This window comes from Lycorma delicatula, chromosome 2 (assembly GCF_047948215.1).
Source record: "Lycorma delicatula isolate Av1 chromosome 2, ASM4794821v1, whole genome shotgun sequence".
Taxonomy (NCBI): Eukaryota; Metazoa; Arthropoda; class Insecta; order Hemiptera; family Fulgoridae; genus Lycorma; species Lycorma delicatula.
This window is the reverse complement of record NC_134456.1, coordinates 178281924-178849816: the sequence shown is the minus strand read 5'-3', so window position 1 is coordinate 178849816 and position 567893 is coordinate 178281924. Positions and strand designations below refer to the sequence as shown.

The 567893-nt window shown below is 30.1% G+C and overlaps 6 protein-coding genes and 3 long non-coding RNA genes across 16 annotated transcripts; 4 read left to right on the top strand and 5 right to left on the bottom strand.

The window, feature by feature from the left end:
• The first annotated feature begins 18289 nt into the window (after positions 1–18289).
• Ahcy (adenosylhomocysteinase) lies at positions 18290–52724 on the top strand. The gene is made up of 8 exons (XM_075356780.1): positions 18290–18447; positions 29396–29586; positions 33997–34149; positions 43172–43360; positions 46044–46259; positions 48250–48447; positions 49992–50186; positions 51947–52724. The coding sequence occupies exons 1-8, from the start codon at positions 18420–18422 to the stop codon at positions 52076–52078; spliced, it is 1302 nt and encodes a 433-aa protein (XP_075212895.1). The 5' UTR covers positions 18290–18419; the 3' UTR covers positions 52079–52724.
• A 3083-nt stretch (positions 52725–55807) lies between these two features.
• On the bottom strand, positions 55808–63861 carry LOC142319465 (uncharacterized). The gene is made up of 2 exons (XR_012755204.1): positions 63756–63861; positions 55808–57591 (listed from the first exon to the last, which is right to left on the bottom strand). It is a non-coding gene; the product is annotated as an uncharacterized LOC142319465 (long non-coding RNA).
• A 9329-nt stretch (positions 63862–73190) lies between these two features.
• Positions 73191–121797, bottom strand: NC2alpha (negative cofactor 2 alpha). 3 transcript variants are annotated; one of them, XM_075356777.1, is made up of 6 exons: positions 121528–121797; positions 118702–118836; positions 108973–109045; positions 98979–99072; positions 91961–92188; positions 73191–83225 (listed from the first exon to the last, which is right to left on the bottom strand). In XM_075356777.1, exons 3-6 carry the CDS (start codon positions 109025–109027, stop codon positions 82991–82993), a joined length of 612 nt encoding a protein of 203 aa, XP_075212892.1. In that variant the 5' UTR covers positions 109028–109045; positions 118702–118836; positions 121528–121797; the 3' UTR covers positions 73191–82990. The 3 variants fall into 3 exon arrangements, with proteins under 3 accessions (XP_075212892.1, XP_075212891.1, XP_075212893.1); XM_075356776.1 differs by lacking the exon at positions 118702–118836; XM_075356778.1 differs by lacking the exons at positions 118702–118836; positions 121528–121797 and adding an exon at positions 120449–120525.
• Positions 121798–132182: 10385 nt separating this feature from the next.
• Positions 132183–191920, top strand: Caper (RNA-binding protein 39-like protein Caper). 3 transcript variants are annotated; one of them, XR_012755203.1, is made up of 12 exons: positions 132183–132451; positions 140066–140121; positions 154633–154700; positions 163001–163279; positions 170528–170645; positions 174803–174895; positions 180862–181128; positions 186626–186833; positions 187656–187806; positions 188216–188400; positions 189435–189558; positions 190466–191920. XR_012755203.1 is itself a non-coding variant. In XM_075356775.1 (12 exons), exons 3-12 carry the CDS (start codon positions 142203–142205, stop codon positions 190573–190575), a joined length of 1509 nt encoding a protein of 502 aa, XP_075212890.1. In that variant the 5' UTR covers positions 132183–132451; positions 140066–140121; positions 142157–142202; the 3' UTR covers positions 190576–191920. The 3 variants fall into 3 exon arrangements, 2 of the variants coding, with proteins under 2 accessions (XP_075212890.1, XP_075212889.1); XM_075356775.1 differs by lacking the exon at positions 189435–189558 and adding an exon at positions 142157–142232; XM_075356774.1 differs by lacking the exon at positions 189435–189558.
• Positions 191921–253813: 61893 nt separating this feature from the next.
• On the top strand, positions 253814–287854 carry VhaAC39-1 (V-type proton ATPase subunit VhaAC39-1). The gene is made up of 7 exons (XM_075356773.1): positions 253814–254086; positions 257190–257361; positions 264395–264573; positions 276550–276707; positions 277844–278020; positions 281618–281695; positions 284256–287854. The coding sequence occupies exons 1-7, from the start codon at positions 253963–253965 to the stop codon at positions 284415–284417; spliced, it is 1050 nt and encodes a 349-aa protein (XP_075212888.1). The 5' UTR covers positions 253814–253962; the 3' UTR covers positions 284418–287854.
• A 26657-nt stretch (positions 287855–314511) lies between these two features.
• On the bottom strand, positions 314512–335159 carry lin (protein lines homolog). The gene is made up of 2 exons (XM_075358033.1): positions 334867–335159; positions 314512–316629 (listed from the first exon to the last, which is right to left on the bottom strand). Exon 2 carries the CDS (start codon positions 316445–316447, stop codon positions 314672–314674), a length of 1776 nt encoding a protein of 591 aa, XP_075214148.1. The 5' UTR covers positions 316448–316629; positions 334867–335159; the 3' UTR covers positions 314512–314671.
• A 936-nt stretch (positions 335160–336095) lies between these two features.
• On the top strand, positions 336096–552012 carry gek (serine/threonine-protein kinase gek). Of its 4 annotated transcripts, none has more exons than XM_075356769.1 (37): positions 336096–336184; positions 342360–342457; positions 352133–352205; positions 353295–353409; positions 355951–356121; positions 360183–360373; positions 362818–362898; positions 376735–376883; positions 378525–378675; positions 378806–378949; positions 379818–379940; positions 389578–389786; positions 391935–392053; positions 392681–392827; positions 403232–403380; positions 403648–403970; positions 407592–407708; positions 410596–410737; positions 411831–411980; positions 414272–414396; positions 415710–415818; positions 423663–423811; positions 426987–427093; positions 496782–496942; positions 510753–511023; positions 514366–514652; positions 515763–515915; positions 518411–518546; positions 520572–520816; positions 522118–522298; positions 528051–528239; positions 531873–532058; positions 532851–532950; positions 543606–543762; positions 543997–544123; positions 548402–548556; positions 551720–552012. In XM_075356769.1, the coding sequence occupies exons 4-37, from the start codon at positions 353382–353384 to the stop codon at positions 551837–551839; spliced, it is 5352 nt and encodes a 1783-aa protein (XP_075212884.1). In that variant the 5' UTR covers positions 336096–336184; positions 342360–342457; positions 352133–352205; positions 353295–353381; the 3' UTR covers positions 551840–552012. The 4 variants fall into 4 exon arrangements, with proteins under 4 accessions (XP_075212884.1, XP_075212886.1, XP_075212885.1 ...); XM_075356770.1 differs by lacking the exon at positions 336096–336184 and adding an exon at positions 336234–336486; XM_075356771.1 differs by lacking the exon at positions 342360–342457 and having other exon boundaries at positions 336098–336184.
• LOC142319460 (uncharacterized) lies at positions 469834–478820 on the bottom strand. Its single transcript, XR_012755202.1, has 3 exons — positions 478604–478820; positions 474554–475322; positions 469834–472051 (listed from the first exon to the last, which is right to left on the bottom strand). It is a non-coding gene; the product is annotated as an uncharacterized LOC142319460 (long non-coding RNA).
• On the bottom strand, positions 488813–490310 carry LOC142319459 (uncharacterized). The gene is made up of 2 exons (XR_012755201.1): positions 490169–490310; positions 488813–489968 (listed from the first exon to the last, which is right to left on the bottom strand). It is a non-coding gene; the product is annotated as an uncharacterized LOC142319459 (long non-coding RNA).
• Positions 552013–567893: the final 15881 nt, after the last annotated feature.

Sequence of the window (567893 nt, the reverse complement as noted above, 5' to 3'; positions counted from 1 at the left end):
AGAGAGAGAGAGGCGGTCTGTTAAAAACAAAATCTTGAACTATTTCTTCAGATCCTCTCTTGAGAAATGCACCATTCTCATTGCCATTGTCACTTCTGGAAACAATCTTGGTAGGCCTTTTTTAGGGTAGCATTGACATAAGTACAAATTTTCTTAAATCACTGACGTTTCAAAGGAGATTTAAATTTATAAAATAAAAATAAAAATTGTTGGAACCAAATCTGGTGAGTAGGAGCTGAGGAAGCATAGATGTCTTAATTTTGGCCAGTCACAAATTAGTAACAAAGTGTTACCTTGTCATAATGTAAATTCCAGTTTTCTTTACACCTCTTTTCTCATAACATGTTCTCTAAGACTTTTAACGCTACAAGATAATGCTAGCTGTTTTTTCTTTGAGGTAAGAAATCAAGATTCAAAATACCATTGAAGTAAAAAAAAATCATTAATATATAGCTTTCAGGCTTGACTTCACCAGTTTTGGCTTTATTACTTCCTCTGAATCTTTTCCATCCAAATAATTAAGATTCACTTTTGTTCCTTTATCAATCATGTACCTTCAATTATGTTTCACTATCTATTACCTTACGCTTTATAAATTTTCTATAATTTTCATGATTCAAAATTTCTTGACTGATGCCAGTGTGTGTCATTCTCATACTTCAGAAATCATAGGACAAACTTTGCTGCTAGCAAATGCATTTCAAACTTTTCATAAAAATGTCATGACATGATCCTTTTGGCTTATTGAATCCTTCTGCTATCTCTTGAAATCTCAATGATGATTGGAATATATATTTTAACAATAAGTATTCAATTTTACCATATTTCTTTTTGAAAGACAGTTTTATCATTTCTTTAAATGGTGTGTGACAAATTTGGGTAATTAATATTGATGTATTAAATGTGTTTGTGAATATTAAAGTTATTTGATTTGTTTCCTAACCATTACTTCACTTTTTGATACGCTATTAAAAAATTGTGAGCCTATAAAAAATATATCCTAAATTGTAAAAATCTGATGCCACAAAAATGGTCCTTGCTTTTTGACATTTGTAGGCAAACAGAACAAATAAGTTACTAAGAATGTAATTCACATAAAAATAGTAAAATATTTGACATGAGAAAGATAAATTTTGCTTCTTACCAATGTAAACATTGAAATTAAGTTCATTTTTTATAACACTGCATGTAGCCGCCAGTTGCCTGTGACTCTTACAGTTTGCTATAATAAAGAATCAAACATTTTGGTATTGGAAAATTGACGAGTACACCTCTGATTTAAACAAATCGAAACAGTGTGTATGAGATTGACATTAATGAAACGTATTTCACAATTTCCCAACTATGTATACATTTTCCCATGTTTTATGGTAAATTTAATGAGTCATGAATTTCAGTTACATAAAATAACAGTCTGTACATACATATGAATAAAGAGATCAGTGGATAAAAACATTAAGAGATGAAGTAACTTTTCTTGAAGGACAAATGCACAATGGAACACCAAGTTTGTAACTGTGCTCCACCAGGCATTGCTATGATTTCAGTGATAGCGTTGCTATGAATACCTTGGCATGGTAGACTGTTTAAAAATAAATCTCTGAACTGTTTTAAATAAACCTTATATATATATATATATATATATATATATGTATATCTTAACAGCAAAGTGCAAAACATTATAATACAGCATTGCATATAATACCTGGTATTTTTAGATAAAATATAATTTATAATCTAAGTTTTTTAAACATGGCACACAGTTTGTATATAATTTTATTTACATATAAATAAATGAAATTCAACCTTACTAACAATTTGTCTGCGTTCTCTTTTCCAGAACTTTCAATCATACAACCATACTCAGGAAAAGTTATTTTTTAATTTCAGATCATTAAAATTATATTATGTGGAATGTAAAATCACAACAACTGGTCATCATAGTATAAAGTTAGTCTTGTCTATTATGTAAGAAGGTTGCAGTTGTTTTGATTTTAACATTTTATAAATTTACATTCTACATAATTTAATTTTAATGATCTGAAATTGAAGAATAACTTTTACTGAGGATGGTCAAATGACCGAAAGTGCTAGAAAAGAGAATGCAGACAAATTGTTGGTAAGGTTGAATTTCATTTATTTATATATAAATAATAATTCATAATCGTTTGCAGATTTATATTTTGTAGATTCCCTAGGTAGTTCTGGGTATTCTTTATTATACTATACAGTGCTGGGTATTCTATAGAATGCCAATGTATATTTAGGTAAAGTATATAAATATTGAAAGAAATATTCTTTTTATAAATAAAACGAAATATTTTATTTAAAAATATTTTATTAAATCTAATACAATATATTATTGATTACAGAAAGAAATGAATGGCACCTAGAATTATTTTTCATTTTATTCAAAGCTGAAGGTTCAGAGATTTAAATCTTACTAAAATCTATTTACTTTTATATAGATATGAATACTAGACAGTGGATACCATTGTACTTTAGTGGTTGGGGTTCAATTAACTACACGTCTCAGGAATGGTAGGCCTGAGTCTGTACAACACTACACCTCCATTTACATGTCATACATATCATCATCATCTCATCAGACCATGGGTTGGTTGCTTATTGTTCAAGAGTTGAACAGATTGCAATTGACACATTAGGAAAATAATAATTTTCTTTATACACAAACGTTTTATATTTTGACATTTAGTTTTACACATACATTTGACAAAACCTTGGCTAGTTCCTGTGGATTGGTATGTAGCACCAGATCAAAGTTCTGTTTCAAGATTAGGAATGTCTTCTATAATGACTAAACGTTTAGGTGCACTTAAATTGAGATCTTGAATAGAGCTGTTGTAATAAACCGTTAATGGTCCAAGTTTTTAGAACCAATTATCCATAATTTCCATTACAGCAGCCAGCACATTACGAGAATACACACATCTCTTGCCAACTTCAAGAATGGAAACTTGCGCTGTAGCTCCAACAGAGACAGATGAAAATTTTTTTATTGAATCTATTTTCATTTTTTCGCCTGATTTCCTAAGTTTGACCTTGAATCTTTCCTTTCCTCTAGTGCATTTTTTATTTCAAACCTATGAGTGCATAAGATTTTAACAAATGACATGAACATTTTGACCAGTCATGACATGTATGAGCACCAGTAAATTTTTTTGAACACGTACAACATATTATTTTATTCAAAATTAAATCTTTCTCAGATGCATTATCTAAATGGTCATTTTCTATAATTTTGTCTAATTTTTCAGTTATTTTAACTCTCAGTTATTTTCTCTAAATCTTCTTCACTCTGCACATCTTCTAAAACATCTTGAGTAAAGAAGATGTTAAACCCACTTTAATTTTGCAACCAAATAACACCTCATACAGTGTTCTTTTAATTTTGGAATGCCCTGATCTTCATTAACCGGGCAAACCATACTTCCTCACTCCATTGATCAGTTTTTTCATCTTGATTCCATATTGATATATTCTCAATGTTTTGATTACTCCTCTCAACAATTCCCTGGCTCTGAGAATGGCATGGCTTGCCGTGGACTACATTTAGTGAAGGTGAGAACTCTTTCAAACTACTTGTTGTTTTATTTGCAAATTCCCTCCATTGTCTTACTATAAAATCAATGGTGCTCCAAGCAACATGAATATATCTAAAAGAAGATAATCTACTTACTCCGCTCTTTTAGTTTTCAGAGTCTGCATTACCACAGACCTAGTAAGATGATCTTGGCAGACTATTATGAATTTGTATTACCTAGCTGTTTGAGATTGGAAATCTATAAGATTGACTTAACAATGTGAATCGAATTGCAAAAATATCGTAGGCTTAACCACACTTTTTTTTTTACACCTTTTTGCTTCTTCTGGCAAGATTCACAAATATAAAGTTCCATATCATGACACATCACATACATATATTTTAATGAAAGTTCCTTTAGCATTCTGTCTTGTCCTCCATGACCAATAGCCAAATGAATTTCATGAAGTACTTCAAACAGTTCAGAATAAAACACATAAAACTGGATAGCATACATTACCTTGTTTTTATTTTCAGTGATCATGACATCATACCTCTTGAGTAGCTATTAATCTCTTGTTTAGTTTTTATTAACTATTTTAGCTGTTTTTACATCTTCCACTAAGCTTTCATAACTAGCACCTAACCTTTCATAACTAGATTTTTGACAATTCATCAAAAAATATTCTCTTAGAAATATGCCATGGACAGAAACACTCTCCTCAGTACACATCTTGACAAAGACTGAAAAAAATAAAATCACACAGCACAGTAGAGGGGGTTACAGTAAGTTCAAACTGGAAAAATAAAGAATGTTTACATACTGTAACCAATTAGCTTTTGGCATTGTATAGAAATACCTAGGTATAGTATCTAATCTTCTATATATAACACTTTATTGTGCAATTTGGGCATTATGTACAATATCTAGGTATTACATAAAATCACTAATTTTATACAATGTTATAATCTATTTTTTTAATTTATATGAATTATGGATCAAAAATGTAATAAATTCAACTTGGTTTACATAGGCTGTATATCTATTTATAATTGTAACAAAATCAGTTATGTATTTTTACAGTACATACTTGTATTCTTTTATAAATATTATTACTTCATCTGGTGTGTGGTGTAAGATTTATTGATATGTCATAAGTTGTATAATTTATTACTTATTTAAATTAAAAATAAAAAAATAAAGCTAAACTTTACTAATTTGGTTTCATAATTTGCAATAATTAAGATAACTTTATGGGAAAATTACTTAAATGAAATTATTTTTAAGTCAATATAATTATTTAAAAAAACTACGTTAAACTAACTTCAAGACTAAATTAAGTATAATTTAAGGATTTCAATGCTGCTGTGAACCATATTAAAAAAATTTGTTCATCAAATAATAACAATGATAATGATGGAAACTTTAAGTAGACTGATGTAAACCCTTTATAAAATGTGAAATTATACTATAATAACATGCAAACTCTGCTATAAATCAACATGACAAAAATTAAAATTATAATTGGCATTTGCATAAACTATTTTAAAAATTTAATTATAAGTAATCTGCTAAAATTATTAATTATCTTAATATTTAACTTATATATCAAAGTTTTAAGGACTACTTTTTAATGAATTTTTAATAGTGGCCTGCTGCATTCTTGTCCCATATACAAAATAATATCTTCTCTTTGAAGAGGTGGCATGAATTCTTCATATTTGTTCTTATCAGTCATAGATAACTGTTGAACTGTAGAAAGTAATGGAAAAAGGTTTTTACAAAGGAAGGAAGACTTAAATTTTTTCATAACTTTTAAAAATAAAGAACTCCAGATAGTTTTCCATACTTTCCTAATAAGGTATTTACACTTCAAGTCACCACCTAAGTGACTTAGTTGATCTTGTTTAGCGCCATAGTTCGATCTTGTTCAATTTTTTGTTATTAATATTGCTATTTTCTGAGTCTTTTTTGCTCATTAAATAACAAACAGGTGGTATTAATGAATATGTATTAATTTGAATTAAAAAAAAAAAAATGTATTTAAGATTAGGAAATGACAAACAAACATCACTTCTCATGATAAGGGACATCTTGGGTAAGGTACACCCAAGTTTTTCAAGTGCAAAGACTAAAAAGGTTTTTACTATTATTAAGTATAGAAAAATTACCCTTTAGGAGTTTTTCACATTAAAAAAAATATTTCAATTACATGAAATAAAAATACATGTACATGTCAGTAACTATTAAAATTATCTCAGTTAAAATGTTGAAAAAACAAACCTTTTGGTAATATTGGAAAAAGTCATTTAGTTAGACTGACACATTTCTATAAAACTATTAAACTTCTTTGTTATTTATTAATAATATAAACCAACCTTACTTAAATTCTATACTTGCAAAAATAAAAAACCATTAAAAATATGGTTTTCTTTTGTTCTAAAGTACATTTTTACCAATTAAATTTATTTAATGTAAATTTTTGCTTTATTATGCAAGATAATCTGTAAATTGTGTCTATGGGTATCAGTCAGTGACTTCCTATACCCATAGTAGGCTAGAATACTGACAGCATTATAACATTTTGTTAATTAAAAGAACCAAAATAGTTAGTGTTGTGCTCTTTGCATCATGTAAAGCTCTATAGCCAAAACATTCTACCTTACCAACTTTTGTTTTTACATCTTCAAATAAGTAAATTAAGTACTTAAGTTGAGTTATTTATTATTTTACAATTAATAAATAGTAAAATACTTAAATGTTGGTTTTCATACATTTTGATTAGTGTTGCAATTATGTAGTAATGTTTTCCTTTGATTATAAGGCACATCTCAGTTACAGCGCTATAAAAATTAAACTAAACAAGTTCTATTTCTTTGTTCACATTTCTGATTTGAAAAATAAGCATTTTATTTCTCATCCAATAAAGATTTCATCTTATTCCTATGTACAAATTTCAATGTTACATGGTAAATTAATTGCTAAAAAAATTTCTAGGTTTTATATGAATAATGCAATTAATTTGTTCATAAGTTAAATTAGTGTAAACTTAATTAAGTGCTTCCAGTACTTATGTGCTATCAACAAAACAGTGCTGAAGTTTTGAAGATTGTTGTTGATAAATATTTTCATTGATCTGTTGTTAATAAGTTGTTTTTATTTAATTAGTTAATGCACTTTTGATTGTATGTAATTTTTTTTGAGCTAGAAATACATGGATATTTTCATTTTTGGTCATTGTGAAATTTTGATGTAAATTGCAATATTTTGTTGTAAGCTAGTTACTAAACTAGTTTTTATTCAGGATGAAATTAATTCTAATTGGATTTAAGACCAACACATTCTGAATTAGTTAAGTTTTAGTGTGTATGATTTTTTTTTTAAGTTTAATAATCTAAAATGTTATGACATAACTGGACATATACAATGTCATTATAATAATGTCATTAATTACTAATCAATCAGAAGACTATATTATGATAAGTGATAGCAAGAAAAGTAAAATGGAAGGGATTGGTTAAACATTTTTTCCTTCTATTATTATTATTATTATTATTACTATTATAGTTAGTGATTTTTGCTTTTAATTTTTTTTTTATGTTGTTTTATTTTAAGTTTATTTTCATGGTGTAAAGAAATATAAATTCACTAATTATAAAAAAAAAAAATATTTTTATTTCTACAGCTGTATTTAAATTTACTGGTACACTTTTATTCCATAAATTTAACAACAGATTAAATTACAGTAAAACCTCTTGAGAATGTGATGTGTACAGGCTTATTATTTTAATTTTGAATTTATGTTTTCAGTCATAACTATTAGTCTTGTATATTTTAATTTTATCAATAAAACTATTCATTAATTATTTAACTCTTTGAGTTCTGACAGTATGCAGTCCTGTAAACCTGACGTTAAAGAAAATATAAGATTAATTTTTTCATTAGTAAAGTACCTCTTCAACAACTCAAGCACAAAGTATAATTTGTTTTTTAATAGGCATTTAACATATTTTTTTTAAAAACTATTTTGAACTAATTTTTTCTCAAGTCAGTCTTATGAATCTCAATTTCAGCATGTTAATTATATAAGTTTTATAATTAATAGTTTGTATCTTTAAATTTTTTGTTAATGATTATTTCTTCTTATCAATTCACCTTTTTAAGAACATATCTTGCTGTCATTGCACAATAGGAAGATGCATGTTTATGGTAGAACTTATCAAGAATGTTACTGCTTTGTTTAAAAATATTAAATAATTGACTGAAATAAAATTAAAATGCTTAAACTATATTGGTTACTTCAGGTACAATTATAATACATTCCTTATTCAGTTGGTCTTATTCATTGCATATTTAACCGTTAGTTAATTCTTTGCTGGCTGGCCTGCTTGGGACTATACATTGTTACAATTAGTAGTGGTACTGAAAAATATTGAAAAAAAATTAATCACAGTAATAATTGTCTCTATTATACAAATGATAAACATTAAACTAATAATAATAATATCATCATTATATTGCTTCACATACTTATGATGTTGACACAACAGACAGGTAGATTTAAATATTATTATAGAAAAATATTTTTCATTGTCATGTTAATAAACTGGATTTATTTTTAAATAGTTAATTTTCTTGCTGGATATTGACTGTATAAGATGTATACTGTATAAATTTTCTTAAATTTATTTTTGTATGGTAATGAAAAACGGCTTAAACAGATAACTTATCCATAAATAAAAGTACAAAATAAACTATTATAGTTAAAAATATTCTCAATTGGTATAAAATTACAGGATATAAAGAAAAAATATCACAGAAAAATATTTACATTTAGCTTCTTAGAAATTCTAAATTGAAAACATACAGGAGAATTTACTGAATTATTTTGTTTTTGACAATATAAATACTTAACTTGTACACATACATTCACACACATATTTAAAGTGTTAAAAGAGATGAAGGCATTAAGCATTTAGTGCATAACCTTTTGTGATTGTATTGTAAAATTATGAATAATGGTTATATTATAGCAACATTTTAGTTATAAGTAAATTTTATAAAAAGTACGAGGGCTATTCAGAAAGTAAGGAACGTTTCCACCTGACGCCGCCAGGCGCACGCCAATCGCGTATATATTGGTGTGCTCGTGCTCGGCACCTCAGTCAGCGTCCAGCCGTGAACGGGAACATCTCCGCACTGCCTGTTTTTTTTATATACAAATTTGAAATGTGTGCTGCAATCGAAAATCCCGCCAGTTGTAAGGTGCGATCTGTGATTCGTTTTTTGTTGGCAAAAAACTTAAAACCAATAGAAATTCATCGGGAACTGTGTGAAGTGTACGGGAACAACGTAATGAGTGAAAGTTCTGTCAGGAAGTGATGCATTCAGTTTAAAAATGGCCGAACAAACGTTCACAATAAAGAGAAGAGTGGACAGCCAAGCATTGTGACTGACGATCTGTCTCCAAAGTTGACGAAAATATTCGTGAAAACCGCCGTTTCACAATAACTGAGCTTTCTGTATGTTTCCCATAAGTTTCACGGACTTTATTGTTTGAAATTGTTTCACAGAAGCTAGGCTACCACAAATTTTGTGCAAGATGGGTGCGTCACTGAGTGGTTGAGGTCACAGGCGGTAGAATTCTATGACACAGGAATTTCAAAGCTTGTCCACCGCTATCATAAGTGCCTGAATTTGTATGGTGATTATGTTGAAAAGTAGTATTTTAGTCCCTCTTTCACATGTATATAATAAAAAGTTTTTCTTGTACTTGGTTTTTTTTAAATTCCAAAACGTTCCTTACTTTCTGAATAGCTCTCGTAATTTGATTTATTTATTGTGATTAATCTTATTACAATAAAATTATGAATTTTAAAGAATAAGCTTTTATAACTAAGTTATTAAGTCTAGTTAATATATTAAATTTCTGTTAATTGATTTTTAAGTTTAGTTATTTAGCTGTTTTTGGTTTTAAATAGCTATTACAAAAATCTGGATAGTTAAATTTATTTTAGTACAAGAAGTATGAAAAGTTTTTACATATTTAAATACTCACTTTTTAATGAGTTACTTAATCATAATTAGTGGATTGTAATAATTATCTAAATAAAAGTACATAATCGATAAAATGTAAATTACATTAAACAAGTTGTATTTGTTCTACCTTCATTCATATAAAATAGGATTGATTTGTTAAAGAATAATGAATAAGTTTAAAAAATGTATTTAACTGATCTACCTACTTAGAGAATGGAACACTTTTTTAACAATACCAATAATTTTACAGTAATGTAGTTCTTTTTTGTTTGATTTTCACATAAATTTTTTTAACAGTATCAATTCTGTCTTTTTTGTTTAAAAAATGAAGGAAATTCTTTCTCAATTCTGCCGAATTTTTTTTTATTCAACCCTCACTTTCCATTTAATGAACTGATTTTTGAATATTCTTGCCTAATTTTCTTAAGGAAGTCAACATGATTTTTGTCTCATGAGTACCAATAGATGCACTTAATGCAGTTTTAATTAGTCGTTAGTTACAAAATGCCTAGAGTTTGTTTAAATCATGCTAATTATAAATATGATTAATGTTTTGATAGTACAGAACTGAAAGTAATTTTTTAAAACCAGTTTACTTAAATGCTGGCATTAAATCAAGTTTCATTTTTAAGAAGCTTTTGTAACATTAAAGAGAGACTGATCATATAAATTATTACAAATTGTTCAGATACTTCTCTTATTTAAGAGATATGATAAAATTTAGTAATCCAGTGCATGAGAATACAGTCACTGTTACCTATTTTGTAAACCAATGTTATACTCTTAAATCATATGTTATTTACAGTTATTCTTACAATCAACTTATGAAACACATAATCACAGTTTTTCATAAAAGTTTAAAGCAGCAGTTTATAAAAAAAAAGTGGAGGGTTAGTCATATGGAAAATGTATATATGATTAATTGAAAAATTAAGAAAATAAAAGAAAGGCATAGTTCAGAATAAACCACAGTGAGGGTACTTAAAACTGAATGAATGCTTTTTTGTTACAATTATACTATTTATTTGAATGCATTGAAACAAGAAAGAGATAATCCAAAGTAATGTAGATTAATGAAGCTACATTACTAAATTATTCAATTTCTTCTACTTTTCTTTTTAAAAAAAGAAAAAATTTGTAATTTTTATTTTAATTAACTTTTAAACTTAGAAAACAAGAAAAAAGCTGAAAATTAAATTTAGCCTAGTATAAGCAGATTCCAGTTTCAGTCATTTTTTTATCAAAACTTTTACACAGAATAATTTATTATTGTAATTAATCACTCCGCACACAGAGCAATTAGAAAGTATTTAAATAAAGACTACTTTTACCAGATTTACAGATAAATAATAAACCCAATTATTTATCACTAGAGTGAAATTACAGAAATAGCTAAAAACCTTAAGAATAATAAGGCATCTGGAGAGGCTTGAATAATGGCAGAACCTCTTAATATGCTCCAGAAGTAAAGCTCTAACGTTTCAAAAAAAAATATGGAAATGGGATAAAATTCCAGATGAATGGCCTTCTTAGAAAAAAAAATTAATGGCAGCTTTGATTCATTCTCTCCACAAAAAAAAAACCACCAAAACAAATGTAAACAGCTATCACAGAATATCCTTCTTGTTCATTTATACAAAATATTATCTGAAGCACTACAGAATCAAAGTGAACCCAAAATTGGAAAAAAAATAGAATATCAAGGAAGATGTAGGAAATCCTGATCTTGTGCGAAACAAATTCTTTCTATGAAACAAAGCAACAGCTAAAAAATATGTACCAGTCTTTGGTAACTTTAAAAAGCATTCAATTTTGTAGATCAACAATCCTCTCTTTGAAGTAATAAAAGTGTTGATGTGAATGATAAAAACAGAATTATAATCAGAAAAACACTAACAAACAACTTAGAACATTTTTAGAAAAATCTTTAAACTTTTCCTCATAAAAACAGGAGTGAGATAGAATGATTTATCCTCACCATTGCTTTTCAATTGTGTTAGAAAAAGTTATCCATGAGTGGTGAAACAAGAGCAACTCAGTAACCCTTGAGAATTTCATAGAAAGTTGCCGTATGATTACTGACTATCTCTGCTTTGCAAATGATTTGGTTATCCTGTCCCCAATAATGGATGATCCCACAAAAGCAACAGAACAAATAAAAATATTACAAGAGACAATAGAAAGTAGTCTTTTGAAAAGAGCAGTCAATATCTTATGAAAAAACCACAATAAATGACAAATATCAAGAATGCACAAACTTTTTTTAAAAACCAGGTTTGGAAAAATAGAAAATGTGAAAAATTTTAATATCTTAGAGAAAATATAAAATGAACAGCTCAGAAAAAATAGCACCAAGAAACCAGGCAAATAAAATGGAATTGGCCTAATGTGCAACAAAAATCTATCTCTATGACCCTACTATTTTGAAGACTCCAAAATGTTTGGTAGTGATCAACAAAGGTTTTCAAAGTAATTTAAAGGAAAATATTTAGTCCTTTAAAGGACGACACACTTAACGTATATAAATTCTGTCCCCACAAAATGCTATACTAGAAATTTCAAAAAATAATGAATAAGAGGAGATTGGTTTTTATTCTTAGGTTTAATAGGCCACATCATAAGAGAGTATAATAGGATTACCAAGAAAAATTAAAAGCATGTATTATGATGAAGTTATGAAAGACTTAAACAAAGTAACAGATTTATAAGTCGATTGCAATCAAAAGGGGCAGTGCACAACTAGATGTTACAACAGTCATAAATCCAAAATTTCAATATGCTACTGCTAATCATTCTTAAGTTGTGCGAGATACATAAGTACATACATACGTACGTGCAGATGTCATGCTGAAACTAGTCAAAATGGATTCAGGGATGGTCAAAGTGGATATTTCTATTGAAAACAACATTTTTTGTGATCACAATACTTCCTTTACTTCATACAAGGAAGTAAAAACAGTAGAAACAGAGAAAAAGGTCAGCGAGAGGCTTAAAAAATACTGGTAAGAAAGGAAGGAGAGGGATTGTAAGAAAAATGTTTAATGTAGTCCATCGCTGGCCAAAATAAAAAAATAATTTTACAGTTATTTCTCCTTTTTCCATCAATAGTGATTGTTTTAAATTTTGTTATAAAAATTATTTACTATTATGATTAAAAACATACAATTCAAAATCAGGACACTTAATGACTTGCTCAAAATGTTTTTTGTTGAAACAAAACTAATTTATTAGGCATTTTTTCCCTAATATAGCGGTAAAGACTAAACTATATAAAGTTTAGCTTACAGGAGATGGAATAAGAAAAATATTTATTTCCTAATCATCCTTTTCCTCTTTACCAGAATTTTGAATTGTGGTAGTTTAACGTTTTCTACAAAAGTCATAAAAAGTGACAAATACCTCAGAACAGGAGTGTATTGAAAGGAATAATTTAATATTTATAAACAGGACCAAAACGAAATATTGAAAGAACAGTGGTAAGATTTTTCAGTTTGTCATGAAGATAGATTTCATTTTCTTTTATGATAACATACTTCTTGACACAATCTTCAAGTCACAAGTGATGAGAAATTCATTTATGTAGCCAATCTCTGTGGTAAAATGGTAGTGTCTCAGCCTTTCATTAGGAGATCCTGGATTAGAATCCATTAGGCATGGCATTTTTCATATGCTACAAAATTCCATTTCCATATCCCACACACAAGTTCAAATTTATATGGTGACATCATCAAGCAAAAAAAAAAGAAAAAAATTATCTGCTAGTTATTCCTTCTTCATCATTAACATAGCTTATTGATTGAGGCCAAACGTACTTAGACATGGCATTTAATGAAACTCATTGTACTAATAAATTTAAAAGAAATAATTATTTTCTAGCTAAACTAAAATAGTTATCAACAAGCTAAAGTAATTGATGCAGCTAAATTTTTGTTCACAAATATCTAAAATGAACAACTGCAATAAGTTATAAAGGGTAAGTTGTATTATGATCATGTTTTTTTTTGTTGATGCTTCTTGATATAGAATTTAATATCATTTACATTTTAAGGATGATCTAAAATCATTGATATGAAAATATCTAACATTTTCCTTTATCTGCAGCTATATTATTTAGAAAATTATTAGATGTCATTATTTAGGTTCTAGATAAATGGTTTTTCATAAATGGCCTGTAGTAAAGTTTTGAAGTACTTAAAGATAAAAAGAGTAATGATTTAAACTTATTTATTGACTGGATTGAATACCTCTTTTGGAAATATTAAAACATGAAACTATCAAAAAATGATGATCTGTGATTTACTGAAAACACATGAACTTTGATAAAAGACTAAGAAGAGAATAATGTCCAGTTATAATATTAAATAACCAAATCTGCTATCTTTCCCAATATTAACAGACTCTGTAATATTTTTTAAGTCACCAACTCATTTCAATATGCAGCTCATTGATATTATACTCAAAGCAGATTTTTGCAAAAAATTATTTGGTACTAAGGACTGCTTTTGTTTCCCCCTTGATTTGAAAAATCCCCGTTGATATGGTACTGATATTTTGAATTTATTTTAAATTATTAAGGTATCAGAAAATTATTCTTAATTTAAAAAACGTTAGAATGTTATTTAATTAATAACTTTAGTTATTAATAGTTAAAAAACAGGTAAATTTTATTTTTTATATTCACTTAATGAATTTGTTAAAAAATCCAAATTTAGAGATAGTTTCAATTAAGATAACAGAAAAAAAAATTAAATGATATTTCAAAGAGGAGAATCTAATAATCAGTAGGCTACACTATTGATAAAGATTTAAAAATAATTATTTAACATCAATTCTTGTAACAAGAGCTTCATTGGTAAAAGTATTTATTTTCAAATGGCATCAAATAAAATGTAAGAATCCATTTCAGCACACCGAAAGGCAGAGCTAGATTTCACCAGTGCTAAGTAAGGGATAAAAAAGATTCCCACCTTAAAGTTAAGAAAAACTTCAAATTTACTAAATACGACAATGGTTGCATATAAAAAAAAGTTTCACACATTTAACATACAACAAGCCCCATTTTCTTACAATTCCAGCAACATTTTGGTCATCCCTTGCCATACGGGTTGGCCATATCAAAAATTGTTTCAGACAAAAGTTTTAAGTAATATTTAGAAAACTAAAGAACACTTTAAACCGATTCAATACTGTGACTATTAAGGGAGATATGATTTTTTTTGTCTTCAGAACCTCATTTTCAGATCTATTCATTATAAATGGATAAATAACTATATAGTTGCTAAGCTTTCCAGTTAATAATCTTCATTTTCAGATTGAGAATCAGTCTTTGTCCTCTTTATTTTCTCAGAGGACATCACCTACTGTCTCATCCATTTTTTTTTTAAATTGAACACTTTTAAAGCTTTTAATCACTAGCTCTGATGATATATTTCCCATGCAGTTAATTCCATTCATAGACCAAGGAGAGAGAGGGTCTTTTAATTCATCCAGTGAGTGTGAATGAATTCATTGTTTGTCAACCAAGAATAAAATTCTTTTAATCTGTCTTTTTTATTAATGCGTACATCTAAAGGTTAAATAAAGAAGAGAAGTTACTCCATCTGGAATAATTACTGATTCAGAAATATTTTTAAAATTTTTAGTTTAATGTTCTTGAAAGCTATCAAGAATGAGCGTAGTTTTTACCTTTTGCAAGCTTTTGGGTCTATGAAACAACACCAATTTCAACCATCCAACCATTTTCATTATCAAACTATTTTGCTTTAAAATAGCAAAAGGTGAAACTTTTGTTTCATCTACTAAAATGGCAAGCATAACTGTTCACCTTTCTTTTTCACAAACCACCAGTTCGAATAGGAACACTACTTTCACAAATCAAACTTATAGTTGAATTCTGTGGCATTTCAATTTTTTTTCTGGCCGCACAGTGAAGTGTCATTATCAGCTCCCAGACACAAAATTATTATAGTAAATGATTAAAAATTAACAATTAAAATTTATCTTAAGAATTAAAAGAATGTAAAATGCCTATGTAGATGCTACGTGTATAAAAACAATATTAAAAAACTAGCATAAAACAATAAAATTGCAAACATCAAAAGGCAAAAACGAATTACAGTTTTAATCAAATATTTGAATCCAGATTCAAAAGCCTTAAAAAATTGTAAAATATTTGACAACATTGATACATTGTTGACTAAGATATTTTGTTGACTTATTCCAAAGAGATGGTTCACCACTGTCCTCTAGTATACTTACCATGGAGCTTGACTGAAACGGGCCTGTAACAAGATGGATAAATGAATGATGGATACATCAAGCATCTTTAGAGCAGTAACCCGTGCAGACAAATAAGCCGTGCTTCCATAGTCTAAGTGGGAATGGACCAGAGCTCGGTAGAAGTGGAATTTGCATACTCAATCAGCTCCCCAACGGGTATTAGAACTCTCAGCATGTCTAGCATTTTAGACATTTTACCTTCAGTTCCTTTAAATGTGTTGTTATACACATTAGTCGTTGGTCAAAGTACAATCCCAAAAATTTAATCCATGTGCATGCTTCAACTGATTCACCCTACAAAAACAGTGGCATTTCATGTTTGATCAAAGTTACCTGTTTGTGTTAGTTTGAAACTGAAGTTTTTGTGGAAGCCAATAATATATCGCTGAAATTCTATATATATGCATAACTGTTAGTCTATAGACTAACTGTTTCTTGTAGTCAGATTAGATCTACGTATAAACTTTTGAAACCAACCTGTGCCAAGTGTAAAATTCCCAATGTCCCTTCTAAAGCTATTTGTTTTGTCTTTATAATACACATCTCTGTAGAAACTGCTGAACACTTTTACCTTTTTTCTTTAATAAACAAAGATAGTTCTGCTCATTTGGGGAATTTTCTAGATTTCAGTCCATGAAACAATTGTCTTTCTGAAGAAGCGTAAAGCAATAAATCCTTTTTCTTTTGCCAATCTTGAATAGATAACTCATCAATGTAATATTTTTTTACTGGCTGCTTGGTTACCAATAATTTCAAGTTTTGACGCAACTTTTAATTTTTCAGCAACAGTAAATGAATGAGGAGGTATTGTTATGTTAAACATAACTTTTAAGCAAAAGTTATTTTTTAAAAAATAAAGGAATGTGAATGAGATGTGATTTGTTTATAAGTCTGAAATCAACTGAGTATTGAAAAGTAAATGAAAAGCATGAAGGACTTGAAATGGATAAAACTAAAAACTGGAATGTTTTTAGTTTTATTTCCAGAAACTTGTTTCATTCTACATATTTTGTTACAGAATAAGTAACTAATAAGAGATGTAACAGTATTAATCCTTGGACTCTTTCTCTAGTGGCAGAGGAATGTATTATAATAAAATTCGTTTTTGTTTTATATTTTACCTCTTTCTGTTATCTTTTATAGCCACAGTCATATATGATACTGGCTTGTAAAATAGTAATCAAATATAACAAATCATTCATTCATTTATTATAATAGTTCAAATAGACTCCACCCCAAAATTTTAATTAGGAAAACATGAAAAATGCTGAGGGCTTGTACGAATATATATGGTATTTCAGCCACATCCATTATTTTAATTATAATTAATAATGTAACATTATAATTAATTGTGTAATTCATGATTCTACTCTGATCAAGATGTAATCACAGTTTTCCTTGATCTCTCCAAGATAAGTTCGGACAGTTCCTACTTGTCCCAGCACATGTTAGTAGGTATGCATATCGCAAATATATGCTACATATGTGGTGTAGCACACCTATACATTCCAAATGTAATTTGTATAATGTATTATCATGTACTGATTAGAATAAAAAAATTTGTTTTATTATTCAAAAATCCCTATTACAATGTACTTTATACATATTTTTTTAAATTCAAATAATTCATTAACATATTGCCAGCTGTGCTAATAAAATGTAATATTAAATGAAATATAAATTACCAAACACAGTAAATAGATAAGTTAATCTTACCATATTAATCTCAAGTCGATTTTCGCGGGATCTCACAACTTCAGTTGTTATTATATTAAAACTAAAAAAATAAATTATAACAAACACATATATATGTATGTGTGTGTAGTAAGCATCATATCAGTTAAACATTAGGGTTAAAAACCCGTTTAGATAAATAAACTAGTATTTCAAAATTTCGCGCCGGGCAGATGTAAATAAGTTGTTTTAATAGATTTTTTTTAAAGGCCTTTACGATACCTGCCACAGGTATTGAATATGAAATCTCGCTTTATTTTCGCCTTTGCATCAATAAAAATAACGAATCAAGCTAAACTACAATCTAACAGGCGTTACTGTTCAAAATAACAGTTACATATCTTAGTATAGAATGGCCTGCAACACGTTACGATCAGTAAAGGAAACACGTCACGGCCATCTGAAGCTATGCGTTAACTTTACACTACACTATTAAAAATAATATATCTTTTTAACAGAATTCATTACTTTTTAAAACTGTTAAAAGTTTGAATTTTCTGAATGAATTCGATCTTGTTATTTATAAAAATCTTTTTCGATTTAATAAAATCCCCTTACTTTTTTTTTTAATAGTGTGTGTTGATAAAATATTTTAATTGTTTTTTATATAATCTACGTAGAATCATTTAATATCAATTTCTTAATGACGCCATATATCTTCTCGGCGATATAGAAACAAAAATCACCTGATACTATCCCCCACCACAAATAAGCTCGTATATATTGCTTATGTTTCGGCGGCTACGGTCTTCTACTGTTTGCGTTTGTCTTGTGCTACTGAGGTGTATCAACTGAGGTTTATTTATTTTTTTAATTGGAAAGATGCCAAACAAACCGAATTTTAAAGTTGGTGAGTATTAGAAACTGATTATTTAAGTAATTATTTACTGAATTATTAAGAGTTATTGTATTTAATTATCTAACCTCAATTTAGTCTAGCTGAACATGTGAGAATAGATTTACATTACCGATGGCGCTAGTTTTAACTTAAGTAGAATATGTTTCGATATAAACCAATTAAGATACCTGCTTATTTTTCATGATATAATTCTTATTCATGTGATTTTGAACGAAATAAATTGTGAATCTCGTGAAACCAGCTTCTTCAAGCAATTATATTGACCTTAAATTGTTTCTGTAATAACTGAAGTATTACTGTTAAAAATTTGAACTTGAAAAATGTTTTTTTAGAGATAAATCTCTACATAAGGTTATCTCAGTTTTTTTGTACATTTGTTTATGTAGTTGGTTTGGTTAAATTTGTAAAATTGTATTTGCAGATTATTTTGAGTAATTGTTTATTTGGGGTAAAAGATTATTTATTTGTGGAAATTATACAATTGAATGTAGCGTCTATTTGATATTTGCACCAGTTTGAATTTAATTCACAGTATTAAATTTACATAACTTTGTATTTATGTCAAGTAATGTGTGTTGAAATAGAATTGTGTGTTTACATCACTTATTTATATTTATTGATTATTAGTTCAGATAAAAAACAAACATCCTATTCTGATAAATTTTTAAAAGCTATTTTGTTTGGGTTATGTATTTGTAAAATGCCTTCAGTATTATTGTGAGTAGTTTACATTGAGGAGTACATTGTTTTGATGGTTATATTTCATTGATTATTAATCTCTTTTGATAATTTTTTTTTTTAAACAACTCATTTACTTATTAATGTTACAGTTTATGATTAGTTTCTTATCTGAGATACATTTGTATCTCAGTGGGTATATGTACAGGCATTTTATTTGAAGTACCGCTTTCAACTTTGAAGTAGAATAGACATTTGTTTCTTTTTTGTCATCAAGAAATTCACACATGTTTGCATATTAATTGATATATTTTAAGAAATCTGCTACTATAATGCATTACCTGGATAACTGCTACATAATTTTCTAAAAGCTTTTAGATAAATTTCCTTGTTTTACTTCGCTGATAAATTTAATACTGTCTTAATAAGTGAGCCCTGAAAGGAGGTGTTTTTGTTCATCAGTTGTGCTGATGCCATGTATCCAAAAACTTTCTTTTTTTTGTCTTCAGTCATTTGACTGGTTTGATGCAGCTCCAATATTCCCTATCTATTGCTAGTCGTTTCATTTCTGTATACTCCCTATATCCTAGATACCTAACAATTTGTTTTACATATTCCAAACGTTGCCTGCCTGCACAGTTTTTTCCTTCTACCTGTCCCTTCAATATTAAAGCGACTATTCCAGATTCCCTTAATATGTGGCCTATAAGTCTGTCTCTTCTTTTAACTATGTTTTTCCAAATGTTTTTTTCATCAGTTTGCTGCAGCACCTCTGTATTTGTCACTTTATCCACGCACCTGAAAACATTCTCCTATAGCACCACATTTCAAAAGCTTTCAATCTTTTCTTCGCAGGTACAACCGATCGTCCAAGTTTCAGTTCCATATAAAGCTATACTCCAAACATATACAATCAAAAATGTTTTTCTGATGTTTAAATTAATTTTTGATGTAAACAAATTATATTTCTGTATGAAAGCTTGTGATATTCTGCATTTTATATTGCTCCTGCTTCGTCCATAATCTTTTCTCTTCCTATTTTTATATTCAGTGGTTCATCTACATTACTTCTACTATATTTCATTACATTCGTTTTGTTGTTGTTTTCCTTTAGTAGTTCTTGCGTAGGACTTCATCCATGCCATTCATTGTTTCTTCTAAATCTTTTTTACTCTCAGCTAGAATTCTATCATCAGCAAATCATACCATCTTTATATTTTCACGTTGCACTGTTACTACAGATCCAAATTGTTCTTTAACATCATTAACTGCTTGTTCTATGTAAAGATTAAAAAGTAACGGGGATAGGGAACATCCTTGTTGGACTCCCTTTCTTATTGCGGCTTCTTTGTTATATTCTTCGATTATTACTGTTGTAGTTTGGTTCCTGTAAATGTTAGCAATTGTTCTTCTATCTCTATACTTGAACCTTTACTTTTTTAAAATGCTGACTATTTTATTCCAGTCTACGTTATCAAATGCCTTTCTAAGTATAAATGCCAAGTGTGTCAGTTTGTTTTTCCTTAATCCTCCTTCTACTATTAATCTAAGCACTAAAATTGCTTCCCTTGTCCCTACTTTTCCTGAAACCAAATTGGTCTTTTCGTTACACTTCTTTCACTCTCCTCTCATTTCTTTGTAAAAATTCTAGTTAAGATTTTTAATGCATGAGATGTTAAGCTGATTGTTCTGTATTCTACATTTTTCTACTTCTACTTTCTTTGGTATCGAAACAATAACATTCTTTTTGAAATCTGACGGAACTTCCCCTTTTCATAAATATTACGCTCTAGTTTGTAAAATCTATCTATCGTTTCCTCAACTGCACAGTAACTCTGTAGGTAGCCTATCTATCCCAGGAGCCTTTCTTCCATTCAAATCTTTTAATGCTTTATTAAATTCAGATCTCAGTTGTATCTCCATTTCATACACTTCAACTTCCTCTTCTTCCTCTATAACACCAGTTTCTAATTCATTTCTTCCGTATAACTCTTCAATATATTCCACCCTCCTATCAACCTTTTCTTTTTTATTATAAATCGGTGTACTATCTTTGATTAACAAGTTATTAGATTTTTAATTTATGTACCACAAAATTCTCTGTAACTTCCTGTATGCTCCATCTATTTTACCAATGATCATTTCTCTTTCCACCTCTGAAACTTTCATTAATCCACTCTTCTTTTGCTAATTTTGAATTTCTGTTTATAGTTTTTCTTAATTGTCAATAGTTCCTTTTACCTTCTTTACCACTAGCATTCTTATACTTTCTATGTTCATCCATTATCTGCAATATATCCTTTCATATCCAAGGTTTTCTACCAGTTCTCTTTGTTCTGCCTAAATACACTTAAGCTGATGTAAGAATTTCCTTTTTAACATTCTCCCATTTTTCTATATTTTCTGCCTTATCTTTTTACTCAGACCTCATGCAATGCCCTCCTCAAAGATCTTCTTTACCTCCTCTTGCTCAAGCTTCTCTAAATCCATCGATTTATCTGACATCTTTTCTTCAGGTTTTTAAACCCCAATCTACATTTCATTATCACTAAATTATGGTCGCTCTCAATGTCTGCTCCAGGGTAAGCTTTGCAGTCGATGAGTTGATTTCTAAATCTTTGTTTAACCATGATTTAATCTTTCAGGTGCCCGTCTGTTTTTTGCTTTTTTCTCCTGTTCGGAGCTTCTCCATATAGATTAAGCCATATTAACCACAGCAAGCCAGAGCTCTTCTTTGGATAGCCTGTAATTCATAATTCCCTCGGGCGGAAACATAACCTTTGTACCCAGGAGTACATCAAGTACTTTTTTTAATTAGCTAAACTGTTTCGAGGCTCAATAGTCGTGTGTGGCACAGACATTCTGCATTATGCTTTAGGGCAACTGAATGGTGTGGTAGTGGGAGAAATGCCAAGAAAACATGGCGTGAAGGACCACAGGTCAATACCTGTGGCCCTACACGCCACACTTTTTGCAGGTCACCAGCTCCCTGCACCCCTCCTTGAAATGTCCATCTTTCCCGCAGTTAAAACAACATTTAGTTTTGACAGGACTGGCACTTAGAGGCCTTATGGCCATGGTCCCAACAACAAAAGTACCTTTCCAGTTCCATATCTAGTGTTATCCTGCACATCACTACTCCAACTCGCAGGCACCCCACCTTGAGGAGCTTGTTAATCAACAATGCAATGCAACCACCCACTTGTTAATTTGCAATGTAGCCACCCGCATTCCTGAGTAAGCAGGTCTCAACCTAAGGGTCTGCACCACTTTCTCTTCTCTCTCTGCAGTCTCCCTCATTACCACCTCCTTAGTCGTGAGGCATCAAGATCTTTAATACAGATACTCTGCCTTTGTACATTTTGCTTCAGGGCAACCTTAACGCCATGTACACCTTCCTGCAGCTTCTTCATCATTTTCAAAGGACCGTCACCCTTATCTTTAACATGAATCCAAAGGTCCTTCCCCTGACCCCTCTGGATTTCCCTCCTGCACACCTTTAACCTCCTTAGGAGGTCTGTAAAAGTTTTCTTTCCTTGCTCTATCACCTTAACTACCAAGGTCTTGCTATTCTCCATCAAAGCCACACTAGTAGACCTATCTCTCTTAGCTTTATTTGACACAACTTTCTCAACATATAGATCGGTGGTCCAATTGGTCCTCCTGCTCGCATATTCCACAATCTTCCTGGTTACCCTGGCTGCCTCACCTTTCTCCGCACCAAAAACTACTTCCATTCTGGCCTGTAGAAAAATTTGCATAATATTCTTCTGTAATTGAGGGATATACCCCCTCCCCAGCTGAAAAATCTATGAAGTATAAATATTCTCCTTTCAAAGTCTTCCAGGTCTTCCCCCTTGAGGACAGTCGCTGTCTCTTTGCAAGCCAACAATTGGCCCGCTATAAGTTGGCCAGCTGCCATAAGATGCTTAACCCTCGTAGCCATCTTAAGAACTGACTCTGAGTACTTATTCTTGGCCTTGCCCAGATCTAAGACTAAAGCGATATGTTTCTCCTGCTCGCCAAAAATCGATTCAGGGAGTTCAACCATTTTAATATACCACTCTTTCCTCCATTTACTGGCTACTAGTGCATCAATGTCCTCATCCTTTACACCTTCCTCAAGCTGGCGCAACAATTCATTACCGCTCAAGACAGTTTTGGTCTGGCATGGCCACCTCTCTCCTATCTGCCTGTTCACAAATGAATTCAATTCAACAAAGGATCAAAAGGACGCCACCACCACTCTCCATATCTCCTGCCAACTCCTGTAATTCTCTTACTGTGTGGCTTTTTTCAATGTGCTTGGTCAGAGTGCCACTTACAATGATCAATTCTTTGACATACTTAAGAAGTTCTCCTTGCAGAGTACCCACTTGTTTGTCTTCTGCCTTCTTCTCCATCTCCATCGCAGCTATTTTAGCTGAACGGCTGCTCTTATGTTGTTCCTTCCTCTTCCCTCCTGCTGACACAGCATCCGTTGATTCACTCGTAGTTGAGTCCCTTGAGCTATAAGCAAACTGCAGCGCCTGCTGCTGTTGGATACAACTTCTTTTCACCATTGTGCCCTAATCCAGCACATTAATATCATACCACTTTGCATTTCAGTAATAAACAAAAGATATACCTAAGCAGTAGCTTGATAGATAAAACTATGAGCCTATGTTATCAATAAAGATAACAAAATTAAGGAAATTGAATTTAATTCCGGTACACAAGTTCTTATCACTAATAAAGTTATAGTCAATGCTATCAACTGAAGATAACAAACACCATATCTTTTAATAACATAAACAATGCACCAACGATAAGAACAGATTAAATATCCTCTACTTGTAAACAAGAGGCCTCCCAAGGGGATGGCAACAAGCGATAGTTTGTTGCTTATTACTAATATTAAAGTAATAAAAACTCAAGATTAAAAAACTGTCCAATCACCAAATCACAGAAGACAAAAGAAAATCGTTCCAGAAACCAAATCACAATTGTCCGTTGTACAAACCAATAGAAAAAAATTGATTTATCCAAACCAAAACTCAGATAAATACAGAGCTCAGTGAGACACCACCTTACTTGAAAAATCCTCCAACTCAGCTATTTCAAAAGACCTGTGAAATATATAATGATCCCTCTGTAAAATATTTTTTGATTTATTTGAAATATCCACCAACCAGGCATGCTGTATTGGGTGTATATTCCCAATATAATTTCAGGTAAAATAATTTTTACAGTTAGTTTCAGGTAAAATAATTTTTTACAGTTGATGATTTTGCAATATTTTATACCGGAAACTATATGATGTATGCACCTAGTTAATGGAGAGTTTTTATTACATATTCCTTTTTATTATACCAATAAAGCCAGTGAAAAAAAAAAATGTGCTGTAGAAAAATATTTTTGGCAATTAATTTATTAGATTGTAAAATATGGATCTATTTGCAGGCTTTTTTCACATGTTTCTGCATTGGTTTTTTTATACAGTTCTGTTTTTGGTTTTTTAATTTTTGTTTCATAGTTTATATTTTACAATTTGGATATCTGTCGCACACATTGTATATGTTTTTTTTAAACAAATATTTCTGTATTAGATTAAATGAACAAACAACCAGTTTAACTTCTGAGCTAGCAAGTCTTGGTTGGAATGGTACAAATTGATTTATGTAAGCAGTAGATACAAATAATTTTTGAAGAATATGTCATTTTACAACTAGGAAAAGGGGAAAGCATTGACCATTCAGGACAGTTTTTAAGAATTTCTAAAGAATTTTATGGATTTAACTTTTTAAATGGTTAGTTTTCTGGGTTAGAGAATAAATTAACAGTGACCCAATTCAATATTTTCAACAATTCAGGAATTTAGGTAAATTTTCCTAGTTTTCCAAGAAAAATGAGGATTGATCTGAATGAACTAATTTTCAACATTCATTTATGATACCAAATTTATAAAGTCTGTTGTTTGTCTTTCTGGCTTTACAAAAGGGCATGTAAATCAAACGTATGAAAAAGTATTGAGAGGATCACAAGGTCCAAACAGCTTCTTTGAAAAGACTTGAATAATGGACTGACTAAAGTGATCCTAATGGTTTTCTATATATACTTTTGTTATTAATGGTTTTAGGGTTTACTTTCTCTGAAAACCAACTATATTCTTCTGTGTGATTTGTATAACTTTACCAAAACTGTGTGTGTTTACTGAAACTGTGTAACTTTATACATGAAGTTTTGGAAGAATTAAGTTGATTCTTCACCGAAAGTAAAATTCAGTACAGTTAATTTTAACATTTGCCCACATCTTTTGTCATTGAAATATGTATGATGTAATAATCAGATTAAAAAAACAACATGGCTAGGAAGTGAGGGTACATCAAAGCAAACATTTTTTTATGACTGATTATAAAAAAATTAGTTTTTATACTATGCAATATTACACAATACTAACCATATAATTGTTGATATGTATGATAGCAGAATCATACATATGATTATGGGTGTTCAACTTAAATTAGTCCCCATCACTTGGTAGGTTATACTAAATGCATATTTTTTCTAAAATGCATTTATAGGTGTGAGATAAATAAAATAATGTGGAAGATGTCGCATATGATGGAGTTGAAGTGGAGAGGACAGCTTATTTTACCTACTCATGCAAGTGGGGAGGACAGCTTATTACCTACACATGCAACTGGGGAGGACAGCTTATTACCTACACATTTAAGTATTGGAAATCTGTTTCAACCATTGATTTTTGAACAAGGTTGCATAACCGTGTGCTATTTGTAAAATTGCAATTATACTGTTGAAGAATTAGTATTCAGATGGAAACTTATTTAGAGAAGAAATCTCATGTTGTATGTCAGTGAAAGTTCAGGAAGAAATTTGAAAAGGATCAGCATCAGTGAAAAGTATTATTCAGAAGTTAGTTAAAAAATTTTGTGAAACAGGTTTGTTAGACCAGAAACTGGCTAATGCAGGTTACACAAGAGATTAAAATGGCAGTTACAAGATTTCATAAATTTTTGCTGAGACCAAGCCAGGTAAAGGACATTTTACTAGGTTCAGCCCACATTGCAGTGAGAAGAATTGTGAAATGTTATCCATGCTGACTGCAGTTTTTCCATGAGCTAACTAATACTGATTATGCTAGAAGGGTTCACTACTCTCAATGGTTCAAGAACTTCATTAGAGGAAACATTGGCTTTTTACAGATGAAGCATGGTTTCACATTGGTGAGCTTGTTAATAGTCAGAATGTGTGGACATGGGTTACTGAAAACCTGCATATTTTCTTTGAATCTCCCTTACACCCACAAAAATAGGTGTATGATTTGTGGTTTTAAGGGGGTATAAAATAGGATCTTTTGAAAAAAATTACTGTGGATGCTGCCATGTACTAAGTGCTCTTGCCTTATTGCAAGAGCGTGAGTGTGACTGCTGGTTGAAAAGGACAGCATTACTTGCCATACAGCTCATTCTATTATGGTGACGCTGCAGAATTTTTTAGGTGGAAGAATCATTTCTAAAGGATTGTGGCCACCAAGATTTCCCAATATGATGACCAGACTTCTTTCTGTGGGGTTGTTTATAGGAGCAATCCACATGCCCTGCAGGAAATGAAGACAAACATTACCAATGCCATCCAGGAAATAGATAGGGTACAGCTAATAAGAGTAGCCAGGAATATGGCCAAACATATTGACATATGTTCTATTGTATAGAAGTGGATGAACATCATTTTCAACACCTGTAAATTATGTAAGTGTTTGCCAATTATTATTTATAGACTAAACTAAGTGGCAGGGCCTCTTTTAAGTTGAACACTGTTTCTCTCATTCTCTCTCTCTCTCTCTCTGTGCATGTGTGCGCATATATATATATATATAAAATAGCAATATTCATAGCATTTAATTTTGCTTTTGGCATATTATTTAAGTTCTTTGCATATAATAAGAAATAAATTTCAAATTGCTCATTAATATTGCATTAAGTATCAAGGTACAGATAAATAAGTTAAAAGATATTTTGAATTTCTGTCATATGTAAGTATTCAACTTTTTGTTTACCATGTGTAAACAGGTATTTAGATAAGTTAAGTTGTAAAACATAAATATTAAAAATGCTGTCTTTAATCTTTTGTATTGTGTTTTATTACCACTATAAAAAATTAACTGTAATTTTTTCATCAAATTATACATTTACATTTATTCTCACTTTCAAAATAGATTGTTTATTATTTTATCACCAAAATAGCTACTTTGTTAGTTATAATCCTTTTGTAGTATCATAGTATTTTTTAAATTAATTACTTCTAATAACTGTATTATTTATTCAGCTGTAGATTAGTTGTAATTAAATAAAGCATTTTTAAATTTAGGGTTTCTTAGTAAATAAATATGTTAATATCATTGATAGACTAAACTAAGCCCCTAATAGACTTAAAACTTAGCCCCTTGAAGTATTGCTGTGTGTTCTGTTGCTCATTAGAATATAAATAAATAATATAAGATTTAAGTGTATTGACATGACAAATTATCATGCTAATACATATAATAGTCAAAATAATTTGCTAATCAATTTACAAAATACAAATGAATGTAATTCAAGGTAGATTATTCAGACAAACTTAATTCAACACCATTTGTCTTTTGTTAATTTTTTAAAATACATTTTTTGTGTTCTTCCAAAACCCTAACTTGAAATGTTAATTTAAGGACAGAGTTTTAATTTATATGCAACTCTAAATTATACACCACTCCTTGCATTATTGCAGCATTATATTATATATAACAACTTAAAAGAAAAAAAGTAATTATGTGGGGGTGAGGAAGGCTAATATATTATTAAAGTTTAAAAATTTCATTTTTTAATTGGTTTTTTTTTAAGCCAAATGCAGTTCTTTAATTATTTTTCTACTTCCTTGGTATAAAGTAAAGTAAGTAGTTGTGATTGTGAAAAATTTCGGTTTTTATATTTCAATGGAAATATCCATTTTGACCATAACTGAATCCATTTTTACTAGTTTTGGTGTGACGTCTGTTCGTGTGTATCTGTATGTATGTATGTATCTCGCCTAACTCAAAAACGATTAGCCATAGGATGTTGAATTTTGGATTTATCTTCTTTTGTTTTTTTTCTTAACTTTATTTATTTTTTTAATTTAAATATATTGATTTAATATTTATTAATCCGTGGTTGTAAAAAACAAATTACAATAAATAATAATTCATTGATTAAAAAAAAAATGAAAAAAAATTGTTAGTGAAATAAAATTAGAAGTAAAATAAAATTAAAATAATAGTTTTGGTGAAACATGTGATTGTTTAATATTAATTGAAAATTATAATTTAGAATCGTATTATTTTTGGATTTTCTTAGCAATTCTTATAAAAATTGTATATATTTTTTTTTTTAAATCGTGTTATTTAATTATTTGACAGAAAAATAAAATACATTTTTGAATTTTATTCAATTTAAAGTGATTGTTGAAAACTGTTTTCACTTGTGTGTAATATGCACAAGATTTCTGGTGTGTCGTATAAATAAAAGTTAATTAAACTATTCCATTTAGTGAACTCCTGTATACTGGTTACAAATATTAATTTTGACCTTACGGCGGTGTAGAATAATCTGTTATTATTATTAGATTATTTGGTAAACAATTTATTTAAAGAGGAATCAAGGGACTTTTAACTCTAAACTAATATTTTAACAGTTGTGCAACTGTCCACTTTTATTAAAAAATTGGAGGATCGTATCTCATTTTCAAATGAAATAAGTTTAAATGAAGTGCAGCATAAATGTGTATAGTAAATTTAATAGACGTACAAGGAAGTCTTGTGGTGTCCTCATCAGATTTTTTTTCTATCAAACCTGTACAGCTAAACATTATGTAGTCTAGAGATACCTTAGTTGTAAACACTTTTTATTGAGTAAAGTTTCCATTGCTTAATGTAGAAGTGAGTGTTAGGAAGTTAATCCTGGTATAAATGTGGAAGTCACATTTATATTTTCACATTAATTTTCACATTCACATGTACAAGCTTTAATGAATTAATTCATCAGTCAAAAAAAAAAAATAGAGAATGCTATTTTTTAACAATGTTTTTTTTAAAAGGATGATTATTATTTAGAAAACATAGTGAATGTTTTAATAATGTTTAATTGCAATAAATTTTAATTTAAAATAATAAATAATAATGACATTGTTGAAACCATCATAACTAAATAAAATTGTTCTTTGTTATTGCTGCTTATTTTTTTTCTAGCTGATATTAATTTAGCAGAATGGGGTCGAAAAGAAATAATTCTTGCTGAAAATGAAATGCCTGGCTTAATGGCTCTTCGAAAAATGTACAGCTCATTGAAACCTCTTAAAGGAGCACGTATTGCTGGATGTCTGCATATGACAATTCAATGTGCTGTTCTTATTGAAACACTTGTTGAGCTTGGTGCTGAGGTATTTATTTTTAATTTTTGTAAAGTTTTCTTATTTACTTCTTGTAAGTATAATATGATCATAGTTACTTTTATATGTTTGTTTATTTATTATATTCCATTAATAACAATGATATACAAAAAAAAATTTCTAATGTTTCTCTAAGTGTGATACCATTTCTTGAATTGCTTTTTTGCCTACATACAAATCTGTAAATACAATTTTTCTATCAACCTTAGTTTTAAATAAATTATGCTTCAAAAAAATTACGGGAAAATGTAGTTAAAATCTGTAAAGTTTATAATTTTGCATGGCCATAACTGTGTTATAATGATTTTGCTGATGCTTTTCTTTTATAAATAGCCTCAGGCACATCTCGAATTAATGTCCAACAGCAATTGGCTAGCATGTTAATATTTCACTTCCCTTTATAGCGGCTTTCCACCACCGAAATGTCTTGGTGGAAACATTCACCGTGTTCGTTACTTACGTTTCTGAGATTGTCCGGGAAAAACCCAGAAGTGAGTGGAGAAAACTTTATTTTCAAAGGCACATTATATCCCACAGCTCTATATGAAGTAAGAAGTTGATAAAATATAAATCCCTAGCTTGACTGTCCTGTTCTCAAAGAAAACACATGTACTTAGTATAGCCTAACTGCATGCCCAACAAAATAGCTATAACTTTCAAATTACCACATTGTATGTCTCTTTCAAATTAATACCATAAACGGTTGGTATCAAAGGATATTTGTTACTGTTGTGTAGTAGAACCACTTTTAAACTATACTTGAACAAATCTATGAAAAGGTGCCAGTCCTCAGGTTTATAAAACTTGTCCTACGTGCAACATAAGCTCATCAATATTTCTGCAATAAAACAAATCATTTTCATCAATAATGTACTGAGAAAGTTTTTTTTGTCGGATTCAAAAGCCTGAAATTTTTGTACTTATTTGAAGTAAATTCCAAACTTGTAGTCTTGATCCTGACAGTTTAGCTTGATTTTTTGATAAATTTAAATCCCTAACCAAGTCATCTAATTCACCTTGTGATATAAGATGTGGCGTATTGGAAGATAATTCAAAATCAAAATTATTGTTTTTTTCTTCAGTACTACCAGATTCTTCATCACTACTTTCGAAATATACATTTACAGGTGGCTAGAATAATTTCACTGTGAGGTACAAGCCTGATCGCAGATTGCAATGAAGGATATTTTACAGTATGTTTAGATTTTTTTAGAAATTTCAGACACACTTGTTAAACAAAAGCAACAGTCTGTTACATGAGCCTTTGTTTCACACCAAACATAGGTACACCAAATAGCAAAGCCTTCCATCCTTAAATATGAACAATTAGAGCATACTTTATGAGCAACCCACGTCTTATCCTGAACACCAATTTTACACTGAAAGAACAAATGATATGCTTCTTTAATTAAAAGTGTAATGTTTTTTTCTATTTTTTTATATGGTAAATTCACCACATACATAACTAAAGGCATCCACATCATTTACACAATTTTGAGGCATTATGACACTGCACTGTTAACAAACTTAAGACAGCAATAAGACTGAACGTAATTAATTCATTCCTAAATCCAGTGCTTAATACAAACAACACAGCTGTGTTTTCAGCTACATGGTTTGACATGCACAGACATGATTAATCTTGTCCATGAAGGCTCACTCTTCAGTATTAGATATGATATAATGTGCAACTGATATTAAATTCTTGTCTAGTATTGCTTATTTATAGGTTAAAAATTATGTTAACTTAGTTAAACAATAAAAAATGAGCTAACAAAATGCTAACTATACGTTGAAAAATGAATAAAACTTTTAATTAAAGTTTAAAAAATTAATCAAAAATGGTGGGTAATAAAAAGATTCTGAGTTCATATTTGTTTTCAGCATCAAAAAACAGATTAACATCTTGTACTGCATGTTAGGAAACAAAAATTATGTTTATCAGTATAACCAGAGCAGTAAATTGGAGCACTAATTACAAATAGACATGTATCTTAGAAAGTGATAATTAGTTGATAATAATAACACATTCATAAATGAAGTAAGTAGATACAATAAAATTTATTTTTAATTAATAGTTTTATTTTTTATGCAAATTTTTGAGATTAAGAAAAAGTGTAGGAAGAGTAAAATACATTATCCAGAGTGTTCATAAAGTGACACAACCTTATGGAAGAATATTTTTTTCTTTTGCAGCTGGTTTAATTGAGGAAAAATGGGTTACCCAATGCAGCAGTGAATACTCATTGTCTCCCAATACATTAGATGTGCCAATTATGCCCAGACCCAGAATGCCTTCACAGGAAAAGTATAGTGTGGTTGCATCAGACAGGTCCACCATCAAGTGGTTGTACGATAAGTTCCAAGAGAAGGAATGTGGTAGATGCAGCCAAAAGTGGTTGACCGAAAGTGCTACACTAGAAAAGTTGATAGACATGCAAGCTGCATATTCTGTTAGTCCCAAGAATTCTGTGCAAAGTCTATCTAGCCAGTCTGGTCCTACTATTGGTAGTGCCCACACGGCATTGTGCAACAAGTGTTTAAAGATGCATCTGTTTAGAATTCATGTTGCTCACGAGTTGTTATCTGCAGGCACTGGAAAACGTATACCTTTCTGTCAGCAGTTCTTGTCATCTGTACTGCCAGATGGGGCATGGTTCCACCTTGATGGATATGTTACTCCACAGAATTCATGTTTTTGGTATATGGAAAATCCACATCAACTGCATGAATTTCCTCTGCACTGACAAAAAGTGAGTGTTTGGTGTGCATTTTCACGTAGGCAAATCTTCATGACATTCTTTTGTGGCACAGTGAATAGTAAGCGTTACATACAGATGGTGCAACAATTTGTAAACACTGTACCTTCAGACTGGCTAGAGTACACCTGTTTTCAGCAGGACAATGCTACGGCTCAGTGGAATACTTAGTTAAAAAAAAGGTGTTTTTATTTTGCTAGTAATTTTAAATCCATTTTTATGTTTACTTCTTTTTTTTTCGATAACTTTAAATTACATTGTTCAATTTGAATATCACATATAATGACTATAACACTTTTATTTTATAATCTGTAAAATATTTTATTTTCATAAGAACTTGATATTTGGATACAAACTTAGAGTTAGTAAAACTTATGATTTATAAATATAAAACTGCTCTAATGAATTTTTACCTGTAGTGTTTTACTTGTACAGTCTTGTATTTTGTTTGGATATTTCTATTTGCTACACAAAATTGGGAATGGATGAAGTCATTCCATTTGGAACCCTGTAGCTCTTCTCAAGTGGTTCTTTAATTTATGAAGAAAAAGGAAATAAATCATGATTTTGTCTACTTGTGGCAGAGTGGCTGCATTTCGATTATTCCAAAGGTTCTAGATTAAAATTCTGGGTAGGCTTAGCATTTTTCATCATGTTATGTTTGTGTTGCTCCTTAAAAACTACAAAATATTGTCACTCGTACATTCAGCTAAGAAATAATATTATTGTACAAGCAGTCTACTGCTTAAAATTGTCACCCTAATTTTCTTTAATTCTTTGCATAAACAAAAATAAAAAAATAATTTCAACAAGGATTTATTGAAGTGATTTGATTTACTAATCCAGCGCTCCTTAGTTGATTGTTTATTTATTTTTAATTTTAGCCTTATCAATTTTATTCCAATTGATAAGGCTATATTAATAATTTTCAGAAATACCATTACCTTGGTCTATGTTATCTTTTAGTAGATTTTATACTTATATGTTAATAATGTGCCTAACATCAGACTAACAAAAAAAGAGTTTCAAACTAATTGAAAAATAAAATAAAAAGAAAAAACAAAACATTTAGATAAACCTAACACTGTAAAATTGCCAATCTGTGACAGAGTGATAGCATTACCGCCTTTCACTTAGAAGGTCTTGAGTTTGAATTCCAGTCATCTGGCATTTTTCGTTTGTAAAAAAATTTCATAATCCATTTTCTCATTTAAGCTTCAAGTTTATTTGATGAATTATTTAAAAAAGATAAAAACACAAACCAAAACGCAAACATTATCTAGCATGTTGATATCTGCCTTATAAACTGTGGCAGCTTTTAAAGCAAAGATGTTTGGGAATATATTAAAAAAACTTTCCTCAGCCTTAAAAAATAGTAGTTTTTACGTTTTGTTCAAGGGTTATGTAACTTCATTAAGTATCAGTTCCATAAAAGTATTTGTTCAGTATGATATATTTACTAGTATAGATGAAAAGCTGTATATAAACAAGTTAATTTAGTCTGTTTTGTTGTGAAATTAAATTTAAGAAAATGTAAAAAATTTAGTGATACCTATTTAGGAAACTAATTTTCTGCATGCTGCTGTTGACTTATATTACATTTTTTTTAATTTGCTTATTTTTTCATTTTAATTCTTATCAGGTACAGTGGTCCAGTTGCAATATATTCAGTACACAGGATCAGGCTGCTGCTGCAATTGCTAAACGTGGTATTCCTGTATTCGCGTGGAAAGGAGAAACTGATGATGAATTTATATGGTGTATTGAACAAACACTTATATTTCCAGATGGAAAGGTAATTACAGTAGTTTATACAATTTGTTTTTATTAACTAATCTTAGATAGAAAGATCTTGTTAGTAGAAATACGATTCAAGATTACAGTATTGAATCCTATGTGGGCATAATAAATTTACTATTGACAGGGTGAAATTAGTTTTATAACATCATGGAAACTGCTCTATTAAAGTAAATAATTTACTTTCATTAAGGATTTAAGTTTTACTTTCAACTCCATTTCAGTATTTATTTAATTTCATTGTACATATGTTGTATAGTGGCAGAGTAAATATGGACCAATTTTAGTGAAATTTATGTTTCATATTGACCATTACTTTGATGGACTGTTATTTGCTGGGGCAGGTAAGAAATAATAATTATTTCTTGCTGTCTGTTGAAAATGCTCTTAGAATAAAGTATCTGATAAATTAAGCATTCTAGAAATAAATAATTTTGATAAGAAATACCCTTTAAAAATAAGTAAGTAGCCTTAAAATAGTAGATGTTAAAAGGAAGTATTTCCCTTAAAACTGTTAATGTTAATATAGTTGCTTGCAGTAAATAAGAGGAAAGGATAAGAAGGCTTATGTAAAGAGAATTTCTTTATTTTACAGCAGTACTACCAAGTGAGCTAGACAAAGAGTTGCTGGTTTTATTTTAAATACACGATTAAAAAAATGTTGTAGATTTGGGCCAATTAATAAAGGACTTTGTATACTGGGTCTGAAACATAGATTTAGAAACTTACAGTTAGGAAAGGAAACTCTCTCCAGGTAGTAACTGAAAAGATAATACTCCATAAATAATCGTGTAAAACAAAAGAAGAGCAGGACAGTTTGCAATAGCAAACAAATAGGTCAAATAGACCATGAATTAATATATCAAAGAAAAATTCCTGATCACTTTGTGGTAAAAGGAGTGTATGGAATGAAACTTACCTACTTCACTGGAAATAATATTAAGTGATTGAAAGAAGTGAAGAGTATGTTGTTAGGAGTGTTAAAAGCAACAAGAAATGATGACAGATTAATGGAGGATTGGAATTATTACTATATATTTTTTTTTAAGTTGGCAGGCTGAATTACAGCTACAGTTGAAATATTAAACGCTATAAATTATACTTGACAGTCCATCTTAAATGTTTGACTGTTTACTCTTGAGATATTAATGATGATTATTAATATTACATGGCTTTCACTATGATGATACAAATCAAATTTTTGTTATATACCAGATTATGAAAAAATACTGCATGGAGTACAGTGCTAACCAAAATTATTTTTGTTGATTTCTAGCAAACCTTTGATAATATATTAATAGGGAATGGATTTGTGAACTGTTAGTGAAACTAGTTAGATTTATTAAGGAAAAATTGAAAAATACAAGATCTTAATCAGTTTAAACATCAAAAGAAGCAGGTGCATTGAGATTGGTTTAGGAAATAAGGAGGGTGAAATTCTACTATTAGCTGTGTTGATTTTGAATCAGATAGAGATTTTCAAAGAGGCCTAAGAAATAAAAAAGGAAAATTGGCTCATAAACAAAATAAAATTTTAATAAATAAAAGAAGATAGAGTAAAGTAAAGAGTTTCTTTTTTTTAATTAGTGGGAGTGATAGTTGGAATGAAGAATGAGTTTAGATATCTGGCATGAACTGTAAGATAAAGATCCAGGAAGACTTTGCTAACCTTATTTTTGTTAGACTGAAATTTACCTAACATAACACAAAACTAAAGCTATTTAGAAAATTTATTAGACTAGTAGTTTATGGAGCTGAGGCATGAGCAGTAAATAGCATAGATAAAATGATGTATGTGTTATTGAAAGAAAGATAAGAAAAAAAGGATACTTACGCATTAGCCCATTGACCAATAAATTGCAAACTTTTGGGTTATTGTTAATATCACCCGATATAACCATTATATTACCATTTTTGTAACCATTTATATTTTATAAATATAATTTAACCAAACTTAACCTACGCTCGCTTCGCTTGCTAATCTTGACTAATTAACAAAGTAATAAATTCAGTAATTAATGCAATTATTTATTACTTAAATAATCAAAACATTACTGTTAATTGGTCAAGGTTAGCGAACATATGTTAAGTTTGGTTAGTTTATATCTATAATTATAAGCAATAATGCTTATATTTTTAATATATAAAATTTGTTAATGATTCCATAACTTTGAAGTATTTTCAAAGTTACAGGATCAGTATGGTTATGGTCAACGAGCTAATACGTAAGTACTGAAAAAAAAAGTTCAGCTCAGTAATATTAAACACAATGTAGTGTGCAAAGTTTAATGGCGAATAGTTAGATTTGTTGAAGCCAAAGATGTTTTGAAACCACTTAAAACTACAAAGCATGTAATGACTATACTGTATTTAGTTAGCTTATAGAGTGAAGAACAAACAAATGTTTTGTTGTGTGTGTGAGTTCATCATGATTCTGCTGAGTCACGTCCCATGTATCAGTATTGATTCGCAACACGGCCATATCTATGTACAATAATAGTATTGTACATATATGTATAGCGACTAAACGGTATAATTAGTCAAGTAGTAGTCATATAATCAAACATTTTTATAATGTTTTGTCTTCTCATTTCTATTATAACCCTTGATGTTTTCATATGATCACTCTTGTTCTCGTGCTAATTTTTCTATTTTTTTTTGACTTATTTATTTACTGTAAAGTTATTTAAAATTAATAAAATGGAATTTTTTTAAGTTTACATGAATGTGACTGTAGTGTATTTCTAGATTTGTGTCTGTACATACGACTTGAGTTATACCATTATTTTGAAACCACGTCTGATACCGATACAGCTGATAATGTGCATGATTATTGATATGCCCTCCGAAAAAAAGACCACAAAAAATCTTTAGTCGTGCAGAAAAACACATAATTTTAAATGCTTACAAAAGCAAAATAAAAAGTAGTCCAGTGGTGTTGATTTCAGATGTTGTTAATAAAACTGCTAACATAAGTGGAAGTCAAAAATAAAATTTGTGTATTTTTTATGAATCATGTTTTTATTGAAATTGTCGATTTTCTCTTCAATTGACCTGCAGGATTTTGTTTTCTTAGGAGACTAATTCATTAGTAGATTTATTCTCGCGAATCACATTATACAATGAAGCAGCACAATTTCCACTTATGTTAGCAATTTTATTGCTGCTTGATTTGAAGAAAAAGTTAACAATTTTGATAAAAACACAATTTGCAAAAAGTACACAAATTTTATTTTTGAAATGAACTGCCTTCAATAGACAAAGTGTTACAAGTTATATATGACAATAATGATCTACCAGATTTCCAAAGAATAACTTTTTATAAACTGTAAAAAGTATGAATTTTAAGGATGAAAAATGGGGGCCAGGAAAATGATTTAATTTACAGGGATGACATCATTATTTGGCGAAGACATTATTTCTAAAATAAAGTAAATGAGGCAAAAAGCCTGTAGAATATATTTTTTTTAAACTTGGGTCAACGAAGGCCACGCAAAAAGTTTTGTTTGGAAAGATAAAGCTGTGAATTCATCAAAAGAAGCCTTTCTGTGTGGCTTGTCAACCAGTAATAAGGCTCCATTGGGTAAGGCTAGGCGTCTCATTTGCAGGAAACTATGATAACAAGATAAACATTTGAGAAATGGTTTAGCAATGTGTTACTCTCTTCTGAAAGATAATTCGGTTATTGTCTTAGACAATGCCTCTTACAATTCATGAATAAAGAAAAAATTCCAGTTGTGTCTTGGAAAAGGAATGATATCAAAATATGGCTTAGTTCAAAAGGAGTGATCTTTGAAGAGGTTGAGCTGTCCAATTATTGCAAAGGGTTTTGTGTATTAAAAGTAATTTTAGTCAGTATAGTTGATGAGTTAGCTTTGATAACCTCTCTATCATTGTGAAGTAAACTCATTTGAATTAATTTGGGGACAAATCAAAAGTTATGCAGTGTCAGAAAATACTATTTTTAAAATATCTAATGTTAAAAATCTATGATTAAAATCCATTGTTAAAACTGGCCAACAGGAGTGGAAAAACTGTATAAATATGATACTGTTGAATCAAATTATTGGGAATTGGATTATATTATAGAAAGCAAAATTGAGCCTCTCATTGAATCTCTTATTACTAATATTACAGATTTTTTGCCATCAGATGACGAAAAGTGAATTGAATTTATTTTTTTATTATTATCATAGAAATTTAATCTAAAATATTAGTGAACTTTTAGATGTTAGTGGACAGTTGACAATTTCATAACTCTTAAAAAACTATGTAAAAATAAACAATTTTAATGTGTAAAATACTCCTGGGTTATCAGATGTGCTGAACAAGGTAAGAAATATTTATTGATCAATTAACATGTCTTAATTTATTTAAATTTAAAATATATGTGTTTTTTTTTTTTTTTGTCTTCAGTCATTTGACTGGTTTGATGCAGCTCTCCAAGATTCCCTATCTAGTGCTAGTCGTTTCATTTCAGTATACCCTCTACATCCTACATCCCTAACAATTTGTTTTACATATTCCAAACGTGGCCTGCCTACACAATTTTTCCCTTCTACCTGTCCTTCCAAAATTAAAGCGACTATTCCAGGATGCCTTAGTATGTGGCCTATAAGTCTGTCTCTTCTTTTAACTATATTTTTCCAAATGCTTCTTTCTTCATCTATTTGCCGCAATACCTCCTCATTTGTCACTTTATCCACCCATCTGATTTTTAACATTCTCCTATAGCACCACATTTCAAAAGCTTCTAACCTTTTCTTCTCAGATACTCCGATTGTCCAAGTTTCACTTCCATATAAAGCGACACTCCAAACATACACTTTCAAAAATCTTTTCCTGACAATTAAATTAATTTTTGATGTAAACAACTTATATTTCTTACTGAAGGCTCGTTTAGCTTGTGCTATGCGGCATTTTATATCGCTCCTGCTTCGTCCATCTTTAGTAATTCTACTTCCCAAATAACAAAATTCTTCTACCTCCCTAATCTTTTCTCCTCCTATTTTCACATTCAGCGGTCCATCTTTGTTATTTCTACTACATTTCATTACTTTTGTTTTGTTCTTGTTTATTTTCATGCGATAGTTCTTGCGTAGGACTTCATCTATGCCGTTCATTGTTTCTTCTAAGTCCTTTTTATTCTCGGCTAGAATTACTATATCATCAGCAAATCGTAGCATCTTTATCTTTTCACCTTGTACTGTTACTCCGAATCTAAATTGTTCTTTAACATCATTAACTGCTAGTTCCATGTAAAGATTAAAAAGTAACGGAGATAGAGAACATCCTTGTCGGACTCCCTTTCTTATTATGGCTTCTTTCTTATGTTCTTCAATTGCTACTGTTGCTGTTTGGTTCCTGTACATGTTAGCAATTGTTCTTCTATCTCTGTATTTGAAGCCTAATTTTTTTAAAATGCTGAACATTTTATTCCAGTCTACGTTATCGAATGCCTTTTCTAGGTCTATAAACACCAAGTATGTTGGTTTGTTTTTCTTTAATCTTCCTTCTATTATTAATCTGAGGCCTAAAATTGCTTCCCTTGTCCCTATACTTTTCCTGAAACCAAATTGGTCTTCTCCTAACACTTCCTCCACTCTCCTCTCAATTCTTCTGTATAGAATTCTAGTTAAGATTTTTGATGCATGACTAGTTAAACTAATTGTTCTGTATTGTTCACATTTATCTGCCCCTGATTTCTTTGGTATCATTACTATAACACTTTTTTTGAAGTCTGACGGAAATTCCCCTTTTTCATAAATATTACACACCAGTTTGTATAATCTATCAATCGCCTCCTCCCCTGCATTGCGCAGTAATTCTACAGGTATTCCGTCTATTCCAGGAGCCTTTCTGCCATTTAAATCTTTTAATGCTCTCTTAAATTCAGATCTCAGTATTGTTTCTCCCATTTCATCCTCCTCAACTTCCTCTTCTTCCTCTATAACACCATTTTCTAATTCATTTCCTCCGTATAACTCTTCAAAATATATGTGTAATTTTTGTAAAATATAATAGAGCATGGTTGCTGAATGTTAATGTCACATAGTTTCTTTTTTATGCATCGGGATTTACAGGAGATGCTTGTGAATCAGCTGCCTGAACACTCTTATGTACAGTCTGTTTACTTGAACTCTATAAGCTAAATGAATTATGTATAGAATACGTAAAGATAAATGAGAATAGACTCTTTAGACGGCTGTTGATAGGAGAAATAGAGGGAAAATCCATAAGAGGGTTATCTAGAATGAGACGTAAAGAGGATGTCTTGGAGTATCTTGGGTGGTAGCTGTGAGTACAGAACTGTAAAAAATGGAGGAGCATTGTGAGGGAATTTCCACCTCGGACCATAAAATTGCAAAAGAAGTAGTCAATTTGTGGACTAATAAAATTATTTCATAATTTAACAGAATAATATTTACTATAGTCTGATTATTCATCATAAACCTAAAGCTTAGATCTTAAAATTGTCAAGGGTATTAAATAAATAAGACTGAGAAAATTTAATTGACTGATTTAACAAAATTTGATTGAGAACTTACAGAAAGGTATGAGAAAATTATTACTGGTCTCAGTGCAAAATCCTTTCTTTGTTATGTGAACAATGCTTGTCCCTGCTGCATAATATTACTGGTTGTTTGAAAATACAAACATTAAATTTATTATATTTTACTTACGAATTATAACATTGTATCCTTAAATGTATGTCTTTGAAGTGTTTGATATATAAGCTTTATTAAGCATTATTCCCGTATTCAAGTCAGCAGGAGTAATGGGTATCATAACTTTATTCAGAATAGAAAAATTCAAATTATATCTACAACAACAACAATAATAATAATAATAATAAAAACACTTACCGTAATTTTACTGTCATATGATTACATAACATTCTCAATTATATAAAAAAATTGTGAAATTTCTACCAGATAGTGCACCCAGTTAAATGGCTGTTAGATAATCTTGGTAGCTATTGGTTCTAGATACATCATAAACTGTACAGAAATCCCTTGTGAGTAGTAGATCTGGTTTGGCTAGAAAGTGTATAAAATTGTAAAATTATTTGGTAAATAAAGGGCATTGTTGTTAGTATTAGTTAACAAGATATTAATGATTCAAAGAATTAAAATGTCTGCTATTTTAAAATTCTGAAACTTAAAAATATCAGATTCTTATTCTGTAGAATGTGTTAGCTCAGATATATATAAGAAATTGTAATACAGTATTTCGATTAATTCTTTATACAAAAGAAAATAATGTATGAAAAAATGTATTTTCAGACGTTTATGACAACTTTTTTTTTTTTTTTTTAACGCCTCAAACCACTTTCTAAGTTATGACATTTCCTTTTTTTGTATAATTAAATTATATTTTGAAAATAAATACTGTTAAGCTAAAAAATAATTTTTTTATTATCTGACTCGTACTTAAAACTATTTTTCTGGAAGATTCACATCATTATACAAACATTTAATGTAACAAGCTTGTAGCTTTTGTATTTCCTTATCAAGAACAAACTGTTGTGAAAACAATTAATTTTACATTGCTCTTGAGATGTCAATGTCATCGGAAAACAGTCTCAAAGAGTTGAAATGGTTTGACACATCAAGGAAATAGTCCTTGAAAATTTGAAGAAAATAGCAACGAGCAAATCTATGAATGATCTATTTCACTTAATTTTGTCAGCTGCATGCACCAAATCATTACTAATCAGATAATCAAACTGCAGTTCTCATATACATTCTAATGGCCCTTCACATATCTCTTTTTTCTGTTTAGTCTCTAACCACTCTAGAACCACCATCAGGATTACTTCAGAGGTAGAATGAGGATGAAATATACGAGTGGAAATGAGTTTCAGTCTTGTTCATTCTCAGGTCGACCTTTTGAGATGTACGTTTGATTGAAACCTAACCACCAAAAAACACCGGTATCCACGATCTAGTATTCAAATCCATATAAAAGTAACTGCCTTTACTAGGATTTGAACCTTAGATCTCTCGAACCTTAGAACATTCCAGCCAATTTCACATTTAAACTTTTATTTTACGTCAAAATTAAGCATTTTTTCCATAATGGTATTAGCTACCTGCTAAAATGAGAATGAGAATGAGTGTAGTCATTGTACATTATGATGACTGCAGGCTACTTTTGGGGACATTCTTTGGGCACTTTCTGAAGATGCCTCGCTTATAATTTTCAAATTTGTTCATTACATGGTCACTGTTTAAAATTTATTTTCTACTCAAAGTACGAAAGCTATTTTGGATATTATTTTTCAATTTTGTTTGAAAAAATTGCTATCAAGTAATTGTTAAAAATTATCCATAATGTACTTGATTATTAGAATTACCTTCTAAATTTAAATTAAATCTTTTTGTCTTAATCTGCTTTCTTTATCCATTTGTGGAACCGTATTTTTTCTACTTCCTAAATGAATTTTGTTTGACTAGGTGGAGGAAGAAGCCTACTTTTATTTGAAGGCACTTCAGCCATTAGTTTGACTATTTGTGTAATTCTTTGATATCATAGGAAATACAGCCATATTTGGTCGGTGCATAGTTAGTACAGCTCCTAAGTAGCCTCACAGATAGTTTTGTCACTCTGCTGAGGCCCAGTAAGAAGCATCTGTGTACCAGGTACTAGAAGATGCCAACTTCTAATACCTGGCAAAAATAACAAAACTTATGGTGTTGCACATAGAGACTAGGTAACATCTGACATTTCCAATGGTACTCATCGTAGTAAGAAGAAATGATAAGGATGAGGAAAGGAAATGGAGAGATTTAACCTAAAGAAGAACTGTCTCTGATTAAAGTAATAAATCTCTTTTCTCAGCACCTGTGATTGTTTTGTTCTGACAAAATGAAAATTTAGAACTTGTGTACTATGATGAAGGTCATAGTAAAGATTTTACAATATAGATACTTTTGGAAAGTAGTCCATGATTTGTGTTTGAAATCACTAGTCTGTTTGATTATTTGACTTGAGATAATTTTGTGCTTTATTTTCAGCCTTTAAATATGATTTTGGATGATGGGGGAGATCTGACGAATTTAGTTCATGAGAAATATCCACAGTACTTACCAGAAATTCGTGGCCTATCAGAAGAGACAACCACTGGTGTCCACAATTTATATAGAATGTTCAAGGAAAACAAACTGAAAGTGCCAGCGATTAATGTTAATGATTCTGTTACAAAGGTGTGTCTCTTTATTTATTATTATTGTATTCAAAATTGCAAGTTCATCCTCAGTTACGATCTTTTGTATTTATTATAATGAAGATGAGTTGAATTTGTAACATTTGAAAAATGTCAGACTGATTGGGTTTCAAACCCGGAATGTAGTTGATGTTAAATAGCACCAGTTTTTATTACATGATTTCTTTAATTTTTTTATTCAAGAAAAAATCACATTTTTTATTTTTTACAATGTTATTCACTAATATAAAATTGCCTGTACTTAGTTTTTTACTGATGGAGCATAAAAAAGTAGTGGACTGCTTTTTTATTTTTATGCAACTATTTATTGTGCTTTAAATATTGGTCTCTAATTTAGATTGAAATTGCTTTTCAAGTGATAATTATGCACTTCACATTTTGTAAATTACACTTTTCAGAAAAAAATTGATGAATTTTGTAAGTTACCATTTTTTCATTAGTCCTGAGTAAGAGTTGCAGTTTTAATATAACATTACTAAATTACTTGATGGCTGGTTCTAAACATTTAGCATTAATACAGTGAAAGTTGTATTATAATAAGACATAATATTGACTCTAGTAATTGTAATCATCAAATTTTTAATACCTAGTGGGTTGGAAGCCTATCTGGAAACAACAGGCACATCTCAGATTGAGAAAAGGCTATGATGGTTAGCTAAAAATGGAGTAAGCCAAATAAACAGCAATGTATGAGTATAATGGGCTACTTGATTGAAAGGGCAGTTTACTCCAAAAATATCAAAGCTGACTAGGATGCAGAAGTAAGCTTCTTTGCATTTGAGAAGTATAAAGAGTTTACAAGAAAATTTTGTTAAAAATCATAGGGGATACCATAATGAGAGGATGCATGTGGAGAAGCTAAACAAAATAATGATGCCTGGAAGGGAACAACAGTCTTGTGAGTTGTTACTGACAGTGCAAACTAATTAATGGCTGATTTTGCCTGATAACTTAAATTCAAAGCTAATGTATTTTAAGTTTTAATACTACATAGATGAAAGCTTGGAAAAATATAACTGTGATTTCAAAGGAAACATCATTTTCCAAATTCCTTTTCTTTTATAATTCAATAAAATGATGTTTGTTGGAAAAAAGATATTTAAAAACTTATCTGACTGGGGACTGCTCAAGAGATCATCAGACAGCATTAAAAAGAAAAACTTAGTTTAGTTTAGTAGTATAGTATATTAAATATCTAAATAAAATGTTTTAATCTAGATAATTAAAAAATAATAATAAAAGGACGATAGATTAAGACTGATTGTAGTAGGAATTAGTAAACTAAGAAGAAAAGATAACATGATTTTCAGTTGGGATTTATAGGATAATCAACAAAAAATAGAAAAATTACAGTAGTAAGAATAACATTAATAATTAAGAATATAGAACAAAGATATGTCCTACAATGAGTATGAGGTTGCCATTTAAGAGTGTATGAATATTATGCACAAACCAGTGAGAGAATTATTTTAGTTGGGATAAACCCAAAACCTAAGAATATTGGTTTTAGCCTAAATTTCTACACATGTAGCAGAAGATGAAGAGATAAAATGAATTCATGAAGGAGTAAATGATCTAATAAAATTTATAAGCCTAAGTGACAGTTTAATAGTAACAGAAGACTGGAATACCATAGGACTAGAAGTTTTAATTTGTTGAAAATGTAGAGCATGAGGTAGATCAAAGAAATTAAAGAAGAAACTAGTTTTTAAAAATTCTACGCAAAGTATATGTCAGTGATTGCAAACTCTTGTAAAAATAATTTAAGGAAATGATGGAGAATCTTAGAGAAGAGATCTGAATGGAATTAATTGTTTATATTTTTTCAATTTTTAAGAAAATTAGACTCAAATATATGAAAAGATGTGTAATCTGTCCAAGAATGTAGTACAAATAAAGGTAAGTTCTGATTCAAAACAATGAAACAGTGGTTTTTTTGTTATTCCTTGGATATCAAAAGCGAACTGGTTCAAGCAAGGAGAGCTTTTTGCAGAAAGAAACTATATCCTAGTATAAATTTTACTGGTTGTATAAAAAAGGAATAGAAATTAAATCTATTTCAATGATTTACAACCAAAATGTTAATTTTTTTCTTATTCAGAACTTCTGCTACATTCTTATAGGATTCCTTAATTATTTTAATAATTTTACTTTTAAGTTTTGTTTAAGGGCTTATTTTTTGTAATTTAGGCGCTCTTCCTTTTATTTTTTGGTGATATCCATTTTAATTTTTTATCATACGTCATTTTTCACAGTTTTAAGTTTTTAACTTAAATCTATTGTGTTCTTATAAAGGTCTGTCTAATATCTATTTTTTTCCTGTTCACTTTCACTATATTCTATTATTTTTTATACCCTACATGTAGAGCATTTTACACTCAACAGGTGTATATCAAATGCTAGAATAAAGTTTTTAAATTATCTACAGCAAAATAAATAATTGTGAAGGGTTTAGAACAACTGTAACTTGTGAATTTTCTCTTATTTACTACATTAGACGTTAACACTATAGATAATACCTTGACTAGGAATCTATTGTAAATTTAATTTCATGCGCTGATTCCAGTTTTGAGGCTTCAATTCTTTTAGTTGATTTTTACTATATTACTACTATATATGAAGATTTATAAATTAGTTTCTATTTTTTTTTTTATATATTTCAGAGTAAATTTGACAACTTATATGGTTGTAGAGAATCACTGGTTGATGGACTAAAACAGGCAATGAACATTATGTTGGCTGGAAAGGTGTGTGTTGTTGCCGGTTATGGTGATGTTGGTAAAGGTTGTGCGCAGTCATTAAGAGGGTTTGGTGCCCGTGTCATTGTTACTGAAATTGATCCCATAATTGCTTTACAGGCAGCAATGGAAGGACTCCAGGTATGTGTATTTAATATCCTCTCCTCTTTTCTTTTCTGTTTGAAGACTACTATAATCATTAAAAAAATAATAATAAAATTGGAAGTAGTGCCGTCATAAATAATGGCATGCATAATATTAGTTCACTGTTAAAATATTTAAATTATCTGTGTTTGTGTTATGATCTATGTTTCATTTGAGCTTATTGTATATTTTATTTTCTCACGTGTGAAAAGTTTGAAACATAGGGCATGTAGTTGTCTGAAGATTGACTAATTGTACGTTAATATGAACAAGGTGACTGATATATGTTAATTTTATTTAAATACTTTTGGTAAAAGTCAAACAATATTTAATTTTTGCTTGACATTCACTGATACATTGTATCCTTGAATATATTCATTCCTTGAATATATCAGGCTCTTAAAAGTTAAAAAAAGCACTACTATAACAGATAAATTCCTTTCTATTTAACATTAGTCAGTACAGTTATCTTTTTCTTTGAGAAACTGGTTGTTTAAGACTGTTCCTTAAATAATATCTACAAAAACAGTCACCCAATTTCAACTCTAGAGTTCCAATCATTTATTTAAAGAACATTACCCCAATGGTGGCTGGTTTTTGTGTGTTTCAGATTTTTGTGAATAACTGTCGACAGTAGTTAGGAGCATGATGTTTACATAGAATTAAATTTTGAAACTTCTTTAATAAATTCATATAATACATATATTACATTGCAGATATACATTTTTATATCATTATATATAAGAATTTATTGAAAAATAATCTTTGTAATGTTAAAATAATTTAAATATTTTGGAATTCTGCTATTTTTGGTCATCATCAGAATTTTCGATCCCTTATCAATCCATTTTTTATGTAATTTAAAAATATTTTCAGTGACCAAATAAATGATCATAAAGTAAACAAGAAAATAACATTCTGTCTCATTGAATAAGATTTTTTTCCAATTTAGTTTGTGCAGCCATCTCTATACTATCTAGCAACATTTGCATGTATTAAACAATATTGACTAAAATCTGTGAGATTTCAGTGTAGTATTACAATAGAGTTGATTACAAATCATAGATAATAGATGTTACGTTATATTAATCTCTGGCATTTTTTACAAAATCATTGCCATTGCAACATTAAGGCTCACAAATTAATTAAACTTTTGCCTGAAATGAAATTTTGCTACATACCTCTATTGAGAAAAATCAATTTTTGGATTAAAAGTTTAATGTAGTAAAAAACAATCTGTAAAATACTAATTCTTAATGTTTTATGCATATACATAATCATTCTGTTAGATTTTTTCTCCTCAATCAATTTCATTCATTTGATATAAATAAATTTAAACAATCATATAAAAACCTTTTAAATGCAATACATCCAGGTAGTTCATGATACGGATTCAGACTTGTTACCCCTCTTTCGAACTCCACCCTGATAAGTATGGTGAAAATTTGAAATGTATCTTTGAATAACTATTAGTATAGTTTGGAGTATGATACATAGAATTAACTGTTGAAACTTCTTTCATAAATTCATATCAATTTATGCCAACTTTTTCAACACATGTCTTCCTTCACAAATAATAAAAATTGAGTAAAAAACCTCAATGTTGTTAAAAAGATTTAGGATGCTTTACCTGAGGGAAGTAAAAACTTAAAGGTATGAAAAAGTTCAGCTACTCTTATATTCCCAGTTGTCATGGCCCCTGATTCCCTCAATTAATAAAAATTTAATGTGATATTCACCAATCTTTTTGAAATATTGTTCTACATTATGGATAATTGAAAATACTGTATAATTCTAAAGAAGTTTAGTCTCTTACTTCAATTAGGATTTTGATTCTTGTACTACAGAATGACCTAAAGAGAGTAAATAAATTCTTACAAGGCCATTTTAATTAAAATGTAAGTTAGTTGATTTTCTTGCATTACCTCTCTTTTCTTCATTGTCTGTGTGATTATGTTTATTATTGTTTGAAATTAATGTTTTCTAGGTATTATCTATGGAGGATGCAGTTAAAGAAGGCCAGATATTTGTAACCGCAACTGGTTGTAAGGATATTATCAGAAGTGAACATTTTTTGGAAATGAAAGAAGATGCTATTATTTGCAATATTGGACATTTTGATTGTGAAATACAGGTCGCTTGGTTAGAAAAGAATGCTGTTGAAAAAGTTAACATTAAACCACAGGTAGATTATCTTTTATTCATAAAGAGCTTATTGTTTTGATTGTAAACAGGATGAAATATCTAAAGCGATTACGTTTAAAGTTATTACTCATTAAGGAACCCACTCATCAGAAAAGTCTGCAGAGATCCTACCTTGTACTATCATACTCAGGAGATCTTACTATATTGTGTACCAGGAGACTATACAGCCCTTGAAAACAATAGTACTTATTTATCATTGGCAAAGAATATTTGCAATATTTTAACTGATGTAGTCAAAGTTTTTTTCTTAAAAATTCATTCTATTATTATTCCAGAAGGATTGCTGGTGGCAGTTTACTGACCTAACCGAATAATTTATCTTTGCTTGTCTCTCTTCCATCTGCTGCATAGTCTCCTGGTAAGCAGTATAAATCCCTTAATTAATTGGGAAAACTTTTAAAAAGTTGACTGATATCTTAAATGACAGTATGTTCAGCAACTATCAGAAAACTATTAAGCCTTCTTCACAAATACTTGTTGTTTAGGTCAAAAGTTCAGTAAAACTGCATCAAGTACAATTATTTGAGTATGTGCTCAAGAAATAAAGAAAAATATTTTCCTGAAGAAAGAATCCTATCTTCCTGGTAAATATTCTGATTTACTTAGGCCATAAGATTTTTTATTTTCTTTTTCTGTTTAGCCTTCGGAACCATTGTAAGGTATTACATACTTATGAATGTAAATGAAGTACAGTCTCAGGTCTACTATCCCTGAGATGTGTGGTTAATTGAAACCTAACCACAAAAGAAAACCAGTATCCACAATCTAGCATTAAAATCTGTATAAAAGTAACTGCCTTTACTAGGATTTGAACCTTAGAACTCTGTACTTTGAAATCAGTTGATTTGCTATGATGAGTTCACCCCCATCATAGCCCATCATTGGGCCTATGATGAGGATAGGCCCAATCCTATGGGCCATAGGATTGGGCCCAGAGAAATAGGAGTGCTCAAAAAGCCTTTTTGGTTAAGGTACGGGGTTCTAGCCAACTTATGCTGTAATTTAAATGTAGTGGTCTTAATGATTTAAATTGCTAATATTTTACTAGAAACTCGTACTATATAGTCTGTTGTATCAGACAGTATTTCACATAAATATCCTTCTATACAATTGACTAGGACATTAGTAATTTTTTACTACAGAAAAAAAAAATTGATTATGATTGGCTTGTTTACAATTTAGATTTTACATTCCTTCTGTACTGGTGTTATTTGGTATTTTTTTCTTTATTGTTTATAAGTAAATAAGTATTTAATTATCTTTGTTTCAGAATATTTCATCTTACAGTTCATATATTATAGTTATACAACCACAATGTGTAAAAAAGTTGTTTTCAATGATTTTAACCACATTAGCAATCGGTTATTTACTTTCACCATAATTTGGTTTTTTTACGTTATTAATTTAAAATTACTGTGTTTTGATTGGTTCTTAATCTGATTATAAAATGGATTTCTAGAATGATAGTAGCCAATGACAAGCTTAATTTATTTTAAATATTTGTATATTTTCTGTTTATTTAAGGTTGATCGTTATACATTAAGCAATGGCAGACATGTAATATTGTTAGCTGAAGGTAGATTAGTCAATTTAGGATGTGCAAATGGCCACCCATCATTTGTGATGAGCAATTCTTTCACAAATCAAGTCTTAGCACAAATACAACTTTGGACTAAACCTAAAGAATTACCTGTTGGAATACATATGTTACCAAAGAAGGTAAGCAGCAATACATTCTATGTTTTTTATATCTATAAAAAGTATTTTATTACAGATTAAACATGTTCAGTAGAGATTGAGGATAAATATCTTTGAAATGAACTAAAAATTAGCTTATGTTACCACTTTTTTATTCTTTAAAAAACTTTTCACACTTCGAAAGGTTTTTTGGTGAATCTGAATAAAAGTCTGTTTTTGAGCTCTGATTCTGAAGATCTTTTTTGACTGAGACTTAAAAAAATACTTAACCAAATTGTTCCAAATTTTAAACTTTTTCTTTTTATTAAGAAAAAATAATAAATTAAATTCTTAAAGTTTAGTTAACATTTTAAATGAATGTTTAATTTATTTAAAATAAATCTCATGGTAATTCAATTATGAAACGTTTTTACTTTCCTTTAAGTATATAAATTTTCCCTATGTTTGTAATCAGTCTTTTTTATTAATTTTATTTTGTAAAACTATAAGGGACGTTCATGTCAATCTGGGACTTTTTGTTAGACTAGAGTGTAAATGAAGATGCCTGCGCATTCTGTTTGTTGTTTATATAAGATACAAATGTCAGTTATTACTGCATGGCGCGCTGGTGTGAAGCAGTGTTAAACAACAACAGTTAGTCGTAAAGAACATGGTATCCAATGTAGTGAACATGTGGGTCAGCGCGTTGTAATGAAATTTCTCTTGAATGAAGGCGTAAAACTCTATGCTACAGATTTATTTGCTACTCCTTGTACAGTATGGTGATGAGACTTTTAGTCACAGTAAAACATTTGAGTGATGCAAATGTTTTAAAGAAGGCTGTACATCATTCAGTGATGATCCCTTTGAGGAGGTGTTTCGGAGCCACCAAAGTTATGGTTCAGTTTTTTTGGGATAAAAACAGCATTCATTCACGTCAATTTTCTACCCTGTGGAGTCAGTATTAATTAATGCTGAGTACTACTGCAAAGTTTCTCAAGATGTGAACAATGCTTTCAAGAAAAGATGGCCTGGTGCAATCATTAAAGGCGTTCTGTTTCTGCAGGACAATGCACAACTGTATAAAGCCCATCGCACAACATGCACACTACAAGATCTTGGCTGGTAGTTATTGCCACATCCCTGTATAGTTGAGACCTCGCTTGTAGTGATTTACACCTGTTTAGGAACTTGAAATTGTTCCTGGGAGGCCAGCATTTCAACACTATGAGGTGAAAAGATCACTCCTCTCTTGTTTCAATGTAACGACAGATGTTTCTGCAGTGCAGGTATCCAGGCACTACTGAAGCACTGGGATAAATGTAGTAGGGGATTACATTGAGAAATAAAAGTAATTTTTACTATCATAAAGTGTATTCTACATTTATTAACAAATAATAGTCCTGGATTGACAGAACACCCCATTGTATATAAACAACAGACTAAAATTAAGACTGAAGAAAATTACTGTATAGGACAATAACGATTATTTTCTGATTATTGCATGATGGGTATTTTAAAGTGTTTATTTCAGTTATTGTAATCCTAGGATTGAGTAAATTTTAGTGTTTTCTGAATCCTGACCTACTAATAATAATTAAATTACTGCTGCATTGTTTCTTCCATTTTCACATTTCTCAGGGTGTATTAATTATGATGATTTTGACAGCAGGTGAATCAATAAGATCATAATTATAGTAAACATTTAGTGGGAGAGTTATTTTCTAGGCAATATAATATAATTATTATTCTATATAATAAACTTACTGAATGATTGTACTGTACTACTTTTTTCTTTTTAGTTGGATGAAGAAGTTGCAGCTTTACATCTGGACTATTTGAATGTAAAGCTAACCAAGCTTACACCAGAACAAGCAGAATACCTTGGTATACCAGAAGTTGGACCTTTTAAACCAGAGTATTACAGATATTAATATATCACTGAAATGACTTAAGATTGTCTGGTTATGAAGTATCCTGATAAAGTTAAAATGTTTTTATTATTTGTCTACCCATGTGATGCTGTTAATGTGTGTATCACTATTACTGTGCGGTGTTCTGTAATTTTGTGCTTAAAGGGAATGAACTCAAGTTGCCTTTAACTTTTATTTATTGTATTCCATCATCTAATTAATTTATTTTTATTTAATGTGATTTTGACTAGTACTTTTAATTTCTTTACTTTCTTTCTAAAACATTGAAAGGAATTTTACGCGATTGTCTGATGCCAATAATTAGAATAATTAAAAGTTTTTTATCATTAACTTATTTCTCTTTACCAATCATCATGTTAAATTCTTTGTTACATCATTCAACTGTAGTTGTATCCCTTTCTGTAATTCTACTCAGAAAATGTATTGGTCTTTATTATTATATTATGTTAGAGTCTCGTGAAATAGCAAAGCTACACAAAATAAAATCACAGTACAGCAATGTTTCTCAACCTGGGGGTTGTGAAATTAGCCTACAAATTTAAACGTAAATAATAATGAAATCATTTTATGAGGGAAAAAATTTATTATAAACATTTTACTTGCATTTATGAATACATATGTAAAGAAAATAAATTATTGCAAGTTGGTTGGATTTGTTTTTCATTTAAAAGTTTCTCCATACATGGGTCTATGTTAGAAATGCACAAAAGCAAAAACAAGTTTTTCGGCAACCATAGATGAAAAACCATTTTCACACAGGTAAGATGTGATGAAACTGATTAATATTTTCACTGCTTCTCTGATTAAATTTCCATATTTACTTCAACGAGCAAGCCAAAACGTATCTAAATCTTCAGATTTAAATTGTAGTTGTAATATTTTATCGACAGACATTCTGATGAGCTGGTCGTGAATCTCAACTGGTAACACAGCAGCTACAATGTATCACTAAATGGATTCAGTATCCTTCTCTTTCAGAAATCATTTTTATCTTCTGGGAAATACTCCACCAACTGAATTTTTAGCTCATGCTATCTAAACTGTAGTGAATAAATAGTGTTTGCTAAACTTTTCTCAATATAATCGGAAGTTGGAAGGATATCAAAGTTTTTGCGCTGATATCACAGATAAACATAATTTTTGTTTCCTAACATGCGATACATGATTTTAATCTGTTTTTTTATGCTGAAAACAAATATGAACTCAGAATCTTTCTATCACCCGCCATTTTTGAAAAAGTTTTTAAAATTTTAATTAAAGGTTTTTTTTTTCATTTTTCAACGTATAGTTAACATTTTAAGCCCTTATATTGCATTTTGTTAGCTCATTTTTTATTGTTTAACTAAGTTAACATAATTTGTAACCTATAAATAAACAATACTAAACAAGAATTTAATATCAGTTGCACATTATATCATATCTAATACTGAAGCGTGAACCTTCATGGACAAGATTAATCATGTCTGTCAGGTCATAACATGTAGCTGAAACACAGCTTTGTTGTTTGTATTAAGCACTGGATTTAGGAATGAATTAATTACATTCAGTCTTATTGCTGTCTTAAGTTTGTTAACAGTGCAGTGTCATAATGTCTCAAAATTGTGTAAATGATGTGGATGCCTTTAGTTATGTATGTGGTGAGTTTACCATATAAAAAAATAGAAAAAACATTACACCTTTAATTAAAGAAGCATATCATTTGTTCTTTCAGTGTAAAATTGGTGTTCAGGATAAGACATGGGTTGCTCATAAAGTATGCTCTAATTGTTCATATTTAAGAGGATGGAAGGCTTTGCTGTTTGGTGTGAAACAAAGGCTCATGTAACAGACTGTTGCTTTTGTTTAACAAGTGTGTCTGAAATTTCTAAAAAAATCTAAACATACTGTAAAATATCCTTCATTGCAATCTGCGATCAGGCTTGTACCTCACAGTGAAATTATTCTAGCCACCTGTAAATGTATATTTCGAAAGTAGTGATGAAGAATCTGGTAGTACTGAAGAAAAAAACAATAATTTTGATTTTGAATTATCTTCCAATACGCCACATCTTATATCACAAGGTGAATTAGATGACTTGGTTAGGGATTTAAATTTATCAAAAAATCAAGCTAAACTGTCAGGATCAAGACTGCAAGTTTGGAATTTACTTCAAATAAGTACAAAAATTTCAGGCTTTTGAATCCGACAAAAAGAACTTTCTCAGTACATTATTGATGAAAATGATTTGTTTTATTACAGAAATATTGATGAGCTTATGTTGCACGTAGGACAAGTTTTATAAACCTGAGGACTGGCACCTTTTCATAGATTTGTTCAAGTATCGTTTAAAAGTGGTTCTACTACACAACAGTAACAAATATCCTTTGATACCAACCGTTTATGGTATTAATTTGAAAGAGACATACAATGTGGTAATTTGAAAGTTATAGCTATTTTGTTGGGCATGCAGTTATGGTATACTAAGTACATGTGTTTTCTTTGTGAACAGGACAGTCAAGCTAGGGTAAACATTATGTTACCAAAGAGTGGAAGAAACAAGACAACTTAACTCCAAATGGAAAAAATATTATTCATAAGCCCTAGTTGAACCCAAAAAAATATTTTTACCCCCTCACCATATCAAGCTAGGATCATAAAAAATTTTGTAAAAGCAGTCTTGGATTTTTATACATCAGGCATACATTTCCAAATGTAAGTGAAGGAAAAATTAAAGAAGGAATATTTGTTCATTCTCAAATAAGAGAGTTGGTCAAAGATGATGTATTTAACTCGATGTTAAATGATGTAGAAAGTGCAGCTTGAGCTTCATTTAAAGAAGTTTGCAAAAAGTTTCTCGGCAAACAAAGATCTGACAATTACTACAATATATTTTATCAACTTCTTACTTCATATAGAGCTGTGGGATGTAATGTGCCTTTGAAAATAAAGTTTTCTCCACTCACATCTGGGTTTTTCCCGGACAATCTCAGAGACGTAAGTAACGAACACTGTGAATGTTTCCATCAAGACATTTCGGTGATGGAAAGCCGCTATAAAGGGAAGTGAAATACTAACAATCTAGCCAATTGCTGTTGGACATTAATTCGAGATGTGCCTGAGGCTATTTATAAAAGAAAAGCATCACCAAAATCATTATAACACAGTTATGGCCATGCAAAATTATAAATTTTACAGATTTTAACCACATTTTCCCGTAATTTTTTTTTAAGCATAATTTATTTAAGACTAAGGGTGATAGAAAAATTGTATTTACAGATTTGTATGTACGCAAAAAAAGCAATTCTAGAAATGGTATCACACTTAAAGAAATATTAAAAAAATAACATTACAGACTCATTTTAGGATCAAAAACATAGGTCTTAGTTTGTAGATTCAGAGTACAGGACAAATCGTGAAAAATATTTTGCTGTAACTTTTAATTTTTTTACTTCAGTGTTTCTATTCATCCTCCAATGAGGTTAGTAGAAACTGCAATTATTAAGATTGTGTTTTCCTGTACATAATGTAGCTGGCTGAATAGAAGCAGCCTTATTTGATAGATGTATTTATTATTTATTTATACAATTTAAAAAAATACACCTTTAAACATTTATTAAATTTATTAATAACAATTAAAAATATTAATATAGGTAATACAAGGAATATATAGGTAAGTATAAAAAAATTCTTGAACTAAAAATTATGTCTTTAAGATGTAGATCTACAGAATTATCAATGTATTATTGATGTTAATATCAAACTTCAACAGTTTTTTTTTTTTACTGATATGAATGATTAAAATTACCAATAGTTTGACTAAACATGAACTAACAGATGTGTTCAACATTATGAATCCAGGAAATTCTCTGGAAGTCATAAGTCGTAGAAATATTCCTTCAAATTCTCCAGATGAATTAGTGAACTAGTAATCATTTGTCCTGTGTATGAACGATTATTTTGCCGAGATGAACCAGCTATAAGTAGCATAAAAAACCAGTACCAGTAGCATAAAAAAATTTTATTGCTAACCAGGCTCCTTCTAAAAAAATTTTATTGCTAACCAGGCTCCTTCATTTATGTGCTTCTTCACAACATATGAAACAGTTTTTTTTTTTCAGAATCTTGTTGGTCATCTTTACTTTCTGTTAGCTCATCATCACAAACTATTAGCTTCATCGTGTCCGAGAATGGATCAACATCAGAATTTGTGATGAACACTAACTGAAGATGAGGATTCAGAAGAATTTGATTGCAGTAACACTTTTGCCTGGACCTACATTTATTTTTATTCATTTCTTCTTCCTCTTATTGTCTCCCTTATTGGCACCTTCATACCTGATACTTTTTAAAAGGTTAACAAAACTAGAATCAATTGCCTCAGTTTCTTTTTCGGCCTCTTGAGGTTCTTTTGGAAGCATTTTCAATACTTTTCCCTTTTTAAAGGTCAAATCCTGCATTTTTATAGCCAGCTTTTACATTTTCTGGCCCATTTACCACAAATGCATTCAATAAATGTTAAGAAGGCAAGGAAATCTCTCCTTGGGCACTGATGATTCTCTATTTCTTCAATTTTTCAAGCAGTTTTCTCCAATGCATTTTTAGTGGTAGAAAAAAATGCCTCAAGTGGCTGTGTTAAGTGGGTTGAATTTGTAGGCAAAAAAATTAAACGGATGCAATTATCTGCAGTCAGTTTAATTGACTCAACAGACATGTGATGAAAGATTATCATTTTCAATATTTTTTATTACTCAGTATTTCTGAAATATGATAGAGCAATAGTTCTCGCTCAATCCTCAAAACAAAAACTGTCAACCAACCTGACTTAGTACAGTTATACCTGACATATTTAGGTCCACCTTCAGTCGAAGTTGTAGAGATGAAGAGACTTGTATATAACGTACACAGGCAAAATTGTTCCATCTCCAGCAATACTAAACATAACTGAGGACTGTTTGCTGCTATTCATTAGCCTTTCAGGATATCTACATCCCCTTTTTGTAATAACCTTCTTCCTGCCAGAATCATCACAGAGTTTGGTTTCATCGTAGTTGACAATGTTTTGTGGTGGCACACCTTGCAGTTCTTTTTCTAATTCAATAAAATATTTTTTGATACCAGTCTTGAAACTGCTGCTCTACTTCGCTTGATGTTCTAACACATTCTGGAAGACAATTCTGTTTTATGGTGTTTTAAAAATTAATACACAAAATCCTTTCCTGGCATGTTTTGGTACAGTTTTTCCACAATTATCTAAATAGTCCTTGACTAGCATTCAAAGATCCAAGTCCACAGGATAGCCCCATTCTGACCATATCTTAAGCCTATCTACAGAAATATTTTCTTCATTTTTGCTTAAGTCAGTTTGACCACCAGAATAACAGAATAGTGAAAATACCATATTGAGCTGCAGAATTTCTTATTTGGCATTTAAGACATCTTATTTGTTTTAACAGCATTGACAACTTCAGCTAGATTGTTTGTATCATTTTTCTTGTAAATTTTTTTATAGGATTCTGTTGAACCTTCTTTGGACCTGAAAATAAAATAATTCCTTATATTAATCATTTAAAAGTTTAATAACTTATCAGAAAAGTATGGATATGTGTTTCAGTTCAATATTTTAAGTTTACGGGGTGAATAATAACATAACCTAAAAATTTAAACCACTTTTTAAAACGCGTGGGAAATAAAAAAATACTTAAAGTTTATGAGTGAGGTGACTTTATGACATTAAAAGTGTTAAAATGGACTACAAACTGAGAAGTTACTCTACTTTTTTTTTGTTTAACTTCTGGGACCACCATTAGGTATTGCTTCAGAGGATGAGATGAATGATTTGTAGCATATGTGAAACTGCCATGCCTGACCAGGATTTGAACCCCGGACCTGCGGGTGAAAGGCCGAGATGCTACCACTTGCACCATGGAAGTGGCTGAGAAGTTACTTACTTTTAAAATAAAAGTAAATAAGAATACTTACTTTTAAAATAAAAGTAAATAAGAATACTTACTTTTAAAATAAAAGTAAGTACTCTTTGTAGACAAAGTTTTTGCCCAACAGTTTTCGTGTAGAATATACCATATTATGTATGTTAAGCACTTAAACAGTATGACCAACCAAAAGCAAGAATTCTTTTACAAATTCTCCTGTAGTAAACTGATGCATCTAAATTTAAAAAAAAATCGTAACATGTTTAAGTTATGGGATATTTTTACTTTTTCCCAAAAACTGTTTCTCTTAACCCCATTTTACAGTACCCATTAATCTGTAAAAACATTGAGAATGGTGTTTGTTTATCTTCTAGTAACCAGGTTAACACTTTCTTCTATGATAACCATCTGATTTCTGTACAGTGTGGCCAGGAAGTCACCACCTGATCATGGGTGGAGACTTCCTGTCACCACTGTGGTTGGGAATTCACCTTGGGGTCAGTTGGCAACAATTTTTTACAGTGTCAAAACACTGAGTAAACACAGTTTGTGCTAAAATGGCTGACATGAGTAGTAACAGCTCGAGGAGCAGTTTGTGACAAGTGTATGGGTTCATGAATGACAACATATGAATCAGAAAATGAAGCTAATTAGTGATATGTTGTTTTAATAAGCTGCCACCATGAAAACCAACAATGTTAGCTTGGGAAAAATATACGTTTGATTTAGGCAGTGTTAAAGATACGAATCTTTAACGTGGCTGTGGACATGGAATGGATGAATGCTAATGCTGTTAGAAATATGTGCTGTTGCAGTGTGCATTGAACAGTCCCCATTAAAATTAATTTGTAAAACGGTCAGCTGAACTTTATATATTTTGGATGATGAAAAAGAACTTGAAAGTTAGGCCATTTCTTCCAACATTCATCAATGAATTGTCAGATGCAGACATGGTACGATGCACTGTATCTTGCTGGGCTTTATGAAAAAAATTCCTCGCTGCAGTACTCTGTGGAAAGGTGCTTTTTACTGACAAATGTGTAATCTGTCGCATTTTGGGTGAAAGAAAATCCTTATTAAACAACAGAATTTTAAAGAAATCCACTGCACGTCATGATGTGGACTGGAATTACAACTCATTTGTTTGGTCTTCATTTTTTTAACAGGCCATTGAATGCACAAACTTATTTAGAGATGTTTGAGCATGTTTATTACCACAGCTTCAAGAGAAGGATATCATGGAACCAGTATGGTTGTAGCAGAATGGAGCACCTGCACATTTTACTAATCAGTCTGCACATTTCTGAATGAAAAATTTCCAGGACATTGGATGAGCCGTGGTGGTATTCCAGTATCACCAGCTGTGTTATTATGGCCACCATGAAGTCCTGATCTCACCACATCAGCCAATTCATTATGGGAAATTATCAAGACACACGTACCTGCACAGTGCTACACCATGAAGGAAGAATTACGTGACGCCTTGAGGGACGTCTTCTGTAACAACACCAGAAATGCTTTTGTCACATGGCAACATCTATTTGTGCGTGCAACACGAGGGCAAACACACAGAACCCACTGTACCATTAAAATTAATACTATGCATCAAGTGAGTAAATTCATTATTACATATTTTTAGTTCTAACTTTAGTGGGTACGGTGAATTCTCAGCCACTCTGTACAGAAAAGAAGAGATTTTTTTCTTTTTGTCCATTTCATCGCATAATTTATCAAACAGCCTATTCTGTATTGATCGACTTTTAATTGAATTAACCATTTTTACAAGCTTTACACAGAATTTGTTGAGATTTTCCAGCATATTTTTTATGGTAAGAGCATGTCTGTGAAGGAAGCAGTGCGTCCATTCTGCCCTTGGTATAAGATGAACTTTTAATTTTTTTTAGAAATCCACTGTCATGCTGCATGACCAGGTATTGATTTAAAAACCAACATGTTTTCTTTGATTGATCTGTCGTTATGGCATTCATATCACAAAAAATGAGAAATGTTTGCCACATCTGTTGATTCACCATATTTAATATGAAAAAATTAATTTGCTGAATTATCTGATTGCGAACATTGGCAGTCATGTCATCAATTCACCTTAATACTGTGTTAGAAAGCAGAATTTTTTTTCCTCTACATCTATTAAAACATTGACCACATCAATTGCATCAGGCAATTTGAGGTTTTCTGTGATTGTATGGGGTTTGGACATCTTAGTTACTGTTAATCCTACAAGATAAGATCCTTCAAGTGTATTTTTATCTGTATGGCTTCATTTACAAATAGAAGCACGTTGAATTTTCAAAGTATATAATTTTCTTTTGAAAAAGTCCAAGGATTTGCTTTTTATTATATGCATTTTTAGTTTCCAAGTGTCCATTTAATTTAATGGCTTCATGCTTTCATAAAAAAGGACATGAAAGCAACCAACGTATTGTGGCTTTCTATCTGATGAGGTAAAACCATAATTTAAATAACTGTCATTGTACAGTGTTGCCTTTTTAAAAAAAACTGTTCCACTGTTTGAATGCTCAATAAAAAACTGAAACCTCAATTATTGTTATTTTAAATAAAACTACAGTTTTAAACTTTTAAAAACATAAAGGCACCAGATGGACGCTTCACATTCTGAAATCCCTTATGCCTCTTATACAGCTGGGAGCACGACACATTCAAATGTATCTTATGCATGTTGAAATATGACACTCTCACAGCAAATATTATGCAAGCAGACCAAATTACAAGGAGCACGTACACAACAAATTGGAACCTGTAAATTGCTCATGTTTGTACACTTCATACATGCATGTTCATACCTGCTGCTATCAATGCAGCTAAGTAGTTTTAACTAGGTTTCATTGAGTTTGGGGTTCAAAAAATTTCATTTTACATTTTCAGGGTTGTGGAGCTAAAAAGATTGAGAATCACTGCAGTACAGTAATGTTTATTAGTAGTTTATATAATGATAATAAGCATTATACCACAGGTACATAAGTATGTATAATGTTAGTAATTTTTTTTTAGCAAGAGAATATGTACAGAAATACTTTTGCTGTGATATTATTTCATAATTTCAACCTTTCGTACAATTATGGTTATAATTAGCATAGTTACTTATAATACAACAAATTTCATTGAGTACCTTACAGTGCTGAATATCCTTAAATTATAAAACGATTCAGTGAAATTGATAATAATGAACAAAATCTTAATTTTCTAATAATTTATAAATGTTTTTCCTTGTTTGTATAATACATTATAACTTAAAGTTATTGCAGAATTAATTTATTACACTTTAGTTTCATAGATAAATATAGATGCCTCCTTCATGTATTATAATAATATAATAATCATCTTAGGTTTAGACAGATAGGACATGATTCAAGCAACCATGTGGGGTATTCTAGGTATACAAAAGTTTTAGTGTGGACTGTATTTTTGATGAGATGGTGGATAATGAAATGAAGCAACGCTATGTTCTTCTTGAATCGTTATATTTTATTTCTTGTTGCCCTTTACATTTTGATTGAATTACAATAGTTACATTAAACTTAAGAATGTATGACACTAGTCATAAACAAACTTGAACATTATCAAGAAACTATGAGTCCCCTTGGACTGAAATGAAAACACAACTGTACTGCACGGGATTCTGATGAAAGATTGTATGAGCTTAACTTGCTGGTGGTGCTAGCACCCACTAGATCGCAGCACCAGACGGCTTGATGTGGAACAGAACACACCACCCGCCACTTATAATTACCTTAAATATGTTATAATTCCATGATGCATCACATGAAATAAAACTTAATATGCAAATAAAGAGTAATACATAAACTTTGAGAGTACAAAAATTAAAGTTAACTCAACAAATCTAATGTTGATACAGACAAAGCTTACAAAGTAAATTGAAATAAACCAATACATTAGGAGGATGTTAAATAAATCTCATCGATTACATTTGGAATGACTTATGTCATTGCAAGCATTTAAATTTAGAAGAACAATCAATTTATTAATAGTTTTTTAGTATTGTGTTATTAGTTTTCACATCAACTAACTTAACTAGTCCATCGTTACCTGGACACACTTTAACAATTATTCCCAATTTCCACATCAGTGGAGGAGATTACTTTCTTCGATTATAACTAAATTGCCAACACAAATGTTATTTGAAATTTTACACTTATTCCTGTGCTGCAAGGAATGTAATTTGAAAGCCATTTGACCAAGTCTTTCAATAATTTTTGTATAAGCTTCCAACTAGTAAGAATATATTAATGCCTGAGAAATTGGGATCAGGTAAAGAAGTTAATGGAGCAAAGGTTAAAAGATGTTTAGGAGTAAGTGGAGCTGGATCAGATGAAGGTAAGTGTAATGGTCTGGAGTTTAAGCATGCTTCTATCTGAAATAAAGTGGATAACTCTTCATAACTTAGAACAGAAATTCCCACGACTCTACGTAGGTGAAATTTCATGCTCTTAAGAGAATATGGAGGAATGAAGGCCACTTTATGTTGTTTGATGTACAGAAAAATTTAATTTTGGAACTAACATCATCGGTTTCAAGAAAGTCATAATACATTTCTTGAAGATAATTTTTTGTACCACAGAAGTTTTTTCCATTATCGGAAAAAATATGAGAAGATAATCATTGGCATCCTACAAATCTTCGTAGGGCAGCTATAAAACTTTCTGTGGATAAATCAGTTACAAGTTCAAGGTGTACTGCCTTTGTGCTGAGATACACAAACAATGCAATGTAAGCCTTGATAGTTGAAGGATTAGTAGATCAAGTACGCCACCCACCATGACGGATAAGTATTAGACCCACATAGTCAACACCACTTGACTGGAAATTGTGACTTTTGGCAGTTAACTAAGTAATTGACTTGAGGCTGAGCTGTATAATGAAAACATGTTAAACATTTATGAAGGACAGAGCGAATTATGATTTCAGAGTTGACAATCCAATATTTCTGTCTAAGCAATGAATGAATTAATTGTAATCCTCCATGGGATAATCTTAAATGTTCATGAGAAATAATCAATCGAGTAAGAGGACTTAAAATTATAGAATGTTTAGCATTTAAAGACAAGTTTGAAAAATTTAAACGACCTTTGCTTCTGCTTTTCTTCAATACAGCAGAATTTTTCTTTAGATCGCTTAATTCTTTAGTAAAATACAATTCTTGTGATTGATGAACAAGAATTTCCAATGTGGAATTGATTTCTTCTGGTGACAAATATGATAATAAACGATTATTTTTATTTTTTTAAATTATAAATGAAACGACGACAGTATCAAAATATGTTTTAATGTTCGTACAAACGAAAATTCTGTTTGAAGAGCAGCTGAAAACACATTAGTTTTGCTAGGCTTCTTCTATTCCTTGAGCAAATCTGGCGGAATCATAGAATGGATGGCCAGACGTCCTCTTATTTCAGAAACGACGGACCATTCCACCAAAGTTATAACGAGGTTAATGCAACTGGTATACAACCACTTGACAAGACGTCCGCAGAGTTATATTTAGAATCCGACCAAAAATGAATAGAATCAAATCTTATAGCTTAAATAAACGAGATAACAGAGATTTGTTTGACGGGTGCAACTCTAGACTTTGAACACAGCAAGTGGGTTCAACGTGTTCATTACTATCAACAGATCTGATGAAAAGACAAGCACCATATCCCTGCTACTTGCATCGCAGAATTCATGCAATTGATAACTCTTACTTAAACTACTGATTTTAACTAACCTAGGAATCCAAAAATTACTTGACGATTTGAGGTGAGAATACAGAGAATTCCATTATTCAGCTGGCGTTGCAGGGAGAACTTCATCACATTGAAGGTTAGAACACCATAACTCTTGGATGAACAGTTTAAATGGAACGATTGCAGGAGCAATAGACCCAAAGGATCGAACAATGAAGAAATAATTGACAAAACAGAACGTTTAGTGTAAGAAGTATTATTATCGTTTGATTTGATAAATGAAATCATCACCTTGAGGATCCCAAAAGAATCCAAGTGACTTAATGTTTTTGTCCTTGTCTAATTTGATAAAGGAATTAGAATCGTCAAACATACCAGGCACATTTGAATGACATTTATGCAGCGAACGTCCGTATTTGTTAAACAATAACGAAATATTGTAATTCTTTTAACTGATCAATGTTGTCACAACCAGTGAGCAAATCATCGACATAAAAATCTTGCTTGATTGATCGACAAGCTTCAGGAAAGGAGGCTTCATTTTGATTAGAAATTTCGATCAAACATCTCGTAGCTAGAAAACTTGAAGGTGCTAAACCGTAAGTAACTGTTTGCAAATTGTATGGAATGATTGATGAGTTATTATCCTACCAGAGGATTCTTTGCAATGGAAAATCTTTAGGATTAATGAGAATTTGTCGTTACATTTTTAGAATATCTCCTGACAGCCCGTAGGTATGAGTTCTGAAACGAATTATAATTGAAAATAAATCTTGTTGCACTACTGGACCTGTAGCAAGAATTGAATTGAGTGATCGGCCGTTTGAAGTTTTTGCACTACCGTCAAATACTATTCTGGTTTTGGTAGTGGTGGAAGATTTACGAAATAAAAGGTTTCAGATGGAGCCTTAACTGAGGCGAATCTACTGGTTGCATGTGATCTAGTTCTTGATATTCCTTCATGAAATGGAAATAATCTTCCTTAAGTTTAGCATTTTTCTGGAATCTACGATGTAACAAATTGAAACGATGCCTTGCATTCTCATACGAATCTCCTAAAGTACAGTTTCCCTTACGAGGAGAGCTACAACAAATTTCCCTTGGTCATTACGAAAGGTATTTTCAACGAAATGTTTTTCGCAGAAAGATTTCTCCTTAGTCGGTAAACGATTTTCGATCTCTTCAGATCTCCAAAATGACTCTATTTGAGAGGAAAGTTGTTCATTACTAACAAGAAGTGATACTGAATTTGAATTATTTTTCCGTTTGATAGGTTTAGTAGGGATTTGACCAGAGACTATGAAAAAAAGACGAGTTTCTTGAAGTATGGTATGATTAGAATTATGAGTTGATTGGACAGACTTAAGCAAAGAAACATAACGTTGAGCACCTAAAAGAATATCGATTTGCCCAGGGATATTAAAATAAGGATCGGCAAGAAAAAGGTGACAAGGAATTTTCCAGTCTGTTACGTCTATAAAATCATTCGGTAACAACCCTGTAATAGATGGCAGTACATGAAATTTCAAATTAAAATTAAAATTTTCGTACCTAGAATTAATATTTAAATTACACTTAATTTAGATTGAGTAACAGCATTACTAATACCTGAAATCGGCATTAAAACAGGTTTGGTTTGAAGCCCAACTTTAGCAGCAAACCTTTTAGTACAAAATGAAATCATCGAAGCAGAATCAAGTAAAACCTTGGCTTGAATGAAACCTTGTTTATCCTTGACATCAACTACAGCTGTTGCAAGTAAAACAAACTTGTTAGGTTCTGATTTTAAAGTACAGTATGAACGGTGGAGATTGATTCGGCTTGGAAGATTTGTTTGCTGCATCTTGCAGCGTTTTATCTAAATGAATTAGTGTATGATGCTTTCGTGAGCATTTTTTACATTTACGATTGCTTGGGCAATCTTTCACAATATGCTGTTTACTTAAACAATTAAGACATCATTTTTCCTGAAATACAAATGTTTTTCTTTCATTAACTTCATATTTAGAAAAATTATCACATTGATACAATTGATCATTATTAGTTTTACATAATACACACATAAAATTATTAGAATTACTTACATAAAATACGATTTTATTAGAACTAGGTTTTGAATAATCATATATTTGCTGCTAAAGCCTACATTAGACGGCTGCACTTTTTCATTACTTTGAATTGTGTCCCTGGATTGAAGTAATTTATGCTTAGATTCTAAGAAAGAAATAAGTTGTTCTAACTTCGGTAATTTATTACCTTCTAATGTTTTCTCCCAGTCCTTTAAAGTATTTAAATTCAAATTTTGAGTAATTAATTGTATTATAATAAATTCTAAATGATTGATATTTAGATTCATTAATGCATTCTCTAAATCTTTATCTGTGCATCTTTATGCAATTCTATTTCAGATTGAACTTCAAAAACGTTTTTTCGTATTCTAATAGCTTATAAAATTTTATAGTGAATAGATCATAATCGTCTGATTCGGAATTAAAATTATTAATGAATATTTTTAATTTTACTATGTAGTTTTTCGCAATACCTCGTTTCTTAATTAAATCTTTAAATTCCATTTTTACTGGAATTACAATATTAACATAGATAATATTAAATTTATAAGAAATGAAATTATTATAAAATAATAATAGTAAAAGTAGATAAGGTTGAATACAAAGTACTATTGTTAGATTATTGTCTATGACTAAAGTTGAATAAGCAAGATAGATTGAATGTATATTCGATACGATTCTATCAGCTAGCGTCCACCAATCCTCAGGTCGACGAACAATACGAAACTTGAACTGCGTGCGTACGCCGTACAGTTCTAACAAGTGAAGCTTACCATATGCTTTATATATCTGCTGTCGTTCTAGTCTTGCGAGTAACTGTCTGTTACAACCCTTTTGAATATATTTAATTTTATACACTGTTAAATATTTTAATACACTGTTCTATGAAATTAGTGTTCGCACGGTTTTTATGAAACAGTAATAATTTTATTTAACACTGCTTATAAATAAATTATAAATACCGCTTGATCCAGCGACTTGATCCGACCTTACGAATCCTGCCTTGTGAATCTGGCGACGCCTCGATCCACTTGATCCGGTGACGGAAGACCATAAAGAGATATGGTAGAATTTAGAACTAGTGTGGACTGTATTTTTGAAGATATGGTAGATGATGAAATGATACAATGCTATGTTCTTGAATCGTTATATTTAATTTCTTGTCACCCTTGACATTTTGATTGAATTACAATTGTTACATTAAACTTAAGAATGTGCGACACTTTAGTCATAATTGAACTCGAATATTAACAAGAAACTATGAGTCCCCTTGAACTGAAATGAAAACACGACCGCACTGCGCGGGATTCTGACGTAGAAAGATCGTACGACTTTCGTATGACTTTAATCACTCGCCGGTGAGCGCTAGCACCCACCAGATCGCAGCTCCGGATGGCTCGACGTGGAATGGAACAGTAGAAAAGAAATAAATACATTCATACTAACATATGTTTTAGTGAAGGGAACAAAGTAGCAAATACGCTTTATTTTGAGTTTATGAATAATCATACTGTATTTTTTTTTCAATTCCTTCCAATATAATAACATTAACAAGTGACAGCCATTGTCACCATATATGTAAACTGCAGAATCAAATTACATTCTGAAATTGAGCTTTTTTAATTAATACTGTTACTGCATAATCTTTTATTAAGAATAAGTGTTGATAAAGTTGTTACAGTGACAATAATTTTTCACATTATTTTTATGAACATTGTAATTCCTAGAAACAAAAAATATGTAGTACTACATAGACTTCAGAGAAGGTAATAAATAACTTACTCTCTCTTTAGTTCATTTACAATAGGTAACTAAATTAAACGCACAGCTGCTAACATTTATGAACATTATTCTTTTGAGACATACATTGTTTGGTTTCAGTTTTATAATTAATTACTGATCTTTATTCATTAGGTCCATGTGTTCTGTTAAAGGAATTATGAATTGTTCAAATGACAGATCAGTTTAATTGGATACATGTGAGCAGGCCTATCATTATCCCAATGTCTTGTTCAGGCATCCGATCGGTCTTCCGATATTGCTCGTTGCCTTCTCGCATATGAGGCGTCTATTTACAACATAAATAGACGCCGGTCGATATGACCGGTTAATATGAATTTTCCCAGCCACAATTACCGTGGTCTCGGTAATCCTATTAATAACAGACCGCCAGTCGGCCTAGATGATCAGATTGCGCTTGAGGACGACGGAGCTTACGAGTCAGTCACAGAACATCATCGTATACGTGCGGTCGATCAGGACGCTATCGGCCGCTTTACTGGGGTTTTCCTTCAGACTGAGCGTTTGCATAGCCTGGTCGGGGCTGGAGGTCTTGCGACAAGTACACCATTGAATCAGTTACCTGAGTCCTTTATCCAAACATGTCAAGAAGCCGTACATAAATTATGGAGATGGCTGACGAACCTCCCGTAAATGTGGCAAGATTAGATAGTAAATCGTCAAACTCTGGTGCTGAGGGATCTTCGTTGTTTGCCAGCAGATGTAAAACCAGTAAATTAAATTTTAATCATCGTTTCATGTGGATCATGTTATCAGTACAGCAAATGTCATGTCACCTGAACAGCAAAGTACAATGGACAGAAGCGGTTCTGGCAAAAGACAGCCATCCAATGGTAGCTGCCACCTACAAGAACATCGGCTGGCTATGTGACCACAACTGTTGTAATAGTGAATTCAGTAACTTTATTTTACTCTTGAATAAAAATAATTAGGTTGGTGAAAATTGTGGTGATCTGTAAAAAAAAAGTACTTTTCTGTAATGTTAGACTTCATGGTACTGCATATTAAAAAAATACCATTAGTTTCACTGGCCTAAAAAAAATTATTTTTGTTACATGCATTTAATAAGTTACATTTACATATTTTTTGCACTTCAAAATCTGAAAACCTGATTTTTTAAGGAATTATATAACCTATAGGATGATATTATCTTAAACTATTTGCTTTTCTTTAATTTCGCCTGAATTCAACTTCTGGTTGAATTCCCTTTTCAGTCCCCAGCAGTAATTGGCAAGTATATTCAGGCTACATTTTTTCTGGTAGTGTTTCCATCCTTGATATATCCTGGTGAAAGTGTTCACTACGCTCATCTGTACTGCCAAGGTCAGATGGAAAACTAATCAAAATGTATATTTTTTGACACATTGCATCCAGTTTTTTTTATACTTTTCAAGGAATTCACTCAGCAATTCTATGTAGTTCTCAGCCTTCCTTTTTACCCTGGAATGATTTAACAATATTTTGAAACAACACCCAAGCTGCTTTTTCTCTTTAACCTCTGGAACCACTGTAAGGTATTACTTCAGAGATTGATATTATGTATAAATGTAAATGAAGTGTAGTTTTGTACAGTCTCAGGTTGACCATTCCTGAGATGTGTGGTTAATTGAAAATCCAACCATCAAGGAACACCAGTATCCACAACCTAGTATTCAAGTCCATATAAAAGTAACTGCCTTTACTAAGATTTGAACTGTCGACTTCAAAAACAGGTAATTTGTGATGACGACTTATCACTAGACCTGCCTGGTATGCTGCTTTTTCAGATTCATTCAAAGTCCAAATTTTTCATTAACTTATGTTTCTGTGGTCCAACAAATATTTCTTTGATTTTCGCCTCGCCTATCATGGGAAACTTGCTCTTAAGGTTGCCTTGGCCAATATGATCCATTGCTTTAACAAAATTTTTCATCAAACAAGGTTTTATATATAATGGTGGAAGATTAACATTCTTCATGCTCACAAAAGCTTGGCAGATAGCATTTTTCCACCCCAGCGACAGCTCTCTTGGACCAGTCCTTTTTTATGTAGTGGTTTTTATTGTCCCTTGCACAAGAAACAATAGTACTTGTATAACCTATGGAATTGCTAAAATCGTTACTAAAAATTTTATATTGTCATACATCTCTTTCAATGTGCTGCCTAATGCATAAGCAAGAGGAATTGATGATTTCTTCTTTCTGTTGTAGAGAACTTTTAAAATTGTTTTAGTGGAATCTGTTAACAGTTGTATTCTGTGTAATTGTGGTGATGTGATATTAATTCCAATAAAGAGTCTACATCATTGTAGGACACATATCTTGTATGGAGAAATTCTTGCTGTCTAACATAGAAAAAATGTACTTTAGTGCTACTTTTGAGGAGGTCCCAGCCTTTTAACTTCGGAATTCTGGATCTTTTTCATAACTTTCTAAATCACTCTAGCCTTCTGGTTCATCAACATTTTCTTCTAAATTGCATGCTTTTGTGGAACTGGAACAGATTCAAAACTTTATTGTGTAGATTAGGTCAAATGGGTGATTGAAGACTAGAATATGCAACAGATTTCTTGAATTTACTTGTGATGCCTTTGATAACAGTTCTTCAATTGGTAACAGTTCAAGTTATTTTATTTGTACTTAATCATTTTTCACATCAAGAAGCAAGATTTTTTATACCCTGGTTATAAAAATTGTCTTAGTTTGATGTTTTTTGCTTCTTTGTCTCCTTCAACAGTTATAAAGCTTGGCCACTTTTAGATGTAAAACAAAAAGATAAATCACTAGCAGAAAATGGGGATGATAAAAAAAAATCTTATCAGAAAAGCTGAATCTTCTAAACATGAATAGTTCTCAGAAGTTCTAGAAACTGAACTATTTGAAATACAAGGAAATTCCACTGCAATTTTTCAAGCATGCTAACTGCGAGTTTGTTTTATTTAACTTTTTCATTCACTTGTTCAACAAGATTCATACAACTGAACGAACAGTAGACCTCAAACTCTTTGTGAAACTTAATAAAATATAATTAATAATACCTTTCATTCATTACTGTAGGCCCATAAATATCATACCATTCATGGTAAATACCGACAGCACTGAATCCTTTTAGATTAAAAATCAAAATCTCTGAACATGAATTACAACTGGATAAGATGGTATATTGTTGCAGTTTTTCTTGGAGGGCCAATCCTTCACATTTGTTATATGTCTCAGTCAGTGGCAGGTCGCATATAGGCACTGTGGAACTGCAGCACCCCCCTTATTGATAATATTTAATATAATGAGTCATTTTTTCTTTTATTCTTGTATAATATATAATCCTTAAGGTTAATGTCAGTAGCCATCCCCCACTTTATAAAAAATATACAAAAATCTTTATGTGGAACTGTGTGCATCACAGTTCCACCAGTGATGTGGTGTTTGGCTGTTGTGCACATGCACACATAGGAAGCTACACACAAGCGAGAGAGAGCACTGTCACTCCTGCAGTGCCAACTGTGGCATGTTGGTGGAAGCTAGTTTTTTTTACTCTGCATGTGTATGGAACATTCCTTGTTCATTGCCATTTCTAGTTTAGTTGGTGGAAGGAATTTGAAAGTGGTTTAGTTGTTTTTTTATGATCAGAAGGTAGCAGAAAGCAAGGGCTCATTGATTGCCAAATCTGTCCAAAAACACACTGGAAGGGCAAAAGAGAAGGTAATTAGTAAAAACTAATTATGTATTTGTTTCTGTGTACATAGAAATTTAAATTAAACACCATTGGACTATAGTGTTTTTAAGTGAACATTTTATTAAAGCAAGTTATCTAGTAATACTAAAAAATATTATCTGTACTGACATTTTATTACTTATTTGGTTAAACTGAATACGGATTTTAAGCACAATGTGCACCATATTCTTGAATGTGATGAACTATAGAATTAGATTATTATCCTGCTTCCAGCTACTCTATTTGATTGATTTTTTTTCGGTTCTTTTATTTTACATAAAACTTTAACCATGGCCTTAAAAAGGCCCAGAAAAATTTTTTCTGGCGCAGCACCTCCACTAATTTTAGCTATGAGCCACCACTGGTGTATATATACACAAAAAATACCTGTATCTCAAAAACTGTAAAATATATTCGTATATACAAAACCATATAATACTAATTCAGAATAAGGGTACATTTTAAAATAAAAAGTTTTAGTTTATGAGTGGGATACCCATCATTTTATTTAAAATTTAAATTTCTATTAAATCAAGCCATTTAGAGATGCAAAATGTGTTCAATTTCTAGAAATAAAATTAACAGTAAATTTTATTGATGAAGTGAAGCAGAAAGAAACATATTAATCATAAGAGATGTAGCAAAAAGAAAATTTTATGAATCCAAAATGTGTTAATAGCAGAAATGTAAATACTTAGAAACAGAGAACTAAGAAAAATAAGAAAGAGTTAACAGATGGCAAGAATAGAATATTTGTACAAGATTTCCTCCAGAAAGGTCATTATTTTGGTAGATTATTCAAGAGCTAATAATACAAGGCCTGTTTTTTAAGAAAGATCCAGTTTAAAATAAAAACAAACTTACAGTTAAACCATAAAAACTAAATGTAGCATAAATGTAAAGCATAAATAAATGCAGTTTTTTATGTGTGGTCTTTACTACGCATTATTTAATGTTGTTGTAGTAATATTTATCTTTTTTACATAGCTACCTTAACACATTTTTCATAGTGATTCACTCGCTTCTACATTCATTCTTCAAGAAATTCTCCCACCAGGAACTTGAACCACTTGGTAAAACTATTTTTCATGTCACTGTTTAAGGTGAAGAAAGTGAAAGTAATCACTGGGAACTTAATCAGGGCTACAGGGTGTTTGAAGATTTTCCAATCGCCTCGCTGTTTGATTTACAGTGTGACCAGGCAGTCATGCAAAAACAAAACTTTGCGGGATAGCATACCATGTCATTTATTTCATTACAGCTATTCTTAGATTTTTAATTTTCACAATACATATTTCCATTCATAGTACTTCTGTGATCACTTAATTCGACAAGCAAGACACCCTAGACCCAAAAAAATAGTAGCCATTAAGTTTCTTTTCTAAACATTATTATTTGAACTTTTTTGGTCTAGATGACGAATACTGCCACTGCTTTGTCTTACCATTCGAATAAGAATTCCAGGTTTCATCTCTAGTATCATGTGATCAAATAATTCATCAATTTCATTTTCGTGATGCTGCAGCAAGAAGTATGTCGGTTTACATCTTCGGCCTAGTTTTTTACCAAGCACATATCTTTTTATAGCCCAATTTTTGAGTCAAAACTTCCATAAATCAAAGATTGTGAAACATCAAAGACAATGAAGTGCCAGTTTTCTTGAAATTTTTTGTCAACTTTTTCAATCAAATCATCCATTTTCACCCATGACAGGCTGTTGTTAAATCCTTCATTCTTCGCCCTTGAAATGGGTTTCAAGGGTCAATTTTTATAGTTAGCAATTTATTAGTTACACATATAATCATCTCTAAAGAACGGCACACACTCTCAACAAAAATATCTACATAAATCAATTCTATTGTTCTCAGCAGTATAGATGTTTACAAATAAACAAGGAGAAAATAAGAGGATTGCAGGTTGAAATGAATACCTCTTTATTTAAACTGATAAAAAAATAACAAATTACACAAGGAATTACATTTATATTTATTTTTAGAAATAAAAAATAAACTTTAATAATTACAAAATAATTTGTGCAGTCAAATGAAATGAATTGTACACAATTACACATACATTAATTTAAAAACAGTACACTGTATAAATTACTTACAGCCAATACATAAATTAATTAAAGAAAAAAAAATTAAATTAAATTAATTTACATAACGAACAGTCTAATTAATTGTAATTTTTAATTTTCTTATCTCAACTGCTGTGTTAAAACAATACAGTAAAAACAATACACTTATAACTGAAACTTTATCAATATATCTTAACTGTAAAGAAAACAACTAGTTTACTACACAATTTAAAAATATGTATTTACTATATTTATATTTAATAATTTATGATTTTAAATAATTGATAATTTACAACATAAAATACATTAATAACCAAGGAGCTGTCAATTTGCAAGAAAATATTTGCATTTTATTACAGGTGAACTATATTTATAGGAATTCCTTACTGTTTGTGTATAATTTATTAAATTACCCCAATGAATACACACCACATTATTACATCATTTCAATATCCTTAAAAAAGGTTTGTGTACTGTAATTCATTTTTAAAGATTAAACTTCTTCTGCTAGTAATAACTGTGTTTTAAAAGACTAGTAAAGTAGGGTGAATTTTTTTTGTACATAAATGTTAACACTAAACATGTATTCTATGTACCATAATCTTAGAAATGTAGGCAACCTGACTGAAATGCAAGCATTCCTAAAAATGACAGCCATTCTTCAAAAATAAAAAGCATCCCAGTCAGGCCTTGTGGGAAAAATGAGAAATTAAGTGATTTCTTGCTGGCTTTTTCATTAAATTGAATATGCTGTTATTCATGCTATTTTGCTGTTATTTTGTTACATTAACAAAAATAACAATAAAAGCATTTCAAAAACTGACATGATAAAAAAATAATGATGAGAAAGGAAGAATTAATCAGAAAGAACCCGTCCATGAAAAGTGAAACACAAAGTAATTAAAATTAATTAATAAAATGTTATACTCATACATTACTAAATGAATTATTTTCTCTTAGCCATTAAAGTCAGATCTCTCTTTGATATTTTTGCTTGGCAGTGCTTGTAGATCTATGAGAGCTTTTTTAGCTTTTGTACACCCACAGAATTATTCTTCAATTTCTATAATTTTTTTGAACAATTCAAACATAATATTCCAGTAACATTATCAAATGTCTTTTCTGTGAAAATGAAAGTTAGCAAGACAACTTTATTCAATTGCAATGATTTTTCTATGATTATAATCTCAAAAAAGCTTCCCACATACCTTGTGCTTTTCTTAATTAAAAATCTACCACAAAAATTTCTCTCTAATTTTTCATTTACGCAGTACTGTTCTTGGGATGTAGTCATGTGTTAGTTCAAAATCTTGATGTACTTAACAAATTATACTAGTTCAATAATATGTTCAATTTTGAACTTAGTTCCTGTAGGATTTTTTTTTATAAGGTTAGGAGGGCCTCTCTAGTAACTCTACAATGCCTGGAGTTCTAAGATGAGCAATTCTTTGGGTACATTATCAAATTCTCCCCTTATTTATAGTACAGTTTTGAATGACAAGACATTAAGTCAGAAATATATGATATTTATACTGAAAAATTAAATCAAAGATATTTCATTTATGATTAAAAAATTCAATAATCAGAAGACAAACCTATCAATATTTACACTAAAGTAAAAAGTGGTAGAGAATTGATGTTATCAAGATTTAAATAGATAGCGATCGTCGCATAATGCAGCAACCAATAAAAACTGCTATCTCAATCAATTGGAATAATAAATTTATGCTATAAAAAATATGTTTTTTTGCTAGCCCTGTGTTTTACCCCATGAAAAATATAAGTTAATAACCATAGTTTGTTGTAATTACATTGGCACTGTCAGTATAGACAACAACTTCATAAGGATTTATGTTGAAGAAAATGTTTTACACATTCATCTATAATTTTACTGAAAATAGAATCAAGAAAACTTGACTACACTATACTTAAACTCTAAACCTACAACTAACTGTTACTGGGAGGGGAAAGGAATTCTTCAAAGATGTAAACAGTAAATTAATTTAAAAACAACTTTAATTTTTTCTAAATATTTTATAAGATCACTGACACTATAATACATTTATGACACCATTAAACTAAGGAAATTCTTACATGAACTCTGACCTTATATAAGTTGGTTTATGTTTAAATAATTTTGTTACACTGACCTCCACAAACCTATTTATTCCAATTTTATTGTCATAATTTTATACAATGAAAAGTTAGATTAAATATCTTGTCAAAGAGGTCTCATAACAACTGGGACAAATCAAATCCTGGTATAACAGTTGCTGTTTAATAAATGTCACTGTTTAGAAACCAGAACCATTACTGGCAAACATCATCAATTATAGCAGTTGTTACTGAACATGAGTGCTGCCTGAAAGCAGTTTTAATGTATAATTACATATTTGCAAATTTTGAATAATAGTTTCCTACTGGTTGAAATCAAAAAGTATAAAATAATTATTGTATTATTATGAAGTATTAAATTAACAAAGTATTTAATACTATTTTTTTTTTTCAGTTTATATATTATTAAATAATTTTTTTGATCCCTCTATTTTCCATTTTTCACAATATTTTCTATAAAAGGTTTCATTACAATAAAAAAAATAAAAGTAAACTTGCACCCAAACCAAATCTAATTATTATATAAAAAAGATTTCTTTATAAACTAAATACTGCTGCAGCTAGGACATAAAAAAACTAAAACTTCTAAATATGTTAAAAAATCTAGCAACAGCTACATCACGCTTCATTTTTAATAGAATATGGAATTCAGTTTACCTAAATAATAACAGTAGCCTAATTTAAGCATCAAGATAAATCACATTGGTTTCCTGACAAAATTTTAAATTACAATATAATTCTTTTTTTTACAATATAAACAACCTACTACTCATAAAGTAATTAAAATAAGCTATTTCCAATATTACAGTAAAATAAATCATTTAATTACTGACTGCTAAAAATATTTTATTTTGAAATTTAATTTATACATGTAAACTATTGCTTTTCTCCCAATAAATATTTTTTAAATGTAAAGTAGTCTGACACTTCTAAGCTACAGTGGTTTAGAATCATTCATCTTAGTTGTAGTTTAATTTTACATCCAGTTAACTGCTTAGACATTTTGTACTAGTTTTTAACTCTTAGTTGGATCTGTCTCTTCATCACGGTATACTAAACAGAAAATTAAATTTCTTTCCATATTTTATGTAATTAGCTTTGCATTAAAAATTCAATGGCAGTATTCAAAAGGTCAATTAAAAAATTGAATTCATTTTATTAACTAATATTAAATTGATGGAATACAAAAGAATATATATAGACTGTAATTGTAGTTGCTAGTTAACAAACCATTTAAAAAATAGCAGGTGATGGTAATACTGTTCCAAAAATCAACAAATAATGCAACTTAATTTTTATTTGCAGCAATAAGATTTAACTCATTTATACATTACTTAATTTAATTACATTTATCATTGCAAATTATCATCACAAGCCTATTTAATTATTTGGAAAGGAATATCTTATTTTTAATTGGTTCCATAACTTTTAGTTTTAATAAAAACTTATAAATTGATTGTTCTAAACTTTCTATGAAATAATTAAAATTCTAAATAATTAAGATCCTGCCATTACCCACAGAGTAATGGTGATATAAACAGTATATGGTGATTTACTGCAAGCATTACATAAATACTAGTATTTTACAGTATTGTTGCCACATCAGGATGTTTAAAAATAATTTGGCTTGCAGTCAAAATTTACTTATTATTATCACATATGTTACAAACTGTCAAGAAGAATGAAAATGTATATGTCAAAGTCATTCAATAATATTCTCAGCTCTAAAATAACATGTATCTTTACCCAGCTTAAAATTAAAGTAAAATAAAACAAAACGTATCATACATAACACACTAATGTAAAGGACCACATTAAAAATAATACTAATGCAATTTCCCTATGATACAATTCTAATAACAATAACAACGACAACAATAACAATTAAAGTAGCCTAAATTGTACAATAAGATTATAAATAATTTATGATTCCTTATTTATTAAATATTTTGTACTTTTTTTTTATACTACAAGGATGGCAATCATAAACTAACACATGCAAACATACAATGGTCATATGATGATTGTATGAATGTTTGTAAGTGACCAAACGCAAGAAAAGTGACCTTATTTTTCCCAAGTGGAATTATCAGTACAGCTGTTTTTAGTGATTCAGGTCAAAAAATGTGGTTTTTAGGTTTCTGCAAAAACTGCTACTTACATTCATTCTAAACAACTACAATCTCATTCATTTCATGTATTACAACATTAGATAGTGAAAAATGTTATTTTTGTGAACCCTTACACCAAATGCAAAAGGGACCTTAACTTCAGTCATATGATTTACACAGGTGAAGACAAGGTCTCTTTTGGCTGCTTTGTATAAAAAATACTTGTTTTAAGAGTAGGTATTGTTTTATTTTATTTCTACTTTTTTTTCTAATTTATTATTTATGAAAGTATACTTTTATGAAACTATTACTTATTAAAATTTTTCTTTTACTACTTATTTGACTATGAACAGCTACTTTATCAGCTGTTGAGTGTTCAGTTTGGTGCTGTTACCATTGTTTGTTGAATAAGTTAGTTACAATATACTGTTTACAATAATTTTCAGTTTCTGTTTTATCTGAAATATGGAAGATAATAACAACCATTGGGTTGTAAATGTGCCAGAGGACCTTAGGAAGGTTTATGAGGATTATTTTTTGTGGGGGTGCAACCAGTTCAGACAACTCGGAAGATGAATTCAACAAGGAAATTATGGAACCTCTAGCTGAACATCTGCAAAATGAAGCCAATGAAATTCAGGAATTTAACTTACACCAAATACCTACTGTTCAGGTTGGTTCAAGTATATTTTTCGTTTAGTCTAGATTACATTAGATTAGGTTATATTACTTTAAAACCAGCCACTTGTACAAATTTATGGCATAAAAAAAAAGTATTAGTAAATGAAACATATGGTTGCAGTACATAGGAAAGAATTCGCTTAAGTTTGCAGTGCACTGAGCTGTATTATTTTACTTTTGAATGTCAGTGGTATTAGCTTCCAATCTGAGCATGATCTTTTGCTGTTAGCTCCCTTCACTGATCCTGTTTTTATCCCATGAAAGGGTATTATCTTATTGTATTACTTGATTCTGCTTTTACTACAAAAGTTGATTGTAATGTTACATATTTTAAAAGTAAAATAAAATTAATAGTGGTTTTTGTTTATGTTCTACAGGAATTTGAAAATCTGGATGAACTGATTGATTTAGTTGAAGAAGTAGCAGCATTGGGATTAAAACAGCAGAAATAACAGAAAATGCTGCACAATTACCAGTTGTTGGAGATATGGAAGAAGAGGGAGATGTTCTACTCTGAGTAAGTTTAACTTTTCTGTCATTTCTGTAAAAATGAACTTTCTGAATTCACCCACAAAAACAGTATTATGTTTAATTTTTATTCTGCAGGAATGTATAATCCAAGAAGAAAGGATTTTGGAAGATGAGCCAGAGATCAGAAGTAATTACATTGAAGGGTGTTGTAAAAAAAAGTGAATAAAGCTTTCACTGTAGATGAACTTCTTGGTTTCAATTTGGAAAGCAGACATTATGATTATAATCAGGATGGATGAATGTGCTTGATATTACTATCTTGAGGTATTTGCAGAACAAAAAATGAGATTAAAACTAGTAAGGGGGTGAAAGAAGCAAGAAACAGCAAGAAAGATTGAGAATGGCTTTCACATTAGCTCATCAGTGTATGTGAGAGTATTCTTTGTAGCCCATGCTATAAAAATAAGGTAGTTTAAAAAATTGAAGAAACATTTTAAAGAACGTGGTATGGAACAAACTTTTCATAAAAATTATAAACGCACCAAAGAATACTTTCCCTCAGGACATGATTGAAAGAATTATATAGTTTTTAAGAAATTATGCTTAGGAGTTGGTATTTTTCATGCCAGGTAGGTTAGCCACAAAAATATTGTGAAATTGCTACCATCTTCTGAAACAAAGGCTGAAATTTATGAGAAGTACAAAAATATTTGTCAGCAGTTAAGTGAACAGAGTGGAGGCTACACTTCATTTTTAGATACATAGAGGGACTTCTACCCTGACATTATAATAATGTGTCCACAAAACTGACCTTTTGAATTTTATCAGAAAAGCATGATTTCGTTTGATAAACTTTGTGGTCGCACTGAAGTCGAGAAAGAAGCCTTCTTAAAAAAATGCCAGGACCACTTGATATTGTATCTGTAAAAAGGACACTTTGTAAATCAGTCATTAAAAATACTTTGGATGAATTAAAGAAAAAATCCTGATGAAACTATGGAATTACTAATCCAGAAAAATAATGATGGGAAGGTTATATACCCAATTTGAACGACAGTAGCGTGGATTATAGTTTTGACTATGCACAACAGGATTCCCTGGAACCCAGACCAATTTACTTTCTAACACCATGCAAGGTTGGGGTGTTTAGAATCATGAATGACAATAAAAAAAAAAAACAACATAATTTTTTAATTCCTAGAGCAGCCAATACTTCCAAAGACTCAAACATTGTGGTAAGCTATCTGCATCACTATCTAGAACAACATAGTCTTTGTGAGAAACAACTACATATAAATGCTGAAAACTGTGTGGCTCAGAATAAAAATAACATTCTGACATCATATTTAGTTTTAATTGCGACTGGGCATTTGGCCTGATGAAACAGAAATTTTGTAAAGGAAAAGCATTCACTGGCACAGCTAGCAGAAACTGTATCAAGTTCTACCCCATCTGGTTTACACCAACCTGTAATCAAGGCAGTGAAAGTAGAGATATTTTTGTTTATGACTGGCCAACATATTTTAAAAATAAAGAGTGGAAAATTAAAAAAAATATCACACAGTTCGACCATTTCTGTTTTTCTTATGAAACAAAAGGGTAATTTCTACAAAGAAGTTAGTAAAATCTCCTCCTGTAAAACACACTGTGACAACTGAGACTGAGCGTCAAGTGGACTTCCCTGGAGCCGTTCTCTCAACAGGATCATCTTATAAAAGAAAAAAGTTTCTTTTTGATAAAACTCATCGGTACTATGTTAAAGATTGCAGAGATATTTTATGCCCTGATCTTGGTCTCCACCTCTTGTTGGAACCACAGTACCATTAATAGCAATTGCTGAGATTCAGGTACAAGAAGCAGCTACAACTTCTGCATCCTCACATCAAAAGCGTCAATGACACAAAACAAAATAATTTTTAGTATTAATATATAAAAATGATAATTTTTTCTTAAAAATCAATTCTTTAACGTATTAGCACTCAAGTTGTAAATACTAGTTTGACATAAATTCAATTTCTAATTAGAAAATATTTAATTAAACACTATTATTATTACTTATTACAATCGCAAGCAGTTTTTGTTGTAACATGCCTACAGTTACCTTCTTGCAGCTTCAAATGAATGAACCACAATTAAATTTTGATAATATATCTGAAATCAGCACAAAATTTTCATTCAGATGATTACAGTTGCTTACGATCCTGATGGTGAGTAATGTTTTTATATTCCTCTAAATATTGCAAAACCTTAACAATCTTTTTCTCAAAAGACACTATAACTGTAAATTCAATTGGTAGTAACTTAACAGTTTTTGGAATTCTTCAACAAATTTTATATCAATTTGTTCAGAATTTTGTGTTCTTTCCAGGGACACTAATAACCCAAATATGGCCAAGGTGAAGATAAGGTCTCTTTTTCCACGTTTGGTTTAATTATATTTACATATACGTGCACATAAACATATGTGCACTTATATGCTTTGTTTTGAAAGAAAATAAGTTCCATTTCTGCTGATTTTTAATAAACATTAACGATGAACTACATAAAATATAATAATAATAACAACAGAGGATAGTTAATTAACTGTAAACTATTGCCAGATCAATTATTGTTTGGTAGAATTAATTTTCTTCAAACCATATAAGTAATATAATAGTTTAATTGTATGCAGTATAGTAATATTTAGTAATACTTGCTATTTAATATTTTCCTTCTGATCATATGAGTAAACTATTTTCACTTTGTAAACTGTATAATCAAAGAATTTCTGAGTAAGCACAGTTTAATTTGTGTATTATACACCCAAATTCCTGCACACTCTGTGGTGGCTTCAAATTAAATTTAATCAGTACTAGAATCTTATACAGTAGGTAATTATGAATTATTGAAAATAACATTAAAACAACTATGAAATCTAACATGAAAACTGAAAATTGTTCCAAATTTTTATTACACGTAATAAAAATCCAATAATTAAGTCCAAAATAAAAGTATGAAAATAATGTAGCAAAAAGTTGAAAATATCTACAAAGAAGAGCATAAAATAAAACTCAACTTTTTTTATCATCAGTTATTTGACTGATCTGCCATTCATTTCTGTTCTGTGTTAACATTTTAATATAAAATAAGCTAAGTACTTGTAATAAATAAATCAGTTATGAACAAAAAAATAACAAGAACTTTTAAAAGTAAATACAGCTATGTATCATAGCTAATATAAATACAGCTATGTATCATTATATTTTTGCTAATTTTTTAAATTTAATTCATGGAAACTGCTTTGGAATAGCTGTTGGGAGTATTCCCAACATAGCTGTATAATATTCTAAATATTATAATATTTAGAATATTATACATTAGTCTAATATATTTTTAATAGGAGTATTCTAAACAAAACAAAAAAAAAGTAAAAAAGGATAAGTAATTAGCCATACTGCTATATCAAATGGGAAGGCAGGAGAAAAGCATAATAGGTACTGCAGAATTAATCTGCCTACAGTTAATATTTATCAAGGAGTATTGTTGTAATGTTGTATTAGTTCTGTTTTGTTATGTTACTATTCATGGTAATGAAACTAGATTACTGTATTCCTGTTAATGTCAAAATATTTAATAATGAATTCATCCTCCTCTAGTTTCGTGTTATTAGTGATTCACTATAAAAAAATGTCTTTATTTACTGTACCTAATGTAACACAATTCATCAGTAATTTATTATTTGCATAATTCTTTCAATAAGATAACCATTTATAGAAAAGTAAGTAAAATAAATTAATCTATAACATTTTTAAACATTGAGGAATTTTTCTTTCTTAAAAAGATAAATTAATAAACAACCAATAAAATAAAAAAACATATAACTAAACTTCTTCCACACTTATGCAACTTGACAGTCTCCTTAATAGAAAAATTTAACGTTTGTATTAAAAGTACACATTGTTGGTTAAAGAAAACTCAAATTCACAGTGATAACAGCAATAAAATAAAAATTTTAAATACCACTGTAATAACAACACAAATATTACATTAAGTGAACAATTTTAAGCAATACTTTTCTTAAATCAGTTAGTGGAAAAAATGACAATTTTAAATATTTTCATTAATACCATATTTCACAGTCGATGCAGTATATATTCGTCTATTACAATAAACTGCAAATGTAGATCGCTGATCACAACTACAAAAATAAAGTCACTTTATGACAAAGACATACACTGATGCAAATACTATAAATAAATAAACAATTATATATACACACACTATGTATCATAATCTTCATCAACAACCAGTACCGGAGGTGAAGAAGATCGTTCTTTTTTACCTGCTGATGGACTGCTACTAAAATGATTGGGTCTGCTGTTAATTTGTACAGGTGGTGTTTCAGTATAAAAGTTTGGATTCATTCGAACAGAATAAACATCTTCTGAATTTTGGCACACTGTTGTGGTTGGAAATATTCTAGCTTCATATTCTGCACCAACCAAAGTTTCTCCACTGAAAAAAAAATCTTAAATTAATAAAACATGTTTATTTAATTAATTTTAAATCAATTATTTAATAATTCAAATTTGTCTATACTATATAAATTCTAATTTGCTTATTCAGATGATGAAAGCTGGATAGAGATTTTAGGAAGTGATAATCAAGGGCACTGTAATTTTCAATTTAACAGCATGTAAAAGTATTCGAATGCATTACACAAATTTCAATTGTTAATATTGCTAACTAAAAAAAATTTTTATTACAAAATAAAAATTTTTTCAATTTGTTTCTTCAAAATTACTTCTAAATAATGAAGTTTTATTTTTTTTTAATATTTACAAAATAACATAATATAAATTTAAATAATACTGCTAAACTGTATCACCTTATTTAATTTTTATTTATTTTTAATAATATATTTTATTTGAAACTAGTTTCCAATATCAAAATGATCCTTGTTTTGGTTTAAAATTATAATAAAGTATTATTCTGCCATGTTTTGTTCTGTTTTATTTTAAATAAAAATCAAAATTCTTAAATTCTTTTTCATGTTAACTTGACTTTACTTAGATAGATTTTTGTACAGAATTAAATTTTCTAAAAAATATGTTTGTTTACTGGAAATTTAATGAAGTTAATCTATTAACTCTGAATACTGTAATAGTCAAACCTAGAAAATTATGTTTTACAACACAATTTTTTTTTTTTTGTTTTATAATATTTTCAAACACCACTAGAGATACAGAAACTTGAGAAGATATAATACAGAAACATACTAGAGATTCTGAAACTTGTTTTATTCAATTTTTCTGGGCAAAGACATATGAAACCATCAAATTTAAACTTTAATTTTAATTCCAAGACTTTTAGTAAGCTTCAATTTACTCTAGAAACAGAAGAAATCAAGGCAAAATTTTTCTCAAGTATATAGAAAATGAAGAGCTTCTGGATGCAAGTTTATATGAACTTTTTTCTTTTCATTTATAGAACATGTCATGGAATATTTTCCATCTCTTCATGAGACACTCTTCATAATTATATATATATATATATATATATATATATGAAACATAAACCATCAAAACACATTAATTAGATAAGTTAAACTTACCATATTAATTTCCAATAACTAGTTTTCATGGTATCCTGCACCTTGTGTGTGTTATGTATTATATATATATATATATATATATATATATATATATATATATATATGTATCTAATTATATAATATAAAACTTATTCAGCTATTGCACAAAGTACAGAATTAAAGAACATTCTTTTTTCATTAAGTGCTTTCAGGCATAAGCCCTATCTTCAGTAATGCTTTTTTAAATTTTACTTTTTCACATTTACACAGTAGATATCATGATATGCTAAAATTTACAGAACAAATATTTGTTCAGCCAACAAAAAAATAATTTTTTTTTAAAATTTAAAATGTTATAATATTAAAATTTTCTTTAACATGCCATCTATATGTTAACACAGTACTGCACTGATTGTCTAATTTATTTAAAATTCCTTATCATTTTATTACCAACTTAAATATTATGTACAAGAATATCCCAATCAAATCAGTAAGCTGAGTTTACATTTATATTTATATATATAAAATCTTCCTAAAGTATTTTAAATAATAATTTTTAAACATTGCCAGAACAGAGTTATTACTGAAAATATTAGACTGATATTCTGGTCTTCTTTGAAGGATGTCCTACAGTTTCCATACGGGAAGCAGCACAATTGCTACTCATTTCTTATGGTTCAATAACAAATGTGTTCAGAAGCACAGTTATCATGCATATAAATCTGCAGTTCTCACACCATGATGCTTGGTGATGAAGGAAGAATTCAGTAGTTTGATTGCAGAACAGGTTGTAAATTATCTTAATTTTTTTGTCTAATGTTATTTAATGTAAAGAAACAAATTTCTCCATTAATGAGATGCACAATAAAAGAAAACAATAATTAGTGTCAAAGAAGGACACAATAAAGTAAGATTTTCCATAAACTGCTGGTATGCCATGATCAACAATCAAACTTTGGCCATGCATTTTCATAAGGCAAATCTTACAGGAGCTCGATACAGTTAATTACAGGAAGATGTTCTACTACCATCCATTGATTACTTCCCTTTATATTCACAAATACAAATATATTTCCAAGATGGAGCTCCAGTACACAACTAAGGCTATGGAATTTTTAAATGATTTCCAAAACAGTTGGATTGTTAACCCACGACCTACTGCTTCAGTGGAAGAAATAACAGCTACGGTAGTCAAAATTTTGTCCAACATCCATCACAACACATTGATGAAAGCTGTTAATGATGTTGAAAGCTGTTTTCAGGAGAGTGACTGCCTGCATTTTTACTAACGGTGGCTATTTTGACACTTAAACTGTTATAATTGACAGTGCAATTCTCTTGTAATTTTTCCTTCCTAACAAATAAAACTGAAAACCATAATGTTCAAGGTAAGTCTTTCAATCTTACTTTTGTTTTATTCTCCACTTTACTTAATTTTTGAACTTTAAAAATATTATTTGACAACCAGGTACAAATACATTAAGTTTCCATTTAAAATAATAAGATGGACACCATATTTGATTTTACAATTGTCAGCCTGTAGCTACTTAACAGCTGCATTTACAGAAAAGTACCCAACAACAAAAATGTTTTAAAATACTATTTTCTACCCAAGAATGCAATAAGAAAATAAGGTTTCCATTTGAAATAATGAAGTTGGTCGCTATATTGAAAAAAGGGTAAAGATTTCAAAAATGGTAATACTGTATTTTTAATGCAAGGAAAATCTAGAGAAGTTTCCTGTTTAAAGTTTCTCATAAAATTTATAGTTTCCGAGACCCAGTGATGGCCATCTTAAATTGATATCCTGTATATATATATATATATACAGCTGCTCAGGCTAAAGGTATCCAAAAGTAATGGTCTATATTTAGAAAACCAGTTGTCATAATCTCTTAGTAGGCTTAATCGACAGAGAATATCTCCAAGATTTGTTCCGTATACACCCAAGGTCAGCGGAATATGATGCACAGGCAAGCCAACTCACAGTACAGTTGTACTCATTATTAGTCAGTTGAGATATGGACCCCACAACAGAAGGTTCAGTGTGTGCTTTAATTAGTGGAATTTCAATCAGTTATACATGTTTAATAGCAGGTATGAACTGAATGGAATATTGATCCTCCTATATCCAAGTTTATTCATCAGTGGGTTATGACCTTAAGAGAGAATGGAAGCTTGGTTTCACAAACTGGAAATCATCCAAAAGTTTCAAATAATGACGAGATGGTGGATTGACTAAACGATGCATTCATTGCTAGTCCTGGAAAGTCAATTAGGCAGGCTAGTTACAAACTGCAAATTACTCGTTCCACTATTCAAAGAATTGTTCATGAGCGGCTTTGTTTGTGAGGATACAAGTTACAATTCCTTCAACACATTAAATCAAATGAACACCACCTAAGATATCAGCTTGCTGCAGGGGTAATGCACATTGTCAAAAACAATCCTAATTATCTTGATATTGTTATTTAGTGCTGAGACAACCTTTCATAAGTGCAGGAAAGTTAACAGACACAGTAGTTATATTTGGGGTACTGGAAACCCCTAAACAGTAATTGAAAATGAAAGTTGGCTTGCCTGAACATGCATGTTTTTCTGAACTTGAGAGTATATAAAATGAATCTTGGAGATGTTTCCTGTTGATTGAGCCTATGTTCAAGAGATTATGACAACTGGCTTGCTAAATATGGGTCATAACTTTTGGATACCTTTAGCCTGGATACTCAGGCTATAAACATATATATATATATAACAACTTTACCATCAAACACAGTAACAGAAAAACCTAAAAAACTAATACCAATTATCGACTTTCACGGGATCCTACATCATCAGTTGTTACATAATTCTACAATAACTTCAAAAAATAAATAAAAATTTGGAAAATATAAACCCTAACAACCACAAAACTTGAAAAAAAAAACAACTTCACTGCCACACTGGATGATGTAAATTTAAAACATCACACAATTATGTTCATAAACATTGTTGCCAACTGCTACAACCCACTATGTTTTTAATTAAAGCACCATCTTCAAAAATGATCTGTTGATTAATCATTTCATACTTTTGTGTTTAAATTTATAAATATAATACTTTTCAAGTATAATCATTTTTTTATTGTTATAAATTTCCAAAATTTCTAAATTATTTTTAATCACTATTACTACGCTTATACTGCAACAAATGGTTGACTATATTAGACACATCTTTCTTCCTGTTTCTGTAAGCATTGCAATGTTCCATAAATCTTCTTTAAGAAAATATATTAGTATTACCGATATAAATTTTACTACATTCATTACATTTAGTTCTATATATTTCCCTTAAATCCTTCCCATCATATTAATATTATTATTATTCCTTAAATATTTTATAATAGTTAGTTGTTTGGTTTGTAAACCTTTTTACATTTATTTTTATCATAAACATTAGTAATTTTTTCTATTATTTATTTGTATAATTGTATTCTAAGAAAACTTATTAACAATATAAATGTTATTTTCTTGTTGCAATTTTGTAAAGTTATCATGCACTTTATTCTCTGTTTTTTATACAACTTTTAGGTTATTCGTTATTGTGTTTGGTGGTTAAGTTATTGTATTTTTTTAGTTTAATTGGCACAGCGGTCAGTATGCTGATGAATTATTTTAATTTTCATATTCTTCTACCGGTGAAAATAATGAAAAAAGTTCATATAAACATAGGTCTTGTAACACTTTGTTTTTGAGTTATGGCTAGCAAATGATTTCGCTTGTATTTCAGCTCTTCCAATAAAAAGAAGCCCTATTGTAATTTTTGGGACTTAAATTAAGGAGTAAAGTTAGTGGTCTCTTATGTAATTTGAGCTAGGAAATAGGATAAAACAGGTCCCAAACTAAAATTCCAGTAATTTTTAAAATGTCCAACATAAAACACAAACTTCAGTGTCAAAAAACAATTTTTTTTTAGGTTTGTAGTGCAATAGCTTTGTTAAATGACTAATAAATGTATAAGATTTAGTAAGTAACAAAACTAGTAAAGAATTTAATTCTGAGAAAATTAAAGTAAACATGAAGGTAAATCTAATATAAATAGGATTTTTGTTTCTGAGCGTCTAAGGTTGGTAGGACTGGGCCCCCACTTCTAGTAAGCTTGGGTGGGGTCATTAGGAGTGGGGAGAGCTTGTCATTCCACACTCCCAACCAATTCATCAGCAACACTCATGATGTCGGAGCAACAGGTCACTCCTCCACTGTGCAATGCATAATTATACAATTTTTTGCTCGTGAAGGATTTCAAGCAATGGAAATTTTCTGGAGATTGACTGCACAGTTCAAGGACTAAACATTGTCAAGGACTTGTGTGCTTGTCTGCCATAAAGAGTTCAAGGAAAGACGAGAATGAGTGGAAAATCAAGAACATGATTGCTGTCCTCGGACCAGCATTACAAACGAAAACATTCATGCGGTTTGAGACATTCTTGAAGACGATCGACAAGTGAGTATCCGAAATTGCAGAACAGGTCGAATAAGTTATGGGAGCTGTCAACCGATCATCACTAATGACCTACAGTTCCATAAAGCGTGTGCCAGATAGAACCCTCGCCTTTTGACCTTTTGACTGCAGATCAGAAGTTAAGACGTTTGAAGGTCTGTCAGATGCTTACGACAAGGTTTACGAAAGAAGGTAATGCATTTTTGAGTCGGATCATCTCCTGCGATGAAATGTGGGTCCACCACTACACTCTCCAGTAGAAACAAGCCAGTATGGAGTGGCGGAGGAAAGGGGAGGTAGCCCAGTGAAAATCAAGACTTGATTGTCAGCTGGCAAGGTTCTTTCAACAGTTTTTTCAACTGGCGAAACACTTTGCTCATTGATTTTTTGCATGTGGATGCACAATCAATGCTGCATACTACTGCGAGCTGCTGAATAAGGTGAGGGCTGCATATCACCACAAAAGACGAGACCAACCGATTTTCTTCTCGCTGGGAAAAATATATTTCTACGGCAGGAAACTATGTAGAAAAACAAATTATATTTGCCTTTTAGTCTTCAATAAATAAATTAAAAAAAAAAAAATCAAATCCTGTTTATATTTGATTTACCCTCGTACAACCAATAAAAACTACTAAATGAAAACTTTTAAAAATTGTTTTTTTTATTGAAGCAAAGCAGATGAAAGATATAGAGAAAATTGTATCTCTTTCTGTACCTAATTAACATTATTCTTAACATAACAAAACAAAAAAATAAAATACATCAAATGATAAATTGTAAGGGAATCACAAACCTCAGTAAGAGTAACTGTTCGAAATTCCCTCCTTCACAATATACATAGCACTCTGCCAAACTTAAAATATTTCCAGTGGCTTTCTGTATCACCTCAGGATCATTTCATGTGAATTCAAAAGCATTTTGTATTTTAATAAGTAACTCTTCTTTAGTATTAAATTTTTGTTGTATACTATCATTTTCACATGGCCTCAAATGAAATAATCTACTGCGTTGAGTCACGTGATCATGGTGGCCAATTGATTGGTCCACCACGTCTAATCCAGTTTAAGAAATTAGTACTGTGATTAAGAAGTTAAGCACAATTTCTAGCAACTAAAGAAAATGTGGTGTTGCACCATCACACTGAACAATCATTTGCAATCTAGTTTGTAAAGGTATATCCTCCAAAACAGCTGGCAGATTATTTTTCATGAAATAAAAGTATCCATCTCCCATACGGTTTTCATTGAATACAAATGGTCCCAGAATTTTGTTATAAATAATGCCACATCAAACATTAATGTGAACTCTATGCTTGAAACTAGTTCTACAGTACAATGTTTCAAGCATAGTCTTTGCTCCGTAAATGACTATTTTTAGTCATTTATGGAGCAAATTTTTAGTCATAAAAATAAAAGTAAATTAAACAAAAAATAGATATAAAACAAATTGCTAAACATAATGGTTATAATGGTTCTTTAATTGATAATATATACAAAAAACAAATTTCAAAAATTAATAATACCACACTCTTATACCTATAAATGATACACAAAAAATTGAAAGCTTATATTTAAAATATTTATGCAGTTGAAAATATAACTAATATTTATGATAAAAGTAAATTTAAACCGGCATAAAAGACAAACATATAATAAAATATTTAAAAAATAACAATCACACTGACTTATATAATTAATGCAGAATTTATAAAATAAAATGCAATGATTGTGACCATATATATATGTAAAATAAATAGAACTAGATTAGATTTTTAGAACATTAGAAATTATAACAATGGTAAGTTGGATTTATCTAAAGTTGCTGACCACCCCACCTTATTAATAACAAACATTCTGTATCTGATATTCGGACAAATTTGGAAATAGAGAAAATCAAGAAATTTAATTTAAATAATAATAGTAAATTTTGGAGAGATTTTATATAAATAAGTACAAAAGAATTTCTAACTTGATCAACTTTCAGAAAGAGTATGAAGATAGATATTACTATAAAAGCAGCAAATTTTTAGATAAAAATAGATTTAATCAGAATGTATATAAATAATTTCAAATCCACTCAGTAATGTAACATTGGCTGGCCAGGTTACATGGTATAAATCTTCTTATCATTTTATTTTTAAAGTTAATTTTAAATTGCAATTATTAATTGACATCATGTTTAAATATATATAATTATTTGATTTAACTGACTTCATGTTTTCTATATGATAATAATTTTAATCTTTTTCTAAAAAAAAAAAATTGTTATGTTTTGAAACGTAATTTTATATAATTTATATACAACTGATGAAGCAGGATCATCAGTTGGAAAAGATTGACCATTGTGTTAATAAAATTTAATATTATATTAAATATACCCCATGAATTTATTATATATTTGTATTTATAGAACAAATAATTATTTAAAAAATGATTTACGGAACATTACACAGCATACAAAAACTAAAATGAGGAATACCTAACATAACTGACCATTTGTTAGAATGCAAAAATAATTACTGACATGCTGATTATAAAATTTTTTGAAATACAGAACCGGATTATTTGAAGAGAAATTTAATTCTCTGGCATATTCTTTGAGAGTGTAAAAAAGCTTTGTTGAAAAGTATCCCATAGATTTTTTATGGAAAGCATAAATGTGTAGTTGTTTAAATTAATACTTAACTTAGTTTCAGTTCCAAAAGGATCATGTTTTAAACATATGCACAGTTTTTTAAACTGAATTTAAAAAACAAATCACGTGTTAGAAAAATTGAGAGAAGGAAATCATAATGTAAATGGTTAAAATCATTTGAAATCTTACTCATAAAATCTGAAGGTATTTGCAACTGACTCAACTGCTATAATTTAATTTATCTAGAATGGTCCAATACAGACTCAACATGATAGTACTTAAAAAAAAATATACTTTCAATCAGAATTATCTGTAAAACAAAATGTCTATACAATTTCAAAATTGACATAAAAATTTTCTTAACATACTATTCAATGTATATAAAATTCTTCAATAAAATAATGCTGATCTGGAATGTAATTGTACATTATGTAAAAAGGAAAAAAGTTTCTTCATAGAGGTTAACACATAAATAAAATTCCAGTTAGAAAATAATCACTGATTTTAATCTACTAAATATATATTTATACATTTTACAAACCTGTCAGGTAAGATGCAACCGTCTTCTGGCAAAGGTGCCTGATTTACTATTAATATGTCTGGTTGACGTGGACCACTACTATAGGTGGTTGAGGTAGGCACCGTAGGTGCAGGTGACAAGCAAGCACTTCCACTTGCATTATCATCATCACACGTTGATGAATCTGGAAGGCTTTTTACTAAATCTTTAAGGAAATCAAATCTACTTTCTGATAATATACATTGTTTCCTGAAAAAAATATAAAAACTTCTTTTTAACTACCAAAATAGAATAAACGCATAACTTCTGATATTTTTAATTAAATTCAGTTTTTATTTCTTTGTAACAATTCTGAGTGTTAAAAAATAAAATAATTTTGTCCTATATGAACTCAATAAATGTTTATCCATAATTATTGACAGTAACATCATATAATGGCTAAGTTTAATTTTATATTTTAAGCATAGCTTTATGCTTAAAATAAAGGTTAAATTTACTTACTCTTCATAAGACAAACACACTTATCAATATCTACATCTGAAAAAAAAACTTATAAAAACTGAATTTTCGCATATACTTAGAACAAAACTATGATTGAAAAGTAAAATCAAATTTAAATACTTATTTATTTAAAAAATAAACAAATAAAATTTTGCAAAAAATTTCTGCAACAAAAAATTCAAAACAAAAATCTGAACAACTGAAAGCTAAGTTGTACATGAGGTCTATTGAAAATCAGATTTTTTTTCTACGACACCAGCTGGATACAAGAGGTAGGACTCAGCATGGTGCCGCAGTTTACGTGGCTACACAAGGGTGATTTTTTTTTCTAGCTCAACACTGAAGTTAGTAACAGAATTTGTGTATGATGATAGCACAATTAAGAATCACTTGCACCATAAATGGTACAAGGATTTCACAAACGAAAGTACAACAATCTACCTTTAACACTGCCTAAAATTTGACGTAAAGTGATCAATTCCACATATTTGTGAAAATAGTAAAATTAGACATAACATCATGACAATTTTTTAGCTTATTCCTCTCTGATTAAGTAATATATGCAGTTTTACTTACAATTATCTTGAAATGAACTGTAGGACTTCATACACAAAAATTTAAACATTCATTTTAATGAAAGCTTTACAACTTTTTCACACATTTTCAGATGTGATCTCGCCAGTTTTAATGGAAATCTTCTTTCCTTTACAACTCTTTATTCATCTTAGTAATAACAGAAATCAAGAAACAATGTAATAAATGTTATTAAAAAGTAAAATTCAGTACAAAAAGAATTCCAAATTTTTATTTATAGTTGAAAAAGCAAATTTTTCTTTAAATGGCCACCATATTAAATTACCTTCAGAAAATTTTAAAAACTACTTATTGACAGATAAAACTTTGTTTCAAATTGCACTTTTAAATTATGTTTATTTTTTTATTTAATTTTTATAACAAAGTTATGGAATGTTGAAATTACACTACTGGGAAAAAGAGGCGAAAACAAGTAATCCTTACATGTATAATTTGTTATAATTCTTACAACATTTCCTTAAATAAATTACAACTCACAACAATCAATAAATAGAGCAGAAATAAGTATAAAAACTAATCAAGTGATTTGTAACTTGATTAACTCTTCAGAGGTAAGCTAGGTTTTTTTTATGATAAACAACAGTTAAGTCATTCTATTCTCTGAATTCATCTCATTTTTATTTTTTTTAATGCCTCATCCTGGTCATTTACAACATGAAAGAAATTACTATTTGCTTCTTGTTGTTCAATGAAAAAGTACAAAGCATTCAAAATAAACCTTTTTTTTTTAACACAGCGGTTTTTAAAAAAATACAAATTGAATTATTCATATCTTGTGTTTTGAGCCCCTATATGTGAAATCCTCATACTCATAAAAATTTTGAAGCTAGAAAATGCAGAACAGAATTCTGTATTTTGAGAGAGATGGGCAATTTTGTTCCTTTAATTTCCTTCCAATAAACTGTAGTGTTCAACTTCCTCAAAAATTATACAAATATTTTTTCAATGATATTTCTACGTAATTTGTTACTGTGTAACAGTAATTAATTCACAGCCTAATTAATTAACCATTTAATTTATCTTTCTAAGTAATTTAAATGTTTATATTTCTGTTCTCTTACAAAGAAGAGCTTCTGATTTAATTTTTCTTCATGCTAGTAAGTATAGACAAAATCATTCTCCTATAAACAGGACTCCAAAATTGTTTATTTTTTAAAAGTATAGTAATTCTTAGACAAATTTTATCTTTCTCCAATGAAGTTATGTAAAAAAATCTCTTCAGGTATTTTAATGCATGTCAGATGAACATCATTATTAATAAGTAATCAAATACTGTTTATTTTCCTTTATTTTTTACTAGAGTTATAGTCAAATTAATGTTCATAACAGAAAAAACAAATTATCCCTTCGACCTGTTTAGCTACAGTTGAAAGGAAAACAACTCTTATTTATTTATTCATCAGTATAATTAAAGATGAATAGATAAATACATAAAATATAATTTAACAATTAAAATCTACCATTATCCAAAAAATTTAATAAAATCAACCTTCATATTTAATAAAAACTGAATTAAAACTAGTTTCGGTGTCAAGCACTAATGCTGCAAATAGAACAAAAATTGTTACTATATCACTTTTTAAAAATAATCATTAACTATAAAATAATTTATGCAAATCTGAACTACAAACTTCAAGCAGTATGAAATAAAAAACACAGTAATAAGTCATAGTAAATTGCATATCGCATCTCTCATTTTCACAAACATTGTCATTACATTAGCTAAGTACATATAAACATAACAGCTGAAACAACATTTAAAAAAATAATAAACATTTAAAAAGTATATCTATTCAGTCAACTGAGTAATACTCATACTTCTAACTTTTACTTTTATTGAGAAAATGTATATTATTAACAGATTAACTTTTTTCAAATTTCCTAATAATGGAAATTTATCCACTGTCCTCTACTTACTATCATCATTGTATTGAATCTCTTCCAAATTTCCCATCACAGTGCTTATTCTATTCAACTCTTGGTTTTCTGTCTTTTTCATAAAAATATAAAATTTCATTTTCCACCTTGCACATATCTAAACTTGCAATATAGAACGTTAAACTCTCTTTTATGAGGTATCCACTTTATAAAAGAGAGTTTACCCATAATTTTTAGAACCCATAATTTTTTTCACTATATTATTCCTTAATCTTTTTATTCTTTTCTTGAACTAAAGTATTTTTACTAAACTTCGCTTTTCCAAACTGAATTGATCTTTTTTCAGTCAGTTAATATCTTTACTTCAAATGTAATTATAGGATAAAGTACACATTACACATAGCTTTCCTGCCTGCTGAGGTGATCATCTTCATCCTACATTAAATTCCTTAGATTCTGAAAAAATGTAATTTCCACATCCTTGTATCCATCTTTTTTTCCATCCTCCCACATGTAAACCAAAATCATGGCAATAATTCAACAAGCTATACTAGAATATAATAAAATCTGGCAATAAATATCTATCCTTCAATATCTATCAAGTGATCAAAACCATTTACAATGGATAAATATAACATAAGGGTGTATTATAAGATTACAAAACTGTATCAAGTCATTGACTTAGTTCTCTCTCAATCTCATTCTAATACAGTATTTGAACTAAACAAATCCAGACTCCCACATCCTCAAACATCAGCCACTTTCTTAAATAACACACACTTGTAAAACTGTACAGTATTATGACTATACACAATATGTTTCAGGTAAAATTTGACTCTATTCTTTTATTAAATCTTTTTCAACAATCTTTTTTTATTTCTTCAACTGGTTTTTTCGGGTATCTTTAACCTGATATGTCAACTTCTGATATATTATTGTGCATAAATGGTTTTAAGTTTTGATTTAAATAAGACTAATCAATATGTACAATGACATCACAAAAAAATTTATGAAGAAAGAAATCAAAATCTTCACAGATCAACTGATTTTTTCAAAGGCAGTCACCACACAGTACCAACAATATTTCATATTGAAGCATGACTTCTAGTTCTCATTAATCTACCTTTCTAGTGCCTTTATGCAAACTACCATTCTTTCAATATTCATGAACACACTTCAAAACTTACAAGGGTAGACAGTCAACTTAAAAATAAAATGGAGTTTATTGATCCCTTTTTGCAGGGTGGTAGAGAAGGGGTCCTTACTTCATATCCAAAATGACAACTTCCAATTTACGCCCATTTAGGAGAAAACTCCATTTAAAGATTTTTGAGTTATTTAAGTAGCTTAATTGCATATCTATTGTCACGACATCAGTAGCAGCCAAGAGACGAGCATTCCAGTTTCATAATCGAGAGATCTTGTGTTAACTTTTTTTTTAATATTACTTTTTCTTACATATACACTAATGCAGATTATATATTACTTATACATTAAAAGAATATACAAGAAAAACTATTTTAACTTCATGTTTGTTGATTACTTTATTTGAATATAACAATCATCAACCTAAAAATCTTTATGAACATGTGAGAATACTGTTATATAGGAAATGAAGAATTAAAAAAAGACAGCATTTTTTGCTACATAAAACTTCAAAAGATTAAGGGAGGTTTCTATGTAAACAGGTAAAAAAGTTTTTTTTTTTTTTTCTGAAAGTAACTTGTACTTTCAAAAATACTTTGAAAAGTATTGAAAGGAAATTTAGGTAAAACATCTCAGAAATTTTGAGACAAAACTCAAAATATTTCCAAAGTATAATGAATTCTAAGTAGTAGACATATGCAGAATTTCAGAGTTATTTAGGGAATCTTGAGTCCCTGCCCTTATTGTTTAGGTTTCCAGTTGTCTAATCCTTCCTAAACCTTTTTCATTTGTGAATAGAATATATTTGAGAGATATAGTAGGATATTCCAATAATTTGAGACACACATTTTGAAGTTTTTATTTTAGTTAATTTTGAATAGTTAGTAGCAAAGGACCCTCGTTAGGAGTATTTGCTTATTTTGAAGGTCACAGAGTATTTTTAATCATGTCTGTCAGTATAAAAGGAAAAGGTGATAGTAATTCACAACTGAAAAATAAGAATAAACAAAATTCAATTTCAATCCAAAGAAACAGTCGTAATTTACAAGTACTTTAGGGAAAAAATTAAAAATTAGTAACGATTCGAGGTCAATGATGATAACATACGTTGGTATAAGATTATACACTTCATGCTTGTTTTTATACATACACAGAACAATGCTTTGGTACAAGAACAATGTTATTTGTTATTATGACACTTAAACTTTACAATTTCTCTCAAAACCACTTTTTCTGAACTGATGGAAGTCACCTACCATATTACCTACCATATTTTACCAAGTTACCTACCATATTATCCAACTGGCATGGTTCTGGACTTAAGATATTCAGAAATATCATCCATATTATAGACTACAATAATAGAAAAAATATTAATAAAAAATAGATTTTTTTTATACAATAAAAAATTAAATTATTCTTTTTTTTTAAAGACTAAAAGGTTTGAGAATATGACAATATTTTAGTTAAAGTAGCTAGCTGTAACTCAGCCAAAAATGAATTTTAAATTCTAAATTACTTAACGCGCTGATGTTTAATGTTTAAAATCTATTCAATTTTTTTAATTTCAGATAATTCCTTCAATAATTATCACTTCCACCATTGATCACTACGTTCAACAATACCCCGACTTTGGCCAGCTCCCTTTACTTTGCAATGATTAAAAAACTTTGTCAATTTTTCTTTTACTGAATTATGTACTAACTCGTACACTAAATTTTATTTATCTATATTTATTAGTTTTATATTTTTTGAAAATTGCTTGATGTTAGGCCTACATGGTAGAATCCCCATCAAATTAAATAAATTTTAATTTTCAGTATGCCTGTTATTTCGTAGGTTAATATATATATATATATATATATATATATATATATATATATATATATATATATTAATATAGGTCAATATATATATATATATATATATATATATATTAAAAACAGTCGTAATAAACATGTTGGAAATTAAAATAAATTTATTTACATTTTTCCAAGTTTTATAAAACAAAATTTGTTTAAGTTAATAATTGTGATATTCAAATAAAATAATTATCAGCAAACATGAAATTCATAATTTTTTCCAAGATTTTTGTACATATTATTATAAATATATAAAACAAAATGGACTCCAAGAAAATATGGGAAAAAGGCAAAAATATTGACATGGTTCCTAGTCCACTTAAAAAAAATTTTAAATCATCTGCATCAGTATATAATTCAGAAAAAAAAGATAAGGAGGCTTGAAACCTCTCAATTATGAGACTGGAACCCTTACCAATCAGTTATTGCCACTGTTGTGACTGTAGACATACAATTAAGCTCAGCAAACAACTTGAAAATCCTTAAATGGAGTTTACTTCAAAATGGAGCCAAGTTGGAAGCTGCCATTTTGGATTTAAAGTAGAGACCTTCCTCCTACCAGCCTGCAAAAGGCTCAATGAAGTATTGTAGGCTGACCGCCTAACCTTTTTAGTATAAAACATGTAAAATATTCAGTAAGATGCTTACTAATTCAACTACTCCTTGAATAACAGAACATAACACAAAGTAAATTGGAATCCGTATATAATTGTTTTATAGGGATTTTCACAGCACCTGACAACTGAGGTATATTTTTTAGCACTAGAAAAAATTGGGTTCACCTTATAAATGAAAAAAAAGATTATTTACTTCTTCATTTAGTATTTAGTAGCTCTAACACATTTTTTTATGATAAGGATAAAATGAATTTTGTAGAACATCAGAAAGTCAAGCTTCATAGGTACTTAACAACAGAACTTTTGAAGGGTTAAAAATGCTCTATGAATAAAGAAAAAAGATTTAATTTAGTGTCTAAAGTTTACTACACTATTAAAAAATATTAAAATGAACATAAAATTAATTAATTATTAATAATTATAAAAATATAAAGTACTTACATATGTGACGGACTTAATGTTTTTGCACTTTTTGCCAAAGTTATTTGCATAGTTTTTGTAAGTAATGACTCAACAAAAAGTTCTAATGTTCTAGGTAATAAATAATTAAGGAAAATGTTATCAATTATACACTAAAGTGATTACAATTACAAGAGAAATAAAATAAAAAATAAAATCTATCTAATTAGAACATTTTTAATCTAAACTATCATCAGTTAACTTTAACATTGCCGGCCTCCATGGTATGAGTGGTAGTGTCTCGGCCTTTCATCCGGAGGTCCCAGGTTTGAATCCTGGTCAGACATGGCATTTTCACACACTACTTGTCATTCGTCTCATCCTCTGAAGCAATACCTAACGGTGATCCTGGAGATTAAAAAAAAAATTCTCTAACATTTCTATTTTTTAAGAGTTTCAGTACAAACAGAAAACAAAATTCTTCTTTAAAGTTAAAAGGAAAATATTATAAAGTGTTATTTTTAAGAAGATGAAAACTTTAATGCGTTTCATCCAAGGCACCATTAATTGGATTCTAATGGGACAATCCATCTCTGAATTAAATAGAAAAAGTAATACATGAAACAGTTTTTTTCATTACAATTTGGTTGGTTCACATTCTATCATTCACAAGAAACACACACAAATTATTTTTATATGATCAAATGAAACAGATTTTCAATGTAAAAATGCATCATACAGTATTAAAAACTTAACACACACTTAAAAATTATATTATAAATAAAGATTTATAAGTCCTTTGCCCTACTAGAAAATAAAGATTTTCTAGTAGGGCAAAGGACAAAAATAGTAATGATTATTTGAATAGAAAAAATAAAGAAAAATAAATATTGCATAAAAAAAAAACAGAAAAATAATACTGTAAATCTGATTTAAGGTGCATCTGTTTCAGAAATGATTTTATGGAAAAACCCACAGAAAAATCTAATTCAATAGAAATAAGAACAATAGGTTTGTTTGAAAACTGATCAAACAATTCACTAATCAGAACAAAAAATTAATTTAACTAATTAAAAGCAAATAAATTCCACATGAAGAGAATACCAATAATCTGAAATAAATTTAGTATATTATAGACACAGCATTTTAAAAATTGTTTTTTCATTAAATGTTCTTGAATTTTTTTTAAAAGTCTGAAACTCACGTTATATGACATAAAAACAATGCCAGTTTTATTTTACAGTTGACAGGCCATGAAGATTATTACTAAGCAATGTCTCTTATTGTTTTTTTATATACAAAACTTTATCAGTATCTGAACTTACGTCACGTGGTTGTACCTGTCCAATCATAACTGGTCGTATTGTCACAAATAAGGTGATTCTGAATCAGGTAAATTTAAATTAAATAAATATATAATATATAAAAATAAAATTTCATGTATTTTTCAAAATTATTTTATTTTTTTTAAAACATTTTTCTTGTTGAAAATTGCACAGGTTTTATTTTTTCCCACTTTTATTCTTATTAGATTTTGATGGTATATAACAGTGAAAATTACAAATTTTTTTTTACCAAGCAAAATGAAACTGATAGTGCCCAGATGTTTAAGAAATTATTTGAAACAAAAATTTTCAGCTACAATTTCAGCTTCTAAATGCACTTTTGATAGCATAAAAAGTAGTAGGAAAAGTTCAGAATAGGTGTAATAGGCTAAAACCAACATTTTAAAAGATGTATTAAAATAGTATTATAAAAAAATCTCAATAAGAGGATTTTATAATTACTCAGAACTGCAGCAGATGTGCAGTAACTATACTAATAACTGATGTGGTAACTGATACGTACAACCTTTACATGATCCTGTCAAAACTTCATCATATTTCACTAATAAGTTTATATATTTCAGGCATTAAAAGTAAACAACTTATGATTGATTTTTTTTTAACAGATAAAATGAAAATTTTTGAAGTGATTAAATATATGCTTCTGAAAGAATTAATGGCTAAGATATCACAGCTCAATAATGTTTTTGGCATTTCTGCATTATCAAACTTAGTCAATTATTTTGAATTTGGTAATTCAGATGTGGTTGCACAATCACAAAACAATAAACTACACAATGGATATTAACAAAAATATCAGAACTTGTTGATAAAAAAGCCAAATAATTTGGACAATCAGATAAAACTGTAAGAGATTACTGACATTGTGAACACTCAATTGAATGATTAATTACATCATACATAAAGTTTAACATATAGACAAGTAATTTAGGTGACATATTTTTCACAAAAAAAAAAAATCTAATAATGCAGTTATTTTTAAGTGTAATTTAAAGTTATCTAAATGAATTTCTACATGGGTGATGAAACATCAATTCTCTATGCACAAAAAAAGTTGAAATAATGGATAAATGCTGGTGGAAGTGCTTCAAAAGAAGCGAGTCATTGGATTGATTAGAAAGGTAATCAGAAATGTTCAAGGCATTATAATAAGTAATTACCTTGAAAAAATAAAAATCACCAGAGGAGAATATTATGCAGCATTATTGAAAAATTAGATAAAAATAAAATTCACTCATGTTATTGTTTTATAAAGCATGTTAAAGCTTTACTTATGTCTCCATAGGCCAATTTGAAGATTTTTTTATTTCTTTGACTTCATCATTATTTATTGATCGCTATGAATAATAACATATATAACTTAATAATTCTAAAATAAGTACTTTCATGCAAAATTTCCAGAAAATTATTCACAGAAATACTCACTGGAAAACTTTAACCAAAAAAAATATATTCCTACAATCCATACACATAGCCTTACATGGTAATTACTTAACTTTTTTCATACTTTTCTTATTCTTTATCAAGATATCAAACGTACAGAATTCAGATTACACTGTTCTGGCAATCTCAAATTTCTCAATATTAAACTTTTATAATTGAATTTTCCAAATAAGGTTTCACTAAAACCAGATCAGTGGGTTTTAAATTAGAGGATAACACGCTAAACAGACCATCTTCTATTGTAAAGCTTACATACAGTGTACAACATCTACCATACAACTAAAGATTGTAAAAGAAAACTTCAAAAATATCAAGCTCTAACTTACGGTTCATTTTTATTAATATAAATAAGCATACATAATTCATTCACAGTTGCACACATCAAATCTCTTTTTGTCTTATTAAAAGGCAAATGAAACATTGGAAAATCCAGTGTTTCCCAGAAAAAAATCATTTTCTTAGATGCAACAAAACAATGAAAAAGAATGTTTTAAATAGTAAAAGATAGGACAATGGTTAGGTAGATTCTACCAATAAGTAGGTAGATTCCACGCATGTATAAATTTTATGTTACACACACACTTGCCAAACTTCTTGAAATTAAAATTTCAAATATGTTAAACAAAACCATGATTTTGAAGAAGGTTATGAACTAGCTATACTAGCAATTTAGGCTATACCATAGTTTTCAATTAGCATTCTCACTGATCACCAATGCTTTTTTGAGAAGTTAAGATAAAACCTGAGAAATAAACGTTAATGTATATATATATATATATATATATACACGAGAAGTTATCTCTAAAGTAAAGGCTTGCTTTACTTTACAAAATATATTTAAAAATTGATTCTATAAATATTTTTTTATTTCTCTTTATATACCTTATTTACTTCTCTATACAATCGTCACATGAATTAAAACATTTATCGTAGCTTCAATATATCTTCGTCATATTCTTCTGCCACCAGTCCAGTTAGACACTTATTAACAGCATTTTTAAGTTCATTGTCACCCGTGAATTGCTTACCACTCAAAAATTCTTTCATTTATCTAAATAAATAGAATTCAAAAGGAGCTAAGTCTGGACTATATGGTGGATGATAGTAAATTTCCCATCAAAATGTTCTCAGTAAACCCTGTGTCAGACCCGCAACATGTGCATTACTATGCAGCAAAACAATGCAATCGATCAGCCTCCCATGTTGTCAATTTTGAATGGCATGCCATAACTTATGTAGTTTTGCAGTAGGCTTCTGCATTTATAGTCATTCCACATGGCATGAAATCAATCAGCAGTAGCCAAATCGATCCCAAAAGACTGTGGCCATCAGTTTGCATCCAAATGGCTGCGACTTGACCTTTATTGGTCTGGTTGGTGATTGAGGATGACACCATTCACTTGACTGCCGTTTTCTCTCTGGCATGTTCTCTCTGGCATGTAATAAAAAATCCATGTTTCATTGCTGGTAAAAACTGAATTAAGGAATTTATCATATTTTTCTGTGTAGCGCATCAAAAATTCCAAAGCAGATCCCATTCGGATTTTTTTTGTGACATGCAGCACCCAATGTACACAAACCTTTCCGAAGCCTAAATGGTCATGAACAATGCAACCAATAACAGCTCTTGAAACATCAGGAAATAGAAGGGCCAGGATGGAAATCGCTGAGCGATGATCTTTTCTGATTTCATCATCAACGCATTTCAACAAGTCGTTGGTGATTATCGAGAACCTCCCTGAATGTTCTTCATCATGCACATTAATTCTGTCATTTTTAAACCTTTCATACCATTTTCGGATGTTTCCTTCATTCATTACATTATCACCATACACAGCAACCAGCTGCCTATGAATTTCGGCCGACTTAACATTTTGATGTTTTAAAAAATGTATGACTCCACGTATGTTATAATCAGCAGCAACATCGATTTTCCTATTCATTTTATAACCTAATTTATAACCTAATAACTCACACATAATCAAAGGTACTACAATGCAACAACTTACAGACAACAATGCAGTGCATACATTACTAACATGGCAATGAACACAGGTTCGGCAACCGTAAGGAGAGAAATTTCCCAGTGGTCTTTACTTTAGAGATATCCCTCATATGTTACATCTATTTTAGACTTAAAATTGCATTAGACTTTAATTTCATAAATCTTTACTCAAAAATAATTGAAAATTAATGGAATTCATAATTGTTTAAAACAGCATTAGAGAAAGAAAGGATAAAATAAAAAAAATTGTTTCATAAACAGATAAAAAAGAACAAAATCATGTTTTAAGAAGAAAACAGATCTAAATGGTAGATACTAAGTCTGATCTAAGGTGAGCAATTTCTATTTTTTTATTTTTTTTTTTGTTTGTTTATGGGCGAAAAATGCCTGGGCGTTATCATCGCCTGTAATATTTTTAATAAAAGGGTAAATCAACTCCAAAATAATAAAACTTAAAGGTGTAAAAGTAATATTAATCATATAATAAAAATTTATTAAAACAAAAGTCAAGAAAGTAAAATAAAAATTAAAATTAATATCGCAGACGAAGCCTTTAAAATATAAAAGACAAAATAATAGAATGAAGAAACTATATAAAACTTACCTAATTCTGGTGCAAAATTCTCCCTTCCCGGATAATAAAATTAAAGACATAGAACCAAAAAAATCAAAATATTAAGTAAAGGTTAAAGGTTATCAAAAACTCTTCTACCATTAAAATATATATGATAATATTAAATGCAGTATCCTGGTACTATGCAAAAACAGAAACATCCGGTCCAAAATTTTATTATTGTACAAGATATCACGGATGTTTCTAGGTAGATTAAACAACTTACGACGCAACGCCGCATAACATATGCAGTCCACGAGAATGTGGTGCACAGTCATGCAGCAGTTGCATTGTGTGCATAGAGGTGGGACTCCTCCTGACAATAGGTATTCGTATGTGATCCTCATACGTCCTATCCGGCAGAGGACCACTTCCTCACGACGAGTTTGTCTGCAAGAGGAGCCCCATGGCAACACTGAATCTTTAATCTGTTGGAGTTTACTATTGACAGTAGTAGCCCAGTCACTTTGCCACCTCGCTCTTAGTGATTGCTTTACACGACTAATAAAATCAAAGGTAGTAACCCAGGTGGTGAAAGGAGGTTGAATACACGCTTCTTTCGCAGCATAATCTGCTTTTTCCTTACCTGGAATCCCTACGTGGCTAGGCCCAGCAAAAACTTACTTCTGTGTTGTGATTACCTAACTCAGCGATTGCATCGTAAATTTCAATGACGACAGGATGTTTGGAATAAAAGTTTTCTAACGCCTGGAGAGCACTACACGAGTCACTGCAAATAAGAATGTTTCTATATTCAGGGTTAATGATATTTAGAGTCTTATTTATAGCGAGTAGTTTAGCAGTGAGCATACTCGTAATACCGGGTAAGCCAAACATATAAGTTCTTTCGTTGACAACAAAAGCACAACCAACTGTATAGTCTTGTTTCGACCCATCAGTGTATATCAGCACGTCTGGGTTCGTCTTGATGAGAATATACTGAAACATTTGCCAGAAAACAGTAGGTGGTGTTGATTGTTTATTGTATGTTGTAAGGTCAAATGTAAAATTTACAATGTTTATTCTCCACGGAGGATATGAGCACGGACATGATGGAAAAAACGAGGGAGTGGCAACATTTATATCCTGCAGCAGACGTCGGGTACGGAGACCCACAGGCGCAGTACAGCGTGGATGGTCTTCATACTTCCTTAAATTAGGATTCCTAAGAACTGGGTCAAAAGCCAGGTGATTTGGCTGTCCCATGAGACGGGCAAAATAAGATAACAAAAGCTGGTTTTATCTATCCCAAAGTGATGGCACGCCACATTCTACAAGTAAGCTTGCGATAGGGCTTAATCTAAACGCACCTGTGGCAAGCCTAAGAAAAGCATGATGTACATCGTCTGGCATTTTAAGCACAGTTAATCTGAAGAGTAGGCGACACAACCATAATCTAAACGGGAACGAACAAGGGAATAGTAATAACGCAACATACATGACCGATCGGCTCCCCAATTGGTGTTACTAAGGACCCGCAACATAACCAAAAGTTTGGAACATTTTGTCCTCAATTCCTTTATATGTTTGACCCAAGTAAGACGGCTATCAAAAAGCAAACCTAGAAACTTTACGTAAGGAGAGATAGCAATAAGCTCTCTGTTCAGAAAACCCGCGGAATAGAAGGGTTCCGTAGCCGAGAAAAAACTACACATTTCATTTTCTCGGAAGAAAATGTGAAACCAGTAGTTCTGGACCAAGCCTCAAGGCGAAATATAGTGTTCTATAGCAGTCGCTCTGCAGTGGGCGTTGAACGGCTCGCAATGTAAATAACAAAATCGTCAACGAATAGAGAACATGAGACAGGAGCCTGTACACAATTGGTAATGCTGTTTATGGCTACAGAAAACAAGGTGGCATTTAATACACTACCTTGGGGTACTCCAGACCCCGGAGGAGGAAGCTCCGGCCACGATTAAGGGACATACAAACTGGGGCAGGTTTTGCTACAGCTTCGACAGAGTTTGGGAAAGACGACTCCCGCGTCGATGAAGGCTCATGAAAGAGAACTAACAGAGGTATTCAAGGCACTTCAATGGGTTGGTGATGTGGCGTCTATGACTGAGACGAGGACCCAAACAGAAAGGCAAAATAAGGATGAAATGCCTGATATATTAGATCAGGATCTGACAGATGACCAGTTACTTGACAGATTACCTACAAGATGGTCTGCTTGGGCCATGAATAGGCTGACCCAAATGACACTTAATGCAGGCGATGATAGCTGCCACTTTGTCGACCTAAGTAAACAGAGACCAAATAGCCAATTTTTTGGTACGAAGCCGGGAGCCATGATTATACAAGACTCAACCGTGCTAGATGATCGTGTAACAACACGTGGCACAAAATATTATGTGGTATATAATTCTGAGGATGGTGACAGGGCCATGGCGTCACAGGTAATAAAAGCTATGAGAAGGCTGGTTGATAAGTTGGAGTCTACAGTATTCGATGTGCCACCTGGGCCGACGGGAAACGTGATTAGAAAAATTGTGATATACCTATTACGAGCGGGGAAGACTTTGCCGAGAATGATCTTGCCCGCTCCAGGGGATCAGGCCCGTGCGAGATCGAGGTCGGCATCTGCGCGGAGAGGTACGCCACCCGTGACGGATAGCAAGAGGGTCGTGGTTAAGGCTCCAGGAAAATCGTATGCTGATCTTCTTCGGACGGTCAAAGACAAAGTCAGCAAAGAAGAGGCGGGAGAAGTTCTCTCCATAAGAAAAGGGAGAAACCAGGAGTTGGAAGTCCGGATTCAAGGGACCCAAAAGGGAATTCACGTCATTATTACGAGATCAAGCGGCTGAGCTACAGGTCGATTTACAAACTAGCGGAGAAAGGAGGACAGTAGTGCACATCAAGGATATGGATAGCGACACTACAGAACAGGATGTCAAAGATGCGCTCAATGAAGTGTTAGGGACTAGCGAAAGCTTCCAGATTACCTCACTCAGGGGTGTCTACGGGGATACCAAAAACGCAACAGTGATTACCACTCCCAGGGGTGCGACTAGATTAGTAGCAACAAGACTCAAGGTGGGTTGGGTTAATTGTCGCACCTTTATTAGAACGGAACAGGAACGCTGTTGGGCTACTGGGCACGGTAGCAGAAATTGCAAGGGTCCTGACCGTGGCAGCTTGTGCTACAACTGTGGCGGTGCGTGGCACTTTATTCGAGAATGTCGAGAGGCCACTAGGTGTTTAGACTGCAAGAGCTCGACACACAGGATCGGCAGCCCCGATTGTTGTAAGACATTTTAAGGATCCTGTTATCGAATCACAATCGTAGCCTCCTCGCCAATTATCTGGTAGAGGAGATTGCCAACCGTGGGAGGTTTGATTTTATTGTGGCTACTGAGCCAAATCACCACGCGGCCGCTCACTCGCAGTGGGTGTCCGATATGGCGGGGGACGTCGCGGTAGAGCGAGCAACAGGCAGTAGGGACTTTAATCTGTACCACAGAGCGCAGGGTGTGGTAGCCGTGGAACTGGAAGAGTATATTTTGTACGGTGTCTACATTAGCTCTAATGTGTCTGTTGAAGAGTACCAACACGAGATGACACAGTTGCAACGTTTGATTATGCAGTCCCCCAAGAGAGCTATTATTTTGGAGGACTTCAACTGTAAGAGTGTGGCGGCGGGCGCTGAGACCACGAATAACAGAGGAAGTGTCCTGGAGGACTTCCTCGCGGTTACCGGTACCACATGCCTGAACGACGGAACTCCCACTTATCGAGCGAGAGGCCACGAATCCATCCTCGATCTGGCGATCGTGGATAGGAGAATGGTCACTGTTAGGGCCGAGTTGCGAGTTTTGGAAGAGGAGACCGTGAGTGATCACCTTGCCGTCTCCTTAAAAATACACGTCTGTTCGGTGACTGTACAGAACCCGGCACTAGCAGACAGGTGAACATAATCGTGGAGAGAGCGGCATGCAAAATCTCCGACGGTAGAAGGTTGGATCCGGAGGTCCTCCAAGAAATTATATCAAACGAAATTGCCAGCATAACGGAAGCGGAGCATAGGCACCACCCTGTGTACTGGTGGAACCAGGAGATCGCCGAACAAAGAACCATACTTCAGCGAAATAAACGAATGGCCCAAAGATTAAGAGCTAGACAGGGATCCGAGGCTCAGATTGAACAAACTACGGAGGCCTATAGGACGGCTCGGAAAACGTTGAACTACCTGAATAAGAACGCCAAGAGGTCTAAGTGGAGGGAACTGTGTGGTGAGCTCGAAGCTGACCCGTGGGGGCGAGCCTTCCAAATAGTAATGAAGCGATTGGGGATTATTATTATTATTATTATTGATATTTCAGCAACACTTTTTTAATATAACTTTTCAGAAATTGATTATCTCCTTATTTCTTTAGCCACAGCCTCCTAATTAAATTTATAAAACATCTTGCTTGCTCTCTCTCTCCCCCTGTCTTTCTCTGCTCTATTTATTTATCTATCTAATAAACATCTTCCTACAAAAGCATAATCGCTTTTAGATTAAATATATATTATACTATTTTGTTATCTAACAAAGAGCACAACTAATTAAGTGGTAAGTTTCTATTACTACTAGCAATACAAAAATGAAGGCATATTTCTAAAAAACTGTTATCAAATAAAGGATATAAATAATGACTGGTACAGCTTGAGCGACTTTTCCAACCTCCTCATCAGTTTGCATGATCTTCTTGATTCTACCCTTAAAACAAACAAAACAAATTAAAATATTAACAAGAAAACCCTAATAGGTCAACCTAATTGAAGACAATTAAAGCTAAATTATTTTTAACAGATCAAAAAAATAAATTATACTTGTAGAAACTGAAAAAAAATTTACCTAACATTCTTTCAGAAAGAACACAATGTAATACCAATTTACTTATGGTTAAAATAATTACAGGTAAGAAACTCTCAAGTCATCTATCATCTCATTCTTTCTGGAGTTGTTATAAAAAATGCCATCAGGATTATAAAGAGAGAATCTGATGAAATACATTTTGACACCAACTTGTCCCAATGCTTCAGTGATTTACCTCTTCGACTACATTATTCCTTTGGATTCCACTCTAACAAAAGCTTTATGCAACTGTTCCCACTACCAGTCATTTCAACATAGTCAATCTTTGAATTATGTCATATCTTTGTAACAGATAATTATGGGATCAGACTTTTCCCGTCTCTCCTTGCACAGTCCTTTCCATATATATTGAGGCAATTCTTTAAAATATTCATTCAGTGTCCAGTTCTAATTGCTAAATTCTTGTCACAGAAATAATAAACTATTTTCTACAACAGAAATGGGTATTGTTTTCTATAACAGATAATCCACCATAACATCATTAAAGCTAATAAACCAAGATATTTTGTTTTGTGTATTTCCAATCAATTTTACAATTTAGAATAATTTCCTGGAATGGTGTCTTTAAGGCTTTATTGGTATCTCAGTTAAGCAGATTTATTATAAAAACTACACTACAGAAAAAGAGACTTCTAACTTCCCAAAATGCTGTTATAATGACTTTCTATTCTTAGAATCTGGCAATTTATTAAAATATACTTATTACACAAAAAAATTTTATTTAATAAATTGAATTTGCTATTGTACGAGGAATAAACAGTAAACAAAGGATTACAGAACTACAAAATCTTGCTTCTGATTTATCTTTTAGAATCAGTATTTTAATTATAATATTCCACAAGACATTAGGGAACCAGAAATGATTAGTTTCTCAGAATATAAAAATGAAACTTCAAAATGATTAATATTGTTACCAAGAGCAGCAGATCAGTCACTGATGTTATAATTATTTTAAGTACTATTAATTGCAAATATACAGTATTTCATTTCTAACTGCTGTGCACTATTCTCATTTTCCTTTCAATTACCTAATCTTATTGACAGCTTAAATAAAATCTATCAATTAAGTTATTAAAGTATATCCAGTCTCATACCTTCCTTAATATTATACTAAGATAATATTCACTAACATTCCCTAGCAATTTGTCATCGCTGATCAAATTTTTGACATAGTCAAAGAGTTTTGAGTATAACTTTTGTTTTAGAAAGGTTCATTACTTTACTTCTTGCATGTTGTCTTATTAATGTTTAAGGCTATTCAATGGCATCAGCCATTAATACAAAACCATTATTACAAACCAGACAGTTCAGTATTTATCTCTTGATTGTTTTTCAATAAGAAAATTTTTAGTTGATTAGGTGAATAACTATTGAAGAGTTATTGCACATGAGACAAAATACTCTAACATAGCCTTCAACAATTTGCACAATTACAACTTACTTGGCATATGCATGGCTGACAAGTTTTTTTTTCAAGGCCAACCAAGTGAAATATGGAATATACCTTACTAAAGTGTGTAGCTCATCCTCACTATAACATATGTGCTTCATTATAACTACCCCAGAATCCAGCTTACTAGTTTAATAAGATTAGGAGTGATATAATCACAAATTTTAGTAGACTTTATTAAAGACTTTAGAATTTTAGTAAAACAAAATAGGCAGGGTTTCAATTAACCAAACATCTCAGGAATAGTCGACCTGAAACTGTACAACACTACACTTCATTTACATTCATACAAATCATCCTCATTAATCCTCTGAAGTAATAGCTTACAGTGGTTCCGGAGGCCAATCAGAAAAAATAAAAAAAGCTGAAAGAATGGACATTTTTGATTGCTAATACTTTCTTTTTTAGGCAACAGAATCATATAAACCTTTACTCAGAAACCGGTGTACTGTGCAAAAGTCTAAACAGTTAGCCAAGAAATTTTGTATTTATTTTCTGGTAAGTTTACAATATTACTGATTAATAATAGTTTATCTTAGCAAGAGGTTTTTTTTCATGTTATTTATACAAAACATTCGAAGGAAGCGTAGTTGGGACTATAAGTTTCTTCAACATGCTGGTTACATATTTAACTTGTGTTCCAGTCCCGGCAAGTGTCTGGCGTACTTTTCATTTCTTTAAGATCTTCACTGTCATAAGAAAATATCTCTTTAACTTGATGCAAATAATATTTTTAACCATTAAATAATATTAGGTTAAAGCAGATCAGCTCACAAACAAGTTACAATATACACCTTACAACATTTATACAATACAAACAATCAAAAGTTATAACCCATTATTCAAATACTCATCAAACGCATAGTCAACATTTTCAATCATCTGATATTTAAATCTACCTCAGAAGGCTATCAACTTCTAATTTTGCACAGGTGGAAATCTTTTTTTAAAGAAATTTACAAATAGTATATAACTGTTTCTGGAATTTGCCGAGTCAACTAAATGTACCATGAGATTATGATCTTTGTATATAATATAATATGGCAATCTGAATTTACAACATAATAGCTTAAAACATCTCTACAAGATTTAATGCACTCTTTTAGTAAGAGTATATTAATAAAATTATATAGGGTGACCATTCATAGTTGAACAGTAATGTTTTATAAAAAAAAGTGGTTTGCAATGCTCATATGACAGCACATCTTCTAATACCTTTAATGAATTATTTTTTAAAACAAATATGTTACCAAAATTAGATGATCTACCCCACAATTAGTCAAGATAACAAAAGTGGAAAAAAAATTATGTCACTCAAACAATGAGTGACATAATCTTCATTTGTCAAAGTAAATATATTACTAAGATAGCAAAAGTAAATTAACTACAATAACAATAAATCTAAATGCGTAAAGTATAATTTTTCTTGTTTCAAAATAAAAAAAACTTGCAGTTACACAATATTAAAATATTGTTAGACACAAGCAATTAAAATTGGAATCATTAAGAAAGTAAATCTGAGAGTAACATTTAGTTACTCTCTCTCATATAGTTAACTAAGGTTGTGTCATCAACATAGATAATTTGTTTGGCAAATTGGGAGCAAGGTCATTAATATTATAACAAGCAAAAAATCTCAAAACAGACGTGGGATGTATCACATTTAATCTAAGAGAATAATAATCATTAAAACAGTCCTGGTTGATGGGAGAGATAGTTCAATAGAAATTCATACTTCACTATTCTGGTGTATTATCTGGTAAGGTAGCTTCCCTGTAAATCTACTTGAAAATAATTTCCTATCCAGTGAGATAGCTTTCATTTCCATTCTGAATTCCTTTGGCTATTCTTATTTTCTATTTTTTGGCTATTTGTGATCTAGTGAATATTTTAAAAAGATAACTAATGAGAGAAGACTACACTACAGCAGTTAATGTAGTTTTATTTATTCAAGATTGCAATCTGTTTGTACTTTCAACTGAATTACTTTGAAGTGGCATAACCGTTTTTCATATATGACATTATATTTACAAATTTCTGATAATATTTGGTAATATTTAAAAAGTTAATCATTTCAAGTACAATAACGCAAAACCTTTATCGTATAAAGAGTCTGTAGGATTTAAAAACATTTTCAAAAGGTTTAAGTAAACTAGAAAATATTTCAACGCATTAATGGATTAAATTTGAGGCTCAAATCAGGTAAGATAAATATTTTTTTTTTTCAGTCATAGTTTGATGCAGCTCTCCAAAATTCCCTACCTAGTGCTAGTCGTTTCATTTTAGTATATCCCCTACATCCTTAACAATTTGTTTTAGATATTCCAAACGTTACCTGCCTGCACAATTTTTACCCTCCACCTGTCCTTCCAATATTAAAGTGACTATTCCAGAATACCTTAATATATGGCCTATAAGTCTGTCTCATCTTTCAACTATATTTTTCCAAATACTTCTTTTTTCATCAATTTGCCGCAAAACCTCTTCATTTTTCACTTTATCCACCCATCTGATTTTTAACATTCTCCGTAGCACCATATTTCAAAAGCGTCTAATCTTTTCTTCTTAGGTACTCCGATCAACCAAGTTTCACTTCCATATAAAACTGTGCTCGAAATATATACTTTCAAAAATGTTTTCCTGATGTTTAAATTAATTTTTGATGTAAAGAAACTATATTTCTGACTGAAGGCTCATTTCGCCTAAATAACAAAATTCCTCTGTAAATTTTTTTCCCTTCCTATTTTCACATTCAGTGGTCCATCTTCATTAATTCTACTACATTTCATTACTTTCATTTTGTTCTTGTTTATTTTCATGCGGTAGTTCTTGCGTAGGACTTCATCCATGCTATTCATTGTTTCTTCTAAATCTTTTTTACTCTCAGCTAGAATTACTAATCATCAGAAAATCGCAGCATCTTTATCTTTACACCTTGCACTGTTACGCTAGATCTAAATTGTTCTTTAATATCATTAACTGCTTGTTCTATGTAAATATTAAAAAGTAACTTTTTTATTACGGCTTCTTTGTTACGTTCTTCAGTTATTACTGTTGCTGTTTGGTTCCTGTAAATGTTAGCAATTGTTCTTGTTATTTGAACCATAAAATTTTTATAATGCTGAACATTTTATTCCAGTCTACGTTAGCGAATGCTTTTTGTAGGTCTATAAATGCCAAGTATGTTGGTTTGTTTTTCTTTAATCTTACTTCTACTATTAATCTGAGTGCTAAAATTGCTCCCTTTGTCCCTATACCTGCAATGTATTTCAGTGAGTCCCGAATAAACTTTTTAAGTTAACTGGAAACAAAAGAGGATACCAATTTCATGAAATTCCAGTGGATGATACTATGCCACAATTTGTCACCACAAGTTTTCAAATAACAACATACATCAATTTGATATTCATTTTCAAGTTGGTTTGCAGACAAATCAATTCCTAGCTGTTCAGGATGATTCACCTACTCCTTATACCAAAGATGATCAAGGAGCCTATTTACCTTAGTCAACTACAGTTAGTTTTGCGATCCTAAAGCAAAATTGTATTGATAAAAATATGACATACTTTTAATAGCATTATTTCTTTGCTGATCACCTCACTTACTTACAGCTAAATGTTCCGATCTAAATTAATCTAATCTCTATTAATTTGGAAGCAACTGTGCTTCCAAATAAATTTAATCGCTCAATTTATTGTGTTTTCATGTATTCTTTTAATGAGTTTACTGTTAGCAAAAAGTTTATTAGTAAAGCAATTTATGTTTAATATTAATTTTTGTTATACATTGTTGCAATTTTTACTGCAGATACACTTGTTTCATTTTGTTACTGGATTACTGTAATAATGTAAATAAGGTTGTTATAGAGGATGTTTGTTGTTTTCATTAAACATATTTATTCTCACATTATATCTATTAACATTAATGTATATCATGTCAATTGACTTACATAAATAAATAGAAAAAGATATAAAAACAAAGATTAAATAATTAACTCATTGTCAAATGAGAACAACTACTTTTTAACTTGTTCAACATTATGCACCATTATTTAACATTATTCATATTAACAAGGAACATCAGCTTTTAACGTCTCAGTAAATGTAAATATCTCTCTTTACAAAAAATGATATATAGTAAGAATGTTCTTAGAATTACTATGCATTTTCAAAAAAAAACAAATGATGATAATGATTTTTTTGTCTTCAGTCATTTGACTGATTTCATGTAGCTCTCTAAGATTCCCTATCTAGGGCCTCATTTCATTACAGTATACCCCCTACATCCTACATCCCTAATAATTTTTTTTGACATATTCAAAATATTGCCTACTTGCACAATTTTTCCCATCTACCAGTCCCTCCAATATCAACACGACTATTCAGGATGTCTTAATATGTGGTCTATATATCTGTTTCTTCTTTTAACTATATTTTTCCAAATGCTTTTATCATCAATTTCCCACAACACCTCTTCATTTGTCACTTTATACCACCACCTGATTTTTAACATTCTCCTGTAGCACCACATTTCAAAAGCTTCTAGTCTTTTCTTCTCAAGTACTCCAATCGTCCAAGTTTTACTTCCATATAAAGTTACGCTCCAAACATAAACTTTCAAAAATGTTTTCCTGATGTTTAAATTAATTTTTGATATAAACAAATTATATTTCTGACTGAACGCTCATTTCGCCTGTGATATTTGGAATTTTATAATGCTCCTGCAATGTCAATCTTTAGTAATTCTACTTCCTAAATAACAAAATTCTTCTACCTCCCCAATCTTTCGTCTTCCTATTTTTATATTCAGTGGTTTATCTACATTATTTCTACTACATTTCATTACTTTTGCTTTATTTTCATGCGGTAGTTCTTACATAAGACCTCATCCATGCCATTCATTGTTTCTTCTAAATCTTTTTTACTCTCAGCTAGAATTACTATATCATCAGCAAATTGTAGCATCTTTATCTTTTCATCTTGCACTGCTTCCCTGGATCTAAATTGTTCTTTAACATCACTAACTGCTAGTTCTATGTAAAGATTAAAAAGTAAACAGGGTAAGGAACATCCTTGTCAGACTCCCTTTCTTATGTTCTTTGATTATTACAGTTGCAGTTGTTTGGTTACTGTAAATGTTAGCAATTGTTCTTCTACCTCTATACTTGAATCTTAAATTTTTTAAAATGCTGAATATTTTATTCCAGTCTACGTTAGCGAATGCCTTTTCTAGGTCTATAAATGCCAAGTATGTTGGTTTGTTTTTCTTTAATCTTACTTCTACTATTAATCTGAGAGCTAAAATTGCTCCCCTTGTCCCTATACCTTTCCTGAAACCAAATTGGTCTTCTCCTAACACTTCTACCACTTTCCTTTCAGTTTTTCTGTACAGAATTCTAGTTAAGATTTTTGATGCGCAAGTAGTTAAGCTTACTGTTCTGTATTCTTCACATTTATCTGCTCCTGCTTTCTTTGGTATCATAAAATATCACTCTTTTTGAAGTCTGACGGAACTTCCCCTTTTTCGTAGCCTTTCTGCCATTCGGATCTTTTAACGCTCTATTAAATATAGATCTCAGTATTGTATTTCCCTGTTCACCCTCTTCAACCTCTATAACACAATTTTCTAATTCATTTCCGCCACATAACTCTTCCATATATTCCACCCACCTATCGACCTTTTCTTTCGTATTATAAATCTGTGTACCAACTATATTTAACACATTATTAGATTTTAATTTATGTACTACAATATTCTCTTTACCTTTCCTGTATGATCCATCTATTTTACCAATCTTCATTTTTCTTTCCAGTTTGTACTTACTGTTTATAGTATTTTGTAATTGTCAACAGTTCCTTTTACTTTCTTCATCACTAGCATTCTTATATTTTCTATGTTCATCCATCAGCTGCAATACATCCTCTGATATCCAAGGTTTTCTACCACTTCTCTTCTGCCTAAGTTTGCTTCTGCTGATTTAAGAATTTCCTTTTTAACATTCTCCCATTCTTCTTCTACATTTTCTACCTATTTTTTTTACTCAGACCTCTTGTGATGTCCTCCTCAAAAATCTGCTTTACCTCCTCTTCCTCAAGCTTTTCTAAATTCCACCGATACATCTGGCACTTTTTCTTCAGGTTTTTAAACCCCAATCTATATCTCATTATCACTAAATTATGGTCACTATCAATGTCTGCTGCAGGATATGCTTTTCAGTCAAGTAGTTAATTTCCAAATCTTTGTTTAACCATAATATAATCTATCTGATATCTTACAATATCACCAGGTTTTTTCCATATGTATATTCTTCTATTATGATTTTTAAACTGGGTGTTGGCAGTTACTAAATTATACTTCGTGCAAAACTCTATAAGTCAGTCCCCTCTTTCATTCCTTTTGCCCAGCCCATATTCACCCGCAATGGTTCCTTCCTTACCTTTTCCAATGCTTGCATTCCAATCTCTAACTATTATTAAATTTTCATACCCTTTTATGTGCTTAATTGCGTCATCAGTTTCTTTTTATACACACTCTACCTTATCATCATCATGGGCACTTGTAAGCATATAGACATTAACAATCGTTGTCAGCTTAGGTTTTGATTTAATCCTTATTACAATGATTCTATGGCTATGCATTTTGATATACTCTACTCTCCCCTATCTTCTTGTTTATTATGAAACCTACTCCTGCCTGTCCTTTATTTGAAGCTGTGTTAATTATTCTAAAGCCACCTCTCCAAAAGTCGTTTTCCACTTCCTACTGAACCTCACTGATTCCTACTACATCTACATTAAACCTATCCTCCATTCCCTCTTTAAATTTTCTAATCTACCAACCTTTTATAGACTTCTAACATTCCATGCTCCAACTCGTATAATGCTACTTTTTAATTTTCTGGTAACCCCTTCCTTAGTGGTTCCCACCCAGAGATTCATACGGGGGACTAGTTTACCTCTGAAATATTTTACCAAGGAAACTGCCTCCATCTTTATTACATGAAAATGCCCACATTTTATTGAAAAAAAAAAAACAGCCATAGTTTTCCATTGCTTTCAGCTGTGCAGTACTCAGAAGACTGAGTGATGTTTATATGGCCATTTAAGTATTCCTGACCTATGCCCTTAACAAATACTGAAAGAGCTGCTGCCCTCTTTCACGAATTATTCCTTAGTCTGGCTCTCAACAGACACCTCTCCAATATGGTTGCACCTTTGGTCCAGCTACTTTGTATCACTGAGCACTCAAGCCCCCTCGCCATTGGCAAGGTCTCATGATTTATATAGAGAGGGAAATGATAATGATATACATATTAATCACTCTTTGGCCCAAACAGTACTTTACAATCATCAGTTTATCCACTAGCTGTATATTTCTCCTGTTTTTTCAATAATATTTCACTGAGGTGCCTTTATTTTTTTTTTTTGAGGGAAATAACTAGCATGCAAATAACAGCAATAAGAGTTAACTGAATTACAATTATAATTATTTACATAAAGATCATGTTATACTGTATTCAGTTAACTAGTAGAGTGAAGAATAAACAAATGCTGCATTTTTGTTATTGATTTCGTCATGTTTCTGTTGAGTCACGTCTCTTGTATCAGTGTGAATTCACAACGCAGCCATCTATATACACAATCATTATTCATATACAGTAACCATATAATTAATTTGTCATACAGTAGTCAATGTAATCAAAAGTTTAAATAACATTATGTCTTCTCAGTTCTATAAAAACCTTTGATCTTTTCATATTATCACAGTTTTGTTCTAACGTTCAATTTTTGTGTTTCTTTTACGTATTTATTTATTTACTGTAATGTTATTTAAAGATAATATAATGCAATTTTTTTTAAGTTTACTGGAATGTGAGTAGTGTATTCCTAGATTTGTGTCTGTATGACTTGAGTTATACCATTACTTTGACACCATGTCTGATACAGATTCAAATGATAATAGTGCACAATTATTGATATCCCTCCAAAAAATGCTGTGAAAAAAGCCTGTAAGTCATGCAGAAAAACACATCATTTTAAATGCTTACAAAAGCGAATTACAGAGTAATCCAACAGCGTTGATTTCGGATGTCGTTAATAAACTGCTAACATAAGTGGATGTTGTGCTGCTTCAGTGTACAATGTGATTCATGAGCATAAATCTACTAATGAATTACGGTTTCCTAAAAAAACAAAACCCTGCTGATAAATTGAACAAAAAGTTGACCATTTCGATAAAAATACGATTCATAAAGTACACATATTTTATTTATAGAGAAATGGTTTAGTGATGTATTCCACTCCATGTGCTCCACTACTCCACTGGAAGATAATTCAGTTATTGTCTTAGACAAGGCCACTTATCATCTATGTAAAAAGGAAAGAATTTCAGCCATGTCTTTGAAAAAGAATATCAAAATGTGACTTAGTTCATAAGGGGTGATTTTTAAAGAGGATGAACTTAAGGTCCAATTATTACAAAAGGGTTTCACATATTAAAAGTAATTTTAATGTGTAACAGCTGATCAGTTAATAAGATCCAGTGTCAAAACCATGCTTCAATTACTTCCCTATCATTGTATACTCAATCCAATTGAGTTAATTTGGAGACAAATTAAAAGTTATGTTGCTTTTAAAATATCTGATGTTAAAAATTTACGCTTAAAAGCCATGAATAAAACAGGCCAGCAGGAATGGTAAAATTGTATAAAACATGTAACAGGATACTACTGAACCAATAATTTGGAATTGGATAACATAAAAGAAAACAAAATTGAGTTTTCTGTTGAATCTCTTAATACTGACTGCACTATGGATTCTTGTAACCAGATAACAAAAACTAAATTGAATTTATTATTTGTTTATTATCATAGATATTTAATCAACGATAGTGAAATTTTACTGTTTGTGGACAAGTGACAATTTCGTAACTCTTAAAAAACTCAAATAAAATGTTTTAATTTATTTAAATTAAAAATATAATAGCGTATGGTTACTGCAAATTAACATCGTGAAGTTTTCTTTTATATGCATCAGGATTTACAGGAGATGCTTGTGAATCGGCTGCCAGAAACTCATACATGCAGTTTGTTTACGTGAACTCTATAAGCTAACTGAATAAGATATAGGTATCAGTTCAACCATTCCAGAGAGTCATTAATTGAACACCAAAAAAATGAAGTATTCCACTAACAGAATTAATTTAAAGACCAGTTTAAAATAATTGAATTTGAACAGTCTTGCAGCATTGTAGTGCAGGACACTAATGTGCAAACTACTCAGATAATTGATCAACTACTTTAATTAATAATTAAATAAAATTGGTGGTTATTAAGTATATAGTGCAGAATCAGTTTACTTTAACTACTCTGCAGCCTATAAAATGCAAAACAGAACACATCCTGACACATTTTTTCTATGTATGGTATAAGGTTTATTTAAGAGATCTCTCTTGGTCAAAGTTGTAGAAGTGAAACTGGGAAATATTAATAGATAAACGGTTGTTATAAATTGAAAAAAAAAAATTAAATATTTAATGCAATAAAACAACAATGGAAATTAAAACAAATGTGGATATTAGCAACAGTTTTACAACATTTAGAATAGCAGTAAGAATGTTGCATTTGGTAAAATTTAAATGGCACACTAAAAATAACTTTATCAATCTGTAAAAAAATTTAAATTTTGATCATTTTGAAACTTAAAAAAAGCTATAAGAATTGTGATACACTGGTTATCTTGCTGTTCAAGAAAGCAGAGAACAAATTATTGCAAACATAGAGATAAATAACTTACCTTAAAGTAGACTGTATAAACAAGTCCAAGCTCTGAATAATTGTGCTATAATTGGGTGTATGAAATATACAAGCAAGTGACTAATATTATTCATATTACAAAAATGAAAAAAAATTGTATTAACAACATATACAACAGTAGCGTTTAGCAGTAGCTACCAATATAAAGACAGCTGCAAAAAAAAAACATTATTATCGTAAACACACTCTTCTAGCTTGTTCCTCTGTTCTAAATTGTAAATAAATTCCTTCAAACTAATTAATTTAAACTGGGCCAGCACTAGTACACATAAAGTGAAGTAAACATTCAAGGTGAAATATTTCTATCCTAGCAGAAGACTAAATTTAAAAAAACTTCTAATTTAAGATAAAATAAAATTAAGAATACTTCAAAAATGTAATGCAAGAGGAACGGCAATATACACGTTCTAATCAATAATTAAAAAAAAATTGTTGTATTAACTATTCAGTTGGAAAAAGAATGTTTCTGGCTATCAAATGTTACACAAGTCTCAGAACATTTGAATAAATAAAACAATACTGGTAGAGATTTATAAATTTACTGGAAGTATTTGATTTCAGTTAAAAGTTTTTCAAGAAATTACATGGTTAATTTTTAAGAAACAAAATCTGATTACAGGTAACTGCTGTACCAGAAATTACATATTACATAAAAGAATTTAATAAAATTGTAAAAAGAATTACATTTTAAGCTTTTCATGGTATTAAGTGAATTTAGCGTTAAGAAAAAAACTTACAAACACAATTCATAGCAGCAAAACTATTACAGAGGAAGACCACATGGGCTACACATGAAATAAAAACACATGCAATGAAAATGTTGTCAAAACATAAATTAAGTTCAGGAAAGAACATATATGTAATTTATAAACAGATCACTGAAAGTGTAAACATTCAAAATAATTTCTACGTGGTATTAACCACAAAACCTAAGATAATTACAACTGCCCATCAACATAACATCTAACAACCATACTTGATAAAGATTTCGACTACATTGTAATCACTGTAATATACAAAAGAGATGTTAATTTAAGATTATTAATTTTATAAACTTACTGCCGGAAACCTTGCGTTATATTTCTTTTTCTTACTTGGCATTGTTTATATTTACCACTTAAAATTCGCACTCACTCTCACACACACACATCCGAAACACTCAGAACGTCAACTACTATTTAACATTAACCTATTGTCTCAGAGCAGCAAGATGTTACTGGTTTGCTCGCTTACTGCTTGTTTGATATATTTCCCAGGTCTCAGCTGATGCTATTTGTAAAATTGGTAATCGTTAAAATAAAATATGAAGTCTAGTTCTGAAATAAATTACTTCAGTAGAATACATTATTTTGTCGTAGAAACGTTTAGGGAATGATAGAGCTTGTTTTGATATTATGAGGAGTTGAATTACAATTGTAACACGTATCATCATCAAGTACGGTTTATTTTTTAATATATTATTATAATTGATCTTCATACAGAGTTAATTGAAAAATAAATATTGAAATTGGTGGGATATAAAACCCAAAAAATTTAGTCGCATAAATTTTTTTACAGATTATTTTAGGTTTAATAAGTTTTAAGATATGTTAGGTAATAAAATATTACATGACAATAGAGAAAACTTAGCCCAGTTCCCAGTTTCTGTATTGATTGATATAACGAAACATTACTGCACTTTTTAAAATTATAAACTAAAAATTTTCGGGGAAATTATTTTTTCATAATATATTTATATATATACTTCAGTGGAGTTAATGGCGCCCGCTTTAAAGTAGATAGGAAAGCGCTGTGGTATGTATTTTATTAAATTGTTTTTGCTAGATATAAAAAGATTTTTCCGTTTACGAAAAAGCAACATTGATCAAATATATCACTTGGGTACTTAGGAAAATCCTTTCCTAAGGACATAGAATAGGTACCTTTAAAAATAATGATTTGGTACTAACTCCATAGAATAGTTCCAAAATATAGCTCAAAGAACCATGTTTGTCATACTAATTAATAGTATAAATACTCGATGTAATTGTAAACAAATAACTTTAAACATTTTTTTATACCAATTAATGCATTTTTTAGGTATTTTTAATACCTGGTGATTTGTACTGATTATTATGAGGTTAACTTAACTCTACCTGATTTTCTAAATCTATAATTAATGAATGCAGAGGGAAAGGAATTGTTCAGTAAGCCATTTTTCCTGTTTTCATTATGGTGTCTAAAATTTATACATTTAATTAGGTATTAATTAAATTAAAATGTGCTTTAGAAATTTTTTTATACTATAATATAATAGTACTATGTTATATTATTTGCCTTTTTATCAGAAATTGTGATTTGTGATTTTATAAATGGCACTTATCTTGAATAGAAAACATGTTTAATAAGCCATCAGTGGTCAAAAAGTATATTTAATCTGTTATATTTTTCCATTTAATGTGTTTATAAGTACTGTGTTATTTAAGTTTGTTTAGACATTACTTTCATGTACTATGATTTTGCTATTATTTCTTAGTAATTGTTAAAGGTACAGTATTGTCATTTTTTGTTTAAAGACTTAAAATTATGAAGATTAAATTGAGAATGATTTCATTGTATGCTGTTTTGAGTAATGTCACTTTGTTTTGCAAAAAATCATTCTGTAGTTTTCCTTATGAAAAACTCCCATAACAGTTAATATCATTGCCAGTTCAGCCTTAAAAATAAATAATAAGAATGATTACAGATCTTCCATATAATCATAAAAATTTAATTTGTATAAAAAAGATTATTTATTTTTAATATTATTTTATGAAGACATTACAAAGACTTCTGCATTGTTCAGCTGCCACAGTTACAGACATATATTCATAGAGTATTAAATTCTACACATTAAGCATAATAATTTTTCTAAGATTGAACAGGGTACTCTAGAATATTTTTTTTTAATATTCTCCCTTGGTTACCAGTAATAAGTAAATCAAGAATTGAACTAAAATTCATTGAACAAAAATATTCTAGTATGTCTAATCCTAATAATTGTCTAGTAATTACTATTTTTCTAATTACTCAAGTTTATTAATATTACTATTTATTCCTATATTCTTCTTCTTTATATTTGTTATTCTGCATCTGTGTAATGAATTGATCAGCAAGATTTTGAAAAATTCTTTATTTTATTTCTGATTGTTCTAAAAAAATTTATTTAAAGGACCTATTGGATTTATCATTACATATTTGCTTACAATTAATCATATGAATGCTAATGCTGGTAAATTTTTCTTGTGATACAGTTTTAGTACAATTTAAATATTTTAAGTTAATTATGCGTTTAAAAATATTAGTTTTCAATGAACTAACAGTCTGTTATTAAATTTATGTATGTGTGTGCGTTTTGTCTAGGATTTTAATTTTGCATTTGAATTAAGCATCATTAGAGGATTATAGAAATAGTTGAATGGCTGCAATCGGCCATCAGGTTACCTCAAAATGGCTGCCATAATTAAAATTTTGTAATCATTATTCAATAACTATGTAAGCTGGTTTAAAAGTGCTAATGTAAGGTTTACTCAAATATATAAATATTAATTTTGTAAATCTAGTGTAAGACCTCCAAAATGGTGGAAAACTAACTTTTTAATAATTTAAACAATCTTACATGGATACCACATAACTTCCTTATAAGCCAATTAAATTATATATATATATATATATATATAAATATTCTTTTAAAATTAAACTTAAATAAAATTTTATTTCATTAATAATTTCTGTATCTTTTTTTATTGTTATTAATGAATTATTATTTATTGTAAAAAATTTTTATAACCAGAGGCTAATAATTATTAATAAATCAATATATTTAAATTTAACAAAAAAAAAAAAGTAGATGAAGTTGGATTAGAACTGATATGCCTTTCCCTTTTTAGATCCAGTTACTTCATTTATTTGGCTATAACTCTGTTACCAATGAAAATAAGTATCACTTTATGATATAATGTTAAAAAGCTTTCAATGAGGACTTATTACTGCAGTTAAGAAAAGGTAAAAAATTCAGTTTTTTTTGGATCTTCAGCTTTTTGAACACTTTGGTTCAGTTGATTGCAATCAAAAGGGGAGGTGCACAACTAGATATTACAACAGTCCAAATCAAAAATTTCAACATCCTACGGCTAATCGTTTTTGAGTTATGCAAGATACATACAGACATCATGCCGAAACTAGTCAAAGTGGATTCAGGGATGGTCATAATGGATATTTTCATTGAAATCTGAAACCAACATTTTTCGCATCACAATACTTACTTCCTTTACCTCATACAAGGAAGTAAAAACATGAGATAAATAAATTACATGAAGTAATTACATTTAGAAGGTAGAAATAATAACTCTGTTTAAAATAAATTAATAATTGAGAGAATCGTAATAATAATAATAAGAAGAAGAAGAATGTTTGTAAGGGAAAGTCTTACTAGAGTTTTCATTAAAACCTGGTTTTTATTTCAAATATTACATATTTTGTTCCCTTTTTTGTTCTTAATTTTTAACTAGTATTATACCATATAATTTGTTTAAATTATTTTTACTTTAGGTTTATGTCATCTAAATATCTTGTCTATAAGATATATATATATTATAATCATACATGTATGAATTGCATTGTTTTTTTCTCAAGATACTATATAACTTGAGAAAAGAGAAAAGAGAGAACAGCCAATAATGGTAAGCATTCATTCTGTAGATGAAACTTATCATTAAATTTAAAATAGTTTTGTTTAAATAAATGATTAATCATTGTAATGAAGTTTTTCTTATTACACTTATAGTATGTTCAGTGCATATGTTTGAATATGTACTATTAATATCATAAGAAACCAATTAGTTCATGTGTGATAAACTTTTCCACTAAGATAAAATGTTTACTCATTGCTAAACACAATATAATCGAGAAAGTTGTCATCTTCATGCTGCAACAATTTTAATTGCAAGTCAGCATGCACAGCATAGTCATAGGCTTCAAAGCTGTAAATGGATACATATGTAAGCATTTCTTAAAACATTCCACTGGCATTATTAGTTTGCAGCAGGCCTTCCTAATAGATTTTTTAGGACTATGCAAGAATGACTTGACACATTCAGCAAATATCCTTATTTGGCCCATACTCTTTCCTTTATACAGATTTCCAGTTATTTCTAACTGATATGCCATTGATTAATCTTATTGTCACATGGGAGGATCACAATTAAACTTTCTACAAAGTGCATGTTGAACTGTAACTAAAGATTTACATTTTGCAAACTGCAAAACACAGAAGGCATTATGCTCAGGAGTTGCTGCTACATTTGCTATTGGCACTGTCAAGTAGAAAGTAGAGAATCAGTCCTTGCGCGCAACTAAAACTGCACTTTTTGATCTTTGATCGTAGTCTTTAATCAGTACTGTATACCTCATCCAAGAGATATTAAACAGATTAAAACCCTGGTATTCTTTTTTGTTCACCTGGTATTTCTAGTATTTTGTTCCTTTCCATTAATTATGAATTTTTATAGTTGGAATAAATTTGTTCTAGTAGGAATAAATATTGTATTTAGATTTATTAAATATAACTACTGCTATTACATTATTATTGATGAAACTTATTGATGCAAATTAAATCTGAATATGTGAATATCAAATTAAATATAGAAGTCCAGCTCCAGTAGTCTAATCCAGTAGTGCTACAGCTGAACAGTATCCTGACCTTGAAGTCAGTTCAGTTTTAAGTAGTGGTGGCTTGAATATAGGCACTGTGGAACTGCAGCACCCCTGTTTCCACGTGATATTGATATAACATTTAATATAATGAGTCCTTTTTTTCTTTTGTTTGTACAATATATAATCCTTAAGCTTAATGTCAGTAGCCATCCTCCAGTTTATGAAAAAGATACAAAAATGAAGCTGCACATGAGGCTCAAGGGAGAGAGAATACTGTCACTCCTGCAATGCTGACTCTGACATGCTGGTGGAAGGTAGTCTTTTTTTACTCCATGTGTGTATGGAATGTTGCTTGTTCATTCCCTTTTCTGGTTAAGTCGGTGGAAGGAATATGAAAGCGGGGTTTAGTTGTTTTTTCAGTAGTGATCAGAAGATGGCAGAAAGCAAGGGCTCTTTGATTGCCAAATCTGCTCAAACACATACTGGAAGGGCAAAAGAGAAGGTAATTAGTAAAAACTAATTATGTATTTGTTTCTGTATGCATATAAATTTAAATTAAAAGCACTATTGGACTATAATGTTTTAAGTGGACATTTTGTTAAGTTATTATTTAATAATACTAAAAAATATTATCTGTATGACATTTTATTATTTATTTGGTTAAACCGATTATGATTTTTAAGCACAATGTTCTTAAAAACCGTATACCATATTCTTGAATGTGATGAAGTGTAGAATTAGATTATTATCCTGCTTCCTATTCTGTTTGATTGATTTTTTTTGGTTCTTTTATTTTACAGAAAACTTTAACCATGGCCTTGAAAAGGCCCAGGAAAAAATTTTCTGGAGCAGCACCCCCATTAATTTTAGCTATGAGCCACCACTGGTTTCAAGCAAAGCCCACCGGGCTGGTCTAGTGGTTAACTCGTCATCACAAATCAGCCGATTTTGAAGTCGAGAGTTCTAAGGTTCAAATCCTAGTAAAGGCAGTTAGTTTTATATGGATTTGAATCCTAGATAGTAGACGCCGATGTTATTTGGTGGTTGGGCTTCAATTAACCATCCTTCTCAGGAATGATCAACCTGAGACTGTACATATCTACACTTCATTTACTTTCATACATATCAACCTCATTCATCCTCTAAAGTATACCTTACAATCGTTCTGAAGGCTAAACTGAAAGAGAATTTTAAGCAAAAATAACTATTAATGTGAATACTTATATTTTGAATATGGCTACTAAAATTAATACTTAATAGCCACATTAAGTCTTTGAAGATGGTCACAAGGGCAGCTGAAAACCTTTTTTGAAATATTTTAATTGAGTTGGATTGTTTTTACAGAAGTTTATAGTTTTAATTGATAAATAATAATTACAGGGTATATCAATTTTCGACACAATTTCCAAAATGTCTATAGGTATTCCTGAAGAATTATACAGATGGATAGATTTGGGAGATCAAGGTTGGTATGTAAAATTAATACCAAGATGGTCTCAGCAAAGATTTTTCAGTACATTATCTTGTTAATTTGTTATTAATTTTAGCATAGTTAAGAGGAAAAAGTTGCACATGATTTAGTCAATGATAAAGGGGCCTTGGATCAAATAACTCTTTTTATTATAAAATCCATTTTTTACATAAATATTGTAAAAAAGCATTTATAATTTACAGACCCTATATTGAAGTGCAGAATCACTTTTTTTGGTGTTGTGGAGGGTTTGAAGATTAAACAAGCTGCCTTTTCTCTCCATTACTCTTTGTTTTTAATGATTTGGGTGATGAGATTGGAGGTGGAATAAATACATTAAATATTAGATTACTTCTGTATGCGTATAATGTGTTGATGGTACCTGATCCTGAGATTCTTCAAAATTTATTAATAAACTGTTAGCTTATTGTGTTAAACATAACTTTGTAGATTTATATAAATCTGAAATAATATTGTTTAAAAAACAAGGTAAACTGAGAAAACCAGAACAATGGGAATTTAATAATAATAAAATAGAAATAAACAAATTTAAAGTAAAAAAATTGTTGTGAAAGTAATAAATAAATTCCTATTATCTTTTCTGCTAAGATCACTGTAGTTTCTATATTTACTACTGCTAACCTTTCTTAGCTTCATTCTTTATCTCTTTATCTTTTTGGTGCGTTTCGGAACTACTCCATTGTCAATACGTTTTGACAATGAAGTGGTTCCAAAATGCTTCAACAAGAGATAAAAGAATGAAGCTAAAAAAGGTAAGCAGTACTAACATACTTTAAAAAGATTTAAAGTATTCAACTAAGTCATTAATGGCAAATCTTAAAAACAGAACTTAGAGCTAATTTTACATTCATTAATGATGGAACTGATTTTATGCTATTATAAATTGAAGAAGAAATGAGGAAATCACTCACTTTACTCTTACATTTTCCAGTAAATAAGATATGGGGTGCTTGATACTCTTGAGAACAGATTTTTGGGTATGACTTGTGATTTAAAGCAGGTTGCCTACAACATTTTAGTTATAGGGACTGCATACTTAAATACACATATGTATTCATAATAGGGTCATGTATTCAACAATTTAATTTAATTATAATTTTATCTAACATTATGGATAATATACACATAGGATCATGTTTGCTTAAACTATAACCATAACAATCTACAGAGTAGCCGCAAAGTTTGATATAAGCATGATATAAGATACAGAATGGTAACACACTATATTGTCAGATGATTATAAAGGTTAAGTGATTTCAGTTACTCAACAAAGTGTGAGATTTCTTAGAAGTTGATATCATTATGATGTGTTGACAATTCTGATTTCTGCAGTGTTAAATTAAAAAAGACAGACACAATTGAGCAATCAATTGAAGAAAGACTTGGTGCTAGAGTTTGGATGCATGACCGTACAAATGCAAATGAAAACTATGAAAAAATGAGAGAAATCCATTCAGTGTTTTGGTAGGGAAGTTCCATCAGTAGTTAACATTCCCGGAAAAAATCTTTTTCCACCAGGCCAGTCTTCAGTTTGAAGTGATGTGGCTGTTCTTCCAGTTGATTATATAGTTCTGATGTGTTCAGAAATACTGTTTACCATCTCTTCTTAAGTTAATCAGCAAAAGTTCTCTTCACTCAACACTTCAGAAAATAGTGAAAAAATATGGGTTTAAACACTTTAAGCCTGCTTGTGTTAATGAGCTTTCAGACCGGAACATGGCTTTAAGGGAAACTTCTTTAAAACTCTTCTAAGGTGTTTTCCCAATGTTCAATCAAAGAAACCGGTTTTCTTCAGCAATTGTCATTTACCTGTTTAGTAGATTTTGGATGTGCACTTTGGTGTAAAGAAAGCTCTCACTTGCAGACTACTCAACACATATAATGATGAGGATAATGATTGAAGTATTGCATTCTTCACATGATTGAAAATTAATATATTTCTCAGTTTCGATTATTTGGTATGTACCAGGTAGAGGTACCTAACAGCCTGTGCTGGCCTGCATGGTGCAAGTGGTAGTGTCTCAGCCTTTTGTCTGGAGGTCCCAGGTGTGAATCCCAGTCAGGCATGGCATTTTTGACATGCTACAAAATTGCCATTTCATCTCATCCTCTGAAGCAATACCTAATGGTGGTCCAGAGGCTGAAGAAAAAAAAATACATTTCTAACAGCTAATCAATTTACAGCCTTTTGTAGCATAATCAAAGAAAAAATCTTCAATTTGCAAATAAGGAATGATGAGCTGAAAACGGTTCCCTAAAACTGATTTTAGCATGTTATTTCAACATGGAAATGATCAATAAATCATTAAATGGACTTGACAACTGAAAAAGCTGTGTGTGGTTAAGGGAGTAGCACAATCAGATAAAATTTACAGTAAGTTTTGTGTGTAAATATATTAAATGACAAACAGTTGATGTCTATTTCCTTATATGGAAAGGAAACGTTTTGTAAAATTCAATTATATTACGTATAATTTACACACCACATATATAACATTCATTTTTAGATATTATTTTAATATTAATCTTATATTATGTTACTTATAGTTATTTTTGAATGTTATTTTTTAACTTTTATTTTTACTTTCTTGTATGAAGTAAAGAAAGTATTGTGATCATGTAAAATTTTGGTTTTCTGATTTCAACAGAAATATCCATTTTGACCATCACTGAATCCATTTTGACTAGTTTCAGTGTGACGTCTGTACGTGTGTATCTCACATAACTCAAAATGATTAGCCATAGGATGTTGAAATTTTTTATTTGGACTGTTGTAACATGTAGTTGTGCACCTCCCCTTTTGATTGCAATCAACTGAACCAAAAGTGTTCAAAAAGCTCAAGATCCAAAAAAATGGATTTTTGACTTTTTCTTTAACTGTAGTAATAAGCTCTCATTGAGAGCTTTTCAACGATATATCATAAGTGGTACTTATTTTCATTGGTTCCAGAGTTATAGCAAAATAAAATTTTAATTAATGAAATATTTGTATCTAATAAAGGGAAGGCACATCGGTTTGAATCCGACTCCACATACATATATTTTTTAACCTTTTTTTTTTTTTAATTTAAATATTGATTTATTAGTAATTATTAATCTTTGACTGAAAAAAAAATTAACAATAAATAATCATTCAGTAATAACAATATAAAAAATATATATGGAAAAAAATCTGAAGTTACTACTGAAATGAAATTTTGTACTTTTTATTTTAATTAAAAAAATTTACAGAGGTTAATAATTATTGACAAATCAATATATTTAAATTTAAAAAAAAATGTGTGTATTTGAAGTATGTCGTGGAAGTATGCATAGGTGTATATGTCTACGGTTACAAATCCGACAGTTTCTCACTTAACCCAGACATCTACTAGAACGACGTGAAACAAATATTTCAAGTAATATAAAATGATAATAGGGACACCACAAAAAATGTGATGTATGTGTTGTCCACCACAATGCAGATGTGTAACTGTCCGCCTTATTAAAGAACTGGAGGATCGTATCTTACTTTCAAATGAAATAAGTTTAAATGAAGTGCAGCAAAAAATGTGTATACGTGATTTACAAGGCGTACAAGGGTCATGTAGTGTCCACATCAGATTTTAAGTTAGTCACTGAAGAGAAGGGAATAAATTTAGTCACTAAATAAAGGGAATACATTTTTTTAACTACAATTCGAATCAGATTTACATTATACACATTTTTCTCGTTTCTGAACTCTATTCGGTACAATTTAGTTTTTCTGTTCGGTAAAATTTGTTTTTTATAACATCTATTTAGTTCTGAAATAGAGAAAGACGAAATTCTGATACGACTTTAAAATGTTTAAATGATTCCCTTCAAAATAATTTAACGTTTTCTTCCAAATTTTTCAGAGCTAAAAATCTGCTCTATCAGTTGTTTCAAGACTTCTTTTTGAAGGCTTTTGGAAGAAATTTTTTTGTTAATTTGATAACTAGTTGTTTAATATTAAATTTCAAAATTTATCTATTAGTCTAACGACTAAAAATTTTAAAGACAAGTTCAAACAATGTGGGCCTTATTTGTGTAACTAGATCTTACGCATCATATCTGATGAAAATTTTATCATATTGAGTTAAGTAACAAACTAACAAACAGATTTTTTATGGTTACTGAAAGCTGTTTTGTATCTACTGCAGCTGCTAACTTTCAGTGAATAGTAGTTTGTGTTAATTGTTGACATAACAGACGAATCTACCGGGAAACACCAAACGATGATTACAAAAGAATTTCAATGTATTTTAATCATTACATTTTCCAATATCAGAATGAGTTTTATGTGTTGAAATATGGAGTTAATGTAGCATACAACAGTATTACACTGAGTGTAATGATAATTACAAAAAATTCATTACAATATTCTGCCTGCGACTGTGAAGCTGTATTATTATCAACGCTAACAGTTTCCAGGTTGTTACGTTGTATTTTACGAACTTGTGAATATCCTACAGAATTACTAGTATTACACATTATGTAATGTTGGTCAGACTGTTTTGCGTAACTTCCTTTAATGCTTCTTCACGAATAGACAAGATATCGCCATTTTGTCGTTGCTGTTGAGGTTGCGTATTGTACGTTTAGTTAGTGTACACATATCTTGTTATGAACGTTCTAGAATTCAATTTTTGTTGTTAATTTATTTTTAAAAGTTTTTACAGTTGTTTAATAATAAGTATTGGCGTTTGATTTCTATTTTGTTCCTATTAGATCTATCTCAATTTTGGTATAATTTGTTCGTCGACCAACAATTTTGTCAATACGCCTTAAATAGATAGAGAACGCTTTATACTTTTGGTGAGTCTTATTAATATATTCGTTTGTATATCAATAATTCTAGTCTTATATTACGTTACTTATAGTTATTCTGGAGGAAGAATATTTGTAAAATAATCGTCTTAATTGTGTTAATTTTTAATTTGTGTTCAAGTTTGTCATTGAGAAGAAGGGAATAAAACAGTTTTTAACCACAATTCGTCAGATTTATATTACACTGAACGTTTTTCTCGTTTCTGAACTCTAGTAGGTACAGTTTAATTAAGAATTGTTTGTGGTTTGTTTTTATGTTGAATGTCCTTGTGTGAAAAATTTTAAATATTCATAATATATATTTAAAAAATATATAATACAAAGGACGAATAGAAATGTACACTTTAGGGGGAAAAAGCTTTTACCATATTTTCTGACTTTTGTAGCCTAATTTATTTATCGATATGATAAAATTGATTTATAGCTTCTGCTAATTGATTCCATTGGCTTCTTTGTGTAAGTATAGCGTGTATGAAGCAAAGTGTATTTATATGAGAAGTTAAGTTCAATTTTTGGTTTTTATTGAGTTCTTGTGGCTGATTAAACATTCTTTGCAATTTTACATTAGTTATTTAAAGGGTTATAATAATGCAATTTGTAGCATATTAGATTATTCTACTATTTAGAGTTACAGCCCAATTTCTGGGTAGCATGCAGTGAAGTTAATTAAATTAAGGTTATTGTTAAAATTCGGCAATGCAAAGATGTAATTAGTTTAAATTTTCACAGTGATTTAAATTTTCATTAATGATAATGTGGTTTGTCTCTTGTATTTTATTGTTGTCCATTGAAGTTTGAAAAGAAGTGGTTATAACCAAATAGAGGTCAAATTAAAAGATTTTAGTTAAATGGGGATAAGATCAAAACATATAAGATTCTTAAAAGTGATTGCCTATAAATGTAATAAGTTCTTTTTTTGAAAAAACAAATATTGGCAAAATTGTGAATGTGTTAACTAAAAACAAATTAAATTTATTACAAAAAAAAGCTATTTATAATAATATATGTGCCATATTAATTAAGAAAGTCTTATTTAAAAAAAAATGCATTTCCAGTTGTATGTATTGATGATTAACTAAAAACCTCTCCTGTTAGAACAATTTCCTGAAATAGGGATTGCAGCGGTACAATGTTAACTCTGTTAACATTGTGAGTGATACATGCTTGCTATGTTATGTTTGATAATAAAATGTACTTTGTTTTATTTAATCTGATGAGACTATTTCTAGAGAAATGTCCATCTAAAAATAAGTCATAATTCTATGTTTAATATGGAATTTTAATTCTAGACCCCTTTTTCCCAATCATAAAAAGTTGCTCATTTTGGGATTTTGAGACTGATCCCAAGAATCCCTCTCCATATGAAAGATGGAGAAGATTAGAGCATAGCAATTCAATTATGAGTTGAGGATTTTTAAGTAGATAACAAAATGTAAAAATAATTATTTAATTTATATAATTACAAAATTTGATATGGTTGGGTAGGCTTGACAAAAATTATGAAAAAATTGAGTAGAGATTTCATTTAGGTTGATGAATAAGGAAAAAATTAAAACAAGTAAGAAAATGAAAGTTTGGTGAAGTATTTTGTTATTTTTGGTATTTACGTATTAACGCCACCGCAGTTACATCTTTATTTAAAAACAAGTAGTCAATCTGATTTTGGTGGAAAATGGGCAGATAAAGAGTTTAACATATATTCAAAACAGTCTCTTTATTAATTTTAATAAATGGTTATAATTTATTTATTTTATAAATATATAACCAAACTTAACCTACGCTTGCTTTGCTTGCTAACCTTGACTAATTAACAGGAGTGTTTTGATTATTTAAATAATAAATAATTGCGATAATTACTGAATTAATTAAATAAATACTCAAAAAATTACGGTGTTAATTAGTCAAGGTTAGCGAGCGAAGCAAGTGTAGGTTAAGTTTGGGTAAATTAAATTATATTTATAAAATAAATAAATAAATAAATATAAATAACCATTTATTAAAATTAATAAAGAGACTGTTCATTTTCCACCAAAATCAGATTTGTTTTTAATTAAAGCTGTAGCTGCGGTAGCATTAATACGTAAGTACCTTATTTTTGTTATAACGTAAATGAAGTATCAACATTACTAAAACAAGTTTACAAAAAATTAGGGAATTAAGTCTTTAGAAACATTATTTAGACGTTACTTATAGCTACATTGTACATGTACTTAATTTCTGTACCTTAAAAATGTAACTCCAAGCATTGATAAGATATTAATTTATGTATGTTATTAAATTGCTATAGATTATCTATATTCAGGATAAGTGAAGGGAAATGTCAGTTAACATTTCCTTCAGCATCCAGAGTTAAACAAATTGCTGCTTTAGTCATGCTTGGAAGCTGGAATTAGATTCGTTCATTTAAAAAACAATTTAGCTTTCTGTATATTGTTTTTTTAGAAAGAATTTTAAAATTCTTAGGTTGATAATGGCCACAGGTACACTGTTGTACTTATTAATGTTAATAAGTTTGACAGTTTGGAAAGCAACCTTTATTCTTATTTACTTATTCCTTATTATACATCAGTATATAATCATTAGTAAACATTTAAAAAATAATAATTTTATAGTTAGGAGAGAAAATAATTGTTTATATGGGCAAGTTTATATTTGTCATATTCAAAAAATGATAAAATGATAAAATCCAACTACATGATTTTGAATTAAGAAATAAATTTAAAAAAAAAGTTAAAAAACATGGAGAATTTCTTGAAGATTAATATTTTAAAGTCTGATTTTTTATAACATTTTATGTGGATTGTCAAGCCCAGGGTATATTGTTAATTAAAAGAAACTCATAAACATTGCTGGAAGACAGGATTAAGGAACTTTGTGTTCAGAGTGACTTTGGTCTGCTTTAGTTGTCATAATTTAAAAGAAATATTTGAATTAAATAATATTTCTGGTATGTACAAATGTAAGCTTTTGTTGTGTTTTAATTAGCTACTTTAAAATAAATTATATATATTATGCAGTCAGAACTAATATAAAGAAAATGAGCTTGAGATTATTTTTTGTTCAAATGCTGTATGTTTGAAGAAACATTTAAAAATAACATGGTTTCTTACTTTCACTAGTTGCCATTTATTTTTTATTACATAGCCATCTAAAATGTGATACCGGGTACTTGTCACTTAAGGTACCACTTAATTTATTTTGTTGATTATCTGGACGCCACCTATTTTCATTTTCTCTTTCTTTTATTTGTCAAAACTGCCATTACAAACATATATAACCTTTTAAAACATTTAAAAAAATGTTTTCTAATGTTAATTAGATGATGTTAGCTAGTGTTAGGTTAGGTTTGGATATAGTATGAAGTTCAGTACATGGAATTGTTAAGTTATCAACATAACTTAACCAAATATAATCAAATGCTCGCTTTTCTCATTAAACTAAATGTCATGTTTGTTTTGCTCGCTAACATCATCTAATTAACATTAAATATAAAAATTGTATTTAGTACTTGGGAGGAGGAATATTAAGCTTTGAATTCATTTTTTTTTTATTGGTGCCCGTATTTAACATAAATTAAGCTACAATTACCAGTTACCAGTGTAACTGGTACAATACAAGGTATTTGATTTTATGATTATATGACTATAATTAGGTTATTAATTAAAATTAACTTTGCTTTTTTATATTTTCTAAACAGTTTTATTGTAGTTGAATTTTGTTATTTTTTTGCTTATATTATTTTTTTAATCCAGAAAAAACAGTTTTCACTTTTTACTGTTGTAAATTAAACATAACAAAATAAGAGTTGAAGATTTAAGAGTAAAAAATAAAATTACTCCAGAAATGCTGGTTAGTGTATGGGATAAACTTCTGTATCTGTTGGGTATGTGCCATGTAACTGAAGGTGCTCTCACATTGAAAACTATTAGGGAAAAACTGTAAGAGTCACTCTTATTTTATTTTTGATTTGTTGCTGCAAATTGTGTTAAAATTATTAAATTAAGTAGCTTTAAAACACTGCTACTTTTTGTACACGTATAATGAAAACAAATAAATGTATGTGGTCTAAAGATATATGAGCAGGTGTATGAATGTTTTCTCTTATAAAACTAACATAATCAAACTAAGAAAAAAGAAATTGTAATCTCTATATAAAAGAGAACATCCTGACTGACTGACTGACTCATAATCAACGTACCGCCAAAACTATTATAGGTAGAGACTTTTTCAGAATACCTTCGTATCTTTAAGTAGGCGTGCACTAATTAAGGATTTTGCAAAATTTTGATTTTAAGGGGTTCAAATGAATGATTATAGTATTTTCAGTATTAATTTGTGTCGAAAATATTTTTGTTTTAAGATCAATCAATATTGAATGAATGGATTACGGTAGTAAAATTTACTGATAATTTAATTTAAATTTATTGTTTATAAACATCTAAGAAAAAATCTTATTTTGACGGGAATCATCATGTAAGCATATTCTTTCTTCTGGCTCTTATTTGTTGGTGTTACTTCTTCCTACCGATTGTTTATAAAATTTAAGAAAAAAGAAGTCATGATTTTTTATGAGTCAACAGGTTAGTGTAGTGTTAGAAAAAGTGAATAAACATGTCAACGATAACTGAGAAGATAACTGTCAACCACACGTTAATAACCCAAACAGTTAAACCTATCAAAGGAGATGGTGCATTTGCTTTTCTGAGCACTTGCTTTTCACTTATTTAGGGATGAAGAATGATGTCAGGAGGTATGAAACGCAGTCGTTTCGTTTGTGGCTGATCATTGGATTGACTTTGTTCATATGTCTTACAAATCTTCAGATGGTGATAACTTTCCAATGTGTGTATGTACATGAAATGTCAATTCATTCAGTCTATGGTGGTTATTGTGAATTATTGCAGCTGGTAAGATTTGTCCATTTTTATTTGAAGTTTATTACAACTGCAATCTTTATTGGAAATTTGGTACTGACACATTGCCTGTGAAAAATTGTGTCTTACTGTGACTATTAATAGTGGTCATTTTGATGTATATTTGCCTGATTTCCTTAGAAGATAACATTTCACAAAATTCTTCAACTATTCCTGTTAGAAACAAAAAGCATCGTGCGAGGTTCACAAACAGAACAAGAAAGAATTAAGTCAAAAAAGTGATGAAAAGTATGCACAAATCAACCTAGAAGGTAATAGAAAAGCTGTGAAAAAGTATCAACAAAATCATTCAGAGGTCTGTAGAGCTGCAGTAGTAGCCTATCAAAATAGGCATCCAGAAGTACATAGAGCTGCTGCAGCTGTGTATCCAAGCAATCGTGCTATGTTCATAGAGCATCCCAAAATCGATATGAGTGCAAGATTCCAGGGATTTGTACAGAAAATCATTTGCACCCATGGAAAAATAAAAGACTGTCTGGTTAAAGAGCAATCACCCTGACCATGACCACTTTATTGACCGCAGTAGAAAATATAATGTTTGTTTGATGAAATCTTTTGGTGCTAAACAGATTGAAGGTTTTATGCCGACTTTTAAAGTGCAAGTTTACCATGTATGTGGCAGTTTGATGCCACATTTTCAGGAAGAGGCTAAACTTTTGCAAATATATTTTGCATCACTCCAAAACATTCAATAAATATGTTTAAAATTCAAGTATTGTGTGGGTGAGGCTGTGACGGGTAACCTGCTAGTATGGCAATAAAAATGTTATTTTGACAAGAAAAAAATACTAATGTACACATGTTAACAAAATATGCCGTGAAGAAACAATTGTAGTAAGAAAATTAGAAAATTTTAATTTATCTCTGATGTGTGTAATGTTGATTTATTTATTCATTAGTACACAATAGAAAAAAATCACTTTCTGTTCACTTATGTACATAAACAAATCATCATAGTCATCTAATTTATAACTAATTAGAAACTAGAATTTCTGTCTTATATAAATCAGTGAAGAGGTTTTGTTTTTCCTCAAACAGTAGTATTATAAGATAAAAATTAAAAGTAAACCAAAAGAAATTATATACATAAAACATTAATTACAGTAATACTGTAGTACATGTTGGTTTGTCTAACCTTCCTTCTGCAGAGGTTGTGTTTAAAGATGGATTTATAATTCAGTCAAAAAATGTTTACTTCTATACAAATTTAAAACTTAAAGGATTTTGCATCATAAATAATAGTGGTATGAGCTCTAGGCATAGAATTGAAGGCTAGAATTGAAAAGGTTTAGTTGCATGCGTGACCATAGATTGATATTCCCCCTTTCCACTTGACATGACGCTAGCTAAGATAGTTATTCATGAACTGAAAGCTTGCTGTGCAATTTGCTAAGTCGATCTAGTTTCAGTTCGTTTTATTTGTGATCCTCCAACTGACTGTAAGATTCGTCAGTGGCATAATCAGTTTGAAATGATTAGATATCTGTATAAAAGGAAGGGTAAGAGGTGATTAAGGATATTTAAAGAAAATGTTAAACATGCTGGAGTCTTTCTAGTGTACTCCGAAAAAATTGTTATAGTTGTTATAGGCTTTAAAGCCTGTAGCATAATAATGTAGGCTTTATGCCTACAGCATAATAAGCTTTGAAGCCTATGATAATGCTGTGAATGCTGACTAGCAATCAAAATGTTGTGGCAAGAAGCAACTTTCTTAATTGCATTGTGTTTTATGATGAGTGAATCTTAGTGGAAAAAAATAAGAAACGTAATGTACGCATCTGAGAGTCAGAAAATCCCATCAATTTATAATGTGAAAAGGGCTTTCAAACATTAAATGTTTTCTTTGCAATATCGGCTAGTTTACGGGCATTCTTTTTCACTGTAACTGGAGTTGCTTATTTGGGCATGTTGTGTATGTGGCTCTTTCTCAACTGCAAGATAGGCCAGAGAATTTTATTTGGCAATACTATGGTGCGTCTCCTTAATGGGATAACTATATGGAATCAGCTGAATGATGTTCTTCCATTCACTTCCGTTGGCATGTACTGGATGACTGTGATGTTCTTTGGTGTCTTACAAGGCCATCTAATCTGACCATGTGATTTTACCTTTAGGGTTTCTATAAAGGGTCTTGTGTATGTGCCTCTGGTACCTACTGATCTGCAAGATTTGAAGCACAGGATTAAAGTAGCTGTTTCTTCCATTACTTCAGAAGTGCTGGTTATTGTATGGTATTGCTACTTTTGTATTTGTTGGGTGTGCCATATAACTAAAGGTGCTCTCAGGTTGAACACTATTAGGGAAAAAAAGAGTTACTCTCATTTTATTTGTAGTTTGTTACTGTAAGTTTGGTAAGAAATATTAAATTAAATAGCTTTAAAACCTGGCAAAACATAAATAAATGGATGTGGTGTAAAAATATGTGAGAAAGGTGTATGAATGTTGTCTCTTATGTTGGCATACTAGTGAAATATGGTGAACTGCCATCATTACAGTTGATTGATTTACTAGTGTTAGAAGTCTGTTCTTTGGAGACTTTTAACTGCAGTGTAGATTTAAATGTTAGTAGTAATGCTGGAAGATTTGTCAACACATGGTGTGTTTGATGAATACTGTATTTTTTTTTAAATTGTTATATTTTAAGGCTTATGTAATCTTTATTTTTCAGACATGGCAGAGGACTTTGATGTTGAAGCAATGCTGGAGGCACCATATAAGAAGGGGGTAAGAAGAAGTCATTTTATGTTTTTAACTTGCAGGAGAACCTGTGTGTCTGTAATGAATTAGCACTATGTAATGTATGTTAGATTTTACTGTCCCATCAAAATTGTATAGTTGCATTATTCATTAGGTTCTTGGAGTTTTCATTAAAGAGGTTTTTTTATATGTCCTGTATAGTCCATCATAAGAATTAAACTTTAACTGATGGTATTTGCTATTCTTAAAACGTAATTGATTTTTATTTAGATGCCGATAATTGTCTTATGTGGATTACTATTACACAGTAGTGTGTATTGGTCTGCATAGTTGAATTAGTTTAGGAAGTGGAAGCCATAATCAATGCCCCAAAAACCAAATTTATTAACTTTAAATAAAAACTTGTCCTCTCGTTAAAGTGAAGTGAAGTGAAGTTAAGTTGTTGAAGCAATGACAAATCAATTTCCATAGTTGTAGAGTAGGGTCAAATGCTTCTTACTGGTTATTGTAGCTTCTATCCATGTTGCAAGCCTGCTGCAGTCATGGGTTGAGTCAGAAGTCAAATTACTCTGTATGACTTATCAGCAATTTACAAATAACATTTATCAATAATTTTTATAATCTGATTTACTGTTCAGTGTGGTGTGCATCATTTTATTAAGTAGCCAATCTGAAAGTTCCACTTAAACACTTCAAATTACTACTGAGGTGAAAAAAAACTTAAATTTAAATGTTCTTAAATAAAGTATCAATTCTTTCAGTTAAATGATTTTGAAATATTTTTGCTCAGTTCTGTTGCTGGGTACTTGGAAACTTGTGTATTAAGTTATTTAAAGGCCTTCAGAATTCTATTATCTGAAATCGTGTTTTTTTATTTTCATCTACATTTTATTTGGCCTTATGTAGCATAATTATAGTCATTGTTTTTTTGTCTTGTCAATCTTCTTACCATAAAATATGTTACTGGAATATGTCACATTTGTTATGTTTTATATAAGGGTTGTTCAAAAATTTGTTGAAGATTGGATTATGATGTAGTTAATAGTTACTAAAATAGAGAAAAACTGTTTTTGATCAATAGAAGTCCATGCCTCCTTACAAATTTTTGATATTTTATATAGATTAAGTTTAAATCAAGGCCAAGACAATCAGCCTGTGAAATTCATTATAAGTAGATAATTTGTACACGTGATAAGTGTGAGCTGTAGATGATGCCCGAACAGACATACAATTGTATGAGATAGGTACTTCTGTATCGTGTTCTTATTTCGTAATATATTTAAGTATTATAAAGGTTATTTAGGCAATCTACACTTCATCAGTGTAGATTTGGTTACTTTAATAGTGTTTCTGATAATCTTTCCAGTATTGCTAAAGAAGCAAAAAAATTAGAGATTTCAAGATTTTTTTAATACTATTAAATCTATTAAGGCTGGCTTGCCTAAAGTTTTTCTTTTATTATTGATTATTATAAGGCCATTTTAACATTTTTGTTGATCTTGTAATTAAAATGATAATTGATCTTGTAATTAATCATTTATCTAGGAGGGATATTCCTGATTATATATATAAATATATCAATCATATCCTTCATGGACCCTTCAGGTTTTGTATAAGTTTTGTTATAATACATTGATTAATATATTTTGTTATAATTGAATTCATGTTTGTATTAAGTTAAATTTATGTTATAAAACATTTTTTAAGCTTGCTAATAATGTTAATGTAAAACCTTAGTAAGGTTTACATAAACGTTTAAAATAAATTCATTTGTTTAATATTGTAAACAAGAACTAATTATTAATTTTTAAATTGTACTTATCACATATTTTGATCTGTCACAGATTGCACCAGATTTGCTTTTAATATACTTATATGTGCAATTTGTATCACAATTTGTTTTTGTGATTATTATATGTGTTAGTGTGAATTTCTTTTGTGTATGTGTGTCGGTGTGTGAAAGAAAAATTGAATGGGGGTGTGATTTTGTGGTGGCTTTTGTTTTGCATTTTATTTTACTTGGCTTTCAACTGATGAGTATCCCATTTTCTCTATCTTGTAGACACTAGCATGTCCCACATCTTGTTACAACTTGCTCGACGTTCATCATGTCATATGTGAAACCTGCTTGGACAGAGGTAGTGTAATAGTAATATTCAATATAGTATTACAATACATTTATGACAGTTTATGGAATATTTTAAAAAGTTAATTATATTTTATAATATGTATTTTATCTGGCCTTGCGAGTTTATACAGATCACTTAAATAATAGTTAAAGTATAGGTGGTGGTAATTTGTTTTTATATCTTTAAAAACGGTGACACTGATGAAGCTACTAGTAATTAAATGTATATATTCAGTATTATGAACTTATCTAGTTTATTTTATGTTTTTCAAATAATTATTTATGTTTGTAATTCAGCTGAACAATTGACTGAATTGTTACTCATTTAGAAGCACTTTAAAAAATAAGGTGTGAGATTATAAAACAAAAGACAGGCACTTGCATAATTAACATTAGGAATATAAATTATAATTAGCATGACACATTGAATGTTTGCCTTGTCAGTTTTGATTACCTGGGGTTTAAGATGAGCATGGGGTCGATAAAGGGTTCAATATCCAATAATTATCTTATCATTATTTTTAGCATTTTTATAAGCAAATTTTTACCTTGGGCTAAAAGTTCTATGGGAAACTTTGAAAAAAATTGGTTCATAAATTTATGAGAATGTATAAAAAAAATGCTTGTTTTTCTAATAATAGAGTATGGATTTTGTCCAGCATTTTTTTTCTTTTTATGAATGCATATTATGGGAAATTCACTTATTAATTTCAATTTATAGTTAATGTTAATTATTGTATTTATTTTTATTATTAACAAATTGAGTTAATAAATAAAAATAAAGTAATTATTAAATTTATTAAGATTTCTTTTTTGTAACTGTGTTGGCCTTTAGTGACTTTTTTTTTAATGAAAATGCATATTGTCTGAAATAAAATAAGTAATTTTTTGCTCTTAAATTACACATGCTTTGGGAACTAATGTTAATTAACATTGATAAGAACAATATGGTAAACATCACGCTACAATATTATTGATTGTGTATTTGTTGTTTCATGTTACTCTTTTCATCAGCAAAATATTGTTTTATTAGTTTCACATCTAACATCCTATATAAGCTGATTGTTTCACACGTCTCAAGTGTTCTACAAAGATAGTATAGTCTTTCTATAAAGAAAGTTTCAAGTAGCATTCTATTAGTGAAAGGCTGTGAAGTAAGGAGGTTAAAGTTCGAGCAGATAACAATTGTCATGATGTTGATTTTTTATAATTTAACAGATTTTATTAAAAGTTTCATGTCACACATTTTATTGAATGAAATGTGTTATATTACACCCTTTCAGATGTTTCTTTCTGTTATTGGGTTTATGAAAACATTTTAAGTCTGAAGAAAGAAATGGAAATCCTTGATAGTACACTTGTTTAATAACTTTGTTGTATTTACAAATCAGTAATGCATGCACATGATTCAGATTTTTTTCCCATTACCTCTGTATTTGAAGTTTGTAGTGTTTGGCTATTAAGTTGCTATTTACCTTCCTTCAAAGGGATTTTACATTAATCAGTCTTTTTTTCATGGAGCATTATTTCCATGTTGATGTTTATGTAGTGTTTATTTTGAAATTTTTGTTATGGACATTGTGTTAGTATTGTTAGTAGCGTGTTGATTTGGAGTGTTTATTTAAAACCTTTTTTTTTACTGTTTAAAAATGTAGTTTTTTATTTTGTAATATTATGTATTATGTTTGAATAGGTTTTTCTTACTACAGTAAACTCTGTAGCAATGCTCTATGTAATGAAAATTTCTGTGTAAAAAAGAACTGGGGGACCGTTTAAAATTTTTATATCAGTCAATGTATTTTTGGCTCTTATACAAAAGAAGGTGAAAATTGTCCTATAGAAACCAAAATAAATGTATCTGCTACTTCTAAAGCAATGGTACTTTTGAATTAATCAGGCTCAAAAGTACAAGTACTGTGTTCCTTTTACTTCACATATGCCAAAATTATTATCCTAATCAATTAGTGTTAAGCTCATGTCATCTCATGAGATGAGATGATTGATATTACCATACTGTCCTGCTCTAACTAAAAAATTCTTGAAATTTTGTAACTTGTCTTCTCACACCTTCATAGGTGGTATATTACTAAAAATACTGACTAGTTAATTTACTTTTCATCATTATTTTGTGTCAAGGAAACTGAACACTATATGGTATAAAAAGTAGTCTAATGGCCTTGCCAGGCAAAATCTGGTGATTTTATGCCTGAATACTAACACTTTTTACTGGTAAAGTTGCCATTGCTCTGTTTTTGTCTAGTGTAACAATTGAAAGCTTTTTTAGGGGAAGTTGAGATATGGTGGTAAACATAAAATCTTGCCAGATAAGACTAAAGTTCAAAGATGAAAATTGCATAGTTGAAAAATTGGCAAAAGAAAAAGTAATTGTTCTAGCTTATACCATTATGCAGGAATTGAAAAACTGCAGTTATTAGCGTTGCACATTTATATCTGGGCTGTATTAAAAATGTTTATAACTGTGAAATGCTAATAAAAAAACTCTGTACTGACATAGTCCTATCTTCATAGAAAAAATATGAGATTCAGATGGTGAATTAAAATAGTAAAATTCTATTGTGGAAAAGTGCTGTACAACCAGATATCCAATGGCTCGCAATATTACAATCGTGTCTTTAATCAATACTGCAATCAGTGGACTTCAGAGTGTTAATAAAGTGTAAGGAACATTGCAGAAAAAGATTACTGCTTCATCTCATTAAAGAAACAGAGAATTAATATTTTATCTGTATCATGGCCTCATCTGCATTCTTCTTCAAAACTAGGACCTGGTTACAGTTGAAACAATATCTCATTTCAACACAATGTTCGTATGCAGAAAACAGTTTTTGAAGATGATGAAAGTAGCAATTTTTACTGGTCAGGGAATGGATTAAACAATTAATTGTGTTGCAATACTTCATCTTAACTGATTTTACTGACAATAATATCCATTGAAGTATCCTTGTCCATTATAAAGATAATGTAGAAGATAAAGAACTGAGCCAATATGTCTGCAATCAATTTTTAGACAGATTTATTTTTACTGTATTTTAGATGTAAAGTTGTCAGTAGCTATACTGAGTTTGGAAAATGGCAGTTATACAGGATTGTTAGAGAGCAAAATAAATAAATGTAAGCAATAAAAAATTACAATAATCATTAAAAAGTGTTAATAAATTAATGAGGACAGTTAAAGTAGAGTTTAGCAAATTTTTTAACATTATGGTGCTTAAATAAAAAATTAAGTAAAATTAAATTTAATATGTTTATAAATATTGTATGTAATTAAATTGTTTTTTAAGTACATATTATATAGGGTTCAATATCTTTTATAAAAGTTGTTTTCTGAGAATACAGTGGGAAGTTTACACTATAATTCAGAAATATTGTTGTTTGTTCTGTGGAATCCATTACATTGATAGTTTACTGTTTCAACTTTTCTTCTGATTCAAGAACATTGTTTTAAAATTAACGATCCAAACAATGATTATATATAAAAAGTAAACATTTTATTGTTTGAACTTGAGATTGTTGAAAATCACAAAAATTCTATTAGTAGTTTTTTTAATGATTAATTTAAAAAAATTAGGCAGTAAATAATTTCTCATTATTTGACATATGATTTTAGTCTTTAATCTAAAATCATTAAAATGATTATTTCATAAATTTAATTTTAATTTGATTTTACTTGGCACAATTTCCTTTGCAACAATAAATTAGCAAGTCTTGTGTGACATCTATTAGCTTATTCTTGTTAATGAAAATGAAACTAATTTCATTTCAGAAATTGAAAAACATATAACATTTTTATTTTATTTGGTATTCCAATCTTATCTCTATCAAAATAACATTTCTGAGTTACTAATATTTTTCAATACATTTTAAAACATTTAAAAGTAGATAGAGTGGTATACTGCAGAAAAGTTTGAGAGGTGATATTCTACATTTTTTGTCAGTGAATAATGGAAATATTTTTGGTTTAAATTATTTTTTTTATTTTCCATTAAAATTTTTCTTTTAGTGTTTTTCTGAAGTCTGAACTGCAAAAGTTTGAACATTTTTTTAATGAATAGACTTGCTGGATGATAAATATTTGTTGCAATTAAATTTAAATTATTAATGGTAATTGGGGATTGCGAAATTAGCCTAAAACTTCACATGTAATTAATGAAACAATTTTAAGAGAAAAAATAATTTATTATAAATATTTTACTTAGAATTTATAAATAATACACATGTAAAGAAAATAATGAGATGTTTGCTTTTGTTTTTCATTTAAAAGTTTCTCCATACTTTGATCTGTGTTAGAAACACAGAAAAGCAGATTGTTTTTAGGTGATAAAAGACAAATTTTTAGCGCAACCGTAGACGTAAAACTTTTTCACAGAGGTAAGGCTTTGTGATTGGGATTAATATTTTCAATGTTTCTGTGACTAAATTTCCACATTCATTTAGATGAGGAAGCCAAAATGCATCTAAATCTAAAGATGCCAATTGTAGTTGTAACATTCTACAGGCAGACATTTTGATGAGCTGGTCATGAAGTTCAACTGATAACTTGGCAACTGCAACAATGTTTTCATTAAATGGAATTAGTACCCATCTCTTAGAGAAATCATTTTTATCTTTCGGAAAATACTCTGCCAACTGAAGTTTTAGCTTGCACAAATGTTTTTTCATGCTATCCAAACTGTGGTGAGTAATAGTGTCTGCTTCATCCAAATTTTTCTCAATATAATCTGAAGCGAGTGGAAATATCTAAGTTTTCGCTTTCATGTCAACCTTTTGTTTAAATCTGAAAATACATCAGCTACGTAAGCCAAAAGTAACATATACGCATTCTGTAAAAACATTAGGTTTGGGGTTTGTTTATCATCTCATAACTGGGTTAACACTTTCTCTCAACGATAACCATTGTGACTTCTGTATGGAAAAGAAAGATTTTTTCTTTTCATCCATTTCATCACGTACTTTATCAAACTGCCTTTTTTGTACTGGTAGACTTTTAATAAAATTAACCATTTTTATAGCTTTACAAAGAATTTGTTTTAGATTTTCTAGCATATTTTTTGTAGCAAGAGCATGTCTGTGAAGGAAGCAGTGCATCATCCAGTCTGTCCTTTGTATAAGATGGTCTTATATTTTTTCAGAAATCAATTATATTTTCTTGTTATTGCCTTTGCACCATCACTATATACTGCAATACATTTTGTTCAGTCTTTGTTGTAGTTTTTAGTAGCTTTATTATAAACTTCAAAAAGACATTGTCCTGGTACATGACCAATTGATAGCAAAACAACATATTTTCTTTGATTGATCTGTCCCTATCGCATTCATACCTCACAAAACATAGAACTGAGAAATGTGTGCCACATATGTTGATTCATCAAATTGAATACCAAAAATCACTTTAACTTGCTTGCTGAATTTTATTTTTTTGCTTCTCCCGTGCCCATTAGAATACTGGCCATATCAATTACACCAGGACATATGAGGTTTTCTATGATTGCATGGCATTTTGACATCATAGCTACTCTTAATGCTCTTGAGATAAGATGCTTCTTGTACTTTTATCATTATGGCTTGATTTTTCAAATAGAAGTTTGTAGATTTCTCAATATAATTCTCTTATGTTTAGTCTCAGAGTCAAATCAATTTAGATGGCTTTGATTTAATTGGAAGGACTTGAAAGTAAACAACACACTTTGGCTTTCATTTAATAAAGTAAAACCATAATTTAAATAACTCTTTGTACAATTTGTTTCATTTTCAGTAAAACACGCTTTTAAAAAATTAAATAAAGGCACTAGACACACGCTTCGCATTCGAAACTAAACTAACGCTTAGCAGTCCCCTCATGCCTCTTATACTGCTGAGAGCGTGACATGTTCAAATGTATTATATACATGTTCTAACATGACATTCCCACACCAAATAATGAAAGCAGACCAAATTACAAGGATGTATACAAGTTGGAACCTGTAAATTGTTCGTGTTTTTACACTTAATATGTATGTTCATACCAGTTGCTATCAATGTAGCCAAACAATTTTTATGTTTCATTGGGTTGGGGGTTGCAGGGTTATGAAATATTTATTATATATATTATAATTTTTTTTTTAATACTTTTTAGGCGTTGTGGAGCTAAAAAGTAGCTAAAAATCACTAGTATAGACTGATGGATTTTAATATCCAACCTGGGTTAATCTTATTTCCCATTTGGGTGGGTAGGTGTGTGTGTGTGTGTGTGTGTGTGTGTGTGTGTGTTTGCCTAACTTAAAAATAAAATAAAATACAGATAACATCAGTTGACATCACAAAAACAGCATTGTTGTTCAATATGTTACATATAATTTTAAAAAGTTCTTATTAAATACATTTTTTTTTGGTTCTGTTTTTTAAAAAGTTACTAGTTTAAAATTTTCATTGCTAACTGTTGCAAAACAAATTGCACTGTTAAAATCATCTAAAACTGAACATTTTGATTATGTATTAATTGAACATTAACTAAACTCTTTGATAACTCAAGCCTGGAAAATTTGGATATGTAATGTTTAACTTTTTATAATTGATTCTTATGTATTTTTAGCGCCGAATCTGAAAATAACCTTCATTTTTTTCTATCACATAGGATTTTTTGTAAATCACATATTTCAAAATTTGTGAAAATATTCTATAAAGTAGCATATAAACATTTTTAAAATAATAACTTAATGTAATATATTCACTTTTTTGGCTTATAAATTAATGTAATATATTCACTTTTTTGGCTTATAAATTAATGTAACATATTCACTTTTTTGGCTTATACACTGTGTATTATTTAGCTATTATTTAACAGTTGTGTATTAGTTATTTAGCTGTGTATTATTTAACAGTTAAGTGGTCAAAAGAGGGGGGAGATGGGGGTTTGGGGGTTTGGGTTGAAAATGATGAGACAGTGGGAGAGCTTTGCCGACAGTTGGACAGGATGTACGTGGACTTTTGACTTGATTTAACATTCCGTATGAAATAGATTGGATATTTTTCATAGATTCATCCAAAAAAAGCCTCAAAGTTGGTCTTCACAATGGGAATACATATCTGTCAATACTCATCGGACATTCTTTTCATTTAAAAGAGGGTTACGATAATTTGAAATTTGTTCTCGATAAAATTAAATAAGGCAATCATAAGTAGATTACATGCGGCAATCTCAAAATAATATCGATGCTCCTAGGACAGCAAGGAGGATAGACAAAGTTTCCTTGTTTTTTGTGTGAATGGGATAGCAGGGATGGAGAAAATCATTAGATAAGGAAAGATTGGTCAAAAATAGCTTCATTAGTACTTGAAACCAAAAATGTTCTCCAAAAAGCTTTCTTAGATCCTTCCACCTTGACACTTCATAAAAATTAAATGTATAAAAATAAATTAATTTAAAAATGTACTATAGCAGAAATTAACCTTATTTTGTGCTAATTTTCATTAGAAATTAAGTTGTCAGTGATCCCCCTGCCCTTGTCAGACCACTCAACTGTTATAGGAACTATATCTTTGTATAGCAGAGTTCAGCAACCTTTTTGTCAGGGTGCAAAATATTCAAAAGTTATTGGCACCATACTATTACACAATAAGCAGATACATTTGCCTTTTAAAGTCAGTAAAACAGTCAACATTAAAACAATAAATTCTTTTTCTTTTACAATTATTCATGATTAGTTTAATTAACTCATTAATTATTTATATATCGATTAACCAGTACGATACATATTGGATAGGGAAAAGTGCAACTATCTTGCATGATATGATATGGTTACTAATAATACGTAAGTAATAAAATATAATCAGTAATAATAACATTCAAAATAGATAGCACTCAAAATATGGTATTATCAAATTTATCAGAAGTGAGAATATTCCTATGTGCTAAGTAGGAAGTGTGTCAGTGTATAACCTTGATTGCTATTTGGTGACACTGAGCTTGTGCATTTATATTGTCTTATATATGTGCGATGCTGATTCTGTTATTGGGCTTAGTAGATGTGTAATATAGTGAGGGCATATAAAAATCTACATGACACCATGGGTGTCATTTTGCTGACTCCTGTTATAGGAATGCATAGTGTAATCCAAAAAATTGAATTTGTTATATAGAAAATAGTTTTATTGTATCACATTTTTGAAATGTTTCAAATTTGAAATATGCAATTTGCAAAAAATCCTGATGTGATGGAAAAAATGAAGGTTATTTTTGGATTCAGCGCTAACAAATATATAAGAATCAACTATCAAAAACTAAAAAAAACAGCCATTGTGGGCTTTTGATTTTGATTTCATGACTGTAGCTTAGTTTTAATGTCTCCTAGAACCTGATTGCAGGCCATTAAAAAAATACAAACAATTTTTTAATTTTTATTATTGAATCCCACCTCCAGTTTTTATTTAACACAGATACATAAGTTCTATTTAATTGAAATTTATTTTGATTTGTTATGCTGTTATAGCACCCTAGCTCAGCTGTTATGCAAATTCATCTGTTGCACATAGAATTTAAGCTTTTGTTCTAAATTGTTGAAATATTTGAACTAATTCAGTTAATATCCATCAAACTGGTGCTTTTAGTTGCTTGTACAGAGATTAGAAAAAACAAGTGTCTGTTAGTGTTAAAACATCTATGAGAAAATCTTTTCACTATGGTCTGTCATTTTAATTAATGGCTTCCTCCAGATATTCTGTTTTGATGTGACATGGGTCGGGATTACAGCACCAGTTACTTAACGCGATAGGTTGTACAGTGCTTGTTGCTGGTTTTTACCTAAAGATTTTTTTAATGTTAAAAATCCATGAAAATAAGCAAGAAAATATGTTAGCCGTTAAATTACAATGGAACTAAGTATGAATGTTTTTCATGCATGTGTTGCATTGTATTCAAATAATTTTCTTATGCTTGTATTTCATTACCTTAATTCTCTCTCATAACAGTGATGGTCTGTTATTGTTTTGAACACAAGTAATGACATTTATTTCTTAATTCATGGCATTCCTTCATTTTATTCAGAACATATTTTCATATCAAAATAGAGAGCTTGTGATTGTAATTGTTTATTAACTACATTTAATCATCTTAAAGTTAGATTATTCTATTGAATATTTAGCCTACTCCAGATAGGTTAGAGGTTTAACTTCAGATATAAAAATATATAAAACTTTTGTTGATTAAAATCTTGGAAAAAAATTGTTCATTCTGTTAAAAGATTAACTCAATATTAATTAAAGTTACAGTACTGATTAAAGTTAGTGTTTTGTATCAAAATTGTCCATTTTAAAAAAATTAGTTACCCTAGTTTTTTGTAATGTAATTTAAGTTTAACTAATTTTATGAAATAAGAACTACATTTGGGAATTACTGTTTGCATTATCATGTGATATTCGTTTGTTATAAATACAATAATAAAAAATGAACTAGACATATTGTTATTGGTACATATTATTAATTATTTACAAGTTAATAAAATTAAAAATGTAAAATTTGTACAAACTCATTACAATTCGTGTATGTATCTGCTCAACTTCTAGTTTTGTATATATGTTTAATATAAGTTTATTAAACATAATGTACGCCGAATCATATTTCTTAATTTTATTACAGTTATCTTTTTTAGGGTTGTGAGCTGAGTTTCAGTATTTATAGCATAAATTTTTGATTATATTGTTTATTTATATTATGATTCTAAAAAATTATTTTGTCTAGATAATGAGTGTAAGAACCTTTCATATTGGTAGATGATTGGTTTTGTTATTTCTTTTAATATTTGTGGATGCTGCCCTTCTGAGAATTTGATTTAAAAAAAGTGCTATGAATAATGAGTTTATCTTTTGTTTGTTGATTTTAAAGCTTCTTTGTATCTTAATCTCTGCAGTGAACTTATATTTTGATTTAATTAATTTGATTAGCATTTAAGTCTTTATCAGCTAATGTGTTTATTTTTTTTTTTGACTGATGAATTAATTCTCAACAGAAGCGTATAATAAATCTTGTACATGGGGAATATGAATATGGTAATTTATAGCATATATAAAATGCCATGCCTGTCCAAAATTGGAACCCAGAACCTCTGGATGAAAGGCTGTGATGCTACTACTTCACTGTGGAGATAAGCTAATGATCAAAACCATTTTATGGGGTTCCTTTGTTTTAGTAAAGGAAATGTATTGTGAGGAATATGTTCCTTAATATGTGGCTACTTAAGTTATAAGTTTGTACAAGTGATTATCATCTTGGTTTCACCGCTTATTGCCTTTTTAACTAATAACTTATTGATGACGTTTATTTTACAGAAGTCATTCACTTTGAGCCAATAGTTTTAATCATACAATTGGACATTTTTGCCAGTTGCACATTACAAAATTATATAGTTACAGAATAGTTACACTTGTTTTAGAACTAAACTATTTTAAAACTGTTAGAAGTCTTAGATCTGGCTTTTAGGACACTTTTATTACATCATTAGTCAGATTTTCAGTTTTTTTTAGTGATGTTAATCACTAATGATTTTTCCATTACTTTCTTCCAAGTGGATACCTGATACTTGGAAGAATACTTGTAACTAGGTAGAATTGAGAAAAAATTATCTTACTATTGTCTAATGACCTAGAAATGTTATATTGTTGTAATATTATATGTACAAAATTGTGACTGCCTGCAGAAGTATTTTCATATCTTTGTAAATATTTCTACCATTTGCTTATTGCCATATGTTTGATTATTTTCATTTTTCTTTGATTGTATCTTTAATCATTCCTTTTTGTAGTATATATTTCATGGTACAACTGCAGTGCCAATTTTTGAAAGCATGTTCACATGCTTTTAAATAATTTGTCTTTCACTGAATGGTTTCTGATAACCATTACGTACTTAAATTAAAAATACAAATCTGGCTTCTGCTATACGTTCTGGATTAGTTTCTCAGCAATTCCGATTTGAGTTTTTTAGCAGTTTTCTATTGTAGTGATATAAATACGAAAATATACAGGAAAGTAATTAGATATGTTTTATGCAAGTAATACTTCAGTGCTAGTTACAAATTTAAAATCAGTGAAAGTTATGTAAGCTTTTAAAAATAAAAGTTCATTCACCCTGTTGTAATTCTATGAATATTTAATACCTAGTTATACAATGTAAAAAATTCCTTATTTTTATGTTTATTGAAGATTCCAGATATGATTTGAATTTATTAATGACATAATTGGTTAAGTGTATTTATATGGATGAGACATGAATCAATCAATCATTCTATGGTGTACCTTTCAAAGTGAAAAATAATTTTAACAACAACAGAATGAGGTAATAAATCTTATTATGACTTAACTTTATATTCTTTTTGATAGAAAGATTTTTTCAGACCTATTGTGTAGTTTTTCGACTGTGCTAGTGATGTGTAGGACTATTGTTTTTGCATGTGTTAGTGCATTTTGTTTAATGTTATTGGTGCAACAGTTATGAAAAACAGATGCCAAGAATATTTAAATATAATGCACTTGTGTATCAAAAACGCACCTTCATTAGTGAAGAAGAAGCTATTCAGTGGTTTCATGAAATCTTAATACAAAATGAATAGAGAGTATTTTATTATGTTTTCAGAAAAAAAAATTTGTAACAGTATCTCTTTTTAAAATGCTTCAAAGGTAATAGTTTGTAAATTTATTTAAATTACTACATAAAGGTAAATTATTAATTTCATAATTTTTTTATTATTAAATTTAAACCATAATTAGAGTAGTGAGGTTTATTCGTAATTTAAGGCACTAGAAAGATTTAAAAGCTTAATTTTATTTTTATTGAACACTTAGTTCATTATGTAAAAGGTAAAAAAAGTTGTTTAATTTTGGCAGGGGTCTAGTAATTTTCAGATAATATTTATTATATTTTTATTAATGAGTTTATAAATTAAATAAGTTAGTGTAGAGTTGAACACAATTTTTACTGGGCTGTATCTTTGCAGACATTTTTCATACTTATGTGGATGTGGTTACTGTTCAATATGTGTCAATATGGTTGGTCAAGACGTGTGTTGGGAAACAGCATCGATTAGGTAAGTTGCACTGCCAACTCCTTTACCCCTCCTTGCCCCTCCAATAAATATTATAGTCCCATTTCCTGATGCCCTCCTTTCTTTACAGTCCACCGTAATGGTTGATGGTGATTGAGATGATGATGGCTCAATTTGGTGCATATTTTGGGTCTTCTTCTCTGTTATCAGTTTTCACCTGCGACCGTTTTTTTTTGTTTTTCATAAGTATTAGTATACGAATTAGTAGAATAATGTATGATATGGTATTAATTTGTTTTGGTGTATTGTTCTGTTTCTTCCCTTGAACTGGTTGACGTGTGCGATGTCCGTGCTCTATCATCTTTTGCTGTTTGGCAGGACGAAGATGTGAACAAGATTTCCTCAGTGAAAGAGAATGGAAGCAGTAGCAGTCACAGATCATCAGGGTGAGTTCTGGTTTTATTAACATTATTATAGTTTTGGAAATTAGTTATTATGTTGTTTGAGGTGATTGTGATGTGTGTATATCATTTTAAAGAGGTTTTTTTAATGGTTTCAAAGAACTGAATTTCAATTGTCAACAGTAGAAGATATCTTTTTTTGCAATTTCTTGGGACGTTATGACAATTACATTAGTCTAGGATGCATTAAGAAAAAGCATGGAAACATTAATCATAGATCCACCTTATAGCAGAACTTCATTTTTAATTACCAGGTGAGTGGTCAATTCATGAGTTTCCTTAATGCATCTATATCCTTGGCTGACATAATGTCACAACGTGCTAAGACAGCACACACAATACAGCCATCTGCTTTATAAATAAAAAGTTAGTGCTGTCATTAGCTGAAACTGTCTTACAAATAACACAATTTTACATTTTTGTAAATAAAAGTTGTTTAAATAATTGTCTTCTTTTTTTGTACTTACTTTCTATGTTTTGGTGCATGCGTTTGCGTATGCACACCATGTGCCATTACTTTGAATTTGTACATTTTTTGCGAAAGAAGTTTTTTTTTTGATTGTTTAATTAGGATTACAAATTCTACAGTAATTTTATTGATTTTACTTCTGTCACTTTGGGATCTAAATTGCAGACAAAGAATAAGAGCTGGGCAAGTGTATTGAATGCCAGTGAAAGTGGTTTGCTTGCTACATGATTATTACCAATGCAAGTGATATAAGTATGAATACGCATCTCTAAATCGTGTAATAAAATGAGTGTTGTGCATTATTCTTTTGTATGGTACTTATTTTATAGTATTCAGTTGTGTTTAGATCAACTGTTACAAGTATCTAAATTCCAGAATTATATACTTCGACAGAAAGGTATTGGCAATCTTTCTCACTGATTATTATTATTATTTTCAGATTTGAGAGTGTCCTGATAATACTGTATAAACCTGGTGAGATTCTTTAGCAACACCACCACCACTACCACCACCACCACCACATACTGATTTCCTAGCAATCGCTGTGTGCAAGTTTAATAATGCGATAAATAGGTCTTTCATTAATTTTTGTTAATTATAAAAAGAAGAAATTTCAAATTATTATTATGTGATTTTGTTTTTTGTTTAGATTTGAACCAGTGTGGCAATAACAGAGTAATCGAACAAAATTACATTAATGTTTACTATAACATAACCTTTTATATGTTTTGGTAACATTCATATATTTATATGTATGTAGCGTATATAATTTTATTTCTTACTGATAAATTCTAAATTGTTTTCAATTAATAGTTTGATAATTTTATTTATTTATTCCACTTAAATTTCTTAATCATAGATATTATAAATTTCTTAAAAATTACTGTTCAGGTTTCCTCATAGTAATTAAAATTCAGTCATGATAATCTTTTCTGTATATCATTATCTGAATTTTATTTTATATCTATTAATGGGAGTTTAATTAAAGTATACATTTTTGTTTATAATTTGTCATTCATTCTAAGACTAGAGTGTACTTGCTTGCTCTGTTGCTAATTTAATGATTGGCTGTGGAAACAACATCCTTATGGTCTATAAGTCACTGAATTAAATAACCATAATTTCAATTTTCCTTACGATCTGCATACTTTTATGATTATTCAGAAGTGTTTAAAACAGTTCATTTGTTTCAAGAAGTTTATCTAAATATGATTGTAAATCAGTAGTAATAGAACTATATTGTTCTTGACTAGTATTTTGTGATATTGTTTGCCATGGTTACTTCATACGAAGGCATGGTATATTATTTCAAATGCCACAAAAATTTTGTACAAAAAATGGATGTAATCCTGTATTTTTTGCACCAGCTATTTTTTTATGGTTTGTTTTCAATCGACAACTGAGAATATTCTATATCAGTGAGTTTTCATTTTATTATTTTGAATTTTATCGCACTTGTTCAATGGATGATAGAAATATAAAGTTGTAAGTTAATTGTCTGTAGTTCAGCGATTGACAAATGCCAGTGCCACCGGACTTTTAGATCTAATAAACCTAATCTCCAGTGTTGTATTAAAAGTTTTTTAATTGAAAAATAAATAGAATGTTCATTTTCTTCTTGTAGGTACGAATATAAGATACCTTAAGATAATATGTCATGTGTGTGACTAGAAACGAGACATTCGTGGGCTCAGCGCCCGTAGGTAAGTCTCTCCTTCTGATGTGGAAAGGAGGCTCAGCGTCTCTTGAACCTTATTTACAAGTATATTTATAAATTATATATTTTCATATCAATATTTCTATTATTAATGTATGTAATATGTTTAGCAATTTATTCTCTGTAAGTTACTTATTAATAGTGAGAAATTACTGTTATTATAATTCCTGGTGTTATCAACAGATAGTGTTACATTTGTACTCTCTTTTTATGATTTCTTTTTACTGCATGTAATCTTTGAATTAAAGTTCATTTTATCATTTACAAGATTAAAGAGAAAGCAAGTAATGTGACTACTTTTGTTGTATAAAGGATCAGTAATTTTTGTATTGTTTTTTATATAACTTTCTGTTAATCAATTTTTTTTTTACAAATCTTAAAATAAAATTTATATTATAAAATATCTCCAGTATTTATGTTAGTTGAGAAATGGCATTTGCTTTCATAAATGGCTTTAAGAGCTTACTATGTGTTTGGAAATACTCCTCTCTTCCACTTACATTGTAGTGAAGTATGGTACTGCATGTGGAGATTGTAAAGAAGACAGGTTGGGGGGATTTATCAGTTAGGGTCATGAGGTTGACTGCTAACCTTTGTTTTGTATCTGCTTATTTTTTTTTTGTCAGTTTTTCATAGTTCTTTTTAATGTAGTTAGTTGGGATGCATTTGGGAGTAGACTTACCAAATACTCTTCCTGCTGTCAAAACCTACTAGGTAAGTGATGTGAACAATAACATGCCTGACAAAAAATTCAAACCCTGGGTCTCTGGATGAAAGACAAGTCCTGAGTTGTAAATTTATTAAAAAAAAGAAAAAAAGGCCGCTTGTCCGTTGGAAATTACTGTGATCGGCTACAAGGTCACACGAGTACATATGCAGTATCACATCTGATCCTAACGCAAAGAGAGGTATGGAACATTGCAAGTGACTTTGAGCGGCCAACTATGTGTAGCAGCAAGCGACAGATACCCTCAAATTGGAATTTGCCTCGTGTAATTGCTAGTACACTATGTTCATTCAACCTGTTTTTATTTGTCTGCCTGTCAAATTTTTACTATTTAAATCATACTATTTTTTTTATTACTTTTATGGTCTATAAGTCACTGTGAATTAAATAACCATAATTTCAATTTTCCTTACGATCTGCATACTTTTATGATTATTCAGAAGTGTTTAAAACAGTTCATTTGTTTCAAGAAGTTTATCTAAATATGATTGTAAATCAGTAGTATTAGAACTATATTGTTCTTGACTAGTATTTTGTGATATTGTTTGCCATGGTTACTTCATACGAAGGCATGGTATATTATTTCAAATTCCACAAAAATTTTGTACAAAAAATGGATGTAATCCTGTATTTTTTGCACCAGATATTTTTTTATGGTTGTTTTCAATCTAGACAACTGAGAATATTCTATATCAGTGAGTTTTCATTTTATTATTTTGAATTTTATCGCACTTGTTCAATGGATGATAGAAATATAAAGTTGTAAGTTAATTGTCTGTAGTTTAAATAATTTAAATCATACTATTTTTTTTATTAATTTTATGTATTTGACATAAATTGAGCTTCAAAGAACTTAAACTGATCAAATTTTCTCATGTAAGTTTTCAATTGCACTATTAGATAGAACATAACCAAATTTTAATGAAATTGATCTAATAGTTTGAGATTTTTAACTCGTAAAATGTTATACATAGGTCTATAAATATATAAGCCAAAATTTTAGTGAATGGTATTTTCAAACACCTCTTACCTCAAAATTTAAAGAAAATTAATTTTCAACCCCTACTCCTACCATGAGATCAAAAATGATACTGTGATTTTCTTCGAAAAGATGCCAATACTTTGTGTGTAAGCTTTTAGTCTTTTTGTATAAACTCAAACTAACAGTTGCATGAATTAGCCTATGAAGGATCAGGATGGTCATTATTCTGCTTATGACAGAGATTGGGGTAATCTGTCATACAAATCAAAGTCAGCTGTAGTGCAGCCTAAGTTGGAGCTTGGGATGAATGGCAAAACACATATCTATGCAAATTTATACTTGATTTGGGTTTTAAATATAAAAATGTATAATTTTAATTTACAAGGTATGTGTAATGACATTAAGGGATAGTTGTTTTAAAAAAGTGGATGTAAGATGTGAGGGATGATTGTTTTAAAAATAAAAAATAACAGTCATATATTGTTATAACAATATATTTCAAATATTTGTTGTATAAGTGTGTTATATGATAGTTGCTTGTGCTGGGGGGGGGGGGGGGGGGATTTATTACGGTTTCAGTAAATTTCTCTAGATGAAAAATGGTTAAAACAATGGTGACTAAAGAAAAATACTTATTACTTGGAATTGCCATCTTCTTTTCAGGACTTTCACTGTGATTTTGACAAACTTGTACCCATTAACATGTTATAAAAATTTCATTCTTTTATACCCTGGGTTTCAACCTTTTAAACCAAAATTGACACTTAGAACTCTTCTTTGAGGTAAAGGAAGAAGGGATTAGGGCTGAGCTGTTATATCATCAAATAGCCCCTGTTGGATTTTCTTACCCTTCTAGATAGTGTGAGGTTTGGATGCTGTCATATCATTTGAGTGATGCTGTGTAGATCACTCAAAGCATTTGAGTGATGCTGTAGATTTAAAAGCATTGCAGAGAACACTTACGCTAGGATATTTGTTCCTTGTGCTATAAAAGTTGCTGGAAAAACATCATGTTTTAGATCCCTTCAAATTGCTCTAATCTTTCATGAATTTTCTTTTACTTTTAAAAAATTTAAAAGATTGGGAGCTTGGATTGTGTTACTTTGAATTTGCAGTGATGTAAGAAATTCATGTTTATTATGTCTTCTCATTTTAATGTTCTGAAATGTACATAAAGATATGTCATCCATATTCCATCTTATCTTGTGCACAGTTTACTGTAATTAAGGTATTTTTCAATGCAAACATTTACCTTCTCTCTCATGAAAAGTTGCATGCTTTCATGAAGTTCACATCACTGCTTTATCTCTTTTACTGATTACTAAAGAACTTGAAATAAAAAAAAAAAATAACTGCAAACCAAACATTACTATTGGCAGAATTGTTTCACAGCCGTAATTACTGCTGTGGTTAAGCCACATTGAAGCTGTTAGACATGTATTATCTGATTCAATTATTCTTGACACTTTTTTCTTTTCTAATTGCTTCAAAATATTTTCAAAAGCTGTAGAGGAAGGTGAATTATACTAGTGATTGACGAGAGACTGGATTATATTATCAAGATACAATAATTTTCAAGGTCTTTTTTAAGATTTCAGTAAAGATTATAATTTACTGCAGTATTTTTAATATAAATAAAAATATTTTACTTCAGTTTTTTTTTAAAGAATATACCACTTTACTACAAAATTTCTATTAAGAGAGTACAAAGAGTAATACAGAGTTTAATATTACTGAGAATTGTGTATATCACACTATAGTATGGAGAATACTTTGTAAATGTTTAAATAGTTTTTTTTAGACTAGTCAATTTGTAATTTTTTTTATTGACAACTATTATATACAGGGCATTCTATGGGTTCTCTTGATATTATATAATTTTAAATAGTAATTTTATTTAATATTAATGTGTGCTGTAGTAACAAAATTCTTGGTTATGAAGTTTTGTGGAGTATCCTTAAATTTCCTTTGGAAAAGTCAGTATTATCTGAAAATTGTCAGTTAGTGTAAAAATTCTTCACTTTGAGGAAATAAAACTTCCCTCTAGTTCTTTCTACCTTGATGGTGTTATTGATGAATTTTTATATAAAAGGATTCAGTTTTACCTCAATTTAATCTTACTTATTTTACAGACATCCTTTATGTAACAGTACAGACCAGTATTACTGTCAAGTCTTTCATTGAAAATTCTGTGTACTTGTATTTGCAAAGACCATATCTAGTTTCAATTTTTATAAGTAGTTTTCTTATTATTTCTCCATTTAAATCAAAGTTTCAGTTGACAAAGCGCATTAAAGAATTTCATGATAGATTCTATTATATTAATGTTTTGATACACAGTTGGTATAATAAATCTGTTAAACTAGTTTTTAATTTGTTAGAAATTTTAAACATTTTTATCCTAATGTAAGAGGTCTCTAAATAAAGTAATGATACTGTTTCAGAAAAAAACTTCTTATTTACAATGTAATTATACATGGTCTCTTATCACCTTCAAAATAGTTTCCTTGGGAAGCCATGCAACACTTCAAACGGTTTTCCCACTCTTCATAGCAGTGTTGGAATTCAGAAACCAGAATATCCTTCAGATGGTCCAGTTACATTTTTTTTTAATGTTTTCTATTCCAAAATTTTGTCCTTCGAGTTTTTTTTTTTAAAATAGGGAACAGGGAAAAAATTGCAGGGACTCAACTAAGGTGCATAAGGTGGTTGAGGAACTACAGGAATGTTTTTCTTTTTGCCAAAAACTCATTAATTGAGAGTGCAGTGTGACGAGGTGGATTGTCATATGCAGCATCCAGTTGTCTTTGATAGCTGGTCTCGTGTGGGCAACTCTTCTCCGCAGTCTTCCAAGAATTTCTCTGTAAACATATTGATTTACAGTCTCTCCTGTAGACAAAAAAGTCTGATTCGCTCAACATTGTCACTTTTTGACGTTCACGGTCTTGCACAGTGTGAATCATCTGAAACTGATTCCCGGCCATCTGAAAACACCTAAATAAACTTGGGCTTGTGACAGAGGGTCATCTCCATATGCCATTCTCAATTTTGAAAAAGCTTCAGTAGCATTTTTACAAACTTTAACATAACTTGACAGCACAACGTTGCTCATAATTAGTATCACTCATTTTTTTGTAACGTACAACAAAAACTTGTTTCATGAAAATTTGGTTTACATCTCAGTGCCAACAATAAACTAAAATTATTAATACCTAATATAAATATAACCATAAGTTTACTAGTAACTTTACAGTGTTGCCACTTCGGCTGTGTCAAAAAAAAAAAGTTTTATTACTTTATTTATACACCTCATACATACACACATGTGAGGGTAGAGGTGAAAGGTTCTGGCCTAGATAAGAAAACATTTCTCTGGGTACATTTTTAATTTATTCCAAATATTTAATAAAATCTCTTCCCTGATATTTTTGTTTAGGTTAAAAAACAAGTGATAGTATCTGAGAGCTAGAGGAGGTTAATAATTTAGAGTGTTGGAGCAATTTGAAACGTAATTTATTGATTTTACCATTGCAATGACTGAAGTGAGAGCTGGAGCATTATCTTAAAAAGCATTTTTTCCTAAATAGAGTTGTTTTTCCTTAACTTTATGAGATGCTGCAGTAGGGTCACATAATATTTTACATTTATTGTTTCACCCTTGTCATTCATTCCATGTGCATCCCAAAATAGGATCATGTAATATTTGCCATTTATTGTTTTACTCTTTAAGAAAGTCAATAATTATTTCATATGCAAAACAGTTGCCATACTTATTTTTGGAGCAGGTTGACCTTTTTCAACCCATTGTTTTGACTTGGGAGTATAGTGATGAACCTCAACAGTCACAAACCAATGTAAAAATTACTTTTTGCATCAAAAGAGCTCAAGACAATTGCTTGACTGTGAACAAACACGGCTTTAACCTAGCGCATAGCTTATGTACTAATGGTTGTGCAAAATATTGTGCAGTGTTTTGTTATGCCTATAGACTCTGCTAACCTGTTCACTGTCACTTGTTGATCTGCAAAAATGATTTTATGCACTTTTTTCTATCACTTCTGGTGTATCAATTCAGAAGGATGTCCACTGCGTGGTTCATCACTAGTGTGTGTTCGACCCATTTTTAAACTCTGCGACCCGTTTATTTATAGACAGCGTTGCATCGATAAATAAAGTGTACTAACGCCATCTCTGTGTGAAGCTCGGAACCTTTCACCTCATTCTTGTATGAATAAATAAAATCCTTCAGTAAAAGCACTTGTAAGAAGCTTATCCAAGATTACTGTGTTAGTTTAGTTATAGCAAGTAACTGTAGTTGTAGCTAAGTTTTATTTCATTAGTTTGTATCATCGTCAATTAATTAATTAAAATTATTTTCTGTTTGTTGTAGGAAGGGTAGGCATCGCAGTCGGTCCAGAGAAAGAGATAGGGATAAAGAAAAGGATAGAAAGGAAAAAAGACGTAGCCGATCTAAGGAAAAGAAACGGAGCCGTTCAAGAGATCACCATCGCCGTGAAAGAGATAGAGATCGCAAGCGAAGTCGTAGTCGCAGTAGGCATCGCAGCCGGAGTCGGGAACGAAGGAGAAAAAGATCATTAACACCAATCTTATTACCTGGTCGTAGGGACCCATATCCAAGATTCAAGAAAGCTTCTCCGCCTATTGGACTGTGAGTACAAATTTATTTAAATTAAAATATTTTTCTGGTCAGTTTTTTGCAGTATTTTGCCTTCAGATTTGTTTAGATCATACTTGGATAAAGTATTTTTGTTATTTGTGGTTATAACAGATTAAACATTTAAGGCGGGAATATTTTTTAATTGGCAGCAGCAGTAATGATTTGCATATATTTCTGGTTTGGTGGTGGCAGATGCTGCATGCGGGAAACAGGCCTGTTTTTTACCTTTTAACTCTTACTGAGTGTCCTTAATTAAAAAAAATTGTCTCCAAATTGTAAGATTTTGAAAATGTCTAATTTTTGGGGCTAAAAAACCACATGTGGGACAGGTGGTAAAAATCTGAAATGTTTACAGCAGTAAGTACTTAATACTTAAAAACCATATAAAATTTATTTTGTTACTCAAAAGGGCTTAACAAGTAATGAAGCATCAAAACCACTAAAAACAACCTTCCTTCTAACTTTGAACGTACCAAAAAAATTTACACCATGTTTTTTTCTGATAATAATTTAGGTCTACTATACGAAATATTTTGATATGTCTAGAGATAGCTTTTATTCTAGATAGTTTATTACTTAAAGTGTGACTCATATACACACAAACTCATGTTTAAACACAAAAGTGAATAGACATACATGAACATGAATGTTATGTAATCATTGTAGAAGGCTCGGTTACTGTTTCGATTTCAATGTTATATGTTTTATTGATGTTAATACTGTGGTTAGGTTAATGTACATTTGTTTATAAAGTAATTTTATTAGCAGTTAGTTTACTGAACAGCAAATAACATTGATATCTTTAAGAAGTGAATGTACAGAAACAAAAAAATATTTTTACTTTTCATAAAACGAATATTTAGATAAATATTTTCATTTTAATGGGAAAAGTTGCTCTGACCCATTTACCTGTCACACTAAACCAGTTAAGAAATCTTTTCGAGGAATATCTTTGACATTCCGGTTCACTTTCTGAAAATGTCAAGATATATTTGAGTCTCATATGTGTTATAGTAGAGTTGGTGAATAAAGCTTGTTCAACACTTTGCATTTTCTCCGTAAGGTTTAATAATTATCAAGCAGTGCAAAGAAACCATTTTTAAAAAATTACAAAGTACATTTTAAAAAGTTACAAAAATGGCAGTCAGTTACCAGTAAATCAAACAGTTCCTTTGATTTAAATATTTCTACAGAAGAAACCAGTTCAGTACCATAAAATTATCCTGATTTAGGTTGGGAATATGAAGATTAATCATTAAAATAAAGGATAAAATGAAAACAGTTTCATCAACCCAGGAAAAATTAATATCTTAAGTTTATTACCAAGCAGCTGGAGCATCCAAAAAAATTCGAAATGGAAAAATGCCAAAATGGAATTTTGGCATAAATCAACAAAACAAAACCCAGTTACATAATTGATGAAAATGTTATTAAATGCCGAATGAAGCCAGGCAAGAAGGATTTTGTCTGTAAGACAAACTGATAGGAAGAAAATTAATATTAAAAAAGGCTTATCTAATGTAACTTAAAAGAATTGAACACAGCCTTTAGAAAACCATAATTTAAAATTTAGTTTTCCAAAATTGTTTAAGACCTAAATTTTGTGTTCTGGACTCTGTGTGTCACCCACCAAAATTTAAAACTCATGTTATCGGTTGTAAAAATTAAATTTTATTATAAAATTCTCCTTTCAACCATGGTGTGTGAGGTAGAAATGAAACTTGCATGCTGTCACAGTGTGAAAAATATCCAGGCACTAATGAAGTGCTCAGATAACTGCAAGAGAGCTGGGATGATTTTGATTCTGAAATTATCTTCAAGCAGTGGGCTTCTGTTGGAGGGTGGACGAATTGTAATGGGAGACTTCTCTAAAAATTCTCCTTTTGTGATCTATGCCACAGTACACATCCAGTTCTCATATATTTTAGAAAATAAGGATAATTACAAAGCCAAAGCTACTGTGTGATTAGTGAGTACTTGAAGCACATTACTACATCGTTTTTCTGCTTCCAAAAGAAAGTTATAAATAAAGTAAAAACACTTACCACAGTTAACAATTTTTTCTTTGATTGCTCCTCAGCCCAGTATAAAAACAAAAAAAATTTCATAAAATTTGTGCTACCATCAAGAAGATTTTGAAATTGCAGCTAAATGGCATTTTTTTGTCTTATACATTGAAAAGGGCCATGTGATTGTATTGGTGGAAGTGTAAAAAGGGCTGTGACTATAGCAAACCTTCAAAGGACAGTCAACAATCAAATTGTTACATCTTCTGAAATGTACAATTATTGCAAAGACAATATTATAGATATAACATTTATTTTGTACTCTAAAAGATGTTCAAGAGACTGAAGAGTACCTCAGTTCTCATTTTCAGGTAATCAACAGTCCCAGAAACAAGAAACTTTCAGTTATGTTCCAACAAGTCGGAAATGTATTCTGAAAGTCCAGGTGACCTCTGTATCAGAAACATTTACATTAGTACTGGTACACAATGACATTAGTGTTTCTAACTGCTTTATAGGTTTACCAAAGCCAAAATGTAAAAATTGTGTCTGCTGTGTATACGATGGCAAATAGTGGTTAGGCGAAGTCACTGAAGTCAAAATACATGAAAAGGAAGGTGAATGTCAAGTACACTTTTCCATCCACAGGGTCCTGGTAATTCATTCAAGAAATCATTGAGGGATAATCAAACATGGGTTCAACTGGAAAATATTGTAAAGATTCTCACGCCTTCAGAGCTTTTTCTATCAACTACTGGAATAGGACACAACATTACACCAAGGATGAATGAGGACTTAAGTTCTACTCAATAAAAAAATGGGAGGAGCACAAAGTTATGTTACTTAACTTTTTTATCAAAAAGTGCAAAATTTATTGATAGCTTTCATTAGCAGGAGTAAAATAAGGTAAAAGTGAATTGAACAACTTGTTAATGTATTTGAATTGTTTATAATTTTGTAATTATTAATCATTCTATAATCGACTTTTTATTAATTATCAATTTATTCATTATAATGAGTTGAGCTGTAATTTTTTTGATCTTAAAAAAATACATACATACATTTACGTAAATACATTTTTGGATGTTATTTATGGTTAGAAGGAATGGTGTTTTTAGTGGTTTTGTTGGCTTCATTACTCGTCAACCCCTTTGGGTATGTAAAAGGTACTTACATAATTATTTATACTATACTTTGAGTATATAAAAAGGTACTTACTGCTGTAAACAATTAAGATTTTTGTCACCTGTCTTCACATGTGATTTTTGTGCCCAAAAAGTGAGAAATTTTCAAAATCTTATGATTTGGTGGCCATTTTTTTTATTTTTATGAAGGACATGTAACAGTCCTTTATAAGTAACAGTAATTTTTTATAAGCACTACTAGTATCTAAAACTTAAAACGTAAATAAAAACAGGTTTGTTACCTTAAGTCTTGATTTATTTTGGGCCCAAAATTTAAAAAAAACAATTTGTAAACATAACTTCAGTAAACATTACAAGATTTGGTTATGTAACAAAATGAATTTTGAGTACATTATGATGTAATAAAATAAGAATGCCTACAGCTCATGGAAAAAGTGACGAAGATGGCTGTTTTTACTTGTTGGCAAGTTAGAAAAGTCTATTACTCAAGAAAAAAAATTTTTTAACTTTTTGGCCACTACAAGGTGGGTAGTTACATACCAAATACCATCAAAATCAAAAATAGTGATGCACCGATCATTTGTTGAATTAAAATTGAATATCCAGCTTCTGATGAACGAAGTTTTATTGCCAATCTACTCACAATACTTTTATCAACAGTTTTGTCACCATAGATTGTGATGAATGCTGATAACATTCACTTTTTTCAGTCTTAAAAATTCAATTACTGCATGTTTTTTTTTTTGTGTTGACTTAGTAGGTGTATAGACTCCATAACAATGGTGACTGATAAAAAATGAGAAGTCATGTGTCAATGAGTTTTGGAATGATTAAAAGGAATAAAACTACATGAGACAACATTGTGTTGCTTACTGTGACATTATGTTCTTTTGTTAGGTTCCAGTGAACATTACCACTTCAACCACCTCTCATGTACTTGTTTCAATTTCCTGTACAATTAAAAATGGTGTTAATAAAAGAAATCCATTCTTGCAGAATTCTCTTAAATCACACTACATTTGTAATAAAAGTTTTTTTAAATAATATGATTTATTTATGAGAAAGATAAATTCCCAAGTTAAAGTGATTTGGATAACTTTAAAGTATTTCTAACTTTCTCTGCTTTTATGGGCATTGAAATATCTGGAAAAATATTTACTTGATATATAAATGATAGAAGTTACATGAAAACAATAACTGTTTTCGCACTAGTTATTTTGCCAGAAAAAAACTTATCCATCTTGGATTCACAACAAATGTTTATAAGCTACTGGAACATTTTTATGTTCAGATGTGCAGATTTAGATTTAGCTTGATTTCAAAAATTAAATCGTTGGTCTTAACACTTCAGATTCACTCAGGTGTGTTAGAGCAGTTCATGAAATTTTTGAACAGCTATATTTAGTAATCAGAGGCAACTGAACATAGTACTTAAATTTATTATAACTTATTTAGATTTACCTTATTAAAAATTAAAAAAGTTTTATTAAAACTTAATAAATGTTTTTCATGATCAAATGGATAACATTTCACACACAGTAGTGGTGAAAATTATTTAATCCAAATGGATACAATATGTGATTATATTATTTTCATACCCTTTAAAATGTTCTAGAGTTATAATTTATAACTACTACTTAAGCTACAGTAGAAGTCCATTAGTCCAGCATCCAACAGTCCGGAATGCCCAATAGTCCGGCATCGCTCCGGAAAATTGTAAAAATTTTGGTTTTCTCCAAAAGTGTGTCTTTAAAGCAAATAAAAACGCTCGAGAGCTATTCGGAAGTTTTCGGGGTAGTTCGGGATCATCCGGAAGCGCTCGGTATTGTTCGGAAACAATTAGCGGCCGGCTAGTCTCAGCTGTCACAACAAATTCAGGTGCAGTGCAGCTCCGTTAATCAATCACAAAGCGTCTTCGCCATTTTTTTGTGAGTTGTTGTTTTGTGTCCTTTCATATCTCAGTAAACGTAACTTTTGAAACTGTTTATAAAAATAGTGATTTTCATTCTAACTGTACAGTGACCATGTTTTCAAAACCTAAGCCTTCGAGTTCAAAAGGAGAGAAACGAAAACATGTAACACTGACTCTCAATCAGAAACTAGAAATCATCAAACGGCTAGAAAAAGGCGAGAATAGATATGTTTTAATGAATGAGTTTAATATTGGCTCATCAACTATTTATGACATTAAAAAACAAAAAGATGAACTAATGAAGTTTGCTTCTCAGTCTGTAACAACTGAAAAATTGGCTTCTAGACAAACATTAAAAAAACCAAAACTGGAACAGCTAGATAATGTATTGATCAAATGGTTTAGTGCAGTACGTTCTGAAGGAAAGCCGGTAACAGGGCCAATGATTGTTGAAAAGGCAAAGAAATTCGGCCAAGATTTAGGAGTTGCTGAAAGTGAATGTAATTATTCTGATGGTTGGCTCAGAAACTTTAAGTTTCGGCATGGAATTCTAAGACTTGATGTAACTGGAGAAACACTTTCAGCAAACATTTTGAGAAAATCGTGGCTGATAATGATTTAAAACCTGAACAGATTTACAATGCTGATGAAACAGGGCTATTGTGGCGATCTTTACCAACATCTACACTAGCTGGTGGAGGAGAAAAAGCAGCCAAGGGTTTTAAAAAAAGACAGATTAACCGTTTTGCTATGTGCTAATGCGTCTGGAAACCACCGAGTAACCCCTTTTGTGATAGGTAAATCTGCAAACCCCAGGGCTTTTAAGAATGTTACACACTTGCCTGTCCAATACGATGCTCAATCAAATGCGTGGATGACTGCCGCCCTCTTTAAAGACTGGTTTTTTCACCACTTTGTGCCTGAGGTCAAGGAATCCTTCAAAGCCTTGGTCTACCAGAAGATACTAAAGCCATCCTTCTTTTGGACAATTGCAAAGCCCACCCGCCAGTAGATGAGTTAGTTTCTGGAAATATTGTTGCTACTCTGCTCCCACCTAACGTAACATCTTTGATTCAACCCATGACCAAGGGGTTATTCAAAATTTTAAATGCTTTTATAGAAGGTCTTTTATTCAAGGCCTGTTAAATGCCGACTGTGACGTGACTGATTTTCAAAAATTTACAGTAAAAGATGCCGTCTATGCTATTGCACTGTCTTGGAACCAGGTAAAAAATACAACACTCCAAAAATGCTGGAGAAAACTTTGGCCAGCTGCAAACCCTGCATCTGACCTAACTCTACAGACTGATGAGGAAGAAAACCATCAAGACGCTCTGACCAAAGTTTTGGATGTCGTTAGAAGTGCTGACAATCCCTTGAAAAACCTGCCTGAAGATGAGGTAGAGGAGTGGCTTCTAATAGACGAGAATGAGCCTGTTGAACAAGAACTAACCGATGAGGACATTATCAACATTGTAGTAAACCCTCAGCCTACTCAAAATCTTGAAGAAAGTGACTCAGATGCCGTAACGGAAAAAAGGAAAAAATCAGCTGGGCAGAAGCTGCAGAATCACTAAATAATTTTATCTCTTTGCTGAGGCTAGTACTCTAGCTACAGTGCTTCAGAAATTATTGATTTCCATATCATTAGAAATAAATTTTATACTAAACGCCAAAAGTCAAGAAAACAAAAAGACATTCGTGACTTTTTTAAATCTAAGTGAAATATGTTTTACAGTACGTGTACATACATTATATGAAATGTAAAATAAATTTTGTTGTATGTATTTGCGTACTGTATTTGTAGTTTAATTATTAACCTAATTGTTCTTATAATTACTGCCTGATAGACCGGAATTTTCGGTAGTCCGGCACCGAGCCGGTCCCGAACGTGCCGGATTATCGGACTTCTACTGTAATAAATTTCTAAGGGCACTTCTCCTTTTGTAAAAGGCATATTACTTTGAATTTTTCATATTTTGAATGTTGTGTGTTGTTTTAGATTTGTGTACATGAATTTCCATTGTAAAAAATATTCAGTGTGTAGTCAAAAACATTTGACAATGAGTAAGTACTTAATGGTCAGTACATTTTTATATAATTTGTTTTAGATATGATCCCTGATTGGTTGACCATTGAGAATTCTTTGATAATATATGTTAAAATTTTTTTTTAGGAGGCCAGTAGATGATTTGTCTCCAGAGGAGCGAGATGCACGAACTGTATTCTGTATGCAGTTATCACAGAGAATAAGAGCAAGAGATCTAGAAGAGTTTTTTTCTTCTGTTGGAAAGGTGTAGTGTAATGTTTTGTATTTATTTTTCTTTTGTTTGTGATCTTTAAGTTTGTGGTAGTATTGTTCACTAAATATAATTAGACTATTAGGAAGCCAAGTTGTTTTCTGTTTGTGTTAATGGTTTTTTTTATAAGGGCATTCTAGTAGATCCAGACTTGCTGATATTTGTGATGTCTGGGGGGATGAATGGATGCTATATTATAAGTTTGCTTGTTTTGTATCAGATGCTGCTGGTAAAGATTTGTAATTGCAGCATTTATTAAGCAAGCTGACAGTTTATTTATTTTTTTCTTTGCAACTGTTATGGAAATTTATTACTTTGCTAAAAGTATTGGTGCGTGCTCATTTTGTATTGATGCATGTGAATGTATATGCAAGTGGTATAAACCTTTCAACTTAGCAAGTAAGGATTCATTTCATTAATATTGTGGTCAGGTATAATCCAAGCAGTAGTTACTTGTTATTTATGGGATATTGAAAGAATATATTTGCATAGTTTAATATTGAGATAAAAACTAATAGATTATTTTACACCTGTTCTTGTACTTGTAGATCAGATATCAGTTATGATCTAATTACACTGTTAATAATTTCTAAATGCTGTTATGTTTTATTCTTGTCTATAGCATACATGAGTTATATTACAGCTACTTGGTTGTATTATTGGGTTATAAACGCTGGACTTTAATTGTTGACTTTTCCGTGATTTGTAAATTCTATAGGCACCTGATAATTGGGCTAAAAATCACATATAACTGCTCCAAATTATTAAATGTTTAGGATGCTTAAATTAAAAATCGTATTTAACTGAGGCCCAAATTGGTTTGTAATTGTTATATATATATGTAAAGTTCTGTTTACATTGTTTGTTCTGTAATACGATTTTAACACTTATAAAGTATATGTGGTTATCTTTTTAAGACTGTATAAACCATTGATTGACTTCAAAGAACTAATTTTCTGTTAAAATCAGTTAGGAATGTTTACACATTTTTAAGTCACTTAATTTGTATATTGGATAGTAGTATATGTAACTATTGTCTTCCACTATGACCAAAGTTGCGTTTATTCTTTTTTTTTATCCTGATTTAATAAAAAAATTGAATAAATGTATATCTTGGATGAATGTATATTAACATTTAACTTAAATGTGATCAAATTGCCTCTAAATATATATAATTGTGATCTCAAGAAATTATTAATTGTCGACTTAGTTTTACTGCAGCCCAAATCTAAATGTTGCTTTGACACTGCCAGACCATTGCATTGCCATGTATGTTTTGTGTGGTTGGTATTTTTTTTTTGTATATTTTTTAAAAGATAATCTTAACAATGAGTAACATAATTCCTGGGGAAAGAAATATTTAATATGTTTTTTCTCCACTAGACCAATTGTAGCTTAACTTCACCAGTTAGGAGATAGTATAACAAGGTATAGATTATAATAAGGTATAAGATAGACAGTATGACAAGGTAGTATAATTGACACTATTCAGAACTAAAGTCTTCTAGTGCTAAAATTAAATATTGTAATAGAACTAGGATTTGCTTTTTATGCTTGTAAAGAATTCTAAAACCATAGCTGCTTCTCTTGGTTTTCAAATTTTATTTTTGCTGGCAAAGGTTGTTTCAAAATATGCGCAAAAAAATAAAATTAGGTTTGGGATTTTGTTATAACTGTTTTTTTAAAATACATTTTAAAGTACAAATTAAAATTTAACAATAAAAATACATTAACAATTTTTTTTGTCAATTTACTGTTTACTCTTAATTCTTTTTGATAAAGATGTGATGCTTCTTTTATCAATAATTATATAGTGAAATAATGTAAGGACTGTCTTATGACAATACTTATAACAACAGTTGAAGTGTTGATTCTGAGTGAAACTCTATTCTAATACAATCATACCTGAATAATTTGTTCATAGTATACTGAAGTATTAAAAATAAAAACGATTACGTGGTCCTAAATGGTTATCTGAAAAAAGTTGTATATGTGTAAGGCTTTAACATAAAAAAGATTTTGACCAACAGTTGGAAAATGAAATGAGCAGATCTCATTAACTATCAAGAATTTAATGAAAAGGAATTAAGTAGAATTCTGTCAGCAAGCAGGTCACAGAAACACAAACTTTGCTACTCTGCAAAAGGTTGATGTTGTAGGCTAGGCCAGACCAGACCAATTAAATTTTAATGTTATTGTTCACTAATACAGTCACATCTAGGCTGTAGCCACCACCACTTTGTGGATTCTTATTAACAACAAACATATATATACATAGTATATTTCTAAAATCAGTCCTTTCAAGACCCATATCACCTCTGCACTAATAATATAAATTCAAATATATATGATTCAACTAAATCCACCCAAGTACAGGTATAAGACAACTCTTAAGTACAAAAGTAATAAAAAGTATAAAGTACTTTCATGAAAGTACTTTTGCAGAATCCCGTGTCATCAGTTGTGTGATATTTATAAATTTTCTAAATTGCATATTAATTTAAAGATTACATTGTTATGTAAAAGAATATATATATGAAGTCATGTAATAAAATATATTAAAAACAAACATTTAAACATGTATGTGGCCAGCCAAATACTGCAATATATTTTTACATGACTTTATACACTCTTGTATATAGCAATTTTAATTGTTTAATATGTAATTTTATAAAATTTATAAATATCACTCGACTGATGATGCAGGATTCCGTGAAAGTACTTTAAGTTATATTACAAATAAGGTTAGAGTTGTCTTATATATCTTTACTTGGGTGGATTATGTTAAATCATATTTGATTCTGTGTGTGTGTTTCACACATACACTGAAATATGATTCTACTTAATCCACCCAAGTACAGATATATGCTTAAAACACGTGCATCGATTTTAAGCATGCTAAGTGATGCTTGAGTCTGTCAACCTTGCTGCACAAACAAGAATGATGCCTGTTACTTTCAGATCCTAATTCACATAATTGGACTGGTTTGTAGGACCCTGGAATGCCATACAAATTAATGAAAGAAAAAATATAAATAAAAGAAGAATTTCAAAAACATCCTAAAAACATTCCAGGCTGTGAAAATGATCTATTAATACAAAATTTCTATAATCATTGAAGTCCGGATACTGAAGAAAAAGTAGTTCATAGTTATAAAAATGAGTTATTGAAACTTGTAGGATGATAAGCAAGCATATATCTCCTTACTAAAGATGAGAGGACATTTATTGCTTATCTTCTTGATCAATAAACAAATTTTTGAGAATGGGTTCCTAATCTAATAAAATGTGTTTTTGGTATTTTTGTGGTTGGTATGTATATTTTTTACAAGGTAATCATAACCATGAATAATATAAATAATTCCTGGGAAAGAATGATATATTTATTATGTTTTTCCTCCATTAGACCAATTGAAGCTTAACCTCACCAGTCAGGAGGTAAACAAGGTAGTAATTGTTTAATTACTACCAAATATCAAAGAGAGAATCTTTGATATTGGTTGTGGGAATAACTTCATAATTTGATCTAAACTCTAAAACTTTTGTTTAACATTTAAATTTAAGATGGTCTTAACATTTATTGTATCTTAGAATAATAATTTCTTTTATACATTTACATATCGCCTACCACGCAGAAACGTTTCTCTGCTTTACATAGTTTTGTGCTGTAACAGAGGTATAAGAATGAAAATATGATTAAAAACAAAAAAGATAATACAATTGGAATGCAATAGTTTTTGATGGAGAAATCTGATTTCATTCTCTTGAATGAATTTCAGATTTTAAGTTGAATCATTTTTTGAAACTGATTTTGTTTTAAATTGTAATATTTTACTATTTCACAATGAAATAGTGGTTTACTAATATAACCACATAACTAATAATAACCTTGTTCATGAGATCTCTGGTAGAGTAGCCACTTATTTATTTGAGGTGGAGTTCTTAAGTTCTTATGTAGGAATTGGTAAAATAAGCAACTCAACTGCAGAATAGGTTATAATAAATCAGGTAGTAATAATAATAATAATAAAAATCGAAAACGCAACAATTTCCAATTTCTAAAATGTATACTTACAGAAAATTATTGCTTACCAAGGAATTCTTGGTTATCTATCTATGATGCACTAATTAAACATTTTTGCTATTTTCAGGTTAGAGACGTCAGACTGATTACATGCAACAAAACAAGAAGATTCAAAGGAATTGCATATATTGAATTCAAAGATCCAGAGTCTGTTCCTCTGGTAATTATTGCAGTTATAAGAATTTTGTTTAGTAGGGATAAATTACTTGAAAAAAAATAATAATACAGTTGTATGTACATATGAATCTTTTGCAAGTGTACTAGTACTGTACAATATTTCTCATAAGCCAACTTAAATTAAAATAACTTTCCTCACAAGAGGAAGGTTTTCTATACTGGAAGTTGAAATATTAAATCAGTAAACTGTTGATTATTTGAGAATAAGTTTTATTTTTTATTTTTATATATTACTTAAAAATATTAAAACTATGTACACTATTGTACCATGAACTAAAAAAATTAAATTTTACATTTACATTATGTAAATTTATCCTATTTAATAGTGCCATTGATACATAGCATGGCAATAATTTAAAATTAATACATAACAGATAATTACTAAACTGTCTATTATCTATGGCATAATACTATTATGCCATAGATACTGTATGTCTACTACATGTAAGTGAATTGGGTAAAGTATTCTAGAAGTAAGAAATCTTCTAATATCGCTTTCTTTTTTAAATAGCTTGTGTAGAAATTAAATTGTTAGCAATGAATCATGGGAAATTTTTATAGCATGTCATTCATTTTAATGAAATTATCTCTGTTTTTTTAATGCAAATAGCTGTTTGAATTAGGGTTTGTAAGTGGATTCAGTGAACCCACTAAACAAATAAGACAACTTTGTTATCAAAGGTAACAAACTGGGTCTGGGTAATGACTAAACTACTGAAATATGATGTGATGTGTTATAAGATCTCAGTCAATTGTATTTCTTGATTTTTCTTAAAAATATTATGTGCAGAATAGTTATTACTTGTATTTATTTTTCTATGCAGTATATACCAGGTGATTCAAAAAAGACTTCTTAATTTTTAAAGCGTATAAAAATTTCTTAAGATAACTTACCGATTCTGGAGGTCTAATTTCATAACAAAACACATGAAGTTTGACTTGTAATTTATTATTATCGAATCTGCTACCAGTTCTGTCACCAGTACAAATGGGTACATTTGCTGGTGAGGAATGTGTGTTTAAACATACAAAATCACCAGGATGAATTTGATGTATGTCATGTGAGACTGACATTTCACAAAAAATATTTGGTGCATATTATGTAAACTATTGCATTTTTTGTTTTAATGTCCAGGTCCACTTTTAGGCCTGCTTCAGAGGATGAGATAAATGATTTGTAGTGTGTGTGAAAATGGCATACTTGATTGGGATTTGAACCTGGGACCTCTGGATGAAAGGTTGAGATGCTACCACTTGTACCACAGAGACCGGCAAAACTATTGCACTTGAAGCCATACAAACAAACTGTAGTTCAACAAATTACAAATGGCGATGAAGTTGCTCAGCCGCAGTTATGTGTGGAAGTGATGGATAGAACTGAAGGCAACAATACATCTTTAGACAATGTAATCTTAGTCATGTGTCAACATTTCACATGAGTGGCACGGTGAACACCCATAACTACCGAAAACAAAAAAGGACAAGGACAAAAACCCTCAAGAAACTTCGCAGTACACTTGCGATAGCCCTAAGGTCAATGTTTTTTGTGTTCTAAGCAAACAAAGACTGTATAGCATGTTCTTCTCTAGGAGGCAACTGTAAGTGGTATAGTTTATCTGTACACGCTTCAGATTTCTCTAATTACTCAGTTAGATAGACGACGACCAAAATAGATGCCATGATTATTGTCTGTTATTAATAAGAGCTGGACGCTACTTCACTACTGCCTAGAAGTTGTGAAGGTCCAATTGCATGGCCACCTTGCTCCCCAGATTTGACGCCGTTAATTTTTCTTGTGAGGTTTCATGAAAGATCGGGTTTATACGTCACCTTTGCCTGGTGTTGTTGAGCTTAGACTTCAAATTAATGCCGCAGCTGCAGAGATAATTCCCGACTTGCTGGTTAAAGTCTGGAATGAAATTTGACTTTTGGTGGGACGTATGTCGCATTAAAGATGGCAGCCATATTGAACCTAAGTGAATATTGGTTGACAAACTTTTTAAAATAAATTTAACTTCATAATACATTTTTATGTGCCTATTTATGTGCCATTTTTTTGAACCTATTAATTACATTAAACACATGGATTAAATTTTTTAACAGTGATAGCTAGATAAATACCATTAAGTGATAGCTAGATAAATACAGCACAAAACATTAAATAACCAGTTGAAAAGTAAGGCCAGAAGGGGTAAATAAAAAACATTACTTATGTTAGAACTACAATGTAAATTAAGTAACTGAAAAATAAAAAAACAGTTATCAGGAGAAGATTATGATTTACAATCAAAGGCGAAAAAGAATTGTGTTGAAAGAATCCTGCCTGCAGCTCTTGAGTTTGGCTTTGCGATCAAATAAAAGTCAAATTATTATTTCCACCTCTTTATTTATTTGAAAAATGGTGGGATCTGGTTGAAGTCTGTTTATGTTGTGATAAGATGTTATTTTCCTTAGATATAAAACCGGCTAAAGTTCACTAGCAGATATTAAAGTGATAATACCATTGCAATTGTTTATAAGTGGATTAATTAGTTGAAATCAGACAGAACAGTTGTTGAAGACCAGTGGAAGTCTCAACTGATGCTTTGCAAAATCACAATTATGAACTAATCAATTGGACAAGTAGTGCTAAAACTTTATGTAGCACTGACCATACTGAATTACTTTAAAATGTGAAGGTGGATGGACGACTCAAAATCACAAAGACAAATTCACATTTATATGGAATTTAAACAGTGGTTTTTAGCAGAAGTTAATGCTCTTTTTTTTATCGCACAATAAGTTGTGGTGAGTCTTCCACAAGAAGTTTGCTTATCAGAAAAAAGTTGATTGTTGTCATAGTGTCTGTGATCATTCACATAGTGTTTTTGGTAATCACCTTCCATGAAAAAAAATCAATCAATGTTAACACAATTCACTTTTTTGTTCATTTAAAAAAAAAAATTTCTGAAACATACAAAATGTTGAAAGAAGCATTTGGTGGTGAGTGTGTCATGAACAAGAGGTTTTCATTGGCATACTGCTTTTTTGGTCAGTCAAGAGAGCAGATTAACTGTATCAATTGATATTATGGTGAACACAATGAGCATCATCATTCAAGAAGATTGTCACTGCAGTGGGGGAATTGTTACACATCTCAAAAATTAGTGCCCAGAATATTCTGAGCAAGCAGATTGATATAAAACTTCATCATTGGGTTCTGCAATCCCTTAATGCCTGACCAAATGGAGTACTGCGAAGTCATCTGAAAAATTGTTTGCTTGCTACAAGAATGAAGAAGATGCATTTTTCATAATGTGTGGTAACCATTGGTAATCTAGGATGTTCCATTATGATCCTAAGATGAATCAACAAAACTCCCAATGGAAGTAAACTTCTTTGCCATCTCAAACTGCAGCAGCAAGGAACAGTAATGATCTTTTTTTTATGAAAGATTCATTTACCAAATCAGGTACCTACAGGATGGCTGTAAATGCACTTTGGCACATCAATGTGCTAAAGATAATACTTCAACGTGCTGACTCACTTTGGGAAAATACACTCTGGAAAAAATCAAAGAACTTCTGTTGCATTACGATAATGCACACCACCTCATTTCACCCCGATAATTGTGAATTCTTTAATAGAAAATAACTGAAGGAACTTAGAGGTCATAATATCCATTCAGGCAAAATTCAGTGTTTTCAAAAGATGAATTAAGCACTGGAAGCAGTGTTTTGTACTTAGGGAAATTGTTTTGAAAAGGAACATGCATCGATGGAAGCTTGAATTTGCTAGTTTCTGGTGTTACAACAGCCCATTCGTATACAAGCAATTCAAAGAATAAGTAACTCTACTATTCAAACAATGTTAATATTTTCTTTTCATTCTATTCTGAATTTGCTTTATGACACTTGGTGGCATACAGATCAGTATAATAGCTTACATCTGTGTTTTCGTTTTATAATTATAATTTTAATTGTCTTAATTATAATTGTTCTTTCTTTCTTATATTAGGAAAAATTTGTTATATAGTTGTTTTTATATTTAAATATATCATTGAATTGCTGTAATTTACAGAACGGCATCAAAAGGAAAAAAAGGGCAGTCGCTGCATAGTGAAACCAGGGGTAAATGTGATGGAGATGAATGAAAACTTGAAATATATTGAAAAAAAGGAAGGAATTGTGTTCATAAATGAAAATTCAAAATTTTCCTATGATAGTTTTGATTGGTCAGTAATCTAAAATGCCATCTCTGAATTATAGACAGTCAAAAAAATAGTTTTCACTGCAATGAAACTATTACTGGGCATAAGCAAAAAAATCAATTTTTGGTACAGTTTATTCATTAAGAAGATTGTTGTGACAAATGGGCTTTCAGTTGAGAAAGTGCACTGGCTGAAGAAAAATAATTATTGAGCGACAAGATGTGAATTGGCACGGTAGATTTTTAAATTCTATTCAAGAAATACAGATTGGAAGGTAGAGCTTATGTTTATTTAGATGAGTCATGGGTCACTAATAATTTGACATTCAATAAATGCTGGCATTTTATTGACACTCAATAAAAAGTGAGAACGTAGAAGGTGTGGTGACCAGTACTAGTTCATTGAACAGGCTTATTATTATTCATGCCAGCACAAAATTGGATTTATTGAAAGAGAAGAACTTTTTAAAGCAGGTCAATCAACTGGCAATAAATTTAGAGAACTTGGGAAAATGGTTTAGTCAAAAGTTAATGCTGAATCTTCGGGACAAAAGCATGATTGTTTTAGACAACAGACTGTCCAGATAAATAAGAAACCTTCGAAGAACAGAAAGCTGTAATGAAAAGCTAGTTTTCAAAGATTGACATTCCATTCAGAGAAGATATATGAAAATCTGAGCTACTCATTGAACAACATCAGAGTAGAAAGTACACGCTTGATGAAATATTAAAATTGAATGGCCATTCTGTACTGAGACTTCCACTGAATATGTGGGAATTAAATGCCATTGAACTAGCTTGGGCAAAAGTAAAAAGGATTTCCAAGAGAGAAAAACATGTCCAGAGATTTGTCTCTGATTTGGAAAACTTAAACAAGAAGCTATTAATTAATTCTGTGATCAAAGAAGACAAGTAAAAATTGGAGACAGTGAAACACATTGAATTGCTGGAAAAATGATCTGATGGAAGACATAATTGAAAATTTTGTAATATCAGCAAATGATTCCAGCAACGATTGTGATGATGTCAATAGTGATGTAATTGATGAAAGCGACCTGCTTGTAAAAATTTAACTCAAAGAAGAGCCTAAGTAAATAATATTTTGGCACCTTTTTGTTCCTTTCTGTCGTAATCATACCTTTTTCTTGAATAAACAAAATTATTTAATACCAAAAAATATAGATGAACAAAAAATGTCATTTATTAAAAAATAAAAGGTAAAGAAATGTAAAAAGTAAATAATGAATAACAGTATTTGTTTTTTTTTTTAAATGTGCATAAGCATATGTATTTGAAAGAGAGAGAGCAAGAATGATAGAGGTTGTAGTTAATGGTAAAATGCTGCGGAAAATTTGTACTGATAAAAAGATGTTCTTATAAATGTACGATTATAATTAATGCTTTTATCATATAATCTTTGTGCAACCAGGAACTAATTGCATTCCATAGCCTAATAATCATTCCAGCTCATAACAATAAATTAAGAATAGTTTTTTCTAACTACAGCTGTGTTGTCTCATTACTTTTTGAATTTTACTTGAATGTAGTTATGATTTCAAATTATTCTATATGTAATGTGAGTTTTTTTAACTGTCTGAAGTACAGGGAGAAGTTAGTAAATTTGATGGTATATTAATCTTGTTGTCAGTTATTGTTTATAATTAATTTTTTTCATCATTACAGGGGAGTTAAAAAAACAGTCATTTTGTGGTGTGCTACGCTGCAATAAGGTTTTTAATAACTAATTTTACTTATTTTTAGGCATTGGGTTTGAATGGTCAAAAGCTGCTGGGCGTACCAATTATAGTTCAACAAACACAGGCTGAAAAGAATAGAGCAGGAAATTCTATGCCAAATTTGGTGCCGCGGGGGATGCCAGGTCCAATGAGACTATATGTTGGCTCATTGCATTTCAATATAACTGAAGATATGTTGCGTGGCATCTTTGAACCATTTGGTAAAATAGATAATATACAATTAATGACTGACCCAGAAACTGGGAGATCAAAAGGATATGGATTCATATCGGTATGTTTTTTGTAACTTTTCATGTTACTGTAAATAAAAAATGTGTATATTTTAAGATTAGATGTGGTACAGGATTGATTAAGATGCATGTAAAAATGTTTAAAGATTAATTGTACATATATGAAAAAATTAGTTTTAAATGCTGTAAAGGTGAATGAATGAAAAACTTTTTTTGTTTTTGAGGAAAGATTGTGTTATATGTTGTTACTTATGAAAGGTTACTTTTGGGTTATATTAATTATTATATCACATTTAAATTTTGTAGTTTTATTTAGTTATTGTTGCTTTAATAAGTATTTTATCAGGCTGTTATTTCTGTTAATAGAATTCCTCCTTGTGTGATTATTATGTATTTTTTGTGAACTCTGGTTTTATGAATTGGAAAATTTTATTAAAAACATTGCCATTTTCTTTAATGGATTAATAAAACATAATTTGAAAATGATGTGTTTCTGCAGAACTACTACTAATGTTTACAAAATGTCTAGTTTCATGGGTAAGTGACTTTCTGATTTGATTTACAAGTGGATGCACATAAACTATTAGTACAGTATTAAAATTTGGGTTTCTGTTCATCTTTATTTTTATCATCTACGAGACTAGGCTGATAAATTTTGCAAATATGTACGTAGCTTGGGAATGAAAAGAGATATTGGAATAAAATAAATAAAAAATGATTAGAAGTACAATACCTCAGCCACAAAATGCAGTATTTATTTTTCAATATAATCCCCATTTACCTCCCAACGTGTGATATTTTTTTTTGAATTTCGTCAATGAAAAATTCTGACAGTCTTTCTTGGATCCAAGTGGCCATAGATTCCTTTACCTCATTGTTGGTGGTGTAATGATTACCTTTGAGATCCTTCTTGAGATGAGGGAAGAAGTGGAAGTCGCACGGAGCCAAATCCAATGAGTATGGTGGATGTGGAGTAGGCTCAAACTTCAGCTTGTGGGAGAACCATCAGAGAGCTTGCACAGATTTTACAGTAACCCATTTGCTCGAATAATATGGCCTACTTGTTGTTTACCATATGCCTAACTGAATAGCGATGCATTGCTGGGTGATTTGCCTGTCACTTTGAAGCAAATCATCCACCTCCTTTTGATGTTTCTTGTCAGTCACAGTAACTTGTTTGTTGCGAGGTGCATCCTCAATTATAGCTTTACCAGCTTTCACGTTCATGAAATTTCAATGCCCTGTTCACAGTACTGTCCAACAGCTTCAATACTGTAACCCGCTTTTAAACGAAAAATATTTGTAGGGTTTACATTTTCTACTGTTAAAAATTCTATCACAGCATGCTGTTTTAACCTGTATAGGCCATACTCGACTCCATTTTAACTGCTACTGAAAACAAACTGGTAAAGGATTTCAACGCATTATCGCAGGTTCACATGGCATCATGTACTGCCATGCACAACTTATAGTACCTTTTGTCTCCGTGTAGCATGTTAGTCTGCAAAATTTATCAGCCTCGCCTTATACTTTTAACTTTAAAAGTCATACTTAAAAAGCATTTATCCATAAATTTAAATGTTTCATCAACAATACAAACACAGATGACAAAATTATTTGTGTTGACAGCCTTTCTATACTTAATGTATTTTTACTCAACTATTGTTAACAACTTGATCAGAACTTAATAACAGGTTCTTTTTGGACAGATCTTTTCTTTTATACAAATTATCTCTATTTTTATGGTATTATTTATAGCTTTCACTTGTCCAATCAGCTGAATTCAGTTAATTTTCTTGTAAATTAAACTTTTTTTGTATTTTTAATTTAAATGTCATATGTAAAAAGAAAATAACATTTTTGTAACTTGAGGTACAAATACATTGTTTGTTCTTGAAGTATTTATTCATGGAACAGATTTAAAGAATAACAATTTAATGAATGTTCAGTAATCATTTTAAAATAGGTTGAATTTCAATTGAAGGATGTTCACAAATTATTTTGATTACCTTACATAGTAAGGAATTTTAATCGACATCTTTAAAAGTTTTTTCTTTTGTTAATGGGACTAAGTAGTGGATTCAAAGATATGAAAATGCTGAACTTACTCAGACAAATAACAATTTTATACTCAATATAAAAACACGCTAAAACACTGACTGACAGACATAAACCTATGGGCTGGGATTATTTTAAGGTGACTGCATTCTGTAAGTGAATTTATTGATTAATTATGTACTAAAAATGTTTTTTTACATTTTCTGAAAACTTTTTTCCAGGATTTAAAACTAGAAACATTATTACTGAACTTGTAGGCATGATACTTGATTTTTTTTTTTAAATGCACATAAATCCTTGATGTGATTAACTTAAGAAGTTATCTTAAAATAATTAAATGAAATTAAATAAATAAGATGTCAAGGAAACATTACCATTTCTGTTCATTTTGGCAAAAAGATTTTTTCTGATGTAACAAAAACTGGCAAGGGAAAACTTTCTCTACAGATCACAAAGGAAAAATTTATTCGGTTAAAAAATTAGGTTATTAGGATAAACCATATCTGAGATATAATGTTTCTTGTAAATGACAATTTACCCCCACCATCAATTTTAGGGGTTGTAAATTAAATATGGATATGATTTTTATTGCACAATATCCATTCAAGATACTAGTTCATTTTCAGGCCAGAACAGAAAAAAAATCCCAAAAACTAAAAAAAAATATTGGGATGGCCTAACAACCACCCCCTTAATATAATAATGAAGTAAAAGGATTAATCTATTTTTTCCTCAGTGAATGTTTAGTTCACAACTTCACCCTCCTTGGGGGTGAAGTAATAATGCGAATATTTTTTGTCTTTTTAAAATATATTAACCTTCAAGGGCGCTAGGGCCTCAGTTGATGACAAAACTTTTGATTGTTTGCAAATTATAAGAGTACCCTATTATAATTATAAGATTACGCCTCCCAAAACAGGTCCCAGGGGCACCTTGTTACCAGTTGATTGTGATGATTAGTCTAACCTCCCACGAGTATTATTTTGATGCAAATAATACTGGTATAGTAATACGAGTAATAAAGGGACTTCTAATCTCTTAGTATTTCATGTAAGATTGTTGAATAATAATTGTATAAATATTTGATATTAATAAAAACTAATATTTCAGCACTTGTGTAATTGTCCATTTCATTAAAAAATTGGAGGAGTATCATATTCCACTTTGAAATAAAAAAGTTTTAATGAAATGCCGCAAAAAATGTGTATATGTAATAATTTAATAGGCGAACAAGGAAGTTATGTGGTGTCCACATCAGATCTTAATATTATGCATTCTAATCGTTCAGCTCAAACCCATTTCACAGTTCATTAATTAAAATTCAATTAAATTAATTAATTAAAATTCAATTAAATTAATTAATTAAAATTCATATTAAATTCATATAATTAATTTTAATTAATTAAAATTCAATTCATTAATTAAAATTCACAGTTCATTAATTCAATTCATTAATATTTGTTTGTATTTATTGCAGTACCTTAACAGCAATAAATCAGAAAATTTATACATTGTTTCTCTGTAAATTAAAGAGAGTACACTCTTTGCTTGATATATTCTCATTTTAATTGTGTAGGTGACATTGCACTTAACTTAGTTTACTGTGGTTGTGGTTAAATTGAGATTCTATTCAATTATAAGAATTATTAAAAGTTACATTAAAATAAATTTCATTATCATGAGGAATTTATCTTGTTTGAAAGTTATTGATTCATCATATAAGATGTGAAAATGGAAATGTGTAATTTCCTTAATAATTTTTTAATTTGAGTATATAAAAGATTAATGTTCTATTTATTTTTAATGCATTCGTAGGCCTAAACATTGTTGTGGATTACATGTTTAGTAGTTCGAGAATGCTAAATTAATTACAGTTTATATGATATTGATGGAATCTAAAAAGTTGGGTTTCATTTTTTCATTAAACTACAATATATTTTTTTTAAATTTTACAATGTGATTCAAGACAACTGAATTTGGTAGATAATTTATTAACTTCAGTGACCAGCAGTTCATTGAGAAATTATCTATAGATTTCAGTGTAATTTCTGTTTTGCTGCAATACACTTGTTACAGTGCTCGGGAAGCTTTCACCCATTCTTGCTGGAATATATAACCAAACTCGTCATTCAATGAAATTTCTTCCCTCTAAGAAATAGTGGAATGAAAAGATGGCAATTCCGGAAAGCTTTCACCCATTCTTGCTGGAATATATAACCAAACTCGTCATTCAATGAAATTTCTTCCCTCTAAGAAATAGTGGAATGAAGAGATGGCAGTTCAGTGGTGTTAAATTTATGGAGATTAACATTTTTATGGTGAGGTGAAACATTGCCTTCCAGAGCTTACATTTCCATAGCAGTGTGGTAGCATTTCCATGGTCAAATTAGTACTGTGAGATAAGCATGATTCTGGACAAAACAGGATTGGATATTTCTCCTCTTGGAATAGTTTACTTATTCTTTGACTTTTATTCTTAATAATTATAGCAAAATATTGTGTTTGTTTTCTGTGAGGAAGAAATTTTGGGATTGTCATTGCCTATGAATCCCAAAAGAAAGTTGCTATCATTTTATCAGGCAAAAGTGTTTTTTTCTGTTTTGGCAAACTCTTGAAAGGTTGTCGCTATATAATTTGTTGTTTGTAGTTGTGAACTAGAGCAACCATCCAGATTTATAGAGTTCAAGCTTGTCTCCTTCATTTTCAAACTGCTGAGAAATTGTGTAATATCAACTGTGTATTCTTTTGTGTTTAGTCAACAATGGACTCTTCTAGCACTTGCTTTGTATTTAGCAATTTTTAAAAGAAATTTAATTTTTTTAGTATAACAAATTATTGCAGCAATTGTTGCATTCGTAGGCCTAAACGTTGTTGTGGATTATGTGTTTAGTAGTTAAAAAGAATGCTAAATTAAGTTTATGGTACTGATGGAATCTTTAAAAGTTGGGTTTCATTTTTTGCTTTAAACTACAAACTTTTTTCTGCTAGGTACACATTTGGGATTCTAGATATAATTAATTGAGGTAAATAAATTAATTAATATAAGCCACTTTCATTGGCTGTATTATTGTTGTACTAATGATATTCTACACTCCCAACCATTATTTCAAGATTTCCAGAAATCTTCTTTATTCATCAGAGTTTTCAAATAAGTACTTGAATCGGTCTTCAATGACTTGAGGTATTTGAATTGGTCTTCAATGACTTGAGGTATTTGAATTGTTTTTCAGCTTCTCTTTGAATGACTTAATATATAGTATGAAGAAAAACACTTGTCCAGGTCCTGTTTCTCTATCTTTTGTAAATCTATCTGTTTATCAAAGATTTATAAATCAGACATGCAAGTGTTTATTTACTGGTACCTTTACTATTAACAGGAAATTATGAAAACTTGTACTTTTACTTGAGCTATGCTTTTTTAACTTTTACTTAAAAACTTAACCATATGCATTACCTTAATCATAGATAATTTGGTTTCAGTTTCATAATGCAGAGGATGCTAAGAGAGCATTAGAACAGTTAAATGGATTTGAACTTGCCGGACGACCTATGAAAGTAGGAAATGTGACCGAACGGACTGAATTTGCTGCTCAGGGCCCTTCAATGTTAGATAATGATGAATTGGACAGAAGTGGTATTGATCTTGGTGCAACAGGTCGTCTGCAGTTGATGTTCAAACTTGCTGAAGGTGACTGATTTGTTTTACTTATTTCTTTGTTAATTAAACCTGAAGTCCTTTTGCTTACTTATTAATTTTTTATTCATCCTCCTTCTCCATCACCGCTATTTTTATGGTAGCATTGTGACTGCTAGTATAGTATATTTTGGAGAACTGTTTTCTATAGAGTATTTCATTAGAGTTTCAATTGTGGGCAGAGGTAGACTGTGTGATAAAAGGCCAGACCTGTTATTCTGGTGATCCAAATTTTTTATTAATCAGTTAAAAGCTGTTGTATGCATAAAATATTTGTCATATTTCAGACTGTACTGAATTTAAAATAAATAGATTCTCATTCAGAAGTGTGATAAATTGATCCTCTGGTGGTTCTACTTTTGTGTAAGAACAGATAGAATCAAGAAGCTGCACTAATTTATGAGCTATATTTTAATTGCAAAATTCAATGAAACTGTCATTTTGATGTAACTTTTTATGTGTACATTTCATTGTCTTTGCCAAAACAGCATGATTTAGAAAAAGTAGGTCAGTGATAACAAAAAATGAAACTAGTTACGTACAGTTTTAATAATTTTTTTATTACAGTTGTATAATTTTAAGTAAACATGGCAATTTCATAATTTACTTTAGAGGCAGCCACTTTTTATTTAATGGTTTGTAATTAGCTGAAAACATTTTATGTTTTAAAATTCATCTGTGCATATATGATATATCAGATTTTATTCTTGACAAAGTTACTGCTCATTTTTTAAATTTATAATCTCAATTTAAAAAAAATATTTTAACTTGTGCACTGTTTATAGTAGTTCTCTAATTAAAATTTTGATTTTGCAGGTACAGGAATGCAGATACCACCAGCAGCAGCCTCAGCACTTAATCTTAGCAACCAGACTGCTACTGCTGGAGGGCTTCCTGTGGTTACTCAACCAACACCTCCTATAGCTACGCAGTGCTTTATGTTGGCTAATATGTTCGATCCAGCTACGTATGTATTATTTTTTTCTCCTTATATGATATATTTGTGATTACAGTACTTAATTTAGTAATCTATTAATCATTGCCTCGTAAAACATTTTGGTTGTCATCAGAAGTTCAGAGAAAATATACCTAATATTTTATAGCTTTAGTCTGTTTTCCAATGAAAAATTTTTTGTAGGTATTTTTATTAGTGAATTAAAACCATGCTGATATATGAATGTATGTTTTAGTATTTAGATTAACTATTGTAAACTTATAATTAATAACAAAAAAAAATTTAAGATTTTGATAACTATGCTTTATGTTCAGATTAACAAGTCTTTTGTGCTTACATAGTCATTTGGTGTCATGTTTCCATGGATATGGATATAGAATAGAAGCTTGTGTTAATTTGTTTACTTCATATTTTTTTTTAGAGAAACGAATCCAAATTGGGATGTAGAAATAAGGGATGATGTCATAGAGGAATGCAATAAGCATGGTGGTGTGTTACATGTGTATGTTGATAAAGCTTCACCTCAGGGCAATGTTTATGTTAAATGTCCAACCATAAATACAGCCGTGGCCGCAGTCAATTCTCTTCATGGCCGGTGGTTTGCTGGTAAGTATCTTCTGTATATTAATAATTTTCATTATGGCTTAACATGAATCTTACAATTTTTATAATTTTTAAGTGGTTTTTCATAGATTGTACCTTAGTTTTTCTGTTTTCATATGTCAGCTGCTCTTTAGATATTTATTAAATTATAGTTATTTCTTCATATACTAGTAGTATAGTGTTAAATAAGATTTGTCACAAGCATTCCTGCTATAAATTTTGTTAATATGCCATATTATATTGTTCTTCAGGCCCAAACTGTAAAAAAGTATCATACCCTTAAAAAGAAGAATATATGGGAGAAATTTTCAATAGAAAAAAGGAAATGGAAAAAAAGGAATCGCAGAATCTTTTTTTGAAGACTATACCAGAGTGCCGACTCTGGAATAACCAGAGTCAGCACTCTAATAATCCAGGAATAACCTATTGATACAATTCATGTTTGGTTTGACTATTTATGTTTGTTCAATTGCTATATATATATATATATATATATATATATATATATATATATATAATAAAAAACCAGCTTAAACAACCCAAGTACAGAATTCCAAAGTAAATTAATTACACCTTATTTTTTCTTTTCTTTTCTTTATTCCAATAGCACTTTCGCTGGATCCTGCATCATCAGTTGTACATAAATTATATAAAAATACATATCAAACATTTTAATTTATATATATATATGTATATCTTGATAAACTTCTGTACTTGAATAATTAGCCAAACCAAATGAATCTGGAAGATTTATATATTTTAGATGAAACTGGAATAGTTAAATTGGACTGCTACAAAGTTACTGAATATAGTTGTCAACAGCAGCTTAATAGCTCCCTCAGATTGGCATTAGTGGTATTCAGAAGAAATAGAAAATGTATTTTATCTGATAATGTTAGATGAAATTCTATTTTTGAAAATATTAGAAGAAAAATGCTGTCAAATTTGTACTGCCAAATTTTTTCATTTAAAAGTTATTTTTCCTGCGTATATTAGAAGAGGAACAGATTGATACAACAAAAAAATTCTAAATTCAGTTTCAGGTTTTACAGTCCTAAATCAGCTGAGCATTTTTCATGATTGAAAAAATCATTAATTCACCTGAAAGTGTTTTGAAATTAGACAAATATAGACAAGGATCTGCTTATTGTGTTATACTTTGTAAGTTTTGTGTATGTGTATATATTTTAGTCATATTTATAAGTAATTTGAAAATGTTTTTTACCTTTGAAACCAAATATAAAGATTTTGCTGAATGAAAGAAACTTCTCTACGCATCTTTTATGTGATGCTTTGTAAAGCAGGTTGATAGTTCACCCAGTATTGCTGTACTTATTTTGGTAGTTAAACTAGAGATTGCAGTTTAATTTTCAATCTTGCATAAAATCTTAAAAAAGGATTCAATATCCTGAACATTTTTAGCTGCTTCTTGAGTTGTAATTTTTTAACACAGCTCTAACCCCAATGTTTTCCTTTTTCATTCCCAAAACAAAAATATAATTTTAGATAAATCATTCGAACGAGTGAATTATTTGTACACTTCATTCAAAATAAAAATGTTAGCACATACAATAAACAAACCAACAACACTATGCTTTCAGTAACGTATAAAGTTATAATAACAAAAAGAATGATGTAAGACTTCATAACTGGAATTTTATAATTGTTTAATCTTCTAGTGCTGCTCTTGCAGCCAAATAAATAATATTTTTACTCATGGCTCCTTCACATACCACCATTCTATTCTATTTAAAAATCCTAGCTATTTGATCCATAGGTGTAACATGATAGAGATATACTTCTATACAAACCACAAATGCAGCTAACTATTGGCCCCAGGATCTAAAAAATAAGTTGCATTTAGATACATATTTGAAGAGTACCATATTTTCCTGTATAATAAGGTTAATAAAACAATTATGATATAAAACATATAATGTATTTTTCAAATCAATATTTGAAAGTATTAATAAAACCTATTAATATTTATTTGATTTAAAAGTTACTTAATTTATTAAAAATTGCAATAAAATACTGTTATTTTAATAATTGTTTTTCATTTTTCTAGGACGTGTAATAACGGCTGCCTATGTGCCTTTGATAAACTACCATAGTTTGTTTCCTGATACAATAGCCGCAATTACATTACTCACACCATCTTCAAGAAGAGCAGTCTAATTGTAAAAAATAATTATGCAAGTTATGTGATGACGTGTCTGAAAAGTGTAAATGTAGGCACGATGAATGAGTGAGTCATATTTTGTGTATGTGTATACATAATTCTATTGTTTTGGATCCTACTGATTTGAAATATAAACTTAATACAATAATAATATTGTCAATATTTGTTATTGTAGTATTATTTAATATGTGTATATAACTTGTTTATTTTTTTAAGGTTTTAATTTAGACTATTTCAGTGTTACATGGTTGAATATATTTGATACTACTTTTGTATTTTAAAACTGTTTTTATAGTAGTCAATGATAAAAGTCTTAGTTGTATTTCCTGTATAAAATGAATAGGTTTATTAAAAATTGATCATTTTTTAAGTTCAAATATTTAATCATCTAAATATATATATATATATAATCAAATAGTGTTTCTTTCATCTTTTAATAAATAAAATTGTAATGTTTTTTATTGTAATTTTTTCTATACAAGATTTTCTCATGGATTATGCATAGTATTTGCAATGGAATTTGCTATTAAAATTATAAGAAAGTAGATTAATGAAATTTTCATTCAACCAAATATTTAAAAAAAGAAAAAGAAAATTGTAATTATATCATTTATTTTTGTTAGAAATAACGTAGCCAGTATCAGTAAAATCTCTACTGATGGCAGTGAGAGTCATTTTTTCTGGATAAGATTTTCTGGTATTTCTTGAACAGTTATAAAATTGTTTATTTTTTTATGAAAGTTGAAATATTTTTGAATGAGTGTTATGACAATGTGTTATTTTTGCAACAGTAAGAGAGAAAAATTAATCACTTATGACCTCTTGATTTTTTTAATATTGATTCCAGTTCAGTGATAAGGGTTTGTTTTTAGGGGGAAGAGGGATTCCGTTACATTATATAAGGGTTGGTTATTCTTGCAGGCACTTATTTTGTATATGTTCTGCAACTTGCTTTTTTCAAACTTTGTTTTATTAAATGTACAGTATTATTGTATTGGCACAGTTTTTTTAATGCATAATTGAAGTTTGCCATTTTTTGTTCTGGATTTTTTTTTAAGTTACTGGATCTCGTAAGACATCCAATTATTCCACGCTGTGAATATTTTTGTTATTGTTAATAATGTATTAGTTTAGTAATTTTTATTTTTTGTATAAATGAAGATTATTTTAATTGTTTGTTATAGATTATTGTACATATTTTTTTTTTATCTTTAAAAAGATGCACAGTGTGTTCTGAATAAAATGTTATTATTTAGGTTTAGTAAAAGCTTAATATAAAAAAAACTGTTAATTGTCGTAAAATAGTATAAATAAAAAATATATTTTTTCTTTTCATTTGTATATTTCTTTGTTAGTTTTCTTATTTTTATAGATTCCTTTTTTTAAATGAAAATTGATTTCTATTTCATTTGAAGTAGTCTACCTTTTTTCTTTAAATGACAAAGTTCTGTGATGTTAAATTTACGTGCTATTTTCATTACACTCTAAATCTTCAGTCTTTATTTCAATTTTCTTGCTCTTTCTACATTTGCATTTAATAATATAGTTATCTTTAACCCAACATTAGCAGATTGTATTTCTAAATCCAAAACTTCCCAGCCTCATTTAAACTATGTGGTAGAATCACACAATGAATTTGAGATAAAGAAAAACAAAAATTTGACATAGTCATGAACATTTGGCAGTGAGAATAATTAAATAATGTAGTACAACACTTGGGCTTAATTATAAAATTTCAAGATTAAACCCTGTCTGATGCTGCTGCCCTTGTTGGGAAAATGTGTAAATTTTATTAAATCACGAATATGTTTGAATATTGTAACTAATTGAACATAAATATTTTTTGTTTATTATATATATTATATTAATACTTAAATGTTCATCCTGAATGGCAACCTTATTGAATTCGTTAGCCTATATGTAAATAATTTACATAAGAAGCTGCACAATACAAAAAGAATTTTGGTTTGAAGGCCACAATGTTGTGTTCTACATTACTTGAATATAAAAGTAAATGAGAAACATAAAGAATAGAGAAAGACTTGATTTGGTTTGATTTTGGGGAACATTAACAAACATTTTTGTCATACTGGAGGAAACTACTTGGTGTGTGGCAACAGAGATTTTAGAAATCTGAAGAAATCAGACAGTATATATAAACACCAGAAGTGGTTGTGTCAAAAGAGAAATTTTGAAGACTTTGATGGGGGGGGGACTAGAAAGATATCTGATTTACAGAATTTGCTCAACACCATGAAAAGATTTGCTCTACTACATGAAAGGTTCCGTACACATCATGGGATAATAAAAACTGCCACTGCCATGGGATAAAAATAAACAAAATAAAAACTGCCACTGCTGATTTTTCAGTAAGTATAGAGAAATTGCTGGGCAGTGAGGATATATTTTCTGTGGCTTTGAAATTTATATTATTCTAATATGTAAAAATGAATTAAAATGAGTATATCTTCAGTTTTTTATAACTATTTTTAAATGTTTGAATAATGTAATTATATACTTTTATTTTCTTGTAATTACCTGAAAAATTCATTAGCTTTTGTAGTCTGTAGACACTATATAATAATTGAGAATTTCCAAGCACTGTAAAAAAAAAGAAATGATGAAAAGAACAATATTGAATTCCATATTTTAAAAACCTAAATGTATTACGCCTCATAACAAATCCGTAAATTGCTCTAAATTACAATATGTTTAAAGTAATATTTAAACGTATAAAAATTGTAATTAAACTTAGAAATTAAAAATTTACATCTTGCATAAATGAAAAGTATGTGATTTATGCCTTCATAAATTATCTTTTATAATGATTGTGCCATTTAGTTTCACAATTGCCCTTGTTTTAAACATTGTAATAAACAGTAAGATTTTAATTTTTAAGTATTTTTTTTTTTACAAATCTTTACAGTTTTCTTATTTTTCTAGGTTTTTAAAATTTTTTATTAGCAACTTGTATTTAACTTGGCACCTCTTGATCTAAGCACATCTAACTGCATACCCGTTGTGATTTTTTTTTTTTATATTCCAAAGACTATTTTATGAATCGATAAGTATTTTTCACAAAGAGAACAACGTCAATACTGAAGTCTCAAACTTATATGCGATTGTATGAGGAACTTTGTCATAATGAGACATGTTGATGTAGAGAGAAAATGATTTATTCATTGACAGTAAAGCATAATACAGAACTTTTCAACATAGTCTCTATCAAAGATATAAACATTTGTCCCACCATACTGTGAGCTTTCTGATTCCCACAACATAGAAAAATCTTTACCTTATTGTTAAAACCATTCTTGTACCACTTTTTTGTCTATTTTCTTGGTGCATAAAAATTCTTTTAGTGGGCTGAACAAATGAAAATTGGATGGCAAGGTCTGGTTTATAGGGAGGATGCGGCAAAGCCTCCCAGTCAATGTTTTGACTGTTTCTTGTGTTCTCTGAGCGATGTGCAGGTGCATGTTGTCATGTATGAGAATCACAACTTTTGAGAGATTGTCCTGATGTTTTCACACTACTGCGGGTCTCATTTTCTGTGGAAATATGTTAGAATAGTACTCGCTGTTCACTCTACGTTGTTCTTCTAAATAGTCAACTAAAGACCTTGAGAGTCCGAAGACCATCAACATCACTTTACCAGCTGACATGTGAGAATTTTTTTTGGTGGGTGAATCCAGATGTTTTCACTCAACTTTGCCATTTGGATTCAGGCTTGAAATGGTGTATCCATGTTCATGGGTTATTATGCAGTCGTCAATCAAAATCATTACCTAACACTTCAAATGATCTTTGAGCTCAGAACAAATGCGAATCCAGGTGTCAATGGGCTTGAGTCAACTGTCTTTGAAACTTAAAATGTTTTGCAATAATTCCAACATGTCATGAAGATTGACTGCATGGTTTCAACACCAATATTACACAAAACTAGCAATGTGGTAAATTTTAACTCGCCCGCCCGTCTTTGCAAATAAAATCATTTATACAATTTTACAGTGTGGTAGTTGAAACTTCAACTGGTCTTCCAGGGTGGCAGTCAAAAATTAAACTGGTCTTCCAGAGTGATGATCAGTCACACTTGTTCTCATATTCAACTGTTCCACCCATTTATACACATTACTGCAGTTTAAACATTTTTCACCATACTGTTAACACACTTGAGAAACTTTCTGCCAGTTTCACATCTGAAAGCAAAAATCTTACAACTTTGCTCTTCTGGCATACACATTTCAAGTGGAGCTGACATTCTGAAATCAACAGAAGAGGTTATGTTTAGATTAATTAATCGAACAGCTGACTGTGTTCTCAAGGTTGACAACTTGACCCTCAAATAATTTCACTGTCATTGAACGAACAGTTTTCTCTACATCAATCTGTCTTTAATTACTGAATGTCCCTCATAAGTCTACATTTTCCCCTACAAACTGATTAATCCACGAGTAGTTACAAGATAATAAACATTTGTTTACAAGATAATAAAAGCTATTCATCAATCAGTTTATCAAATCTGCATCTACCCTAATAAATCTTGAGTTATTAGAAACCAAACTACAACTTAATCTGTACTCTCATTCACTATAATTTCCACTTCCATCTGTTGCCCTTCTTGATCACTCTACATAAAAATGTCGAAGCCCAAATTAATTCACATCCACCTGCCTTCCTTTTTATCTTGCTCATTCACAACATTTGATTTTAATCTCTTTTAACTAAATCTAAATTTTGTCAGTCATTTAAATCTAATTTAGGTGAGGAGGCTATCCCTTCAGGTAACCATAGCATTTTTGATGAAGTTTACTCAACATTTTCACTTCATTATCTTACATTGTGGGTAATTATTTAATCATCTGTTTAATGTGACTATTTTTGTGAGATTCTGTATTTATTCCCATATAAATAGTGTATCTAGATTGTACCACCTAGAATTACGTTCAGAAGAAAGTTTCTTCTCGAATTGACTCTGGGCCAAGGAAACTGAAGGCCAAGATTTTTGTTGTGTACTTGTCTGTTGTAAGTAAAACATACAGTGTGTACTGAATTCATATTTGTGATTGCATATAATAGAAGAAAATGAGTGATTCTGTAAGAATATTCTAAGCAGTTACAAACACAGGGAATTTTAAATTCTTACTTTAAATATTGCTAAATATCTTTTTACTGTCATTTTGAGCCTTTATCCATTTTAATATTACCCCCACAACATGATGCTTATTCAATAAAATTTAGCTCAACGTATGTTAAGGTAGATTGTTTTTTAAGACATAGTAAGCCAATATGAATCCTTTTGCTCTAGCACCAAATGCTATTAACAGTTCATTTGTGTAATTGTAGACCAATTCCCAGTTAGTTCAAACATTTTGTGTCAATATAACTATTTATATTTACAAGTTTATACATACAGAGTGGTGCATGAAATGATCCATTTGGTTCTGTTAAAAAATATTTGAATCGCAATACAGAAAATAAAAATTTGTGTTTACTATATACCTGGAGATTATGTTCTGCTTATCACATGTTCAATATGACCACCGTCATGTCTAGCAACTTCTTTAACTCTATGTTGTTAATAATTTGACAGATATTTCATTGCATGCATCAATGATCAGCACTTGCAGTTCCATCACTGTATGACAGTGTTTAGGGAAAATCTTTTCCTTTAGAAATCCCCAAAGAAAGTAATCACACGGATTCAAATCCAGGACTGTTTGGAAGCCAGTTCTTTCCACATGCAATATGATTAGGAAATCTGTTTAAATGACATTTGCATTAAAAGTTTCAAGCAGAGAAACAATGTTAGCTTATGTAGTTTGACTTCATCCTGCATGAACCACTAATTTTCTAATTGAAACCTTTTTGCAAGAAGCTGAGGAACAAAATTATTATGCAGCATGTTTAGATAATGTTCACTGTTCACAGTCTGTTCAAAAAAGAATGGTCATATTATCTCATGACTTGAGATAGTGACCCATACCGTAATTCTTGGAACGTGATTCACCTTTTTATGAAGCATGTGTGATTTTCAGAAGCTCAAAAATACACATTTTGTTTATAACGATCCCGTCTAGGTAAAAATGTGCCTCATCTGAAAACCAAACATTGTTCAAAAATACATCTTTGTTCACAGTCCATTCAGTGAATGCAATTGTTTGATGTTTGTTGTCAACCATTAATTTAGGCAAAACTGTTACTTTGTATCCGTATACAAATGCAAGTTGGTTTTTTTTTTAAATTTGCTGCACAGATCCCCAAAACTCCCAAGCTGGCTGCTGAGCTGCTGATTTGTCTGTGCTGTTCTGACAGCTTTGATATTCTGTGCAGAATAAACATTGGCAGTCTGTTTGTGCTTACTCTCGCATACTGAACAATCACTATTAAATTTCCCATAAAGTCTACATATTGTTTTAAATGAGGCCAAGTCTGAAAATGTGCACAAAACCATCTTTGTGTAAGCACCGCACCTTATTTCATTAAAAAACAGCACAGTCTTTACACACTGTTCAACAGTCAGTTTTCCTTTGTCAGCCATTTTGAAACAATACACAAATAGTGCTTTTGGAAAGAGAAGAAACTAATTTCATGAACTGCTGTCACTTCTGCCAACATAAAACACATTAATAATTATTAAACTAAACAATTTTGTCAGAACAAATTGTGGTTCATTTCATGCACCAATCTGTATATGAAACTGTCAAATATGCAAGATCTTAGTGCTTAAAAAATGTTCACAAGATAATTCAAGAAATGAATGGAATGTTTCATTGAGCTATATATATAAAGTTTTAAAAGATAACATACATAGGAGCTCAAAACTTCCAAGGAAAGAAAAATTGTTTGAAGATTTTTAATGATAATGCATTAGTTTTTAGTGAGTTTTGTTGCTTCATGAAGTTTTAGTACTTTTAAAATTGAATGGTTATGTCTATCTCAGTTAACCTAGCCCACCAACTCTGTTCACACTAGTTTATTTATTAATCACAAAAATTTGATAGTTACATTCAAGAAAAATTAATTTAAACCACTTGTTTTATGATGAGACCTGGTTGAAATTGCGCATTTTAAAGTTTCATTCACATGTTTTAACATTTAGCCCATGTGTATCACTCTGATACTTTTTTTTAGCAATGTAAGAACGGCCACGTGTATAATTTTGATACACATAATGGTCTTAATAAATAAATAAAATATGTCTGGCCTGGGGTGAAGTTTTACTGAATTAGGCGTGGCGCTAGACCCACCGGGTTGGTCTAGTGGTGAACGCATCTTCCCAAATCAGCTGATTTGGAAATCGAGAGTTCCAGCGTTCAAGTCCTAGTAAAGCCAGCTATTTTTACATGGACTTGAATACTAGATCGTGGATACCGGTGTTCTTTGGTGGTTGGGTTTCAATTAACCACACATCTCAGGTATGGTCGAACTGAGAATGTACAAGACTACACTTCATTCACACTCATACATATCATCCTCATTCATCCTCTGAAGTATTATCTAAACGGTAGTTACTGGAGGCTAAACAGGAAAAAGAAAGAAAGGCGTGGCGCTAAGAGTGATATACCTATATACCTTTCAAGTGATATGAGTCATTTGGAAGGTCTGAAATTTATTTTTTAATATACCAGACATCAAAGACAGTTATAGGAAAATCAGGTGGGGCCGTGTTGGGGTACATGGCTGTTTGTTTAACATAAAACATTACAGACCTTAGATGAAGTTCCTAAGAGCTTATCTGTAATGTTAAACGGGAGAGGAATGCCCAAACATTGCTCATCATGACACTATGTTGTCTGGCTAGCAGAATCTATGATTTGGCGGCAGAGTCAGGTTGATAGACTCAATCTGATATTGTCATCTCTGTTGTTGAACGGATTCCAGTCTATCTGTATGTTGTAGTGTTTGTACAGCGGTTGGTTTATCAAATAGAGCAGTCAAGCCTTGATCACCAACTTTTGTAAAAACCAGATAATTAGATTTATGGATGTGGTTCTCCTTATGTTGGTGTTGAAGGCAAAGTTGTCTATCTGCCTCTGCAGTTGCTGCACCATGTTCATATCGATGGGTACATTGATCACCTGGCTGACTATGCCATAATTACCTTTGTAGTATAGATGATGAATTTGCTTAAAGGGTAAGTGCAACGAGATATTGAAATCCATTTAAGCACAATGTATCGGGATTTTATTGGCATCTATTGACTTGCTACAGGTATTGCCTAAACGAAATGCTGCTACATTTTTGCTGGGGAATTTAATCTGAAGAAGAGGAATGTTGCAAGCTTTCGTCTGCTTTAAATCTGTTGTTGAACCAAAGTCAATCACAAATGCTGCAAGATAGAAACGGATTGTTTTCAAACACCATTTTGAAGAGTTTGTCATGCCAATGGTTCAGCGTCGTATCACTTCAACTGATGTTGATATCCATCAGCCTGGACATCTTTGATAAATTTATGGATGTTATCTTTACTCATTACATGCATTAGTTAGGTAGAGGTGCTCTTGCCGTTGGCATCATTCACTGAATGCACTGTGCCAGCTTTGTGATCCCTCCTGAAACAGTCTTGCTCGCTTGGCACCAGATATTGGGGTACTTGTGCATGGCCCATAACCTCCTTTCCAATGACATGCATAATTTATTTTTCCGGCTGGTTTTTGTGCAGGCTGAAGCTGACATTTGAACTTTTATACATTTCTACATGTTTACTTTAATTTTTTTACTTAAATATTGTCCAAACTATACCTATTATTACTGAAATTGATCTGTCTCAACAAACTAAACAAACACATGATTCACCGTGCTATCACGTCTTAAGTCTTGAGCTACACTAAATGGAAATGAGAGAGAATGCCAATTTGCACTGTGCCCTCTCTGCTTGCCAGTGACGCAAACTCTGTCATATCGGCGAGCTAACCATGTAAATTATAAAATGACTGCATTTACGTGTCTGGTAGTTTGGGAGTTATTAAGCAGGGTTATATAGACCTTTTTGTTACGCTTCAAGTTTCTTTTCTGGTACCTGTTACCTGTATGTTTCAGTGTGATTTTAAAGACGTTTCATATAAAAAATCTGAAGTTGTTTAAAATGGTTTTATATTTATTTTTTTTTTTAACTTAATAGCTTGTTTTGTTAAACAAATCTAGTAAAGTAAAATGTCTTCATAAAATTGAAACTTACTGTTCGTTTTTTAATGTACAAGTTCACACTAAGATTAATTATATAATAGTACAAGAATATTTATTATTAAAGCAAGCATAATTTTATTAACATTATTAATAGAACAAGCAATAAATAGAACAATGGACGAAACTTCACTAAATATATACATACATTGAATAATAACCAAATTTAAACAGTTGATTTCATAAGGTCATTGTATTTTAGTCATCAATTTTGTACTGTAACATGTAGTTATCAATATGTGCACACTGTGTGGAGGTTAAATGTAATTTACTGTAGCTGATGAGATGCCAAATGATCTGTTAAAAAATTATGAAGAGACGCGGTTTCACCTGTATCATTCAGTAAATGTAGTTATTAAAAATGATTCATGCTTTTGATTTTAGATTTTTATCAATTGGTTCTGTGTTTGTCTTCATCATAGTCTTAATTTTAAAAACTAGAATTATGTTCATTGTACTTTGAAATAATTATACTTTAAATAAGATTAAAAGGTATTTTTTCATAAAGAAATTAAAATCTGTTGCAATCTGCAATAAATTAAAAAAGAAAATTAAATCCTAAAAATATTTTATTTAAAATACTTGTGTATTTTCTTTCATGTTCAATTAAATTCTAAATTTTGTTAATGTTCATAATTTTTGATAATTTTGGTATTAAAATTAGCAGTAATACATTTTCTCATACAATTTTTATTTAATTTTTTTTTATCTAATTATTTAAAAGAGTTAGCCAAAAAACGCATTACAAAATTTAGTTATAATAAAAAAATGAAATAAGGGAAGAGGGAACTGCAGTTAATGGTTAGCCTCTTGTTGCCATAGTGAATGATAACTCAAAAGATATTAGTAAATATTTTGTTAATATTTAAAAATGTATTTTGTTTAATATAATCTCAGTTTTAAAATACATGATTTTCGTATTAATCAGAATAATTAAAATTAAATATGTTTTAAATATACATGTTCCAATTGGTTGTGTTAAAAGTGATTGAAGGGAGTGTCAGTATGGAAGGCAGGGTGCGGTTTTTAATCACTGATTGCTTTCAAATTATAAGTCAGTATAAATTATTGGATCTTAAGTTTTGTGACTGTAGTACTTTTTTCAGTCAGTTATTGATTCAAATGCCTTTAATATCTTTTTTTACTTTCAAAACTTGCTTTGAGAACCTAATTATCTAATTGCAAATGCTTTAAACATAAAAAATGTTTTTTTTTAGTTTGTTCTGCCCTGCTATTTTCTTTTCCAATTTGCCTTGAAACCCATGGCTGGTAGCATTGGTAATACTTTAGGTGTTAAATGCTACCTTCAACAAAAAAAGGAAAAATGATTAAGAGGGGGAAAAAAGGAAAAATGAATAAGAAGGGAAAAAAGGAAGAAAAAATGTTATCTACTTAATAAATTATGAATTTATTTACAGATGTGTAAAGGTGTTTGGATTCTTGGTGTAAAGAAAGATGGCCGTGTGTGTGATATGTGTCAATTGACCAAACAGATCTTTTGCATATATGCAAGTTGGTTTTATTACTTTAGTTTTTTATAAATTAAAATGAAGTTGATCACATCAGAATAACATATAGACTTGTATTTTAAGAAGAAGCAAAGTGTCACTGCAGCTATGCCACAACTGTTAGGTAGATAAATCAAAGGAGGACTGAACTTAATTGAAGATAGCCAAAATCAAGAAGGACGTGGAGCCAATGAAATGAGTGAGGAGAAAATGAAAATGCCGTTGAAAAAATTGTAAATAATCAAAATGATAATGGAGTAAGCTCATGCGATAATTCTCTTAGTACTGGAGTACAAGTAGGTATTGCGGATTTTGTAGAAAAGATTAAAAAAGAGAGTAAGTGCATATTGATGGTAACACAAATGAACTGATAGATAAACTTTCGATGCCACTACCCAGTTTCCGATTAACAAAAAACTCTTCAATTTACAACTTAAATATGGTTGGCTAAAGGAATTTGATTGGCTTGTTTATTCTTCCAAATTGGATGGAGTATTTTGTAAATACTGTGTCTTCTTGCAGAGTCAAAGTTGGCAGTATGGGTGATCAAAAATTAGGTGAGCCATATCATGTTAGATAAGTATCTGAGCCAGATGATGGGTTCATCAGGTAGTGTTTTACCAATGAATATTCAAGTAGATAACCACAATGACATAATTGAAGGTGTCAGGAAGACAAGGACTGGTATTGTGAGAAAGAGACGATTATGGAGATATTGCTGAACAGGAACCAGTTGAAAAGTATGGTAACTTTTGAGCCTTACTGCTATTTTGTCTCAAAAATAACACAGAATTTAGTTGTCACTTGAAGTGAATACATTAGCAATAAAATTCAAAATCAGATTATTGTAGTGAGTTATAAAGTAATCACATGAAAAATTGTGGAGCGTGTTAAATCCAAGTCATTTTTGGTTCTAGGAGACTTGTTGATGTGACAAACTGCACTGGACATAATGTTGCAGACACATTAATGGAAATTTTAGAAAAAAAGGAATCAGAATGGAGTATTTGACCAGTCAGGGAAGCAATGTGTGGCAAATTGCATGGTGCCCATGTATACGTTAAAAAAGTATAAAATGGCAATATATATCCACTGCGTATCACACTGCTTAAATTTGCAGTTTCAAATGGTTGTGAAATTGTACACATTTGAAATACTCTAGGAATGATTGAAACTGTTTATGTGTTTTTTAATACCCCAAAATGACAAGTTACTCTGTTGAAAGAAATAGACTTCAAAGCTGGAGCTTTAGCTCACAGAGAGGCCGAAGTCGAAGAAGTGGGTGAAGCTGAAGAAAGCAGCAAGCTTCTTAAGCCCAAGCACAAAAAGTTGAAGAAATTATGTCCAATATGCTGGCTTGAACATCATGAGGCTGTAGAAACATTTGTGAAGTTATAACCATTTGTTTTTAAAGCACTTGAAAAAATGTTGGCTGCTTGGACTGTATCTAAGGCAGCAAGTGTGGCTTGCCGACTTTTGAATATGTTTAAAAGTGCTGAATTTCAAATTTCTTGCAGTGTTGCAGTCTATTCTGTTACCCTCCCTCCCATTGAGTACACAGCTTCAAACAGAAAATATGGACCTGTTGCAGGCTGTTAAGTTAGTAAATGCATTAAATAAGATACATTTAAATCTAAATTCTGAGTTGAAGAAAAGTTTTGATACAGTGAAGAAGGATTGTCAAAAGTAAAATATTGAAATAAAGATGCCATGAGTAACATAACAACAAACTCATCATAGTAGTGTGCCTGTAAAGGTTCCAGAAGAAAATTACAGGCTTTCAATTTTTAATCCTTTTGTTGGATCATTTATTAAGCACTTTATGTACAAATTTTCTAAGCATGAAAATATTTTTCATGACAGATTTTGGAGGTAACAGTAGCACTGCCAGTCACAAGCTGCAATCTTTGAAAAATCGTTCAGTACCTTGAGAAGGCTTTTCTGTTTACCCTCTGGAACCACGATAAGGTATTACTTCAGAGGAAGTAATGTGAAATGTATGAATGTAAATGAAGTGTAGTCTTGTATAGTCTCAGGTTGACCCTTAGATGTGTGGTTAATTGAAACCCAACCACCAAAGAACACTGGTATCCACGATCTAGTATTCAAATCCACATAAAAGTAACTGTCTTTACTAGGATTTGAACCTTAGAACTCGACTTCGTTTGTGATGACACATTTAACCACTAGACCAACCTGGTGTGTGCTACCTTAAATTATGGTATTATTTGTTGTTTGTTTTTTAATTTTGACTTTTCAAACTTTCATAATGTGAGTTCTGCAAAAGTAAAAACTTTACTTTTTACTTTAAACGTCTTTAAACAAAAGATGTTTAAAATCTACGTTACTTCAAATTATTAATTTGTTAATTTTCATTACAGTTTCAAGAAGTAAGTTTTTATACAAATGTGAAAATAAAAACTAGCATAAAGACACCCCAAAAACGTTAATTAAAATTACAAAAAATTCAGGGTGCATTCAAGAGGGAGTTGATCTTGACAAAAACAGTTTTTCCATGCGTTAGTGCAGAAATTTTGTTTTATAAAAATTTCAGTCTAGACACCGCTTTGGAAATTCCTACTGGCCATGTTGAAACATTTCATTTTATACTAAATCAACTTGTATTTTTTTCACTTCTGTAGTAATATTTGAAAAATTTTCCAAAAAAAAATTTACCTGATTCTTTTCTGCATAAAAACTGTTCAATTGGCAATTTTGTATGTTCTTTGTTTCATCCATCATTTATTATTTTAGTTACTAGATTTCAAAAAAAATTATTTAATAATACAACCTCAGACATCTACACAAGTATTTTAATTAAGAGGATAAAAGGGAAAAATTTTCCCTAAAGAGTTGGAGAAGAATTGCCAGAGACCAACCGATCCAGAAGTCAGCATACTGACCACTTCATTAGTTGGTAAAATGTTTGTGATTCTTGGCACTTTGTATATACTGTATTATAATATTTACTTTCTCATCAACTTTATTTCACTGTTATTCTTTTAGTGAATAAGTTAATATGACAAATATCCTGGCATTTATTAGCTGAGTTAAATGAAAATGTGAATGCAATTGAATTTGTTTAGATGGTGCTATACTTTGAAATAGTGGTGTTATATAAGAATGGTAACATTATCTTTTGAAGATAAAATATTTAAAGATGTAATCAAATTTTAATTAACTTAATACAGTGGATTACTTAATTGATTTTAAAAAGGCATCTACAAGAAAATGTTACTTCATTTTTATCTTTTTATATTTAAATACACTCACATGGTAAAAATAATTTATTTTTTACAGAAATTAAATAAAAATTTATTTGTATTAAGTCTTCTCTTTCATATGTGTCAAATGAGCAATTTACGCTGAAGCAAGTAGGTGGAAAGAACACCTTTAGAAGATTCTTATTGTTTGAGTTGATAAATAAATACCATTTTTACTTTTCTATCTATACAACATACTATAAGAGAAAGGATGGTAATCTGATCAAATTTTGCTTGCTGGGTTTTTTCTTAGATCTTTATGTTTCATGACCCCGCTCCAACAAAAACATTTTTGCATTAAAAAAATTCTGAAATGGTGCATGTATGTATAACATATAAACTTCTATGTCTACCTTTTTTATACCTCCAGACTGATTTGTATGAAATTTGGTTCAATGACTTCTGCGTATGGAGCATTGACACTGTTTAACTGTGACCATAATTGCCTCCTTGATCGAGAAATAAGAGCCTTATGGCTCCCATATAACAAAATTTTACTCAGAGGTTAAATTTTTCACATAATCTAATGCCCTTAGGTAGCTAAGATACTTTCTGATGGTGTTTGGCATTATTCAAAATCCCATAAAGGGGTGTGGACAAAAATCCATTTTTTTCCTTTTGTGTCGTTTTTAGTCACATTTTTATACTAATTAGAGAATTCCATTACATTAGTATATCCATTTGATTACGTGTTTGGGCAATTCCATTCAGGGATGGGTAATGATAAGCCTAATTTTTTTGTTTTTTTCTCATTATTTTTACTGTTGTCTTAAAACGGAATTATTCAGATTTTATAAAATCTTGTTCAATGACTTGAAATTTGTATGACTTTTTTGTATGAAGCAATTTAATTTTATTTATCAGTGGTCAAGAGGATGGGGAAGTATGGTCACCATGGGTCTTGTTTATTAGAAAAGTAGAGTGATTTTTTTAAAATAATTTTTTATTTGGAATGTTTCACTTAATTTCTTCTAGTATGACAAGGAAGAAACTCTCAATAGACAAACATGCATAAATGTTTGGTTATTGGTGGCCAATTAAGTCCCAGGGATATTATAGCAATACACAAGTTACTCCCTACATTTAAAATTTTTGAATGTTTCATCACAGTATCTGTAAGGTCATTTCAAAATGACCTTACAGACTTTTCTATATATCTTTACCTTAAATGTTTATACAATTCATTAGTAAAACCAGAATTATTCAGTCCTGAGTGAAAGACTGTGGATTCTCATTTTTTGAGTGGTGAAGAACCACTCGGAAACCGTCGTTTCTTTTTCTTTTTTGAACGATCTTTTATTAATGTGGATGAAGTTTTATTTTTTGGTAATGTAACTAGATTCTGGTTCTTATAAATCTAACATTTAAAATATGAACAAGCAACATAATTTTTTTTAATTTACAAAATTAGGAAAGGAAACAAAAAAATAGGAACTCTCACTACTGCAAATGAGAATTCCAATGTAAAATTATTTTTTTCTATTCCGTGTTGTTTGGCTAAAGAAAATAGCAAGCTCAATAATCAAATATTTTTAGGAATTAATTGTTTTTTAGAATATTTCCACATGTCAAAATAGTTTAATGTATAAAGAGAGGTTAAATAAATTTACGGCAGTTTGCAATTTTTCAGAAAGAAGGTATCAATACCAAAATAACCACCTCTTTACAATAATGTGGGAAACTCAAGGGATTTAAAATAAAAATAGAATTGTATCTGGAAATTATATGATTGGTTGTAATAAAACATTACATAGATAGTGTATTTGAACAGAAGTGAAGATCTAGTCGATCTTGCATTAAGAAGTGGTTGAGCTCTTTCAACAGTACACATATCTTTCCCTGTAGTTAACTTAAAAGAAGTAACAAATTATGCTAAGGTTAAGAGATTAATATGGAATAGAAAGTAACAAAGAAGTGTACCAAACCAAACAAATTTTCTTTATAAATTGGCATAATACATTTTTGTATTTTTATTATATTCTTAAATTTTTTTGCATTGGTTTTTATGTTGATAAACTTGTAAACTCATATCCGTATTCTAAATTTACTGTTTCATAGGGGAAACAATTTCCTTTAAAGCTTCATCCATATTTTATCTCTGGTTTTAAGTTGCACAATATTAAATCATAAATAACTGAAATAATATAATTCTAAAAAATTGATTGTGTCGTTTGGAATGTTGATATAAATAACTTAATGGCAAAAGAATTAAAAAAATAATGAATTTAAAATTAACTATAGTAAAATTATTAGGTATTAAATATAGCATTAAATAAACAAACAAAACAATCTGAATATTACAGATAAGCTAATTAAATTATTTTTACATTTATAAAAATAACTGAAAAAAAACAAATATTTAAACTGATTATAAGATCCACATCTTTTTTTTCTTAACTATCACAAATCAAATAAATCTTTCTTATGAAACAGTTCATCATATTAATATACAATTAGTGTATTTTAATGTTATTGAGTGAATGGGTAATATGTTTTGGTATCCGTTTGAAATTGGCTTATTTATTTTAACAGTAACTCTTGGTGGTCTAACTTTGTATAAATTACTTGGGCCATCATATCCATGGGAAGTCATAACCACAGAACAATATTTAACAGAACTGGTTGAAAATGTTACACGAGGAATAGAAAAAACGCAGCAGAGTGAAATACCAATTCCTGATATACAGTTATCGTTTCCGGAAACAGGTACTTCATTTCATGCAAAATCTGGATCGGTATTTGATATGTCTTCACTAGTACCAGTAGATTACAATTTAATGATGAGAAATAAAACTTATCAAGTAATGGAACTTAGAATGCAACTTAATAATTTTCAAGTTGTGTTTCAGCAATACACCTCAAAAGAATCAAATAATATACATAAAGGTAAGATTGTAGTTTCTGTTGGTAAAAATATTATAAAAACATTAATAAATTGTGTGTTTGTAGGAAGTTGTATATGTGAAACAGACGTTGGTGGCTCAGTAATAGAAGATATTACAAACATAAGTGTTAGTGTTAAAGGTGCAGAAGATGATTATGATGTGACTAAAAAATTAACAAACTGGGTTATTGATCATGTTATCAGTAATGTCAAACGTACAGTTGAAATGTCAATTGAAGAATCGTCTAAACGTTTTGCAACTGTAAGGCATCTTAAATGTATATAAATAATTAAATAATTTTATATGATTTTAAATCATACATTAAGCAAAACATCATTGATTTTATTATCTAAGAAATTAATAAAGCAAACAAATTTTAAAATGCATTACAAGAAAAATTTATTAAAGGAATTTTGTATTTCTTCATGTAAAAAAAAAATTGTCAGCTTTCACACCAGTAAAAATTTTTTATGTATACGCTAATGAAATAACTGCTTGATCGTTTAGATACCTAAGCAAATGTGCTGTGGGGGGTAGCATAATGGTGAGTTGCTTGCTTTAATATTGAAGCTGAATACTCAAGATTTGAATATAAATGTTAAATTTTAAAAATGCCAGTCCCTCAATTCTCTGTCCCAACAATCATTTGTTCCAGTTTAGCTATTTGTACAATGCATTATTAAATAAGGGATGTGGTTACATGTAGGTTCTAGTAACATAAAATGGCACCAGATTTACAGAAATTTCTATATTATGTAACCTGAATTACCAGATTATTTATGTTGACTATACTGCTGTAGTCTTTAGCTACTAATAAGTGCCAGTTTTGTTGTTCTTCAATGATTTTTAGGAACTGGTTTATTAAACATAGCTTCAGTTGTTGAATTTTATTCTAACTGTTACCTTTTATTTTTCAAGATGTTTTCATACAGACATTCCAGGTGTTATTTACATTTGTAATTCTGTGTGTTAATTTATAAACACTTATTGAAATAAAAATCACTTAGAGGAAGCACTTAAAAACCATTATGAAGATAAAAATCTCAACTAACATTACCAGAATGCAGACTATATTGAAATTTTGTATTATTATTTTTAGTTGACAGTTCTTAATCACTTTTCTCTTCACAATTTTATATAACATGTTCAGAAAATCCCACTATACTTGCTATTACATACATAGTAGATGTTAACAGATTAATTGAAAGTTTATGAAAGAAATTAAAAATGATCTTGTATATGTAATCTTACATTTCAGTTTGTTTCAAAACACTTAAATCAATAGTTTATGTGAAATGCTTTGAATGAATACATGTATCTGTAAATTTTCAAGCATGGTTGGTCAATCCTGATCCATTTTTGTTTGCTGACCTCTGATGAAAGTAATTGTCAAGTTCAGATTTGGTAATTTACAAGAATACAAGACTTTTGAGTTGATCTAATCTAAGAAAAGTGTGTCATTATGCAGGGTATCTTTGCTTCTAAAATTGATGAGAATTTCAGAATAAGTTTCGTAACTGTCTTACAAAAGAATATAGGTCTCACAATATTACTTCTGTATTATCATCCAACTAACAGTTGTACTTTTAAATGATTCCATGATCTTTCATATAAAATACCAATGATCTCAAATTATCAGTCATATATTCTGGGTATTAATCTGTATTTGTATCATGGGATTAACACATATAAACTTTTTCAGTACAAAATATTACATAAAAAAAGAAATAAAAAAAAAATTAAATTATAAATAAAAAACATTTACAAAATATAGAATGTGTACTATATTATATATTACTACTAGAAATGAAAAATGAAAAAATTGAACAGTTAGTTCAACTTTTTAATAGCCAAGAACTTTTAAGTAGTCTGCCAAACAACAATTTAACATTTTATATTGATAGTAAAAAAATTAACACAACCAAGTTAAAGTTTAGAAAGATAACATTATCTTCATAAGAAGGTACAATTAAAAGCGTATTGTTTATATGTAAACACTGATAATTATCTGCTTTATACTATAATTAAATATTTGTTTAATAAATGATTAAAAAGAAATTAAAATGAGAAATTACTGATGTAACTAAAATAAATATAATTGCTGTATATTTTATCTAAAAGAATATAACAGTCTGTATTGCTCAATTTTTCTCAAATGGTGCTCTAATTGGATGTTATTAGAATAATTATATGATAAAGTGGAGGGGGATTAATGTATAACTTATATTTTTAACATGTTTGTAAGTGTACACTCTGTATTAGTTGTTGTTTTCTGTACGGTTGTGGCTGTTAAAATAATCAGTACATGGATATGGCCAGGACAAAAAAAGTATGTTGAAAAAGATTATTTTGTGGATAATGTAATTACAAATGTTAAAGATGCAATCAGTATGATAGGTGAAGATGTAATAAGTGTTCCAGACATAGTGATTTCTATACCTTTTGAAACACCAGGGCAGTTTTGGGCCACATCTGGTTGGGTTAGAAATATGACATCAATTAAAAGAACAGATGAAGATATTAATGTTCAGCTGGGTGATATGAATGAGGATGTTGAATTTTTTTGTTATTTAAAATATATAAAAGTAACATTTAATTATTTTAAAGTTAATATCTCAGATACAGCTTATTACGGATCAATTTATGTAGTTGTAAATAAAAATATATTTAGAATAAAACTCACTGTGGACTTATTAAGTACGGGAAACTGTACGGCGACATTAAATCAGTTGACTTTTGAACAATTTTCAGATATTAAAATGAACATTACAGGAATAGAAAGCAATCCAGATTTAATGATGAACATTAAAAGCTGGGTATCTGATAACATTTTAATACTTGTGAGGCACAGAATTGAAGATTTTTTCAATCAAGTGTTCTCTTATGTTTTACCAAAACAGGATTTTTGTATAAATAAATATGAACTTGATGATGATGATGATTAGTAATACATTTTATTATAATTAATATTTTTATTACCAAAAAATTAATCCTGTTCATATTAATAAATTATTACATAAAAAAACTAATAAATAGATAATTTTTGAAGAAGTACATCCTTGTTATAAGTATAAAAACACTGAATTAGATAAAAATTGAAAATATACTGTTGATTTTTTTTTTCAAATAAATTAATTTTACTGATTAAAAATTAATGATTTTTAAATCTTAAGTTTTTGTTGTAATTTTACTATAGTGTGTATTAAAATAAAAAGTACTCACAAATTATTACATTGGTTTGTGCTTAATGCACATACAAGTATTTATTCATCATTTCACATGCCTTGTTTCAATTGCTGGTTTTAAAAGATTTGACCTTAGTTTAAGCACAAATTCATATAGAATGGATTGGTGGACGTACAATATTACAAGACTCTTTTTGAAATATTGACCAGTAACTGCCAATATTTTAGAAAATTGTAAATAATGTTTTGGGGTTAAGAACAAAAAGGTTCTATTTTCCAAGCCACAAGAGTTGACTTCTAAATTTAGAAAGGGCAAATTTGTATCTTATTATTTTTAAACCATCTGGTGTATTATTATTATTATTCCCAAAAGTAACTCTTACATATCAGTTGTTCTCTCCAACAATCATTATTGTCTTTGTTACATGGGAATTATTGACAACAGAAATTGTGTATGGTATATGATTACTGTGTGCTATAATTTTGTAAATAACTGCTTCTACTGGCAACATTACCCATATCACCAAGGTTTAGTCAAAGAAAAATTAACTTTATCAAAATATAAATTTCTTCTTAAAATTGACAAAACTTGTAAAACAATCCATATTAAAAAAATACCCAAGATGTACATCTGTAAAAAAATGCTATTTTAATTAATGATGTTTTTCTTATTTTTTATTTAGCGATAAAATATGCAGTCAAACCAATCAAAATAGTATTTAATAGATTCATAACTGGCATTGGCTAAGCTGAAAGTGGAATAAGGGTACGAAATAAGCTAAAATGGTTACTTCATAGCCTTTAATTTTTAAAACCTTTTTTTGTTTTATCCTCAAAAACTTAAGTGCAAATTAAAAAAAATTCTATTCCTGTTTCCTGCTGATTAAAACAAAGTTTGATTTTATATCTTCAGATTGCTATTCTCCATACATAATATTACTATCTTGCTTTTGACTACCAATCCACAGTTTCTTTGAAAAACCAAAATCTACTTACACAGTCTTTTCTAAAACATAACAGAACTGAAAATTAAAGGAAATGAGTGGTTGTTTGATAAAACAGTTGCCACATTCTAAAATGTGGCAAAAATTAATTATTCTATTTTTTCTACTACTCAATTTTTATGTTGGGAATAGCTAAATTACTGATTCCCCCAGATAATTCCACTAATGAAGGATCCATACAATTATCTCTGAAAGATGTTTCTTCCATGTAACTTGAAAGTATGTCATAACATTACTATTTTTTTTTAAAAATAATTTGAAAAGTATTATTATTACCTTTTGTCATGCTGATCAATTAATATAATACAGCATTACGAATAATAATGTTACCAGAAATGTACGCAAAAATTTATCAACTGAATGGAAAACAATGATTAAAGGTTTTTTATGTTACTCCAGGTTGATATTTGTTATTATACAATGCATGTAAGTATTTTGTAATACACATATAACTTAGTCATTTATGTTTGAAACTTAACATAAATAAACTGTTCCAGTTGAAAATTTGGATAGCAAAACGTTTTTGCCACGGTAACATATAATAATAATATTAGTCAGATCAATCATACTATTGAATTGTAAGTCTATGAAAGATATTCCTACTTTATTGATACATTCCTTACTTTTCATAAATAATAGGGTGTGCAAAATTCACGCAAGATTTGAATTTTGCGCCATTTATGCGGTAAAGTGTTGCCAACGAAAAAAAGGTAGCGTGTGACAGCTGACAGTTCAGGGTTATTAAAAATGGAGTGCTACACGAAAGAATAACGCGCATTCATTGTTGAGCAATATTTTAAAAATAATGAAGGTTTGGCAGCAACAGTTCACAATTTTCGTACAAAATATGATAGGAATAGTGATTTAACTTCATCAACTGTGAAGAGATTAATTAAACATTTTGGGGTTCAGTAAATCCACGAGTGATTGTTGAGAATCAAATGCATCCACAACGTGTTACTGTTTGGCGCGGATTTTGGGCTGGAGGCATCATCAAACCGTTTTTCTTCGAAAATGCGGCTGGCAGGCAATAACAGTTAACGGTGCTTGCTATCGCTACATGATAATCCAGTATTTTGTACCTAAATTGCAAGATATGGATGTGGACGACATGTGGTTTCAACAAGACGTTGCCACATGCCATACAGCCAGAAGAACAATTCAATTAGTGCATGAGTAATTTCCCGTTTTGGTAATCAGAATTAGTCGTTCAGATCATGTGACTTAACGCCATTGGAATTTTTTCTTTGTGGTTTTTTGAAGTCTAAGGTTTATGCGAGCAAGCCCATGACCACCCACGCCTTGAAGAAGGAAATTGAGTGCTTTGCTATTCGATACATAACTCTATACTGAATTCTTTATGAATCAATAAAAAAATTTATAATTTTTAATTAAAAACCTGTTTTCTATCAAAATTACTTCTAGCGTGAATTTTGGGATATCTTATTATCAATATTTGTTACAAACAGTGTAGCCAGTATGATAATTTCTATTTCACCTTTCTCTTAATATTTAAACAAAGTATTCGCTTTATCTTTTTTCTTCCGGTTTAGCCTCCGGAAATTACCATTCAAGCACTACTTCAGAGGTTGAATGAGGATGATATGTATGAGTGTAAATGAAGTGTAGTCTTGTACAGCCTCAGTTCGATTATTCCTGAGATGTGTGGTTAATTGAAATTCAACCACCAAAGAACACTGATACCCACGAATATCTAGTATTCAAATCCGTATAAAAGTAACTGCCTTTAGTAGGATTTGAACGCTGGAACTCTCGACTTCCAAATCAGCTAATTTGGGAAGACACGTTCACCATTAGACCAACCCGGTGAGTTATCCGCTTGATCTAAATTTATAAATTGTAACACTTTTAAACATTGTGATTTATTTTTGCAATTAATATATTTTCTATATTATTTACGGATTTATTTCTTTTAAGGTACTCAGTTATCTTGAATTTTTTTTAATAGTTTATTTTTATATGAATTTTCATGGTCTAAAATTCTTATTTTAAATGATTCATAGGTCTTTTGTAAATTTATACACATTGGTAATATGTTATTTTATAAATAGTAAATTTAATTATATTTATCATTAATATTATTTAGAGAACTAAAATATTTTATAATAAAGATATCAGGTTAAAATGTCACAGTACAGTAGCCGCCACGTAACTGCGAGCTTGAATGATAAACCCGCACGTCACTGTTAAACTATTGTTCTCTGAAAAATTGGTACAACATGATTAGTCATCTCTTAGACACATAAACATGATGCATCTGTTGTTTACGAAGAAATGTATTTTTGTGTGTTTACAGTACTAAAAAAGTGGATCATACAAAACAATTATTTTTATTTCTAAATACAGAGGGGTCCAAAAAATGTACTTACTGTTTGCTAGTACATATACCGTGAAAAATTTGACTTGACGTGATAATTTTTAGCACTGAGAGAGTGTTATGGTATGTGTTCGAAATGACCACCAGCAGCTTCTATACAACGCCCATGGCGCCGAACTGCACACCGAAGTACGGCTATTAGTCTATTTGGCGTAATGGCAGCACATGACTACGATTTTCACGTAACTCGTCGATTCTTGCTGGTTTTGTCGATAAATGTCATTATTGACGGTCCCCCAGAGGTATTAAATCAGGAGACCGAGGTGGGCACTCAACAGCACCTCTTCGTCCTACCCGCTGTCCGGGTAGATTTTTATCGAGGTACAACCTGACATCTCGATGGTAATGAGGCGGGACTCCGTCTTGTTGTATGTAAAAAGGTTCATACCCATACAGGTTTTATATGGCAGGCAAAATCCTTGTCTGAAGCATATAAAAATACGCCTCACCTATACGGTATCGGGTCAAATGTTTCAACATGCAGCACTGGACGTCGGACTTGCAGCTGTTCGTGGTCGGCTGGATCTTTCCTTGTTCACATCTTTAAACTCTCTCTACCATTGCCGTTGTACCTCATGAATGTTTTCGTACTTCCAGTACCTCTTCAGTACATGCTTGCGTTCAACAAACGATAAGCGAACCTCAATCACTGTTGCTACTGGATTGTCTTTTGCTGCACTGACTGACTCGTTCTACCACCAAGCGCCCGCACATGCGAGGCATAAATTACCAGCTCCGCCTAACGCGACAAATTTAATAATTTACACTACACTTACTGAATGTAAATCTTTTTGTTTAGATATTATTTAATTACAGTGAGTACATTTTTTTGGACCTCTCGTATATAAAGTTCAATTCTGTGATTCTATTTCTCGGCAAGGTTCTTTTGGCATGTGTCGTGAATTTTGTTACATTATTTATTTTTACTTAACATTATACCTAATAAAATAAAATTTGATAAAAAAAATATTTACAGAGCTGTTGATGATTTATTTATTTAAAGACGGCCATTTTGAAATCTTCGTATGTAAAATTTTATAGAATATCTTCATAAGTATTTTATAGAATGTTTTTTGGTATATGTGCACCAAATGATTTTAAAAAGGCTTATGATTCAGTTGACAAAAAACATTCCTGGTTTAACATTTTTAAAGAATTTGGGACAGACCCAAAACTAATAAACCTCGTCAAACAGACTCTCTGACAAAAACGACCAAGCTCAAATTTAAAGGAGAAATATGTCATCCGTTAGAAATGAAGATAGGAGTCAGGTAGGTGGACTTCTCTTCTCTTTAGTGTAGTCTTGGAAAAGGTGATAATTGAATGGAGAAAAGCTTGCCAAGATAAAGAACTGAAGCAAGTCAGATAGGGATGTGCGAGGGAGAATCTGAATATTGATTGTCTCGCCTTTGAGATGATCTCGCCCTCTTTGCAGAAGCTATAGAAACGACAGAACAACTAAATGTTCTACTTTTTATTGCCAAACAAGCAGATTTACAATTTTCCATAGAATGAACAGAGAATATGGCAAATATTAAGAACACACCAAATTGTTATGGATAGAGCTAATTTAGGAATTTTACGGAAGACGACCAAATTTAGGTATTTGGGTGAAGTTATCCAACCAAATGGAATGGACAAGGAAGAAACATCGACAGAATCAATACAACTATGATTACATAAATTATCACCAAGTATATATGCCTTAGCGAACTCAAGATGAGGTATGATCGTGAGACGCTTTTTCTTATATGCTCTTTATATCCCATATTTCATGTAGGAATCCCGTTTAGCCGGCTAGCGGTCGGTGGAGGTACTAACTTTACGTAATTTTGTTTGTCTTGGCTGGCACAGACTTAAAAAGTAGTCATTTGTTGTAAATACGTTTATTTTAGTTAATAAATAAAAATATAATTATATGTAACATTTTAGTACTATTATTTTTTGAAGTCTGTTTTTATTTTTATTTTTTAAAATTATCTTATAACATTATGCTACGTATACATGGTTAAAAACATTTGTATACACAGAAAAATTAAGCTTTTTTCTTCTGTTTTTTGCTTAGTTGGTGTATTATTTTCACTTATGCTAGGTTGACATGTTTTTATTTATTTTTTTTCATTTCCTTTTGTCCGATTTGATTTGACACCAAAATTATTTATCCTCTTCGGTCAATTTTATCTAATAAAAATAAATAGTTTTATTTATTAATAAATATCTATGTTGAATCTAAAACCTAAAAATATATATTAAGCGGACTGTAAATCCAACGGGTGTTTCATCCGTCGGGAGAATAAATAAAATAAATGCGTAATTGCTCAAAATCTTATTATAATAATACAAACACTTATTACTATTAACACACAATTACATATAAAAACATAATATTCGAACGCCTGTCGTTCGAGTAACGACTTGCCGCTAGCACATGCCGTAGCCGAGTGTCTAGTACTAGTCAACCAAGCGGCCAAACCAGGAACCAGCAGGGCGCGAACCACTCCAGTAGAAACACGCTGAAAAATCTGAAGAAAGGCCATTTTAAAAATCTAATTATCTTATTTCAAATAAATAATCAAGTATAGAAGAAAACATGAAAAAATTTCCTTGATTTATGAAGACAATAACTCCAAATTTAGGATATGTAGAGCAAACTTAAAGAAAAATTAAAAGTAAAATAAAGGAGCATTTGGGACATTATAAATGTAGAAGACCAGGGAAATTTATTGCTTTCCAATCAGTTACAAAATTAGTTTATTTAAAAGAGAATTAATTTGAAAAATTTAGGTAATCAAGGATTGGTTTGTTGGAAAGCTTAGTGTATCATCATTGATTTACATAATTAATTTTTGCAAAATTATTAGGGACATGAGATTTTTGAATTTTTAATCAACAAAAAAAATTTTGTGAAACTTTTCAATTTTTTACTTTGTTTTATTGTTATTCTAAAAACCAAGCTTAAAACGCTCTTTTTTTCGTTGTTACTTCGTAAATAATATTTGTATGTTGATTAATATTTTTCATTATTATTTCTTTATTTTTAATTTATATACACTTTATTAGTGTTATATATGTAATATATATATACAGAGTGATTCAAAGAAACGGGAAATTTTGAAAGTTGTGTTGGTAGCGTGGGCGATTGGTACCACTTGATAAGTGGCGCCAGCCTCTCTAACCTAACCTGCCATTTAGTTGTCATGGACCCTTGGAGTGGTGCGCAACGTGCATTTGCTATCAAAGCGTTTTACAGCTGTCAAACAATGACAGAGTGGAGGGAGCGAGTAGAGAATTTCGCCGTCAGTTTAATCTGGGACGGCACGACCGTGTTACATCAGCACATGCAATTAAAACATGGATATCTAATTTTGAGGAAACTGGTTCGGTAATGAAAAAGAAACCTCCAGGCCGTGAGCGAACCGTCCGTACACCACAGAATGTTCAAGCTTTACAAGATGCTGTCACACGAAGTCCACGTCGGTCAATCCGTCGTCTCAGCATCTTTACAATTGCATAGTTCAAGTGTTCGAAGAATGTTAGTGAAGGACTTGCAATACCATCCATACAAGTTGCAGATCGTCCAGGAACTGAAACCGAACGATGCAGTTGTGCGAGCACAATTCTGTAATGCAATGCTTCAGATAAGATAATATAAGATAAATAATAACGAAGAGTTTGTTCACGAACTGTGGATGTCAGACGAAGCGCATTTCCACCTCAGTGGATTTGTTAACAAGCAAAATTTCAGATTCTGGGCACAAGAAATTCCTATGCAGCTACACCAGCGTCCGTTACACAGCCAGAAAGTGACCTTGTGGTGTGCTATGTCATCTTACGGTGTTATAGGCCCTTATTTTTTTGAGGATGACAACGGTCTTGCGATTACAGTGACGTCGGCTCGTTATGTAGCCATGCTTGAAATCTTTGTTGTGGAACAACAAAAGAGATTTCCACCAATTCTTAACATAGCCTGGTTTCAACAAGACTGCATGAATATCGATGGCAGCTGTACGCCGATTGTTTGGACAACGTGTCATTTCACGAAATGGTGACATTAGATGGCCTCCCAGATCGCCTGATCTCTCAGCTTGCGATTACTTTTTGTGGGATCACCTTAAAAACAAAGTGTTCCACAGTAGACCTGCTACAACGGAAGAACTGAAGGCAAAGATCCGAGAAGCAATTGCGGAAATTCCAGTTGAGATGTTACGTCAAACCATGAACTATTTAACGAAGAGACTTCGTGAGTGTTTACGTAGAAGAGGAGGTCAACTGGAAGATGTCATCTTTAAAAAATAAACTAAAATGTATGTATCCTAAAATGGCAACATTTGTATACAATTACATGAAATAAAATTAATTTTCTAAAAAAGATTTTTCATTTACGTTATTTAATTTAATTTCCCGTTTCTTTGAATCACCTGTATATATTTATATTGTAACAAAACCGGCGGGCCTGAATAACGGATTCGTACCAGTGGTTATGAAAGTAAAAATTAATATAACTGGAGGAATCCAGAAAGGGATACAAAGGAGAACCCTTTTTGTAAAGAGTTGATCCATTTTACAATTTTCTTTTGTTATACTGCCCACTAACACACAATGCTCACCTGTTGTACGGTGAAAAGAGACCAGGCTTGGAATTTATGGGAACAAAGTCTCGGTCGACTCTTCTCACGCTTCGACTTGGGTCCGCTCCTACAGGAAAGAGGCTAATAGTATAAGTAGCCTAGTAAGACCAACTATCAGTTCGATAAGTCTCTGTTGAGAAGTGAAAGTGGAAGGTTGTATTTAATAGTGCTCCTGTGTTAGTAAGTGTTACTAGTGCTTGTGTGTTAGTGTTCTACTTCTTTTCGGCCCACCTGTGTCCGTGACAATGTGACGTCGATAACGTCCCGTTAGGACGCCTACCCAGGCCAGCAGCCTGATCCAGATTTTAAACCATTGTGTGAAACATTTTTCTAATTTATTATTATAATTTAATTTATATTCTAGTGAATATTACTGAACTTTTATAAACAATTTTTTTGTTTCTTGTTTTAATTTATTAATATTAATACGATATTTACTAATCTAATAACAAAATTATTATATTTTGTTAAATTAATATTATTTAAATTAATTTAATTTACTAAATAAATTAATTTTATTTCATTTAAGCCATTAATTTGGACTTTTTTAAATACAACATAGTAAATATTTTTGTTATGTTATGTTAAATTTAATTCCAATTTAACCTTCATATTTTTAATTTTACTTTAAGACCGACTGTCCATCAAAGTCAGAAATAGTTTAATAACTTAATTTTAATTTAGATTTAAATATTAATTTTATCAGTACTCTTCGGACGATTCTTTCTTAAAATAATGGAAAGTAATCTAATCCCAACCCGTCCTCCTCCTCCTCACTGATATCCCTCCCGGAATTTTCCGATGGTGGAGAGGATAACGGCATAGGAGCGAGAAAAAGACTGAAGCGTAGGTCGGATAACCACGGAGGATCAACCCTCCGAGAAGCCGAACACTACAGCCGGGCAGCCCTGAAACGGCAGCTGCCCCCATGGAAGTTAGCGATGGAAATTCCTCGCAACCTCCAGTCACTAGGCGGGAGAAAATCCCGCCTATTATGTTGGACTGCCCTAAGGAGTGGCCAACGCTGACGAGAGCTACCTAAGCCATAATATGAGGACGCCTGGTATCCAAAAGTACCGGGCTATCAGTAAGGCTGCAGCTAAGCAGAGAAGGCGATTTCAGGCAAGTGCGGAGTTTTCTGCATTCCAAAGAAGTTGCTTTTCACTCCTTTCAGCTCCCAAAAGATAGGGAGCTCAAAATGTCATTCGGGGCATCCCTTATAGGGCCACTCCGGAACTGAAAAAGGAGCTGACCTCGGTCGGTTACGAGGCAGTTTCAGTAAAAACGCTGACGACGAGGAAGACCTCCTCGTGCCTCGTTGCCTTAAAACCTTAAAAATCACGCAGCTACCAGCGAAATTTATGACCTGGATAACTTATCCTATTGTAGAATTAAGGTCACCGCATTTGTGTCTCGAGGGGGTCCGCCCAAAAGCCATCGATGCCAAACAAGAAAGTACTATCGATGAGTTGTAGTAGAACTGTAAGTGTATAAGTGAAATAAAAAATGTAATAAATTTCATTCATAAACTGTTAAGATAGACAACAAAAGGTATCTGCAAGTGAATTTTATAAAATTGTTTGTTAATGAAAGACTAGTGGTTAAAAAGGGTTAAAACTAGAGTTTCTTTTGTTAATGGGTCTGAATATTAGTTTTCTGTTTATATATCTGGGATAAATTCCGAACGATTATTTATTTTAAACTCTCTTAAGTGTAATCTGTATTTATCACTTACTATTGACATTCTATCACTATTTGATGTGTTGTTATTGACATGTAATAATTTTGATTGTCATCGTTGTTGATTACGTTACGTATTTTTGTCTGTTTTTATGTAATGCTTACCGTTTTGATTATGTTATGTATTTATGTCATGTAGTTATCGTTTACTACTATAATCCTGACTATTATTGTGGTTGTAATTACTATATTAATATTTGTGTTTATTAATGCTTTTATTACTGTTACGTTCCACTTAGCGAGGGCTAGAGCTCTCCGGCAAGCTATGTTTATACGATGTCCTACGTTATAATACCGCAAGAGTGGTCATTATAATGTAGCGACTTCTATTCATTCGGCGCCAGAATCTGACCAAGAGCGGTCGTGTAGAATATTCTGTCCGGATGGACACGCATTCTAATGTTCGGATGAACGCTTATTTTATTTGTATACTTATATGTTATTAAGTTCAATTATATGTGTTACGTTATATGTTAGATTTTCAATTATATGTTATTGAAATGTCAAGACGACAAGAAATTAAATTTTCTTTTTTATCTACAGTCATTTGACTGGTTTGATTCAGCTCTTCAAGATTCCCTATCTAGTGCTAGTCGTTTCATTTCGGTATACCCCCTACATCCCAGATCCCTAACAATTTGTTTTACATATTCCAAACGTTGCCTGCCTGCACAATTTTTTCCTTCTACCTGACTCTCTAATATTAAAGTGACTATTCCAGAATGCCTTAATATTTGGCCTATAAGTGTGTCTCTTTTTTAATTATATATTTTTCCAAATGCTTCTTTCTTATCGATTTGCCGCAACACCCCTTCATTTGTCACTTTATCCACCCATCTGATTTTTAACATTCTCCTATAGCACCACATTTCAAAAGCTTCTAATCTTTTCTTCTCAGGGACTCCGATCGTCCAAGTTTCACTTCCATATAAACCGACGCTCCAAACATATACTTTCAAAAATATTTTCCTGACATTCAAATTAATTTTTGATGTAAACAAATTATATTTCTGACTAAAGGCTCGTTTCGCCTGTGCTATTCGGCATTTTATATCCCTCCTTCTTCGTCCATCTTTTGTAATTCTACTTCCCAAATAACAAAATTATTCTACCTTCATAATCTTTTCTCTTCCTATTTTTACATTCGGTGGTCCATTTTCGTTATTTCTACATTTCATTACTTTTGTTTTGTTCTTGTTTATTTTCATGCGGTAGTTCTTGCGTAGGACTTCATTCATGCTGTTCATTGTTCCTTCTAAATCCTTTTTACTCACGGTCAGAATTACTATATCATCAGCAACTTGTAGCATCTTTATCTTTTCACCTTGTACTGTTACTCCGGATCTAAATTGTTCTTTAACACCATTAACTGCTAGTTCTATGTAAAGATTAAAACGTAACGGGGATAGGGAACATCCTTGTTGAACTCCCTTTCTTATGTTCTTCAATTATCACTGTTGCTGTTTGGTTACTGTAGATGTTAGCAATTGTTCTTCTGTCTCTGTATTTGAACCCTAATTTTTTAAAAATGCTGAACATTTTATTCCAGTCTACGTTATCGAATGCCTTTTCAAGGTCTATAAATGCCCAGTATGTTGGTTTTTTTCTTTAATCTTCCTTCTTCTATTAATTTGAGGCCTAAAATTGCTTTCCTTGTCCCTATACTTTTTCTGAAACCAAATTGATCATCTCCTAACACTCCTTCCACTCTCCTCTCAATTCTTCTGTACAGAATTCTAGTTAAGATTTTTGATGCATGGCTAGTTAAGTTAATTGTTCTGTATTCTTCACATTTATCTGCTCCTGCTTTCTTTGGTATCATGAAAATAACACTTTTTGAAGTCTGATGGAACTTCCCCTATTTCGTAAATATTACACACCAGTTTGTATAATCTATCATTCGCTTCCTCACCTGCACTGTGGAGTAATTCTACAGGTATTCCATCTATTCCAGGAACCATTCTGCCATTCAAATCTTTTAATGATCTCTTAAATTCAGATCTCAGTATTGTTTCTCCCCTTTCATCCTCTTTGACTTCCTATTATTCCTCCATAACATCATTTTCTAATTCATTTCCTCTGTATAACTCTTCAAGATATTCCACCCACCTAATCGACTTTGCCTTTCGTATTATCTTTGTTTAACACATTATTAGATTTTAATTTATGTACTTTAAAATTTTCCTAAACTTTCCGGTATGCTCCGTCTATTTTACCAGTGTTCATTTCTCTTTCCACTTCTTTCTTTCTGAACACTTCTTTAATCCATTCTTCTTTCGCTAGTTTGCACTTCCTGTTTATAGTATTTCTTAATTATCGATAGTTCCTTTTACTTTCTTCACCACTAGCATTCTTATATTTTCTACGTTCATTCATCAGCTGCAATATATCGTCAGAAATCCAAGGTTATCTACCAGTTCTCTTTGTTCCGTCTAAGTTCGCTTCTACTGATTTAAGAATTTCCTTTTTAACATTCTCCCATTCTTCTTCTACATTGTCTACCTTATCTTTTTTACTGAGACCTCTTGCGATGTCCTCCTCAAAAATCTTCTTTACCTCCTCTTCATTTTCGATGATCCTTTCAATCATGTTAGCCAAAGTAGGCGCAAGTTTGTTTAAAATTTGTGTCTCATCTACAGCAATTGGACCCGGAGCAGAAACAGCAGCCCCAGCCTGAGCATAGGTTGTTGTTGCTCTAGGTCTGCGGGCATTTACAATCTTCTTTGCTTCGAAGTAGCTGACCTTTTGCAGGGTTTTTACTTCCTGCACAGCTACCTCGTCTTTGTATACAGGACAGTTCCTGGATCTACAGGAATGCTGTCCTTTGCAGTTGATACAAGTAGGAGCTCCTTACATGGCTCTCCTTCATGTACTTCGTCACCGCACACGCATATTTGCGGTCTCTCACACCTAACAGCGGTGTGGCCAAAGCGTTGGCACTTAAAACATTGCATTGGTCGCGGGACAAATGCTCGCACGTCTAATCGGTGTATGCCCGCTCTTATCTTCTCCGGCAAAGTTGGCCGGTTAAAAGTAAGAACATGAGAGGCTGAAGGTAGGAGTTCGCCATTCCTTATCATGTTCAATCTTCGACACTCTAATACTCCTTGCGGTGCTAATTCTTCCACAATTTCCTGCTCCGTGCAGTTAAGAAGATCCCGACAGACCACAACACCCCTTGAGGTGTTGAGCGTGCCGTGGAGATCGACACGTACAGCAAAATCTCCTATCTTTTGGAGCCCTAGGATCTTCTGAGACTGTGCATCATTCACAGTCTCCACATGAAGTCCATTAAAGGTTTTTCTTATTTCTTTCACAGGGCCTCCAGCGCATTTAGTTATTTCCCGAGAAATGAGAAAAGGACTCAAAAGCTCTCACTTAAAGTGCACATCCGCTCTCTTGGCAGAGAGCGGATGTGCAGTTTCTGCACTGACTCCAGGCCCCTACACACCGAGGTTTTCAGAGCTCCCATGCCCCGAAAAACATGTGCACCTTAACTACATGCTTGCCATCGCGGGGGGCATGTAAACAACGAAAGGCCTCCGTTATACCTGCAAATAACTTCGACCGTGGCCGCCACATCGCCAGCTCTAATGGTGGTATCAATCAATGTCCTTAATCGTTAATAAAGTCGTACCTGCAGGTGGCCGCGAAACCCAGTCCTTAAACTCGGCCTGTAGATGTAATTCGGCTGAAAATGAACATTACCGAGAACAATACTCGGAACCCCGTTAGCCAGCTATATGTAATGCACGTAAGTACAACTGTTGCCGCCCTGGATGTGGAACATAGATGTTGTGTTCTGGACGTGGGGATTATCTACCTCAGGGCATTATTATTATTAATGTACAAGACGACACTTCATTTACACTCATACATATCATCCTCATTCATCCTCTGAAGAATTATCTAAACGGTAGTTACCGGAGGCTAAACAGGAAAGAGAAAGAAGGGCATTATTATTTTATTTTATTTTGTTAATTTTTATTATTATTATATTATTAATTTGCCTGGTTCTAATTTGAACATTTTAAATCAATAAACTAAAATTATATAAAAATTATAAATTGTCAATAACCTCTCCGTATTTTCCGAGCCGCGGGGAACCACACCGCACCACACGACAATATTACTTTTACGGCGATTGAATGTATATTAATCTACTTTTAAACTATCACATTCATAAATATTGGAGATATTTATGAATTAATTAAATAAATATAAAAAAATTAAAGACTATATTCAAATATAGTCATCAACATATTTTATCTTTAAACCAACTGTTCATTTATTTAAAACAAAACATTCAAATATAAATGCTTACAAAGAATCAGTTAAAGCTTACTGAAATTTTAAACAACATAGTTTGTTAAAAATCATCAGTTATTACAACTAGACTATTACTACTCGTATTAATACTACTGCATTAAATATTGTTTGATTATAAATTATAAAATACGCAAAAAGTATAAAGTTCCCTAAGGGGTTTGGATTACTAGAAGTAATTACTGAAAGAAAATAAAATAATTATTATGGAGTAAAAAAAGATAAAGTAATATAAATCGGTCAGTATAATTATATGCAATATTTTATTCATGGAGCAATAAGGTATCAAAGAGCTTGAAATACGCTAAAAATATCCATATCAGAAGTAGACTATGACCTCCATTTAACTTGAACTTTCCACCATTCTTCATCGAGGCTCACCGTATTTATTTTTTAGGTCTTCTTTATACGGCCAATTCGTATTCTTCTAGGTCTCCTACCTTTCTTTTTCTTTTTCCTGTTTAGCCTCCGGTAATTACCTTTCAGATAATACTTCAGAGGGTGAATGAGAATGATATGTATGAGTGTAAATGAAGTGTAGTCTTGTACATTCTCAGTTCGACCATTCCTGAGATGTGTGGTTAATTGAAACCCAACCACCAAAGAACACCGGTATCCACGATCTAGTATTCAAATCCATGTAAAAATATCTGGCTTTAATAGGACTTGAACGCTGTAAGTCTCGACTTCCAAATCAGCTGATTTGGGAAGACGCGTTAACCACTAGACCAACCGGTGGGTTTAGGTCTCCTACCTACTACGATTAAATTATAATTTAACAAATTTTACTCTTCCATTTTGCATTTTCTATAAGTTCTCAAACCATGTTACTTAATCCTATTCGATTATCTCCGTAGTTTTCTAAATCCAAGGTATTCTTTTATTTTAGCGTTTCATGGTAGTTCAATTTCTTCCCCATTATCCTGCTACACTTCATAAAATACTTCTTCATTTTAGCAAAAGATAATAATCATTTAAAAAGAGTCAAAGTATAATGAAGTAAAAAATACTATGTAAACATATAAATTAATATCTTTTGTCTATTTGATTTACTGTAGAGGGATACCAAAAAATAGAATTTTAAATTCTATTCTTAATATTTAATATTTAAGATTGTTTGTAATGGAGGGAGGATGATAATGGGAATAAAATTTAGGAAAATGCTGTAATCGAATCCAGAACCAGACAAATGAGAGCCCAGAATGCTGACCAGTGCATTAATTTGACAATCGATGGGATTATTATTACTTTGTTGTATCCCAGTGCCTTTCTACTCCAACAGGAAAGTTGTTTGAACTATGACCTGTAAAAATGGGGATCTATCGCAGTCAGAAGTTATTTTCTATTTATATTCATAATGGAGATGGAATGTGAATTTTATTTTAGTATGTAATGTTATAATATATTTTAATAAACTGACAAGTAAAATGTATTATTTTACTTTATCATTTTCTCCTGTTTAGTTCGTAAAAACTTTTAATATAAAAGTAAAAGCGTGGCGATCCAAGACAGCTCTTACACCAAAAGGTTTTAAATAAAAAAATTTAACTTCAAATTTAGTTTCAAAGCTAACTTCAACATTTTACGAAAACTGAAGTAATTTGGCAGAATTCCCTTAAAAATAATCCAATCGTTTTTTTCAGTGATCTTTAAATTTCTGTATAATTATTACACCCCTAGATTTAAAATTTACTATTTTATTTTCCTTTTTTATTCTTCTAACCATTACTAAATTAAGTTCTAAATATAATAACTACCGGACTTGATTTTTAAATTCAGGAAATTTTGAGATAAAATTTTGTATAAGCGTTAAAAATATTTTATTTGAGATTCATAAAATAAATTTGTCTTCATTTTTTAATCAAATCATTTAATTTTTCCCTTAAAACAACATTCTACGATAATGCATTAAAGTAATATTAATATTTAAAGTTTAATCAGACTCCGAAATGTTATCACGCTGAGAAAATTTTATTTTCAAATGTACTTTAGTCTAGAAAGCTTAAATTAATTCTTTTTCCGATCAAATAATATACCTTGGCAGAAAAGTCTTAAGTTAATAAATTGCGGAAATTTATTTCTGCAATTATTATTATTATTATTATTTTTCCTGTTTACAATAGAACTACCCTACACTTTATGAATGAATCGAATACTGTCTACCAAGAACTCACCGAATGACTTCCTTGAATTCACCCACTGTTCGCAAAGGAACGCTCGTGACATACTCTTTACTCGTTACCAACCGGTTACTGATATCGCCGTCAACATAACGCGTTGTACTCGGGCTTGCAAAACAACGCTTATCACGACTGCGCGGAACACGGCGCCGCAGAGCTACTTATTACTCTCGCTGTTCCCTAGCTGTATTTGTATCCCCCGGCCTGCGGAACCAGTACCGCCTTGTTCCTTAACTGTTGAAGCATAATAATTTTCATCGTCCGCGCCTTACATTTTTCTATAAATTCTTATTCCGGTCCGGTATTCCTTCTGGTTAAACAACTTTTGGAGGTGCCATTGTCTGAATTACAGAGAACAAAATGTTAAACTCATCTGTTAGTCCGAGAAAAGAGTCCCCTTTTACTTTCATCTGGATTCTTCTTTTCATTATTATTTTCTTTCTTTCTATTTAATTGAAATAAATCCGTTACCCTGTCCGTTATACTGGTCCTGTTACAATGTGTTAAGTTTGAATCTTTGTTTTTATCACTACTATTAAAGCTGCTGATAAATTCTTAACCTTTTAATAAATAAATAATTCTTATAATTTCATATCGTATTCACTACTTTTACTTCCTCGTACGAAGTAAAGGAGATATTGTGATCGCGAAAAATTTCGGTTTTCAGATTTCAACGAAAATATTCATTTTGACCATTCCTGAATTCACTTTACCTAGTTTCGATGTGACGTCTGTTCGTATGTACGTACATACAGATCTTTGGATTTTGGACTTTTTCTTAACTGCAGTAATAAGCCCTCATTGAGAGCTTTTCAACAACATATCATAAGTGGTACTTATTTTTATTGATTCCAGAGTTGTAGCCAAATGAAATTTTAATTAATGAAATATTTGGATCTTGCAAGGTGGAAGGCACGTTGATTCGAATTCTACTTCATCTCCTTCTTTTTTTAACTTTTTTTTAAATTTAAATTTATTGATTTATTAATTTTTATTACCTTCTGATTTTAAAAAAGAAAACATTTACAATAAATAATTCAATAATACTAAAACAGAATATGAAAAAATATAAAATAAAAATAAATAAATAAATAAAATTTTATGTACTTTTCATTTTAATAAAATGTGTATATGTAATTTAATAGGCGTACAAGGGAGTCACTTGGTGTCTACATCAGATTGTTCTTAATTTTTGAGATTCCTTTATAAATTTCTCAGTCAAAATCTTTTTTACCTTCAAAAAAAAATAAAAGGAAAAGAAACATGTGTCTAGGAATAAAAAAATCATGAATAAAAATCATGATTTTTATTTATCAAATGCAGTTTATAATTTTATATCTGGAATTCATGATATTATTTTCAGCAAATATTCATCAAACCAGTCTGTGATTCTAAAAACCAGCTGATGTTATATAAAATGTACATATAAAAAAAAAATCTGCCTGCAGATTGAGAAGTGATGCTTATCTTTCACGGAGAAGAAAAACATGACGTAGGTTGAAATCCCGGTTAGGCTCTACATTTTTTGTGCGCTGAAAAATTAATCTTTCACAGTACTATTTATTACAAATGGATTTTAGCTTCCCTAATATTGTATTTTCATTTTTGTGTCTGCAATTTTCCACCATTTGTAGATATGCTAGCTCTTGCAGATCAACTTTTATATCCTCTTTCTATTTCCTTCATGGTAGTCTTTTTTCCCCCCATTTTTGAGGCATCAATTACAGATCCATAATTGCCTCTTCTGGGCTGGATGGACATTTAAAATTTAGGGTGCAGACAAATTATTATACAGTCGTAACCCCCGTATTAACTATAAAGGCTGTGTAATCAGCCGAGTTCGAGTTCATAAGTACCTAGGTGCTTTGTTTGATGAGAAGTTGCTGTTTAGTAACCACACCAAGCAAATAGCGGTGGTCGTCGTCTGTGATGCACAAGCTTAGGAGAATTGCTCGAAAAGATTACGGGCTGTCGGGCCGTCATTTGTACATAGTGTACCGAGGTGTCTTCAAACGTATGACCCCTTATGCGGCGTCCGTTTGAGCGCAAAGGTTGAAACAAATCTAGCACTTCTTCAAAATCTAAGGAGTGCCCAGCGAAGAGCCTTAATTGTATGCACTGGTGTTTTAAGACAACCTCCTACGAGACTACCACTCTATTGGGAAAGACTCTTCCAATCGATTTAGTGGTGAAAGTTCGGGCGACCATGTGGAAATTGCGAAGAGGCAGGGAGGCCGAGGTATTTGGTATGCGGTTTCGAGCCGGGCCAGTACCGGAGCGGAACGGTGATCTCAATGCACCGGTTCAAATTTTCGAACAGTTGCTCATCTCCCGCCTGCGCAGGAGGATTTAAAGTCTCGCGATGGAAGCATGGCAGCAAGAATAGCACGCCACGGCTAAGGGAAGATCCTTGTATAAGTTTATACAGAATGTGGGGGGATGGTGTGCCTCTCCTTCGCTTTTATGGGAACGAGAGCCCGAGTACTCTGCAACCATGTAAATTTAAACCAATATTTGTTTCGGTTCCGCCTGGCAGCTGATGAGCTGTGCGTCTGTGGGGAGGTCCAGTCGAACGAACACATGTTGTTCGACTGTCCAGCTCTTGGGGAGGGGGGGGGGGTCAGAACTTAGGCCACCCAGGAACTTAGAGGTCAAGGGGAAAATTGGCCACTCACAAGCAGCGATTCGATGGCCCCAACGATCGATATCATCACCGCAGCCGATTGGACTACAAAGTAGAGATAACCTTGTTACCGCGCCAGTTGATATAGCGACTACATGTGGAAGGTCGTTGGGGCAATTTCACTTATATCATAGTAATGCCCTGAGTTTGTGAAATGTAAGTTGCAGGTAGAAAATATACCATTGGTGACTGGAGACTCGCAAAATGAATTAAACATACCTTTTTCTTTAATGAAATAAGGTATGACCTGAATAATTCTCGTGACATTTACCCTGGAAATTGTAATATCAGGCTCAGTATGTTATCACACCTCCCAGATACTGCACTACAAATAGATACCATATCTTCTGTGTATCTATAACGAAACTCTCTCTGACCAGATGTTTCCAGATCCTTGATTCCTTGATCAGAGGCACTGGCAATCCTCATACTGAAACTTTGAAAAGATAAATCATGCCCTTCTAGTTATCGTCCTATATCCTTGACCAGTACCCTATGCAAGATTATAGAATGAATAGTAAACAATCGTCTGGGTGGTACCTTGGGAGAAGTAAGATGTCTAAAAATGTAAGACATGCTGAAAGTTCTAATTCTCGTTGAGTAGCCGAACGTATATGCATTTTGCACTTCTACCGACCTCAGCAGCCCTAGTCTTGATTAGACTATGGCTGCGGGCTCATTCATTGGCATGAGCCACTGCTCGATGCAGCCCATCATTCATTCATCCATCTTGCCATGGGTGTTTTTCACTCAAGCCCCGTGGTAAGTCTGCTGTTAGTCAGTGGGGAGCCATCTTTTTGTAATAGACGGAAGCAAGTGATATGGTCCTATGTGGCTCACATGGAAGTGCAACCAACTCATCCAACCTTTGATGTGGTATTCTCAAGCCAGCATTTTAATCGATACCAGCAACAGCTGAGATCTACTGCTCTGCTAGGCATCAGAGCTCAACACCTTTTCCCAGCTTTAAATATACAGTTACCTTGAGTCCTTACTATTACTCCATATATTAATCCCTTTCTCTCATTAATTACTGCTTTGATCTTTGTCAGTACAATAAAAAGAACACAAATCCAGTTATCTTACAGAATGAATTTTATAATATTATAAATTGCATGAATCCTGATGTTACAGTTTATACAGACGGCTGTGTTGTTGTTGCTTTGTTGTTGGGAACAGAACATACATGTTTGGCTTTCCCAGCATTACAAGTATTTTCGTTGCAGAACTGTATGCCATTAACAAGGTCTTACATATAATTAGCCCAAAATATCAACTTGTTCTTGTTTTCTCAAATTCCATCAGTGCCCTATGCCCTTCAGGCGATTAATGACATGTACTCTAGACACCTTGTTGTCTGTGAGATTCATTGTGTCATTTTGCAAATAACTAGATGTAATACAACAGTGAGCCTCTGCTGGATCCCCAGCCATATAGGAATTTCAGGCAATGAGCGTGTTGATATTGTAGCAAAGGAGGCTTGTTTCTAGCCTCCTTTTACCAATCGCATCGCTTCTAACGATCTAGTCTACTTCCTGAAGAGGCTGTTTCATGATGACTGGTAAAGTGATTGGAATGTTACCATGAATGATTAACTATGCCTAATTAAGCACACTGTTTCACTGTGGAGCTCCTCATGCAGAAATAATTGTTGAGAGGAGGTTATCTACTGTCTGCAAATAAGACACAATGGCCTTGACCATAAGGCTCACTCATGGATATCTGATGACACAAACAGATGCATCCCTTTGTGTTCTCTGCGACTGCCAACTATTGTATCGTTATGAGGTATTGCGTTGTAAGTTTTATGTAGGGGCCAACAAGCAAAATATTTTAGGGGTTACTAAAATGTTGCTATCTTATGTTTTATGATTTCTTAAATCCATCCGTTTATATTCAAGTATTTAAATTATTTATTGTAGTTTGTTTCAATTATTCATGTAATTTTCCATAAAATAGATGGTAAGTCTATTATTTTAATTTAGATATATAATGTGATATATCTCTTTTTATTACAACAAATATATTGTGTCTGGGGGATGATAATGCAAAAGTGTTTTTCTCCCTGAACCCCCCCCCCCCCCCCAACAAAAAACCTATCAGATGGTAGTATATTAATAACTGTAATATTCTAATTAAAAATTCTAATAATATTTCTAAGTATTTTTGTTGTTTTTATGTAAGTTCGTTAAGTTTAGCATTCGAATGATTTAGATAAGAACAAAAACTTCATCAAAATAGAAACAAAAAAAGTAAAAAATAAAAATAAATCAACATAATCTTTATGTATAGTTTTAAACAACATTGATCATATTATTAATATCAATTTTTTATTATTGTTTTTAAAGAATTGGTAAAACAATGTGAATGATATAATAATAATTACTATTTTTCTATAGAAAAATAAAAACTTTTCTTAAGTATATATGTTATTGTAAAAATAAAATAATTGATTTACCAAAAAAATGAAAACCACAGAAGAAAACATTTAAATATTATAGATGGTGAGTTAGTTCAGCTATAGGAGAGTGATTGCAATTTAATCATTAAAAGGAGTGGAAGATGATTCTGCACAGTAATTTCTTCAATTTCAAATTTGGTTATAATATGCATGTTTTAGAGAACAAAAGAACTGCCATACAACAAAATAGACTGATTTATTAATCAGCATGAGCTATATTTAACAAAATGTTGCACATATCTTAAATTTAAAAAAAATTTTTTTTTTTTTCCATCTAAGTACATGTGCATTTAACTTGTCTGTCAAAGTATTATTCTTAATATATTTGTACATTTTTAATGAAATTTGCTAGTTGATTTGATTTTGATTCAACTTAGACAGAGGACAAAATTTATGTGGTTCAGTCTCATGTAAGATTCAGTTCTAATCCGATGACATGGATAAAAGGGTGCTGTATGACTGTGTCAACCATTAAACAAATGTTTATTAAAAAAACTTTGCGATTCAATATCGGTTCATACATACTTCAGAATGAATATTGTAATAAAGTTGCTAAATGGAGTGAATATTAAAATACAGCCCGGTAATTGATTAATTCATCTTTTTCTGCTACTATAAAAGGTAATTAATTTGTCAACTTTTACCTATTAAGCTAAGTAAGACAGTCAAATAATACCAACTAAGAATACATATGAATAAATACGACATTGAATACGTAATTCAAGTAGTAGAGGTTGTAACCGCCGTAATACAGTAATTTATAGGAGGTTGCAATTTATTTATGATGTGAGCTACAGCGGGCAATTTGTTGGTACCTCAGAGAAGTTACTTAGATTATGATACGAAGTCGTAATGTAACATAATGGTGTCACTAAAAAAAAATTTGAATTTATCCTGACATGTAATATAGTAGTTAAAAAAAATTGCAAATTTTATTAAAAGCAGTCTTGAAAAGCAGAAAAAATTAAAACAGAAATATAATAAAAAAATCGAAGTTTAAAATCTTACAAAAAGTCATTTTTGTATTTGTTTTCTACTAAACGAACAGTGTAATAAAACTTTTTGTTATCTTTGTGATTGGTCTACCGATGCTGTGCTCTTACCGCAACATATTATTTTTATGCACGTGAATGAAAATCCAAATTGTAGGGTGTTACAAAGCGAAAACGATTATGGAAAAGAACTGTTATCTGCTATTCTTACGAATAAGGATAAAATGAAGACGATACAATTACCCGAATAAGCAGTTGAAAATCGAAAAGTTTGTGGATGCCGGATTCTGTTATACAGGTGAGACGGACTGCGTTCGTTGCATCGAATGTAGTATTGAACTCTACAATTGGGAAAAATAAGACGAACCAATAGATATTCATCGTTGTTATTCACCCACTTGTCTTTATGTATTAAGATATTTGTGTAGATTTTCTTCACAATAAAAAGTGTGTATGTATAAATTTTTTGTGTTTATTCGTTCTGTTAGAACATTTTCCTAGTGTTTTACGTTGTGCCGCATGAACCGGTACTTATAGAGGTGAAAATGCTGCTCATTCTTTTATGAAGTTTATAAGCAAAATAGGTTTAAAAATAAGTAACACGGCAAATATTAACATAAAACCTAAAATGAGTAAGAGAGATAAATTAATTTATCTCTTACAAAATCCTGTGAAATGTATAAACGAAAATTCACCTATGATTTATATAAAGTTTTAGAGCATTGTCATTTAACAGTCAGGTTTCGTGCCGCACTTTATTCTAGGTGCAACTTGAAAAGAATAAAACAAAATTTTATTCCTATTTTTATTCATAACTGTTCAAATTAAGATTCGTATTTTATTGTTCGCGAACTCTGTTTAAACACACAAGATATTACTATTATTCCAAACTCGACCAAAAATATATTTCTCTTTCGAAAAAGATGTCTAAAAACATGTATATTAGAATTGTTGATTCGTTCAGATTTATGATGACCAGTTTAGATAAATTAACAAATAATCTTCCTAAGGAGAAATTTTTTCATGTAAGACTGTTTTTTCCCGATTCAGATATTAATCTAATTACACGTCAAGGAGTTTACCCTTACGAATATACTAGTTCGTGGGAACGTCTTCATGTTACATCTCTTCCTTCAAAATTAGATTTCTATAGCAGTCTCACAGATTCGCACAATGTGGGATTATTTTAATGTAAAAGATTTAGGCGAATATAGCGATCTATATTTAAAATTGGATGTACTCTTATTGGCAGGTGTTTTTGAAAATTTTAGGTTGTTATATAAAAAAACGTTCACCTTAGATTGTGCATATTATATTACTGCACCTCGTTTTTCTTTTGATGCGATGTTATATTTTACGGGTGTATTGAATTACTTATATGAAATGTATCTTTTCATAGAAAGAGGTATACGTGGTGGCATTTCGACTTGTATAAAAAAGCACGTAATGGCATACATTCCAGAAACATTTGATCAAAGTAAACCATCCAGGTATCTTTCTTACCTTGATGGCACTAACCATTTTGGTCGGCCCGATCAATTTATTATTGACAAAATCGATTTATTGTCATCCTGACGATTCTCCTGTCTGTTTAATTCTCGAAGTAGATGTAGAGTATCCCGAGGAGATTCACGACTGTCACAACGATTTACCTTTTCTTGCAAATCAACAAATACCACCACGTTCGAAATATAGTAAATTATTAACAACACTTAAAGAAAATAAAAAAATTATGTGTCATAACTTAACATTAAAACAAGCCCTTATCATGGTTTAAATTTGCGAAAAATACATCGTATATTAACTTTTACGCAATCGGATTGGCTTAAACAGTACATTGATTTAAATACTAAAAAGCGTCAGTTAGCGGCAAATGAATTCAAAAAAGATTTCTATAAATTGTTAATTAATGCCATTTATGGCAAATCTTTAGAGAATATTAAAAAACGAATCGATGTAAAATTAATTTCTGATGAGAAGTTACAAAAGATTATAAGTAAACCCACTTTTTTAAATGGTATTATATATGATGAAACACTATGTGCGGTTCAGTGTTCAAGAAATGTAATAAACCTTGATAAACCGATTTTTGTTGGTTTTACTGTTAAATAAATTTGCTTTATGCAATTTAAATAATAAACGTGAAGACTGTTTTATCACCTATGTCTTAATACACTAATTAAAAATAAATTATTATTTTTAAATGTAAATATTTTGTTTTTTGTTTTAAACTTTTCAAATTATTATTATTTGATATGGAATTCTCTTTTGTAGTTAAGTATGGAAAGAGTTTTAAAGCAGTTTGAGTCAGAGACAAAAAAGCTAGATGAAATAAAGACATATTGCATTAACAATCCATCAATTTTTTTGATAAGAATGAACTCAAATCACTTTTATTAAAACATAATGATTTTGCTTTTTTATTTTTTATAACAAAGTTTCTTACACAGAAAAGTATCGAAATTATAAAGAATGAATTTTTACCATGCAATCGTGCAATCCAACAGTTTATTTTAAATTTAATTTTTGAATTTCATAATATGAAGGAGTTTATTGTAAAGGAAAACATCACGTTGTACGATATTTGTAGCTGTAGAAAAGGAAAATTTATAAAATTAGAAAATACAGATGAAATAATACAGATGTATTATCAAGTATTATTGAATCTGTCTTTCCAAATATATAGACTGATTTATTGAGATACGACTAAACATTAACAAGCGTCTTTTCGAAAGAGTTGATTGTAAAAAAGCATTAGAAGGGTTACATGTCGTTTTGAAAGAAGACGAATGTCATTTATGTTATGATATAGTTTACGAAATTGACAATTACCTAAAAAAAATGAATTAAAACAGTTACTTTTGTCTGCTATTACGTTTTAAAAGAACGGATTGCGATAAATTGGAAAAAATCAATTTTTTTATCATTTTTAAGTAGAATATATGAATTTAATGTTATTCTTTTGATTAAAAATTTAAATTTATAATTAATTTAATTTTTGATTAAAATTTTTATTTATCACTTCATTACCTTTTACTAGTAATATTTAAAAATATATTTGTTTTTATCTATGAAATTAAACTTTTTTTTGTAGTTCAAAAAAACTTTTTTTTGTAGTTTCAATCAATTTGAGAAAAAAGCTAGATGAAGCAGCTGCCTTTTGTAATAAACATCCGTCGTCACTCCTTGAATAAAAAAGAACTCAAATCATTAGTAATAGTATACAATGATATACATTTTTTGTTTTTTATAACAAAATTTCTAACGACAAAAAATGTTGAGATAATAAAAAAATTTTTTAACAAATTCATTATATTTTTTATTTATTTCATTATATAAAAAAATAATTGTAGCTTTTTAAATTCAAATATCTTTCTGTTCATTACCTTTTTTATATATATAATATGCATAACCATATAAATTAAATGTAGTATGTTAAACTTTTTATTGCTTTTTTGTATCATATTAAATTTTTTATGCTTTACATGTGTATATATATAGTAAAAGGTTAATTTTTTCGAATATTGTTTTTTTTTTTATTTCTTTTTCACGTTTTTTTTTAGGTAAGCAAGTACAAATACAAAAAATATTTTTTATACATTTTTTTATTTACAAAAAAAAAAACAAATACATTTAACTTGGATTAAAATTAAATTTTCTATATTTTGGATACACATTGCAATTTGAAAGAAAGTTTCTGAATTGGGAAAAAATAGTGTTCTTATAACACTTCAATCCAAAGAGATCGAGTTTTATTTCACCCGATCTTATAAATTTTCCACCGAACTCACTGTATTCGTAAAAGATACCGTCTTAAAAGAAGTATAGTAATAATCCATTTTTATAACTGAATACCGAATCAATTTTATTCGTTATACCGGGGAATAGATGGAGATCAGACCGTGATGTTTAGCACCTAAATAACATTCGTCGATCTCCACAAAATAATCGCTTTCGTAAAAAGGTAAGTTTTCCCTCTGTAAGTGCTAAAAAGTGCACTTATATCCTTCGAAGAAGAAATTCCTAAACTTGAAATAGGTTTTGGATATCCTTGTATGATTTGCAGCGTGTTGATATCAAACGTAAATAAAAGAATCAATTATCATGACCACCTCATTAGTTGGTCTTTGATAAACAATTTTTATTTCTTTAAATTTTAAAGGTAAAAATTTTAACCATTCCGTTATTATAAATGGATTATTATAGTTCTTGATACCTCCGTCATCTTTTCCATCAATATTAAATAACCACACATATTTTTTATGCATTACATAAAGCCTTTGATTTATTCTAACAAATGTTTTTAAATTACTGCCTTTATAGTTGCACAAATCTTTTTCTGGTGATGGTGGTGATTTTTTTGGTAAGTATGATTCTATGTCGGTCTTCTGCGTCGTCATAACGGAGAGTGACGATTGCGGTAGTCCATATATACTTTGAATAGCTGGAATATCATCAATACCCAAATCGATCAAACCAGTATAACTAGGAAACATAATTGCATTTCTGTCTCAAAAAAGTTTGTTTGTTATTTTCCACTGGTGGTTTTTAATATATTTCAGAGCTTTGTTAAAAATTGTTAATAGTAGTTAGAAGCATGATTTGATACAAAGAATTTAAAAATGTATTTTTTAAACTAATATATTACACAGTACATTAGCCAAGCAAGGAATACGTTTGTGTATTTTAAATTAAAAATAATTTGGTAATATTTAGGGATTTGACATTTAAAGGCTCCTCACTATCATCTACATCAATTTCAGATTACTCATTGCTCTATTCTTTATAGAATTCATAAAAAAATTGTATCAACACCCTTTACCATAGTCAAAAAGTAATCAACAAACAACATATCAGTCAGTGTTCAAATATCTTTCATCAGAGTGAGTTTGTGCAACATAACCTTCATCTAATATTGAATGAAATCTAAAAACTTACTGAAAATGATTATCAAATCCATTACAAACCATAGAAAGTATGAAATGTTACACTATATCTGCAGCATTTTTTACAAAATCACTTAACATAACAGTCCAGATCTGATATACCAAGAGTTAATTGGAATTAAACGTGGCTTAAAATTTCTGTAGGGGCTATATGTCACTTTTACTTTGAGGAAATAAACTTCTGGTCACCTAAACCACAGATGCAAATTAGAAGTGCAGTAACATTTTACAGAAGAGTTAGCCTTAATATAAAAAAACTTTTTTTAAAACCATCACAAATAAATACTAACTCAAAGCAAAAATTACAAATAGATGTACTTTCAAGAATCTATTAGATGGAATAATAGTTTTTTAGTAATAAATTCTTTTAAAGTTACATAATTTATGTTTGCATAAACAGTTACATAGTTAGTTAATTTGATAGTAATGAAGAATTGTATTTTCATTCAAATTTATTATTAACAAATTCATTCAAAATTAATATTTATTCATTTAATGATGTATTTTGGGTGTTGGAAAATAGAAAATTAGTAAAAATTTAATAAACCCAACCTAACCTACCTGTGGCTAACCATGTATCGGCGTATTGTGAAATGGCTACATTAAACTGTTTACTTTCATATTTCTTATGTTTAAGTACATGAAGGCGTTTTCTACAATGGAAGATGTGTCGATCTTCATTCAGCTTCAATTTGTATTACACGATGGTCATTGTCTGTTTCGGCAAAATGCCAGGATTGTAAAAAATTGTCTCACATTATCAACCGACTGAGAGAATTCATTAAATGTAATAAATGTAAATTCACAATTTCTACATATACATTTCAGCTTCAGCAGATTTTTTTTCATCCATTGTAGTTCACGCTATTTACCTACTGAACACTGTAAATTCTATAAAGAAAACTCAGAAATCGCCGTGTTAGAATAGCAGACAATAATGTAATGAATAAGTTATAAATAATAAAACTATTCTGGTGAATAAGAAAGAATTCTACATTATCCGGAGGTGAGAATCTGCATTATCGAGTGCATCAGTATTCAAATATCTTACTTTTCCGACACTTCATTTCCATCATAAAATACATTTCAAAAGATTTTAAAACGATTTGATATGTTTTTTTGTGATTTCTGGGTGAGGCACCTTGACTAAATAATTACCTTAATTTTTTAATGCAGGCAACATCTTTTTTGATTTTCTGAATCATTAGTAAGATGAATTGCTTCCTTTAGGAATTCTAGGCAAACAAAAATGATTGTGGTATATAAGAGGCAAGCCACCCATCTTGCAAAGTATATTAATAACAGTATTAATAAATTTATTTATTTGACCCTTATTAATTAATGAGATTCATTAATATAGATGATGATTATATTAATTTTGGTGCTACCATTTGTTGGGTTAATTCCTATTTTTAATTAATAATACCCATTTTTATTCCCACAACAGATCCCCATTTTTTTTTTTTTTATATATATTTATCAAACATTCTGAAATATTTGAACGTTTCTATAAAAAAAAGACCTGTGGTTGAGCACAACATAAAAGAAAACTAGAATACTTTAGACATGTGATTAAAGGAATGAAGTACAGTTTCCTGCAAAATGTCATTAGAGGAAACTAAAGGTAAATATTAACTGACGTAAATATTAGTAGTAATAATATGAGTAAGAAGTAATATTAGTAGTTATATAACTACTAATATTACTTCTTACTACTAAATATAACTGAAGTAAACGCAATGTGGTTATGCCTACTAGTGAATTTTAAAGTGTTGATACTGTTTTGATCTTCACTCTGACTACCTTCAAAATTCAAAACATTATTTTGGTAAACCAAATTCTGAAAGGACATGGTATATAAAGAGAAATATATTAATTTTTTCCCCATATTCTCATAAATTCTCATTTAAACTGAACAACAATTTCTTTAGTGATTAGTTCTTGGTGCTTGTAATCTATAACCATTGTTGTGTAATTTGGAATTAAATTTTATTTAAGGAAATTAAAAGAATATACTAAATGGATGTTTAATGTACAGCAAATCCTTTTCTGTTAAAGTAGGTTTATAAATTGAAGATTAGTCAATCAGTTAATAATAGAGTGATAAATAATGCTGAATAAACCCAAATTTAGTAATTGAAAAAATAATAATACACATATAAAAATAATTAATAATAAATCTATTGAAGAAAGAGACATTAAAAAAATATATTGTTACCCTATAGTCACATTAATTGAAAATAAATAAACTTTCTGGTAATGCCAGGGAATTTGAACATGAATTATACGAATAGCTAACAGAAAACTCTCCTCATACATTTGAGAAATATCTCAAATGAGCAGTAAAAATTCATTTTTGGAAAATTAAAAAGTATGCATATCTAACATCTGTTGTTTTTAAATTTTATACATTAATCAGTGAAAAAAATTATTACCATTATATTCTTATGTTGAACCCTGCAAAATTCCGTATATAAACTTCAATCATTATCATTATTTTTTCTCAATTTTAGTTTTGTATCTGTTTTTAATGCTTTCCATAAAATAGAGTTATCTAGTGTTTATGAGTAAAATTTAAAAAAAAAATTATTTTTATTTTCAAATTTTCATTCTAAATGAATTTCTTATGCAATAAAACAGAACCAGTTTGTGTGCAGGATGAATAAAATGATTTCAAAATACCTGGATTCCAGTCAATAGGATCCTGAATATCAAAGGACGTGAAAGCATAAAATACAGTGGTATTTTCCAAAGTGGCCAAAGCCACATTTATATACTATTTCAAAAAAATTCATAATACAGAAATTGATTTCGCCAAATAAACACAATTGATCTGAAATATATGTTAATTAGGCTTTTCAACTGCACAATGTTGTAAATTGGTCAAATAGGATGGAACTTTAACAAAAATACAATTTTTAAAAGCCCTTAATGTTGGCAACATTTGCTAACACATTAAGAAATGTATAAAAACATATAAAGATATACTACTAAGTGGATGGATATAATTCAAATCTTACTACAGCTGATGCCACAGTACAAATAGCAGCATGTCACTGATAATGGTAGTAAAGTTGACTGAAAACATGTTAAAGTAAATTTCTAAAATCATTTTATTACAAATTCAGTTTGGTTTGATGTAATAAAAGATTATAATTTTAAATCATAAGTATTTCCTCTAGATCACTGAATTTAAATCGCATTGTGTGCAATTTCACTGTAAAACGCCCTTCTCTTTTAAATATAAAGTTATTGCTGATATACATCATGAATTAACAAAAATGTGTACAAATTTTAATATTGATGAAATTAAAGAAATATATTCACAAGTTCAGAGTGCTTTTCTTTTCAAGTTACAGTCACCTAAAGTTTTTTCCAAATTTTAGTGTAAATGAACAATTACTGATACAAATTTTACAAACATATGTTATTTTGTAGAAAAATTACTGACTCTTTCTGCAAACTGGGAAATTCACTTAAGATAATCTAAGTTCTTTCATACATTACTTTAACATAATAATCTGAAGGCCTGCTTAGTTGTTCTTTTTACATCTTTGTTTCAAAGACATGTCAAAGTCACGTAAACCTGTTTAAATAAAAACTGAGTGTTGGCAGTTTAACAGTTAATTTTTATCAGATAAATTAATTTGGAATTACATTTTTTAACTTTCGTGGAAATAACTTTTTATTTATTTTTTTTTTTACAAATCTTTTCTAATCATTTAGTGTTTATTCAATGATTAAAACATTAAAAAAAAACTGTTACTAATTGTGAACTTAATTATATATAATTATTATTATATATAATTCTGAACCATCTTATCTGAATATACATACTGAGTACCAAGAAACACTAATTTTGCCATAAATAAATAATTTTTGTTATAAATAATGAATGTTTCAGCATTTGTAACACTCATTGTGCTTGAGATGAATGAATTATTTAATTATTGCAATATCAAGGCAGAAAGACTATTCTATTATTAACAAAATAATCATTAAAAGGATGTTAGTTTTGAGGTATATATTAGAAACAATATGAAATTATGCATACATCTATAAACATTACCTACCATGAATATGGTAGGTAATGTTTTTACATAATAAAGACTGGTGATAGCAATTTATTTTTACTTTTACTAATTCTAGGATTATAATTCTAATTTAATTTTAATTTAGGTAATTAAACCAGCCTCTGTGGTGTGAGTGGTAGCATCTTGGCCATTCATCCGGAGGTCCCAAGTTTGAATCCCAGTCATACATGGAATTTTCACACACTATAATTCATTCACCTCAACCTCTGAAGCAATACCTAATGGTGGTTCCAGAGGTTAAAAAAAAATTAGGTAATTAAAGAATTTTTTTCATTTCACCTTTGCTAATTGTTATTTCAAGATCATGAAAAACAGCTGCAATATGTTAAAGACAGTGTTATATAATAATGCAATAAAAATTAAAAATATCGAAACCTTGTCTTACAAAATCATGCAGCAAACCAAAACATAGCAGCATGATGATTATAATTTAATTTAGCACAATCCATCTGAGAAAAAACACTTCTCTTTACTTGCAACATACAAATGAAGTAGAATTAACTTTTAATACAAAAATTATAAAATTGCTATAAAATACTCTTAATATATTTACCTTAAATAATGTATTTTTAAAAAAAGTACTTTACCCAATACTCAGTAAGCTGGTATCTGTTGAACTGTTGTCATCGTTTCCCAAATTTTGACATCTTCAATAATATTTTCACATGAACTGTCTGCTTCTCATGTTTTTTTTCTCCTTTAATTGTATGTTAAATAGACTTATTCCAAGCATTTGCATTCATACTAACACTTTTTTTTTCTTTTCCGTTTAGCCTCCGAAACCGTCGTAAGGTATTACTTCAGAGGATGATGTATATGAATGTAAATGAAATGTAGTCTTGTACAGTCTCAGGTTGACCATTCCTTAGATGTGTGGTTAATTGAAACCCAACCACCAAAGAACACTGGTATCCACGATCTACTATTCAAATCCATATAAAAGTAACTCCCTTTACTAGGATTTGAACCTTTCAACTCTCGACTTCGAAATCAGCTGATTTGCGATGTGTGTTACTAGCAATGTAGTCTTTTAACTTATACCCATATCAATTTTACTGGGTTAAAATTGCAATGGTGGAGAAAGAAGTAACACGACACAATATTTTGATTTTATGATTTCATCTAGTTAATGAATGTATTTGTTTAACCAATTTTACTATTTTCAAAAGTTCTACTTTTAACATATCATCAGAGGACGGGATTTTCTCCCATTTTAACCAATCAGCAATATCCAATTTTTGGATTGAAGCGTTTAGAATTTTTTCAGTTTTCAGGCAATGGCATGGCGCATTTTTGCGCCAACTTTGCTACAACGGATGCTTCGCAACAATTTTTTTTAAACCACTGCGTAAAATTGCCACCATTCATGTCATTGAGATACTCCTGGAAAGATCTCGATTCAAATACCCATAAACCAGTGTTCAAAAACACATTTTCACTTCCTACGTGTGTTACTAATAATCATTTACCTTTTCCAGCTGGGGTTTTCACTCCAGTTGACAAACCTTTCATAAAGCATCTTTGCACCCTTTATTTCTTTATCATACATACCTTTTCCCTACATGTCCCACATTAAACGAAGTTTCATCTACATAATAGATTATCTTATCCTCTTTTCAAAATTGCTAAATTTCTCTTAAATATTCCCTATGACATGAAATAATATCTTCATGATCAGTCAAAAAAGAATTACCTTTTCTGGACTTGAAACATAGATGTAATGTACTTCTAGAAAAATTTGGAAACATACAGTTGAGAAATTATGTACACAACACTTAATATTTTGTGTAAGTTAGGAAGCTTGTTATTGAAATAAAACGAATGATTTTTTTCGATAGTGCTTTTAGTAAAATCATCAAACTTTTCACATGCTTGCCAGTCTTTTTTGGGTTAAGATGTTTACCATCAATTTTTTTTTTTACCATCAAGATGTTTTTTATTACATTAGAAATTCTTCTTTCACCAATGTCTGTTGCACTACTTGCTTACTGAACAGGTCTCTGAATACAGTTTTGAATTTATATAACTTATGAATATATAACTTTATTTCACTGAACTGTGAATAATGGTGTGAAGCATTACACATGATGTTATAGTTATTAAACATCAATAACAAAGACTCAACAAATATTGTAACTGGTTATTATCAGCATGCTGCCGCGCCAGACAAGTGTGAGCTTACAGTACATTATTATTCACGTAAAGCAATAATTGCACTTTCATGTGGAAGTGACTGAATAATTCAGCCTAAACTACTGAGATATTACTCAACATGCTGAATTCATATTTATATCTGCTGCATAATTTCGTGAAACAAGGTTTACATTCATGATTGCTAATGAAGAATAGAATATTTTCAGATAGTGGAAAAGAATTTAATTACATCAAATAATATAATAAAGGGATTAGTACAGTAAATATTGAACAGAAAAAAATGCTTTACGTAATGAAAAAAAAACTGTTTATTATGGAAATTTTTTTTTAATACTACCAGCAAAAACGTTGCTGCTATTTGTCTTACAACCAAATTAATACTAGTCTTATTTCAGAACATTTTAATAAAAAAAAAACATATAAATGTTTATCAATTCGTAAGCTCAAGATTATAAAATTGATAGGTTCTACAGACTACAAATGACAATACTATGAGTCAGACAGAATGACAAATAGGTAGTATTAGAAAAATGCTTACTTTTACTTCTGTGTTCTTCCCAACATGACTACGCCAACAGGGAGTCTTATTCTTTAAGACTGGTGTTGGCTTCCCCATGATGCCCACTACACACAGAGCTGCAAAACACTTTACAGTATACCCATTCACTACCAAGAACACTACACAAATTACAACATATAACCTTACACAATTTTACAAAATTCTACACTATTCCTTCTTTCACTTACACTCAGTGGTGTTGCGACACCTTACGAAACACAACCGTAACCCAAGGTGGAAACTATCATGTCAACACAGTCACTCACCTCTGTGCAGCGGATTATGAGAAAGGAGAATGACATCAATATACCACCATCATTGCTAGTTCTGATCTTTTCCAGTCCGATCGTTCCTGACCAAATAAAGGTTGGTTACCTTTCTGCTTGTGTGCGACCATAAGTACCAAACCCCAGACGCTGCCTCCAATGACAGGGTTTTGGTCACACCAACAATGGTTGCAGAAAGGAATAGGTTTGAGCATGTTGCGGCCGTATGGGCCATGATGATTTTCTTCTTCTGCATGCGCAGAAGAAGAAAAATGCATAAACTTTAAAGGTTCACACTCGGGAATGCCCCTTGTACGAGGAAGAAAAAGCCATATTAAAGATCTGCACTTAGCAGAAAGAGTCCTTTCCAGTGGGATGTCAGGAATACAGAAATCCCTGAGGATGAGGAATCCCATACAACCTGGAATTAGTTTCGTACAACCCCTCTAAAACAATGTACAAATAGAGAGAGAATGCGAATTGTGTAAAGAACTGACAAACTGGTAGAAGCTTTGTCAGAACAAGTAAAGTCTCTTACAGCTGATATTTCAGCATTAAGTACTGGCAAAAAGATAACTTCTGCCAGAAAAGCTGATGGTAATCAACCTAAATCAACACATAATGTTCCAGCTGCACCAATAACACAGCAAGCTAAGATCCCATTGAAGGGATGTACAAAAAAATTGTTGCCTGGTGCAGTATCTCTGGCTTCCCAGGCTTCCAAATACCCACCACCATCTCAAGATACCATCAAGAATATGGTGGCAGATGAAGTGTCTGAAAACATATAGCACTTCCTTTAAGTCTTAGGTACTAAAAAGGAGTATTAAAGCATTTTTAAACTGGATAGTTTTTGATAAATAATTTGCACACATTGTTTTTATATATAGTAGTTTTTTCTATGGCTACAAATATTATTCAGTCAAATATTTACGGTTTCCGTTCCCACCGTGAAGATACTGAAATCTTAATAAAGGAAGAAAATGCTTTAATACTGTCTGCAGGAGACTCACCTCCATCCCCAGGATAATGTGTCCTTTCGTGAATATGCCTGTGAAAGATGAGACTATCAAACTGAGGGCAGAGGATGTAAGGATGTAGATGTTTTCCTGAAGGAAATCGTAATAGCTGCCCATATTCCGCTAACGACAAACATCCCTGTAGTTGCAATGAAGATATCAGCTCATTCAACATTATATCTGGAACTTATATCTTCCTCCAAATTCTGATGATCTGTCCAGACTATTTTCTCAGATTTCTTTACCATCCATAATAACTGTCGATTTCAACGTCCATCACCATTCTTGGAGCTCACCATTATTTTCATCCCGTGGCAATGTAGTTGATCGACTGAAGCAGAACTTAGACCTCTGTTTATTGAATGATGGATCGTACACATTTGTATAATCTTCATCAGATACATTTTTGTGCATCAATCTGTCCGTATGTTCAGCAACCTTATTCCCCCATCTTATCTTTTCCTTCTAGAGGGGAGAAATACTGTCTACGTACAAAGTGTCAGGCTCGCTAACAGGTTCCTCAAGATGTTATTGAATGCATATGTGTGCTTGCGCCCAACTGACTAAACCTCCACATCTGATAGTCCTTCCCTTTTCAGGAAGCTGCTGTGTGGCATTATTTCAGAAAGGAGGAGCTTACCTTACTGCACCGAGTATCAGAGTGGCCACAGGTTTACTGCATCCAGGCAACCCCCACAGGTTTGTAGCCCTGACCTCTGCCCCAGAGCTCTCAGGTGACCATCTGCCTTTTTGCTTCTTTCTCCGTGCGGAACATCTCCATATGGACTAAGCCTTAATTAATAAATTAAGCAAGCCAGAACTCTTCTTTGGGTAGCTTGGAACTCATAAATCCCCCGAGCGAGAACGTAACCTTCGTACCCAGGAGTATTTCTTTTTTTTTTTAATTACCTCCAGAAAGCAGAGCTTACCTTCCTACTCTGAGCATCAGAGTGATCGCGGGTTCACCGCATCCAGGTGACTCCTACATGGTCAGGAGGCGGTATTTCATAGCAGACCCCCATATTTCCGTCCTGTAAAGAACCGCAGCATAGGCAACCCCAGTCAAGAGCCTTCTCCTCTGCTGTCGAGGCCCCCTCACAGTTTGGCAGAATACCCGCAATGAGACGCACGGTCCTATCCGCTCGAGGACATGAGTGCTGAACCGCAGTCGCGCGTCTACCCATATGCCTAAATACTTAATTCCGGGCTTGGATGTGCAATCCAGGTGTGTGCAACACCTGCCCTCCACTTCGACTAAGACTTCGGTCTCCGTTTAGCGTTAGAGATTGCAACTCTTTCTGTTTTCTCCGGGGCCATACTTAATCCTACTTCGCTCATCCAGTCAGCCACCACGCGATATCAATGATATCACCTCATCTCCTCAATGATATCAGTGATCTCACCATTGTCCCGAGTAACCGGTGTCCTGGATTTGATACCGTTCCTGATTAGCAGGTGGTACGGTCTCCCCCAGGGATTCATTTCAATCTCATCGATTAATTTCCTCCAACAGAGTCTTTTGGAATCACTAATCATGCGTGTTAACCCCCTTTTCTTGGCCATACATAAGTCCATAGATATGTGCGTGTCGCCACTCGTCTAGCAGTTATACACGCCTTCCATTTCAGTGGAATAACCGCCGTCCACCAATAAAATGGTGGATAGCCCTGGGGGGGCTCCACCAATAAAATGGTGGATAGGGGCTGCTGTACCTACGGGGAAGTGTCTTATCGCATACCCGCTGTAACTAGACAACCAGGCATGTAGCATTATCTTCAGCAGTAATCGCTTCGATTAAAAGCTCAACATTTATATTAAGTCGGCGTTAGGGTGGGCAAGACACCATTCCCTGGCTTACAGGGTGTGGAACCCTTAGATATAGACCGAGTGGTTTCTCGAATGGCATTGAGAAAGGCACCGGGGATTGACCAACTTCATCCATATATTTTCCGATGAAGTTGGCAGGTAACAGCCTGCTTCAAAACACAATAGCTTACTTAGAATCATTATGTAAATCTACTGAGTTCATGTTTTCTCTGGAAAAAACGAAGTCCATTTGCCTTTCCCGATTGAGAGACAACGTTGACCATCAATTGTATATACAGGTGAACCAGTTGAGGCATTGACGCGGGTTAGATTTGTAAGAAAGTGATTAGATCAATGACTGTTGTGGGTCATTGGGCCTAACCACTTCAGCTCCATTTGAAGGAGCTGAAGGTAAAATGTCTAAAAATGCAAGACATGCTGAAAGTTCTATCTAATTCCCATTGGGGAGCCGAACGTATATACATGTTGCACTTCTACCGACCTCTAGTCTGCTGTTGATTAGACTACCGCTGCATGACTCATTCATTGGCATGGGGCACTGTTCTAAAGATGCTCAATGCAGCCCGTCATTCATTCATCCATCTTGCCATGGGTGCTATTCGCCCCATGGTAAGTCTGCTGGTAGACAATGGGGATCCATCTCTTTGTAATAGATAGAAACAAGTGATGTGCTCCTATGTGGCTCACATTGAAGTGCTATCAACTCATTCAATATTATTTGATGTGGTATTCTTGAACCAGCATTTTAATCGATACCAGCAGCAGCCGAGATTTACTGCTCTGCTAGGCATCAGAATTCAACGCCTTTTCTCAGCTGTAAATATACAACACCTCCAGTCCTTACTATTGTTCCATGTTATTAACTCACTTCTCTTGTTAATTACTGCTTTGATCTTTGTCAGTTCAATAAAAAAAACACAAATTCGGTTATCTTACAAAATTAATTTTATATTATAAATTGCATGAATCCTGATGTTACAGTTTATACAGACGGCTGTGTTGTTGGGAACAGAACATACATGGTAGGCTTTCCCAGCATTACAAGTATTTTCGTTGCAGAACTGTATGCCATTAATAAGGTCTTACATATAGTTAGCCCAAAATATCGACATGTTCTTGTTTTCTAAGATTCTATCAGTGCCCTATGCTGTTCAGGTGATTAATGACATGTACTTCTTGTTGACTGTGACCTTGTTGTCTGTGAGATTCATTAAGTAATTTTGCAAATAACTAGATGTAATTCAACAGTGAGCTTCTGCTGTATCCCCAGCCATATAGGAATTTCAGGCAATGAGCATGCTGATAGTGTGGCAAAGTAGGCTTACCAATTGCATCACTTCTAATGATCTTGTCTATTTCCTGATGACTGGCAAAGTGATTGAAATGTTACCATGAACGATAAACTTCGCCCAATTAAGAATACTCTTTCACCATGGAGCTCCTCATGCAGAGGAGCGAACGCAATATGAGTTATTGCATTGCAAATTTTATCTAGGGGCCAACATGCGAAATATTTTAGGGGTTAATAAAAAATTGTTGCTATCCTATGTTTTATGATTTCTTAAAGCCATCCGTCTACATTCAAGTTTTTAAATTAATTATTGTAGTTTGTTTCAATTATTCATGCCATTTACCATAAAATAGAAGGTAAGTTTATTATTTTAATTCAGATGTATAATGTGATATATCTCTTTTTATTACAACAAATATATCGTGTCTGGGGGATGATAACGCGAAAGTGTTTTTTGCCCAGAAACCCCCCCAAAAAAACAACATGGTAGAGTATTAATAACTGTAATATTCTAATTAAAAATTCTGTTAATATTGCTAAGCATTTTGGTTGTTTTTATGTAAGTTTGCTAAACTTAGTGTTCAAATGATCTAGATACGACCAAAAACTTTCTCAAAAGAGAAATAAAAAAAAAAGTAAAAAATAAAAATAAATCAACATAATCTTTATGTATAGTTTTAAACAACATTGATCATATTATTAATATCACTTCTTAATTATGGTTTTTAAAGAATTGGTAAAACAATAAAATAATAATTATCTTTTTATAGAAAAAAAGACTTTTCTCAAGTATATATATTATTGTAAAAATAAAATTGATTTGCCAAAAAAAATGAAAACCATAGAAGAAAACATTTAAGCATTATAGATGATGAGTTAGTTCAGCTACAGGAGAGTGATTGCAATTTAATCATTAACCCATTATTTACTAAATTATTTTTTCCCTCCAGATATATAAAAAGTATGTATACTTGTTCAATTTTAATCCCAGATAAGAGATTCCAACATTAAAATTTTTACTCTAAGGCCCCTAAAATTGCTGTCCTATAAATAGGACAGTGGTTAATAAAGTAATATTTAACTGAATTCAGTTCTTTACTTGTGATTTATAAATAATATCTATGATGTTTATAATTAAAACACGGAAGTAGCTTCATGAAACTTGCTCTTATATTCTTGTAAAAATGTATTACATAATACGCTATAAAAACCATATAACACGTATTACAAAGAAAAAAATTGTAGAACATTTTATATGCAATGGAATTTTGATTTAAACATCACATACCGTATAACTAAATGTATTATTTATCAGTCAAGCTGAAAATGTTCAGTATTCTACTTCGAATGGTATGGTCTAAAACATTTTGCACACAAGGTTACATTACATTTTTTACAATAAGTCAGTGGTTTTGATTTGCATTGTTTAATCTGACATCTCCTTTGTTTATCACTTTTAAATAGAAAATGATCTTTCCTGTCAAACCTTGAGTCATCAAATGGACTTGAAATCTGTGCATGTGGTGTAATTATTGGACGACCTACTGACAACCTAGTGTTCATTGATTTTAGATAGCTCACTGTGATACATCTTCGAAAATTCAACAGTCATTGCATTTTCAGTTTGAATTTTTTTTAATGAATGATCCAGGTATTTACAATTGCCATATCTAGAATTCTAATTACTATCGGCCAATACCATTTTTTACCTTTAATAATAATTGAATATTTTGATTCCATCTAATTGTGCAAGTCAACCCCTCCCATTGACTGATTGTAGCTGTTAATTAATTTTGGCATTGGTACTGGTATTTTCTTTTTTTCTTGCTTGCAATATCTATTTGCTGAACATAACAGTTCAATGGAATCATAGTTGGATGCTATAATAACCACACTGTTATCATGCCACCTTACTAAAATTATGTTATTTTTTCACATCAGAACAATAATAAAAAACGCCCCTACCTTCCTTTTTTAAATCTCTGCTATTTCCTAGTAGGCAATTTTTCAATCTATGTTCTCTAATAATACCATTTGCCTGAAAACCTATTTCAAAAAGTTCTTTTAACAACTCAAAGCTAGTATAATAGTTATCAAAAAATACTTCATGACTCATGGGGTCTTCTACTACAACAAGCAGAGACATAACTCGTGTGCCTAGAGCAATATCCTCATTTGAACTAATTTTTTTCCCGCAATATAGATCAAAGTTATAACATAGCCACTCACACCACACAATGCCCAAAATTTATAACCAAAACGCACTGGTTTCCCGCGAATAAACTGATGAATGAACAAATGATTTCGTACAAAATATTTAACAATCATCTCATCAACAGATAATTTGTCTTCAGACACCAAATTGGGAAAAAGAATTGTTTATGGATTGTATTAGTGGCCTGACTTTGTATCCTTGTCCCACTGTAGACCTTTACATATAGCAGAATTGTCATTAAAATGAATATAAGATTTTATTAAATTAAAACGATTTCTCGACATACTATTAGCAACTATTCACACTCCTAAATCTTCACTTGTATTCCAATAATGTCCCACTTGAGGTAGAATGGTATAGCCTGAGATTAATAGTATTCCAATAAATCTTTTTAACTCTTCAGTAGAGAAAATAAATTGTTGATCATTTTTTTCTGTTGAAGCATAAAGTACTGTTTGTCGGACAATTTCCTCCAATATTTCTTCATTCAAGATACAGTTGAAGATATCTAATGGGGTACTGGTTACAAACCGATCTTTAAGTTTAGCATAATCTAACTGATACTTGATCTTTCTTTACAGGAATTCATACTTTGGAACAGCTTTTTTCCATGTCGGTTCTGGAAATGTTGACTTTCTTTTTGTAGAATGTAAATAACTACAACTTTTCTCAATATTGTTTGTTGTAAAACTGTCACTGTTATTGTCGTCCTTTTTTGTAACTCTAAATACAATTTACCTCTGACTTCTGCAACTGTTGCTTCTTCAGTATATTCATCGTTTATATCTTCTTTATCAGTAATAGAATCGATATTTTCTGGTGGCAAAACAACTACATCCGCAGAATTGATAACCGTTTCATTTTCTTCTAATACGGCACGTATTTCCTCAAGTGTAAGGTATTCATTGGCCATATTGAAAAAATATACAGTACAGATATATTAATTAACTACAGAAATATTACACAAATTATTCAATTTATACCACAACACAAACAGACCACACAAACACAACTGACAGACGGCCAAGGTCAAAAGCAAAGTTACTTCAGTACTACCAACATAAGATAATCTTATTTACCACTGTCATATTAATAGGACAGGTAAATTTGATCAAATACTGTTAACAAAGGGAAAGATATTTGTTTACGATTTTATATTTATTAGATACCAGTATTATTAAGAAAAATATAAACACAATAAATTTTCCATTTACTTATATAATTAAAGAGATATAATCTAGATCACGATTCATATACGGCAGTATAAATTCCACATTTTTTGATATCATTAAACAATTGTTTATACACAAGAAAAAAGCCACTTTTGGGTACCAACGTATAGAGTAGAATGTTTATGATTAATAGCAAAAAAAAGTTATAGTCACTTGTTAAAAACTTTTATTTTATTGCAAATTCTAAGTGTCCTATATATGACTGGTAAAATATGGGTTAAAAGGAGTGCAAGATGATTCTGCCCAGTAATTTCTTCAGTTTCAAATTTGGTTATAATATGCATGTTTTACAGTACAAAGGAATTGCCATACAATAAAAGAGACTGATTTATTAATCAGCATGATCTATGTTTAACAAAATGTTATACATATTTTAAAATTAAAAAAAAAAAAAAATATATATATATTTTTTTTTTTCATCCAAGTACATTTGGATTTAACTTGTCTGTTCAAGTATTATTCTTAATTAATTTGTATATTTTTAATGAAACTTGCTACTTGATTAGTTTTTGATTCAGCTTAGACAGAGGACAAAATTTATGTGCTTCAGTCTCGTGTATGATTCAATTCTAATCCGATGAAACGGACAAAAGGGTGCTGTATGACTGTCAACCATTAAACAAATGTTGTTTATTAAAAAAAAATTGCAATTCAAGATCGGTTCTCATGTACTTCAGAATGAATATTGTAATAAAGTTGCTAAATGGATTAACTATTAAAATATAGCCCAGTAATTGATTAATTCATCTTTATCTGCTACTCATGAACTATAAAAGGTAATTAATTTGTCAACTTCCCCTGTTACGCTAAATAAGATTCAAATAATACGAACTAATTTACGTCATTCAAGTAGTAGAGGTCGTAACCGCCGTAGTACAGTAGTTGTGGTTGTACTTTTTTTTGTTTGAGCTACAGCGGGCAATTTGTTGATATTTGAGAGAAATTAGTTAATGAGATTATGATATAGATTCTATCGTAATGTAACATACTGGTGTCACGTAAAAAAATTGAATTTATCCTAACATGTAAAATAGTTGTTAAAAAAAAACTGCAGATTTTTTTAAAGAGTCTTGAAAAGGAGAAAAAATTAAAACATGAAATATATTAAAAATATCGAAGATTAACATTTTACAAAAGTCATAATTGGCAGAACAGAAAAATCAGTCTATTAACAGTCGTACGCTCTCATCAAGTGATCTACAGATGGCGGTGATGTATTTCCTTTACTGATCATATGATTTTATGGGCGTCTGCTCTTGTCATTTTGTACTGTTAATTTAGAGTACTTCTGTGGATATCATATTGTTTGATTCATTAGGTTTATTAATATAAAGGAAAGAAATGATGCGAGGTTGTATGTTCAATATTGATGGTGGATACCTTGAAGGACTCTGCCGAGGGTTTAAATGTGGAATATTAAAACAAACCGATTATTTAAATCTTGTCCAGTGCGAAAGTTTGGAAGGTAAGTTAATGTTATAAACATATTTGTTTAATTACTGAGTATTAACTTTAATTCATGTTCTTATTTAAAACTGACATTTGAATAGGAATTTCTTTGAGTAATAGGTTAAATTTTACATTATCTAGCCTTGACATAAATTGTTCTGGAATACACCCTTTGGTAGGTACCATCTTACAACCGGAATGAACCCTTATAAACTTACCATTTCAGGTATTTTGTTCTCGTTTTGGGAAGTATACATTCTGATCATCTTGATTTTTTTGCAGTTGGTCATTTTCTAGCTTAGTCCAGTCTGTGAACAAAATATACCCAGACCTGCTTCCGTAAATCTCTGATGTATCTTGACGGATTTGACCTATTGTTTTAAGATTTAATTCAGCCGACTTAAGTTGATAATCTAATAGTTAAATTTCTTTCTTTGTTTTACTTGTAGAAATGTGTGCTGTTTAACTTCTTGCTAATTCATTTCATGGGGGCTTTGTAGACTCTGCAATTATGTATTCTGTTTTATTGGTCATATTGTGTAAAACTGAATATTACATATGTTATGATACTTTGAGACTCTCTACCTTATCCAGTTTATTGATTCAGATTGGTAGTGGCCATATTCCTTGTTTTAGAAATGAGTGTAAATTTTCCTTGTTATATTTCTGGATTACCAAGCTGGTGTTTGTTAATTAGAACCAACAAACTGTGTATGCCAACCCTGCTTCTGGAAAAAAATTACCAAAAGTGGAATTTAACAGTTTCATCCTTTTAGGACCAATAATATTTTAGTTATGATTTTTTCTGTAAACCCTTGCAATCACAAAAATAGCTGTGCACTCTGTAACAAAAATGGCTGCCACAGGTAAACTGCTTAAATAAAAACTAAAAATAAAAAGTAGTTTTAAGGTCTTGAAACATGTAGGAAACAAAAAGGTAAGTAAGTTTCACCTTTTTTTTGAATTGATCGAGCAACTAGCTTTTTTTTTGGGACACTTCAAATGGATTGACCCCCCATAAAGATATGGAATAAACTAATAGCCTGTTATTAATTCACTGTTATAAATTAAATATTTAAATTTTGATAATATATTTTTATAATTCATTATTATGTTGTGGGTGTGACAGGAAAGGGGGTGCAACATGCTAAATAACTTTCAGACAACCAGTCTTTATGCCTACAAGGATACATATGTATTTTTATAAATGAGCTGACAATATAGCTTGTCACATCAGTCATCCAAAAAGAAATAAGTAGTAAAAAAAAAATCTGCTCTTAAGAGCTTCATGTAATAATTAAGTTTTGTAATGGTGAATTCATAAGGAAACCACCACAGCTGATTAGAATTGTGATTATAGATATAACAGATACATAAATTTAACCGATAAGTAATGCGTCAAAATTTTAAACAGTTTGGTTATGAATTTCACGATTTATAATCAGCCACACAAAAATGAATTCAGAATGAACTCTAAAAATAATCTTTTTTAAATTTATCTTAAAGATATTTTAGAGATAATCAACAAACATAAAACTGATTGGACAAATTTTTCTCTATTATTTTTTTTCGGTTTATATCCTAATTTCCCCATTTTTTCTCAGATTAATTAGATGGAATTTTTATAGGCAGATGGTTTTAACTTATTTTAATATAGATGATAGGTGTGGAAAGTTGTAGTTTGTGAAAAATGTCTTCCGTTCCTGGAAATCAAACTCTTGTATCTTATGAATAAAAGACAGAGATGTTACCACTCTGTCATGGAAGTCAGCCTATTTAAGTAGAGTATTGGGAAACGCAAGTAGGGTACAGTGAATAAAGAGCTTGGATGAACCAAACTAGTTGAATAAATTCACTCAAGATAAATGAGATAATACAATTACATTGAACAAATGAACAGGATGGGGGCTTATGAATAATTCTTGAAAGCAAGATCAGTTGGAGAATGAGCTGGTGGGGGGTACTAGTTATTGGTTAGGAAAAAGATTTGGAAAGACAAGGAAAGGAAAGAGGGAAGAGTTTGTATGAAATTAAAAGTTCAGCTGGATCAGATGCAGTTTATAAATTGGCTGGGCATGCTAATGCTACACGGCACATTAGGGGATACATGGAATATTCTGGATGAAAGGTAGAGATTCTGCTATCCTGCTGTAGGAATCAGCCTTTATTTTTATGTGTATCCTATGAAAATCTGTCTGCCCATGTTTTTAGATATTTATCCTCATTTTATGTATATTAGACAATGGATGAATTTCAATCAATTAACTTTATTTTACATTATCTTTATTGGTTTCTATTCAAGTGATTAGTAATGCTAGTTATCCTCAGCCTTTTCATTCACTGCAATCTCTAGATTCAACCCATTTTAAGTCGCTAACAATTGTGTTTCTTGTTGTCTATGTTCAATGTACACACTTGCCTCCTACTTTCTGTCTGTCCACATACTTCTACCAACCAGTATGAAGGAGCAGAGTGCTCCATCATATTTGCTGTTCATTTTTTCCTACGCATTCTCTTCTGCTTTTTTTGTTTGTACAGTCTGATACTCCTGTATTGTACTTCTCCTTATACAAGTACAATCTTAGGATATGTGTTTTCTTTGCAATTATTATTTGTAGTAGTTATGAGAAGCCCAATACTCATAAGCCATAAAATTGTCCTGTAAATCTTATTGTAAAATTATTCTGTTATTCATTCAAATGCATGATACATGCTATACAACATAAAATTACATGACAATTGGTAAAATGTTAGCAGTGTTATGAACTGCCACATTTCTATACCATTTGGCTTAATGATGTGATTGTGAACCCATCTGCCAGAATTGTTAGCTTCATCTTACATTAATCTATGTACAATTTATATTTTATTGTCTAATTTTAAGGTTGTATGATGTGTATGTTTATCTTTGTAAATCATTGTCTGTATTATTAATTGTATTACTAAATTGTACCTACAATTTATGCGGTATATCATAAATGTAAGTCCAGTAGCAGTTCCAGTTATTGGCGGTAAGAGAGAAACTAATGTAACAAATATTCAGTATAACTAAAATTGTGTAACATAATTGTGTACTATATGCATTGTGTAATATAACATAAATTGTGGTTTTGTTGCAGATCTTAAGTTACATTTGCAGGGAACTGATTATGGCAATTTCTTGGCTAATGAACCAAGTCCATTGGCAGTTTCAGTAATTGATGACAAGTTAAGAGAGAAACTTGTTATAGAATTTCAGCACATGAGGAACCATGCTGTTGAACCATTATCCACTTTTCTGGATTATATTACGTGAGTAAAAAATTTGATAAATCTTTTTTTGTGTAATTATGTATATTAAATTGAATTGTAAATTAATGAATACAGATAATTTTGTATATGAAAAATATGATATATTTATAAATATTTTGAACCCTTTACTACTAATTTAGAACAATATTGTCATTTTGTTTATCTTTTACTAAGGTTTAATCCTGATTTTATTAAAATCAGTTTCAAAGAAAAATTTAATAATTGTGTGTCCTTGTGTTTTCTCCATATTATTGCTATTCTTTTATGTATAAGATATCCACTTTCTTTGATTAGATATTTAGTGCATTATTTCACAATAGAAAAGAGTATATTAATTAGTCGTTTTGTGCTGTGTATTATGACTTTCTGATTGGCTATGATTCACAGAAATCACCTGAGATACTAGTCGGAGTTGCTTTCAGGAAGAGTAATTACATTCTGCATGTGATGAATTAAAGATATTATTACTGGGTTGTCAATTTTATGTGTATTTGAGTAGGCATGACATGCTGACTGGAACACTTGTATTTGACTCGTGAAAGATTGCTCAAGAAACCAAAGAAACCATTTCCCTCAAACTTTTCCTAATGCATCTTTCACAGGATTGGGATGCCTGTTGAAGAGGCTGTATCATTTTTATGCATATCTCATATTTTGTGTCAGATCATTTGTAATCATGTGCTTGTCCCACTCATTTATAGTTTGTATTTTAAGAAGGATTAGGAGGCCTGGTTTTAGTCAGCTGGCATTTTAGCATTTTTTTTATTTACTCTGCAGCCACTGGACAGGAATTAGAATCCCTGATCAGTCTACTTGCCAACCAGATTATACCATAAATATACTGGTTGTACATCCTGGCATCCACAATTTATATCTAGCAGGATCTGACTTACGGGACTGAAAGTTGAAAAGAATGGATCAAAAATAAGGAAAGATGGTGGTTTGTGAGTTAGGCAATTGCTGTCAAGGGAACCACATTTTGAGAACAACCTATTATCCAGAGGAAAGCGTAGGGCTCTTCCAGATAATTGCCTGTCTCATCTTCCTCAAAATTCTTAAGGAAATCAAAGATATCTTAGCTAGTTTTTCATCATTGTCTCTGATATTTAATGAAGTATTATCTCAACCAAGTTGGATGTTATGGGCTGTGATCAATTTATAAACTTGTGTCAGGATCAACTAAATTTGTCTCAGTTTTAATTACTTGTAAGTATCCGATGTGACTGTTATTTAATCAAAGATGAAAAGTGCCACCTTGATTTTGTCCACCAGAGGTACTGGTTGTAAAATATGCATCATTAATTCTAGAGAATCTGATATTAGAATGTGATAATACAATGTAATAATGTAGTACTGGATTGGAAAGTTTCTGAAATAAGCCTAAAAGAATACATTTTTTACCTAATTTTTTTTTTTTTTAATATTCGCAATCTTCTTTACTCTCCTTGGAGTATATACATCGATTCCAGTACCTCTTCGATCCCTCAAAAGCATTGGTAAAATTCCATTTCTGGAGGCCTTCCAGCACTGCCTGCAGTTTTTTTTTATATCATCTACGATGTCATGCAGTGGCCTTTCAGCTTTTACTTTAGTTTAGAAAAAACTAAAGTTACAGTTGGCTAGACCTAGAGAGTATGGAGGTTGTAGAATGATATCATGCTTTTTGTCAAAAATTGTGTTATTTTGAGGGAGGCAAAAATAGCACAAGGGCATTAGTTACCAAGTTTGTTTTTCTCATAATAAAGTTCTTTTTTGCTGCACAGCTAACAAGCACCTCAGAACATCACAGTAACACCAGCAGAGACAAATTATCAGTGGATGAAGCCTTTTTGATCAAAAAATATGACAAGCGCACACTTTTGCTTACTTCTGATCTCTGTATTTTCTTTGTCTTCTTGATCTTCTTGACTGTGGTGTTCTTCAGTGACTCTGGACTTTTCCAATCCAATGACTGTTGTAGATCACAGCTGTAAGCCCAACTTTTCTGTTGTTATAACTGAGATGAAAGTACTTTCATTAATAGCCAAATTAATAGCTCATAACACACATCAATACACATTCCAACCAAGTCACACACATTGTGGGTTATCTGGCAACATCCTAATGCTTGATTTCTCAAATCTTTTTATTATTTTTGGTGTTTTTTTTTGTGGAAGATTCATGATATTTTACTAGAACTGAAACAAAATCTGTATTTTACCTAACAAATCTTCTTTAAAAGTCTCAAGAAGCATTCTGAAAATTTCAGTAGTGATTTACTAAGTTAAATGCAGATTATATTATGCAGGCCTGTTCAAATTTATCAGCCATCATTGATGAGTAATAGCTTGAGGTAAATTGTGTCTAGGCTATGTATGTTCACATAATACAATGCCACTGACAAATGGTAAAACTGCTGGTAATATCAAAACCACTTAATTATTGCTTTCAAAGAAAAAAAGAAAATAATTCACAGTAGATTACTAGTACAATGGTATAATGGTAAACTGTAAACAGAATTATTTATGTTTTAATACTAGTTGCATAATTCTTTATAATGCTATCAATAGAAAACTAGGTTGTTAAATATCAATATTGTTTATTAAATAACATCACAGTGGGTTGAAACTGGTATTCCTTTAAAAAATAATTTATGTACTTCATTTCTTCATACTTATCATACTATCTGATATTTGACAGGTTTCATATTAGTTTTGTCTTAATGCTCATTTAAACTTAAAAAAAAATGTTTAACTTATTCCATTTGAAAGTATAGTGATAACTGTAAGTATGTAATCTTTTTATATATCATACTCATATCATTTAAAAGTACCATATTTATAATATTTTTATGTAGGAAGTGGATCAATCATCCAGTTATAAATAAACCTTACCTTAAAACCTAGTAATTTTTTGATACCCAGAATTGTTATTAGTACTTATAGTATAGATCAACAACATCTGTTATAACTAAAAATGTTATTTTGTTCATATAAGCCATTGTGTTAGTATAAGCCATAATATTGGCTTATACTACTTTTAGAACCATTTAATAGTTTTAAAAAACCATTAATTTTTAATAGTGTTTACTAAAGGTTTTAACTTAGTTTAATCTAGCCTAAGTTTTATTTAGTCGGTTAATTTTTAAATTAGTAATGTTAGTTGATTAAATATATTAATATAATGTAGTTCATTGCATTCATCTCCCCAGTACACATTAGCACTATGTCCTCCTATAGCTAAAAATACTAAGGATACACTGGTTCTACAGATCTTAGCATCATTAGTATGGACCAAGAAAGGCCTGAGCTACATTGATATAACTAAACATGAGGAAGAAAATCTCGAGGATAAGGAAAAGAAGTGGGTAGTGAGAGGGCAGTTATTCTTCAAGGAACTAAATTTAGGCCTTTTTATCTTAAGCAAAAGAAAATTCAAGATCTCTGCCAAGGCAGTTAATACCCAACCTTCCCATTATCCTTTGGGATGGTGGGTTATTTTTACCTATATGGAACACTTCATTATTAATTAATTATTTTATAGGACCATCCTTGAATATACAATGCAAAAGATAATTCCTTTTCTCCTGAAATTAATGATTCTGTGGGTAGCTGGTACATACAAGGTTCTTAAAAAAACATCTTCATCCTTCCATATTGAAAACTTGTCAGATCCCCATTGCACAATCGAGTTGTGGACTTTTACTGATGAAGTATGGTGTTTGTTGTACCCTTCGTTCAATAATTGTTTTTGGGTTTATAATCAGTACGGACATTGCGAACAGTGGTAGGTAGATTGATTTATGGACGTATTGAATAATTTTTTATTGTTGTATAATGGATGAATTTGGTTTTATTTGATATTTCTCGCTAGGTGTGTAGTCTATGTACTACGGGTTAGCACAAATTATTATGTTGAGGATAGGTTCTATTATATTATGGGAGGACGTTTGTTCCCCCTAAGTATATGCATGTTTGTGTAGTTTTTTATTTACATATTTTAATATTTGTTGGATTGCTAGGTTAATAAAAATATAATAAGGTTAGAGGCAAGATATTACAAGCAGATGACGTCATTATTGTGTTTATTATAAAAAAACGTCTTGGCCAGCTGTTGGTCAATGTCGCAGTGTTTAGTTAGGTTAGGTGGGAGTCAGCTAACAATTTTAGGTTAGCCTACTTTAATTAGCAGGAATATTACTGTTCCTACAGTTATTAACATCTGTGTATTCTCCCAAACAACATTTGTCAAGGTTTGTTTACAGTTTGGTCTTATAATAATATCAATAAATTTTTGTGTAGCTGGACTTGGAAATTTTTAGAGTAGATTAGAGTACAACACAAATTGAGGAAAATTTTCTCCGGCTCATTCATTATAATGGAGGAGAAACTGGGAAAAGTGACAGAGATTCCTGCCAAGCCAATGGCACTGCGGCAAGAATGCACTGAGGTTATGGCTGTACATCTCTGTATACATCTGTATGGGTATACATCTCTGGTTTGATGTTAATTGATGTCTGATTTGATGTCCAGGTGGAGCGCTTTCCTCCTTGACCTGCTGTGGACAACAGGAGGGGAGCAAAACTGCTAAAGGCAAAACAGCCATCCACCGAGGAAGAGGAGATACCTTGCGAACTGGAAGACCTTCAGAAGATTTGAGCATCTCGTGAAGGATCTATAAAAAAAAATTGACAATAACATCAATAGAAGTATCAGGGAGCTGGAGGCAGACCTTAGTACAGTGGTCAAAGACTTAAGGAAGATGGTTGACGGAACCACTATCAGTATTGGAAAACAACAAACAATGGAGGTGGCCTTGTAAACCCCCCAAATACATGAAAAATTCTTTAGACTGAATCCAAAAACTAAAGAAACAAAACTCAAAAACGCTATTGTTTAACACTGACTGAAATGGTAACAAATAACACTATACGAATTAATGCAAGATTTAAAAACAAAAACAATGATAACAAAATATTAGCGACTGATTGATAATGAGATAACATTTCAATTAAAACTACTGCATTTGCAGAAAATAATTTTTAGGGAGGGATTAATTATGGCCCCAGTAACCAGTAGACAGTCATAACTTATGAAATGATTTGTTAGTAACAGCTATTAAAGTGTATTACTCAAACTAATAATATTAATCAGTGTTTGTACTCATGAAAAAAAATGTTAGTAATATTCATATTTTGAATGAATCATTCGATTTTTTATATCATTCTATTACTAATATCTTGATTATTAAAATCATTCAATTTTGCCCATCACTAATCCCAGTATACTGTCATCTTACAGGCCATTGGCCATGAAAAATGCCCTGGCTAAGATTCTTGAATACATGTTGCAACAGAAGTTTGCAAAGACAATAGATGAGGCGGGCAGTCTCTCTGAGTGACAATACGGCTTTTGCAAGGGGATGTCTGCTCTAGATGCAGTAGCTACTGTCTGTCAGTCAGCAGGGAGAATTGTCGGAGTTGAAGGGAATCGGCCCAGTGGCAATCTCTGTGTGGTTGTTACCTTAGATATGAAGAAAGCTTTAAACAGCATTTGCCAGGTGCTGATGTTTTTCAGAGTCCCTGAGTGGGCCTGCAAAAAAATCCTCCTATTCACTTGAAGGGGCATAGGCTGTGCTGTGAAGTGGATGGTGGGCTGGTAGAATTTGTGATGGAAAGGGGATTACCACAGGGGTCGGTCTTCAGGCCAACCCTATAGAATGTATATGGCAGGGTATTTTGCCTTGCACTACCCCTGAAAGTCAAGTTGGTAGGATATGAAGATGACTTGGCTCTATTTTTCCTCTGCCGGAGATATGAAACAGCAAGAGAAGAGCTACTACATACGCTTGATAGAGACAACATGTTCCTGGCTGAAGTTCTGCAGAGCATAATGTTAGGAAATGAGGAACACTGGAAGGCAATTGCAGCCTAAATGAAGACAATCATGGATGTGGGAGGAGTCATGTATTCTCACGAGGTGTAGGAGGGTGCAGAAGCAAGCAAGCCTCCTGTTGAGCAACTAGGGGGGCCCCCCAACCGTGTGGGGGTTACCTAGGAGCTGGGGGCACTCTGTTCCCTACATTTGCAAGTGCATTACTCCCCTTCCTGACGAAATGCTATAAGAGCAGTACCAGGAAGGGAAAGGCAGCCAGGGGTGGAGGTTTAGTCGGTAGAGCACAGACTCACATACGCACTTAATAACATCTTGTGGAACCTGTTAGCGAGCCTGACACTGTCCGTAAATGGGATTTCTCCACCTTCAAGATCCCCAATGAAGATACTTTGTCACCTAAGTGAACAGACATCTTCTCTACATATTTATTACATTTAATAAAAATTTAATCAAGTCAGCCCCTTTGTCTACATTCTTGAACTTGTAGTAATGGCTCAATGAATTCAATATCCCCCTTCACTTATAGGATGAAAGTATCATAATCAGGGAATAAATTTCTTTGTGAAAATAATTTTTGGGTTTTGCTCAATAATTTATTCATGATTAAAAGATGAATGAAACTCTACATAACTTTCAATAGGTTTTATTAGAAATATTTTAGAAAACTTTCTCAGTGTAAGTTTAAGAGTGATCAACATAATCTGAATTCGAAACATAAGAGAGGTGATCAACATAAGATTATGTTGATCACCTCATAAGGGACAAAAAATTTGCCAAAGTGTAAAAATATAAATACATAAAAAAACGGACTTTGAATAGTGATTCTGCTGCTCCCTTCTTATGGAACAGTTTTTATTATTTGTTTAGAATGGTCTAAAGCCAGCAAATTTAAAAAAATAAGCAAAATTTTAAGAAGTCCTGTTAATATTTTTTTTAGAAATAAAAAAGAATTCCTATGTGAATTCTGTGAGATTTATTGAAAATTTCTTGCTTAACAGTTTTTTCATTAGACTACTTTTAATGAGCGTATGCTGTGGTGTTACAACAGCTACCAAGTAGAGCACATGTTGTTGGTACTTGTATGGTGTAAACATAATTAACCTAACTTTATTTTTATGATATAGCTATAGGTAAATTATTTTATTTTGTGTTATTTATAGGTACAGCTATATGATTGATAACATCATATTATTAATAACTGGCACACTTCATCAGCGGCCAATCTCAGAATTAATACCAAAATGTCATCCACTAGGTAGTTTTGAACAGATGGAAGCCATTCATGTTGCAGCTACACCTGCTGAATTATACAATGCTGTACTTGTTGACACTCCACTAGGTTAGTTTTTAATATCAATAAATGCCATTAATTGATTTAGCATGTTACATAACTCTTTTATGATTCTTTTTATTATATTAACCTTTTTTTTCACTAAATCATGACAAAGGGAATAAAAAACTAAACTTGAATTGTTATTTATTTCAACTTTTTGAAATTAAAATGTTACTGTTTTAATTTTTTTAATTAAGTATTCTGGTCTGCAGTTCTGCCATATATAACCTTCATTTACTTTTTTTATAACTGCATAATCTTCATTTGTTTTTGTTAATGTTAACCCTTTCCCTATTTTCAAACTTATTCTTACCCTTTCTGTGTTGATGGTGGTTGTGTGTTGCCTCTGCAGAGTTCTTCATACACTTGTTGACCCAATATTTACCTAGTAATAGGTTTTTTGCTGTTTCAGTTTACTGTATAATATAAACTTACTAAAACTACTACTATAAACTTGCTAAAATATAAAATTGAAAAATTTTATAAGCTTTCAAATACATGTATTTATCATAATTTATAAAACGCTATATGAGTAATGTAGTACTATTGTTATATATAAACTCTGATAATTGTCATGAGCAACTGACTTAAATAGAGGTCACAATTAATCTAGCTAATGAAAAAGATGAGACATTTTAAATAGTCATGTTCACAATTTTCCTGTTCCATTAATAAGATGAGTTTATGTTTGTGTATTTGTAAAAATAATAATTTTCTAAATGCTCAGATTTGTTAATATTATTGTTTATAGTTCTAATATTTCTAAATTGTTCTTTATATTTGTTACCTATGTCCATTTTTAAAGTGTGATCAACAATGTATAAAATAATTCTTTATTTTTGTTTCTAAATACTGTAAAAATGTTTAGTTTAAAGGACCTATTCGTTTTACCAATATACATGCTTACAATTATATTATAAATGCTACTACTTGTAAATTTATCTTCTGATGTATTTCTGTTACGATGAATTTAAGTCTATTAGTGAATTAAGGAGGTATTAGATATTTTAGTTTTACTTTTATTTATGTAATTATAAGTAATATATCTTATAATTTGTTTTTAAGGTTTGCCCTTAAGATAATGTAATACATATGAGTTACATCGTATAATTATATTTTTCTCAAGTTGTAATATTATAATTTCTGGCAGAATAGCCAATACTTGCAAGCCATCATTCTGTAAACAAAATCTGTCATTAAATGTAAAATAATCTTATTTTATGTTTGTAATAAATTAGTATAATTAAATTCCTTTTTATTATACCTATAGTACATTGAGTATGCAAATATTTGAAAACATACTTTTTATGTCACAAGAAATTATTTTAGAATTGTTATTAATTTTAAACTGTTCAATTTCAGTCAGTACTTTCCTATATTTATGTCTTGGAAGTATGTGGTAAATTTGATTTTAATCTAATTATTTTAAATATAAGATATGCAGCCATGATTGTTATTTTTGATATATTTAAAAGGTTTTATTATTTTATGATAATAAATTTATGACCAGTCTGAAGGAGATTCTGTCTGGTTTTTGGGAAACCATTAAGCATTAGTGGTTTTGAATAAAATGAACATAATCTAGACTGGTACTGGAAAATAAATTATTTCTATACTTGTAGATTCAACCATTTTAAAATTTTTGTAGGGTCTTGTGTTTCTGGAAAATTATTTTCATTAACATAATCACTCTTTTTTTGTGCATTCTTCTTTCAGTAACTGTAGACGTATTTATTATTTTGTTCTGATTTAATAATAATCATATTATATCATTTAATTTTTGTTTTAATATTTTTAAATTCCTTATTTTAATAAAATTGTTGTTAAAGTCCTGTTATTTTGTTGTTGAGTATTCTTTCAGAATTTTTTTTTAGTATATATTATCTGTAATGCTACTTTGTTCTTTTTTTTCTTGTCATTATAATAATTATTGCATTTAAATACATTATGTATGATACTCTTACTATTATTGTCGAAATCAGTTTGTCATATTAATTAATTTATCATTTTTGTTATCAGTAAATATTTTTTTGGTTATTAAATTATCCTGTTTAAAATAAACTTCACTTTTATTACTTAATAGATTATTCATTTTTTTATTATGTGTATTGAACGTATTATTTTTTAAATTGCTACTTTTAAAGTCTGTTTCTGTTCAAATGTGGTTATATATTAATAAATTCAAAGTGTTAGTTAACAATATGCATTTAATTGTAAATGATATATTTCCAATTTTTCTTAAATAAAAATAAATAAATATTTAATAATTTTAAACAAATAAATTTATACAGAATGAGTCAAAAGTATGTAAATCCCTCAACAACTTTAAAACCATTCCAGATAGAATACGGTAACTTTCAGGATAAGTTGTCATTCAACTACTTTACCTGTTGATGAGAAATAGAATTTCAACCGCTTTTTAGTTGGTCCAGGGGTTGTAACTCAAATATTTTAAATGGTAACATCCTTTCTGTGATACATCATTTTAAAGGTCTCTTTAAGACAAGAAAAACTGCATAATTAAAACATTGGTATGATGTCTGTACCCAAAACGGCAGCAGGATGAATTTTTGATTTTGAAAATTACTAAATTTAGTAAATAATAAAATTAAATAAAACGAAATTAAACTGAATTAAATTAAAATTTAATCCAACCTAATTTAAATTTAAATTTTACAAAATTAAAAAAGTTATATTTAAGGTAAAACATAGTTTTTGTTCCAGCTTAACATTGATGGTCTCTTACCATTGTTACAAAAGTGAAGCTTACTTCATTGTTGTGTAATATTCCATTTAGTGTGTTTCATTACTACACTGTTAGTTTCTTATTAGAATTTATTGTGATCGGTTGGCTAATTGATTTTGCCTACCTTTATCACATTTATTTTAGCCATTTTTATTATTTATATCTTTTTTTACCTTCTTTGTAATTGTGTTTTACTGAATTAATCTTTTCTGTGCTACCTGCTAACATTGCTATCAACATGTCACTAGTGAACAGGAGAGGTCACACTTTTAATGATGAGTTTTGGTAATAGAGTTATATTATGGTAGTTGTATGTGTAATGAAATTTGTGAATTGTTCAAAGCATCATTTAATAATCATAATCCTATTTCAAAAGGTACAGAGTCAAAAAATCATCAAATGATTTGAAGAAACAGGGAGCATTAAGAGGAGAAAACCAGGGAGACCTAAATCTGCAACAAATAATAAATCATTAGAGATTATGCTAGAATTTATTGAGAATCTTCATTCCTCAAATCAAGCAGCAGCACGAGCATCTAAAGTTCAGTGATTCGAACATTAAAAAGTGAACATATTTATCTGTACAAGAACTCAATGAAGATGACTGCGGTCGAAGACTTGAGTTTTGTGAAATTATGATGAACAGTATTTGTGTACATCCTAATTTATTAAACAACATAGTTTTTAGTGTTGAAGCCACATATTTTTTTTAAAATGTCAATGTAAATCACCATAATTGTCGACGCTGGACTGATAAAAAAAAGAACATAATAAAAAGTGGCATTACACATAATATACTAAAAAAATTCTGAAAGAGAATACTCAACAGCAAAATAATCATGTGCCTCATGAGGCACATGCACAGTATCCAAAGTAAATGTGGGGGCAGCGTTGTTGGTGGATGATGATAGGGCCTACATTTATTGATGGAAATTTAAACACGTGAAATATATAGGCTTTGTAATTATTAATACTTTTTTTTAAGGAGGTAGTCAAACATATATTATTTTATTACTTATGTCAGTTTGCTAATTGGTAATTATAAACATTTGGGCCTACCCAATAAATTTTTCCCTATTTGGAAATTTTAAAATATCATAGATCAAATAAAATTTGATATTCTACACCTCTTTTTATGTTTCAAGATTCATATGTAGTAAAATTGCTTATTATAAAAAAATGTTTTTTATGATACACAATCAATTCTTCAATATATTTGATGAAATGTGAGATATAATATAAGAGTAATATAATAATATCCAAATATCTGCTTTTAGTAAAAATATTAAATTACTTAATAAGTAAACAGGTGTAGATAACTGTGTGTATGTGTGGGTGCACGCGTGCGCGCGTGTGGGGGGTGTTAAATAAGAATGTTTGGATGTTATCAAATATTTACGATCATAATAAATGTAAAAAAATGGAATAAGTTTTTAGATTTTTTTTATTGTAGTACAATATAGCATTATTATTTATTAACCAAATTAATTGAATTGTACAGCTGAGCACATGAAATAAAATATTATATTATTTAAAATTCAGATTATGTTGATCACCACTTTTAAAAATTACTTTACTCATATCATATAGTATAATATACAATCTATATTAATTAATATGTAATTATATTTTATAATATTCCATTTATCATTACATGTGGACATAGAATAACAAATATAGAGAATAGCTAGAAATAGTAGAGATAAACAATAATATTTATAAAGTTGAGCTTTTAGAATAATATTAACATAATGAACAATATGAACATAAACTCACTTTTTTTTATGAAGAGGGACATTTTTAATGTTGTGGATTATTTAAAATGGTGTTTCTTTTATTATTGTGACTACTATTTAGGTTAGTTGTTCGTGACAACTCTCTAAAAAAAAAAAATGCATGTAATTATGACAATTTATTCATTCCTTGATATGGTATTTTATAACTGATGATGAAATCAATGGATTCAAAATGCTTATTATATAAATTTATCAATTTATATTACGCTTGCTATTTAGAAACACACTAAGTATTAGGATTCTGAAGTTCTTGAAAGCTTGACTGTACAGGAAAATCATTTCCACTTTGTTTTCATCATTTCATCAGAGTGATTCATTTTTTTATGATGAGAGTAATTACTACACCACATACTGTATGCGAGTCTAAGCAAATATGAATAATCAAGATAACAATGAATGGCCCTGTCAGTACAATGATTGTGATTAATATTAAATCATCATTAACAAAGCATTTTTGAATGGGTTTTTTTAAAAATTTAATTAAGTAACATTTATTTATTTTTGCTGCTGATTTCATTTTTATTGGTATTTATCATCCAATTTTAGTCAGACATTTTTTTTTGTATTGTCACCTGATTATCACACAATGCTGGAATGCTCCATTGGAATTTGTCAACATCTTATAGTTTTTTTTAATTTCTTTTTACTACTTTAAACTTCGTGATAAAAAGGAGTATTTATTTATTCATGAAGTAACCGAAATAAGATTTGACAACCAGTTAAATTACCCTACTAATTAGTTTATTACGAGACTTAAATTTATATTATATTAAAATGCCACGTTGCTGTATTCTCAACCCAGAAAGTTTCATTTTAAAGACAAAGTTCCTATCAGTCCATCAAAAAGGTCAACAGGGTGAAAACTTAATTAATCTGTTAATATCATTATTAAAATTATGAAAAAACAAGAAATATATTATCGTTAGACCAAACAGTATGATTGAACATTGAAAATAATATAAAAAACTAAGTAATTATTTACTTTTTTTTGTGATCAGGAATGAAAATCATATGGTATGAAGGCTATTCAGAAAGTAATTTTCGATTCCTTATTTAAAAAAGAAAACACAAGTTGATAAAAAATTAATTTATTATATACATCTTATACCTACATCTTTTAGGTACTTTTCTACATAATTGTCATCCAAATTAAGGCACTTGTCACATCTGTAAACAGATTTTTTATACCCTCATCATAAAATTCTGCCACCTCTTAATTCAACCAGGTATTAAAAAACAGTTTTTCAACTCATCCTTTTTAAAACACTGCATTGCCAACCACTTCTTCATTTTCGGAAAAGATGATAATCACTGTGAGTCAAATCAGGACTGTATGGAGAATGTTTAAGTAACTCCCATTTCAAACTGTCGATTTGGCATTATGTGCATACTACAGTATGCGGACAAACATTGTTCTGAAGAAAAATGTTGTCTGAACTCAGCATGCTGTGTCAATTGTTTGTATGACCCTTCTCAATTTCTTCAACAACTCGCAGTAAGTTTCAGCGTTATTTCAGTTCAGGGTTATTTGGAAATTAACTTCTGATCCTTGGTATTGCATTTTGTTTTCTACAATTGGTCTTAATCTAACAATATTGAAAATGAACCTAATTTGTTAATTTATTTAAAATCATTTATTATTTTGAAGCAATAAATAAGTAAAAATAATATATATAAGTAATAATATATATTGGTCATGTGTCATAAAACACCAATCAGAGCACATGATATCATGTCTTGCAAAACATCAGATTGTTGTTTACATCGATCTGTATGGTTTGTTGATTTTTTGCTCTAAAACCCATTTTTCACGTGTTATATGATTTTCTGAAGTAGTACGACGACTATAACAAATCTTTGCAATGGAAGCAGGATTCGCAAAAGCCTACAGCAGTAACTTGTCCAAAATTGATGTATATTTATGCTGGGAATGTTTTTCACATTAAATAGTGATTTCTGCTCAGTGGAATTCCAAAATATTAAAACTGCTATGTAAGTACACAACTATAAACAATGCCATATATTAGTTTTTCGTAATACTAAGTAATTATTACCTCATGTTACGATCTGCTATATAAGTATTTGTTAAAATCCATTATATGCTCACAATGCTTAATAGCTCGTTGACCATTTAGTTTAGTTAGTTCTTAGATGGCACCACTGAAACGCTATATTGATGTAAGAAAATATATAAGTATAATCTAACCAAACTTAATCTACACTTACTAATCAAGGTTAGCAAGCATAGGTTAAGTTTGGTGAGATTATATTTATCATTTTATTTATTTATTTTCTTATTTCAATATAGCGTTTCAGTGGCCCCATCTAAGAACTATCTTACTAATTATTGGTTGACGGGCTATTTAGTGGGCATATAACGGATTTTAACCGCATATTTTTGAGGTTAGAAAAAATCTCATAATTAAATGGTTATAATAATGGCTAAATTTGATTTTAGGTCTTCAAGAGCATCATATGGAGATGATGCTGTAAGCTACATGCAGCTAAAGCGTGATGGCAAAATAAGTACAGTCAGGTGTAAAATATGCCCAGAACATAAAGTTTGTGCCAAATTGTATACAATTTGTTAAATAAATGTGTATACAGTTAAACAAACAATTTCTTTGGAGTTTTAATAGTAGTACTTTCACATGAGCTATACACAGTACTTGTAAAACTTGGAATTCATTTTAGACATAGTAATTTTGGAAACACCTGAAACACTCCACCAAACATCTGACTGTTTTGTAAGGCGTGACGCCATATGAGAGGCCATGACAGTTTGGAGCATTTTAGCAGGAATATTTAAAGTGGTTTATAAAAATTCAAAATATATTGTTTAAATGATCGTTTATGTGTTATAATGTTTATATTTTAATAAAATAAACCATGAGGCATAATATATAAACTGGTTTCTCAAAAACAGTCAACTAGCCTATTGGTGTTTTTTTAGTAACACATCGGAAGTTACTTTCTGAATAACCCTCATAAATAAAATTTTTATAAACATTTTTTGTATATGATACCTGTTATAAAGAAGAAGATTTAAGTAATATGTATTGTGAGTTGCTAGTAGTTGAAGTAAAACGTAGGCATATGTTAGATGAAAGAAAGGCACTAAACAGGTTACATTTCTCTGTTCATATGATTTAATTATAATTCAATTCAAACTTAATTTTTGTGTTTTTCTTTGAATTGCAGTAATAAACCATATCTCTTCATGAAATATTTTATTAAATATTTATTACTTAGAAATGAATCTCATGCAGATTTGGAGAACTGCGTAATTACAAAACTTTCATTTTATTATGTTGTGGAAATGTTGTTAATGTTAAGAAAAAATCCATTATTTGGATTAAATATTATTTATTCTGTTTGATTTAATTCAGAATTAAAATCTGTGGATGTACTTCGTAGTAAGAATTTCAGTTTGTTAAAAAAATGTTTTCTTTAATATTAATCTTATTAGTTTAAACATTTTCTAACTTCCATTAAAATTGAAATTTGTGAAAAAACTTGACCAGTTTATAGGGATCTTTTTTATAATCATCTGTATCACCAGATCTTAATTCTTTTTTTAATGGATTATTCATACAGCAGCATTTTTGGATAAGGTAATTAAATAAAATGTTGGTTGATGAAAAAAATACCAATCCCAAGGCTGAACTCAAGCCCAGCAGTTTTTAGTCGATCACTTAGTTGCTTTAGCAATTTAGACACTGAAGCAATTTAAAATAACTGAATTATTTGCTTGGCATAATAATAAATTGGCATAATAAATTGTAGTTTATTGCCAAAAATGTTTGTTTAAAGGTTTTGTTTACATTGGTCTACAAGAGTTTTGTTACATAAATAATTTTGGCTAATTCTTATGCATTTTTTTTTTACACTGAATCCAGTGACCTCAACATTTATCTTAAGAGCTTTATTTTTTTTTAATTGCCATTAAAAAAGAAAGTGAAAATTGTTATAATGATTTATTTTCTCCATTAAGACTAAACATTTGTATGTTATGAGTCAATGTTTATACGAGGGATGATTAGAAATTAAGTTGCACCCTTCTCAATGAAACAAACACATATAAGACAATTTTTTTTATTGAACGAAAAACTAAAACTTTTTTCTGTTTTTCGACATAATCACATAGTTTTTAAACACTTTTCGTACCTTGCGACAAGTTTTTCAATTCTACTCTCATAAAAATTCAGCCAATTTCCTTCAACCATTTAAGGACAACTTCCTTCAGTTCATTATCGTTAGCGAAACACTCCCCTCCCAGGTGTTGTTTGAGACGACCAAACAGGTGGTGGTAGTTGCAGGGTGCTAGGTCAAGGCTGTAAAGCATATGAGACCACACTTCCGAGTTGAATCTTTACAGTAACTCCGTAACTCCTTTGTCACATGAGCTGAATGAGGAGTAATGTTGTCGTGAAAAAAAAACTACCCCATCACTCAACTTGCATAATAACTCCTCGCTCAGAACTCTCTTGCATAACTGATTGTTAGCTGTTCTTCGATCTTTAATGGCTTTACACAATTTTTTAATCTCACAGTAATATTCAGCATGCCAAACGTTGATGTTTGTGGTTGTCAGTCAGTAGATATGGCACCCATCATGCACACTTCTTATGATAACCAAGTTGATTGTGAATAATCGCTAACATACTACCATAACTGATGTTAAGTTCATTTGCAATCTCTCTAATTTTAATGCCCCAGTTACTCAAGATCATTTCAGTCATGTGTTCTGTGTTACCCATCGTGGTTGCAGTTGAAAGACATCCAGCACACAGTTCGTCACTTATATTAGTTCTTCCATTTCTGAGCATTTTATACCATTTTGTGATTATGGGGCATGGCATTGTATTCTTACCGTATACCTCAACAATTTAGCAATGAACTTCACAATTGTAATTTTTTGCCCATAAAAATTCGACTACTGAACGCACTTCTATGCTGGACGAAACGTCTAGAGGACACACCTTGTTGACAATGACACTACACATGTACTGAATGTCGTACATAATTGCTGATGGGGGAGCATGAAGACAACAACACAACCAGTGCTACTGTCACCACAAAACATTAATATATTCCTTTCAGTTCAAGAACACAGCAAGTAACTTATTTTTTGATCCACCTGTCATATTAATAATGAAATATTACCTGAAGATATTGTTGCATATTCACGGCTCGATTAGGATATTGAGAGATTGACAGTTGAAAATGTTTATGTAATTGCAATTTATTAGTTTAAGAACATAAGTAAAATAGAACAGATACCAAATTGCATGGCAATCTATTAGGAAATGATTCTACAGCCAAAAATGAAAAAAAAGTTCAAATAAACATAGGTCAGAAAACGATTTGTTAGCGAGTTTTGGCTTATGAAACATTTCGTTCTGCTTTCTGCTCTCTCTGTGAAATTAAACTGTACTAAAATTCTTGGGGTACAAATTGACCGGTAAATTTGATGCTTCCTTATGGTTTTTATCGGTTTTTCTTATTTTTAAATTGAATAAAAGTGGTCCTTTATCTTGCTTAATTTTTTTAAGAAAAATAGGGTAGAATACAAAAACATTTTATCAGAAAATACAATTTTTTTAGGTTTGGAAGAAAATAAGTTTTTATTTATTAGTTTACCAATAAACAAATAAAAATTTCTAGTGAACTTTGTAGAGAATTTAATTTTGAGAAAATTGACGTAAATAATGTCTAATTAAACACAAATTTGTGAAGTTCCACTTTAATTAGAAAAAAACACAAAAACTGGATTGGAAAAGTGACACAATTTTTGTTTTCTGACCTACGTTTATATGAACTTTTTTAAAATCATCTCCCAAGTGATTGCCATGCAATGTGGAATAACCTATATAACGATTAAAACATGCTACTAGAGAAAATAGAGTTTAAATACTCTTTGTGATTACTGCTGGAGACTGAAAAGGAACATTCCAGAGCATCAATGCAGGAGAAAACTAATGAAAAGCAAATATTGGGATACATAATATCATACTTTAGGTTATATAATTCCTTAAGAAATTAGGTTGCTGAAAATCTGTGTTATTAAATACAATAAGACAGCTAATTGAATGTAAGTAACAGAAAAACACATTTCTTTTTAGACCAGTGTAATGTTAAGTCAGCAGAAGTGCTAATACAGTACCAATCAATAATTTAGCTGTTTGAATTATTTCACCAGTGATTTCATGTTCAGATCTTGATTTATCATCTTAATTTTTAACTTCAGAGTAGTGGTTTTAAGAAATATTATCCTGCTGAGAATATGAGTTGCTTTTTGAATAGATTTCTTGCCACATTTTTGGAATTTAAAAATGTTAATAGGAATTTGAGTTCTTCCCATTTGTATGAGAAGAACGACTAGATCTCTTTCTTTCAATCAGCTTATGCTGATTACAAGAGAACACAGGAGCTTCACATAGAAGCTAAATATATTCATGATTGAATTTCTAAGTTATGTAAAGTGATACTATAAAATTTTTAAAGCTGGTGTTAAAAGGACAAATTAATCATCTGACTGTAATCATATTACAAATTATAAATGAAACATCATATAAATGATTCTCTATTAGTAAAGAGAATTCTCTCTGAGTAGAATTACTCTTTTCTCATTTTTACAGATTAGAAAGATTATTGCTGAACTAAATAGTATTAATTTTGAATTTGTTTCCTGTCCTTGCACTAAAATATTGAGTTATTATTCTAGTTCCAATCTTTATTAAATAATAAATCAATTTTTCATTACTACTGTTTCTCCAGGAAACTAAGTTGTCTAAAAATAAAACTAAATAAAAAATTTGTCAGTCAAAAAGTATATGTCTGAAATAAAACCTATTTCATAAACAAAAACAAAAATGATGTTAGCAGTTTCTGTCCAATGTCAGTGCTGTGTAATGTGACAAAAATGTTATGAGAGCTGCCTATATAAAATCGTACTTTTATTTGGGGAATGGTTTGAGGTTACGTATTGTGTATTGGCAAAGTCCACCAACAATTTGTATGAACTTTCAAATTTTTTATGAGTATATCTGTTATTTGCTAAGAAAATAATTCAGAACTTTTAGAATTTTAACAGGTTTCATGAAATCAGTATGAAAAACAAATCTGAATTTTGGGGAAATAGGGGCACAGGCTTTTGTATGACTTTTGGGTGCGAATGCACCCCTTTTGGGTGCTGGATGCCTTGTACAATTTCTCTCTATCAATATTTTTGTGGAGTAGAAGGGTATACATCATCTGAGAAATTCATACGTATCTAATCCTATGAGAAAATGCAGGTCTTAAAATCAAAGAATTATTGTTATTTGCTTTTAATCTACTATCATCTTATGTTCTCAATATAACAGAATAATACCTATGTCATATTAATATAGTGCTGTTGTAGTATTATTTCATTTTTTCCTTTAATTTCTTTTTCAGCTCCATTCTTTGTTGACTGCATTAGTGAACAGGATTTGGATGAAATGAATATTGAAATTATTCGCAACACTTTATACAAGGCATACCTTGAAGCATTCTACGATTTCTGTAAAAAGCTCCGAGGTACCACTGCTGATGCCATGTGTGAAATATTAGCTGTAAGTTTGTAAACATCATATTTTGTTTTTTATGTATTACTTATGATTTTTAGTTATGTTTTTGTTTTTTATGCAACTTAAGATTTTTAGTTATGTTTTTGTTTTTTATGCAACTTAAACATGTGTGCAAGATCAACCATACATGTGTATTTAAATTTCACCTAATTGTGTTAATCTTATTTCTTTGTGTTGTGTTCACTGTATAAATGAATAAATTTTGATTCTATTTTCTATGGTATACTTTTTTAATGGTACTTGAATTAATTACCATTTAGCTGCTATGCTCTTGGATCAGTAAATAAGATAGATCATTCCTGCTTGTTTTGCTCACAATTTGCAGATCTGTATTTTTTATCCCATTAATGTTGAGGGTAAAGTAAGCGATTATTGTTTTTGTTTTAACAATATAACACTTAGAAAGGAGTAATTTTTATTGCAGAAAAGATCGTTTTTGGTTTTATGTATGCAATCTTGAAGGAGTTTGATGTTTTGCGATCAAATGGATGGTAATGAATAATTTTCTTTATTATTTTTTCTTCTACTTAGGAGTGAAAAATTAGATTATTTACTTAATTTTACACAATATTTATCTGGATGAATTTTTCTGTACATTGTCAAAATCTCTTTATGTAAATAAATTTAACAGCATCTTTGTAACCACTGTTAAAATCTGCCTATTGTCATGTGTTATAACTTGACGTAGCCTATTAAAATTAGATCTTGTATGAGTGAATGTTAAATGAAATTATGCGAGTGAAATGATTACTTTGATATATTTGTAACAATATTCATATCTAAAGGTTCCTTTTTTATAGAATTAAATTGTCCACCTCTTGTATTAAAAAATAAAATAACTACCTGAAGGAGAACACTTACATAATAAGCCTGATTGCTACTGAGTAAACTTGAATACATAATTCTATTCATCATCCATCAACAGTACTACATTTGGGCGTATATTCTCTTATTTCCAGTAAATTAAATTTAATAACATATTTGTGTAATTTAGAGTTAACCAGAAGGTGGAAAAAGATCAGCTCAATAGTTATTATATACGCTGATTAGTTTTAGCACCAAGTGTTTACAATATATATATATTATTATTAAAATAATTTTTATTATGTTTTTTATTTTAGTTTGAGGCAGATCGTCGTGCAATAATAATAACAATTAATTCATTTGGGACAGAATTAACCAAAGATGATCGTGCAAAATTGTATCCACGATGTGGAAAACTGAATCCAGACGGTTTAGCTGCTCTTGCCAGAGCTGATGATTATGAGCAAGTTAAAGCTGTGGCTGAATATTATGCTGTAAGTATACAATACAAATACATAATATTATGTTAAAATACTAATGGTTAATATTACAACTGATTGGATGTTGCATCCTTTCTGCGATTGTGCAAAATTCTGATTCATATCTGTTAAAAATTATAATTCAAATGCTTATTTTGCAACACAAGTATTTTCAACCCCTCAAAAATTCCACCGCTAAAGTAGATCCCATCCAGTGATCCGAGAGGATGGTAACCACCCCATCCCAGAGCCGCTTAGCAGCAAAGTGCTACAGCAACTATCTTTAACGGTAGGAGTTATTTGATGCTAATAAGCATCTTGCTGTTACATAATTAAAAAATCTTCATGACTATCCTTTGCCATTTATTTTGAATTGGTATCCTAATATTTTTCAGCATTTCATAATAAGTTTCTAACATTATTGTGGTCTCCGATTCCATAATTATGTCAGACTATTTTCAGATCCTTATGTTCGTAACTGATAGTTGCTGCTTACATTTTTTTGCTTTTTAGGTGAATGAGCCAGCATCCACACGTAGATAACATGTTTTGGTGGTTTCATCCACTGTTTCACTCACAATGCTTTCTTCACTTATTACATAAAGAACGGATTTACTTAATACTGGTATATGGTAACACAACACAGTTGTCCATGAATGAAAGCCAGGCTCAATATTTCATCATCTGCTACTATACCAGCACTGAACAGTATAGATAAGATTGCCTTAGTCATATGTTTCCTCATTATGGCAAATGGTTTATTTTCAACAGCCCAGTTAGATATCATTTTGGAATAACTCTCATATAATAAAGAAGAAAATCATCTTTCTAATGATGATATACAAAGGCAAATATATCATTTGCCTTTGTATAAGTAGTAATTCACTGAGGTAAAGTTAACTCTAAATGTTGAAGAATAATCATTAATTTTTCATGAAACTTTGCATCTGAGAGATTAAGTTGTCTTATATAAAAGGCTAAAGATAAATTGTCAGTGTAACTGTTTAAAACTTTCTTAGAACAGTGTAGTTATAAGTTAGTTTATTATGCCATTTATAAGTTATGTAGTTGTTTTATGAAGTTTGTTCCAGAATGTAATTTTTAAAGGTTTAAAAAATTCTGGAAGTCTTATTTATAATAAAATAAAACTTAACATTCAGTCAGCAGCTAACAGCAATAGACATAATAGAGATAGATAATATTCATGTCAATCAATGTGACTTCACATAATTGTCACGTCACTTCAATAATTGAAGTCTGTTCGAAATATCCTATATTATTTGTGAATTAAGCAAACATAAATACTTATACATTAATATAAAAGATTACGTAGTAATGAAATTTCATCTTTTTTTGTGAAAAATTCACAATTTTAGAACAAATGTGATTATAACTGTTAGAAGTAGATCTTTCGATAATGAATTTAAAATAAAAATTCTGGCAGCGGACTGTTCTTCACTGACTCTTGTACAGATTATAATGTAACACTTATTAACGTAGGCAGTTTTGTTCTTACATAATTAGTCTTTAAATTTATAATAGGACAAAAAATATTTATTTCCATCGGTTACGACTACCTTATACCAGTTAAAGTAATAAATTTGATTTTTAGTAAGTGATAAAATACTGTTTCTCAATGCAATTTAAACTTAGAACCTTACATATGAAAGGAGAAATGCTACCACTCCACTGGTATCAAATAAATACATATTTGTGGTATTAAATGTAAATACATTTAACACACACATTTTTCAATTTGTTTATTATATCGGTAATACTTTGTTTATGTAATGTATTTATACACCCTTATTCTTTTTTTTCCATATAATTGCATGTATATATAGTATGTATATATAATTTTCATTTTATATACATACCTTTATACATATACAATGTCTTTATTGGCAAAGTCTTTATTGTGTTGAAGCTCTTTCAGGATTAATTTTAAGCATGTAAATTAACTGTGCTAAAGTACTGTTCATTGAAAACAGTACTTTCAAATGATGCCATAAATAAAAATCTGATGGTGAAAGATTCGGGGATTGTAATTATATAATCTGCGGGTAATTACATGGTCATTCAAAAATTCATATAACCACTAAATTGGCAGTGTGATAAGTAGTACTGTCTTGCTGTAACCAACAGTTTCACTCTTCACTTTTAAGAAAGACTAAAAAAATTTGAAATAATCTCTGAAAGTTTTCTACCGTTACTGTTTTTGTGGAAAACAAAAATGGTTCCAATTACTCTTTGTCATTTCATCATGCACCAAACATCAACTTTTTGAGAATATATAGTAACCCATTCACGAAAAATGTGCTTATTCTTGAAGTTTTGGTTGCTAATGTATCCTGAAAGATTAAACGTTGCTTCGTCTGAATAAAAAACATTGTCCAAAAATAATGTAATACTTTGAATGAAGTGAAACTTATGAACAACTTACATTACTGAAGTCATCATAATTGTCTTGTTCTCAAAAATCTTGCTCTACTCAATTTCACTGTAAGTATAACTTTAGCTTATTTAAAGTGTTGTGAATAATCCTGACCGTAAGTTTCAAACTATTGAGAAAGTTTTTTGAGTGACTTTACAGATGAATGTTGTACAATCTGTCATCGTGTAACACAGCTAGATAACTGTTATGTCAGCTAGATTTATTTTTCATGAAATCTAGGCACTAAACAAAAATATTTATTTTTTTTTGGTAATACATTATGAGGAAAATTAGCCATAAAAACATTGTGCCACTCGATATAAGATTGAATGATTAAATAATGTTCCACAATAAATATACACAAGACTTGTAAAAATAGCATGCTTTGTACTGCTGTGAAACTGTTAACACAGATGGAAGGATGACAAGTCACATGATTATGCATTTTAACTTTGTGTAGTTCGGTCCTAGCAAAATATCTGGCTCACTAGGAACTCTGTAGCAATAAACATATAAATATAGGATCATTGTCCAATTTTCGCTTGCATGACTTCATGAAAACACTGTACTTCTTGACTGGCATGGACCAATGTGTTAGCAGCAGTTTTTAAAACAATATATTGTCAACACTATTGGATCATTGTATAGAATAGTGTGGCAACTTCTCATTCAAAACTTTTTTTTTTAACCCTTACAGAAGTGCTTGGTTTTTTCCACAAAAACATGTCCTTAAATTTGTGTTTTCCATTTGTTTAATCAGATGTTTCTCAAGCAAAGTTAATGACCGTGGTAGCAGGGTTTTACACAGAATATAACATTTAACACTGTTGAATGGCATACATTCAAACTGTTCTGATGTTTCACATGCATTATATTGCTTCAGAAAACAAGAATGCAATGGTGGATATTTTTTGATGTTATGAAACTGTAATTTATGAAGCTGTAATTCTTATGTTAATGATTAAATTACTATTCCAAACCGAAGGCACTGATTCCAGGAATTGTTTGAAACATCTTTTTTAAGTAGTAGTTTATCACTTTTTTTTTAAAATATAAATATTTATAAAGAAGATGAATTACAGTACAGTGCAATGCAATTAAAAAGAAACTAATTTAATAATTTTATAGTTACTTTCATAAATTTTTTATAATTTAATTATTACTTTATTGTTTGTTAGGAGTACAGTGCATTGTTTGAAGGTGCTGGAAATAATCCTGGAGAAAAGACATTAGAGGACAGATTTTTTGAGCATGAGGTAAGTTTCTTTTGTAACATTTATTTGTTATGTATACTCGTGGCTGATTAATAATTATTGTTTGTAGCAAGTTGAAAGTTTATTAATTATTTTGTATTCTATTGAAAATTATGCACTGTTTTTGCAACAATATACTATAAAGCAGCAATTGCTTAAGTTATTGAAGATTACAATAATTTATTTCTGTTGTAAAACTGCATTGTGTTAATGTCCTTTTTTTTAATATAAGCAGTTTTAGATAAAACCTCTTCTGTTAATAACTTTTGTGATACACAATGACTGCCATGAATGTTATGTTATTGGTGATGAGTTGTTAATTGATAAATAAAGATATATTAAAATAAAAACTTGAGATTATCATATCATAGAATCCTTTGTTGCACCTTTTACAAAATTCTTATATGAAAAGATAGTCCTCGCTTAACATAATATAACAATAATTTGTAATATTTCTTACTTTCATGTCAGTTTTAATAAGATAGTAACGGTAATGTTTGTACTACACAGTTTATAGTTACATTCCTTTTATTACAGGAATTATATATTGTTTTATTCCTGTTAATACAATAAGAAGAACATTATTATAGAGTATTGAAATGTGTATTAGTAGAGTTGATCATATGCTGCTGAACGTCTAAGAATTTCACTGTAAATAAATTCACTTTGTCATGCCAGTTTTACTTTGAGAGGAAGTTGGAAGGGGAAAAAGTTACAAGCTTTGTATATTAATTAAAATTTAATAACAGTAATACGAAATTTATTTAATGTTACAGCTGGTATCATTAGTAATGACATAAATATGCCAAAAAAGGGTTGTATATGGCATTCTAATTTAAGACATAAATTAAAATCAACCCATACTTAGTTGTAAGGTAAGATATAAATGCACTATTAGTTTTGAAAGTGATAATGTTCTAATAGTTAGCTGCCAAATAGCCAGCCAACTTCATGAATGTCATTTAGAATGTAGTGGAAGTAACTACAAAATTAACACACCTACACTCAATGTATGTATGTATACATATGTATAAATAACCAATTGCTGTATAGTAATAACTAATCTCATCTGTTGATATTTTAAGTTGGTTAACCACAGAAAGTAGGTTACTTTTGTTAATTTCTTGTTGATCATACAACACATAATATTTTTTAAGCTAACTAAAAATTCTTTAAGATCGCTTAAAATACTTTCATGACCAGACATATTATTAACATACTCGTATACTTTATTTTTATTTTTTTTTAACTTGTCTGTTAATAGTTCATATGCACTTTTAGGTACAGACCTTTTAATTGATTTGCTAACAATGTGGTTTTTTCTTCATTAGCACTTAAATTTACTAATTATAAAAACATAAATCCCAGAACAGTTGACCACTAATTGATAAACGTCAATTTATTAAATAAATACTGTTAAAACTTTACCATTTCCTGAATTATATACAAATAAAATAAAATCACTAAATGAAACTGCTAGTTAAGAAGAAAAATGTTATTTTATATTTATACTAAAATATTTCTCCAACACCAGAACCATCTTTCTTTTTGTTGAATTAATAAAATTTCATACAACTGATTAAATTTCAAACATCAATATTTTTTTACTTTTATTTTATCATTCATCTGCTTGCCTGCAGGGTGGTAAACAGTAGCACAAATTGAGCAATAAATTTCAAATCATGTCCAGTAAATTTTTCATTGGTTCTGAATTTTTATACTGTGATATTTCTGAATGTTGTCATTGTGATATTGATAAAAATGTAGTTTAAAAAAGGAGGTATGACTTGCTCAAAGAAATGCTTTCTCACTTCTACAGAAGTAGCACTTTGTATATACTTATGTTTACTAGTATGTAGAGTAGTAGAGGCATGAATTAGGTTTTTGTAAATCACTGTGTGGGATACTGATTTTGTCAGTTAGGTATATTAAATATGGTTTCCCCTTCTGAGTTATACGGTGTACATAATTTAATGTGCAACATAAAGAGGTACATTAATTTGTTGTATTAAATCATCTGTCTGTCTTATGGCTCTGATGAATATAACACACTAATTACTTCTTGTTCTCTCAAGAATAATAATGTTCACTGTGGAGCTATTATTTATACTGAGCCACTTGTAGAGTTGAACTTCTTCATTTCAATAGGGTTAGCATGAAAGTGTGCAGTAGTATGCTGGGTTTAATGAAGAAGACAATAGGAAACCGGTTACTTCCCCCTAACATTCCATTGTAAGCTTGGCATTTTTATCTTAGAATAACTATGCCATTTTTATCGTGAATTTTAATTCATAAAAGGTTGCTAGCAGCGTATAAGATTATGACATCTAATATACATTAAACATAAGTCTTTACAAGCAAGTGATTAATTTTTAAATGTAAAATGCAAATGTGATCAAAAAGTATGTTATTCATGAATTCTGATTAGATTATTATTATGTGTATTGTTAGATCCAACAATGTATGCAGGTCAGAAGGGACAATTCCTTCCTAGAAGTTTTGTTAAACAGTTAGGTATTTTTATGATGATGTGTAATGCAGTTAAACATGGTTTATGTTTCAGGTACAGTTGAATGTTTTTGCATTTCTTCAGCAATTCCACTTCGGTGTATTTTATTCATACCTTAAACTTAAAGAACAAGAATGCCGTAATATTGTTTGGATTGCAGAATGTGTTGCACAAAAACACAGAGCTAAAATTGATAATTATATACCAATATTTTAAACTTGTCTTATCATTATCATATACATGATAAATGTACCATTACATTATTTGTTTGGAAAGTCACTACCTGCATTCTTATACTGCCGTTAAGTATTGCATTCGGTTATAAATACAGTAATGAAAGTAATCATTAATGAATATATTTTAATAATAAATGAAATGGTGGTAAGATAACCGTTTTTATTCTAAGAAACATGGAATAAATAATGTATTTTAATAATTTTCAACAGCATAATATTCTTCAAAATGAAACAGTTAATGGTAAATTATAATAAGAGGTCTATATTCATTCAGTAATAAACACATTATCCATTTACAACATGCTACTTGTAAAAAAAAAATTATTGTGAGTTAATCATAAGGTATACTTAATTACATTTTATACTGTATTAAATTTACAAACTACTTTGTAAATTTAATACCAGACATTTTTCATTATGGCTGTTAAAAGTAAAAAATAATTTTTTTATAGAAATTACTGTTGAGAATAGTTATATTATTAATTATATACCAAGTATTCTGTGATTTTATTATTACTTATGTAATAATAAGATGCAATGAATTACTTAAGTTTTTGTTTATATTTTAAATTAATTTATAGTTGTTAAAAATGTTGTTTAGCAAATATTATTAATGTTGTAATGACAACATCATATTGTTTCATACAAAGAAATATAGTAATTGATGAATATCACAATATAATTGCGATGAAAAAAGTGCGTTGTAATTGATTTGAAAAATTATTTTTAATGGTATTATCTTCTGTTTTTACGTATGTGTTTTTTGCAGTCACTGAATTCATGTGTTAATTGGATTTTTACTTCTAATGTGATGTGGATCCCAAAATATGAGCAGTTAATTCATTGCATGTAATTCTGCAGCAAATTATTTTCTTTTACATATTTAATATTAGTTTGCTGTTTGAATATTCAAATCTTACATTTATATTAAAATACTTTACAACTGTAAAGAAGTATTACATACGTAATATGAAGACCTTTTTCTGACAGACAATGTCTGATAGAACAGCATTGCCTTGGCCTTTCATATAGAAGGTTTTAGGTTTAAATCCTGATTAGGCTCCTTTGATAACCTTTAATGAATAAATTACAGTACGTGATTTAGTTGAGTAAAATCTTTTTTAAAAAAATCCGTACTAAAGTTAGCATCCTTTATTAGCTGTTGGATTTAATGAAAGTAACTGGAATGAGATTTTTTTTAAATTCTTTATCTACTAACGGCTCATAGTAGTATGTTGTTGTACTAATTTGGGTCTATAAATGTTGCAATTAAAAAATTGAATGAATTTTGGTACTGCGTGTAATTAATATGATATTGTAAAGTTTTATGTACTTTTAATGTTTTAAAACCGATATACATACTCCTTTAGGCCTATTAAAAATTTGGTCTTTTATTGGGTTTTTATTTATTTTTACATTTTAACCTGTCTTTCCTTACCATGTACCCTTAATACATTCCATTATTTGTATCGATTGTTTTTCTGTTTTATTTTCTTTTTAAATCAGTGTTGTATTATTAGTTTTTATAAATAAATATTTTCAGTATAATAATACATTTATGTGCTTTATATGTGTTTACTACCTTTTGTTTTTGTACGGATGTATATTATGAAAAAATCATTTTATTTTGTAATTAGTTATGTAATTACTTTCCTTTATCTTCAAAATAATTTTTAAATATGTCGATAGGTTTGTTTTTTATTTTGAAAAAATATATTTTTTTAATTATTGTTAGTTTCTTTTCAAACTAAATAAAGTAAATAGATTATTATTATTATAATTATTGTTATTTTATGGGCTTGTTTTTAATATGACAGTGAGTTCATATGTAAAATAAACAAAATAAATGTAAATGATTTTGTATTAACTCTAGAAGGGACAGTTAATTTTTTTTTTTACATTCTAAATATTCATTAATTTTATTAGGAATACTGATATTCAGTTTTTTAGAAAAAAAAACAGACATTTTGTGGTTTAATTCTAGTAAAATTATTTTAATATGGTAAAAATGAAAAAGAATAATTTCATAAATTTGCACTAACGGTACACAGTCAAGATTGATATTAGATGAATTACACAAACTTACGTGGCACCACTGTGACAGCTAATAAATTTGTCAAAAAATTTGAAACTTTCTCACTCTAGGGTTAATAAATTTAATTTAAAAAACATGTATGATATAATATTATAAGTATGTAAAATAAATATATGAATAAAATTATTTTTAACCGTATGTAAAAAAATACATATTAAAATTGTTAATCTTTTTTTTAAAATTAAATCTGTTAGTAGTATTAACATGAAAATTTGAGTATAGAATTGTTAAATTTATTATTCAGTTTTTTAACTTTATTATCTTAGTAGTTTCATTATCTTTTATTTTAATTATTATTTTTTAAGTTAAGTGGTTATTATACTGTCGTAATTATTTTGATTACAGTCAACTCCTTGTAATTTGTACTCTGTTAATTTTTATTAAGATTCTGTAAAAATATAATTGATATCTTTTATTTATACTGTAAGCATAATATATTATTTGGCAGCAGATTTTTTGACAATTTTGACAATAAAATTCTAAGTAAAGTATAATAAATGAAATGATTTAATTTAATTTCAATTAAATTGTAAAACGCTGTTCTGAGGGATAGCATCTCTGCATTTTATCCAGAATGTCTGGATTTCATCGTGAAAAAAAATTATTCTTCCAGCTAATTTAAAATTAAATGTGTGACATTCAGTAAAAATTAATGTTTACTATAAATGTTCCAATGTTTTTAATTGTTAGATTGAATGAGCCAAATATTGTTTTAATAGTGGCCCAAAATGTAATGTCACTGTAGAACAATTTTCAGTGTTTATATTTCAGCCTGGGTCAAAATTATGTCTAAAATATATCCAAACCTTCCTTGTTAATTAATTTAATCCATTTATATTTAATTATATATTTTTTCATCTCTGATGAACTCATCTTAGATCAAGCATATACCTGTGTAAGAGTATTTCTCTATGGAAGGGCGATTGTTTACCATGTTTAATTCAGTTCTGGAAAGTGTTATAATTCTGGTAAATTAACATATATAAATGATTTATTCAACTGCAGCTCTTATAAAAACCTCAGTTTTTATAAGAGGTTTTTTCAGAAAAATTGAAATAAATTAAGTAAAAGTAATTTAAATTTCATAATTATTAAATTATGGTGATTTGTTTACCATGTAACATTGTGGTTGGAATTGACTGTATTATTTGTATTATTGTTATAGGTGATTAAATATGAAATTGTAAATAATGTAGTTACAACTGTGAAATATACATAGAGATATAATAAAATGGTGTTTGGTGTTGTATTAAATGTAATATATTATATATACATTATATCTGAACAGTTTTTTAACAGTAATAAAATAAATACACATTAAATAGAGTTGTTTACTTAAATGTAGTATGATGATGCCTGCCACAAACCAGAATTGAAATAAGCCAACAGATCATTCTCTTTTTTGATTTTCTGGTTTATTAGTTACCTCCTTGCCACTCAGCCTTCTTCCATTATTAATTTCTGCTTATTAATCTGTTATTCATTTAGTTACTTACATTTTCTTGTCTTTGTAAACAAGACAGGCATAATCATCAACCTACTATCTGAATTTGATAAAACTGACTATTAATTTTACAAACGGAGTTTTCCCTAAATGCAAAATGATTGATTATTTAATGTGTACAGTGCATGAATGTGCACTTTTTGTTGTAAATTTAAACAAATACAAGGGTCATTTAAATAATTTATATAATTCCAGTTTAATATGAGACTGAGAAAGAGCAGTTGCATATTTATTGTTGAAATTGCATCAATGTTGGTAGTGTACATACATTGTTGATAGACATTCTTGGATACAGCGAGGTGGATTCCACGTCTTCACTCTGAGGCACAGAGAAAGGTCTGGAAAGACATCTTAGCGGCTTATTTAGAAGCCACTAAGATGATATCTTAGTGGCTTCTAAACAAGCTGCTAAGATATTGCTGAATCACTATGAGAAAGAACGAGGCATTTTTGGACAGTATTGTGATCTGCAACGAAACGCAAGTCCACCACTACACCCCGGAAAGCAAGCAAACAAGTATGAAGTGATGGAAAAGAGGGGAGGGCCCTGCAGAAGGCCAAAAAACACTTGTCAGCTGGAAAAGGTGTGACAACTGTGTTTTGGAACTTAAAAGGTGTGCTGCTGATTGAATTCATGCATGAAGGATGGCAAATGTAGCACACTACTGCCAGTTGTTGGATGACGTCAGGGCTGTGTATCACAACAAATGACACTAGCAACTGATTTGCTATGTCCGTCACGAACACTTACAGCAGCTCAGACTTCTGATAACTTGCCAAAATTCATTGGACAAATATTAAACACCCACCATACAGTCTATGTGATTTCCACATTTGGTTTGCTGAAGCTTTAGGAAGGAAAAAATTTGAAGACTGCCGCAGTCGAACATTATGTGCACAATTGGTTGTAGGGGCAGCCATCTTGTTTGATGAGGGGATCAGGAAGCTATACCTATCTGGTGGAGAAAATGTATATCTGTTGGGTAAACTATGTAGAAAAAAAGGTAATTTATTAGTAAGTTTATCTAATATCAGTAATCTATATAAACAAATTTGAATGACCCTTATATTTAACCGTATGAAAATAGAATTACGAGTATGGACAGATAAATTTTTCACATTTATAGTTCCAGTACTGTTTAAAATTAAATCTAATCCACTGTTTATAAAGAGTATACAACCCACTTCTCATTTTCTTTGAAAAGGTAGCTTAGGCATTATTGTAAATATTTATGATTTATAAATGATAATTATTTTTTGTAATGACTATTATTAATTTGTAGCATTTCACATTTCCTAATGTATTTGTGTAAATTTCTTTCAAAAACAAAAAACAATTGATTTTTTTGCATAATGCATGCAACATTATATATTATAAAACATTTAAAAATTTATTTTTATATTGTTGAATTTAAAATATAATAGATTAACTGTGAGTATTAGTTTATCTTTTAACTTAATTCACAAAATCCCAAATCATGTCCAACAGACATGGACATATACGGTGCTATCCAAAAGTTCGGGTACTTTTACCATAAAAATAATAGCTTACCATAACGTATAATATCCACTGTCTCCTTCAAAGTAATCCCCTTGGGCATTGATACAGTGATCCCAGCGTTTTTCCCATGATTCCATGCATCCCTGGAAGTCTACAGGTGTAAGTGTTTGAAGCATGTTCTGCGTTTCTTACTGAATCTCCTAAATTGTATTAAAACGACGGCCTTTCAATTGAAATTTTATTTTCGGAAAGAGAAAAAAGTCGCACGGGGCAAGGTCAGGTGAATAGGGTGGGTGGGGAATCACTACCATCTTTTTGTAAGCCAAGAAATTCTGAATGGCTAGCAATGTGTGCGCGGGCACGTTGTCATGGTGCAGAACCCAGCTGTTACCCCACAGATCTGAACGTTTGCACCTAATGCTTTCACATAACCACTTCAAAACTTCATAATAGAACATCCCATTGACAGTTTGACCAAGAGGAACAAATTCCTTATGGATAATGCCTTTGATGTAAAAAAAAACAATCATCATGGACTTCACGTTGCTGCAAACTTGGCGTGCTTTTTTTGGTCGCGGTGAACTTGGCGACTTCCACTGCAACGACTGCTGCTTAGTTTCAGGCTCATACCCATACATCCATGTCTCACCACCGGTTATGATGTTGGAGATGAAGTTAGGGTCATCTCTTGCTGAATTTTTCAATTCACTACAAACAGCTACGAGCTTTTGTTTCTGGTCGCTGTTCAACAGTCTCGGTACGAATTTTGCAGCAATGCGTCTCATGTTCAAATTGTCCTACAAGATGTGTTGCACGGACCCATATGACATTTGTACGATTGCACAAACATCATGGATTGTTTGTCTACGATCTGCAACAATAGCCTCTTGCACTTTCACGATGTTTTCCGGTGTTCCGCTTGTTGATGGCCTTCCTTGTGGAAGCATTTGTCACCAAATGCTTCTACAAGCATGCGATGGGTTTCTGCACCAGTTTTTTTAAGCATGAAGCAAAATATGATGCAGGTTCTCTTGCTCTTTAAAATCTGCCATTTAGAACTTTGCCTAAGCAGTAAAACACAACGTTACACAACCATACGAAAGTCAACAATGCAGCCTCTCACCGTCACAGCTGTTGGAACACTGATTCACAAAGAGTACTGTTAGCCACATCTAGCGGCAGCAGGTCGTACCAGCAGTGGTTCGCACGCGAAATTCAAATTCCCCGAAATTTTGGGTAGCACCTCGTATATCAGATTTCATTAAAATGTTTCAGTATTAATTCTTGGGGAAGGGGAATTTTGCTTAAAGCTTGTGTGTGTGTTTTTTTAGGTTTGGTCCTACCTAGAATTTAATTTTCATAAACTATTTAAGCTTGTATTTTGGTTTTGGACTAGACACTACCATGAGAATTAAGCCTTTTGTTTGTTAGATGCTCTCGGCTGCGTAGTGGCTAATGTATCCCTAAAAGTGACATCTTTACCATAAGGATTATAAGATCATAGAGGAGGTTCTCTATTCACTTCAGGGTTGATTATATATTGAACATCATTACTCTCAGAGGAAGCAGTTTTAAGTAGTGCCATTTTTATTTTGTTGCTAATGTGTCACAATTGTAAGAAACTAGGGAAAATAGTGTGTAAAGCAGTGTTTCTCAACCACTGGTTCTATGGACCAGTACCGCAAGATATACTACCACTGGTCCCTGAACAAATTGGCCCACAAAAAAAATTAAACTAAAAATATGAGAAAAACTCACTATTAAAAAAAATGATATAACAGTAATATAAAATTTTGCACATATATATTGGTGAATACTGGTGCATTTAATTTATTGAATACATTGTATTTGCACAATCAGCAACAATAAACATCCCACAACATGGTTATATATACTTTGGCCAGATTCTACGGAAGATTATGTACGTCCATTGTGTATAATATGTAAGGAAGTTAAGAATAATACCATGAAACCGTCCAAAATGTCGCAACATTTAAAATCAAGACATCCCAAATTAGAACTGAAACAGAATTTAATTCCAAAAGAAGAAATTTAAAGAAACTTTTATTCAAAATAAATCGCAAGTGAAATGTTCATATTTAGTTGCACTACGTTTAACCAAAACAAAAAATTGTTCAAACCAAGAAAATTTAATTAAACTGATGTTAATTGATGTTTGCCATGAAATCTTGAACTCTCAGCTGCAAATCAGGTCAGATCAATTCCTCTTTCAAATGATTCGATTAGTCATCGAATTGAATACCATTTAATAAAGAGTATTAAAGAAATCACCATTGTTTGCCATCCGGATCAATGAATCATGTGATAAGTATTTTGCTCTGTTACGTAGAATACATTGACTATTCTTCTGAAGAAATTAAAGCATTTTTATTTTGCACACAAGTTCTGAAATTTTTTATTCGTTTCCTTAAACTGAAAAAACTGTATTGCTCCCTGTGCCGACATAACAGCAAATATGATCGGGAAACATTGCGGAATAACAAAAAAAGATTCAAGAAATTGCTTCTCTACATATTTCTAACACATTATATAATACATTGCCAGCACTTAGCAGCCAGAAATATATTATCACCTGACTTAACAATATTCTCCTGGAATCGACAAAAATTGTTAATTTCGTAAAGAAAAGCAATCTTAACCCTCAATTATTATTTGCCATTCTTTGTCAAGAGGTAGGAGAAGAACATCAACGTCTAACATGTAGAAGTATGATGGCTCTTGCGAGGAAAAGTGCTTACCAGACTTTACAAATTAAGGATGGAAGTGAAGATATTTTTGGTAAAAAAAACAGTCTATTATCAAAATGTTTTTCCAATATGTATTAGATTGCGAGCCAGGCATATTTAAGTGACATATTTTCTTAATTACATTTAATTTATTTAACAAAATTGATGATACAAAAAAAAAATTAAATTTTGGTTAAGAAAATAATCCTGATGTATTTAATTAATAATTTTTTATTAATACACAAAAGGAATTAATAGTTGATTACTTATTACTATCTAGTAATAAGTCAACATTTACAGTCATTATATGATGGATTTGAAAAATATTTCCCTACAAACAAACTTGCAGGAGATGAATTTATGGATAACTAATCCTTTTATTGAGAATAATTTCAATAATATAAATTTAAGTAATGAAGACTATGAACCTATCTTGGAAATGAGTTGAGATATAACATTAAAAAATAAGTTTTCAAATATAAATTTAATTAAATTTTGGATTGCAATAAAAAATGTGTATACAAATTTACATAACAAAGCCATGAAAATGCTAGTTCCTTTGCAACCATGTATTTGTGTGAAGCTGAATTCTCAATTATGATACTTATTAAAACCAAAACAAGAAAATTGTTTATCAATAAATTCATCAGTTCGATTAGGTTTAAATAATTTACAACCCGACACTGCAGCAATAGTGTAAAATGAGCAGCAACAAATTTCTCACTAACTCATTATTTACACTTAGTTCACATTTATTACATTATCTACATTTATTTTTTGTATGACTCATTAAATAAATACAAATAAAATAAATGAATACAAATATAAATAAATTAAAATCATTTTCATATATATATATATATTTAGATGTTTATAGATAGAAATGATATTAATTAATATTATGTATATGTGAATTTAATTACTTACTAAATAAAAATATAATTATAACTATTATTTTTTGCTCATCAAAAAATCTAACCTGAGGCAGGGTCTGCCTGTCCCTGTATATTTTTGTACAATTGTACAAATTCCCTGTACATCTCTGTACAATTTTACCGATCCACCAAAAAATAAAGGTTGAGAAACACTGGTGTAGAGAAGCCTCTTCCTATTGAAAACCATGAATCGCCCAAAACAAAAAAAAATTATTACCATTATTTATACCATGAATAGATTTTTGTGATAATTGGTTTTATCAGCAAGTGGATGAAATATTAACTACTTCATAAACTGGTTATTACTATGAATGCATCATACATTTTGGCCATAATAGTTTGGTTTCAAACAGTAGTGTATGCTTTCAATTAGCTTGATAGTAAATTGTGGATACTGGTGTTCTTTGGTGGTTGGGTTTCAATTAACCACACATCTCAGGAATGGTCAACCTGAGACTGTACAAGACTACATACACTTCATTTACATTCATCCTTTTAAGTAACACCTTATGGTGGTTCCGAAGGCTAAACAGAAAGAGAAAGAAAACTTGATAGTAAATACTAAGCGCATAGGGAATTTTTCATTTAATAGTTTATAAAAGGGGAAATAAAATTTTCCTTTTGGTTATTTTTTTCTGTTGAAAAAAACTGGGATTAATATAAGGGGATTTGGAAATTTATTGTGAATCTGAAACATGCCAGTCATCATTTTTCACACCAAATATTAATAGAACAAGGATGAATACCAAATCAGTGGTGGACAAATTTGACGTAAATGCTGTCAGACGAATTATAACTGAAAAGAAAAAAACCTACTGTATATTCTGTTTACAGTAAATTTTTTTTTGTTCACTTACACAGTGTTGGGCTTGCTAACAGGTGCTGCAAGATGTTATGAGTATGCATCTGTATACCTGTGCACTACTGACTAAACTTCCACCCTTCCTGGTACCGCTAGTGTGGCATTTCTTTAGGAAGGGGTTTTTTTTATGCCTACTTACACATTCATATGTTATAATGCAGTGCTGCAGATGAGAATGTATCAAATACATCAAACATTTGTGATCAAACAGCAAGTAAAATACATTACAAATAATATTTAACTTATGTTACAATTATGTATTCCACAAATCTATGCTATACATTATAAATATATATAACATACATTACTCAAAATAATTCACAATAAATAAAATAAATAAGCAACTATTAACATAATTTTAAATCAATAATACAAAACATTACACCTGAATGCTAATACATAATTAGTGCGCGCCCAAATGCAAAATAGAACAAGATAATGCATACATAAACAGCAGTACACAACAAATAAAGAAAAACACAAAATATCATAAACCACACAGCTCAACATGATACTTCAAGTATCATGACAAGAAAACTCAAGAGTCAATATGTATTATTAACAAACAACTTGTCTCATCAGCCACTCCACAGTGGATAAATGCCTACTACAAACTTACCATCTGCAGTTGGTGTCAGACACAGAGGCGGAGTGCTCGCAGCCTCATCGGGTCCAGGTAACCCCCACATGATAGGAGAGCCCTCTAGATACTCAGCTGGGAGCCTGTCAGCTCGCACGTCCTCCAGCACCTTGTGTTCTTGTGTGTTGTGGAACTCCTCCTATTTTCTTAGGTCTTCCATAACCACTCTAGTGTAGTTAGTAGTCGCTCTTCATGCTGTTTCAGATTCAAGCAGGATGTCTTGTACCTCTTCAGGTGCAAATATGGCCTCCCTGTTTAGTTCGACTAGGAGGTCATTCCTCGCCTCATCATACCTGTGACATCTGAAAAAGATGTGATGGGATGTTTCTTCCTCTTGACATGCCGGACAGTCATCCACTCAGTGCAGGTTAAACCTATGTAAGTAGGCTCTAAATCCACCATCAACTGTGTTAAATGATATCAAGCAAGCCATGTGGCCGCCTACATCATCACTTGACATCGCATAGGAGGTGGTGTGTCCATCAACCCTTATTGTCCTGATCCCATTTCTGCTGCTAGGTGTCCATCAACTCCTCCTTTACACATTGAGATTGCATTTTCCTTTCTGTCGTTGAAAGTGCTCGCAGCTCCCAGATCCTTCTTCGGTGTTCAATTTGTAGGTCAATGGGGAGTTGTCCTTAGCTGCGGGACAACTCTCGCAGCCAATGGTCTTGTACGCACAGACCACCTGGAGACAGCACCTCCTGTGCAACATCTCCAGTGGCCTCTTACACTTCATATACTTAGTGGCGCCCACCCACACTTCTGCTCTGTATAGAAGTGTGGAGCGAGCCACATTTGTTAGGAGCTTCCTCTGTTGTTGTCTTGGGCCGTTGGTAATGGGTAGCAGGTGGACTACCAGTCCCATAACCTTGTCGGCTCTTTTGACAGTTTCTGTCACATGCATGACAGAAATCTATCCAAATGCCCAGGTACTTCACAGCCGGTCATGACTCAATAAGTTGACTTTCTATTATGATGAACACTCTAGGTCTCCGTTTGATTTCTGCAATAGCTACAATGTCAGGCTTATCGAAGACCATCTCTAGTTTGACTTCTTGTTCGCAGGCATGCGCTTAGCAGCAACAACCAGTTCATTATTGGTGAGCAGAGGAGGCAGCTCCATTTCGCTAAGATCTTCAGCTGTTAATGCTTCTCCACATGGGAAGAGGCCTTCGATGATGCAATAGGTGTCATTCTCGTGCAGAGTGGTATGATCTTTTGGTTTAAGTGCTCTTTTGACCAACAATCTGTAGGGTCTACCGCAGGGATCAGTGTTCACCTCTTCCAGAAGCCTCTGCCAACACGCCCTCTTCGAGTCTGATTAGGGCAGCAAGCTGTCTATTGCTTTCCTTATAATATGTGTTGTATAGTAATCTCACAGAGTCAAGGCATGTGTGCATGGCCATCCTCCTGCATCTGTGGCACTCTTCTCTGATTTCCAATCTTCTCTGTCCACCAATAGGCAGGTGGATGACCTCTACCAGCATACCTATGAGGAAGCATTCTGTTGCAGGCGTCAGTAAGAGCTTCTTCCAGGCATGCCGCCTTTTCTTCAGCTGTGTTGGCCTCAAAAACTCTACATAGATACAATGCCCTCACAAATGTCTCTTCACTAGGTTTTTTGTACTCCAGTCTAGGCTGTCCGTCTCCTCGAGTATCGCTGTCCGTAATCACCATTGTGACAGCCTGGTGATCGGAGGCAGTGTATCCCTCCCAGAGTGTCCATCCCGAGACCCTATTAGCCAGGTCTGGAATGAGAAAAGTGACATCTGTTACCGAGCCTGTCTCTCCTCTTCTTAAGGTAAATGTAGCTCCCTCGTTCAGGCATATCAAACCAAGCATTGCTGCTACGTCGTTCAAAATACTGCCTCGGACGTCCGTTCTGATCGATCCCCATGAGGTCGCCGAGGCATTAAAGTCCCTCGCCAGGAGTGCAGGACGCTGACCGACAAGGTCCCGTAAAATCGAGGACATGATCTCTTTGTATCTCTCGACACTAATGTTGGGCGATATATAACAAAGAGAAGACGTGGTCGCCGCCTACCCTCGCCCCTGCGAATCCAGTGCCACAATGGACATCACTTTCCGGTATAGGCGTACAGAACCGTAGTGCCGCAACTCCGTTCTCCGAGACGATCCACTCAGGGCGGGTGCGCGGGGAGTATGGTTCGGAGATGTGTACGACGTCCGCTCCTAGCTCCGAAACGTACCTGGTCATCATGTCCTGTGCCAGGGCCGAGTGGTTCGTGTTAATCTGAACCAGTCGCATTAACGGACTAAGAACAGACATCCTTGACTTTGTGGTGACACTTCCTTCTTTGATAGTGATGGTAAGGATCCGCCTAAGAGTGCCCGCGGCTTCCTTACCCTGCTTGATCTTTATTTCCATTTGTTCCCCGGACTTTCTTATGGAGAGAATATTCGTAGATAGCGGGATCACGACGTCTGCCTTGAATGATTTAATCATATCAGCTTAGATTGCCATCGAATTCAGTATAATCGTCTCCGTCTTTTCCTTTCCTTCTGTAGTGGCATCACGTCTCCATGTAGCAGGAAGTCTTCCTGACGGGGCGACGATGTGGTATCGGCGGCTGGTCGTCCGCTCTTCGCATTCTATAATTCTTCGTACGTAGAGGGCAGTGTCCTGCACATATATTTCTGCCCGTAGTGACCCCAGGCAGTCATCGTTGTTTCTCTTGATTTTTGTGAATATGTCCACCAGTGCTTGGGCGAAGTCCCCTGAGTCTACATATGCGACGTGAAACAAATTTGAGATTGGCGCCTCATCTCCTCCTGCCTCTCCAATGAGTCGCGCCTCAAGCGTGGCCGACATTATGTTTCCGGCCCTTATATGTGATCTGTTAAGAAGCCACGTCACTTGAGGGTGTTTAGCTGCTAAAGTTTCCAAAATCTTGTTTTTCTCTAATGCATGTATATCCATAACCGCTACTATATTCAGGGACCCTCTTTCTTGTCGGGGGTCCCCACACAGTTGTTTCTGTAGGCCTTTGTGGACCAGTTCTTCTTTATGAACTCCGTCAGTTGATGTGCAGGGACCCCGTTATTCAGGGCGTCCATGATCGGGCATCCGGTAGTGTCTCGTGTCTGAGTGGCCGTCTCCGACGTGTGTCCCTTCGGGATGCAGACCGAGATACCGCTTGCCATACTCCTTAATTCTTTGATCGCCACACTTAGTTTAGTCGCAATTTCTTTGATGTTTCGTTTAACATTCTTGTTCATATTTTTTTGTAACTCCTCTGCTATTCGCTTGAACCTTCGGACCAGCTCGAGGGGTACATCTTCCTCCTCAGTGGAGGACTCCTAGCTTACAGACTTTTGGCTCCACTCCTGGTGTCAGCTGCAGTTCTGGGAGGAAGCCCCTCCCCACCTATGCATCTGACAGCTCTGTACTAATATTGAACTGAACGTTTGCGACATCCATAGCATTCTGCAACGTAATTGCGGGGTCCACGATGGTTGTCAATGCTTTCACCGGAGTTTCCGCCATCAGGATGATCCAGACCAGAATAAGTTTACTTGATTTGTAGTCTAATCTTCTTCCTGAGTTCCATAATACCCCACATGGTGGGGTAAAATATTTGATTGTGGGAGGAGGTTGGAATAAAAAATGAGATTTTTCGGAATGGGGGTTAACGAGGAAAAAAACCGGGGGTTGGGAATCCCTCGGGAGGGGTCCGGTCTAGAACCCAAAGGGTTTTGTGTCCGGGAAATTTGGATTTCAAATTGAGGAAAACTTATAATAATAGATGCATTCTTTTTGAAAAACATTATACAAGACGGAAATTTTTTTTTAGTGTGAATGGTATTGGAAAGACAGTTGGAATGTTGTGTAATAGACGAGACTTATGTTCACAGCAATTATACAACCACTAAAGCTTGAACATTTGAAAGTAAATAAGGCACCAATTTCTAAAATTTTGCACCAATTTCTAAATGAAATCGTTATATTTAATACTAGCGAAGAAGCCGGTTTTTTCCAAACTGTTCGTTGACGTTTAAGACAGATAACGGACTATCACAATGGCATTAATTAGTTTAATTTTAAAAAATTTCACAGATTGTGAAACCTAATTTAATAAAAAATTGACAATATTTTTTGAATTGGACAGTCATACTGTACTACAGTTTACCACCTTATCATCCACAACTGTACCCATAGAAGATAGATGGTTAGAGGTTAAATGTCATGTAGGCAATAACAATACGCTTGATTCTTGAAAAAGAATTAAAAACTTTATGGCTTCAAAATGGCAACGTTATTGTAATCACTTGAAGGAAATCGAAACGAAGGATGAATAAAAAATTTTGAGCGTTTAATTTGATAATACGTACTTTTTTATAAATGATTTTTACGTAGTTAAAAATAAAAAATCGGGATACACTATCTAATACAATGCTAAATATTGGTTGAGTTTTATATTTTGTTCTTTAAACATTTATATTTGATACTTATGTTTAATTTGTATTCAAATTTCATTAATTTCCATTTGCTGTTGGTTAGATATTTTCCTTTATTGTAATTTAAAAAAATTCCCTTTATGGTAGCATGGATTACATAATAGCTGTTTAAAATGCTCATCAAACTCTCATATAACAGATCTATTAAGCTAATTGAAGATAACTGTATTAAGGATGAAATCAGGTATTTTTACACTTTCCCAAACTTTTAGGTAGCACAGCATGTAAATAAAGTAGTCCAAACTCATGCATTTATCCTGTAACTTATGTTATTCATCTAATCATGAACAATTTAAGTAATAACTTTTAATTTGTATGTTTATCTTCAAGGTAAGCCTTGATTCTTGTACAGGCTACAGTAAATGGCTTTGAAACATGGAAATTTGCTGCAAATAAGGCTTTGCCAATGTGTAATTCTGGATTAAAGTGACAGCATCAATACGTGGTAGGAATAACTGTCTGGCAGGGGGTTTCTCTGGCTAAATTCTATTTGTACCTTTGCCTGTTGTTACATAGGTAAATGCCCATAAATAAACATTGTTAAATTTAGCTATCAATAACCTTGAAGGGAGATGTTACTAAGGTAGAAGAAAACTTCAGTAGCTGCTGTCAACTACTTGGCTCTAAATATGCAGCCAATAAAAACTGTGTATTTATGTAAATGTAAATAAAAGCTACAACTTCCTTTGCCATACTTCACTACATCTAAAACAGAACATCAAACTATATATTGAAAACTATCACAATCACCACTATTGATATAGTTTTGTACAATGTCAGATGTTTACAGTTATTGTATAATAATGCAGACTGTAGAACAAGAGAAAAATAATGCATGCATTCTATCTGCTGCTATATGTACTTATACCTGCCAAATTTTTTTTAATATGTACTTAAATAATTTAGAATTTACTCAGAGGCATTATTTTGTTCAATCACTTTTGATGCTGCTCTGAAAATAATAGCTGTTGGAATGTGAGAGGTTTAGAACTGCATTATTAATAAGTAATATTTGTTTAATCGTGCAATTAAGTGTTAGCTAAAAATATTATATGTATTTAATTTTATTATTTACATTATACCCTTACTTAGAATCAAATATTATCTTGGATTATTCTTTTTCTTACTGCCAACTATCTATAGATTGCTTATAATTATCTAGTGTTTTGTATTTGTTTATGGTGTAACTGAAAAGATGTGGTTGATGATAAAAAGATTTATAGTTAAAAATGACTTCTTTCTTTTTCATTACAGCTACAATTTTCCTCATGACCTATATTCAATTCTATACAATTTTTCATAACTGTAGTAGACATGTGCATATTTCTTTGAGTAAAAACTTTATCATGTTAAAAAAGGCTACACTTTGAAAGAGCATATACATATATGAACTCACACATAGGAAGTAATAATAAAAAGTAAAGTGTTTTACATCATAAGGGGCAATACGCTGTATCATATCAAGGATGATTCCAGAGACTGAACAGGAGTAAAACAAGTAGATAAAAGCAGATTCTTTCTCACAAAAATTGAAAATAAGGGCAGATAACAATATAATATTTTACAAAACAGTGGTGGAAATGTAGTCCAAAATTTATTGAATATATAAGTTTTGTGCCCACTAATGTTTTAAAGTACAAAGTAAGTGAGACAATTGTTGTAGGCCAAGAAAAGAATCTAAGCTATGTTCTCTGAAATGCAATATAATTATTCTGAAACAAGGTTATAAACAGTAAAAGTTACTTTCAAATTAGATAAGCAGTAATTCAGTTATATCAAAACAGACATAAACAGCTCCAAATGTCATCTGCAGATGATAAAAATATTTATATATTTAAAGATATAGTACTTACTGATGTCTGTCATTTGATAGATTAGTTATTAATATTAATAAAATATATGGTACAAAAAAGGTAAAGTAAATAAAAAAGATCTGATTTCCAACTTCTTATAAATTATAATTTATGTATTTATATATTTATATAATTACATCATGATATAAATAAAGTACAAAAATATTTTTATAAAAAAAAAGCTCTTTGTCTTATAGTATAGAAAGGTTAGTCAAAAAAAAAAAAAAATAATAATAATAATACTATGCACAACCAGTTGAGCTGTTATTAGTTAAAAAAAAAAAAATAACTTAAAAATTTATTAAGATATCATTTGAAAAACATTCTAATTATAAAACTGGATTACTATGTACATGAATAATTTTAATACAAATATTACACGAAATGATATCTTAATAGGTTGTTCTGGAAAAAGGGCAGTGGGTTGCCACAAGTTCATTCTCATTCATTCAATTGGTGGTGGCCAGTAATAATAGTTATTACTGTTACTTCCAAAAAAATAAAATGATAATAAGTAAATCTTAGGAAAGATTTACTCGAGCAAAAGTTTTTAAAATTAATGTAAGTTTATATAAACTAATAAGTGGCTTAGTCAAATGAGGTATAATATCAGCTTACAGGTTTGTAGCTTGTTTATAATTAGAGAAAATTATACAACACATATTTTTATACTTTACAGATTCTTTTTGGAAAATATCTTCTATTTTAAGGTTTCTCAATTACTCAAGTTTTACATAATTATTAAGTTATTATTGGTATATAATAATATTGGTATACCTATCAAGTGATAAACTTTTAAAATTGTTTTGTATAATTATAACACAAAAATTAGAAACACAATATACATAATTAAGAAAAAAAAGTATTACAAAGGATTTTAATCCTAGCTTCACCAAAAAAAGCATCTTTTCATACGTTGGAGTTTTGTCTTAAGGGGGAAAAATATATGTAGGAATGGATCTGAGGTAAGAAAATGGGGAAGTCTCTTTGTAGAGGGATTATTGAACAAGACAAGCAATTTCCCTGAAATACTCAAGCTACATTCATTCATACAATGATCATTTATTCTGTTCACAATCCCACAGGAAATCAGTCTTTACCCAAAACAGGAAAAGCACATCACTGATCAATTATTTTGTGTGGAGTGGTTTAAATATGAACTACAATAAACTGTTTCTTCAAATTCTAAGCAGATATCAGAAGCATACATCTTTAAGGTGTTGGCTATCCCCAGATTAGTAGAAGGAAGCTTGGAAGTATACAAATGAACTAAATAAAGCAAGCAAACCAAGTAACTGTTGGAGGTTTAATCTATTGCAATTACATATTTAAGCTGAAGGCTGAAATTAGAAAGGGGATGATAAGAATGACAAATTTTCTTACATAACCAGCGAAAAATAAAATATTTACAACAGTGGTTCATTACATTTGGGACAAAAATCCAGAAAAGAATTTTAAGAAAAGAACTTAAAAGGATTTTAATTTTACATTATTTTATGATACTGTTTAATTCATAAGTAAAACAAAATATAGGAATGAAATAAGAAAACAAATTAAGAATTAAACTACTACAAATAATAATTTAAAATATCTACTAATAATGGAAGTAAAAAAGTCTAATTTCCTCCTGTTATATTAATTAACAGACAGTAAATGCCGGTGTTCTTTGATGGTTGGGTTTTAATTAACCAGATCTCAGATGATGCCGACCTGAGATTATTCCAAACTACATGTTCATCAGTACATTTACACTTACATTGTACTTGCCTATACATGCACACCCAGATCTGGCAGTAGCTGGAAAGTTGGTTAGAGAAATAAACATATTAACAACTGATATATTTTTGACATGATAAATTGCTCACATAACAAGTAAATAATTAAAATTACACAAACCTGCAATAATAAAAGGTATCAAGAAACAGGATGCCAAACTGGCCAAAATATTTTTAAAAGGAGAAAACTGATAGCAAAAAGTTTGGAAATAAAGTTTCAGAGCAAAGGAACAAAAAAAAGTTCTGCTCTTTTACATTTAATAAAATATAATACATGGTAAATCGTACATAACAATAAACATTTCATGCACTTCAATGCACCAGAAAAAAAATTAATTTTAGTTTTTAGCCAAAAGCTGGTTTGACTTAACTGTTTGACGGCTGATAAACTAGCTCGATAAAAATATACACAGCAGAATTAATGTACTTTTTCATATTCCGCCAATCAAGCTCATGAATGTACTGCAGTTTTTATTTAAAATTTTTTTTCAGCGGTATGTATGTATGGTACAATAATATACAGTTTATCTGTAGGTGATCTGTAAAAGAATTAACATTTTTGGAAGAAAAAAAGCCAACCAATTCCAACTAACAAGATACCATGCATATACTGTTACATATCAATATGACAAACTCAGCAAAATATGTGACAATTAGCCCTATAAGTAACACCTTTTCTCTTTCCAAATCAGAGAAAGGCTATACATAGTGAATTCATAACTTTCAAAGAAAACAAGCTTGAGTAGTGCTGTTTGCATTTCATTTAAAAAATAAAACACATGACAGCATTTTCACAAGAAAATATGACAATAACTTTCACTACCTACTAGCTAAAAGGTAAAAGTAAATGTGTATAAAACTTTCTACAGAACTGTATCAATTTTAAAACATATTTTGAATCAGGGAGAAAATTAAACTTCAAAAGTATTTTGGGGTTATTTAATAATCCAAGTAGAGATCTGATAAGAAAGTTTGGATACTATAAGCAGGAACAAAACAAATGTTTATACAGTACAACTCTGACAATATAAAACATAGGTTATCAATGTTACTAAAAAATTAAATGTAATCTATATTCTAAGAGCCAGAATGAAGAGGCAAAATTGATATCCATTGATGAAGCCAAAAGCAGAACCACCCCCATCAAAACAAATACTAAAAGACAATCAGTGTAAATCCCTCACAATGCTGGGACATCTAGAGTACACAATTGTAGTAAACATCTGATCTAAACCTACAAAATACAACAACATAAGGGAAAAAGAGATAAAAAGAATGCAATGGTGAAAAAGGAACAATCTACCTCAGTCAGACCATGAAATTAATCTGGCAGTCACATCCAAAGGAGTTTAAGGTTCTTGGCCCTCACTGTACAGATTTGAGTATCTGTATTCTACAATCAAGCAGATTATATTACTCATAAACAGCAGCTAGCCACTACAGATTTTCAGAATGTCACACACTTACTTGCAGATTTGAAACGCAACATTGAAGTATATCGTCACCCATAAATACATCAAACTCGCACACTTGGGATGAGAAATTCTTTAATGTTCATTTATAAATGAACAACTCACATTTTACATGTTACAAGTAAGCATACTAAGAATTCTGTCCAGTTTAAAATACTAAATGTCTGGCATGCTCTTTTATTAGGTCTGTTTTTAGCTTTGTGCAGTAGATTTGGTTACATAGTTAAGAGATAAAGTTAAGTGATCCATGAGCTTATTCAGCAATAAAAGAAAATAGCATTTGCTTTTAATTTTTGCAATTGGATGATCATGAAAAATGTATAAATCAAGGAAAATGGTTTAATAAGAAAGTTATAAATGATTAACTTACTACAAGAATTATAGGAAGGTAATCCTAAAAATTTTAAAAATTACTTTTTAATGAATAGTGTTGTTTTTGGCATTATTAAATTTAGTTGGAATATTAGAAAAAAGAAGAAACAACAATTGTACATACAAATTTTACACACTGATTGTTCTACCTTCTTAAATTCTTTTTGAAAACTGCTGCAAATCCCCTGAAATTTTCACAACAAATTTTTATTTACTTTATCATATATCCTTTTTTACACAACTGCACTCATTTTTTGTAGGCTGTCATTTTAAAATTATGGTTCATGTAATCTTTACTGCCCACTTTCCATAAAACAAATGTTGATGGCATCTGTAAAGTTCTATGAAGTCCATTATAAATTCTTTAATCCGTCAAATAAGTGGAACTAAAATTATATGTATATTAAATATAATAAAAATTATATAATGTTAAAATTGTTCTACAAAACATAAAAAAGAAAAATATTTAATATAAAAGAAAAAACGGAGGTGGTGACTGATGAACTGACATTCAAAGTCCAAGAAATAACAATGCTCTAAGCATGTGGAATGAAAATTACATAAATACATGTTCTTGTACTTATATTTGATATGTGCCATTCCAAACACGTGTACAAACATATGTGCTAGTGGCCTGGTAACACAGATTTAACTCAAATTTATGAGGCAAAAGATTACTTTTCAGTTCAGCCACCAAGACCTTCTCATCACTAAAGCGAATTTAAGATGCAATTACTTTATACAGAAATAGTATCGGGTAGAAAATTGAATCATTTTAAAGTTACACTTTAAAATAATAATTAACTACATTGATATTTAATCAGTATTATTGTTTTTAATTCCTAAATTATTTTTTATTGTGTAAAACTGTATAAAAATTTGACATTATCCAAAGTTTCAGTCATTGAAAATTAGTTTTTTCCATTATATTCAAATAAGCAGGGTTGTACTGTAATACTTTTAACAATTTTACAGTAAAAATTATACATTCAATAACTTTTATACTAATCTATTATTCTTATGTAATCTTGTACTATACAACAAATGTAATCCAATATTTATTATAGTTTACTATTAAACTACTTCTAAAAAGACATTCACATTTTTTATTATATACAATATAATATACATAGTTACATGTAATACAATATAAATTTGTAATGCTCAAATTATTTTACTTAAAAAACTTTTGGCTGTAAATTTGCACTGCTTTCATAGTTTATAAATAATAAAATAAATAAATTACAAATAATTCTGTTAGAAAAATTAATTAACTATAACAATCATCCAGCATCTATGTACACGATATATATTTTCTGGCCACCACTTTTATAATAATTTAAACAATTTATATACAACACCTTACATATATTTATTATAAACATATATATATATTTAATAATAATAATAAAAATATTGTAGTCATACAAAAATTCTGATAAATAAAAATAAAGCAATTATTATACTATTTGATAATATTAATAATAGTACAATTTAAAATAAATACACAATAATTATATACATATTTTTAACTATTTGTTAATAATACTAGTCTTACATAATCCTAATAATAACTGATGTAATTACTTATATAAAAATAAAGAAAGTAACATAAAATTTCTGGCAGTAGCAAAAGTAATAACACACTGCTGCTATTGATATTACTTAATAATTAGGTATAAAATAAATATATAAAAATTACATATACTATTAAACAGGGTAACTATTGTAGTGAAAAATTATTCATGATTGTAATGAATATACTGTATTTGTAGAAATTACTAGATGAATTATCAGATTTAAAAAAAAATTCTTAAAAATAATTGGAAATTATTACTAAATGCACCAATTATTTTTACTGTAATTTAATTATATGTAACATGATAACACTAATAGCTATTTACATTTCTTTTATTGAATAACAGTTTAATTCTGATCAGTGACTTAAGTGCAGCAAAGATTTGGCCAAGATAATAAAAAACATTGAATACAGATAAATATAGCTGGATGGTAAAACATAAATAAAGCATATAAAAACAATATCTTGAGGAAAATTTCCCATTGCAAGCAAAAATTTAGGATAATGTTTTAGTTAGAGAAACATTATTTGTATGAATGTACTTTATAATATCTGAAAGAGATTGATCATGTTCGAATGCCATATTGATTCTCAGTGAAGACTGGTTATTTATATTTTCTGTTGACATCTAAACCTGCAGTCAATTACCTTAAAACTTTCCTAAATCCATTAATGTAACTATAATAATGGTATTGCATTAATATAATCATCAAGTACAATGATGCAGAACCTACTGATGTTATGATCAATTACCTTTTTAAAAAGTTTTTTTTATATAATTAAGAAAAAGAAGAAAAAACAATTATTTATTGTAGAATAACAAAAAAGAGGTAATTGAACATGGTAAATAAGATAAAATAAGTTATTTTTTTAATCATTGTCATCAGATGATGACTGTGATGGAAGATCTGGGAAAGAGAAACAACACAGGGTGAGAACAGTATATGAATAGATAGGCAGGTGGCTCAAACTGTAAACAAGAACAAATGATGATCATATACACAGATATGATATACTTGTAATCTTTTTTCATAATATTTTATATTTTTGCTAGGATTGTCATAATTGATTTAAGTATTATTTTCTGCCCTTCCTAGCACTACCGCTAACTTTGTAATTGAAGCGTTTCAGAATACCTCCATTCTCAAACACAGAGAGTGCTAAAAGTAGTTTTGTGAATGAAGGTAGTCAGAAACATATCTAATAGTAATGTTAGAATGACAATGCTATGAAGAGCAGAAAATAATGCTCAAATCAATTACACAATATTCTAAATTTACAAAAAATGTTAATACAAAAACTCTTACAGAATTTCAATTTTAAATGGCAGAGAAAGTAAAAAGTTTTTTAAATTAGGAACCGTGGATTCAAATCCATATGTAATATTTACATCCACGACACCAATATACCATGGGGGTAACACTTTTTCATGGCAATAAATTTATAGTGACTTGGTGAAAAAAGACCTTAACTTAAGAAATGGTAGCTGAGAGCAGATTTCTGTCTATAATAGAGATTTATTGTTGGTTATGCCATTTACAATGAATTGGATTTAAATAATTATCAGAAGTCTGGTAATTATAATTTGAGTGTTCTTAGTGTGTAAAACACACTACCAAAATATGTTAATTTGATAGTTTTTGAAGATAGTAAATACAAACTTTTTGAGTTATTAAAAACATTTATAATATAAAAATTATTATGACATTACTAAAACTAATTTTTTCTTATTTTTATAAGTATCTTAATTTTCTTATTTTGGTTTATTTTTTAATAAACCAAAAAAAAGGCAATCAACAAAATTCTGATTGTGACAGACCTTTATGCTATGATGAAAACTTATCTTTCAGAGCAAAATTTTTTTAACACTCAAATTTATCTATTTAAGTAAGTTAGACTAAAATTTTAGAAAATGTAAAAAGGCATACACAATATCTAAAACCTAATTACAGGGTGAATTAAAGTAAATTTAAAAAAAACATATAAAACAATATAGTAATAAGATTTGGGTTTATAAACAGCTGACATAACAGAAATTAAATATTTGGATTTTGATTCCATGAAACAGCAATTAAGGGTGTAATATTTGATACTAAGGATACTTGGTGAATTAAAATATAATTTTTTTGCGAGTAGAATACAAATTAGGTAAAAAAACATTCCTTAATAAAAAAAAATCAAATATTATGAAATGTCCCAAATAACACAATACACCTAACTTCTGCAATTCTAGTTCCCATACAAAACCCAAGTGGAATTATGACTAAAAGATGTCAATTTATTGACCTCTTTTAGTTTTAAAATAAAAAATTCTCTAACTGCAATTAAAAAAAGTATTTTGAAATTAGTCAGTTAATGTTACTAAAAAAAGAAAAGCTTACATAAATAAACTATCATTTAAGTTCTTTTGCTTATTAATCTCTTAAATTATACACAATGATATACCAAAGACATAGGAATGGGACACATAATATTTATCAATGCAGTACATCTTGGAATAATTATTAAGCTTATGAAATCTGAAAGGCTTTTTTGTATTTTTAGTTTGTTTATTCCCATCCAAGATATAATTCGCACCCTAAATTAAAAAAAAAAAAAAATCATATTTTGAACTATTTATCTAGTAGACATATGAAAATAAAGGGCAATAGTTGGATATGGATAAGTACTTGGCAATAGACAAAACCAATAAGAATGAAGAAAGTGGTTAATTAGAAAACAGAGACACATGAAAGATGAAAGGGAATACTACAAACTGAAGGGTTGGGTAAAAAAAACCCCACTGTTGTACATCATAACTAGAAAATAAAAAATAATTTAATTTTAGTACAAAATGTAAAGAATTTCATTTAATAATTTACAGATGTAAGAACACTAGTCTATTAAATGAACTTGGTGAAGAAAATGAATCTATTTCCACCTGAACAGAGAAGTAATTTCTGTTTATACAGCATTTAATATTAAAAAAAAAAAAAAAATTAAGTTAGATGAATATAAAAATTAATAACTAATTGTTAATATTTATTCCGACTGAATTATTCATTATAATGAAGGAAAATTTATTGCTGTGTATATAATGTGAAGATTTTAAAAAGTACACAAAAAATAATCTTTTGTAATACATTATTAAAAAATATAGTTGTTATTCTGACCACCCATCCTTGTTCTCCTGTAAATTACTATATTTCATGCTGGTATTATACAGTAAAAGTGGATATTTTTTTGAAATGAAATATAAAACTGGTCAGTGAATTTGGTACATTAACAATAATTGTATTTTATTGAATTATATGCAGGGGGTCAAGAGAATAGACAAGAAAGCTTAGGTTCTTATCTGTTATTTTTACCTTTCTACATACTTATTTCTTTATTCAGTAACTGTACTTTTAGTGTTTTTTTAACTCGAGCCTATTTTATTACTGCTCCTACTTATTCTTAAGCGATAAAGTATTTGTACCCAAGACAACCCAACAAAATACATTTTCTTTATTACTGAGCAATAAAATTACTTCATATTGTGTACATTATAGTATTTGCATGTTTCAATTCGTTTCTGGTAATCACATTTTGTAATAAGAATTTATTTCTTTTTCATTTACTTTTCCATTGTTAAATGAGATATTATATTAACTTCTAACTATAGAAGAATATGATGTGGATAACAAACAAGGCAGTGTCCTAAAACTAAGTGGAAAAGCTAACATGACATGACACTTTAATGTGTTAAAGAGTTTTTTGGAAGTGTAATTTAAAAGTCTGCAAGGATAAAGTATTGTTATAATCTGGCAACAGGGTGGAAGGATCATTCCATTTGAAGGGTACAGGGAAAGAAGGAAGGGTAAGTCAAAAAATATATCAAAAATTAGCTAAGTAGATCAATTTAAAGCTATTTTATGATAGAATGCGTTAGTAAAAAATGAGCTTAAATTAAAAGAATAGACCTACACAGGAAAAGAAGGGACTAAGTGCTACAAGGAAAGGAGCAAGTCAGCCATATTATTTTGTTTTCTTCAGCGAGTGATTGTTTGTGCTCACTAGTTTTGAGGTTACGTTGATATTCTTTCTATGTTTAATTACTTTTTCAGCAGTTTGACAGTAACGTGGATTATTTTATGACGGAAAGCGATAAGAAATGATTATGGATGTGAACTTGAACAGCGGAAAATTGAGTATGAAAATGGGAAAAAGTTTGGTTACATGGTAGAGATGAGTAAAAAGCTACATCTTCAAAGTCAGCAAACAGAACCTACTGCATTATAAATGTACTAGGCTTAAATATTTTCAAAACATTCCAGAATATACTAGAGCTACAATTATACAAGATTTTAATCTTATGTCTTCAATTGATGAATAAAGCTCCTACCTTTCTTGATTATTTGTAGTCCAGGAAATACAAAATCGTCACCTTCGCAGGACTAAAATGATGGTCATTTCTGAGGCAAATCTTAGATAGTCAGATTTTTAGATGAAGAAAGTAGGCTCACAGAAATACAGATGTGTCGTAAAGCCTTCCTGTTTATTCATAGAATAGGAAAGAAAAAGTTAGAAGTTCTGCAAAGAGTGAAATGTTCAGGGATGGTCCCCTAAATACATGAGAGGAAAACATTCTTCTGTAGGTGATTGTCTGAGGAAAAATGTATCACATGTTATATTGACAAGCATAAAAATTTAACTGTCTTATAGAACCATATTCTCAACTGATTACATTTCTTTTGGATATCCAAGATAAGACATGTAGCACATGTGTTGAGTTAACAGCTAAAATGAAAAACTAGGAAACTGAAAAAACATGTCTTTCTCTAAGCACTGATGAAAAATTGCTGGAAGCCCTCAACAAAAATTTTAAACATTTTGAAACAAAACATAGGTTGCACATATGGAAAGAAACAACCTGTGGAACACATGTTGCACAAGAGAAAGGCTGAAGAATTCTACAAAAGAAAATGAAATGCTAAATGCAGAAGCAAAGTTGATGCATCTGTTGAGGTGATTTGCTTCGATTTTCAAAAAAATCTCCTGATCTCAAATTTAGTCACTAATGATGCATAGATGACAGTTATGCATAAACTAAATGTCTTATTTTCAGGCACAAGTGCATTTTATACATACACTGAAACCGTTGGCATCCACGATTCATTTTCAATTGAGATTCTTACAATGGCCATTTTCAATCTGCAGTGGTTACTCTACTGCACAAAATAACAAATAAACATTTGGCACACAATGAATTTGAGCTTCCAGAACTACACTATAAAGATATGTCAAAGTTCTGAAAGTAGGTACTCTAGTTTGTTTTAGTTAATAACCATAAGCTGTAATTGGATCTATTTCAAAAATATGATAAACTTCAATTTTACTAAAAGAACCTACTAATTTTCCAGCATGACTTTTTAGTTTTGGTATTTCATTATTAAAATCATAATAAAAAAAAATTAACTTCACTTGTATAAAATGTTATTTTTTTAGATTTGCTACCAATATCAAAGGAAAAAGTTGTTGACATCAACTATCTTTCAAAATTTAATGAGAAGGAGGCTGAAAAGTATTTAATGTCTCTGCCTCACAAGGACAACTAAATAATAGGGCTTAACATCCCAAAATGTTGTAGCTTTTCATATGACAAATAATAAGTAAATCTTGCTTTATGCATTGTTTTACATTAATAAGTATTATGATACTGTTATTGTTTTCAAAACTTGCCTCCTTTCTCATAAATTGACTGACTTGCTCTTTTTAACCTATATAAATGACGAGAGTTTTTAATCTTGAAATCTTATAAGGCTTCTCCTGAAAAACTTATAAGAACTGACTTGGCTATACCCTTCACTTTTAATGTCCAACTGCTTTGTGTACTCTTGGTATGAGAAATTTATAACAAACTTTTGTGATACAATTAAACATGTGTAGAGACACTGTAAATGGAATATTAACACGTGAGAAATCTGTTTCTATGGTATTAAAACTAAAGAAGAAAATATTGATGGATTTGGTTTGCAGTTGAAACTGACAAGTGTTCTTATGGAAATCTAACACAGGCAGAGTACTGCCTCAATAATGGGTCTTTGGAGGACCTTCCAAGGAAGGGTTTACAATCCATTCCAGTTACTGGGACGGACATCAAAATTCATTCATCTATATGTAAATCATATGTAAAATTTTGTAGACCCTTAAATCCAACACACTGAACATGTATTGGTTCCATTAAATGGTGCAACAAAAGATATCGTGGAATATTATGGTATCCTCACCTAAAGTTTTACATACAAAACACTATTTTACAAGCCTTGCACTGCATTTCTGAATTTTATTTTTAGTCTAATATTAATATAAAACTATATTTTAATTGTCTTGTATGGGAGGTAGATAAAAGACATGATACAATAGGTGTACTTGTGTTTTATCTCAACCCTCTAGTCACTAATACGCTAAAAGCATATTACCCAATTTATTATGAAAAATTATTATATACTATTTAAAAAAAAAAAAATATTGTACTTAAGATTACAGATAGAAAGTTAATATAAAATGGGGGATGAGGCAACAGATTTCAGGCCATAGGTGTATTTGTTTAACTTGCAGCTTCAAGCACATAAAAATTCCACAATTTTTTTCTTTAATGTATTACAGATTAAAAAATAAATCATTATTTTATTTTGCATTAAAAACAAATTGAATTGAATTTTATGATCTCACAATTTTCAAAACTGCACTGGTGTTTTCTAACTCTATTAATCAACTAAATGACTGAATTTTTACTTTACTGCCAAACATTTTTCAATGTTGCATTCAAAAATACATTTTACCCACATTTTTATCCGTGAAGATTTCAAATTTTATTTCAATTACGTTTTAAAAACAAAAAAAGACTAAATTTTAGTTCTTCCCTTTAGAAAATTAAAATTCATACAGCTTCCAAATGACGAAAAAGTCTTTTCAGCAACAGTAAAACATAAAAATTAAACTGTTATTAATTTCACCCCTTGACTTTTATAAAAATATGTAAACTCAGGTCATTTAGGAATAGAAACGAACATTTTGTTACGAATAAACAAGGGAATGAAGATATCTCTAAGAGCAAATGTCTGCGAGGAGATTAGAGGTAGGTGCAGCAGCCACCTAATTTGACCAGAGGATACTTATTGGCTGATACTATACTAATACCAAAAAAAAGAAACTTTTTTCATAACCGTTGGTAGAAATTACTTGCGATCTTTTTTAATTAAGTTAAATTTAACCAATTAAAAAGAAATTTGCACAAAGGATTTTCTTTGACACATGCCAGGCATTTAATTAAACAGTTTTCCAATGGTGGTTTTTAATATATTTCGGAGCTTTGTTAAAAACTGTTAATAGTAGTTAGAAGCATGATTTGATACACAGAATTTAAAAATGCATTTTTTAAACTAATATATTACACAGTACATTAGTCAAGTAAGGAATTCGTTTGTGTATATGAAATTAAAAATAATTTGGTAATATTTAGGGATTTGACATATAAAGGCTCTTCACTATCATCTACATCAATTTCAGATTACTGATTGCTTTATTCTTTATAGAATTCATAAAAAAAATTGCATCAACACCCTTCTTTGCCACAGTCAAAAAGTAAACAACAAACAACACAACAGTCAGTGTTCAAATATCTTTCATCACAGTGAGTTTGTGCAACAAACCCTTCATCTAATAATGAATGAAATCTAAAAATTTCCTGAAAATTATGATAAAATCCATTACGAACCTTAGAAAGTATGAAATGTTACAATATATCTGCAGCATTTTTCACAAAATTACTTATCATAACAGTCCAGCTCTAATATACCAAGAGTTAATTAGTATTAAACGGTGCTTAAAATTTCTGCAGAGGCTATATATCACTTTTAAATGAGGATATAAACTTCTGGACAACTAACACTAAAGATGCAAATTAGAAGTGCAGTAACATTTTACAGAAGAATTACCTTAATATAAAAAAAAACTTTTTAAAAACTACAAATAAATATTACTAACTCAAGCAAAAATATCCTGTTTAAACAAAAATTACAAATAGATGTAATTTCAAGAATCTATTAGATGGACTAATAATTTTTTAGTGATAAATTCTTTTTGATAATAACAAACAGTTCTGTAATTTATAGCAATTAGTTAATTTTATAGTAATGAAGAGATTGTAATAAAAATTAAAAATCTCAGGAAAACTGTTAAAACACACATGTGCATGCATACTTACAATGTATAAATTTAGATGAATTATTGAAATAAAATATTTTAATTATTAATAATTAATTGCACATTCTAGCATCATTTTTACAGTGTATAACTTAGTAATAAATATTAAACTAAAATACATATGCCTGAACTTAAAAATACTTTTTAACTTCTAATTATTTCACTTCAAATAATAAAATAAAAAAAGAAAATTAACCATTATGGTTACCTTCATACATCTGTTCACACTTCTCTAGTAACTTGAGCACTGGGTTTATATTATAAGGAAATAATGCTTTAGATACAAGTCTATGTATAGCAAAACGCAATCTTATAAGAACACCCATTGTATCATCCAGCTCACGAGCACAAACCGAAACAAATTCTGGCCAATTACGGCGAATATATTTTAGTAATCGCAGGAGGTACAATAAGAAACAGGTTTCATTTGAAACGAGTAAGTCTAAAAGAACATCTGAATCATGTGACACTGCCCTGAGAAACTGAACAAACGTAACAGCTGGACTCAAAGCTAGTCGTAAATCAGGAAGTGCAGATTCCCTATACAGGAGACCAGCAGTTACATCGAGGCAACACACCATACCTTCCACCAAAGCATCATCCTGATCAGCAAACAATTGAACAACCCACTGAGCGAGAGGTGTTTCCGGATGGAATGGCAAAAGCGCTTTAACACATAAATCGAGTTGACGAAGGACTTCTCGAATACTTCTTTCAATAACAGCCATATCTGCATCAGCATCTTCTACTTCTGAACTCAAAGAACTATCGCTAGAAGAATCACATCGTGTTTCTTTGACGGTAACCGCAACAGCTTTCAGAACTAACAATACTGCCTTTTGAAGAAGAGGTCTGTCTCCATCACCAGCGCCTCCACCAAATCTTCCACTGCCTCCTCGATAAGGCAATGAATCTAGAAGCCGCCAGTCCTTCACACTCCTAACAACTAAGTGAGCGAGAGAACAGGGTTCTTCAGCCAACACATCTTGTAAAGCTAATGTACTACCATAGCATAAAACCTCATTAAATAAATTCAATAAATGCTTCCATATCATTGGTGGAACTCCTGAGTTCAATAATGAAACAAACCCATCAAGATGGGCATAAAATGGTTTTGTGTCAACAATTGATAAATTGGCTTTGACAGATATTATAGCTTCCCAAAGGGCTAGAAATGTTATAACGGTAGCTTCATAGCTCTGAGAAAATGATGTTATAAGCGCACCAAATCTACTGACAACAGATGGCCATTTAGCCTCCAAAGCTTTAATACAAAGGCACTTTATATGACTACTGTCTAAACTTTCAGGATCATTGACACTCAACACATGACATGATGAGGGAGGATTATCATCACTGGTTCTCTCCTCTAAGGGGTGTTCATCACAGTCTTTCCACTCTATTATATGTTTAACAACTTCCAATGAGAAAGCCATTTTATGAGGATGAGTCGATTTGACCGCATTTTCAGTTAAACGATCAAGCCACCGAGGATCTACATGAGCTCTTGACACTATAAAAAATGCTGAAAGTGCACGTCCAGCAGCAAAACAAACAAACCTATCTGAATGGGCACCTAATTCAATTAAGTGATCAACCAATTCATGTTCATTTCTAATAAGTGCATCGATAACGTCAGTGATACGTGAACAAACAAGTCCTCTAGCATTCTGTTTGATTGCCACTTCGCATAATAATTGTACTGTGCTAACAAACTGTAATGTTCTATCTCTATTCCACTCTGCCACAACAGCCGTTCTACAACCTTGTAAATCATCTTCTGTAATGACTTTCATACCTTGGAATGGTTTTCTCAAACAACTTTCAGAAACTGAGCACAAACACTGTCCCAGAAGGTTCCTTTGTAGAAGTTCCAAGTCATCATTGATGCCATCATCCTGCAACTTCAGCTTTTTTCTGGCCGGCTCGTCCATGCCGGGCTCACTCGTCTCTTTTCTAAGTACCATGTAATCTGCCGATCAAATACACTCTATGAATGTCAGGTGACAACATTCCTCACAACAGATGACAACAGAAACTGGCTGAAATAACAGCATCTTTTTGCTGTTGATGATGCCATTTTATAGTACTGGTTTCAGTACATAACATAATGCTGCCTTTATTCACGTACATTTTCAACAAATTATATCTGAAACAGAATAAAAAAAATTATATAGCAAGATATAAGCAACTTAATATACAAAAAAAGTTAATTGTTTTTTTTAAAAACTATTATTTATAAGCCACAAATATTGAGCAAGTGTTTAGGACATAATACATAAAAGAGTGGAAATTACTGACTAGTCAAAGTAAGTTTTTATACAAATTCTTTTAGTTTTAAGTAAACAAAAAAAAAAAAAAAAAAAGTTAATACACAAACAACTTTTTCGCTCTAGAAAAAAAAGTAATTATAGATAAAAGCTCAATTCTTCTCGAAAATGTCAACATAAATTATGTCAACTCACCTTTATAATAATATGATCAATAATATATAAATAGTACAACCTGAATATCATAAAACCATTTATCAAAGTTAAACAAGCTTTGGGATAAAAAAATGGATAAATATTGAGCAAATACTTAGGAAAAACTAATGAAATAAAAAAAATCTTTTTTGGCATGCCAGAAGGCGGAGGTAGATTTCATTGGTGCTAAGGAGGGGATAAAAAAGATTTCCACCTTAAGTTAAGAAAAACTTCAAATTTACTCAATACGACAATGGTTGCATGTGAAAAAAGGTTTCACATGTTTAGCATAAGACAAGCCCCCATCTTGTTCCAGCAACATATGGTCAACCCTTGCTGTAAGGGTTGTCCATATCAAAAATTGTTACAGACAAATGTCTTAGGTAATGTTTAGAGGACTAACGAGCACTTTAAATCAATTTGATACTGTGCATATTAAGGGAGGTATGATTTTTTCCATCCCCTGAGCCAATGGTTGGTGATATTAAAAAACTTTAATAATATAAGTTCTTCAAAGTCCCTTATCTAAAGAATAATCAGAACTTTAAATGAATTTGATATTTTACTTAATAAGAAAGTTAATATACTTAATTACTTAATAAGAAAGGGTTGTCCATATCAAAAATTGTTACAGACAAATGTCTTAGGTAATGTTTAGAGGACTAACGAACACTTTAAATCAATTTGATACTGTGCATATTAAGGGAGGTATGATTTTTTCCATCCCCTGAGCCAATGGTTGGTGATATTAAAAAACTTTAATAATATAAGTTCTTCAAAGTCCCTTATCTAAAGAATAGTCAGAACTTTAAATGAATTTGATATTTTACTTAATAAGAAAGTTATAGCGATATTTTGTTTTTTCGAAATAGCCCCGCATTTCCATCCCCATGGTTCGATTTTTCCCAATAACGAACTCAAATAAGATTTTGGATCGTTATATTTTATGCATCAATTTGAAAGTGATTGGTGCAAAATTATGGCAGTTATTGTGTCCACAAGAAGTGAAATATATATAAACTGTTCAACTGATGGTGGTTTTGGGGTCTGGGGGATGTGAAACATGAAGATATGTCAAAATTTTACCGAAGTCAAATCATGGTACCCATTACAAAATAGATAGCTTACTTATGAAATCTACCTAATAAATAAACCTGAATTATTCTATATTGTTGCAGTGATTTAAATAAATACACAATAGATGATGACCAATAGTTTACTTTAAATATAATTTAATAAATCAAATATGAACTCTCAAATACAGCATGTTCTCTCTCTCTTCACTGTCTTTGCTACATTTTGCTTCCTATCACCACTCACTTGCAATCGATACTTAAACTACTGATCTACATAAACTAAAACATTATAAATTTAACAAGTAACATTTTGATTATAACACAACACACTCCCTCAATCGAAATGTTAACAACAAAAATAATACATATGATACAGTTGATAACATTACAAATATAACAATATCACATTAGATAAGTAACATAGCATAATATACCAAAAATTTACTAATGTCAAGAACAAAACACAATAAAGTCTAAAAACATAAAAAATTAAAAGAAACATTATTTCTTATTTTTTGTTTAACGTTAATCTTTCATGTGACACTTTACAAAGAGGCTTGGTGAGTAAGTCAGCCACTTGAACATCTGATGGTACATTACATACTCTTATTATACCTTGCTTAATTTTCTCTTGAATAAAATGATACTTAATGTCAATGTGCTTTAACCGAGTAGGCTGTTTGCAAGATTCTCAATTTATATAGCAGACAAACTGTTCTCAAATAAAGGTACAACTAAATCAGTTGAATTTTCTGTCACATCTAATTCAATTAAAATATTTGAAACAAACAAGCCTCACAGACACATTGACTGAACCCACCGGGTTGGTCTAGTGTTGAATGCGTCTTCCCAAATCAGCTGATTTGGAAGTCGAGAGTTCCAGCGTTCAAGTCCTAGTAAGGCCAGCTATTTTGACACGGACTTGAATACTAGATCGTGGATACCGGTGTTCTTTGGTGGTTGGGTTTCAATTAACCACACATCTCAGGTATGGTCGAACTGAGAATGTACAAGACTACACTTCATTCACACTCATACATATCATCCTCTGAAGTATTATCTAAAACGGTAGTTACCGGAGGCTAAACAGAAAAAAGAAAAAAAAGAAAGAAAAAAGAAAAGACACATTGACTGAGGGCTACATATTCTGCCTCAGTGGAAGTCAGAGCAATACATTTCTTTGAACATCAAGTCAGAGTACAATTACAAATTTTAAAACTATGTCTACTGGTGGACTTTTTGATAGAACAGTAGTACAATTTTTACTATAAACAAATTTAAAATCAAGAGTTTCTTTAATGTAACATAACACTCTTTTTAGTCATTAATAAATAATTACTAGAACAACTTTGTTATCTCATTAGAACTCTTAATACTAACACACAAATCTGGTCTGCTGATTAACATCGCACAATACAATCAAAATTATTATCATTGGACAAGAAACAGTTTTACAATCAGACATATTGAAATATTTTAAATACATTTTCCAGATACTGTATTTATTTTGATCTTTTAAACTTTGTTCAACAGTGATACTTGAATAATATGAAATTTCATCCAAATCTTTCATTTTAAACTTACCCATAATTTCATTCTTAAAAATATTATTTTCTTGCTGATTTCAGTCTCTGATAATTAAGTCATCAACATAAATTACTACATAAATTCTTAAATATAAATAATACATAATCTTAAATATAAACAATAATCATTATTTGACCTTAAAAATTCTGAAATATCATGAATTCACGAAATTTTTTATACCATAAATTGCTTTTTTCAGTTTGTACATCTTATCATTTGGTAAATTGCAATTCTTAGGTAAACGCATAAATAAATTTTCTTTCAGTTCACCACGCAAAAAAGCGCTACAGGCATTCTACTGCATAACAGGCCAGTCAAAATCTACACTAACAGCTAACATTAAATGTATTTAATTTGGCAACAGGAGAATAAACTTTATTCATTGACCCTTTCTGCATGAACCCCCTGGCAACTAACCTACATTTAAATTCAATTATCTTGCTTCGATTATCTCATTTAATTCTGTACATGCATTTGCTTTCAATAACATCGTATATTTCTGGCTTTTTAATAACATCCCATTTATTATTTTCAGCTAATGACTTCAACTCAACCTTCATAGTGTCCTGTCACTGTTTAACAAAAACTGGTTGAATAGCTGCTTCAAATGATGTTGGTTCTTAAGTGTTGACCACACTAACAAAGGCAGTCTCAGAATCACTATATTTAACTGAAGGCTGCAGCTGATCCCTAGGACGAAGCCACCTTCTGTCAGTAGGACTATGAATGCTCATGTTCAGAGAACTTCTTTCTAAACTTTCATCTGCAGTCTCATCCTTAATTATGTTTTCAACATTTTCAACTTCACATGTAGGTTCTTCTTTCTTCATATTGACATTACAATAAAAAAATGAAAAGTTATTGAATTTAGACAAAATAAAAATAACTCTTTCTAATGTTACTAGAAAATAAACTCTCAGTTTTTTGTAATTTCATCATAACTTATAAAGATTCCCATTTTACTTTTAAAACGGTACCAAACAGTGATTTTTACTTTTTTAAATCAAAATTTGGCTTATTTCCATAATTCATAAGGTGTTTTATCTTTCATTGTATTTGTCTCAGTTCTATAAATCATATACATATCTTGAATTTACTACTTCAGCCCAAAATGACTTACTTAGATGTTTTGCTGCCATCATCATTCTAGCTACTTCAATTATCATATGCATTTCTTGTTCAGCATAATCCATTCTGTTTGGGATTGTAAGAAACAGTGGTTTGATATTCTAATCCTTGCCGAGTCAGAAGTTATCTCACATTATGATTAACAAACTCCTTTACGTTATCTGTTCTTAAGATTTTCTGACCCCATTTGATTTTCACACACAGTTTCATAAAAAGTTCAAGCTTACCATAAATGTCATGCTTATGTTTTAAAAAATACATCTGTCTATAATGTGAATAGTCATCTTTCAATAAAAATATGTAACAAGAGCCACCTATTGAGTCAACTTCCATAGGACCACAGACATCAACATGGATTAAAATTTTGTAACATTAGTTGATTGTAAATTACTTCCTTTCAACAGTAACAATGTTGTGTTCCCTGCACATAGGCTTCATGATAGAAGGTTTTATTTTTATCTTCACACATAATACCATTATAATTCAAAAATTTTTTCACATGATTAAAATTTTGCCAAAATGTGCCAAACTTTTATGCCAGCATATTAAAGATTTTCTGAATTCACTATAGCATCATTAGCCATACAATTATGTTGGTCTACAAAATTCTGGTTATCCAAGCAAAACATCATGCAAAAAAATTTATTTGACATCTAGCTAATGCGCAGACTTAATTTGCTTCACTGTAAACTAATCATGCTTCATAGGATACAACTTCAAATAAAAACAACAATCTAGAACCTTGCCCTGTAGAGTCAATCCATTCCAAGTGGTCCAGAAAAAAAAATAGCTTGCTTAACAATCTCAGAAAAAATTCATATTATGTAGGTGCATACCCTAATGTTTTGGTAGTTCAAAACTAATTAAAAAAAAAAAAATTTTTATCCATTTCAAATGGTGGCCATTTTTGTTTTAAGCCTCATACTGTTTTTCAGGTTTGCAGGCATTTACTACTTTCCAAATTACTAAGCACTGGGTTGTCCTAGGCTTTTCAAACAAACTGCATTGTATTCAGTATATTCTGGCCTACAAATATCAAAGCCCTATTTCCTACCTAATATGACTTTGTTCATGCATGCTCTGTAGCTCAAAGTTATCAAATGTGAATGATCAATTTCAGTTTTTGTAGGGTAATTTCTTAAAGAAGGAACAGTTTCTCAGCCTCAATTTTGTTTGTGCTTTTATATATAAAATTATAGTTGTTGCTTTATATAAAATATCAATGGCAAGCAGCTTACCCTTTAAAAGTTAATTCTTTTAAAAATTGAATTCTGGGCTAAATTTCTATTGGGGTACCAAATAAATATATGAAAATTGCACACACAAAAGGTCTGTAGGTATCAAACTTCATTAAAAATTTCAACTTTGAGATTAAACTCAATGTAACTATAAAAAAATTTTGAATTTGAGCAAAAAATGCTTGATTTCCACATCCTGGATAAGTAGGCATACACAGTTATTCTATTATTTCTAAGGTATTTTAAACTAAGAAAACCACATTAATTAAATATAAATAAAGTACCTTACTATAAATAAACATGTAAACTGCTGAATATATAATTTTGAATTATTTTACATAAAAATTTTTTCTTCATTAAAATAATGTTATCCTGAAGATAACATTATAACATTGGCTAAACATTAAAAATTGTTTATAAAAGATAATAAATTAATTTATAATTAAAAAGAAGCCTAATTTCATTTATAAACGTGAATAAATACTATGTAAAAAAAAAAGTTATATATATTGCAACAAAACCAGTACAACGGCCAGAGTAATGGAATCCTGCCAATTACGATGAAAATAACAAATGAAAGGAATCCTTTTTCTAAGGCTAACCAGTCTGTTTAACAATCGTTCTTTGTAATACTGCCCACGACACATCCTCAACAGACGTTCAATGAGGATTACCAGACCAGGATAGGAATTTGTAGAAATATGTAAGAACCCTGACAAACATTCTCATGCTTCAACAATTAAGGAATTTGGGTCTGGTTCTGCAGGTCAAGAGGATAGGAGTAGACGAAGATCAGTTTTTAAGAAGCGAGTATGAAGCGAGACTGTCCATGTAGTACTGCAGTTTGTACAACATGTAAAGTGATGTCACAAGAATTCCAGTGTGGACAGTGGGTGAATGCAGGAAGTTGCTTGGTGAATTACTGATAGACAATTAGTGAAAGGGACAAAGTATTCAATTCATTTATAAACTATAGGGTAGTTTTATATGTGAACAGGAAAGGCATTTGCAGTAAAAAAACAGTAGGCTAATCTTATCTTCATAGTAACACAAAATCAGTTTTTAAAGGTGTAATGTTAGCGGTCATTATAATGTCTTTTGTCAGTTGAATTGAATTCTGGTTTTCATGATTTAACTACCAGTAAATGAATACTGGCTTTACTTGAAATTCTATTTTGTAGGTAATCATTGTTTATCACCATTATTATTGTTGTGGTTGTGATTATTTTATTATTGTCATTTATTGTAACTACTGTTATTATTTATTGATTTGTCTTATTTTACTTATGTTTTTAAGCTAATAAATTGTAATTATCTAAATATTTTCAATTGTTAATCTGTCAATATCCTGATCAAGCCGTGAACATGCAACCACACAAAAAAACAACTTAACCACCACACACAGTAAGAGAAAAACCTAAAAAAAAAATTAATACCAATAGTCAACTATCGTGGGTTCCTGCATCATCAGTCAGTGCCTATGCATATTTTATCAGTGTCTTCAATTAATTTTTTTTATTACTTTTTTACTCTTCAACTATTAATAAATATTAAATTATTTAGTTTTTATTTATAGGAAATTATGGAACGATTTACAATTACAGAAAAAACTGAGGTAATTTTGCTTTCCGAGGAATGTAACCGAAATGTTGATCAAACAGTAGCATTGTATGCCCTATGATCCCCTGGTAAAAAATAATCCAAGTCGTTCTTCTATGTACAGAATTTTAAAACAGTTTAATGATGCTGGAAGTGAACGGGCCAAAGATAGGAACAGTCAAAATACGGTTCAGCAGAAAACAATGAAATAGCGGTGGCTGTGGCAGTCATTGTGGATCCTCATGTTAGTTCAAGAAGAATTTCGCTCGACTCCAGGATATCAAAAACCAGTGTTCTGAGAATATTAAAACACATGAAATTCCATTCGTACCATATTTCACTTAATTAAGAGTAATATTTTGTCGATGGGTGCTGGAAAAAGTACAGGTAGACCAAAATTTTTTTCTTAATGTTATATTTTCTGATGAATCGGGTTTTACTTATCATGGAATAGTAAATAGACATTCATTATTGGGCAGTACAAAATCCACAGTTGCTAAGGGAAGTAGAACATCAACGTCCATAGACTGTCAATGTTTGGTGCAAAATCATACACTGTACATTAATTGGATACATTTTTTTGATGGAAATTTTAATGGAGAGAAATACACAGATTTTCTAGAAAATCAGTTGCCTTTACTGCTTGATGAACTACCCTTAAAGAAGAGAAGAACGTTGTGGTTTCATTATCATGACTCTCCTGCACATTATTCCTTTATCACCAGAGTAATTTTGGGCCGCAAATACAATGATTGTTGGATTGGTCAAGCTGGTCCAGTTCATTGGCCTGCTCCTACCCCCAAAATTACTCCAATAGAATTTTTTTTATGAGCTTACCTTAAAGAAAAGGTTTATCTAAAAGTACCAACTACCTCTGAAAACATGAAAGAGCATATAAAAAACGTCTGTACAGATATGAGGTGAAAACCTCTATTAAATGCTCATGGTCGTTTTTAAAACTTATCGAAAAATGCTTGGAAGTTGGACACCACTTTGAACATTTGTTGCTATAATTTATGTAAGTATTTTAAACAGAGCATTAAAATTTTTTTAAAGTATCAGTAATTCATTTAACCAAATATTTTCATAGTCGACATAACTAAACTGACCAAAGCATGCAACACATGCAGACCATGTACCATACTGGTATGTACTATTTGATTAAAAAAAAGCATTAAAACATAAATGGTTTTTATTTATCCTTTAATCGATTTTTTTAATTTAAAATTTAACATCAGATCGATGTAACTCGACAGCTGGGCCAGACCTAATGAATTTAAAAGTGCCAGTTTATGGGCCTACAAAATTTTTGAAGATGAATAACTAAAAAAAAAACTATCAATTTTAGAAAAAAATTCTGAAATGAAATTTAATTTTTTTTGCAAAGAATTTGGTCCAGCAAAAAAAAAATATGGGTTCCTATTTAAAAAAATTAAGTTGACCATGAAATTATTTCATCTTATCAAGGACAACATAGGTTGGGAATGTATTTCCCCCTTGAAATGGAAAAACTATAACAGGAAACATTTTTTCCTAAAATGTGTAGTTTTTGAGATGTGTCTCAATTTAAATGGACCACCTGGTATATTTATATGCATACACAAATCTATACTGCTATTAGTAACTTGTTAGTTAATGGTGCTAAATGAGCCACAATTCTTTGTGGATAGGTATGGGATTGTACAGGCTCCCTCAAGTATCTGCAAGTCTGTGCCTACATTGAGTGTTGTCTTCCCCCTCCACTAATATTTGTCTGCTTTACTCTGTTCTCTTAAGTGTACAGTTCTGTGACCTTTTATCAAAATGGAGGGTCAATGTTTTAAAGGTTTTTTTACTAATGAAGCTTGCCATAAAACTGTGTATGGAGTTTTCTGCGAGCACAGGGTGCACAGCTAAGTATCATTATCAGCACCTGGACACAATATCATTATAAGCAAATAAAAATCAGCTTAAAAGTTTAACTGATTTAATGCCTATTTCATGGCTAAAAGTAAAATAAAACCACAATATAAAACAACATTAAAAATCTAACTTAAATAAAAAAAACTGCTATCCTGCATATGCCAAACAGAAAAAATCGATGAAAACATATAATAATAGTGAAATATTTGAATACAGATGCATGGCCTCAAGCAGTAGTAAGACACTGGTAGTGTGGTTTCCTAAAATATTTCTGCTGTTAGCCCCAAATTGAAATTTATTATGCAATACCGCACAATGGACATAGTGAAGTATGTTGTGTACTGTCAGTTGGCAGTTGCAGCGAACACAAACAGGAGCATCGGTCCAAGTCATGAGATGTCCATGAATGAGTCTAGTATGCCCTATTTGCGCAAATAGCAAATAATAACTTTCTCTTGTCGATTTCTCCTGATTGAAGATCCTACAGTAACACATGATCCTTAACTGGACGAAGTTTATTACTTATAGCAGCATGCCATTCATTTTCACCACCCTCCTCAGAAACAATGCGATCAGTGAAAGAAGGCAAGCCTCTTTTGCCTTTTTCTGCGCAATCAGCGTGCTCACTGCCTGAAATGTCAATGTGGCTGGGTATCCAATAGAAACTCACACTTGTGTTATGTTTAACTGAATGTATCTCACGCACAACAGGGGTGTCTGGAGTACATGTCACTAATTGGCTGCAAGGGACTCATGTAATCTGAGTAGACAAGTACATGTCATGAATGTTGGGCTAAGTATATTTAAGGCTTTATTAATAGCAAATAACTCCTCGACGAAAACACTGGCGATGCTGAGAAGGCCTAACATGTATGTTCTACCTCCAATCACAAAAGCACAACCAACAGATTTATCGAGTTTAGACCGTCTGTATAAATAATATCACCTGGATTCAAGCAATTTAGAATACTGTAGAATTTTTCTTGTAAGATAATTTGATTCGTGTATTTTTTATATCAACTAAGACTAAAACAATAATTTATGAAACAAGACCACCAAGGGGGATGGTATAATGCTGAGTAACAGGAGGTAATTGTATATTTAGAGCCAAGAAAAGGCGCTGAGCTCTCATGCCTAATGGAGCAATAAATCTCGGATTTTCCAGTGAGCTAAATCGGAGCAGATCATTTGGTTTCATCTATTCCAAAGAGATTGCTAACCACTGTCCACTAGCAAGACTTATCACAGGGCTTGAATGAAACACACACCTGTAGTCAGACAGAAGAATGACTGACTGGTGCACTGCATTGAGCATCTTTAGAGCGGTGGCCCGCACTAATGAATAATTAATAGTCATGTAGCCATAGTCTAAATAGAAACGGTCCAGAGCTTGGTAGAAGCGCAACATGCGCACACGATCAGCTCTCACACAAATACTGGATAGAACTCTCAGCATGTCTAACATTTTTAGACATTTAACCTTTAGCTCCTTTAAATGTATAACCCACATCAGTCGTTGGTCAAACCACAACCCTAAAAATCTAACCTTTGTGTATGGTTCAACTGGTTCACCATATAGAAACAGTTGAAGATGAACATGTTTCCTCAACTGGGAAAAGCAAATGCACTTTGTTTTCTGCAGGGAAAAGGTGAATCCAGTAGTTTTACACCACGATTCCTACAAGTAATTGTAATTTAGAGCAGCCTCTCGACAGTAGCTAAAGTTCTACAAGCCACATAAATTGCATTAAGATTAAATCAATTAAAGATTATAGTGAAGAAGAAAAAGTGTTGTTTTCTTTAACAATGAATTTTGAGGTCACTTCAACTTGTAAATATCTACGAAATTTCATCTCTATGGCCAATCTTGCTGGGATGCTTTCAAAAAAGATAAAAAGCCTGTGAAATACAGCTTAAGAAAAATAACTTTGGATCATTCTAAGAATATAAGTGTTTCTGTCTACTTATACCAGGAAAATCATTATGCCCAACATGTTACAATAAAATATTTATTGACAAAGAAAGGGATGTTGAAAATTTACGACTCATCAGAAACTATAACAAAGGTAGGTAAGCTTGTGCTATTCTAGCAAATGTAGTGAAGAAAAAAAATTTGCAGCTTGATAACAAAAACTGAAAAAATTTCTACCATTGTCAGAAAAAGTTTCATTTCAAGGAAATACTGCCTATTTTTGATCCACATGACAACCCTCCAAACTTATCGAATATGTTCTGATAGAAAAACTGAATGTCATATTTCCAACACAGATAATAAAATTAAAATTATCAGTTTATTTCCGAATTCTTGCGTTGAGCAAAAGTTAGCAATGAATTTGAAGTGTCAAGAACATATGGTTGAATTAACAAGAAACCTAGTACAAGAGCAGGGTATTTTTCTTGAATTACAAAAAACAGAGAGCATCAAATGTAATAAGTGAAGACACAATACAAAAAGTTAGAAGTTTTATGAAGATGATGAAAGAAGGAGAATGGTGCCTAAGGTTCAAAAACAAAAACGGTTAGTGCTTTGAAATTTAAATGAGCTATTTTTTGAGTTTAAAAAGAAGAACCCTGACAATAAAATTGGAAGATCAAAAATGGTATCATTGCAGGGGCATTCATAATGTGTCTGTTTATACCACCAGAATGCAAAGTTGATGATTGATGGTGCCAATCTTAAAGTTGACTATAAAGATCTTTTGGAAATTCTGGTATGAATAACAAATAATTATGATTGTATGATGTGAAAATGTACAGGCAAACAGGCCTTGGTTGACATATTTGGAGAGTCTGAAAACTCAATGCCTGACAATATAAAATACAAACAATGGGTGACACAAGACAGAACTGAAATGATGACAATTATAAAATCACAAGAATTCTTTAAAATATCGTTTTTTAAACTTGAAAATCTAAAGATTCATCATTTTACTGCAAAATCACACAGAAAATATTTTAAAGACAAAAAAAAATCTTGTCAGATGAATACATTGTTCTGGCTGAATTTTCAGAAAATTATTCCTTTGTTGTACAAGACAAAGCACAAGGGTACCCACTGGGTAAAAAAACAAAAAAAAAAAAAAACACTTCATTTGTGTTTTACTATAAAGATCAAGAGAAAGTAGAGCCTTAGCTTTACTGACATAAATTAATATCTAGAATATAATACCATAACAGTCCATACATTTCAACTTCAATTACAAAATTACATTAAAGAACACCATCCTTCTATAAAAAAATTAATCTAGTTCTCTTATGGGGCTGCAAGCCAATATAAAAAGAATTTTATAAATAAATGCTATCATAAAGTAAATTTTGGACCTGATATATAATGGCATATTTTTGTATTGTGTCATGGGAAAAATGCTTGTGATGGCATAGGGGGTAGTATGAAGTGAAATTTGACATAGTCTAGTTTACAGTAGTTTTATAAGGATCACATCTTGACAGCTCAGAAAATGTTTAAATTTTGCAAAGAAGATATTAGGGGATTACATGCTTTTGTGAATACTGAGGAACTCCAAGAACTCAGTTCCAAAACCTTAAAGGAAAGGTACAACATTTGTCAGAAAATTAAAATCACTAATCATTTCATTGTTTTATACCACAATCAGAAAGTTTGCTAAAATATCAATACACATCATCATAATCTTATAGTGAACTTCATCAAGTAGCAAAAGTAGCGACATTGACATTTTAAAGTTAAGATGCAATTTCATATATTTATGATCGCCAGTTGTGGACTATGAAAGTGAAAATAGATGACTGAAACAAAGATGTGCTTTTGATGAAACCAACAACTTTTTAATATATGGGCCTTCTTATGAGAAAAATGACACGCAATATCTTAATTTTTCACAGAACATGAATAATTCTTACACTGATTCTTTTTAGGTCTCAACTTTTTCACAAGAAACAAATTTGAGACTAAACTTATTTACATGCTTAGCAGTTAATACTACAGCATCTTCACTTGATTTAAAATGCTCTTTTTCAACCAATAATCTAAACTGCATTGAGTTTACTGATTTTCAGCCACTGATTCTCAAGCAGACACAAAATGTTTGTACTGATCTGGCAGACATAATTATTTTTATAATAACCATTTTTCAGGTATTTCTTTCTTCTGCTGCTTAATAATAGCAGTTAAATTTTTAATTTTTGATAGAAAGTCATAACACAGTTTTCAAACTTTAAATTAAAAAATTACTGTTGTAATAGATGAATATTCATACTTGATTGATGCAATATATTGTTGTCAGTTTAGTCCACATTTCATTTGCATGTTGCACATTAAAATATGCAACAAAGTGCCGGATTGATTCTATGTGCATTACTAACACTTCTTGGGTGCATCATAAATTTCACACCTTTTCAATTTCAGACTTTCGAGCATCTGATTTCAAGCCACTCCACATCAAATCAACATAGTTTTATTACTTCTGTAACTCACAATCTCAGAATTTAAAGAAATTTGGCACATAGGTAGTTCCTATATGGACTAAGAAAAATACCAAATTTTATTATATCATACCCACCTGTTTTTTGAAAATAAGGCTAGTTTGATTTTTCAGAAATTGCTTAAAATTGCACAATGATAAATTATTTAAATAAATAGTTTCTCTTCTAATTAAGTTAAAATCATGGGAATGGTATCATTTTGTATTTTTTTTATATGACATACAACATGCTATTATAATGTTGTATGTCAAAATAATTTAAAAGTCAGTTTAAGAAAAAAAATTCAAATTTTATAAAAATTACAATCAATAGGAAACAAAATATTGTATAATAATATTAAATAGAAATTTGTAAAGGGGATTAAAATTATTTTCAATTAATCTTAGTAATTCCATTCATATAGTGCTTTAAATTTTAAAACAAAATTAGGCCTAAAACTGTAACTGCTCATTGGAAGTGACTGGTTAGTCCTCAGATAGAACATAACTTCTTGTTGGAGTTGATGATCTATGGTACACAGGACATCTGTGAAAGGTACCCACAAAACATCAGGCCATCTTGGGCAGTAAAATGATGGTGGTGGTTCTCAGGGACGCAGGAATGTAACTTTTAGTTCGTAGATCTTCATTTTTTCCATTATGTAAACAAGCCAACAATTTTTGTCATGGAGAACCATCATGTAACTTCTGAAAACACTTTCACTGTCAACTTATTTAAGGCTTCCAACAACTGGTATAAATGTGTGATATTGTTGGGTTAATTTGACTGTTAAGGATTCATTAAAATGATCTTTCAAAAATATCTCTGATAACATATAGTCTTCTTGAGTACTATATGTACAACTTATACCAGATACTTTGATGACTGCCCATTCATTAAATCATGGGGAGTCAAGATTTGTTTCTCAAAGGGTCGTTGCAAACTAGCTCTGGCTGTAAGTCTCTTTACTGCTCCATAGACTCCATTGTAAGGCCCTTTGTCATGAGCTGTGGAAGAAAAGTGCCATTCAGCTTCAATGCCAAAATCTTGCTTATGGTGGCACAGGTTGTAAAAATTCTTCTTGTTCTTGTACTATGCAGAATACTTATCAGAAAAATAAAATATATTTTTTGGGATCTTTCCAAACTTTGCTGTCAAGTAATCAGTAAGTTTCTTCTGAAAACTAAACAGCCACTGTGTCATGCTCAAGGCAAAGGTACAACAATAAAATTTAGGTACTGAACTTTTTCGTCTTCTGTATAATAGACCACAAAAGGGTGAACCACGGCCTGATCACTAGTCCAGTGATAGCTCTGAGCTTCATCTTGAACAACCATGCCGTAGTTTTCAGTGAAATCCATTGATAGTGTATTCAGATTTATTCAAGTTTTCCTTGATGAGGAAGTATAATTAATTATTGAAGTTTTCCTTGATGTACGTGAAGATGGTTCACGTACAAGGTCTGTTGTTTGGCAATAAAATCAGATCAAATTAGTATTGATAACTTTGTGCAGATTAGATCAAAAAACCCTATTGAGGGTAGTTTTTAATGCACATCGGTCAACTGATATCCACTGCGAAATGTAATTTTTTAAATTAGGTTCTCCTGAAATGATTTTTCTAAGACTGTCCTAATTTCTTTATTTCCTGGACATAAGGTACAGTTGTTCATCAATCGATTGATGGCGGATTACATAACATTTCTGCTATGCAATGTTTGTAGGTTTTTAAGTCATCATAGGTGAGGACCCCCAATTTTTCATGCATACACACATAGCAAGAGTACCACTTGCCCCTAGCCAAAACACAATGTTTAGGTCTAAGCTTGGTAAATTTTGAAAAGCGTACTTGAGTAATTGAAAATTTACTTATGAATAATGCATACACCACTAGCTGCATAAAAAATGTATTTGGAAAGTTTGGTTTTAATCCCACTTTCATCAATGATTTCATTCCTGGCATAGTCCTACTGATTTCATCATTTTCACAAATGAGCCTGACTTTTTCAACAATTTCTTTTGGTAAATTTTTACCTGATTTTGGATTAGGTATTTATAAAATTTTTGTTTGTTTGAGTTAAAAATTATTTTTGACTGGTGGATGGTCCACCATCCAATGCGCTGAATTACATGGTGTAATTCAGCGCATTAAACTCGCGCATGATTTTTCTTATACTTTAAGTTTCTGGAAGGCACGTCAAAATCATCAACTTCTTGTTCCTACTGTTTGAATCTGCAAATCTTGTCTTCAGATTTTGTACAACAGAATCACTTAAATTTTCATCTTCACTTGATCTTCATCTTGATGAATAAAGGTTGTAGGAACATTTCTCACTTTTTAAGGCAGACATTTTCTTTCTACAAAAATGACAAATCTTGAAATTTTTGGAATTTCAGGATACAAACTGCACATCCATTCTGTGAAATTTTGTTAGCCTCTTTTTATCTCTAATAATGTGACTGCTCTTTTTGAATAGATTGAAACACTGCCTTGTAAAAAAAAAAAAAAGGGTAACTGTTTGCAATTTTTTGTTATAACAATTACAATCACTTAATTTATTTTATCAACTAGCGCATATTTTTAAAAATCAATACGGTACAACAAAATAATTAATAAAACAAGCTTTGTAAGTTACATACAAAATGAATATTTTCAACTCATAACACGGGGACATCATTTCTTATAACTCTGCACAGCCCTGACTTCAACTAATGACTTGACCGAGTAGGACTGGGTGGTGAGGGATGAGCCTATTTTAATCTTTTAAAAGCTTACACTGAATTTAAATTATTTTAACAATAAATTATTATCCTCCCACTGCCAAACTTTGTAGATTGTTTAACAATAATGTAAGCTATTTAAACATATTAAGAACAATTTTGAAAGTACGTTTTTCCAAAATTTTAGTTGGAAATTGCATAAATATTTTTCATAACAAGCTATAGCATATTATATGTCATATAAAAAGGAATTTAAAAAGTTACAAAATGACATCATTCCCATGTTTTTAACTTAAGTAGGAGAGGAGCTATTAATATTTAAAGAATTCGCTGTTGTGATTTTAAGCAATTTTTGGCAATTTTATGTATTTTAAAAACAGTATAATATAATAATAACATTTGGCATTTTTCTTAGTCTACATAGGAACTACCTATGTGCCAAATTTCATTAAATTCTGTGAGGTAAAGTGTGTGTTATTTGACATGGAATCATCACCCTTTCTGTTTATCTCCACTGGTAATGACGAAGAGATCTTTAGCTATCAATACTACTTTCACCCAGAATTTCCAAACATTCCAATTATTTTTATTTAACTTCATAAACTGCTGTGATTTCATATTGAGATTATCCATGTGGTCACAACTTGGACAATGCTCCAAAAAATTTTCATGCCCTCTGGTCATTGTTATTTGACGGAATCCATAAACTGATGCAAAATGCTTTAAATAAGACCTCTCACATACAGTATCTCTCTCTCTTGATTTTCTTTTCTGCAGTACAATCTACGCTCACTGCTATCGCTCGATATAAACCAAAACAATGACTGATATATATATATATATAACTCTATCTCTCCCTCTCTCTACATATATATAAAATAACTCTGAGCTCTAGAATATCTGCTAACTCACTCACTCTTTTTTTCTGTTTAAGCCTCTGGAACAACTGTAAGATATCTTCAAACACCCAGAACTTCTGTTAGTGTCACACATATTTTATATAAGAGGTAATGGTAATATAGCGACAGTTAAATCAATCAAAACAGGAAACCACTTCAATTCACATTTTCTCCAGTATGTTTATAATAATATTGTTGTTCTTTTACTTACAGATTGTTTATGAGTTTCTTAATCATAATTTTACCAAAAAAGTGTAAGCAATATATTACATGCTTGTATAACTAAAAATAAATTTACTTCTGTAGTGATTATGACACTTGCAGATTAATATAACCCATTAATATATGCCAGTATAGATGCATCCAAACAGAATAACAAATTTAAAAGATTCCATTAGATGATTTTCAGTTTTATTTACATAAAAAGGTTATTGTGGTCAACTGGATTTGACAGGTGATTAATACTTTAAGGTTATACTAAATATGCAATGTGACTAAGTTAAGATAATCTCAGTTGTTTTGGTGCAAACTTAAATAAAAAAAAATGCAGTTATAAAAAAATGAAATATTAGCAAAAGAATGCTAAAGATATGAACAGTTTTTAATTAAGTGAGGAATAAGTATTTACATCATATTGAAAATGGACCAATACTGATAACCTATTAACAATATCAGTTTATTTCTTTTGACAAGTATAGAAGGCATAAAACATTTTTTTCAAACGAAGTAATGTAAATGTGCACGATTTCTTAATTAAAATATCTGGAACTCAGTCTTTAATTTACAACACACATTGTATAAAAATTAAGAGAAACCATGAATAGCAAATAGTTATTAAAAAACTTGGAAAATGAAACATCGTTTATAAATGTTTACTTCCTGAAGGCAAAGAAAAAGTTATACTAAAATTCAAACTTTGGGCACAGAATGCCATAAACGAAATATTTCTTGTTAACAGTAAATTTCAGTTCTAATGATCAATCATATAATTAATAAATATAATGGCAGATGAAGTAAAATTTTCTCAATAAGCGTCGCAAACGTAGCTACACAAAATGCAGAGAAGCAAAACGGCAAATTACAATAATTCAGGGTTAGGCATTTCTTACTATAGACATGAACTTGTGATAATAAAAGGTAAGTTTAAGTAAAACTTTTAGTCTAAAAATTTAAATATATTATCGCAAGTGAGCCCCAAAATGTATCTGAAAAGAAGTCCTACGTCCTCATTATGGGTAACAAGATTGCTACTGTTTAGGCTTCTAACAATATTACTAAATTGACAGCCTCAAAAGAAATTATTCAATAAAAAAAATATAAAATAACACTTACAATAGCATGAAGTATTGGTACGAAATCATAATTCACAAGGAACTCATTCAGAAACATCATTAATTAATGAATAAAATCTAAACAGTCCAACTGAGGTAGGTTCACATACACTCACTTATAACTAAAATATATTAGCGGAAATCTTGTAAGACGTGAAATGCTTTCACTAAACTTGGACACAAGAATCACTAATTAAAAAATACTAATACTGTAAAGTACAATCGGAGAATACATTTCAATCGTTCATAACAACAACACAAACCAGATCACCAAAGGCGAAATGTTATTACTTCCTAAATCAACGCCATTTTGAACTATATGACGCTGCTATCAAGTAAGGTACATAATTTTGTTTACAACTGGAATTTGGGTAATGTTTGGGGGGAAAACTTAAAATTTAGAATGATTTGATACTTAATGATACTTAAAATTATAATTTTTTAAAGCACAAAAAATTATTTTACAAACAAATTTCACCCATGTTTAATTATCTATTCTTAAGGACTTCAGTCACTATACAACCCGATCTTTGCTCCTTGCAATAATATACGAATATGGTTATGGCAAAGTGTTTAAGATACATTTCTATAATTAATTAACTAAATATGCTTAACATTTTGAGAAAAAATCGCAGAGCTTTATATTTCATCTACGTATACTTAAAATCTCGTCACTTAAAATGTCTCTTGGTAAACAAGAAAAATATAATAATTAAATCGCCAAAAAGTAATAAAATAGTTAAAAAATAATTTTCGTGTGATATTAAATGCTTCAGGATATTTAAATTAATTAAAAAAATAATAAAATGCTCACTAAAACGGGTTCATTTTAATTTGTATTCAAGTTCTTTATAAACATAAATAAAAAGCGCTAAGATTAAATGGAAAAAAATTTTACCTAAACATAATTTTTTCACGGAATAATGCGTTATCTAAACTTTTGTTTAAAGAGAACACTTGCGTATTCTGCTTGTAGAAATGTAAAACCAAAAATTAATGGTTTTTATTGCGTTGCGTTAATGAAATAAGATAAAATGAAAAAAATTGTTTTATTTCGTGAAACTTTAAAGAATTTAAAAACTGATCTATAGGTGATGAATGTAATTTGTTTTAAGATTTGCATATGGTTCGGTCACCACGAATTCATTCAGTCATTCATTCATAACAGAGTAATATTCCCAACACTTGGCAATCTTGTCCATATTTCACACTCCCAGAATTCCTGTGCCTGCCAAAGTAGTCGAAGGTGTGGCAGCCATATTTTATTGTAAGGCCAGTGGGGGTCAAGGGTTGACCAATTTAAGTGCGAGATGTGTCGTGTAAGTGTTGTATGCAGTATTTGTGATTGAAATACAATTTTTATTTTTATATATGATGAATGGGTTGATTGTGTTATAAAAATAGTACTTACTGATGGTTGTATTTTATGTAATGTTTTATTTGTATGGTTATCATTTAGGCTAGAATCTTTACTTCTTGCGGAATTGATTATTTTATTTCAGTGGATTAATGTGTATAGTTTGGCATGAATGTGTTTTTAACCCATATGATATGCGTACTCTCTTGTTTTATTAAGTCGTAAGGTCACGACGACGATATGGTTATTGATCATTAATATGTGGTAATTGTATATACATTTTTATGTCATAGTAATTTAATATATATGTACATATGTATATGTTACAGAAAACTTGACCGTTACCTCCTTTGTAAATGTCATTTGTAAATTTTTGGTTAAATTGTTCTTGGTTCTCGGGAACCATATATTCTGAACTATCGTTGATTTGATATTTTTCATATCGACATTTAAGTATCAATTCAGACCAATCATAAAATGTAACTTATGAAAATACATTACTTTTTGCCTTTAAGAGTAGATCGAACTTTATGAATTAGGACTTATAATTAGTAATTTGTTATGAAGCTATTAAAATGATAAAATTAGTTTTACACATTATATTTTTACCCTTAAACATTTGTTTATCATTATCACATTTTTATTAACAGTAGTAATGAATTAATGAGTTTTATTTTTTGTAAAATATTTTTTTATTTTGATCTTATAAATAAAATTGGCCGAATTTATATCTAGGTATCTTTTTATAGTATTTTGAGTTCAAGCCCTATGTCTTTAATAGGGAAGTTAGAAAATTGTTTGTACATAACATATGCTTACCTTTAAATAGGATTATACTATGAGTTTTGTAGTGGTGTAGTGTTATTTTAAAGGGTTTATTTCTTTTCTTGTACACGAGTTGAGTTTATAAGTAATATAAAATTGTAGTGTACATTATAGAGAAAAGTTTTCCATTTTTTTTTTAATGTTTATTAACTGTTTATTGTAGTTTGGTTAATATTGTTTTATGTTATGGAATCAGTTCTTATGTTTGGTTGATTATTGAAAACACATGGCAAATATTTTATATAAATTGATACATATTTTCATTTAGAGCTTTATGTTATTTTTTTGAGAACATTTTATTTTCCTGTTGTATTTTATAATTTTTTTTTATAACTGTTAATTACAGTTTTTTAATGTTGCTGATTTCTTTTAAGTTCTTGATTCTTATTGTCCCGGATTGGTAATTGACTGTTAGGAAAGTTTAAAGTAGTTGTTGACCTAATATATCAGTCCAATTTTCACCAACCAAGTTGTAAAGGTTGATATTGAACATGTAACATCAAAAAACCAGTACTGTAGTAAAGATCTTCTTTTGTTAATTGAGATGAATTTGTCTTTAGGTTTCAAGTTTGATCCTAGATTATTGTTAAGTGTTTTTTTAACTATCATTTAGTTTATTTATTGGTTTATTAAAAATTCAAATGTAACGACTACAGAAAGAGTCAGGCTATCTATATACATGAAATAAACAGTGATTATTAAAAATTTTGATTACTATGTTTCAAAACTGCTATATTTAAAAAATAGATAAATAAATGTTTTATGGTAGGTCAGATTAACTTTTTAAGGACAGAAGGCGTAACTTGGCAATAAATCTTCACAGTATTAACTGTTTGGGCTAAAACATTAGAGTAAATGATGAAAGGAATTTGGATTTTATGTTCCACTTACTCAAAATATGATCTGTTCAATGTACTGCATGATGTAATTTACAAACTTCTGCATGGCTCTGTAGTAGACCTCCATAGGAATCTTCTATCATTTGGACAAAGATCTTTGAATGATATCAAATCAAACAAACTCAATTCAGTTTTGGAACAAGTAATAATTTGGAGGAGGAACAAAACCACAAAAAAAAACAGGGTCACAACCAGTAACTGATGAACCAGCCCTACCAAGATAATTGAAACATTGCACTGAAAAACATTATGGAGTGAAAGTAGGCTGTTCAAAATACTATTACACTCAATTTTCTGCATGAACTGTACAATCCTTGTACACAAATTCTTTCTCAATGATTTTTACCTTTAAAACTAAATTATCAACATTGCCTTAACTCAGGATATCTTGAAATACAGATTTTTAGTGGTGGGAAATGTTTACTAACACATTTCAAATTTTGCTTTTTATTTCTGAAGTGTATGTGAATTGCCAACACTTGTCACTAGTAATAACCTAATCGAGTAAGTTTTTGTCCATTTGATCATAATTCAATAAATCTTGCAGCAACTTGCTTGTCTCTTCTGACTTTGTGACTGGGAATACAGGACAGATTATGCATACAGTTTCATTTTTTTGAACTTTTATGGAAAGGTAAATGCTCAATTGTTTTCAGTATGTGGAGTATTTGTGCATTCATTTCAGCAAAATCATTTAAGATGTTACTACTTTGACTAGTTTGGAAATGGTAATGATATTGCCTTCAGTTTTCTGAAGGTAGTTTTTTTGAACTGTCATAGTGTTGCCATCTTTCATAGACTGTCTTTTGAAAGGTGAAAGGTAGGTCTTGTTCCTTTCGAAATACTTATGCCACATGGTTTTTTTTTGTTAATATATAAGATGTCCTTGCTTTATAAAATTCAAATCATACTAACACTGACTGATATAGTCTTTGAGGAGGAGGTTTTGTAATATACAGCTCTGCTTTTTTGGGGGGAGTATTAGTTTTGCCTTGGCAGGAAAAATTCAGTTTTTGGATCACCTGTATATTTGTGACATTTTCTAACTTGTTATAAAAGATAAAGTAATTCTTGTTTTATGAGAAATTAATATTTTTTTAAGCATACTGAAATTTTATTGCACATAATTTACTATAACTAATACTGTTAAAAAAATTGTTTTCTAATTATGTGGAAACTTATGGAAATATTAAAATTATAAACATAATTATATCTGATATCATGTGACATCCATTCCAGTCAATCTTAACTACCCTAGACAGATTGAGGAGTGTAGCGACTGACTGGTTGATTATACAATGTACATAGATCAGTTGAGATGAATATTGTACTCTTTTCATAACTGAGGAAAAATTATGAGACGATGAAGTCATGCAGCATAAAATCTAAGTTCTGACTGACTGATGAAGAATGATTATGAGAGGAGGATTTGATTGTGACTAACAGGCAATATAAATAAAATTATAACTAACTAATGGAAGAATAACTGTCTTCATCTTGAACACCGTATAACAACAATTAAGTCTTAAATTTGTGTTTGAACAGATGTATGAGATACAGTGAAAATTTCATGAATTAATCTTCATTAGTACCTAAAATAATAGGATTTATGAAAGAAATTTTGCTAGAAATTGCATTTGAAACTTTTTAATTACATTCTTTAATATTTATCAGTTTTTCACTTTATGCAGAATTTATCTTTATAAATTCTGCATAAATAGATAATGCTGTGTACAGTAGCCTACTGACATATTATACCTTAATGTTAACCAAATTCTAACATTTTTTGATTGCCTATATTACCTTGAGAGAATTGGAAAATCGCTTTGTATATTTGTGGTTCATGTGTTTTTTTTTTTTACAAAACTACGTTATTTTGATACTATTTGCCGACTGACATTATTAAATTAATTTGGGTTTTGTATACATCAATAAAAATACTTTTTTTTTTTTTAATAATTCTGGGTTATATTTATCAAATCTCTGAAAACATATTTCATTTGTCTAGCAAAACATCATGGGTGTTTATGGTTGTAACCAAAAGACTTTCCAGTAACTAAGCTCCTGTCATTTATGCACCAGGAATTACTTACTTTCAGGACAAAAACCTTGCATATTAATTATTTCACAGCACTTTTTCCCCTTAAAATTATAAATTGTAAAAATAAATTGTCAGCTTTTCTATAGAATGTTTTTAACCCTATATTTTGAAGATGATCCAAATTATTTTTTTGATGCAAAAAAAAACGCAAATTGTAATGTCTAATTAGGAAATGGAATTACAATACATTTGCAGATATTTTATATTCTACAATGTTGGTTGTAATGTACTACAGTAGGTGCAATATTCAATGTAGTACATTGGTTGTAATCTTATATTTTATGAAATTCAAAGAAGCATTTATCGTTAAAGCATATTTAATTTATCTAGCAAAATATTTGGGGTAGTTGTGGTTGTGACCAAAAGACTCTAGTAATTAAGCTCCTGTTTCTGTACCAGGAATTCCTTACTTTTTGAACAAAATGTATTTATGTTAAAAAGGGCCCCTTACAACATAATTCCTTTCCTGTGTTAGTTTTTTTAATTATAATTGTGAAAAAAAGTCTAGTGCTATAAAATTAGGCATATTAAACATTGATTAGGCAAATTAAACATTCCTAGGTTGAGATTTGTTACTTTTTAACAGTTTTGCTTTCAAGTAGAATAATAAAATAGAAAACAGTGTCTATATAATACTCATTCCAACACTTAAATTAGACAGATGCCAGATTTAAATAGAAACAAACATTGCATGTACATTTAATTGACTTGTAATTAAAGGGATGTATTCTGCATTGTTGCAGCTAATGGAACAATCTAGCAGTGACTGGAATGAATCATATATGCCTTATTTTGGTGTAGTCTGAAGACAAATTATTACATTTCATTAGATGACTAATATAGTCAAAAAGGTGTCCCTTCAACAATAATTGATTTTTTTTAGAACGTTGAATGAAAATTTCAAATATAAGTTTGTGATGAATAATTTCTTTGTTTATGGAAATCTGACAGCATAACCTTTATCAATTTTAAAAAAAAAATTATTTTTCGTAAAGTGCATCTTGTGACATACATCCAATATTTTTTCATTTAGTTAAAGGATTACACCCCACAGTTTCCTCTCCACCACGTATAATTCAAGAGTGTTTTTATTTCTGACACTAGTGTGAGGAATATATGTTATGTACTGTACACACCCATGTTTTTAATCATGTAATAAATCTTTTTACAAAATCTTCCACTAAAATTTGATGGATTTTCTCTCTGTTAATACCAAAATCATCTAGAATTATTTTCATATTTGCATAATGATCTTGAATCCAGTCTCTTGGACAATATTATGAGTAGAACATTTTTTTCTCTTTTCATCTTTGTGGGTTTGCTGTTCACTTGTGACCTACACATACCACCTGAGTATTTTAGGATGGGATATTTTAGGATGCAACTAAAATATCATATATTTTAGTTGCATATATGATATATATGTATACAACAGTTGCAGTCTCAGATGAAAAATTATAAGAGCATACTGGTGTTAGAATATATAAAGAAAATGAAGATTTAATATATAAAATTAGATAAAGATAAATTCATTATAGAAATTAAACAAGTATAAGTTGTATATGAATGATGGGAAACATAAAAAATTAAATATTGTTACTTAGTGACAGTTTACATTTTTATAAACAAATGAGAAAAGTTTTTTTTATATTCCTGAGTTGAGTATGTCTCATTTGAGATTTATGTTTATGAATCATTTTCAGTTTTGTATGGTTTTAATACCTCCATGCAGAAGAACCCATTGATGTAAAATATGGACTAGAAAGCCTAGGAAAATTCTTATTTGTGCTGAATTTCTTATTTCGAGCATCATTTAAAATGAATGTGAAAATAACTGTCCTGATGGACAGTTAACATTTTTATGCAGTTTAACATTTTATTTGATATGAAATATAGCTTTGACATAAAAGTCAATTAAAATAATGTTTACCTCTGTCAGTCGCATGCCTTTGTTTCTAAATTCATTGCATCACAGTATATTTGCTGTGTAAGATGGAACTTGTGTCCCTTATTTACATATAAATTGCAAAGTTAAAATTATTTGATTCTGTATACTGCTATATATTTTATGCCTGATCAAATATTACTAACACATCTTCAACAATTTTAACTTCATTTAAAAAGAATTTTTATGAACTTCTTAGTAATAAAATAGTTAACATAAATCAAAATCCATGATTTTTAAATATTAATATATCAAACCGGTTATAATTAATGACATTGAAAGAATCAAGATTAACTATAGGAATTTTATTTTGAATAACTAAATTATATTTTGGTACTTGACTTATACATAATGCTTAATATTTCAGATACTGTTAATGTAAAAAAATTAAAAAAAAATGATATAACTAGAAGATGCATCTTATCTTATACACTTATTCGTCTTATTAAGATGTGCAATGAGAAGGTAAGAGTTTATATTAACAAATTTATTCATATCATTGTTATTGTCCTCTCTTCTTTTCTTCAGTTTTTTAATCTTGCTATAAAAGTAATTCTCTCTTATTCTCCTATAAGCTTTCTTTTTTATTGGTACTAATTATACAAGTAAACTAGCAGTAGCCAGCGTTATGTTAAAAACATGTTCAATACATTATCTGAAATAAAGAGTGAGATTGAAAAACACTGTTTATAAAATGTGGTAACAAAGAATGTAGAATTAAAAACATACATACCTATGATGTCCTCTCACATTACTTCAACCCTTCCACCCTTCCACTGTACTATTTGTGCATACACTACTTTGAGGCAGGTAGAACTACTAGTGTGCTTCTGTATTTATGCTTTTAAAAACTTTTATGAGTGATAATATACTGGAAATTTTGTTTTCTTTTATCAAAAGTTTTTATTCTTAAAAGAATAAATTACAGTCAAATTCGCGTAACTCGAATACCTATAACTTGAAAATTTCCACGACTCAAAATTTATTTTAATTCCCGGCTGTATTATATTACATTATATGGAAATATAATTCCTTTAACTCAAAGAAAAATCCTATAAGTCGAAGAAAAAATTTGATTAGTTTTTTACAAAAAACAAAAAATCCAAGTTTAACATTAGGCCTTTAATATTGAACCTATTTTCAGTTCAGAAACATGAAACAAGCATGATTCACATCTGTTATTATACAGTAACAAAAAAAGGAAGAATTATCATACAGTAAAGAGAGAAGTGAAATCTGATGCATCAGCTGTCAGTATTCACTGGAACTTGTTTGTCATAAGAAGACACTTCTGTAAAGGATATTGACCGACATGGCCAGTGTGTCTTTATAACCGTCTCAGCTCATATGCGTAGTTTTCATTTGTCTATTTGGGTTTTTTGCTTCTGTATACAAGGGTGTTCTTATTCTGTTTTAGAGAGGTTTAAAAACAGTCATGATTAAAATTTACCCATCAGTGGACCAAATTTACATGAAAAAGCTGATTATTTTGCGAGGCAGTTCAATAGTATGGATTTCAAAGCTAGTATTGGTTGGCTTATTATGTTTAGATAGGCATGGAATAATTTTTTTAAATGTTCATGGTGAAAGTGCCAGTGTAAATTAAGTTGGTAATATGTGGATGAAGAAGTTTGTAATACGTGGATAAACAGTACTCCAGAAAAAATTATGAGCATGTACATTGAATTGAACATTTATAATGCTGACGAAACTGGACTGTTTTACAAATGTTTACTTGACAAAACTTTAAGCTTTAAAAATGATAAATGGCGTGGTGGGAAATGAATTAAAGTCCGTCCCACAGTTCTTTTAGGTGCAAACATGTTGGGGACAGAAAAATTTAAACCTCTCTTAATTGGTAAATCAAAAAATCCATGCTGTTTCGCTAATGTTAAATCTTTGTCTATTAGTATGAAGCCAGTAGAAAAGTGTGGGTTACTAGTAAAATCTTCGAAAAATGGTTATTCAAACCTGATCATTATTATGATTCGAAGTATAGAAAGATTGTTTGGCCCAAACAAACTACATGGCACATCCAAAATCATTTCCTTAGGAGTTGTTATTGATAAAATGCGCTTCCTTTTCACCAGATATTACCTCTAAACTCCAACCGGTGGATCAGGGCATTATAAAAAAATTTAAGCTAATGTACAGGAAAAGGATAATAATGAAAACTTTACCAGAAATTAATCTTCTTCGTTGCTTGTGGGAAGTTAAAAAATCTTGGAATGATGAGATGGAGCTAATAATTTTTGACTATTTTAAAAATGTGGATTTAAAAACCCACAACAACCAGTTATTTTGTTGGAATGTGTACAAACATGCAGTGAAAGCCTTTGTTCTAGCAACAATAGTGGTGATGAGATGATGACGATGATAATGATTCAGTCAGTTACTGATGTTTGCAAGTACCCAGCGATGTAACTTTTCAGAATTATGTTTCTACAGATGAAGATTTGGTAGTAGTTAAATATTCCACTGATGAAGATATTGTAATTAATACGATTAACACAAAGGCAAATGAGAATGACACCATAGAGACTGATTCAGATAACGACAATGATGAACTACCCTGCGTACCGATCCCAACTTTAATGGGAGTTACGGATAGCATTGATTCTGTTTGATGATTCGTTGAGTCAAAAGATGATGTACCAGAATCGGTTTTTTCTGCTGTGGCAGATATAGAAAAATGGTTGACTGGACTGCATTGAATAAACATCAGACAACATTCAACAATTTTTTAATTGATTTTAATTAAATTCAGTTTTTTTTTTTACAAAAAAGCCAATTGTTCTTAACTTTTTGTTTTATTTTTAAAAACTTTAATATTGTTTTTATTTTATCTGAAAAACCTTTAAAAACACAATCCTTGAATTTAAAATTGAATCATGTTTTATATACAACAATGATATGTTTTAGTATTCATATTAAGTTATAGCCTTTTGTATTTTTCATTTATTAACTATTTTTGTGCAATAAATTGATTATCATTAAAAAAAAGTGATTAATTTACAGTATTTTCGTGTGTATTTATTAGTCTACATTTTGTTTAGTGTTTTCTGCAGTAATTAATACTCTTCAGGTAAGTTAAGTTTAATTTACTAATTACATACATACTGTATATATGTACTTACCAGTAGTACATACTGTATACTGTACGTACTAATGCTGAATCATGTCATATAATAATATTGATATGATATAATAAGACTAATGGAAAAAATGCTATATTTTCTTAAATAGTACTATACATTTTACATGAGTGAATTTACCATGGGTAGTAATTTCATAACATGTATGCTTCTCCAACTCAAATTTCCTGTTAGTCAAATTTTTTTTATTCCTTTCAATATTCAAGTTATAGGAATTCCACTGTACTCTGTAAACTTCATTCTTAATACCTTAAGGAATTAATTGTTTGATAAATTAATAATGCTGATCGTGTAATGAGAAGATTTTCAGATGCATTTTGATAAATGTTTATAAAACCTGTTTTATAAAAACATGTGTAAAATAACAAAAATAGCGAATGTTAAATAAATTCGCTACTTTTTATTTATCAGTAATAACAAAACTATAATTTTGTAATCAGAATTTGATGAATTTACTTTCTTCTTAGTTAGTTAGCTTCCATAATGTTTACTGTTTTTACAAAATGATCGTACTTGTTTACTGTTATGGATTTTTTTTTTATCTGATATTACTGTTTTTACAAAATTTTTTGTATTGAAAAAATAGATTGTGTTGTTTATTTAGAAATCATTTAGTTTCATCAGACTAACTTGTTTTCTTAGTAGTAAAGTTCTATATTGAATTTGTCAAGTGTTAATTTTGTAAATGAAAATAATCCTTAGGGTGTTTTATAAATGACAATTGTAAAATGACACTAATATGTGTAGATGCCGTGAATATGCAGTGTAGATGAATGATAATATCTTATTGGTGGAATTAATATTTTAAATAACTTGGGAATACATTAAAAAATGAGTTTTTAATTTTGCTATTTATTTGAAAGTAATAGGAAATTAGTGTATTTATTTTAATTCTTTTAGAATTAACCGTTTTCTGTTTTCCATTATGATTATTAAATAACAATTAATAATTATTGTATTTACAAATAAATTATTAACAAATAATAATAATAATAATAATAAAGTATTAACAAATAATTGTATTTACTATTATTGGCTTATTTAAAAAATAAAACAAAATTCAAATGGCTTCTAGCATTTTCCATTTGAATTAGTCTTAGAAATTCTGCATCATTGCTAACTATTAAGAAATCATAAATCATTTATTTTTAGTGTAACAGTGTTGGTTTAAACAAATTTAAATCAAAAATGTCCAAATTTTTTTACTCTGTGCATATGATTAAAAATGTATGTATGTTTGAGGAGAGGGGTGTTTATATTTATTTCCATGCTTATACCTGTGTACATGGGTTTATACTGTGAATTAACTGTTAAATCTCTATATATGCGTTGTGTGCACTTTCAATCTGTTTGGGCAAAATAAGATAAGTGTAGGGATGTTGCCAAGAGTAAGATATAAATAGTACCACTCTGCCCTAGAGGTATTCTAAGCTAACTTAGTATGTATGTGTGAAAGATTGAGACAGAATTAATAAAAAGAATTTAGTTAAAGAAGGATAGAGTTTTTTCAGAGCAGAGGTGTAGTTTTATTTTACACATTTATGTGTTTGTTATTTATATTTATATAGTTTATTATTATAATATCTAGACATGTGTGTGCGTACACCATTTTGTGTAACTTTGTATAACTTTTTATTAGATGTGCATTTATTAATATTATTTAAAATTATGTTGTCATGTGGTGTCGTGAACAAGGTTGTGATGTGAATCAGCTGTTTTTTTTCTTTGCATCATTTATTTTTATCATGTGTTGAACTTCACTACCACCACTTTGTGTATTCCCCTTCCTTTGATCCTTTGCTTTTGTGCATCCTGTTAAATTATCTGTCAATAATAATTTTTATTATAATATATTTGCTATTTTTTTAATTGAAGAAACTCGTTACCTTTTTTACAGAATTTCTTCTGGTTACATCATTTCTTAATATATTCTTCCTTTTTTTTTTTTTGATGAAGTGTAAGGATTAATGTTTTCTTATGACTCTTGCCAGATTCTATTAATATTAAATTATTATATTATATGAGGGTATTTGTCAGTACATATATATTTCATTTTGCACTAGTTTCTTCTTAATTTGAAAAAAAGGTTTTTTAATAACGGAACTGGCCCATTGTTCAGTTAAAGGTTATTTTTTTTATGTGTTGTATGTTTCTCAATTTTTTTCTAATGTTCTTTTTACTACTGTGATTAATTTTATTTATAATTTTGGTTTAAGTAATTGCTTGAAAAAAAATTAAGTTCTCATTGACTATGCTTATTTTAAATTTACCATTGTGTAAAAGATTGAGATAAGATTTAGAAAATCTTAAGATAAGTGTAAGATTGGTTTCATTTAATTTAGGTTGTGGATTTTGAAGAGATCATCTTTTTTAAATTTTATGATAAATGAGGTATTATTTTTTCCTTTCTTAATTTTATATATATATATATGTGATGATAATAGCTATTCACTACAAATTGTAAGTGTCCATCTCATGTTAAGCTTACCGTGGCACGTAATGTCTTTTATAAAAAACTTTTAATTTTGCTTCAGTTCAGTGGACATTTTGGAGTAAAATTTTCTAAATTACAAAAAACTCATTAGGAACCACTAGGTGTTCAATATGCTATGTTTTAAGATTATGTGAATGTGATAATGTGGGATGATCAGTTTAACTTAGTATTAGATATAATGAAAAAATCAGTGCCCACATAATAATGATGTGATTCCATAATAAAATAGAATTATTTTTCCATTTTATAGATTAGTGCATCCTTTAGGTTTTTCAAATGCCTTTAGCATTTGTCCTGACTGATTAAATAGTAGGGTCGACAGAGGTGCAGCATGCATATTAACTGTTAGACCCTTTAATCTAATTCAATTTAACAGTCGTCCCTAGCTGTTCACAGTTATGCCAATCACAAATTTAATTTTGGGCTATATATACGACCATTTAATTTTATGCTGTTTTTTTTTAATAAATTCATTAAAAAGTGAAATTGATTTTTATATTTGTTGCACTAAACAATGAGATAAAAACCTTAATAGTGTAGAAATCCTTGAAACAAAATATAGGAGAACAGTTAAATTATAAATACCAAAATAATAGTTATGTACAGGCTAATCAACAACAGTATACTAGAGGTGGAGGAGTAATAAAAACCCTTTTTAATTTAATATGTTAATGATATTTAACCTATATTATTATATTGCATTTTACCTGTAAGAATTTTTTATTGTGCTCATTTGTGTTTTTGATTCAATTCAAAATTTTCATATAAAATTACGTACATGAAAATTGATTTGCAAGTATTCTAAAATAAGGTGTTGATTACTGATTAGGAAGTTTAAAATGATATTCTAAATCAGAGTAAAATATAACTAACATTCACCAGTATTATATGTAGTTGTGACCATTTTTATTTTATTTTATATATAAGTATATTTATAAGAAAAATTGTGTTTTATTATGTAATTTTATTCTTATTCTTATAATAAGAGTTCAAAACCTTCCAACTTAAACTTTTGTTCAGTGACTTAAACTTTGTTAATTGTAGAATATATTAAACTATTTTGGATGTGCTTAATGTTTCGTTTTTTATGCCTTTGTGCTTTCTGATATTTCTGAGGAATACATTAATGACGATCAGTGAGGAGGTATAATTGTATATGTTAATCCTTGCCTCAAAGTCAAAAAAATTAATGTTTTAAAAATTAATGAAATAATCGTTGACAGTTGTACTTGTGTAACTTTTATTTTCTTAGGAAAAGTAAATTTATGATTTAATATTTTTAAAAAATACTTTGAAAATAAATCCTGTCAATTTTAAAAATCTGATGTGGGCACCACATAACTTCATTGTATGCCTATTAAATTACATATACACATTTTTTTAAAATGAAAAGTTTATAAAATTTAATTTCATTAATAACTTCTGATATTTTTCATATTTTTTTAAATTTTATTATTTATCGTAAAAATTTTTTTACTATTAGAGACTAATAATTATTAATAAATCAATATATTTAAATTAAAAAAATATATATATTTAAAAAAAAGGAGATGAAGGCTGATTTGAATCATGTGCCTTCCCCTTCCAAGATCCAAATATTTCATTAATTAAAATTTCATTGGCTATAACTCTGGAATCAATGAAAATAAGTATCACATATGATATATTGTTGAAAAACTTTCAATGAGGGCTTAGTACTGCAGTTAGGAAAAAGCTCAGAATCCAAATTTTTGGGATTTTGGGCTTTTTTTGGACACTTGTTTCAGCTGATCACATTCAAAAAGGAATGTGCATAACTAGATGTTACAACAGTCCTAAATCCAAAATTTCAACATCCTACGGCTAATCTTTTCGAGTTATATGAGATACATAAGTATGTATGTACATACATACATACATACACACATTCATACATATGTTCAGATGTCACACCGAAACTAGTCAAAATGGATTCAGGGATGGTCAAAATGGATATTTCCGTTGAAATCTGAAAACCAAAATGTTTTGCGACCACAATATTTCCTTTACTTCGCACAACGAAGTAAAAATAATAATTATATTTATATTTATATTTACTGGTTGCTTGTAGTTATTGATAATTGGTTAAAAATTGAAACTTTGTTTTAAAATTTTATTTATATTCTTATTAAATATAACATTATAAAATTATAAAAAAATTATATTTATTTTAACATTATAAATAATATTAATTAAAAAATCACAAAAAGTAATTATGAAACATCACTGGACAGCAATAGAAAGATAAAAGTTGAACTAAAATGCTTCTTTCTCCTACTGAATATAATTATTTTTTTCTGTTAAGAAAATTTAATAGTTCCTATTTTTTAAGTTTTGATGTTTGACATTTTAGGTTTGTTATGAAAGATTTAGTTGTACGTAATCTTTGTCAAATGTTTGTGACAAACAAACATTTTAAATTTCTCTCTGTGCAAATAAATTATTATTGTTGACATCTTTTTATATTTAACTAACTTAATTTAATAGCACAAAGTAATTGGAAAATTTAAAAAAAAGTCTTTTTTGGATGACTAAAAAATGATTATAAATTGTGTAATTTTCTTTTAATTCAAACTTATTAGTCCTATCAGGGTATAATTTCCTGAACTAATTCTTCATAATTCCAAATAAAGCATGAAAAAGAGTAACTGTAATTATTTTTTTCAATGAAGCAGAAATGGTTCTTAGCTGAATGACATGAGAACAGATTACCAAAGAAATGTTTTCCATTTTAAATGATAGTGTCTGTAAAAAACAATCAAAGATTTATTATTTTCATTATCGTTATATGTTTTACTAACATGTAAGGGAATATTTAGGTGAATACATTTCTGTGTAACATAATATTCTTGAAATTTATATTTTATTATATCCTATTAACTTTATTTTTTTTAAAGGAATTACAAAGAAAAAATGTTACCTAAGCACAGTAAAGAAAATTTTATGGATAATGTGCTACAATTGGAAAATGGTTTAAGTTGAAGGTCAGACACCATTCATTGCGACATGTAACATGTCATAAGATGATGATGTTCATGTAACATATGAAAATGGTTTTTCTCAAAATAGCTCTTTCGTAACAGTTGTTTTATTGGTCATATGCTTCAATTTTAGTTTTATCTTTATTTAATATTATAATGTAATTAGAATTACATGCATACTGAAACAATAATTTAGCAAGTAGAATTATGAAAATGCAGGAGGAATAAGTACATTCATACTGTATTTATGGATCCAATATATTAGTCAAAATAAACAATCATATATGTAGAGTACTACTGCATATAATATACCAAATGATTCAAAAAGAATTTCACAAATTTAAGAGCACATAAAAATTTATTGAGTTAAAGAACAATTTTGGTTGAGGTCTCATTTCATAGCAAAACACTTAAGGCTTTACTTGTGCAGTTTATTAGTACTGAATTCGGCCACCAGGGCTGTCATAAGTGTTATTATAAATTAATACATTTATTGGTGTAGAACATGCTCGCTGTGTGTTATGGTTTCACAATTTGCAGTCAGCAACTACAGTTCAATGTAATTTTCATAGAGAGTACGTTAGGGAGCCTCCTAGTAGGCACACAATTTACTCTTGGCACCAAACCTCTGATGAGACAGGTTGTTCTTCTAGACAGAATTACCCGTTCTTCTTCCAGGAGGCAACCATAAATGGTATTGTTTATCTGGACATGGTTCAAAAATTTTCTAATTCCTCAGTTAGACAGTGATGACCAAGATGGACACCATTACCATCAGAAAGACAGAGCACCACCTCACTACCGTCTAGAAGTCAGATTTTCTTGATACGTGATTCCCAGGTAGATGGATTGGTCATAAAGGTCCAATTGCATGGCCACCTCGCTCCCTGATTTAACCCCGCTAGATTTTTTCTGCGAGGTTTCATTCAAGATCAGGTTTATGTACTACTACCTTTGCCTGCTGATCTTGTTGAGCTAAGACTGAATTTTGGTTGCAGCTATAGAGAAACATTTGACTTGCTGGCTACAGTCTGGAATGAAATCGACTTCAGGTGGGATGTATATCGCATTTCAAATGGAAGCCGTATTGAACCAAAGTGGATGTTGGGTGACAAACCCAACATTGTGTTTTTGATGTGTTTTTCTATGAAATGAGACCTCAACTGAATCTTTAAGTTACTCAATAAATTTTTTTATGGTTTTAAGATTGTAAAGTCCTTTTTGAATCACCTGGTGTGTAAAATTCTTAATATTGCCTTCAATTTGCTGCTAGCAAATATTACATATTTTAACTAAGAATTAAATACTTTTCTGCAAGAAATAATTGTCTGAGAAGTATTAGAATGCATTGAATACATTTAGTGTATTCAATAAGGGCTCTGTTGCACTGTGGTATTGGTAGCCTACTTCAGTGGGTTATGCTTTTGCTATGTTTACACTATATTAAAGAAAGTTTTTTAATTCTGATTTATAGTCTTTTTTTTTTGTGCAGGTCCTTCCCTTTGCAAGAAGCGTAATTGGCATCAACAACTGTGGCCATTAAATTCTGAATATAATTTTTAGAGGTAAATACATGTTCTCATTTTTTATTGTAAAATAAATGTTCAAGAAAGTAAATTTTCACACATGCTTATTTACAAATTTGTGCATGTGATGTTCATCCATAATTATTTATAGAATATTTTCTTATTCTGTAACAATAATAGTGTAATTTAATAAAAGAAAGGGAACTATGAGTATCATTGTTTCAAAGTGGATAGAATAAAAGGAGAATATAAATATTCTAGTATCTAATCATCCCATATGATTCCTGGTACAAGTGTACCAGAAAACAAACATTTCGTTTTTGGTCATTTCATTTACATTCTTCATTTCACGAACTTTATTTCATTTTAGTATTTGTGGAACTTCATGAATTACTTGTTTTTGGAGATTTTATTACATAAAAATATATTGATGGGTCAGTATTGAACAAAAGATTTTAGTGGCAAAACATAGGAGAGGAAAGAGAAGAATTGCATACACCTAGATTTACGGCCTAGATTTATAATATTTATATTATTTATATAATATGAATTATCTGTGATAAATTCATATCACATTTTTAGTTTCTTGCAAACTGAAGAAACATTAGAACTTTTGAATGGTGGTTAGAAAATAATATTGAATCTAAGATACATGGAATTTGCAAAAAATTTATCTTAAAGTAATTTGAGTTATCAAACTTTTATAGTTTTAGCTTTTCTGTCCACTTTACTTATTATAGCTGCTGGAAAATCATTTGTAACAACCAGATACAATTAAATGGTGAGTGTGAACATATTTAAATTGTATTTCTTTATTAACCAGTGATTTGGATTTTCTACATCTTCAGCTCATTCTGAATTGTGTAAACTTTGTTTAATTAGTAGTTATAGTATTTCTATGTTATGTTCTTTATTGTATGATTTAGACTTAAAATAAATTGCCTTTTCAATATAATTAACAAAGTTGGTATGTCTGTTTTACAGAATATAAATTGTTTATAATTCAGTAGCTAGTTGAAGTTGTTAAAAAATCATGAAAATCTCTCTCTGTATGTATATATTTTTAATTTTATTATTGTTTTTGATCTAACATGTTAATATATTTTGTCATTTATTTATTTTTTTCAGACTATGTATAATGTTTAGTTACAATTGCTTGTGGTTATTATTTTGAAGAGCAGTGTGAGTGTGTGTTGCAAGTTGTAATGCGCACCAATGTCTGATCCTTCAAGCAAACCGACAGGTAAATTTCTGATATAAATAATTTCTTTGTATTATTTATTATTTCTTAATTCTACAGTTTGCACTCAAGTGATAAGGGTTAAATTTGTACTCAAATTAAAATATGTTAATGTAAAAAATAAAAAAATAAAAATTAAACAATATTTGATCTCAGAAGATGACAATTTTTGTTTATTTATAATTAACAGTTTTAGTTTCATTGATCAGTATGGCAAACTGGGATTCAACTCAAAAACGTAATTTAAAATTACTTTCTAATATGTGTAATTGAAGTATGGAACAGTTTTATCAGTATGTTATAGGATTTGCAGTTAATGTTATCTGTTTTTAGAAAACCATTTGGTATGTGATTGAATTGTACAGTCTGATCTATATTTGTCATTTATATTAATACTTTGTTTTTACTAAATTTAGTTAGTAGTATGTCATTACATATTTTTATTTTACTAGATATATTTTCATGTTCTGTATTTTGTGTAACGGATCTGTTAGTGTGGGTAATATAATTATCTATACGTGTTGTGAGCTAATAGCCATTAATGTGCTAAATACTTTATTTATTAATTTCTTCATTGTAGTTGCAGGTTGACAAGAAAGTGTATATTAGGTTACATGAGAGCTATGAAAAAGCTGTTTGTGTTAGTTGTGGTGGTTTATTTATTTTCACAATAAGCTTCTTGTTATTTGTGTTTGATGTGGTGAAGGTCAAGGAGGTTGAATGAATCATTGTGTTCAAATAATGCAGCAAACTAAGTTAGAATGAGTATTAGGAATGAATGAAGATAAATACAATTAATACTAAATTTTTTGCATAATATATATCTGTTACTAATATATGTATATGGGGTAATGTAAAAATTGGAGAAATAATAAGATAAGTAAGAAACGTTGTTAGATTTTGTACTGCTGATGGAAAGCTAGGTTTTACTTTTGTAAATAATATAATTAGGACAGAGGAAGATATGGACAAATACAATATATATTTATATATTAGCATCCCTGTCATTGCTTTGCTCGTGCCATATGGTTATTTGTGTTTGCCATCGTGGGATATTTTATCTTGTCATGGCTTTTTATCTTACTTTGCTTGCTTTCCCATCTGGCTAGAGGGCTCTCTCTGCCCCTTGAACCCCGCTGTGTTCATTAAACTCATGCTTGTGAGTGATGAATAAAAATTAAAGCCTGTTCTATTTATAAAAAATATTAGTGAATTGTAATTTCTTCACAGCAACTGTTTGGTCAGTATAGAATCCAAAATTTAGAGTGATCTAAGAATGTGGGTTTCAAAACAAGTTGACCTCCATTTTAAAAATATTAATTATAACTAGTTACCCGTACTTCGTACAGGTAAAAATTTATTTTTCTGATTCTTGGCATTACCAGATAAATACCACTAGGAGGTGACTGTACTTGTTTGTAATCTTTTTTTTAAATTTTATTTTATGTTTTTTAGCAAGTAGCTGGAGGCAGATGCAGCCTGTCATATCGCACATATAGTAACAGTGGCTGTGTTGGTGAGTCACCACATGCTGTACACTGCCACATCCCTTAAAATGGTTTTAAAATTAAAAAAATCCTCGAAAATGATGTTTAGGTATTTATCTGAGGAGTATTTGCAAGCCCTGATAAGTCAATATCTCATTTAGTATATTTGGAAATATAGAAAATTTGCAGTCATTGTTCAGATTTTTTTCACCTTTCTCCACTGTTTTCTTGATTAGATTTTGAAAATATAGAGATTGGTCTTTAGAAATTACACATACCAAAAATCACATTGGTACCTTGATTTGTTACTAAGAAATTAAAAACTAGTAAATTTCATTGTTACTCCTTTTGACTGTTTACAGTAGGAATTTCAAAAAATCCTTTCTTATTGTGCACTTACACCCTAAGAAGAACATATATGTAAATTTTAATCATTTTATCTTAAGTAGTTTTGCTGGGCATTGATGAATTAGTAAGTCAGGACAAGTTGCTTTATAGGTAGTGATATATCTAACCATATGCTTAGATTTTATTCTATGTATGAAATATTATCCTGTTCTATAAATGTGTAGTTTGAGATTTAATGTGTGGTTGTTTGCTGAGAACAATTATGTATGGCTGCTGTGAATTGTGAAGTACAACTGCGGGTGTCCATCTTTTGTTCAATAATTACTTATTGTTGTAGTAGATATAAGTGAATAATAATTCATTTCTATTTGAAGAAATCAAAATGAAAAATGAAATCAGATGAAGATTTGTGATTAAATATAATCTTGTGCTTTCTTTAATTTCTGTCTTCAAAATTATATTTAGAATTATTTTGAACTGATGCATTTTACAGTTATGATGTTGAATGAGCATTAATTTAAAATGACTGAATCTTGTAAAAATGTAAAGAAATTATTTTCTAATTGTTAAGTTCTTATTTTAAATAAGAGAGCCATTGATCTTGTAGGTTGTTGTCTGTGTATTACTTATTTGTTTGTTTAAGTATTTGTGAGTAAATCTTCATATTGTTTATCATCATTCAAATTTGAAGAAAAAATCATTTTTTCAGGTGAGCAAAGGCTGCGCCAGTTAGAAGCACTGTTTTTGGGAGGGCCAATACAAGGTAGGGGACAATGCTTCAGTATAGAAACACTGCTGGATATTCTGTTAGTTCTTTACGACGAATGCTGCAATTCATCCCTTCGCAGAGAAAAAACAGTTTCCGATTTTATACAGTTTGGTAAGTAGTTATGCTAGTTATTTTCAGTAGCTTATAATTTAATTTTTTGATAATTTAAAAATTTATTTATAATTAAATAAATAGCTTCTGAGCAACATCTCAAAAGTTCCATGTATGAATGTTATAGATTTGAGTATTCATGTTACACTAATGAAAAAGCGCTTATTTGCAAGTTTTATGAATTGGTCTGATCATGAACTTTTTAGCAATTTCCTTGCCTTAAAAGGGGTTTGACCTTTTCATGTTTTAATTGTAAAAGCAAACACCCTCTACACATTAATACGCACACACATGTGCATGCGCATGCATGCACACTTGGACATGTAAGAACTTATAAATATTTAATGCTGGTTAGATTTACAGGTTTAGAAACATGAAATAATATTGTAAGTTAAATTTTTGTGAATGTATTTCCCTTCCGATACACTCCCCTCGCCAACACATTCATTCATTATATACAAATCTTTCATTGTTTGAAAGAATGCTGGAAGTCAGCACATATTGTAAATCTGTAAATTAACTTCAGCCAGGTACTGCTTTATAGATAGTGCTGTGTGGGTTGGAGTGTTGCCATGATTGAGAATGCTGTTATTTTTCTTTCACTATTTGGATTTCTTCCTTGCTGGCACTGTGAGCTTGGCCAAAACCTCAAGATAAAGTTGGCCAGTTAACTGTCTTATCCTCATGCATCCATTTAACCATTACTAGGTCAGCATTGCCATCAATTTTTACTTCCTTTTTTCATTCTCAGTAATGTAGAAATTTTTTCAGTCCATAGATTGTCTGGATTTTACTGGAAATTCACATCTCATTACTTGTGGTAATTTCCTGTAAGTCCGACTCTGCTATTAGCTGTTCTATGATGTTGGTGCCAATTTGTTTTTGTACCTTACTTGGAACCAGTTTGGGTGCAGACTTTGTTCATGTTCATTTGGCTTGCAAAATGTATCTTGCAGTCTATGTATCAGTTTTTCTGAATCTTTTATGTAACATCTGAATGATTAATTGGTAGTCTTTGCAGAAAATTTGATTGTTTGCCGTATTTTGTTTGGTTGCTGCCATGGCAAGATGACCTGGACATTTGTAGTTGTCATTGTTTTCTTAATCTTCAGAAAAGTATGTCTGCCATTCAAACACTTGTGCACGTAACATCTCATTATCACATACTTCTGCAACATTTTCAAACCCTCATTTGTCAAATCCTTCAATTTCATTAGAAATTTGAGATTAATTTGTATAGGTGCAAGCATATCACAGTATTATAAGCACAGACTCACAGCATACTCTTTCTCATCTAACAGCACATCCTAGCCATGTAGCTTCTATAGAGACTGTCATCATAACTTTTAAGTATCATTAAAAATATCTTTCTTTTATTATCCAATAATGGTGTCCAGTTATTTAGTCCAGCATTTGATGGTAAAAGTAGAGTATTAATTGATGTTTGGGACAACATCGATTTTCATAAAAAATTGTAATTAAGTTTATCTAACCCTCTGCTTCAAAATTTACATGTTTCTGATGTGTGCTTTACGTTTTTTGGGGGGTGAAAACTACTCCTTGTTAAAAAAAAATCAAAAACCATAGATTGAAATCATGTTTAAATATGTAGAATAAATATTATTTTATGTTGTTGGAATATCATTTATGATGTTTTACTGCATTTCAACCTTTAGAAACTACCCCTTATGATGAAATTAAAAAAAAATTAGTTTTCAACATTTTGAAATGTTTTAATGGTGCATGTATAATGAATTAGAATCCCTTTACTGTGTATAATATAATTTGTGATTTATTGCAATGTTTTAACCCTTAATAACACCATCCCTTATGAAAAAAATGGTTAAAATTATAGATGTAAGTGTTTTGTAGCTCAAAATCATTTAAATGTTGAGAATAAACATTGTTCTATATAACTCTTAGACCTTAATGATGAAAAAACTTAAGTTTTCAACAGCTTAAAATGTTAATGTTGCATTTATAATGAATTATAAACTTTTTACAGTTGGTAATGTAATTTATATTTTTATTGCAACATCCCAAACCTTACAAACCGACTTCCAAAATTTACAAATGCTCCAAAACTGTTGAGAATATAAAAATTTACACATCAAAAATTTGATTGGTTTTTCAATGATAACTTCCTTAATTTTTAAGCTATCCAATCGCTCAAAAAACCATTTTGCAGGGAATTTCAAAGGCTACAAGACATGTAAAATTAAGATTCCTTGAGCCCTTTGTTTTTGAAATTTTTGAGTTTAAAGGGCTTGGGGAAGGTGGTCTTCCCACTCAAATGCAAACTTCTAACAGTAATATTTCAATCAATTTTTATTCTACCGTAATAAAAAAAAAAAAAAAAAATTCAGTAGAAAAAATAATAAATTTTTGTACTGCAGAATTTTTTATATATTTTCTTTCATTTTTTAATTATTGTGAAAAAAAAATGTTTAAGAAATTGCAAAACAATTTCAAATTTGAATCGATGGTTTTTTCAAATATAGACATTCCAAACCGGTCAAACTTCTAGAACATCTTGTTACTACTAAAAGTAAATTGCCAAGGATTACATTCAATTCCAGTTCTTGCAGAAAAGTCATTTGTTTCATTGCTGATTTTTTTCTCCAAAAAAGCGAGACAACCATTTTATTTTCATCATAACTCTTGTTAGTTTTCATGCTAATGACTTTTACCAAAACTAATTTTAAAGGTCTTTTCAAGTACTTTGAAAAATATCCTATAAGTTTTCATGGAAAACTTTTCCATTATTTAACATTGAAAGGTTCGACTTCAGTTTTCAGTGAACAAGAAGTTACTTTAACGAGGCATAATAATGTGGTTCGTATTGCATCTACAGAAATAAAAAAAAAAAAACAATCTTCTTCATTATTTTATAATTTTCATTTTTGATAATAATTTTTTCAATAAAACGTGAGTTACTCTTGAAAAATTGTTCAGTGGTTGGATTAAAAATCAACATTTTCAATTATGAATAACTCAGAAAGTATTGACTACAAAAAACTTTTATATATTTTTTGCTTCGAATTTATTTCTGCATTGATTTCTATCGTTATTTTGATTGTAATAATTTCCACCCACGAGAAGGGGTGGCGTCCACCCCCAGAATAAACGCACACATCGGCACTATATAACTCTTGTTTCTTGAGGTATTACTTAATTACTATCCAAATTTCATGTTAGTCAGTTTTGTTCGAAAGAATCTGAGCGAAAAACTGTCAAAACACTGGATTATAAATATGCTGTGATGATAATGTTGAATTCTGTTTTTAACATTATAGATTTCTTCAAGGATTCTTTCAGTTAACACAATACTTTACAAGTTCATTATGATCAGAAAAATAACTCGTAAGTTTAGTAAAAATAGCCACATTCATCTGCAACATAACTTGATAACAAACATATATTGTTTGATGACTAAGGAAACGTTATTAAAGATTTGCTTGGTTGTTTTCTAATGTAACATATGTAGTACACATTCTTCTAATAGTATTTGCCTGGTAATTCATACAGTTGTTAGAATTGTTTATTTATTTAGTTTGTGTTTGTATGAACATTGGAAGCTGAAACATCATATTGATGTTTGACAAGGTTAATTTTAAATTTTTACATCTTAACGTTTGTTAGCTAGCACAATTTTAGTTTTTGGCTAAGCATAGACCCAAAAAATCTCCATGAATAATCACTGCTTTTAAAAAATTATTGTTTGGAGATGTCAATCACTATTTTTCAAGAACACCTTATTCAATGTCATTCATTCATTATTAAATGTAGTGATTTATGAAATAATTGTATCCTTAAGGCTTCTTTAGGTAATCTTAAGGTTATCTTAATATCTTCCTGTGTATTACTCTGTATAATAACTACAGTTTTGATGAAAATTTCATTCATCTATTTCAAATAATTTGAGGAGTAACATAACCACCAGGGAACTTTAATAATCAGCTCTGTGTAATAAAGAAAGACAAGAATTGTTATCTGTCTTTTGTGATATATTTTCATAATTTCTTGGATTAGTATTATTTGGTGATATTTCTGTATTTCAGTAAAACCAATTGCAACATGTGTAAAAAACTTACGTTTAACGCGAGACGACTTCGAAATAATAAAGGTTATAGGAAGAGGAGCATTTGGAGAAGTTTGTGTGGTGAAAATGCGAGGTACAGACAAAGTCTTCGCTATGAAAATTTTAAACAAGTGGGAGATGTTAAAGAGAGCAGAAACTGCTTGCTTTCAGGTTAGTATTGTGAAGCAATATATATTTGTTTTTCTATTTTTTTTTTTATTATATCTGTTATACATCATTAAATTACCTGATGTTCTCTGGATACCAATTCTAGTTTATTTCCTAAAAAGAAATCCTCAGTAAAAAATCTGAAAACTGTTACACATTAGTTGTCTCTGATTTTATTCTTTTGCTTATTTCCACCCCTAGCAAGTAAATTATAAAAGCTTTTTCTCTAGAAAGGGGTAAAACAAATTTCATTTTTTGTTTTAAGATTTGTCAAAATACCTTATTAAGGGCATCTAAAAATGTACTTCCTTTTAAAAAAAATTTGTCTTGTCACTTAAATGGAAGCTAAATTAAAAAAGATTTTTAGGAAAGTTTATTAAACTCAACATAAAAAATTATGTTAATGTGTATTAAAATTTTTTGGTAAAATTTATTCAGTGCCTGTGATCCACAAAAAGGTTTAATTTATGTGAGGTAGAGCCCTCATTGGAAATTTTATAAAATGTTTTCTTCTATAATTGTTTAAAATTTTTTCCTTAAGTTGTCCTTTGAAAGTTTTTACTTATGACGCGTAATTTCTCTAGTAAACCTTTAAAAAAATTCTTGAGAAGATGATGAACTTAAAGTATCCAAAAATGTTTCCTCTAAAAAGTTAGGAAATTTTTTTTATTTACTATATTCTGAGCAAGTAAATTCAAAGCAATAGGAATTTCTAAGAATTATGTAGACTAAACTTCAGTGTACACCTCTACATTATATAAATTGTTTGTGTGGGTTTTTGAAACCCTGTCCAGGTTTCAAAACAAAGTAATTACTGTACTTATTTGAAAAATTTTTTCATTGTTCATAAATTTACTTTCTCTCTAGTAATGTAGGGTCTATAACAATCACATGATCTCACATATCGCCCCTATTTTAGTCTCTTGTGCATAAATAAGTAATAAATCTAAGTGCTAAGAAGTCATTTATGATAAATAACTTACCAACTCTTAAAATATATAACTGTTTGGATCTAGATGTTGATCTTCAATAGGTTTGTTTAGGATTTAAAGTCCTCATTTTTATAAACGTGGGAAAAGTTTGTGTTATGATATGTGAGCATTTAATTTACAGAATATGCTTTTCTTTTAGGAATAAAGATCTTAGTATGTTCCATAGGTTCAGTACTTTTGAGTCTCTTAGCAGCAGCCTCAGTTAATAAAAACTGTTATTGTGGTATTCAAATTGGCCTTTTAAAAATGTACTTCTTGAGGAGTAATAAGAATGATATGTGAGCATTTAATTTACAGAATATGCTTTTCTTTTAGGAATAAAGATCTTAGTATGTTCCATAGGTTCAGTACTTTTGAGTCTCTTAGCAGCAGCCTCAGTTAATAAAAACTGTTATTGTGGTATTCAAATTGGCCTTTTAAAAATGTACTTCTTGAGGAGTAATAAGAAATTCATTATCAGAGCTTAGACTTTTACTTCCTGGATTTCCTAACTTCTAATTATTTTAAAATTGCAGTATTCAGGTTTTTAAAAAATCAACTTTTTGATTTTTGGAATGCTTTCTACCTTCAGGGATGAGTAAAATCTTAATACCGTCAAATAAGTTCAAGCCTTCTTCAAAAACTATTTAGGACTCTTTTCACTAATTTTTTTATTGAAAAAAAATTAAAACTTTTTTTACTAAAGTGTTCAGCTTAAAAAACTCAATGGAGTCATGGAGTTATAGAGTTTTGTTCCCTTGCTCTTCAGACTTCTAGACTTCTTTAATTAAAAAAAAATATAAATATTGCAGTTTTGAACAGTCCTTTTTCAAAGCAATTCTACCTTTAAGGAAAATTAACTTTCTACATTAAGTTAATTAGATTTTTTTGTGTGATTTACTAAAGTATCACTTCTATGCTTAATAAAAGTTTTTTTTTTTAAATTGTACTATTTAACTGATTGGTCTTCATATTTTTTTGTAGAAGTCACGCTGATTAATTTTTTATTTTGGCTATCAGGGTATCTGGGTGAAGCCAAGTATTGCTACCATTATTAAAAAATAAAAATATTTGAATGCAAATGAACTGTAATAAAACCTAGTGAAACTGTGTGATCTAATCGTAATTGAAGATAAAATGTTTGAGATTGGTGCCTTTAGATTCTAGTTTCATTTGCCTTTTTATTTCTTCACATTATGTACTGTTGTTTATGCATGATCTTGGGCTGTACTTTTCACAAAAAAGATTTCTTTTTGTAAAAATACATATGACAAATATGTATCTTTTAGTATGCTTTAAGTGTTGTTCAGTTTTAAATTACTTACTTCATTTTCATCTTTTAAATATTACAATTTACATTACGATTTTTTGTTTATGTTTATGATTTCAAGATTAACATTTTTTTAAATATTTTTGGTTTCCTTTATAATGGTAGCATTTTTTTAAAGTTGCTTTTCTTTTTTTCTGCATTTTTAGGAAGAACGAGATGTTCTTGTTTATGGAGACAGGAGGTGGATAACGAACTTACACTTTGCTTTTCAAGACGAAAACAACCTTGTAAGATTCCTACTTATTATTTTTTGTTATAACATTTAATGTTCTCATGAAATAATATTGTATTCACTTTATCTTTTACTTATTTTAAATTTAAATTATAATAAAAAACTGTCACAGCTTAACAGTCTACATTAAGGCTCCTAGAGTTTCTAAATCTATTCTGGAAAACTGAAGCAACAACAAAAAAGTAGATTAGTGACCTAATCCCTCCCTGCCAAATTTTAGTCATTTCTTAAGCGAATTTTATATATTACATTGTTCTTATTATTCTAAAAACAATGTTGTTAGAAAAGAAAATAGTAACATTAATGGGTCATTCTGTGTCGCATCAACAAGATCACAAACCAACCGACTAGGATTTTCATGAAATATGTTATGAATTAACTTAACTGTTGATAGAATGAAGAGAAAATACTGAATTTCAGATCTCCGTCATTTATCGTTTTGTTTTTAGAGCCCTTCAAATTTGCTGGAAAATAACAAATTTTGACTTATGGCAGTAGGGTTAGGTCAGCATAACTTTGTTATTTATTAAGGTAGAATGATATACTTGGACTTACTTTAAAACTTGTTTGATGCTCTTTTGTATGATATAAAAACAAGCCTATGTTTACAAAAATCTTTATTTCAAGGTCACTTGGACTTTTCACTTTGAATTTCAGAAAAAACAGGTCTTCAATCTTTGTATGAAAACTATATTTTATTCATCATTATCTTATAAAATAGATGTGCAAATTTAAAACTGGGATTGCATTAGGATCAAGAGAAAAAAATAAAATGTGTCAATGTTTTAACAAAAAAGCCTCTTTTTGTGGGTTTTGAGGTGGTAAAAATACTTTGCAAATTTTTGTTGGCAGAACTTGCAAAATCAAATAAAATGTCTTGCAAATAGAAAATAAAAGTAGTGAGTTAATATGTTCATTTATTTTGTCTAGTAATAAGAAATAATATCTCAACTCATTCAGATGACCACTAATAATGTAATGTGACGACTCAGTGTAATTAATACAAATTGAAAGACAAAATTGAAGCTTACTATATAATCAGCTTAGTCATAGTCTGTGCCCATTGTTTTAGTGTAAACAATATTAATTATGACTTGAAATATTTAATTTATGTAAATAATTTATTTGCAGAATAACATTATATAAGAAACATCACGGTTTTAATATGCCTGCCCTGAAGTCAAGATATTCAGTGTTCATTTATTAATTGCTAAGTTTTGTAGTTACATTTTTTCCCCATCTAGTCTACAGTTATAGAAAAGAGTATGATAATCAGTCTAATTTCAGTATATGCGGTTTTCACCACATATTTATGTTTTGACACCAAGGAACCCAAAAAACCAAAAAAGTGGATGGAAATTTTCTGGATGTTTGTATATATACACGCATGCGCGTGTGTGTGTTCGATGTTAGGTGTTGCACCCTAATATCTCCAGAACTACTTGACCAATTTTGACTAAAAATGTGTAAGTTACTTCCATGATATGAACATTGTTGTTATTCAATTTACAACTTAAAAGTTCAAGGGGGTGAGGCTGTCCAACAAGGTTGCCCTCAGTATCTCGAGATTTTGCCTAATTAAGGTCTTATTTTTCTTAGGCACATTTGTTAACAATTAAATAATATTCAAAAAAACATTATTGTAAAATTATATCCCCACCCCAAAAAATGCTCTAAATAAATTAGTTGCCAAGTGTGTATAAAATGACATTAATACCCGCTCTCACCAGGAGTGCTAGTGTAGCACTGATGTACAGCTGCTTTACTTGTCTGCTATGTAGTAACATCCCTTGTGAGTGATAGAATTAAATAAATGAATAATATTTAAAGTGTAAAAAAAGTATTTAAAGTGGTTGCTAGTACCGCCACACCCCCCACGAATGAAATACAGTATGCAGACGTGCTTTAGTTGTGTGTGTGTAAGCCATGCATTAGAAAAAAGCCACATGGCGGGAAAGTCCTAAACTGTGTTGGCAGATTTTTTTTAAAGTTAGGTATCTTTTAAAGTATGGCAACTTTTTACAATAATAAATGTTGTAATCAATTTTAAGAAGTAGGTCAAAAATGTTACTCAGAATTTAAGAAAAGTGTTACATTGGATGAAAGAAAAAATCCAAGTTTAAAAAGTTATTGAAAGATTTGTGATAAGTGATGGAAAAAAATTGCTTCAATTAGTAATTAAGCTTCAGAAGAAGAAACAGATGATGGTGAAGAAGCCTTTTATGATAAAACAAATTATGAATTAGACAGGCTCAATGAGAGTCTTGTGAATATTGGGGAATCAAAAAGATTCCATAATACCATAAAATCAAAAAGATTACAAGAGAAAACATACCTGCCAAAAACATTGCAAAAATTGAATTATAAATGAGCGAAAAAATATTCAGTGTAGCTAGTAAAATTCTGATACTTCATCTGAAGTTGAAACTGATAGTGAAATCTTGGTATTGTTGAAAGAAAATTTTAATTGTAAAATGGATAGAAATCTTATAACAACAATTCTTACTCTTCTTCCACAAAGTTGGAGCATAAAAAAAGTGCAAGATGAAAAGTACTTCTGAGGAAGTAACAATTACATGATACGACAGGCACAACAACTAGTTAAAGAACAAGGGATTCTGTCATCAGCAAACCCTAAACCTTGAAAGGTTTTATTGAGGCGTTTATTGAAAAATTATCAATTTTCATTCGCCATTCATTCATTCATTGCTTCTCAGCAGTCAAACTTCTTAAAAAATGTAAAAACCTGAAATTGAACTCAGAATCACATTATGTGACTTTGCTGAAAATTATTCATTTGTGCTACAAGATAAAACACAAGGATTTCACTGGAACAAGCAACAGGCTGCAGTTCATCCTATTGCTATTTATTTTATAAGCCAAGAATTTGCAGACACTTTAAGTGATAATTTAGTTGTTATGTCTGACTGCCTTAAGCACGAAGCAGTATCATTTTACCTTTTTCAGAAAAAAACTAATTCAGTTTTTAAAAGAAAAGTGTAATACATTAAATAAACAAATTTACTTCTCAGATGACTCAATATCAGAAAGAAGAAAAGTATTTACCGCCTTGTTTAGCAAAAGCGGTGATAATCCCAGGTACTCAAAAGTTGCATGCTTCTTTACCAGTCAGAAAAGGATATATTAAAACAAAAATTATTTCCAACAATGAAGAATATGAACAACATAAAGTTTTGCATGTAACAGAAGTTGGTTTTCCTGAAATTTCTGATATAAAAGGTTTTGTCATGTACATTTATGATGGTGCTTGGTGATTGGCTTGTGTATTATCTACAAATGAATTGACAGAAGAAGTGGAAGTAAGTTTTCTTCCAAACTCCAATCTACATCTCCATCTCCTTCTTATGTTTTTCCAGCACACAAGTGATATTCTAATACTACCTTGACAGGAAGTATTAATGAAACTGCTACTGGACACACTTATACATTACCTGAAAAAGAAACTACTCAGGCAAATGAAAAACTCTCAGCAAAGTAATCAGGTATTTCAAATAAGCACATAAACATTCTTTTAAAATTTAACTCAATACTAATGTTATTGGTATAATTAAGTAGCAATAATTGAAAGTGAATGAAAATATCAGATTACATTTATTAAATCATTAGATCCCTGTCACAGCTTCACCTGTGCTATATGGTTATTTGTGTTTCCTGTAGCAGTCAATCTTTTATTTTATGTTTTTTAGTCAAGTAACTGGAGGCAGGTGCAGCCTGTCACACATACAGTTAACAGTGGCAATGGTTGCGTTGGTTGAGCCACAGTACCATATTCCTTTGTACACCTTAAAAAATTCAAAATAAAAAAAACCTGAAAATGGCTTTTAAATATTTATCTGAAGAGTATTTGCAAGCCCAAATCTACTGAATATCTTGTTTAGTATACTCAGAAATGGGTAAAATTTGCAGTTGTTCAAATTTTTTTTTTTACCTTTTTTCATTCCATTTTTAGGTTGAATAACAAAAATCTAGAAATTGATTTATTGATGTCAATAAATCAATAAAGAATTCAGTTGAATTCTTCTTTTGTTACCGAGAATTTAAAAAATAACAGCGATTCAAAAAAAATTAAAAAAATCCATTTTAAACCTTGAAACTTGGAATTAAAAAGAAAACTAGAGGTACGGTTTTAGATATTCATAATCATTCAGCTCAAACCCAGCTTACACAGTGATAGACACTCAGCAGTTCACAATTCATTAAAGCTTTTGCTTCAACTGGCAAATCTCCACTATTTTATATATATATATATATATATATATATATATATATATATTCCGATCAACCCAAGTACAGAATTGATAAAATATAATAGGATGACACCTGCCTTAATCCATAAGCCAAACAAGAGTGCATTCACGAGTACCTCGCATCATCAGTTGCTTTATATAATTTTTCAAATTGTTCGTTGCAAATTACACATTAAAATTAAAAACCCTATACTATACATAGATTTAAAAATTGGTAAAATAACTTTTTTAATTAAATCAAAACAGAAATAAAACTAAATATTTTTTTAATTCAAAAATTTTAAATAGTAAATTAAAATTAAATTTGCATTTATATAAAATATGAAGTCATTAATAAAATTAAAAGTAAAAAAAAAAAAAAATTAAAATTCAGTAAAAATAAAATAGAAGTCCATGTAGACTGGCTAGCCAAAGTTATGTAACTTTTTTATTTTATTTTTATTATTGATTTTAATTTTGACTTTAATTTAAATTTATAAATGACTTCATATTTTATATATATTCAATTTTTAATTTACTCTTTCAAATTTTTGAATTTAAACAAATATTTTATTTCTGTTTCAATTTAATTGAAAAAATCTTTTAACAATTTTATCTTGAAATCAAAATTTATGTAAACATAGGCATGTATTATTTTTATTATCTTTTGTGACCACATGGGTTCACTTAATCAGTCTGTTATGCAAGTCTTTTCAATTGTACTGTTTGGGCCTTGCGGTTTTCCCAGTACGTTTTCACATGTTCCGATCTTTGTGCCTTTTCTAGTGTTGAAAATGTTTGTGTTGTGAATTTACTTTTTGTGAGTGTGAAGCGAGGGTTTTTACCCTTGATTTTCGTGTTTAATTTTATCTTACCTGTGGTGTCTACTGGTATAAGGCCAGTTGCCTTCAGATCCTTTTTTATTTCTCTTATCCATCTGGATCGTGTCTTGTTGTTTTTCGAGTCGAGATTGCACTGTACTAGCTGTTTCAGAAGTCTCGAATCTTGCATCCTCATCACATGTCCAAAGAATCCTAGTTTCCTCTTACGCATGGTATAAGTGATGAATTCTACCTCTTCGTACATGACTTTGTTGGGCACAATCTACTACTGCCCATCTTTCTGGTAATTTTTATTGATGCAGGTTCTTCTGATTCTTCTTTAGTTTTCTAGAGTCTGCTTGTCTTTGATTGTCCATTTTTATGGAAGAGTGTTTCTGCTGCGTTTCTTCTGGTTTTATAACTGTGTTGTAGTGTTTAATTTTTGCATTTATTGATAGGCATTTTTTATTGTAAGTGTACCAGGTTAATTTTTGAGCTTTAACTAGTTTGTTTCTTCTTATTTGGATTGATGTTTTTTCAGTTAGGTTGTTTGTGACTATTTCTCCAAGGTATTTAAATTGGGTTACTATTTTGATGTTATTACTGTTTATGTTTACTTCTTTTATTCAGGTTGGTTGGTGCACAATTTCTGTCTTTTCAGATGAAATTTTGAGGCCAATTTTATTTGGAATGTTTTGAAGTTGTAATATCTATGATTTAGCTTGATGTTTGCTAGCAGTGCCAAGTCGTCGATGAAACCAAGACAGTTTGTTTTAATTTTTTGGTCTATTTTTACTTTTGGAGACATTTTTTGAACCATTCCCTAATTACCAGTTTTAGAGCACAGTTGAATAATGGTAATGGGAGCCCATTGCCTTGGCGCAGTCCTGTTTTGATCTCCAAAGGTTCTGAGAGCTCGACTTTGAATCTTACCTTTGATTTAATGTTTGTGAGGGTCAGTTTTATCATATTTATTAATTTGATATGTAGTCTGAAGTGTCTTAGAATTTTTATTAGGGAATCTCTTTGTATTTAATCATAAGCTTTTTTGAAATCTACAAATGTTGTCACCGTGCCTCTGTTTCTTTTCTTGTTGTAATCCATTATTAGCTAGAGGCTTATGATCTGGTCTGGACAGCTCCTCCAGGACCTGAAACATCCCTGGTATCTCCTAGTCCTTTCTCGAGTTGTGGACTGATCCTTTTGAGGATGATTCTTGAAAGGATTTTGTATGTTTTGTCTAGGAGTGAGATTCCCCTGTAATTGTTAGGGTCTGTTTTGTCCCCTTTTTTGTGTAGCGAATGGATGAGGGCTGTTGTCCAGTGTTCTGGTAGTTCTTTGATCCACATGTTGATGAAGGGGAATTTTTGTTAATCTACCTGCATGTTTCCAGATCTCTACAAAAGTCTGATCTCCTGCTTTTTGTAATTCTTCATCTTACCCAGTGCTTGGTAGACTTCTTTTATTGTAGGAGTGTTGATGTTTTCTGGTGGTGTTATTGCGGTGTATGTGTTGAAGTTTAGGAATTCTGTCAGTTCTTAACAATTTAGGAGTTTGTTGAAATATTTAGCTAGGATTTCCACATTGTCTTTATTGTAATGGGCCAGTTTACCATTTTCATTCTTTATTAGTAATGTTGGGGGTTTGTATTTTTAGAGCTGATTTTTGAAGGTTTTGTAGTAGTCTCTCAACTGTGTTTTAGTGACTTCTATTGTCTTCAGAGTGTCTGTATGGTGTCTTTTTATTCCCCTTAGGATTTAGGTGGTTTCTTTTCTTTGTTTTACTAGATTTTGGAAGTATGTTTCTGATTTTTGGGATTGGTGAAATAGTCTTGCTTGATGTGTTTTTTCCACTGTTTCTTCACATTTGCTGTTACAACATTAATGTTTTTTACGGAATTTTATTGGGGCTAATTCTTTTGCAATTTGTTTAATGTTTTTTACTAGATCTTTGAGTTTATCCGTGATTGTTATTTTTTCAGTTGCTTTTTGGTAATTTTCATTCTTGATTAATTGGGTAGGGTCCATTTTTCTTCTAATCTTAGGGGTTTGGTTTTGTTGCTTTCTTTGGGGAGTAAATTTAACTTTAATTTTGATTACATAGTGATCTAAGCCTGTGTCTACTCCTCGGAAGACTTTTACGTTATTGATCTCCTTGTGGTGGTGTTTGTTCATGAAGATATGGGCTAGTTGCCATTCTCCTTATTGTAGTCGGGGTATTTCCTGTTTTTGATGTTTCCTCTTGAAATATGTGGATTTTGAGATAAGGTTGTGGTTTCTGCAGAGATCGATGAGTCTTTGTCCATTTTTGTTTGTTTTTTTTTTTTTTTGGCAAGCCATTTTCCGATGATGCCATGGTATCTTCTTTCTCTGCCTAATTGAACATTGAAGTCTCCGATTAATTGTTTAATGTGGTTTTTGGGGCTGTTATTTATAGTCAGGTTGAGTAGATTCCAGAACTTTTTTGTTTCTTTATGGCCTTTTGGAAAGTTATTTTTATTATTAGTGGGTGCATAGGTGTTTCTTACAGTATAAATTTTATTAGATGCTTTTACAATGATTGTTGAGATTCTTGGAAACTGTGACTTCCAATACTTGTCTGGAGTTTATTATTTTGAGGCTGACTAAAAAGCCTTTTCCAAATTGTGGGACATTTTTCATCATTCTCTTCCCAGGTATATATTTTTAGTCTATATCCTTGAGATTCTATGGGTTCTGGTTGGTGTTTCTTATTTCCTGCAGACCCATGATGAGAATTTTGTGTTGGTCAATTAGGCCAGTTATTATTTTTAGTTTACCAGTCTGCATGAACGAGTTTACGTTGTGTGTGGAAATGTGGATGATTAGCTTTGGTTTGACTTTTGACTATGGATTTTTCTTTTCCGTGTGTGTAATGTTGGGGCATTCAAGTGCTTCCAATTGCATGTTATCTTCTAAGTGGCAGCCTACCGTATGCGAATGCTGCCTTCTCTGAACTCTGGTGTTGCTTGGTTCAACCGGTAGAGTATTAAAAGACTTTTCATGGTTGAGTGTCAAGGGGTCACCTGCAGTGGGACTAGATCCTGAGTTACAGTTCTAGATGTGATCTAGTGAGATAATATTGAGTACTGATTTGATGACAAATGAAGTTGTGAAGTTTTTTAGATTCAGTTCACCAAAAAAATTTCTCTATTTATTCGGATATATCCAGGTGCACCTCATGGAGGCTCAATCCAACTTTTGTTAAAGTTGTTATTTTGTGGAGTATTTCAAAACGCATAGCGATAGAATCATTGTAATAAGGATAAAATCAAAACCTAAACCGACAACGATTGTTAACGTTTATATGCCTACAAGCGCCCATGATGATGATGAGGTAGAGTGTGTATACGAAGAGATTGATGAAGCAATTAAACACGTAAAAGGAGATGAAAATTTAATAATAGTTGGAGATTGGAATGCAAGCATTGGAAAAGGCAAGGAAGGAAATATAGTGGGTGAATACGGGCTGGGCAAAAGGAATGAAAGAGGGGACCGACTTATAGAATTTTGCACGAAGTATAATTTAGTAATTGCCAACACCCGATTTAAAAATCATAATAGAAGAATATACACTTGGAAAAAGCCAGGCGATACTGGAAGGTATCAGATAGATTATATCATGGTTAAGCAAAGATTTAGAAATCAACTCGTTGACTGCAAAACTTACCCTGGAGCAGACATTGATAGCGACCATAATTTGGTGATAATGAAATGTAGATTGGGGTTTAAAAACCTGAAGAAAAGGTGTCAGATGAATCGGTGGAATTTAGAGAAGCTTGAGGAAGAGGAGGTAAAGAAGATTTTTGAGGAGGACATCGCAAGAGGTCTGAGTAAAAAAGATAAGGTAGAAAATGTAGAAGAAGAATGGGAGAATGTTAAAAAGGAAATTCTTAAATCAGCAGAAGCAAACTTAGGCGGAATAAAGAGAACCGGTAGAAAACCTTGGGTTTCAGACGATATATTGCAGCTGATGGATGAACGTAGAAAATATAAGAATGCTAGTGATGAAGAAAGTAAAAGGAACTATCGGCAATTAAGAAATGCTATAAACAGGAAGTGCAAACTGGTGAAAGAAGAGTGGATTAAAGAAAAGTGTTCAGAAGTGGAAAGAGAAATGAACATTGGTAAAATAGACGGAGCATACAGGAAAGTTAAGGAAAATTTTGGGGTACATAAATTAAAATCTAATAATGTGTTAAACAAAGATGGTACACCAATATATAATACAAAAGGTAAAGTCGATAGATGGGTGGAATATATTGAAGAGTTATACGGAGGAAATGAATTAGAAAATGGTGTTATAGAGGAAGAAGAGGAAGTTGAGGAGGATGAAATGGGAGAAACAATACTGAGATCTGAATTTAAGAGAGCATTAAAAGATTTAAATGGCAGAAAGGCTCCTGGAATAGACGGAATACCTGTAGAATTACTGCGCAGTGCAGGTGAGGAAGCGATTGATAGATTATACAAACTGGTGTGTAATATTTATGAAAATGGGGAATTTCCATCAGACTTCAAAAAAAGTGTTATAGTTATGATACCAAAGAAAGCAGGGGCAGATAAATGTGAAGAATACAGAACAATTAGTTTAACTAGTCATGCATCAAAAATCTTAACTAGAATTTTATACAGAAGAATTGAGAGGAGAGTGGAAGAAGTGTTAGGAGAAGACCAATTTGGTTTCAGGAAAAGTATAGGGACAAGGGAAGCAATTTTAGGCCTCAGATTAATAGTAGAAGGAAGATTAAAGAAAAACAAACCAACATACTTGGCGTTTATAGACCTAGAAAAGGCTTTCGATAACGTAGACTGGAATAAAATGTTCAGCATTTTAAAAAAATTAGGGTTCAAATACAGAGATAGAAGAACAATTGCTAACATGTACAGGAACCAAACAGCAACAATAACAATTGAAGAACATAAGAAAGAAGCCCTAATAAGAAAGGGAGTCCGACAAGGATGTTCCCTATCTCCGTTACTTTTTAATCTTTACATGGAACTAGCAGTTAATGATGTTAAAGAACAATTTAGATTCGGAGTAACAGTACAAGGTGAAAAGATAAAGATGCTACGATTTGCTGATGATATAGTAATTCTAGCCGAGAGTAAAAAGGATTTAGAAGAAACAATGAGCGGCATAGATGAAGTCCTACGCAAAAACTATCGCATGAAAATAAACAAGAACAAAACAAAAGTAATGAAATGTAGTAGAAATAACAAAGATGGACCACTGAATGTGAAAATAGGAGGAGAAAAGATTATGGAGGTAGAAGAATTTTGTTATTTGGGAAGTAAAATTACTAAAGATGGACGAAGCAGGAGCGATATAAAATGCCGAATAGCACAAGCTAAACGAGCCTTCAGTAAGAAATATAATTTGTTTACATCAAAAATGAATTTAAATGTCAGGAAAAGATTTTTGAAAGTGTATGTTTGGAGTGTCGCTTTATATGGAAGTGAAACTTGGACGATCGGAGTATCTGAGAAGAAAAGATTAGAAGCTTTTGAAATGTGGTGCTATAGGAGAATGTTAAAAATCAGATGGGTGGATAAAGTGACAAATGAAGAGGTATTGCGGCAAATAGATGAAGAAAGTAGCATTTGGAAAAATATAGTTAAAAGAAGAAACAGACTTATAGGCCACATACTAAGGCATCCTGGAATAGTCTCTTTAATATTGGAAGGACAGGTAGAAGGGAAAAATTGTGTAGGCAGGCCACGTTTGGAGTATGTAAAACAAATTGTTGGGGATGTAGGATGTAGAGGGTATACTGAAATGAAACGACTAGCACTAGATAGGGAATCTTGGAGAGCTGCATCAAACCAGTCAAATGACTGAAGACAAAAAAAAAAAAGTTATTTTGGAGAAAAGTTACAAAGTCTGATCCTAAACATTATGTTTGGCTTGTTGTAATTCATATGAAAGAACATCAAATAAGCTTTAAAATGAGACCAATCTTATCATTCTACCTTAAATAACAAAGTTATGTTGACCTAACACTACTGCCGCAAGTCAAAATTTGCCATTCTCCAGAAAATTAGAAGGGCTCTTAAAAACGAAACAGTTTATGATAGAGATCTGAAATTCAGTATTTTCTCATAACTTTATCAACAGTTTATTCATATCAAATTTCATGAAAATTCCAGTTGATCAGGTTGTGGTCCTTGTTGATTTAACCCTCACAGCAACCTCAATGACCCTCACAGCAGGTATCAAGAAATAAGTCTTATACGCCTATTACAGAATTTGTTCTCAAGTTTAAAAAGTTTAGTAAATAATAAATTCAAAAAATGTAGTAGAATTTTGGAATAGCTATTTTTTTATCTATTGGGGTTTTCTCTCTTATTAGTCCAGTGTTTGATGGTGAAAAATAGAGTATTACCCCAGAATTCTTTCAGACAACATCGATTTTCATGAAAATTTGTTAAGGTTATCTAACCCTCTGCTTCAAAAGTTACATGTTCATGATGTGTGGTTTTTGTTTTTTGGGGGTGAAGACTACTTGTTAAAAAATTCAAAACCATAGATTTAAACGTTTCATAGATTGAAATCATGTGTAAATATTAGAATAAACATTATTTTATGTTGTGGATTATAATTTATGATGTTTTACTATGTTTCAACCCTTGGAAACCACCTCTTATGATGAAATGAAAAAATATTAGTTTTCAGCAGTTTGAAATGTTTTAATGGTGCATTTGTAATGAATTAAAATCCCTTTACTGTTTATGTTATAATTTATGATTTGTTGCAATGTTTTAACCCTTAATAACATCATCTCTTATGAAAAAAAATATATTATATACATTAAAATAAATTATATTATATTATTATACATGTAAGTGTTTTTTAGCTCAAAATTATTTAAATGTGTAGAATAAACATTGTTCCATATAACCTTTAGAATCCACCCTAATGATGAAAAAAACTTTTCAACAACTTAAAGTATTTATTTTAATGGTGCATTTATAATGAATTATAAACTTTTTACAGTTGTTAATGTAATTTATTGCAACATCCTAAACCTTATAAACCGGCCTCTGAAATTTACAAATGCTCTGAAACTGTTGAGAATATAAAAATTTCACCGAAAGAATTCATTTGGTTTTTCAATGTAAATTTCCTTAATTTTTAAGTTATCCAATCGCTCAAAAAACCATTTTTCAGGTAATTTCAGAGGCTACAATACATGTAAAGTTCAGATTCCTTGAGCTTTACGTTTTTGAAATTTTTTAGTTTAAGGGCTTGGGGAAGATGGTCTCAAACTCAAATGCAAACTTCTAACGATAATATCTCAATCAATTTTTATTCTACAGAAATAAAAAGAAAACCAAAATTTTCATTAAGAAAAAATTAAATTTTTGTACTGAAGCATCTTTTTTACTATTTTCTTTAGTTTTTGAATTATTGTTAAAAAATACAGTTTTTTTAGACATTTCAAAAAAATTTTCAAATTTGAATCCGTCTTTTTTTCAAATCTAGGCATTCCAAATTGGTCAAACTTCTAGATCTTATCATTAGTACTTAAATAAAGTAAATTGTAAAAGGTTTACGTTCAATTCCAGTTTTTGTGGAAAAGTCATTTGTTTCATTGCTGATTTTTCTCTCCATAAAGCAAGACTACCATTTTATTTTCATCATAACTCCATTAGTTTTCATGCTAATGAATTTTACCAAAGCTAATTTTAAAGTTCTTTTCAAGCACTTTGAAAAATGTCCTATAAGTTTTCCTCAAAAACGTTTCCGTTTTTACGTTACTTAATGTTGAAAGGTTTGACTTAGTTTTCAGTGAACAAAAAGTTACCTTCAATGAGGCATAACGTGATTCGTATTGCATCTACAGAAAAAAAAAAAACAATCTTAAGCTTCATTTTTTCTAATAATATTTTTTTCCTTAAAAGATGAGTTATTCAGAAAAAATTGTTCAATGGTTGGATTAAAAATCACAAATAACTCAAAAAGTATTGACTACAAAAAATCTTTATAGAACATTCTTTGCACTATTCTCTAATTACTGTCCAAATTTCACTTCAATCGGTTTTGTCTGAAAGAATTCTGAGCGAAAAACTGACAAGCACTGGACTATATTTCAAAATAATTTTTAATACTTACATTATAAAATTATAAGTGATCTAATAAAAAACGAATAAATAAATAAAAAAAGACACTGAGAAGCTTCTTTTCTGTCCCGGATTATCTATAATGATTGTAGATCATTGTAATGATTTCAGATGAATAGTATATTGATTATTAACTTATTAATGATGGATTGTTAAAGGTCATGAAGGCTTATCTCACTGTTATATAATCCTTATCATGTAATATTGTTGCTACCTTCATGCAGTTAATCATCACATCACATTTGTAATTGTATTTGTCTGATGTTTATAAACTTAAAATAATATTTAATTTAGGTTAGTAGGCAAAATGAAAGAAAACTGTTAGGAGAGAGTTAGATGTAGTACTGTCAGGATTACTTGGTGTAAGGAAAATGAGATAATGAGGAATTCTTAACTGTAACCATTAACTAAAGATTGTGATTACAGATCTCTGAAGATTTGCCCAATTGTTTTTTGTTTTTTTTTAATGTTATAAAAGTCTTATATGCATTTGGCTAGAGAATGTTGTGTTACATATTTGTTGATGACACCACCAAATGTGTAATAAATAAATTTATAATCTATTCTGAATTTTTTAGATAAGAATTTTGGCTTATAATATTTTGGTTTGAATTTCTTACAGTATTTAGTTATGGATTACTATTGCGGCGGTGACCTCCTAACGTTACTTAGTAAATTTGAGGATAGACTGCCTGAGGATATGGCACGTTTTTATATAGCTGAAATGGTGTTGGCTGTTAGCTCAATTCATAATCTTCGATATGTTCACAGGTATGTTTGACAATCAAAAATGTACTGGGTAACTTCAGTTCAGTTTTTTAGTAGTTTATGGGTATGTTCAGAATTATTTAAAAACAGAAAAAAAGGAACTTTTTTCCTAGAATGCTTGTCAGTTGGCATGTCATTTTTATTTATCCAGTAGTTATTCTATTATCTACAGGAGTATTTTTATTTTGTAAATGTCTTTGGGGGCATTGCTTCCAGAGTGTTACTTCTAAGCATATATTACATTATGTTATGGGACTGAAATGGAACAGAAGCACACTATGCTTGATTAAAACATTGTTGCTATGATTTTGCCAGAGTTAGCTCATCATATTAAAATGACAGTGGTGTATCTGGGTTTGGTGAACTTGGAACATTACATCAGGATTAAAATGTAATACCTATGCTTGATTGCTAATTATCAGATAGGACCAGCACCATTATTTTTAAGCAAAGGAGGAGGTGGTTGAGTAATAATCATATGGTTTTTTTATGGTCAGTGGTCAGTGAAGGATTGATCTGCTGCATATTTCATATTTGTCATATCTTAAATTAATTGTGACTTGTCACTTGTTCCATTTCTTCTATTTGATTATGAGTATTAATTGTTATAATTATGTGTCAATTAAGATTTAGAAAAATAAAATTTTTGTGTACTTTTTAATACTCATAATTAAAAAAAAAGAAATGGAACAAGTAAGTTTTTAGAAAACAATAAAACAGTATTATTTGAATTCAGCCACATTATTGACGGCTAAATTTCATTGAGAAATAACTGTATAACATCAGTACCTATGGATGATGGACAGATTTGTATGAAAAGGCTAAGTAGTTTTTACTAAAAAAAGATTATTACTCCTTTAAAGAATTCCTTTTCTTCTGAATTATAAATTAGTTTGGTAGTTATAGGCTTAAGATTAGAGGATTACGGAGAGGGAAAATGATTATTACTGTACAGTTTCTCTGTTGAGAATTATTACCAAATTCAAAAATTGTTAATTTAAATTAGGATTTCATGTACTGATGCCTGTTCTTTCTAGATTAATCTTATAACTACTAAATTCACAACACCATTTTTACCTCGTGCTTTTTTACCTCCTTTATGCACTATTTTTACCGAGAGTTAAAAATGATGCTGTGAATTCATCATATTACCATTTTTTTTTAGCCCAACTTGAATCAACTGTTATGGCCTTAAGGCCATAGCAGTTCAAGGCAAATTTGAATCTTTTTGCTATAAAAACAGTAATATTGATAATGAAGTCTTTCTGTTTATTCAGAGAGTTGATTAATCATTTTATTTTAGATAAGTAACAGAGTTTGGGTTTGGTTTTCAGTTCCTGCTAGCAGTGGTTGCATTTCACTTAGTGTTATATTTTAGTGGGATTAAATTAAATATAAAATAAATCTAGTTTTCTGATTTCTTCGTTTATTGATAAAATTGCATCAGTACATTATAAGTTGTCAATCTTTTTCCTGTTTATGAATACTAGAGTATAAATCAAACAATTTGATTAATATATGACAAAAAATATCTTTATATTAAAAACTTTCATACCTGGAGATTAAAGAAAATTTTGGACTCATTCACTATATGTGTTCACTTTTAAATTGTGTTTGCTTAAGTAAGTTTATTTTTCTTTACAGGGATATTAAGCCAGATAATGTGTTATTAGATGCAAATGGACATATTAGGTTGGCTGATTTTGGTTCTTGTCTTAAATTATTTGAGGATGGAACAGTACAAAGTAATGTTGCTGTTGGTACTCCTGATTATATATCACCTGAGATTTTAAGGGTAAGTTAACTGTATTTTTCCTTATAATAGACAAAATTAATGGAATTAATATTGTTTTATGTTTTTTACCTTTTTGTGTTGCTAACTGAATTATTACAACATTACATATATACTGTTATTATTTTTGTAGGCAATGGAAGATGGTCAAGGCAGATATGGTCCAGAGTGTGATTGGTGGTCATTAGGTGTTTGCATGTATGAAATGTTGTACGGTGAAACACCTTTCTATGCTGAATCACTTGTTGAAACATATGGAAAGATAATGAACCATAAGGTAGGTTAAAACATTTTTAAAGTAAATTGGATTTATTTATGATAGAATCTGAAAAGTAATTTTTAAAGTAGGTTAGCAATTATGTTGTTCAAGTTACTTTAACTAAAGGCATCATTAAATGTTATTACAAACACCTTTATATTTAAATTATTTTGGAATATTTTCAAAAATTAATAAAAGTAAAGTGTATAGTGTGATAAAAGTTGAAAACTATTTCCACTTAAAGTGGAAATAAAGTTTCAATTTGAAAATAAAACGATAGAATTCCAGTTTTCAGGAATGAGGGCTATTTTAGCTTTATTATTAGTTTCTTGCTTATGGGTTAATACATTGAAGTAATAATAATAGAGTTTTAAGTAGTTCAAAATCTTAGGAATTAAACTCTTCATTTTAGATGTGAAAGATTTTTATCATTTTCTGCTAAATTCTGATAAAAGTTTCAAACTTTTCCTGCTTCTGACACATCTTATAAACATTCCAGATTAAACCACATGTTAGAGTAAATTAAATGGCCAAGCAGAAAAATTATCTCAAATTGATGTGGAAAGTTGAAGACAAATCCTACCTATGCACACAACATGATCCACAATGCCAGTATGACAAGTAATTCTGTTTATAATAGTCAAGCCTTTTATGTCATTCTTTTATATTTATATATGATTCTTTTATTCCATTTGTGTTGTGTGATTAATATATCTTCAAGTGTTACATAGGATTTGTTAAAAGCTTATGGTAGTAGTATTGGGCATGATTGAAGCTAAATTGCCTTTAGGCTGAACTTAATGCATATATAAATACGAATTTTATTATTATTGTAGTACTATTTTTAAAAATTTTTATTGATTGCTGGTTTTAATTTTTTTGGCAGAACTGCTTTGACTTTCCTTCTGAAGCAGGTTATGAAGTATCTGATGAAGCCAAAGATTTAATGAAGAGACTGATCTGTAGTGCTGAATTCAGGCTCGGACAAAATGGTGTTGATGATTTCAAGGTAATTTTTTTTAATTGCATTATAATGAGTGAGCAACATAAAACGAACCCATAATGAAACTGCTACGCAACACTATGAAAGACTCACACAACTAGTGTGACTAGTGGGTGTATATGTTACTACTGATTGTTGCTGCCATTTGTCAGCTGGTTACTGTCGGTGCAGTATACGTTTTGTTGCAGTGTAGTTGTGTTTGTGTAAAATGTCTTATTCAATTCAGGAGAGGATAGCTATAGTTGAGGCCTATATTCGTTTTGGATCATTTGAAGAATCACATCAAGTATTTAAAGAAAAATGTCTGATTGCCTGTATTCCAGTGAAGAGCAGCATACACAATTTAGTTCAAAAATGGTGTACAACAGGCTCGGTTTCAAATGCAAAATGAAATAAGCAGACTTCTGTTAGGCCTCCACAGGCCAGTACCGATATTGAAAGAATTACTGCCAGTCCAAAAAAATCACTTCGCAAGTTATCTCAACAAACTGGTGTTAAATAAACATCTTGTAAAATTCTTCATGAATTAAAATTTAAACCATACCATGTTACTACTGTGCAACATAAGTGAAGGAGACAGACAAACCAAAGCGATTTGATTATTGCAACTGGCTTCTCAAAAACATTGTTGGTGGACAAGTATACCTGATATCATATTTCATGTCAGATAGCCATGGTTTCATTTATCCGGCCATGTTAATTTGCAGAATATGAACTGAAGGTGAACACTCTACAAGAAACCAACGCAATTGATAAAAACGTTTTGCGTCAGATGACTGTCAATATATTCTTTCAAGCACAGAAGTGTATCGATGCCCAGGGTGGTCATTTTGAACAACTTTTGTAACAATAAGGTAAATAAATGCAACATTTAAATTACATTTTATGTTTTTCTTATTTAACTTTATCCGTATCATTTATAAAATTTCATTCCAACATAACCTACTGATACTGCAGTGGTTACGTTATGGGTTCGGTTTTATGTTAATCACACTGTCTTATCTAAATCACCCTAAATGAAACATAAATTTCCAGTTAATTTGTACAGTTTTAATTAAATTTAAAATGTATTAAAATATATATATTAATTTACATTTAACAATTAATAATTTTTTATATTTAATAATTTTTTAAAAATTATTTTTAAGCTGTTATTTGAACCATGAGGATTCTTTTTTCAGCGCCTTGTAAAGGTCATGATGTTTCATGGGCTTTGTCATTAAAGTGATATACAATCTGCTTACAAACTCTTGCTGTGTTTACTCTTAAAAGTAATATGTTAACAATGTTTTAAACTGGCATAAATTTTCCTCATTTAAAAAATACTTTTTTTTTTTTAAAAACTTTGCCTGTTTCTGACACATCTTATAGATATTCCAGATTAAACCACATGGTAGTGTAAATTAAATGGTCAAGCAAGAAAAAAATTATCTCATTTGATGTGCAAAGTTCAAGAATAATCCCCCTTGCATTTTCTTCTAACAGACTTGTTTCATCATTAAGTAGCTGTTGATTTTTATACTCTCTATACCCTTTCATAATTTGTTTTTGTTATTTTCTTATCTGGAAACTGCAGATTCTTCAGCACTGCCAGAATCATGTTGAGTCCACAATTCTGCAAATTTTTAATGATTAATGATTTTAAATGTCCCCTTGCAAGTAGTGGTTCAATAGAATCATACAGGCATTTATTTTTAAACTTTTATAGATGCTGAATACCTTTTCCCTTAAAAAATTATGATTATACAAATTTTTTAGTGGGTATTTTATTGAGTGTCTTTACTGGTTGCAAACATACTCATATCCATAAGATAACACACTTTAAATGCATTGCATTTCTCTATCTTTTAATTTTTGTTAACTGTTTAAGGTAATTAGCAATATGGATTTGCCATTATCCCATAATATGTTTATGAATTGTAGTTAATTTTACTTCTAAAGAAATCGTTTTTCTTTACAAATTTTTGAAAAACCTAATTTATCTTCAACATTAAACAACATGAAAATATCATAATATAAATTAAATTTAATAACATTGTGAAATAAAAATGATACAGTTACAAAACTAAAAAAGACCATTCCATGTCAGATCAACAAGGTGGATAGCTATTCACAACCTGACCAGCTGGGATTTTCATGAAATTTGTTATGAATTAACCGTTAATAGAGTTATGAGATAATACTGAACTTCAGATCTTTGTCATTTATCATTTTGTTTTTAGAGCCCTTCAAATTTGCTGGAAAATGGCAAATTTGACTTGTGGCAATAGTGTAGGTCAACATAACTTTGTTGTTTATTAAGGCAGAATGATAAACTTGGACTTACTTTAAAACTTATTTGATGCTCTTTCATATGATATAAAAACATGCTTATGTTTATATTTGACCTTTGACGTTTGACCTTGAATTTCAGAAAAAACAGGTCTTTAATTTTTGTATGAAAACTATGTTTTGTTAATCATTATCTTGTAAAATAGGTGTGCAAATTTGAAACTGGGGTTGCATTGGGATCAAGAGAAAAAAATAAAATGTGTATCAATGTTTTAACAAAAAAGTCTCTTTTTGTGGGTTTTGAGGTGGTAAAAATACTTTGCCAATTTTTGTTGGCAGAACTTGCAAAATCACAAATAAAGTGTCTTGCAAAAAGAAACTAAAAGTAATGAGTTAATATGTTGCTCATTTATTTTGTCTAGTAGTAAGAAATAGTATATCTCAACTCAAATGACCAATAATAATGTAATGTGATGACTCAGTGTACTTAATACAAATTGAAAGACAAAATGCATTGAAGCTTACTATATCATCAGTTTAATCATAGTCTGTGCCCATTGTTTTAGTGTAAACAATATTAAATATTACCTAAAATATTTGATTTATGTAAATAATTTATTTGCAGAATAACATGATATAAGAAAGCTTGAGCACTGTATAAATATGCTTGCCCTGAAGCCAAGTTATTCAGTGTTTGTTTATTAATTGCTAAGTGTTTGTGTAAAAAAACCTACAGCTTTTTTCTAAAGTTAGGTATCTTTTGAAGTATGGCAACATTTTACAATAATAAATGTAATCCATTTCAAGAAGTAGGTGATAATAATGTTACTAAGAATTTAAGAAAAGTGTTATCATAGATGATAGAAAAAATTCAAGTTTAGAAAGTAATTGGAAGATTTGTGATAAGTGTCAGAAAAAATTTGCCTCAATTACTAATGAAGCTTCAGAAGAAGAAGCTGATGATAGTGTAGAACTCCTTTATGATGAAACAGATTATGCATTAGACAGGCTCAATGAAGTCTAGTGAGTATTGGGGAATCACCTGTAAACTCTAAAAGATTGCTAGAGAAAACATATCCTGCCAAATAGATTGCAAAAATTGAGTTATCAATGAGTGAAAAGATATCCAGTGTAGCTAGTAAAAACTCTGAAATTTCATCTGAAGTTGAACCTGATAGTGAAATCTTAGTATAGTTGAAAGAAAATTTAATTGTAAAGCGGATAGAAGTCATAAATTAACAATTTTTAATAATTTTTAATATTTTTCATAAATTAACAATCTTCTTCCATGAAGTTGGAGCATCAAAAAGGTGCAAGATGAATTCTCAGGAAGTAACAATTACATGATACAACAGGCAAAATAACTAGTTAAAGAACAAGATTTCTGTCATCACTGAACCCTAAATCTGGAAAGTGTCTGGATCAAAACATACTTTCATGTATTCAGGCGTTTTATAAATCAGATGATGTAAGTTGTCCTATATGGTTATTTGCGTTTCCTGTAGCGTTCAATCTTTTTACTTTATGTTTTTTAGTCAAGTAACTGGAGGCAGGTGCAGCCTGTCATACATACAGTTAATAGTGACAGTGGTTGTGTTGGTTGAGTCACAGCGCCGTATACCTTTGCACACCTTAAAAAATTTGGAGTAAAAAAACCCGAAAATGGTTTTTAAATATTTATCTGAAGAGTATTAGCAAGCCCACATCTACTGAATATCTTTAGTGTAGTCAGTAATTGGTAAAATTTGCAGTTGTTCAACATTTTACTGTTTTTCCATTTCTAGGTGGAATTACAAAAATCTAGAAATTGGTTTATTGACATGAAAATTATTCTCACCAAAAATCAGTTGAATTCTTCATTTGTTACAGAGAATTTAAAAAAAATAACAGATAAAAAAAAAGAATTCAAAAATCTATTTAAAACCTTGAAACTTGGAATTTCAAAAAACTAGTGGTTGGGTTTTAGATATTCATAGTCGTTCATTTCAAACCCAGCTCACACGGTGATAAGACACTCAACAGTTCACAATTCATTAAAGTTTGTGCTTCAACCGGCAAATCTCCACTACTACAAATATGTACATATATTTTAGAGATTTCAGGATGACATACATCCAAAGACCTTCTCAGTTATACCAAGAAACATGGGTAAAAATTTGTTTGCGCTTGATCAGCTAGCTTTGCTGTTTCTCCTGAACAAATAAAAACCCTCTTCCCTTTTATATAATAGTGCAGATATATAGATTACTTTATTTAATATAAATTTAATTCTATTATTCTGTAATATTCATTCCATTGATTTGAATTATTCAGTTGAAACCCTGTTCACAGTTCATTAATTCAATTCATTCAAATTTGTGCAAATCATTTTCCCGCAAATCTCGACGACTACATATATATGAGGGTTTTTTTTTTCAAGGTCCGATCGGTCGTGAAATAAAAACCCGTGCAAAAATTGGTTGAACCTTTGCGCATATGTGTTGCGCAGCGTCTCTAGTATGGCCTTCAATCACGCTGCGTCACTTCGATTAGTTCTGAACATACAGCTAGCACGTAAACATGTCTACAACAATAGCATCTCCTGTCAAGTGTGAAGTGTGTGCGGAATTCGATTTCTTCAGGCTGAGGGGTGTAATGCAGCTGAAATTCATCGACGAATAAGTAATGTGAATGGTGAAACTTCAATGAGTGACAGCAAAGTGCGACAATGGTGCAGGAACTGTAAAGCTGGACGTACAGATGTTCATGATACAGGCGGTCAGGGAAGGAAGCGAGTGTCAACCGATGATCTCGTTGAGCGAGTGGATGAGGCAATTCGAGAAAATCGTCGGTTCATAATTTCTGTATTGAGTGATTCGTTTCCTGAAATTTCAAGGTTAGCTCTCTACAGCATTGTGAGTGAGAGACTTCAGTACCGCAAACTGTGTGCGAGATGATGGGTTCCCAAGATGCTGTCCGACCATCACAAAACAATGAGAATGGACGCCTCCCTAATGTTTCTCCAGTGCTACCACAATGAAAGAGAAGATTTTTTGAACAAAATTGTCACATGGGATGAGACATGGGTCCATTTCGAAACTGAAGAAACAAAAGAACATTCCAAATGGTGGATGCATTCTCAGTCTCCCAGTAAACCAAAGAAGTTCAAGCGAACCTTCTCCAACAGAAAGTGTATGGCTACTGTGTTCTGGGACTGGAATGGAGTTCTCTTGGTGGAATTCATGGAACGTGGCACGACCATCACTGCAGCCTCATACTGCGTGACTCTTCAACGTCTACGAAGGGCAATTCAGAATAAGCGGAGAGGAATGTTGTCATCAGGCATTGGTTTTCTCCATGACAATGCTCGGCTGGAAACTCCTGCAGCGTTTTTGTTGGGATCATCCACCATACAGCCCGGACTTGGCTCCATCCGATTTTCACCTCTTTGCTCACATGAAACGTTGGCTAGGAGGACAATATTTTGGCACAGACATCGAGCTGCAGACCAGCGTAGAAACATGGCTGAACACACAGGCGTCGTCTCCGTTCTATGACGAGGGTATTGGAAAGTTGGTACAACGCTATGAAAAATGCCTAAATAGGAGTGGCGACTATGTACAGAAATAGCGTAACTAACTATGTAAGTACTTCTTACAAATAAAAAATTTTTTATTTTCACTGTGGTTTTAATTTTGTGGCCGATCGGACCTTGAAAAAAAATAACCCTTGTATATATTTTTTGTAAATATTTTGAGATGAAATTGTCTAAAAATTCTCTTAGTTACGCCAAGAAACACGGGTAAAAATTTGTTTGCAATTGATCAGGTAGTATTTTGTTCATCCTGAACAAACAAAACCCTCTTCTTTATTTATAATATTGCCAATTATTATTAATAACTATTCTTATTAAGAAACATTTCTTTGAAAAATTAATCAGTACATTAACATTAATCAATACACAAGTACTGTTGATGCATTTTATCAGACTGTTGTTAAAATTAATACAGTTTAAAATAATTATCTAAAATAACAGCTACTGGAATGAAACAGTTAATTTAAGATTGTATCAAACTTTAATTTGAAATTTTTATTGATTTGCCTTAACTCTTTGTATATTATGTAACATTGTAAGACTCAAATTGTCCAAATCATAAACACCATAACTGTAATTATTTAAAGACCTGCATTATTATATTTTAATTATTAGTTGTACAATTATTATTTATATTATTGTAGCTTCTTGTGTTAGGAGAAGTGAGTCTTCAGAATTATATTTTATACATAATTATGCTTTAAATTTGAGTTTTTTAGATCAGTAAAAATGTATGAGATTTATTGTTTCACTTTAAATTATTAACTTAATTTCACTTATAAGCATAAAGTGTAATAATTTTCAACCTCACTTTGACTTAATTAATATTCATTGCAATCTTGTTATAAAATTAATTAGAAATTTTAAAAAAAGTAAATTTTGTTAAAACCAACACATTTTATTTTTTATCTCCTGTCAGCCAGTTTGATCTTCCAACGTGTTCTTGGCCTTCCAAAAATGGTTTGTGCCAGCGGAAAACTTATGCTCTTGATAAGCAATGTTCCCTATAGGCCTCTTTCAACTTTTCAAAGGTCACACTCGCAGATTTCCCAAGTTTAACACAAAACTTGATTGCACAACGTTGCTCTAAATTCCAATGCTCCATTTTCGTAACAAACAAAAACACAACTTTGCTGATGGCGCTGTCAAAATAATGTTGGCTGAACAGAGTTGAAACTCGTACTGAGCTAGTGGAAGGGATGAACAAATCGGTCTAGCACAGACCGGTAGACACAGCTTTGCCAGGTCGCTCGCAGTATTATTAATCTCATTACTTTTCTCACACACTTCATATGATGCATTGTTTCTAGAACAATTAAAAAATAAAACATTCCAGTAATGTTAGATGTAACTCCAGAAATAATGTTAGGTTTCTCCAGAAATAATCCCTAGTCTGACTACCATCATTTTTGATCTGCTTGAAGTGGGATGTGTATGTGTATATAAATATTTATATACATAACTAGCATTTCCTGTTGTGGGTTCGCTTGTGAAATACATAATCGGAATTTGAACACTAATACAGAATTAGTTTCTTAACATCAAGCTTATCTTATTTTTTGAATTATAAAAAATAAGTAATTATTCAGAAATACAAAGTATCATAAAAAGAAATAAACACAAAAAGTACGAAATGTGCATGAGGTCAGAAAGAATTCTATGCTATAGAAGGATTCCTGTCTGGCCAGGGGGCTTGCCCTCTTGACCCCCTGTGTTCATTAAACTCATTCTTATGAGAATAATAATGATAAATTAAAAATTAAAGCCTGTTCAGTTTGAAAAAACTATCAGTGTATTGTAATTTCTTCAGAGCAACAGTTTGATCAGTACAGGATCCAAAACTTTAGATGATCTGAAGAATGTGGGTTTCAAAATAGTTGGCCTCCATCTTATAAATAGCAGTTGCAGCTGGTTATCCATCCTTCACACAGATAAAATTGTATTTTGCTGTTTCTTAGTGTTACTCGACCACTAGGAGGTGACCATAATTGTTTTTTTTTTTACTTTATTTATTAATTTTTTTAAAGTTTTTTAGTCAAGTAATCAGAGGCAGGTGCAGCCAGTTGTGTCACATACAGTAACAGTGGAAGTGGCTATATTGGTTGAACCACTGTGCCATAAATCATTGTACCCCTTAAAAAGTAGAAATTGAAAAAACTCAAAAATAGTTTTTAGATATTTGTCTGAAGAATATTTGCAATCCCAAATCGAGTGAATATCTCATTTTGTACTGCCACAAATAAGGAAAATTTACAATCATTGTTCAAAATGTTACCTTTCTTCACATATTTCAAGGTCAGATTTTGAAAAATCTAGGAATTTCTGTTTAGTTATTCACATGATTACACACACCAAAAATGAAGTTGATATCTTAATTTGTTACTGGAAATTAAAAAATGTAGAATTCAATGTTACTCCATTTCTTCAACTTGGAATTTCAAAAAATCCTTTCTTAGTGCACACTTACACTATAAGATGAACTTGTATAAAACTTTTCACCAATTTATTTTCATTAGTTTTTGCTGGGCATTAATTATGAGTCAGTCAGCACATCTTTTTTAGTAGGTAGAAATATAACCTGAACATTACATCGCTGTTTAAAATTTCTTGAAATATTATTTTCCTAAGGTGTACGTTGCAATCTGTTCAACTAGTGAACAATAAGCAAAACTCCTCATCAGCCAATAAGATAAGGATGATATGTATGACATATAAATGAGGGTTCGTCTTGTACAAACTCAAACCAACAATTCGTGAATTTTGGTTAATTGAATCCCAACTACCAAAGTTAACTGGTATCCCTTGTCTTATTTTCAAATTCGCAGTCAACTACTTTTTACTGCAATTTGAACTTCAGAAATGGAAAATCGGATGTTAAAAACTGATTTGCGACAAGTTAACCACTAGACCAGTCTGGTGAACTTTTGTTTAAATATGAATTTAATTTTTTGTGGATTCAAATTGTGTGATTTTGTTTAACTTTAGCAGATTTTTCATTGGAGAGATAGTTTTTTGTACCTTATAAAAAGTTTAAGAGTAAAACACAGTTAAAACTCATAAAAATTTATAAACACACCTTTAAAAGTATAGTATTGTTTTATATGTTGAAATTTTAAATTGCAGGATATTAGAGTCCTGAACTCAGTACTATTGAATTAATTTGCAGAAATTTTTAAGGCTTTCTAAATTTTTATGAGTAATGCTCTTAAAGTTAGGAAGAAATAGATGTTCAAATTTAATAACTTTGTAAACACACCTTTAAAAGTATAGTATTGTTTTATATGTTGAAATTTTAAATTATAGGATATTAGAGTCCTGAACTCAGTACTATTGAATTAATTTGCAGAAGTTTTTAAGGGTTTCTAAAGTTATTAAATTTGAACATCTATTTTTCTTCCTAACTTTTTCCCTGGTTTTTTGAATATATTATGTATTCTTTATATATTGAATATTTTATCATTTATAGTTTTGCATATCTTAATCTTCTGAAAAAATGCTGAATTTAATCAGCAGAAAACTTAGTTTATAAGTTTGTCTGAATGTCAAAGCTATTCCTTATTGTTTTAATCATGTTTTATGAAACTCAGAAGTTGAATTAGTTTTGGTGCTGATTAAAATTTAGTCTGAAATATCAGAAAAACATGTCAAAGAGGCGTCTCCTGGTCATTGGGTTGTAGCAGTTGCTTCCCATAGTCAACTATTTTTACCAAACTAGAAACTCAGATTTGATTATATAAAAAAATATATAATATCAGATAATGTGCTTTATTTAAGGTACTTTGTTAAAATTTTTTCTAGAATCACCCATGGTTTGTTGGTCTGGAATGGGGTTCACTGCGGGACAGTGCTGCCCCTTATATACCTGAAGTTAGTTCACCTACAGATACTTCAAACTTTGATGTTGATGATACTGATATCAGAGCATCTGATGCTATACCACCCACTGCTAATGCTGCTTTCTCTGGACTGCATTTACCATTTGTTGGATTCACTTTTACGCAGGGCAGGTCTGTTTATAAAAAATCATTTGACTTCCTTTTCAAGATATATAACAATTTAGATTATGCATGTGTTTCTTATATATTATGAACTTATGATACTTTTAATTTTTATCATTCTACATCATACTAGTGCAGAATCTAATTCTTAACTAGATCTGAGAAAAGATTGTGTCATCCCTTGAAGGATGTTTAAACAGTTAGTTTACTAAATACATTTGAAACATTAATACCATTTGAATATATGTATAAAAAATATCACTACTGCCAGTAGAAAAATAAGTATCTGAAAAGCATAATGAAATGAATTCCTACAGCTTTCAAGTCCTTCAGAAATATCATAAATTGAAAAGAACAAGGCTTACCTAGTCCATAGAGGCTTAGAGACAGGTTTAGAACTAATAGTGTAAGGTCAAAGTAAATAACGCCATTATAGTGAAAAATATTGCCTACATAAAGGAACTTGAGAAGCTGCTTGCTATGGTAAAACTGGAACAATAGATCCTTTACACTTGTGTAGAACTAGAAAGGGTTAAGGTGGAGAGACAGAACAAGGTGGAGATCCATAATCCATTACCTGATCCAGGATTCTGGATGAGGAGATAAGATAAGGTAAGGTGTTTGGATAAGATAAGGTAAGGTATGTTGAAAGCAAATAGAACACTTATAATGTACACTACTTACGGTGCTCATTAATTTTTCTTAAGGGACACTTATGAAAAGTGAGATTTCCAGCACATTTCATTTGTTGAAGGTTTTCGTAGATAAAAAAAATAAATATTTTTTTATGTATTACTGTTTTATATTAAATAATATTAATTCATCATTCAAAAAATGAGAATGAATATTATGTATTAACTTTTGAAATAAATTTATCGCTGCTAGCAGTTCATATGGTTTTCCTGCATGGTTGTTTTTTATTTAATAGTTGGTCTTAAAAAAGTTTCTTAGAATACCTGAAGTATTTTTTATGAAAATTGAAAATTCTCTCTGGATTTCTCTTATGCCAAAAAAAAGTAGAATGACTATTTGGGTGTTTAGCCTATAATTCTGTTAGGAAGGATTAGTAATCTTTGCCCAATAGGCATTTTGGCTTCTTACTCAGCTGCTGGGTAGGAGACACTCCTGGAAAAGTGTAAACAGAGCTATTGATATCAAACGCTAAAAGTGGCCTCGTTTTGGTTCCATTTGAGGGCCACCTCTTCAGATAAAGGATATCCATTTTATCTACAATCCTTACAATTTTTTTTATTTTTACCCAAGGTATTAGCAGCACAATATAAATGAACAGTTCTGAGTAGACAAAATATTCTGCGACAAAATTTTTTCTTCTATTTATTAAAGACCCACCTGAGGCAAGGTTGAGGCTTCTATATGAAAAAATTTTTCCCATTTCCAGAATTATATATTGTGACAAAGAATCCAACAGGTATATAAATTACTCAACCAGATACTGAAGATTGCAGTCTGTAATTGCCTTGTCAGAATGAGTAAATATATAAAAATATCATTATTCAGAAATATTTGTTTTTAAAAAACATATCATAGATTTTCTGTGTAGAAGAAAAAGGAATATAGAGAATAGCATCAATCCAGTTTACTGGATAGTTAGATGGCTGGATTAGTTTGATGGCTCAAAAGAAAAAAATTATAAATTCTTAAAAAGTTGTAAGTTTTCAAGCTTATTGAATACAATTTACTACACAATAAAGTGTTAAGGAATAATTAAAGACTATTGTGTTAAAATGGGAAGCAAAATAATTTTTTTAGGAGAATGACTAAAATAAATAACATAATCATAATTTACCACTGTGAATAAATGCTAGTTTTACGTATTTATCACATAGTGGTAAAGTTACTGCATAGTGGTTTTTTTAAACCTTTAACAATCAGACTTCTTAAATTTCTAACCTCTTCAATTTCTTTATTTTATAATCACTTAATCATAATTTTTTATGATTAAAATGTTTAATAAAGCATTGCTTTTTTTATGTAATTTAATTCTGGAGAACAAGATAACTGAAAGAATTTTAGTTCATTAAAAGATTTCTTGTTCTGGTGTGTTTAGCTTTAGTACACAAATTCAATTTGTGTTCTATTTTATGATTATTTAAAGAAAGATTAGAAATATCATTGGTATCATTTATTGTCTTTTAGTCGTGTCTGTGATTTGAGTACTATACCATTAACTCCACCATCTCCGGAAGCAACAAGGTCTGGAAAAAGAATGAGACTGTTAGAAGAGGAAAATCAGCAGCTGATAAAAAATTTAGCAGGTAATGAAAGGTTTTTAAATTTGTGTATAGTTTGTCAATATATTCCTTGTTATTTTTAGAGCAAAATTTTTTTTTTGTATTGTTTATTAATATTGATAGGTATTGGTGTATTGGGTATTGCTAGTATATTACATATTGATAGTACTGATGGATTCTTTTTTATGGAAATGTAGTTATTATGTTTAAAATAAATGAAGCCTGTCTTTCATTTAATTAAGAAAAGAGTTAATGTTTAAAATCATGTTATATTTAAAATGTCTATTTAAAATAATTTATAGAAACTGTTAAAGAAATGAAAAATTATGAAATAGTTTGAGCACAATAACAGTGAATTAAAAAGAAATCTATGTAGATTTTTATGTAATATTGGTACGTATCAATACTGCAGTGACACCTTTGATAACAAAAGGTTAGTATTTCATTTGAAATGTTTAAGGGGATCCATTTTGTTAGGTAGTTCTAAAATAATGTTAATTAAGTTTTTATGTAGTTTGATAAAAACTGATTACTTAGAATGGGAAAAACCTATTAGGAGTGTGAATGTAATTTTTTGGTACTAAAATGATGAGTATTAATTTGAATAATAAAATAAATAAAAGTTATTTATTTTTGTGTTCATTTTTACAGAAGTAAAGAGTATGGTAGACAATCAGTATCCAAATGAGAAATCAAATGAGGAATCTACACGGAAAATATCTCCAACTGAAACTTCTGGTGGGAGTGGAATGCGGCGTCTTCAGCATGAAATTAATACACTAACTAAACGGAATTGTGGTAACATTTGTCAATTTGAATTTTACTTACTGCTAGCTGTATTATTAATTACTTTACCAATCAGTTACTCTTTTGTGGATCTGTCTGTCATTCTTGGTCATGAAAGATCTACTTATTTTCCACACTCCTGTTTGACTGCTTTTCCCATTCAGATTACTTTGTAAGGTTGTTTATTGAAACAATTTCCTCTTCTGTATTTTGTTTTATTTAGCACTACTGTTTGGGACACATACTATTCCGGTTCGAAGATTCATCGTGTTTTTTCACTATAGAATCTCATCCAGTATTTTAAATGGTTTTTTATCATTTGCACTCTTTTGTTGAAAATAGTTTAACATCATAATTTACCAGTACTGCTTCTTTGTCGAGTGTAACTCGACAGTGACATTTACATGTAGCACTCCTTTGTAGAGTATGGCTTAACGTTTTTAAAATAACCCTGGCTGTGCACAGAGATTCAAAAACGAACTGACATCTGTTTGTAAAATCATAAATCCCACATAATATCAATATTCAATATTGATATAATCAAAAATAGATCTTTTTATGCTTAATTATGTACTCGAAGTGAGGTTGTGTATTCCATGAGTTGGCATGACAATTACGAGTTATTCTAGTAGTTTTTTAAACGATTCTGATATTGAAAATGAATTTAATAATAATAGTGATGAAGATCATGATTATAATTTTGAAGAACATGATCAAGAAAATGCTATTTTGGACAATTACAGTGAAATTGCAGGTAGTAATGATGAAATAGTTGAACCCCCCAGTGTAGGCCTACTTCTAATGTTCCAGGAACCCAGGTTTACACCCAGAAAATTGTTTCAAGAATTATCACACTGAAAAAAATTATTGTATGGCCTATTTTTTGAATAAATGAAGGTTTTTGTAAAAAAATTTTAATTTTTTTGATATAAGTAATTTTACCATACGCATACATTAACCAACCATAAACTTAATTAATAGCCGGCAGGGAAATAAGTGATCAAAAAATTTGAGACCCAGTGGAACTACTTGATTTCATAATTGGAGGTTAAAGAGTTAATAATGATTTTATCTCGTGAAATTTAGTTTGTTTCATGTATTCAGTTTGTCATATAGATTTCAGTTTTGGTATTAGTATTACTTTATCAGTTATTAAAACAATAATAGAAAGATATTACAGGTTAAGGAAGGCTTTATTACAATTAGCATTGATAAAAACGTGATCTTGGAAATGTTTTTATTTCTTAATATTTTGATTCTCCGAGGTAAAGACTTCTAAGATTTACATTGTAGATAGATATCTTGGAAAATTTATTAAAAAAAATCTGATGTGGACACCACATGGCTTCCTTGTATGCATATTAAATTACATATACACATTTTTTACTGCCGGTTCATTTAAACTTATTTCATTTGAAAGTGCATATGATCCTCCAATCCTTTAATGAAGTGGACAGTTACACAATTGTTGAAATATTATTTATTATTAAAATCAAATATTTTTACAATTATTAATGCAACAATCTTACATGAAATATTTGGATAGAATAAAAATCCCTTTATTACTTGTATTACTAGATCAGTATTATTCATATCTTTGTGAGTTGCTCATTAACAAAAATTTTAGATTTCTGGTGAGTCATATAAATAAAAGTTAATAATAATTATACCATTTTGTTTAGTGAACTCCGTATACTGGGTACAAATGTTAATTTCAACTGTCGCTGTAAAATATTCAGTTTTTATTATTATTAGATTATTTGGTGAATAATCAAAAATGAAAAAGAAACAATCATACAGGAAAAAGAAAAATAATGTGAAGAAATATAACGTAAAAAAAAACAAGATGATGAATATGAAGGGGACAAAAATGTTCAGAACAAGGGAAGAATAAAAAATTAAGAGATGATAAATATAAAGAGGAAGAAATGCTAAAACCAAAGAAACAAAAAGATTAAAAGATGATAAACATAAAAAGGAAGAAAACATTAAGTAAGACCAAGGAAATGAATAAAAGGATTGAGAGGATAATGAATATAAAGAGAGAGAAAATTAGAAAACTAGAGAATGTGTACATAAATTAAGATCAGAAGATTTATATCAAACCAAAGAGCAATTAAATAAATGATAGGCAACAAAAAACAAATGAAATGATGATCAACTCCAACTCAGGAAGAATATTGTTCAACAATATCACAGAAGTAATGAACTAAAAGATAAGAATTCTTTGCAATTTATTAAAGATCAGGTATGTATGCCTCAAAGTATGTGTTGTTCTTTTGAGGGTCTATTTTTCTGTCACTCTGTAGTTAATTTTAATATAGATAAAATTAAACAGAATTTGAGAAGGATTAAATAAAATTAAACAGAAATTAAACTAGAAAGTCCAAAAATAGTATGATTTTAAATTATAATTTTCAATTAATATTAAATAATCAGATGTTTCACCAAATCTATTACGTATAGACATATGTAATAATGCCTATTAAATTACATACACACATTTTTAAAAGTACATAAAATTTTATTTCACTAATAATTTGGCTATAACTCTGGAACCAATGAAAACAAGTACCACTTATGGATATATAGCTGAAAAGCTCTCAAGAAAAATTCAAAAATCCAAATTTTTGAGGATTTTGGCCTTTTTGGTCACTTGGTTCAGTTGATTGCAATCAAAAGGGGAGGTGGACAACTAGATGTTACAACAGTTCTGAATCCAAAATTTCAACGTCCTATGGCTAATCATTTTTGAGTTCAGTGAGATACGTACATACATATGTATGTACGAGGTGCTACCCAAAAGTTCGGGGAATTTTAATTTCGCGCGCGAACCATTGCTGGTACGACCTACTGCCGCTAATGTGGCTAACAGTACTCTTTGTGAATCAGTGTTTCAACAGCTGTGACAGTGAGAGGCTGCATTGTTGACTTTCGTGCGGTTGTGTAACGTTGTGTTTTACTGCTTCGGCGAAGTTCTAAATGGCAGATTTTAAAGAGCAAAGAACCTGCATCAAATTTTGCTTCATGCTTAAAAAAACTGATGGAGAAACCTATTGCATGCTTGTGGAAGCATTTGGTGACAATGCTATGAGTAAAAGTAAAATTTTTTTGTGGTACAAATGATTCAAAGGTGGACGAACGACAGTCGATAACGATGAGCGTACAGGAAGACCATCAACAAGCGCAACACCGGAAAACATTGCGAAAGTGTGAGAGGCTATTGTTGCTGATCGTAGACAAACAATCCATGATGTTTGTGGAATTATATAAATGTCATATGGGTCCATGCAACGCATCTTGTCGGACAATTTGAAGATGAGACGTATTGCTGCAAAATTCGTACCGAGACTGTTGAACAGCGACCAGAAACAAAATCGTGTAGCTGTCTGTAGTGAATTGAAAAATTCATCAAGAGATGACCCTAACTTCATCTCCAACATCATAACCGGTGATGAGACATGGTGTACGGGTATGACCCTGAAACTAAGCAGCAGTCGTCGCAGTGGAAGTCGCCAAGTTCATTGCGGCCAAAAAAAGCATGCCATGTTCGCAGCAACGTGAAGTCCATGATGATTGTTTTTTTTGACATCAAAGGCATTATCCATAAGGAATTTGTTCCTCTTGGTCAAACTGTCAATGGGATGTTCTATTGTGAAGTTTTGAAGCGGTTATGTGAAAGCATTAGGCGCAAATTTTCAGATCTGTGGGGTAACAACAGCTGGATTCTGCACCATGACAACGCGCCTGCGCACACATCGCTAGCCGTTTGGAATTTCTTGGCTTCCAAAAAGACGATAGTGATTCCCCACCCACCCAATTCGCCTGACCTTGCCCCGTGCGACTTTTTTCTCTTTCCGAAAATAAAATTTCAATTGAAAGGCAGTTGTTTTAACACAATTGAGGAGATTCAGGAAGAAACACAGAACGTGCTTCGAACACTTACACCTGCAGACTTCCAGGGATGCATGGAATCATTGGAAAAATGCTGGGATCACTGTATCAATGCCCAAGGGGATTACTTTGAAGGAGACAGTGGAAATTATAAGTTATGGTAAGCTATTTTATTTTTATGGTGAAATTCCCCGAACTTTTGCGTAGCATCTCGTAAGTACAGATGTCATGCCAAAACTAGTCAAAATGGATTCAGGGATTGTCAAAATGGATATTTCTGTTGAAATCTGAAAATTGAAAGTTTTCACGATCACAATACTTCTTTTACTCCGTAAAAGGAAATAAAAATAGTCTACCTGTTAGTAAAAGTATTTTGGCTCTATAAAAAATAATAATATATTTTAATTTAATTATTAAATGACTAATAAATAATAAAGAAAATTATGTATCTAAAAATAAACATTTTTTAAAAACTAAAAAAAAAATATTTTTACATAACAAAAATAAATAAATAATTAAGTATAAAATACATATCCTAGTTTTACCCATAGTAATCTAAATATGTCTTTGAGAATAAAAGAACATGTCTATTTTTTATTGTAAAAAGATTCTGTCAATCACTGAATCCAAAAATGAAGCTTAGAATTTTTTAACTTGTTTTTTATAATTTTTTTCTCTAAGTAATAGTATCTTCCATATTAGAGCCCTTTCATGGATTTAACTTCATTTTCATATATATAGTAAATACTCATTGTTAAAAGTTTCAATGAACTAGCTAACCTGAACCTCTCCATTATCCACCATTGTTTATTCTTTTTCTTAAAGCCAAATAAGCAATTTATTTCTTAGTTATTTTGACAGTTTCCTTAATTAAAAAAAGATAACCTATTAGTTGACAACCAATAGGTTGTTAGTCAACAAACATAAAACAATGAAGTATGAATTCATCTCATAGTAACATATTTACTTAGGATCCTGGGAAGACATAAAGAGGCTGTAGGTGAAAATTTGATCCTGCTGGGTCCAGATCTTAATGAAAAAGGAAGTTGTTTTTTTTGTTATTTTATAAGGAAGCTGCATTTGACCATTTTGGGGGGTCTAGGTTCTCCTATCCAATAGGTGCACAATAAATTTAACAGATGAAGTGCTACTAGGTAAATAAAGCTGTCTGATCCCCCCCCCCCCCAAAAAAAAAGAAAATGCTAAATTTTATTGAGAGATTAATTTATTAGTCATGTATGGTTTTAGTTTGGTTAACAGTATATTTCTATGGTCTGGCAGTCAATCTGTTGATATATTTGAATTTATCTATTTTTCAATAGCTTACCTTAACAGTTTGTATATATCTTTAAATGATGGAGGATATTTCTTTAAATTGCTAAGAAAAAATTCTTCAGCTGAAGTACAGGTATCAATGAATTTTGAAGCTTGGACTACAATTGCCAGTATGGTGCCTGTTATTTCAGTTTAGTTTTCACATGCAGAAGCAAATTTTGTTTATTTAATGCAAAAATAAATACGGACAAGCCAAGTATTATAACTTAAGAAATCAGTCAACTCTCTTAGAATCATTTCAAGAAACAATATTACTGTATTGTTTGCTATGTACTTGTAGTTTTCAGTTTGAGCCAGGTCATTGTAAAAATAAATAATATCCATAAACCTACATTATTGAATGTTTGAGTATAATCCAATTAACTAGTTGCCCTGTATTTGTTGATCCTTTAGAGCATTTGTGCAAATTCCATTTCTTTTTATTCGAGTTTTGATCGAGACAAGGTAGTCACATTTTATAACTGGTTGTATGTGTATTATTTTTAGTGTTTTATGAGTATGACCGAACGTAAGTCTACCGTAAAATACAAAAACGTAAAACAGCAAGCCTGGGAAACAATAGATAGTATGTATGAGTTTATGAAACAAGAAGGTGATCAATTTCCGAAGTTGGGAAAGGAAGATAAAACCTGATTCACAGTAAAAAATGTGAAGAAATAATAGCAGCTGTGTATGGGGTGTCACAATCCCAAGTCCAAAGAGTAAGAAAAGAGAAAAAGCAATTTCTATTAAAATTAGCTGAAAATTTGGAGGAGGCTCGTTTCTCTACTCCAGTAAAATACAGACCCCATGAATAACTTCCAACAGGATTAGATGACTGTTATAAGTATATGGTAAGATGGAATATAAACAAATTTCACAAAATTTATAGACGGCTGCTGACAGTGAAAAAGATAATGTTAACACGTAAAGATGCCCTTGGTTATTTGGGAAAAAAGACAAGTTTGAGAAAAATAATAAATGAATTGGGTTTTAGGTAGAGAAAAATAAAAAATAACAGGAAGGTTCTCCCTGAGCAACATGACATAAGGTTTAAACATATTCAGTATCCGACTACCACAAAAAAAATTTAGAACGAAAAATAAACCAGTAGTGTACCTTGACGAGTCATATGTATTATCTTCTCACATTACAAATAGCATAGTGTAGTGATTCAGGTGACAGGCTGAAAGTTTCTATTTCTAAGGCAGCAAACTTATTATAGTGTACACTGGAGAAGAAATGAGTTTTATTCTAAACTCCTTACTAACCTAAAAGCAAGTTAAAAAGTGGCAATTACAGAGGTTAAATGAAAGTGGAAAATTATTTAAAATTGACAACAGATATTAATTTCAAACCTTCCCAATAATTCTGTGGTAATTTCTGACAATGCACCCTATCAAAATATTCTACATTTTAGGAAAACACCAATTTTCAGTTTAAGAAAAGAAGATATGATAAAGTGGCTCCTCATTCTTCCTCGATTGGCAAAAATAAACAAAAAAAAGTTTACTATCTATGTGTTTGAGGAAACTTTCACAAAAAAAGGCCATGATGTTCTCTGACTACTTCCATACCACCTGTACTTAAATCCTATTAAGATGGTTGGATCAGAAGTTAAAGGATACATAGCAAGTCATGTAACTTTTGATATTGAAGATGTTCAAAGGCTATATGAAAATAAAGTAACTAACCTGAATGAAAATTGGTTATTGTGATAAAGTTAAAAAAACAGAAGCTGAATATATTCAACAAGAACACATTTTTGACAATTCTATGGAATTATTTATCATTTCTTTACAAGATAGTGAAACTTGACAGTGATGATTCTGATGACAGAAAATCAGAAATTTGAATAATATTTCTTGCAAAGTGGATCACCGTTCTTTAGTTAAAATTGTTTTATTTTGTTATAACATTTGAAATTAAGTAGTTTCTGCTGTAATTTTTGATTCCATTATTTAGTGTATTTAATTATTATCTTACATTAACTTTTGAATATCTGTTTGAAAAAAAATGGAACACCAGCACTCAATAAAGCTAACACATTTTGATTTGATTGTTATACCTTTTTATGTGTAGGCAGTTCCCAGCTTAGTGTATTTTATTGCATAATTCCCAGCTTCACATAAGTGCTTGTGTAATTTTTGCCACGTTTACCATTTTGAAAAAGGCCTTAAAAAATATGTTTATATTATATTTTTTTCACAGAAAATGGTCAGATATTAATTAAAGATTTTCCAATGAGCCAATTAAATTTAACATTACGTGCGCGTGCATGCACACACACACACACAGAGAGAGAGAGAGATCCAATATTTATAGATATCCTTCAAAGGAGTCACTTTCTGACTCTGGTGTTGTTTCCACTTTTGGAAGCATTTTTGGAAATTTCTTTCGTAAGGATGTAAAGAACCACCCTCTTCTCTATATTTGCTTGGATGTCTTCGAGTTTAATTAAGTCTGTGTTATTTCTGTTGGTCTGACAAAAATTTTGGAATGAATTTTGCGAACATGCATAGCATGTTCAAATGTCAGTTAAAATGGACTGAACCATTTAGAATCATGATTGTAGAAACATGATGAATTCAATTCATCTGCCATCTCCCTAATTGTAAATCTATGGTCATGGTACATTAAATTGTGAACTTTCACAATGTTTTTGTTGGTTTTAAGTGGAAGAACCTCATCTTTGATTGATTTGCAGCCATCTCTGAGTCTGTTGAACCAGTTAACGTTAGACCAGCTCAAACATTTATCCCATAAAGCTGTTTTTAAGAGTTTACAAGTCTCAAAAGTTGATTTCCCAGTTTTCAAAAAAAATTTGACACTCATTCTGTTTTTTTCAACCATTTTGTGAAATCAGTAATCTGCTGAGAATTGAAAATACATCTTCACTCACCAGGATGCCTGTCTGAATAAAGATATCGTGGTGATGTTTTCAGGACATTTCAAGGAAACAAGCTTTCCCTTCCATGCCAATGAGCAAACCTGTCTCTCCTGTTGAGCAGTGACAACACCTGTTGTAAGACTTTCCAATCGCACCTCGTACATTTATTTATTTTATTGTTTGTGTAAGATGTAATAAAATATGAAATGACAAATTATAACTGAAGATAATTGTGATCTTAATCCAAGATACATGTTTAAGCTTAAAAATATGTTTCTTACATTAATTGTGTGGCTGTCATTAAAGATGGACGTATTACTTTATTCTTTTGCTCAAATTTCTTGTTATTGCTTCATTAATTGGATTTTCATTTAATCTACATGCCTAACTCATTATTGTATCTATTATACATTTATTATATCTATTTTTACATTATAATGTGTGATAGATTGTTAGTAATAGTGGTTTTTTAAAGTTTTGAAAAAATGGAAGTTATATTTGCTTATCTTTTTCTATTTACTCATTCCTCATTTGAAATGTATATTATTTGTATATGTGTATGATGGCATGTTTCTTGATTTAAAAATTAAAAACAATTCATTCAATTTCTGTAATAGTTTTTTTTTAAACATAATCACTGTCAAATTAGTCGTAGCATTCAGATTTACCATTTTATTAAAGTATGAAGGCTCTTTAACATTATGAGTTAGAATCTAATTTCTGCATAGATTATGTAGGAATTTTTTATAAAAGATTAATACTTTGAGTTATCAGTCATGTAGTTATTAATCAGAATATTTTATTAAAAGTTTAGTTTAACTTAAGGTTCCAAGTCTAACTTAAGATTTACCAGCAGGGCAGCTAGTGGGTAGTTAGTTAATTATGCATTCTTGATTCAGCTGCCTTGTCTTAAGTTACGTGATGGTATTATGAAAGTATTAAAAGATGGGGTTGTAAAGAAGATAATAATTTATTTAATAATGAACTATCAATTATATTACATCATGACCAAAAACCACATAAACTTAATAAATAATACAATCAAACTTTGCTGCTAACCTGATAACAAATTATATATAGGTCTGTACAAATACAAAATTACAACCAAAAACTAACTTATAAAACATAACAAAATATGTGTTTTGTAAATTTTACAAATCTTCATGCATGTAATCTAAATGAATAGTTGTAGTGACAGTTGTTACACATACTGTTTGAATCATTCATTATACATGGCTTGTTATTCCCCTTATTCTTAATCTACTCTTTTCCTAGTATTCCATAATTTCAACACATAGGTTACCGTAACTTCATGAAGATACGAAAGGCTAAAAAAAAAACTGTTGGTCCATCCATCCATCCATCCATCACAATTCAATGAGTTCTGCTCATTATTATGATTTAATGAAATACATTTGTCAGATATTAAAGAGGAGTAAATATTTTGGTTCCTTGATCTAAAATACTGAATGTGAGGGGGAATTGATAATACACTAGTGAATTAGAACTATTAACGTAATCTTTATGTTTAATTTTATATAAAAATTTTAGGATTTGGACTTATAATGGAAGTAGCCCATTATGCAGGTCACAAGTTTTGAAACTGGGAAAATTCTAGATTTTCTTGTAAATTACATATTGCTTGTGTTATATGTAATCATATTACTTGATTCTCTTAAGGAAGGAAGGTATTATTCTTGAAAAATACTCAAAATGGAATTTAAAAAAATGTCTTATCATTACATAAATTAATATTAAAAATATAATATTAATATAATATAATATAATATAATATTAAAAATATCGCTGTCCGTGAGGTATGGTAGTATTACCCATGTTTGCTTGTCATGTAATATACAGGTACCTTGTATTGTTTTTCAGCAGTGTGTGTTTAAACATTAGCTTTTTGAATGTTTTAATATTTTTTTGCTTCAGATAACGTCTTAATATGAATGAAATTGTTTCAAAATTTTTTAAAACTATCCACTACAGACAAATAATTCATTTTACTTAAGTCCCTATTGAAACTAGCATTCCTTACATTGTTGTTTTTTTGCCTTATAGGGTACTAGTATATTCACATTACCAGTTGATTACAAGTAGAAGTTTTTAAAAAAACTTTGTGTATTTTGAAATGTACTTGTAAAATGATGTGTAATAAATGTGTAAATAAACAAAAATGTGTAGTTATTAAAAAAAAAAAAAATTCTCTTGTTTGGAACCAAATATGAGGAGCATATTTTTTTATTTATTTTATGTATGTTTTAGAAATTCTGTCTGCAATTATAAAATTGTCTTTCTTTTGTTAAATTTATTAGAGTTGGAGAATCAGTTACGTGGTCTTGAACAACAACAAGGTTCAGATTTGAAGATAATGTCAGTAGAAACTGTTGAAAGCTCTCAGAAAATCCGTGAACTGGAGAAAACTGTCCGACTGCTGAAACAAGAAAAAGAAGAGGCTCAGAAAGTAAGTTTATATGTTAATGAATTTTTTAAGAACTTAGAAAAAATTCATTACATTTTAAAATGGTGTTTTATTGTGACTCAAGTTTTTTTTTTGTATTTAATTAAGCTAAAAATTTGATTTATTTCACCTTAAAACTATTCTGATTTCTTATACTATATTAAATATGTGTTTTCATATACTAGTTGTATGTGTTAAGTAGAGTGATTTTATATTTTTGATGCCCGAGTTATTTTTTTCTTATTTATATAATCTCTGTCTTTTATATAGGATAAAGTAGATGCCCAAGAAAAATTAAAACTTCAAGATAAAGAGTTAAAAGATGCACTGAGCCAAAGAAAGTTAGCGATGGCTGAATATAATGAAGTGACTGATAAATTGTCAGAGTTAAGGCAGCAGAAACAAAAGTTGTCCAGGCAAGTTAGAGATAAAGAGGAGGAACTTGAGGTGGCTATGCAGAAAGTTGATGCTCTTAGGCATGATATGCGAAGAGCTGAAAAATTAAGAAGAGAGTTAGAAGGAAGGGTTGAAGAAGCTTTGGCAGAGGCTGGAAAAGAACGAAAACTCAGGGAAAGAAGTGAAGAATATTGCAGGTACGTATATATTACAAACTTTAATGTACAGTTTATTATGTCTTAATATGTGTATTATATATATATATATATATATATATATATATATATATATATATATATATATATATATATATATATATGATTATTTAATTCCTCATCTCTTTTAATTATGTTTTACAATGTTATATAATCTTATATATTATATAATTATGGTAAATTCTGTTTGTCTCCCTGCTCAACTTGGATCATACCTTTATGCTTTATATTTAATGTCAGTAGAATGTAATTTTTGAAAAAATGCTAAAGTATTGCATTTTTTAGTATTGTTGTTAATTGATTAGTGGCTAGGGGCTTGCATCAAGAGGGTTCAAAATGTACATGATCATTATGTTTTACTGTCCTTTGGATGCAGAACACTTTCTTTTTTTTAAAACAAGAAATCTAGTATTGGTTTATTAGATTTTGAGTTATTATTTTCATTATTTTATTACATACGTTTAAGTTCTTAATCAAAGTAATTGTGAGGTTTGTGTGCTAGTGTCTGCAGTTAAAACATTTAGTGATTAAACCAAAATTTCAATATCTGTTTTATTAGATATTTGCTCAATTATCATTTTTCATCATACTAATTGTAAAACGGATCAAGTAATAAAAGTGAAGAAAGGTTTGTTCTAAAATGTACTGTATTGTATAATGGCTTATGGTGGGTGTTCTATATCGGTGTATCAAAAAAAGTAAATTTCTGTATCACTTGCTAGGTACCAGTTTTGTACAGTGTGTAGTTATATATATATATATATATATATATATATATATATATACATATACATATAAATTTAAAAAAATATATATATATTTTTTTTTACTGTAATACTATAAGCAACACAGTATTTTTATTAATTTTATTTACACAATTAACTGTTCTTTGTGTGGCTTTGTAAGTAGCTATTACAATTCATCGGAGTAATCTGTTTATTCAGGATGAGAAGTGATACATTTTAATAAAAAGTTTAGCTTTGGGTCGAGATATAAAAATTTATGTACTTACAAAAAAGTTTTTATACATTTTAGTGGTAAAGTTAAGATTATTGAAATTTTTTTTTTTTATACACTTTACAAGGGTTGAAAATGGCATTCCAAAGAATGATCAGGGTAAGAATTTTATTCCTTTTTTTTCATTTTCTATATTCTATATTAAATTTCAAAATGTTTTGTTTACTGCTGAAGTTTATGAAGAAATTAAAAGTAATTATGCAGATTAAAAAAATAAGGAAGTGACAGTTTATTTTATATCATGCATGTTTACTAAATATTCCCTTAGCCATTTTATTATACCTAGTAAAAAATTGGCTAGCACCAAAAGAGTTAAGATCAATAGTTTAATATTAAAAAAATTGTTTATCTTAGCTAGTATTTGTATCCCTTGAAAATGGAGTTTATTGACTATATTTTTAATTAGATATTGCATTTTTATTAAGAAATTTGTATGCTTCTACTCTACTGGCCTTAGTAATGTAAACTACATTTATAATCTAAAATTATCGTTCAAAAAATAATACACAGCTTTAGTGTGTTACTTTTGAAAATGATAAAAAGTATTATTTTTGTATTTTTATTTACCAAAACAGTCAATAAATATTGTGGACTTATAAGAGTGTAAAAAAAATATATATACTCATTATACTTGTAAAGTTTACAAATAGGTTTGTGGATGTTCATAGAACTGCATTATTTAAGTATAATCCAATTTATAATGAGACAAAGTTGTATGGCCTTGTAGAAAACATTTGCAACAAATCTTTTTATTGATTGAAAAATGGTTTTGTTTCAATAAAAAATTTGTTACCCTCTGCAATTCTGGGTATTTTGGCTGATTTTTGATCAGATTTTTAATTTATTACATTAATTATAGAGAAAAATTATTTTTAACCTTAACAACGTAATGTGATGATAGTATTATGCATATATTGGTCATGTATTTTTGGTCAACAGATTTTCTACGGCTTGTATTATGTGGCATTGATGATACTAAGTTTAGCAGATAATTAAAATTCATTAGCATTACTTTATTTATAAAATTATGTTTTTCTACTTATGTATACATGTGGTTCTATTTTAATAGTTTATTTTATAGATATTTTTAATCGCATTAAATTATATATGCTCATAGTATTTTCACTAAAAAAAATATAAAAACTAACAAAAGTAATCTCATAAATGTAAATTAAGATATATTGAAATTTCAATACTGTACAACCAATTTATGCATTAGTATATCCTTGTTTTACAAGTATAGATATTAAATATATTATACAAAAGTATTAATTTTTAATTTTTATAGCTGTTGTTGTGCTTTTTCTCATAGGACAGTAATAAAGTCCTGCAGTGAAATCACACAAATGTTTAAGTAATATAATTTATGAGAAATTAGTTAATTAAAATTGGCTTATGTTGTTGGCATTTTGCCTTTGCATCCATTGAGTTCTTGATGATACTCCCTTTGATTCTGGGAGTGTTGTGAAAATGTGAACTGTGAGAATGCTATTTATCATCTTAATATAAATTTTTAGAACTAATAAATTTAAATAATAGTTAAAAATGTTCAGTTTTATCCTTAATCTAATTTTTAAGTGGTTAAATTACTAAAGTATTATATTCAACTTGAGATGATAATAGAACCTGCCCTGCATATTTTACTGCCATTTTGACTGATTAATATATTTATATATAAATAAAATGAAATTCAACTTTACCAACAATTCGTCAGCGTTCTCTTTTCTAGCACTTTTGGTCATTGGACCATCTTCAGGAAAAGTTGTTCTTCAATTTGAGATCATTAAAATTAAAGTATGTAGAATATAAATTTATAGAATGCTAAAATCACAACTGGTTGTCATAGTATAAAGTTAGTCATGTCTGTTATGTAAGATTCGAGGACGATATTTTATTCAAACAAATAATTATCAAGATACCTAAATACCTAAGTTGTCTCCCTCCAACTACCAATACTCATAACAACTGCAACCTTCTTACGTAATTGACATGACTAACTTTATACTACGGCAACCAGTTGTGATTTTAACATTTATAAATGTACATTCCATATAATTTAATTTTAATGATCTCAAATTGAAGGATAACTTCCTGATGATGATCGAATGACTGAAAGTGCTAGAAAAGAGGAGAACGCAGATGAATTTGTTGGTAAGGTTGAATTTCATTTTATTTATATATAAATAATATTATATACCAACTGTGCCATGCTTAAAAACTTGATTAATATATATATATATTATTCTGTTTATATAAATGTTAATTACTTGCAAAGTTAATTTTAGTTAACATTAATGTTAGTTTAAGAACTAAATATTAACAAAAAGAGATTTACTTTTAATAAATATAAAGTTAAGTTGTTTGTTTTCATTATTACTGAGGTCTTTTGACAGTTAACTGCCACTACTTTTTATTCGAATTTATTATTTTTTTGTTTTTTTTGTTCTTATATATATAATAAAGATTGTAAGGTATGGCTTATATTTTAGCCATATCTTAATCAGTAATAATGATTTATTGTAATAATTGTAATAAAATAATTTTTTGATCCTTTTTTAATTTCATTTTTGTTTTTTTTTCTTGTAGGCAAGTTGAAGAGGAGGCTGAAAGGTGGAGACAACAGAGAAAAGAATCAAATTTAGGAAGTGTAGAAAATATGGGTGGTGCAGGTGGTGCTCCTTTAAATTCTCAAGAAATTGCAAGGTATTTTTTATTTAATCATTTATTTAAAAAGTTTAGCTAAGTAGTATCTTAGCTTTACATATTTATAACACAATGTAAAGCATTGAATACACTATTCGGATGAATGAGTCTGTGAAAATATAAAGGATAGAAAATACAATGATCAGTTTACAAAGTAAACAATACAAAGTACTAAAAACTATTAAGTATAAATTATAAAATAATGAAACTAATCTATAACTTTAAACTGTAAAGAGTACCGTATTTATTCGATTATCCCTTGCCTCTGAATAAGCCCTGCACCTTGATTTTCCAGGTCGAAAATCTAAAAAAAAAATTGAGTATATACCAGTATTATAAAGAATATAAAGTGCAACAGATATGATAAAAAAATACGAAAATATTCAGAAAGTAAAGCATTTAATTCATTCATTTAAATTACAATATTAATATTACATTAATTACCGTAAGTACTAGTTTAGTTCAGAATCAGTAGGCCAGTAAAACGAAAAGAAAGTATCATGTTGAAAAGGATCATTTCAATACACTTTTTAATATGGGATTTTATTTTTAATTAATCACTGTCAATGTCTGTAGAAGAGATACCGGTAGTCTCCATGTCGCTCTGCCAAAGGTGAGAGACGATCCTATGTCTCTGCCAAAGGATCGTCTTCACACCATCAAGTTCATTAGATATTCTGCATTTTTTAAATTTTTCCTTACTAATTCCATGGAAATACCTTCCCAAGCATCTTTTATCCAAATACAAATCTGGTTAAAATCTAGGCATTTGATTCTTCCTGTAGGCGTGAGAAAGAAATTTTCATCAGCTATCCATTTACTGTACAGTTGTTTTAATGCAGATTTGAACGGTTTATTAATGCAGACAGTGGTTGCAATAGAGATGTCAATCTGCCTGGAATTATTACTTTGTCTATCATACCCTTTTTTAAAATGTCTTTCACTTTATCAATCGTATGCCCCTGATAACTATCCATTACTAGCATTCCAGTATTTTTTTTATTTAAGTAAATGTCCTGATTGCTTTTGCCATATACACATGATCCAATCTAAAATTAAGGTTTTGTCCATCCAACCTGATACCTGTGCTCTGATAATAACTCCATTTACCTGTACGGTAGGAAGAGTTTTTCTTTTAAAAACAATGTACAGAGGTAATTTTGATCCATCAGAAGTAATGCAAAGCATAACACTACACCTTTGTTTTTCATTACCACCAGTGTGAATCGTAACACTTTTTTCACCTTTTTTGTTTACAGTTTTGTCAAATGGCATTTCAAAATATACGGTGGTTTGATCAGTGTTTCCTATTTGAGAGGGCAAATAGCCTTTATCTTTTCTAATATTTATTATGTATTTGTGAAAATGTAATATTTTTTGTTCATAAGCGTCTGGAAGTCGTTGAGAAATGGTCGTCTTTTGTCTTATTAACAAATCATTTCGTGCAAAAAATCATGTTATCCATTCACAGCTTGCTTTAAAATCAACTTTATTCAATGATTTAGCGATTTTACGAGCATATGATTGACACATTTCTGTCGTGACAGCATAACCGCATTTCCTTTTTTCCATAACAAAGTAATACAATTTCTTTTCTATGTCTTTGTATTTTAGTTTTAAGCCATGAAAAGCCCTTTTATTACCAGTGCCTTTTACCAGAAGTTGTTCTTCTTACGCCAGTCTCGAATGCAGCTTTCATCTACGTCAAATTTTCTTCATGCCGCCCGATTTTTAGCCTTCTATAACGCGCAGTTTTTCATTTACTGTAAAAGATCATAGGCGCTGTCTTTTTGTACTCATTTTAATGCCGCAATTAAAATAAATCACTGTATTAAACTTTACAAGATAAACTAAACAGATAAAGGATGTAATTAATTATATAAGGATGTATTCCTTAAGTAAGGGTGTATTCTGTATAAGTGGCATTTGGTATTGATAAACGAAAGCCTAATGTATTCCTTAAGTAAGGGTGTATTCTGTATAAGTGGCATTTGGTATTGATAAACGAAAGCCTAATGTATATTTATACATCACATAAACTATGTTTATGTGATTGAATTTAGGTACTTCTAAGAAAATGTTTACTTTACATAAATTATCCTAGCTAAAGGCTATGTTTCAAGTAAGCTCTGCACCCTTATTTTTTCTCTCCAATTCCAAGAAAAAAAGCGCAGTGGGTACTCGAATAAATACGGTATTCTGATTTAAAAAGTAAACTGTTAATGTATCTGAATTATTTATCTCATATTATAACAGATTGATGAGGTAACTTACTGGGGTAGTAAAGAAGTCAATTTAATAACTTTTGTGCTTTTTAACTTTTAATGCTTTTTAGTTAGTCATAATATCCACACAGTTATAAACTCTAAAAAGTCTTGGGCCACTTAATAGGCTTCTTTACAAATTCACTGTTGTAAATTAAATATTGTACTAAAGTTTTGATGAGCAGATTTCTTATTATAATTTTTATTTATTTGTTACATGGTTGAAGTTGTTAGTTTCTTTAAGGATGACAATCTTTTTTACCTGCTAGATATCTTTTACACCAAAGGATGAATTTTATTACATGAGAGATTTGCGTTTATTTATATTATTTAAAGTAAACAATTTAGTTTAAAATTTCAATGGGATTTCCAAAAATAAGCTTTGGTATTGAGAACATGGTAAATAGTAAGCTGTAAAAAAATATTATAAAATTAGTTTTCTCTGTTTAAGTTAACTCAAAATCGCATTGTTGTAGTTTTTCTCAATTGGTGAAATTAAATACTTGGTAATTCTATGTAATTCCAAATGCAATAAATTTATGAAAGAGTTGTTTTCAGTAAAATCTATTTAAAAAATACACATTAAAGAATAAGTTCAGATTATCCCCTGTATTATTTTATAGGTTAAAATCAGAAGTTGAAAGACTCGAAGGACAGTATAAAGAGAGCTTGACACAACAGCAAGCTAGGTACAATATGGAGGTCAGTAGCCTGCGAGATCAGCTGCATGAAGCAGAAGCTAGACGTGATGTTCTGGAACGTGAGGTATGTACAGTGTGTACGATAAAAATAAAAGCTTGCTTGCAGTTGGCACACAATTGCTGTGCAGGGTGTTATATTATTCTTTTCTCATAACATTAAGCTTATTCAGAAACTGAATAGAAACTGAATATTCTGCAATACAGTGGGTTAACTATTTTTATAAATAACAAAAATTCTTTCCATAATTAAAATTTATTATTTTGTTTAATTTCGGACAATAATTAAAAAAAAAATATTTAGTGTACTTTTAAACATTTATTACAGTACAAAAATGGTTTTTACTTGTATTAATAGATTATTATTACACTCCCTTCATCAAGTGAGTATACAATGAATGACTACTTAATATAAATAAAGGTTACATCCATTCAATTTTCTTTCTGCTGTTCAGTCAGCAAATGAGGAATAAACTTTGCTGCAACTCCATGCATGTTCCAATTTTTCAGTCAAAATGTCATGGCATGATCCAATTGAGATGCTATGATGTAATTGTAGAGTTATGTACTGACTGATGATGCAGGATCCTGCAAAAGTCGACTATTGGTATTAGTGTTTTTAGGATTTTCTCTTACTGTGTTTATTGATTGTTTTTTATACATTAATATTACATATATATATAAATGTTACACTATGAAAACATTACACTTTTATAAAGATTATAAGCAGTGAGGTGATATTGATTTGCCAAACTAAGTAGTGTATAATAACATGTAATAAGTATATTAAAGAAACATATACCTTAAAAAAATTATTAGTAACAGTATTTGATTCAAATACTTTAGGTTGCATTCTGAGTATTTTTTAAAGTTATTTTTGTAAGGTTGCACATATAACAAAAAAATTGTTGAGCCAGTTTTTTTTAAAAATAAAAAGTGGTGTCAATAATATAATTGTATTAAAGACACATCATACCAGCTACATTGTGCCTTTTGTATTGGCTGTTTTACCTGCCTTATATCTCTCCTTGGAGCCAGAGCCTTAATTTTAAGAGTAGCTTTAGGTTTGCATTTTTGTTTTAAAAAGTGCTATCTGATTAGGATGCACAAAATCATATTGGTAATAATCTTTTAATTTTTTATCATAATTGTTTTTTTAGGTTCAATTAGCTAAGGAAAAACTAGATGCAAGTAGATTAGAAACAATGACTGATAGTGAAGAGACAATAGCAGAATTAACAAGACGTCATGATAGAGAGAAATTATTATTACTAGAAGACAATAAAAAATTAATAATGGATCTGGAAACGGTGAGAATGAATTAAAAATATTAAAAAAATTTTTTTGAGTTTTTAGTACTTGCGTAGAGCATAAAATTCATTTCTTTCTCTTATATAAATTTGAAAATTAAATAATTAGTGATCTTATTTATTTATGGATATACTTCTAGAGAAAAATAAAACATGAGTTAGTTTGATTTGCTAAACCATTATGTTGATAAAATTCAATTCTATGCTAAAGTGCTCTATTTATGATGAAATAGTTGCTTAAGGAGTGGGTAAACCATTACAGTAGGGTCACTATGTAGTTGATATGTTTGAATTTACTTTCTAGATCATAGTACACAAAAAAATATTTCAGGTTCATAGCATCATGTAAATACTGGTTAATACAGAAGTAAATAATTTACTGAAAGTGGTCCCCTGCTGTAGCAGTATACAGTTGGTGGACGTCTGTTCATATTCAAGTATACCTAATGTAAAAGAGGGATATTAATGGTTAAGTTTGCTTGGATTACATTTTATTCAAAATCTTCTTTGTCTCCAAAGATAATACTTTTGTGTTGTCACATCAGGACAATGTAACATACTTACAGATTATTGCTAAACATTTATTTCTCAGAAGAGACATCATTAACTTGCTACAATATTATCCGAAGAGTATGACATGTGCCCAGAAGCATAACAACTGGAACCTTTCCTCTTTAGTCAGGTGGCACAGAATTTATAAAAAAATTTAATATAAAGGATTTATAAAAAAGAATATCAGGGTTTTGATGCTGCTTAATATCTCTTAACTTTGACTAACATCACAAATAAAATTCTTAATGAATCGCAAATAAAATAAAAGAGTAACTCTTTCAGTTTTCCATAAAAGTGTTTCATGAGAGCGCTTTTTGTCACGCAACACACATCCAACTGGTAGGAAAGTTCATCCCATACTTTAACCAGCATGTCTGGAGTAATGAAAAGACAGCTGTTTCAGTCCTGTGCCTCAAATCCAGTAAATTGTAGGTAGCAGAGGTACTTACACAAGATCGTTTATAAAACACAAATCCATTTTGGATGACCTTGGAAGAAATTGCAAACAAGCTCTGTCATAGAGCCTATGCTGATGGTGACCAATCCAGTGGTTGAAAATAACATCATTCAACTATTCCCTTGCAAAGTTATGCCAGTGAGCAGGTGCAGCAATTTGTTGCCAGATAAAATTCTATGATCCATGTTGCAGTTTAGGAAAGAACCATGTAGTCAGCATATCCAAATAAACCACTCCTATCATGCTTGCCTCAGTGAAAAAGAAAGGCCTGCAAAATTGCCATCAGGGTATTTTTTCTGTACAGAAAAAATACATTTAATTTTGGGAAACCCCTTTTACATTGTAAGAGTTCATGGAAATTTTCTGAGCCGAGATATGGATATTATGTGCGTTAACTTTTCTACTGCAATGAAATGTCTCATCATGAAACACAATATAATTACGAAAGTTGTCATCTTCATGTAATATTTTGATTACAGTGTTGGCATGTACAGGATAGTTTGTAGGCTTCAAAGCCTGTAATAGCTGTAAACAGTATGGTCAAATATATCAGCATTTTCTTAAAACATTCTGCATTGTCAACACCAGTAATGCTAGTTTGCAGATAGCTTTCCTAACAAATATTTTAGGACTACATAGGAAAGACTCCCTGACACATTTAACATTTTCAGACCCCCTCAGTTGCCCTTTATTCTTGTCTTTACATAGAAATCTGTCATTTCAAACTTGGATGATCATGATTAAACTTTGTACAGAATTCATGTTGAATTGTAACTACAGATTCACATTTAGAATGTGAATGCAAAACACAGAAAGCCTTTTGTTCAGGAATTACTGTCTTTGATATTGGCACTGTCAAGCAGAAAGGTAAGGAAGGTATAAGGAAGATAGCTGTGCGTGCAACTAAATCTGTCTTTTTTGCTCTTTGATTCTAGTCTTAAATCAAGACTATTACGCCTCAACACTTGTAAACCTCATCCAAGAAATATTATAACAGATTAAAACCCCTTATATCGTTTTTTGCACCTGGTAGATTACCATATTGATGGTAGAGTAAAAAAAAATAACAAACCAAATATATTTGAATGGATTTCATTCCAAGCATTCAGAATACCACAATGACATTACAAACAGGAGACAAACTATCCTGTTTATTCTCTCTTGCAAAGTTCTACATTTTTTTGTGAGGGTAATTTCTAATATTATTTTTATATTGTAAAATTATTTTAGCTGCTTTTAACTTATTGTTCTAGTCAATATTAAAGGTTTTTTTTCTGATCAGTTGAGTGAAAGAGTGGCTCAGTTGCAGTCTGAAAGGAGACAACTGGAGGAAGATTTTGAAGAACTGCGAAGTAAGAAGGAGGCTATTGCTCAGTGGGAAGCCCAAATTACTGAAATAATTCAATGGTCAGTATATGAAATTGTGAATGAATTCATTATATTCATCCAGGATGAACTTGTACATTTAACTATTATATTACATTAATTTGTTGAGTTAAAATCACAATCTTGTATGATATATCATTCGACTTTATTCTCAATCACAAAATTTGAGTTGAATTTAAGATGGCTGCTTAGCTAGTTCATCTTGATGTTAGCAGACTAGTTGTCACAAAGATGGCTCACTCCAGATATAGCAAGTTTCTGTGATGCCTAATTTGACCATGCATAAATCACTTTAGTTTTATAGGTCTGCTAAGAACTACTACTACACAGCGAAGGTTACTAATATTCAGTAACATTATTATCTGTCAACACAAAATAGAATAAATTATTTTTGTCAACACAAAATAGACTGATTTCTTTTTAAATTTCTGTTTATTATATGTAGTGGTATATTAATTATCATAAGATATTTCATTTTTTTTTATAAAAAGTTTTGTTTTTATTAACTTCATAAATTTTCCTTTGCAAAAATATGTAACAGTTATACTTTCTCGTTATTTTTAAGACAATTTGAATTTTTGTGTTTATGCTCTGCATCATACATTTATTTAATAAATTAAACCAATAAATATGGAGAAATTTTTTTAATTTTTATAGAAAATTTAACAAATATGATCACACTGCTTGGAGCTACCATCTTCTGGGTTTTGAATTATTATTAGCAGTCAGTCCTCTTTTGCAGCTTTTGATTAACTCTATAATCTAAAGTGTATAAATATTGCTCACTGAACAGTTGGTTTTAATAAACCCAGAAATAATACTCATAGAAAAGACAAGAACATATTGAAGATGCATCTACTGTTCATGAATATTTGGCCTTTGCATAAGTTTCATAAATTTTGATGATGGTTTTATTTCATCACGAGAAAACACATAAAGTGCCATTGATGATTTATCATTAATTTTTTCCTCCCTCTGCTATATACAAACTTATTACACATTTACATGAGAGTCATTTTTACAGCAATTGGTGAGTGCCTAATCAGATGTGCTATGGTGGAATTTTAATGTATTATTTTTTCTAAATAAATTTCTTTTACCTTATTGCAGAGTTATTTATTTCAAAATAATGAAATTTTATTTTAGTGGCAAGAGATTTTGTGGATATCATATTCAAACTGCTACCCGTTCATCTATAAGATAGATCTAATATACATCACGTATGTGGTCTTCTAATGAAGTGTTTTCTGTTTATGAAATTATGGTAAATTAAATAATTTCTACTTTTAAATAGTGTTACTGCCTGTTGTTTTATTTTTATCTGGTGTTTGTAGGGTTTCTGATGAGAAGGATGCTAGAGGTTATCTTCAAGCTCTTGCTACAAAAATGACAGAAGAATTGGAATTCTTAAAACACGCTGGTGTAGCTAATGCAACTAATACTGTAAGTATTAGTGTATAAGTAAGTGTAATTATAATCTATTACAATAGTAAATGGTTGCTTGTTTTAAAATAATCAATTTGTTGTAATCTATGTACCTGAATAATTTTGTGTATATTTGTAAATAAGATATAGTTTCCAATAAACAGTAATTGTCATTTATAAGTTTTGAATTCTTGCATTTCTTAAATCTGCAGTAAATGTTGTATTAACCAAACAAAATTAAATTGAATACATGAATTCAGAATGTTGAACAATATGGTGTTGAAATTTAGAGAAAGTAGAATATGAACAATCTATGTAAGAATCAGGAAGCTATGGAAAAAGTAAGAAGGTAACCCCACCTCAATAGAGAAAGGATTGATAGAAGAATGTTGTCTGTCTCCATTTATCCATTTGTTTTTTTTGGCCCTTGATAATGGGCAATTTTAAAAGAAATATAGAAAACACCTGTTATTGAAAAAGATCTAAAGAAGTATGAAGTAGGATACTTTCAAAATAAGTATCATTCTGGCCTTGAATTAAACTCTTAACTCTGGCAATGTCAATAGTGATGGCGGAACTGACAAACAGTTTATAGGAAAATTTGGGGCATTCTTTAAAATATATTGTTTATAATAAAGGTAACATATTGCATACCAAATTATTCAGAATAAAGTGAAGAATAAAATAATTTTTACCTTAATTAATTTGCCTGTGAGATTAAGTGATGAATGAAAATGTTGACTTTAACCTGTTAGTGAATGTGGTACCACTTGGAACTGGCAAGTATGTTTTTAGGGTCACGTAAGGCTTTTTAAAATAAAAATAAAATTCATCTTATATAGGTCTAATAGCACATCAGAATAAAACAAAATTCTCAATTTTAATACACCCAACATTATATTTAGAAGTAAAATTAATTTATTTTTGTATTTCTTCAATATTCTGACAGAACAAAACATGCAGATTTTTAATATAGTTCACACCTAATTAAAAAATGTACACTAAAATGAATCTGAAAGAAAGTAAAATAAAAACACACTAGAGAAGTTAAACATAACCAAAAATCTAACTTTTAGTCATTTTGAAAGATCTGGAAGAATTACACAGGTTTTCGGTGATAAAATTGTCTGGAATGTATCTAGTGATTTCAATAAATATTTTGGTGCTGAAGATGGAAAAAATGGTTAAAAAATTCCATCATGTAAGGTTTTTTCACAATTTGTTGTTTCACATTAAGGATCATTTTGTAAAACTTATTTAAATGAACAGTTTTTTTTTTTAATGTATGAAAATGCAAGAAGTTTATATTCTGAATTAAAAATATAGTAGATTTATGATAAAGAGGTTAAAAACAGTAATAATTGAATAACATAATCATACAGCCACTTTCATGTTACTACATCTCTGATCATTTTCCTGTTACTGCATGTCTGCCACCCCACCACCTTCTGCTATTCTAGACAAAACATTAAGTTAGCACCATTTTTAGAACTGTGGTGTGCATTTGTGCTATTAGTTTGTGACAACCTCATTCATTTAACTTATACTTTTATTTTTTTTAAAATAAATATTAAATCTTTGTTAATCATTTTTTTGTTTACTTTTACAAGTTTTTATTAAATTAAATTTTGTGTCAAGAGGCTGTCAATGTGCCTGATCCTATTTATTACATTTATGGAAACTTTATTGTCACATACAACGAAGAAACAGTACAGAATTAGTAAAAAGAAGTACATTTTACATATTTTGTTGTCAAATTAGGAGACAAAATAAATCTTGCGTCCTTATCTTCAAGATTGGATTGGGCCAAAATCACCAAAATTTTTGGATTTTGTGGTTCGTTCACTTGTGTTGAAGTGCTTTATCAGTGGTCCCAAAAAAAAAAAAAAACCTAACAGTCTTTCTGCTTTAAAGTGCCTATAATATGAAGAGAATCAACCAGTCAGAGCAATGATTATTACTTTTGTTCATGTGTAATGTAGGGATTCAATTTAAAAAACAGAAACAACATTTTTACCCAAATCTTCAATCATCTATACATTCTGTACCTCATGAACCAGAAATACTGTACCTCCACTTCCAGATAAATTAGATGATGTACGTGAAGAAGAGATTGTTTCACAGACCTGTGCTAATGAACTGGATGATGAAAACGATGACTATGATCCTTGAAGTGATGAACCAAAACTGTTTGAGCAATTCGAACGAATTAAATATCTTGATAAGGGATTTAAACCTGTCAGACTTGCTGAACTTTTTAGGTTCAAGTTTGAAGGAAAATTGTTGGCTCCTGGTGCTAAGAATGGACACCCAGACAAACCTTAAAAGTTAATATGAGAAACATTAAAAGAGAAAGTTTAGTAGAGCTAAGCAAAATTTTGTTTCCTCCATTACATATTAAACTAGAGTAATGAAGCAATTCATGAAAGCATTAAAAAAAGGAGTGTTTAAAGTACGAGGTGGGAGAGGCAAACCGCATGTTTCTAAGAAGTTTGTGTGGTGAGGGCATGTATGGTAGACAGTGACCTTCACGTTCCACACTTTTGGAAGTTTAGTAACCATGCAATGTTGGTTTGCTGAACAATGTGGTTTCGCTGTTACAGCATATTTATAAAATGGTTGAAGTTATATACAAACATATCGTGAATTCCGCTTACATTTCCATCTTCCGTCTTGTGCTCCTGTTTCAAGCAGGAAAGCCATTTCTGTTTGGGCTAACAACTTAAAAACAACAGGTCAAACAACAAGAAGAGGTGATAATGCAAGAACTGTTAGGAATCCTGGGAATGTGGTGGCTGTATGAGTAGTAATTACAAGAAGCCCTTGAAGATCTGTTCGAGAGCATTGCTCTCAGACTTTGGACTCAAACAGTAAGGAGCATTATGCATGATGACTTGCACCTACACTCCTATAAAATGCAAACAGTCCATGCTTTGAAGTTTATGTTGGTTTTTGTGAGCACATGTTACAACTGCTTGAAGAAGATTCAGAGCTCATTGATAATGAAGCTCATTGATGAGCGATGAAGCTCATTTCTACATCAGTGGATATGTTAATAAATACAATTTTCGCTATTGGACTGCTGCCCACCCTCAACAACTTCATGAACAGCTTCTCCATTCGGTGAAAGTTACAATCTGGTATGTGATCTTTCTGGAATAATTGGCCTGTATTTTTTTGAGGTTGATGATGGTCATACAGTTCCAGAACATCAGCACACTATGCTCAAATGCTGGAAGCCTTCCTCATTCCAGAACCTCACAATTTCCTGTAAATGAGAACACTCATTTCCAACAAGTTGGAAAAGAAACACAGGGTGATGACCCTTCTGAAAGATCTTTTCCCAAATCGCCTCATCAGTAGGAATGGGGATGTTCAATGGCCTCCACAATCTCCAGACTTGATTCCTTGTGATATGTTTTTAAGAGGATATTTCAAGTAGAAAGTTTTTGAGACATGCCCAGCAACAATACAGGACTTAAAAGTGTGGATTAAATAAGAAGTTCGTGCATTAACACCAGCGTTACTAAAATTGTAACCATTATAAATTCTGACCTAAATTTAAATTAAATTGAATTGGCTTATTTAAATTGGTGAATTTATTTGTATTTTATTTTATTGTAAATTATTTGTTATATGGATTTCTTAATATGTTGATGAACAATATTTTTTTTAAAAACAAAAATTAAATTAATAGCAGCCTGATTCATTAGTTATCAAATTCCTTCTTAAAATAGATTTTTAAGAAATATAACATCATGTGTGAAAATTGAGCAAATGTTTTCTATACAATGTTATGTTTGTGTGAGAACATATACTCACACAGACTTGGACAATTCGGGGAAATAATGGTGGAGTTAGACCTGTGACACCACCGGAAAGCATCAGTTATATGCAGGACTTCGTCGTGGTTAGATGAGTTAAAAAAAACAGATCAGGAAAATCTTAGACTGTGATTTGTACAGAATACAGTTATGAGAATTTGATATCAAAGGCCACTCCATAAAGACATGCATGGATTTATCAGAAGATTTTTTATGTGTTGATTTTTTTTTTATAACATTAAAAAATATTATTATTGAAATTATAACATGCTAAAATGACAAATTATGTTTAAAATTGTAATTAAAATTAATTTTGGATTTGCCAATTCCTTACTGTCATAAGTATTAATAAGATATTTTGTTAAATTTACATGTATACAAGTAGTTGTGTAAGAGCGGTTTTACCTACTTAAGTAGACTAGTTATGGAACTTCTGAGTCAAATATGTTTATTGTCATTTTTGTTTATTTTTATAAGTAATGTATATTATCCATTGCTGTTAGAAATATTTTTTGATGTGTTGAGTTATTGTAATTTTTTTTTTGTTGTAAAACTCGAGAGAGATAAGCAACATAGTCCTAGTACATTGTTTCGCAAATCCCAACATAGTAAGTTTATTTTATTTGTTTATTAAAAATTTATTCTTACAAAATTATAAAATTTTGTTTCTGTGTTTTATTTAAATTTAATGTTTTACAAGAAGCTCACAAAACGTAACTGTGAGAATTTCCATATGAGACTCAGACAATGTACAAGTATATAAAATGATGGTCACCATCTTCCCAGAGTGATATTCAAAAAGTGAACCTGTTATTTGCTTATATACTAATTTCCATTTGTGCTCTGACATTTGTTGCTATAAATGGTATTTTAAAGTAATTTTGTTTCTCATAAAACTGGTAATTAAATTCTAAATTTAATTTACGGTTGGTTTTATATTTTTTTTAAAAATTACTTTTTATGAAAAATCCCTTTTCGGATAGAGAAAAATTGAGGTCATATTTGGATTCAATGCCCAAAAATCAAATTGAACAATCTTTTGATAGTTAAAAAACACAGTGCTATGTTATTTTAACAAGCTTGTTATAAATGTTCTAAAAGGGAAATTAGGTAGCATTATAGAAACAAGCACTGGCAGTGTACATCAATATTAAGAATAAACAAAATGATTGAATCAGTCTTCAAAACTAATATCAATTGACAATTGTGCCATTATTGAGGGGTAAAGATAAGTTTAAATGTAAGGCCAAAGAAATTTTTGTCTGTCAGTATGAGTTTTCTACTATAAACAAATCATGTATCTGTTTTTATACATAGCAAAAAATTTTCAGTTCCCTGTTATTTACTACATTTACAAATTTATGTTCTTCCTATTTGCACTATTAATCATAAGTTTTAACCTAAGGTTCTACATTAATCTTTTCTTCCTTTGAGTTTATATATACTGATGATCACCTTTAGCACAGTTATAACTGATTAAAAAAGTAATACTGATGGAAAAACAGAAAAAAGTACTGAAAAATTATTTTGTTATCACTTGTAACAAGTGTTACATTGTTATCAGTTAGAAAAAAAAATTGATGCTGGAATTTATATAACATGACTAATGTAACTGATTCATTTAATTTATCATTGAACAAGCACAGTTTATTCTTATAGAATAAACACACCAAAAAGTAAAAGAATTCATTAAAAAAAAAACTACTATAAACAGAAGTAAGCAGTCATTGAATTCAACTAAGAACACTGGTAAGTAAACATAATCCTTCTCAGTTCATGATCATAAGCTTGGAACAAAAAAGGAATTTTTTTTTTTGAGAATGAAGTGTGCTTGAGTTTGTTAGTATGTTGTCTTGAGCACTAGGTGATATGCTGTGATTTACATGTTATTGTTAGGAAGAACTAAGCAAAATAAAAATGTATGATCTAGTATTGCAGAGTAAAATCCTACCAATGCAGTAACTGAACCATGTATTCATAAACTTATGCTACAGAATCTCTGTAGGATGGTGAAGTGAGTTTGTGTAATAGCAATGCTCTCTATAATTAGGTTTAAAACAGCTGATTACATAACTTTTTTAATACACACCACCAACATTAATCATTCCAATGATCTTGAATATCACACTTTCAAAGAAGAAAATTTCTTGTTTCGTAGGATTTAATTTTTGAAATTTACTCTTGGATCCTCAATTATGCAATAAAAAATTACATCAATTGTGCAGATTTTTACGAATGAGTTAGAACAGTTCAGAAGAGGTTGAATAAGTGTAATTGATAGACAATGTAAGGAACAGTCAGTAGAAGTTACAACTTCAGCTCTGGAATCTTAAATTTGTGAACTTATTCAGGGAGACAGGCAAATTACAATAGGAACAATTTATAACAATCATAATACAATCATTTTTACAGTTCATGGAGCTATTTATAAGAAGCTGAATAAAATAAAACATATACAAGATGGGTTCCAAGCTGGCTTACAAACACTCATAAACCAGACTTGGTCTATATAGGTAAATCAAAACTCTTTGATTCAAGGGGATGAATTTTTGGAAAGAATAGTGATTTGTGATAAGACCTGGATCCATCAGTGGCTAGAATCCAAGTGGCTAAGCTGTGGAGTGAAATCATACTTTTTCTCATGTAGGAAAAATTTCAAGACCAAACCATCAAACAGTAATGAAGTGATCACTTGAATACTGTCAGTAGCCAATATTACTGAGATGTGCTTGAAAATAATATGAAGTATGCTATACTGTGAAACAGATTACAGAGAATAGAAGTGATTCTTCTTTGGGATAATGTTTATCTATGCACTGCATATTCAACACTTGATACCTTTGAAAAATTAGGCTGGAAAGTTCCACTACTACATTTACTTTATAGTCTTCTCATCCTACCCTACAGTCTTCTCATCAAACCTGACTGGTTTGTTTGCACCCCTCAAGGACTTGATGCGGACTGAAGTTTCATTGCATAAAATAAAAGCAAATGTAAAAAAAACTGCCTCAGACTTCAAATTAAAGCGTTCTTCAAATTAATGTGTAAAAGTTAGTAGATTGATGGTATTGAAGTGGTATATAATTAATTTGGTAGTTTATGATTATGTTGAAGATTAGGTAAGTTATTGAATATATTTAATAAACCATACTAGATAAAAAATAGTTTATCTCTTTATTTATTGAATGACTCTTGTTTTAAAAAATTGCAATTAATTGATTGTTCAGCCTTCTTTTTTGTTAATTACAATTCAATAATTGTATATTCAAATTTCACCACAGAATGGATTATTTATAAGGACTTTGGAAAAACTTTACAGACTTATATTTTTATAAATCTTATATTTTTCCTTCATTCCTCATCTTGATTTTTGAAAGCTGATGGAGCTAACCACTAGAAATTGAGACTCAGGAGATCATTGAAATCTCACAAAGTCAATGCATTTCTTTAGAGTAAAAACATCCACCTTGGCTGTAGGATTTCTTAGTGCGGATGAGTTAATTGTCATAAAATTCAATATCATTATATTATATCTATTTTTTATACAGTTTTAATATTAAGTTTCAAAATTTGGTTATAAGTAGGAGAAATTTTAGTATTTATATTTGCAGCTCAATTCAAAACATGTCATTCTGAAATATGTTTAGAATTAGAGGATTGTTATAAAGTGAGTTAATTACTTTGCAAATATTTAATTTATAAATATACGTGATTTGTTTGTAATTAAGAAAGTTTGAAAGCATAAAATTTGAGTTTAGAATGAATTAATTTAGTTTTATATTGATTTAATTTATATATAAATAAAATAATATATAATAATAATAATAATATTATAATAATATAATATAATAATAATATATATATGTTTTTATTTAGTTTTATATATTAATTTAATTTATATATGAATATTTTCAATTGCTTACAGTTGTATTTATCAGTTAATTAACTATCATTGTTGTATTTCACAATGTTTTTTGAGGAATGCAATAGTGATTGGTGAAATACCATTGCATACAGTTATCTCTTTTTATAAAATAGGATAAGAATTGGAGAAACAGAAGAAGTCAAAAGTTGGAGAAGATGGAATTATTGAACTTGCAGAGCAGTTTACAGTCTGAAATTCAAGCCAAGACTGCGATTAGTGAAGAACTCAGTAAAACTCGTTCTGATCTGATTGCTGCACAGAAGTAAGTTAATTTTTTAATCGTTGTTTCATAATCAGAAATTTATTTTAAAATTAATGTTTCACAAAAGAAAATAAACAAACGTATATAGATTCTGTTTGTATCACAGAATTTCAGAGGTGATAGATAAAAATTCTGTTTGTACGAGGTGTGTGAGAAAAGTAAAGACAGTCTCATTACTGATCATTACCGATTACAAACAGTTCTCCAGAGTTCCAAAATGACATCCTTTTAAGACATGTTTCAATTTCGGAAAAAGGAAAACGTCACAAGGATTCAAATCTGGTGAATAGAGGGGTTGAGGAACCATAGAATTGCGTTTTGAGTTCAAAAACTCCCTGATGGAAATGGCCGTGTGACACGGGGCATTGTCATGATGAAGCATCCACTTGACTGCAATGTCTGGTCTCATGCGAATCACTCTTTCCTGAGCCTTTCAAGGACACCTTTGTAAAACACTTTGTTGACAGTTTGTCCTGGAGGAACAAATTCTTTATGTATTTACCCCTACTGTCAAAAAAGCAAATCAGCATTGTTTTGATCTTTGATTTGCTCATTTGACATTTTTTTCGGTCGAGGAGATGACTGAGTGTGTCCCTCTTTGCTTTGCTGCTTTGTTTCAGGATCGTACTCAGATATCCAGGATTCATTACCTGTGATCACACGATTGAAGAATTCTTGGTCATTATCAATCCTCTGAAGAAGATCAACGCAAATGTTTCTTCGATTGTCCTGTCCTGTTCTGTTGTGAGGTTTTTTGACAGCAATTTCGCACAAACCTTTCGCATGTCCAAATCATCTGTCAAAATTTGATGTATGGTGAAAGTGTTTAAATTTAACTGTTCACTCATCATCCTTATTGTTAAACGACGATCTGATCTCATAAGAATCTTCACACGCGCAATGTTTTTGTCAGATTTTAAAGTTGAAGGTTTCCCTGAATGAGGTTGATCTTCGAGTTCTTGGTCTTCCAAAAATGATTTGTGCCAGCAGAAAACTTGTGCTCTTGATAAGCAATGTTCCCCATAGGCCAGCTTCAACTTTTCAAAGGTCACACTCATGGATTCCCCAAATTTAATACAAAACTTGATTGCACAACTCTTCTCTATACTCCAATGCTCCATTTTTGTAACACACAACAAACATACAACTTCACTGATGGCACTGTCAAAAATAATGTGTTGTCTGAACGGAGTTGAAACTCGTACTGAGCATGTGGAAGGGATGAACAAACCGGTCCAGCACAGACCAGTAGACACAGCGTTGCTAGATCACTTGCAGTGTTACCAATCTCATTACTTTTCTCACACCTCATATCAGCTGAGGAAGGTACTCTGTACTGAAGCAGCTGTTGTGATATTTAAATAATTTTTTGACAATCAAACATTTGTTTATTTTCTTTTGTTATGATATATTTTCATCAAGTAATGGCTTCATCCATCGATTAAATTAATTTTTTTTTTTAATTTTGATAAAAATACAACATACGAGGTGCGACAATAAAGTAATGAAACCGATTTTGTTTGCAAGATGTGGCAACCCTGCGGCTTGCGTAGGCACACTATCCTTGATCTTGGCCTATAAGCTACTTCTAGTCCAAGCGGCACATTGATGCAACTGCTCAGTCGTAAGTTGTCCTGTAATAAGTGAACACGTGTTTGTGTCCCTCGTCACAGCTTTTTGGACATCTTGTGTTGTTTGAAAATGGTGTCCCTTGACCGCCATTTGACTCTTGGAAATAGAAATAAGTCGCACGGAGCGATATCTGGTGAATAAGGTGGCTGTGGTAGTACTGAAATTTGTTTTGAGGTTAAAAATTGCTGTACTGACAGAGCAGTATGGGATGGTGCATTATCGTGATGCAGAATCAATTATCAACAATGTTGGCATGGGCACGAAGAACTCGTTTACGAAGTCTTTCTAAAATTTCTTTGTAGAAATATTGGTTAACTGTTTGTCCAGGAGGCACCCGCTCTTTATGAACAATTCCCTTGGAATCGAAGAAGCACACAAGCATGCATTTCACTTTTGACTTTAACATGCGAGCTTTTTTTGGTCTGGGTGATCCCTTTGAGTATCATTGTGAACTTTGGCGTTTTGTCTCTGGATCGTGTTGAAAAAACCAACCTTCATCACCAGTGATAACACGGTTCAACAAATCTGCATTGATTTCCGTTTGCTCTAACAGATTGGCTGCCACATTTTCCCGTGTTTCTCGCTGTAGTTGTGCGAGATTTTTAGGGACCATTTCTGCACAAATCTTTCTCATACCAAGATCTTCAGTTAATATTAGACGAACCATTTCTCGATTGATGTTGAGTTCTTCTGCAATCATTTTCACAGATAATCTTCGATCAGATCGTACGATTTCACGCACCCTGGTAAAGTTGACATCTGTCCGTGAGGTTGATGGTCGTCCACTGGAGTCTTCATCTTCAACATTCGTTCTGCCTTCACTAAAAATTTTATGCCACCGAAAAACTTCAAAAGCCTTCTGAAGCTTACCATAAGTTGTCGTTGCGTTTTCACCCAATTTAACGCAAAAAGAAATGGGATACCGTTGCGCAATATTTTGCGGTTTCATTTCTGTGACGAGAGACACAAACATGTGTTCACTTATTACAGCACAACTCACGACTGAGCAGTTGCATCAATGTGCCACTTGGACTAGAAGTAGCTTATAGACCAAGGTCAAGAATGGTGTGCCTACGCAAGCTGAAGGGTTGCCACATCTTGCAAAGAAAAATCAGTCTCATTACTTTATTGTCTCGCCTCGTATATCAGATATTTTGTGCATCTTGTAAGTTTTCCTAGTATTTTTTCCCATAAATATTTTTTATTAATTTTAGAAATACTTTTTTGTGTCCTCCATAATTGTCTGGCGTATGTTCTGTTTTAATTCTATAATTTGTGATGTACCTTACAGCAAGCAATATGTAATTAATCATAAATGCAGTTAATAAATAAAATTAAACTGCAATTAAATAATATAAAATGCATAATTATAAATTATTTCTTATGCATTATTTGTTTAACAAATTTGATTCCATTCATTTCAGTTACAAGGTGGTTTAAATCTCATTTTGAATTTACTGCTGTTATGTTAATATTTTAGAGCTGTAAAATGTATGATAATAAATCATCAGATTTTCTGATTTTTATATTATTTTTATTTTAGGGAGCTGAGGGACTTTAGACAACGATATGATAGTTTATCGCATGAACTCAAACGAAAAGAAATGCAAATTAAGGAGATGCAGACGCGGCTAGAATCTGGAGAAGGATGTGAGTACAATTTGAAAATGCGAATGAGCTTCTACCAAAGAACACCCACCATCACACAGACCATATAGAGAGTGAATATAATTAAAAATTAATCAACTATGTTTATACTTAAACTGGTATACATAGCATAGCATAGCATGATGTGTTTTGAATATGTGTGCTGTAGAATATGGCGCTGTTGATGATGGTGTTGGTTAATTATTTATAATCATTAATTTTCTATACACGTGCATGTTTGCACTGAAGTACTTGAATACACCGCACACAAAAAACAATTTCTACTACATACAGTTCAATATCATAAAACATAACAAAAATTACATTCATTATATAAACAAATTAAAATATTTATTGTATAGCAGAACCCCAATTTATCTATATATCCTTTTATCTGTAAAACAATTTTAACATGAAAATTAAATTCTGACCAGCTGATGAGTGACTTCTAAATCATCTACCTGATTTTAGATTCAGTTCCAAGGTAGGATTTGACTTTGACATAATTTTATCATCTTACGTGTTAAATACAGGTATAAACTATTTTTATAATGTATTATGGTCTAGACTGTAATATATTATGAAAATTGTAGTTATTATAATAAAAAATATATAGTTAAAATACTTAAATTGATAATACTGGTTTTTAATTACTGTCTTTTAAGTTAATAGACTTCAAATCTATTTTAAAAAATACAAGTGGCAAAAGATTGGAAATGTAAATAAAAAATTTAATTTAGTTACTTTTTTCTTTTTTTTTTACTACATTCAGTTTTCAGGTAAGTTAAAAACCCATCATTTTTCAATCTTATTGCCACTGTCGTTACGTGAATTTTTTATTTTTTGATTTGCAACTGTGTAATTGATTAACAGTTGTTTGGTTCATGGTGGAAGTATATTCATTCTCTGTTAACTTTATATCTGAGGGGAAAAAATTGTTACCCTACTGCATAATTTTTAGTTTTGTACTCTTCAGTAGTTATATATTGAATGTATATAGTGATACATATTGAATTTTAATAAATATGTTGACTAATGTGTTGCTATCAGTAACTATCTACAAAAATCACCCATGAACTTATCAGATGAATAGCAAGCTCTATGCAAACTTAACAGATTACATAAAATGTTCCTTTCGAATTCATCATCAATTACTAATCTGTATATCTGGAAATGCATTTTGCCTTCCTATATTAAAATGAATGAGTAACTTAGTTGTCATGGTCAATATGACAACAGTAATAAAATATTATTTTTAAATTGATTATGAATTCATGGGATGTGATAAGCATTTTTTAAGTAAATTGGGAAGTTTGCATTAAATTTGCTGTTAATTTGATGATTTTTGTTGATTGTTGTATAAAATTTTGTAGTAGTTATAACAAAATTATATAAAATTAAACTATAACTGCTTACAACTACAACACAGTTGTATGTATTTTTTTTGGTCTTTTGATTCAGTTACTTACTACTTGGTTACTTAATTTGCATTGATTTTTTTTTTTGTAATAGTTTAGGTATGTTTAAAATAAATAGCAAATTGATTTATTATCTGAAAACCTGCTTATCTAAAAAAAGAATCAGGTATGTTACTTCGATGAATTGGGGTTCTATTAATTTTATAAATAATTATACAGTTACATTTCTCTTATCTTCTGTTTGAGGACACTTAATTTCTGTCAGACTTAATCTTTTCTTTAAAATATATTGCATTCTTTAATAAATTCTTTTTTTATTTTTATTTATTAGCTCAATATGTTTTAACAGACAGTGCATGTGTAATATACTTGCGTATAAACTTTTTACTCTACTTAGAAGCTGATTGTTATTTAATACTGTTGTTTTATATACAAATAATTTACATTGTGAACAAGTTATTTATCTTCTCTTGTCTTTGCTGTGGTGCATTTTGATGATATAACCGATTGAACATTCGTTTCATTTTATTCTTTATAGTACTTATTTTTGTTTTCATTTATATAAAATGATGTTTTCGAATTAATTATATGATTTTCATTAATCATAATGATGTATTGTTATAGCATTAAACAAAATACAAAACTTTATTGGTTGAAAATGATGTTTTATTTAATTTTATTTATTAATATTATTTTTTTAGTTTAAATTACGAAAAAAATTTTATAAACTTCAGTTTTTTTTTAATGTAAGTTAAATGTTTTATTATAAAATATAAATTATTTTTATATGACTGGTTGAATAATAATTATTTATTGATCATTTTTCATTTGTGTTTTGTCATTGTTTGTGTTACGTTCAGAAGATTTTTATTTAGTTTTTAATTAATTAGGAATGGCAAGACAAATCTGTTACATGTCTAGGTGAAGTTAAGTCATTATCTAGTTTTGTGTTTATGATTGTTTTTTCAATTATCTTGACAGAATAACATACAGAATGCACAGTTTTCAAATATTTTGGCAAGGTACATTCCCTTTGGTAATGAGTGGAACAATAGTTTTATTGGCAGTGTGCTATAAGTTGCTGATTGGGAAAATCACAATTTTTGCTCTTCATTTGTATTAAATGTGTGCCATTTATATTAAATTTGAATGCCTTATGATTTAATTTTTGAATTGCAAAAACAGTTTTTTTTAATACTTTTCTTCATAAGTGTAATTTAGTTGCTTAAATACTCTAGTTTTATTATGAAAGGTTGCAGTTTAGTTGTATAAAACATAAAATGCAGATATTATTTTGTGACATTTAGTCAAATTGTCTACGTGGAAATTTAGCCAAATTGCTGCTAAATTGAAATACAACCAATCAAAAGTTATATGCCAATTTGTAGGTTACTGTAAAACATTGCTTGTAGTTGTGTTTTAATAATAAAAATAAAGTATCTCTGAATATGAGTGCTAAGATTACCATCAAGTTTTATTGTTTAAACAAAATTAAATTAGATTACAATTTACTTTAGCAAACTACATAGGCTTTTTTATTTCAATGATTTTTTCATGAAGATAAAATATTTTGGTTGTCTCAAATTCATTGTATTTTTATAAGTGCAGATTTCCAAAAAGGTTATAGAAAAAGTACATCTGTCAACAATAAATGAGTAAATATTAACTGATATTGAATTGAGGACTTTATTATGCTAAAAATTAACAAAATAATTATGAATAAAATGCCAAAAAAAGAAAGAAATTTCTATTTGCTAAAATTAAAAAAATAAATCATTAAGAAACTATTGATTAAAATCTGAAACATGTTAAATTTGCTTACTCAGAGTGCTCTACTAGACTTAAAAGCATTAAAAAATTGTTTACCCAATCTCATTTGGCAGAATTAGAAATAAAACATGGGCCTCACCTAATTTAGGTGTAGCTTACAGAGCTTGCACCACATTCACCAGTAACTGGTGCAGCTGTAGCAATGAACAGGTTAAATTATCAGTGCTTCAGTATTAGTTGCTAGTTGAGGATTATTTTAGTTAGTCAGCCTGTTTTACTAACATTTGTTGATTTGATTCTGCTTCTATTATTTGCTTCATGTAATTGATATCTTTGAAAATAATTTATTTTCCCCATTTGGAGTAAAAGTTTAAATGTTGTCCAATAAATGAAATGACTTTTGTTTTTTTTAAATATATTTTCATGTAGAGAGTGGTGTAGTTAGTTATTTATCTGTACATTTTGTTTATTATTAAAAAGTAAAAATGTTATCCTTCCTCCAAATCTGTATGTGATTAAAAAGCTGTTCAAAAATAGTATGTCCAACAAGAGTTGTTAAATAATTCTTATGTGTTTTAGTTAGATTTTGTTATTGAAATAAATGGGTGGTAAAGATCTATTGAGCTTGAATGATACATAATTTCATGAATCTACAAACTTCATCACTGAAAAAAAAAAATATTTCAGTTCAGTAGCTTTTTCTGTTAAGTTTTACATTTTATTTTATTTGTCTTTCTAGCTGTTTTGTATGCTTTCAGTAAAGGAAAGTTTGATGGAGTGATAGTAGAAGTTTGGAGTGGAAGAGTTGTATTTTGATGTTGTTGACTTGTTAATAACAAGTCTAAAAAAATGCACTTATAATGAAATGTAAAGCATATAGTACGCTTCAGTTTTATAGAAATGCTGTATATAGTGTTAAAAGTATTACAGTGCTAGTTACTTCTGTACATAGCCTGGTTGTCTCGATAGTAAAGGTTGTAATGTGATTTAAGTTAGAGTAATAAAAACTGAATAATTACTGTCTATCCCAGGTAGATCAATTGCTTTTGATATAAACTAAAAAGTAAGATTGCAAAGTTGGAGTTACTTGTGGCATGTTTATTCTCCTATTTATTATTATTTTATTTTTATAACTAACAGACCCAGCAATGCTTCACTATTGCTAGATTTGAGTATATATATATATAGATTAAATGAATACAATTAAAATTTGATAAAACATTAAAAAACTAACATTACAGAACTTCACAAAATTTAACCTTTCACTTTATAAAAATCAGAATGTAAATAAATGCAATTGGCAAAACAACAGCACTACCTATCGGATTAATTCAAATCACTCTCTAAACACAGTAGTCTGTGGAAAATAACTTTATAACAAAAAGAGATGTGGCCGCAAAATCATCACAGTTAATGCTGAAGTTGAAACTTACAAAACATTATGGAACTTCTCAAAATTTAATCTTTCATTTTGTAAAAACCAAAATGCAAATAAATCCATTTGTTAAAACAGCACTACCTATTAGATTTAATTCAAACTACTCTCTAAACATAGTAGTCAGTTCAAAATACCCCTAACTTTCTTTGTACTGGTCAGATTGAGGATTTCAGTAGCTTTAAACCTTGTCCTGGAGAACGCGGACATCTTGCAAAATCCCACACGTAAATTGGTCCAGTAGTTTTTTAGTCTATAGTGGACACACATATGTAAATTGCCTTATATGTATATATATATATATATATATATATATATATATATATATATATATATATACAAGACGAAAGTCCATTTGTATATTTGTTTGTTGGTTTTGTAAATATCTCGACACTGGTGCCACCTAGTAGTTGTAGTTTTTGCAAAATTTTTCTTTTCATGTAACTAATATATATATATTTTCTGAATATAAGTCAGATTGGACCATAAATGCAATTTTTCCAAATATCTCAACCCCAATGCCATCTAGCGGGTTCATTTTTTGTAGAAATATTTCTTTTCACATAACTATTATATATTCTGAGTATGAGCCAAATCAGACCATAAATACAATTTTTTTATATGTCTCGACCCCAGTGCCACCTAGCAGGTCCAAACTAATTCAGAAACCTTCGCTGGCATGTGCACAACAACTCACCAAAGTTTATCTCAATTGGATGAATGGTATAGGAACCCATATAGGACAAAAAACAAATAAACATTATTTATATATATATATATATAAGATGAATAAAACTAGTATGCTTGGTTTCTCTATGGTCATTTAAGATGAACATTTAATACATAAATATTTTTGTTTTATTTTCTTCAGAATTAGTTTTTTAATTGTTAACTGCTACATTAATTAGTCTAACCATAAATAATTGTAGGAAAACGATACCTGTTTATGACTGACGGGCAAAAATTACAGAAACCAATGACATTTTGTCTAATAGCATTTGATTTTTACTTTTACATTAAATTTTCCAAGATTCTAATTCTTGAATTTTTGAAAGTTTTGTGGACAATTAGGAACTGAATCCCTGAAGAGGGATTCAGTTTATTTACTTTGATTTTACTTTCAGATGAATTAAAAATTAAAATTTAATTTAAATGTAGGTATTTTTAAAGGAATTAACTGATGGTTATTTTCCATTTATTTTTATAAAATGCAACAAATGAAATTTTGATTTACTGAAACCAAAGGCAAATAAAATAATTCAAGTTACAGAATTTTAGGTAACTATCTTAATTTCCTGAAAGCATCTTTCAGGCAGAAATAATAATTAAGATTATCAGTTTTTGTAAATTGTAAATCAATTTTTGTAAGATTATAAATTTTTTTGTAACTCGTATTACAGTATTGTAATAAAATAGTGTAGATAAAAATCTTTTTCTTTCTTAAAATGAACTTTAGGTACTGTGTATTGTAAAGATATAGTTTATTTGCATTATTTACCTTATTGACAAAGGAGATTTGGTAATTTTTTGTTTTGTTTCTTTGGTGATCTATGTTTTCTGCATGGTTCATTCTTAATTTTAAGTGTAGAGAAAAATATCTTCTTTAGTTTTCTTCCTCTTAAAGTAGTATTATAAGTATTAACAGCTTCATTGCTTCCTTACAGTTAATCATGTGTTCTACATATTGAACTATTTTCAACACTTTTCTGTATTTTTAAAACATGCAGTTGTTATCTAACAAAACACAATGGGGTCCGTTATCAATTGCCCAACAATTATTACTTGTAAATTGAATTTTGAATTCTGTGTTTTCTTTATTTTAATTTAAATATAGATGTAAAAGTAAAATATTTTTCTTTTACCTAAAAATGAAAAAGAAATTTGTCATTGTTTTCAACTTTATATTTGAATTTTGTGTTGCTAATCTTTTACTGCTACATTTAAATATTAATACTTTATATTTAAATTTAATACTTTTTTAGCATTACATTTAAATATATAAAACAAAGACATCACTGTAGTGAAATCAGAAACTAGAATAAAGTCTATTAAACTATCTCAGTTTCTTGTATTTTATTTTTAATTAATAAAATAAAATTTTGTATTTTATATTCTCTTTATTTATTACTGAAACAGTTTTGTAATGTATCTTACAATGTTATCAATGACGTGTTTAAAAAATACTAAAAGTTATAAAGATAAAGAATAGAAATAGCTAGCAACATACTGTTTCATCAACTGTCTAATTAAAAGGCATTATTAAACCTCCTTGCTATGAGCTTTTATAATATGTTGTTGGAACTGCAGTATCTAGTGCAGAGTTGTTGACTTCACATGTACATTAGGAGACATGTATCTGTTTGGTACTTCCTATTTCCTCTAATTTTAATTCTTCAGTTAAAAAATAAAAACTTTTTAATATTTGCATAGATAAAGCTATAATATATAGTTTTTCAATTAAATTTAAAAAAAAATAAGTTAATTCATGGTAAAGTGGATGAATTTGTTCAACACATAACCCTTGAACATTTAGACCTCTTTTGAAAGCAAATAATAGGAAAATTTGAAATGATTATTATAAATTTCAGAACCAATTTTATAAAAATTACAATTTCAAACATTTTTTAAACTGAATTTCTTTTAGTTATGCAGTATATTTAGTGTTTTTTTACAGATAAAAAAATACGAGTTAAATTCAAATTTTGTGATAAATTACATTTTTGAATCCTGATTTAAGTTACAATTTAACGAAAGTTAAAGAATAATTTTCTGGTGTTTGAAGGCCAAGTGCGGACAGTAGACAAAATAATAATAAATAACGAACAAGGATGAGAAAGCCACTTGCATAGATATGGTCAGTTTAGACTCAACTTGTTTGAAGGGTTCAAGTAGACATAATGGAGAGCATGTTACTCCTACATTCTTTAACTTTATAACATTTTATTTTTTATAACACATCGTTGCTGTTGAAGTAATGTACATTATAAAAGTCTGTAGCCATGAATAAAAAATATAAGATAAGAAATTTGAATTTATTAATTTAAACTGCTACTAGGATTGTGATAAAATATTTTATATCTGTATAAAAACAGGTAGTTAGTTACAAACCAGAAATCATGATTTTAATATATTTTTTTGTTGCTGGCTTGGTAAGAAAACATGTGAAACTTCATTTTGTTAACATATTTAATTACATTGTACTATTATTAAAATATCAATGTAATATATTTGTAACTTTTTATATAGGAAGATTATTGTTGTGGAACTCTTGTTTGATAATTTAAAAAAAAAAAAAAACAGAAACTCAAAATGTCTGATATAGTTTTATATAATTTTTTTATATTTATTTGAAGCAAAGTATCTAATTTAGAAATCTTTCACTTTTTCTTGAATATTTGATGTCTAGTAATGTAACTCTAGTAGAATAATTATGAATGAGTACAGTATTTTAATATGTCATACAGTATTGCAGATGATACAGTACTGTCATTGTTAAAATTTAATGTGTATTTGTTTTTGTGCATTTATATTTAGCTTGCATGCGAGGATTTGAAGGTGACAAAAGTCTGAGTAAGTTAAAAAGTATATTGTATTTTCTAAACTTATGCATATCTCTATGTTTACACGCATATACACTTCTTTACATGAACAAATACATAGAGCTATAATCACTTTGGAGACAAAAAAATTTTAGTGCACTGAAATGTTATCTGGCAATCATAGTCTTGAATCAAGATTACCTTGCACTAACGTTTTGTGCCTGTTGGGTTTTTTTAATCTGTTTGAGCCGAGCTATAATGTAAGAAATACAGTTAGACATACATTATACTTGTATTTTTATACACACAATATACACATGCTTTCATATGTGTATACAAACAAATTACAATTTCATTAATAAAAATCTGATTGGACACCACATCATGACTCATGTGGACACCACATGACTTCCTTGTATGCCTATTAAATTACATATACACATTTAAAAAAAATGAAAAGTACATAGAATTTTATCTCATTAATAATGTCAGATATTTTTTTATTGTTATTATTAAATTATTATTTATAGTAAAATAATAAATCAATATATTTAAATTTAAAAAAAAAAATTTTTATAGTCGAATTTGAACCGATGTGCTTTCCCCTTTTAAGATCCAGATATTTCATTAATTAAAATTTTATTTGGCTATAACTCTAAAACCTATGAAAACAAGTACCACTTATGATATGTCGTTGAAAATCTTTCAATAAGGGCTTATTAAGAAAAAGCCCAAAATCCAAAAAAATTAGATTTTGGGCTTTTTTGGACACTTGGTTGAGTCAGTTGCAATCAAAAGGGGAGGTGCACAACTAGATGTTACAACAGTCCTAAATACAAAATTTCAACATCCTATGGCTAATCGTTTTTGAGTTATATATGCACATACATACGAACAGACGTCACGCTGAAACTAGTCAAAATGGATATTTCCATTGAAATCTAAAAACAAAAATTTTTTGCGATCACAATACTTCCTTTACTTCATACAAGGAAGTAAAAATATTTCCTTGTCTGCCAATTTATGCCAAATAAAATGAGAGATTTTTACTTTATCACCAATCAGTAAAAAATTGATTATATCAGTATGATTTTATTACAGCAATTTAGTTATAAAAAAATATTCTAATTTTAAGATTAAATATTGTTAAAATTTTTCTTTAGCCTCTAAGTACAAATTCTTAGTTAAATTATTTTATCAGCCCAATATAGTTAGCTCTTTGATTGGGATGAAAATTAGAAATCTCGCTTTGATAGCGCCAACGTTTTTTTATATTTGCCTTAAATATTCTTTCTTTATTGTAAATTATTCTAGATTTTTCTGAGGAATGGTAAACTGAACAAAAATTGTCACACCTTTGTAAAGTAGTTACTAAGAAGTGATTTGGAATCAATCTCCTCCCTCCATTATTGTACAACTTGAAATCATAAAATAACTGTAATCTTCTATCTATAATTTGTTGCATTTAATGATTTTTTTTTTATAATATATTTATTTTGTATTCACCATATTTTATATTATAAAGATAATATTATCTAACTGAACCACTTCATTTAACAGAAATGTGTTGTTCTCATGGTGAGCAAAGATACCTGAGTTGAGGGATATGGATACCCTCCCAGTGGTTGGTGCCCACTGCGTTGAAGTAGTCCTTTGAGTATAGTTTATCTTATGTTATTAAAATAAAATAAGATTTTATTTTATTTTCATCTAGGGGATTATCGCGTTTTTACTGTTGATTCTTTTCCCTTATGATTGGGAGTAATTTGGAGAGATAGTTAATAAAATGGTGAATTATAGTAATATAGTAATATAGTAATATTATAGTAATATACCTTACTGTGGTTTATTGACAGTGAGTTTGTCCATAAACCAATATTAATTTATATGAAACACTAAATGTTTATAACTTAAGAAAAAGTCACTGCTAAATTTTCCTGTAAAAATTTCACCATTATTCAAGTAGTAAGAATTAAATAAAAAATTGTTTTTAAACTATTGTCATTATTAGTAAATGCAAAGTAATTAATCAGTAAAGCCCTTTATACTTTATACTTGTGTATAAAAAAAAACTATGATAAATTAATTTAGCTTTTAGTAAAAATATTTTTTCCATTGTTTTCTTATGTTTTAATTAAGATTTTTTAAAATGGGTTTTGAGCATTTTCTATTTTCAAGTTCATTTCAATAATTGTTTACCATGCCTTTCTTTATATACTAAAAGCTTTGTTTAATCAGATTTAGTTATTCAATGATATAAAATTTAATTGTTTTAGGAAGTTTTTTATTTTTTCATTTATTTTAGAGGAAAACATTACCTACTGTATCTGGTTTATTTTAATTTAGTAACAGTATTGGGTTTAATTGTAACCCCCACATTGGACAAACGTTAGGGCCTTCTTTTAAAATTAACACTAAAAATCCTTTTTCTTTTAATTATGAAATAATTTTTTTTATTTAGTTAATTTTATTTCTGCCCAAACCAACTAACTGTAGCGTGGGGTTAAGACCGGCGAGGTAAGGAGGCAGCTGTAATAATCCAGTGCTTGACTGTTTTTTGCTCAGAATTCTTTTGGACAAAAGGGGCAATTAGTGTGAAATTTGGATAGTAATTAGGGAATAGCTCAAGGAACAAAGGTTATATAGTGCTGATGTGTGCTTTTACCCTAGGGGGTGGATGCCACCCCTCAGGGGGTGGAAATTATTACATTCAAAATAACCACAGAAATTGATGGAGAAATAAATTCTAAGCAAATTTTTTGTAGTCAATACTTTTTGAGTTGTGATTGAAAATGTTGATTTTTCATCCAACCATTAAAAGATTTTTCGCAAATAACTCACATTTTATTGAAAAATTATTAACAGAACTGAAGCTTATAAAATAACAAAGAGATTGGTTTTTCATTTATTTCTGTAGATGAAATATGAACTGGTTTTTCATTTATTTCTGTAGATGAAATATGAACTGATGAGTTATGCCTCGGAGTTCACCAAAAACTGAAGTTGAACCTTTCATCATTAAATACGGAAAAACAGAAAAGTTTTCCATCAGATATTTTTCAAAGTACTTTAAAAGAAGACCTTTAAAATTAGCTTTGGTAAAAGCCATTAGCATGAAAAATGATGGAGTTATGACGAAAATAAAATGGTTGTCCGGCTTTTTCTGAGAAAAAATCTGCAATAAAACAAATTCCTTTTCTGCAAGAATTGGAATTGAACCTAATTCTTTTGAAATTTACTTTATTTAAGTACTAACAATATGTTCTAGAAGTTTGACCGGTTTGGAATGCCTTAGATTTGAAGAGGTTTAAAATTTAAATTTTTTTTTGAAATTTCTTAAAAAATTTTCTTTTTTTCACAATAATTCAAAAACTAAAGAAAATATGTAAAAAATACAGAGTACAAAAACTTATTTTTTTTTTAATGTAAATTTCGGTTTTCTTTTTATTTCTTTAGATTAAAAGTTGACTGAAATATCACCATTAGAATTTCGCATTTGGGTCTGAGACCACCTTCCCCAAGCCCTTTAACTCAAAAAAATTTCAAAATTAAGGGCTCAAGGAATCTGAACTTTGTATACCATGTAGTCCTTGAAATTCCCTGCAAAATGGTTTTTTTGAATGATTGGATAGCTTAAATATTAAGGAAATCATCATTGAAAAACCAATCAAATTTTTTTGCTGAAATTTTCAGAGCATATAAATTTTTATATTCTCGACAGTTTCGGAGCATTTATAAATATATGCGATCACAGTTATATACAGATACTGTATCTGCATTTGTATAAATATATCCTCATACATTCATATCTGTATATATATATATATAGATGAAAGTATAGGTGGAGAAGAAAAGTAACAGAGCGCACCGCAGGTGAACACCTGCAGAAAGGTTGTACTTTTTTGTAACCCTATGTGTGGAACATGCTCCAGTGACAATTGTCAAAATTGTCCTCCAATTATTGACCAACAGGAGGAGGTTGACAGTGATGATAGTTCTTGTGATGATCCGTAGAGTTAAAATAGTAAAACGTGATCTTATAATGTACATAACATTTTTATTTCGCTCCTTTACTCATTTTATAATTTTGGTTTTTAATTTTAAGTAAACATGATTGCTAATTTTATTCATGATTATTTATTCAACATGATTGCTATTTTTCTGTTCTAAAACTTTAAAAAATTTCCAAAAGTTGCACTTTTGTTATTAAAAGATCTTAAATCACTATGATTATTGAGCCAATTCATTATATTCTCTTTAGAGTAGATAATTTGGCCCATCTTTTCCTGCAGACTGATAATTGCATTTTTAGAGAACCTATGGATTTTCTGTCATAATAAAAATTCTTTTATTACAAAAATTATAAGTTCACTGAATAATGGTAGTCACCAGTTTTTACCTTATTCTAAAAATTAATTATATTTTTTCCACTGTGATCAGTGATGAGTCTTTTTCTCTTATTACGGCACCAATTTCTTCTTCAGCTTGCCAGTATTTAGCCACAGAATATTCCTCTTTAATATAGTTTCCAACTAATTAAAGCCCTGTTCTCTGTACTTATGAGCATCTTGCAAATAGCACATCTCCAAATTATAACGTTTGGCTATTCAAACACAAGTAATTCATTTTTTCTAAAAAAAAAAAAAGAAAAAAGATTCTCATGTATTTTCATATATGTTCTTAGAAAAATGTACAAAAACCTCAGTCAGTTGTCAAATGCAAACCATCTATTGTTGAAATAAAACTAAATTAAGGATAAGATAACATTGCTAGGACAATGATTTTGATTATCCTACTGAAAAAAAGTTATTATACATGATTTGCTCAAACATTTCATGATAAAAATGACAAACCTATAATTTATTTTGTTATGCAGATTTGCAATTGCTTTGAGAAACAGCAATAATAAATAACTTGAAATATGAGGTGTGTGAGAAAAGTAATGAGATTGGTGTCACTGCTAGCAATCTGGCAACGCTGTGTCTACTGGTCTGTGCTAGACTGGTTTGTTCACCCCTTCTACATGCTCAGTACAAGTTTCAACTCCGTTCAGCCAACACATTATTTTTTACAGTGCCATCAGTGAAGTTGTGTTTTTGTTGCATGTTACGAAAATGGAGCATCAGAATTTAGAGCAACGTTGTGCAATCAAGTTTTGGGTTAAACTTGGGGAATCCGCAAGTATGACCTTTGAAAAGTTGAAACAGGCCTTTGGGGAAAATTGCTTATCAAGAGCACAAGTTTTCCGCTGGCACAAATCATTTTTGGAAGGCTGAGAACACGTTGAAGATCAACTCTGCTCAGGGAGACCTTCAACTTCAAAATCTGACGAAAACATTGAGCGTGTGAAGATTCTTGTGAGCTCAGACCGTTGTTTAACAATAAGAATGACAAATGAACTGTTAAATTTAAACACTTTCACCATACATCAAATTTTGACCGACAATTTGGACATGCGAAAGGTTTGTGCGAAATTGGTGCCGAAAAACCTCACAACATAACAGAAGGACAATAGAAGAAAAGTGTGTGTTGATCTTCTTCTTAAGAGGATTGACAATCACCAAGAATTCTTAAATCGTGTGATCACAGGTGATGAATCCTGGATATCTGAGTACGATCCTGAAACAAAGCAGCAAAGCAAAGAGGGGCACACTCAGTCATGTCCTCGACCGAAAAAAATGTCAAATGAGCAAATCAAAGATCAAAACAATGCTGATTTGCTTTTTTGACAGTAGGGGTAAATACATAAAGAATTTGTTCCTCCAGGACAAACTGTCAACAAAGTGTTTTACAAAGGTGTCCTTGAAAGGCTCAGGAAAGAGTGATTCGCATGAGACCAGACATTGCAGACAAGTGGATGCTTCATCATGACAATGCCCCGTGTCACATGGCTATTTCCATCAGGGAATTTTTGACCTCAAAATGCATTCCTATGGTTCCTCAACCTGATTTGACCTGATTTATGATTCACCTGATTTGAGTCCTTGTGACGTTTTCCTTTTCCCGAAATTGAAACATGTCTTAAAAGGACGTCATTTTGGAACTCTGGAGAACATTCAAAAGACTTGTGACCTACCAGTTAAAAGCCCTACCAGTTGAAGTCTTCCAGCACTGCTACTAGGAATGGAAACAACGACTCTGTCGGTGTATAGCTGCCCGAGGGAACTACTTTGAAGGGATAATACTGTTTTTTGAAAAAAATAAAAAGTCTGTCTCACACACCTCGTATATTAGTCAATGGCTGTATAAACTATACTTACTTGAATTAAACAAAATAACCAGATTAAATATTACATAATTTAAAAGTTGTTTTTAATTAGGAAATAATTACTAAAAAAAAAAAAAAACGTCTTAACTTGTTAAACATCCCAATTTATTTTGTTTTGAGATTGCATATGTTTTGTAAAAGTATTGCAAAGACACAAACTGGAAATGACAAATAAAACATGCAATAAATATAAGTTTTTTATAATGTTAGACCATTACAAATTAATGTAACAATTCTTTTTAAATTATGTAATAGTTTTTACATGCATTGTAGGGGTTTTTATTTCAAATGCTGATTATTAATGACAAATCTTAAATTATTAATTTAAAAAAATAAAATTATTAACTTATTTTATATATACAGTACAAGAATTTTTTTCAATAGAATAATAGCTACTTCAGCTGATAAAAAAGTGAATGAGAGTCTGTTATATATTTATAATTAATTTATTAAATTTTAGCCGTATTACTGTCCCATATCAATATGTGTGTGTGTAGTGTCCTTAGTGTACTAATGAGATGTGTAAGCATATTCATACGGCAGATTGTTTTGTGTTTAAAATTTATTTAAACCAGTCGTTTTTATGACCTAACTAGCTCCTATTGAATGATGCTTCTGTTATTCTAAGTGTTTTATTAATCATGTCTAATTCCTTTTTATCTTGAAAATTTTGTTTCATTAATTAACTGAAGACAAAGAAGAGGAAAGTTTTATTTTATATCTTACAAATTTTTTAATTATTAGTATTCATTCATTAATCTATGTAGTAAAAGCCATAATTTTTTAATAAATGTTGTAATGTTGAGTTGTCAAACAATTAACAATTTTTTCATTTGATAGTAAAGATGATGATTATTATTATTACAACAGAAGTAGAGTTGATTATGCACTAAATTATGGAGTTTTATATAAATTTTGCAGTTTATGTAACCATGGAGTACATTATATAACCATCTCCTCTCTAAGTTTGGTTGTTGGTCTTGGCAAGTCTCAGGCTGACTGTTTGAAAGACTATTATTATTTGAGTGCCAGCTGTTGAATTAATTCTTAATTCCAACATTCAAATCTAATTAAAATCAATTAGCTTTTTTTTAAACTTTTAAGCGTATTTGAATCAGTTTTGTAGCTTCACAGATCAATCTATTTTAGTACAGCTGATACGGATGATTATAACCTCACCCAACCAATAAGATTAACAATGAGTTGAAGAATATTTGGTAGTTAAAGTAATTTAATTTAAATTTTATGTGTATTATGTATTTGTATGTCTGAGATTGTATGTGTATACATAGATGTTTTTATAAATGACTAATTTTTTTTACAGAGTATACAAAAAAGAATATTGGGGTTTTAAAACCGTTTATTATCTCAACTTTGATTTACAGCAATGAATCACAAAAAAAATGATTACTCTGACTACTCAATGAGTACTCTTACAGTTTTTCTTACAAATCTTCAGTGTGAGGATTTTTCATCCCTTAAGAGAGTTTGCTCATACTTCAACCAGCGTGTGTAGAATAATGGAAGAGACAGCTGCTTCAATCCTACAACTCAAGTCAGGTAGATCAGTAGGTAGCTGAGGCATATAAACAAGATCATTTATAAAATCCCAAAGGAAAGAATAATGTAGGGTCAAATCAAATGACCTTAAGAGACCATTACACACAATCTCTGTCATCAGATCCGTGTCAACCAATCCAGCGGTCAGGGAAAATTAATAAACTGATCCCATACAGAGTTACCCATTGAGAGGATGCAACATTTTATTGCTAAATAAAATTCTTTGGTCCAGTTTGGAGTTTAGGGAAGAGCTCATGTATGCAGTGTGCCCAAATAAGTAACTGCTGTTTTACTTGCTTCAGAAAAAGAAACAGCCTATAAACTTGCTGTGGGCAAGTTTATAAAAAATTACTTTTGGATAGTCCCGTAAGCATTGTAAGAGTTCATGGGGATTTACTGATCCACAGGTATGGTTATTATTTATGTTAATTTTTCTAAAGTTGAAATCACTAAATATCGTAAACAGTGTGATAAAGAAAGTTGTCATCTTCATGCTGAAAATTTTTATTGCAAAGTCGGCATGCACACTGGTAAGCAGTAGACTTCAAAGGCAGTAGCAGCTGTAAACAGTTTGGACATGTGTAACAGTTTCCACAAAATATTCCACGCTGTCAACATTGGCATGTTAGTTCACGGCTAGCTTTCCTAACAGTATTTTAGGACTATGCAGGAAATACTCTCTGATAAACATTTTCTTCAGATACCCTGGTCATCCCATATTCTTCCTGTTAAAGACATCCAGTTATTTCAAACTGATTATACAATTGATGATATTTTCATTTGGAGGATCACAATTAAACTTGATGGAACACACATGTAACTGTAACTACTACAGATTCACATTTAGGAAACTGCAGAACACAGAAGTCTTTCTGTTCAGTAGTCACCATTTTTGCTAGCAATGCTGTCAAGCAGAAAGATAGGGGATTTGTTTATGTGTGCTACTGAAACTGGCCTTTTTGCTCTTTGATTCTCGCTTTAAATCAACACTGTACACCGCATTCAAGAGATATTATAACAAATTAAAACTCAAATATTCTTTTTTGTATACCTGGTAGATGTTTGAATAAATAAAATTACTTTGGCATAATTGTTAATTAAAATAGATATATTAATCAGCAATGTACTGATCAGTTAATTTAGCTGATGTTGCATGTCTGTGTGTTATCTGTGAATAAAAATTGTGGTAGATTTATATCTCGAGCTAATATTTTGACAATAATTGCTAAAAATGAGAATTCTTTTTTGGGATGCGATTTCTCTTTTACAGAAATATGAATAGTATTTTTCTATTTTTTTTTTTTTAGAAAAAATATTTTTTTAAGTTATGCAAGTTATTACATTTGTTGTAATACTTCAACCAACATGGAAGTCATGAGTATTGTAGTCATCAAGTATGGTAGTTTTGAAGTATTTCTTTATTTATTACAGTGGAGCACTTCATGAGACTGGTGTCATCTATTACTACCTATCTGTTGCAAAATGGGTATAAAAAATGGAGGATTTTCAATTTGAAAAAATTTTTTTCTCGATAATTGATGTTTTTATTTAATTTTGTAAATACTGGAGTAAAAAAGTTTTAGATACTGGAAGGCTTCATTTGAATACTAAATGTTTGTATAAGTTTTTATCCATTGTCTGTTATGTATAACTATTATAGTAAGAGGTAATGTTAAAGGTAGATTGATAATTGTCTACTTTTGTGGAATTTTTCATTGAATTCTGCTTATTCTACTAGGTAAAAATATTATGTTAAGGTTGGATATAATTTTTAAGATATATGGTTACCATTTTTAATTTAATATTAAAAATTGTAAACATATCTTTAAAAAGATATTGCCTTATTTAAGTCATCTTAATCATTATATAATAGTTGTTCGTACCGTATTATTCTTAAGTTTACATATTATATCACCAAAACAGGTCCATTTACTTTTTATTTTACACTATTCTGTGTAAATCTCTTGGCTGTAATGCACACATGGGCAATAAAATTGCTGACTGAAAGTTCTTTTGAGAGACATGCAAGAGTAATGATTTCTACTATTCAGTTAGCCTCTGAAAGTAAACAGAATTTATAACTTGAAAAGTTGGATGTCAACAACTATATTTTTGTGGATTCTGTATGATAATTGTAATTATAAACCAAGATAATTTACAAAGGAATCCACCTTCTCTAGTTTTCCTGGCATGGAATGCTTGTTGTTAGTGTGCTGTATATGGATGTAACATGCACCTCATTTTGATTACCTATGACCATTGCAGTTATGGCTCTAACAGACATGGTATTCCCAGTTTAATCCAATGTCATCAAACTGTGGAATGTTTTTTCAAGGGCACACTGAAGGATCAGTTGTGAAGGGCAAATCAGTTGTGAAGTTACAATTATGTTTTATTTGTAGAATCTATGCTCATGAGGAGTTTCTATTAATATTATTTTACCATTAGTCAAATATATTGAGATATTGAATATATTATACCTCAAAAAGGTACAGACAAAAAGTATAATTCAGCATTGTTAATCATTGTTGATGTTTTAGAAATTTATTCCTAATGATAAAAAATATACAATTAAAAAAAAAAGAAGTGCAACATTGTAGAAAATGTTTACCATGAAATGACTGGGATCAGTTATATTTCTCTTGTAAAAAAATTTAACTATTTTTTTTTTCAAGAAATTCATCTTTATTTATTTATGTGATCAACCTTCTTAGTCATTTAGGTAGCATCTAATATAGCTCCTCAACAGAGTTGAAATATATTGGCAGTTGTAGGTACTGGTAAATTTTTAGGAGAATTTTTTTTTATGGAAGTATTGTTGTTCATTAACACCTTTACAATTAATATCTTGCAATACTTACTTGTAATTATTGTATGTAAAGTCTGTTAGTATTGGAGCTGTATAGTTATGTTGTTATCAAAAATTGCATTCTTATTGTACAAAGTTAAAATTCTATTACAGTTGTCATGCAATGAAACATTACAGAAAATGTTCATACTATTTTATTTACTTTTAGCTTGTTCATTTTGTAGAAATTGTTTATTGAAGTTAGTTACAAATAACCAGAGTGACACATTCGTACCATTTTCTTTTTTGTCTGAAAGTGATTTCTACTATATAAGTGAATGATTGTTTACATAAGGTGCTGTATTTGGGGGTGAATGAAATACATACAATAAATGAAAGCAAGGATAATAATTACTTGTAAAATTAGGTACAGGCATAATATGCATTCTGTCTCACAGGTGTGTGTGTGTGTGTGTGTGTGCATGTTATTCATTATAACAAGTGTGTGAGTGAGCCATGAATATATATTACTATATGAAGAAAGAAAACCTACTTCATGTATCTTGCTGCTATGTAGTGAAATTCCTCCTAGTGAAATTTGATATAAAAGAAAAAATGTCTTGCAAGTGGTTCAAAGTTGTTAGGGAATAAATTAACTGCATATAATTTTAGCAAGATTTTGTCATGGGTGATCATACATGATCTGCTAGTCAATCTCTGAACCTAATGACAGAAGTTTTTGTTGATCAAATAAATTTAGTCACCTGATTCTTCAGATTGTTGATTTTTAATATCTAGTAGTGTTGTAAATTAAAAAAAGTAAATCTTAATTTTATGAAAACTAGCTTGTGTGATATGTGTATATCTACTTTCTGAAAGCATTGTATGTATGAAATGTTTAAAAGAGACGACTTCTGCTTTATTGTTTACTGTAAAAGAATTTCATTACCAAAAAGAAACAGCCTATCTTAATAATATTGAAAAGTAGGATCAAAGTATAAAATGTTTGATAATTGCTGATGTTGATTAAAATTTTTTGTGTACCTTTTTAGAAGATAACTGTCATCCTGTTTTATTATAGTGATTTAAAATTAGATGATGACCTTGTTTTATTTCAGACCTTTCTTAAACCTAAAAATAAGGTAGTGCTTAAAACATCATCTTTTTTTAAGGATATGTGACCACTGAGTATATATGTAGTTTCAACAGACAGATGCTTCTTTAAAAATGATTTGTGTGTCAAGAGAATGTATCTTTAAAAATTGCATTACAATATCATATATTGTAATCTCCATTGCAGTAGTTTAATTAGTTTTAAAATTAAATTATTTTCAGAAGATGTCTGTTTACTTAAATAGAAACGTTTATTTAATCATTTCCTTTAGTCAGGTTTTATTATTAACTTATCCTCTCATAAAATGTATTTCTACAAGTATGGAAAAAATGGTTTTTTTGTTGTATAAGTATTGCTTTTCAAAGTATAGCAAAACCTAAAAATAATAGTTTCAGTTGAAAATAAACATTATATTTTGGAGTTTTGTGTAATTAAAAATTTATAGATGTCTCATTTATAATTTATATATACAGTCATACCTTGTTTAACGAAGAGGATACATTCCACGAAATTACTTTGTTAAATGAAACTTCATCATCAGAGGTAAAAATATTATAGTCAGGATAGGGATACGTTCCTTGATAAATAACGTGTGCGCACATGTGTGTGTGTGTGTGATCTTTAAGGAAAGTAATTTTTAATACATTAAATAACAACAATATTAATATATTTTTTTCAATCTATAACAGAAATAATTTTTTTTTTGTATATGTATTAAAAAGATATGCAACATGAATTATCTATTAATAAAATACATGTTTAGGAAGAAATGTTGTTTATTGTAAACCGATTAGTTATTACAATTGTTTAATCACAACTTTTAAAATATGAATTTAAAGTTATTATGATCCTTTTCTCTTTCATTTATTATTACTTGTATGGACTTACTGCATTTGATATTGGTCTTTTTACAACACTTCTTCCTAAATTTGAATCATTTTCAAAAAAAGAATTTAAAATGATACCTACGTCATTTAAACATCTTTTAAAATCTTTGTTGTTTATATTTTTTCAGTAGGAATGTTGCGTACCGGATATATTTCATCATTCTTTTGACTTCGTTTCCATAAGATTTTCATTTAAAATTTTAATTATGCTCATTAAGTTTATCAACTAATAAATAATATGTTTTTTTTTTTTTTGTATAAAAGTTCATTGGTCTACAGTATTTTAGCTTCATTTATTCTCTAGAAATGTTTTGATAAAATAAGATTTTAAAAAATAACCAAAAAATATTATAAATTATGGATTTCATTATATAGAAGCTTTGTTGTCGGAGGTAACATTAAATGAGGCGTGTGTATGTGTGTGTGTATTGTTTTTATTTTTGTAAATTTACTATTATAGTATGTTGCATGTCTTAATATTTATAGTGAAAGTGTGAAATGAACTGAGATTAAATGTGTAGCAGTTTCATTTGTATTGAAGAATAAGTTTTTATTAACTATGTCATTGTCATCTATTGTTTCAAATTTTCTCATGTAGTATTTTTATATTACTGTTAATTCTCATTTTTATTTTGTTAACTTTTCATGTTTGTAGTATTATTATGTTAGGAATCTTTTCTAACATATCTTTTCTTAGTTTGCCCTTTTCAGTCTTCATTTGCGTTTGTACCTGAACTGAATATTGTCTGATAATCTTTTATTCTTTTATGTTGGAGTTTACTGTTAATGGTGTTGCTTTTGCTCAATTTCACTTTCTAATGTAATTCGTTTTACAGAACTGTTTTTTCATCGTTTTTAATGATGTAACATTTGTGCTGTGTTGTATAATTAATTTTTTTTTAACACAATTATATTATACTTTTTTAAAAGTTTCTTTATTATGTATATTAAAATTATTAGTATCATATTAGTAATGAAATATTTTCAAAACAGGTTTGTTGTGTAGGCTTTTCATTATTATTCTTATAATTTTGTGAATATAAAATGTACCAAATTTTTCTGTATTTTCTTTTGCTAGAATTTAAAAAAAAAATTATGCGTTATCCTTAGAAACTATATATGGATAAGATTTCATTCTGGTAAAATCTTGATCTTTTATATGTTAACGTTTTCTCACATTAATGCGCATATTGAGAATCATACTTAATTGATAGGTGTATTTTATTTTTATGATTCTATAGTTAAACCAAAGTTACAGCTGATTAATACTCATAGTCAGACATTACCCTAATGATGAACATTGCTACTGTTGAAACTTCTCTTTCATTGAGAGAAGGTTTTTTTATAGATTAAATTCAAAGTTTTTATTTATTTTTTAGCCATTCCTTTTCTGCCATTTCCTCTATATTATAATTCTCTTATTCCTATATTACAAACAAATAATATTACCCAAATCATATTACATACAGTCTAATCTCAGTTATCGAAAATAAAAATGTTTTGTTAAGTGGGTTGTTCAGATTACTTGTGTGAACTTGTCAACACTGCACTATGACGTTGGGGTGTATAATAAAATTACATGCTTTTTTATTACAATGTTAGGTTTTTTTAAAGGATTCAAATGCCCAGTTTAATTCCAACCTTCTTGAGATTGATTAGTGTTATTAAAAAACTTAACAGAAATGAAAACTATTAATGTAAATATACTCTGAACACTTTATCTACCAAGTCTTACCAAAAATATTAGATTATATCATTTATGGAGGTAAATTTTTATATACATATGTAATATATTAATTGGTACTAATTTCAAATAAAACATTCACTAAATTTAGAATCACAGTAACTTCTGCTGTATTTAAACTTTGCATTAGATCTTAACATATTCATTGAAATTGAATTTAAATCATGAAATAGATTTTAGTTTTTTCTTCTTTTAATTGATTTTATAAATGCACTTATTTAGATTAGAAATTCTCTGTAGAAAGAATAGATAGTTTGTAAATCAGATTATTCATTTTTTAAGACAGGTTTCCTAACGTCCTTATCAGCATCATTTTGTGTCAAATTCATAACCTTGTAATTTACTGTTTAAGCTCATAGATTGTCTCGATTCCATCTTATCTGTATTTAGGTAAGATTTTCACCTTTTGCATTATTAACTGAGTATTACAATAATATTTTTTGTTTTTAAGTTTTTTGCTTTTAAAAATTGTTGTCTGATTATTGAAAATTTCAGACCAATGGAATTTAGATTACAGAGATTGGACTGTATATGGATAATGGTTATGAGCTTTATTGAATAGAAATTTCATGTTAAATTATTTTTTGATGTTGTTTAACTGTAATAGTAATAACAAATTAATTTGGTTTTTGGATTTATTTTTAAATGGATTTTTGGATTTTTTTTAATTGTCATACTGTTGCAGATCACACTAAGTTTTCAAAGTTCTCATCACATTGCTGTGTTGTACATAATTTTCTAGTGAGAGTTAAAACATTTTTATTACATTTTTTAATGAGAAAGTGTAATAATTGATGTTTAAATTACTCCTTGGGTAATTTTCCTGTATTTTTTCTGACATTTGTGTTTTTAAAAGTCTCTTTCTGTTACTATTATGAAAAAGTATACAAAAAGCTGGTTGTATGAAATTTTATAAACAGCTAACTCTTGTGCTTGTTCACTTATGCATAAATGTTTTGAAGTTATAAATGTAAATTGAAAATTAATTTCTAAAGATTATTTCATGTGGCTTCTGCCTATTTCACAAGCATATTTCTGTGATGAAAATAATGAAGAAGTTAAATGTGGTCTGTTAACACGTGAATTTGAATTACAGTTAATCAATGATTTTCTTCTTTTTGCTTTGCCTCAAAAAGTGAAATATGCAAAGTTTTATGTAAATTAGTGGTTTTTAGTTATAATCTTATATAAACAATCATACAAATGGTCCCAATTTCAAAAAATATTTCTTAAAAAGAATCTTGAAAATTCACAAAAAGATAATTGAAATATTGATTTTTATGTATTTGAGGAAAGAAGAAACACCATAAATTGGATTGAAATAAGTAATGTTACCATAGCTTATGCAAATTAAATTCTCAACTTATTAAAAAAAAAAAAAAAATCTAATAAATTAAATTTTGTTTTCTGCCAAAATAATTTCACAAAATACAGAACATTATTGATTAATAAATAATTTATGTCATTTAAATACCTCAAAAAAATTATGCTTTTACATTAGTTCAAATTGTTTATCAGCAGCCTAATGCACATCTTGGCCCTTAAGAGTAGATGAGATGGTTCTTTTGTGTTTGGCATATACTAAAAATTTTACATTTTTCCATAAATAAAATTAGGGATTTAAATCGGGAAATGATCTGTATGACCAAGTAGTTGGACATCCTTTTAAAATCATGCGGCTTATTTTGAAAAAAAATTTAGGTAATTGATCTCTGTGATTCTTTTAAGATTTATTTTGTTTTTCAGCATTTATTGAAAAACAAAATAAAAGTATGTAGCATAAGTATAGCCTTCTAATAATTGTTAAGACTATGAAGTCTGAAAATTTCTTCATTTCTAAAGAGTATTTTCTGACAGTCATTAACCTTAATTTAATGCTGATTGTATTCACCTTCTTTAAGGTGTTGGACTGTTGAAGGATAATGGATTGTAAGTAAAACTCCTGATACACAAGTATATAAAACCGTAGTTTTTTTTATATTGTGAAATAACTTGTTTTGTTTATCATGACATTACGTTACACTTTCAGTAACTTGGGGTTATGTAATGTCACTATCTTTTTCTAAAGAAGCATCAAGAGATTGTGTCAGAATCATAATACATTAATTAAGAACTATTTATGTGAAATTTTTTTAGTAAATATTTTTTATAACATTATTATTTCTTGTTTGAGTTTAATAATGAAATTCACTTTTGAAACACTGAAGTGTTTGAAAACTGGTTAATCTTGTGAAAATCTCCTTTAACATGCAATTTCTTTGGCTTTTAATTTAGCGTATGTGATTTTGTTGAAATACACAGTTAACCTCTTATTGCTTTCTGTAGTGAGTAATATATGGTAAATTCAAATTTTATGATATGAGTCACAAGCTGGAAGTTATTAAGGAAGTGATATTATAAAAAAAATAATACACAGTGATTTTACAAATTAAATATTTTTCTCAGAGCTATTTACATTTAAATAATATATATATATATATATATATATATATATATTGTAATAAGTTTTAAGTTTGTTATGTGCTCTTAATTTATTCATACATTTTTAAATGGTATTTTCAATCCTTTTGGTAATGTAAAAAGATTTCCTAAATGCAAGTTTAACAGTGGTTTTAAATTTTACAGAATGTAATATGAAATAGTTATAAAACATCACATATTTAAAAATGCATACTATAATAATCAACTTTTTCAATATTGTAGATATACAGTTCTCCTGTGAGGTGAAATCTTCAAGTTGTGTTTATTTAAGTTTGTGTGCTTAAAAATAAAAGTTGTTTGTTATTTCTTAAATAATAAAAATCCAGTTTCTGTATAATTATGGTAGTTAATAAAATATTGCTGTTCATTTTGCCGATTTTGCTACTTTTCCCCATTTTTTATAACTAAAAAAAATTGTGAAGTAAGTTTTTTGCAGAAATTTTTGCATTGATGTGCCGTTGATCTCAGTTAATGTACTTTTATTTATGTTTACTTTTATTATTGTGTTTATACCTATGTCAAACGTTGTTATATATTATTCTTAATTTATGATTGTTTTTTTATCTCATGTTTTAAGATAATTTTCATTCAGTGTAAATATCTTAATTTAACTTTTGTTGCTATAAATTTTATTTCGCATGTTTGATGTCATTTATTTAATGTTTACATATATAAAATTGTTACATATTTTTGTACATTTATTTTGTATTTTTTTTTACTTTTAAGCATGTTTTATTTTTTATAAATGGTTGCAGATTTTTTTGTTATTCCTTTTCTTTTAACTTTCATGATAATTTTTTATTTATATAAAGAATGTTATGATAAAATGTATAGGACTATCTTACTTGTTATTGCATGTGTATTTATTAATTAATTGCATGTTAAAAAATTAAAAATTTTAATTTATTTTTTGCTTTTCTTTATTAATTGCACTATTACCTACAAACTTAGTACTTACATTGGTAGTGTATAAAAATGAGCTAATATTAGAATTACATATTTTTTTTTTTTTACCATGGCCATTTCTTGTTTTATAATTTTAGATCTAAGGGTTATATGAATTGAACAGTTTTTGTGACAAATCAGAAAGGCAATAATAAAATTTTTAAAGAATAAAGAAGTAGCAATTATCAGGTGCTCTACATTTAGGAACCTGAGTACTAGAATCTTAGGTTTATTACAGTTACTAACTTGCATGTATTGTTGTTTATTTTATTAAGTAATATATTAATTATAATATTTAATAATATATTAATATTTATGGTTATCTTTTTAAACTTAATGTTGTTATCTGGAAATGGCAGAATCTCTGTAGCATGCATATAAAATTCAAGCCTGACAAGGATTCAAACATTTGGATCAGAATCCAACAAGGAAGACATAGGCAGTCACTGTTTCTGCTTTGGAGGTTTGCGAAGTGGTAGCATATTTATTGTATTAATTGAGTTCCTTACTAAGGTTAAGTAAGGTTTTAAATGACTTTTTCGTTATAGCAAGAAGTAGGAAATGGAGAAAGTATATTTATAATTTATAGGTGCCCTTTTCACTTTTGTATTCTATTTTATGTACATTGTTAAGATTTATATATATATTTGTTTTGAGTGTCATGATAATTTCAATCTTTTTTTTTTTTAATTGAGGGATAACGGGGATCAAGGTAGCTCAAATTTACTGTTTAAGAGAGCCGGTAAAGATTATCCAATAATTGAGCACTTGGTAATGATGGATAAGGTAGCTAAAACTTCATTAGCACTGTAAGGCTTTTACTGACTTCCCGAAGCAGAGCTCTTTTCTTTTAAAAAGAACAGTTCAAATATTTTAATATCGTAGCTTTTATTAATACATGACTTGAGGGGCAAAGTGTGAACATTATCAAAATCATTAAGATTTGAACATATTGTTTTTTAATTTCTGGAAGATAGGGTTGCTGGTAGACATGGGTTATGTGATTTTTAAAAAATATTATCTTTTAACTTCTTGAAATTCTTAAAAAAGTGGTTTAAAATCTGAAGTGTTAAACTTTAGCCAGTTAAAGAGGATAAAAAATGCTGCTTGAATGTACAGAGAATTTTAAGAGTATTAAACCTTTATTTCCCTCTAACAGTAGACTACTTTCTGAAAAAGAATACTTGAATGTACCTATATTTAATTTCTTTGTTAGAAGGTCTAAAATTTGTCGGTGGTAAGGAGGCTAAAATCTGTAATAAATCAAGGTTTTTACATGTATTAGAAGATAGAATGTACTTTTAAAAAGAATCTTTCAAATACCAGAATATTTTTATTGATTGGTTGACAGCTGAATTCTTGGACAATCATAATTTTCTTGACCTTAAAGGTGAAACGTATTTTAAAGTTGAGTGGATTGAATATTACATTTGTTTAAATTTTGTTAATTGGGACTTGGAAAGCAAAGTGCTTACTAAATTTTTCTCTTGGTGCTGCTGAGTAATGGTATAAAATTTAGTTTCAATTGCCGAAAAGTTCGCGAGCTAATGTAGAACGTACTCACAACATTAAGTTTTAAATATAAGATAATTAATGATATCAGAAAAGTATAATGAATGGGATGAAATTATTGGGAAGTAGATGGGATGATATAATTACTATTTCACAATTAGAAAGCGGTAGGCTTTTTTAGCGAAAGAATTCTCTACATTAGTTCAATAGGTATTGATAGTGTCTGTCAACTCCAATAAACAAATGGTTAATAAAGAACTAAATGGTTATAACATGAGTCTTTTCTGAAAATAGTATAGGCTTTTTTTCAGGAATAACAATCGCCTCATGCTAGGCTTTCTTGGGGAGTCAGAAGTGTTTCCTATTATCTTCGCAAAGTTGAATATGCTATTGCTTATTATAATACCAAGCCCTCTGAAATGGAGGCAATATAAATGACATCTTCAGTCTGTCCACCTCAGAGACTGGCTTTATAGTAAATATGATTTCTCTGTGAGAAAGTAATTGTGAATTATACATCTTAAACCTCATGTTTTGACAAAAAAACAATCATAATAAAAACAGTAACATACATTGTAAAGCAACAAAATACTATACATGTTTCTTTGAAGGTACATTACCAACCAACAAACTTAATTATATTATATAATAATATAAATTCATTTTTATGTATAGTAATGTATAGATTCAGTTTGTTGCATAATTAAATTACTGATCTTGGTTATTATCCATTTTGTGGTAGTTTAGCAGTACTAATGGCTGAGCTGAAGATTCAGATTTTCAATGGTCTTTATATTTAAATTTTTTGTAAGATAAGAATTTGAGGTCCTTATCAGATATTACTGCATTCTAAAAAAAAAAGTGGAAGAAAAAGTTAGAAAATTTGTTATAGAAGTTGTGTACAAATCCACAAATTACTATTGCCATTATCACAGTTGGTTTCTGTTTAATTTACATTCAAATTTAATAAAATTCTATTACATTCTGATTTAAATTCTGGATGAAACTTTTCCTGGATTTATGGGTTTCTTCCTGTTGCTTAATTTAAAAAAAAAAATGATAATAGCAATTAATTTTCAATAAAATTTGAGTGATACTGTTATGTGTAAAAAGAGTAATATGATTTACTGTTGGATACTTGCTGTATCTTTTTTGGAACAGATTTGTTTCTCATGTCCAGTTGTTCGTAATTATTATGTTATGGCACTCAACTTACATGTTGGGCAATTTTTAATATGAAACTTGTGTGATAATATTTTTTTTTAAGATGAAAGAAAAACTTATATGTGAAAGTTGCTTTAAAATAAATAAATTCTATAACTTGACTTGAAGTTTATGCTTTAAAAAGTTATCAAATAAATAATTTTGTTGAAAGATGTATAAACTGATGAGCCAAAAATAGTTTATTAGTAAAAATCAATTTGGTTGATACTGGAAAAATATGACCTGATTAATTCATTTTAAACTTTGATGATTGACAAAGATTCTATTCCTAACAATGAAATGTTTGTCATATTCAATTTTGCCTTGCTAAAATCAGTTTGTTAAATCAATTTTATTTTATGTGGGTAAAGCAATTTTTGATTTAGTCAAGAAATCCATTACTGTAGTAAGTTCTTAAAATAAATCTGTCTTCAGTTTATGAAGAAATAGCATTTTAGCAGGTTTCTGGGAAGCCCTGCTGTGCTCTTGAGCTTTTCTTTAACGAGATCTTTGCCGATCCAATCAAATAATTATTATCAATGCTTTATTTAGATTGTTTTTCAGTCCCTTAAATTCTTCTATAATGTGAATATATATATATATACATATTGATTGCATTCTCTTTGATTTGAAGTTTACTTTTATTAATGCCAAGTTTTTATAGTTTATTAGATAATTTTCACGGATTAATTCCAATGAATTGACTTCATGATTCCATGATTTAATTACAAGTACATATTTTATTTAAAAATACTTCTTAGTATTGTAGACTTGTTTTCCATGAATGGAGGATTGCTATTAGATATCCTATGAATCATTGATTTTCTGCCTATTTATCACTTACTTGATACTATCATACATTTATTTTCTTTTTGTGTGTTTAGTAATGTACTATTTCTGTTTGTCTTTCATTACACCTTACGTAGCAACATTATTTTTAAATAAAGTAACACCTATTCTCCCTTTGGCTGATAAAATAACCGATCTAATATGTTTCCATTTGTCATATTCATTTTACTGCTGTACCTATTTTTTAAATTAGGCACAGCAGCAGGTAGTAATTGCAGGGTGAAAGGGTGATTGAAAAATATTGAAATACTGTATATTAAATTGGCTAAACACAAGAAAAAATTGCAAAAATTGAAATTTTAATTATTTGACATTTCATTTTTATAATAAAAGAGGAAGTTACTGTAAAAAGTGATTATTAGTTTGAAAAATAGGTCAAATCCCAATAATTACAAAATTAATGTTTTTAAAACACTCTAGTTGTTTTACACCAAAATCTTAGGTTTTTTACACTTCAATCTTTTTTTTTAAAATTATTGTAATTGTTAATTTGCTTTATTTTATTCAACCATAGTTTTTATTTGGATTGAGTATAGTTAAAGTATTGTTGTTATTATTAAAACATTTTTTTCTGCTAAGATCTTAATAATTTTTATATTGATTATAATCATTTACCTTTCCTAGCTTTGTCATAGTAATTCAAATATAGATGCATTTTAGATGTATTCCATTTGCAAGACTTGCTGTACTGGTGTTCTAGTTTGTAAGGCTTTATATGCATTAGGTTATGCCTCTTTCACCATTCAAATCATATACATTATTTGGCAGGTCTTTCCTTCTGTTCTTTGTTATCTGTCAGTTGTGCTCCATCTATTTATTAATAATCACTTGATTATTAATCTGTTCATTTATAATTGTTTTCCACTATTTCTTAAAGAAATAAATTGCTTTCTTTAAGTATATAATTTGTGTGGTGTAAGAGGCATGACCTTATATAAAGCCTTGCAAAGTGGAACTGCCAGCACAGCAAGTTTTGAAAGTGGAATATATCTAAAACAAATCAACATTTGGTTTAATTATGATGAAGCTAAGAAAAGTAGACAATTGTACTCACATAAAAATGTAAGTTTTATTTTGCACACAGAATAAAAAGATTGTAAAACATTTTTGCTCATTTTTCTTTACTATTATATAGAGATGAAAATGAAACATTTCTTTTCTTTGATAGAATTGAAATATATTATTAATTTATTCCTTTAATATTCTAAGAAGTTTGGTGTTTAATATACCCTTATGTATAAAAGTTTTTTAATTTTTTATTTTCCCAATTTATTACATAAAAGTTTTTTATTATTTTATAGAACAAGGTGTTATGAAATCAGAAATTTTCTATACCGTATCATAATTGAGGCTATAAATCTCCATAAAAATAGATCATATTAAAAAAAACTTTCAGCCAGATTGTTGCTATTTTTTTAAATCTGTAATTTATGGATGAAAATAATTGTTTGTAAAGATTTATTATCTTGTAATTATTTGATGGTAAATAGAGGCTAATAATTATTTAAAACAATTTACATTATTTTAATTAATTTTTTGAATATTCATAAAAATTCATAAGTAGTGGGTGGGTACATGTGTTATATATTACATTTAATATAACTTTTTCATTTTATGTAGTTCATCCTTTGCACATAATATAAAACAAAATTATTTGTTAGTTTGAGCACGTCATTATTTATAGTTTTAAGAAAATATAAGGTTTGTCAATATTTTACTTTAAGTTTGTTTTTACTGTTTGTTTTAAGTTTGTTTAAATGTGATTTATGAATTATGATACCTCTTAAAATTCAGTTTTATTTTTACAAAGTGATATTATTTCTTACTCACTTATTTCTCTTCTATTCATCAGTGTAAAGGTCTTATAAAGAGCTCGTCATCTTTTGTCCATTCTTTCCTTAGCCTGGTTAATTCAATCCTATATTATTCACCGCCCAATGCATATCATTGACTTAAAGCCACATCATTGACTTAAATTGTTTCCTCTTTTATTTATTATTTATAGAATTTGAGCAGATTGTGCCTGTAAGTCCATATTACAGAGGAGAGAGTTTGTCTGACCCTTTGAATTAGTTTTGAATCACCCTGATGTAAGATTTGCTTTTCTCTGGCTAATAAACGTTATTGGCCATCAGGTTAGAGGCCTTTTACTTGATGTACCTTCTACTGAATTACACATCTTGTATGTAACCCAGTAGTAGTTGATTTATACTGGTGCACCTCTTTTGTGTCGACTGTTGGAGTTAGAATGGAAAGGATAGAGAATTCACTTGTAGAATTTTTTTAATGATATTTTATCTTCTTATGAATTCAGGTTATGTTTTGTTAATTTGTTTCATAAAATCTCTGAAGTTTGGTTTGTTACTGTTACAGATCACCTTAATTTGTTTATTATTCCTATATATATATATATATATTTTTTTTTTTAAATTTATTTTGTTGTAGGCCTATGTGTATTAACAAAAATTATACTGTAAATTTTTTTTATAGGTAATAATTGTAATCTTGTTTCAATGACTTCTCATATTGTTATTCTTGTTAGTATATAAAAACATTTTTTAGGTAATAAGATATTGAAGTAGAGAGAAAATAATGCAGTTGTAGACATTTCATATTTCTGTGATAGTAAATCTAATTATATGATTTTTGTCATACACAGATTTTTAATTAAAGAAATTTTCTTATTTTATTTTTATTGTTTATAGTTAGTAACATGGTAAAAACTTGCAACAATATTGAAACTGTAAAACAGTTAATTTTATATAATTACATGGTAATTCAGAAACCTTTGGATAGCTGATTACTTTTACTTTGATAGGTCTTATAAATACTTTTATGTTAAGAGAGATAAGGAGGATTCAGCTTAGGTCCTTCAGTTACAGGAATCAGTTTCTGAGTTGACCCACAAGCAGTCCTCTTTGAAGGTTTTAAGGATAAGAAAAAGGGATGGGTAATGAGAAAAGATGTTTTACTCTCAGAGAACCACAGTAAATGTTAAGTTTCCATAGGACCGTTTTTAGACTCTTTTAGATGATGGGTGCTCAGTCTGCCCTCAGTTACTCAAGAGATCGACAGTTTTACTGATAGGGTCTTGATACAGTATTGATAAATGATTTTTCAGTGGATTGGTTAAATGAAGCATGATATAACACAATTACTTTTCCTCCAGGAATTAAAAGTGTTAGTTGAGAACACGTTTAGTATTACTAAAGGAAAAACTTCACCCATCCCTGGAATCTTGTGATATGTGTATCAAATTAACTTCAGGTAGACCTAAGGTTCCATTTGATAGGTCCCATTTTCATAGAATAAAAGTGCACATTCTGTTACATTATAGTTTAGATTCTCAAGGCCAGAACATTTTTTTGGAACCTGTAAGATGATTACAAGGTGATAAAACTGAAGAATCATTTGTTCTAAATGTTAACTGTTATAGCTGGATCTTGATTTGTCAATGTTCTAAGAGGAAAAGACAGTTGTTTAATCTCTCATCATAAATAAATGAGTAGCACTTGTACTATTTATAATCTAAGTATCACACCCTACAGTTTTGAAATAAATTAACACAAATCAGTAAAAATAATACTTGGTAATGTTATATCTTCAACCTTGAACTAGTAACTGAATAATGACACAATCCAATTTTGTTTTTTTTATTTTTATTTATAACCTTTTTTTATAACTAAATATATAGCGGTTACATACAAATCTTGCTGCAACATTTCTTGCTGAATTTTATTAGCATCATTATTTAATTTGTAACTTTATATTAAAAAAGAGGATGGGCATTGATAGAATTTCTTAAACCAAGTTATTTAATTATACGTACTATGTCTGATGGTATTTTTAATTTTTGTATATATGAGGTCTGTAAATAAAGTAATGAGACTAGTTTTATTTGGCAGCCAGAGACAACACTGTAAACTTACTAGTAAATATATGGTTATATGAACAACTGATTTATATTAGGTATTAATATATTTAGTTTGTTGTTGCCATGTGAGATGTAAACAAACTTTTCGTGAAATGAGTTTTTGTTGTGCGTTACAAAAATGAGTGATACTAATTATGAGCAACGTTGTGCAATCAAGTTTTGTGTTAAACTCAGTGAGAATGCTACTGAAACTTTTTCAAAATTGAAAAGGACGTATGGAGATGACGCTCTGTCACAAGCTCAAATTTATAGGTGGTTTAAAGCATTTTCAGATGGCTGGGAACAGTTGCGGATGATCCATGCTCTGGAAGACTGTTAAGTCAAAAAGTGACGACAATGTTGAGCAAATCGAGACTTGATATGGTACAACCAGGGATTAACTGTCAGAATGATTGCAGAACAACTGAATTTAAACCATGATCAAATGTTCTTTAAATTTTGACAAATGAATTGGACATGAAAAAAATTTGTGCAAAGTTGGTCCCAAAATCATCATTGTTGAACAGAAAAACTACAGGGTGGAAGTGTGCTGTGATTTTCTAATGCAAATTGAAACTGATCCTAATTTTCTAAAAAATGTTATTACTGGTGATGAATTTTGGATATTTGAGTCACAACCCAGAAACAAAACGCCAGAACAAGGAGTGGCACACTTAAATCTCATCATGTCCCAAAAAAGCAAAAATGAGCAAATTAAAACCATACTAATTTGTGTCTTTCATAGTAATGTCATTGTCCATAAGGAGTTTTTGTCTACAGGACAGACTAAATTAATATGTTTACCGAGAAATTCTTGAAAGACTGCAGAAAAGAGTTGCCCACGTGAGATCAGCCATCAAAGACAACTGGATGCTGCATCATGACAATGCACCTTGTTACACTGCACTCTCAATTAATGAGTTTTTGGCAAAGAAAAGCATTCCTGTAGTTCCTCAACCACTTTATTAACCTGAGATTTTCCCGTTCCCGACTTTAAAAATACACCTCAAGGACACCTTTTTGGAACAATAGAAAACAAAAAAAAATGTAACTGAGCATCTGAAGGATATTCCAATGTTTAAGTTCCAACACTGTTATGATGTGTTGGAAAACAGTTTGAAGCATTGTGTGGCTTTCTAAGGGAACTATTTCAAAGATGATAGAGTCCATGTCTAATTGGATTGTAAATAAAAAATTTTTCGGAACCAGTCTCATTACTTTATTTACAGACCTTGTATATATGAGGTCTGTTCAGAAAATAACTGAACATTTTTAATTATGCGCCAATGAAGATATTTAGTGTTATTCAGTAGGCAGCATTGTGTTCTGCATAACCTCCTCTGTAACCATCTGTTCTTGGATTGTTGATCTCTCGTTTAGTTTTCATGTCATTTTTCTTTAAGTGCAACGTGTAAGTAATAGTAGCAATTTTTGTAGTGTGTGATTTTCAGGAGCAACGATACAACATAAAATTTTGCGGAAAACTGGAGAAAACCTTCACAAGAACGTTTCATCTTTTGAAACAAGCTTATGGAGATGATGCTCTGGGTCGTACACAATGTTATGAATGGTTTTCACAATTTAAAAGTGATTGTCAGTCAGTTGAAGAGGACTCTGGACTAGGAAGGCTTTAGACTTCAACTGATGACACCTATGCTCAGAAAATCAACGATCTGGTGCATGTAAATCGCCGATAGACTTTCAGAGAACTTGCAGAAGAGGTTAGCATCCAGTTGGATCATCCCATGACATTTTGACAGAAAAATTGAACACGCATCAACTTGTAGTAAAGTTTGTTCCTAATTTGTTGACCAAACAGCAGAAAGAACATTGAATGGACATTTATCTGCAACTTATTGAACAAGCCGATGACATTGAAACATTCATGCAAGGATCATAATGGGAAACGAAAAATGGGTTTACGACTATGAGACAAAAGTTCAATCATTTGCAAGTATCTCCATGCCATAAGAAAGCACATCAGTCTCAATCCAATGACAAACTATGCTGGTTGTTTTTTTATTTTAACGGAATTGTGCATTTTGAATTCTTGCCCAAGGTGAAATTGTGAACTGTGCATACTATCAAGGCATTTTACAATGGTTACATGAAAAAATCCACAAAAAGACCAGATTTGTGGTGAGAGAACTCATGGTTCCTTCACTACAATAATGCACCCGATTTGTCCATTTCATCAGTTTTGTGACAAATCAGATGACTGTCCTCCCTCAGCCTCCCTACTTGCCAGACCTGGCTCCTTGCGACTTTTTCTTATTTTCGAAATTAAAGTCAGTGATGAAGGACACCTTTTTGAGACTATTGATGATGTTAAAGCAAACTCGTCTCACAAACTTTAGAGGCTATTTCAAGTGAAGCTATTCAGGACCATTTCGCAAAGTGGAAACACCACTGATAAAAGTGTGTTAATAGGGGAGGAGTACTTTGAAGGGGGCAGGGACCAATAATCTTAAAATGAATAATAACATTTAAAAAATAAAGTTTGGTTATTTTCTGAACAAACCGTGTGTGTGTGTGTTTGTTTATATATTTATAATCAAAAATCAACTTGAACAACTCAAATACATAATTACGAAGTAAATGAAATGACACTTAACTTATTTTTTTTATTCCAAAAGCACTTTTGCAGGATTCCACATCATCAGTTGTATATAAGATATTTTTATAAAATTACATGTCAAACATAAAAATTAAAAGATTAAAATTACAATCCTATATACAAAAACATATGAAGTCAATTAAATAAAATAACTACACATATATAAATATGTCATCATAATATATGTAGTTACTTTAAATTGCTTTTGTAATAAAAATAAATAAATAAGGTAAATGTCATTTCATTTACTTTGTAATTCTGTACTTGGGTTGTTTAAGTTTGTTTTTGATTATAAAAATACAATATATTGGTACAGAGGAATATGAGTCTTATAAGTATTGACTTTAGAAAGAAAAAAAATATATATATATTTAGAATTTATAAACCACCAGATATACACATACAAAGCAAGATTGATCTTACTTCAATCTAATAAGACCTTTTCAAATCCTTCATCATCAATTATTAAAATACTATAATTATCATTACCATTGAGCTACTTCATCAACCAAGTCATGACTGATTAAAACTGTTAGTCAGATGTTAAAATTCTATTATACAGGCCTACCAATTTAAACAAATCATCCTGCTCAAAGTTTACCTGGTGGTTTATTAAATTGAAATTTTTACATTTATAAATATAATATTTCTAATATTTTAAGATTAATTACTAAATCTGTAATTTTCTGTCCATTTGAAATCAATTGATTTGCCATATGTGAAAAAAAAAAATTATTTTTAAACGGCCTAAAGATGTTCCGAGAATCTTGCTTTAAATGATCTATCAGTTTTACCTATATTTATGTCATCACAGTCTGTACAATCAATTTTTTATATGCCACTTAAGTTAAATTTCTCAAAAATATAATTAGTGTTATAATTAAAGAATTTAAAAAAAATATTATTTACAAATTTTTATGCAATTGTATATTGTTCTTTATTATAAAAATTTACTATTTTATGTGTTTTCTTTTATATAATTGTATAAACTACATTTTTTATCATAATTTTTAGAACCATTCACTGGAATAAGGGTAGTGTTTTTATTATATTTCTTCTTTAAATGTTTCCTTTACATGTTATCAATATAAGATTTATTGTAGCCATTTTGTAAAGCTATATTTTGTATAAATTCCAGTTCATTATTTAATACCACTTCATTGTTATGTGAATAAATAACAGCTCTATATATCATACTATAGTAAGTGTTTCTCTTATGTGAAAATTGGTTATTTGAATTTTTATGAATGATTGTATATTACTGTTTGTAGGTTTTCTATATACGCTTGTTTCAATTTTGTTATTAATTTCTATGTTTATATAAAAAATGTATGGGCCTGTCATTGTCTATTCCCATAGTATTATAAATAGTATTTGTTTCCATAGTATAGTAAATTTGATTATTAAATAAATTTAGCTTGTTTAATATTATTTGATGTTCCAGTGTTGTGTTAGAATAAAATATTCCAAGTATGTCATCCACATATCTCACCCATAAAAGAATGTGTAATATACCATGTATAATGATCCTCTCAAAATTCTGTAGATAAATCTCTGACATAATGGAAGAAAGTGGCATACCCACAGGTAAACAATTCTCTTGTGAATAATATGTTATTGAATTCAAAATAGTTATAAAAAAATGTTATATAAACAAAATCTTACATTCCATTTTCTTATAATTTATTTTTTATTATATCTAGTGTTTCTCTAGTTGGTATGATTGGATTCATATTAGTTATGTCATTACAGAGATCTTATATTAAAAAATAGTATTAATATGCACCTAAATCTAGTAAGTCAATTTGGTTTATTCATTTTTAATGAAATACAGAGTTAAGTAAAAGTTTAAAACTAAAAATTCAATATAGACTAAATAGGAAAATTGATAATTTATTGAGTAATAAATTTTCTGTGATAAATAATTTGGATCATGATAAAATTAATGAAGTAGATAACAATAGGAATAATAATGATAAATATAGAAACATGACTAAGATCCAATTTAATCATAAAGATAATATAGTAATTTGTAATATTTTCAAATATAATATTCATTCATATGATGAAACCAAATTATTAAAAAATATTATAGTAGATACAGAAATGAATTTAGATTATATTAATGATGATAATGGAAAGAAGATAATTAGGAATTATAAAATACATAATATTAATAAACTGTTGAACAGGAAGCATAAAAAATTGAATAAAAACCAAGATTTCATTAATATAAAAAATATAATTAAATCAAAACAAAAGTTACTAGAATTTAATGCCATAATTATAAAGTTGGGTAAAACTAATACATCAGTAACTCATATTGACAAAATTAATAATTACATAGAAAAAAATGAATTCAGGGAAATGAAATCCTACAAATAAATATTTAAAGATTGTAAAAACATTAATAAACACGTATAGGATTTTTTCAACTATAGTAACAAATTAATATAGCACAGCAGAATTTATCCATTCTGTCCAAAAGCTCCTGCACTATGTGGTTTATCAAAAATACATAAACCAGACATACCATTTAAATCATTGATAAACTTTAAAACTGTTCCTGTATATTTCATTTCAAAAATAGTAGATAAAACTGTTCCTGTATATTTCATTTCAAAAATAGTAGACAAAATACTTAGATTAAAATTAAATTTATCATATAAGTATAATAAAAATAATGGATATGAATTAAATGAAAAATTACACAGGCTGAACATTAATAAAAATACTAAGCCGGTCTCTTATGACATAACTAATATGTATCCAAGCATACCAATTAGAGAAACCATAGATATAATAAAGAATAAATTATTGGAAAATGGAACGGAAGATTTTGTTTATATAATGATCATTATCATTAGGAATATATGCTAACAGAACTATTTTGGGTTCAATAATAGATATTCACAATAGGCTTTTTACCTATGGGTATGCCACTTTCTTCCATTATGGCAGAGATTTATCTACAGAATTTTGAGGGGATCATTGTACACGGTATATTACACATTTTTTTATGGGTTAGATATGTGAATGACATACTTGGAATATTTGATTCAAAATAACATTGGAACATCAAATAATATTAAACAAGCTAAATTTATTTAATAATAAACTCAAATTTACTGTGGAAACAGACAAAGACAGGACCATACATTTTCTAGATATAAACATAAAAATTAATGACAATAACAAAATTGAAACAAGCGTATATAGAAAATCTACCAACAGTAATATGTAACCATTCATAAAAATTCAAATAACCAATTTTCATGTAAGAGGAATATTTACTATGGTATGATACATGAAGCTGTTATTTATTAACATAACAATGAGGTGGTATTAAATAATGAACTGGAATATATAAGAAATATACATTTAAAGCAAGATTCTTAGAACATCTAAGAACATTTAAAAATAAAAATAATTTTTTTTCAAATATGGCAAATCACTTGATTTTAAATGGACATAAAATTACAGTTTTAGTAAATAATCTTAAAATATTAGAAATTTGTAAAGTTAAAAACGAAGCTGGAGCGTTAGGAGAAATATTATATTTATAAATATAAAACTTCAATTTAATAAACCATCAGGTAAATTTTGAGCAGGATTATCTGTTTAAATTGGTAGGCCTGTATAATAAAATTTTAACATCTGACTAACAGTTTTAATCAGTCATGACTTGGTTGACGAATTAGCTCAATGCTAATGATAATTAGAGTCTTTTAATAATTGATGATGAATCTGAAGGATTTGAAAAGGCCTTATTAGATTGAACCCATTTTGCTTTGTATGTGTGTATCTGGTGGTTTATAAACACTAATTATAATTCAACACACAGGATAACATGTTTACAAAATTAATATATATATAAATATGTATATTATATCTGATTAAGAATAAACATATAATATCTGTGATATTAGAATAAATTTAAAAATAATGGAAATTAAAAAATATAATATGGATACAAATAGTAAGGGATTAGACATTTTAGAAAGATACTATATATATATATAAACATTAAAATAAATCTATTATGATCAACCTTCAGACAGAATATGAGGATGACAGTATTTTGAAAGCTGCAGTAGATAGCACCACCACCTATTTTGATAGTGATGTATAATTTAATATATTTCAATCAGTGTAGTAAAATAAATTCAGTTAAATGGACAACATGCATAATTGCTTTACTTAAAATTATTTTTATTTAATTTGAATAAGGTAAGTCATCCTACTTTATTTATTCTATACTTTGGTTGATCTAATAAAATAAATATATTTGTATATAGTACAGAGAAGTATGATTCTTAAAAGAATTGATTTTAAAAATACAAATATGTATATAAATACTTATATATATATATATATATATATATATATATATATATATATATATATGCTATGTAACAAATTTATTTCCTTTATAAATGAACAACTTAAGCAATACAAAAAAGTGGTTTGTGAAAATATTTTGTTTAAAACAGAGTATTTTATATCAGTTGGATAGTTACATTGATGATAAAACTGAATGATTTTTTTTTATATATACTTGTTTATTAATTTAGTTACAAAACTTGCCCTTGTTGTAATCATTTGCTAAATTTATATTCTGCCTGAAGGTATATGGTAGCCTTATTTCTTCTTTATCATTTAGAAAATAGGTCTACCAATTTTATTGTTAAAGGAGTAATTTATATTTTTTAAATGTATTATTTACACCCAGTGAAACTTGGATAATATACATACCAGTATAGAAACTGGTCTCACAGGAATTTAATCTGTAATGTGTAACTTTGTTCTGATAGGTTTACGTTCTATTAAAAATCTATATGTAGTAACTTGCTGACATTATTATATTTGATTTTGTTAGAAAAATTCATTTAGTATAGTCGGCTAAAAATATATTCACCAGCTTTGACAAGAATACTAAAAGAATTAAAATAAAAACAAGCATTGAGACTTTCTGAAATTAAATTCTTAAAGAGTATGATAAAAAAGCAAAAGGTTTGTGTGGAAAATGTGGTTTTTAAACAGTTAATGATGATAGAATTAAGCAAGGGAAACAGTTTGTTAGTATGTACCGTAAATGAACATTGGTAAAATAGACGGAGCATACAGGAAAGTTAAGGAAAATTTTGGGGTACATAAATTAAAATCTAATAATGTGTTAAACAAAGATGGTACACCAATATATAATACGAAAGGTAAAGTCGATAGATGGGTGGAATATATTGAAGAGTTATACGGAGGAAATGAATTAGAAAATGGTTTTATAGAGGAAGAAGAGGAAGTTGAGGAGGATGAAATGGGAGAAAAAATACTGAGATCTGAATTTAAGAGAGCATTAAAAGATTTAAATGGCAGAAAGGCTCCTGGAATAGACGGAATACCTGTAGAATTACTGCGCAGTGCAGGTGAGGAAGCGATTGATAGATTATACAAACTGGTGTGTAATATTTATGAAAAAGGGGAATTTCCGTCAGACTTCAAAAAAAGTGTTATAGTTATGATACCAAAGAAAGCAGGGGCAGATAAATGTGAAGAATATAGAACAATTAGTTTAACTAGTCATGCATCAAAAATCTTAACTAGAATTTTATACAGAAGAATTGAGAGGAGAGTGGAAGAAGTGTTAGGAGAAGACCAATTTGGTTTCAGGAAAAGTATAGGGACAAGGGAAGCAATTTTAGGCCTCAGATTAATAGTAGAAGGAAGATTAAAGAAAAACAAACCAACATACTTGGCGTTTATAGACCTAGAAAAGGCTTTCGATAACGTAGATTGGAATAAAATGTTCAGCATTTTAAAAAAATTAGGGTTCAAATACAGAGATAGAAGAACAATTGCTAACATGTACAGGAACCAAACAGCAACAATAACAATTGAAGAACATAAGAAAGAAGCCCTAATAAGAAAGGGAGTCCGACAAGGATGTTCCCTATCTCCGTTACTTTTTAATCTTTACATGGAACTAGCAGTTAATGATGTTAAAGAACAATTTAGATTCGGAGTAACAGTACAAGGTGAAAAGATAAAGATGCTACGATTTGCTGATGATATAGTAATTCTAGCCGAGAGTAAAAAGGATTTAGAAGAAACAATGAACGGCATAGATGAAGTCCTACGCAAGAACTATCGCATGAAAATAAACAAGAACAAAACAAAAGTAATGAAATGTAGTAGAAATAACAAAGATGGACCACTGAATGTGAAAATAGGAGGAGAAAAGATTATGGAGGTAGAAGAATTTTGTTATTTGGGAAGTAAAATTACTAAAGATGGACGAAGCAGGAGCGATATAAAATGCCGAATAGCACAAGCTAAACGAGCCTTCAGTAAGAAATATAATTTGTTTACATCAAAAATTAATTTAAATCTCAGGAAAAGATTTTTGAAAGTGTATGTTTGGAGTGTCGCTTTATATGGAAGTGAAACTTGGACAATCGGAGTATCTGAGAAGAAAAGATTAGAAGCTTTTGAAATGTGGTGCTATAGGAGAATGTTAAAAATCAGATGGGTGGATAAAGTGACAAATGAAGAGGTATTGCGGCAAATAGATGAAGAAAGAAGCATTTGGAAAAATATAGTTAAAAGAAGATACAGACTTATAGGCCACATACTAAGGCATCCTGGAATAGTCGCTTTAATATTGGAAGGACAGGTAGAAGGGAAAAATTGTGTAGGCAGGCCACGTTTGGAGTATGTAAAACAAATTGTTGGGGATGTAGGATGTAGAGGGTATACTGAAATGAAACGACTAGCACTAGATAGGGAATCTTGGAGAGCTGCATCAAACCAGTCAAATGACTGAAGACAAAAAAAAAAGTATGTACCGATAAGATTGTACTGTGATAGAATTGCTAAGAAAGTGTTCATTGAACAATAAAATGGAAAATCCCATAAATGAAGACTATGAAAGAGATAACAAGCTGATTAAAGTTGAAGGAAGGTAGAGGTAAAAGAGAATATTGAGAACTGAAGATATTCTGAGAAGCATTTATGGAAGCAGGAAATAGTGTTAGTTGTTTATGTAGGCCCCTAATCAATTTGTCAAATAAAGTTGAATGCCAAATCTAAATCTTTGGCACTTTTTTTTGTATGTTGAAAAGATCTCCGGAATTTTGATTTCAAGAGGTTGGTAGATATGTATTATATTAGACATTTATGTGAATTAAAAGGTTGGTATTTGTAGTTCATACAAGCAAATTAGAAAAAAACTATGCAATGTGTTCATAAAATCAGTTATAATGTGTTTAAATTGTCCACAAAAATTAATCCTATTTATTAAATGTGTTCGATAGCACATTTTTTTACGGTGAAGTTTTTATTTATTTCTGTAAATGTATCACTGATTGTCTGAAATCCTCATGGTTTGCCCTAACACTTTATTATGTTCTAAAATTGTAGTATGGTTTGAACTTTCTGCAGTCACATTGTGGAATCTGTATTCTTGAAAATAGTAACTAATTTTTATTCTGAATTTCTTACTAACTTCATTGATCAAGTCACAAAAGCAAAGATCAACATCTGATTGGAAAGTAGTGCTCTTGCTTAATGCGAAATTGAATTATCTCAAAAGGTTCTCTTAGCTTCCTTGATCACAAGATTTGACCTTACAGAATTTTTACTTTCTATAAGAATTAGCAAAGCAAAATTTACTACAACTGATCAAGCAGGCTTAAGTAATTAAAATACCTGATGTGTGTATGTATTACTGTCAATAAGCCTGTTGCTATAAAAATATAATAGGTTGTAGAAAACTATTGTTGGCAATTTGTTTCATTTAAATGCAAAATGTGGAAGTGTTTGCAGGATGGTAATCCTTCCAAGGAAAGGGATGTGGACCCCTTCTATATATTTGTTTATTTGTATTTTATTTCATTTTTTTAATAATTTTTCAGCTTCCTTTATTACAAATTAAATTATTTTTTCAGTATACATCAGTTTCTTAGTACACATCATGTATATTTGTTTACTAATCAGACAAGTTGAAAAATGTCTTTATATACAATTTTTTTTATAAAGATTTTGTCTGATTTGGGAAGTAATTTGGCTTGTTTTGATTCATGGTCGATTTGGATTGTTTCTTGTGTTTAGAAAATTGTGTGGTGTAAAGGAAATATAAGTTTAGAAAAGGATAGATTTTTTATGTAGTCTAGCAAAAAACCTATTCCTGGGTTGAAAGAAATTGAGCAAAATCTTTAATTTGACTTCTGTTCTAGCACTATCTTGGCTGGTATGTGAACCTGAAATAAAATAATGTAGATTGATTGAAGCATACAATTAATAAAGGACATTTAATTTTATGAGTAGGAACAGGAAAGTGTAAGCCATTACCAATTCAGACAACTAGTAGTATTTCTTTTAACTGACAATTTTGAGTTCATTTTCTAGTAGAGTTGTCATTTTTTATGTGCTAAAATCTTTTTATTCTTTTAGAAAAAAATATTGTAATTTGTTGACCTGTAGTTCCAGAAGAAAAATAATAATTAAAATATTTTATTGAGCTGATATTTATAATCACTGGTTAAATTTGAACAGTAAAAAATTCTTTGAATTTTAAAATTCACCATTATTAACATTTCATGACTGTGTTTATCTTCAAATTAATTTTAAAAAATTTTTATCAACGCAACAGGTTCAAAGATTTAAAATTAATTGTCTACAATCAGATTTTCAGTAAGTAATTTCTCATACTCTTGCTTAAATTGTTGGTTTGGATTTTTTTTTTTTTTTAATAATTAATTTCTACTTCAGTCACTAACTAAACATGTTCAAAATAAATATAATAGAATGTAGAGTTAATAAAGTGAAAATGTAGACATAATGTTTATCAAGGCACTTTGTATGCTTGAAAATTTTTTTCTTCATTAAAATATTTTTTCTTTGAACTGAGATAATTAGTATTGCTGTAAATAAATATGATATAATTTAGAATATTTTATGGGTAATACATATAATATAATAATGCACATAGAGTGTGTAGTATATTGATGAAAATTGGTATACATGTTCTTATTATAGTGTAAGTACACACTAAGAATAGATTTATTGAAATTGTGAGTTTAAATGAAGTAACAATGAAATTTATTATTTTCTTAATTTCTCTGCAAAAAATGAAGATATCAACTGAAGATTTTTACTATGTGTAAATCTTCATATAAAAAAATATATTCATAAAAAAATTAATTTCAGATTTTTTTTTTAAATATTTGAGTTTTAAAGGTTAAAGTTGATTTTGAATTTTTTCTGAAACCTGTTTTTTTTTTTTTTTTTTAACAAATGAAGATTTCAACTTGTTTTTTCGGTGCATTTTATTTTCATGTAAATATTTAAAAACCAATTTCTAGATTTTTCAAAACTCAATCTTGAAAGTGGTGAAGAAAGGTAAAAAATATATATTTGAACAATGATTGCAAATTTTTCCCATTTCCAAGATACTAAATGAGATATTCACTCAATATGGAGTTGTAAGTACTCTTCAGATAAGTATCTAAAAACCATTTTCGGTTTTTTTTTAATGTCAATTTTTTTAAGAGTGCAACAGTGTACAACATGGTGGCTCAACCAACACTGTTACAGCCACTGTTGCAATATGTACAGTGTGATTGGCTGCACGTGCCTTTGGTTACTTGATTAAATAACATACGAGGTGCTACCCAAAAGTTTGGGGAATTTGAATTTTGAGTGCGAACCATTGCTGGTACGACCTGCTGCCGCTAGATGTGACTAACAGTACTCTTTGTGAATCAGTGTTTCAACAGCTGTGACGGTGAGAGGCTGTATTGTTGACTTTTGTGCGGTTGTGTTACGTTGTGTTTTACTGCTTCGGCGAAGTTCTAAATGGCAGATTTTAAAGAGCAAAGAACCTGCATGAAATTTTGCTTCATGCTTAAAAAAACTGGTGCAGAAACCCATCGCATGCTTGTGGAAGCATTTGGTGACAATGCTAAGAGTAAAAGTAAAACTTTTTTGTGGTACAAACGATTCAAAGATGGACGAACGACAGTCGATAACGATGAGCATTCAGGAAGACCATCAACAAGCACAACACTGGAAAACATCGCGAAAGTGCGAGAGTCTATTGTTGCTGATCGTAGACAAACAATCCATGATGTTTGTGCAATTGTACAAATGTCATATGGGTCCGTGCAATGCATCTTGTCGGACCATTTGAACATGAGACGCATTGCTGCAAAATTCGTACCGAGACTGTTGAACAGCGATCAGAAATAAAATCGCATAGCTGTCTGTAGTTAATTGAAAAATTCAGCAAGAGATGACCCTAACTTCATCTCCAACATCATAACCGGTGATGAGACATGGGTGTACGGGTATGACCTTGAAAATAAGCAGCAGTCATCGCAGTGGAAGACGCCAAGTTCACCACGGCCAAATAAAGCACACCAAGTTCGCAGCAACGTGAAGTCCATGATGATTGTTTTTTTCGACATCAAAGGCATTATCCATAAGGAATTTGTTTTTCTTGGTCAAACTGTCAATGGGATGTTCTATTGTGAAGTTTTGAAGCGGTTATGTGAAAGCATTAGGCGTAAATGTTCAGATCTGTGGGGTAACAACAGCTGGATTCTGCACCATGACAACGCGCCTGTGCACACATCGCTAGCCATTTGGAATTTCTTGGCTTCCAAAAAGACGATAGTGATTCCCCACCCACCCAATTCGCCCGACCTTACCCCATGCGACTTTTTTCTCTTTCCGAAAATAAAATTTCAATTGAAAGACTGTCGTTTTAACGCGATTGAGGAGATTCTGGAAGAAACGCAGAACGTGCTTCGAACACTTACACCTGCAGACTTCCAGGGATGCATGGAATCATTGGAAAAATTCTGGGATCACTGTATCAATGCCCAAGGGCATTACTTTGAAGGAGTCAGTAGAAATTATAAGTTGGTAAGCTATTTTATTTTTATGGTAAAATTCCCTGAACTTTTGGGTAGCACCTTGTATAATAAAAGTAATTAAAATTTTTTTAAAAAATGAGAAGCAGGGTATGGCCATCTCCTAATGGTGTTTGTGAAGTAACACTGAGGATCAGGAAAAAAATATTTTTACCATGATTTAAGGATAACTCAAGCATGAGTTTAATGAACACTGCAGAAAAGGACTTTCTGAAATTCTGAATTAAAAGGGTTAAAACAAGGTAGATGAGTATTTTATATTTTTGTGCATTTCTCGGCAACAAATTAAAATATTAATTTTTTATACTTTTATATAGCAATGTATTTTATATATATTTTCAATATATCTAGGATTTATATTAGACTTTCGACAGATTCTACCATTAGTACCAAGAGGAACTTGTGCTGATGAAGTTAAGGCATGCATTAAGACTGTATTTATTCCCTCACATGTGCAAAATATCTTTGAGAACAAATGTGAGAGTTTACTTGAGAAGAGAAGGCCAGTTTTCTGAACTTCTTAGTATAGGTGGTGGAGAATATATGGAAGCTGCAGAAAAGATTTCAATCACTGAAGGCCTCTGCGCTGTAGTGGCAACTTTTAAATGATATCATCATTGAACTAACTTAACTTAATTCATCCTAATGTTTTCAAGTTAGTCTATAAACTCATGGATTGGTTATGTAAATAAGCTATTCTCATGCCAAAGAATGACACAGGCACTGAGATAAATTACATTTTACTGAGGTCATTTGAAGGAGACTAAATAGAGTATAAGTCCATCGATTCTTTGTTGCAAGCCGATGATGCAGTGAATTAAATTGTAGATTTCTGCAATACTCTCAACTCTTCCGGTTTCCCAGCATACAAGCTTTTTCTTTAAGTTGGAACTCCTGTAATGCTGTTACGAAATCTTCAACCACTTAAACTATGCAGTGGTACCAGACTACAAGTAACTTCTCTTTCTCTTAAAAATAATGTTATAAAAGATATTGTAATTACAGGTTGTGCTCGAGAGTCGGTTTTAATACTGCTTATACCAGCAGATTATCCTTTCGAATTTAAGTGGTTACAAATTACCTTGTAAGCTATGTTTTGCATGACAATTAATAAATTTCAAGGGCAATCATTGAAGTTGGCACTGACTTAAGAAAGGACTGTTTCGCTCACAGACAATTTTATGTGGCTTGCTTTAGATTAAGTTCACCTAGCAGCTTATTCATTCTAGCACCATAAAAAAAACTGCCTGTTATAGTCCTGAAATAAAAACTTAGTATTAGTTAAAGAATATTTCAGGTAGTCCTAAAATAAAAATATCTCAAACAGTACTTTTCAGTCCTACATTCTAAATCAGCCCTTATCAGGGCCATATATATTTAAGCATTCAGCAACAATTCATTGTTTATCATATATTCTTTCTAAATTTTTAATAATTTTTTTCCTTATTTTATCAGGATTTAATGAAAGTATAAAAACAATTTTCTTGATTAAATAATTTTTATTTATAAATAAATAAGTTTGCTATTAAAAAATTATTGTTGGTGAAACCATGACGGGGGAACACTAGTATATATATATTTAAATTCTATTAAATGAACTACCCAGTACAGAATATTGAGATAGGACATATATCTTTACTTTTCATGAAAGTACTTTTGCAGGTTCCTGCATCCTCAGTCATGATTGAAATAATTCTAAAATGTTATATTTTAAAATGTTTACCGGCTTATGAAAGTACTTAATAAAAAATTAAGGTAAAGTATGTCTTATCTCAATATTTTGTTCTAGTTTGTTTATTTAATAAAATTTAAATATAATTTAACAGTACAAAGGAATAATATGAATCTTAAAGTTTAATATCAGTAATATTGAAATTTATATATATATATATATACACACACAGGTGTGCCACAAAGAAATGGAGAAATTTGTTCTACTGGTTAAAATAATGAATAAATATAGGTCTTGAAACAATTTGTTTTCAGGTTATAGCTAGTGAAAGATTTCACCTGGATTTCAGCTCTTCTAATAAAAGAGCCCCTACTGTAATTTTTGGGACCCAAATTAAGGAGTAAAGTTTGTGGTTTCTTAAGTAATTTGAGCTGGGAAACAGGACAAAATAGATCCCAGAACTGTAACTCTAGTAGTTTTTACGATATCTGATGTAAAATTCAAATTTTGGTGTCGAAAAACAAGTTTTTTGTAGGTTTGTAGTACAATATGAATTGTTAAATCATTAATAAATGCAAAAGATTTAATAAAAAAAACTTATAGAAATTTAATTTTGAGAAAATTAATATAAATACAGCCAATAAAAAGTAAATTAAAACTTAACAGATGAAAAATAGGAAGAAAATCAATTGTATTATTATTTCTGTACCTAATAAACATTATTTTTATAGCAAAACAAAAGACATAAATACATGAATGATAAATGGTAACAGAATAACAAACCTCAGTTACAGTAATTGTTTGAAATTCTCTCTTTCATAATGTACACAGCACTCTGCCCAACTTAAATTTTTCTGGTACTTTCTGTATAATCTCAGGATCGTTTCGTATAAATTCAGCAGCGCTTTGTATTTTAATGAGTAATTCTTCTTCAATATTAATGTTTTGTTGGTATACTGTCGTTTTCATATGACCCAAAATGAAGTAATCTACTGACATTGTCAGGTGATCATGGTGGTCAATTGATTGGTCCACCACATCCAGTCCAGTTTAAGAAATTAACATTCAAGTGATGGTGGAAAAGTGAAGAAAAATGTAGTTTGTGCCATCATGCTGGAAAATCATTTGCAATGTAGTTTTTAAAAGTACATCCTCCAAAAAAGCCAACAAATTATTTTTTAAGAATTGAACATATGCATCTCCCGTAAGGTTTTCATTGAAAACAAATAGTCCCAGAATTTTGCCATAAATAATGTGACACTAAACATTATTGTGAATTCTATTTTGAAAACTACTTTCCACAGTACCATGGGGATTGTCTTCGCTCCATAAATGACTATTTTTAGAATCGAAGATTCTATTTCTCATAAAAGTAGCTCTACCAGTAAATAAAATTGAATTTACCATATTAGCATTGTCTAGAAGACGGTGACGCAAATTTAACTGCCTGGGGTAATCTGTTGGCCACAAATTTTGAACTTTCTGCTGGCAGAAAGGATAAGGATTTTCGTTCTGTAAGATTTACCACCAAAAATGTTTTTTAACAAACCAGTGTGAATGAAATTTTTTCGCCATGTACTAGTGCCTGGACTGTGCTGAATCACCGATGATTTACTTGGTGTTCAACAGAAAATGAACTCGTTGGAAATGACCCTTTCGTTCGTAAATGCTGATACACCAAAGAATGTTTAAAAAGAATGTTTTAAAAAAAATATTTATTAGGTACAGAAAGAAAATGCAATTGATTTTCTGTCTATTGTTTTGTCTGTTTTGCTTCAATAAAAAGCCAATTTTTAAAAGTTTGTATTTACTTTTTATTGGCTGTATTTAGATTAATTTTCTCAAAATTAAATTTTCTACAAGTTTTGTAACTAAGTCTTCGGTTTTTATTAGTCATTTAACAAAGCTGTTGTACTAGAAACCTATATAAAACTTATTTTTCAACACCAAATTTTGTGTCAAATATCTTAACTACTGGAGTTACAGTTCTTGGGACCTGTTTCCCTGCTCAATTACATAAGAAACCACCAACCTTACTCCTTAATTTGGATCCTAAAAATTACAGTAGGTGTTCTTTCATTAGGAAAGCTGAAATCTGAGCAAAATGTTTTCGTTAGCCGTAAACTTGAAAACAAAAAGTATACAGACCTATATTTAAATAAAATTTTTTCATTATTTTCACCAGTAAAACATGTTCTGAAAGTTTCTTCATGGGACACTACACTGAAAAAATTACATATTTGTATTAGAATTACTTAACTGGCTTGCATAAGTTTTAAATATTAGTAATTTTTTTTTTTAATGTAACTGTAATAGTTTTCAGAAATGAAAATTCATAATTTTTGCTAATCAATAATGTTTGTACGGCCTTGAAGTAACAAATTTAAAAAATGTATTAATTTTTATCATCTAATTCCTTTAAAAATGTTATTACAGCTACAATCCATTACTTTCTTAATGTGTTAGTATATTTTTAAATTTTTCTTGTAAATATTTTTTTTAAATATTCACTTCTATTTTTCACTCTGTTATAAAAAGTTTCACTTGACAATTTTGAGGAAAACTGGAAGTCAATAGATTAAATTTTATTTTTTATTATTTAGTACTATTTTATTATTTTTTTACATCAAATTTTTACCATTTCTAGGTTTTTTATTTCTTAAACATTGTATATTCTTTTAATATCCTTATTCTTATTACATTAAATTATAATCTGTGTTAGATAATATAGAGGATTTTTAAATATGCTACTAGGTTGTAGATTGAAATAAAGGAGTATAATTTATTAAATTATAATCCTTTATTTCAGTCTCATAATCTCATTAAATATTAATGACTTGTAGTAGAAATTTTAATGAATTACTTACGTTATTTATATATATATATATATATGTAGAATCACCTCAGTTTGTTTTTTTCAGACTTCTTGATAAAATTTATTAGTTGTCTACTAGTTTTTATCTGTGTCAAATGAGTTTTGTAGCTATGGTACTATTGTATAATACATATATATTTATCTTTACTTATGCACGTATAAGTATCCTATTCATATATTTATTTCATGTTTACTTAACTTTAATCACTTCTTTTATCATTTCAGCTGATAACACTTGAAATACATTGTATATGTGTGAATATTTATATACCTAAACAATAATTCTGATGCTTAAAACAGTTGATTTAAGTTTGATTACCATATGTTGAATTCAATTCATTGATATTGTTTAAATGTTTGGGTATGTTGGTAGCTCAATTAGTATGCATTTATGACTGACTACTACATTGAATGTTCTTGGCTTGATTCTCAGGCAAGATGAGAACATGCAAAACTTCTGGAATATTGAGTAGCATTGTCATATAAGCTTGTTAATTAAAAAAAAAGTTTATTTTTATATTATTTAGTTTTTTTTATTCATCTGAAAAAACAATTTTATTATTCTGTATAAACATTTAGAATTTGTTGCAAAGATTGAAGGATCACACAGTTTACAAATGTTATAGATTTTATTACATAGTTAAATACTTTTTAATAAAGTATTTAAAAGTCATGTTTGTTATGCTATTCAATTTACCTGTTTCTTCACTCGTTAAGAGTGCACTTATAACAAGTCAGCATAATTCCATGTCAGTCATGTTTGATTATACAAGAGATTCTTGCAGTAAGAAATACTTGTCTAATCAAATATGATGTATGTAAGAAAATATTTACAAATTTAAAAAAATACTTAAATAAATACTCTCCATCTCCATTAATCAATATTTACTTATTTCTATTCTAGAATAAATCATATAGAATGCTAGAATTTCTATTATATATTTATGTATAAAGGTAAATGCTGTTATCTCACGGTTTGCTTTGTTCTGTACAAACCTTCTCCTGGAAGCTTCTACAACTTGTACAGAATATTTTCAAAATTTATTAATTTCCCTTTTAAATAACGTAAAATGCAGTTTGTTTTTGGCTTCTTGTCTATTTTGTTCCTCATTTTTAATTGTTTATTCATGACTATAGATTGAGTAACTACCCAATCTATAGTAAGCTATCTGTAAGCATTACAGATTACAAACTTGTAATCTGTAATGCTATCAGTTTGTTATTTAAATCTGTATCACATTAACTTTTTTGTATTATTAAAGAAAATAGTATTTAGATGTTTTTGGGTTACTAATGAAGTAGTATAACCACTTATAACACAGCTATCATGATATTAAGTATATATGTTTCATATCTTAATAGATTTTCTTTTTGTAAATAGAATTGTATGTATGATTTTTTTAAATAAATGCACAAAAAAGTTTTTTAATGGATAAAAGTTAATTATCTCATTCAAATTATGGTCTATATGAAATAAATAAATGGTTTGAGGGTTAACAAAATGATAGTGGACACATCTGTATAAAATATTAAAAGTTATATTGTATATATAGCTTACTGTAATGAAATGGTTTGGATTTTTATTAGGTAAAATTATTTATGTTTCAATAATTTTTTTTTTTTGGTGTGTTGTTTACAATCCATTATTGTTTGGAATCCAATTATTACAAAATTACTTTTAAAAGTAACTTATTCTGTAACTTTCTGTATTAACATAAATTTTTAATTCATGTGTCTAGATTTATGACATTTGAGTGACTTTTTTTGTTCATAAGATTTGACAGCCTACTCTTAGGATTAGTTTGCCACTGTACACTACTGTTACCATGTGGTCGCCACCCAAAGAAAAACTACCCAGCATTACTCGATCTAAATAAATCTATTTCTTGACTTTGGTGTTAGCTTATACATTTTTTTTTTTAGATGTTTTTCCTTGAAAGCTGTTAGTTATAGCTGGAACAGTCAGTTTTTGAGTGGATGAAATTTACCCTCTGCCCAATATGTCTGCATAGTCTTATAAACATATTATCTACGCTTCAATATAGGGTTTTCCCTTGGTAAATTTACTAAAAATAATTATGAATAGTTATTCCGAGGGGAGTTTTAATTTTTTTTTTTAATTCTTGAATATCCTGATGGGCATTGAGCTCAAACTTGCAAAACTGTGTACTGTTAGCTTTGATCCGCAGTTGGATTCCATTCTTTCTGACAGTTGTATCTATCTTGATGATGCTTTCAAATGGAAGTCTTATAAAGATATTTGAGATTAAACCCACTTTTAAACTTTTTATAATGTAGTTGGATACTTGATTATACCACAAAAATCAATGGGAGTGAGATTGTTAGATAAAATTTACTCCTGTTGTTCTCAGGTGTTCTTACTTTTTGGAACAATACTATTTTTTCTTCACTTTGTATTTAAGGTGATCATTGCAAAGTAATTGATCAGCAATTTCCTGCTCCCATTTGGATAAAAATGACATATCTCTCCTATGAAATTGGTGGGGTATGGTCACTCATTACCTTGAGCTTTCTTAAAGATGGGTTGTTTGTCTCATTCTAGAGTTCCTCCAAGAGAAAGAATATATTTCTCATTCTCATTTCTGTTGATGTGGGATTGGCTCTGCATGGTCTATGCTGAGATTGCTCACACGTGTCACCATCTTTGATGTGATATGATGAAAGGTTGCCTGTGAACCATTTAGGGACTTCTCTGTTTGTTAGTTATAAAATATTTATGCTGAAGTGCCTTGGATAAAGCTGAGCCTCTAATCCCAATTAAAATAGCATGAGCAAACAAATTTTATTTGGATTATTTAGAAAGAAGTTATGTAGGTTTTTAATTACTCTGACTTAAGAATTTTACTAACCATGTCAGTTAAGTTATTTGATATTCTAATTCTATAACTAATCTCTTTGGTCACAAACATTCAAAATTCTTTCTTCAAAATAAAAATAATTATGTTAAATCGAAATGTCCACTTTCTTATTTCTGGCTGTTAAGGAAATGAAAAATCAGCATAAAAAGTCAATCAGTTCAACTCTGCTGTGACCCTTCAGTGTTAAAAAATGTTGTTTAGCTTGTGATGTTTTTGGTCCTTAGTGGAACTGTTTAAGATAATTTATTTTTTAATTTTCTCAGGTGGTAGATAGTATAGACAGTGGTAGATAGACTGTGGATTGGTAGATAGTATGAGTAATGAAGTAATAATATTTATATTGATAATTTATAGATTATAGGTTTTTAATATGCGTAAATATCCTAACTAAATTTTGCATTTCTAAAAATTAATGTTAAAAAAAGATAAGCAAATTATATCTTTAATGTTTAAAAACTAATGTAAAGGAATACAATTATATATTATATATAATTATATTCCATGTATTATTTTAGAATAACTGAAAGATTTTAATATCATTCAGTAACATTTACTATAAAATTTTGTGTTCTACTTTGTGGACATTGCTTTATTTGCCAGAACAGAGATTTTGTAAAAAAAAAAGAAGGAAAACTGATGAAAAAATGTAAACAGATGCTTGATTTGTAATTATTATTTATTTATTTATATTATTTTTTATAGCAATATTGCATTTGTTTTTTTGTAGTTGAAATACTAGGAAGATATGTATGTTACTTATCTGTAACTTTATCTGTATGAATATTTTTTTAGCTTGTGTTGCTGTTTTTGAAAATTTACCTTTTTTTAATTTCTTAATAGAATGTTGTTAAAAAGCATACTTGTTTGATTTAAAATTTGTTTCTTTCTGTGTATTGAGAATATGTAGAAGTACCTTTTTTGTTTTGTGGTTAGTTACAGTTACAGTACAATTTATTGTTAATATTAAAGTTGACTAGATTTGTAAGATATTTATTTTTGAAGAAAATAATACAGTAGGTTTTTTTTAGTTTAAATTATTTATGTGAAAATTGTTTTAGATAGTTTGTCATTATAATACAAAAAATACTTCTTTTAATTGTGTTGGTTTTTTGAGGCATCATTTTGTCTTTTCAAATGATATTTTAAGGCCAGTTTTATTTGCACTGTTTTGAAGTTCTAATATCTTTGTTGTAGCCTCGTTGATGTAGTTTGTTAGCAGTGCCAAGTCGGCGAAACAAAGGCAGTTTGTTTTGAGTTTTCGTTCTATTTTTTTTTTGGGGAACTTTTTTGAGCCACCCCCTAATTACCATTTCATGAGTGCAGTTGAATGAATAGTAGTGATGAGAGCCCTCATTTTTGTTTTGATCTCAAGTGGTTCCAAGAGTTCACCCCTGAATTTCACTTTTGACATAGTGTTTGTGAGGGACAGTTTTATCATGTTTATTAATTTGGGATTAAGTCCGAGATGTCTTATAATTTTTAGTAGGGATTCTCTGTGGATGCAGTTTATGCTTTCTTAAAGTTTTGTTGTCTCTTAATTGTGTTTTGTTGAATTCTTCTTCTATTGATTTCAGTGTGTCTTGGTGTTGATTTTTATTTTCCTTAGGGTTTGGTTGGTTTCTTTTCTTTGTTTTACTATATTTTGGAAGGATGTTTCTGATTTTTGTGATTTGTTTAATAGTCATGCTTGATGTCTCTTCTCCATTGTTTCATCATATTTGCTGTTCCACTGTTGATGCTTTTTATGGGGTTGTATTGGGGCCAGTGCTTCTGCAGTTGGTTTAAGGTTGTTGACTAGATCCTTGAGTTTATCTGTAATTATTTTTTCAGTTACTTTGTGGTAATTCATTCTTGATTAGTTGGATAGGGTCTATTTTTCTTTTAGTTTTAGGGGTTTGGTTTTGTTGCTTCCTTTGGGGAGTGCATTTAACTTTAATTTTGACTACGTAGTGATGTGAACCTGTGTGTGTCTACTTCTTGGAGGACTTTGTAGATCTGTTCATGGTGTTGTTTGTCCATGAAGATATGATCTAGTTGCCATTCTTTGCTGTAGTCTGGGTGTTTCCAGGTTTTGAGTTTTCAGGTTTCCTCTAGAAATATGTGGATTTTGAGATTAGGTTGTGGTTTCTGCAGAGATCTATGAGTCTCTGCCCATTTTCATATTTTGTATTGGGCGGGCCATTTTACAATGATGTGGTATCTTTTTTCTCTGCCTAGTTGAGCTTTGAAGTCTCTGATTAGTTGTTTAATGTTATTTTTGGGGATGTTATTTATGGTTTGGTCGAGAGGTTCTTGAACTTATTAGTGGGCATTTATTATGGTGTAGATTTTATTAGTTGATTTTGGAGTCAGTGTTGAGATTCTTGGGAATTTTGACTTGAATTCTTGTACAGAGATTATTATTTTGAGGCTGATCAAAAAGCCTATTCCAAACTGTTGGACACTTTTCATCACTCTTTTCCCAGGTGTACCTTTGTGCAGCCTCTATCCTTGAGATTCCATGACGTCCTGGTCAGTGTTTCTTATTTTGTGTTTGTCAATTAGGTCAGTTATTATTTTTAATTTACCAATCTGCATGAGTGAATCTACATTGAGTGTGGAAATGTAGGTGATTTGCTTTGGTTTGATTTTGGATTTTGTTTTGTCTTTGTTAATGTGTGTGGTGTTAGTGTATTACAATGCTTCTAATCGCATGTTATCTTCTAAGTGGTAGCCCACCATATCTGAGTGCTGCCTTCTCTGAACTGTGTTGTTCGGTTCAGCCAGTGGAGTATTCCATGAAAGACCTTTCATTCTTGACTGGCAAGGGGTCACCGTGGTAGGACTTGAGAGATATCTAGTGAGGTATGACTTGAGGATAAATGATGACGTTGTTAAATTTGTTTAGATTCAGTTTACTGGAAAAATTTCTTTTATTGTTGTGGATATATCCAGGCGCACCTTGTGGGAGGCTCGATATGACTTCTGTTAAAATTGTTATTTTGGAGAAAAGTTAAAAAGTCTGATCCTAAACATTACAAATCTATACGTGTTATATATTAAAATATTTTGTAAATGATAGTATCCTAGCAGTTGAATAAGTTATAAATACCTCAGAATATTGCTGTCTTGTTTTCTCTTCCTTTATTGGTGTCTATTCCTATCTCACATTGCACAGCAAATAAATAAAATATTTATTACAAAAATTTATTTATTATGTGAATCTTAGTTTTCACTGTGATTTTAAAATATTTAATAAATTATTATGTATTGATTTATATCTGATAAAATAATTATGCATTGTAAAAGTGCTCACAACAAAGGGAAGAAAATAAAAAAAAGATGTTTTAAAAGAAACAACGTTAATATTCTTAACCAATAAAAATATTCTTAAATATTTATTAACTTTTTTCTGTTATTATGAGTTTTGAAAAAATCTGTATCAGTGTTGATTATATATATTTTCATTTCTTATTTAACACTATTATGTATTTAATAAAATTGTAAAAAAATTAATTATTACTTAACATAGAAAGATGAATACTAATAACAGAAATTATAAAACTAATTACAGAAAGTTAAATACTCTCTCCTTATGTACTTTCCAACATTTGGAATTTGTAATATTTAGTTTTAATATTTTAATGCTACTATATGTTTGCTGATGTTTATATGCGTATCTATGAAAGCACTAAGTTAATTACAATGTTTAACCTTTATAAATAATAATTTGATAATTTTTTAACAATTAAATTGTAATTAGTAACAGTATATTATATATAACAAGTATTTCTCTGGATCCAATTCATCCAGATTATCCTGACCAATTCAGTTTTAAGAAATTATAATTGTATACATTTTTAATTTTTTATGAAACTTATATCCCAATATTAAACTTAAATCCCAATTATTTTGTTATTTTTAGCAGTTATTTAATTTCAAGTTGGTATAGTATTATGAAATACATTCATCGTAATGAATTTAATTAATTTTTTTTTTCAAATAAGAAAAATTGAGGTTTTTATAATTCTCATTTTTTAAGATTTTATTACACCCATGTATTTATACATATAAAAGCATAATCTTTTATAGCTATAGCAGCACATTGAATTTTCTGAATTCAAATGAATTCTCAGAATTCATTGAATTCCTTATTAAAAAAAAAGTATGAGCGATGGTGTAGCGTAGTGACTGAATTGTTGGCCCCAGTTTCCTGTTTTGTAATTTTTTTTTTATCTTTTAATTAAAATTAGATTCTGTTATTAATATATACTTCAAAAACAATTTCAATAAATTTCTGTACTTTAAACTTTTGTATTACAATTTCAATAAGCTGTGCACATGTGTGTTTGTGTGTAAGTAAATCAACAAGGTTATGAGAGGTACAAAACAAGTCTTAGATGATTATCTTCAATCTTGATTATTAATTATAAGTTAAAAAACCTAATAAATCACATAAAAAGACATTATTAAAAGGAAATACATTACTTGACTTTTTTAGGGTAGATTTCATTTGTCTATTGTTTGCTGTGGCTTAAAAAATCTATAAGGTCTTAAAATTCTGTTCTGTAAAAGGATAGTTTATGGTACACTATTATTCATCATGCTAGTTCTTTAGTTTTAGTTAATCAGTAGAAGAAACATCAATATTTAACTCCCAATATTCAAAAGTTTTCATCAGCTTAGTATACGAGTATGTACGCTCACTTAGCCTGCCACGTTCTGCTTCAGTTATCCTATGACTTTGGATCAATTTTAAATAGCTTTAGATTATATCCTGTCACTTGATTAATAGAGAATGTGATATGTGATCAATAAAGGTTCTACTGTAATATAGTTAAATTATGATTGCTGACATCTTGATATTTTATAAGTAAAAGAAATACTAAGAGAAAATAATCTGAATTTACACAAAATCAAGTAAGTTGAGAGAAGCCTATAGTACAAGTCAGAAAGTAAAAGGAATTATTCCAGCATTTTTTTGTGCAATTTACAAAAAAAATTGTGGTTATATAAATGTATTTAATATGTATATTCAATGAATAATCTCTCTTTAGACAAGATGCCGTTGTTTATTGGAGTGACAAGTTGTCTGTGGGGTTTACTTCTTCTGCTAATTAGAATGTATTTCTGACTCGGACTTGACAACTTCACCTGCTACTACTACCAATGCTATTCTACTTCGGGTAAAGTAATTCTCTACACGTACGTCTTGTTTTCACGTGTGCGATTGAAGTTTTTTGCCGTTTTAAAATGTGCTGTCGTTTTTATAACAATGTTGTTGTTATATTACTATATTATTATTATTGCCATATAAAAATGACAAAATTACAATAAATTTCTAACAGTTGCTTTTTGTTAACAAATTTTTTTATAGTAATTTTTGTTAAAGTATTTAAAAAAATTATTTACTTTGAATTTCATTTATTGGTTTTAAAGAAAATTAAAAATCAATTTAAATGCTTTAAAATAGAAAATTGTTTATTTGCTGTTATTTATTTTTCTATTGCCTGATTATGTATATTAATTGCTATAAAGTTATAATTTAAAAAAAAGGTTATATTTGTAATGTAATAATTCAGTTTGTAATACTTTTTTATATGTATTTTGTGCATAGCATTTTGTTTACTAACTTTTACAAGTTATTTATTATGTGAATTATTAATAACAAGTGGAACCCTGGGTTGTTTTGGTATTGAATAATTTTTAATAATGTGTGGTTCATGTTGTTGATATACTTAGCTTTTTATTTTTTGGCAGCACTAATAAGTGGTGTTTTCATGAACTCATTTATAGTTTTAAAACCTGAATAAATTTGTGGATTGTGTTCAAAAATCATCATAATACTGGTGGTAAAAAATTAATTTGTATTTGATCCAGTGCTAAAACATAATACTGAATTTTCTTAAAATTTCTACTGTTAAACAGCATTCATTTTACTACATCCAAATTGTTATTAGCTGTCTCAATATTTTTAGTGAAGTAGCGTTGAAGTATAGAGAAATAAATCTAAATAATAATCAGGCAGGACGTGATAAGGAATTGACAATTAAGAAAGGGAATAAAAATAAAATTAATTCATTGAAATTTGAAAATGATTTTAGATTCTAATTTATCCAAAAAAAACTTCATTATTAATGAGCTATATCTCTTGAACTGACACTGTAGTCATTTTTCATGTAGTAAATATTTTGAATCTCTAGTTTATTTGTAAGAGATAGAGAGCAATTTGGTTCCCATGAATAAAGTTTGAAGAAAAAATTGAATTTTATTTCAGCATTTCAAAATTGATAAATTGTAAAGCTAGATGAATAATATAATTTTTGTAGTTAACATCATTTATATAATTTTTATGTGATGTCTGCTGTGTTGATGATGTTTACTTTCATGTTTATCTTCATTTCTTATAAAACAAACTTATTGTTTCAGCTTGTCCCCTTACCTGTGTTAGCTTTTTACCTTGATTTGTATTTGTATGAGATAACAAATAAAACAACTTTGCTTTAAAAAATGTGGAAAATGAATTCATTTTAAGGTGGTGTAGCACCAACTTACTTACACAATTTACACAATTGAAATCTTATGCAAGTCTTACATAAGGATTAAGCAATCCTTTCTAGATGTAAGATATTTGTTACCCAGAGGGAAATTAGATAATTCAGTTTTAATTTGCTTACTGAGGAATCTATAATAGATTTAAAGGAACAGTTTAAGACCATAGAAAGAATCCATGCAGAAAAAAATAACAACATTGACATTTGTTGATGATGTTCTTTTAGCAGACACCAAACATGATGAGAAGCAGCTGACTGTATGAATTAATTGTTATGAAAACTCAACTGAAAATTAAATAACAATAAAACGTTAAATGCACTGTTTATATCTTTCCAGTCAGTGTAATTCTGTCAAGAACAGAGTGTTGTTTCCAGCTCTATTGTGATTTCTTTGCTTGTATGAGTAATCTTTCCAATCATGCAATGGTATTTATATGGTGCAGAATAGATTTGAGCTGCATGCAGATATATATATATATATCTTTAGTTTTAAGATGCTGTAAGATAACCATATAAAAACAGGTACAGCCTACACAGTTAATAATTTTGTTTTTAATCCTTATTTTATTTATGAAATTTTATTAAATATATAAACTATGCAAATCTTGCTAATCTCCATCATAATAAACTTATTTGCACTGTAAGAATGATATTAATAAATACCTTTTTATTTGAAATATTAAATGATTATATATATAAAAATATGTGAAAATAATTTATAATTAAGCATTTTTTTATTTTATTCTAATTAAAAAGAATGTATGATTTGTTTAAGGAAATAAAATGCAGTTTAACAAAAAATAAATGTATTCGTAAGTGGCTCATCACATTTTAAATAGTAAAGGAAACTAAGGCTGTCTTTGATTACACTATTTAGTATTCTTACTCATATCTTTCTTAGCCATTGCTAAAGTTATGGTTTGAGTCACAGTGTTTCAGTTTGTTCACTTCAATTCCATTTTTTTAATTTCTAGAAGTTGCATGCTTTGTGAAAATAATTTATCACACCATTTCAATATTTCTTTCACAATAATTGGAAAAAATTAAACTATCAGTTTAATTTTATTGCAAATTTTTATTTAGAAGAAGTGCAAACAGTTGAGTTAATAAAACTTCAGGCAAATTCAATTTTGGATAGTTTTGTAATTAATAATTTGGATTTTGTTTCATTTAGTTATCAGATGATTATTTGTAATCTAATTGTGTATAATTGATTTTAAATAATGAGTTATATAATAGATTTATATAGAAATTATCATTAATGTTGATTGAGATGATTTTTTGTTATAGTTATAGCTGTAGCTCTTATTTTTTTATGTAGAATTGTAGTTTATATATTTATTATTCGTGGTGAATGTTTAGATTTTTCTTTCTGTAGTGTTTTTAATTTTTATTTAGAGATAGATATCCTGTGACTAATGTGTTTACAAAACACATTTTTTTCTTTTTTAAATCATTCTCTATCATTTTGCGAAAAGTTTGCTTGCTTTTTGTAGATGTGCTGATTTTTTTTTAATACTCATTTATTTGATTTTCTCCTTATTGCAATATTATTGATTTGTTTTATGATTCATTGTAGAATTATTTTGTTTCTTTTTCTCTTATTTATAAAAGAATTGGAAAAAATGAGAAAAACTTTTATTTTCATTGATATGTTTATTTCAGATGTAGTTCCAGAACTACATAGTTGAAATGGAAGTGACAAATATGATACCAAAGCTATGTTTTTATGATCTTTTATGTTTTCCTTACTGTTAATCTCAAATTAATCTTACAATGGGTTTGTAGTTCAGCATCTACACTTATCATTCAAGACCACTTATTTATTTTCTTAATTTTCATTTATTTTTTTATACATTGTTTTTGCAATCAATCCTTTATGAATTTGAAATCTTGAAAATGTGGAAAATTTTATGTTAGTCAAAGTCAAAATACTTGCACAGAACTGAAACGTACAGAAATTAACATCAAACAATTTACTGTTAATCATTTTTTCTGTTATTTAAATGAGAGTAATATATTATTAGAGTTTAGTTTTGTTTATACGAGTTCAATGACCTTAATTTATTTTATTAAAGCAATGTTGCATGTAACAATGTTACATATTTTTAAATCATTTAATAAACAATATTCTATATTACTTACATTTGTGTCCAAATTTTTTTGATCAGCCTTAACTTGCTTCTCTGATGAATAATTATCTGTAGATCTTGTGATTATCTTTAAACATTTTTACTTTCAGACTGACTTTTACATTCACTTAGTTTAATGTGATGTAAGCACTGACTACTACTTAATGAACTGAATGCATTATATATTTGTTGCATTTAGTGTAATTTGCACTTTATATGTACATGTTTATGAATAAAATACATAGTCAATTATTCATTGTTCAAAAATTCACCTCATCATTTCAGTAAATATTAATGTTTAATTTTGATTTTTATCTTCCTTTTATTTATTTATAGGATAAATTTATGGTTTTATCATAATAATTTTTTATGATTGCACTTTCTTATCTTGTGTGTGTGTGTATGTGTGCGTATGCATGTACACACACACATACATAAAGAATGTTCTTTTTTATAAAATTAGACAATTGCTTTTATATTTTTTTTAAAGGAATTTTATAATTCAGTGTATTTTACATATCAATATTTTAAATAAATTTAAGGACACGTTAAAAAAAATCAAAAAACCAGTATTTCTAAACCACTATTTCTTTTATTTCATAAGTAAAAAATTACAGAGACAACGCAACATCATTTGAGAAACATTTAATATTATCTTCATATGATTTTAGACAAACTGCTTGCTATTCTAACAGGCGGCATTGAGTCAATCAATCTCAAACATTTTTCTTTCATCACCTGTTTCCTCAGACTTGCAATTTGAAGTCATAATTCGGCCTTATTTTTTTGGTTTTGTTTTAGCCAGCTACAGTGCCATCTGATTCCATAAATTTTAAATTGGATTTAATGCAGGACTGCAAACTGGCCAGTCCAAAACTTCCACATCATTAGCATTACATCATGCGTTGGTAGCTCATGATTTATGACAGGGTGGATTGTTCTGTTAGAAGATGAAATTCTCTCCACAGGTTATGAACACTAGGAAGCAAGAATTCTTCCATTGTTTTAATGTATTCTATGCTGTTCATTGTCCCATCAATGTTTCTAAGATTTCTAGACCTGACATTATGCAACCCCATACCAAAATGGCATATCCACCTTGTTGCAGCAGGAATGATGCAGGCTGGTAGAAACTTTTCATTTTCTGTTCACCTGACCCTAATTTTTCGGTTCAAATACAGCTAGAATCAGCTTTTATCAGAAAATACAATACTTTGTCAAGCTTCTTTTAACCAGTTATTCCTTTCTTTATAAAACTGACATTGCTTAGATTTATGAATTTTGTTTAAAAGAGGCTTTGGGATACATTCCAGCTTCTTTTAAACTTCTAGAAAGTGTGGCAGTACTAATGTTAACACCATAATGTTGTACTAATTATATTGCTGTATCAGACATAGTCCAAACTTAACATTTTAAATAAACAGTTGGTATGCCTGACACTTTTAAAATGATTGTCGCGTTTTTTAAAAAAAATGTGTTACTTGAACAATTTTTAGACCAAAATTGATAGAAATTAAAAATCATCTAAGCTCCTCTAATTCAAAAAATCATTTTTTTAATTTTTTCTAATTATTTCGTAAAAAACTAAAAAATAGCTTTAAAATGATATCGTACTTGACAGCTGAAGTTAAATATTTTTCAAAAAATAATTTCTTTAAAAAAAACGGTAATTTTGACATAATTTAATTTATAAAATATAAATTATCCTGTAAAATTTGAAGCATATATGTTAGAAGGTTGCTGTAATCACCAACAGGTGTACTTTTAAAAGCTCTTTTCCATAGTTATATGATATTTGAATAGTTCACAAGTTAAAGGCCAAAATTACATAAAACAGTCTTTCTAGAGTGTCCTTAAACTTATGCAAAATAATATTGTATATGTATATATATATATATATATATATATATATATATATATATTTTTTTTTTTCTGTTTTTGTTAATTGTATGCAGCTGCTGTACCAGTGACAAAGATATATAATGTTTATAATTAATCATTGGTGAAAAGGTATTTAATACTGAAGGTTTTATTGGTGATTATATGGTGAATAACTTAAATAGATTGGAAACCTATTTTTATAATTTAAAATTTTATTACTAGTTTTCCCTTTCGTGTGTTTTTATATTAAAGATAAATTTTTAATTATTTGTAATGGTATTATTAATACAATTTTTATTGGTATATTTATATATTTTATTTATTTTGATTTGAATGCTGTCAAATTTTGTATTAAGATATTCTGTTTCTACTGTATAATTAATACTGGGTAGTTTGCACCTAAAATAAATATGTTATAGTAAAATAAAAAAATAAGTTCTTGCAAGGTTCTTTCTTGGATATATATATATATATATATATATATATATTATTTTACTTTGAAATGGAGTAAAGAAAATATCTTAAGCTTAAGTGAAGAATCAGATTTAGGAACTTCAGTTTATTAATTGGTTGCTGTGCATCTTAACTGTTCTGTCACCTATTTAAACACTTCCAACTATGAGGGAGGTTTTAAATATTTTGTATTAAAAATATCTGCTTTAAAGGAAATTGACCGTCTAAATCTTGATTTATGAAAGGTTATTGTAAATCAGCATTGTGCTCATAATTTACTCTTTGGTTTTCCTGTAATAATTATTATTAATTTACAAGGTGTCTCAAAAGTCCTGAATCATAGGGATATATACAATATATTTTCAATATCTGTTCAATATGGTTTTCATGTAAGTCGAAACACAATTGAAAATGTTCTCCCGTGTTCTGCAGGATGTTGACCACCAAGTCAGGTGTTACAGACTGGCACACAGTTGTGATCTGCTCTTGCAGATGATTTTTGTCTCTGATCTGGACTATGTAAATTTAGGATTTTAAATAACCCCACATGACACTATCCATTGGGTTTAAATCCAGGTATCATGGAGCCCATTAGTGGATCGGTTGTAGGGGACGAGTGGTGTCCCCTCTAACCAACCCATTGGAGGAAGTGTTCATCTAGCCAATCTTGAACTAGTGTACCATAGTGCGGGGGTGCACCATTCTGGTTTTCCAGAACCCGGCAAATCTAAATCGTGCAGTAATTAATTTCTTAACATTGCCTTAACTGTTCCATCAAAGAAGTAGGAGCCAATGATCGGTCTTTCCACAAACCATAGCAAAGCTGATGCGATCAGCTCCTTGCCATTTCCATATGGCAATCAGGATCTACTGACATGTGATGTAACTCTTGTAACTTGTATGGATGATACTTGTTTTTCTACAAGGTCCTCCATACTGTTGACTGAGAAGCACCTGCTATCTGCAAGTTTGTTTGTCAAATTAATTTTTTGAACTTGTCAGATACCTTTGCCAAAACCCCTTCCACTCCCTCTTCTGAAATGCTTGGACATCCAGATCTTTTAGCATCAGCAACACTACCTGTAGCCTTGAACTTTGCTAGCAGTCTGCCAACCATTTTGTGCGACACTGGCTCTTGTTGAAGATACCCCACGTTAAATTCATCTGCAACTTGTCTATGAGAGAATCCTTCTCTTCCACAAAGGAGGATAATTTCTACCCGCTCTTTGGTGGTCAACATCTTTCAGTATTACAACTGAAAGAAAACTAGAAAACAGAACAAAATTATTAAAATCCCTACAGTGCAGGACTTTTGGACACCTTGTATGTAATTTTCATGTTAGAAATAAAACTATTAAGTTTGATAGATTTTAAGTAGGCTTGTGTAAAACCCAAAAATTTTCTTCTTTGTAAAATAAACCCATAAATAAATATCATGTCACAGTTAAAAATAAGGTAAATTTGTACAAAATCATGTTTAAATTGCTATTTAAATAAGTAACGGTGTAATAATAAAAATAATTTTTTTTTAATAAAATAGGATGATGAATAAATTAAAAATATCTAATTACAAAACATATTAAATTGTTATTTTAGTTTTATGTGATTATACGATAGGATGAGGTGTATTTGATAATAATAATAAAAAATGTTATAAGATTGTATATGTTTTTTATTATAAGTTGTTGATATTTTAAGTAAAACATATTTTATTCTTTGTTAAATTACTTCGTAACTTTCTGTCTCAAACTTTTAAACAAATTTGAAAAAAGTTGTAAATACCTGGTTTTTAAAACAACATATGCATACAAAAAAAATATCCACTACTAACTACACCATAAATATAAAATACCTTTTCTTTTTTCCGTAGCTTACATGAAACCAGTCTGTTGTACCATTGGCTGTTATCCTGCCCTCTTCAAAATATTGTAGTAAACATTCGTTGTCGTTACTTGTAATTTCTTTTTTATTCCATACCTCTAGCTTTATTAATCACTTGCTCATCAGTTAAAATTTTCAAAGTTGAAATTAACACATTTCCATCAATCCTAGATATTTTGCTTGTCAACATTCTCACCACAACTCAGAGTGACCACATTTTTGATTATTTGTTAATCATTTTTGATAAATTTAGGTGGTGGATCTTCTTAATTAACTATAAAAATTTTTCTGTGATTTAAAATAATGCTTGATTTAACCTAAATCCTAGCAAGTGAGACCGTGCATTTCATAAAGTATAGAACAATTTTATTTTTAAAACTTTGATTTTTTTCCTTGTGACTTTATGAGAAATATAATCTCAACTTGAGAAACATTTTTTATCCATTGCAGTAAATCTACACAAAATTAATTTGCCCATAGGTATTATGGTATATAATGTACATTTTTACAAGTTTCGTTGTACAAAAAATATTGTGGAATTAATAAATATAGGTTTTCATTTTTTGGAAATTTAATCTGGATAAAGAAAAAAATTATTTTTCTTTATAATTATTTTATTAGTTAAACAAACTTCTTCCTCTTAGTGAAGAGGTTTAGTGCACTTTTTGCAATGGTGTAGAAGTAATCTAAATAAATGTAATACTTCTTTAAAAAGTATACCATTTTGCTATAAAAAAAAAAAGTGTTAACTAGGTCACATTTTGGTTTTGTTTTCTAATATTTGAGTACCTTATATTATTGTCATACTTAAAGATTAAATGAGGGAAATTTTGATGTTTCAAAATACTGATTATGATAAAGCAATCTCAAAAATGTATATCTGGGTCTGTGGTATTTGGCCATTGGCGAGACAGATTTTTAGAATTTAAAAAAAATATATATGTATATTATCAGGAAAATGATTCCTCTGTAATTATCAATTGTATGTACCTAATCCAAAGTTGTTGATTCTGAATAAAAAAAATAATTAACAGAAAAGAACTTTTCTGTAACAAATGATTAATTTTGATTAATATTTTAATAGTTTTTAAAAATGTTAAGACCCGTTTACATCAATTTTTGAAAGGAAAATAATATGTGGTAGTGTTTTAAATGATAAAAAGTAAAACCAGAATGTGATCTTTCTTGTTTATCCTTTTTTTTAACAAAATGGTAATTTTGAAAGAAATATTGTATTTTTTTAATGATTAATTAAAAGATTATTAATTCTCTTGCATAAATAGTTTGTTTTGAATGGAAAATCTTCAAAAATTCTCTTTTGTTAAATATGATTAGTTTTATCGTTTATTTGTTAAATATGAAAAAGATGTATTATGGTATTAGATTTTGAAAATTGTTACAATTTTTTAAAAGTACCTTCTACTGATTTTTGTTTATTAATGATTATTTGTTAACAGAATTTCTGTATGTGTGTGTTCAAAAAACATCTTAAAATGTTCAAACGTTCAACATCTAAAAATGTTCAAAAAACATCTCTCGTGGGTTCCCATATCATCAGTGGGTCCCACATCACACAATTCTATAATTACGTCAACAAATAAAAAAAAAGAATTATAAAAACTTAAAAATTTTGAAACAAACACTAACCACAAAATCTGTAATAACATACAACTCCACTGCCATTACTGGAATCTGATTCCAGTGCCAGACTGTGGTGGTGGAGTAGTTTGTTATTACAAATTTTGTGGTTAATGTTTATGTTTTCTAAATTTTTAGTTTTTATTTTTTGTTATTTGTTGGTGTAATTATAGAATTGTTTACAGACTGATGATGCAAGATCCCACAAAAGGTGACTGTTGGTATTAGTTTTATTAGGTTTCTGTTACTGTGTTTTGTTGGCTAAATTGTTTTTTTTTTTTTAATTTAATTAGCGCGGTGGTCAATATGTTGATCAATTATTTGGATTTTCAGAAAATTATGTATCTATCAGAATGTGTTAGAAAATATTTAATGTAATTTTGTTTACTTAGTATCAACTAGTACACATCAAAATTTTATGTTTCTTTGATATATCCATGTTATTATTACTATTTATTTCCTTAGAATTAGTTGAAATAATTAAAATATTAATTCACTTCATGATATGTGAATTATTTTTTTTATAATTATTGAAGAAAAATTGTATTATTTAATCATATTGTGCATTAAATGGGTTTTTATTCATTTTATTTTTTAATCTTTTAATTTATGTAGATTATTCTATTATGCTGGCTCTTTCGTGGTCAGTGCTGTTGATTTATGCATTTGTTTGTTATCTACATATTTACAACTGATTAAGAATGATTTTGTTAAAAACATTTTTCTTAATGTTAACGTACTTAATATTATTATATTTGCTTTATTTTTTACAGTTTTGGAAAGGCCATCATCACAGATGTCATATTTAGATCATTTCTTAAAGGAGTCGTCAACACGCCATGGTGGTTCTGTTGAAAGTGAAGAAGGTGATATTGAAGATAATAGGGTGCCATCAGTTGCTAGCAGCAAATCAAATTTATCTGAACTCAGTATTGTAAGTTACTTAATTTTCTTGGTTTTATTTGATTTTGTCTTGCAAATTTTTATCATTTAATCAGAAATATCAAACAGTAAATAAATGTATGTTATTAATAATATATTAACTTAAAGTATTGAAAATTGTTTTTAATCTTAAACTCAGAATTTGTAGGTTTTCTTTAATGGTATTTCATACCTTGTGAACATGTATTTAAATTTTAATTTTTTATTTTAATAATTATATAAGTAATCCTGAATCAACTTGATATTATATTTTTAGTTAATGTAATGTATCACGAGTGGTAGCAGGATTGGCTGAATGGTTTATAGTTTAACTTTCATCTATCACATAATTCCAGGGGTAGATAAGGTTGTACCTAAGAATTCTGCTCTTGAGTTTCTGTTTAATTTCTTGACGAAAACAACTTTTGTTATAGTAAATGGAAACTGATCAATGAAAAATTGTTGTCAACAGTAGCTACTCCATTTAGATAAAAATTCTGAATTTCCCATGAGTTTAGAGGTAAACATGATAGACATCTGCTACTTAGAGAGCACTTTGATTTTTTCTAGGTGGGATTAGTTTGTTTAGTATTATGGTTTTTCCAAAGGTAGATCATCGTTTCATACAACTTACCCTCACTTCCTTAGTATTGATTCCTGCTTATCCATTTTCAGGTCAGAATATGTAGGTTTTTATTAAGGATGCTAGAATTTATAAAGCCAATTCCATGTTTTCAACCACAAAAAAACAATTTTCTCATCCACAATCTCATATTTTGATTAAACTTAGCTTGTTTGTTCTACCTATAAAGGTAAGTAACCACACTAAATTTCAACTCTCTATCTCACTTTGTTATCATGTTTCATTCAAAGTTTTGAGGTTTTTCACATTTTGCTGGTTGGATGTCGCAAGACGAAAAGTGTCTGTAAATATAAAATAATTTGTCATTTGTTTATTTTTCATCCAATCGTGTTGAAATTTTCAAACTTTGCTCGCTAAACTGTGGGGATTCTGGAGAAAAATATAACATTCTTCTAAGTGTAATGATTTTGGCAGAGAAAAATCTTATTTTTGCATCTCTTAAGATTTTTAAAAACAAAAACATGGTTTAGCATTAAACTCAATATCTCAAGAAGGAAAAGGGATAATACAACATTTTTTCCTAAATAATCCTTACGAAATGGGCTATAACAGTGATTCCCAAACTGTGTGCCACAGTACCCAGGGAGCCGTAGCCACATCACAGGGGTGTCATGAAATATTGTAAAAGCTTCATAATTAATTGAACCAAGACATTTATAATAATTAATTTAATGTTAATAAAGTAAAAAAATAATGAAGATACACAAGTTTTATTTATTTTTATCTCTTACTTATGAGTAACCTTACTTTTACTTAGAATAAGGTGTCATGGAAAAGTTTTAATTGAAAAAGGGCATCACGACAGAAATTTGGGAAACACTGGGCTATAATATAAATAAATAAAATTTTTGGGTTTTTCATTCCTTCATGTAGTTTTTTAAACTAGATGTAAACATTTTTAATCTTTGAACAAAGCATTGTAGGGCTCCCCTTGGTTGTTGATTTGTGTCGAAGAGACATGTACAAGTTTAAAGTTGAAAATCCTATTGACGTATTTATATAGAAAAATGTGTTGTCCCTGCAGTTATGAATTTAAGTCTGAAAACTTACCATATTTATTTCAAGTAGTATTTCACTTTATGTGGGTCCATTTTCAGTCTAAAGCACTTGAAAAATTTTTAATATTACCTTTTGAATAGAATTCATACACTGTGTTGAGAATTGGTATGTTCTTCCAGTTGAGGTGTGTGGAGACTCAGCAACTGCAAGGATGTGAGGAATAGACACTGGGCAGGTTAGGTATCATCTTGTATTGCCCAGTAAAGTGATGCTGATAGTCCTGCAGTGTGTAAAAACAACTGTAATATCACCTTCTTTACTCACTTCAGTTATTATAACAAAGTACCAGAGATGGTCATACGTGCAACCAATGTAATGAGAGGGATACAAGTATTCTTTCACATTTAATGTCACTTCTTTTCTTAAGTTGTAAATGAGTCTGGGCTTCTCATCACTGCTGATCCTTCTTGCTTCCAAATCCCAGAACAATCTTTTGGCCCAAAGTTATGGAAACCCTTGTTACCAGAAGTGCTCTTCAAAGCATTCTTAAAGTTAGAACAGATAAGATTTACAGAATCTTTGGTTATGAAATGGAAGTTGACTTTTGTGATGTTTAATTTACAAAACTGAAAGAAGTCATCTGTAGTTAATATTTGATTCTGAAGAGGCCTTTGGAGACTTTCTTTTCGTGCCAATTTTTTTACAGTACCTCCAATCCCATCACATTTTGTTTTACTGTGGTTTGTAGCAAAGAATGAGCACTGAGCTTTTAACATGAAATCATTTTTATGGAGGCAAAGGTTCATTAAATTAAATTTGTTCTTGTATTGTGCTGCACAACCGGCACTATAATAGCGAATTTCTGTAATGTTGGGAAAGTTTTCTTTGAGAAATTCTGGTAGCTTTTCTTGCATTCTGATTGCATTCTTGCATTCTCATTTATCAAGTCATCTGATATGATGCAGTGTAATGAAACTATGTTTTCACCAACACAACTTAAGTTTATAATAACAGGATGTACTATAGAAGAGTCCAAAGTCCAGTGGTACCTCTAATCCTCATCCTGAATAGTAAAAGAGAGAGTAATTCTCATCAAAATCCATTGAAATAACAGCAGCATTTTAAGCAGTGGAATCTTTGAGGCTTTTAAAAAAATTTGATTGGCACTTTGCAATGTATGAATGTAGAACTAGTTTGGTAGTGAGTTCATTAACAAATTCATCAACTTTTGCAGTACATGTGATCATTTGTGTTCTGTCTGTTGAAATCCATTGTTTGTATTCTATTTTGTCCTCTTCATCATAGTCATCAAACTTTGTAGAAAGTATGTTAAATTATGTAGAGGGGGCAGTTGTCACAGTGTCTGAGCAAACATTCATGATTAGGGTTTTCACATAGCAGCAGTTTTATGAGCTCTTTATATTCTTCTTCAAGTTGTGCTGAATGAATGAGCAGTATGGCATTCTGGTGAATGGTGCAGATGCAGACAGAGTGGTTTCCGCTGGCACCACACACAATTTGGGGCGAAGCATACAGAATTTTGAAAACCTACTTTGACTTCAGGATACTCCCATTTAAAATTTGAGTATATTTCATTTAGATTGCTCAAAATTAACAGTTTCTTCTTATATTGATTTTTCCCTAAACTTACGTTTTTCATTGTAAGACCCTTGACTGTTCATTACTTTGATAAAAATTTATAACCGACGTTTTGACCTCAGGCTTTAGTTTCTTACCTCTTTTTGGTTCAGGTTCAGCAAGAAAACCTTTTTCTTTGAATAGATGGGCTTGCCAAACAGAGTAATCAAAAACTTGAAAAGTATCTAATTTTTTTTCTTGACCAGTTCAGAAATGCTGGGATTGTTAATAGCTGAACTTTCTTCTTTGATTCAGTTGAGATAGTAGTCATTTTTTTATGTTTTCTACTAGTAAGCTCATACTAGTAGCTTTTTGTTCCATTATTGTTTTTTTCTAATCTGGTTCCTTCTTGTGGTATTTCAACATCAAGAACAATTTCAATTTCCTTTTTCACTTTTTGTTGTAATTTTTCTAGTTTCTGTTGTACATACCTTATTTTATATCCCTCATTAAGTGCTTATAACTTTAAAGGTGAACACCCCACATCTGTTAGAGAAGCATTTAAAGAATCAATAGCCTCTTCTTTTTGTAACTCATTAACTTCAACATCACTGTCATCATTTAGCTGTAAGTTTTCTACTTCGCTACCACGATTAGCTGGAGTTGTAAATAGCATTTTACAACAACGGGAACATAATTTTTCTCCTGGTTTTATTTTAAGCCCTTGTTTGGCATATAACCTGCTCTGTTATAAACTTACCATTCTTAACATTTTTTGAATAGGTTTCTTGTGCCTTTTGTAAGGATCACAAGTTTTTTGTAGGAATTCATACTATTTTAAAAATAAATTCTTATGGTGAAGGCAAACTGTAATAAGATTTTGAACTTCAGTTCTTAGCTTAAGTATATTAAGTACTTCCTCAGACGATTCACTTGAATTTTCTATTGCTTTTTGGGTAACAACTTGTTTAATGACATTCTGTCTGTGTTGTTATCCCTATGCTGCACTTATCTTCCATTTCAAATTAAAATTAAATGGCTAGTTCAAATTTCTTATACCCTGTAATTTAATACAAATGTTGAAGCAAATATCCTTTAATGGTTATTGCATAATTCTATTAAAATGAGTAGCCTAGTTTCAAAATCAGCCACTTCCAAACATTTTCAATATTGACATTTTAATATATATGACTAAAGTTAGTCACACAATATATGCAATAAAATAAGATTTGTGCTTCTATATCAACTATATCACCAGGAAACAACTTGATGTGTTTCAAAGTCAGCCACATCCTGAAATAATACAATGTAAATGTTTGAAAAAATAATTGTTATTACTTTTTAAATTTATTAGAAAGTGTGTAGTAAAATATTTATTATAAATGTTATGTATGTTTTTTAAATAAAAGTAAATTATTTTGTAGTCAGAAATTATTTTTTTGTTTCAAAACCAGCCAAATCCCAAATTCTGTTTTAAAATCAGCCACATCCAAACAAAAAATTGAGTTTTTGCTAAATGTAAATATTTAAAATAAAATTTTTTATTTTTTATTAGGAGTGGCTTAATTATTCTATAGTGAATAAATTAGAATTTTAGCTATAAAAATGTTAGTGCTATCAGCTTTTTTCTGTCCTGAAAAATTTAATGAAATGGATGTGGCTGATTTTGAAATTAGGCTACTCAAATATATTACTAAAAAAGGTTCAATTACTTGCAGCTTACTAGTATTAATAATCCATAAAAGTAAAGAAAAACACACAAAAACCGCTATACACTTGCACACAGAATTAATATATAAAATTGTAAGCAGTACAGCATACTGTTTCCTTAGGAAGCACAAGTAACAGACTGAGTAAGCAAGCAAAGAATAGCTTGTCTGATCATATGCCTATCCAGACATGTGTGTCTCCTGTTGCTACTTGCACAGTTCCAGCAGCAAACAAACATGACTGTACACTTTGCAAGCTGGGCCTGTTTGTACTTGCAGCTTTCTTATTTTTGAACTCAATTAAGAATTGTTTTCAAATAATTACTTAATGTTTTAAAAATAGTGCAAGTGGCAGTTTTATAATTGACATAGGTCCTACAATGGCTCAATGAATTATTTTAAAAACTTTTACATTTAACTTTAAAAAAAAACTATACAAAGGAATGAAAACCTCAAAAATTGTATTTATTTTTGTTAGAGCTCATTTCATAAGAATTATTTAGGGAAAAAAATTTTGTGATTATCCCTTTTCCTTCTTGAGATATTGATTTAACACTAAATAATGTTTTCGTTTTTAAAAATAATAGAGATGCAAAAATAAGATTTTTTTCTGCCAGAATCATTACACTTAGAAGAACGTTATATTTTCTCTAGAATCTCCAAAATTTATAAAAATAAGCATGAAAATTTCACAGTGATTGGATGAAAAATAAACAAATGAAAAATTATTTTATATATACAGACACTTTTTGTCTTGCGACATCCAACTAGCAAAATGTGAAAAACCTCAAAACTTTGAATGGCCATAATATGATAACAAAGTGAGATAGAGAGTTGAAATTTAGTGTGGTTACTTACCTTTATAGGTAGAGCAAATAAGCTAAGTTTAATCAAAATATGAGATGGTGATTGAGAAAAATTTTTTTTATCCTTGAATTGAGATGGAATGACCCCAATGTCTCCTTTGATGTTATCTGGTCAAGTAGCTGGCCTGTATATTGACGTAGATAATTACACTAATTGATAAAATACTTACCTTGTAGAGTCAGGCCTTTTTATTCCTTATAAAATATCAGTACAATTAATTTAATGTGTAATATTTACCTTGGTAGTGGCAGTTTTCATTAATTTGTCACCTTCAGAATGTATTTCTTATTCAGTAATTGTTTATTTTATTAAAATTGGATAAAAATGGTTACATTTTTCTGGAGAATTTGTGTTATGGATTTTTACTTTTGCGTATAGTTGACCTATGTGGGCTGAGAATTATGAGAAATCCACAGAAATTCTTTTAGACTTTCATGTCTGAGCTGAGACCTGCTCTGTTACCTAGTTAATCGAATGTGTTATTCCATTATTAAAAGACAAAAACCTTTTAATTTACATTTTTGTGAGTTTAATTAATCCTTAAAAAAGAAAATAGCTCAAAATATTTGGGTAAAGAATAAGAACAACTATTAGCATTTAATATTTTTAATTTACGCTATAGGATACAATTCTAGGATTTATTAGTAAATAAAAATAACAGATAGGTGCTTTTACGATTTAGTTGTAGAGGAAGGCTAAGTTTAAGAAGTATGGTAGATAGGTAATGAAAAGTTTCTAGAATAAGATGAATAACAAGAAGGAAAAAAGGATAGAATTACCGCCACTATCAATAAAAAAAATAAGTTTAAGTTGTATTTAAACTAGTGGAGGAAGGATGATAAGATGAAGAAGGAGGACCAAGTTTTTAGATGATATTCCCATTTTTATGTCATAATGAAGTGTTATCATCTGCAAGTTTTTAAACTTGCAGAGCCAATTAAGAAGAGAAAACATGTTTCCATATTGTTCCCAATCAGTATTCATCTACTTTTTTACACCTCACCCGTTCATTATGATTTCATATTAACAATTGTTATCAATTTCTGGTTAAGACAGTCAACCTGATGATTTCTTAAAATCTTATTTCTGCTACTAAAGAACTTCTCAGGGAGTAGCATTCTGGAAATTGAAGGCTGTGAGGAAAGGGTTATATAGTACCTGAATTATTAATATGTATATCAGCATCTGAATTGTTAAATTAACAAGTTCCTATTGATTACTAAAGTTAGACAGCACTGAGTGCAGTTACAGTGCATGTTGTTGGGTATAGAAAATAATTATTGTGCTACTTAAAATTTATAGTAAGAAAAAACATACAGTAACAGTTATATTTAACAAAATTTATGTTGTTTTGAATTTTATTCATATTTTTAGCCACTGAATTTAATAAATTATTTGAATAATTTATTTAAATACCAATCTGTAAGCAATCTCTTACTTTAAAGTGATGGAAGTATTCTAAATAGTGCAGTGAATCTTCAGGCTAACATAAAAATTGTAAACCATATTAAAAATAATATATTTTGAGCTTGTGACTACATTTGATGTTTTTTTTTTTGTATCTGTAAAATAAAAAAAAAGATTGATTCTTGGTAATTACACTGATAGACAAAAAGAAATTGTAATATTTCTCTAAGTGTGGTACTATTTCATGAATTGTTTTTTTGCATACATTACAGATCTGTAAATGTAAGGATCTATTGTCCTTAGTTATAAATAAATTACGCTTTAAAAAAATTAAGGGAAATTATAGTTAAAATCTGTAAAATTTATAATTTTGCATGGCCATACCTGTGTTAGAATGATTTCGCTGATGCGTTTCTTTTATAAATAGCCTAAGGCAGATCCCGAATTAATGTCCAATAATAATTGGCTAGCATGTTAGTATTACATTTCCTTTTACAGCGGCTTTCCATCATAGAAATGTTTTGGTGGAAACGTTCACCGTGTTCGTCACTTTCGTCTCCGAGGTTGTCCGGAAAAAATCCACATATGAGTAGAGGAAATGTATTTTCAAAGACATATCACATCCCATAGCTCTGTATGAAGTAAGAAGTTGATTAACGGTATCGTGGTAATTGTTGGATTTTTGTTTGCTGAGAAAATTTTTACAAACGTCTTCAAATGAAGCCCAAGCTGCAATTTCTACATTATTTAATATTGAATTAAATACAACACCTTTGACCAACTCTTATTTGAGGACCAGCAAATATGCCTTCTTTAATTTTTCCTTCACTGACATTTGGAAATTTCTGCCTGATGTATAAAAATTCAGGACAATCCTTCTTCATTGCTTTTACAAAATTTTTTATTAGTCCCAGCTTGATAAGGAGAGGGGTAAAAATATTTTTTTTGGGTTCAACTAAGGGCTCATGAATAATATTTTTCTCATTTGGAGTTAAGTTGTCTCATTTCTTCCACTCTTTGTAACATAATGCTTATCCCTAGCTCGCCTGTCCCATTCGCAAAGAAAACACGTGTTCTTAGTATAGCCTAACTGCACGCCTAACAAAGTAGCTATAACTTTCAAATCACCACATATGTTTCAGCTATATTTTTTATAATCTATTTTTTCAACAACGTCTTTCATTACATTGTATGTCTCTTTCAAATTAATACTGTAAACGTTTGTTATCGAGGAATATTTGTTACCGTTGTGTAGTAGAACTACTTTTAAACAATACTTGGACAAATCTATGAAAAAGCGCCAGTCCTCATATTTATGAACTTTGTTCTAAGTGCAACATAAGCTCATCAAAATTTGTGCAATAAACCAAATTATTTTCATCAATAAAGTACTGAGAAAGTTCTTTTTGTTGACTTCGAAAGTCCGAAATTTTTGTATTTTTTGAAGTAAATTGCAACCTTGCAGTCTTGATCCTAACAGTTGAGCTTGATTTTTTGATAAATTTAAATCCCTAACCAATTCATTTAATTCACCTTGTAATATAAGATGCGGCTTATTGGAAGATAATTCAAAATCAAAATCATTATTGTCTTCTTCAGTACTGCCTGATTCTTCATCGCTGCTTTCGAAACATACATTCACGGTGGCTCAGGAACTGGAATAATTTCACTGTGAGGTACACGCCTGATTACAGATTGTAATGAAGGATATTTTACAATATGTTTAGATTTTTTAGAAATTTCAGACACACTTGTTAAACAAAAGTAACAATTGGTTACATGATCCTTTGGTTCATACCAAACCATAGGTACACCAGATGGCAAAGCCTTCCATTTACCTTTCAGCCATCCTTTTAAATATACAGAACAATTAATCCATACTATATGAGGAGCCCACGTCTTATCCTGATCACTAATTTTACACTGAAATTACAAATGATATCCTTTTTTAATTAAGAGTGTAATGTTTTTTATATTTGATTTTACAGTAAACTCACCACATACATAACAAAAGGCATCCACATCATTTACACAATTTTGAGGCATTATGACACTGCACTGTTAGCAAACTTAAGATGGCAATAAGACTGAACAAAATTAATTCATTCCTAAATTCAGTGCTTAATACAAACAACACAGCTGTGTTTTCAGCTATATGTTTTGACCTGCACAGTTCATGAAGGCTCACTCTTCAGTATTAGATATGATGTTGCAGTATGTGACTATGATATGATTTAATTCTTTGTCTAGTATTATTTATTTATAACTTACAAATTATGTTAACTTAATTAAACAATAAAAAATGAGCTAACAAAATACAATACAGGAACTTAAAATGCTAATGATACGTTAGCCAGTTAGAATGGCCATTCATAAACCATAATTAACATACATTCCAGTAAAGAATTATTTACAGTTAAAATCTTCAGAGATATCTTGTATACTTGACATTTGTATTTGAGCATGAATAGCTTGTCATTAAAAACGTTATTTGAAAAGTAGTACTGAAATGTGAGTAGCTACTAAAAAGTGAATTTCATAGTATTAATAATAAACCTATATGGTCATAAAGAAACCTGAACAAGTCTTTAAATAATATAGTAATGTAAAGTATTGTTAGAATTTCTGAAGAGCTAACTGGGAAGATTACAAAAATTATCTCCTGATGAAAATACAACAAAAATTTGTGAAATTATATTATGAGCTGATAAACATAATATCCCAAGAGGAAGTGTATATAATTACACACCATTTTGGACAAATGATCTGAAAAAAGCAATGTAGGGAGCTAAGAATCCAGATGCTGTAAAGAAATGTAGGCGAAAGGCAACTGTTATGAAAAGAGAAGTGTTAAATGCTAACTTTTTAAGTAATATTTCTTATAAAACAGCCTAGTAAGGTGTACAGATTTATTAAAGCGATGGATAATTGACACCCTCATTGCAGTCTCTTCAGAAAATTTTCTATGAGGATTTAGGCTTAGCAAATGCTTTAAACAATCTCTTTTCGACTTCTCTCTGTATATCTAGAGATACCAAAACACAAGGAAAGTATTTTAATAGACAGCTGAGATCTGCATCAGGTGATGTAGCAATCCTAATTCAATGCCAGTTTCATATTGTACAAATTACACTACAATTGAGTTACTTAAAAAATAGGAAAAGTGCTGGCCGAGACAAAATAACAGAATTTTTAACACAACTTGGCCCTGTTGCCCAGGAAACAATAGTCTGCCTTTTCAATCGAATCTGGAATGAAGGAGTATCAGCTTCCTGGAGAAAAGCAATTATTGTACCCATTCTAAAACCTACGAAATCTCCAGATTCTCTACCAAACTATCACCAATTTCACTGATTAGTATAATGACTAAACTTATGGAACAAATGGTTAGCAACAAGCATACTTATCTTTTAGAATCTAATAACATCTTCTTCGAGGAGCAAGCTGGCTTTCGTAAGCATTGTTATATCACTCAGCAGCTGCTCCGTCATAGTCAAGAGGTTAAAGATGTGATGGACAGAAAGGAAACTGTAATGGTAGTGTTTGTATTTTAAAAGTGCTTATAATTCTGTATGAAGGTTGAAGCTATTGTACAAGTTACGTTTACTTGGGGATTAAGGGGAAGATGCTACAACAGATATATTCTTTTTATTAATCAGTGCTTTTGTGCTACTAGGATCAATTGAAGTGACTTCAAGATACAGGCAGTAGAAACTTGGAGTACCACAGGAACTGTGCTAAGCCCAACTAGTTCAAAATAATTATAAATGACTTGTCACAAGAATTTAAAAACATAGGAGGTATATAAACAATATATGCAGACAACTTAGTCATATGGGCTTCCCTGCTAAAACATGATGAATAAATTATCTTCAAAGGTAAATGAGGCAATGCAAGCATTTTGCAACTGGGCTGTTAAAAAACGTATGACCGTGAGCGTAGAAAAAACATTTTATCATATCTTCTCATTGACTCATTCTGTGCCAGAAATCACCCTGAAATATGGAACTGTAAACATCAAGTGATAACCCCAAATATTTGAGTCTGTATCTCAACAGGAAGATGACATGGAAGAATCATATTGAATGGGTCACCAGCAAAGTAAAGGATAAGCTAAGTTTACTCAAACTCTTAGCTGGTAAAAAATTGGATAGCTCACTGTCTTTTCTAAATGACACCTTTAGGAATTATTTAAAACTAATGATCTTATATGTTATCAAAACCCTTATAACTGCTGACACATTTGGTCTAGAACTAGTTCACTATTAGGCCATAAAGCACTCATTACAGGAGCTGTTAACATCATCTTATTCCAGCTCTTTTGGTCACTTCTAAAAACACTCCTGTAGTTCTAAGGGGCAGCAACTACTATATTAAAATATAAAAACTTATTCAATTGCCTCTCATCAGTTTCTGGCAAAGTTATCAGGCAGAAAATTGTTACTTGAAAACACAATAAGGTTTCTTCCAGTATGTCACAGAATTAAGAGAAATGCTCTGTCTACCAGCACAAACAGAACTTCTATTTCTACCATTATGCCCCCTAAACTTGCACCATGTATCAGCTACATTTGAACTACAGAAGCTGGAGATCAGGAAGCAAGACCTTAACCCCATTGTCTAGCAGAAAATTTCCATGGAAAATGTGGAAACACTGTAACCCAAAAATGAATGACTATGAGTGTTCACTGATGGCTCATACCCTGACCAAGAGAGTAGTACTGGTCCTGTAGTATACTGTTAGTTCTTCTGTTTTTGCCATTCAATTGGGAAGTACTATTCAAACTTTGATGGTGAGGTTGCGGCGATCAATATTGTCCTCTGACAACTCTTTATACGAATACATATTTTTGATAGGCTGTCTTTCTTTGCAACTCAAAAGCTGCTGTTCTAACTATCACTTTTTTTAAAGATCTTACATGTACAGACCTCGATTATACTGCTATAAGTTGCAGGAAAGAATGTGATTTTTCAGTGGCTTCCATCCCATGTATGTGTATATGGAAATGAACAGGCCGATCTCTTGACAAAAAAAAGGCGTAAAAATCTTGCTTCAACTGCCATCTCTGTTTATCTTATCATTCATCAAAGCTCTTTATTAACAATTAAGAGTTTTAATCAACAATACCTCTTGTCATGAAGTAAAAATAAAAGATGGTCATCACCAGTAGAAAATGAAGTTATTATACCTGACAGTCCTAGAGTGTGGTCATGTTCAGGATAACTGGCCATGACTGTCTTGGGGCCCATCTGCACTGAATAAATATACATCCTACTTCTAGATGTATCATTTGTGAGGCGGAAAACAATTTAATGATCTGGGAGCATCTAATGAATGAATATGGATTATTTTAAAAATTGTAAAGGAATGTCTGTGGGAAAGATCTATTGGCAAGTACAGAAATTAATGAGTTATATCAAAATTAGAGCATTTGGGACATTTATAGCAGTAAACCTGTATTTTACATTCAGAAAACAAGAAATTAGACTTTGTTATTTGAACAAATACATTACTTCTTGAACTTCCTGAAATAATTTAAGCTGGCACTCTAATCCTTCAAAGGTTGTTGTATAATTATTTAAAATTATTGTCTTGGGTTGGTAATTAATTATTAATCTATCATTTAAACACACAAAAAAAAATTATAGCACTAGGTAAGATGGATTAGGTATGATTAAGGGAGAAAAGTTAGTCAGATATTAATCATATTTTATTGGTTTTATATTTATATGATTAATTAATTCATTTAAGTTAAATGAGGTTTTTCTCGTTTGGCTGGTTGTGGAGTTTCCCTTCATGAGTAGCATTAGAGTATGGATTTCAGCAAACATTATTATGAAGGCAATTTCATGAACAGAGTATAGTTGAAATAAACAATTGAAAATTAAATTTCTATTACTTCCAGGTAAATAATCTAATGAATTTATTTACTTACTTTCCAACATAATACCCAAGTTAATTTTAAATATTTGTCCTAGCATAACTAATCTAAGAATACCGTCTATGTGTTTAAATTTACATCCTTAACTGTCCATTTGTCAGAATATATATGCTTTTGGCTTCCATTTTTCATATTCTTGAAAGATATTCCAGCTTCTCAAACTGGTAGAAATTATGTATTTTGAGAGTCTCTAAGGTATGTGTTCAAGAATTTTCTAATTTGTAAAAATTCCTGAAGTGAGTGGCTAAATAAGTTTATTTAATTTGCATCTTATTCTTTGAATGATTTCCATAAGTATCATACCTCCTATTGTTAGACCACATGAGGTAATACAGAATTCTTCAAAGCTGTGTCTCCATGAGTCTACAACATGCGTGTTGGTCAGTGGCTTGAACTTTATTTTATCTTGTATCTCTTATAGAAGTTTTTTTATTTTGATCTTTTGTAAGATCTTTTACAGTTCTTATTCGGTTCTTTTTTTTATCTTTTTACAGTTGAATTCTTTTAACTGATTTAAATTGTATTATTTAATTTTAACTGATGAGTACTTGTTATTCCCCCACTTACGATTTCCTTTACAGTAATTGTGTACTTTATTGTTTTAAAAAATAGTATTTGTAATCATCCTCAATAAAAGTATGTTTGGAATTAATTTAAATTTGTGCATGTAATTTGCAGGCACTAGGGCAGGAGCCAGGGTCTTTGGATTTACATGGAAGAAGCCACATGATGCCCACCATGCACAGTGGTCACCACCATCTTCCTCCAAAACCAAAGAGCCATCAGTTTCTCGTTAGAACTTTTTCATCACCGACTAAATGTAACCACTGCACATCATTGATGGTTGGTCTTACAAGGCAGGGTGTTGTTTGTGATGTATGTGGGTTTGCATGTCATACTTCATGTTGTGATAAAGTACCAACGGTCTGTCCTGTACCTCCAGATCAAAGTAAGTAAATTAGTTTAAGAAAAATCAGAAACTTTCTTTTAAAGATTTTTCTGTGTATTTGTTTACTGATGCATCAGGAGAGGTGTATTTATGTAGTGATATTTTATTTATTTATCTTTGTTGTAACTCCAGAACTGGTGCATCGGTTTTCATAAAATATTCAATATATGACAGTTATTTCAACTACATTAGTGACCAAATATCTGATATTTTATAGAAAGCATAATGGTAGTGAGAGATGTAATTTTCTTCTGAGAGGTGAAGTATCAAAACAAAGTATTTGAAGAGCAGATGATTCTATTACAATACAATCTATAAAATACAATTAATTATAAAGATTTAAAAAAGTGTAATTTATTGAAAAAAATCATGGAAAAATTTAAAAAATGCAAAACAAGGGTTAATTATTAAATACAGAAGTTAACTAAATTGGTAAATTAATAATACATTTAAATTTAATTTCTGCAAATTTTTAGATAGTAGTTTGAAATTTCTAGTGGAAAAAAGTCAAAAGAATTATTACTATTATTTGATTGAAAAGTTTTGGTTAAAAGGAGTGTTACATTTATTTTTTAAATCTAAAAAAAGGCTGCTTTAAAAATTGAACTAGACAAAAAAATACAATTTATTCAAAATGCATTATTGAAAAATAGATTAAAACTTTTGAATTGTAGATAAGTGGAAAAATCACTTTACTAATCAGGATGTGTTTAAAATGTAAAAAACAAAAAAAAATAGTTTCATTCAAAAATAAAAGTAAAATCTGAATTTAATTTACTACTTAAATTAAGTACTAAAAAAATGTACTAATAAATAATGAATGTAATATTTTTTAAATATGAATTTTTTAATTGTAAAATTTGTGTAATTACAATTAAAATTATAAAAGAGAATGAATTTATATTTACTTTTAAATGAATTAATTTACTTTTTTTAAAGGCATTAAAATGTACCTTTGATTTAAAATGTTCTCTCAAGTATCATTGTACAACTTCCAGTCACTGCCACAAATTCTGTAGATTTTTCACTATATAAATAAAAATTACAATTATAACTCTTGAACAATCTTTTGTATGTTGCAGAATGAACATTCAAGGCAAACATTCTGAACTGTAATACAAACAGAAGTAATGTAACATAAATCATTTTTAAACATTTGAACTGTCTTAATTGAACTGATCTCTTCTTCTTCGGTGGTGTCTTGTCTTTTTGCTGTAGGGTTTTATGACTCCCATTGCATTAGAATACTGAGGATGTGAGAATCTGTAGTTTCTGTGTCTTAGTATCTGTTTGGTGGAGGTGGCTCTCTTCCTGTATACCATATTCATGTCTGGGACATAAAAATCTATAACATCATGTTAGTTAATTGTGTTTGTAGGTTTTTGATGGTACAGTTTTTTTTTAATTAACCAGATTAAAAAAGCATTTTAATTACAGATTTTCAATTTATGATGTTTATTATTAATGAGAATTAAGTAGTGTTTGCAATGTAATGGCATATTTTCTTAATGCTGTAAACCCTAACTGTCATAATTGCTACTATCGGAGTACCAGATAAGGAAAAAATTAATTTGCATTATTGTACCTTAATTATAGTTTTATAAATTATTTATTGAGCAATCTAATAAAAAATATTAAAATTATTTATTGAGGTTTCAAAATCATTAAAATACTGTGCAAATTTTGTAGTTTGTATAATTTCCTTATTTACTGTGAAATTTCAGTTTCTTTTTAAAAAGTCTAATTTATGTTTTCCTTTTTTAAATGGATGCAGCAGTATATGCAGTATTGATAAAAAACCCTGAGAATGTTAAGAGGTCTCAGGATACTTTAACACTATAGGTTATAAAATATCTAAAATCTTTTTCCAATTTTTGACTATTGTGTCACCAACTTGAAAATCAACTGGATATTTTTTCCAGTTTTTTTAATGCCTCTAGTACTATATCTAATAAAATCACAACCAAGACATGTTAAAATCAATGTACTGTATAGTTATGCAAATCAAAAAATGAAGAATAATAAAGTGCCACAAGAGACATATTGACATCCACAATGATATTTTTGCAAGTGATAATGCAACTAAGAGAAAATAAACTTTGTTCATAAAAATACATATTTGAAATTATATCATGTGTAGTTAGTTACAATCTGATATGAGATCATAATAGTAGTCTTGACCACTGAAATATAGAAATACTGGAATGGGCACTGCCTATGTCCAACGTGAGCGGAAAACGAACGTGAGACAGATAGATTTAGAGCTGTAGTTTTCATTGTCGCACAGTGCAGCGCATGCGCATTGTACCTAACGTACCGTCCCTTCAGAAAGTGATTCCATAAAACTTAATTGTATTGTTCATGATTTTGCTTATTTAGAAGTTAATATTAAGTGATAAAATCTCATAATTCTATTTAATTAATAGAAAAATTTCAATGCTTATGAACATTAAATAAATGTTGAGTTAATCATTGTATCATATAAATGTTTTTATAAAAACTTTCTACAATAACTTGAATTATGAAAGATAACTTGTGATTTGTGATGAGAGAGATCGTCACAAACTTTTTGAACGGACTGTAGACAAAGAGAGGTATACATCTAAATCAGATATCTTTGTTGACACGGATTTCTAACGCTAGTGCCCATTCCAGTATTTCTATATTTCAGTGGTCTTGGACATAATATAAACCACTGCAACCATTATTAAAATCATTGAGCTCACCAAAATGTAAAATTGGAAAATACATTTATAAATTGAAAAGTACTTATATTTTTACTGACTAAATTTAATAAAGTTTATTTTTTTTATTCAATAAAGTAAGTAAATGATGTTAAAATTTGTCATATATATATCTGAGATGGTTAGTTAAACCCTTGGATTGGTTAACAAGGAGTCTTATGTTTCAAATATTAATAATCAAACACTGACAGCCCACAAAGTGCTGCCCCAGGAATCAGGATAGCTTAATGTTTTGCCTATGACCACAAGATATTTTTATTTTACTAGCCGATATACATGTATAATAGGTTGTATTACGTATTTTATTGAATTTATAGATTCATTGCTTGAGAGATTGGCTGATTAGAAAAAACAGAAAAGAATGTAGTAGTACATTAATGCTGTCAAATAGCTTTGTGATTTTGTAAAAACACTACATTTTTAATTTGTACTTTCCTTCTAATTCAGAGCTAACATTTGGGTCTTATGTAAAGTGTTACTGTCTACTTTAAAATATATTTTATGTTATATAAAATTAAGATTTATTTATTTGTGTAATATAGATGTATAATGATGTCTTATGAACTAACATATCTTTATATCTTCATTTTGTTTCCAGCCAAACGACCATTAGGTATTGACCCAACACGTGGTATCGGCACAGCATATGAAGGTTATGTTAAGGTTCCAAAGACTGGTGGAGTGAAGAAAGGATGGGTCAGGCAGTTTGTTGTTGTTTGTGATTTTAAATTGTTTCTTTATGATATCTCACCGGATAGAAATGCTCTTCCCTCTGTGTACGTATCACAAGTATTAGATATGAGAGATGAAGAATTTAGTGTTTCATCTGTTCGTGATTCAGATGTGATACATGCCACAAAAAAGGATATACCATGTATTTTTAGGGTAATTATCTTATGATTTTTTTTTAACTAACTTCTAGTAATCAACTGACCCAATTCTAAGTAATACATCAGCAGTTTCTATATTAAAATGCCTGAATGGTGATTTTTACATTCATGATGTGTAATTACTGGTTTTGATGCTTATTACCTTATTTGTATTATGCAAACTGAATGATAAAAATATTGCTGGCATAAAAACATGATTGATAAAACATTATCATTCAGTTTATTTCTACTATAATAATTTTTTAATTTTAAAATTACAGTATATGAATTAAAAAAACAGAAATATAATGGAACTTTACATATTACTTTTGAAGTGTTTTAAACCCATCATTGAAAAAATACAAGTCTGCAATAAATTACTGCCACTTACACCGGGGGAAAAATTGAAGCTATATTTAATAATCAAACATTGTAAATCACTTATAAGACATTATCTAGGAAAATAACTTGTGAAACTAAAAGTAATAATCATTTTTACTTTGGCTGAACAATTGAATTTGGTGGTGATTATTAGCATTTTTTCCTGTAACTTTCAGTAACAATAAATTCTTTTCTCTATGGTATTTAATTATGGAGCATCTGTCAAGTCAAAATCTCTCAGTAAATCTGTGGTTGAGGTTACAGATTTAAATATATCATTATATACTATTTAAAGAAATAGTAAATAATAAATGTACTTCTCTATAACTTTAATATTTTAGATTATATGTTATTAAATGTTTTAAGTTCTGATGAAGCTGATGGCTGTTTGGAAGTATTAGACATAAATATAAACAAAAGTAATTCGTGAAAAAATTAAATAGTATCTTTTAATTAAAACCAGTTAACTATTCATCTCCCATTTCACTAAGTATTTAAGAAATTCTTAACTTGATAATACATTCTGCTTAGTTGATAGATTTGTTTCCTTAATTAGATATTATTTTTGTCTTAGATTTAGTAATTTTCATTGGTGCATGTTAGTCTTATGTTTTTGTATTCTTCATATGCTTGTAAAAAAGCAGTTTGTGTGTAGTATTTATTCATTTAAATATACTGTTTTAATTGTTTAATTATATTTTATAGTAGTGTAAAGTTTTGTTTTATTTATTTTGTTTGCTGTTAGATAACAACCTCTCTTATGGACCCAGTAATTAATGCCGGTATGAATAATCATACATTAATGTTGGCTGACACTGAAAGTGAGAAAAGTAAATGGGTGGTTGCTTTAAGCGAGCTACATCGTATACTAAAAAGGAATAACCTTCCAAATACTACAGTATGTATATTTATATTTTAAATTATGTGTATATTAATGGTGCGTGTTTTGCATGTATAGTTATGTGATTGTGCATCGATTAGTGATGAGATGAATACCAGTTATCGTGAATTAAAATATTAATTAGATCTTGAATAGAGACCTCAAATTGTTATTGATTTTTTAACAGTTCTTTAAAAAAACTATTTATTTTCTAATTAATTTTTGTAACTTCTTTATGGTTCTTAATGACAAAAAAAAATTCTTCACTTATTGGAAATTTTATTTAAGAAAACAAGTATTCAAGCATGTTCAAAGTCAAGTCTACTTTTTTCACATCACAGATTAAACCAATGATGTTTAAGAGTTGCTATAATTAAACTGGAAATGGCTACATGATTTAGTGCTTTACATATTATTCCTTTAAACAAGTATATAGGTAGTATTTTTACAGCATTCAATAATGTTTTGAATCCTTACAACAGAATACAAACCCATCTGAAAATTTGACATATCTGTCAATGTCATCTCTAAAAAAGACTTTCTAACAGATGCGGGTGATAAGCATTCAATTTCAGTGATTTCAGAATATAATATATCCTATTATATGAATTATCAAACAAAGGCATGAAAACATTTTTTGAGATGAACTATATCATTATTTTAAAACGTACTGTCAAACTAATAAGCAAGACTGCAAACTGACCTCAATCAATTTTTTTCAATATTGCCCCTTTTCCTTACTTTTGATTTCCAGATAAGTAAATGGGAATTGGATCAAATGCTACATTGACTCCATCAGTCATATTAGATCTACTCAGGAGTCTCGTATATAATCCTGATATCCAAAGATTAATTATTAGGCAAGGTATCAAATCAGATAAAATCAGGCCTCTGTTTTCTCTCCTTAATTTAAAAGAATTGTCAGCTTCAAATTATCGTGGATGAATACGTAATGTTTCTAATTCGGATGACTATACAATTTGTTTAAGTATGAATTCTAAAACTTAACCATTTGCATCTATTCTAGATTTTAGCAACCTGCTGTATAATATTAAATTAAAGGACTATAATTTCTATTCTATAATTACAGAATCATAAATGTACGAGTGGCTATCAGGTCAATCTGGAACTATTAATTTTAATATACTATGATAATAAAAAATACTTTCATTTTTTTATGTAATCCCCTGCTACATTTATCTCACAGTTTCATTAGTACCTGGATATTCACAGTGTAGAAAGATTTGCCATTATATTGAAACCAAGATAGGACTGACTGCTCCACCTCATCATTGCTGTTGAAATACTGGCCTCCAAGAAAAAATTTCAAGGATCTGAACAAGTAAATATCGCTGGAAGCGAGGACTGAACTGTATGGAAAGGGGGGGTGGCAATAACTCCCAGCCAAGGATCTTGTAGCATACATATCATGCAGTGGGCTGTATGCACTCATGCATTATCCTGTAGAAGCAGAATGCCTTTAATGATCGTACCTGGCCGTTTTTTCTTGAGAGCATTGGTCACATCTTGAAGAACTTTGCAGTAGTACTTACTGTTAATATTGTCTCCACAGGGTAGAAAATCAATGTGAATGATGTCATTTATATCCCAAAACCTGGGGTCATAATCTTGCCTACAAAAGTAATTGTTCAAAATTTTTTGGAACTGTGTCTGCATAATTTCACTGCTTTGATGCACATTTTAATTCCGGAGTGAAATGACGGACTCATGTTTCATCGCTTGTAACAGTTCGATAGAGCATTCGTTGTCAAAACATTACTTTAACCTTCCAGATTCGCTCTTTGCCAGTCAAAAGTAAAAAGCTGCCTTGGTACCCAACATGCACTAACCATACTAAACGTCAGATGATCATGAATGACTTTGTTCACGGTTTCCACAGACACATTTATTGCTTTTGCAATTTGCTGACAAGTTAACCATCAATTATCAAGGATCAGTTCTTCCAATCATTGAATTTTCATGGGAATGACTACTTTAGACTCCAAACCACCTCGAGATTCACTGATGTACAGATCACCGGATTGTCATTCACGAATGTATGGCCTTCTTTAAATGTTTGCACCACTCAAATGTTTTACTGCAATTAAGAGTCTAATCACCATACTGTGCAAGGAATCGCGAATAAATCTCATTGGGTTTTACGCCTTCATTCACAAGAAATTTCATAACAATGTGCTGTCCTACATATCCATTCAGTATATTGGAGTCATGTTCTTTACAACTGACTGTTGTTTAACATTGCTTCGCACCAGCACGTCATGCAATATTAGCTGACACTTGTACCTTATGTGTACAACCAACAGAATGTGCTGGGATTTCCATTTACACTCTAGTCTAACAAAAGTCTCGGATTGACGTGAACACCCCTCTTATAATATTATATTCTATGAATAAAGTAATAAATTTACTGTAAAATTATTTTCAATTTTATCATGAAATTTTATGATTGTGTATGTATTTATGTAATTATTCAATTGTTTTTCTTATTTTAGGTTTTTAGAGCTAAAGAGTTATTAAATAACACTTTAGCATTTATAAAAAATGCTTCTTGTGGTGCTGTTGTCGATCCAGATCGTCTAGTCATTGGTACAGAGGAGGGACTCTTCTGTCTTGACCTGGATCGATGTGGTAAAAAACAGAAATATTAGATTTTTTAAAATAGAACAGTTAATTATTTTGTTGAATTTTTTGACTTGTAGTCTACAATACCATTAAACCAATCAAATTACTGTCATTCTCAGGAATTGAAGACTACACTTCATATACATTCATACATATCATCCTTATTTATCCTCTGAAGTAATACCTTAATGGCGATTCTGGAGGCTAAACTAAAAAAGAATTTGATTATCTATATATAAATAAATTGATTTTGATTTGATCAACATATTATGTATGCAGTAATATATATAAGCATCTTAAAAATGTATAATCATTACAACACCAAATTAGGTTATACTTAGTACTTGTACAAGTTAAAGGTACTACTTAAGTATTTGTATTTGTGTGCATCAGATTTTATTTGTATTAAGTTTTAGGCCCCTATAAACAAGTGTGTAAGACAGTACCCAATTTTGCATTTTATTAACTTATAATACATTAAACAGATTTTATATTAAGTGTGAAATTTAATTTAAATGTTTTCTTATAAGAGAATCATTTTCCTGCATTCCGTAAAAAAATAAGAATAATAATAAAATAGAGAAAAAGCTGACCTTTGTTGTCAAAACATTACTTTAACTTTCCAGATTTGCTCTTTGCCAGTCAAAAGCAAAAAGCTGCCTTGGTACCCAACATGCACTAACCATACGAAACGACAGATGATCATGAATGATTTTGTTCACGGTTTCCACAGACACATTTATTGCTTTTGCAATTTGCTGACAAGTTAATCCATCAATTATCAAGGATCAGTTCTTCCACTCATTGAATTTTCATGGGAATGACTACTTTAGGCTCCAAACCACCACGAGATTCACTGAAAAATAAAATGGGACCCAGATTTTTTTTTTTTGCTAGAAATTTTGGAAAAAAATTCATACAAAATTTTTTTTACTGTAATATTTTATTACATTATAAAATAAAAAAATTGCATTAGCAAATTTACAATTAAAAAAAATTAAATGTGAGAATCTTGACAAATTAAGTAAAATTTGTTTACAAAATTTATTTTTTATTTACTAAAATTTTAGTTATTTTTATAATAATTACTATAATATATTATTATAAGAATTATGTTATTATTGATAATACCCATCTTATTTTCAGTAATAATTTGGATGACCTACTTCCATTACAGTTGTGGCACTGATGTACAAATGAATGTGGAAATAAGAATGTAAGAATAGGAATGTAGGAAATACTTTAAAATACACTCAGAAAAAGTAAACAATATATAATATACATATAAAATTGACTTATAAAGTGGTAATAAAAATTGTAATGTAGTATACAAGTAAAAATGCAAAAAATAACTAAACCAAATTTTTTTTAGAGGATAGGAGGAGCCCCTCCTTGGTAATTTTTTATAAAATTAGAAACAATTTTCTATTCAATTTATCCAAAATTGTATTAACTATTGTCCCTACACATTTTTTTGACTATTAAGTAATAGAAAAAATGGTAGAGAACAATTCTTCACCAAAAGGACAGAGCCTGAATCAAAGAACTCAAAAACGTTTTTGACAAAAGTATGGTATATTAGGTGGTATCCCATGTGTAACTTTTAAATCAAGCTTTTTATATGAATGTTTCATTAAAATGGGATCAGTGATTTTTAAGTTATAGTGTAAGTAACAGACTAAAAAATGTTAAAAGCAGTTAAACTATTTTTGTGGTAAGTTGCAAGAAACTCTTTCCACCTGTAACAGTTTCAATATCTCAAGACACCTCACTTTCTTATTAAAATTCAGTAATTATATCATGTTTATGTAATTTAGACAAAATTGCTGCTCTTCATTTTCAGATAGTTTGGAATTTCAATCACAATCCAAAATCAATCGATCAATCATGTAATTAATAAACTCTTCCATTTTTAGGACAAAATATTTTTTTATATATTATTTATAAAACTACATTACTTAATTTTATAACAAAAAAAAAGACATTACTGTAGTTATTTCTCATTACATGTTATATTTGTTTTATTAACAGAAATAGCACGAGTAGGTGAGGGTAAGAAGGTGTTCCAGCTTGAATATGTGGTTGAAGAACAATTAATAGTTCTTTTATCTGGAAAACAGCGTCATCTACGTTTGATACCAGTTAGAGCACTGGATGGTGATGATGTTGAATGGATTAAAGTAGCTGAAACAAAAGGTTGTATTACTTTTGTTACTGGTGTAATGAGAAGATCACCTCAACTTGGCTACTGCCTATGTGTTGCCATCAAAAGACAGGTACTGATATAACATATTGTGCTATCATCTTATTCATCACAATTAGTTTAATTTGCTTATTAGGAAGTGAAAAATATATTAATTTAAATTAGGAATTGGTTGATCAAATATGAAAAAATTGTGTAAGGCAAAAATCAACATGAGAATATTTCTGCCTGTGGGCTCTCCACTAGAGACATTTGCTATCTGCAGATTGATTGCCCTAGATGAGGTGCCTTTGCTTAAATCTCTTACTGCTCTTAAAATATATGTCTTCATTATTTTATGTTAAGAATTCTACACTGTAGGCAAAGTCAGGTTATATCAGTGTATGCCCACTAATTATACAGTTGTGCAGATCAGCAGCTAAATTCATCCTGAGATTTCAGATTATCTTTCTGACTTAAATGAATTTTTTTTTCATTGTTACTGCATGGATAAAATAAAAATAAAGTCGTTACAGAATTGGGTATTTAGTAAAAGAATAGATTTTATTATCTGCTAGTTAGCATACTTACTAAAGAATTAATAGAATAGTTATAATACCAGTATAAGTAATGTTAATAAAGGCATTATTATATGTTAAAATATTGCCTTCTTGAGTACAAGCAGAACTGGGTTGGTGTAACATCACAGTTTCAAATTCTCGGAGTTAAACCTACCTTTATGAAACTTAAAAAAAATGTTATAACTTAAATCATGAAAACACAGATTTTAATTAAATTTTACTTTCTAGATTGAGTTTAAATTTTCATTTCTGAAAACAAATTCACGCCATTCTTGTTATCTACTGTACAAAGGGTATAGTCAGTATAAAGTTAAATAATTAGTAACCTTATTTATTCCAATTAATTGTTTTTATTGACAAATAAAATTTAATGTTATTGTCATTGGACTTTAAATATTCTGTAGTAGTTTAAAGTTTGTATTTAATTTTTCTGTTTAGACATTTGCAATTTTATTACTTACTTAAGAGAATTATTTGTGTACTTTTTTGAAAAAAAGTAACTGCTTTTGAAAATGGAAATTGTAGTTTTTTTTGTGAATTAATCCACAACATAAACGTGAAGCTTGTGTGTAGGAATAAAAAATGTAATTTTTGTACCATATCTCGTGGCCACTTGGTCACAGATGATTATTAATGAGTATGTTGTAAGATTTGGGTAAATTGCCCTATAAAAAATTTGCACTAATTTTTTTTATGAACTAAATTTTGTAATAACAGTAAAAGGTGTTTGACTTTTGTATTTAATTTATTGATTCTTTTAATTTTTTAAGAAATTATTTAATTAATGCCACTTACCAATAATTATTTTTTACAGAACACATCACAAGTGATAATTTATGAAATAACAAGAACCAAATCTAGGCATAAACGATTAAGAGAGGTTATGTTACCAACTCAGGCTCAAACACTTCATATAATGAGTGAGGGTCGGCTGTGCATCGGTTACCAGTCTGGTTTTAGTCTCTACAGCATCACTGGAGATCACCATCCCATCTGTTAGTATACACTTAATTTTATCTTTCGAAATTATAAATTATTTTAATTCTGATGTTTCATAGTTATTCACAACTAACATTTCTTTAGGAATGTCTGAATCCCTTCATTATCTTTCACATATTCATCTTGAATCATTTGTGGACCAAAAAAAAGTCAAGCTTATTCTGGATTTTTTCATTATGTTTTATTAATTACTCATGCTTCTAGGTGGTATAGCTAATTCATCTGTACTTTAATTTTTGTTTACTTATATTAATGAATATATATAAAAAAAATTGACTAATGACAAAAAATGAAACTGTCATTTTTGATAGTTTGTATATTATGGCATCTTTCTATTGCCTACTTAGAGATGTCATTGGAACCTTATTCAGAACAATAAATGATACTCTATTACGTCATTAATTTTAAGTTTATTTCATTTAATAAAACAAAATTTTATTTTTATATTAGAATAAAAAATATAAATATAAGTAAAAACTCATTGTGATTAATTTACTCAAAGATTATATTTAAAAAATTAGATATGTTAACTTATTTTATGAAATGAATAATTTCATAAACATTAAAAATACTCTTAAATAAATATATTGAGGAATTCAGTCTAATTACTTTTTTTTAGTCTTCTACTTCATTAATGATTGCAGCCTTTTCTGAAAAAAATAAAAATTTTACCATGAGTCAACTTGACTTGTATCAACAAGCATTGACTTAAATAGTAAATATAAAACAATACTGCAGTCAAGAACAATGTAATATACGGGGATGAATCAAATATAAACAGTAATTTTTTTTTTATAAATTTATTGATTAATCTTCTTTCTCATGTTTGGGTTTCCTCCAGTTATGATTACCAAGCTGATCTTTCCATCTTTTCCTTGGACATCCTAAATCTCTGCGTCCTATTGGCTTATACTTTTAAAGCAGTTTAGGTATTCTCTCTTCTGCCATTCTTTCAACATGGCTTGTCCAATTTAGTCTGTACATTTTGATTCACTTATAATGTTATAGATATTTAATTCATTTCTGATGTCATTGTTCCTCTTCCAATCTGACAAGTGGTAACCTGTGATATTTCTTAAAAATCTCATTTCTGGTGCCTGAATTCTTTTTTCCATTTGTTTTGTAAGACACCAGATTTCTGCTCCATTAGAGAATTGCTGTGATTGATGCTGTTATATAGAATTTTTGTAGGGTTTCTTTCTGAACTTTATTTCTCAAAACTCTGTTTGTGGTACCATTATAATTATTAAATTTCTCAATTTTACTTGGAAGATCTGATTCATCCCAGACTGAAACTTTACATCCTAAATAATTTACCTGTGACACTTGTTCTATGATTTCTCCCTGTTGTGTGTGATTTTTGATGTGAGGATACTTTAATGTTATATTTTTTGCTACTTTATTCGATTTAAAGAAGGCCTTCTGTAGTTGATCTTCAGAGTTGGCAATAATTACTAGATAATCTGCAAATAACGTGGATATAACAAATTGTTTAGAATATGTATAATCTGGCATGCCATCTATACATTTCTGCAGAAGATTGTCTGTGTAAATGTTAAACAGTATTGGCAACATACTGCAGCCTTGTCGAACTCCTAAATTTATCCTAATTCTATTATTTCCTTCTCCTAAACTGGCTATCTGGCTGGGTGCCTCTAACATTTCTTGTATGATGCCTATGAGTTGTTTTGGAATTCCTCGCTTGTTTAATAACTCTTTTAATAACGCATAACTTTTTTCTCATATTACTTTGCCAAATGGTTTCTCTAAATCTACATATAATATATGCATTTCCCTCTTGAATTCCTGATGTTTTTCTATTAGCTGCTTCAATGCAAATATATTATGTATGATTTTTACCCTTTCTTAAACCATTTTGTTCCTCTCTTAGAATCGTTTCTGCTATATTTTTAATTTTAAGTCTTTGTGTTATAATTCTTGAGAATATTTTATATCTGGAAGGTAACAGGCTTATTCCTCTATAGTTTTTGCATTCATATTTTTCTCCTTTTTTAAAGATGAATACAATAGTAGCCACTCTCCATTCATCTGGGATGACCTTCCTTACCCAGCACATATTTAATAAATGTAAATATCTTTGCTTTACATCACTAAAAGCATATTTTAATAACTCTACCACAATTCCATCATGTCCAGCAGCCTTTCTGTTTTTGTTTTCCTTCAAAGCCTTCTGCAATTATGACGTATCCAGCCTGTTCACTTCTCCATATTCTCTATTATCTCTCTCATCTTCATCATTCTGTTCATTAATCATCCATGGTTGTTGAAAATATTCTAAGAATTTTCCTGGTTCTACAGCTTCTATTTTTGCAAGATCCCTCTCATAGCCCATAGATGTCATTTTCCAGTGTTGTTATAAAAGAGTTCCATTTCTTATTTTGTTGTTCCCGGCAAATCCTCTTAGTGATGTTTCTTTGTCTGTTGAATTCTTTTCTGTATTCTTCATCTTTCGTCATGAGCCACCTCATATATGCTTCTTTTTTTTCTTAATGGTTTCTTCCATCTCTTCATTCCAAAAATTAATCCTTTTTTTGCCAATACCCATGGGCTTCATATGCCATTCTATTTAATATTCCCTTTATGTTATTCCATTCTTTGTTAATATCATAACTTAAATAATTCTATTGTTATGGATGATTTCTTCTATTTACTGACTTTTCTTCAAGGAGGTGGATCTTGTATTTTAAGTTTGTATTCTTCCTCTTGGGTCTTAACCCAGCACACTTTGGTATTAATTTTTGTTCTTAGTGTTCTGTTCCTACTTTAGCTCCTCTAAGAACTCTTGTGTCTAAACAGTTCTGCCATCTTCTGATTTGCTATTAAGTCTATTACAGATACTTGACCTCTAGCTGCCCATGTTATTTTAGGATTCTGTTGTGCTTAAAGTAGGAATTCATTATTCTCATACTATTAAACCCTGCAGAGTCCCTTAACTGTTTTCCATTATGATTCACACTTCCCTCACCATTCGAACCAATTATCCCTTCCAATGGTACATTTCCAACATGAGTGTTAAGGTCTCCTCCTATTATTATAAAGTCCTTTTTGTTAAATTGGTCCAGTGTGTCCTGCAACTTATAAAATTACTTTGTTTCATCTGTCTTCCCTTGTTTCGAAGCATGTACACATATAAAGGATATATATCCTCTCTGTATTCTTCATCTTAGTAGTATAATCCTGTCATTTATCTATTTATACGAATCTATTTGCCTTTTCAACTTCTTATTAACCACTATTGCCACTCCTGATTTAGCCCTTTCATTTTGCAGAACTTCACTATAAATTAATGTATATCATAGTCATTACTACATACCAGTTTCTTTATTTTTTTGTTATTAATGCTATTTCTATTATGTTTTCTAGTAAAGCTCTATCCAATAAATCAATTTTATCAATTATTCCCCTGACATTCCATGTACCTAATTGTAGTATATCTATTATTCAAAATTTCTTATTTTTATGATGTTTCCGATTATTTACTGTTGATTCTGTCCTCTATTCTGAGGCTTGTATATGGTTGCCAGTAATTTGATTAATATCCTGGTCATGTTATAAGCACTGCACAGGTTAAATTACCTTGCCGCCTACAAATGTGCAAGGTAGTTTATTCGAGATGCCGCTCTAGGCTCTTCCACCCTCTCTGCCATTGGAAAATCCTCTTCTACCTTCAGGGTTGTTGACCATTCATGACCCTATCGATTTGGAAAATTTAGGATAGAAGGATAACCAGGATAAAAGAACCTGATCACCATATCCTTAGACATGGTGTAGAGTACTACCCAGGTTGATGGCTTGGACCATCAATCTGCCATCTACTCATTAAATCCTCCCAAGGGGGGAATAACCTAGGGAGAGGCAGGTATTTCTACAATGGGTATTTTATTTCCCCACCACCCTCTGACTTTACTCTTGCAAAACTGGTAGGAGTTCCCGATTTGCATGGGATGCACCTGATGGAGATAACTGCCAACTCCCCACACCGGCATTGATTAATAATATACTAAATTTGTACCTTCATCATTTCTTTATATAGGCTCCTCTACGATGTACATACTTTTGCCAATGATTTGGAAGCTAAAATATTCCTTGTTCATAAAAAGTTTGAGGACAAGTGTTCAACCAATTGTGCACGCGCTCCTCGATGCCTTCATTATTTTTGAATTGCTCACCTCCAAGCGATTCTGTCAAGGGCGCAAACAAAAAATAGCTACAGGGAGACAAATCTGGGCTGTAGGCAGGGTGGTTGAGGGTTTCCCAGTGCATTTTTTTCCAATTTATCCCTTGTCAAAATTGCAGTGTACAGCATGGCATTGTAATGGAGAAGGATGACATGTCTGATTGGCTTACCCCATCTTTTGTTTCGGTAGGCAGCTGTTGTTAACTGTAGCAGCTGGCAATAGTAAGCTGCATTCACCATTTGTTGATTATAGAGAAAATCAATGAGTGAAACTTCCCTTGAGTCAAAAAAGATCATTGCAAGAACTTTTCCAGAAGATAGGTGGGTTTTGGCCTTCACTGGGCAGCCCTCATTCTTTCTTCACCACTCTTTACTTGCCATTTTTGACTCCAGAGTATAATGATTGATCCATGTTTCATCACATAAGATGATGCACCTCAAAAAATCATCCTCTTGCCGAAATCAATTCAGAAGTCTCACAGATCTCCAACCTGACTTCTTTATGATTTACGTTTTATATTTTTCTAAAGTAAGATGATCAATGGTAGTGAATTGAGCACTCCCATAGCTGATACTGACTTCTAATGCAATTTCTTCTACAGTAAACTGGCGATCACGTTTGTTTAATAAGCTCTTAAACAGCATGGATGTTGTCAGCTGTGAGACTTGACCTTGGATATTGATCATGACTTTCATTATCTACACTTCCTCATCACCCTTAAATTGTCTGGCCCACATATACACTCAGTTCTGGAACAGTGAAACGTTCTCAAACTGTACCTTTAAATGAGTTAAAATTTCTGTGGGTTTAACGCTTCATTACTTTAACTTTACGATTATACATTGTGCAACAGATGACAGAACCTCTTGCCCACACATGACTGTACTGATGACAAAACAGAATGGAGGAGATGACCAGGCTTGTTCCCCCTCTCTAACATGCTGAACATTAAAACCCCCCATTTCACTATCCAGCTCGGAACTGCATGCACCATAGAAGAGCAAAATTACCATTTAAATTTGATTCACCATTGTACTATGAACACAGTTTTGAGGAATTAACAAAACAACTTTAGAAATTAATAAGTTATTTTATCAGTATCTTCATCTCCAAATAGAAATAAATGTGTTGTAGAAAATTGCTAATTGTCAGAAATATGAGATAACCTTTGAAGGAGCTAAAATCTGGATGCAACTTTAATATGCTCAAGAGCAGTTGGTTAGAACCAGTATTGTTTATTTCAGTTTCTTCATTAGACCATAAGCCAGTAGATTAAGTAATGGAAGCGACTAAGGGAAACATAAAATTATATAAAGTTTGAGAAGTCAGTGTTAAGTTAATAAAAGTTCTTCCAGTGTTCCTATTGTTAAAAAAGGTAAAGAGCCAAAAAGAAGTCAAGGAAGTAGTTAACTGTTAAAAGATTGTAAGTTTCTTACAATAATTGATTATCTTTTTCAGCACCTTACTATAAAGATCCTCAGCAACTAAATTTTATTTTATTTTTTGAGCGTACATTTAATATGTAAATTAAATTGTTTTGTTTGTTTAGCACTGGTCCATCCAGACAATCAACTAATGGGATTCTTATCTTACAGTGCAGTTGATGCACTAAGAGCTGTTGAATTACCTCGTGGTGAATTCCTTCTTGTCTTCCAGTCGCTTGGTGTTTATGTTGATGCTCAGGGTCGAAAGTCAAGAGACTCTGAGCTAATGTATCCCGCCATACCTACAGCAGTTAGTAAGTATCTGTTTCCTTTATTATTTAGCTGAAAAATTGGAAGTATTTTTTTTATGAAATTTTTTTATTCCATTTAACTAGAGATGAATAAAGTGGGAATATAGGGTGACTCAGTTTGTATAATTTTATCGCTGTTTCTTACAGATTGTTTCCAATTTATAAATTCAGATAATTTGAATACCTATGAAGTAATCAGATTGTTATGCCACTTTTGTGCAGTTCACTTAGGTTTTATTTGTTACTTCCTCATTAAAAGTAAAGGAGGAAGTATTGTGATTCTGAAAAATTTTGGTTTTCAGATTTCAACAGAATATCCATTTTGACCATCCCTGAATCCAATTTGACTAGTTTCGGCATGATGCCTGTATATACGTACATATATATCTCACATAACTCAAAAACAATTAGCCGTAGAATGTTGAAATTTTGGATTTAGGACTGTTGTAACATCTATTTGTGCACTTCCCCTTTTTATTGCAATCAACTGAACCAAAAGTGTCCAAATATGCCCAAAATGCAAAAAAGTTTGGATTTTATTTGGACTTTTTCTTAACTGCAGTAATAAACCCTCATTGAGTGCTTTTCAACGGTATATCATAAGTGGTACGTATTTTCATTGGTTCCAGTTTTAGCCAAATAAAATTTTAATTAATGAAATATTTGAATCTTAAATGGGGAAGGCACATTAGTTCAAATCAGACTTCATCCCTTTTTTCTTTTTAACATTTTATTTTAAATATATTGATTTATTAATAATTATTAATCTCTGATTGTAAACAAATTTTTATAATAAATAATAATTCAATAACAACAATAAAAGAAAAAAAAATATGAAGAAATATCAGAAGTTATTAATGAAATAAAATGTTATATACTTTTAATTAAAAAAAATGTATATATGTAATTTAATTGGCATAAAGGAACTCATTTGGTGTCCACATCAAATTTTGTAATTATTATTGTATAATAGTACGTTTTAAACTGTTTATTTCATATAAACCTGTTTTTAGTTTTAAAATTAATTAATTGTTTTTATTTTCATAGGCAGCAGATTATCTCATTTTTAATGGAAGTTTTGGCTTCTAGAAATCGAGGCAAATCATTTTAAATAAAGTATAAAATGCTAAAGGCATGGGGTAGCCAGTGTTATAGATTAGCTAATTCCATTTTCTTAATGGCTACTGGATGGATAATGACAGAAATAAAGTGGGGGAATATCTCTTTCATCCAGTGATGAATGGTATAGTCCAGATTTTTACAGCTTCTACAGTAGTTATGTTTGTTTTAGGTGTAATAAGCGAGTGATTTCAAATTTCAATAAATAAACTAATTTTTGTACATCATTCTGTTGCCATCTGTTCTCTTTGTACATTTCCAGCAGCAAAGCTTACTCTCCATCAATTCAGTTAGTCCTCCTTGTTGAGTTTCACTTAACATTTTAAATATAAAACTATTTCTTACTCTTCCCAGTCAGTTTTTTATGTAATCCCATATTTTTCAAGTAGTCATTTAGTTTGTATGTGTTGGTTTGAGTTTATAGACTGTGTAATTTCTATTAAAGTTATCCCTTCTTCAACCCATTTTATTTAAACTAATTATAATTCAGGCTGGAATTCGCTATATGTGGTAAGTTTTAAAATGTTTAGGCACTCTGTTGAGAAAACTGTGTTTAATAGAATAAATGACAAAAACATTAGGGATTGTCAAAAAAGAAATCAAAATTTGTAAAATCTTTTATTTGAATTTGTTAAAGTCAATCTGCAAATTGGTATGCTTAACTGTTTGTAAATACATATTACGGAAATTGCATACATATATGCTCTTTCTTGAGTAGTGTTGGTTCTTTGATTATACTGTGTGCTGATCTTGTACAGTAGATTTCACCCTTGGAAACAAAAAGAAATCTGTACATAATCTGAGCTAAGTAAATGAATGCATGGGTAGGATAAAGTTTTTTTCACTGAGGAACAAATAACAGATGAATTGTATCATAGTATTCTCTTTGTGTTCTTTCAAGCTTTAGATATCTCTCAGTACTTAATTTTTCTTTTAAATAATTCATTATAACTTTTTAAACCATGCCACTTCATTTGTACTCTTTTACATCCAATTGATGTTACTTCAATATTTATATCCCAGATCATTACATCATCAGCAATGATAATGAATTAATTCATCTGCATCTCCTTAAAAATATTTTTTTAATTATTGAAGTGTACAAAATATAAAAATTATTATATAGTATTAACAGAATTATACAGTAAAATCTTCTTATTTGTGGGGGTCAGAGACCGTAAAAATGCCGCGAATACAGAAAACTGTGATTATAGAACGGAACTAATACTCAATTAAGGAAGAATGGTTACGTTCTATGTAAAATGAAAGAAAAAATCGTGCATACTTAGTGTGATGTTATTGATGAAATACAGATGGAAACATTAATTATAAGCACTGGTTTAGTACAGTACATAGGTACATTACACAAAAAATATTTAATAAAATATAGTATATTTCCTAATTTACTTGTAAGCACTTACTGAACTGTTTGATTTAAAAACTCACTACAGTATATACTGTATTAGAAAACGATATTACATGTTTAAATCATACTCATCAGCTTAAAAAGTCAAAAAAACAGTTCTACGTACTCTAAAATTAAAATTATTATAAAGGAAATTTACAAAACTAACCTACAGTATTTCGGATTACATTTACAAAATTTGTAATTTTTCCTTGTCTCATTCTTGTTTCTAAATCTATGTGAGGTTCTGTGTATTCTTGCATGGCTTCTATTCAAAGATGGATCTATAAAAAACTGGATAAGATCATGGGGTAGTTTAATGCCTTTGGTAAGTGTTTTAACATTTAACTGTTTTCCAGGGATCATATCATGTATCTCATCACATTCATACTTTGTGCCATTAAATCTTTTAACATTTTTATATTTTAATGTCACTACATAATGTAATGTACGTGAATACGGAAAATTTTAGCCGCAAATATAGAAAAGACATCGCAAAATGTTACACCGCAAATAACAAAATCTCGAATAGAGGAAGCGCAAATAAGGAGATTTCACTGCAAATAACAATATTATTAACTATTAAACTACAGTTTACCTGTTAATCTAGATTCTGACTTTCTGAGATAAAATCAACAATATACTTCCTCTTTCCCACCCACTCAACCACCCTCTCTTTCAAATCGATGGTCAGCCAATGCTGTTACTGACCATTCTGATTTGGCATAATTTTTAACACAATTTCTGCCAGTTTTGAAAAACAGAATCAATCGTAAGATTTTTTACAGTTCATGTATTCCTTTTAATGATATACTTATAAAATTTTAAGATTTGTAATTTGAAGCTAATATTTTTATACATGTATATTGCTCCCAAAAATTGTAATTTTTTTTTACTGAAAAACATTCAACACCACTTCATTAATTTAGCAGTCAGTTGTAAACTAAGCTGTATAATCTAACTGAAAGTGTGTTACCAAGCAACACCAATCACATAGTACCATTGAAAAGTTGAGTCATTCAAGTACTTATAGTGTTTGATTTCCTTTTGAGCAGATTTTCCTTTTATTACTATGATTGTTATTATTCATTTTGTCATAATTTTTTTTTTAGGTTACTGCGATGGTCATTTGCTTGTGTATAGTGAGACACATGTAGATGTTTTCAATGCTGGTACTGGTGATTGGGTGCAGACTATCAACATTAAACGTGCTCATCCTCTTAATTCTACCGGCACTCTAACTATATGCATTATTAACGATTTACCATATATAGTCTACCTCAGCAATATACACCAACGTATGTATTAATTATATGCTATTCATTATAAGTAATAATTATTAATGCTTAAATACATGTAGTTTACACAAGACGTATAGTCCACATACTTATATAAGCACTTGAATTTCCTCTAAATTATGGGTTTTATTTGTGAAAATCCAGCTTGCTGTTTCATAATATTTTGTCTGTGTAGTTTTATTCATTGTTGCCAAAATTTTACTTTATTGAAATGGGAACAATAACATGTTGCATGTACACAGCTCATAAATAGTACTCTAAGGTTGTTTACTTTTAACAAATTTAATTCTTTATTTTATTCTCATTATTGAAAAACACTTGTATGTTGCAAAAAAAGAGTATTTGGCTGAAAAGAATGAAAAATCTCCCTAATTCTTTATATAAAATTGCTGCAACATGTACTACTAGAAATGTTAATAACTAATACTGAATCGTTGTTTTAGTTTGTTTTTTTACTTCACAGGTTGTGTTCACAAGAATAAACTAATTTGTTTTGCACTATCTGCAAATGATCTTCATCTATAAGAAATTTAATTTTAAGCTTATTGTGCTATGACTTGACGAAGCATAGACCCTCAATGTTCTGTCACCTGATGTTCTGAAACTTTTTACACAAACTGTAGTCACATATTTATCATGTTTTTTTTTATTTATATGTAAAAATAGTTGCCTCTGCTATAATGACCTCTGTTTTCACTGGCCATCTACCCATATACAAACAAACCTCAATACTGAGTATGTCAATCTTTTGAGGGATTGTAGAGTAATCATAGTTTTTTTATTTTTATCCAGGTGAGTTAATAAATGTAACATGTTGTGATGCATCTGGCAGAGTTGTACCAAGACCTAGAAGAAGGTTTTCAATGAGGGAAGGTCACCGAGCAGCCAGGGCGTATGTATTATTATTCATCTTCATTTAATTATCTTTTTAAATATTTTATTGATGTGTATTATAATGATTGTGTGTGGTTTTATTATTACTTGTACATTCAAGTACAAAACTTGAAAAGCATTTTTTTTAAATTGGTTCTTAACTGATAATGCAGTTCAGAAACTGTGGTATGTGAACCATATAATATATAACCACATAATTTTTTTTTTTTTTTAATCGGATTTTTTGTATTTTTAATTTTGTATACAAGGTTTTGCTCTGTAATATTTTAAAAATAAAATATTATTTATCTTGTATAATTAGTATAATTATTTTTTCAGGTCAATGATCTTATAAATTATATGCTGATTACATGCATTTTTCATTTTTTAGAGCTGATGCAGCTAATATTTTCTGTAGATTACAGTATTATTTAATCCCATCAAAGTGTATAAAATACTTACCAATTTGCATGAAGTTTTTTGAGAATTCTATTTTTAATACATAAAAATAGAATAAGTATTTAACCAAAAAAATTATGTTAATGGAAAATGATTGTTTTACATAACTGGCATAATTTTTTGTTGATAAAGATTCCATTCTTTATTATTTTAGAATACATTGCTATCATATCTTTTTATAAGTACATTCTTGATTTTTTCCAACATTTTAAATAAAAATTGGTGGAGAGACACAGGGGAATATTGAACTATATATAAATAATTAAAAATCTTCTAAATTTGTACTATCTGCTGAGCTCCCACCTTTTAGGACCCTTCAAATTGCATATTTGCAATTTGTATCTCTCTCTGAACTCTTGAGTTCAATGGTCTAGAACTGTCAAATCTCCTCATAAAAATCCCATTGCCTTCATTAATAATAGGAGACTTCAATGCTCACCATATTTTCTGGGGCTCATCTTTCTGCTCCTCTTGAGGAAATATGGAATAGAGTGAGACAAGACTTGGACCTTTGGTTACTGAATGATGGGTCACACACATTCACGTCCTTATCATCTGGTACATTGTCCATCCCAACCCCATAAGGGGAAGACACGCACCTTTTGACGTTACCGGTCACCACACCAACCCCCTCTGTTCGAAGCCCTGAAGGGCTTTACTGGGGGTCATAAGCCAGGCCTTGGTTGGGATGCCACTGATTTAAATGCCTCGGTGGACTTTTACATCAGCAAAATACAAATCAAATTTCGCCTTCACATAGGCCTTAAACAGACATCTTCACATCCAGCCTAACATGATTCCCTCAAACTAACTGACAAACAGTGGAAGCGCGAACCAAACGCCTAGTCCAGATTTGACAGCACCGTTTGTGACTGAATGCCTCAGAAAGTGAACAAGTGAAAGTTAAATCAGTGCTACACTCATACCAATCAAACTTATGTCTTATGCAACATAGAGATTCAGACCTACACCCCAAATAAGTCAACCAATTAGGTCACCTAACGAGGGGATCGCAACCTCATTCTGGTCCGTGCAGGAGCCGGGGACAAACTTCGCACCCCTATACAGTCCTATCATGCTGTCTTGCATGGCATTATCAAGTCATGACCAGGACCACCACCGGCAGAGGAAAGCCACACTCCCGGTCGCACGGGTTAACATACTCAGGCGCTGTGTGGCCACCCCCACCAGTAGAAGCTCGAAATCGAATCATCACAAAGAATACCAATATAACCGTAGGACGATGCCAATGCGCCTACCTCCAACAAACCCAATGCCTAAGCTGCAACCCTAGCACGATCCTACCACGATCAAGTACCTTAATTAAACTCCCTCTGCAGACCTACACACTGCAAGAGGGCAAAGAAAACCAACCACTATAGACCACACCTCGCAGATCATCCAGTTAATATGGAGATCCAGAAAGGAATGTATGCTCTCAAGTTCTCTAACAGCTTGTGAACATTCAACCTTGTATAGGGGATAGATGTAGAGAATGTGGTCACTGTATCATCAGTCCCATAATCTGGGCATTGATTCGAATCCACCAAACAAAACCTAGCCAAACTTGCCCAAAAGGCACCATGCACGGAGAGAAACTGTGTGGGAGAGACCCATCCAATCGCACCTAAATCAGACACTATAGGAAATATACCATGCGTGTAGCGACCTCTGAGGGATTCATCCCATCTGACCTGCCAAGACAAAAGGCCCTGGTCTTCAATCTCCTGCTTTCCCTCTGACATCAATAAGTTATTTACCTTGGAAATACAGCATTCCTTACATTCATTAGCCAAGATATCTATTGGTTTGTCTCTGGCTATAACACAGACTGCCTCCCGCGAGACTGTTCTATAACCGCCTATAACAGCCAGCAAGAAGAGTAGCTGGGTCTGCAGTAAAATGTCCCCGCAGTATCTGAAAGCCATACAGTGAGCCCAGACAGGCGCAGCATACAGCATAATAGCTCCGCTGACACCTTGTAAAGGATACACATTGTATGGTAATTCAACCCCCAATTGGGATGAATGACACTACGGATTCCATGAAAAGCACAAACGACCTTTTTTGCTACTTACTGTAGATGTTCCTTGAACCAAAAAGTCTCATCAAGGATAACACCCAGGTATTTTTGAGTCGTAACGTACCGAATGGGGAGACCAGCCATCTGGACCCGGATTCATCGGGTAGCAGCCAATCCTTAAGCAACATCATTGTGGTTTTCTCTGGACTGAAAATCATCTTATGTTAGAGACTCCACAGTCGAAGTGTCTCACAAGGATGAGCAGCTTGGAACTCTACCTCGCCACGCGAATCCCCTTCTATCAATAGCAGTACGTCATCAGCATAAGCGATGACACAATAACCATATGGCAGCCTTAAACACAATATCAAATCGAATTTTATGATCCAAAGTAAGGAACTAAGAACACTGCTCTGAGGGCATGCTTTAGTTAAGGTCTTACGAACCTTAACTTAAGGATCTTTGTCACCACCTTTGAACAACACCAAGTCTTCATGCTTCCAACATACCAGAAAGTGCCCGGCGAAGAGCAACCAATTATATATTCTAGTTAAGAGGACCAAGGACTACTGGAAGCGCTCAGACGAGGAGCTTCTCTGTGATGCAATCATATCCAGCGGTCTTGTGCCATGCCATATTAAAGATCACTTGGCGCACTTCCGCCTCAGTGATCTCAGAAGATTGTAAGTCGGTCTCAAAAATCGCGACTTCCTGCCTGACACACTGGTGGTATGAAACCTCACCAACCAAAGTGTCATCTGGGAGCAAATCATTCAGCAAAATGTTAAGGACATGGTCCTTATCAATTACCACACCCTTATGGGTTGACAAGGCTGACAAGAGGACATCTTTCCTGCACTGATATTCAAGGACTCTATACACAACGCCCTAAGGGTTTCTATTCCCTTTACTCCTTTACAAAAGAGTGCCAGGAATTACGCTTGGAGGACCTAATGCTATGATAGTATCTAGCCCTCGCTCTGCGGTAATCTGCAGTTAGGGCTGCATGGCTCTCATTGCGCAGCCCTTCTGAGTTAATTCACAGACTGCTTCATTGCTGTCAGATTCTGAGACCACCAACCGGATATATGTTCCCAGCTAGCGCCTGTAGGAATGGCAGCTTCAACTGCCGCCACCAACGCAGAAGTGAAATTTTCTGCCATCATTTTCTCGAGGCCATCAAGGTCTCGAGAAAAAATCTCCAGTCTGGACTCCACAAAGAGGAGAATTTCAGCCAGTCAGCCCTCCTATGCAGGAAGCACCACCGGTAAACAGGAAAGTGTCTCATGGCCATCATGGAGCTCATCCACTATTTCAAATAGTATCAACTGATGATCACTAGAACAGTCATCGATCACAGACCAGTCAAGGACCCTGCCAGGGATGTCCCTACAAATGGTGATGTCAATATTTGTACCTGAAAAGGCCCCTCGTCCGTTAACTGTACCGACATAAGTGGCCAACTGGTTTGTAACATTAAGGATCTCAAAATTGTGCTGCGCAATGAAACTGTCAGTTAGGCCACCGCCATGATCAGTGATCTCGCTGTGCCAGAAAAGAGACTTCGCATTAACATTGGTACCAATAAGGATTGGATCATTACCCACAATACGAAAGATCCTATCCCATCTTGCTAGGTATTCCTCAGTGGGGGATCCCTGTATTGGTAATATGGACTAACAACTTTAAGGTTCTGTTCACGAATAACAAGTCTGACCACAACATGATGCACATCAGAAATGTACCATATAAAGACAATATCAAGCGACTTCCTGCGTAGAATAGCAGACATACAATTATACTCTACACAAAACTTTTGCCAGCTGAGAAAGCCTTGGAGATCACCCCTAATTACATATGGTTGCTGCAAAAGGACAACATCGAGGCTCTGTCTTGCTACAATCTCGCCTAACTGAACCTGGACTACATAAGCACCCTGGGCATTTAGTTGACTGAACCTACCATCTAAGGATTTAAAGTACAGCACAGCAGCCCTTACTAACAACCACACTTCTTACTGACAACTGAGTGCTCATGATTCTTGTGCAACCTTACAGCACAGGCCGGAGCCTCGAACCTATGCAAACAATTGTCTTGCTTGTGGCCCTCCTCGCCACATTGGGCACACACCAAGGAAAACTTACAAAGTTTGACCCTGTGACCATATCTGCAGCACTTGAAACATCTTTCAACATCTATGTACTCTTTTACTTGGCAGGCCCCTAAATCAATAAATAGTCTGCCTGCAGATGTAAATTTTTGAAAGAGACCAGAACTTACCTCAAAGCTCCATGATATTTCTGGGTATCACGCCTACTCGTTTTAAAGACCAGCCCTGCTAATCCCACCAACCTCCCCCAATCCCGCTAATCCCACTGGAAGGCGGCTTCATCCAAATCAGCTTCTGCTCCTAATGAGGGACAAGACATCTTTTTTGGTCAGGTTACGGTCGATATTATAGACTGCAATACGGTGCCTGTGTGTTCTCTTCAGGTCTATTTTCACATTCAATCGTTTAACCGCCATGGAATCTCTATTTGCCTGAATGGACTTTGTATCATCTGCTACCACAACTAATCCCCAGTCTCTTTAATGTTCTGATTTTAAGACCTTTCCAGTCACCCCGAAGAGCAACCTGGAGGTCTTTCTTCAGCTGACTGCTGGACACAATCGAGCCCTTTGCCCTATTAACAAACACAACCTCAGACTGGCTAGTTTCATGTGTGTCCCTGACCACCTCAGCATACCTATGAGGTTGCAGTGGGGCCGGGGCCAGTTTCTGAGCTACAGTGTTTCTTTAGGCCTTGAGGCAAGATTTTCAAAACCCTTGACAAGAGTTGTGAAAGCCGCTTGGAAGAATTCAAGATGAGGCAATAATCTCCTCTTGGTAGCTGCACTAGTACACTTGAGGTTTGCTAAATAGGAAGACAAGCCACCCAGTTCCGCCAAAACATCACGGGCCTACAGAGCAGAGCTGCCAGGCCAACATCAACCGCTGTCTGCTCGCTGTGTTTACTCCCTCCTCTTAATTGGTCTGTTTGTGATGACTTTCACAGCAGTGATCACAGTCCAATTATTATTTTTTTTGGTGTCGACTACAAAGTGATAAAAATGCTACAGAGTTGGATTGTTGAAAAGGTGGATTGGAATGGTTACCATAAAGTCTTCCCATCACAGTATGATGGTGGTGCAGGCGTCCTTGATCAACTTTCCTCTTTTGCATCATGATACTTAAGAATGCTAATAGTTATATCCCACGAACATCGGGAAACTCTAGACATCCTTCTGTTTTGTGGTGGAATGTTGGTTGCCAAAATACTATTAGCAAACAATGAAAGGCATTGCATAAATTTAACTGCAGGTCCACAATTGAACATCTAGATTTGTATCGTAAGGTTAGAGTGGTATGTCATCAGGTATTCTTGGACACTAGGAGGAAGTCATGTAGGAAGTACGTGAAAACAATCTCGCGCACTACTCCTGCATCTGCTGTGTAGAAAAGATCCATGCAATTTGCGGATCACCAAAAAATCTATTCTCGGGCTTATTCATGAAGGAGAACTCCTTTCATCATTTTCTGTAGTGGCAAGTAATGGAGAGAATGGTGAACTGCAGACTTACATGGTACTTGGGGAGACATGACATTCTATCTACAGAACAGTGTGGTTTCCGACAAGGACGATCCTCCATTGACCATTTAGTGTCTTTGGAAACAAATATTCAGAATGCTTTCCTACTACGCCAGTGCCTTGTCGCTATCTTCTTTGATATCAGTAACACATTCGATATGGCTTGGCGGCATGATATTCTAAACACCCTCAAAGAATGGGGAGTCAAGGGGAATATGCTTGATTTTATTAGGGGTTTCTTAAATGACCAAACTTTCTGTGTTTGTGTTGGCAATACTCTCTCGGGTAGTGTCATCTTGGGGAATGAAGTATCTCAAGGGAGTGTAATTAATTGCCACCTATTTTTCTATAGCCATCAGCAGTATTACTACATGTGTGCAGACACGTATCTCATGATCTTTATTTTCTGATGATTTTGCTATATACATTGCATCCTGTTTAACAGCCACAGCAGAGAGACTACTACAGAACACTACATCTCACCTTGAAGTTTGGTCCAAGGTTACCCGGCTTCACATTTTCACTAACAAAGTCAGTAGTCTTTCAGTCAAAGTGTAGTCTTTTCTCATCTGCAGAACTCCTTTATTCTGCAAGTCTTTCTTGGTGGAGAGCTAATTGCTCTCCACCTAGAAAACTCCCTAAGAGAGAGAGCTAATTGCTCTCTCTCTTTATTGTCGGATTTTTAGGGTTATTTTTCAGTAGCCGCCGTACATGGGTCAAACACATCAAAGAATTAAAAACAAAATGTTCAAAACTTTTAGATATGCTACAAGTCCTTAGCAATACCAATTGGGGTGCCGATCAGTCATGTATGTTGTGTTTTTTATTATTTCTTGGTTCGTTCTCGTTTGGATTGTGGTTGTGTTGCCTACTCATCAGCGCACAATAGCATGCTTAAAATGCTGGATGCTGTACATCATGCTTTCCTTCAGCTTGCTACAGGTGCCTTTAGATCGAGCTCTGTCATAAGCATCCTTGATTGCGATGAGCCATCATTGTGGAATAGATGTGACCAGGTTTTAGCATCTTACTTTACCCGTCTTAAAGGACAGCAAAATCACCCGGCTTTTGACACAGTCCTTGGAAATCCTTATCTTCGAAGATGTTATACTGCACCTGTAGGTATTCATACCCGGTGTGTACTACACCTTATAAATGTTGATGTATGTTTGGTCTACCCGGTCTTACTAGTGTGTTTACTGCTGAAGTAGATGCTATAAATAAGGCTTTGAATATCATTAACTCTAAGTATCGTCATATCCTTATTTGTAGCGACTCGTGTAGTGCTCTCCAAGCCTTAGGAAATTTTTATATCAGACATCCTATTGTCACCGAAATTTACAATGCAATCGCCAAGTTTAACCATTGCATCACACAAGTGAATCTTTGTTGGATTCCTAGCCATGTGGGGATTCCGGGTAATGAACATGCAGATTCTGCTGCTAAAGACGTATGTAGTCAACCATCCTTCACTACCCGTGTTACTACATCCAACTTTATTAAACATGTCAATCATGTGTTTAAACATGTCAATCACAAAAAAAAAAAGTCAATCACGTACTTCACACGAGGTGGCAAGAAAACTTTGCCACAGTAGATAACAAACTTCGACATGCCAATACTGTGTGTGTTGCCATGGGATTCCTCCCACAGGAAACTTTGCCAAGAGAAAGTGCTCCTCTGGCAATTGCAGATAGAACATACAGGAGCTACTCATAGGTATCTGATGTCAGCAGAAAATGCACCGATATGCATACGATGCAAGTGCCGCTTGACTGTTCACCACATCCTTGTGGATTCCATACGTTATGCGGCCTAGCATCGTAAATTTAAATTGCCCAGAAATTTTTGTTCCTGGGCAATGATAAAGAAGTTTAGGACTGGGTATTTTTATTTTTTTCAAGCTGTTAGTATTTTACAAACTTTTTAATAATGCTCTTACATTTTTTTGTTCGGTAGTTGTATATTTTTGTGTTTAACATTTTAGTTTGAGTTTTTTATTTTGTCCTTGTTTTTAGTATTTTAGTTTGAATTTTAATCTTGTTTTTAAATCTCTGCTTTACATTTTTATTTTGTTGTGATTTTGTTGTCTTAGTAGATTTTATATTTTATTTTCCGGGCGATGACAACACGAGAATGTTTTTTTGCCCAAAAAAGAAAACGAAAGTGTTTTTGTTCTTGATTTTCTTTTTAATTTTATCTTATGTGTGATGTGTCGTGGTATAAGGCCAATTTTCTTCAGATCATCTCTTATTTCTCTGATCTATCTGCATCCTGTCTTGGTGTTTTTTTGAGTATAAAATTGTATATATATATATTTGTATATATATATATATATATATATATATATATATATATATATATATATATATATATTTGTATATATATATATAATCCTTATAAGATTTATATAGAAATAAAAAAGATTTTATTTTTAAAAATTTGTGTATTCAGCCATAAGTGAGGTATTTGTTTAAGAGCTAAAGATCTCCCAATATAGCTAAGCCAATCTCCTTGGCAGAGTGATATGTAGTTGAAAGACAACTACGGGAAATACTAAGTTTAATTCTTGGGCTTGGCTTTTTTGCTTATTATTTATGTATTATATTCCTTACACAAGGAATGATTGTATAGCTAATGTATAATTCAGTAGTTAATTAATGATTTAAAAAGAATAGGTTAGAAGTTTTAATATATTAGAAGTGCAATTATAATAGAGGAAGGTGGAGGAAATAAAAGATCAGTGAATGGGGATGTGCATTTTATTTTTGGGAGGGAGTGTGATTTTTTTTTAAGATTTTGAAAGACTGACTTTTTGCCATGATATAATCAAGAAAAGCAAGAAGGTTTTGTACTTATATACTACATCCCAATATTTGTAAATTTAGCAGAGGCATCAATTATAAACAGAAAGAAAAATTAATTACGAATTCTTCTTAGAATTCAGGTAAATTCAGGAAAAAACTACTACTGAAATTGAATGTTAACTATTTTCCTGTTTATAGCAAAGATTTCATGAAACAAGAAGAAATTTATGTTCTTTATGATGAAAGGAGTAGTGTAAACTCTCACTGATCAAATCACAGAGAAAATTAAAAAAAAATATTTAATTCTACAAATGATGACTTTTGAATTTGTTAAATAATGTTCAGAAATGTTAAATTTTATATATATATATATATATTAGATTCCATAACCATAATGATTTTTCACAACCTGATGCAAGGTGCAACTCATAAAAATTGTATAATCATTAAAATGAATAATATGAATTTCATTTCAAACTTGATAAGAATAATGAGGATGAATTTCCATCACCTTCTTTACTTAGCTGAACATACAGTTGCATACCAGTAAGCTAAGCCTCTGAAATGCAACAGAAATATTCAGCCATTCTAATGACACTTTCATTCTGTTCAATACTGGGACTGGTTATTTTATTAACAATTACTCTCAAAGATATTGCAACTCTGAATAGTGCCCACTTGTACCTCACGCATTTTACTTGCTGCATCACAATCGTAAGAAAAATTATGATAAATAGTGTAAAGTTACAAATTAATGTAAAACACACACTCTCTGTCTCTGTAGCACTTTTTTTTATGTTTATTCTTCAGAACCACTATAAGGTATTACTTCAGAGGATGAATGAGGATGATCTATATGAATGTAAATGAAATGTAGGCTTGTACAGTTTCAGGTCAACAATTCCTAAGATTTGTGGTTAATTGAAACCAATTAACCAATTTTATACGGATTTAGTATTCAAATCCGTATAAAAGTAACTGCCTTTAGTAGGATTTGAACTCTTAGAACTCTTGACTTCAAAATCAGCTGATTTGCGATGATGAGTTCACCACTAGATCAACCTAGTGGGTTGTCTCTCTAGCACTTAGTGGGGGAAAAACTGTCATTTTATAGAAAGATTAGGCTATTGAAAAATACATAGATGGGTACAAAATTGTAGATAGTCGAGACAAATTTAGTAGTTTCCTCATAGTTTATTAAGATGATAACATGAGGTGTTGACTTAAACCTCATATAACACAACTATTAGTTGTTCACAACAGATGAAAAAATATATGGGTGATATAACTTTTCGTAATAAGTGACAAGATTGAAGGTATATTAATGATGTCTGTAAGAAAAGAGGCAGGAAACTTCTATAATCACAGAGATAAGAAACTCATCTAAGGCTCAACAAATCCTTTGAGATTGTTGGTGAATTAATTTTAAATAATTAAGATATTGTTCTGTAGTTGTTATAGTTCATTCACAATAAATACTTTAAATGTATTTTGTGGTAATTATATTATTACTTTATTGCATATTTAGATTTGTGTCTTTTAATACTATAAATTGAATTAATAGTACAAATGAGACTGAAAATTGCTGTTTGAGTATAAATATGTCAATTTGGGTAACTGAAAATTTTATCATGCAGTTTTAGTTTTGCTATGACTTCATATTGCATGCGTTAATGCATATTTTCAAATACTGGAAAATAGTTATATGTAATGTTAATGGAATTATCATTTATTTTGCAAACTAACTGAATTTCAGGCCTGATAGAAGATCAAAAATGATATCAGCTCCGACTAACTTTAATCACATTAGTCATATGGGTCCTGGTGATGGTATACAAATCCAGCGACTCCTTGATTTGCCTACAACATTAGAGACTGCAGACCATACTACTACTGCTCATACACCACAGAGGGTATGTATGTGATTGACTTATAAATCATTGCAGTGCATTAATATCAAAACTCTCTTCACATATGAGATTTGTGAATATTTTTTAATAACGTATTATTTGTGTATAGCATATAATTAATTAACTGTAAAATTAATTTATCCAGTCTGTTTCACTTAATTTTTTTTATTGTTATTTATGTATTGCTTATTTATAATTACGATTATTGTTATAATTTATAATGATTTTTTTGTAAAGGTATTCCATGGAGCAGCAGTGCCTTCAAAAATGGCCCACCCACCTCCAAGGCATCCACCTCATCCTGAGCCGAGACATTTACCCAGAACACCTTCATCTCAAATGCAAACTTATTCTGGCCATAATGGTATATTATATGTGTATATATTTACTTAGGTACTGTAGGGTTACTTATCTTGTAGGTACTGTAGCCACTAGTTAGACTTATTACCCAAATCCTGGACAGGAAATGGAGTTACTAAACAAAAGCTCTCATAGCAGAGTGTTTTACCATGTTATTTACCTAGAAGAAAATCAGATAAGAATATGGATTTTTTGGAGAAATGAGAGAAGATAATATGTAAATCAGAATATTTAGGGAACCAGTAGAAAACCAGTACAAAATTATTCTGACATAATTTTGTAATAATTAATTTACAAATATGCTCAAATTCCTGAAAAAAGAACCAAATGTGCAAGAAGTAGCTCAAGTTTCTTTGAGGAACATCTTTACTCATCCCTAGGAGAAAATGTCTCTACCATGAATGAAATATCTAAGCTCCCACTGGAATGAAATAATGACACGCTCATTTATTGATTGCAGTTAATGTATAACATTCCTTTAGTTTATGTTGGACACCTTAATTTTTAGCATCATAATTATAATATCTAGCATGTATGTTCAGAATATTCATAAATTACTGGCATTAATTGTAAAAATATATTTTTTCAATTTTATGTAATATTTATATTTATTTGTTTATAAAATGTGTATTTTTAAGTTTTGTTTATTGAAACTTTAATCTCCCTTAAAGTACTCTACATTTTACTGTATTATTTTATTTTTCCCAACAGTTTTGCCACTGAAATATCTTTGGAATTCCTGTCAGTGAATGTTATCTGTGGCCCACTGCAATTTTTCTTTTACTTCATAATTTGATTTAAAGGTTTGTCATATGTGACACTAACATAAAGTCACTGGAACAAAATTAGGTATTTAGGGAGATTGAGACACAATAGTTCTTTTCTTGTTATAATACAATAGTTCTTGTTCTTTTTTTGTCAAAATTGTTGAACACAGAGTGATGTAGGTAAGGATATTGTGAGCAGAAACTAACCACCAATTTATTAACTATATTTTTGGGTGTTTCTGTCACATAATCTTCTGACAGTTCTAGGTAGAAATGTTTCTTCATTGTTTGTCCAGGAAGAACCAATTCTTTGTGAAAAATTCACTACTCATAAAAAAAGCTCATTATTACTTTCCAATCAAACATGATATAATTTTTTTGTCTTTTGAATTAGCAATTTCCACTGTCTTGATTGTTGTTTGGTTTCCAAACAGCAGTCCAAAAACTTTGGGTCTTTTAGTTGATCCAAAGTGGAAGGTTGGCCAGGTCATCTTCAAGTGACATTTCCTCCATTTCAAAGCTTTTAAATCATTCACAGACTTTTAACTTATCTTAAAGCTTTCTCCTTAGAACATCTTAAACATTACTGTTGTTTCATAACCCATTCTCCTTAAAAGGAAGTAATTCAATTTTGCATTGACTTCTTGTTCTTTATGATCAACCATAACAAAAATTGCAGAATACATCTGAAGCATTGAGAAAAACCTACTTTGAACACTTTATGAACAATATGGACCAACACTACAAGGCACACTGGAGCAGAATTCTGAATGCTTTGTACACCTAGCACTACTACCCGAACCGCATCTAGATTGCCCACCAGATCCAAAGTCCAGTTATTAGACACCCATTCATTCATACATGTCACATTGTTCTATTTTTTTAAGAAGTATTCTTCAAAATTTATTGTTTAGGTTCCTAATCACAGCCGTCATAAATAAACAAGCATGTAAATGGTATCGAATTCAATAATCTTAGCTTATTATGGGTTCCAGTTAAGGGTCAATCCATTTGAAGTGACCCAAGGGTGGTTGCTTAACCAATTAAAAAAAATTAAACTTACTCACTTGTTTCCTACATGTCTCAGTATCTTAAAGCATTTTTTTTAAATTTTTTATTTAAGCAGTTTACCTGTGGCAGCCATTTTTGTTATGGTGTGCACATCTATTTGTGATTGTAAGTGTTTACAGAAAAATTTGTAACCAAAAAACTATTGGTCCTGGAAGGAGGAAACAAAAAGCAATTTATTCATATTTTCTCAAGGTAAAAGATTGGTCCAGTAGTTTATTTACCAATCTCTTCCCTTTCTATGAAAAACTTACCAATAAAGTTGAAAGTGAAAAACAGTGAAATTTCACTTTTAGTAATTTTTTTCAAGAGCCAAGGATGCCATGTACAGTTTGAATTAATTTTTTATATCCAGGTATACGTTAGTAATTTTACCATAAATAATATTAATGGTGATATCCTTGACCCTAAATTTTTATGAATTTTTGAAAAATAATTTTTTTAGAAAAATTGAAATTTTGGCTTCAAATAACTCTGGTGTTGGCAGACTTTGCAGAAAACTTTTCATTTCTTGTTCAAGATAACATACAAAGCTTCCATTGGGTCGACAGCCAAGCCACAGTTCACCCTTTTGTGTTCTATTTCAAGGAAAATGATGTATTACAGCACAAAAGTGTGTGTATTTAATTGACCACTTGAAGCACGATACAGCAACATTTTATTGCTTTCAAGAACTTTTAATAGACCAGTCTTTAATGAAACCCCACAAGAAATAAAACTAGCAGGGTCAAATATGGGGAGTGAAGTGGCCAAGCAATTGGACCTTCATGACCAAATCACCGACCTGGGGATCGAGTTCAAAAAAATCTCAGACCTCTAGGTGGTTATAAGGTGGTGCCCCATCTTGCTGAGAGTAATGGTGTCCATCTTGATCATCATGTAATTGAAGAATTAGAAAATTTTGAAGCATGTCCAGATAAACAATATTATTTATGATTGCCTCCTGGATGAAGGAGCCATACAATCTGTTTGTTTAGGACACAAAAAACATATTAGCTCTTAGGACTATCATGAATGTGCTGCAAAGTTTCATGAGGATTTTTGCTATTCCATATTCAGCAGTTATGGGTGAATATGGAGTATTTTTACAATGTCTAAAAATGTATCATTGTCTGCAGTTGTATCTCATCATTTCCATACAAAGCTGCAGCTGAGCAACTTTATCTTTGTCTGTTATGTGTTGGACCATTGTATGGCTTCAAATGCAATCATTTATGTAATATATGCCAAAAAATCATTTGTTTAATGCTAATCTCATGTGACATGTCAAGTTGATTTCTTTGCACTAAGTGCAAAGCTTTCTCTGAACTATTCCACAGCCGCTTCAGAGATGCATGGGCATCCTGATAATTTTGTATGGTTTACAGAATAACCTGTCTTAAAGAAGGTTTGGTGCCAAGAGTAAATTGTATACCTACTAGGAGGCTCCCTATCACACATTCTATGAAAATTACGTTGAACTGCAATTTCTGACTGCAAATAGTAAAACCAAAACACAGCAATTACGTTCTGCACCAGTAAATGTATCCATTTTTAAGAACTCTGGTGACAGCACTGATGGCCAAATTTGGTAGTAATTAACTACATGAGTCAAAACTTAATTGTTTCATTATGAAACGAGACTGATTTGACAGCCATTTTAGCATGTTACAGTAATGTTATCTGTACTTGAAAAACACAGTGTAACAGTTTTATCCATATTTAAAGTTATATGGTTACAGTCGTTTCAGAAAATAACTTCACTAAAAATAACTCTAGATACAGTAGTGTCATATACAAAGAGGGTAAAAATTAATGGTTCAAAATTTTGTGACAGATCATTATTAAACAATAGGAAAAGCAAAGAGTTGAGGGCATTTCTCTTATGTTATTCCATATTCTACATTTTTTAATGTATGTAGTAAGGTTAGTAAGGTATGATTTTAACTAGTTTGCAGCTCCTCCAATACCACATTTACTGTGATTACAAAAAAATTGAAAATAGAATCACTTTGTTATTTATGCTATTTAGAATATTTTCAAAAAAAAACTGGGAAACGTCACTACACAATTTTTCCTAAAACCTTGCTGTAAATTTGTTTATAAATTATGTTTTTATTTAATAACTATGTCAATAAATTATTTATTTACATTTTAATGTATAAATCCTATTTTCCATGAGTTTTTCAAATACTTGAGAAAATGTAAACAATAACGAAGTTGGGCTATAATTTTGGAAATTAAAGACCTTGGCCGTTAAGGAAGAGAATGAGTGGAAATCTTGAAGCAGTTGGGAAGTAACTCCTTGAAAGACCCTCATTAATATGATTTGTAAGAGGGACAATAAAAACACAATGTATTTATAATTTATGACACTGAGTCTGTTTTATCTAAAAAATTGTGGAAAAAACTCATTTTATTTTTTGTTTGTAACCCAGCAATTTTCATGATATTTACATTGAAAACAGGTTCAACATCCAGAAGGGGTCCAGCTCCACCTCGACCATCAGTCACACCTCCATCGTTGCCACGTACTCCAGAAGCTCCACCTACACCTGCACCAGACCATCCTGGTGATTTATTACATCATTCTGGTACTTCTTCATTGCATGACATTTGTAAGGTGTGTGGTATTTATACATTATTTATTTTATCATAGAGTTTTTGTTTCATTTTTAACCTTTTAAACACTTATCATTCTGTTTCTATAATTTACTCTGCAACATTCATTCATCCCATTTTTAATTTTTAATCTCTAATTCCCTTTTTGGTTAAATTAACTCATCTTTGATGGCCTATCAACCTATTCTTTTTTTTATTTTAATGACTGCCATAAATCTCACTTTTCCTCAGTTTGATTGAAAATTTCTTTCAGCAACATTAAAGGAAGGTAACTTGTAAGAAACAAAATTGATATTAATGGATACTAGAAAGTATATATATACAGAGTGAGTCAAAAGTATGGAAATCCCTCAACAAATTTAAACCATTCCAGATAGAATACTGTAACTTTCAGGATAAGGTATCGGTCAACTACTTTACCATGAGAAGTAGAATTTCAACTCCTACTTGGGGGAGGGGGTGCAGGGCTTGTAACTTAAATATTTTAAAAGGTAACACTTTGTGTGAGAATTTTAAAAATCTCTTTTAGACAAGAATAATGGTATAAATAAAAAGTTGGTACGATGTTTGTACCAAAACAGTGGCAGGATAAAATTTAGATTTTTAAAAAAATTTCATTTAAGGAACTGTTATCGCAGATAAATAAATTTGATTAAATGGATATTGTTGAATAAATTTATTTTTAAAAAATAATTATTTATTAAGCAAAACATTTGCTTATTTACTTACACTTCATTTTAATAAGCATTCGAAATATCCTCCTTCTGTTGTTTGACAGTGTACCAGTCAGTTGTAAAAGGATGATATTGCATATTCAGTGATTCCCTAGTGATATTTTGTGCTGATTCTCAAATTCTGTTTTGTAAATCATTGATATCTTGTGGCTTATTATGATAAACAATACTTTTTTTAAGTGGCTCCATAGAAAGTAATTGATTATGACAAGTTGGGTGATCTCGCTGGCCATTCTATTTGACCCCTTCAAATAGAATCTTCCCTTCAGTCAAGTTCAAACCCCTTCAGTCAAGTTCAAACCCCTTCAGTCAGTTCATCTTCCAGGAAAAAATGCATTCTATTCTTTGTCACATGTTACCTTTTTCCTCTTTTTTGGGTAAAAAATTCATTTTGATTGTGTTGAGATAATGATCAGAATCAACATCAAGTCTCCTTTAACATTCATCAGTTCTCTTATTCTCCTTTTCAAAATTGCTACATGATCTATTTGGAATTCACAAAGTCTTTTACAAGGAGATCACCATATTTTCATCTTCCTAGGGAGTCTTTTAAAATGTGTTGATAATTTTGGGATCTTTAGACTGGCATATGCAGATTAGTCTTTCACTGTTCTTATTGGTTCTTTTATGTACTGTATAGATACCTACTTCTTTCTCTTTTCTTGTCCCAATCTTTGCATTGAAATCACCTTCGAGAATCTTAATATTGTTTTGGACCATTTCTGCTTGTAACATGTTCCAAAATTCTTCCATTTTTAGTAAGTTTCTTTTATTGTCCTCATTTATTAGAGTGTATGCATTGATGATAATGTACGTCTTGTTAGCACACTTTACGGTCAGAAGAGAGAGAGGTCTTTCTGTTGGTGATTTTAAGACTCTGACTGAATTTATGATTGTATGGTTTATTAGTTCCTAATTATCATCTTACCAGGTTTACCTTTATAAATCCTGAAATTCTCAGACTCTAAATTGTCATTATCTTGTTGTTACCTTGTTTCTTGAAAGGGTGCTATTAAATTTTTTTTTTATTTAAAAATATTAATTAGATTTTTTTTTAGTTTGCTGGTTTTCAATAATGAGTTGATATCCAGTTGCTAGCATATTCTTTTGCTTAGGCCTGATTTTTAACAAAGGATTTCCAAAAGGCTCTGGTTGCTTCATAAGCATGGTAGTTGGGGCTCTCTAGAACCTTGCCCCATACTACATTTTTTAGTAGCATTGATTCCTGTTGCTAGTTACCACCTGGAGTAGCCATTCCTTTGGATTTCTTAGCCATCATGCTTAACTATTTATATAAATGTAGTTTCTGATTTTAAGTCAGTCCATTGTTATGACTAGAGTTATTAGCCCTAGAAGTCCCCCACATCAATTCAATCTGAAATTTCTTTCAGACCTATCCAGGATCACAACATAAAGGCACAATCATTGAAAACCACAGCTGTCTTTTCTAATCCAGAGAAGAAACCCCAAACATATATATGTCATAAAAATTAATTTGTTAGATTTGTTCTTACTTGCTTAAATGGGAATGCGTACTGTTAAGAATCATTTAGAATTATTTAAAGAAAAATTCTTATTGAATGATTAGAACAGTTTAACTCTTTCATATATTATTATACAGTTGTGTATGATTATAAATAGGATAAAAATAAAAAAGGTCGTTCTGTATTTATGTTTGTGAAGTACATTTTTTAAAATTATTTGTAAGAATCCGGCTCCTAAATATGACATACATTCTTCAATTCTGTATTATAACATTTCTAACTTTTATTATTTTCACTGAACCCTAAACAATGTTTTATTGACTTAGCTTTGCTTCTGATGTTAGATTGTCTTCAATTAAAAAAATAACTCATTTATTTCATTTACCTTAGCATAAATTAGAATTTAGTGGTAAAAATAATTCAAAAAATTATAAAGTATAAAAAATTATAAAAATCTAAACAGCATTTTTCTATTTTTTTTATGAGTAATTATTGTCAATTTTACTCAATTCATTAGTATATTCTTAATATACTAATAACATTATACATACATACTATTATATACTATTACTATTATATACCATAATATACATACATTCTTAATAGTAGGAACAAATAACATTTGATTGATACATATTATCCTATAGTGAATCTAACTAAAATAAACTTGTTTTAGTAAATAAAAAGTAGAGATACAGAGAACACAACTGTACAATTCTTAATTACTGCTGTTTTTATGTTTTTAATTCAGATTATTAACTTATTAATATATGAAATTATCTTTTGGAATTTTTAATAACTGCAGTATTTTGAGCATCTTGCGGGTGATGATTACTGTCACTATTTGGAATTTATTACAGGCATTTTGTCTTATTATTTGTTTATCAAATATAGTTATTTTGTTTCAAATGTTAATTAGTTGATGATATTTTATTATTTTGTATAGGAACAGAATGCTGCCAGTGGCGGAAGTCCTAGACATTCTATAGCATCAAACAATAGTAGCAATCCTAGTACACCACCTAGCCCTGGACATGACCATGGCTCTTCAAGTTATGACAGTTAGAAAGGGCTTCTTTTTAAAAACCTACCCCCACACACTACCATCTAGCTGAGTGAAATTTAATAACACTACCACCCGACCGAACAATTCTCTACTTAATTAATTAATTAATACATGTTTCATGTTAATGATAATAATAGCAATATTAAAAATAATCTTATACAGTTTAAGAAAAGTGTAACCTGGACATCATAATATATATATATATATATATATATATATATAATTTACATTATTTATTATATAAATATCCTTTTTTTATTTTATTATGTATTACATATTATAAGATAATGTTACCTTCATTGTTATGTAATTAATAATATATATATTAACGGCCTTTCCTTACATAAATCTATGTATGCATTAATTTTGTTGACCGTAATAATAATAAATGTAATAATATGTTTGATAAATTATTGGTAATAGTAATGCTGTAATGTTCATATTATATTGCATCATGTTTCATTTACAATATGCTGCAAAAAATTATGATAGTAATAATAATAATAAAGTTTTAGATGCTAAATTTGGTAAACAGATGTTTCATTAGCTGTTTTGCAAAGAAGTAATATTAATTTTTTATAAAAAAATTTTAATGAAAAATTGTAAGAATGATTATACAGTTTCTTCTACAGCCACACTGTTGTTAAATTATGTCCTGATCTAATTCTAGCTTCTTCAGTAACTTTGCTTATAAGCTAGACATGTAATACACATACACAGCTGTACTAAGTTTGTGATTAATTATAGAAGGAACTGTATTATAGTACTTCTGATTTTCCTTGTGAAGTAGTAATTTGTAATCAATTGTTTGTATATTTACAAAAAATCAGATACTTTAAATTATTGTGAATGTATTCACACAATTTCACATAAACATGTGAGTATATTTATCTATAGAAATTATTCAATACCACTGGTAAAAAGCGGTAGGAACACTGCCCAATTACTTCAAGCATTTTGTGAATTTTGCCATATCTTCAGTTGCTCTTAGCCATGTGTAATATGTACTTTAAATTAAAAGTAACTGTAAAATTGATGTAATGTTACCATTGTAAGATTTCCAGGTAAGAATGCATTCCATTAAGACATTAATGCAGTACTAATTTTGTCTTAAAACAGCAGTTTATTGTAATGGTTTTTATTAGCAGATGTGGTAGTGAAAGCACTTCAACTGAAAAATAATTTAACAGTGCTCCTAACACTTTTCAGTATAATTTAATGAGTTTTAATTAACTTTGTATTAATTTTATTAGACACAGGAAGTATGTATGTATATTTTTTGATATACAAATGCTTAATATTTTAAGATATGTGTTTTTGGATTTTACTTGTGCCATTGGCTGTTTGTTATTAACTTTATTTGCTATGAACTTTGAGTCTTAAATAAAAATGCATTCTATAAGACAGTAATAGGATGAATTTGGATTTTTGATTTATCAGAATTGATTGTTAATTGTCAAAATATATTAAATTCTTTTTTCCTTTTTTATGAGTAATATTTTCAAAATTATAATTTTAGCAATAATAGTACTTTGTTTTTTTGCCTTATGAAAAGAAATAACTTGGTCAGTAAAAAATAAAGGGATTAAACTGCTTTACAAGGTAGTTTTGTTAATATTTTTATTAAATGAACTTGTTAAGAATTAAAAATGTTTTCAATATTTTATTTAAATAATTAATACAAAGTACCACCATTTAGTGGGAGATCTGATTGAATGGTTTATGATTTGTTACATCTACACTGCCACAAAATTCTGGATTTGAATGAGGGTTTTCTGTAGAAAAGACTGAGTCCATTTCCAGGAAACTTTTTGTGTTTTGAAGAAAAGTAATCTATTAAGCATACATTTTAGTCAAGTAAAGTGCTGTTCCTTTTCTGGGCAAAGATACCATGATAAATTATGGGTCTGTTTGTCTCATCTCAAGACAGTTTATCTACCTCGGCAGATAAATTATATTTTCTTTGATCTCTTCTCCATTGTATGTAGTTTTAGCTTAACGCTTTCTAAATCCATAACTTAAGACCTAAATAGATATATTCTTGGTATAGTTCAGTGGGAGCTGCTCTGCCAATGAACCAAACTGAGGACTCCATTTCATATGTTATGATTATACAGAAAACCCCAACTTGGACCATGGGTACTTACCAGTAAAGTCAGACCTGCTAATCCATCATAATATACATATACTGCATAGCTAAAATACTTAAACATTCAAAATTGAAAAACATGGAATGCAACACAATGGTAACAATATAGTGGTATGATTTCTTCTTCAATTGATAGACATTAAGCTATTGACAGATATTGCTACAAATGTTTCAACCACTAAGATTTATAAAAATTATAGTATGTCTGAGGTATATTCAGTAAAATGTGTTCAAAATAAGTGTGTATGATATAATGACATAATTTTTTATTATTTCCTACTTTTATGTAAATTAAAGTTTCTTTTCATAGAAATTTTTCAAACATTTAAGAATCTCTGGTATTTGAAGTAATCAGACATTTAAGCAATAATATTTGCATTTAGATCAGTTGTGCACAGATCTAATAGCTTTAAATAGCATTGCATTTTAAAGGGATTATTTAATTTCATATTTATTTAGATAAATATTCTTATTAACGGTAATAAGTTTGTCAATAAACTACCTCATGTAAAAGAAAATTATTTCTCTTTGTAATTATATTAGCAAAGTAAATGTAATGTTTATTTTGATAGGATATATTTCATTTCCTTATTCTCTCATCAGTCTGTTAATTTTAAAAAAGTAATGTTAATTATTTTTATTCAATGTGAACTGAAGATGAAGTAGAACTATGCAGAACATTGACCAAATACAGATCTTTTTAAAACCTACTTTAATGGTTAATGAAATAATTTTTTTTATCACAATTGATTCACTTTTAATGCCCAAGTTTTTTCTAGATCATAAATTGACATTGAAAAAATTGTGCATTCCTGATCTAAGTAATGTTTGCTACATAATCAGTAGATATTTGTTTATTTATCCACATACAGTAGAAATAATTACTATTGTTACTATTATAATTGTTATTTTAGCCTAAATTTTTTTGCCTAATAGAAAAAAATTATTGTCATAATCTGTTTTGTTTTTAAAATGTTGTGAATGTATTTTTTTTAACATGAGTGTACTTAAATACTTAGTGTTTAATTGTTTTATTTTGATTGTTTAGTAATTTTTTGTTTTTTGTACAGTCTACATAATTGGGAAATAATTCAGTTGATTGCTTCACTGGTTTGTATAAACTTGAGATGATGTATTTTCTATTTCTTTTATTGCTTTATTATCAGTATATTTTTAGAAGTATAAAGTTAATTTGTAGTTATTCTCCTTGTCAATGGCTATTTTGATATCAGCACTAGGATTAAATGATATTTCAAGATTATTTTATGAAAATGTTTAGTATAGTAGGATGAAAGTTGTTTAATTTGGGCTGTGAAGAAATTTTTCTTTTAAGTTAAGACTGGTGTTTTGTTTTTTAATTCATAAATAAGTGCTTTATATAGCATTGTTGTATATATTGTGCATTGAAATATTGGCTTTATTTTTATTTTTTCTAAAAGCAGCAGGATAATTGAAGAAAATAACAACAGTATGATAAAATATCTGAAGTTATTTCCACAATTTAGATGTATGAAAACATTAATTTTTAAAATAAAGCTAAAAATATGCCTAATATTGGTTCTGCAATCATACTTTTTCTTATGATTGTAACTTAGGACTGAATATTTCAAATGATAAAAATAGATGAGAATAACTTCTACTTTCCTAGTATTACTGTTATTTATCGTACAACAGTGAGTTCTATATCTTGGCCATGAAAACAATCAAGCAGTCAGTCAGGTTGTACATAAAAGGAAATTTCTGTATTTTTTAAGGATACAGTCATTTCAAGGTCCTAGTAAAACTTAAAATTAATAAATTTATTCTAGAATTAGATTTTAATTTATTATCTGTATTTGTATTATAATGATGTGGAATTCTGTATTCTAGTTCTTTCAAATCTTTTTGCCATTTCTTCACCCTGATATTCAACTGTAGTGCAGTATCATCAAACAGTTCATTATACTGAGAAATCTTTCAACATTGTTTTGTGTGAACAGATTAATTGATGTTTCAATTGCAGATTTTCTCAAATAAGTATTAATTTTCCACAATACAGTTGAGCACTATTATACTTTATTACTAAAATTTTCAAGTGCATTAATTCAGATGAGACTAATATATATATATATATATATATATATATATATATATATATATATATATATATATATATATCATAGTAATACTTGGCTATATATAGTCATATATATACTTGTCATATACATGACTATATATGTATATATAGTCGTGTATATGACAAGTTTACTACAGTCATGTATTGGCTATGATTAAAGTATTCAAAAAGCAGCCTTCCTTCTGCCATTCTCCAATCTTTTTTTATTATTAATTTATATTAGATGATAGGAATAGCTCCAGCTTTACCGAATAGATGGAGTATCCATTTGGAAAACATACAGGAAATTGAATCCTAATGCAAGCCCACAACCCATAGGTTATCCCCTCAATCAATCTCCATTAAGGGAGTAGTAGCTCCATTTACTACTGATGTCTCAGTTTTTCTGATAGATTGATTACACTAGCTGGCTGACCCAATTTGTATCCAGAAACCTACTCTGAAGTTAAATGAATCAGCAATAAATAAAGTTAGGGTTGAGGAAAGGTGAAGTAACAGCTCACAATATGCTGCAAGCTCCTTGGGTGACAAAGGAGGGGTAATTCAATCTTTTTTCTCATAAAGAATATTCTAACATACAATAACATTTAATCCTAGTTCTAATAAGGGGTGAACAGCCACATTTGTATTTAAAACAATAAAATAATATTTCTATAATTTTCTTATGTGTTACTTTGTAGTGTGTAATTTAATGATTAGGAATTGTTGAAAAGATAAGTCGTAGTAATCATTCTTGTTATTCATAATTAATAAGAAATTTATCAGGGCTTCAGAAATAGTAATATTAATAATACACTAACAAGTAATTCAGGCGAGGACGTTGTTGTCAATTTTTGTATATTGTTTATTATTATCAATGCATATTGTATAATGTATTAGTAGAATTATAATATTAGTAATGTATACTGTAATAGAAATTCTCTTACCCTTACATTAGTTGAATATCGTTATGGTTTAATCATGAATGAAAATATATATTTATAATTTTTAATTTATTTATTATTTTGTATTTACTAATTTTTTCTTTCATTGTAGTTAAATATAAAATTGTATAATATTCTTAAAAAAATAAAAACATAGAAGTTATTACATTTCAAACAGATGTATTACTTGATTAATAAATATTAAAAAGGTATGCTTCATTAATTAATTTATTAACTGTTTTTAACTTAGCTTTTTAATGTTTACTGTATAATACAAATTCTTTTTTACATTTTATGTATGGTAATGTAGAGGAAAAAGAAGCATTCACAGTCTTCCTAAGTATATTACACTATAAATATAAATTCCATGACAAATATTTCAAATTAATTAATATAGTATTACGAAAGTAAAATAGTAATAAAGTTAATTATTGTTCAATAAATTATTAATTATAACACAGGAAAGTTTTTTGTTTAACAATATTTTAGGATAACAGAATTAATTCCATGTAAAAATGTTTTGGTTTTCGTGTCATATTTATATTTTGCTGCAAGTATATCTATTTAATCTTTAAAAAAGTGCTCTACTTAAATCTTACTGCTAGTAATGACTGATGATTGTGCTATTTCAGCGTAATTTATCAATATCATTTAAAAGTTTTCTGTAATATGTTCACTATATCCACAATAAATTATTTTCTTAAAAACTTGATTTAAAAAGAGTTAATTTGAAAACTTTGTATTCTCTCAAATGATCTTGAAAGAAATTTTATACTGTTATTTTTAAAGTTAAATCAGTAATATAAATTGCAGATTTTTAAACAACTGATTAATTACTAAACCAAAAAACAGCTAATCATGCCAATAACAAAATATTTAGACAATTTGTAATAGTTTTGATCCTTGGTATTAATTTCTTTTCTTTATGTATAGTGATTTTGTTACCATTGATTTTTTCTGGATTTAGATAAGAGGGATTCATCAGACGTTTTATACAGATGCACTTCCTGAGAGTTACATACTTAAATGGTATCTCAGTGAGTACTTCATTTAGAATGAAATAAATATCTCATTCAAAATATTTAGGAAACAAAATATAAATTTGGTTAATATAATAGTTTTAGTTGATATTTCCTAATTATGATCATTCATAATTTAAATGATCATTCCATAGAAATAGGATCATTCAATTTTGAATTTCCTAATTCAAAATATTTCCTAAATAAATAATATTTTGAATGAAAAGATTTCAATTTAAGTTATTTTTTCAGTGATGCATTAACTTCAGGCATAATTTATTGAAATTCATTTTAAAGAAAAAAGTTTTCAATAACTGAAATTAGAAGTTACAAAAATTTGTTTTTCAGATTTAAAAACATTTCATGTTTAAACAGAACATAACTAACTATTTTATTTACATTACTAACAAATTAACAATTAAAGAAATATTAATATTAAAGAACAATCCAGTTTTTTCTGTCTCATTACTAAATTGTTTTTCATTATAGAAAATTCTGTATCACATGAAAAGATCTCGCATACTGTTGCCTGGACCTACAGTATTAGAAGATACATATTAAAGTTCTTAATTAATATTCACTTTGATTTGAAGATTTTATTTTGCATGTTTGACAGTGATAAAACCCAAATTTGTTATGATTTATTTAAAAAATTATCATTTTATGTTTCATATATTCATATTTTTATAACTTAATATTAAATCATATCAGATATTATGTAAATTTTTAAATTTAATATTGTTATTTTTGTATATGTACATGTTTTTTATAATTTATTTGTTGAATATTTTTATTTATTTATTATACTCTTGTAAGTAAATTTTTTTTTATAATAATGACATTGCTTATCTCCTCCTCCATTGCTGTCATAATAACCTTTCATTTAGTTGGTTCTGATAACTATTCATCTAGAATATTCTGAATTTAAATGCTGAAAGAGCTGGCTATTTTTCACATTACCATCATTTTTTTTCCATGAAAAAGATTATGGTTACTAAAATTGGGTGTTTGTAAAATATTTTTAAAAAGATTATTTTTCTGGTGCAAACATATATTACTGCAAAATAAATACTTATGAAAATCCTAGTGCTACAAGTTGAAAATATCAAATCTTGTTTGAATAATATAGTATAAAAAAGATAAGGAAGGACAAGCCCACTTAGATTGTGATAGGAAGTTAATTTGTCTTGTAGAAATTTTACAATGGCTTTCTAAAAAATTTTAGTCTGTGCCAGTAAACATATACATTTTTATATTAAAACTGTAAGCATTAAAGTGGTTTGCTATGATTTGCAGTCTAATTTTATTTAGGACCAAAATAATAAATTTAATTCTGGTCAAGTGCTTAATGTGTAGAAATGAGTAAAAAGATATGCGTAATTTGGGTATTTGAATTTAATTATTTAAAGTTTTGTATGTAATCAATTCTATTGTAAACTGTATCTAACTTGTAACCACATGAAAAGAAAATGAAGAAATTTATGAGGGAAAACAATTTAATAATTTATTATATAAAATACCTTTTTTTTTCTCAGGTTTTCACTATAAGTTAATGACATAAGGATTAATTACAGATTTCTAGAATGATCCTATCCACCTGCTTGTGTAATCACTCAACATTGATTAATCTTGAGAAAAATATGAAAACCTATTAACAACCCTAAAATAATAATGGGTTTAAACCAGTGGTCACCAAACTCATTAGTCAAAAGAGCCAAAGATCAGCATTCAACGATTAAGATTTCTTTTGAGAGCCAAATTTCTTTTCAAGAACCATGTTTTTATAAGTCTGTTTAAATTAGCTACTAACTTTAAATAAAAGCAAATATAATAATAATAATAATAATAATAATAATAATAATGTTATTTATTGACAAAAAAATTATTTTTACATTAAAATAAATATATTACAAAACGCACATTTAATGTGTGAAACAACATTAAAGGTCATTGTTTTAAACAGTGACCTTGCATTTCCTTGGAAAGTTTGAACAAGTTAGGTTTGCATGTTGTTTTTAATTTTTCAAGCAGGATTCCAGGTTCTCATCAGTAAGACAATTTCTGAATTTACTTTTGATAAGGTTTATGGTTGAAAAAGATTGTTCACATGAATATGTAGAGCCAAAGAGGAAAGTCAGGACTATTCCAGGTGTTGAAAATTATCATGTCTTCCTTCTCCAGGTTTTCAAAGCAGACCACTTTATCTGTGAACTAAGATCACATTTTTTTTTCTCCAGTTTTTCCATATCAGCATTAAGGTGTTCAAATTTGGAGCTCCATAATTCTGTTTTAACTCCAATAATTGCATTTCAAAAGCGCCAATCCAATATTAAAGGGTGAAAACTTCAATCCCGTTACATCAGCACTGAGAAGAGGTACTTTAACAAAGGCTAATGTCACTATGCTATTTTTGAATTCCTGAAACCTTCGTAGAAAACATTGCCTCAAATTAAAAATTTTTTTGAAATAGTAAATGTCAATTACTGAGCTATTTTCTTGGAAATGTTTCAGCAGGCTTGGAAAATGAATTAATGTTTCTCTTTCAAAATCTTGAGCAGAAAGGAATAATTTGTTTTCAAATGAAATGTCTTCTTCCAACATCAAAAAAATTGTTTTTCCTTTCCCTTGCAGTTTACAATTAAGATTATTTAGATGAGACATAACGTGTACTATGAAGTAAAATTTTTGGATCCACTGATCGTCTGTTAGTTCAGGATAGTCAACCTTCTCAAGGAGAAATGCTTTAATTTCTAATAATAAGAAAGTGAAGCATTTTAAAATGTTTCTTCTTGAAAGCCAATGCACCCTATTATGCAAAAGAAGAACTGGATATTTTCTCTCCATTTCAAATGAAGATTCTTTGTATTGGTTATGATAAAAGAAATTTAATTACAATTGTGTTTACATTCTTGATCACCAACTTCATAACATTGCAGATTCTTCTGGGAATGTCTGCACATAAAGCGCTTCTTGATGAATGTTGCAATGATAAACAAGTATCTCATGATTTATTTTTTCCTTTAAAATAGAAGCAACCTTCTCACTCCAGTCATATTTTTTGCCCCATCTGGTAAAATTGAAACGATTTTTTCCAGTGGAATATGATGTTTCTCCACGCATTCAATGACAGCATTTGCAATATCCTTGCCATGTGTTTGACCTTTCAGTGGCATAATCCTAAAAGTTCATCTTTAGGACCCACAAACAATATAAATCAAACAAAAAATGAAACTTGTGCTGTGTCATTTATGTCACAAAATTCGTCAACAGCTATTGATAAAACTAAAACCAATTTAAGATCTTCGATTTGCTGAACTGTTATGTTCTAAGACATTTTGACTATTCTGTCTTTTACTGTTTTAGCACACAGTGGTAACTAATTTTTTAAAGAATTTCTGCCTTGTTCTTAAAATCCCAGAATAGCTCTTTGGATGCATTTATAAAACAACTGTTAATGTATTCACCGTCTGTGTACAGTTTGCCTCTCTTGGTAATCTCTTGATCAACAATCAAGCTTACAATATTAATATTGTTATAAGATTGCACCCAATAATTAATTACAGAACTTGATTTTTCTTGACTCTTCTGAAGTTCCTCAACTGCTTTCTTCCTCGCATCACCGGCAGGATATTTACTGCCAAATGACGCATGCATAGTTGTAAAGTGTCTCTCCAAATTTGATTTCTTGTAATACACCAATTTTTTCTTGACAAATAACACAAGTTGGAAGGCCATTTGAGTTTTGTATAAACACAAATGATTCGGTTCATTCAACTTTAGTTTCATGGTTTTCCTGTTCTGTTTTTCTTTGCTTCTTCTTTGTAGCCATGTCAGATAGGTGGCACCTAAAAACATGTTTTGTTTTATAACAATAAAAGCAGCAACACAAAGTTATAACAACTTATTAAATTGATGCCAAAAATACCTGTAAGATCTGTAGCTTGTTAAAAGATACTAGTAGTCTAATGCACCGAGTAGATACTCTTGTCGCTCACGAGAGACTTTTCAGTATGCCAAGCACTGACCATTGACCTCACTAATGGACCATCTGTTTGGCTTACTTTTGCTCAACTTGTGCGTTAGTCGTATGTGCCCCCTCCGCACTCGCCTGTGCATCAACCTAGCCGACACCCTACTTGCCCACACATAATTGAAATCAATTCATGGCAGAGCCGCATGCAGCTCACGAGCCGTGGTTTGCTGACCATTGGTTTAGATAATTAAATTAAAAGAAATCCTTGTCTCATTTATGATTGGAATTTTATTGCCCTCACTCTGCCAGCAGTGCTGAGTAAACAGGTATATCATTTAAGTTCAGAATTAACTTTAAAAAAAAAAAAAGAAAATACTTATTGAATGTGAGACAACAGTTTATTTTTATTATTTAATGTAGAACATTCATCCACTAATCTATTAACAAACTATGTTTAAGAATTACATTGTGGAATTAATTAACTTTAAATTGGTAGTAGGAATTTTTTGGTTTTAGGTCAGTTTAGAGTGAGGTTGAAAAATTAGCATATTGATAAGTAATAAATTAAGGTTGGGTTTGAGTTATTTCAACTTCAGAAAATTTGTATTTTTCAACTGATAAGAAAAATGTTGAGATAACATCAGTTTTTAGTCTTACTTACTGAATTTAAATAGCTCTTACCAGGAATGTGATTAAACTTATTAGTCAGTACACAATATGTTCAACTGTTTATATTCACCCTACTATTGAAATCATTTTTTTTTTCAGATATAATTTTCTTTCACTAAAATTATTGTAATGCAGTGATTGGAATTCTTTGGTTCATTTTTGGAATGTTATAATTTTTGAGATCACTTCATTTTTAACATTGTTGAGTTGCACAGCTAATATTTTTTTTTTTTTAAATTAGAGAAATCATTAATTACTTAATGAAATCTTGGTACCTCTCTGTCACTTTCTAAGTTCATTTGTGAACTCATTTTTTTTTTGTAAGCATCTTGCTTCAAACAATTTTTATTTATATAATTTTTAACTTATTTCTGTATTTAAAAAAATAATACATATTTTTAATGCAGTCTTATTTGATTACACTGAAAACATGCTTTTGGTATACAACAATATTTATATTTGTATTCTTTATTTATCTTTTTAATCATATTACGTGTTTATAAAAAAAACTCCTCGGTTTCAACTATTATTTATTTAAATTATTACTTACATGGGTGTATATTCTGAAGGGCCAATTCTGAAGTTTTTTTTTGTTTTAATACACTTTGATATGTGCACCGTTCATTGCCCTGCACACATCCAGATGGTAATCTAGCTCTGCCCACATAGTCGTCATATTTTAGGTGTAGTGGATGCTACTGTCTGCCATAAAAATCCTTTCCTGTAAATGGTTGATGTTATGGACTTTCTCTAAATAAACTATGTTTTTCACTTGCCCCCACAAAAAGAAATCTAGTAGAGTCATGTCTGGGCTCTGTGGTGGTCATGTGGTCGGCCATCCTCTTCCAATCTACCTGTTTTGAAACTGAATGTTTAATGCAGCACGGACATGGTTGCTATAGTGTGGTGGAGCTCCATCTAGCTGATAAAAACTTGACAGTTTTTCTTTTTCAATATCATCAATCTGTGGAAAGATGAAAGTTTGAGCACATCAAAGAAAATATTCCCATTAAATGTGCTTTCCCAAAAAATGAATGAGCCCAAAATACAGTCATTATCTGTCTGCACCAAACGTTGAATTTGGAGAGTGATGTTTGATAAATTCATGCAATAACTCTGATCCCCAAATCCTGCAATTGTGTCAGTTTACTGATTCACTAATATAAAATGTCACCTCAACTGAAAACATGACATTTTTCAGGTAGTCCTTATTCTCATTTCATCAATGTTGTTAAACATTAAAGCTGTAAACTCCAATCTTTTCACTTTGTCATTAGGTTTGATTTCACAAAAAAGTTGTATCATATATGCATGTTGCCTAAGTTTCTTACACACCACTTTTACACTGTGGATTTAGGTATTCCTAACTCTAAACTGCATCTTGCTAATGACTTTTTCAAGCTACACATGCAAGATGCTCAGATCTGTTGCACAATTTGTTCAGAACAGACAGCCTGCCTGGTGATTTCCCCTTTAAGCCTGGTTTCTTAAACTGATTTAACCACTGAGTATTTTATTCATAGGCACTGCACTGCCATATTAATGTCGATAATTATGCTGAACTGTGATAATCAATCTTGTTTCGATAAACAAATCGTACACTGAGCTTTCAGCTGCAGTGTTGTCATGACAGAATGCGACTGCTGACCAGATATGTAGTGAAAGTCACAGTGAGGCCAACCATGACAAATATTTGTGGATAAAAAACTTAATATAACATATAAATTTGAAAACCAGATGCTTTTAGTTGATTTCAATAAATTTTTTTGGAACTAAGGAGTTCTTTTATAAACCCCCATATAGCAGATTTGCTTTCTAACTTAGTAATAAATGTTTTTTAACAGTATTCATATTATACAAAAAGATTTTAAACATTTAAAAAGTATATATATTCAAATTTATTTTCTTCCCATAAATAATGTATATGATTTATTTTTAATTATTATACTGAAAAAACTTGCAGCAGTTAAATTATAAATGTAATCATTAGAAGAAATACTATAAATTGTCTACTGTATTTTACTGTTAGTTATTTAAAAATTACTTAGAAATGTTGCTTGTAAATGTAATTTTAGTTTTAAAAAACTTAATTGTGTAATCATACGGTGTTAATTGTATCATTATAACTTCTAAGCATTTTATAACGAACAAAAAAGAGTTTTATAATTTTTTAAAAATATGTGTATTATTATTGCTGGTCACAATTGCAGTGTTTATTAATATGTCAAATTTATTTATAATAGTAATAATAAATTAGTATATATTTGTATAGAGCTCATCATCACTGCTAATTTTTCATTTAAAGTAATGATGTACAAACAGAATGAAGTGAAGGTTATTTTGTTTTCTGTGACAAGATTTCTTGTTTGATTTTTATATTGTACTTATTTTACATAGGATTCATCTCTTTTAAATAAGTATATTTGTACTTATTTAAACTTACTTAAAGTAAGAATACTTTGTAAACCTCTACAATTTTTTTTCTGATTTTCTTGACAAAGATTATTTTTGCAAGTATTTTTTCTGATTATCTTATGTCATGAAAATTATACGTGGAAGATGTTTTTATTTAAGAAGGCAGACAAAAGATAAAGTAGACATTTTTTTTGTATGTGATTATGCCAACTAGGGACCATGCCGATATAATTTCCTTTTTACTCTCTTCTCCTCTTTCTTGCTTTTCCATAAGTCTTTCATTCCTTGAGTCTGAAATAATTTCCTTTCTTCAGTCCATTTGTTGCCAGCGTGCTTTTTCTTATCTCCCATAAGAACCTTAATTTTGTTGACATGTTGATGTGTTTTCTAAATTCTTCTCTATTTAAGCAGTCTTTGTCATTAATTTTAAGTTTTTGAAGTTCTTCAATTTATTTGGTGTAACCTCCCATACTTTTCATGTTGAAATTTTTTGAAAAATCTGTTTGTTAATTCTGGAAAGGCTCATTTTAATCTTGTTGTGTCTGTATTATATTAGTCTTTTCTTTCACATTGTGGTTCCAGATGTTTTTAGTGATCCTGGGTCATGGATTCTTTTCAATATTCTTTTGATTTTTAGAAGGTTATCTAGATTGGGTGAGCTGACTGTCTCTATGCCATACAGGATTACTGCCTTAACTGCAGAGTTGTAATGTGTAATTTTGTATTGGTGGACAGTTTTTCTTATTATAAATATTCTTAGTTGTGAAATTTAGTTTTATCTATTTTAAGTTTCCTTGATCGATTGTTAGTTTTTGTCTCTTCTATTATATTAGAGTTTATGATCTCTCCAAAATATTTTAATTGTTTTTCTGTATTTTGTTTTTGGATGTTCTCTGTGGCTAGTCATCATTTTGTTCTTTCGGCAACTTCTTTTAGTACATTGATTTAAGCAGTTGCTTCTTTGTTTGGTTTCCGCTAGCAGAGCTAAGTTATCTCCAAAGGCTAAGTATTTAACTATAAGACTCTTATTTTGAGTTCCTATTATAGCATCTTGAGTTATTTTTCTCCCAGAAGGCCTTCATAATTTTGCCTATGACAATGTTGAAGAGTCATGTAGACAAACCATCTCCTTGAAGTCCTGTTTTGATTTTGAATGGTTCACTAATTTCTCCTTGGAATTTAACTTTAGAAGTGGTATTGGTTAGAGTCAATTTAATCAGATTGAGTGTTTTCTGGTCTACCCCATACTCTACTACTAATATGTTGAATAGAGATTCTCTGTCAACTGAACCGTATGGTTTCTGGAAGTTGACGAAGGAGATGTATATATTTCTGTCCTATTGCATAATTTGCGAATTAATTTTAAGCTCAGTTTCTGTTTCAGACATAATCGTCCTCTTGTGATCTAAATCCTTGTAATATTCTCCCTGGAGGCAACAGTAGTATGATTGCATGATCTCAGTAATAAATTTGTAGACATTTTATTTAAGAAAAACAGTTTTAATTTGTATTTTTTCATAAAAGTTTTTATAGTTATTCACATTCACGTACACACAATTTTTAGTTTACTGTAAATATAAATTGTCATAATATTTTTGCCTTTTCAAATTTTATTATTAATTAATTAAAGGTTTATATGCATATGATTTTATTTTGTATATTTTCCCTTTGATTGTTTTATTATTCTTTATAATCAAGGCACATCTTCAACAGGAGTATCTACATATTTAAATGCAGTTTTAGCATGTTTCCTATGTAGTTAACATATGTGATTTCTTTTGTTTTTTGCTGACATCTATTTTCCTATTAGATCACAATGGTGAAAATAAAATTTATCTTTTCTAAACTTAAATTAATCAATGAAATAAACATTGATTTATTCATTCTGATGAAATATCCAAAAAAAGACTACACTATAGAATGATAAAAATATGATTCCAAAAAAAAAACAAAATAGTCTGTTGTTGATATACATATTTAAATAAATGTACAATTTTATTAATTTTTATTTTAGTTATTATTTTTATCTTCCCTAGAATTTCATTTGGGAAAAATGATAATAAAATTAAAAAAAAAAAAATTATTTAACAGCTCTACATGATAATGTTTATATTTATGTTGATAGATTTAAATCCAGTTTGGCATGATGTTAGTCATTTTGATCTTATATTGTTGGATACCATATGAATTAACTACTAACTTATTCCAGTCCTTATATCTATTTATGGAATTAATGTACAGTCTAGATAACAGCTTTTAAGAATAATGTATGGTTAAAATTTAGAGCAGCAAAAATATTCTTTTTATGAAAATTTTTATGAGAATATTTTTTAAATTAGAAAAAAGAGACTGGGATTTTTGTGCTGTTAACTTTTTTTAGCATTAAAGTAATGTTCTATTTTTATATAAACTTTGCATATCAATGCAATCACACTATTGTTACCTCCAGCATATTCATTAAATTGAATTATCTGTTTTATTCTCTCTGAATAGTGTAATTATGATGAAACATAACACACATACACATTTTTATTGCTATTGCTGACTGGAACTGATGCATAACTTGAGGTGTATTGGCCTTGTTACTCGGGGAAAACAGCTGTCTAGTATTACATAAACTCCATTGAAAAAAAAAAAATATATATATATATATATATATACACTAAAGACATTAAGAGTACAAATAAAATTAACTCTAGATTAAGGGCAGTTAAAATTTAAGGTTTTTTAAAGAATAATGCCAACCTTTTAGGAATTTGTATCTCAGAAAAGTTTTTTTTACATACCTAA

Excerpts from the sequence above, each read along its gene's own strand:
- VhaAC39-1 (XM_075356773.1), top strand. The coding sequence starts at position 253,963 with ATGATGCGAGGTTGTATGTTCAATATTGATGGTGGATACCTTGAAGGA. Across the intron at positions 264,574-276,549 it reads ACTTGTTGACACTCCACTAG|CTCCATTCTTTGTTGACTGC; the intron begins GTTAGTTTTTAA and ends TTTCTTTTTCAG. Across the intron at positions 281,696-284,255 it reads ACAGATTTTTTGAGCATGAG|GTACAGTTGAATGTTTTTGC; the intron begins GTAAGTTTCTTT and ends TTTATGTTTCAG.
- Caper (XM_075356774.1), top strand. The coding sequence starts at position 140,068 with ATGGCAGAGGACTTTGATGTTGAAGCAATGCTGGAGGCACCATATAAG. Across the intron at positions 140,122-154,632 it reads AGGCACCATATAAGAAGGGG|GACGAAGATGTGAACAAGAT; the intron begins GTAAGAAGAAGT and ends GCTGTTTGGCAG. Across the intron at positions 154,701-163,000 it reads AGCAGTCACAGATCATCAGG|GAAGGGTAGGCATCGCAGTC; the intron begins GTGAGTTCTGGT and ends TGTTTGTTGTAG.
- NC2alpha (XM_075356776.1), bottom strand. The coding sequence starts at position 121,569 with ATGCCAAGTAAGAAAAAGAAATATAACGCAAGGTTTCCGGCA. Across the intron at positions 99,073-108,972 it reads AGCTGTACCAGTCATTATTT|CTAGAACATTAGAACTTTTT; the intron begins ATATCCTTTATT and ends ATTATTTATTAC. Across the intron at positions 92,189-98,978 it reads ACATTAAGTCCGTCACATAT|GAAACAATGTATATTATCAG; the intron begins GTAAGTACTTTA and ends TATTTTTTTCAG.
- gek (XM_075356769.1), top strand. The coding sequence starts at position 353,382 with ATGTCTGATCCTTCAAGCAAACCGACAG. Across the intron at positions 407,709-410,595 it reads AATTCTCAAGAAATTGCAAG|GTTAAAATCAGAAGTTGAAA; the intron begins GTATTTTTTATT and ends ATTATTTTATAG. Across the intron at positions 548,557-551,719 it reads CATTGCATGACATTTGTAAG|GAACAGAATGCTGCCAGTGG; the intron begins GTGTGTGGTATT and ends TATTTTGTATAG.
- lin (XM_075358033.1), bottom strand. The coding sequence starts at position 316,447 with ATGGTACTTAGAAAAGAGACGAGTGAGCCCGGCATGGACGAGCCGGCC.
- Ahcy (XM_075356780.1), top strand. The coding sequence starts at position 18,420 with ATGCCAAACAAACCGAATTTTAAAGTTG. Across the intron at positions 29,587-33,996 it reads TTGTTGAGCTTGGTGCTGAG|GTACAGTGGTCCAGTTGCAA; the intron begins GTATTTATTTTT and ends AATTCTTATCAG. Across the intron at positions 50,187-51,946 it reads TACATATGTTACCAAAGAAG|TTGGATGAAGAAGTTGCAGC; the intron begins GTAAGCAGCAAT and ends TTTTCTTTTTAG.